Source organism: Cupressus sempervirens, chromosome 9, assembly GCF_028749045.1.
Source record: "Cupressus sempervirens isolate cs-2001-9-10 chromosome 9, ASM2874904v1, whole genome shotgun sequence".
NCBI lineage: Eukaryota > Viridiplantae > Streptophyta > Pinopsida > Cupressales > Cupressaceae > Cupressus > Cupressus sempervirens.
In genome coordinates, this window is record NC_143126.1 from 364,019,379 (window position 1) to 364,596,094 (window position 576,716).

The 576,716-nt window shown below is 34.8% G+C and overlaps 4 protein-coding genes and 1 long non-coding RNA gene across 9 annotated transcripts; 3 read left to right on the forward strand and 2 right to left on the reverse strand.

The window, feature by feature from the left end:
- Positions 1–195,641: 195,641 nt before the first annotated feature.
- Positions 195,642–462,656, forward strand: OWL1 (DNAJ heat shock N-terminal domain-containing protein). Of its 5 annotated transcripts, none has more exons than XR_016356106.1 (14): positions 195,642–195,847; positions 210,133–210,419; positions 235,210–235,407; positions 235,582–235,696; positions 243,990–244,076; positions 278,037–278,125; positions 320,808–320,892; positions 353,840–353,893; positions 406,307–406,387; positions 448,844–448,921; positions 449,387–449,632; positions 461,892–462,004; positions 462,134–462,186; positions 462,288–462,656. XR_016356106.1 is itself a non-coding variant. In XM_089800117.1 (14 exons), the coding sequence occupies exons 1-13, from the start codon at positions 195,677–195,679 to the stop codon at positions 462,170–462,172; spliced, it is 1,638 nt and encodes a 545-aa protein (XP_089656243.1). In that variant the 5' UTR covers positions 195,642–195,676; the 3' UTR covers positions 462,173–462,186; positions 462,288–462,656. The 5 variants fall into 5 exon arrangements, 4 of the variants coding, with proteins under 4 accessions (XP_089656243.1, XP_089656244.1, XP_089656242.1 ...); XM_089800117.1 differs by having other exon boundaries at positions 461,897–462,004; XM_089800118.1 differs by having other exon boundaries at positions 462,134–462,656.
- On the reverse strand, positions 261,643–262,525 carry LOC149538803 (uncharacterized). Its single transcript, XM_089800227.1, has 2 exons — positions 262,354–262,525; positions 261,643–262,247 (listed from the first exon to the last, which is right to left on the reverse strand). Exons 1-2 carry the CDS (start codon positions 262,523–262,525, stop codon positions 261,643–261,645), a joined length of 777 nt encoding a protein of 258 aa, XP_089656353.1.
- Positions 262,525–263,351, reverse strand: LOC149538804 (uncharacterized). Its single transcript, XM_089798944.1, has 2 exons — positions 262,998–263,351; positions 262,525–262,879 (listed from the first exon to the last, which is right to left on the reverse strand). Exons 1-2 carry the CDS (start codon positions 263,313–263,315, stop codon positions 262,607–262,609), a joined length of 591 nt encoding a protein of 196 aa, XP_089655070.1. The 5' UTR covers positions 263,316–263,351; the 3' UTR covers positions 262,525–262,606.
- On the forward strand, positions 345,098–346,022 carry LOC149538805 (uncharacterized). Its single transcript, XR_016356107.1, has 2 exons — positions 345,098–345,848; positions 345,994–346,022. It is a non-coding gene; the product is annotated as an uncharacterized LOC149538805 (long non-coding RNA).
- On the forward strand, positions 346,025–348,319 carry LOC149538806 (uncharacterized). Its single transcript, XM_089800120.1, has 5 exons — positions 346,025–346,230; positions 346,434–346,831; positions 346,929–347,152; positions 347,263–347,450; positions 347,546–348,319. Exons 2-4 carry the CDS (start codon positions 346,604–346,606, stop codon positions 347,348–347,350), a joined length of 540 nt encoding a protein of 179 aa, XP_089656246.1. The 5' UTR covers positions 346,025–346,230; positions 346,434–346,603; the 3' UTR covers positions 347,351–347,450; positions 347,546–348,319.
- Positions 462,657–576,716: the final 114,060 nt, after the last annotated feature.

Consider the following 576,716-nt stretch of genomic DNA (forward strand, 5'->3'; position numbering starts at 1 on the left):
GCCTTATGGTCCTCCATCTCCTACATTAACTCCTAGCTCATTCCCTAGCTCTCCTATAATACCTCAAGATCAACAAAGACACTCATCCTTGATGAATTTTCACCCATCTATACATCTAAACCAGTCATATCATCCTTATTCATCCACAAATCCCAAGTCCTTTGGAAGTGAGGATAAACATAAGAATCCATCGAATAAGAAAGATCACTATGTCCCATCTAATCGACATGTGAATGCTAAGAAGGAGAACGCACAAAAGAGACCACAAAGGTCCACTATTAAAAAAGCTAAATCAAAGAAAATATGGGTTCCTAAACCCATTATTGAAGAAATGTGTTTTGAAGTATCCAAAGGAAAATCTAAAGCTATATGGATTCCCAAGTCTCTTTTAAAAGACTTGAATATTGAAAATACTTCAAAGTTGACATTCAAGCTTCCAAAGGCTTCCATTCCATCTTCTTCCAAAAATCTTTCTAAAAATATTCCAAAGCCTTCCACTCCACTTTTTTCCAAATCTCTTCTACCACCTCATACATCTAAATCTCAAGCTATTTCATCCATGATTCCTCCATCATTCCAATACCCTTCAAGGTGTGTGTCAATGTTGATCTTGTCCAATATTTCAACTACCCTCATGAAATCCTCTAAAGCTTACACTTACTTTCTATACATGAACTCTTATCCTCAATATATTCTTCCTACTACCATTTCTCTTTCATCACCCTATCGACATATTTGAGCATACCTTTCTATGGTCTTGGCTTATCATGACTTATCTTTCCTATTGCAGCACTATCTACATTCAAAAATCTTGAGCTCTTTCTAAAAATTCAAAAAATTCAAAAATTAAAAATTAAAAAAAATGAAAATGTGCCTTGGTGAAAACTACTTCTTGTGGCACCTTGGTAGCAAAAGTAAAGAGAAATAAATTTATCCTACAGTGAAAACTACTTCTTGTGGCACCTTAGATAAGTACCATGATGAAAATCTGTCAAACAGGCATCATACATAATTCTTCCATCATCCATCTATCCACTCTTCTCTCTTTGATCTTGACAATGTTGAGCTATCTTTACATATTGGCTATCTTATCCACCATATTTTCTATTGTGCTCTCCCATTCACTCATAGCCTCTATCTTCAGCTTTATTCTTATTGCTCTATCCCATTGCTATACTATCTAGTTGACCCCTTGGTCTTGATCATAATAAATGAAACATGGTTCTCATAGGTCTCTTGACATGGCTACTCTTTTGGACTACACACTTCATGCTATCTTCCTCATTGGCTTCCACTGCTTATCCTACATGCTATCTTTCTCATTACTTCCATTTCTTATCCAAAATATGCTTCACATGACTATTTCACCTCTTTCCCTAGCTTGGGTACTCTTGAGGAGTCAGTCCTTGAGGATCACTTTCACTTGCTTCATACTCTTTTTTCATCCATCTTTGCTTATCCACTGGCTCGTTACTCCATCATATCCTATACCTTGCTAGACATTGGGAGAAAATGATATGATCTTGCTTGAGAACTAGTGATATCTAAAACCTTCTAAAAATCCTAAAAATTAGAAAATGTCTTGAAAAAAAGATCTTAGTGAAAACCTAGCAATAGGAACTTTGATGTATGACCAAAAAAATCAAAAATACAAAAATACAAAAAATTGAAAAAGTCCTAAAAAAATCCTGTCAAGTGGTGAAAACCTAGAAATAGGCACTACTTGAAACCATTGCAACTATGTCTATCAATCTCAATCACACACTTTGCTACACATTTCCTAGCTTGGAATTGTTTCTTGTCCTCATCTCGAGGGCATAACTACTTAGCCTTTTTGAGGTATTCTTGTGCATTTGGGTTTCTTTGACAACTCACAAAATAGTGTTTCTCAACACTTCCCCCACCTTGACATCAAGTGTTTCTCAACACTTTTCAGATAGTTTACCTATAGTCTTCGATATCACGATATTTCTCACTATTAGAATCAAGTCTTGAAGAAATGGCCAAGTGACTTACACATACGCACTTTAACACTTAAACAACTGAGCTATGCTAATCTTTATCTACTTTGTGTGTTATCTATGATGATTTCTTTACTATATGTTCCATCCCTAATAATCTTTCAAGGATGTCATTGACTAGAAGATTGGGGGCATGGGGCATGTTTTCTTGATTTCTACTTGTGGGTATACTTTTTTTGTCTATAGTGTTGTAAGCATTTATGCTTGACCTATTCAACATTTTGACTTACAAATGTATCATCCTTGACTATTTTGCAATATCGCACTTGAGGTTTATCCTGGCACTTATGACTTGATATAGGTGTAATCTTGCTAAATTAAACTTAGGGAATCTAATCGCGTAGTTATCTTGACTTGCATGTCTCTGATGCTTAGATTGGATTTCCACATACCTATCTGATATCGATCATATTCATATCCTCATAGCTATACTAGTGATGGTTGTATGATCTCATGATGTCCCTAATAAATGCTCAATGATGAAATTAAGAGTCTAAATGTTATGCGCTTCTTTTTTCTCTTTTTTAGACTGTAGAAATCTGTGCAACACGGCTGCCCTATAAACTGCAGTGCGCCTGGTAAACTTTTTAACGTGACCGGTAGCGCTGAAATGTTATGTGCTTCTTTCTGGTAAACCACTTTGCATATTAGCTTGCATTTTAGGTTCATTTTCTAGCTTAGTCTTGCATTCTTGCATATGGGGAGAGCTCTCTCTTCATCTTTTTGTGGACATATCGGCTAACTCCTTTCATATATTTCTTTATTTTCTTCTTGTTCATGTCTTTTCACCTTCTTAATCTTTCACTTCATCTCTTTTCTATCTTATCATCACATTATATAAACTTTTGACCTCTTAAATAATTTCAATGTCCTAGATTCATTTTCAGGATCAAAATCCAAATTCGATTTCATCTTGATGGTCAAAATTGTCTTTTAAAATTCTGCTTTCTTCTGAGTAGTTAGTTGACCTTTTGAGGTCTAATCTTTGAATCATCACTGGGGCATCTTCATTTCTTCATGTCTTCATCATTTCCATACTTCATATCTACTTCAATTCACTGTTTCATGTCTAAAATCACCTTTCTACTTGTTTCGACCTAATTTTTATGCTATATCCTTCAAGGTCAACTCTAGTCAAACTGGGGCATTTTATCAATTTTTTTTATAGTCATTCTTGGGTTCTAATCATCTATCTGTCATCTTGGACATTGCTATATTCTAATTTTCTCATGTCTAGCCAGTTTTTGCATTCCCTTACCTCATTTCAATTTCGATCCCGAGGGGGCAGAAATACTCTATCACTGATTGCTACAACTATCTATTTCTTAGGAGCATTTGTTTGATCTTCTCACTTGTTCTTGATCTATCTACTTTGCTAAGTGTTAGCATTCTTCTTGAATTCTGACATCATCTTTTCCTAGTGTTCAGTACTACCACTATCAGGTTGTACATTTAGGACTCGCTATCTTTTTCTACATTTTGTTCTTCAAAATCAGATATCTATATCTACCACTGACTACTTGGCTTCGATCTTCTTTGACATAATGTGTTCCCAGATCGATCACGCATTAGTCAAAGAAGGGCAAATGTAATCACCTAAAAATGGTCATCTAGACTAATAGCCCCTTTCTCAGCATTTTAGCTAATTTAATTTAATCACTTACCTAGGCCAAATTGCTAATAATCAATTTATTTGATTATAACCTATAGTTTGACTATGCTATCCTAATTTCATTATTTGATTAAAAGAACATGTCCCCTTTTAATTAAATAAAGCACCCCATTCTTCTAACCCACTTAAAGTGCACACATAAAGTCTTTTTTCTATTTTGCAATTAAAAGAAAAGGCTTTGTGACTTTTGTCTTATGTGACAAGTCAACTTATATTCTATTGGTTGACTTGTGTGTGCACATGGATCACTCCTCTTTTTGAATTAGACCATTGATCATCCACCATCTTCATCTTGATCTCTACCATTCATACAACTTTAAAAGGAAGAGAGCTTTCCCCCTCAATCCATCCTCATTTTGAATATTGTTATGCTGCAGGTTTTCTAACAGGTTTCTTTGAAGCTTTGTGGAGAACTTCTATTTCTTGTCTACATTCTCTCATACCATAGCATTTTAGCTTAGATTCATGTTGCATGTTAGTTTAGCTTCTATTTTGCAATAATCTATCTCACATAGCTTAATATTTGGATTGTAACACTCTCATACATGTTTTAGCATAGCTCCACTTTGCATCTCATTCTAGCTTAATTTTCATTTGCATTGCATCCTTGAGGAACTCCTTGAGACATTTGCATTCTTGCATCTTGTCTTTGAAACCTCCCATTGCATGGTTTACTAGGAAGAAGAGTATCTCTAAGGCTCATCTGAGAGCTTTCTTATTCTTGAAATATACTCTCTTGCACTCCATGGATAGCTATGAGTTGGAGGATGAGTTCTATGTAGTAGACATGGGATACTATGATGTAATCCTTAGCAGGACATGGATAGCCTCACTAGGTTAATTCACAGTCAACCTAGCAAAATTGGAGATGAGATTTTAGAATGAGGGTAGAACTATTGTACTTAGAGGACTTTCATATGGGAGTCACAGAGTAGTCTCCTTAAGGAGAATGTAGAGACTTTTTTGGGATAATGACATAGAATGGGCAGTAGAATGTTTCATTATGTCAGTTTTGTAGAAGCCATAAGTAAAGATTCATCCACTAGATATCTAGGAGACACTTGATAGGCATGCCAAAGTATTTGGTGATATTCCAGATGGGGTTCCTCCTGATAGGGGAATAGAGCATGTTATTAAGCTTGAGGAGGGAACCAAACTGATCATGATTACCCCTATCGTCATCCTAAGAAACACAAGGATGAGATATAGAAGGAAATTATGGAGCTATTAGAGATGGGGCATAGTAGGTCTAGAAAAAGCCCTTTTTCTTCAGTAGTAGTTCTAGTGAAGAAGGATAGGATGATGTGCATGTGCATTAGTTATAGGGAAATGAATGAGAAAACAATTTTAAAAAGCTATACCATTCCTAGGATTGATGAGTTGATTGATGAGTTGCATGGTGCATGCTTCTTCAGCAAAATTGATTTACAATCTGGATACCACTAGATTAGGATGAGAGTAGAGGACATCAAGAAGACAGCCTTCTGATGTTAGTATGGCCACTTCAAGTTTATGGTTATGCCATTTGGGCTAACCAATGCACCTGCCACATTTCAAATTTGTATGAACCAGTTGTTTAGGGGGCAATTAAGAAGATTCATCTTGATCTTCTTTGATGACATCTTGGTCTTCAGTAAGACCTAGGAGGAGCACTTGTAGCATTTGGAGAAGGTGTTATCTATTCTAGATAGAAATTCATTATGTGCCAAGGAATCAAAATGTGAATTTGACATAACCAAACTCCTTTACCTTGGGCATATTATTAGTGCCGATGGTGTTCGGATTGATCTTGAAAAAATTAGAGCTATTGTGGATTTCCTACTCCCACAAACTTTACATAGCTTAAGGGGTTCTTTGGTTTATATATTTTTTATAGGAGGTTCATTAGGGGATTCTTATAGATTGTCTCACCTTTGAAAAATCTCACCAAGAAAGGATCCTTCACATGGACAAAGGCAGCACAAAGATGTTTTGACCACTTATAATAGGTGATGTCATATTGTCTAGTTCTAGCTCTACCTGATTTCATGAAGCTATTTGAGCTTCAATGTGATGTTTAAAGACATGAGATAGGAGCAATATTGATATAAGAGAGACAACCCATTGCATTAAAGAGTAGGAAGCTCTGAGGAGTTGACAAGAGTTATTTTATCTATGATAGGGAAATGTTGGCCATAATGCATGCATTGGCCAAATTCTAATCATATTTGGTAGGTGGGAATTTTTTGATCAAAACTGATCATAATAGTATTGAATACTTCATGAGCCAGCATTATCTTAATGACCAGTAGTAGAAATAGGTTACCAAATTGCAAGCTTATGACTTTGATATAGAGTTTGTCAAAGGTAAGAAAAATGTGGTGGTTGATGCTTTATCTTGGAGACCTCACTTATGTACTCTAGCAAAGGTTTTAGGAGATTGAAAAGATCAAATTGAATTGCAGTATGGAGGAGATTATTAGGCTTTTGGGATAGTTGCAGGCACCATTTAGGATGATAGGTATGCAATGTTGGATGGGTTGATCAAATCTCAAGACAGGGTTTATGTGATCCTTACATTATAGTTTAGAGAAGAGATTCTAAGGGCATTTCATGATGCACCTACAATTGGGCATCCATGGGTCTTCAAGACTTATGGGCAAATCTGAGAGTGGTTCTCATGGAGAGGGCTCAAGGATGATGTTTAAAGGTATGTCAGGGAGAGTGTAGTTTTTCATTAGAATAAGGGAGAGAACATGTTTTCCACAAGTTTACTATAGCCATTTCCCATTCCAAAAATGAAATGGAAAAGTGTTTCTATGGACTTTATCACTAGTTTACCATGAGCATAGGGAAGAGATTATATTCATGTGGTGGTAGATAGATTGAAAAAAAATTCTCACTTATTTGATATTCCTTCTACTTATATAGCAGCTCGAGTGGTAGATTTATTCTTTAGAGAGATTTTTAGGTTACATGGGATACTGAGATTTATTCTTAGTGATAGGGATAGCAAGTTCATGAGTGCTTTTTTGTAGGAATTATTTAGGCTATATGGTATAGATCTTACACCTAGTATGAGTTACCACCCTTAGACAAATGGGTAAAAGGAGATAGTAAATAAATGGGTGGAAGGCTATTTGTGAAACTATGTGACTACATAGTAGAGAGCATGGATCAAGTGATTATACATGGGGGGGTATTGTTATAATACCACATATCACATGATCATTAGGATGACTCCATTTATGAAATTGTATGGGTATGAAGCACCCAATTTCATGGATTTAGTTTTGGGGAATAGTCGAGTGCCCAAAGCCAAAGACCTATTGTAGGATAGTCAAGATATCTTGAGAGTTCTCAAGGAGAACATACAATAGGTTCAAAATCTAGAAAATTTGTATGTTGATCAACATAGGGTAGAGCATAGTTCAGGAAGGGGATATGGTGTATCTCAAGCTATAGCCATATAGGTAGTCATCACTCAAGAAGAGAAGAGCGGAGAAGTTGAAGCCTAGATTTTATGGTCCCTACACAGTGATTCGCAGAGTGGGTGAAATTGCCTATGATCTTGAGCTTCTAGAGGGCATTCAAGTGCTTAATGTATTTCATGTGTTAAGGCTTAAGAAAGCTATTAGTCAGAGTGTAGTTCCTTCTATAGATTTACCCCCTTTGGATGAGGAGGGGAAGCTCATGTTAGTACATAAGGCTATTCTAGACACCTGTGTGTGTAGAAAATGCGGACACACTTATATAAACCATTATTCTTGAGAGAACCCATGGAAGAGTGAGTCTCAAGAGCTGGCTTATAGCTCTCTATCTATGATGTGGAAAGGCTATGAGATGGTGGCTCTAAAATGAACCAAACTATGCAACCCTTTCAAGGTGCACCATAGAACGAGAGATTCAAAAAGTAGAGGCAAGAGTGCCAATATCCAAGAATCTAGAACAAAATGCAATGCAAATACAAACTATTCTAAACGAAATACAAGCTAACAAAGAGAACTAAGCTAAAGCATAAATGAAATTAAGATAAAAATTATTCCATAATGTAAGTAGAATGAGAGCTAAACTAAAATGCAAAAATGCAAGAATGCTTCAAGTCTCCAAAATCACCAAGAAAACATGTAGCATAACAATAGCATGAGAGACTAAGATTATTTGAATGAGGAGAGAGCCCACCCTTTTAAAGAAAAAATAGACGGTAGAGATTAAGAGGCAAGATGAATGTAATCAAGGGTGGAGTTTGAAAGTGGGAGTGACCCATGTGCCCAAGCATCTCAACCAATCACAATTAATGGTTGACTTTTGAGAGGGTTTGAAATGTGTGGAGGAGAATTAAAGTTATTTTTAAAGTAGAAGATTCCTCTCACATAGAAAAATGTGCGTTCATGTGTAGACAAAAATACCTTTTCTTTTATTTCTAAAATAAATAATGCTTTATGTGTGCAACTTGGGATAAAAGATAAATGGGGAATTTTATTTAATTAAAAGGGGGACATATTATTTTAATTAAATATGAACTTAGGATAAAGTGGTCAAATTATAGAATAAAATAAAATAAATTGATTCTTGGAGATTTGATCAAGGATAAGCATTAGAAAAATTATGCAAAAATGCTAGAAAGAGGGCTCATAGTCTAGATGACCATTTTTGGGTGATTACATTTGCCCCTCTTTGACTAATGTGTGATCAATCTGGGAACACATTGTGTCAAAGAAAATATAAGCCAAGTAGACAAAAATAAATATAGATATCTGATTTCGAAGAACAAAATGCAAAAAGAGATAGCACATCTTGAATGCACAACCATATAGCGGTAGTACTGAACACTAGGATAGAGATGATATCAAAACTCAAGAAGAGTACTAACACTGAGCAAAGTAGATAGATCAAGAGAAAATAGATAATTGTAGAAGAAAGTAATTTGCAACAATGATAGAATATTCTTGCCCCCTCGGGATTGAAATCAAAATGAGATAGAGGAGATACAAAAATAAGTTAGATTTGATCAAATCAGAACAAAGAAAAGTTCATAATGATAGATAAGACATTAAGACCAAAGATTGACCACCAAGCAATGAAGATATGCCCCAATTTGACTAAGTTTGACCAAGAAAGATAAAACATAAGAATTAGGTCAAAGAAAGAAGAAAGATGAAATGAGATGAAATAGAAATGAAAGCAAAGAGTGGAAGAGAGTAGAAATGATGAAGAAATGATGATTTCCCCAACAAGATTTAAAGATTAAGCCTCAATAGGCAAGCCAACTACATAGAAGAAGGAAGAAATTTTGTCTAGCAAGACGAATTTGAATTTGGATTTCAATCCTTAAAATGGATCCTAGATGTCAGCATTAGAAACGATAGGTCAAAAGCATAGATGAGATGGAATGATAGAAAAGAAGTGAGAAATTGGAAAGAAGAGATAAGATAATATTGAGAATATGCAAGAGAAGGATGAACCTAGTTAGCTGACAAGTCCATGAAAGATAAAGAAGAGAGCTCTCTCAATATGCAACATGCAAAGCTAAGTTGGAATGAACCCTAGAATGTAAGCTAGTATGAAAAGATGCAATTACAAGGGTTACATAAGTAGGTCTTAGTTTTTATCATCGAGCCTTATTAGGGACATCTAAAGATCATACAATCATCACTAGTATAACTATGAGGATATGAATATGATCAATATCAGATAGGTATATGGAAATCAAATCTAAGCATCAAAGACATAGAAGTCAAGATGACTACGCAATTAGATTCCCTAAGTTTAGTATAGCAAGATTACAACTATATCAAGGCATAAGTGCCAAGATAACCCTCAAGTGCAGTCTTGTCAAAATAGTCAAGGATAAGATGTTGTAAGTCAAAGTGTTAAAGTAGGACAAGCATGAATGCTCAAAAATACCTTTAGACAGACAAAGTATACCCACAAGCATAAATCAAGAAAACATGTCCCATGCCCCAGTCTTCTAGTCAAAGACATCCTCAAAAGTCTATTAGGGAGGGAACATATAGCAAAGAAATTATCATAGATAGCACACAAAGTAGATAAAGATTAACATAGCTCAGTTGTTTAAGTGTTTAAGTGTGTGTGTGTAAGTCACTTGGCCATTTCTTCAAGACTTGATTCTAATAGTGAGAAATATTGTGACATCAGAGACTGTAGGTAAACTATCTAAGAAGTTTTGAGAAACACTTGATGTCATGTTGCGGGTAGTGTTGAAAACACTATTTTGTGAGTTTTCAAAGAAACCCTAATGCACAAGAAGCTAGGAAATGTGTAGCGAGATGGTTGATTGAGGCTAATAGACATAGGTGCAAGGGTTTCAAGCAGCGCCTGTTTCCAGATTTTCACCACTTGGTAGATTTTTTCTAGAATTTTTTTTTAAAAATTGTATTTTTGCATTTTTTGATTTTTTTGGTGATACATCAAAGTGCCCATTGCTAGGTTTCCACTAGGATGATCATTTTTTCAAGACATTTTCTAATTTTTTAGGATTTTTTCCAACATCATATTTGATTTTTTGATTTTTTTTTTTGGACTTTTAGAATGATTTAGAGATCACTAGTTCTCAAGCAAGATCACATAAAATGTCCCAATATCTAGCAAGGTATAGAATATGAAGGAGTAGGAAGCTGGTGGATAAGCAGAGATGGATAAGAAAGGAGTATGAAGCAAGTGAAAGTGATCCTCAAGGACACACTCCTCAAGAGTACCCAAGCTAGGGAAAGATAACCATATAAAGTAGGTTTTGGATAAGAAATGGAAGAAATGAGCAAGATAGCATGTAGTATAGTGATGAAGCCAACAAGTGAGATAGCATATGGCATAAGCAATGGAAGCTAATAAGCAAGATAGCATGGTGAATAAGCAATAGAAGCCAATATCACAAAAGCATATAGTCCAAAACAAGTAGACATGTCAAGAGGCCTAGGAGAACCATGTTTTTCTTTATTGTGATCAAGATGAAGGGGTCAACTAGATAGGATAGCGATGGGATAGAAAAATAAGAATAAATCTCAAGATGGAGGCTATGAATGAATGAGAAAGCACAATAGAGAATCTTGTGGATAAGATAGCCAATATACAAAGATAGCTCAACATTGTCAAGATCAAAGAAAGAAGAGGGGATAGATGGATGATGGAAGAATTACGCATGATGCATGTTTGCCAAGTTTTCATCATGGTACTTATCCAAGGTTCCACAAGAAGTAGTTTTCACCATAGGATAAATTTATTTCTCTTTAATTTTGCTACCAAGGTGCCACAAGATGTGGTTTTCACCAAGGCACATTTTCATTTTTTCTTTTTTTTCTTTTTTCCTTTTTGAATTTTTAGAAAGAGCTCAAGCTTTTTGAATGTAGATAGTGCTCCTATAGGAAAGATAATTCATGATAAGACAAGACCATAGAAAGGTATGCTCAAAGATGTTGATAGGGTGATGAAAGAGAAATGGTAGTAGGAATAATATATTGAGGATAAGAGTTCACATATAGAAAGTAAGTGTAAGCTTTAGAGGATTTCATGAGGGTAGCTAAAATATTGGACAAGATCAATGTTTACACACATCTTGAAGGGCATTGGAATGATGGAGGAATCATGGATGAAATAGCTTGAGGTTTAGATGCATGAGGTGGTAGAAGAGATTTGGAAAAAAGTGGAGTGGAAGGCTTTGGAATATTTTTAGAAAGATTTTTGGAAGAAGATGGAATGGAAACCTTTGGAAGCTTGAATGTCAACTTTGAAGGATTTTCAATATTCAAGTCCTTTAAAAGAGACTTGGAAATCCATATAGCTTTACATTTTCCTTTGGATACTTCAAAACATATTTCTTCAATAATGGGTTTAGGAACCCATATTTTCTTTGATTTATCTTTTTTAATAGTGGACCTTTGCGATCTCTTTTGTGCATTCTCCTTCTTAGCATTCACATGTCGATTAGATGGGACATGGTGACCTTTCTTTTTCAATGGATTCTTATGTTTATTCTCACTTCCAAAGGACTTGAGATTTGTGGATGAATAAGGATGATATGACTGGTTTAGATGTATAGATGCGTGAAATTTCATTAAGGATGAGTGTCTTTGTTGATCTTGAGGTATGATGGCAAAGCTAGGAGTGGAAAGTGTAGGAGATGAAGGAACATAAGGTCCCAATATAGATGGAAGGTTTGAAGGCTTTAGCTTTAATGGATGAGGACCAAGGATAGAATTAGGATATGCAAATGGATAGTGAAAAGGGATATTAACATCTTTAGAGTGAGCAACATGGTCAAAGCTATCAATAGACTCATGAGTAGCTTTGATAGGAACAGCACTTTTAATAGGATTAGTTGAAGCTTGAGCACAATTTTGAAGTGGATATGGAGAAGTAGAACATGAGGGGATGCTTTGATCTTGAAAAGTAGCTTTGAATAGCATAGGAAGAGAACTTTTCTCATAATTTTCAATAAGCTCAAGGGAGATAATGGAAGTGGTAGCTTCATCATACTTGGGGGATGGAAAAGACATAGGATATGGAGGGGAAAAATCTTGAAAGAGATGAAAGGGTACTTGATCTTGATCTTTCTTGACATAGTTTTTTTCCTTTTTGAGAGTTTTCATGACATGGAGCCACTTCCAAGGACAAGGGTTAATGAAGAGTGAATGAAGTAGTGCTTGGATCTTTAGGCTTAGTAGCATGGAAAAGGTTTGTAGCCAAGTGAAGGTTAGCTTGAGTTTATTTTAGAGGTAGCCCTTGAAGATAGGCATAGTGTACGTGAAAAGCATTAGGTTCTTTATTTGATAAAGGTATGTTGGAAAGCTTTGAAGTGTTAGGAGATGCATGAGTGTTGGAAGAAGTGGAGGTATCAAAGAAACTATCACTAGACATAGGTTCATTAATATGATCTTTCTCAAGAAAAGTATCCTCATCACATGAGTCATTAGAGGTATCAATAATTCCATTATCAATAAGATCTTGGATTTTATGTTTCAACTCAATGCAATGTGAAGTAATATGCTCATTATGTCAATGATAAGAACAATAGATATCCAAGAATGGGTTTCCATATGAGCTAGACTTAGGTAACGTGATGAGCTTGGTGCTAAGAAGTGTTTGCAAAGTGTCATCATAAGAATCTTCCAAGGGAGTAAAAGTTCTATCAAAATTATGTCTAGAGTCCTTTTTTTGTTTCTCAAGTGAATGGTATGCATCCATGTCTTCATCATTGTCTTGGTCAAAGATAGGTCCATCATGATATCTTGGAAAAGGCTCAAAGTAGGTATCACTTTCTTTCTCTCTAAGGAGGTCTTTAGATCTAGAAGATGAAGACATTTGATGTCTTGGAGTAGAATATGTAGACCTTGAAGAAGATGAACCATGTGTATGTAAAGGTCTTAAGGGAGAATTATTTAAGAATGAAATCTTCTCCTCTAACCTTTTCTCAATTTTAGACTTCATTTCTATCATGCACTTAGAGAAATGAAGGTAAGAAAGATCATTTGTCTCTTCTAGTTCTTTGTATTGTACATATAGATCTTGAAATTCTTTAGTGGCATGGAGGATATCATGATCATCTAGATTTGATTGAGGTTTGCTAGCACCAGGTTTGAATGCCATAGTGGTAGATAGATAATCAAGCATGAAGGAGACTAGAGGAAGCTAACAAGGTGACACAAGATATCTTGATGTCCAAACTAGAGAGGTAGATTATTCACTTACCAATATAGTAAAGATAGAGTAAAGTGACTTGTCAAAAGTGTCCAAGTTACTTATGACACTAGTGACTCAAGTCAAGAGCTAGGCAAGAAGCCAAATAGCCAAGTAGATAGAGCAAGTGGGCTAACAAGTGAACAACTTTCCCAACCCAAGAGTGTAGTCAAGAAATCAAGATAACCATTTTAGAAAAAGGATAACTAGCAAGAAGACATAGACCATGAAGACAAAAAGACCAAGAGCACTAAGACCAAAGAGCCACTTTAAGCATGTTTAAGCACTAGAGACATAACAAATCACAGCCACATGATGAAACCCCCTTTAGTAAGTAACACAAGAAAATGTTTGCACTTGACATTTTGACTTGGTTGACAAAGTTTGACAATAATTGATAGCATAGAAAATTTGATGTTCAAAAGCAATTTATTTCCAAGAAAGATAGTGACACATGGAGTAGTCTTCAAACAATCAAGCAAGAGACAAAGCAACCTTGCATGATACAAGCATATGTGAGGTCTTAAAAGAAAGCCCTAGAACTATCATCATGTGTATGTTTCAAAGATTTCCAAAGGTCTAGCACATTCGAGAACACATCAAACAATATCTACCTAAAAGTCACCGTTCATTACCCATGGCCCACACTTGATGCTCCTTTTTCTCACACCAAGTGGTTACCCACAAGAGATATTGGCTTTGTCATAGAAGTGCCATAAGCACAACTACAGGAACACATATGCTGAGTGTAAATCTTGGGGTGATCCAGGTAGTCCACTAGGATTAATCCTTGCACCAAGAAGTTGAGTGGAAAAATAGGGTAGCTACTAACCTGAGGTGTTTGGAAAGGGTTTCCATTCATAGCACTCCTCTTGCTCCTAATACAAGACACTTCATCTTGCGATGAGTAACCGGTTTCGTGACCACAAGAGTGCCTTAAGCATTCCTCCCTAGTGATCTCTTCATGGTCACAATCCCACAAGAAATAACACTAGGTAAGACAAGTGCTATGTCTACCAAGGTTTTGTGTCCTTGATAGCCTTGATATTATAGTGGGTTGGAATAGCTAGGTAATTTTCTTGTCCCCACTTGGGTCATTCCTCTCAGGTTGTTTGAGAGCATACCCTCTAAAGGATCCTAACTGCCAAAAAATAGATCCACTCTCAAGGGTCAAGATTTCGTATTCACCTCAAAGGTGAAGAGCACACTCTCCTACCTTGATTTCTTCCCCCAAACACACCAAGAAGATTTAATTATCCACTTGCTTTCAAAATCCAAAGGTGGGTTAAGATTTTTGATTCACCGCAAGGGTGAAGAGCATACTCTTCTATCACCAAGGGATTTCAATTACAAGTTTAATGTGCCTAAAAAAAAATTGAACAACTAGTAGATTCCACAAATGAAAAAAAAAACAAGAAATTTTTGGTTTTTATGCTTTGGGCAGCCCTGTAAACAATTGTTAGTAGCCCTTGTGCATTTGAAGCTTTGACATGCATTCTTTTTAGCAATGAAATGAGAAACTCCCTGCAAAAAAATCAAGGTTATGGCATAACAACCAAGTAAGACCTGCAACAAAAAGTGGTTAGTTTCCTCAAAAATCCAATTTATCTTCCAACCAAGTGCATGCAAAGAAAGTGCAAGTTAATCACAAATGTTCTCATTTTTACTCTTTGATTTTGACCTAGTCAACAAGATTGGACTTGTTTGCTATGATTTTGGATCAAAAAATAGAAATTAAAAGAATAAACCCCTACTAAAAACTAGAGAGCTTTCCAAAAATGCAAGAAATTCAAAAAAAAACTCTTCATTTGTGGCCTAGAGACCTATTTTTTCAAAGTAGACTAGATTTATCAAATCGAGTTTTTGCGCCCTAATATGACCTCTAAATTCAAACTAAAAAGAATAGACCCCATATATAATTTAAATATATTTTTGAAAATGTAATTTTTTCAAAAAAAGTCTTTGATTTGCGACCAAAAATGACTTTTTATGAAAAATAAAGAAAAAATTATAACTAACGCAAATAAAGTTAAAATGATCTAAAAATTGGATTGAGACATCTTGAACACATAGTCAACCTATAAAAATAATTTTAGAATTCAAATCCAAGTATTTTAGGAGATATGATCAAATCTTCAAAAACTTAGGATTTTGGCCTTCAAACCAATCTGCATATGTGTTAGCCTTAAAACCAAAATAAGAACCCTAAAAAACCACTTGATTAGATCCAATAAATTGCTGTAAAAATTCAAAACTGATAATGTAACCAAAATGCAAGCAAGAAAATAGAGCTAGAAACTTGTTCTAGCTCCACGGTGGGTGCTAAAAATGTGTGTAGAAAATGTGGACACTCTTCTATAAACCATTATTCTTGAGAGAACCCATGGAAGAGGGAGTCTCATGAGCTGGCTTATAGCTCTCTATCTATGACATGCAAATGCTATGAGATGGTGGCTCTCAAATTGATGCAGGAGCATCCTAATTTTCTTTATAATCATGCACATTAGTTCATTCTACCTAGTTCCAATTGGGCCGACTTTGCTCACATTTAATTTTGGTATAGTTAATTATATTTGATGAGGGCCAACTTGTGGTTTCTCTATGTTCTAGAATTATCTGTAAGCCATTTTGGAAAGTATAAGTAGGGTGTTTAGGTTTAGGGTTAGGGCAGATTTTTGGGGGAGAGTTCAAAAGAAAAAGAGATATGTGGATTTAAAAAGCTGATTTGGAGATCTGGAAGTTGTACATTTGTAATTGGTCGTAACCTAGAAGGCCTTACAGCTAGGCATGTATGCTGAATATTTGATGAATCAATAAATATATCCTTGTTCTCTCTTTCCTTGGCACTATTCCTCGTGTTTTCTTCCATTGTGTTAACTCTTGCAGGGTGTTTTGGATAGCTAGGTGTGCCTTTGGCCCTAGTTATTCATCTCTTGCCTACATCAGTTGGTATTAGAGCTTGAAGTTCATCCTTGTGAAGATTGGATTGTGTAGAACCCTGATTTGGATCTAGTTGTAGGGTGGCAGATTTGTGGATTTGACCTATAACTTGCAGAGGGTTACGATCTTGCAGGAACCTGATTTGTAAAGATGGTCCGTGGTAGAGAAAATAATGTTGATAGCGCTATATTGGATTAGTTAAGACAAATTGCAGCCAGATTAGATGCTGTGGAGATAGCCCAGAGGAGAGGAGCGCATCTTGAAGATGTAAGTGATGATGAAGCAGCAGCATTAAACCATAATCCAGAACCTGAAGAAGATTGAGATGAGGAAAGATTGTTGCAATTATTGTCTAGGGAAAATTCAAAGCCCACTGTAGAATTTGTTCCTTATGAGGGGAAATTGGATACAAATACTATGTTGGATTGGATCTTTGATATGGAGAAGCTCTTTGAGTATGAAAACACTCCTGATAATAGAAAGGTGAATATTGTAGTCACTAGGCTGAAGGTCATGCATCATTATGGTGGGAGCACTTGCAAACTGATAGACAAAGGAGAGGAAAGGAGAAGATAAAAAATTGGCCAAAGATGGTGAACAAGGTAAAGAACAAATTCCTCCCTGCTGATTACCAAGTTAGCTTATTGAGAAAGATGGAAAATTTGAAACAAAGGGACATGACTATGAAAGAATATACCAAGAAATTCTATAGATTGGACATTAGATCTGGACATGTGGATGATGATGTTGAGAAAATTGCAAGGTACATTAATAGATTGAGATCTAGAATTCAAGATGAGATAAGTTTTGTGAAGTTGGAAAGTGTGGAAGAAGCATACCAGTATGCCTTGAAGGCTAAGGAGATCTTGACAAAGAAGCATGAACAAAGACAAAGAAGTAGAGGTGGTAGATTCCAAAGAGGTAGAGGTAGATCTTATGGAGAAAGTAGTAGATCTAAAAATTCTATGCAAGATAAAGGAAAATCTGAATGGAAGAGTGATGATAAAGGCAAGACCGAATGGAAAGGTGGTAATTCTTACCAAGGAGGCACTAATTCTTATCGAGGAAGAGGTAATTCCTATTCTAGAAGTGGATTTCATGGTAATTTTTTTAGATGTGGCAAAGAAGGGCATAGATCTTTTGAATGTAGATCCTCTAAAAGTGGACAAAATAATAGAAATGTTGTGATTCAAGAAGACATTGAAAGTTCACCAAGTGGACCTGAGGTTGGAGAAAATATGATGGTGAGAAGAACCTTATGTAATAAAAGAAGTGATGAGGAACCTGTTTTAAGGAGAAGACTTTTCAAGACAAGATGTAAGATGGCTGGAAAATGCTGCAAAGTGATCATTGACAGTGGGAGTTCTACAAATCTAGCATCAAAAGAGCTAGTTACCAAGTTGTAGTTAGAGAGACTGAAGCATCCCAAACCTTATCATGTTTCATGGATCAAAGATGAGCATAAGATATTGGTAAGTGAGCAATGCCTTGTGAAATTTAAAATTGGAAATTATGTTGATGAAGTTTTGTGTGATATTATGCCCATGGATTGTTGTCATATTTTTTTGGGTAGACCTTGGCAATATGATAGACATGCTATACATGATGGAAGATTGAATTAATATACTCTTTGGGTGAATGGGAAGAAACAAACATTATTGCCTTTGATTGAAGTTCTAGATGAGGTTAATTGTACTACTATAAATATTTGTATGGTTAATGGGAAAAAATTTGAAAAGAAAGTGAAGAAGAATTAAGTTTGTTTTGCCATAATTTCAAGAAAACCAAGTTTTGTCAATGAAGACCAAGTGCAAGAGAATAATGCTAACCGAGTGACAGATGGTAGTATTGACCAAGTGCCAAAAGAAATTGCAGAATTGCTCAATGAATATAAAGACATTATTTATAATGATCTTCTTGATGGATTACCTCCAGTAAGAAGTATAAGTCATTGTATGGATTTGATTCCTGGAGCAAGTTTGCCAAACAAAGCACCATATAGATTGACACCTATAGAGAATGAAAAAATTAACAGACAAGTGCATGAGTTGGTGTAGAAAGGTTTGATCAAAGAAAGCTTGAGTCCATGTGATGTACCTATTGTATTAGCACCTAAAAAGAATGGAGAATAGAGAATGTGTAGTGATTCCAGAGTCATTAACAAGATAACAGTGAAATATAGGTTTCCTATGCCAAGGATGGATGACATAATGGATTGTTTAAGTGGAGCAAAGTATTTTACCAAGATTGATTTGAAGAGTGGTTATCATCAAATCAGAATCAAAGAAGGTGATGAATGGAAGACTACTTTCAAGACAAAAGATGGTTTGTATGAATGGTTGGTTATGCCTTTTGGTTTGACTAATGCACCTAGTACTTTCATGAGGTTAATGAATGAAGTTCTGAAAAGATTTTTGGGTAAGTTTGTGATTGCTTATTTGGATGATATTCTGATATTCAATAAGACTAAGGAAGAACATCTTGAGCATATTAGACAAGTATTGCAGAGATTGAAAGAGGAAAATTTGTTGATTAATCTAGAAAAGTGTTCTTTTATGCAAGATGAGATTGTGTATCTGGGATTTGTGATTTCAGCTGATGGCTTGAAGATGGATCCTAAGAAGGTTAAAGTGATTTTGGAATGGCCTACACCTGAAAATGTGAGTGAGGTAAGATCATTTCATGGTTTAGCTAGTTTTTATAGAAAGTTTATAAAGAATTTCATTGTTGTTTGCAATGCTATGACTGAGACAATGAGGGGAGATAAAAAGGAATTCAAGTGGACACATGGTGCTGATAAGAGTTTTGAGATTGTGAAACAAAAGGTTGCAGAATTATCGGTATTAGCTTTGCCTAATTTCAACAAAGTATTTCAAGTTGAATGTGATGCAAGTGGTAATGCAATAGGAACTGTATTAAGTCAAGAAGGTAAGTCTGTTGCTTTCTTTAGTGAAAAATTGAATGATGCTAGAAGTAAATATTCTATGTATGATCAAGATTTTTATGCTGTTGTTCAAGTATTGAAGAAGTGGAGACATTATTTGATGCCTAAGGAGTTTGTGTTGTATACTAATCATAAAGCTTTACAATACTTGGGAAGTCAACATAAATTGAATCAAAGACATATGAAGTGGGTTTTAATATTTATAGAGTTTTACATTTGTGATTAAGCATAAGAGTGGAGTTACTAAAAAAGTTGTTGATGCATTGAGTAGAAGATGTTCTTTGTTGATTGAAATGAAGGTTGAAGTTCTTGGTTTTGATGAGATGAAAGAGTTATACAATGTTGATCCTAATTTTTCTGAGGCATGGAGAGAGTGTAGAGCACCAAATTTGACAGATCACATAAGTAAGTATGATAAGTATTTAATTCAAGAAGGTATGTTGTTCAAAGGCATTCAGTTGTGTATTCCTAGAATTTCTACGAGGTTGAATCTAATTAAGGAAGACCATAGTGGTGGATTAGCTGGACATTTTGGAATTGATAAGACATTGGGTTTGCTGAAAGAAAAATATTATTGGCCACAAATGTATAAGGATGTTCAAAAATTTGTAAAGAGTTGTAGAGTTTGTCAAGTTGCAAAAGGAGTGAGTCAAAATACTGGTTTGTATACACCTATTACTATTCCTAAGAAACCTTGGACTGACATTAGTATGGATTTTGTTCTTGGATTGCCTAAGACAATGAAAGGGTATGATTCCATATTTGTGGTAGTGGATAGATTTTCTAAGATGGCTCATTTTATACCATGTAAGAAGACATCAGATCCTGAGCATGTTGCTAAACTTTTTTTTAAAGAGATTGTGAGATTGCATGGATTACCAAGAAGTATTATTTCTGACAGAGATAGTAAGTTTGTTGGATATTTTTGGAAGACTTTGTGGAAGAAGATGGGTACTGAGTTAAAATTTAGTTCTACATTCCATCCACAAATAGATGGATAGATAGAGGTTGTGAATAGAAGCTTGGGTAATTTGCTAAGATTTTTGGTTGGAAATAAGCCAAGTAATTGGGAGATGGTATTGGCACAAGTTGAATTTTTATATAACAATTCTGTAAATAGGAGTATACAGAAGACACCTTTTGAGATTGTTACTGGAATGCATCCTAGAGGCATATCAAATTTGAGAGATGTTCTTGGTGAAAAAAAGAGAAGCACTGCAGGAGAAGAATTTACTGATTTTATGGAGTCTTTGCATAAGGAAGTGAAGTTGAGATTGGAACAAAGTAATCAAAAGTATAAAGAGAATGCTGATCAGTCTAGAAGACACCATGATTTTCAGGTTGGTGATGAGGTGATGGTTCATCTGAAGAAAGGAAGATTCCCAGCTAGAACATATAGTAAACTAAAGATGAAGAAATCTGGACCTTGTAAGATCTTGAAGAAGTTTGATAGTGGTAATGCTTATGAAGTTGAGTTACCTAATGACATGGATATATCTCCTATATTCAATATTGCCGATTTGTATAAGTATCATGAGTCAGAGGATGAAATTGTTATACCTGATGATTATCCTAAGAAGCAAATCGAAGAGGTTGAATAGATATTGGATCAAAGAGTTGGTAAGAGCATAGGAGGAAAATATTACTATGAATATTTGGTGAAGTGAAAGAATAGACCAATTGAAGATGCTACATGGATTTCTCAGTCTGAGTTGGATTTAGCTCAGGGTATGACACTTGCATGATTCAAGAGAATCATTTGTTTTCCCAACCCTGGTTGTCTGATGCAGGAGCATCCTGTTCTTTGTAATCTTGCACATTAGTTCATTCTGCCTAGTTCCAATTGGGCCGACTTTGTTCACATTTAATTTTGGTATAGTTAATTATATTTAATGAGGGCTGACTTGTGGTTTCTCTATGTTCTAGAATTATCCGTAAGCCATTTTGGCAAGTATAAGTAGGGTGTTTAGTTTTAGGGTTAGAGTAGATTTTTGGGGGAGAGTTCAAAAGAAAAAGAGATATGTGGATTTAAAAAGCTAATTTGGAGATCTGAAAGTTGTACATTTGTAATTGGTCGTAACCCAGAAGGCCTTACAGCTAGGCATGTATGCTGAATATTTGATGAATCAATAAATATATCCTTGTTCTCTCTTTCCTTGGCACTATTCCTCATGTTTACTTCTGTTGTGTTAACTCTTGCAGGGTGGTTTGGATAGTTGGGTGTGCCTTTGGCCCTAGTTATTCATCTCTTGCCTGCATCACAAATGAACCAAACTATGCGACCCTTTCAAGGTGAGATTCAAAGAGTAGAGGCAAGACTGCCAATATCCAAGAATCTAGAATAAAATGTAATGCAAATGCAAACTATTCTAAATGAAATACAAGCTAACAAAGAGAACTAAGCTTAAGCATAAATGAAACTAAGATAAAATGTATTACATAATGTAAGTAGAATGAGAGCTAAGCTAAAATGCAAAAATGCGAGAATGCTTCAAGTCTCCAAAATCACCAAGAAAATCTATAGCATAACAATAGCATGAGAGACTAAGATTATTTGAATGAGGAGAGAGCCCACCCTTTTAAAGAAAAATGGATGGTAGAGATTAAGAGGCAAGATGAATGTAATCAAGGGTGGAGTTTGAAAGTGGGAGTGATCCATGTGCCCAAGCATCTCAACCAATCACAATTAATGGTTGACTTTTGAGAGGGTTTGAAATGTGTGGAGGAGAATTAAAGTTATTTTAAAAGTAGAAGATTCCTCTCACATAGAAAAATGTGCATTCATGTGTAGACAAAAATACCTTTTCTTTTATTTCTAAAATAAACAATGCTTTATGTGTGCAACTTGGGATAAAAGATGAATGGGGAATTTTATTTAATTAAAAGGGGGACATATTCTTTTAATTAAATATGAACTTAGGATAAAGTGGTCAAACTATAGGATAAAATCAAATAAATTGATTCTTGGAGATTTGATCAAGAATAAGCATTAGAAAAATTATGCAAAAATGCTAGAAAGGGGGCTCATAGTCTAGATGACCATTTTTGGGTGATTACAACCTGAGAGAGGAAACTCAGAACCAGGATAGTGAAGGAGTATTTGGTTAGATGGAAAGATTGATTGGAGGAGGATGCTACATGGGAGAGTAAGCAGGTTATTCAGTAGCTTGAACTGAGATTGCTTGAGGACAAGCAATTTTAGGGGGGCAAATTGTAATGTCCCCACTTTAGCAATCAACCAAGTGTATATTTTTTAGCCTAGTTCTACATGGTCCCAAGGGCTAATGAAGGATTTAAAGGGATCTTAGACTATTTTGGCCTAGTCATCTCTAGTTTGGGCCAAAATGGAGTTGATTTACTCAGTCTTAGGCATACTTACTATTTTTAGTAAGTGAACAAGACACAAGGGAGGCTAGCTTTTGTGATTGGATTTGATACTCCTCAGTGAGAGATTTCTAACAAGCCATCACTTGTGCTATTTAGAATCTGATAGATAATATATTTTTATGCCTAAAGTATTATTAAAGTAACATTTTATTTTGTTATAAAATATTAAAGTGTTACTTTAATATTAAATTTTATGGGAATGTGTGCAAATCAAAGGGGGTGCCTAAGGGAGACATAAGTGATTATTTTAATATGTTTTATATTTCAAATATTTTATCCCACATTGCTCATGTGAATTGAATCAACACTTGGAGAAAGAAAAAAAAGGAGTGTTAGTGGCTCCATTTGGCAGGTTGAATATGAGAAGAAAATTGATATGTGAGTTGCACATCTGTTCTTGGCATTAAAGGATGTCTATAATCTCTTGTGACATTCTAGATTTTATTCCCTTGATTTTTGGCATTTGGAATTCACTGTTATCATCTTCATCATCAGGCAGATTGGGCATGTTTCTAGCTACAGGTAGATTTGATGTTTTTCTCATATCTTCTTTACTCATCTGACACTTATGCTACTTTGAGGTAATGATTTTATGAAGATATTTGACTTTTTGGAAGAATAAATAATATAGGAAAAAATTTCACATGAGTACTATTCATGCAACACTATTCACATGACACTATTTATGCAATACTATTCATGTCACTATAGCAACGGGTTCAAATAACATTTGCTGGAGCATTATGTCAATAATAGTGAAGCAATTAGTGAGTTAATAATCTGCCATGTATTTGATTTTATTTAATTCTGAAAATGACATCTTATTAGTTGTAATACAATTTCCAATCTACATATTATTGTACTTTATTTTGTTCATATTGAGTGATTTTCAATTCCATGCAAGAAAACAATATAAATGTCTCATTTTTGAAGTCATAAGGAGTTAAATTAGTAAATGGAGGAATAAGGAGTTGGATGCAAACTATTTGAAAAAAATCCTATCAGTGGTTGTTTAGTTTTTGGGCATTTCTACGGTGTTTATTACAATAGGTGAAATTTCAATAAGGCTCTTCCTTTGCATTTCAATAGGATTTCATGTGATGCACTCATAGGGGGCTCCATTATATGTGATGTCATAATAGTTGGTAGAGTTAGGAGAAAAGATGCACTTTATTAATTTTCCTCCAAATAATGTATGGTTTGCATCCCCATGGTGCAAGTCCTCTTAGGCCCTTCTTGTTGTTTCATTATTCTATTGAGATCAACTCTTAAAGTCCTCTTGGGTACTTTGGAAGAGTCTTCTTTGCATTGATTGATGGAGGTTAATCATACAAGGGGTTGATATTAATGTTTTTGAAAGTGCTTTGGATAATTTCAATGGTTGATTCTTTGTGAGACCTTATGGGTGTTATCTTTGTGTTTAAAAGCTCCAAAGGTTGTTTCCCCTTGTCCAAGTATAAGTTAATCATGGGTTGCATGTTTTCAAATGTTGGATTGTCTTGATATTTAGACTTTGGTCCTTCCAAATTTGGATTAAATTTGACAATTTCTTGGGCTACCAAGAGTTTAAATTCTCTTGAAAAGTTGTATCCTTGCAAGACCTAGCAATTTCTTCATAAGTGATGCCATAATTAGTGTCAAAATCATCACATAGGTGTAAAGTACTTTGTTTCATGTTCAAAGGATTGAAGGTACTTGTACTAGGTTTATTGAATTCAAATGAGTGGGTTTCTTCATCCTCTAGTGTTCCAGGTACACTTCCACATCTGGGGGTATAGGTACAAATATGGGTTCAAAATTAGGGCTCTATTGAACCATTCTATGTGTAGGGGAAGTGTTTTGAGGGAACTTCATGGTAGATGTTATTGAGGTTTGGTTGTGTCATTTCTTGATGGTTAGGGTTTGGTGGATATATGTTTAATGGGCCCACGAGAAAAGGTTGTAAGGCTTCAGTTTGATCTGTGTCAAGTGTTTTTTGGGGTTTCTTAGTCTTCTTCTCCCTTGGATGAGCTTTAGGTTGTATTTTTACTTCAAAAAACAAGGGTTGATATAACTGTTCTAGTCTACAAACTACTTTTTTCCTTGTAAGTGTTGGCATGATATCAAAAGATGCAGATGCAATGGGAAAATGCCAAAATTGACTCTCTACCGGGAGTGTGCATCTAAACTACCAACTATGCTCTAATAGTACCAAATGTGCTCTTGGTGCACTTGGGGCCCATAAGGTATGCAGTTGGTAACCAAAAGGTATGTACTTGGTAAGAAAAGGTGTTTGGTTGACAAATATGCAAAGAATGGATGATCTAAGTGTTTTTAGGTGTTTTCTAAGGTTTATGGTTGCAATGCAAGGTGTGGAAATACAGTTTATAGTTTTGGAAGCTAAGATGAACTTCCTAATTACCAATAGTGCTCTAAAACTTCCAGCTTCACTCTGAAACTAGCAACTATGCACCTGAAGTGTGTAGTTGGTAACATAGGGGTGTAGTTGGTAAAATAGGCCAAAACTTGATAATTTGGAAGTGGGTATGCAAGATATGAATTTTTTGGTAATTTGAGGGGTTTTGGAGTGTTATGCAACCTAAATGAAAAATAACCTATAGTTATTATATGCAAGATGTAAATGACCTAAGGGAATGATGCATACACGCAAATGTGAATGACATTTTGGATTTTGACTAAGGGGTATGAGGATGATTGTAATGTATGCAAAATATAGATCAGGGTTGGACTTTGGACTTGGGAATGATGTTAAAGGTTGATCTATGCAATGTGGATAATGCAAAGGAAAGTATGTTAAGGTTAATAATGACGTTTATGATATGCAAGATAGGGATGTGGGATCAAGTAAAGTGTGGGTTTGACAAGTGATTTGGACAAATTGATTATTGGACAAGTTGATTGGATTTTGATATTAGAAGAAATGCTAGGGTTTTGGACTATGCAAGATGAAGTGATCATGCAACTTGGGTTAATCAAAATGACATTTAGGAAGGCTCAAGTTATGATAATTATATGACAAGGGTGTATTCAAGGTTTTGAACTTAGAATATATATTTGAAAAATATTAATCTAAGAGTTTAACCTTGTGAAGATGGACTATGGATCTTAACCAAAAAGAAACAAAAATCAATAAGATTAGGTTGATAAAAATGACAAGATCAAATTCATCCAGACATAGATTTTGAACCAAGAAAATGACAAAAATGATGAAAAAAATACTATGGTAAACATCCATTATCTATCAACATTAGGAGATACTCTAGGACTCATATTTGTTCTGATTTTTGACTAAGTCCAAAGGGGTTTTTGGGTTCAAAATGAGGTTTAGGGGGGATCAAAAATGAGGATTATGTTGATTGGATATGCAATACGCAAGGATCCTAGGATTAAAAATGACATTTGGGGTGAAAAATGATGTTCTGGGTTATGTTCAAAATGAGGGCCTATATAGGTTTTGGAGGCAGTTCTAGGGTCCCAAAATGTAGTCTGGAGGTCCAAAATGGTCATTCTAGTCACCAAGTGCACTATGACAACATGTAACGCCCCACTCAAGAACCCAAAATAAATAAACATAATATGTTACAAATTTTACTAAATAATTTTTTTTCTAAAGTTTATACAACATCAAAGTAATAATGTACAAACAATATACACAAAAACAACATTTACACATGCAATTACAATAATTATTCCATTCCTCCAGGGTTCCTTCATGTTGAGTCACGTTTAAGATTTTTTATTATTATTTTAAGCCTTAAGTATAATGTCCATTATCATAAAAAGATAACATATTAATCTCATAATAAAATGCATGAATACAACTGATACAATGAAATACATATAATGGATAGCATCCACTGCACATGTTGCAGGATATGCAAGAATAGATACAAGTATATCAAAATACAAGATATATGATAAAATATAAATACATCAACTTAAATGAAGTCTCCAAGATAGGGATAATAATTATAAAGGTATAGCTAGATCATTAACCTTCCAACATCTATAAATCTAAAGGGGGCCCAAATAGTAAGAAGTCACTACCTCTTGACCGTGTGGTTACCTAGTTAGGATTCCACTCCCACCATGCAGGAAGATAATGAATGATGGACATATGAAAAATCAAACCATAAAACATTCCTAGGCAAGGACTCCTAATAGCCAAATCTACCTCAAGGGTAACACAAACTGCTCAAGAAGAAAAGATAGCCAAAGTTAAAAAAACAATCATCCAATACCAACACCACATACCAAGTATATATTGAGTACCAAAATCATGAGATAAAGTCCAAAAAATATATCCACCTCAAGTCAAAAGACACATGTCAAAAAAAAATCACCATCAATGAAAGTAAATACCAATAATAAATACCTCCAACAATTAGTACAACACCAATAGTTGTACCACTAGAGAAAAATACAAAATCTATGAAGGAGACTTGGGCTACATGCTAGGGAGTGTCATAACATGGTCAACTACTTTAGTTATCCTAAACTAGCCTCTTAATAGACCCTAGACCCTCAAGCATTGAGTTACCCTAGACTGGTCACTCTGGATCTCAGACCCTTAACGTAACACATGCAGAACCAAAATACCCTCTCATGGAGATGAGGAAATTCAGTCATACCTCTCACTAGGTATCATCCCATTCACATCCTTAGTCTATACCAGTGCTCAAGGCATGGATGAGGCAAACATCTCTAACTTATCTTTTTATATGTGATGCCCAATTGTAGTTTTCTTTATATCATATATGTTGAACTCTTTTAAGCCTATTTCATACATGTGTTAGTTTTGGAGATATATGTTATGATGTTATCTCATTAATTGAAAATATCTTTTATGATTACATAATTGATTATATTTCACATTTTTTATAATGATTATGATTACTTATGTGTTAATATTGCTTTAATGATTCTTAGTAAATAAGATTTCTTTCATAATGATGTCAAATGATATGTCTTTAATGATTATTATTTTACATTCATAGTAATGCATTGTTATATCTGAGCATTTGATGAGTTGACTCGTGATTCATTATGGTACTTACCCCATACTTGTATATGTATGGTGTGTGTGTGTCTAATGTGGTTAAGAGAGGGAGTTGTAGTCACCTGCTAGTCAAGATCTACACGATGTACCACTCCCTGCCATTGCATGTCTAGTTTAGTTATATATATGCATATGTACATGCTTGTCTTTTATGCAGGTTGTAGGTACTAGGCATCGACTTCCCTGAATTGTCAGGATGAATGTGCCCTATCACAATAACTCAATGGTAAGAATGGCAAGATAATGATTAGGTCCAATCCCAACCATGGCCTAAACTCTTGTCCTCTAAGGAGGACTCGCATTTGACTCTCTACCACTTTTTAAACCTACGAGGTTATCTTTGTGTGTGTTGTTTGAGTTTGGGTTTTGAATAGTTTTGCTTATGTGGATTTGACTATGTTATTTATTTGGTAAAAGGTTTAACTGTGATATTTAGATCAATCACATAATATTAGAACTATTAAATATTATTTAAATTAAAAGAAGAATTATAATATCAAGATTTTTAATTAATTGGAAAATGAAATCAATTAAATATTTTCTTTTTTATTTATTTAAAAGACTTGATTTAGTAAGTCTAAATGTGAAAGTTGAAGAAAAAAGATAAATTAAAATATTAAAGACTAAATATTAATTTATCATGAATATTTAATCAATGATAATAAAATTAGAGTTGCACATAATCAGTGGACTTTAATTATTATTAATGATTAAATTAATTTAATTAATTTAATTACACATTAATTAATAAAATTAAATAAGGACTTTTCAGTGGGGAATAAGCTATTTAATTTAAAAGAAATGATATTTATTTATTTAATATTAAAAGAAAGGAAACAAAAAAGTAGAAATTATGTTTTTCATTTCTTAAGAAAAATTGAAGTGGTTTTATTTGTTTTTTTTTAAATATAAGAAAACAAAGAAAAACTATTATTTTATTTTAGTTAAGTAACCTTCTTTTGTAAATTTACTTGTTTTAGAAACTTTAGTTTTTTTAGTTTTTTTTTCTTTATTAAGAGGTCATTCTTATTATTTTGAGGGAGAACATTTTTGGAGAACAAACAGAGATTTTAGAAGAAAAGTTACAAGGTATCCATTCAGAATTTAAAGTAAAATATTTTTTTTAACGCTTGAGAGTAAAGTCTACAATTGGGTTTTCTTCTTCTTAACAAACGAACTTGGTGTTTGAAGGTAGGATTTTTAAAATCTCTTTACAATTTTTTTTAGAAAGATTGTCTTCTCTATTTTTTCCTTATTATGAATAAATTTTTTTGCAGTTACTTCTATGTCAGTTTAGGATTTGAAACATGTGATTTTGCTATAACTTTTATTCAGTGTATTTTATCAAAAATGTAAAGATACTTTTATACATTCATTTAGATTTTATTTAACATATATGAAAATAATATATGATTTTTTTGTAGAGACATGATCAAATATTGACTGTCATGCTAAAACTAGGCCTATTTGAGCTTGATTCTTCAACTAGAGACACACAAAAAATCACTTATAACTTTTGTAAAATATATAGTTATGAAAATATATTATTTTTTATTTTAAATAAGTCTATTATGAATATCTTTCTTGATTTTCATTAAGATCCAACTGTTCAAACAAAATCTATGCTCTTTCTTTTAAATTGGTAACCTTCAAATCTAAATAGTGTTGCTAGGAAGATTCATATTTTATACCATTCAAATAAACTTTTCTTTAGGACTGGTAATAATGAAAAATGTGTGAAATTAAATTATCTTTCCATAGATATAGGTTACAGATCTATATCATTCCATATGGGATTATAACATTTAAATTACCATCTGATTTACATAGAGAAAATGCATAAAAACTCAATGTTATGAACTTTGAAAATGTTTTATCTTTATTTTAAATATTATTGATTTAATATATAATAATTAATTCTAAATTTTTTATATAAGTAACATGCTAAATTTATCTACATTTTTATACTTTTATATCATCAAACAAAACTTCTAAAAATATAATCCAAATCACTCGATGGAACCTTGTATTATTCAATGTGTGTGTATTTGAGGTTTTGTGGTATTTGTTTTGTGATGGGCTTTAGAAATTTGAATGTGATGTTTTATTTTTTGATGGCTTGTATGTGAACTATTTAGCTGGCCAAACTAGGATTTGCATCAAAGGTGTCTTTTAAGATTTCTTTTATGATGGTTATTTGACTAGATCTATGTCCTGATGTACTTTATGATTTTAAATTGAGGCTTATGTTTATGAGATTCATTTTGTGAGCATATATGATGACTTGGGTTTTTAGAACTAACTTATTTTTGGGTTGCCTATTAAGGAGCCAAGCTTTATCATTATGGGTGTTGTGGTATGTGACACAACTATGGTTTATGTTCTTAGTAGAGGTTGTATAGATACGTGTCTTTGGGAGTGGCTTGCAGTAGGGGTCCATGACCCAAAGTGATCAATACCAAGGTAACCTATTGTAAGTTGTGTAATAAGTGATAACATAGTAATTAAAATATCTTTCCTAGCCCTTTCCTTAAGATACACTAAAAAGATAAGTTAGAGATGTTTTCCTCACACATGCGCTTGTATAGGCTAAGGATGGGAATAGGATGATATCTAGTGAGAGGTATTACTAGATTTCCTCATCTCCATGAGAGGGTATTATGGTTTTGCATGTGTTATGTTGAGGGTCTGGGGTCCAGAGTTACCAATCTAGGGCAACTCAATGCTTGAGGATTCGAGATCTATTGAGAGGCTAGTCTAGGGTAACTCAAGTAGTTGACCATGTGATGACACTCCTTAGTATGTAGCCTAAGTCTCCTCCATAGATTTTGTATTTTCCTCTAGTGGTGTAGTTATTGATTTTGTACTTATTATTGGAGGTATTTATTATTGGTGTTTACTTTCATTGATGGTGATTGTACGTGTGCCTTTTGACTTGAGGTGGATATCTTTTGTGCACTTTATCTCATGATTTTGGTACTTGATATATACTTGGTATATCTATGTTTACTTGGTATGTGGTGTTCATATTGGATGAGTATTTTTTCAACTTTGCTTTGTTAGGATTTAACCATGAACATAAATAACAATTACATGCAAATATAAACAATAACAGAAAATAATAGATCACATAGAAAAGAACACAAGACACCAAGATTTAATGTGGTTCACCCAATCCGTAGGCTACATCCACCAAATAGCAAGTCCAATATTATTACAATCTAGTGATTACAACCTGATTACAATTCATAATCCCTTATAGCTCAATATTGCTACAAGAACCAATTTTCAAATCACACCTTATGAGTCAATCCCTAACCTTAAGCCCTTTTATACAAGTATTTTTGCCACTTTACGGTTAAAATTAGTTACAAAATGTTGGCCATAAATTAGTGAATAAATAATATCCAATTGCTAAATATTACCCAAAGAATTTATGAAGTATGTATAGTACTTCCTTGATCAGTCACCACAAACTAACATGGTTATCTTTTATTCTTGAGTAGTTTGTGTTACCCTTCAGGTAGATTTGGCTATTACGGTTCCTTGCCTTAGATTATTTTATGGTTTAATTTTTTTTATGTGGATAATTCATTATCTTCCTGCATGATGGGAGTGGAAGCCTGACTTGGTAACCATGTGGATGGAAAATAGTGACTTCTTACCATTTGAGTCCCCCTCAGATTTAAAGATGTTGGAAGGTTGATGATCCAGTTGTACCCTTATAATTCTTATCCATTTCTTGGAGACTTCTATTAAGTTGATGTATTTATATGTTATCATGTCTCTTGTATTTTGATATACTTATATATATTCTTGCATACCTTGCAACATGTGTAGTGGATGCTATCCATTATATGTATTTCATTGTATCAGTTATATTCATGCATTTTCTTATGAGATTAATATGTTATATTTTTATAATAGTACGAATTGCACTTAAGGTGTAAAAAATTAATTAAAAAATATTAAATGTGACTCAACATGAAGGAACCCTAGAGGAATGAAATCTTTATTGTAATTACATGTGTAATTGTTGGGTTTGTGTATATTACTTCTGCATTTTTACTTTGATGTTTTATAAACTTTAGAAAAAAAAATTATTCAGTAAACTTTGTAACATATTAGGTTTATTTCTTTTGAGTTCCCGAGTGGGGCATTACATAGCACCAAGTGTGCTCTAATATACCATCTACACTTAGGGTGTAGTTTGGGCCAGTTTGAGCATAGTTGGTAGTTTCATAGCACAGTTGGGAGATTGGTTTGAAAGTTTGTTGATCCTAGACTAGGTGATTATCAGACTATTATATCAGAGAGATAATTAGTTGGAGATTATGTTATTATCATATTGGAGATGGAAAAGGAGGGTTATTACTTGAGAAATGAAGCCTAGGGTGTGAAAACTAGGGTTAGGATATGCAAAATGAAATTTAGGACATGATCAACCAGGGGGACTTATCCAGGCACTTGTTGGGACTCCTAAAGTCCCAAAATGATATCTAGAAGTCCAAACTGGGTATTTTGGCAACCAAATGTGCTCAAATAGAGCTAACTATTCTCATGGTGTAGTTGGGGCTAGTTAGAGTGTAGTTTCTAGTTTCATAGCGCAGTTGGTAAAGTGATCTGAAACTAGAGTGATTTTGGACTTGGTGGCTCCCAAACTATTGTTCCAAAAAGCTAGATGATAACAGATAGTGTTATGATTAGAATGAGGATGAAAAATGAAACTTAAGACATGAGGAATGATGGATTAACATGTGAAACATGAGATATAGGACATGCAAGAATGCAAGGTGGGAGATGCAAGATGAAGTTTTAGGGCTGAAATGTAAAGACTAGGAGATTCAAGATGAAGCCTAAGGGATACAATATGAAGGAAAAGGAATGCAATATGAGGACTAAATGATGAAAAATTAGGTCTATAGAATGCAAGTATGAGGCTCAAATAATGAGAAATGAAATGGTGTGTTATGAAAGGTTGAAACCTAAATCATGCCAAGGACTCCTAAGGTTACAAGTCTCCATGTTTTCAATGTCTCAAGTGTTTGACAAAATGGTTTGCAATGTTTTGACAATGTTCTAATGTTTTAACAAAGTTTAATATTATCCAAGGTTCAAGGTGTGTTTTGGTGTGATTTTGTAGATTTTTTATTATCTTGATTAATGTTATTAAAACACATAAGATACAATAAACAAGAATAGTTCTTGTTAAACTTAAAAGGCACATCACAACCTAGGCTTTAAGACTGTAACCATTGAATTCCCTCTTGAACAAAATTTCATCCATGCTTATCTCAATTGGACAACTTAGAATGTTGTCACCATAGGCTCCCCCTTGCATTGCACTCACCTCTTAGGGCTACCAAGATCTGCTTCCCAAGGGTCATCACTTCCCAAGGGACAATTGTCTCTACTAAGGATTGCAAGAATGTGTGATGTCTTCATGGACATGGTAAGTATTTTTACCACTAAGAAAAGGTACTTAGTTTAGGCACTTTGTTTGACAAGTGAATGATAAACTTTCACAAAAGATCTCCCAACCCCAAGAACCAGGGTTTGATGCACCACAAGGGTATTGGAGGAGAGCTATTACATAGCAATAATACTAACACAACATTAATTGTATCAATTTTGTTATAGCAGTTGGAGTTTTGATCTGGCTTTTGCTTATTTCAACTTTATGATTGACCCCTTGGACTCACCAAGTGGTGAATCTCGGTTCCAAGGCAAGCCTCTCTAAAGAAGTTGAACAGATTTCTCTTGCACCCAAAATCCATGAATGGTCAGATGAGAGGATACATCCATGCAACCTCTAGGGTTCTAAACAATGCATAAACACCAAATAGAAGAGAAATTTCATTTTAGAACACCAAAAAAAGTTTTATCTAATCTAAGAAAGCCACACACAAAGTTTGAATAAGCACATAGGTCTTTGTCAACATCCTCCAACAAAGAATCCATAGTTTTTAATAGATATGTCTTCTCCCAATGATTGTCACATGTTGCAAATAGATCATTAACAACACAAAAAAATCTATCTTGGGTCCTAGAATGAATTTAAAACCCTAGATATAGATTTTGATTGAAATGTGACCTTTCTATAAACCAACTATGCCCTGATAGTGTAGACTACACCTAGAAGGAAAAAAACACTTTGGAGGTCCCCAATTGCACTCAAATAGTGAAAATTATGCTCTTGGTGTAGCTAGGTCCAGTTAGAGTGTAGTTGGTAGTTTCATAGTGTAATTGGGAGACTAGGTGCAAATTGGGGGGAAATGAGATCAAAATAATACCCAAAACTTGAAAAACTAAAAGCTATCTAACCAAGTGTGCTAAGACAGTAAAGAGTGTACCCTTGGTGCACTTGGGGCCCAAAAGAGCATAGTTGGTTGTTTTGGAGCATATTTTTATGATAATGGAAATTTTACTTAAGGCTTAAAATTTTAATTATAAAAATCTTAAATGTGACTCAACATGAAGGAACCCTAGAGGAATGAAATCTTTATTATAAGTGCATGTGTAAATGTTGTGTTTGTTTATATTGCTTCTGCATTGTTACTTTGATGTTGTATAAACTTTAGAAAATAAATTGTTTAGTAAGCTTTGTAACATATTAGGTTTGTTTCTTTTGGGTTCCTAAATGAGGCATTACACAGCACCAAGTGTGCTCTAATAGTACCATCTACACTTAGGGTGCAGTATGGGCTAGTTTGAGCACTGTTGGTAGTTCCATAGCACAATTGAGAGACTAGGTTGAAAGTTTGTTGATCCTAGACTAGATGATTATCAAACTAGTATACTAGAGAGATAGCTAGTTAGGGATTATCTTATGATCATATTGGAGATATAGAAGGAGGGTTATGACTTGAGGAATGAAGCCTAAGGTTTGAAAACTAGAGTTAGGATATGCAAAATGAAATTTAGGACATGATCAACAAGGGGGACTTATCTAAGCACCTTTTGGCACTCCTACAGTCCCAAAATGATATCTAGAAGTCCAAACTAGGTATTCTAGCAACCAAGTGTTCTCAAATAGAGCCAACTATGCTCATGGTGTAGTTGGGGCCAATTAGAGCATAGTTGGTACTTTTAGAGTGCAGTTGGTAAAGTGATTTGAAACTAGAGTGATTTTGGACTTGGTGGCTTCCAAACTATTGTTCCAGAGAGCTAGATGATAAGGGACAGTGTTATGAATAGAATGAGGATGAAAAATTGAACTTAATACATTAGGAATGATGGATTAATATGTGAAACATGAGAGATAGGTAATGTAAGAATGCAATTTGGGAGACGCAAGATGAAGTTTTAGGGCTGAAATGTAAAGACTAGGAGATTCAAGATGAAGCCTAAGGGATGCAATATGAAGGATAAGGAATGCAATATGAGGACTAAATGATGAAAAATTATGCCTATAGAATGAAATTATGAGGCTTAGATAATAACAAATGAAATGGTTTGTTATGAAAGGATGAAACCTAAATCATGCCAAGGACTCCTAAGGTTACAAGTCTCCATGTTTTCAATGTCTCATGTGTTTGACTAAATGGTTTGCAATGTTTTGACTAAGTTTGATAGTATCAAAGGTTTGAGGTGTGTTTTGGTGTGAGTTTATAGATTTCTTATTATCTTGATTAATGTTATTCACACACATAAGACACAATAAACAAGAATAGTTGTTGTTAAACTTAAAAGACACATCACAACCAAGGCTTTAAGACTATAACCACTAAATTCCCATTTGAACCAAAGTCCATCCATGCTTATCTCAACTAGATAACTTATAATATTGTCACCATAGGCTCCCCCTTACATTCCACTCACTTATCAAGGCTACCAAGATCTACTTCCCAAGGATCATCACTTCCCAAGGGACTATTGTCTCTACTAAGGACTAGGAGAATGTGTGATGTCTTCACAGACATGGGTGACCCCCTGAGATAATGGATAGAAAGGATTTTGACCACTAAGACAAGGTACTTATTTTAGGCACTTCATTTGGGAAGTGAATGATAAACTTTTGCAGAAGGTCTCCCAGCCTCAAGAATTAGGGTTTGATGCACCACAAGAGTGTTAAAGGAGCGCTATCACATAGCAATACTACTAACACAACATTAATGATATTTATTTTGTTATAGCAATTATGGTGTTGACCTAGCTTTGGCTCTTTGTTGCTTCATGATCGACCCCTAGGACTCACCAAGTGGTGAGTCTTGGTTCCAAGGCAAGCCTCTCTAAATAAGTTACACAGATTTATCTTGCACTCAAGATCCATGAATGGCAAGGTGAGACGATACATACATGCAACCCCTATGGTTCTAAACAATACATAAACACCAAATAGAAGAGAAATTTAATTTTAGAGCACCAAACAAAATGTTATATAATCTAAGAAAGCACACACAAAGTTTGAACAAGCACATAGGTCCTAATGATTGTCACATGCTACAAATAGATCATCAATAACACAAAAACATCTACCTTGGGTCCTAGAATGAATTTAAAACCCTAGATATAGATTCTGATTAAAATGTGGCCTTTCTATAAACCACCTACACCCTAATAGTGTAGACTGCACCGTAGAAGGCCAAAAACACTCAGGAAATCCCCAATTTCACTCAAATAGTGAAAATTATGATCCTAGTGCAATTGGGGCTAGTTAGAGCATAGTTGATAGTTTCATAGTGCAATTGGGAGACTGGGTGCAAACTGGGGGGGAAATGAGATCAAAATAATACCTAGAAGTTGAAAAACTAAAAGCTATGTGACCTAGTGTGCTAAGACAATGCAGAGTGTGACCTTGGTGCACTTGGGGCCCAAAAGAGCATAGTTGGTTGTTTTGGAGTGTAACTAGTCAGGTATGAACAACATACATAGGTTATATTGACTCCTAGGCTGCTAAAACAACTTCCTAAAGGACCCAAGTGTGCCCTAACAAAGAAAAGTGCCCATCTAGGACAAAAATCCATAGAAATGCATAAATGAAAGAAAAACATGTTACTATTCCTCCTAATTATACTAGGTATGATAAGAAAGAGCAGACAAACATTGCACTCCTTTGAATGAGCCCCTTCCTTACACCTGCAAGCACAAAAAAAAAAAAAAAAAACCCAAGTTAGTAATCATGATCTTCAAGTCAGGTTCACAATTGTAGGACTAGAAAATGGATTAGAGCCTAGCATACTATGAGCAACCACAAAAACTCAATAAACATACACTAAGCCCTTCTAATCTACCATGAAAACTAATTGAATCATAAAGGAAATAAAACAACTCAAACTCCCTCTTCGATTGTAGCTCCCATGTCCTTTCTTCTCCATTTGATGTAGCTCCAATTGCCTCTAGTGCCTATATAATTGAAATCAAATGACTAAGCTATAATGATGCTATTAAGAGTACTATAAGTGTGGTTTGGGCATGATGTGAGAATAGAGAATCTAAGAGATTGAAAATGAGAGCAAGATGGCTCAATTTATAGTAAACATGCAAGAGGAGAGACATGAATGATAGGATAGACACTTTTCATTTAGAATGTGCAACTTGGAATGATATTCCTTAGAATATCTATGACAACCATGACACAATATGCCAAATGTAGGATTATATGATGCATGAAAGTCAACATGGCTAAAAGTGGAGGAGAATATATGACGTACATATGACACCTCAAAGCCGCTTGTAGGATTCTATGATGCATGAAAGTCAACATGGCTAAAAGTGGAGGAGAATCTATGACTTGCATGACACACCTCAAAGCCACTTGTAGCCAAGAATCTATAATGATGAAGGCTTATTGTAGACATGTGTAAGGAATAAAATATATCAAATATGACATATTTTAGCCAAGTGTAAGGATAATATCTATAACACGTCATGTCTATGTGTCAAGAATAGGTGGAATATTTGAATTAAAAATTCATATATCCACACAAATGGACATTATTAAAATGGAAATTAGAAGTGGAAAATAGGACTTAGGAAACTTGCGAGTTTCCATAGTTTGTGAAGATGAATCAATTAACTAATAAATATTAATTAATTAAGAACATTGGTTAGTAGGAAGAATAAGTAGTGATGTGGGATGAAAATGATCTAAATGACATAGTATTAGATTATGTGTTATTTAATCCTATAAGATAAACTAGTAAATGATTGGCCAATTTGATGAAATAAATGTGATAATATCCTTTGATGAAATGTGATGATTATCTAGATCGACTAGGATGATGACGGATAGATTGAAGCCATGATAAAATTGAATGACTAATTAGGATTGATAACATGCCAAGGAAAGATGACATGAATTAAGAACATGTGACATTTAATAGATGTTGTAAGTGTCATAGGATTGAAATTGATTGATAAGGTTGATCCTAATAACATCAATAGGCATTGTCAATGTTATTAAATTGACTGGATAGTGCCACGATATAACACTGAGGGACTCAAAAATGTCAAATATCAATTGATGAAAATGATAGATTTGACCTAGTATTGAGGGACATGGCAGTACTAAGGTCAAATTTATCAGGTCTGATAAGATTTAATAGGTTGACAATGCATTGAGGGACATGAAAATGCCTAGGGTTTGACAAATGATGATTTATTTGAGATATTTGACACATTTTGCATTGATTATGGCTGATTTGGGATGATTTTGGGTTGATTTGGGATGATTTTGGATTGATTTGGGATGAATCCAAGTTGATTTGGGATGATTCTGAGTTGATTGGGATGATTCTAGGTTGACAAGATGTGATTCTAATGATGTTGAAATGGTTTTGGGTTGAGTAGATGAGATTATGAAATGATCTACAATTGATGTGAAAGAGGATATGAATCATGAAGGACATTGTCAAAACATGCTTGAATGATAATCAAGTTTAGCCAAATGATTAGAATTAGTGAAATGAGAAATGGGATGAGTTAGTTTTGAAAATGTGATTAGATAGTAGATGCAAACCATTTTTGAGCATCTACACTTCTTAATGAATTTGCAACTTGATTAGTAAGTCCACTCTTATGCTTGATCACAAATGTGAAACTATACAAGTACTCAATGCATTTCATATGTCATTGATTCAATTTATGTTAACTTCCCAAGTACTATAAAGATTAATGATCAATAATTAACACAAACTCCATAGGAATCAAATAATGTCTCCCAATAGCATAAAATTCTTGATCATATATAGAATAGCTCCTTTTAGCATCATTCAACTTCTCACTAGAGAAAGCAATAGCTTTACCTTCTTGACTCAACACAACTCCTATTGCACTACCACTTGCATCACATTCAACTTGAAATACCTTATTGAAATCAGGCAAAGCCAATATAGGTAACTCAACAACCTTTTGTTTCAAAATCTAAAATCTCGTATTTTCCCCATGTGTCCACTTAAAATCCTTTTTATATCCTCTCATTATCCTAGTCATAGCATTAAAAAGAGAACTAAAATTATTTATAAACTTTGTGTAGAAGCTAGTCAAACCATGAAATGATCTTACCTCACCCACATTCTCAAGTGTAGGCCATTCCAAAATTTCTTTAACCTTCTTAGGATCCATTCTCAAACAATCAACTAAAATTACAAAATCCAAATACACAATCTCATCTTGCATAAAGGAACACTTTTTCAAATCAATCAGCAACTTCTCCTCTTTCAACCTCTGCAATACTTGTCTAACATGCTCAAGATGCTCTTCCTCAATCTTATTGAATATTAGAATATCATCCAAATATACAATTAAAAATTTATCCAAGAATATAACCAACCATTCATACAAACCATCTTTTGTCTTGAAAGTAGTCCTTTATTCATCAACTTCCCTAATTTTGATCTAATGATAACCACTCTTCAAATTAATATTGGTAAAATACTTTTCTCTACTCAAACAATCCATTATGTCATCCATCCTCGACATAGGAAACCTATATTTTACTGTGATCTTGTTAATATCTCTAAAATCAATACACATTCTCCACTCTCCATTCTTCTTAAGTGTTAATATGGTAGGCACAACGCACAAACTCAAACTTTCTTTGATCAAACCTTTCTACAACAACTCTTGTACTTGATTGTTAAGTTTTTCATTTTATATAGGTGTAAATCTATATGGTTCTTTATTCAAAAAACTAGTTCCATGAATCAGGTCCATACAATGACTTGTACTTCTTACTTGTGGTAAACCTTAACGTATATATCTTCAACAACAATCCCCTTGTACTTGTATATGTAGAATGTGGCCTCAAACTTCACACACACACACTTCAATGTAGTCATTACCTACAAATTCATCCTGGAATGAACATGGGATAGTTCATCCAAGAGTTCCAATAGTGTGACCCGTTGCCTTCTAGCTAGAAGGATTTTGCCTGTTTATGCTCTTAGAGTTGACATGTAGGCAACCAGACCATTCTAGAATGAAGGGTTTAAATGCAATTAAGTGTATATTGAATGCAATTATTCTATATGAGATATGAAATTATTCTAAGAAGATATAAAATAAACTAAGATTATATGTATGCGTATTAAAAACTATATGATATTAAAATCTAAGAAATGGAAAGCTTATGCCAATAATGAGTGAGTGAGTGCATGATTCAGCTGAGATTCGATACAAAATTAATTCAACCTCTATAATGAGGGATTGAGACCCCTTTAAATAGAATTCCTAGAATCCATCAATGGTTGAGATCAACTCAGATTGATGGTCAAGATTGAAGCCAAGATCTAGTCAAAGTAGAAGGTTCTCAATATAGATGCAGTTAACTTACTTAGATCTTGAGTACAAGAAACATTTAACTCAGATTCACTTTAGTGTGAGAGTGAGTGAATTAAATCACTTCTAATTCAAGAAGTAGTTAACTGGAAATTTCCATTTTGAACTGAGAAATATATTCAATTTAATAAAATGAGATATGACCTCATAAATGCCTTTTCTATTTAATTGAATAATTACATTCAATTAATTAAAATAATCATAGTTATTAAATTAAATATTCTTTAATTCCTTAGTACATTAGCCTTAGGAGATAATTTAATTTAATCAAAGTATAAATACTTTAAATCAAATTAAATCTTAATCAATAGGTTTAATGTGACTAATATGAGTCAATACTTTAGCAATTAAATTAAGGAGTATGATGAATGTAGATTTAGGGTTTTTTGCATTTGACAATTAAGTCAAGTAGCGAGTAGCAGAATAAGAATTGCCTAGTTACATAGGACTTAGGATTGATTGAAATAGACCAGAATTGGTGGTCATGGATATGAGCCAATTTTGGGGTATTACATTTTGCCCCTCTTTGAATGAATGTGCAAGCAACATGTTCAATTCAAAGAAAATCAAAAAGTGTGATGCACAGATCAGGAAATAAGATTGGTTCTGAAGTTGATGTCACGGAGACCAATTGATAATCTTTAAAGGACCCTCTCCAAAATGGAATTTAATCCTAAGGAAGCCAAGTAGAGCACCTAGATACCTAAATTGATGAGCATTTTAAAGGTTTTCTCCATAATGGAGCTTGACCTTTAAGGATCTAGATAGAACATCTAGATACCTAAAATTGATAGCTTCTAAAAGATTATCTCTAGAATGGAGCTTAACCTTTAAGGATCTAGATAGAACATCTAGATACCTAAAATTAATAGCATTTAAAAGATTATCTCTAGAATGGATCTTAACCTTTAAGGATCCAAATAGGACATCTACATACTTGAAATTGATAGCATTTAAAATATTATCTCCAGAATAGAGTTTAACCTTTAAGGATCCAAATAGAACATCTAGATACCTAAAATTGATAGCATTTAAAAGATTATCTCCAGAACAAAGCTTAACCTTTAAGGATCCAGATAGAACATCTAGATACCTAAAATTGATAGAAGATAACAAGATCAAATTATGAGTCATAGAATCATCCCTAGAATGAGGCTTGATCCTCAGGAGTCGAGGTTTAGATTGTCTCGATACTTGTCCATCAAATTCTTTATAAGATGTAATAGATGAAAAAATGATTCCAGAAAGAGGGGAACAAGATGCCCCTAGTGATGAGATGCCCCTAGTGATGAGGACATAAGATGGGAGAAAGATGCCCTGAGCAATAAAGATTCAAATTGATTTGAAATTTAGATTCAATGATGTAATCATCCTGCCCCCTCGAGAGTGAAATCGAAAGATGACACACCAAAAATATGATGTAAAGTTATATAAAGAGAGATAAAAAAGAACATGAAGAGTCAGTAGGATATAGAAGAAATTAGAATGATCAGAAGAAAATTTAGAGTCAATTTAGCATGATTTTGAGGTCTAGAAGACCAAGTTTGACCAATAGTTGACCAAAATTGAGCATAGTTTACTTGAGTTGACTTTTTTTGGATTTGAAATAAAATGTGAAGGAATATGAGGTGAAAATATTCCATGATTCACCAAGTATCAACAAAAATTTGGACTACACAAGCGTTCGATCACACCAGTCCCAAAATTTTAAAATGCATTTTTGAGCCACTTAAGTGTGTCATATTTCAAATTTGATCCCAAAAAATGGGTTCAGAGCAGCCAAAGTACCAAGAGGGTGATTAATCAATCATTTGTGTAGTCATGAAGAACATGATGCTTTGAACAATCCATTAACCCCTCATTATAGAAGATGAAAGTAGATTTGCAATTGAATCATATGCCAAACCAAGTAATGCAATCCTATCTGATATGCAACCCTAAACTAGATGCAACCGTAGGTTTGGTTACCAAGTCTCAACAATTTTCATCACTAAGCATGTAGCCAAAAACTGTAGATGTCATAAAATTCTCACTAACATTGCAATCGTGAGAATATGAATAGGACATCTATTCTAGTTTTGTCAGGATTAAATGTAAGCATTTGAGACACAAGAAGCCAGAATGACTAGAACATTTGTCCCTTTTAATGTAGCAAGTTGACATAAGCATCAAAACATAAATGTTAGGATGACTAGAATGTTGCTTGCATGGAAGTCACACCAAACACACAAGAGATCCATCCTATGCTAAGTAACCAGTGAATATTCTTTCTGCAATGACACTTATGTTCATAACCTAAGACAGAAGTGTGCTAGATATACTCGCAGTGACCCATACATTCACTTAGCAGGATGAGTATCAGTATTTATTGTAGCATGAAGAGTTCACTCCAACAAGCAAGGAGAAGAACCAATGTGATTGGTGTATCCATATAAAAGGAGTTGAGGTACACCCAACCATCCAATATGAGATGGAGGCTCTTATAGTGGACACTCCTTTTATATGAATGTTTCAAATTATTGGAACTAAACCACAAATAGAAAGCAAAGAAAAGATCATGCCCCTAGTCATTACTTCTCTAGTCAAAATGTCATCATTGAGTTTCTTGAGGAGACATGATGAAGCAAAAATGAAACAAACAAAGAAAATGCTCAGCATATCCAAACAAGTATGTCATTTTGATTTCAATGTTTATCATGGGATTGATGTCAAGTGTCAATATCCAAAACATGGATGAAAGAAATCTCTTCAATAGGGTGACAATAGTAGGTAGATGCAGTCAAAATGCCTGGTGACTGAGGTAAAAGAGGAATCTTCGTAATGAAGAACCTAAAGAGGACCGAGCAATAGTAGATAGACACAGGTAGAATGACTAGTGACTAACATAAGAGAAATCTTCCCTAAAGGAACTCAAAACATGACCCGAGCAACAGTAGTCAGATACAGCTGAAACAACTAGTGACTGTTGCAAAAGAGATTCTATGTAGAGAATCTTGACAAAAAGTGACACTAGTGACAGTAGGTAGACACAACTGAAACAACTGGGGACTGTCGTGCAAGAGATTCTATGAGGAGAATCTCAAAAAGAGAGCGACACTAGTGATAGTAGGCAGATGCATCCAGAATGACAAGTGACTATAGCAAAAGAGATTCTATGACATTGAAGGGAAATGCCCTCGAGTTGTGACAAGACTCAATCCATGGATACATGAGTGAAAAGCGGAAAAAGTGGGAAAAGAAACTATATAGGAAGCTAGAAGATGCATTGCAAGATGGAGCATTAGGAACAAGAGTCGCCTATTTACCAGGTTTTCACCTTCTTGGCAGAAATTTGTTTTTTGCCACCATGATGCTTGTTTCCAGGTTTTCACCAATGGCACTTTTCTTTTCAATTTTTTTTACATTTTTCTCTTTTTTTATTTTTTTTGTATTGTGGAATTTTTTAATTTTTTCGGTATGACCAAGGTGCCTATTGCTAGGTTTTCACCAAGATAATAGATTTTTTCAGGACTTTTTGCAATTTTTAGATTTTTTCAAGATATTTTCAATTGTTTTGAACTTTTTTTTTTAGAGATTACTAGCTCTCAAGAAGGATTACCTTGATTTTGCTCCAGTGTCTAGCAAGGTGTAGGACAAGATGTAGTAGCAAGCTGGTGGATAAGTGAAGATGAATAGGCAAGGAGTACGAAGTGGTGAATGTTACCCTCAAGGAATGTCTTCACAAGATTACCCAAGCTAGGGAAAAAGATAACAATATAAGCTCATGGTGTAATGAAGGGTGTCATGTAAGTAATCCAAGAAAATGACCATGTCAAGAGACTGTTAAGAACTGAGTTTATTTCTTTCTTTCATTGATCAAGACCAAAGGGTTAAGTGAATAGAATAGCAAAGTTTGTTATGGAGGTTATGAGCGAATGACTTTGGGAATGAGGACATCTAAAGGATAAGCAAGATCATGATAGGATGTCATGGATGGAAGAGTTATGAATGATGCCTATTTACCAGGTTTTCATCATGGTATTTATCCAAGGTGCCACAAGAAGAGGTTTTCACCATAGGATGGATTTATTTTTCTTTACTTTTTCTACCAAGGTGCTTGTTTCCAGGTTTACATCGAGGCATTTCTTTTTTCTTTTTTCTTTTTTTTTGGATTTTTCTAAAAGAGCTCAAGCTTTCTCAAGTTAGATAGCATGCCTATAAGAAAGATAAGTTATGATAAGCCAAGGCCATAGCAAGGTACACTCAAAGATGTTGATAAGGTAATGGAAGAGAGATAATAGAAAAGATATATGGAGGATAAGGTTTTAGGCTATGGATGAGATAAATGGGATGGAAGGATAAAAGGTGGTGTGGATAGGGTATTGAAAGGGATGCGCAAGGGGAGAAGAAAAAGTGGGCAAGATCAACATTGACACACACCTTGAAGGGTAGTGGAATGATGGATGAAATATGGATGAAATAGTATGAGGTTTAGATGTATGAGGTGGTGGAATGATTTTGGAGGAAGGTGGAGTATAAGGTTTTGAAACCTTTTTAGGAAGATGTTGGGAAGAAGATGGAGTGGAAGCCTTTGGAAGCTTGAATGTCAACTTTGATTTGTTTTCAATATTCAAGTCCTTCAAAAGAGACTTGGGAATCCATATAGCTTTTGATTTTTCATTAGATGCTTTGGAACACATTTCTTCAATAATAGATTTAAGAACCCATACTTTCTTTGGTTGAGCTCTTTGAATAGTGGACCTTTGCGGTCTCTTTTGCATATTTTCTATCTTGACATTCACATGTCAATTAGAGGAGACATAATGAACTTTTGAGGATGGATTCATCTACTTGTGTTTGAGTTGATCATCCAAATTGCTTCCAAAGGACTTGGGACTTGTGGATGGATGAGGCCAATATGACTAGTTTAGATGGAAAGGTGGATGTGAAGAGTTCAAGTATTTGTATCTTTTTTGATCTTACAGTAGGGTAGGAGGAATGTGTAATGAGCTAAGAGTGGAAGTAGGAGATAAAGGAACATAAGGTCCCAATATGGATGGAAGACTTGAAGGTTTTAGCTTAGATGGGTAGGGAACAAGGATAGATTTAGAAAATGTGAATGGACCTTGAGTATGGATATTAGCATCTTTAGAGTGAGCAATATGACCAAAGCCATCAATAGATTTATGAGTAACTATTATAGGAGCAATACCTTTGACAGGGGTATTTAGAGCCTAAGAATAGTTTTGAAGTGAATGTAGCGAGGTAGAACAAGAGGGTGGGGGAACACTTTTCTCTTCAAACATAGGAAAAGTATCCTTCTCTTGGTCTTTAATAATCTCCTTAAGGATGGTGGAAGGAATATCTTGATCTTGCTTAGTAGAGGTGTATGACATGGGAAATGGAGGACTATTTGGCTCTTGAGATGGAGGCATGAGATCTTGGAAGATTTGAAAAGGGATGAAGGAATTTTGGTCTTGATCAACACTTGTTTCTTCATCATTTAAGTAGTCCTCTTGACATGAAACCAATTCTAAGGATGAGGGAGTATCTAAATCTGTATTTGAATCTATTTCTAGAGTCTGCATAATAGGCTCTTGAAGTTCAGAAGGAAAATCACTTGTAGTGGACTTCATAGGCATAGCAAGGAATGAAGACATATGATCTGTGAAGGTAGTGAAAAGACTTGTAGTCCAATATCTATTGGCTTGAGTTTCTTTCAAAGGCAGTTCTTGAGGGTACACATAGTCAACAAGGGGAGTAGTGAATTCTTTGTTTGGTGAGTATGTGCTGGAAAGATTAGACACATTAGAAGGTGGATGTTGTATGTTGGAAGAGATAAGTGTAACATTTAAACCATTACTAGACTTGGTTTCATGATGTTGACCCTTCTTGAGAGTAGAATCTCTAGTAGATGAGAGCTTAGATTTTTGAACCATTATCAAAGAGATCTTGGATCTTGTTTTTCAGCTCCCTACAATGTGAAGTTTTATGTAAATTATATCTATGATAAGCACAATGGTTACTCATAAAGGAAACTCCTGCCAAAGTGACCTTAGGTAACATAATGAGTTTCTTTTGAAGAAGTTCTTCCAAAGTTGATTCATAAGATCTTCCCAAAGGGGTGAAATCACACTTTGTTTTAGGTTCCCAAGGTTTTTCTTCAAAGATATTTCTAGATTTCTTGGGTGTTTGTGAAGTGTTCTCAGATATCTTGGATTCAAGGTCACAAGAATTTTTCTTTTGGTTGTCATAGGAGGAAGGGAAATTTTCTCTCAAGGAGAATTTGTTTGATGATGTTTCATCTTCCTCCTTCAGTCATTGAATTTAAGCACTCATTGATTAGATTTGTTGCTACATGTTTTTAATAAGTAGCTTTTCTTCCTCACTAGGAATATTGGATTTAGCACATTTTTTGTTAGCCATTTTGATGTACTATGTTTCAAGTAGTGACAACCAAGTTTTAGAACATAAGTCAAGTTTCCACAGTCATAAACAATGACAAAAAGAAAAATCTTAGACAAGGACCACACTATAATGTAGTCTCAATAGGACAAGATAAGAGTGTTGTATACTAAGGCACAAATAGTCTGATTTGAAGACTAGAACAGCCAAAGATTATAACTATCATAATGTAGAGTATGACAAGAACTAAAGAACAAGAATCAAGGCAACTAAAATATGAGAGTAGTCAAAGTATGGGTCACAAATCTTTAGCTAAGAAAAATGCCACTATTTGGGACTATTTTTAGATAGAGAAGTAATAAACTGATGCAGGAAACAGACTCGGTATAGAGCACAGATAGCTCTAACAGACCAACTTGATAGTTTAGACTCAAGATTTTGTGCAAAGATCCTCTAAGAGGCACCTGAGAAAGTACATAAGGTCGTGCAAAGACTCAGGACAACATGAAAATTTTGCACGAGGATGTGCTCCAGGCCGCATGAAGAAGTGCAAGGTTTGACAAAAAAATAAGGACACTAAGGTGAGATATCGCATGGTCATGTGCAACCATTCACATGAGAAACTAGATAGAGTCACATGAAGAAGGGATAGGACAAAAGGATCTCATGCAAAGTCTTGGAAAATTGTGCACAAAATTCAAGACCAAACTGAAAATAGAGTTCAATTTCAAAGAGATTTTTGAAAAGTTCAAACTATTTTGGATAGATTTACTGGATAGATTGTTGGAAAAACAACAAGATTAATATTTTAAAGTTGTTGGATAGAATTTAGTTTCAACCAAGAAAAAGTTTTTTTGGAACAAGACACAGGAAGCAAACAGTAGTCGAATACAATCCAACTAAGAGAAAAGCAACTCAGAGGGACAGGGGAGTCTTCACTTTCAGTTTGTTTAAGTAGGTTTGGACATTTTTAGGACTTGATAAAAAGCACACTTTATCCCTAGAAATAGAAAATGGTAGAGAAGGCAAAACCTTTTTCCCACAACTTATGTGCATGCATGCACCTCACATAGTCGTGTCACCCCCTAGAGGGCACCCATAGTTTTGGTGTATTCAAAGGGCTCAATAACATATATGCTAAGTGAACACCCTTGTGGCAGGGGTCAAGTGAGTATACCACCTTCAAACACCCAGTAGCATGCCTATATTGAGTTCTACAGGAGAGATTCTTCCCCCTCCTTGCACAAAGATTATGCCTCCTTTCAGAGGTGAACTGAGTAGCTTCTAACTAAGAGGTTTTTAATTGGCTTCCATTCATATTAATTCTTGGTGGCTCTATGAGTGGAGTTGAGACTAGTAGCCCACACTAGCATCTAAGAGTGCACACACTTTCTTAGCAAGACTAGGGCTAGTGTTGTCCAATGCAAGAGATAGAGCTTCCCCTTGATAAGCGATATCAAGAATCAAGGGAAAGAAATTAATCCAGCTTTGGAGTCTTTCACTCTACAAAGCATCTTGATTATAGTGAGTTGGAATCTCTAGCGAAAGGAGTGTGCTCACTTGGGTCATTCCTGGAGGTTAGATCACTCTGGTAGGCCCTTTAATGGATTGACTTGGACTGGTGATTTGAACATAAGGGTCAAAGTTTCTAATTTCCCTCAAGGGGAAAGAGCATACTCCTCTACCTTACTTTCTCACCCAAACATGTAGAACACATTAATTATAGACTTAGCTTAATCAATCTAGACTCATCCTGCCTAAAGATTTTGATCCCCTTGAAAGGAAACCATCATCTCATCATAGAAAAGGATTAGCACTAGAGAACCACTAAGTTGCTTGCCTCCCTCAGAATGTTGTCTTTTAGAAGTGTCTAGGTTTCTAATTCACCCTTGGTCGTGACCTCCAAGTGGTGAAGAGCATAATCCTCTATTCTTTTGTCTTGCACCCTAAGAAGTTCACAACCCTAATTAGACTTTGTTTAGAAAGAAGGAAAGAAAACATATTGTTTAGTGGGTTTTAATGTTGTTTTTTGACAAACATATCTTTAACAATCATCTTGCAAACAAATAGTCAGTTCGTGTTTGGAGAGTTTATATAAGGAATCTTTGTCAAACGTCCTGCAAACAACTGTTAAGCTACAAAGAAAATTAGAAATTAGAAAACATTGTTAGTCAAATGAAAGCTTAACTATGGGAAAATAAAATTTAACTTTTTTTGTTCTTTTTTATACCCATAAAATAGCTTAGAAAATGTCAAAACCTATGAAAACAAGAAAAGTCAAAATTCATTTTATACTCTCTTTTTTTTTTTAAATTATTTTATCTGGAAAATTGGAAAACTGTATTTTGTATTGCTATTGTGAAATTCCACGCAAAATCATGTACAAACCCATGCAAAGAAATGGTGTGCACCGCACAAAATCATGCACAGACCCAGGTGAAGAAATGGTGTGTACCGTGCAAAATCATTCGTAGGTCCACGTGAAGTCTTTCACTGTCACGCATGAGAAAATGATGTGTCGTACAAGAATCTACATAATGGGGCACTTTTTCATTCAAGAAAGTGTAGAACAGTGTGCAAAACCCTCAAATCTTCACATGAAAATGAGATTTTCTGCACAAAAATTTGGAAGACTATACAGACAAGTATGAAAAAATGACGAAAATGTTAGAAAATAAAATAGATGAGGCCAAAAAAATTGTTTTTCTCAGCCCCACGATGGCCGCCAGAAATGTATATGTGGAATGTGGCCTTAGACTTCACACACACACTTCAACATAGTCATTACCTGAGGATTCATCCTAGAATGAACATGGGATAGTTCATCCAAGAGGTTCAAAAATGCAACCCATTGCCTTCTATCTAGAAGGATTTTGCCTATTTATGCTCTCAAAGTTGAGATGCAGGCAACCAGACCATTCTAGAATGAAGGGTTTAAATGTAATTAAGTTTAATATTGAATGAAATTATTCTATATGAGATATGAAATTGTTCTAAGAACATATAAAATAAACTAAGATTATATGTATGTATATTAAAAACTATATGATATTAAAATCTAAGAAATGGAAAGCTTATGCTAATAATGAGTGAGTGAGTGCATGATTCAGTAGAGATTGGATACAAATTTAATTCAACCTCTACGATGAGGGATTGAGACCCCTTTAAATATAATTCTTGGAATCCATCAATGGTTGAGATCAACTCAGATCGACGATTAGGATTGAAGCCAAGATCTAGTCAAAGTAGAAGGTTCTCAATCTAGATGTAGTTAACTAACTCAGATCCTGAGTGCAAGAAATAGTTAACTCATATTCACTTTAGTGTGAGAGTGAGTGAATTAAGTCACTTCTAATTCAAGAAGTAGTTAACTGGAAATTTCTATTTTGAACTGAGAAATAGAATTTGAGAAAGATATTCAATTTAATAAAATGAGATATGACCTCATAAATGCCTTTTCTATTTAATTGAATAATTACATTCAATTAATTAAAATAAGCATAGTTATTAAATTAAATATTCTTTAATTCCTTAGTACATTAGCCTTAGGAGATAATTTAATTTAATTAAAGTATAAATATTTTAAATTAAATTAAATCTTAATCAGTAGGTTTAATGTGACTAATATGAGTCAATACTTTAGGAATTAAATAGAGAGTATGATGAATGAAAATTTGGGATATTTTGCATTTGACAATTAAGTCAAGTGGTGAGTAGCAGAATAAGAATTGCCTAGTGACATAAGACTTAGGATTGATTGAAATAGACTAGAATTGGTGGTCATGAAAATGAGCCAATTTTGGGGTATTATAGTACTCATTTAGCAACCTTACAATTTCTTATGGCACTCAACATCTATTGTATTCTATTATTCAACCTTTATCTATTGTTTGGTCATTACCATACACTTTCGCTTGGCCATTATTATCACAACTTGATCCTCTTGGAATTATAGCAAAAGAAACTTGGTTTCTCCTCTCTTTCTCATTTTTTTTTCCATTAATATTAGTACAATTTTTTTCATCAGGAGCTTCAATTGAAGGAAACAATATTTTCTTTTCTTTTCTCACCCAAAGTGTATATTGATTTAGTCTACCATCATGGACAACATGTCTATCATAGTGGCAAGGTCTACCCAATACAATATGGCAACAATCCATAGGCATGATATCACATAGAAATTCATCAAAATAATTTACAATCTTGAGTTTCACAACACATTGCTCACTTACTAACAATTTATTCTTATCTTTGACCCATGAAATATGTTAAGGTTCAAGATGTTTTAACCTCTACAACTACAACTTTGTAACCAGCTCCTCTAATGTCAAATTAATTAAACCTAAACTATCAATAATCACTTCACTACATTTTCCTGTCATCTTACATCTGGTTTTGAAAAGACTTCTCCTCAAGATAGGTTCCTCATCAACTTTCCTATTACAAAAATTTCTCTTTACCATCAAATTTTCTCCTTTTGTCACAATGTTTTTATTACCTTGTTTATTTTTTGTAGAGTACTTACACTCAAAGGATCCATGCCCTTGTTTGCCATGTCTGAAACAATTACCATGAAAACCTCCCTAGAGTAATAATTATCTCTTCCTCAGTAAGAACTAGTACCTCCTTGGTAGGAACTACCACCTTTCGACTTGGTCTTTCTTTTATCATCACCTTTCCACTCAAAATTTTCTTTATCTTGTGCAAGATTGTTAGATCTACCACTTTCTACATAAGATCTACCTCTGTCTCTTTGAAATCTACCACCTCTACCTCTTTGTCTTTGTTCATGATTCTTTGTCAAGATCTCCTCAACTTTCATGGCATATTGATATGCTTCTTCCACACTTTCCAATTTCACAAAACTTATCTCATCTTGAATTTGATATCTCAATCTATTTAGGTATCTTGCAACTTTCTCAACCTCATCATCCACATGTCTAGATCTGATGTCCAATCTATAGAATTCCTCAATATACTCTTTCACAATAATGTCCTTTTATCTCACATTTTGCATCTTTCTCAACAAGCTAACTTGGTAATCAATATGAAGGAACTTTTTCTTCACTTTGTTCACCATTTTCAGCCAGGTCTTAATCTTCTCTTTTCCTCTTCTTTATCTATTAGTTTGTGAATTCTCCCACCATAGTGAGACATGGCCCTTCAACCTAATGACTATAGTTTTCACCTTCCTATTATTAGGAGCACATTCAAAATCAAAGAACTTCTCTATATTAGAGATCCAATCCAATATAACATTGGTGTCTAATTTTCCATCATAAGGAATAACGTCCACAATAGGCTTTGAATTATCCCTAAACAACACTCTCAACAATCTTTCCTCATCCTGATCTTCCTTAGGTTTTGGATTAGGGTTTGGTTTCATTGCTTCATCATCACTCACATCATCAAGATGTATTCCTCTCCTCTAGGCTATTTGTTGACATCTCTAACTTGAACCATCTTTACAAATAGGTTCCTACAAGATCATAACCCTCTGCAAGTTATAGGTTAAATCAATAGATATTCCACCCTACAACCAAATTCAACTTGGGGTTTTGCATGATCCAATATCCACAAGGATGAACCTTAGGCTTTGATACTACCTATCACAAGGATGGTTTGAAAATTTAGGGCTAGATGCACACCTAACTATCCAAACACCTTGTTGAGTAAATACAACAGAAGCCAAAAAAATAGAGAACAACACCAAGGAGAGAAAGAACAGTAAACACTTTATTGAATCATCAACTTATCAACATACATGCCCATTTTTAAGGCCTTCTATTTTATGGCCTAATACCAAATACAACTTAAAAAGCAATGATCTAGCTTCAAATTTTCTATTTTGGAAAATATGTTTTCAACTTGCTAAGTCCTCTTAACCTAAACCTAAACACCCTTATTATACTTACCAAAATGGCTTAAATAAGATTCTAGATCATTACATAATAGAAAGGTTGAACTTAAAATGGTCTACACATATCCCAAGATAAGGTCATAACATTAAATTCATAATCCAAATTAAATACATAATTCATCTCAAACTAAGAACCAATCATAGACAAACTCGGTCAAATAAGGAACCAAGCATTAGAAAATATCAGGTTCCCTTAGCACATGAAGGGACACTCAACCAACACTAGAAAACTTGGTAGCAACTAGATTTCAACAATAACTAGAACTCTATAGCAACTAGAACTATGCAATAACTGGCACTTGATAGTAACTGGAACATGGAAATAATTGGCACTCAGCAATAACTACCAAAATTTTAAAAAAATTAGCATGATTGCAAGGCAACTTAGGATGCTCCTATATCACCATAGATATGGACATTATATAGATAGAAAATGAAAATGTCAAATTTGATACCACAGGGGATCCTTTTAAGGAATATGAAGAATCTATTGACAATTTGGTAGGTTATACAAGCTCTGATGAAAAGGAAGTGGCATAAAAGAAAAAGAAAAAGGATGAAGAAGAAGAAAAGAAATAGGAAGAGGATAGAAGGAAGATAGAAGAAGGAAATAAATTGGAAGAACAAAAGGAGGAAGAGAGAAAGAAGAGAAAAGAGGAAGAATAAAAGAGAAAGAAGGATAATGAAGAAAAGAAAAAGAAAGAAGAAGAAGAAGAAAAAGCCAACAATCAAATAAAGGAAAGTGAACCTAGTTCTTCAAGGTCACCACTTGAATTTACATTGGAAACTTTTTTAGGAAATAATTTAGATGTTGATGATCAAGTTGGATTGATTTCATCTCTAGGAAAAATTATTGAGAAGAACAAGAGAGTAAATACTCTACAAAACTCTTTGATGGAAGTATTTGAGAAGTTACAAAGTATTGTATTAATTAAAATCAATGAGGTAGAATTGTAGAAAAAAGAAGTCGAGGTTATCAAGGACTTTGATATAGAGTTTACACAATTATCAAAAATAGCAACCACAAAGGCACACACTCTACATGATGGAAATATGTTTAGAAAAGTTTGTACAAACATCAAAGGAGGCCTGAAAAATCTTGATGAGAAAATTAAAGAATTGGGGAGATGTTTAGCAAAATGAAAATAAGTGTATGGTAAATAATCCCTATCACACATATTTATCAAGGATATCACAATAAAATGAATGTTAAATTGGAAGAGTTAAAGACTTGTGAATAAACTGCAAAATTCTATAGTGCAAATTATAAATTTGGAGAGTAGAATCAGAAAGACGTGTGATGAAATTGGAATTTTAGAGATAAAGAAGGAAATAATTTTCAAAATATATATTCACTATCAAGGGAGCACCTTAGTCTAAAAAATGATCTTATGCGGAGACAGTTGGATGCATGCCTATCAACCAAGGAATCTTATGAAAATTTTGCATGCACTAACTTTAAGGCAATAGAAATAGCATCATATGCACTATGTGCTTTACTTAGCATATCAAATGAAAGATAGTTGGGATGTGGAGTTTTCCATTTTTAAGACCAACTTTGTTGATTGAATCTCATAGATATCCAGTCAATAGTCATGAAGGTAAAATCATTGGTACAATTTTGGCTTGTATAAAGTTTTTGACACCACATATGTCATTGATGTCAAAGGGGGAGAGATATAAGGAAAATTGTAAGTAAATGTAAGTGGGAATACAATATGTAGAGAATGTGATATGTAAAGAATTGTATGTAAGGGGAGTAATATAGAGAAATTGTAAAAGAGTGAAAGATTATAATCAAAGGAAGAGTAATATTATAACTAGGAGATATAAGGAAAAAATGGTATAAGTAATGATGATCCACAAATTTTGTAATGACCATGTAACAGATGGTACAAGTTTTGAAGTTTTGGAATTTTAAGTTTTGCGACTTCGCTAGTTTTCTCATATGTTTCCATCAATGCCAAATGAGGATATTATTGGCAATTTTTCTAGGTTAGAAAGTATGATGTTATCATTTATGGAAACATATATTCAACATAAAGTGATCAAGATGTGAGGATGTAGTTCTAAATGTTAGACTTAAAAAATTGTCTAAGTATCACTCAATTTATCTAATAGTTGAGAGAGACATTTGATTGGCAAGCTTCACTGAGAAATGATCAGCATGTGCAAACTTAAGGATAGATAGAGTAGAGTTTATGGATCATGCATGTAAATGAGTGAGGTTGTACAGATAGTATGAAATAAGTTACATCAATTTTCCTAGTTGCAGTAATAAGCCAACTCAAACAAGATAAAGATAATAAATTGAGTATTTTGGGTCAAGAAATTGTTTTGTTTACCAAATGAATTAATTAAGTGGATATGACATCCAATATATTAACCCTAAGCGAGAAATTTATAACGTTATATTTTGGGACACATGTGAAAGAATAGAGATCAGTGACTTAAAGAATTATGGTATAAATGAAAAGATTTTGAATATGAAATTATGAATGTAAATATACTTGTAAGTGATAATTATGATATGTACATTAGTGTTTGAGATGCAAATTATGATATAAGATCATAGCAATATGATATATGATCAAGTTTTTTGAAGAGTAGAAAAGCCAAATAAGATATTGAAGATATCAATAGTAAGAGGTTTCGTATGTATCTCTTGTGTTGAAGATCGTTATTATATATTGCATGTTTAGGCAGTGGGCTCATCTTGCATACTTTTTGTAATTGTAATAACAACTCCTAACAAGGTTGAGGCTTCTAGCAAGGCCTAGTCCTTTAATAAGGATCAAGACACTATGCAGATGTAATAGACTCCTAACTAGGTCAATATCTTTCACAAGATACTTTTGATTAGTGGATCATTTGGCTACCATCCTTATCGGGGTTTTCTCTTGGCCACAGTTTCCCTAGTTAACAAAATATGGTTTTATAAATTGTATTACTTTATGATTGTGTTTACTATTTAGCATAATTAGTTTTCTTTCATATGCAAGTTATAAGTTTGTTAATGATATATATATTTGTGCAAAACTTTATGAAATACTAATTCACCCGCCCCCCCGCCCCCACCCCCAAGTATTTCCTATTTCTAACAATACACAACTCTGAAGACTATTTTTATTTCCTAAAGACTCGTATGCAAATAAGAACTAATGAGATGCTACAAGGAAGATAAATTCACTTATATCTCATGAGAAAAATAGATTCAACATATTAACAACAAAAAATAAGAAAGAATTTTTAAGCATAAGGAAAATAATATGGATAGATATAAATGTTAAGAATAGGTAAAAGATACAAAATTCCATTAATAGAAGGCAAAGGAGTTATAATTGTAGAGCATAAGGCTATTGCAAAAATACAACGAAGAAGAACCTGAAAATATGTACAAGATTTCCTTTTAAAGAGATCGACTTAACTCAGATTGCAGTAGTATAGTTCAAACTCCCACCAACTAGAGTTAAGATTACAGAGTGCAAATTAAGAATAAATAAATAATATGATTTTGTACAATAATCTACTCCTGAAGTGATAGAAAATGGGCCAATAAATGCTCCCCAATTCAACAAAATCATGCCCATACCCTTTGCAAGCAAAAAAAAAGGAAGGAAAAGCTTTTATGTCACGTGAAAAAGACCCAAAAAATAGTTCAGCAAGAAATATTTACCTCCTGGGTCTCATCATAGTCACCATATAAAATTAATGTAGGCATGGAAACACACAACATTTTTGGCATGTGCATCATTGTGCTAAAAATTACCACTCGTAATGTCGTGCAAGCACGAAACTACACTAGTGAAAAATTGTAGCATGAAATCTCTCTCTGCACAAAAGACTTGTGATGCCACAAAAAGCATGAAAACATCCTAGAGTGCAAGATCACACCAAGAAATCCCTCTCTTCAAACATACCTTGCCAAATTACATGAGCATGCAAACACACTACAATTTTGGCCTGTGAACATTGAATGACAAAAAGTGTCAAATGAGAAAAAAATCTTCCTACAACACCAAAACTCAGTTGATGTTATCTCCTATGACACACAAAAATACAAAAAAAATTTGACCTTGGCAACATCACACCAAAGAGTTCCTTCTCTTCAAATTATCTTGTAATCCTATGTGGGAACCAAAAATGCACTATATTTTTTACCTACGAATGTCAAATGAGAAAAAAGGAACTCATACAAAAAGAAAACTCAATCAACTGCCCAATAATGATCAATATTTTTGTGCACCTAAGAATGCCAAAAAAATGCAAATTTTCTTGGCCAAAAATGAATAGAACTTAGCCCATAAAGAATGTCTTTGATCAGTTGTTTGTGATGAGCTAAAGGGTGACAAAAAAAAGTCAACATTTCTAGCAAATCAAGGGAGATTCTTACCTACTAAGCATAAAATCAATAGCCTTAAAGTAGTCCATTAGGCATAGAATCATAAGCATCAAAACATGATGCACATCTCTTTCACAACAAAAACTAGCAACTTTGCAATTGGGAAAACATCAAAATATGTTATCTCCAAGAGAGAAATAATTTTTCTCATGCACTTATTGGAAATTTGGAAACATCTAATCTACTATCTATGAGAATTTATTAAAATGGAAATTAAACAAAGGCACTAATCATATTCTTACTAGTTTATTGTTTTTTTCATGCATGTAGGTAGTCAAAAGGATCAAAAAATATGACAAGCATACTATTGCATGGAATACCTTCTGAATGTTAAGAAAAATGAAGCTCTCTAGCACTAGGACATTATTTCTTTGAGCAAGACACACTTGATCCTTCTTGTAATACTCATTGGCATGCTTTAAAAAAGGAATGAGTGGGGGAAACTTGCAGATTTTTTGCAGAGCTAGATGCCTTATTGGACATCCTCTTGATAGATTTGGGTCTAAGAAATTAGCCTTGACCATTCTATTGTGTTGTGCGATGGTGGTATCCTGTTGCTTAAAAGTGGCTCCATCTTTTCTTTTGAAGATATACTCATGACCTTTTACTTATGTTTCTCAAGAACCGCCTTTATGGGAGCTACCAGTATGGTGTAAATCTCCACATGTTTCTACTAAAACTCATGATCATTTAATGAAGGACAAGATGGCTTAACCTCCATAGATAAGTAAAATGATTTCATCTCATCCCAAAAGTTCTTTTCTTCATCAAAATCTTTCATCTTTGCTATAGTAATATTATGCATAGGATGTGTATTAGTATATTCCTCCTCAAGGAAAAATCTATCATTGGGGTCCTCTTTATCATCCTCCATATCATGGATGATTATCTTATGCAATAATTGGTCTTCTTCTTTCTTCTCTTGTAGCAGAACCTCATTATCTTCTAAAGGCTCAATAGCCAATATTTGTTCCTCAAATGTAGGAATAACTTTTTTTATTTCTTCTTCCTCCATAATAGAGGGAATCTCTTCAAATAAGAGGATTGGATTCTCTTCCTTATGCTCAACCTCCACCTCTTTGTCCTCCTCAATAGGCTGCAACTTCTCCCATAGTAGTTGAAGCTTTGTCTCACTCTCCAAAAATGACATATTAAGACCATCAAGAGTCCATACAACTGATCCACCCTCAAAGAATGAAATGGTAATATGCATAGAAGGATGGTAGGGCTATTTCTTTTTCACATGGGGTGGAGAAGTTAGAACTATAGTCTCTTGTAACGGAGGGGACTTCATAAATCTTGGGATGACAAATTTTGAGGAAGGGGTTACCTCTTCTTTCTTGGTCTAAAAATTAGCTAACTTGAGCCACATTTCCTCGTCTTTTGTCATAGTAACTTGCCTTGAAAGGTTCTCCTCAAAATGTCTCTATTTCATCTCCCTCTCTTTCTCTTCTTGGAGATAGGCCAAGCATTCCATCTCTTGTTGTTGTCTGTCTAGTTCTTGTTGCCTCTCAATGTCATCAAGTTGCCTATCCAAGGTTGGCAACTACTCACTCTATTCTTAAAACCTTAAGTCCACCTTCTTACTTCATTCAATTAATTGTATTTGGAGGCCCTACAATTTCTTACCCATCTTATCCATCATAGCTTTTATGGTTTCAATGTTATCATTTGAAGGTGTTAGGTTTTTTGGAGCAGGTGTAGGAGTGTAATAATAATTTTGAGCAAATTGGCTATAACTAGCTTGAGGCTGAGATTGATGTCAATAATAAAAGGCATAAGAAATGTAAATCTCATGATATGGGGGGGAATAGTATTCATTTATATGAAATGGGTCCATGGTTAGAACTTCATAAAAGCTACAAATTCATTAAAAAATTTAGAAAACACAAAAGATCAACAATAATCTTCACATACCATCATTGTTTCTGCTTGACAATAGTAAATTTTCACTAGAGTCACCATGGTGTTTGACAAAATGCCTCTAAAGGCTAATGTCACTGAGAAAACACCCAAGTTCTTAATGAATAGAGATCAATTGGCTAACTAATGGACTTATGAAGCTAAATCTATGTCCCATTGGGCTTGTCAAAAACTATTAACACATAAATCTACACACTTTCTTGAAGCATGACCCTCAAGAAACCTTGTGTAACATGGAAACAACCTCCAAGTGTAGGACTTGTGCTTTGAGGTTGAATCTGCAAAGAAGGTCAACTTCCTTACAATCATGATGCACCACACTAACACTTTTGATGAAAGGGAGAAGGAGACGTTCAAATTAAAATGTTGAAAGCGAAAGGTGATGCACCAGATTGAAATTTGGTTACTAAATCTTCCTATGAATTAACTATACATCAATAAAACCCTCATAACATACATAACTCTTGACATTATTTTTATTTCCTAAAGACTCATATGTAGATCAAAACTAATGAGATGTTATAAGGAAGATGAATTCACTTATATAGCATTCATAAGAACAATGGATACAACATATTAACTGCTAAAAATAAGAAAGAAACATTTAGCATAAGGAAAATAATATGCATAGATACATAAAAACATATAGAATTCTATTAGTGGAATGAAAAAGGAATAGTTGCAGAGCATAAGGCTACTACAAAAGTACAATAGAAGAACCAAAAAATATGTACAAGACTACCTTTTAAAGAGATCAAGCATAACTCAAATTAGTGGTACAGTTCAAACTCCCACCAACTAGAGTTAAGATTACAGAGTGCAAATCAAGAAAAAATTAGAAAAAATCTAATCTTGTGTATACATTTGATAATGAAATTATAGGAAACAATTAGAAATGAAGGAATGTTGCAGAAGGAAAAAATAGCCCAAGTAAAATAAATCAAAAATAATTGGATTTCCATGTGTATCTGGTCTATGAAATGATGGAATTTAGGCCAATAAATACCCCTGGAGTCAAGAAAATTCATGTCTGTACCCTTTGAAAGTGGAAAAAAAGGGAAGGAAAAGCCTTTACATGGCATGAAAAATCCCCAAAAAATAGTTTAGAAATAAATATTTAGCTCTCTAGTTGCATCAAAGTCACCATAAAAATTAATGTAGGCAAAAAAAAAACACAACTTTTTTTTACCTTCACACCATCGCACTGAAATTTTCCTTCCTACACACAAACTTGTGATGTCACACAAGAACAAAACCATAGTGGTGTAAAATTGCAGCATGAAACCTTAATCTACACAAAAGACTTGTGATGTCATGAAAAGAATGAAAACATCATGCAGCACAAGATCACAACCTACACAAGATCATACCAAGAAAGCCCTCTCTTCAAACAGGCCTTGTGAAGTTACACGAGCAAAAAAAATAAACTACATTTTTGGCTTGCCAACATTGAATGAGAAAATGTTTTGAATGAAAAAAAATTCTCCCTAGGAGGCCTAAACTTATTCAATGATAGCTCCTATGACACATGAAAATGTACAACATTTTTTACATGCCCAACATCACTTTGTAAAGTCCCTTTTTCTTCAAATTATCCTGTGATCCTATGTGAGAACAAACATTGTATTTTTCACCTATGAATGTTGAATGAGAAAAAAAGGACTCATACAACAAGAAAAATCATTATGTCAATGCCTTCAATGCCCAAGAATGCACAAAAATTTTGTGCACCTAAGAATACTAAAACTACATAACTTTTCCTTGCTAAAAACAAGAAAAATTTAGACCATAAATAATGTCTCTGATCTATTTATGTGATGGGCTAAAAGGTGACAAAAAATGTCAAAAATAGCCATCATAGTTAAGAAAATAGATTCGAAGTGATTGGATGTAGGAATGGGAGGACCTAGGTGGTTAGATCCTTCCTTGATCTTTATGCCATGAAAATAAGACCTTTGAATAGGATCTATTAGGTCTTACCCCAATTCCACCTAGGATAAAGGAGGAGAAAGGGGAGAGAATGAAAATTAAGGATAAACTTGTATTGAATGGGTGCTAAACCATCATTAAATTAAATTGCTTCCAATTTAAGATGGTACATTTAGCCCCTAGTTTAGTGAAAGTATGGATCAACCCACGCTCTTAGTAAAGTAGAGAGAAGAGGAAGAGAAGAATCTAGTAAATCGCAATGAGGTAGAACATCACTTAGTCAAAGTAAATAAACCCCCAAGACCAAGGGTCCTAAATCCACATCCATGCAGTAGGGTGAAAATTCAAAGCAAAAATAAATTAAGGACAAAAACAAAACAAGGGGGTTAGTACTAAAACAAAACCAAATTAACTAGTGAAAGAGACCTAGACCAAAGAAATGTCTCAGTCACTAATATCATATTTGGAAAGCTATAGCAAGAGCATAAATGATGACATAATAAATGTAAGAGAAACATCATTAACAACATAGATTCAAGATCTATCTCTACTAGCATGAAAGAAAAAGAGAGAAATTAGAGAAAAGTGACTATCTTTCCTTGTAGAGTTCCCACCCTACAATGAATCACTGGAAGAGATGTTTATAACATATGGCATTGAATAGTCTAACAAGGTGGTAACCTACTAGTCAACCCACCCAAGTTCCACCCATAGATCAATGTCCTTGTATCGCCATGGCATGATCCTTTATAAATGTGTTATTAGTGTATTGTACTTGGCATGTTTCTCTTGAATGTTTTACCTACAAATTAGATTTAGCAGAGTTTGTCTTCACTACCCATATATAATATTTACAGTTACCCATGTATGTGACTTAGAAATCTTGTACATTTTACCCATATATGAGATTTAGCATATATCTAGATGTGTTATCCATAAAAGAGATTTATCATGTTTGTCTATGTTACTCATATATGAGTTTTAGCATATGTGCTTGTGTCAATAAAAATGAAATGAATTAACAATGCATAGATTTGAGAATAACTTAGAAAGCATGGCAAGCATCCAAGGCTAAATACTTTAAGCCATACTCAGAATCTATATTTCCTACCCATGATTATGAACATAAATTATGTATAAGGAGGGTGCATTTCTATATACTAGACATGAGAAAGAAGAGAAATAAGCTACCTACTTTACACAAAAAAGATATATCCTTAAATCAATAAGAAGACTATAATAATAGAGAAAAGCCTTAACTCTTACAATCTAAGAACATAGATGATCATGAAAAGGATACAACACTTATGAAAAGTGGATCCTCAAAAGGGTAAAACATTAATGACAAGACATTTTTCTAAGAGGAATGCTTGCTTAATATAACATCTCCAAAAAGAGGGGAAGAAGAACAAGAATGCACCTATTCAACTCCTTGTATAGAGGTGGAATATGAATTCTTGGATGAAGGATGACAAACTTTAACCCAAAAAAAGGAAAAGTGTATATAATGGAGATTTATTTTCTTGATAAAGAAGAGGTGATGATATAGGACATGCACCTCTTTAAAAAGAGAGAATCCATATTCAAGACACAATTCTTCATAAAGAAAGAATGTCACATGATAAACAAGTTTCACTTAAGCTCAAGGAAAGTAGATCCTTAGAGAAAGAGATAAATGATATAATAAGCTTCTTTCCCCTTAAGTATAAGACAAAAAAAGGAAATATATGGTGGACTATATAACAAAATCTTGAAACATAGAAGGATGAATCATAAGAAAGTACCAATAGCCATGCACAAAATGAAAACACCCCATATCCAACAAGAAGTATTATAGAATAATGCTATGCCATAGAGAAAATGAAAGCAAGAAACACCATAGGATAATTGATTCTAAAAAATATTAGATTCTAGAAAATATATCACATATGAAGTAAAATATAGATGATCGTTATATGAGAATTATTAAAATCCAAGGCATGAAAAGATATTTATCAAGCAAAAACACATGGTCATGCATGCAACAAAGAAATATAGATAAGAATGTTCAATAAAAAAATACAAGTCTATAGAGAAATAAAATATATATATATGAAAGGATACCACATTATTCCAATTTATTTATCACAAAAAATAAAAATTAAAGGGATAATGGATCTTAGAGAGAAGAGCGGAAAAAATCCAAAAGTCCTAAATGATAAATTCTTCATAATAAAGATACAAGCATAAGATTTCACTCAAGAGAAACATAATAGGCTAACAATGCCACAAAACTAGAAGAAACATAATATGGATGTAGATGTATCAAATAAGATGATCATAAAAAAGGTACCATTCATTATTGCAATTCATATGAAATATAATATAATCAAGGAGTGGATAAAGCATAGGAAAAGAAGAACTTTTAGTAAAGAGAATCAATCAATATGCATATGCTCAAAAAATAAAGGTGTTTTATTCACACAATCAAAAATGTATGATATTGGTGTGAGATGTAAATTTTCTAGTATTGAAGAGTTGAGAATGTACTTGTAGGGTCAGTTTGAGTAGGATCTTTAAGATTTAATGTTGGATAGGTGAAAAGTTTATAATTATTATCATGTTCAATAAGACCCAAATTGATTTGAGATGTTTTTGAAAATAATAATAAGAAGGAAAAAAGACATGGTCTACTATGTCTAAGGAACTCTTAGGAGAAGAACTAACAAAAATCATCAAGGTCTCATCTATAGAAGGAATATCAATAAAATGCATGTAAAGATTGTTGACATTCTAGTTAGTTTGTTATTAGCGACATACACTTATTCAAATTGTGAGTCCATACTAAGCATATTATATAGTTAATAGTGTTAACCAAGCATTTTAGTTTTTGTCAAGTCCTATAGTTGCTATTGAGTCCTACGGATAGATTTTAGTTCGAACTGAGTAGTTTCTACAGAGTTGAAGTTCAACAATGTAAACTGAGAATTTTAGTGTATGCCAAGTTTACCATTGTAAACTAAGTTGTGTAGTGTTTACTGAGTTTGCAGTTGATGTGATGTGAGTCTAGTATTGATCAAGCTACTCAATGTTAACTAAGAGACTCAATTTATACCAAGCTCGAGGTGATAGTGTTTATCAAGCTATGCAATGTTAACCAAGTGATTCAGTTTATATGTCGAGTTTCACAATATTCATCGAGTCAGCAGTACAGACCGAGTTCAAGACTACTTGGAAGTGATTAGTATGGACTAAGATTCTATGTCTACCGAGTGTATGATGATGTTGAGCATTGATAGTGGATTTTGAGTATCAAAACCTCACCGAGTCAGTCTTTAGAACCTGAGTTTCTACACTCTGGCCAACTTTGTAATATATATATTGTATTGTATCACATCAAAAGAATGAATTGAATCAAAAAGGGAAGTAATTTAATCATTATAAAAGAGAAAAAGAGTGAATTTTAAAGGCTACAACATTATAACGAGAAGCAAAGATTCATCTATCACAGCAAGGTGATTTGTACACTTAGAGTAATCTCACTCAACAAACCAAGTTGCAAATCAGAGATTAGGTTCATCCTAATAGGTGGATTAGTCAAATACTTTAACAAGGTAGACCTAAAAGTCTTATTTAAATCTCTTTACCAAGTGCATACTTTATTGTATGTTTGTAAATCTTTTCACAAAGTGGACCTAGTAGTCTTTATTGCTCCTAACAAGGCAGATCATCAGAAATGATCAATGTAAGCCTTAACAGGCCAACTTTATATTGCAGTACTAAAGCTTGTGGATATCATCCCCACCCTAGTTTCACTTTCTATTTGGAAGGTTTTTGGGTCACAAAATCTTGTATCAAAGTGTTTTGTATGCTTTCATGTTTTCTTAGTTTCTCATGCATGAAGTTAGATCAAAATTCATATAAAGAGTTAATTGCTAATTGGGATAAAAAATTTAGAAGTTATTGTTTCACCCCTCCCCTCTTAGTAACTTAGATTTTCATAATATTTCTAACAATTTGTATCAGAGAATTATGGTTCTTACTAAAAATATTAATAGCTTGACCAAAGATCAAAGGCAATGGAGGTATTCACACTTGACAAGGCTATTGACAATGAGAAGCTAGATTTGGAATTGGCCATTGGACAACTCAATAAAGAAAAAGAGCAACTCTCCCAATCCCTAAAAAGAAGAAAAGATCTTGCAATCTAAATGAATGATTCACTTTACATTGAAGAAAGAATTGAAGACATCATTCCAAGAAATTCAGATGAAGCTGATGAAGTAATCAAAGAACTACTAGAAAAGAATAATACTCTTCAAGAAGAAGTAAGAAAACTAAGAAGAGAGAAATAAATTTAGTTAGTAAGATTGTGTCAAGTCATGGAAGAGAAAAATAATATAAGAGAAGAAATAAAAGGAAAGAACAATGAAATTCAGCACCTATCCCTTCAACAAGCAGATTTCATTGATCAGCTCACCAATGCAAATGAAGAAATCATGAACCTAAGATCATAGAATGAAAGATTACATAATGATCTAAATATTGAAAGGAAAACCAATGAAAGAATGTTGAAATCCCAAGAAAACATGAACCATTTGAGTGAGCAAAGTCACTTCAGACAAAAAGGAAAAGTAGGAATTGGATATACAAAAGAAGGAGAATCATCCAAGCAAGGAGTTCAAAGGAACCAAAAGCCTACTTGAAATCACTATGGTAAGATAGGTCACACTTCAAAAAAAATTTGGAGCAATGGGAAAGCAAAATTCAATGGAAAATGCTACAATTGTAATCAACATTGTCATAGAGAAAATGAATGCAAAGAGAAACCAAGATTTGAAGGAAAATGTCACAAATGTAAGAAGCACGGGCACAAATCATCAAAATACAAAACCAATATATTGAATCTAGCTAAACAAATTGTGAAAGCTATATTTGGTTGGGACTATAACACCTGGTGTAGATACCATTACTGTGGAGAATTCAGACACATTGGTATGAATTGTGTAAAACATCACATGAGGAAAAGAGATACTACCAAAAGATGTTTCATCTATACAAAACTTGGTCACCTTGCCAAGAACTATATGAATACTAGAAGAATAGAAGATGAAAAGAAGGCAAAAGTTGACATCATCAGAAAAAAAAATGAGACAACAATGGGTTCCAAAGTCTATCAAGAATGCAAGACTGAGCAATGATGATCAAGTCACTCAAGAATTGGGTAACTCCACTATTTCCACTTGATTTCCTAGAGGAAAACTAGAACTAGGCTACCAAAGAAGATTTCTAAATAATTTCTAGTTGTTAGGACAAAAAATCCATGCCAGCATTCAAGATGTGAAAGGGATCACCAAGTAAAAGGTACCAGTTGCTACTGAGTTATCTTCCTTACCGAGTGAGGTCGAGTCACAGACTCTACTGAGCAAGGTTAGGACTAAATAAGTTTTATATGTGGTTACCTAATGATGAATTACTTTACCAAGTAATCAATGCAAGAAAAGTGGATGACAGTCTGTCAAATTCATCTAACTTTCATACCAGGAAATTATGGCAAAATTTGATAAAAGGAATGAAATCAAAGTCATTTTCACCATGAATTTTTGAGAGCAAATTATGCAGAGTGATCTTCAAGAGAATTCAAGTGATTTGAGTGAATTTTTTTCAAAATTTTTGAATTCTCTCAAACCCTACCAAGTGAAGATGGTAGCTACCAGCAGTAAGGTGAAGTGAGGGTTAGACATGTTAGTTCGTGGTATAGAATGGAAGGAACTAGATTTAGCCTAGACCTGAGTGAAGTGCAGTCGCAAATCCTCTCCAAAGTACTATTGATCAACAATATACATTCTCATTTTAAATGTGAGATTCAAGATATTAGCACCCTAGAAATGGATGAATATTTAAAAGAGTTATGTGTTGATGGCATTTTGAAACTTGAGCATCAACATCTCAAAGCTAAAGGTTTAACCCATATTCCTCACATGCCCCATGATTTCTAAGTCAAATGGATTAGGTATATTCTTAGTCATGTGCACAATGGATAGTTGTGGTTGAAGCAACCTATTTTTATTACAAAGAAGATGATTCATAGGATCACTAGTCTCCCTATGCTGGCTAAAGCTAAAATGATAAAACCCTAGGTTGGCTCAAACTAGAGAAGAAAACCCTAACTGAGTGGGATGGTAGGGGAATGAAAATTAGCAATGTCACTAACATGGAATTAAAGTTTGGCATTCATATCATTGCACACAAGATCTACAATTTGAGCAGATTAAATAGTGTGTCATGTGAAGCAGTTGACCTAGCATACAAAGTTGTCAAGAATAACCTTTCTCTTGACCTTGTCAAGCTACTATTGAATCAATTCAACAAGAACATGGAGAGAATTAGGACATCAAAAAATAATATATGTAAGTTTGGCTCTCTATTGACATGTTTATTCTTTTATGTTCAAAATTTCTTTCCATCAAAAGGTACTATCATGTAGAGGAAAGGTGTGCCAGTACTATATCAAATTAATGAATATATTGCTAAGGTGGGAGAAAATTACACCAGTATTATGGATAATTATTTTGATGCATTCAAGGAGAAAATTAATAATAGATATTGAATCCCCAAGAAACTAGTTGAAGATTATAAGAAAGATGTATGTTTTATGGTGGATAGTGATAAGGTATAGATTCAAGTAGTTAAGCCTAGAATTGCATGGGTGAAACCTCTAGGATATGAGGTAAACATTGGTGAAACAAAAGATATTATTGAGGCACTGATTAATGAACTAATTGACCCCAAGGCTGCATATTTTGGAACATGTGATGAGGCTAAGGTCCTGATAGAACTAGAGATCAAGCTCCCTGAGGTGGTTAGCAAAGGCAAGAAAAGGATTGCCAAGTTGAAAACAAGTTCTACTCTTTTGTTAACTGAGGGAAAAGGTGAAGATGAAGAAGAAGAGGATGAATAATCAGAGGAAGAGGATCAACTAAAGAAACATGGCAAGGTAATCATTACCAAGCCTACCAAGACATCCACTACAGTATTCACTAGGAGATCCTCTAGGAAGAAGATAGACAAAGAAGGGGGAGACAATTTTCAAGAGGTCTCCACCCACATTTGAAGAGAGGATGAAGGAATTGGAATCAAGTTCTAGGATAACAAATTTTAAAGCATTAAAATATGAGACCAGAATAGATGATGAGTAAAAGAAAATTGAACATATTCTGATATCTAAAATGGGTAAATGGAAATACTCTCCTAACCAGCTCACTCAAAAAATTCTAGATTTTTTAATGAATAAAATAAAGCCAAGATGGGAACATGCAATGCAAACTACAAAGGAAATTCATGAAAAAACCTTGACACAACTAATGCCAAATCTAACTAACAAGGAAATCAAGGAATCTTTAAAGAAAAATGAAGAAAAACTAACTTAAGATTCAATACTTGTGTAATTTTGTTGAAAGAAATAGAGCATGTTGTGAAGAATGTGATAAACACATGGAAAAATATCTATCTTCTTCACAAACCAAGTGATTTTTTGGTCAGCATAAGTAATAAAGATGATGATGATAATGATCAAGAAAAGGATGAAGAGAAAAATGATGAAAAAAGTAACACATTTTGATAATGAGGATAATGAAGAGGAACAAGAGCAAGAGGCTACCAAGGAAGGAACTCAAGATGTTGAGGAAACTAACCCAGTCAATATTGTTGCAGCAGTTATTGCCTCACTTCCTCACTCTCCAAGTAAAATAGTGACAACATCAAGCATTGAGACAACCTCAGTAGGATTGATTGTGTCTAGCAGTGCAACCACAAGCATCCAATCAATCTTTGCACTAGTTCAGCTCAACACATCATTGACTGAAGTATTAACTACTTCATCTACCAAGTTTTAGACTCTTCCCTCTTCAAAAATTTTGGATACATCAATTTTGGCTTTAACAGGTACTTCTACTAGTATTTCTACAATAAGTGCAATATCAATTTTTGTAGCAAGCCCCACTATTTCTACTATTGTTTCCATTCCAAGTACACAAGCAATAAGTGCAAGGAATGTTGAGACCAAGCCTCAACCAAGCAAAAAAATTTTGGGTAAAGGTAAAGAAAAGGAGGAGGATGTAGATCTTGATGAGAAAATTGTGATTCCTAATTGGGATATTTCAAAACTCAATCTTGATCAAATGTAGACCTTCAGAGAGTTACTTCAAAAGAAAGCCAAACAGCAGAGACTAAGAGAGGAAAAAGATAAAGAATTCAAAATCATTGAGGATGCCAAGATTATTTTGGCAGAGACTATAGGTATAGAGATTATTTTTTCTTAGCCAATTTTTAATCAATTGGTAGAAGCAATCCAAAAGTATAGTGAAGATCTAGATGGCCAAGACAAGTTATTACAAAAATTAGAGAAGAAGTTTGAGAATAAGGTCTTAGAATTTATTGCTCAAAAGATTTCCATTTACCAAGTAGAGCTATCTACTATTTTGGATTCTCTTGAAACTTTTTATACAAATATAACTTTACTTTTTGGTAAATTATGTGATATTCCAAGTTTTACAAAGGAAATAAAAGACAAATTTTCTAAGATTGATGAAGATCTTAAGGTGAGTGCTTAGCAATTACAGCTTGACCCGAGTTCAAGCTCTACCCATCTCAAAAGGATCAAATTTTTGATAGACATGCAGGCAGAATTGCTTAAACAAGAGGCCAGAATCAAATCTACTTTGGTAGATATTCAAAATATGATACTCCCTAACATGGATGCACTACAAAAGCATATTTCTTATTCAAAAACACCCATCCATGATAATAATTTCTCTATTGCAGACCACATGATTGAACTTTCAGTAGAAGTGTAGGTGACATTGCACACATACAGGGTCTTACAAGAGAACTGGGACAAGACTTTGGCAATCATACTAAAGGTACATTCATATTTCTTATCTCATTTTGGCATTACTATGTAAATACATATAGTATAAATCTTTGGCATTAATGTCAAAAAGGGGGAGAAGATATTGAAAAGATATAAGATGATATAAAGAGGAGAAAGATGTAAAAAGATAGGGAGAGAAAATTGTAAGAAAAGTGTGAAGAAATATATATTGTATATATAGTATACTATATATTGTCTTCGAAGGAAGCATTACCATGTACAGAAATGTATCCTTTACAAAAATAGTTTTGAAAAATCTCAAAAATAATATACTCTACCAAGTTGGAGATCTAAGGTGATGGATAATTTAGCTTTGACTGATAAGTGTTTTTGTCACTAATGCCAAAGGGGGATATTGTTGACATTCTAGTCATGTTTGTTACTAGTGACATACACTTATTTAGATTATGAGTCCATATTGAGCATATTTTATAGTTAACAATGTTAACCCAGCATTTTAGTTGCTACCAAGTCCTACAATTGGTACCAATTCCTATTGACAAATTTCAACTTGAACCGAGTAGTTTTTATACAGTTGAAGTTCAACAATGTAAACTAAGCATTTCAATGTATGCCAAGTTTACCAGTGTAAACTAAGTTGTACAGTGTTTACCAAGTTCACAGTTGATGTGATGCAAGTCTAGTTTTGACTGAGCTACTCAGTGTTAACCAAGAGACTCAGTTTATACCAAGCTTGAGTTGATAGTGTTTACCAAGCTATGTAGTGTTAACCAAGTGATTCAGTTTATATGTTGAGTTTCACAATATTTGTTGAGTCACCAGTGAAAACCAAGTTCAAGACTACTTGGAAGTGATTAGTCTGGATTGAGCTTCTATGTCTACTGAGTGCATGATGGTATCAAGCATTGACAGTGGATGTCGAGTATTAGAACCTCATTGAGCCAGTCTTCAAAGCCCAAGTTTCTACACTTTGTCCAACTTTGTAATATTTTGTGTAAATGTGTATTGGGGCTGACTTTGTAATTGTGTGATTGGATTGATATATATGTAATGTATTGTATAACATCAAAAGAATGAATGGAATAAAAAAGGGAAGTAAATTAATCATTATAAAAGAGTAGAAGAGCAAATTATAAAGGCTACAGTAGTATAAGGAGCAGCAAAGATTCATCTATCATAGCAAGGTGATTTGTACACTCAAAGGAATCTCATTTAGCAAACCAAGTTGCAGATCAGAGTTTAGCCACTATTTCATTCTAATAGGTGGATCAGTCAAATCCTTTAACAAGGTAGACCTAACAATCTTATGTAAATCTCTTTCTTGAGTACATACTTTATTGTATGTTTGTAAATCCTTTCACATGGTGGACCTAGCAGTCCTTATTGCTCCTAACAGGGTAGATCATCAGAAGTGATCAATGTAAGCCATAAAAGGCCAACTTTATATTGTAGTACTAAAGCTTGTGGGTATCATCCCCACCCCAGTTTTACTTTTTATTTGGAAGGTTCTAGGTCACCAAATCTTATGTCAAAGTGTTATGTATTCTTTCATGTTTTCTTAGTTTCTCATGCATGAAGTTAGATCAGAATTCATATAAATGGTTAATTGCTAATTGGGATAAAAGTTTTAGAAGTTACTAATTCACCCCTCCCCTCTTAGTAACTTAACTTGTCATAATATTTCCAACAAAGGTTTTATCATTAGGATTAATAATACTATCATTAAAGTGTGTAAAAATTTTCTCATGAGGGAGAGAGTAACCCATACCCTTATCTAAGGGTGCATCCCAAATAGTAATATCATCCAAAGAATAAAATAAACATGTAATAGAGGAGGGAGAATCATGACTCAAAGAAGTTTCATGAGGTAGAGAATAGTCAGTCTTCCTATCCAAGGGCTCATCACAAATAGTATCACTATCAAGGGTAGGAATTTCATGAATCACTAAAGGTTGATCAATGTCATATTTGAAAATGTTTCCCTTAGGAGAGGGATGAGATTCAATGAAAAGAAAAAACTAAGAGCTCATCATATGTATGAAACAGAATATCTTAAATATCATGAATAAAACTTAAAAACATAGATGATAACCCCATTGAAATGAAGTGCAATGACTATGAAAGAAACTAGATTTTTTTTTAATTTCAAAATGAAAATATATGAAATGCAATTGATATGAAATAATATAAATGCAAAAGGATATCTAAATACCACTAATGAAAATTGAATAAATACCAACAAATCTAACTTTAAAAATGAATAAATGAGGCAAATATAACACCACAAAAGAAAGAGTTGATGTAGTCATGTTCACCAAAATGCATAGGGGTAAAATGGAAGCAATCCACCATAACACATTTAAAAGGGTTAAAACCAAGATCCACCCCCTTAATTAGATTCTATTATCACAAAATCAAGTGTTAATTTATAACCTAAAGGAAAAGGATGAATTACTTGGATGTACTTCCCTATATCCTCCACCTTAAGGGAGTCCAAGCAAGTATATATACAATATAAAGATGAAATATGAAGATACGATAAGATGATAAAATGTACTAAAATGAAAAAGGGGAAAATGATATACCTTTCAAAATACAAACTTGTAAGCAAGCTCCAAAAATGTCAATTCTTGCACTCTAAGATGAAAAGTATGAGATCTAAAAAACCTAGAAATCATTTGGCAATCTAGTGAGGCTGAATTTCTCCTAATTAGGGGTGTATTTCATGTGAGTACTGAATTCCTCCTAAAGCAGGGTCTTAGTGTGCCCCTAATCAACTTTCTTTGACCCTAGTTCTAATATTATAGTTCTAAGAAATGATGAAAATGGTATCCAAATCTGCAACTAGTTCACCAATCCAAGATCCAAAAACTACAAAAAAAGGAGTTTTCTTTTTTTTTTGGTGGGGGGGAGGGAGGGGGGGGGAAGGGGGTGTTGTTAGCATGAATATTGATGATATTCCTATGGGGGAGTATGTTAGCATTTTTTGAGACATGATTTAGTTCTTATGTGTTGCATTCATGACAGTATTTGTCATTGATGTCAACATATACCTTATAGAGGAAGAATTGTTTAGCATATTCAGTGGTCAATGATATGTAAGGATGATATAGCTATGTGTGAAAAATTTATTTGAAGATATGTCAAAGTTATAGGATATTTTCTTAAAGTAGCTTTTCAATAGAGTTTTTGTAAATTAGGCACTACTAGATTAATTGTATCTTTTAGAAGATATGAAATCTATTTAAGAGGAATATTAGAGACATGTTAAAGATGTTATGGTTAAGATGGTGTAAACATATGTTCATTCTATGACATTTGGAAAAGACTATTCAGTGCATGATTCCTAGGAGGTCAACAAGTAATTAAAATATTTATGGGAAGTGTTAAATTGTAATGTAACATGTACTTATAATGTCTTATTGATGTCTTCTACCATTCATTGTAAATTTGGAAAGCCTCAAGGTCAGATCAATTAGTAATTAAGAATTGGTATAAAGGAATGATTATTTCCTTATGATAAATCATAATATGGGGTCATATGCATTGTAATGTTTGGTATGTGAACTTGAATGTGAATTTGTCTATGAGTAGAGTAGATATTGATGTTGAGGATGTACTATGAGCTTCAAAGGAATTTTATTTGAAAAGAAGTAGTTGTATAGTCAATTTAGAACTTGGGTAGAGTATCCAAAATATTGTTTGGTGAAGTAAGCCTAAGGTTATTTTAATAGTGAGTTTAGTTTTCCTCCTTTCAACTCCTAATGGGATTGACACAAATCCTAATAGGGTTAGAATCTTCAAACAAGGATTCAAAGTCTCCTAAGAGGAACTCTATTTACTATTTATATTTCATTGGCTACTAGCATAGTCTATCCTTTTACAAGGAAATTTTATATTTTACATCATCTTGTCAGCATCATTCTCATTAGGATTTTCCCTCTAATTAAGAGTTTCCCTAGTTAAAATATCTAGTGTTATTGTATATGGGTATTGATGTAGGAGCATCTTTGGTTTTCTCAATGACTACTTTGGATTTCATGCGAGCAGGCTCAATAGTTGCTTTGGAGGGTGCTTAGACTGGTACTCATTCAAAGGAGTGGGGCTTGATCGTTGAAGGGGCTCAGTTGCTGAAGAGCTTAGCATATATTGTTGCTTAGCACTCACTATTATACTTGATATGTTTTGGCTTATCAACATGTATTAGTTTCTTGGCATGTATCAGTTTCTTGGAAATTCTTGTGGGAGCTTGGTGATGCTTGGGAGTTTGCTAACACTTGATATTTTGTTGGTGCTAACTAGAGTTCTTGGTACATTTAATGCATATAGTGTGTGATGATGATGTGGATCAATCTTAGAGTTTTTGTGGACCTATTTGAGGTCTTGGTTATCTCTCCTATGTGTATTTAATCATGGTTGTAAACTTGGGATTTTTCCTAAGTATTTTTGTGTGGTTATCGTTTGTTAACTACGGGATTTAACATTTTGTATTTAATGTTTGTTGTGAGCTGACTTGTGGCTTAATACGCATTAAATGCAAGGGGTTTATTTAATTTTGTAATTACTAGGCTGACTTGTGGCTTATTTGGGCATAATTAAGGGGTCTTGTGGATTCTTTAGTCATTCATTCATTTAGTGGAGTGAGTCATAATGAGTGTGGGATCCAACTTGGAGAAGAGCATAGAAGATGGAGTAGCTATGTGAGTGAAGTTTTCCAAAGTGTGTGGATAGAGTGTCAAATGTGAGGCAGTTTACACTTGGATCTTAGATAAAGTTTGAGAAGAGCTAGTAGCTGGGGCTTGGAAAATAAGGAGATTTCTTGGTGGGCTTGTGAGCACAAGTTGAGATCTTCCTTGGAGGTTTCTGCTAGAGTGTGGATCTAGACTAGCTAATGTTTGGCTTGGATCTTGAGGGATCTTATAGAATTACTATTGTAATTGCTTATGTATTTGGTCGTAACCTTAAAGGCCTTATAGCCAAGCATGTTGGATGTAAATCTTATGATTATATTATGAGAATTGGCATTATTTTGGATCTAAATATATGTGTTATTATTTATTCTTTCATTGTGTGGTTATTTACTAGGGGCTAGGAAAACTCCTTTGGGGATTCTCCTACCTTGAACTACATCAAATGGTATCAAAGTGAAGGTTTTATCTGAGTGTGTACATAGAATGCTAAAGTTGAGGCAGTGTGTACCAAGACCTTGGGAGGATATGTAGATGGATATGCGGTTGTGAAGATGGAAGGTTGCTCTTGTTCAGGAAGATTGATTGGTTGGTGATTTGTTGCAAAGGATTTGCAAAGATCTTGGAAGATGGCTCTGAGAAGATTGGACCCTGGGATGATTTTGAATCTTTGTGATGTAGTAGAGAAGAGGTTTTCAAATACATCTACTTGATTGGAAGGTAGATTGATTGATCAAGTTAGGGAAGGCATGGTTGAGTTTTGTAGAAATTTATGGAGCTGGAGTCTACCAATTTAGAAGTCAGTTGTCTGGTTGGTTAAGAGACTTGTTTGAGAGAGGAGATGGCATGGCAGGGTTCAGGTGGAAGAGGCTAGTTTTGTTGATCAATTTTTGAAATCTGATATAGAACCTGTAGAGCACCTAGAGGTTGTTGCTGAGGATATTCCTAACCTTATTTATGTTGGGGTGGAGATTGGTCTTCATGATTAATTAGTTGGATCTGGCATGGATATTGTAGAACACTTGGTCATAGATGATCCAGTTGTTGTTGGTGGTAAGTTGTATGTTATAGAACATCTTGTTATGAGTAATGAGATTGTTGGTGTTGAGAGTTTTGCATATGTTCTTGAGGGGTTACATATTGCTACTGATGTGGAGTTTGTCATTGTTAGTGTGGATTCACTAGTTGTTGATGTGAATGAGGTTTTGCTTGTGAAGTATTATGGTCAATTTGTTCCTAGGAATGAGCATGCTAATTGGATGCTTGAGATTCTAGTGTTTGACATAATGATGCAAATTGGGGTGATGTGCATATTATTTTTCTTGTCCCTATTGGAGTAGAAGCCTTTGGTGAAAATGAATATGGTTGCTCTTTATTTGGGCATCAAAGTGTGGGACACTACTTTTCTATTTACCTAGGGAATCTGATGTAGGAGCATCTTGGGTTTTCTTGGTGGCTACATTAGATTTCATGGGAGGAGGCTCAGTAGTTGCTTTGGAGAGTTCTTGGATCAGTACTCAATTGAAGGAGTGGTGATTGGCCATTGATGGGGCTCAGTTAATGAAGAGCTTAGTAGATAGTATTGCCCATCACTAACTGTTGTGGTCACCATGTGTTGGTTGTTCGACATAAATTGTTTTCTCAACATGTATTGGTTGCTCAACAATGCTTGTGGGAGCTCAATGATGCTTGAGAGTTTGTTGAGACTTGACAATATGTTAGTGTCGACTAGATTTCCTGGTGCATTTAATGCAAGTAGCATGTGATCGTGATGTGGGTCAATCTAGGAGTTTGTGTGGATCTATTTGTGGTCTTACTTATCTCTCTTATGTGAATTTAATCATGGTAGTAAACTTGGGGCTTTTCTTAAGTGTTTTTGAGTGGTTATCACATGTTAAATATAGGATAATGCAAGGGTTAATGTTTTGTATTTAAAGTTTGTTGTGAGTTGTCTTGTGGCTTAAATATGCATTTGATGCAATGGGTTTATTTAATTTTGTAATTGCTAGGCTGACTTGTGGCTTAGTTGTGTATAAGTAAGGGGTCTTATGGAGTCTTTAGTCATTCATTCATTTAGTAGAGTGAGTTATAATGAGTGTGGGATCTAGCTTGGAGAAGAGAATGGAAGATGGAGTAACTAAGTGAGTGAAGTTTTCTAGAGTGTGTGGATAGAGCACCAAATATGAGGCAATTAACACTTGGATCTTGGATAAAGTTTGAGAAGAGCTAGTAGTTGCATCTTGGAAAATAAGGAGATTATTTGGTGGGCTTGTGAACACAAGTTGAGATCTTCCTTGGGAGTTTCTACTAGAGTCTGGATCTGGACTAGCTAGTGTTTGGGTTCGATGTTGAGGGATCTTGTAGAATTACTATTGTAATTTCTTATGTATTTGGTCGTAACCCAAAAGGCCTTATAGTTGGGCATGTTGGATGTAAAATCTTATGATTATATTATGAGATTGGATCTAAATATATGTGTTATTATTTATTCTTCCATTGTGTGGTTATTTTTTGGGGGCTAGTTTGGGGATTCTCCTTCCTTGCACAACATTAGATATCTTTCTATGATTTTTGCATCTAATGTTTACATGTTTTCAAAATTAAAAAAGTTATTGAGAATTGTATTAAATACATAACCTATTCACACCTCCCTTCTCAGCTAACTTGGTGGATTTTACTTTCTAATAATTGGTATCAGAGTATTAGGTCCTTGAAGGAAAATATTAATAGCTTAAGGATACCCATGGATTCTTATTTAAGGAAATAAATTCCAAAGTTTGATGGAATTAATTATGATAGCTAGAAGGAAAAGATGAAGACTCGCCTATTATTCACAAGTCTAGAATTTTGGTTAGTTACTTTTAAGGAGAAGGTTGTAGTAGAAGAAAACAAGATTGAATCCTATGAACAAGAAGAAAAATATCTATTCATGAAAAATACACTTGCTATAGAAGCATTTTTATCAGCCCTTCCTGAATCAACATTTGTAGAGGTAAAATATTTAAGACTTGTACATGAAATATGGATTTCTTTATAGAAGATATTTGAAGGTGGTGCACATGCTAAGAAGGTCAGATTGTAGAGTTGTATATGTATTTTTAAAGATGCTAAAATGTAGAAAGATGAATCTATTAGAAGATACTTTGGTAGAATATTGAAAGTTGTTGAATGAATTAGAAGTTGTTTTGGAAGTAAGATAGAAGATGAGAATGTATGGAAAATATTGAAGACCTTGACACATGCTTATAGGCAGAGAGAAAAGAGGATTGAGCTAGTTATTCCTTGTACACCTAATTTTATAAAAGAGACTCTTACTGGAATATTTTAGGCATCTAAATTGTAGATGAAATAGAATGATGAATTACCTAGAGTGGAAACTAATTTTAGTGAATAAAGAGACAAACCTAGATTGACAAGAAGGGTGAGTACAAGTGAAGATAATACTAGTAGTAATCAAGAATAAAAGGAAAAAGAAGATAAGAAGATAAATGAAGGACTTTCCTTACCTATGAAGAGAGAATCTAAAGGTAACAAAAAAAATATATTAGACATGTAAATAACTTGATCATTATTCTTCTAAATGTGTTGAGAGAGAAGAAGTTTAAGCCAAGAAATCCTTACAAGTCAAGAATGTCTAAGGATTGCTTCTTTGTTAAAGAGGATAATGAACTTGATTTTAGATGATAGTGATTATGAGGATTATTAGATGGTATTTATTTCTATTAAAGAAGAAAGTCTTGAAAAATCAAAAAAAAAGGAAGTAAAAGAAGAAAAGGCATTAGTATCATAGATTGAGAAGAAAAGTTCTGATCAGATTATAGATTAGTGGTTGTTCCCATCATATGACTTCAGATATGAAAAAAAAATTTGAATTCAATAATTATGATGGTGGAATAGTTAGGGTTGGAAATAAGGAAGCATGTCACATAAAATGAAAAGGACTATCACTCTTGATGGAAAGACTAACAATGAGGATTTTTACTTTGTGGATGGATTGAAACATAATATTTTGAGTGTTGGATAGCTTGTTGACAAGGGATATTAGTTTTAGTTTATATACAAGACTTGCACCATCAAGGATAAGAATGAAACTTTGATTGGTATTGGTACAAGAATGAGAGGTAATGTATTTCAGTTGAACCCTACTCAAATGACATGTTTGGTTGCTAAAGTGGATGATAGTTGGCTATGCATAAGAGACATTTTTTCATATGAACTTTGATAACATTGTGAAGGAAAATACTACATTTGTAGTTAAGATACTTTCCTAAGATTGTGAAACCTACTAACATGATATGCAAAGTGTTGGGACTCAAAATCATCTTCCTAATTTAAGTACCATTCCAATCTTTTGAGCCTTATGAGCACATTTTGATGCATGTGTACTCGGCTGTCCTTTTGAGGCCTAAGAGATATTTAATATTTATAACACTTTTCATTCAGCATATCCATGTGTTCCATAAAGATAAATTACCATTTTGAGTCATTATGTAAAGTTCCATTTTGAGCAATGTCCAAATCTGCATTTTTGTCAAAGTGTTAAACAGCGACAAGAGGCCTAGTTTTCATTTGAATATCTCGCACCCAGTAATGTTTCATGACTTGCCACTTTGGGAATGTTTAATGTGCATATCAAAGAACCTATATTTCATATTTCAAGTCATTTTTCCATGTTTTTATTGGGTTTTGAATCCCTCAAAGTTAGTTGTTTATTGTTGTCATGTTGATGTAAATTGTTCAAAATTATAGAAGGCTCTTTTTGACCTATTATAACTTTGACCTAGTTGACCAAAATGAGGTAGCTCCATTTTCATTAAATTATAGTGGTCAAAGACTTGTTATGTTTTAGTTGAGGTTATGATGAATCTATTTGATTAGTTTTTGAGCATGATTCCATATGCAATTTGTAAAGTTTCACTGGTGTCATAAAGTGTAGATTAATCGGTGCCCCTATTCGAGTTGTCATAACTTTGAATCTATGATAGATGAGATCAAATGGATTGCACTATTGCATTCCATTATGAAAATTCTCAAGTTTTCTAGTTTCCAAGTCTTCACAAATCTATCTACACACTTTCTCAAGTTCATTCTATTTGAGAAAATCACTTCCTACCAATGTTTCTAATTCTGTAAATCTACGTAGCTCACTTTGACCGCTCGCCAAATTTTCCCAATTATTTTTCATGAGCCCAAATCATAGATTTATATTCCCCTCATGATAGTGAAAAAATTCCTCAATTTTCATTTCCCCAAGTGTTAGTTTGACCTATTTTTGAAGCCAAAACCGAATGTGATTTGTGGTTTTTTGACATGTTTTCTTGTAGGCAATTCTAAGAAGGCAACTTTGGTGGTCAATATCTTTTGACCCTAAAGTCATCATGAGATGAGATATGATAGGGTAAGAGATTTTTGACTAGAGAGTTAGTTTGTCATAACCCAAGGTTTAGTCAAGATTTTTGGTCAATTTTTAAAGCTAGTCAAAGGACCCCTTGGCAGGAAAATCATAATTTGCAGATAAGTGGAAAAGTGAGTTTCATTTGACTTTCCAGTGATTGATTCTAATCTTAATCAGTATGATGGGTCTAGTGGATCAGTTTGAGAGGTCGAGTGTTTGAGTTCAAAAATTTTTTAGCTAGACCCACTTTGGGGCCTAACTAATTCTCTTCAGATTGATCGAACATCAAGAGTTGAAGATGTTTTTAAAAAGGGATTATGACACCTCTAATCATTTTTTATTTTTACACTAGGCACATGATTTGTGAAACCAAAAGAAATGTCTAGATTTTCACTAGCTTTAGAAATGATCAAAGTGGACTTTCTAATATTGATTAAGAAAGAATAAATGCAATTTCACAAATAGATGTGCAAGGCCATCCATGCAGATGGACATCAAAAGAGAAAATAATAAGAGTTCGAGAATCTCCATAAGTTTGGAATAGTATTTTCTTGAATAATTTAAGAGAGATGGATGGGTGGTTATTATGAGAGCTCTGCAATTATAGTAAGCATTATTACACCAACCTATTAAATAAACCATTTCACACCACCATCGTCTTAAGAAAATGTACATATTTTGAAAATGAGCATTTTCTAAAACTGAGTTTGTTTGAAATATATTTGCAATATATTGTCATGTGAACATATTTTTTCACCTTACCATAATGTCAACAATTTGACTGATGAGAGCAGAAAGGGTAATCACTTTCTTCATTCCCAATGTTCAGCTCAAATTGCATTATGTCTCTCTGAAATATGATGGCATCCACATGATGTAGAAGTGTTTTACCATCACAATGTAATTTGTGAAAGTTTGAATGGGAGAAGAATGAAGTACAACCTGTATAACATCATTTGTCAGGACAAAACACATGGATGCAAGAAGCCTTCAATGTGAAACCACTGGTTTGGAACACACTTTCACTACTATAAAGAAGATTGAAAAATGAGTTATGGATGTTGAGAGCTATCCATAAAAGATGAAGAAGATGTAGGTGCCTTATGAGGAAATGAATTGGATAAAGTTCTGAGACCACTATTTCAAAGCGGTCCAATGGTGATCTTTCAATTTTTTGTGACTAGTCACACATCAAGACCTCTAAGACTTGCATGTATTTGTGAAAAATGAGTAAGTAGATGTTGTTGCTTTCTAAAAGGCCCAAGAATCACATGGAGAGGTTTGAGGTAGATTAAGAAAGGAAGAATCCAAGTCTCAACTCTGTCTTAGTATGGAGAACTACCAACACATAGCAAGTTTTCATTTGAAGTGAAGGCACATGATAGAACATATAAAGGGGTAGGGTTCTAAGAATGCATGCCAATTTTAGTTAAAAGGTGAAGAGAAAACCACATACTTCAATTGCCATTGAACTTTTGGAAATGTGACGTGCTAAACAGGGCTCTCCTATCCCACACCTTCACCTGCAAATGGTGAAATATAATGCTAGAGACCACTTTTTGGAGTTACATTGCAAAGTATTTCTAGATTTTGTATTGTTGAATATGTCTATGGTAGGGGGGACATCCTTTTCCAAATGAAGATCAAGGCCAAATTTTGAAATAATACGCAGAGTGGTGTGTTTACCATTGCAAGTGCTCTTTTTCCCTACCATTAGTTTAAAGTTACTAATAACTCAGTTGGCATCTTGTATGTTTTAAAGCTCAGTAGGATATAAGGAAGGTGTGGATTTGGGAGAGCCATCAGGCACCAACCATAAGTTGAAGAAGCCATTTTTGAAGCTAGCAATGGCTATAGAAATCATATAGAGAGAAAGATCCTATTCATCACAAAAGGAGTTGGAAATGAACACCTTTGGAGAGGAGAACCCCGCATGAAATAGAAGAAAAGGTAAAAAATTATATCCCACATTGGCTATGAAATGGGAGTTTTAAAGGTGTAAATTCAAAGGTATAGTGTAGAGTCTAAAGAGACACAGCTTTTGTAAGATTAAGGCTTCATGTGTGGGGTCTGTGGGGTCTGTTGACTTGGCAACCATAACAAAATTTTGAACCATGTGCACAAATTTGATGATGAATAAACCTGTATGGACCAAATAGTAGGTGAAAAATGGTAGCCAAAAGGATGAGTTGAAGAATGATATATGGCAGAGGATTCCAAACTTGGCACCAAAATTGAAGTGCCAGCATGGCAAGGTAGGATAGGTTTTGCAAAGGTGCATTCCCACATGCAACATGGAAGTTGTTGACTATGAATGTAGGGAAGCACCTAGCTAACACATGGTAGTGGGCCCCAATCAGTGGTGACATAGTAGGAGAAGAAATTCAACCAATAATAAAGTGCCACATGGCAATGACATGGTGAGTGCTAGACAAAGGATGACATGGCAGTGACTAGGAGGTTGGAGAGCTAATGAAATATTGGCACATGGTAATTTTTTGAGGACCAATCAAAGGGTCCCATGTGGAGCCTCGGTAGCAAGTAATATGGCAGGCCTCGACTAATTGCATGTTGCCACATGGCAGAGGTGGTCAAACTTGAGTTGACCTGAAATACATAACTGGATGGAAAATCCTATTTTTTGGAAAATAATATTCTATTATGGTTTTCAATGTATAGATCTTTTAAATAAATTTGAATTATAATATATAGTTCAAACTTTTGAAATTTTTAAATACTCAAATTGAGATGTAGACTTTAAAACCAACCTAGGGGCATGATTTTCAAATGAAGATTATGGGCATCTCCAATGCACCAATATAGTACTATTATATATCTTCAGAATCAAGAGAGAATGAATTTTCCATTTTTGGAGTTTTTTTTTCATAGGAAGTCATCTATTCAAGTTATACAAGGTTTTGTCTCAAGTACTCAATTTTCAACCACATTTAGGTATTGAAGTTCAAATTTGATTTCTAGCAAAATGATGGATTGAATGTGTGCCAAAGATAGTAACAATGTAGTTAGGGGAAGTTTTTCTCACTTCCAAGTCATCTTGATGAAGGTATTATCAACATTTTAGATATTTTGGCAAAACAAGGGTTTTCATCATCTAGAAGAGATATTTCCAAGTTTTTTATAGACAATGATGAGAATCATATTAAATTTTGGTTGCAAAAAGATGAGAGATGCATTACAACAATAGGGAATGAAGATTCAAGTGGACACATATCACTTCTAGATCAAACCCAAGATTTCATTCCTTTCTTATATCTTTCTCTTTCTAATTCATTATAGAGGGTCAAATCTTGAGATTTTTCTCACTATTGTGAGACCAGGGTTCTAGTTCTAGAGAAAGTTTCTTATGGATATGATACCATTTCTCTTTAGTATTTCCCTTGTAATGAACAACAAGTAATAAGAATATAGATAGTTTTGATCTATTAGGAATTCTTATGTTTAAATTCTATGCATCTTATTGTATTTATTTCAAAAAAATGAATAAAAATGTAGCAACAAATCAATCTTCATTCTGATATCTTCTCTCCCATTCACGTTTTTTGTGATCTTTTCTATTTTGTAAACAAAGAGTATGAAACTTAGTTGTAACCTATTCTAGGTTGTATATGTTGATTCATTTTGTCTATAACTCAAGGATTCATGCAAGTGCTTGGTTTATTATCATACAATTGAAAATCATATGAAAGGATAGGTCAAGTATGAGATTCATAAAGATGTAGGTGTATGATTCACAAGGTGAATGGATAGATCAGGAAGTCCTAATGTATGAGATATGTCTATAACTTTTAGGGATGTGGGTTAGGGGTTTGTGGGATTTCCCAATAGATAAGGCACTGGTTAGCTACAAGATCAAAGTGTTATGTTTTTCATGTCTTGGTTTTGTTGAAATCAACATCATTAATCAAATATCTTTTCCCTTTCATGTTGAAGGAACTAAAACGTGTTGCCCTCACTTGGCTTATCAAGTTCTTAGGTCATATTATTATCTATTTCATGTCTGGGATCTTCGCATAAGTGTTAAAAGATTAAGGGTTTAATCTACTTCGTTAGGTTCAAGTGTGTGTTTTAGCACTAGTACTATATAAATGAATCTAAGGTCCACCCGCCTAGGTTTTGCAAAGCCTGAAGTAGAAGAAGGGTTTAGCCTTATAGTTGGCTCAATGTTTGAAAGGATACATTGTAGATGGAAAGTAGCTTCCCCTAGATGTATTATGTTCTCATCAAGGTAATTTGAAATAGTGACGTTTCAAACCACCAACACAAAGTATGTGTACTAGCAAAAATGAGAAAAGTTCATTTCCAACAAATATATTTACTACTTCAGCAAAGTTGGAGATTGTACATACAGATCTAAGTGGTCCTACAAGAACAATATCTTTTTATTATGCTTGTTATTAATTATTGCACTAGAATTATGTGGGTTGTATTTATTAGAGATAAATCAGAAAGTTTTGAGAAATTCAAGATATTTAAGAGTATAGTTGATAATAAATCTAGCTTGAAGATTAAATTCTTGAGATTAGATAGAGGTGGAGAATTTATTTCAAATGCATTTAACAACTTTTGTGAGGATAATGGCATAAAGAGATAGTTTTCAGCCCCTAGGACTTTGTAGGAGAATGGAATATCATAAAGAAAGAACATATCAATAACTAAAGTAGTTAGAGTAATGATTTTTTTGAACAATGTATTATATATCTTTTGGAGAGAAGCACTAAAAGTAACAATACATACTATGAACACAATGCAAATTAAACAAGGCACTAGTAAAACACCTTATGAACTTTGGTTTGGACATACACCTAATGTAAAATACTTTTGAATCTTTGGAATTAAATGCTAAATTAATATAGATGATGATATTGGAAAGTTTGATTCTAGAACTGATGAAGGGATGTTTCTTGGATATTCCTTGAAAAGAAAAAGTATATAGATGTTTTAATTAGAGATTAAAGACTATTTTTGAAAGTGATGATGTGAGATTTTTTGAAAAGTTTTGAATTCAAGAAAGCATATTTGATTATGATTCTGATTGAGAGACTAATCAGAGAACTAACAAGCAGAATGTTGAACAAGTATTATTTGATGAAACTGAGACTGATTCTAGTTAATCTTGAAAAGATGACTATTGGATAAAATCTATGAAAGAGGAATTAGACAAGAATTAAAAGAATAATATTTAGTAATTTATTCCTACACCTAAAGATAAGAATGTTATTGAAAGTAAATGGGTATTTGGAAACAAGATTAATAAACAAGGTGAAGTTGTGAGAAAAGAGTAAGATTGGTTTGTAAAGGATATTCACAGCAAGAGAGAATTTAATTTGAGGAAAATTTTGCACTTGTTTCTAGATTAGAGGTTGTGAGATTTTTTTAGCACATGTAGCTAACAAGAACTTTAAATTTTATCAAATGGATGTCAAATCAGCTCTTAAGGATGTTAATGTGAGAGTTGATAAAAATTTTAGAATACTTGATTATGATTGTAATGGAGGGACTAATCAGAGAACTAATAATGTTGAACAAGAATCATTTGAAGAAACTTAACTAATTTGGAGACCGGACTGCAAAGAAAAAATAAAGAGAAGAACCAAGATTAGAACCTAGAGCAGAAATAAGAATTGAACGAGTAACACCTAACAAAAATGTGGCAAAGAATCACCCTATTGAACAAATCAATAGAAGTGTGAACAAAGGAGTTATGACAATAAACAAGGTTAATGAATAATTATGTTTAATATATCAAGTTGAACCTAAGAAGTCTGATGAAATGTGAAAAGATGACTATTGGATAAAAGCTCTGAAAGAGGAATTAGAGAAGATTGAAAAGAATATAATTTAGGAATTGTTTCCTATACCTAAAGATAAGAATGTTATTGGCACAAGGAGGAGAATGAATATGTAGGACCAAGGGCACATCCAACTATCTAAATACCTTGATGAGTAAATACAATAGAAGCAAACACACAAAGAATAGCATCAAGGAGAGAGAGAGAGAGAGAGAGAGGGAGGGAGAGAGAGAGAGAGAGAGAGAGAGAGAGAGAGAGAGAGAGAGAGAGAGAGAGCACTTTTATTGATTTATCAAGTTTTCAGCATACATACCTAGTTGTAAGGCCTTCTATGTTACAGCCAGATAAAAATAAATAAAACTTCAAGATCTACAATATAGCTTTAAATTTGCAGCATCTTCTCTAAACTCTCTAAGTCCCTCTTCCTCCTAAGTTATGCCCTTAAACTAAACCAAGTACCTCTACTTATACTTTCCAAAATGGCTTACAAAAGATTCTAGAATATTACAAAAAGAAAGGTCAACCTCAAAATGGTCAACACTTATCCCTTGACAAGATCTTATCATTAAATTCATGATCCCAATTAAATACAAGAGTCGGCTCAAACAAAGAACGAACACATAGACAACTCGTTCAAAGAAGGACCCAAGAATTAACAAACAATAGGTTCACTTAGTGCATGAAGTAACACTTAGTTAACTCTGAACAACTTGGTTGACCTTAAAGGAACTCAGTCAACACTTACTAGATCAGTTAGCATTGAACCACTTGGTCAACATTGCACTCAAAAAAGACTCCAACTTAACAAGCTTAGAAAGAACTTGGTTAGGAAATTGCAACTTGACACACACATACAAACTTGATTAACACTAGAGACCTCATTCAACATAGCTAGAACTTAGTTAAACTACCAGAATGAACAGTAGTGCAGGATAGCAAGGAAACTTAGTAAGCTCATGCATCAGACAACCAGGGTTGAAAGAAATGATTCTCCTAAATCATGCAAGTATCAAAACTTGAGTTGAATCCAACTCTTATTGATAAATCCATGTAGCATCTTCAATTGGTCTATTCTTCCAATTCACCAAATAATCATAGTAATATTTTCCTCTTGTGCTCTTACCAACTCTCTAATCCAATACATGTTCAACCTCTTCAATCTAGTTCTTAGGGTAATCATCAATACAAAAAATTTATCATCTGACTAATGATACTTATACAAATTAGCAATATTGAATATAGGAGATATATCCATGTCATTAGGTAACTCAACTTCATAAGCATTTCCACTATCAAACTTCCTCATCTTCAACTTATTGTATGTTCCAATAAGAAATCTACCTTTCTTCAAATGGACCATCACCTCATCACCAACTTCAAAAATATGATGTCTTCTAGACTTATTAGCATTCTCCTTATACCTTTGATTACTTTGTTCCAACTTTAAATTCAATTCCTCATGCAAAGACTTCATAAAACTAACAAACTCTTCTCCATCAAAACTTTTTTTCTCTTCACCAATAACATCCCTCAAATCTAATATTCCTCTAGGTTGCATTCTAGTAACAATCTCAAAAGGTGTTTTCCCTATACTCCTTCCTATTCATAGAATTATTATATGCAAACTCAGCTTGTGCTAATACCAGCTCCCAATTACTTGGTTTGCCAACTAAGCATCTCAGCAAATTACCCAAGCTTCTATTCACAACCTTTGTCTGCCCATCTATCTGTGGATGGAATGTAGAACTAAATCTTAACTCAGTACCCATCTTCTTCCACAAAGTCCTCCAAAAATAACCAACAAACTTATGGTCTCTATCAAAAATAATAATTCTTGGCAATCCATTCAATCTACCAATCTCTTTGAAGAAAATCTCAGCAACATGCTCAGCATCTGATGTCTTCTTACATGGTATGAAATGAGCCACCTTAGATAATCTATCCACAACAACAAAATATGGAATCATACCCTTTTGTTGTCTTAGGTAATCCAAGAACAAAATCAATGTTGATGTCACTCCAAGGTTTCTCATGAATATAAATAGGTGTATACAATCCAATATTTTGACTTACTCCTTTTGCAACTTGAAAAATCCACAACTCACAAATTTTTGAACATTCTTATACATTTGTAGCTAATAATACTTATCCTTCAACAAACTCAATGTCTTATCAATTCCAAAATGTCCAGCCAATCCACCACAGTGCTTTTCCTTAATCAAATTAACTCTTATATCACTTCTTGGTATACACAACTAAATTCTTTTGAACAACATACCTTCTTGAATTAAATACTCATGTGACCTAATAGATCTAGTGCTCTACACTCTCTTCGTGCCTTAGAAAAATTAGGGTCAGTATCATACAACTCTTTCATTTCATCAAAACCAAGAACTTCAACATTCATCATGGTCAACAAAGAACATCTTATGCTCAATGCATCAAAAACTTGGTTACAAACTTGACTTTTATGCTTAATCACAAATGTGAAGCTCTATAAGTATTCAACCCACTTCATATGCCTCTGATTCAATTTATGTTGACTTCCCAAGTACTATAAATCTTTATGATTAGTATACAACATAAACTCTTTAGGAATCAAATAATGTCTCCACTTCTTCAAGGCTTGAACAATAGCATAAAACTCTTGATCATGCATAGAATAATTTCTTTTAGCATCATTCAACTTCTCACTAAAGAAAGTAGTGGGTTTACCTTCTTGACTCAACATAGCTCCTATTACACTACCACTGGTATCACATTCAACTTGAAATACTTTATTGAAATTAGGTAAAGCCAATACATGTAACGCAGCACCCTTTTGTTTCAAAGTCTCAAAACTCTTATTAGCTCCATGTGTCCTCTTTAAATCATTTTTATCTCCTCTCATTGTCTCAATCATAGCATTACAAATAAATCTAAAATTCTTTATAAACTTCCTATAAAAACTATCCAACCATGAAAGGATCTTACCTCACCCATATTCTTAGGTTTAGGCCATTCCAAAATTGATTTAACCTTCTCAAGATCCATTCTCAAACCATCAACTAAAATCAAAAATCTCAAATACACAATCTTGTCTTGGATAAAAGAATAATTTTTTTAAGTTAATCATCAACTTCTCTTCTTTCGATCTTTACAATACTTGTCTAACATGCTCAATATGTTCTCCCTTAGTTTTACTAAATATCAAAATATCATCCAAATAAATAATCACAAACTTACCCAAAAAACTTTTGAGAACTTCATTCATCAACCTCATGAAAGTACTAGATGCATTAGTCAAACCAAAAGGCATTACCAACCCTTCATAAAAACTATCTTTTGTCTCGAAAGAAGTCTTCCATTCATCACCTTCTCTAATTTTGATCTAATGATAGCCACTCTTCAAATCCATCTTGTTAAAATACTTTTCTTCACTCAAACAATCTATTATGTCATCCATCCTTGGAATAGGAAACCTATATTTCACTGTGATCTTGTTAATAGATCTGGATTCAATATACATTCTCCATTCTCCATTCTTCTTTGGTGCTAATACAGTAGGTATAGCAAATGGACTCAAACTTTCTCTAATCAAACCTTTCTACAACAACTCGTGTACTTGTTTGTTAAGTTTTTCATTCTCAGTAGGTGCCAATCTATATGGTGCTTTATTTGGAAAACTAGCTCTAGGAATTAGGTCCATACAATGACTTCTACTTCTTACTGGTGGTAAACCACTAGAGATATCCTCTAAAACAATACCTTTATACTTATTTAGTAAACTTGCAATTTCTATTGGCACTCGGTCAATTCTAATAGCTTCTATTGTCATGTGGCTACCACTATCTATCACTCAATTGCCACTATTGTTTGTTACTTAGTTACCACTTACCTCTATCACTCAGTTATTACTATATGTTACTCAGTCATCATTATTTTTTGTCACTCAGTTATGACAAGCATAACTTGGTCTCCTAGGAATTATGGAAAAATAGATTTGGTTCTTCTTTATTTCCTTTTCTAATTGCTTTCTAATAACTATGTAAGTTCTCATAGTGGTACAATTATGATGCAAGAGCATCTAGAGGTATAAGGGCAATCCTATGTCACCCAAAAAAATATACTTAGACTTAGTTTCTATTTCATGTGTTTTCATTTCTAGATACCCATTTGGCTCAAATAAAGGTTCCATTTCTCACAGTTTCACTATCAGTGTTCTAGGTTAGAGTATTTGAACACCTTGGGATACGTATAAATGCCAAAAAAATAGGAGTATGTAATTGTGCCATCATTTTGGTGAACTAGAAGGTATAAATTGGTCGAATAAATGTAATTGTAATTTAGATTATTCTAGAAAAAGAATCGGGTCAAAAGGCCCCACGGTTTGAAAGTTATCGCAATATTTCAATTTTCAGAGACCTCCTAAAAATGCTTCAAAGTTAGGTTAGGGGCATTAAATGACCTTTAATAGGGCCAAAAAAAATGGGGGATGAGCATAGTTGGTCCATAGGGCTATAAAGCACTTCGAGAGCTTTCTAAAAATGTAAACGGTTTGTCAATCGGAGCTACGGTTCAAAAGTTATGCCTTCCAAAAGTTTGGTTACCATTTATGGATTCTTCTAATTTTGTATGTGACTTATAGAACCTTCTATTTGGTCAGTGGATGCCAACTAGCACTTTCTAGAATGTATTCCTAATCCTTAACCCTCCAGGAACTATTTAAGAACATTTCTGGCATTGTAAAAGGTAGTTCAGAGTGGAGTTTGAGAGAAGGTACTGGGAGAAGAATTTATCTCCAAATTTATGCTATTGTAAGCCCATAGGGCATGTTTTGGAGTCTGTTTCTTTGCACTAAGTGTACTAGCATATTTTCATAGTTAATTAAATTTTCCCTTTCCTATTGTGTCCATTATGTGCTTGGGTTGTGTCCCCATCAAGTGGTATCAGAGCCAATTTTCCTAAGTGTGTAGACACAGCACCGACTGTGAGGCAATTTGCACTAGGACTGTGTGGTTGTGTGTTTGAATTAAGAAGATGCCTCCACAAATAGAGCATGGTGGAAGGGCCAGAGCTATTAATCCTAAGGAGATTAGAGCCCTCCAAAGGCAGGTTCAAGTGTTGCAGGAGGAGCTCCATAGAGGAACAAATGTTGTTGCAGGTGATGAAAGTGAGGATGAAAATGAAGAAGAAGAAATTAGACTAGAAGGGGAATTTGAAAAGGAAGTTTTGAATCAAGTAGAGGAAAGACTTTTTAGGGCCATTACTAAGTTTGGGAAAAGACCTACAATTGATGTGGGTGTATTTTCAAGAAATCTAAAACTAGATGAGTTGATCAACTAGATTAATGAACTGGAAGAATACTTTGAGTATGAGGATATCAAAGATCTAGATAGGGTTATGTTTGCAAAGGCCATGCCAAAATCTGGTGGCAAGAGGTTCAATTGGAAAGAAATAGAAGAGGAAAGGAGAAGATCACAAGGTGGGATCGCATGGTGGACAAACTAAAGAAGCAGTTCATTCTTATTGACTACGAGCTTGATTTGTTTAAGAAGATGCATGGGTTAAAACAAGCAGGAAAATTAGTCCAAGAATATACAAAGGATTTTTACCGACTTCTTATTAGAGTAGGACATGCAGAAGCAAATAAGGAGAAGCTTGCTTGTTATATCAGTGGGTTGCGACCTAGCATCCAAGAGGAATTAAGTCTGGTAAGAATGACCAATGTTGACGAGGCATACCAATTTTCCCTACGAGTTGAAGAGAAGCTAAATAAAAGGTTTGAAGGGAGACAAAGAGGGCATGGTCAAGGAGGAAGAGGTAGTGGTAGGTTATCTAGAGGCTGAAATGAAACCCAAAACAAAAATGAAGATGTGGGTACTAGCAGGAACCAGAGGAATGAGGGTTTCAACCACTCCTGTGATCAAGACTTTGGAAATTAGAGAGGAAGAGGAAGAGGACATGGAAAAGGAAGAGGAGGCTTCCATGGTACCTGTTTCCATTGCAATGAAGAAGGTCATCATGCCTTTGAATGCCCTCAATGACAAGGAAGGAAAGATAGGAGAGCTGAGGGTCAAGCTAGGGTTGCTCATGTGGATAGGATGCACAATCATCATATTCAGAGGATGCAGAAAGAGGAGAGACTTTGGTGAATGAAAGGGTCCTACTAAGTGGTGAGATTGAACCAGGACAAATGAGGAGTTTATTTCATACTAGGTGCAAGTGTGAGAATAAATGTTGTGATGTGAACATTGATGGTGGTAGCACTAATAACTTGGTATCAGAGGAGATGGTCTCTAAGTTGAAGCTCAAAAGGGAGAAACACCCCTAGCCCTATCAGATTTCTTGGGTGAAAGATGATCATAAGGTCATGGTAAGTGAACAATGTTTAGTGAAGTTCAAAATTGGGAGTTACCATGATGAAGTTCTCTGTGATGTTATTCCAATGGATGTTTTCCATCTATTGTTGGGTAGACCGTGGCAGTTTGATAGGCATGCAGTACATGATGGTCATGCAAACACATACTCTCTAACGAAGGATGGAGTTCGCCACAAACTGAAGCCCATGAAAAAGGAACACAAAAAGGTATGTAGCAGTACTAGGATTTGTCTTGTTGATGGAAGGAAGTTTTTAGATGGCATGAAACATCAGCATATGTGCTATGCTTTGATCCCTGAGAAAGATAAAGAAGGTAGTAGTGAAATATCACTTGAAGTTTCAGATTTACTAGGTGAGTTTAGAGATATCATCTCTGATAATGTTCTAGAAGGATTGCCACCAGTAAGGCAAATTAGTCATCAGATAGATTTAATTCCAGGAGCTAGTTTGCCTAACAAGGCTGCTCACAGGATGACAGGTTCAGGTATAAGGGTAATCCTGTGTCACCCAAAAAAATGTACTTAGACTTAGTTTTTGTTTCATGTGTTTTCATTTCTAGATACCCATTTGGGTCAAATAAAGGTTCCAACTCTCACAGTTCCACTATCAATGTTCTAGGTTAGAGTATTTGAACACCTTGGGATATGTGTAAATGTCAAAAAAATAGGAGTATGTAATTGAGCCATCATTTTCATGAACTAGAAAGTGTAAATTGGTCAAATGAATGTAATTGCAATTTAGAGCATTCCAAAAAAAGAATCAGGTCAAAAGGCCCCACGGTTTGAAAGTTATCGCAGTTTTTCAATTTTTGGAGACCTCCTAAGAATGCTTCAAAGTTACGTTAGAGGCATTAAATGACCTCAAATAGGGTCAAAAAATGGGGGATGATTGTAACTATCCATAGGGCTATAGAGCACTTTGAGAGCTTTCTAGAAATGTAAACGGTTCATCAATCGAAGCTACGGTTCAAAAGTTATGCCTTCTGCAAGTTCGATTACCATTTTTGGATTCTTCTAATTTTGTATGCAACTTCTAGAACCTTCTATTTGGTTGGTGGATGCCTACTAGTACTTTCTAGAATGTATTCCTAATCCTTAACCCTCTGGGGTCTATTTAAGAACATTTTTGGCATTGTAAAAGGCAGTTCGGAGTGGAGTTTGAGAGAGAAGGTACTGGGAGAAGAATTTATCTCCAAATTTATGCTATTGTAAGCCCATAGGGCATGTTTTGGAGTCTGTTTCTCTGCACTAAGTGTACTAGCATATTTTCACAGTTAATAAAATTTTTCCTTTCCTGTTGTGTCCATTGTGTGCTTGGGTTGTGTCCCCATCAAATTAACCTCATGTAGACTTTCAATCAAAGGAAACAATACTTGCTTTCTCCCATTCACCCAAAGAGTATATTGACTCAATCTTCCATCAAGCATGACATATCTATCTTATTTCTAGGTCCACCCAATAAAATATGACAACAATCCATAGGCATAATATGACATAGAACTTCATCAAAATGATGTCCAATCTTGAACTTCACAGTACATTTTTCACTTACCAATATCGTATGCTCATACTTGATCCATGAACCATGATAGGGTTTAGGATGCTTTGGCCTCTACAACTACAGCTTTGTAACTAGGTCTTCTGATGCCAAATTTTTTGAATTTCCACTATCAATGATCACCTTGCAACATTTTCTAGCCATCTTACATCTAGTCTTGAAAAGACTTCTCCTTAAAATATGTTCTTCATCAACTCCCTTATTACACAAATTTCTTCTCACCATCAAATTTTCTCCAACCTCAAGTCTACTTGGTGAACCCTTAATGTCTCCTTGAATCATAATATTTCTATTACCCTATTCATTCTCAAAGGATCCACACTCAAAGGGCCTATGCCTTTCTTTTCCACATCTAAAAAAATTACCACAAAAACCACCTCTAGAATAAGAATTACTTCTCCCATGGTAAGAACTAGTACCTCCTCAATAAGAATTATGACCTTTCCATTCAGTCTTGCCTTTATCATCAATTTTCCCTTATATTGCACAGAATCATCAGATCTACCACCTTCTTCATAAGATCTACCTCTGCCTCTCTAGAATCTACCACCTTTACCTCTTTTTCTTTATTCATGCTTCTTTGTCAAGATCTCCTCAGCTTTCAAAGCATATTGATATTCTTCTTCCAAACTTGCAAATTTTACAAAACTTATTTCATCTTAAATTCCAAATCTCAATCCATTTAGATAACTTGCAGCTTTCTCAACATCATCATCCACATGTCTAGATCTAATGTCCAATCTATAGAATTCCTCTGGTATACTCCTACACACTCATGTCCCTTTGTCTTAGATTTTATATCTTCCTCAATGAGTTAACTTGGTAATCAGTAGGAAGGAACTTCTTCTTTACCTTGTTCACCATTTTCAGCCAAGTCTTGATCTTCTACTTTCCTCTCGTTTGTCTATCAGTTTGTAAATGCTCCCACCATAGTGAGGCATGACCTTTCAACCTAGTGACTACAATTTTCACCTTCCTATTATCATGAGTATTTTTAAACTTAAAGAACTTCTCCATATCATATATCCAATCCAACATAGTATTGGTGTCCAATTTTTCATCATAAGGAACAACTTCTATTGTAGGCTTTGAATGTGCCTTAGACAATACTCTGAACAATCTTTCCTTATCTTGAATTTCTTCAAGTTCTAGATTAGGGTTTGGTATCATTTCTTCATCATCAAGATGTGCTTCTCTTCTCTAGGCTATCTCTACAACATTTAATCTAGTTGAAATTTGTCTCAATGTATCTAATATGGCATTGTCAACATTTCCTCTACCTTAAACCATCTTTATAATTGGATTCCTACAAGATCGTAACCTTCTGCAAGTTATAGTTCAAATCCTCAAATTTTCCACCTTACAACCAAATTCCCTTAGGGTTCTACATGACCATTATCCACAAGGATAAACCTCAAGCTTGGATACCACCTAGCACAAGGAGAAGAATGAACAGGTAGGGCCAATGGTACACCTAACTACCCAAACACCTTACTAAGTAAACACAATAGAAGAAACCACAAAGAAAACAACACCAAGGAGAGAGATAACAAGATTTTTTATTGATTCATCAATTTTTTAGCATACATGCCTAATTATAAGGCCTTTTCAGTTATGGCCAGTTACAAAAAAATACCACTTCAAGATCTACAATATAGCTTCAAATTTGCAACATCTACTTTGACCTCTCTAAGTCCCTCTTCCTCCTAAATTCTACCCCTACACTAAACCAAATAAATCTACTTATAGTTTCCAAAATGGCTTATAAAAGATTTTAAGAACATTACAAAAAGAAAGGTTGACCTCAAAATGATCAACACTTATCCCCAGACAAGATCCTATCATTGAATTCATGATCCAAATTAAATACAAGAGTTGGCTCAAACTAAGAACCAAAACATGGACAACTTGGTCAAAGAAATAACTAAGCATTAGAAAACAACAAGTTCACTTGACACATGAAGGAACACTCAGTAATCTCTAAAGAACTCTATAAACCCTAAAGAAACTCAGTCAACATTGATCATCTCGGTTAGTACTAAACCACTCGGTCAACATTGCACTTGAAAAGTATTGCAACTTAGAAAGCTTAGAAAGAACTTAGTCATAACTACAACTCAAAATGCACATACAAACTTGGTTAACACTAGACAACTTAGTCAACATAGGTAGAAGTTAGTTAAACTACTAGAATGAACAAAAGTGTAGGATAGCAAGGCAACCCAAGATTCTCCTGCATCAGTTATTGGAAGTAAATGGGTATTTAGAAACAAGATTAATGAACAAGTTGAAGTTGTGAAAAATAAAGTAAGACTCATTTGTAAAGGATATTCACATCAAGAGGCAAATGATTTTGAGGAAAATTTTGCACCTATTGCTAGATTTTGAGGTGGTGAGAATGTTTTTGGCATATGTAGCTAACAAGAACTTTAAAGTTTATCAAATGGATGTTAAATCAAATCTTCTAAATGGAGAACTTGAAGAGGATGTACACATTGAAAATCTAATGGTTCTCCATTGATAGGTGAAAAGGATATGGTTTGTATATTATAGAAGACACTATATCAATTAAAACAAGCACCTAGAGTCTAGTATGCAAGATTCAATAAACATTTGACAAATTTGGATTTTGTGAAAGGTAATACTAATAGTAATTTTTATTTGAGACAAAATGAAGATGGTTTTCTAATTGTTGTAGTATTTGTGGATGACATTATTTTTGGAGTTAATGATGAAGCTAACAAGATAATTTTAGTAGAGATGAAGAAAGAATTTTAGATGAACATGATTGGAGAGATGGAATACTTATTGGGATTGCAGATTGTTTAGAGTAAAGAAGTCATTATCATATCACAAGATAAGTATATTAGAGATTTGTTGAAAAGATTTGGATTAGAACATTGTAAATATGTTGGAAAACCTATGGTAACTGGATGTATGTTACCTAGAAAAGATGAATCTTCTACTATGGAACAAACAAAGTATAGATCTATGATTGATGGATTTCTATATTTGACACACACTAGACCTAGTATAGCTAATGTAGTTGGAAGTATGGAAATATTCAAAGTAGATCCTACAGAGACACACCTCATAGTAATAAAAAGAAATTTTAGATACTTATAAGGAACCCCTAATTATGGCTTATGGTATGATAGATAATATAATTTCACTTTATATGCATACACTGATGTTGATTGAGTAGGAAGTTTAGATGATAGAAAGAGCACTAGCGGTGGAGCATTCTTGTTGGGAGGAAGATTGGTTTCTTGGTTCAGAAAGAAACAAGATTGCATTTCACAAAGTATAGAAGAAGTAGAGTATGTAACAGTAGTGAATAATTTTAATCAGATTATTTGGATGAAATAGATGTTGAAGGATATTGAATTTGAATTTATTGAGCTTGTTATTATACATTGTGATAACACAAGTACAATAGTATGTCAAAAAATCTAGTTTTCCATTCAAAGAAAAAGAACATTTTAATTAAGTTTTGTTTTTTAAGAGAAAAGATAGTAGAGTAAGAGATCAAATTGGAATATGTTAGCATAATGGAGAAAATAGCTGATATATTTACAAAAATTTTGGCTAAGAATACATATGAGTATTTGAGAGGTATATTGATTGAGGTCATGCCCCAACCTACTTCAAGATAGTGATGCAAAGATTTCATCAGTCCATTATGGTTAGAGCATTATTCTTTTGTTTGAACTAGATGCTAAATGCTTCTCCTATGGTGGATTGTCCATGGTTGAGTTGATTTATTAAGGACTCTTCGTACTAACATTCAAATAGTATTTTTGGACACTTTATTGTGAGCTCTTACAAATTATTTTTTAAATGATTGAACTTAGAAGATTGACATAATAGTACCTTTGTCATTGATATCAATAGGGAGAGATTAGTACATGAATACATTATTCTTATACACTCTTGATGGGAAAGAAATAATATTCCTTGTGGGGGAGAATAATACATTGGTTACTATCTATGGAGGTGAGATGTAAGTAAGACAAATTTTGAAATATGTATTCTTTAAGACTGAGATGTATGTTTACATTCATGAGCAACATGAATGGGGGAGTAAAGGCAGGTGAGGAAGAAACATATTTGGTATTCATGGCACTTAGATGGTTTTCATCTATGTTACCATCAATTCCAAAGGGGGAGATTGTTATCATGTGTATTAATGGTATTCATGTAGGGGCGTATGCTAGCATTGTTGGAGACATGATTCAATACTTATGTGTTGCATTCATGACAATGTTTTTCATTGATGTCAACATATACTTTATCATGTGAAGATTGCCAAAGTTATAGAGGATCAATTATTTGGCATAGTTAATGGCCAACGGGTTAGGTTAGGCACAATTGGGAAAATACTCAATGATATGTGGGGATGCTACAGCTATGTGTGTAAAAATATATTTGAATATATGTCAAAGTTATGTGATGTTTTATATAGGTATCTTTTAGAAAGAGTTTCTAGAAAGAGGGTACTATAAATTGATTGTATCTTTTAGAAGAGAGGGAATATGGTTAAGAGATCTTAAAGTAAGATCAAAGACATGTTCAAGATGCTATGGTTATAATGACATAAATAGATGTTCATTTTGTGAGGTTTGGCAAAGATTGTTCAGCGTGTGATTCCTAGGAGACCGACTATTAATAAAATCTTTATGGGAAGTGTTAAATTGTAATTTAATGTGCAATTATAATATGTTATTGATGTCTTATATAACTCATTGTAAAGTGGGAGAGCCTCAAGGTTGACTCGATTAGTTATTAGGACTTGGTATAAAGGAAATATTATTTCCTTGTGGTAAATAATCACATGCAGTCATATGAGTTGTGTTGTTTGGTATGAAAACTTGAATGCAAATTTGGCTATGAGTAGAGAAAAGATAAATGTTGAGGATGTATTGTGAGCTTCAAAGGAACTATATTGGAAAAGAAGTTGATGTTTAGTCAGTTCAAAACTTGGATTGACTATCCTAAAGATTGTGATCCTAATTTGATCTACTAGAGGATTTTTAATGGTTCTCATATGCATGTATATTAGGTTTTGGGTAAAGAAACATATCAAATATATATTTGTGAGTAATAAGAATTTTTTTGGTGGGGATTCAAAGTTTTAGATTAAGGTAAAAATAAGTTTTGGAGGGACCCAAAACCCTTTACAAAAAATTGAAGATAAACGTTAAGCACCACCAAGTTTTACAAGGACCTGAAACCTAAAGTTTTAAACAAATAAACTAGGTTTTATAGGGACATGAAACCAAAAGTTTAAACCATAAAAAGAAACTAGGTTTTATAAGGACCTAGAACCTAGAGTTTTAAACAAGTTGGAAAACAAAAAGAAAAAATTAGCAAAACCACGCAGACTAGCAACCAACACACCAGCTCCACAACCAACACTTACAGCAACTCTTTGATGATATTTTCCACCTCTTTACCTAATTCTATAGTACTTTGGATAATGTTTTCCGAAGCTAAAATAGGAGCCTCAAGAGCCTCAATGGCCTTTTTCCTCATGCTATGTCTAGTTCTCTTACTAGGTCCACCTCGACTCCCCAACCCCACATTACTTGGAGACATTATCTCCTTGTTACTCTTCTTACCCAAATTGGTCATTGTGGCACATAGACTATAAGTGACCTATTCCATTCTTTGACCACTTTCCTTAATTAATAGAGCTCCTACTCATATTCCTTGAGCTTTTTGGGGATGTTACCAATTTGTATTTCCATCTAAGCTCTCATGGTGCATTCATAGTCTAGCTCTTTTTGCATAACCCCCATTTTCTTCTTGAGAACCATAATTTCATTGTAAAGCCAAGAATTGCCCTAAAGGGAAGCCTCCACTTTAAGCTTATTAGTGTAAAGAAAGGATAATTTAGCCTCATGAGAATCTTCCCTACCATCTAAAATAGCCCTAATCTTAGAATCATTGGTAGTAGTAGCAGTATTGATTTGGATATCAGTATTGATATCCTACTTCTCTGTCATCTCCTTTTTTTCCTCTTTACTTAGGCTGTTCTCCTTAGTAGCAAGGTTTTTATCCTCAATTTCCTCACCAATATCCTCCTCCATTTTCTTCTCACTAATATTCCTCTTTGAGCAGGAAGGGTGAGCACTATGTTTCTCTTCATCCTCCCTGAGGGCTTTTGACCCAACACTCGAATCAGTAATTCTATCCTTTCTACCCTCTACATTATCTTTACTAGTTGACACCCCTTTACTCCCAAAATATCCATCTAGATTGGAACTAAGTTCCCCTATTTCCATCTTATCATCATTGTTAGAATTATTAGATTCAATGATTTCTTCCACATGTTTCTTATTCCTCCCCATTTGAAAACCTTCTTGCTATCACTAGTACCCTCCTCACTTTTATCCTTAATTCTCTTAGAATGAGGATCATTACCAAACCCTTTCCTCTTTCTCCAAAACTAGAGAGGACTTAATGGCCTTTCTTTTATAGAAGTTTTCTATAAGTAACATTAAACCTTCATGAAGCACAGGATGGGAATCTTTCTTCCTATGAGCATAGAGGCTTTGAAGCAGAGAATACTTCAGATAAAATGGAAAGGAAATCCTATCTTTGGGCCTAAAATGATTTAGGTAAAAAAAAGTAAAATTTATGAACTCTCTTTGCCCTACCATCAAGAATAAAACACTTACGGATACATGATAGCACGTCCCTCCAAATGACCTTAATTTGTTTCAGGTCATAGAAGTCACCATTTTTCTCCAAATTTTTCTCTTTAGCTTTCATCTTCAGGAATTTCTTAAAAGCCACGTTTGAGATACTAGTCTCCTTACTAAATTGTATCCCTTCCACAGGAATCCCCGTATGCTTAGAGTCAAAGTTATTATGAGACATCCTACATATTCTCATGCGGAGGATAATGGACCTACCCACAATCTCTCTGAAACCCTTCATTCTTTTTTGTTTTGTACAACACTCACAATTACAATCTCAAACACTAGGATCAAGCCATAATATCCCTAGTCATAAAATCTCCAAATAACTTCTCCTTCCAACATATGATAATATTGATTGTATTGTCTTCCACATCTTATATCACATTGGTTGATTGCATATAATGCTTCTTTGCTTTGACACATGTTCTTCCTACTCCCTATGACAACCCTTTCATCTTATCCCCTTGACTCATACCTAATTGATAAAACTAATTGTATTAGCAATACCTTGAAAAATCCTTAATAATTCCATGAACATGGAAAATGACTATCAAACTCCATAGTTGGATTGATTGGTTCAAACTATTCAAAATTTAGTCCTTTTGGGACAGTATTTTGAAGTCATATTTTTTGAACCCTTAAACTTTAAAATAATTTATTTAGGGAAGAACAAAGTTTTTAGGTTACATAAAGACCTACCATCCCCCAAAATTATAATTTCATATCAGTTTTTATTCTTATCTAACTATTGTTTCAAACTATTAATTATGAAAACATTCATTGTCCTACTATGACAGCCAACCATATCCTATAAGATAGTCACTAAAAACACATAAGACCCTTGTTACATTTCCTCCAATGCACTTGGAACCCATTAATTCACATTTATATACATTTATAATCTATTACTTCCTTTACAAGCATTCCTAAGTTAAGATTTGCAATCTAAACCAAGGTATCTCTATCTAATGTGGGACAACATTTTAGACCTTCCCTTCATTAGAAAAATGTGCAATCAAATGCATGGATACCTACATTCATACTAAGATAAGACACATTTTATTTTCCACAATTAAACAGAATTTGGGGCTTATATCTATAAAAACAAGAAATATATTGCATTTACCAACTCTTGAGTTTTCCTAATGAGGTTTTTTATAACCCTTCACCAAAATTGGGATATCTTGATCACTTCATGGAATAGAGTGATTCAAAATCTAGATTAAAGTAGATTCACCCATAAATCAAATAAAATAGGTTTCAAAACTATGCACTAAGAATATAATACGAAATAATGTCTACAATCTGACTATTATGTAGAAAAATAACAAAAATAATTGTGCAAAAGCCACTTTTATTAATGCCCACTTTTTACAACCACCTATTCTACTCATTTTTTGTCATTACAAAAATTTATAGACCCTTCCATTCTAATTGAATTGAATGCAACCTTTGGAATTACCATCCCAACATCCATTTGATTGGTTAGTCCCTTAGACTTATTAAAAATCATGAATGCCAAGATCTTTATGACTGATTTGAATCTTAGGAACATACCCATCCCCTTGTTATATTGATATGGTATTTAAAGACCTTATAAAAGAAAAAAATTCTTTAAAAAATATTAATCTACTCTTGGGCCCTTGGCATGACCCGATAGGCTTGGTTTTCCCATCATGGCTATATTTGAAAATTCTAATTACAAATGAGTATACATGAAGTCATATGGCCTTGATAGCATCAATGATATTAAAAAAATGGTCATATTGACATTATGAACTTAATATTCTTATTTGATCCTTCTTTAGGACCTTATGGTGACCCATGTGTTCTAAGTGTTTTTGCACCTATATAATTGGATATGGATTTTCCCCATCATACTTGATTAAAATTAAAATTGATGTAGCTTCTAGAGATAATGTTGGAAATGTTGGCCTGTGAGATATCTGTAAGGATTATAGTGGTGAGATTAATTTTGAGGCAATAGCCTTAATATTGGTTCTAATTATTTTGTTAAATTTTTTGATTAAGTAAAATAGATTTTAATAGGTGCTTGAAACCCCACAATAAAAAAAATAAAACCGAATTAAAGTCTAGAGCATAAAGTAGAACAGTGAAAAACTACATGCCATAGAAGGCCTTGAGAACCAATCCTAAGAGAAAACAATGTCTAAAGGTGCAGAAAAGCCCAAAAAACCAAAAACCAGGAGATAAACAGAAAATCTAGGAGAACAAATTAGGGCACCATATCTTTGACCAACTTTGCAGCCTTGAGCTCCAACTTTTCCATGGTCTATGTTGCTTTAGTCATCAGCTGAATGTCATCTAGAGTGTCCTCCCTATCCCTCTTCCTCTTATTTGATCTCATTTTATTACTTGGGCTCTCATCTAGGGGGTTGACATCCTCTTTAGAAATCTTTTTTCCCTCATTGTCTATGTCATCTTTCCCACCTATGCTAACCTCCATCATAGCTTTCATTTGTTTGATATTATCATTTAAGCCTTTGATAATATTGAGGCTCTGGTAAGCAGATTTGTGGAGAGAGCTCTCCATCCTGTCCATTCTCTTATCCATCTCGGTAACCCTAGCTTCCCAAATGTTAATTCTATTGGATTTTTCATCTCCTTTCTTCATTTCTAGGCCCTTCAACTTTTTCTTTCTCTTATGTTTCATGGTAAATCCACTTGATTGAATAGAAGTTATCCTTCATACTATTACGGGCATCATGAAGGAGATTCATCCCCACCTCCTTGTAATTTTCATTGAGAACCACCATTTTTGGATCAATAAGTTCCTCCAAATGGATTCTATCATTATTTCCCTCTAAGACCTTGGGCTAGATAGTTTCTCTCATAATGCCCATTTTCACAGTCGAGTTTCAAAGTTCCTCCAGACCATTTTCCCACCCTTAGAGCTAAAAGATAAGGTTGTTTTATCCATGACATAATCCTCATTAATCTTCTCATGGGAATTGAGGGGGGTCACCTGACCCTTGCTAGAATCCTAATCAACTTCAATATCAATTCCCTTCTCCTCTTGGTTAGGCTTTCCACCTTCTAGTGAATTAGAACCCTGCTAGTTCCCTCCTCTTTCACATTAGTCTCCTCCTTTATGTCCATCCCCTCATACTCTTCATTGTAATCCTCAATAGAATTAACCTCAAACTTGATAATTTTACCTGTCGAGCCTTTCCCAACCTTTTTCTTCTTATTTTTTCCCAAATCCTTAATTATCTTGGCCACCTCCACTTCATCATCCAAATGAAGCCCAACACTATCCTCAGTATTAGATGGGAGATAGGAGATTTCTATATCATCTAAGGATTCCACTTTATGGGCAATAGATATGTCATGGATTTGAGCCTTAAAGTGCTCATAAATTAGTAACAATAGGTGCTCATGGAAAGTCGGGTTAGCATATTATTTCTTCTTATAACCCATGATATTCTTATTAATAGAGAAGAAGAGGTAGTAGGGGATGGAGATATTCTTTCCATACCTAAATTTGTTAAGCATGACAAAGTGGTGGGTACAAATTCTATCATACCTAGTATCTAGTGTAATGTAAGAGATAATCACCTTAAGAAAAAACTTCCAAATTTTTTAATTGAAATTGATTCATAGTACACTCCCATCTTCACCAAATCTTTCATCTCCTTGGCATCCATGGAAAATTATTTAACACCATTGAGGGAAACTTTCTTATCCCTAAAAAATATGATTCCCTCATAAGGGGATTCAGTGACATCCATAATAACACCTTCATTAACTCAAAAATCAATACTATCAATCTTAACTTTCTCATCTTTCCAAGATGTGACCATAAGTTCAATAACCTTAGGGTTCCAACCATGCAATTTCTTAATGAAATTCAAAATACCACCTTCCCTCAGCATCTCCCAAACCTTTGACCTCCTTTTCCATTTCATTGCTTCATCCTTTGGCTCTTTGTGATGCCTTTCACCCACCATATTGTTGCTAAGAGTAGAACAAATTCTCTGCAAACTCCAAGAGCAAAGAATAGATCTCTGATAAAACTCACCAAAACAAAGATTACCTTTTTTCTTGGGAATGCAATAGTAGTTAACATTACCAATCACCCATAAAGCATGCCAAAAACCCTCCCAATTAAGATTACTTGTGTCCAACCTATGCTTAGCTTTCAATAATATAAATGTGAACCTGACATCATTACCTTTCATAATTACTCTTAAAATTTTCCTCTCTTAGATTCTCTCAATCTCAATCGTGCTTTTAGCTACCACTAGAATCTCATCACCATTAATCCACCTGTATGACGTGTCCCTTTTAAATACCTCATTAACCATCCAGTTAGCAACCAATTTTCCTCTCTATATTCATGTGATGCGTAGACACTTTTAAAAGATAGTAGGATTTATTTCGTTTCTTCTACCAAAATCTTGATAGACCAAGATGGAGGATGATCACCTCTCAAGAATTTTATGATTTTATTTGAGTCCCCTTCAAGAAAAAGGCATTTAACACCAATATCTTTTTCCAGCTTAGTAGTTTGAAGGGTAGCACATGCCTCTGTGAAGTGATTAGTTTGGTGCACCAGAGGAAAGGTCACCATCGCTATGCCATAATTCTAGCAATTTTGAATCACCCACCACTACCTTCTTGTCTCATATCACCCTTTTTCTACCCCATAAAAATTAGCTTTGTGTTATCCCTTTGGGGTAAAATTTCATTAGTATTCATCTCTTCTTTAGTATGTGTCATTGTTGCTCCTTGTGGCTCTTGCAAATGGGTTAGATCCTTTGCAAAAAAGGTAGTTTTCTAAAAGGGCTTTAAGAATTTTACCTAACATAATCTTGGTAGGGATGCTAGCTTCCCTAAAAAATTTATGATTGCATTCTTTCCATATTCCCCAACCAAAGTGAGGCAAAGCCCATTTACTGATTGCTTAAAGACTAGAACCCTTCCAAGAATCATCCTATTACCTAAAGAATTTAGTAATTGAGGCAGGGGCACACCAATCTAAACCAAAAAATTGACTAAAAATTGACCATAACTCTCTCATGAAAGAGAAATGAATAAAAATTGATCCATAGTCTCAGCCTCATTTTTGCATAAAATGCATCTATTAGGAATGTAGAGACCCCTTTTGTTGAGATTATCAATAGTTAGCACCCTATTCTGGAGGAAAAGCCAAATCAAGATGTTGATTTTAGGAATAAGGCTAGGGTACCAAGCCTTCACCCATATAGGTTTGGAATTATGCTTCATCTAAGCTTGGTACCCTAATGCCACCGACTAAATGCTAGAAGAAGTGTTCTCCCACACTAACTGGTCATGATCATCATTCAAAAGCATAGAGTGAAGGATAGTCATCAAAGGTTTTAGATCCTCAGAGAATAAATAAAGGTCACTCCAATATTTTCCTAATCTATACCCACTAACTTTTCTACCAAACCTTTGTATACAAGTATTAGCACATCTATCAAAAGTAGGAAAATTAAGGAGAGGCCCCTGGATCAGCTAGTTGTCCTACCAGAAAACAATTTCTTTACCATTTCTTGCTCTCCATATCACCTTGCATTTGGCAACTTCTCTAGCTTTGAGCATGCCATTCCAAATGCTTGAGCCCTTGGAATTGGTGTCATCATTGAACAAGTGTCTTGTGGTAGGTCTCTGAAGGTATTTGTCTTCCATGATATCTCGTCAATCCTCCTTTCTTGAAAAGATTCTCTAAATCTATTTGGCTTGAAGAGCTTTATTGGAAGATCTTAGTTTTCTAACACCAAAACCCCCAAAGTATTTGGGGAGGCAGATATTGTCCCACGAAATTAGAGGAAATCTCTTGTGTTCCTCTATACTAGACCATAGAAAATTCCTTTGAATCTTCTCCATAATATCAACATATTTGTAGGGAATCCTAAATAGACTTAGTGCATAGGTAGGTAGATTCTAAAGGGTGGATTTGACCAGCTAAATTTTTCTAGCTCTTTTGAGGTTATACCCTTCTAGCCATCCAATTTCTTATTAAACCTATCAATAAGACTGGTCCAGAAAGAATGAGGAGATTTGAGGCCCAAAGGGAGACCCAAATAGATCAAGGGGAGGATACCTATGCCACAACATATAATATCAACTATCTTCCTCTATCTCACAGCTGGAGTATTCATGAAGAAGATGGATCTCTTATTCCAATTGATTAGCTACCCTAATCCACTGGTGTAAGAGCTCAAAATCTTTTTGACCACCTTGGCTTCTCCCCCCCATAATAATGCCATCCAAAAATTTATGGTGAGAGAATACTAGGGGACAAAAAGAAGGTCTAATACCTTTCAAATCCCTAGAAATATTGTTGCTAGAAAACAATGTTCCCAAACACTCAGCCAAAATGATGAAGAGAATGGGCGATAGGGGGTCACCTTGCCTTAACCCCCTTGAGGATTTAGAGAATGCAAAAGGAGAACCATCGATCAAAATAGCTAAAGAGGATGTAGAAATTAGTTGGTTGATAAGCTTACAAACCTTAGAATCAAACCCAAAGGCTCTAAGAGCCTTGAAGAGAAAAGATTAGTCCACCCAATCATAAGCCTTGGATAGGTCAAGCTTTAGTATAAAACCTTCTCTCTTGCCTTCTTCCAAAGAGTGGATGACTTCATGAATAGTCATAATAGAATACAAGATTTGTCTCCTTAGAATAAAACCAAACTATTAAGGAGCAATAATTAAAGGGGGGATCTTAATAATCCTATTAGCTGAGACTTTAGAGATGATCTGGTAGAAAGAGTTACAGAGGCTTATAAATCTGAAAACATCCATAGAATCTACCCCTAGAATTTTAGGGATAAGCACTAAAAAAGTAGCATTAATCTCCTTCAGCAGACTTTTAGCTCCAAAAAACTCTTGAACCAATTTGATAACATCTTGGTGGACCACTTTCCAAAACAATTGAAAGAAGAAAGCAGGAAACTCATCTGGGCCTAGAGACTTGTCTATAGGGAGGGAGAAAATAGCATGCTCAATTTCAAAAGGGGAAGGAATAGCCTCAATCATGGAGTTATGTTTTGGCTAAATAAAAGTAGGGATGTTAGAGATAATATCTTATTGATCACCATCCACTAGATTGAGGTCTCTAGTCAGAAGATTGGAGAAGAAAGAGATGGCCTCTATCACAATATCTTTTTCTTCCTCCAAAATAGCATCCCTCTTCTTGATTCTACTAATTATGCTATGTACTATGTGTTTCAAAGTAGAGATATGGAAGAATCTAGTGTTCTAGTCCCCCTCTTTTAACAAGATAGCTCTTGATCTCTGCCTCTAGTAAATCTCCTCTTGACCATTAATATTTTGAAGCCCAATAAGAATGATTTTTTTCTCCTCCAACATCTCCTTATTATATCCCTCCTTCTAAATGACACCTTGAATAATGTTGAGGTCCTCTAAGATCTTAGCTTTGGATTGGAAAATGTTACCAAAATCCAACTTATTCCACTTCTTGATAATGAGCTTGATATTTTTCAACTTCTTAGCCACCCTAAACATGGCAGTACCTTGTATGTGAATGTTCCACCACTCTAAGATATCAAGCAAGATATCTCAGTGGGAAGTCCACATTCTTTAAAATCTAAAGGGGAAGTTACATTTAATAGTAATGGGATCCAAAGTGAGAGAAATAGGAGAGTGATCTGAACTAGTCTAAGCCATTAAAGATAAATTGCAATAGTTGGAATTCATCCAATCTAAAGATATGAGGGCCCTATATAGTCGCACTTGGATGCAATCTCTTCCTATTCTTTCATTACACCAGGTGAAGAAACCTCCCTGAATATCAACATCTAGCAAAGCCAAATCATTGATGAAGTCTAAAAGGTCCTACCTAGTTTTAGATCTGGAGCCAAACCCCCCTATTTCTCATCATCCCTTAAGGGGGTATTAAAGTCCCCCATGATTATACAATTTCTCACATGGAATGGTTAAAATATTTATAATATTAACCTAATAGTTCCTCCTAACATTCTTAGAATTAGGAGCATAGACATTCAAAAGATACTAGTATTCATGATTTTTGATATATGAGAAGAATATTACCTTCACCATATAGGATTTGGGACTTGAAAATGTTAGAGCTGAATGTTAGAGCTGTATAGGGTAACCAAACCCCTAGAAGCCCCATCTAAATTTGTAGCAAACCTCTCCATACTACTACTAAAAGAGATTCTCTCCACACTCTCCTTTTTCATTTTTGTTTCTTGAATAAGCATAAAATCTAGTCTATGATCCCTAATCATATTTCTAAGTGTCACTTGTTTGTGGGCTCTATTTAACCCACAAACATTCTAAGAGGTAGGCCTCTTGGATGGTCTTTTGACTCCCAATCGCTAGATTCCTTCTAGTTTCCTCTTTCATGTTCTGGCAAAGATTGTTGCTTCTAAGTGTTTTAGATTTTGCTCCAACATCAGCTTTTTCTCTACTCCTAGTAGTAGTTGGGGAAACTAGAGAAGGGTCTCTACTCTTCTTTTTCTTTCTAACTTAGTCCATTCCCCTTGTCTCTTATCTACATAGCTTGCACAAAGATCCTTAATTATAGTTAATTGGCCTAGCACTGAGGCTCTAACCATTTCCAACACTCTTGAAACCTTCCTGGGAGAAGCTACCCCCAATCTGAGGATGATACTAGATTCCCTTGGAGAGGGACCACACTTTTGATCAGCTTCCTCACACCCTACAAGAGCTTAGGAGTCTGGGACTTGAGATAAATCTACTTCTGCTACATAATTAGTGCTTACAATCCCTAACTTCCTAGAAAAAGATCCCCCTTAAAATTTTCCTCCATGGAATTTTTAAATCAAAAGGATAGATAAATCCTCATAATCTCTCCTATGGGAAACATCCTTAGTTCTAGCCTCATTTGTAGCCTATCACTTAGCTACTAAAGGCTTAAGTGTATCAACTTCCACAATAAAGATTCCTTTGGAATCTTCCCCTTGAACTACAACAACAATCGAGGGTTGGGCTCCCCCCTTGTCCTCCTATTGTTTCCTAGGCCCTCCTTCTTGATTCAAAATTTCCTTCTATCTCCATACCCTCTCTCTCATTGGAGTTCTTAATTTTATCTTTAGAAATGCCCTTGGCCTTATTCTTAATATTCAACTATTTCTTGGCTTTTTCCTCCTAAAATATAGGGCATAACTTAGCCACATGGCCTGCTTTCTTATAATGGAAGCACACAAAAGGGATACTCTCAAAGTCCAATTTTTGAATGTGCAATCCTAGTTTTGAGTGAAGATACACAAGCTTCGACATGTCTCTTCCCTCACTAACCCCAACTCAAATCCTTACATCTGTTAACCAGCTTCTTGACACCATAATGGGGTCAATGGATAGAAGCTCCCCAAAAGATTTAGCTATGTTTTCAAAAAAATCCTAATACCAAAACTCCATTAGAAGTTTAGGAAGATGAAACCAAATAGGAGCTTGAACAAAGAAGGAATCATTAAGATCTAGCTTTGAGGTTCATTTCTGCAAAACAAGAGTGGATCGATTGAAGGACCAAGACCCTATGAAAAGGATCCTCATGAGATCTTTGAGGCAAGAGAACTCAAAGTATAGGAATCCCTTAGCCATAGCCACAATCTCAACATGACCTTTTAGGTCCCATTTATTTCTTGCATAGGCCCACACAATGTCTATATTCAGCCTTGGACCAATGAACGTCCCAACTAGAGAAGAGGCCATAGTAGCAATATTATGATCTACTAGCTCATCAAGAATCTATATAGCATATTTCCCCTTTTCTTTATCTAAGATATCCTTTATCTTCAGGAAGGAATACTTACCTATGGGTTTGATACCAAAAAGAGAAGACCATCAACTAGTCAAAGTTGCATTGAGGACTTTTCGAGTAGAGTGCGGGCCTCGCATAGTCTGACTAGATCTCAATGCATCCTTCCTTCACTCCTTCCTTGGTTCACATGGGCCCACATTCCTAGAGGCAATTTTATTCCCTTGGTTGTCCTACTCCTAGCAGGCCCGAAAACACTTATCTGCACCATCCTGGACTGAACTGCCTGTTGCAAAATTCAAATTTTTGATCTTGCCAATTCTTGCTCCCTCTTCATGCATCATTCCTTATGATTTTGTTAAAGTTATGACCACCTATTGAGTTCAATAAATTTTTAAACTTTTAGTTTTAAAGTAATCTTTGGATTGGATCTAATAATTTTGTTGAAGTCTTGATCTTTAATCAAATTATATTAGAATTCATGAAAAAGTGTTTAGTTCATATAATTATGAAATTTGACTACAAATATTGATTGATTACCTCAAAGGCAAGTGATTCCTCTTACTTTAAGTTGAATAAATGTAGGAAATATATTGATATCTTCATTTGTGTTGGTTAAACTAGGGGTGATTAGAAATTTCTTTTCTAGGATTAGAGAAAAAATTGTGAGTTATTATGAATGACACTTATTTTTAAGTTGGTTTGAGTGGACTCCTTAATTTGACTTGTGTATAGCTTATTCCTATCCTCCTATTGTTCTCTTACTATTAATACATTCACTTTTATTTGGTTTGAGTGATTTTCCTCTTAGACATGTTTTTAAGATAAAGGAAATCCTTTTATATTGGTCTATACTCAAAATCTATACAATCTTCACTAGAATAAGTACCATTGCCTCTCTAAAAGTTTGGAAGATTTTTTATTGCTTGTCTACTGTATGTCTAACTAAATTTTCATGAGTTTAAAGAATTGGTGGGTCATCAATCTTTTAAAAATTGGTGAACCTAATATATATTAATTTGTATTTTAATGTTGTAAACCTTGAGATTATTAATACTACTATATATTATATTTGATTTTAACAAAAAAAAATTAAATTGGATTGTTTTATTTTTTGAACTACTCAATCTAATACATAAAAAAATAAATCTCTATTGATTAAAAATTGATATTTAAATTGATGTTTAAACATTTCAAATTATACCTAGTCCCAACCAAAAAAAACTTGATCTCAACACCAATCTTTGAACATCAACAATGGTGATGTTGAGATATTATTCTAAGCCATTACAAATTATAATAGAAGTTTTAATTTAAGAAAACCTTACAAAAATCTCTCAAGGTCAATAAATATGAATTAGATTATCTTATAGTGTCAGAGTTAGTAGTGACCATTGATAGGTCAACATTGAGGCAAATAATTAAGAAATAATTAATACTATAAATGAGTTCTAGCTTGGTCTAATCATGTCAATCCAAGAGCATAAGCTTGTGAAAGGTGTCCGAGCAATATGCCATTGAGGGATGATAATTGTGAGATGAAGGCTTATGAATGCAACTACAACATGCAAAAGTGAATCTATGAAAAACTAAATAATTCCTGGTGATAGAAACCACATGAATAAAAACAACTTCAACAAAAACAATTTATGATGAAAATGGTTTCAACTCACAAAAAATCATCAAATAATTTATAATCTAATTCACATGAACTTAATTTTATTACACAATAAAATATGTATATAAACTAATGTAATATAATAAAATGTGTACCATAAATATGTACTCAAATGCATTCCATGCATAAATAAAACAAGATCACCAAGTAACTTTGATGTGGGCCCTTTCTCCTCAATCGTCTAGCAATGAAACAAAGCAAGAGTCTTAAACCTCTGTAATCATGCAAATATAAACTTCATATTTCAGAATGATATTGACCTTTGTACAATGTTTTACATTTTATAAAATTGTATAAGCTCTCCACACTATATCTCCTATTGCTTATGTATACACAACATTAATACTGGCATTTACATAACAAATTTGTAATAGAAATCTATGATTTGCAAAGAATAGGCAATATGTTCCAACAGAACACTATTTTCCTCATTCATAGTTGTTGATTCATGGTTTGAATTGGTTGATGCATAACAAAATCTGGTCTATGTGATACATCTCCAACAATAGAAAAATAGGCTAACATTGAGTCAAGTAAATAATAAATTCTCCTAACAAAAAATGAAAATCGAAGGTCTCTATGCAATTGGAAAATGTATCTTGCATGAATTTGTATTGTCCATAATAAAATATGATGAAGAGAAACGAACATGGATATAAAATATCTACAAAAAGAACCAAAGGAGGGTAACCAATAGTGTACAGTTAGCAACCATGCCATAATATTCATTTCCCAATGAAGAGATCTAGGTTGTGGTTATGCAATACATATCAAAAGGATAGATTAATGATGTCCATGTCAGCTTCTCCTCCATGGAGCACATAGGTACACTCCCAATTTGAAAGAATTCATGATACTAATTGAAGATTTGGTTTTCCAAATTGAATGAGAAGTTATGTTCCACATGTCAACATATTGTGATAATAAAGAATAGCAAAAAGAAACCAATAATGAATTTTCCATATTTTAATCCCAAAACAATATTAAATACTACTTATTTATATTAAATCATATGCAACGTAAAATAGTAAAATGGGATAAAATGAGATGGAAATGGAATAGGGAAGTAAGTATGAAACTATATGAAATAAATTAAATATGGCATACAATAGGTTGTAAATGGCTCTCATCAACCATTAGCTATGAGTTTTGAAATACTAAAAAATGAGACACATGGTATAAATAATATTTATAATAGTATCAAGTAACTAAAGAGTCAATCTAGAAATTTTAATGATTCTTATATATCGATACTTGACCATGCTACAAAATTAAATAGCCAACAAATTGATGAATTTCATATGTATCATAGGAATTTTATTCAAGGGGAACTACTAATTTGGGACTTGAGTAATATGGTTAATAATATAATATGTTCATCTTATACAAGGCAATAGACATAGTAAACTAATAAATTATTCATAAAAAAAGAGTATTTTAGAGCTTACCTATATAAGAGATATTTCAAAAGTTAAACAACTCATATTCAAGCACAATTATCAGTCTTCTACTTCTTCAGTATATTACAAAATGTAATCCCACAAGTTTTTTACCTCTGGATCCTTGTCCCAAAGTATTTCTCCCTTGTAACTAATAAAGGATGTCGAGCAAGAACCCTTCATTTTTTGAAGGATGAAACCCAAATCGAAGGCTAATTTACTAATGAAGGAACTAGAGCTCTAGTTGAGGTCACCTTATAAAGTTTTCTACTTTGAGATTGGAGTATAGAAATATTAACAATAATGAATTGGTATGAGGTATTTTTTAATAGCTTTGCATATTACCATGTGCATTTCTTGTAGATAATTTATTTTATCTTCCTAATTGCTTTCTCCCAAGAGCTTGGTCTTGAAGAGTTAGCCCTAGGTGAGGAATAGGATGCTTGAACAATGGGATTTGATTATAGATAAAGAAATGGGTATTCATGAGGATGCTCGACCATTAAAATATATATATATATATATATATATATATATTAATGAATAAAAAGTGACAAAGAGAAAGAAAGAAAGATAGTACCTTATAGAGAATTTTTGCAAGAGCTCCCTATTACTACACTAATTTTATTTGTTAAGCCACTAAAGAAAATATTATACTATGATATGTTCTTCACTCAGTAATATTATCCTCAAGTCATGGTATATAGAGTAGATCTAGTATAGAAAAGAGAGAATCTATCACATAAGATCTGGGGCAACAAAATTAAAGTCTTTGATTTCTCAAATCTTATGAAGTTTAATATGGCTAACTGCACTCTAAAGTTTCTATCATTTCAATATGAAAGATTAAATGAACCTTGAAAAAGGATTAAATATTTAAAAAGGTAAAACTAGAAATTCACATAATAACTATTTTTGTTGAATAATTTAACTATCTAACAGTCATCATATTCTCCCATAATGTTGCCAGATGTTCTACAATAAGGACTTGAAAACATATTTCCTACTTCAAGAAGAAACTTGATAAATAAATTGTCAATTTTTCTAATAGAAACCACTAATTAAAGAATAGAGATATCAAACTCACCATAACAACACCAATAATGCATCATCCACAAGGTAAAAAATATTTAGTATTGGTAATAGTATAAAAAGAAAGAAATCACTTTGGTTTAAGCACATTTGGCATCAATCTCGCTCATGTTAGTATGGTGTGATGGTTAAGTCATAGTGTTGTTGTTCATGGCATCAAGGTCAAGACCCATTGGGGTGTTATTGTTAATTAATTATATTGGGGATGAGGAACCTCAACAGTTCATATATCTAGGCCAAAAATGTCACCTTTATTTATTTATTTTAAACATTCAACATCAATATTTATTAATGATTTTTTTTTTTAATTATTAAATATTGATTAAGTAGCACCTCTTTATAAAATCCTTCCTCAAGCTACTCCAAATTTGAACCATGCGGCCCACTATCATACACAAAAGTCAAGTTACTAGAAGTTGTTGAAAGAGTTAACCTTTGTGAGAATGAACACCTACTAGCACTTGTGCAATAACTATTGCTATAGATGCATGAGTTGGGCCCTTAAAAATAGACATAAATATATGAATTAGCACAAATAATAGAGACAATGTGTATTTCCTTTTTTAAACTTACATTGTTGGTTAGCTTGTAAAAGTATATAACATAAAAAAATTATTATATTCAATAGAAGTAAAATAAAGTAACTCCTAAAAAAGGGAGATTCCTAAAGAATGGAAGAAGATAATCAACAAAGTTCTTTTTTTCTAGTTTCCTCTTTAAAACAATTTGAGTTATAATTAAGCCATCCCATAGTTAAAAAATTGTTCTTGCAGCAAAAATGGCTCTTTAAACTAATGCTTAAATAGAAAATTTGTCATACAAATAAATAACTTCCATTGTTCCGTACAAATTAAATCCTCATGTTTCACGACATTTCCTTTTGGAGAGGATATGAAAAGTAGCAAGGCAAAAAGAGAAATACAACTACTTAGTTGCCCATTTTGGTTAGGTCTTCAATTACATCAGTTTAATTAAAGATTAAGAAGGAGAAAATGGGGCTTAGATCCACAATATATTCATATCACTTATATCTTTCCCCTCAACATATCAACTCTATGTTGGCCCTCTTTTGAAGTTTTTTATTGCAAATGTTGATGTGCATCACCATTCAATACCAAATTTGACATCATTACAATCATGGACCCAACTACCCTCAACTAGTTGAGTGTGTACACTAGAAAGTGTGTCACACTCTAAACCCTTCTATCCAAACAATTTCATGAGTTTGGAATGCTTGGATGCCGGCTTAGAGCTCCCTATCCATGGACTACAAGAGAGTATATTTCAAGAATAAGAAGACTGTCAAATGAGCCTTAGAGATACTCTTTTTTCTAGTAAACCATGCAATGGGAGGTTCCAAAGACAAGATGCACGAATGCAAATGTTCCAAGGAGTTCCTCAAGAATGCAATGTAACTAAAGATTAAACTAGAATGAATATGAAAAGTGCAGCTATTCTAAGCTTGGATGAGAGTGTTACAATACCATTATTAAGCTATGTGAGATTAAGCTACATGTAAAAATGAAAACTAAGCTAAACTAGAATGCCATGGATGAGAGAATGTAGACAAGAAAGAGAAGTTCTCCATAAAGCTCCAAAGAAACCTGTTAGAAAACTTGCAACAGAACAACATTCAAATGAGGGTGGATTAAGGGGGAAATCTCTCTCCTTTTTAAAGATGTATGGATGGTAGAGATCAAGATGAAGATGGTGGATGATCAACGGTGGAATTCAAAAAGAGGAGTTATCCATGTGCACACACAAGTCAACCAATAGAATATAAGTTGACTTGTCATATAAGACAAAAAGTCACAAAGCCTTTTCATTTAATTGCAAAATAGAAAAAGGACTTTATGTGTGCACTTTAAGTGGGTTAGAAGAATGGGGTCTTTTATTTAATTAAAAGGGGACATGTTCTTTTAATCAAATAATGAACTTAGGATAGCATAGTCAAACTATAGGTTATAATCAAATAAATTGATTATTAGCAATTTGGTCTAGGTAAATGATTAAATTAATTTAGCCAAAATGTTGAAAAGGGGGCTAATAGTCTAGATGATCATTTTTAGGTGATTACATTTGCCCCTCTTTGACTAATGCGTGATCGATCTAGGAACACATTATGTCAAAAAAAATAGAAAGCCAAGTAGGCGGTGATAGATATAGATATCTGATTTCAAAGAATGAAATGCAGAAATAGATAGCAAGTCCTGAATGCACAGCCTGATAGTGGTAGTACTGAACACTAGGAAAAGATGATGTCAGAATTCAAGAAGAATGCTAACACTTTAGCAAAGTAGATAGATTGAGAACAAGTGATAAGGTCAAAAAATCCTCCTAAGAAATAGATAGCTCTAACAATCGGCAATAGAGTATTTCTGCCCCCTCGGGATCAAAATCGAAATGAGGTAAGAGGAAGCAAAAACTATCTAGACATGAGAAAATTGAGATATAGAAATGTCTAATATGACAGATAAATGATTAGAACCTAAGAATGACTATAAGAAACTGATAAAGTGCCCCAGTTTGACTAGAGTTTACCTTGAAGGATATAGCATAAAAATTAGGTCAAATCTAGTAGAAAGATGATTTAGACATGAAATAGTGAATTGAAGTAGATATGAAGTATGGAAATGATGAAGACATGAAGAAATGAAGATGCCCCAGTGATGATTCGAAGATTAGACCTCAAAAGGTCAGCTAACTGCTTAGAAGAAAGTAGAATTTTAAAAGACAATTTTGACCATCAAGATGAACTCAAATTTGGATTTCGATCCCGAAAATGAATCTAGGATGTTGAAATTATTTAAGAGGTCAAAACTTTATATAATGTGATGATAAGATAGAAAAGAGATGAAGTGAAAGATTAAGAAGGTAAAGGACATCAACAAGAAGAAAGTAAAGAAATATATGAAAGGAGTTAGCCGATATGTCTATGAAAAGATGAAGAGAGAGCTCTCCCCATATGCAAGAATGCAAGACTAAGCTAGAAAATGAACCTAAAATGCAAGCTAATATGCAAAGTGGTTTACCAACAAGAAGTGCATAACATTTAGACTCTTAATTTCATCACTAAGCATTTATTAGGGACATCATAAGATCATACAACCATCACTAGTATAACTATAAGGATATGAATATGATCGATATTAGATAGGTATGTGAAAATCCAATCTAAGCATCAGAGACATGTAATTCAAGATAACTACACGATTAGATTCCCTAAGTTTAATTTAGCAAGATTACACCTGTATCAAGGCATAAGTGCCAGGATAAACCCTGAGTGTGGTCTTGCAAAATAGTCAAGGATGGTACATTTGTAAGTCAACGTGTTGAATAGGACCAGCATAAATGCTTACAACACTATAGAAAAACAAAAGTATACCCACAAGCAGAAATCAAAAAAATATGTCCCATGCCCCCAGTCTTCTAGTCAATGACATCCTTGAAAGACTATTAGGGAGGGAACACATGGCAAAGAAATCATCATAGACAGCACACAAAGTAGATAAAGATCGGCATAGCTCAGTCGTTTAAGTGTTAAAGTGTGTGTGTGCAAGTCACTTGGCCATTTCTTCAAGACTTGATTCTGATAGTGAGAAATATCATGACATTGGAGACCATAGGTAAACTATCTAAAAAGTGTTGAAAAACACTTGATGTCAAGGTGGGGGAAGTGTTGAGAAACATTATTTTGTGAGTTGTCCAAGAAACCCTAAAGAACAAGAATACCTCAATAGGCTAAGCAGTTGTGCCCCCAAGACAAGGACAAGAAACAATTCCAAGCCAAGAAATGTGTAGCAAAATAAGTGATTGAGACTGATAGACAGAGGTGCAAGGGTCTCAAGTAGCACCTGTTTCCAGATTTTCACCACTTGACAAATTTTTTCAGGACTTTTTTCAATTTTTTGTAATTTTGTATTTTTAGAAAGAGCTCAAGCTTTGTCAATTTAGATAGTGCTCCTATAGGAAAGATAAGCCATGATAAGCCAAGACCATAGAAAGGTATGCTCAAAGATGTTGATAGGGTGATGAAATGGAGATGATAGTAGGAGTATATGAAGGATAAGGGTTCATGTCTTGAGAGAAATAAATAAGCATGGATAGCAAGTGTAAGTTTTAGAGGATTTCATGAGGGTAGCTGAAATATTGGACAAGATCAACATTGACACACACCTTGAAGGGTATTGGAACAATGGAGGAATCATGGATGAAATAGCTTGAGATTTAGATGTATGAGGTGGTAGAAGAGATTTGGAAAAAAATGGAGTGGAAGGCTTTGGAATATTTTTAGGAAGGTTTTTGGAAGAAGATGGAATGGAAGCCTTTGGAAGCTTGAATGTCAACTTTGAAGTATTTTCAATATTCAAGTCTTGTAAAAGAGACTTGGGAATCCATATAGCTTTAGATTTTCCTTTTGATACTTCAAAACACATTTCTTCAATAATGAGTTTAGGAACCCATATTTTATTTGATTTAGCTTTTTTAATAGTGGACCTTTGCAGTCTCTTTTGTGCATTCTCCTTCTTAGCATTCACATGTCGATTAGATGGGACATAGTGATCTTTCTTTTTCAATGGATTCTTATTTTTATTCTTACTTCCAAAGGACTTGGGATTTGTGGATGAATAAGGATGATATGACTGGTTTAGATGTATAGATGGGTGAAAAGTCATCAAGGATGAGTGTCTTTGTTGATCTTGAGGTATTATAGGAGAGCTAGGGAATGAGCTAGGAGTGAATGTAGGAGATGGAGGAACATAAGGCCCCAATATGGATGGAAGGTTTGATTGCTTTAGCTTAGATGGATAAAGACCAAGGATAGATTTAGAAGATGCAAAGGGATAGTGGGAAGGGATATCAACAGCTTTAGAATGAGCAACATAGTCAAAGCCATCAATAGACTCATAAGTACCTTTGATAGGAACAACATTTTTAATAGAAGCACTTGAAGCTTGAGCAAAATTTTGAAGTGGATATGGAGAAGTAGAACATGAGGGGATGCTTTGATCTTGACAAGTAGCTTTGGATAGCATATGAAGAGAACTTTTCTCATAATTTTCAGTAAGCTCAAGGGAGATAATGGAAGTGGTATCTTCATCATACTTAGGAGGTGGAAAAGACATAGGATATGGAGGAGTGACATTTTGAAGGAGATGAAAGAGTGCTTGATCTTGATCTTTATTAACATTTATAGCTTTTTTATTTTGAGAGCCCTCTTGACATGGAGCCACTTCTAAGGACAAGGGAGAATGAAGAGTGAATGGAGTAGTGTTTGGATTAGCCATAGTAGTGCATGAAGGTTGAGGATGTTTAGGATTAGTAGCATGGAAAAGGTTTGCAGCCAAGTCAAGGTTAGCTTGAGTTTCTTTTAGAGATAGCCCTTGAGGATACACATAGTCAATGTGGAAAGCATTAGGTTCTTTATTTGATGGAGGCATGTTGGAAATCTTTGAGGTGTTGGGAGATGCACAAGTGTTGGAAGAAGTGAAAGATGTAATGGAGCTGCTACTAGACATAGGTTCATTAATGTAATCTTGCTCAAGAAAAGTATCATCATTGCATGAATCATTAGAGGTATCAATAATTCCATTATCAATAAGATCTTGGATTTTATGTTTTAGCTCAATGCAATCTGAAGTACTATGCTAATTATGTTGATGATAAGCACAATAGATATCCAAGAATGGGTTTCCATATGAGCTAGACTTTGGTAACATGATGATCTTATTGCTAAGAAGTTTTTGCAAAGTATCATCATAAGAATCTTCCAAGGGAGCAAAATTTCTATTAGAAGTATGTCTAGGATCTTCTTGTTGTTTCTCAAGTGAATAGAATGCATTCATTTATTCATCATTATCTTGGTCAAAGATAGGTCCATCATGACATCTTGGAATAGGCTCAAAGTAGGTATCACTTTCTTTCTCTCTAAGGAGGTCTTTAGATCTAGAAGATGAAGACATTTGATGTCTTGGAGTAGAGCATGTAGACCTAGAAGAAGAGGATGACCTCAAAGAAGGCAACTCACATGCATGTAAAGACCTTAAGGAAGATTCATGTAATGATGCAATATTCTCCTCTAACCTTTTCTCAAGTTTAGACTTCATTTCTGCCATGTGCTTAAAGAGATGAAGGTAAGAAAGATCATTTGTCTCTTCTAGTTCTTTATATTGTGCATATAGATCTTGAAACTCTTTAGTGACATGGAGGATATCATGATCATCTAGATTTGGTTGAGGTTTGGTAGCACAAGCTTTGAATTGCATAGTGATGGATAGATAATCAAGCATGAAGGAGACTAGAGGAAGCTAATAAGGTGACACAAGATAACTTGATGTCCAAACTAGAGAGGTAGATTATTTACTTTCCAAGATAGTAGAGAGAGATGAAAGTGACTTGTCAAACAATATGTCCAAGAAACTTACGACATGAATGACTCAAGTCAATAGCTAGGCAAGATGCCCAAATAGCCAAATAGATAGAGCAAGCGGGGTGACAAGTGAACAACTTTCCCAACCCAAGAGTGTTGTCAAGAAATCAAGATAACCATTTTAGCAAAAAGATAAATAGCAAGCAAACATAGACCATGAAGATAGGAAGACCATGAGTACTAAGACCAAATAGTCACTTTAAGCATGTTCAATCACTAGAGACATATAAAAGAAAAGTCAAATGATGAGACTCCTCTTAGCAAGCAACACAAGAAAATGTTTGCATTTGATGTTTTGACTTGGTTGATAAAGTTTGACAATAGTTGATAGCATAGCAAGTTTGATGTTCAAAAATAATTTCTTTCCAAGCAAGATAGTGACACATGGAGTATTCTTCAAACAATCAAGCAAGGGACAAAGCAACCTTGCATGATACAAGCATATGTGAGGTCTTAAAAAAAAGTCATATAACTATCATCATGTGTATGTTCAAAATATTTTCACAGGTCTAGCACATTCAAGAACACGTCAAGCAATATCTACCTAGAAGTCATGGTTCATTACTCAACAACTTGGCCCACACTTGATGCTCCTTTGCCTCACACCAAGTGGTTGCCCACAAGAGATATTGGCTTTGTCATGGAAATGCCATAAGCATAACCAAGGGAACACATATGGTGAGTGTAAATCTTGGGGTGATCTGGGTAGTCCACTAGGATCAATCCTTGCACCAAGAAGTTGAGTGACTAAAAAAGGTAGTCACTAACTGAGGGTGTTTAGATAGGGCTTCCGTTCATAGTGTTCCTCTTGCTCCCAATTACGGGACACCTCACCTTGCAATGAATAACTGATCTCGCGACCACAAGAGTACCTCAAGCATTCTTGCCTAGTGATCTCCCTATGGTCAAAATCCCATAAGCGATCACACTAGCTGAAGACAATCACTATGTCTACCAAGGTTTTGTGTCCTTGATAGCCTTGAGTTTATAGTGGGTTGGAAGAGCAGGGTAATCTGCTTGTTCCCACTTGGGTTGTTCCTCTCAGGTTGTCCGAGAGCAGGCCCTCTAAAGGATTCTAACTACACAAAGAGTGGATCAACTTTTGAAAGTCAAGATTTTTGATTCACCACAAGGGTGAAGAGCATACTCTCCTATTCCAATCATTTTCTCCCAAACACGCCAGGAAGATTCAGTTACCTCTTACTCTTGAAACCAAATGGTAAGTCAAGATTTCTGATTCACCACAAGGGTGAAGAGCATACTCTCCTATCACCAAAAGATCCCAATTGTAAGTTTTAATGTGCCTAAAATAAAAAACTAGTATATGCCACACATGTAAAAGTAAAGAATAAGAAAAATTGGGTTTTTATGCATTGGGAAACCCTGCAAACAATCATTAGTAGCCCTTGTGCATTTGAAGCTTTGACATGCATTCTTTTTATGCAAAGTTTCAATTTTTTTTCACAAGGATGGCAACCTGCAATCACAACTTGTTATCACCACAAGTTAGTGTGAAATAACATAAAATACTATAATAAAAAGTGGTTAGTTGCCTCAAATATCCAAGTTATCTTCCAATCAAGTGTATGCAAAGAAAGTGCAAACTAATCACAAATGCTCTCATTTTTACTCTTTGTTTTTGACCTAGTCAACAAGATTAAACTTTTTTGCTATTATTTCGGATCCAAAAATAGAAATGAAAAGAAGAGACCCCTACTAAAAATTAGAGAGCTTTCCAAAAATGCAAAAAATTCAAAAAAATCTCTTCATTTGCACCCTAGAGACTGATTTTGTCAAAACAGGCCAGATTTATCAAATCGAGTTTTTGATCCTTAATACGACTTCAAAATTAAAAACACAAAGAAAGAACCCCCATTAGAATTGAAAACCCTTTCTGTAAATGTAAGGTTTTCTGAAAAATACACTGATTTGCGACCAAAAATGACTTTTTGTGAAAAAACAAAATATCATAACTTCTGCAAATCATGTCAAAATACTCTAAAAATTGAACTGAGACATTTTGGATACATACCCAACCTACAAAAAAAATTTCAGAATCAAAATCCAAGCGGTTTAAAAGATACGATCAAATCTTTAAACCTACTAGATTTTTGGCCTTCAAACCAATCTACATATGGGTTGGTCTTAAAACCAAAGTGATAATTTTACAAAAGCACTTGATTAGATCCAATATGTTGCTATAAAAAATCAAAGATAATAAATGAAAGCAAATGGAGCTAGAAACTTGATTCAAGCCCCACGGTGGGCGCCAAAAATGTACACTAGAAAGTGTGTCACACTCTAAACCCTTCTATCCAAACGATTCCATGAGTTTGGAATGCTTGGATGCCGGCTTAGAGCTCCCTATCCATGGAGTGCAAGAGAGTATATTTCAAGAATAAGAAGACTCTCAAATGAGCCTTAGAGATACTCTTTTTGCTAGTAAACCATGCAATGGGAGGTTCCAAAGACAAGATGCAAGAATGCAAATGTTCCAAGGAGTTCCTCAAGAATGCAATGCAACTAAAGATTAAACTAGAATGAATATGAAAAGTGTAGCTATTCTAAGCTTGGATGAGAGTGTTACAATACCATTATTAAGCTATGTGAGATTAAGCTACATGTAAAAATGAAAAATAAGCTAAGCTAGAATGCCATGGATGAGAGAATGTAGACAAGAAAGAGAAGTTCTCCATAAAGCTCCAAAGAAACCTGTTAGAAAACCTGCAGCATAACAACATTCAAATGATGGTGGATTGAGGGGGAAAGCTCTCTCCTTTTTAAAGATGTATGGATGGTAGAGATCAAGATTAATATGGTGGATGATCAATAGTGGAATTCAAAAAGAGGAGTGATCCATGTGCACACACAAGTCAACCAATAGAATATAAGTTGACTTGTCATATAAGACAAAAAGTCACAAAGCCTTTTCTTTTTAATTGCAAAATAGAAAAAGGACTTTATGTGTGCACTTTAAGTGGGTTAGAAGAATGGGGTCTTTTATTTAATTAAAATGGGACATGTTCTTTTAATCAAATAATGAACCTAGGATAGCATAGTCAAACTATAGGTTATAATCAAATAAATTGATTATTAGCAATTTGGTCTAGGTAAATGATTAAATTAATTTAGCCAAAATGTTAAAAAGGGGGCTAATAGTCTAGATGACCATTTTTAGGTGATTACAGAGTGTACTATGAATATTTTTCTAAATCATCATTTCACAAGCAATAAACAAGTAGCAATTATTGTAACCTTAAACATGAATTGATAGACAAGTAAATGATAAAAAATACATTAAAAGAAAAATCAACTTTATTTTACAAAAGTGCATTGAAATTTCTTCAAGAATACCACTTAATCAATAACCGAAGTGCTAACCCAAAAACAAGGTGCAAAAGGATCAATTCTCCAAAATTTGGCAAGTCTTTCCAATATTATTTTACAAAAGCCCATTGCCAATTCAAAATGATTACTAATCAAAACTAAGTTCTATTTATTGAACCAAAAAATATTTAAATAGATCAAATTTCCAATTTTTAGCAAGTCTTTACAATTATATTGTACAAAATCCCAATGCAAATTTATTAGAGTAAACTACTCAACCACATTCCATATTCTATTGAACCAAACTAGATTGAAATGGACTAAACATCCAATTTTTAAAAAGTCTTTCCATATCTATTTTAAAAGGCCAATTGCAAAGTCATTAGGGAATACCACTCAACCAAATTTCAAAACCTATTAAATCAAAAAAAATCAGAATGGATCGACTCTTGAGTTTTTAATGGACCTTTCCAAGTATGGCAAAATTTTATTTTCAGAAAGAATGTCCAATTTTGAGCATAAGAACTAGACATCTAACTAATCAATTAACATTAAACCTTTATTGGACCTTATTTGGAGTAGTTGAATCTATCAATAATATTTTACTAGTTTTAATTTTCCTTTCCAAGTTCTCGATATGTAGGTCTTTCTTATTCTAAACATGATCCAATTATTTCAACTATGTTCATGACCATATGATAGATTTTTTATGTGTGAATTTGGAACTATTTTGTTCAAAATTATACAAAAAAAAGTTTGATGTACTTTTGTGGAGGTTTTAGGAGGTTGCAATTCCATATCAACTCTTTTACTTATCATCCTTAGTAAACAAAAAAAAAATACAGCAGGCAAAACAACTACCGACAAGTTTCAATGTTGTGCTCTATAATTGCAAATCCTCAAAGAGTGTCATCTTGTTTGTCCATGACCTAGAAAATAAAATGCCTTTACCAATTTATACTATTTATTTTTCTTGTGAACTGAAATAGAGATATAAATTCCATCATTTGATGATATGAAGTATCCTGACAACTTCAAATGCCTGAACAAGCTCCATTGGTTAATTTTTCAAATTCCAATGTGACATCCCATTGATATATGATCATTGAAAAAGTTAAACAAAATCAAATCTATCTCATAATCATTATTATAATGAAGCATCGACATACAAAAGACTACCAATATATTACAAAGGTACTAAATTTCAAACTAATTAGGCACTTCAATGTTAAGTTTATTAAGACAGTGTTTTAATTGTGGAGACACAAGTTCAAATCCAAAATAGGAATATTTTAATGTGGAATATTACAACTTATAGTCTTCCATACTTGGCTTCTACTTTGGAGGTGAATTATAGTATGATTTTTAAAAAGAAACTTGTGTTAGTCTAAAGATGGTTGTATAAGCAGAATATTTGTAAATAGTCTGCAATATCTAAAAAATAAAAAATCGATCTATCTTAGAAAACAACCACAAATAATCATTATATCACTATAATAAACAACAAATAACTCCTTGGAAATAATCCAAAATGATCATGATGTGAAATAAAAAGATTTCTAATAACCCAAAAACCTAGATATATTAAGTTGCCTATACACATCAAAAGTAAATACAATCACACTGTTATGTTTGTTCGTGAAATATTATGAAAGATCCACATGATTATGTTAAAACTATTGTGAAACTCTTAGTTATAAAGTGAATAACAAGGGTTACTTAATATCATTTCTCTCAACCAATCGACAAAACTAGTTTTTGGTTCTTTCTAAAGAAGAAGATTCAATTATCTTTCTATTGCAGCAGGTTTGGTGTTGAATGGTTAAGTACTAGGAAACAAAAATGATGCCCTAGTAAGAAAAACTTTTGAAAGTTCCCTATTTTGATAGTATTTCATATTAGTTGATTAATTTAGTGATTGTTAGATGTTTCTAATGGTATGGTAATGGCAACTTAGGGTTAGGGAAACATAATGGCCCTTTTGAAACATGCGTTGAAAAATGGTTCAATAAGAATTGAAGTTTGATTGCATTCAATTTGTAGTTATAGTTAAATCTATCAATGGAATGACAATGCAGATAGTAAACATTATGAATTGTTCAACCCTTGACATGGGGTTTGTGGAATAGGTTATTTGGATCTTTACCACACAAATGAACTAAGAAAACAAGAAATTGGATGAAAAATATTTGTTCATTATATTTTGTGGAGAAGATTGTTGATTTTCCTAATAGGGTTGTCATAGTTAGGACATAAAGCTATTATCTATGGAATTAGTGCACAAATCTTGAGAATATGCAAGATTAATGTTAGCGAATTTCCACAATGGACTTGTCAAGAGATTTTTGTTTCTGGATTCGATTGTGTGTATATTTTTTACATAATGTTTTAGATCACACTCTGTGATCCATCATCAGGATGAGAGAATGCAAGAATAGCATAGTAAATATATAGACCAAGCCTCAAAGAAGAGGAATAAAAGAAAGAGGGAAAATAGGCACATAAATTGAAGGAAAAAATAGCACATAGGGAGATACACAAAAAATAAAATAAAAAATAAAGAAGATAGAAGAAAGTCAACCTTTTTACACGAAAAAATAAAAGAGCCCAAGTGAGAAAATATAACACTAAATAAAAATACTTCCTATAAGAAAATAAAATATATATACCTATTAAGTGGAAATAATATACAATTAAGACTAATGCATAAATATAGTCTATAGATAACTAATAAAATGACAAAAATATGAATAAACTATAAGAAAATATCTAACTAAAAAGCTATAGAAACAAGAATTAATTAATATTGAACCAACCAAACAAATAGGGGTGTGTGTGTGGTATATATATATATATATAACTAAAAAAAAATTAAAAGAAAATCTAGCAATAAGCCAAGGATACAAAGAATATACAAACCTATACTTGTATGTGTGTGTGTGTGTGTGTGTGTGTGTGTTTGTATATATATATATATATCAAACTACTAAAAATCTAAATTATAAGTTATAGGAGCAAAACCAATATATATAACAAACTACTAAAAATCTAAATTATAAGTTATAGAAGCAAAACCTATATATATATATATATATATATATATCCAAAGGAAAGAAATATAAATTAAAAAGAGGCTAAGAAAGAACAAGACTCCCAAATTAAAAAGATAAATAGAAATTCTAGAGAAACCAAATAAAAAGAAGAAAGAAAAAGAAATGACATGAAAATAGAGAAACCAAAAAAATACCAAAATCTATACACACACTAAAAGGAAGAAGAAATGCATTAAGATATATATATATATAAGTTATATAATGCATACAAGTGCACCTATGTATGTATGTATATATTAAGAGATTACTAGCAAAAACAAAACAGAAAAAAAAAAAAAAAAAAAAAAAAAGCTAGGGAGAATACAAAAGAAAGAAGTGGTGCAAGGCACCCCCTTCTTTTTAGTTTTTTGAGTTGTTAAGGGTTAGTTAAGAGGTTTTGTGTATTTAGTAAGTTCCAATGGTCCTTGAAATTCAACTAGTCCCAATATGTCTATAAAAGAGCCAAAATTGCTCATTAGGTCTTAGAGTTGTCAAAAATTGCTCAATAGGGCAAAAGTCACTAGGGATGGACAACTAAGGTATTTGGGTAACTAATAGGTCCTAGGGATCCTAACTAGGGTCCTAGAATAGTCCTAGATGGACCCATTTGATCAAAAGATTAAAGAGCAAAAATTGCTGAAAAGTTGCAAAGTTGCTCAAAAAGTTGCTTGAGCAACTTTTGCAATTTTCGCAAAAAGTTGCAAATGATAGTTTGGGAACTTGTAACCACCCATGCTCAGTTATTTGAGCATGGGAAGAATATTTTAGAAGGTTACAATGTTTCTAGTCAGATTACACATGTGTGAACCTATTGTACAGACAATATACTATGTTTTTAATTTTTTTGTTGAGTTTAATGCACTAGTATGGTTGTGTATGGATTAAGATAGATGATCTTACTTCTAGTTTTTGTATAGTATTGTTTCATCTTTATTTTTCATATACAAACTTAGTCTTTTATTGGTGACTGGTCTATGGTTTCCATTCATAGGGCTATTGTCACATTAATGGCTCTAACCTAATCATCCATAGTGGAAAATGTTTAAAACCTTGTGGGATGATAGGTTAGACTCTATAAATATGGTTTTTACTTTTCTTTTATTTTTTATGACTATTTTTCAAATTTATGAAGTGATGCCCTAGGTTGACTATTGGGAGTAGGTGAGCAAGGATATTGTGAAGATGTTGTTGCAAAGCACACCCATCATCAGACCAGGCCAATTGATTGGCATTTTTAGAAGCCCTAGCAAGTTACCTTGATAGAAAAAGTGGTTGGAAAGGTTTTTTTGGATTTTGAAAGGATCTAGAGGTCTTTTGGTGAAAAATGGTCTGGAGGCCTAAAAGATAGCCTAGAAACTAGGGCTCAAGGGTGAACGAGGTTGTGGGTGTTTTGAGGTTCTATAAATTTGGATTCTAGAAGTGCTAGGTGATAGATTTCAGAATCCTAAGATCTTTCATGGTGATATTTGGAATAATTTGAATAAATGGAATAAATAAGTATTTCTAGACCTAAAGCAAATAGGCATAATTAGCCCTATTTGAAGATAGTGAGTTTTAATGGTTGTTGATGTGACCAAATGTGCTAGGCTAGGTCAAGAAGGATATGAAGGGTATCTACAACTTTATTAGAAACCAAGGAAGTGAGAGATAAAGATCCTAAGCAAGGGTTAGGGTTTTGAAGGAAGGAAGGGCTAGTAGGACTAGTGCCTCAATAAGGGAGATTAAGTCTACACCAACCCAACTATATCTAGGAGGCAAGTTAGGGTAAGAGTCTTGGAGGCTAAGATTGGTGGAAAGATAAAGAAAATAGGATTCATTGGATGGTTCAAGGACTAGATCCTTAATTAGGAGTGGTTAAGTACTAGAGCCCTAGTCCCTCTACATCAAAGTGGTATCAGAGCCAACATTTAGATTGGTGTATGTAAAATGTGGAAGATAGCCGAGAGGTTGATAGTATGCCACCCAAAGCAATGAGCAAGGGTGTCATAGTGGATTTGGTCAAGGATCTATTGGCCAAGGCCAATCAAGCAGAGACAAATAGTAAAAATAAAATCATGGAATGAGGAGGTGAGAGTGAGGAAGAAGATGAAAAGTCTAACAGGGGAGACATCTAACAAGGGCAAGGATCTAGAGACGGAGAAGGAGAAAAAGGTGCTCTTGGATGCCTTTAAGTCTCTCAACAAAGACAGTATAGAGCATATTCTTTACTACAGTGGTAGCTTGAATGGAGAGGAAGTGTTGGATTAGATCGAGGCCATAGATAATCAATTTGATTACAAATAAGTGCAAGAGGAGAAGAGGGTTAGCTATGCCAAGGCTAGAATCAAGGAATCATCATAAGTTTGGTGGAATATGATGTAATATGATAGAGTAGTAGTAAGGAAGAAGAAGCTAGTGTCTTGGGATAGGATGAAGATTAGGTTGAGGGCACAATTTCTAACCGCTAACTATAAGATATAGATATATCAGAGGTTACAAAACCTAGGGTAAAGGGATCTCACAGTGAGTACCTACACTAAAGAGTTCAACAAACTAAGCCTAAGAGCTAGAAGACAAGAAGAGGAAGTGCAAAGAGTGCCAATGTACCTCAATGGGCTAAGATAAAGGATTCAAGATGAGATTAGCATGATGTCTCATAATAGTTTACATAAATTCTTTTAGCTAGCCTTAAGGCATAAGAGAAGTCTAGGAGAAGATAGTATTTACAACAAAGAGGCAAAGGTTATAGAGATTTCAAAGGTAGGGGAAACTTTGGCAAAGGACTAGGACCAAGTAGGCCTAAAGAGACTCAAACAAATGACACCAGTGGTGGCAATCAGAACAAGGGCACATTCTAGAGAGGGGGATATAGAGGAAGTGGACCACCTAGAGGTAGGTTCCAGTCCCAAGATAGAGACGATTCAATCTTCACTAGCAGGTGCTATAATTGCAATCAAGTAGGTCACACCATGGGTAGATGCCCTGAGAAGGGTTCTACCTCATCCATAGGGGAAAGGAGAACACAATTGGTACAAGACGATGACACCCAAAGTATCACATCACCTATTTCCAAATTAGGACTAGTATTGGATGGTGAGAGATTAATGTTGAGAAGGACTTTGTTGAAGGTCCCTAGTGTGGTAGAACCACCTTAAAGAGAGAACTTTTTTAAGACCACTTAGAGATCACATGAGAAGATCTGCAGAGTGATATTGGACTCTAGTTCCACTAAAAATATAGTATCAATAGAGATGGTAGATAAATTGAACCTCAAGAGGGTACCTCACACCACTCCCTATAGGGTGTCTTGGTTGAATAAGGGCCAAAAAATAGTGGTGGATGAACAAACATTTATGGAGTTTTAAATAGGATAAAATAAGGACAAGGTGTTATGTGACATAATTCCTATGGAATCTTGTCATCTCTTTTTAGGGAATCCATGGTAGTATGATGTGAAGGCTATACTTGATAGGGAGAAGAATAGCTATGTAATCACCAAGAAGGGAAAGAAGTTTTTAGATGGACCCTTTGACTGAACCTAAGGAAGAGAAACATGTGGGGAAAAGTGTAATTTTATTGAGAGAAAAGGAGTTCATAAGGGCTATGAAGAAGGAGAAAGGAGTTTTTTGTACAATAGTGGTGAGACCTAGGGAAGAAACTAAGGAGAAGGTCCATATACCTCAAGAAGTGTAGCTATTGTTGGAGAAGTACCATGAAATAGTAGATAATGGGCGACCTAGTGCATTACCACCTATGAGAGAGGCAATTCATCAAATAGACTTGATAGCAAGAGAAAATCTACCTAATAAGGCAACCTAAAGGATGACTCCAAGTCAGAATGTTGAAATTGCAAAACAAATACAAGATTTTTTAGAAAAAGGCCTTATAAGGAAGAGCTTAAGCCCTTGTGTTGTACCAATTATCCTTGCACCTAAGAAAGGTTGAAAATGGAGAATGTGTCCTAAATCTAGAGAAATCAACAAGATCACCATCAGGTATAGATTCCCTATGCCCTAGATTGACTTGCTAGATAATTTGGGAGGATCTTGCTACTTCTCTAAGGTGGATTTGAAATTAGGGTATAACCAACTTAGAGTTAGGTCTAGTGATGAATGGAAGATAGCCTTCAAGACAAATGAGGGTTGTATGATTGGCTAGTAATGCCCTTTGGCTTGACAAATGCCCCAAGTACCTTCATGAGGTTGATGAATGAGGTGCTAGCAAACTTCATATCTAATTTTTCCATTCTGTATTTGGATGAAATTTTAATTTTTAGCAGGTCTAAAGAGGAGAATATGAAGCACTTGGAGATGGTCTTGAGGAGGCTACATCAAGAGAAGGTGATGATTAATCAAGAAAAGTGTGAGTTTCTAAAAACTGAATTAGTATATCTTAGGTTTGTTGTTTCCAAAATGGATGTATTAAGATGGATCCTAACAAGGCCTAGTCTATATTGGACTAGCCAACACCTGAATGCATAGGAGATGTTCGGAGTTTTTGTGGGTTGGCATCCTACTATAAAAAATTTGTGAGAGGGTTCACCCATATATGTGCACCCATGCTTAACACTATCAAAGGAGGTATAAAATGTCAGTTCAAGTGGAGAGAGATAGCAGATAAGGGGTTTGAACTATTAAAAAAAGGGTTGCAACCTTACCTACCCTAAGGTTTTCAAACTTCAATTAGCTCTTTATTGTAGAGTGTAATGCCAGTAAACTAGCCATTGGGGCAGTGCTAAGTCAAGAAGGACACCATGTGGCATTCTTTTCTAAAAAGTTGAATGAGGCAAAACAAAGATACTCTACTTATGACCTTTAGTTATATGCAATGGTCCAAGCCATGAAAAAGTGGAGGCACTACCTCCTACCAAGGAAATTTGTAGTGTATACAGTCAATAATACCCTTAGCTTCTTGAATGGATAGGAGAAGTTAAATCAGAGACACCTCGAGTGGGTGGAATATTTGTAGGCATTTACCTTTGTGAAAAAGCACAAGAAAGGTGTGAGCAATAAAGTTGCAAATGCTCTCAGTAGGAGAGTACTAGCTATAGAGGAGATACAATTGTAGAGTGTGGGAATGGATGATCTAAGAGACTTCTATAAGGGGGATAAAGACTTCAAAGATGCCTATGAGGTATCTAAAAAATTCAATTAAGGTTTTAGAGTTGATTTCACTAATTACATATTGTAGGAAGGCTTCCTATTTAAAGGACAGTTATTGTGTATTCCCTAATGTTCCATGAGGGAGAATATAATCAAGGAAAAGCATCAAGACAGTTTAGGGGGGACATTTTGGGGCAAACAAGACACTTGAACAAGTCATTAGGTACTATCATTGGCCCAAGTTGTCGTTAGATGTAAGGAGGTTTGTGGAGCAATGCCAGGTTTGTCAAAGGGCCAAGGAACATAGTAGCAATGCAGGGTTATATCAACCCCTAACTATATCATAGAGGCCATGGGAGTGTTTGAGCCTAGAATTTGTTTTAGGACTCACTAAAACACCTAGAGAGCATGACAGTGTATTTTTTGTTGTGGATCATTTTAGCAAAATGGCACAATTCATCCCTTGCAAGAAAACAAATGATGCTTCACATATACTAGGCCTATTCTTTAGGGATATAGTGAGAATCCATGGGTTTCCACTCAACATAGTGAGTGATAGGGATAGTAAATTTGTAGGTCACTTTTAGAAGACCCTTTGGAAGATGCTAGGGACAAATTTGTCTTTTTCTTCAGCTTATCATCCTTAGTCTAATGGGAAAACTGAGGTAGTGAATAGGTCTTTGGGAAATCTATTAAGGTGTTTGACCAAGCAACTTGGTCAATCATGGGATCACATCACGGGTATGCATAATATTCCTATAATGACTCCATTAATAGGAGTATTATGAAGATCCCATTTGAAATAGCTTATGGGATTCACCCTAGAGGGATTTTGGAGTTGAGGGATCTCAGTCTACATGACAAGAGGAGTGCTCAAGGAGAGTCCTTTGTAGAGAAAATGAAAGAGCTTCAGGAATAGGTTAGAAGGACTTTGCAACACCAAGTGGAAAATTACAAGACTAGAGTAGACAAAAAAAAGAGGGATTTGTAGTTTAAGGTGGTAGATTTGGTACTTGCTTACCTTAGGAAGGAGAGATTACCCAAGGGGTAACCAACTAAACTATTGATGAAGAACATAGGACCTACGAAAATCTTACATAAGTTTGGGAACAATGCATATGAAGTGGAACTTCCTCCTGACTCAGGGATCTCACCCATTTTCAATCTATGTGATTTGTTTCCTTATAAAGGCACTCATACTAATACTAGTCAACACATCATTGCAAACTTGGAGGCAAATGATTGGGTTCAAGACTTTCCCACTCCCCAACCTTTGTAATTAGACAACATAGTGGACTCCAAGGTGATTAAGAAGACTAGGAAGAGAACCTACAAGACATATTTGGTGAAGTAGAGGGGAAAAATAGATGTTGAAGCCACTTGGATGACTGAGGTAGATATTCTGAAGCATGGGGTCACCATTAAAGACCTCCTAACTCAAGGGACTTGAGTTCATTGTTTGGTTTTTTGAGTTTTTAAGGGTTAGTTAAGATTTTATGTGTGTTTAATAAGTTCCAATGGTCCTTGGAATTCAACTAGTCCCAATATGTTTGTAAAAGAGCCAAAATTTCTCATTAGGTCCTAGAGTTGTCAAAAGTTGCTCAATAGGTCAAAATTTTCTAGGGATGGGAAACTAAGGTATTTGGGTTACTAATAGGTCCTAGGAATCCTAAATATGGTCCTATAGTAGTCCTAGATGGACTTATTTGATCAAAAGATGGAAAGAGCAAAAATTGCTCAAAAGTTGCAAAGTTGCTCAAAATGTTGCTTGAGCAACTTTTACATTTTTTGCAAAAGAGTTGCAAATAATAGTTTAGGAAGTTTTAACCACCCATTCTTGGGTATTTGAGCATGGGAAACATATTTTGGAAGGTTATAATGTTTCTAGTCAGATTACACATGTGTGAACCTGATGTACAAACAATTTACTATGTTTTTAATTATTTTTGTAGAGTTTAATGCCCTAGTATGGTTGGGTACGGATTGAGGAAAATGATTTGACTTCTAGTTTTTTTAGAGTAGTGTTTCATCTTTATTTTGCATATACAAACTTATTCTAAAGTTAGAAGGTAGGTGAGTTGTGGAAGTTTTATTAGTGATTGATCTGTGGTTTCCATTCATAGGGTTGTTGTCACATTAATGGCTCTAACCTGATTGTGCATAGTGGAAAATGTTTGAAACCTTGTAATATGATAGGATAGACTGTGTACATATGGTTTTTTCTTTCCTTTTCATTTTTAAATTGGTTTTCAAGTTATGAAGTGATGCCCTGGGCTGATTGTTGGGAGTAGGTAAACTAGGACAGTGTGAAGATGTTGTTGCAAAGCACACCCATTGTCAACCCAAGAAAATTTAATGGCATGTTTAGAATCCCTAGGAGGTTATCTTGATAGAAAAATTGGTTGGAAATATTTATTTGAAGTTTGAAAGGATCCAGAGGTCTTTTGGTGAAAACTGGTCTAGAGGCCTAAAAGATAGCCTAGAAACTAGGGCTCGAGGGTGAACAGGGTTGTGGATGTTTTGAGGTTCTATAAATTTGGATTGTAGAAGTGTTAAGTGATAGCTTTCAGAATCATAAGGTCTTTCATGGGTATATTTTGAATTTTTAAAGAAATTGAATAAAGCAATGTTACTAGACCTAAAGCAAATAGGCCTAATTAGCCCTCTTTGAAGATAGTGAGTTTTAATGATTATTGATGTGACTAGAGGTGTTAGGATAGGTCAAGAAGGATATGAAGGGTATCTAAAACTTTAGTAGAAACCAAGGAAATGAGAGAGAAAGATCTTATGAAAGGGTTAGGGTTCTAAAGGAAGGAAGGGCTAGTAGGACTAGTGCCTTAATAAGGGAGATTAAGTCTACACCAACCCAAGTATACCTAGGAGGCAATTTGGGCTAAGAGTCTTGGAGGCTAATATTGGTGGAAAGATCAAGAAAATAGGAGCCATTTGATGGTTCAAGGATTAGATCCTTAATTAGGAGTGGTTAAGTTTTAGAGTTGTAGTCCCTCTACATCAAGAAGCCAAAAAACAAAAGGGAACCAGAGATATGGAGCATGTCTGACTAGTCAGGGCTACAAAAGCAAAAGGAAAGACTAAGGGGAGGGGGGGAAGAAATAGACTCAATGATTATGTTGGTTATCAATATAAATTAAGATAGGTTGCCAAGATAGGCTAATGGACCACCCATCATCTCTATTGAGGTTGCTAGGATGGTAGTTGATTTTGATGGCCTCCTTGAGCTTCCTCTTGAAAAATTTATCCTCCTTAGCAAGTATTTGGGAACTCTCCAATCATATGTGATGTTTGGTGGAGGAGAAGTGCTCTGATAATGTGGATTTGTGCATTTAATCATGTTTAATGTTGGCACTATGGTCACGAAATCTAGTGGAAATGCACAACCAGTTTAACCTATTTAGGCAACACCACAAGAACACACAATCTTGTAGACTCTCTATTATAAAAGTGAATCTTTGGGGTCTTTAGTAAAGGTTCATGATTTCTTAATCTAGAAAGGGGTTTGAAAGTGATACGAAGGCCCTTTTTGGATAAGATTTTGACAACCTTTTGGGGGATGTCATCAACTAAAGGGAGGGTGATAGACAAGGGAGGAGGGATCCTAGAAGGGTTGGGGCTAGAATAAGAAAGGGGAACTTGACTAGGTTAAGTGCCTTGGAAATTTTCTTATGAGAGTGCCCATTTAACTTGAAGACTTGGTGAAGGTGGGTAAGCTCTTGGTTAATGTAGCTCTCATTACAAATTCATGGGCTCTAAGGGCAAGGGCCTTAAGGATGTCAACATTTTGGCTAGGGTGATGATGAGATAGTGAGTGGAGGTTAAGTCAGTGTGGGTGGCCTTATGATACACTTGACGACCAAGTGTTGGGGTAAGATGATATGATTATTCTAATGTTGAAATTAATGTTTTCCTGTAGAGTTATGATGATGAGATCCAAAAGTATGAAAGGTTACTAATGATGCTTTTAGGCCAACCTATGTTGAGATTTGATAGTTGGATGTAATTTATATTGCAAGTACATACCAAAAAAATCATATCTTATATCAAGAAAATGAATTGCAAGTATGTACCAAAATGCATCTCAAATTATATCAAGCTTAAGAATGAGTAGATCGATTTATGTCTTGGATTTGTTCAACTATTCCACAGAGATATATCATATGCCAGTATGGTATGGAAAATTATTCATGTGGATGGGACACACTTAATAAGCATGTTTGGTTATGATGACACCTTAAGGAGATATGGTTGGTTATAGGATTTCATATTAATAAAGGACCAATGATGAATATTTGATTGTTATAATGCCATCAAATGAAAATTTGAATAAATGGATGATTGGATCAGCACAATCCTTGATGTTGAATGGTTTTGGTAAGATGTTGTATATCGAAGAGACAATTTATGATGAATAAGCAATGATTCCTTTGCATCAAAAGTCCATTCCACTTATTTTGGAGGATGTTTATACCTTGCTTCAAAATTTCAATAGTACCTTAATGGAGAAATAATGTTGATGAAGGTTAAGGATTTTAACCCATTACTTCAAACTTATTTTTAATCTATCCTACAATTATAGTATGCAAGGAAGATGTAATTATATCTACACATAATCAAAGATGCATAGCAACAAGTGTACATTTTCTAGTGGTTATTGGAATATGAAAACAATAATAAATTTAATAAGAACAACAGAGGAGGTAGAAGTCAAATCAAATGTGGACTCAAAGACAATGAAAATACTACATGTTGGAAGAAAAGGCTAAGCATCACTATGATAAAAAATACAAAAGTACAAATGATAACAAACGAAAATACAAAGATGATAACAAATTAGTTATAATTAGAAGAATAACAAAATCATTGATGGATGATCAAACATGAGTGTTCTACGCCACAAATGAGATTGAATGGAAGAAACAATAGAGATGATTTAACTCTATGAGAAATATGCTTCAACTTTCTATACCCTTTTCTTTTTCCACCAATCCTTATCCTTCTCTCTCTTGTCACCCATCCTCGCATGAGAAAAAAAAATTATGTACAAAAACCCTTCTATCTTCCATATGCATAGGAAAGGAAAGAGATACCCAATGCTTAAAAATGCCCAAATTTTGTTATTTATTATCCTCTCCCTTATTAATTAATTAAATAGAATCATTATAATTTAACTTTTAATTAATTAATTTTTACATTTAATTAAGAGATAATTATAATAAATAGTTTATTTTTAGATGATGCATAAATGTTGACATGATACTTCTTTGTTTTAATTTTATTTTTTTATTTTATAAATATAATTAAATTAGTATTGGCCACAACTCAAGTTAATCAAGAGATAGCTATTCTAAGTCCAATTTTCTTTATAATGTACCTCATGTAGGACAAGTTTTCTAATTATTTAATCTCAAATTATGGTTCTTCTTTGTAACTTTATTTTACCATTTTGCAAAGGAGAGTTTTTAATATATCTTAGTAAGACTACAAATGTCATTCTAAATCAATGCCATGCACTTAAGAATGAGTCACTCTCATTGATTATTTGATCATTTGCAAGGTTATAAATAGGCATCTTAATTTAAATGTTTTGTATGGATCTAGACCAATCTCTTGTGTGTCTTATGCGTAAAGTGTATCTTAGTTATGCACATGTATGGCTCAATCTTTATTGCCTTCATTATCTTCCAACTCTAGATCAGATATTCATTACATAGTTAATGTTTCAGATTGAACTCTTTGACCCAATAGGTTGAAGTCACCAATTTATTATTTGAGCTCTCATCGTACCATTAATCTTAGAATCAACAATTTCTCTTTTTTGAACCTTTTTAGTTCTTTAGTGTTATCCTATTAGTGAAATGGAACTTGTAAGTATCTAAGTTTGTTATACTATGAAATGTTATCATAAAGGTGTACGTTTCTTGGATTCTCTATTTCTTCTTAGAATAATGTTAACCACAACTCCCATTGACAAGAAAAAGTTTCAACTACAACTTTAGGAGAAACCTCGAGGAAATGATAGGTTTAGATCTTATAGAGATGAATTTGGTTATGTTTTAGAGAATATATACAACAATATATACAACATTAAAATTTGTAATGAGCCTATTAGGTTGAGCATTTGCAATGAAAGTGTCCCCTTTGGTGCAAATTTGAGGTGTAAGGAATTCAATCGAGGCATGAGTTTTTTCCCACAAAAATCAAGTTGAAAGTTCCCTTACTGGTATTCTTCTATATTTTTCTACCTATTAAAAATGTATTAAACTATTTTGATCTATCTTGTAATGCCTCACTCAGGAACCCAAGAGAAATAAACATGATTCAATGTTTACTGAACTATTTAAAAAAAAAAAAATTAAACAACATCAAAGTAACAATGTGGAAGCAATATACATGTACACATCATTTACACAAATGCAATTATAATATAGATTTTATTCTTGAAGGGTTCTTTTGCATTGAGTTGTGTTTAAGAAGTTTATAATAATTAGTTTAAGTCTTTAGTACATGTTCATGAATCACAGGGAAATAGCATATACATTATCTTATAAGCAAATGCATAAGTACAACTAATAAAATGAAAATACATCCAATGAATAACATCCACTTGTATCTTTTTTGCTTAATTGTAAGGGGTTTTAGGTCCCCTCAAAACCTTTTTTTACCTTAATCTAAAACATCCACTGCACATGTCACAGAGTATGCGAGAATAGGTACAAGTACAACATAATACAAGATACATGATAACATACATACATCAACTGAATAGAAGTCTCTGAGATAAGAATAAGATTGATTATGGTATAACTGCATCCGTGAACATCCAACATCTATCAAACTAAAGGGGAACCAAATGGTAAGAAGTCACTATCTCCTGACCACATGGTCACCTAGTTAGGCTTCCACTCCTACCATGTAGGGAGATAATGTACAATCCATACTCAGATATCAAATCATAAAATCAATCCTAGGCAAGGAAAACTGATGACCGATTTTACCTCAAGGGTAACACAAATACTCAAGAAGGAAAAATAACCAAATTGAAAGGAAACTCATCACATACCAAGTCAACATCTAGGTACCAAATACCATAAAGAATCAAAACTAAGAGATACAATCATTGAAGGAATACTAAATTTTAGAAATATTGATTTGTCTTCTATTTAAGTCCAATATTAATATTTACTTTTTATTTAATTCATCATGCAACATGAGATAAAATTATAAATTGAATTGAATTATTTATAATTTCTCTCATAAAGTCAAATAGTTATTAACTAGTTGATTACAAAGTGACCATCATAACCTTTCTTAAAATATAATGTAATTACAATTATTTATTTATTGATTTCTCACTTGCATTAATAAATATAAAATCATTTATATGCAACTAAGAGTTTAATTGGGCTTAAGGAATCATTAATAGTAATGTCCACAATTCAAATAATTGACTAGTATTCATTTAATTTTTGAAATTAATAAATAATTCTTTTTTTCAAAAAAAAAAATTAAAATTATTTTTTTCTAATTTTCAAATTTAATAAATAATCTATTTTTTAATAATAAATTTAAAAATTGGATTTGTGGAATTAATAAATAATCATTAATTTTATAAAAAAATTAATAAATAATAAATCTAAAAATTATATTTTTTAAAAAGAATAGATGCAATTTTTTGTTTTCACATGGCTAAGATCTTCTTAAACATACAATCATAAAATTTTATTAATTTTCTATCTTGAATGCATTTGTTTTCCACAAAGATTTTCAACTAATAATTTTGTTTAAAACTGAGGCAAATATACATTTTGTTCAATGAATTTTTACAAGGGTTTTTGTTCAAGTTTCCAGATAACTTTCTTTCAAACCCTAGTTGATAATAATTGTTGTTCTCTAAAATTTAATGTTGAATTTTCTTTGGTTGCTCAAATCTGTATTTTCTAAATCAATTTTTAGAAGCATAATTCTATAGTTTACATTTGGATGCAGTTTCCAAACAACACATGAATTAATTCTATTTCTTAATTGAAAATCAGATTGTTTCTTCATATTCTATCCTATAAATTTCAACAAATAATTTGAGCAATATGATAAACATGAGGTAGAAAGGTCTTCAAAAATAATTTCAACAAATGAGTTCTCAAACCCACCTCAATCTGATAGCTGAAATTCTAGACAATCTAGTAAATACATGCAATCTTAATACCCTTAAGCTTTCAACAATTCTTTAAATTCCATTTCTAATTTGCTTTCCCAAAACTTGTACATAACTCTAAAATGACCAAAAAAACCTCTAATAAAGAGGCCTAACCAACTAGGGTTTTCTATTTTTTAATTTAATAAAAAGCCACTTACTTTTAATTAAGTATTAAATAACTTAATTTATTAAATATTTTCATGCACACTCAAAACCCCTTTAATTTTAAAATATTATTTTATTAATTAATATTTTCATGCATATTTAACTTACTTTCTACATTAAAATATTATTTTATTTTATTTCTCACTTTATTATTTAATGCATGCATGTTAAAAGTAATTATTTATTATTTTAATCAATAAAGATAATTAGAGGTCATTATTTAAATGCAACTCTAATTTTAATCAATATTAATTAAATAATTATACTAAAATAATATTTAATATTTAATATTTGAATTCTCTTGTTTTAATGTTCTAAATTAGAACTTTTAAATTAAGCATATATTCAAATAATTCTCAAGAATTAAAGATCATCTTTTTTAATATTTTCTTTTTTACTTAAAAGATAAATAATATTTAATAATTCAAATATTGATGATTAAATCAAAAAACATAAATAAGCATTCTACCTAGCAAATCAAAAAGTCAATCTACATTAAATGTATAAGGAAAATCAACCCAAGCAAAAATCAAACAACATATGCACATAAAAACCCATGGGTTTAAAAAGGGTAGACAATCAGATACGAGTCCTCCTTGTAGGACAAGTATTTAAGCTTTAGTTGGGATTGGACCTGAACATTATCTCCCCATTCTTACCATTGAGTTATTGCGATAAGGCATGCTCATCCTAGCAATTTAGGGAAGTTGATGCCTAGTACCTACAACCTGCATAAAAGATGAGTGCATGTACATGTGTGTACATATCTAAATTAAATAGGCAATATCAAGGAGAGGTACATCATGTAGATCCTAACTAGCAAGTGACTATGAATCCCTCCCTAACCACATTAGACACATTAGATAGAAATATAAAATAGACACACATACCATCCCATGCAAGTATGGGGTAAGTAACATAAATAAATCATGAATACAATTAACATCAGATTTCACTATAGAAAACCATCATCATGAAGATACAATAATCATCATTCAAAGACATATCAATGATATCATCAAGAAAATAATTACATTTGCTAAGAGTAATTTACAAAGGTTATCATAATCATCCAATAGACACATGAAAGTATCATCATTATAAGTAAGTAATCATTACTATTTGGTATGAACAATTACCCTATATATCAAAGTATCATGTTTTCAAATGTTAGTTAAGGGTTAGCATGTCCACATAAGAATCTAATAAAACTTTAACAATGAAGTATACAATGATAGTAAAGGAGGGGTATTACATATCTTTAATTCAAGGAAATTAAATAAATTTAAATCTTTATCTAAAATAGTAAATTTCAAGTATTTAAGATCATGATAAATATATTTTTTCACAATAAACTATCTTAAATTAGTCTTGTATAATAGTTCTTTGACTAGAGAAACACAAAGCTTTATCAACAAGAAGACTCTCTAATATTTTATAAGGCGGCATGATCGTTCTTTTTTTACTCTCAGTTTCAACAAATTGATCCACATATATTACAGATAAAAAAAAGAAATATGAAGAACTAATTCTCAATTTTTTTGTTTTTATTTTCTAATTCCTTTTTATTCTTATTATATATATATGGTGTTTATCAATATTTAATTTTAAAATCAGCTAGGATCCAGATTTTTGGCATGAGTCAGGTGTAGATGCATTTCTCATGCAATAATCATATTAGTGAACAAGCATTTATAGTGAAATGGTATTTGTAATTTATATATTAGTTTATGATTGTTTTATCAAATGTTATTATAAATGAGTAATAATATTTTATCCATTCTTTTTTTTTTTGGTGATTATTTGAATTTATTTTTTATTGACAAAAGGAAAATGTCCTATATATATATTATATTTCAAAAAGCTTTTACATTTGTTTTTTACCCCATTCAAAGTACATGGACTAGGAAGAAAATAATTGTGAAGAAAACGTTCTGTATTTCTTGAGACTAATGTCCTGTTGTAGAATGTACATATGCCCCTTTAATAAATGGGGTCTTTAGAAGGCATACATTCCTTTTACACAAATATTATTTATACATTTGAAAACCCCCTTAATTAGGGATTTGAAAAAATAAATATTCAAGCTTTGATAGCTTTGTTATGTTGTAGCCTTGATTCTAAAAACAAACATCTTCTTCAATTGCATGTTATTTTTCCTATTTGTTTTACTCCTCCTTGGCTCAGTAATAAGTTTACGGATACTTGTGCTTGTTAAGCCCCTGTCACTTCAAGCATAACTTTTAACTCAAGGTTAAATGTTAGTTTTCAAAATGATATAGAGATAAAATGTCTTTTGGAATATTGGAACTCATGACCATACGTTGCAAGATTTTTATATGATTAGCAATTCTTTTACTACTTTGAGTTAATGTTGGAATTAGTTCATAGTTTATTATAGTTTCTTATTATGAAACCAACATCTTATCTTCTCTTTAACTGATATTGAGATTGTAAAATCTCTTGGTTAAATAAAGGGTTGATATTGATATTGTTAGTTTAATTACTACTTTAATAAATAAAATGTTGGCTTAGTTTTTTCTATTATTTTGAGGTTTTTAAGTCTTATCTTACTACTTTTATCTTAGTGTGCTTTTAGCTTAATACCCTTATTTTACCAATTTCATGTTTTAATATAAGAGAAAATTTCTCAATCCTTTCTCCTTCATATCTAAAAGAGTGCCAATATAGATTATTATATGATCAAATGATGGCTATAGTGCTTTGTCCAAATTTATTAAATGAATATACCAATTCATAATTCACATCATCTTAAAAGTGTTATGAGTTATTTCATATCTTAAATTTGTGTTGTATTTGCAAACATGTTTGGTTTTATTGAATTATATTAATATTATTGCCTTATATAGATACCATGTTTCAACTTTTAATTAGAAACACATTTTCATAAGGTTTGTATTTGTTGCTAATACAATAATGTTATCTCTTAGTTTCTTATTATTGTTATTGTTAATACCTTCTTTGTTTGGTTTTGAATAGATAAGAATGAAACAACTTTATAATCTTGTCCCTATATACTCTATTTAAAATAAAAGAATGATTAATCTTATTTCTAAGTACTGCCAAGGCATATTAATCTCATAGTCCAAACTTGTGACCTAAGTCATTCCTATTAAGTCAAAATTGTTAATCAATTGAAAATTTATGTACTCAAAGAAGGATCCATCCTATTCGAACCTACCATTAGTTCACCATTATTAATTTAGTGAAAAATTCAATCTTAGGATAAATGAGATTGCCAGAAGACTACATGCAGATAACTTCAAGATTCAAATCCAAAATTAGTTTTTATTGATATATTACTTTACTAGTTTTCTTATATATACAAGATTCTTCGTTATTATATGACATATTGACATATTGATAATTTAATAGATAGGAGTTGCATACATAAAATTAATTTAAAAATTGGTAGATTGATTTACAGTTATAAGATAATTGAACTATACACAATTGTCAAAATTTGGATTCATTATATTATTGAGTTCATTTTGATTCCAGACTACAAACTTTAGAAGACAAAAGTTTAGATAGACTTTAAAGGGAAATGAAACCAAAAAATAGGAAACACAACATATCAAAACATTTGTATATCCAACAAATAAGGACCTAAGTATAAAAATATCTATAACGAACTCCTTGTCCAAGTCAGAATCCATTGGTAGGATTCCCACTCTGACTTATATCCTGGAACTTTTCCTTTTTTACTATGCAAAGATTTACGAAGGAAAGGCAAACATATTTTGACATTGTCCTTGTTTCTATTCCACATCTAGTGGTACTTCTATCTCAGACTCCCTAAAGAAAGTCTCAAGCCAATTGCTATGATATTCTTCTACCTCATGCCATTGCAACAAGAAATGGAGATGTCTTTCCATATGAGGCCAAGCTTTCTCAAATACATTGGTACCTTTGATGTATAAGATTGTCCTTTAAGGTACTATTGGATGCTTCAAACTCCCTATAGGCCATGTCATATAATCTTCCATAAGCAAGACTTCTAGGTGATTTTTAATACTATCCACTGCATTTTCCAAACTCTTTGTCCAAGTTTCCTTGTAGATTTATTTTTACATAAACTATATGGGTTTAAAGTTTACCCTAAGGGAACATGTTATGAAAGTGTCTATGAAATCACTATTGGTCCTCCAAGAAAAACTATAATCAAAGTGCTTCTCTCCTATGGCCTTCTTGACAACTAACCATGTAAAATCATCCATCATCTTTATAAACCAACTCCACCACTCTAGTTTCACTAGTCCAATGGTAGCCATGGTCCTCTCCTCCTGGGTATAGTATAAAGTGATCACAATTTCTATTTTTAACCTGATGAGTCTCTCTAAAGGAATTATCATAGTATAACCAGAAGGAAAAGGTGGAAGAATTGAGGAAGTTTTCCTTAATTAAAGGAGAAGGAAAGTTGGTAAAGCTTCCTAAGAGGATTGGGAGAGATCTAGAAGGTTCATCTTGAGGATCAATGAATAATAATGGGGAGCACCCAACTAGAAATAGGGAATGATGAGATGGACTAATCTTCCCAATAGAATAAGATACCATGACATCTAATGATTAAATCAAGTCGCTAATAAAGGAGGGATGAAGAGATTATGCATGATAATAAAATATAAAAAAGAGAAGAATGTGAGAAACCAAAGACTAAGGAAGACTCAAAACTAACAATGTTTGACTAAGAAGGAAAATAAGAAAGAAAAAAAGATAGTTAAGATGATATTAAAAATGAGAATAGGGGATAGGGCGGTAAAGAAAAGAGAAAAAAAGGAAAAAAAGAAAGCAAGAGAAACTAGAGAAAGAACTAAAAATAGAGGAGGGGCCTAAAAAGAAAAGACACAAAGTGATTTGATAATCATAGGAAAGAAAAAACTTAATCTAAGAAAAACTAAAGGGAAGGAGAAGGAAGGAAGAGATAACACCAAGGGGACTCAACAAAACAAATAAAAGCAACAAAAAACAATAGAGAACTAAGGGCGACCCTAGAGGAGAAAGATAATCAAAGAGGAACAAAAAATTAATAGACCCATTTAGAGGAAGAAAGAAGTAGAGAAATAATAGAGAAAAGAGAAAAGGGAAAATAAAGAAAATAACTAAGGACAAAGCCTAGAAGGGGAGAGGAAACATGAGAAAAAGTGACAAAAACAGACCAACATCTAAACTCATGAAAAAAAACTAGTGGGAGCTTTTAAGCATGCATAAGGAAAATTATAAAGGACCTATTATGTAATTATGGAATATTGATAGGTTTGTTTTATTTCCAAATTATCCTGCAAATACTCTTATGATTTATATGAACCTTATGAATAAATTACTTAGTATATTATTCTCGTAGATTAAAATTTGAATAGAATGTCTTCTCCATCAACACCTCTATTAGCAAGAGTGTCTTCTTCTCTATTTCCTTCTTACTATATATGCCTTGTGATGATCTCTTCAAATTTATCAACCATTATTAGTACATATTTAAGTTTAAAGTTTAAAATCTAGTTAGGAGTACTTATTTTTATTAATGTGTTTAAGATAATTTGTGAGTCACCTTTGATAACTAATTTCTTAATACATATCTCCTTGTTGAGATTTAATCCTTAAATCAATGCCTCTAGCTGCACTAAATTATTGGACAAAACCCTAAGGGACTTAGCACATTTTAGTAAACAAAAATCTACATTTGAGTGGATGATACAACCCAAATCAATTGGTCCTAGATTACATCTAGAAGCCCCATCAAAGTTCAACTTGGTCCATCCATTAGGAGGAGGTTCCCAATTACATTCAACTATGGTAGTTTTATTTGGTCTTAAGTAAATCATTGGAGGATTGATTAAGTTGAACCACTTATTTTGCATTTTTGTATCCCATTCTAAAGAAGACCCATCTTCCTTACTGGTGTTCCTAAGATTATTTTTGGTTACCTCTATGATGCATGCTTACAATTTATTTAAGAAAGTATTTAGCTCCATTTTTTATTAAAAAATATTCTTCTATTTCTCTCTTTCCATAACTCCCAAAGGAGTATAGATGGAGAGATTTTTCATAAGTTACTCTAAACCATCGAATTTCTATGTTTGGTCTAGCTTTTGAAATTATCTAAGAGAGTGTCGAGGAAGGCAATTTGCGAGTTTAGTTGATGGCATGGCCGATTCCAATATTTTCTAGCATAAGGACAAATGAACAATAAATGGTCTATCATTTTTGAGTTATTTTTTCATAATGGGCATCTTGATGGGCCCTCGAATCTCATCTTGGTAAGTCTATCTAGTGTGAGAAATATATTTTAGGTGCGTGCCCCAAGAAATATGCCTACCCTAGAAAGGCAAGTTGGGACCCAATGTAAATTGAGAGGAATGTCAATCTTTTCCAATTATTGGGAGTTAACGATCTTCACATATCCTATTTTTACTTTATAATTTCCATCCTTTGAAGCTCCCCATGTTAATTTTTCTTCCCTATCTTTGTGATTAACCTATATTTTGTTTTAAAAATGTTCAAAAATGTAATTCTCATGAGTTGACAATGGAGTGTTTTCCATTTTTTTCAGCCCCAAAATTGATTGTCATTAGTTTTAATTTTGTAGTCACTATCTCATTGTCCCTAAAGGGTATTGAGATTATTTTGATATTATCTGGGAGGTTTGATCTATCTAGTGATGGGTGCTCATCCCATAAGTCTTCCTAGAATAAAGTGTCATGACCTAGAACGATAGCCCGTGTAAGATTGTGCACTATTAGAGGGTAGCAACTCATCATGAAGTTCCATATTCTAGATCATTTAGGTGGGTTTTTAGTTTGAAACAAAGTTAAAGAATCGGCTATATTAATGTATTTGTGATATAAGATTTTTTCCCATTTACTATTGTGTTCTTTGTACATTCACTAGATTAGTTTGGCTCCTAACACCTCTATTTTTCTGATCTAGTTGTTTATCCCTAATCCTATGTATTCCTTAGGTCTGTTAAATTATCCCATTTGATTAAAGCTTGTTTCTTCTTTTCTTCAAAGCCTTTTCAAAATAAGTTTTTTATTTTTCTATCTAATTTCCTTTTGACTCCTTTGGGAAGTGGGAGATAGGATATATGGTAAGTCAAGATGACTGATAACATTACTTGATCATTGTTACCCAAAGTGCTTTTATTAACCATTTTCCTTTCCAACTTTCCATTTTTTCCTCTATTTTTTCTAATATCATGTTCCAATTTTTACCTTCTCTTGCTCCTTTATCTATATAGATGTTGATATATTTGCATGGGAAATTCCCTTTCCTATACTCCATTATATTGCAAATGTTTCTCTCTAATGAGGCATTGGTATTAATAAAAAGATTTCTGATTTATTTCCCTTTGGCCTAATTCCTCAATGTAAGTTTTTATAAGTTATTTTAAGTTGTAGACTTCTACCACTATACTCTCATATAGAAGAATGGTTTCATCTACAAGTTATCGATGAGTTACTCTAGGAACTTCCTCTATTAATTTAACATTGTTGATCCTTCATTTTGTTTGCTCCTTCCTAATGGCTCTACCATTATGATACAGAGGAAGGGTGATACTGGATCCCCTTATCTAATTCCTCTAGAAATATTGAAGAAACCTTTAGGAGTGCCATTAATTAAGAGGGATATTTTAGGTGTCAAGATGCAATTAAAGATTAAATCAATCAATCCATTGATGGGAGAATCCAAAGGCTTCCAGAGTTTTGCATAGAAATATCCAATCTACTTTATCACATGCTTTTTGAATATATAACTTCATTAACATACAATATTCCTTCTTACTCTATACCAATTGTATCAATTTCAACATGTTGATAATGCCATAAAAAATGATTTATTAAGAACAAATCCTATCCATTTTTTTGAGATGAGTTTAGGAAAAAAAAATTATTCAATTAGCTAAAGCTTTTGAGAGGATTTTATACATAGTGTTGCATAATGCGATAGGTCTGAAATCTCCTAGCTCTTTATGATTATCTTTCTTTGGTATTAGAGAGCTAAGAATGTATTATTAGTTTTTGTTATAAGTGATCTAGAATTTTTGGCAAACTCTCATATCTTGTCCTAGAATGTCCCAACAATTTCTTTTTTAAAGAAGGCTTGAAAGCCATCTCGACCTAGGGATTTGTCTAGCTTGATTTAAAACCATGCTTCTTCTATTTCTTCTAATGTGTATTTATTATTTAGATTTTTGTTTTCTTCTACTGTTATAACTTTGGGTAGAGAAATTAACATTTTTCTCTGGGTTGTTAGATTTGAGAATTCCTAATTATTCAAGATATCAGTATAGTATTTGACAAGAAAATTTGGCTATTTCATTTGGGTTTTTAGTTATATTCTCCCTTTTGTCCTTAATTTTTTCTATCCTATTTATATTATTTTTATGGAAGAATTTTGTGTTTCTATCTCCCTCTAACCAACATGTTTCCCTTAATAATGCAAGTCTTCTCAATAAATTGCAATTTATAACCCTTGTCCACCAACTATCCAACACTCAACAAGTTATGCTTCAATCCATCAACAAAATAAACATCATCAGTGTTAGTTTTACCATCAAGAGTAATGGATCCAATTCCTATTATATGGCAGGCTGCATTGTTATCAACTCTAACAATACCTCCATCATGATTCTTGAACTTCACAAACTTATTCATATCACCAGTTATGTGATGTGAAAAACCACTATCAATTATCTAATGATATTTCTTTTCCACTTGGGAAACTAGAGCTCTTTCTTCTCTAATTTGTTTATCAAGAACATCTTCCTTGATAGCCACAAATCCCAATTCATCATCACTTTCACTTTGACCTTTCTCATTAGATTCTTCATCCTCTTTTAGATACAAACAATATATATCTCTATCTCTTCTAGGCTTAAACTTTCCCTTATACTTTTTCTCTCTTTTAGGACATTTAGATGCATAATGACCAAATTCATCTCAAGTCATGTATTTAAAGATGTTCTTACCATCTATTTCTCTTCTCACAAGAAGAGCTATTCCTTCCTCAATCTTCTTGTGTTCATCAAATCTTCTACTACTAGTGAAATCTCCATGTGTGCTTGCACTCCTTGTTAGATTAGGTCGAATGTTCAGGGCACTAAAAGTTGTTTTCACTCTAGCTAGATCTCCAGACTATCTCAGATCTACTTCTATAGATTCCAATCTTCCAAGCAACATTTCCTTTGTGAAATCCTTAGTGCAGGGCATCACTAACTAAATCATCTAAGCTACTTGCTTGAATGGTGGAGTCAAACTTTTCAAGATCTTCCATATAACTTCATCTTCTTCCTTGGTTCCACCATGAGACTGAATTCCTACAAATTTTTTTGATATTTGGCCAATATAACTTCTTACATATTCATCTTCCATCATTTTAGCATCTTAAAATGCACATATCCAATTCTGTAATCTCATTCTCTTTGCATGTTTATCACCTTCAAAAGTAGATTCTAATGCTTTCCAAATTTCATAAGATGTTTCAAGTGACTTTAACTAACTATATTCATTTTCTGGAAGATTTGTTAATAGAGCTTCTCTTGCTCTCATGTTACACAAGAATAGATCTCTTTCATCTTCATTACATCCTTCTAGCTTTTCATCTTCATTGAGTATCTTTGTAATCTTTCTCAAGATCCAATATCCTAGAACCATGCACAATAGATGAGTCTTCATCTTCTCCTTCCAACTATCATAGTTGGTCCCATCAAATCTAGGACTATACTTTCTAAAAAGATTCATTATTGATCTCCCAAAGTTGTTAAGCTTATCCTTCAAGGATCTAATGCTCTAGTACTAATTGTTAGAATATATAGTCCACTAATATAATTGAGAGTGGGGGGAGTGAATCAGTTATCAAACTATTATCACAATTATCAACCTTAAACAAACTTAACCATGTGAGTAATATAATTTGAAACCACAACAAGATACTTATACATAATAACACTAGATATGTTAATTATGGAAACCCTTGGTTAGAGGGAAAACCTCGGTGGGGATTGTACCCACAAGATGATGTACTAATATAAATATTCCTTGTTAGAGGATGGACCCTATTAGGAGTCTATGAATACATTTAGTACATATGAGTCCCTGTTAGGAGACTTTGAATCCCTATTAGGAGTTGTGTCAACCCTATTAGGAGTTGTAGAAGATAGTTGCACCCACTACCCAAATAGTTTCAAGGGAAAGACCAATGAACTCACTATCTAAATGATCTATGTATTATTCCTTGCACAATAATAGGATTGTATTTTATTGTTTCTTCCTCTTTTTACGTCGTGTCAACTGAACTTTTACTCCTTCTGATCTTATAACTAAATCACAAATCTCACATCCAATAATCCCTTGAATTGCTTACATGCATTCAGTAAGCACTCTGCTCCTTTTCGCACTTCACACTTCTTGCAACAAATAAATACTCTTACAATCAAGGAAAATGTCTTTCCTTTATACCATATATTCATAATAATTCCTTGAGTTGGCCTTGAGGCTTTCTCAATTAATTATAATAAGATAATTAATTAATTACAATTATAATAGCACTATCGGCTTACAATATATACAAAAATTCACACATGTGATAGTAGGGCTTACACACTCACTGATGTCACCAACTAGACTGTCCTCTCTCACTGCTTGGTTGCACATCTTCTCATTGCATCTTAGATGTAAGATAGTGAACAAACATCAAAAATTGCTTTGCCAATATTTTATCTCTAAACTACTCTCTATAAATCAAGTACAACTTTCATATGTCTTTGACTTAGACTCTGCACACTCAACCACATCATTAGGACACAATTTAGAACATTTCCATGACTACACATCACTAGACAATCAAACCATTGTTTGTACCATTAAGATCTTTGTCTGCTACTCAACCATTCTTTACATAAACCATGTTATGTTTACATCAATGACAAACACAATCATAAATGCAACATGTCAATACTCTCCAATTCTTAGGATACTCCCCCAAAGTAGTATCACTAGAATTCATGCTAACAAGTAACACTTGCATGTTCAATGCTTGCACTGTGATCTTCTTTGTCTTTTTCCTTTGTTGATTGAGGGGGTACATTGGATGTGTCTTTTGGTTGTTCCCCTACAAGTGCTAGTTTTTCCTTCTCAATCTCATCTACTCTCACCAGCACAAGATTACTACATAATTTTGTTGTTGTGGTGGAGTTTGTCAAAAATTTCTTCAAGTCTTCTTCTATTAATGGATTGGTGTTTTGAGTTGAATTATCAAAAACATCTTTAATTTGTACTGAGTCCAACTAACTCACTTGGTCTACATGTGGGGGAGTGGCACTCGACATTTGTATAGCAGGTACATTCTGATTATTTTTCTTCTCATCATTATTTGTAGTCTCTTCTTCTAATGTCTCCTCAGTGCCTCCAACATCACCTTCCTTGATTGTTACCACTTTTGTAGTCTTTGCTAGCTCTTTTTCACTTTGCTTAGGGTTTTGCATTTCTGGTTCACATTTTTCTTTGATTGTTGGAGTGGATTATACATATAATGATCTCCAAATTGTTATTCTTTTATTAACCACATCCTCAATATTCTTATTTAGGATATGGAAAGCTCTATATTTGGGGGAAAGTTTAGACTTGTGCTTTTCCATAGCCTTAGCAATCTTCCTTTTGTCCAATTCTGGCATAACTTGGGCTAGAGTTGATTCCCTAATTTGTCTTACATTTTGCAAGTTGTATTGCATTTCTACTGAACTCAGTCATATAGACTCTTGGGTAGTGAGTGGGTAATTTCTAGAGGAATTGATTTGAATGTAGCCATCATGACATATATGGCTTCCTCAATAGTATTTTTTTCAACTTTCCCTAGCTTATTAAAATCAATGTGTAACCAGATAAATCTACATTTGATTTAACATTGTCGTACTAATTATCTATATCTGAGGATGGATTATGACTTACTACTTTAAATTGACTTAATTCATCTGACTTAACTAGTGTTTTACGTTTTCTCCTTAACCTCTTATAGGTCTGCTCTTTTGGCTAACTTTGTTCAACTGTGGCAATAGATCTTTCGCCCTTTGATTTTTTAGCTTCTTTCACTTGCTTGGTGGCTACCCTTATGTTAGACTTGGTAGCAGTATTGTTGGCTTCTGTTGTGAACTTTTCACAACCTTCTTTGGTTTCTTCACCTCTAATTCCTTTGTCTTCCTTTTCTTCTAAGCTGGTTTAGGTGCTTCCTCGGCTTCTTCTTCCTCGATACCTTCTATATTTTCTTCTTGATCTTCTCCTTGGGCTTGAGTGAGTGTCAATGGGGCCTAGAATATTTTGTTCTTTTCATCATCTTCATCTTCCTCTTCTTCTCCTCCTTCGTCAAATATCTCCTTTAGCTTCTTAAAAAGTTTATTATTTTTCCTTATCACAGAAGCTATTTTCAAGTCAATAGTTATCCTTGATTTGGCTTCCTCATAGTTTCCAAATGAGGTGACACTTTTATCAATGTCCTCTACCAGTAGTGTTGCATGATAGTTGTAGATGCTTCATCTACATTAATCTCATATGGCAAGGGCTTAAGCCATTTGAGCCTAGGAATAGTTTTTTGTACATATATATAATCTGCATCAACTAAGAAGCAAACATCATTGTAATGTTTCTCATTAGTGACACAAGAATCCTTAGGCTTTCCTTCATAGATTTCTTAAAATCCACAAAATAGCTAGTCATAATTGACTCAAAATTATCTCCAAGTTGTTCTATCAACTCTGTAATCCGAACTATAACTAACCTATTTGATTTTCAAACTACTTTTGCAAATGTAGGAAAAGTATTTTGTGTATAAAAGAATATGTAGACCAATAGAAAACCAAACTTGCAAGATGTACTCTCTTTTTTCCTTATGGCCTCCAAGTTTTTAGATAGTTGTTGAAGTTGAAACTTAGCAAGGTCATAGGTGTGATCTTTCTTCACTATCTTGTATCCCAAATCCATAGCCATATAGGATATATTGTTCAGTTTGCTAGATTGAAAGAATTTATGTGTAATCACTCTCACTAAAAAGGCAATTAGGGGATTTGAGATAGAATCTATAGACATCCCTCTCTTGTTCCATATTGCACTTGTATTTTTTTCAATATTTCCTTTGAATCACTACGCATGCTCTTAGGTCTATCTAGGGTAGGATACCATGTTACTTGGTTGATGATCCTTTTGGTGATCTTAATTGGTCCATTTTATAACCATATGAAGTCATCATGTATTCTATTGAGCACAATCTTTATCCATTTAGTCTTGAATATATCAAGGAAATCTATGGCATGGGTCAACCCTTTCTTTTCTACAATTTTGTTTCCTTCCCTCAAGACTCCATTCTCAAAAAGTTTGATGTACAAATCCCTTATCTCCAAGTCTCCTATACTTCCAACTTTACAAGTATAACCCTGACATCCTGAATCATGAGAACTTTTGGTGCTATCATGATAACACACCAAATGGGTCTCCTTTATATGCTATTTTAGCTATTGCTTAGAAAGGTGGTTGTCTCACATCATACTAATCAGTTGAACATTAAACACTTCCTTTACTTCCTTCTTAACATTCATAGAAGAGCTAATTACCATATTTTCTACTTAGGGTTTACAAAAATTCAAACAACGAAACTTGGCACTTGTAAAATACCTTTCAATCTGATAAATTTTATCGAGTTGCAGTTGAATTTGGTTCACAAATGCAAGAATCTCCTATTGTGATTTTCCTTTGTGTTCTTTGTGCTCTCTTCGATTGTTGGTAAATGCAAATTAGTCAAGAAATGACTATATAATCCTTGGAGTTCTGCAATAAATGCTTAATGCTTACATAGTTGTAAGCTTAACTACCATAGAGTTTCCAACTCACTTGGCTTACATATTATTTCTACTACACTTAGCTTATACAACAAGCTCATCCAATACTAACATAACTCCTTCACTCAACAATAATTGTGAAACTTTCCATGCTTGACAACAACATGAAAAACTAACAAAACTATAGATTTCTTCTAGGTTCTAACCAACATATTGCATATTGATTCATGCATATCTAATCTTTTCAAATATTAGTAACCCTATTTGAACTTGATGTGCTACAATATTCCTTCTTCTTCCATGTCTTGTTCATTTGCAATTTGACCTTCTCAACATTGACCTTTTCTTTGCCTTTATTATTTCCATTACTCAATGTTGGTGATCTAGTTGGATAGTTTCTACTGATATGACCAATCTTGAGACAATTAAAGCATGTAGTCTCACTCAACCATCTATTATAGTTGTCTCTAAAGTGTGTTATAATGCAATTCTTAGGAACATGTCCATATTCTTGATAATAGTGACAATTGCACATTGTATTATAATCCCAACTGTAGGATTTTCCATTTTTTGTACCTTTGTCTACTTGTTTGATGTCCACTTGGCATTAGATTTGCATTCTTATGCTTTATGTCCATGCTTTTGACAATTATAGAAATATCATTCAATTCTTTGAGTTCTCATGGTCTTGGTCTTGCATTCATGTGCGTGATGTCCTTACTTGTTGCACATATGATAGTAACCCTTCAATTTCTACTCAGGGTTTTGATTTGCATTGTTTCTCCTACAAACATTTGTTGTATGACCTAACTGTCCATAATTATGACAAGTGGGTTTGTTGTTCTTACCTTTGTTGTTTCTTTGTTCACCACTTTTAGATGAGTCTCCTTTCTTAGTACTGGTGTATCCCAATCCAATAGTATCATGGTTAGATCTTGGAGATCTCATCAGTTTCTCAAAGTATTTGATGGCTTCACTAGGTTTTTGAAACTTTCAACAAATTCCTTTTCTGCTCTCAGTTCATTTCTCATTTGTTCATTCTGAACTTCAGGGCTATGATCTTAATGTCCTCTCCATTCAATTCATGGTTTGCAATCATCAATTGATTCATTGTATCTAGTTACATGTTAGCAATCTTTTTCACATCTAATGTCTTCTCTTCCAGTCAGTTGGTCAGTGATCTTTTGTCATCTTCAATCATGACTTTGTCTTCCTCAACTTTCTTTTTCTACTCGATGACCTCACATAGCAATACTAATTGGACTTCTTGTTCTATCTTAAGATTTTTGACTTCTTCAATTAGGTCACCGTTCTTTTCCATCAGATCTATAATTGTTGCATCAAACTCGCTTAAGTTTCCATTCTCAAATAATTCAGTAGTGTCTTCTTCTTGGTAATGGCTGTCATTTTCCTCAATAGCTAATTCCTTTCTTCTCTTTGATGAATGATACAAATCATCTCTTGCTTTATTGAATTGGTGTAGAGAAAGTTGTACTTCAATCTTCTAGTTCCCAATAATTGTTCCCAACTTGTAGACTTCCATCTTCAAGATCTTTCCTCCAAAGCTATAAAGCTTTCCTTTCGAGAGAACAATGCTCTGATAAAAAATTTTGGAAATAAAAATGGGAAAGTAAAATTTGAGATTGGGGGGGTGTTGAATCAACACTTCAAAACTTTAACCATAAAACATTCACCACACATCCATCTCACAATTTAGCATGTAAACTAAAATAGATAACTACACATGTTCATCCATAGCACAAAAAAAATAACACATAACACAATAAATTTGTTACCCAGAAACCCTCCAATGAGAAGGTAAAACTGGGGTGGGGATGACACCTACAAATCTTCACTGCTATAGCTGTAAAGTGTAGCCAATTAAGGTTAAAATAAGTTTTAGCATAAATTATGATCTACCCTATGAGGGGTATGCCCTGTTAAAGGCTTAGAAAGACTATTAGGTGTCACCCTGTTAAAGGATTTCAACAACCTGCTAAAAGTGTGCCTTGTTAGAGGACTTAAACTTACAATAAAGCAAGCACTCAGTTAAGAGATTTACACAAGTCTATTAAGACTACTCTATTAGGAGATTTACATTATATCATCTGCTAACATGAATCAACACCATGATCCTTTGATTAGCACTCTGTTGCTAGATGTTAGATCTTCTCTTTTTTGATGTTTACTTGATCCTTCTGATTGGATATGTCTCCTATTTTATCTCTCTACTTTCCTCTATGCTCTCTAACTAATTTTGTAATTCATAACATTATCACAACCTCCACAGTCACCATGAATGCCTTCTCTACACTTAGGATTTGTCTCTCTTGCATCTCCTTCTCTTTCTTCATGCATAAAAACTATTTAGGGTTTGTCTTTTTAAGTAAACACAAGTGGACTAGGGTTATGTTAGAATCAATGGCTAAGGTAGATCCATATTGCCACTTAAAACATCCATTTTTAAAATTGGTTTCATGTCATAAATAGGGTTCCACAATATACATCCATCCTTATCTTCTAGAATCATAAAATAATCATTAGGTTGGCCCAAAAATGGTTTACAGAGAAGTTTGTGCCTTTACAGACAACTATGCCAAAAATTATTTACTCGGCACCTAAAGTCTCTAATGCTCAACATCCACTATATCTTCAATATTGTAACTCAACTTTTGAATGGCTCAACATCCACTGTTTACTCAACACCTAAATCACTCGACATGTATATACTTGCTCGGCACTTGAGTGACTCGACATTAACTAAGTATTGCTTGACATGAATTTTCTAACCATGTATGCTTGGCTTACTCTTTGCACTCAGCTTGCACTATAATTCTACTATAGCATGACTAAGTATTTTGTCACTACTTTGTCAAAACCAAAATGAGATCAATAAATAATAATTCATTTCTAATTTGTCTGCTATTACAATGTAGATAAGCCAATGAATTAAAAAGAGAGAGAATACTTACGTGGTCCTTGCAACCATAGTGTAGTCAATCCTCTAGGGTATTTTTTCTGGTTTTGGGGTATTCCATACAACAAACAATCCTAGGTTTTTGCATTAAAACCATCGATTCTCTGAGCTAAGATTTCTTATGATCAAAATAATCTCCTCCTTACTATTGGCTTCAGTTTGGAGGCCCTAATTTTCCTTTATTTTCAACTCTGCATTACATTTTGGATCTCTATGGCCCTATTTAAATCTTCTTTCTGGAAGATAACCTATTTTCTACTTAAAATATGAAGTCTCCAACTTCTTGGATCTCATGCCAAGTTGTGAACCATGGGATATTGTACTAGGTATTTTTTTATGCTCTAATTTGGTAAGAATGATATATTTTCCCTTTGACTTGGCTTTGATCCCTTTTCCTAAAAAAACTTGATTCTTGTTTTATTCCTAAAGGAATTAGGTTGACTTCAAAAAAGATACCTTTAACACCTTTAGCCAGGAATTAAATCCTACTCTGGACAAGGGTATTCTTCGTGATTTCTTATCCAAGTTTTTTAGAAGTTTCTTGTTACCCTTGTTCTATTTGCAGTTCCAACTTCTAAATCCATATTTTTGTTTTGATTGTGTGCCCTTCTTGATTCACTTTATGGCTTTGATCCATCCTTCACCCATTTGTGTGTTGTCTAATGCAGATTTGGTAGAATCTCACCATGGAGGGGGTTGTAGATTTCTTATCTCTTTTTTGAGAATTCTATTGTTGTTGCTTGGGTCTTGGAATATGATGCTCATGGATTCCTGAAAGAGCCTCAAACTTGTTTTGACATTGCAAAGTTGATGATCGGATTTGATGCCCTAAAGAGTCCTATATATTCCCATATTTGGTCTTAATGAAAAAAATTAATTGTTTTGTATTTTTTTTTATCACATTGTGGTTTGATTTTTTTTCTTTTCTCTTGTAGAGTAGGGAAAGTCACCATTTTTTGTATATTATATTTCCATTTGGGTGACTAATTATTTAGTCATTTATTTGGTAGTTTATTTAGTCACTTTTATTTGGTTGGTCTTGTGATTTTACTTGATGACTAAATAACTCACTTATTTAGTCACCTATAGTTGTAAGTTAGAAACAAATAGTAAAATATGATCAGTTTTAATCATGTAACTAAAACATTTAGTGGTGTGACAAAAAGTTTGAGTCATACAGTCACATGTTTGCAAAAATGTACTAGTGAAGCAAACAATCTCTACATACTTCTTAACTATAGATCTAGGAATTTTGTTTCTCTATTTCTTATTTTTTTGAAATCCCTTAATCAACCCAAATAATTCAGCTTTAGTATTTATTTTATATTGAACGTTATAATGTTTAATTATGAGGTCCATTGTGCTTCTATAATTTGTCCATGCATGTGGGTGCATATTTGGAAACTTATGTATAATATGAAAGAAAATATGCAATATATGTGATCCAAATCTGAATGGTTGGTGTTTATCATGTTTGATTTTCCTCAAGTTTTCAAACAATTTTTTTCTTATGATTTCACATAGTCAAAGAGCTCCCTTTTAATGACCATATTGTATGCAGTTTGAATTACCCTTGCTAAAAATGAATTAGGTCTAGTATTATAGTGCATATTATATCCAACTATCTTAATAATAATTCTTACATCAATTTGTCTAATGTTAGATAGGGTCATATCCCTCTTATCCCACTTTGTGTCACTATTCTTCTCAACTTCTTTCTTGACTAATTTTGTAGCTACTAGTATAGAACCAACATTGTCTAAACTAATCACTAGGTGAATGAGTTCTTTTGTAATCATGATTGGTTTGTCACCTAGCCAAGACATTTGATAATGAATTCTACTTAACACAATCCCAATCCATTCTCGCTCCTCAAATTTCTCATAGTGAACAAATTGTAGAATATTAAGGTCTTGTAGGTGTGCAAATTTAAGTTTTAATGTCTTGTCATCGTTGTATATCTTATCCAAATCAAACCTTTTATCGTCATTTCCAATTACCTCTAGCTTGTAATGGATATGATTCATAATGTCCTCTATGTGTAAGACACCTATTGGAGTTTGTAAAAATGCACTAGTGGGATCATCCTCCATTGATATATAAGGGTGTTTCTTAAACTGATACGTGGCCTATCCTTGACATTATATAACTGTGGTTTATCTACGACCTTCTAATCTGAGAAATAACTACAATTAAAAATTTGAAATTACTTTGCAATGGGTAAATACATTTTTACACTCATTATAGGGCATCAATTGAGAATTCTGCAAATGCTCTCCAAATCACCTTTCTATCACACTCCAAGCTCTCTACTATCATAATTTTCTCGAACGACAAAGAACAACTTTGTTTTTTCTCTTAAATTCTTGCAAAAACACTTTAGTAATAAATGTGTATCATGAAAGTACAAAATATTGATGAAACTCATTGAATAGTGCCAAAACTTTAAGCAAACATTGAATTCCTTGAATTGACATCTATGATATGAGATATAACATCTAGAATGTCTAAAATACTCTTACCTAACTTTACATACCTTTATTATTTGATTTTGGGGTCTAATAATTTATTGCTAAAGTGTTCCCCTTATGGCTATAATAACTATTTTGGCTGAAGTAGAAAGTTTAGTGCTAGGCACTACATCTATCTTGTTCTTTATGAAATGTTGTACCTTTTTCCTTCCATACCTTTGAGTTTGTAATACTTCTTTCTCTCACAAATGTCTTATCAATACTATCATACATTGTCTTGTTAGCATTCTCATTTCTTCTACCACCACAGTTGTTCCTTCTAACATTAATTGTTCTCATTGTGTTCACGAATCCATTAATCTATAAAATATAATTGTATGTCCCAAATCATTACAAATATGACATGTAATAATTGCATTTACATACCTTGGTCCAAACTAATTAAATTATAATATGCAATATCTAGTAATGTGGCCAAACTTGTTGCATTTGTAGCACATAACTCCATCCTTATTCTCAAAGGTCTTATTTCTATCATATTAGGTCTTTCATTTGTTCTCACATTAGATATTTGATTAGGCTTCTTGTAATCATGTGAAATGTGTCCATAAATAAAGCAATTGAAACACTATCCAAAAAAAGATTTAGTATCCATGTTATCTCTGCAATCTTTTTTCATGTGACCATAGTTGTTACATGCATAATATCTGCCTCTAAATAATTTCCTTTGATCTCTGATTTGTTCAATCTAATCTCTAGACTGGTTGATCTGATTTGTTGATTGATTATGTTCTTATTCATATTCATGCCTATTACCTCTAACTCATTAGAATATTCTCCTTCAATTTAGTCAATACCTATCATATCACCTTTCGATTTTTGTTCCATTGTCTTCTCATCAAGTTTATTTGTGTGTGAGTATAATTTTTCAAGATGTTGCTTAGTCTAAACAAGTCTCCTTTTACAATACTATTATATTTCTCAATTTTTGTGTACTTCAATTTTTTATCCTCAAGCTTAGATGTTACCTTAGTAAATTGTGACTTCAAATTTATTGTTGGAATACTTTAGAATAACTGAGAGGGGGGTGAATCAATTATCTAAGGTCCAAATGTACAGATAAAAATTTTCAATACTTAACACACTAATACATTTGGCATCGATTTGCGATGGCTAAGTGTCGTAATTACGACTACAATGTGTCGCCACTGCGACAGTAATAGACGTCATTATTTTTTAGTTGCAAATTACGACGTCTATCCTATGATGTCGCAATTATGATGCCTATCTGTCACTATGAGACCACTTTATTATGGCACGAATCCCATTGAAATGATTGCAGCATACGTCGCAATTGTGATGTTCACCACAAGCATTGCGATGGGGTCGCGACAGCATCTGGCGACGGGGTTGTTGTGGCAGGGGCCATCCCAATACTTTCCCTGGACATCACAATTGTGATGTCCACGAAAAATTGCAATGGGGTCATGTCGGCATCTAGCGACGGGGTCATTGTGGCGTCGCCATCGACGTTCGTCGCAATGCTTATGGTGGACGTCGCAATTGTGACGTCCACTGCAAGCATTGCGATGATGCCACTGTGGCGATGAAGCCAAGGGTCATCACAATGGTCGGGGATACATTGCAATTGCGATGTCCACGACAAGTAATTTACGACGGGGTTGCTATGGCAGCAACGCCAACTACCATCGCCACCACAGCAGCCCGCCACAAGCATTTATTTTGTTTGACAGACCCTTTCCACGGGATTGTTGTGGATACTTAGAAGTGACTAAACATGCAAAACTTTTGGCAGCTGGATACTCTTTTCTAGAAGGCATTTTTGCAGAGCGTTTCTACTTAAGAAAAATGTCAACCTTCTTAAGCTGTAACTTCATGCATTTCTTCCTTTCATTGGATCATTTCTTCCTCAAAATATGCATTGCTCTTAGAAGAAAATGCCCGCTGAAAGACAATGCTTGTAAAAATCGAGGACATGGAAGATGCTTCATAAGCTTCAATCTGTTTCTACTAATGAGCTAGTGGTTGTCCTCATGGTGTTTTTGGTACTTTTGGCTGGAAATACATTTAGTTTCTTCACTATATTTCTGCAACCTATGTGGATGCTCACATTGGCTTGGAAGAACATAGGGCTCATCCCCAACTGGCTCAAACGACCTTGTATTAACCATTGTAAATCCATTATCATGTCAATAATAGTTCTATCAAGATCATTTGGATTAAGTCATAGCCTATACCATTTGACAACAAAGAGTACTAATTTGAAGGAACTAAAGTCACACTCAAGTATATCATCCAAAATGCCATAGTATCAATTTTTAGACTCTCGAGGATGTAAGTCGTTTCTAGATGAAATATTAGTCACATGAAAGACTGCAGTTATTCCTGAATCACAAGTTTTCTTCATGTCATCCAACACTTTGACGCAAAATTTTTGACCATTACAGAACATAGACTTGTGGTGTTTAACCTGCAATAATATGTGAAACATGTCAAAATTATTGTATCATGAGTTGATAAACATACGAGTGATTAATAAATTTGTACGTACTTGAAAATCTCTTAAACCACATGCTAAATCTATTTCCCTTTGCATAACATTGGAATCTCCATTACGATGAGCTTCTTTAACCAATGAAGATACACCTTCCCATGTTAATGTCTGACTAGAATGTTGACATCATTCAATCCATACCGTCATCCAATCAAGATTGTTTGCAATATACAAATGTAGTGCATCCCACTCTCGAACACCTGTACAAAAAGAAAATAGACAACTTACAACTGATTTACTTTGAAGATTAAGAAATGATTTATTACAATAACATATTATAATTTATTACCTCTCACTTTCATTAATGTACCTTTCCCCATCAAGTACTCCCCTTCTAATTTTTTAAAAGGCTCGAGATCCCAAATGCGATCTACATGGATATTTGATGCAAACTTAGGAAGATATTCAGTAATGTACACCATAGTCTGGTATACCTTATATCCCTCTACCATAGGACCCTCAGGATGTGCTCTTTGTCGAACCAAAGCCTTCAAAGATTTCAAGTGCCTCTCAACCATCCACATTGACCTACTATGTACAAGTCCACACAACTCAATCTCCTCAACTAGGTGTATGAGGTAGTGTTCCTATGCATTGAAAAAAGTTGGAGGTAGACACTTTTGCATTTGACACAGTAAATGAGGAATTCTTCTCTTCCAATATTTTATATCTTCTTTATGGATTTCTTCAGATGACAACCACCTACATTAAGAGATTCAAGTCACAAAAAATATATAGATACGAGACTTTACAAAATAATATACAATAGATTACATAGCAAGAAAAAAAAATCATGAATATAATAAATATATACAACAAATTGAACAGATATTACTGCTTACCTCATGTATTTTTCAAGATCGTATATCACTTGTTTGATGTTATTGTTGAAGGGCTCTGGGAGAGATAGAGGAAGCACGTACTGCAGTAATTATAAACCAATCATTTCATTGTTTTCTAACATAACATAACAAACAGTACACGTAGTTTATGAATATATCGTAAATACAGAAGAACATAACTTACCTTGATGAAAGTATGCCAATCATGCATTTTGAGCCCTGGCCCAAATTCACTTTTTTTTCATATGAGATTGTTTATGTTCGCAACAAATCCTGTGGGAAATCGAATTTTTCATATGACTTCTTTTATGGCATCACTTTGCTGCTCCGTTAATAACCAAGGAAGGGCACTTATATTAATATGATCTCTGTTACTATTTGAGTGAATGAAATTCTTCAATGCATGATTGGATTCATGAATGTCATTACAAATTTTGACAATTTTTTCTTTGTCACGCCTTCCATCCAATATTTTCCACAATGTCTCTATTATATTCTTTCCAATATGCATACTATCAAACAAATGCACAATTTGTAAGTGCTCGTAGTAGGGCAACCTACTAAATTAACTGGGATAGCTTTTTAGTCCCTTTGGAAGGTTGTCAGTACTACCTTGACGACCTTCACAATCCTCAATTACACAATTAGTAAACAAAAATCACAATAGAAATATATAAATTACAAACATAAACCATTAGGTGGAACGACATTACCTCGACGATTAATTTTATCATATTCCAACTTCCATAGGTGAGGTGTCATTCTTCGTGGCTTTGATGTAGTCTCTTCTTTCCCATTTAAAAGATGTTTTTCCATACTTCAATACTTATGATTTCTGTGGAGGAAGTGTCTACACTCATCAAACACCTACTTTCCTAAACTTTTTGAATGACGAGATTTCATCTTTGGACTACAAACTAGACATGCAAATTTTCCCTTTGTTTGAAGATCTATAAGATAATGATATAATTGGATTATTAAATATGTTGATTTTTATAATAAGAATTATCGTGTGCAACTTGAATTCACTATAACATACCACAAAAAAGAGTTAGCCCTGGGGCATCATGTGTTGTCCATGCAAGTATTGCATGGAATTGAAATTGTCTTTGTCCTATTGGTCTAGACACGTCATACATAGTGACACCATTCCATAACTCCACCAACTCATCGATAAGAGGCTCAATATATACATTCATATCTTTAACTTGATATTTACCTACTTGAATGAATAGTAACATTACATAATTATTGTGACCGTTTTACTGCAAGATTTGTAAGTACATGTAAATTAATAACTATCAAATGATAAGATACCTGGAACAATCATTACCAACATAATGTGCTCCCTCTTTATTGACATCCATAGAGGAATATTATTGTTGATAACAAAAATAGGCCACACCGAGTAAATAGATCTCATCTCTCCAAATGGATTGACACCGTCCACTGCCAATGAAAGCCTGAGATTACGAGGTTCTTCTTTGAAGTGTTGCCACTTTTCCTCTATGTGCATAAATGTTGAACCATCTGCAGGGATTTGAATAATGTCATCTCAACTTCTATTGCATCCATGATAATCCATAAATTGAGCCAAGCTACTACACCTGAATAATTATCGCATCCATGGAATAATGGGGATGTAATGAAGAACCTTTTGAGGCACCTTTTTTGTTAGTCGATCTATTTGATATCTAGTCATATGACATACAGGGCATTGTGTTGCAAATTCATATTCTTTATAATATATAATATGATAATTGGGACAAGCATGTATTGCTTCATACTCCATTCCAATATCTTTCATAACAGTAGATAATTCTCAATATGAATGAGGTAGAATATTTGATGGTGGTAATAGAAACTCGCCTATCAATCTACAGCAAAAAATATAAGTTGTTAATATAAACAATATTAGTGGTACATTATTCACCCTTTGTTAACTATAAAGACATATATGACATACTTGACATACCTTAACACATGTGACATTGTTATGTTGGATAAACCATTCATAAACTTCAAGTTCAACAACAACAATACAGCAGAGAGAAGAGTTGTTTGGGAGTCTTTGTATAGGGGCTCGTATGCCTTCTCAAGTAGAGGTACATCGAGGCTATCATCATCATCATGATCAGATACGCTTGGACTAAATGTGTCATGGATCAATGTATTTATACCATCATCTTCAATTGTATTTTTTGGCACATGATTGTCATCTTCCATGGGATCATTATCTTCACCTTGGATATTTGCACCTCCATGTTCCTCCACTTTGAAAACCATATTCTTTGGATTGTTGTGGTTCATATCATGTACTTCCCTGGGGAGATCAACCTATATAAAATTGATTAACATAAATAAACCATGATCATCAACTAATCATCAAGTGATTTCATATGTATATAAATTGTTAAAATGATATAATGAACAACTTACCAGTGGATGATAGTCATGCCCCCCTTCAATGTGACCATTCTCCCTACAATGTCTCTTAACTATTCTGATTAGCAGTCTTCTACAGTTTAAGCCCTTACAAATTTTGCAAGGACAATAACATTTTCCATCACCTTTTATTTTCAAGTTAGACCACAATCTCTTGATTGTCTCCCTATTTTGTTCTTCACTTATATTATCTGACATGATCGTTCTTCGCAGGAAGCAAAAATCGGGCTATGAAAACTTCGGTCTACAATTTTCACAAACTAAGCAAAACTGTTGAAAGTACACAAATCTTCTTAGACCTAGCTAAATACTTTAATATTTTAAAAATACTTTCTTAATTGACTTTATTCCTAATACATTTAACCCAATCACCTTTTATAACATTCAGTCAATTGCTCTAGGCAAATTTGTGGATAAGATTATTTGTAAAACTTTGATCAACCGCCTGAAGGTCTTATTTCAAGAGACCTTACAAAATTAAGCCACTAAAAGCAATTTCAAAACATATAAGCTAAAAGTCTAGTTAAAATATAAATTAGAATAAAAAATATACAATTTTCATACCCGAACGCACGGCTATAACTCGTGCAACGGCCTTCTTGCTTAGCTATAGAAGCTCTCCAATAATCAAATTATACAAACTACAAGGCCTAATAGCAATTTCAAAACATATAAGCTACAAGTCTAGTTAAAATATACATTAGATTAGATTCAACAATAGCAAGCAATGTTATTCAGCATTAGATTCAACAAACCTTAGCAGTGTAAATAGCCATCTCCTCTAAATTGGACTCCAGACACGAGGGGGCATTCACATACTCTTCCCCTAAAGGTATCCTGAAGAACAAAAGCCACTATTCTTGAGTTTGTGAATTGCACCTTGAGATGAATGAAGCTTAAAAGGAATGAAAATTGTTTTCATACATTTAAATCAGGATGTAATATTTATTCATAAGTATATACCTTGCAAGCACTTAAAATTGTTATTATATGTGTTGCAGGAAAAGAAGAAGTTTCAAGATAAGTTTACATTGTTGTTATATGTGTTGCAAGAAAAGAAGAACTTTACATTGCTTTAACTTGCCATTGATGAGTATCATCTAAGACTTTTACCAAAAAAATTTGAGAAATTTTTATCAATTTTGCCTCCCCATAATTATACTCATTAAATAAAATAAACCACACAATTATCGTTTAGTACAGGAGAGTTATGTTCATATGTTAAGAGACAATTCATTTTCTGTTATGAAAATCTAGGGATGCCAAATGCTCTCAAATCTATTATATTCATGTAGTGCCTACCCCTAGTCTATATTTTTCTAGTCACATTTCTGCTATCATTGCCAAACTCTTTTAGGCCAAGTTTTATGTTTGATAATTAGTAGCATTATCTTGAGATTATTAGATATTGTTTTAGACTCAGTTGATAAATAATGAGATTACTTGGTACTCTATACTTCATGTGTGCATGATTATTATTACAATGCTATTAGATTATTGATGATGTTTAGTTAGATGGATTATCCTATGTCTTTTATAATGGATACTTACCCTATACTGCATGTGTATGGTGTGCGTGTTTATTTTCTTTATGTATGATGTTTATGATATGGTTAAGGAAGGGAGTCGTAGTCACCTGCTAGTCGAGATCTACATGATGCACCGCTTCCTGCCATTGCCTGTTTAGCTTAGTATATATTGTGTATGTACATGCGTGGATTTTATGCAGGTTGCAAGTACCGAGTATCGACTTCTCTAAATTGCCAGGATGAGCGTACCCTATCGCATTATCTCAATGGTAAGAGAGGGGAGATAAATTCTTAAGTCCAAATCCTAAACCTTTGAGCCATTCATCCTAATTGACAATTAGGACAAGTATCTGAGTCATGTACCTTTCGAATGCATCGGATGATGTTAATTCGTAATTTTAAACCTTTAGTTGAATTTTGTATGTGTTTAACTATGATGGGTTTTCGTATTTTTATTTTATGAGTTTTGGTGAATTTTCTGTTAATTAAGTCTAATTAAAAAGATTTAATTAATAATTTAATTTAATGGAAAATTATGTTATGTTAATATTTTATTTAATTAATTGAGAAATTAATTATATAAAAGAGTCATATAAAAGAATTAAATTTTAGAATAAATCTATAAGTTTAAATTTGAACATGATAATATTTAATTAATTTTATATATATATATATATATATATATATATATATATTTGGAGTGCATTTTTAAATAAATGCTAAATAATATTATTTTTTAAATTAATGGATAGTTATCAAAATTATTGTTCAAAAATAAATTTAGAAGTGGGAAAAGAAAATTAAATTATTAAAAGTTTTATGATTGCATAATACGTCCATGAGACTAAATTAAATAAATCAATTTAAAAGAGGTCATGTAAAGATTAAATAAATTAATTTAATGGATTATTGTATGTGCATGGAAAAGATAAAAGAAAGATAAATAAAAGTTAATAAAGAGTTAAAAAGGTGTGAGCAAAGAGTTCTCTGAGGTGAATGCATAATTAGTGCCCCGATTTTAGGGAGAGAACTCCTTTTTCACAAATTGGGGGTTTATTTTTGAGGGGCTAGGAATTTTGGAGGAGAAGAAGGAAAATTTCAGAGAAGGAGAAAGTTCTGAAAAGGGGAATTATTTTCTACAAATTTCTGGAGCGTAGCAAATTAGCATCAATTTCCAAGTAGACGCTTGTGAAGATTTGCATAATTTAAATACGTTCTTTTAATTCTTGTCTTCTTCGTGTTTGCTAAATGATTGTCTGGATAATTCTGGTAAAGAATATATATATATATATATATATATATATACATATATACATATATGTATATATATATATATATACATATATATATATATATATATATACATATATATATATATATGTATATATATATACATATATATATATATATATATATATATACATATATGTATATATATATATATATATATACATATATGTATATATGTATATATATATATATACATATATGTATATATGTATATATATATATATACATATATGTATATATGTATATATATATATATACATATATGTATATATGTATATATATATATATACATATATGTATATATATACATATATATATATATATATATATATATATATATACATATATATATATATATATATATATGTATATATATATATATATATATATATATATATATATATATATATATATATATATATCATGTTTGTGAATTCTGGATATTGGGAAATTATTCTGTACATGGAATGTTTTAATTGTTCAATATAATTTCCTCCCAATAGATTGTAAATTGTGAAAACTTATCAGAAAGGGTAGAAATCTTATTGGAAAATCTTCTTAAAAATATTGATAAGAAAATAAATGAATGGGTGCCTAGTATTTGTCTATCAGATTCAATTCTGAATTTTGGTAAATATAAATATATGCAATAAACATATATTCATTTAAAAATAATAATAAATTAATTTAATGAAAACCCAATTTCAATACTTTTGAAATTATTGAAAGTATGATTTTTGTTTTAATAAAAATATTGAAACATTTTTTGTTATGAAAAACGTTGTGATTCAAAATGGAGAAGTCTGTACTCTTTTTTTTTTTTTTTAAATTATAACATGGGGAGGAGCGGATTAAACCACCCCCCACCCGTCACGTCCTGCGTGACCTTGTGAACGGCAAGCGATTGTTGGCGCAATCGTACTTGTTGATGCAAGCCGACTGCGACAGCAGTCCCTACGTCGCAGAGGGTCGCAGGCTATAAATGATGGAGCCAAAATTGTTTTTTTTTTTAAAACGCGATTCACCTTCTTTTTTTTAATATAGTTTTTTGTTTAGTTTTGTAAAAAAAAAAAAAAATTGTTTATATATATATTTTATAATAGTTGTTTATATGTGTGTGTGTGTGTGTGCGTGTGTGTGTGTGTGTGTGTGTGTGTGTTAAATTAATAAATCATTTTGAGTTTTGTATGATAAAGGATTTTTAATATAGTTGTTATTTAATTTTAATTAATAAATACTATTTATTTAAAAATAATAATTATAATAAAATAATATTGATAAATAAACAATAGTAAATTTGAAAGCCATACAATAATATTTATTTTAGAAATTGATCATGGGGTAAATATTTGTTTATACTTAAGTTAATATTAGAATTTACTATAAGGAAAAACGATGAAAATATTCTATCACTTGTTAGTAAATTCAAAAATGAAAACTGAAACCCCACATTCAACTTAAAACTGAAAACATGTGCTTGTACCTTGTTTTTCTTATGTTATTTATGTTGGGTTTTTTTTTGGGTTGACTAGAGTGTTGACCAGTTATAGGACATCTACCAGAGGCTTGGGGGTTTTGTGAGTGTGGTATCATGTTGACTTGATCTTGATCATTATTGCTCAACCATGTATGTGATGGTATGTTTATGATGAGTATAATTGTTTTGTTGATTACTATGTTTTCAGTGTCTTTGTGAAACAGCGAAATGTATGCTATGAGATACCTAAATAAGCATTATGATTCGTTGATTAGTATTGTTGGATTATTTCTAGTTGCTTGTGGAGAACCAATGGACATTTTGATTTATCTTGTTGCTTTCCAGTTGCTAGTAGAGAACTGATGTGATTACTATGATTATCTTTATGATGCTTTCCAGTCACTTGTATAGGACTGAGGTGATTTTGCTATGATTATATGATTTTTAATTTCATGAGCTTACGATAGGTTATCTTTATGCAGTGTCGAGAAGTGGCTTGCAATGGGGGTCGGGGAGCCTAAGTGGTCCTGGGGGTAACCCATTGTAAGTTGTTTAATAAGTGATAACTTTACACTTAATACTAACTTAAATGAACCTAATAAGAGATAATTGTATGTTCTCACCCATGCCATGAGTGCTATTACAGACTAGGATGGGAGTAGAGAGAACACTTGGTTATGACCTTGCATTCTGTAGTATGCCTTGTTAGTGCGAGAGGATACTAGTGGCCGCAGAGATCATTAGGGACCCAAGAGTCCTAAGGGACTGCTCGGGTAACTCCGAATGTGATTTGTGTGATGACACTTTCTCACTTACATAGTAGATACCTACGTGTCTTTGTGGTGCCTCTGGGTTTAGATGTCAATCTATTTTAGGAACCTTTGAGTTAGCATACTTATAGGATTTCCTAGACTTAGAGAGTATTTATGTTATATGTTTTGTTATCCTATTTGGGACTTGAGACTATCTCCTCAGTGCGGTGGGAGTGGACCATTTAGGTTCCATGTGGTCGGGTGGTAGTGCTTTTACTCTTACCATTGAGATCCGTCCAAGACACCATGGTTGGAGTATCCTTGTTGGCATATACCTTCATTCTGTTCATGGATCATTATGTTAAATGGTTATATTATACGTTGGATGTTGTATCATTTTATGATGGATGTATATCTTTTGATGTATGGATGCATTATGTATGGAGGATGGTTTCATTTATTTTATTGCACATGTATCATGAATCTGAAGAGGATGATGTATATCTATCTTTACTTATGTATATTCTTTTAAGCCTTTCATACCCTGTGACTTGTACAGTGGATGAATGAGCATTCCAAATTAATTTTCCAAAAGGCATTCAAAACAAATGTAGATTAAATGGACATTGGACTTTTTATTATTATTTCATATGGATGTAGTAATTGATGGACTTAGTTTTAGATTAGAATTAAATGTGATTCAACGTCATGGGATCTTTAAGGAATGCAACTTGTTATGTATGTTATTGCTTTCGCTACTTTGTGTTTGATGTGTATGTTATACTTCTTTTAAAAATTAAAAAAAATGCTATTAGACTTAGTCAAACTTTAGGTTATTTCTTTTGGATCCCTTGGCGAGGCATTACAATTCACTTTTGTTCTAATTTTATTACAGTTAATTTCAATGTAAATTAAGGTTATGCTTTTTCTAAAGAATGATATTGAATGGTCTGTCATAGGTATGTGCTTCATCACTTGGTGAGATTTTTGCTAAGGCTCAATTCGATGAGAGAACCATGATTCTAGTGAAAAGAGACTTGAAATTTTTGAAACTCCCATGCAACAAGATATAACTGAAGAGGTTGAGATGCACTTGGTGGAAACACAGGAATCTCCAACCATAGTTCAATCATCAATTGAGATCTTGTCTCGGAGTGATGATATTGTAAAGCAGCAAGAAGAAGGGTTGCTTCTGCTTCTAAAGAACTCGAGTCTCAAGGGGTAGATTCTGGTGTTGATGTTCATAATGAAAAAAATGTGATAGATAACAGTGATATTCAATGGAACAGTGATATTCAATGTAACAATGATATCAACAGTGCTTTAAGATAGTACGCATCTCTTAGACAGTGAGATATCAATAAAAGACAGTGATGCTCAATAGATGTCACTGCTATGACAAGCAAGGTCTTTTATATTATAGAGATCTTGAAGATGATAAGAGCAGTTAGGAGTAGCATTATGAAGAGTCGTGAGAAAAGGAAATAAACTAAGAAATGAAGATAATATCAAGGGCACTGATGAAAAGATCGAAAGAATGTGATAGCTATTAGAGATGATACGAAGCAAATGAAATACATTTTTACACAAATGTTTCCAGTATAGGAGTTCTTATAACAGTTTTCCATTTTTATTAACTTTCATTATATAAATGAAGATCTATCTAGGCTGCATTGCTTGCAAAGCAAATCTTTATGATTTTGGTATATTTACTATTGGTAGTTGGGTAAGAATGGCACCTTACATCAAATGTAGGATGATTAGGTTGATCTAGACATCCATGGAAAATATTGTGACTCAGAGGGATTTTACATGAATATTAGGTCCTAAATGATATTTACCACTATAGAATTTTGAAAAAAAAAGTGATGGTCATGACAACTCAATCAAAAGGATGTTCAACAGAGCATAAGGTCTCGTGAATATTATAGCAATAAGAAAGAGATAATGGAAGGCACGTGTCTTAGAGACAAAGATACAAGTTTGTCTAAGAGCAAAGCATTACATAAAATAAGACAAGAACATTGTTGTTGAAAAGATAAATACTGAAATCTAAAAGGAAAGCCCAAAGAACGAGAATTCCAGTGCAAAATAGTGATCAACAAATTAAAGGACAACAGCAGTCAAGAATCATGCAATTAAGATAGTAAAAAGAAAATTAATGGACAAGAGCCAAGTCATTAAATGGTGCTCATTCAAAGACAAACACAAGTGCTGCAAAAGACTAAAAATGGTGAGAAGGAATTGTAGATATCTTGAGAAGAGATCAATTAGAAGTCATCAAAATCAGTCACTGTTATCTAGGAACAATGTTAAAGGACAGTGATAAAGAAATACGACATTAAAGGAAAGTGATGAAGAAATGTTGACACACTTTTATATGTATGTTCAGTGAGCACAGATCAAGAACAATAGTAAATGTTGAAAATAACAAAACAGATATGTCATCAAATGGAATCCATAACAGTGATGACGAGACAGTAAGATGGACTGTTATAGAAACTCAAAGATGATAGGACATGACAAGATGTACATTTACCATTTTCTAGAGGAGCATCATCATCAGACGTTACAGAAGAGCTATCAACAATGATAAGAGTATATTTAATGACATTAAAACAGCATGATCGTAATTAATTATAGTGAAGAAGAAGATCAAAACTATGATAAATATTAGAGAGCATGACTCATATGATGAGGGGTAGAAAGAGAGATAATTTCACCTTTTTGTTAAAGGTATTTAGAGTGTTTGCAAGGCGATTCACTATCCTTGGATACATTCACAGCTTTTATTTGAAGGATATTCACCATATAATGATCATCAATTTATTGTCTTGTCTAAGGGGTCCAAGCACTAATGTCAAAGACCATTTTCTGTTAATATGGTACAACACTTTTGGTGAAGATACAATATATGCAATTGTATGAAACAATGCTTTTGGTTACACAAAGTAGACCTAGAGAAGCAGTAAGAATATTATGATGGTCATCAGACAACAAAGAGCAGTGAGGTGGCCAAGGGTAGAAACAATGTGTGTGCCATATAAAAGCAGCAATAATATATGTATAAGAGAAAAAATAGTGATCAAACAATGTAAGGAAACAATGAGCAGATATGCATCCAAATAGCACTACTGCAATGAAAAAAATAGTGACATTAGAGAGAAAGATAGTGGTGAATATACATGCAAAACAGTGATTGATGTTATGAATAAATTATAAAAAATGAATGTGAATAACAGTGACATGGAAATAGTGAGTAAATAGGAATATCAATATCAGAGGATAGGAAGATTGGAAATAGTAGTTAGAGATTAGTAATACAACAAAATTGGGTACATTATCCAGTTTTTGAAGTTCTTCATTGGAGGGGTTTAGATAATTGGCCTATTAAGTTTTATGCTACTTGAGTTGTACTTCCTAAGAATCCTCCTTTTAAGTTCCAACCAATGTGGCTTCATTTCATGGCTTCGTGGTTCTGAGATGGAGGCCTGCCATATGAGCATATGATAGAAGTAAGAAATTACAATATGTTTAAATGGCATATCAAGAAATGGTCATGTGTTGGTAATATTTATGCTAGGAAGAGGTAGGCACAAGATCATGTGTTGTCACCTACAAAAATTCAAGATCTTGTCTTTTCATAGGATTTGAGTAGAGAGGAGTCTCAAGTTGTTTGAGAACTTAAGTAAGTAATGAGAACTATTTTTAGGAAGTAGAAGGTAAGGGTTGATTGGCTTTAGGAAGGAGATACAAATATATTCTTTTTCTATAATTATGTGCAAACTTATAGTTAAAATAGGATTTATATATCTACTTTGGTTAATTTAGATGGAATTTATCTAATCTTTTCATATGTTTTGTCTCGAAAAAATCTACGTGGTACTATTTAGAAGATTCATCACTACTAAGGATGAGGGGAATGCTGCAAAGATGGGTAAGGGCTCTTTATCAACTATTAGGCAGTCTTGCCAAAAGATCAAATTGCAATCCAAACTGACAATGTTCCTTAGGGCTAATAATGGCTCACGTATACAAATACAAGGACTCAACTTCATGAGGGTTCTACTATGGTTTCCAAGGTCCTCAAACACCTAACCCAGCCCAAAAAGTTCACTGACCAAGTTAATGGTAAACAAACAATCAAATGCCATTAGCAAGAATAAAGCTGAGTTCTACAACCTCTTGACCATTATTAGAGCATGTGGAATTAGAGTTGTAAGCCTATGAAATATTTGAAAGGTTTCTTTACTAGATGTGGAATGGGAGTTGCAAGCCTATGAAGTATTTGAAAGGTTTCTTCAGTAGATGTCATCTTGTGGGACACATGTTTGTATGAAGTATTTGAAAGGTTTCTTCACTATATGTCATCTTGTGGGACACAATTGTTTTATTCTCATAAACTTAATCTATGCTTGTGCCAAATGGGAATTTCTATGAGTGGATGTCCATTAAACCTCATGCCAAATTTAGAAGTTTATAAAGGTGACGAAGGAGCATAAGTGGTTCTTGGCAATCTTGAATCAACCAAAAACATTTGCTTTGAGTTTATTCCTTTTCATTCCAATTCTATGTTTCTTTCAACATTATTTTGAATTGGCTGGTTTTCTCATGTAGACCTTTTTGACATGTTCCTAGCACCGTGGTGTAGGAGGACCTAGGGTTTGGGCTAAAACCCCAAGATATTCTAGCTTGTAAATTATCCTAGTCTGGTCATTGATGAATAAAGACTCCAAGAGGGTCTAAGTGGTGTGTCAGGGTAGTTTGTGTGTCTTTGTGATCCTAGCCAGGTCATTGATGAATAAAGACTCCAAGAGGGTCTAAGTGGTGTGTTAGGGTAGTTTGTGTGTGTTTGGGAAAAAGTTGCCAATAGGTGACAAGAAATTGCCAAGTTTGGCAAAATGAGATCATGCCAAATGACCCTACAAAGTGTGTAATTGTTTTAAAATGATGGAGACATGGTTCATATAGCTGAGGAAGGCATTCTACATCGATTTGAGGTGATGGTAGGTCGATAGGAGTCAAGATGCTGAAAAGTTGTAAAGTTGTCATTTTAACTTCAACATTTGGGCAAGATTTTACAAAATCTCCAAAGGTGGTTATGGGTCAGTTCCAACAATTGGAACATGGCATATAGAGATATATAAGGTCATCCAAGGCCTAGTGTACGTGTTGGTTGAGGTTTTGCTCAAACCTTAATAGCAAGTAATAGCATTTACACTGCAATTTTGTCACAGTCTGGCTTGCAACTCGAGAAACTACCTTAATATGAATTGAAATTCACATTTTCTTATTATTCTTAGTTAGTTTGCTTTGATTCCTTGCTCTATGTGTTTTGGTAGATCTTTGTGAATAGTTTGGCACATTGTAATAAAATTCCAAACCCACTGGCTTGTTCACTGCCAGAACCAAGGTTTGTTGAATAAACATGCCATTTTCTTGAACTCCCACAGTGCTTCACAGCCTTTTGAGGGTATTCAATGTATAGTGTATTATATCTTTTTTGGGTTGAAAAAATGCAGTTTGCTATTTTTCATGTCTTTCCCTAGGTGGTCCATTATACCGTGGAGCATAGGTATATACCTGTATGTTCTGTAAGCCTGTATTGTTTGTGGCCAATTGTATTTGAATTCATGAATCTATGATATTGCTATTAGTGTTATAGCTTTAGTCAGATCAGTAATGGATTAATATAGAATTAATCTTGAATTCTATATGAACTATATTGCTTATTATTTGGAATGGATATGATTTTGTATATATATTTGTATATTTAATATATATGTGAAAATAATAAACATACATACATACATACATGCATATATATAAAGTTATAAACACAATTATAATTAATTTTCATTATGAATGATCACCATTTGTATGAATGGTCGTTACTAATAAAGTATGACTTTTAAGTGGCTGTCAGTATATATATTAGTATGAGGGCTAACTTAGAAAATATATATAATAGGCAGCAATAGAAATATAAGTATCAGCCTTCAAATTAATAATTTTTTATTATCAATTTATTCATATTATTATCATGGTATCAGAGTAACTTTCATTTCCTAGAGCTTCTCTCCAAAGTATACCAATTTTTGCCTTAAGTCTCTTCAAAATCCCCACTAAATTTGCTGAGGCTATTGATAAAATTCAAAGGGATTTTTTATGGACTGGTTTAGAGGAAAAAAAGAGAATACCTTTAATTGCCTAGGATCATGTTTGTAAACCGGTCAGGGAAGGTGGGTTGGGTATCCGAAAAATCAGAAGTATGAATCAAGCTCTTCTAGCTAAACAAGGATGGCGTGTGTTCCATGAAAAGAAAGAATGGAGTATCATTTGGAAACACAAGTACCTCCCTAATTCTGTTTCTCTTCTTGATTTCTTCTCCTCTGCTGATGTTATTCATCCCTCCTCAATTTGGGGAGCTGTGCAGGGTACTAAGAAAATGCTTGGAGAAGGGTGCTCGTGGAAAATTGGCAATGGGTCTAGGGTGAGTTTTTGGGAAGATGTCTAGCTTAAGGATCACCTCCTGATCGAAGATGTTCAAGATCTGAATCAAGTTGACTTATGCAAGCAGAGATATGGCACTCTTGTTAGTCATTATTGGCAGAATGATGCCTGGGTTAACTTGAAGGACATTGATCAAAGTTTCTATCACATCCAATTATCTCTCAATGTTGTCTCTCTTCACCCTTCTTTTGAGGATGAAATTATTTGGTATGCTGATCCTAGTGGGCAATACAAGGTTTCTTCTTTCTTTGCTTCTAAGGAGAAGGAAAATCATCCCTTGTGGTCTCAGGCTTGGATTAAGGGTCTCATTCCTAAAATTAATTTCTTCTTTTGGGTCTTGCTTCAAAATAAAATTCTAACCCTTGATAACTTGCAGAAAAGAGGTATAAATTTGGTGAATAGGTGTATTTTATGTAAGAATGGTTTTGAAGATAGAGACCACCTATTTCTGAACTGCTCTTATTCCCAGATGGTTTGGACTGAGATCCTAATGTATTGGAACTTGACTTGGGTTCATCATAACAATGTGGATTCTTCTTTTAAAAGTTGGAAATGCCCGTCTAAGAATTCTGATGTTCAATTTCTATGGAAAATTACTCTGCCTCATCTCTGTTGGGGTATTTGGAAACAAAGGAATAATAGAATTTTTAGAAACAGAGAGGTTCCTGGATGGGTGCTTGGTCAGAATATTATTAGAGCTTGTAAGGAGAATTTCAGATCTCTGAAAATATCTGATCAAACTTTTCCTATTGATAATCCTATGTTTCTTGGAAACCCTAAGACTCAAACTGATAACCCAAGATTGAATGTCACTTGGAGTTCCCCTCTGAATGGTTGGATTAAAGGAAACTTTGATGGTGCTACTAAGGGAAATCCAAGGAGTGCGGCTTGTGGAGGTGTGTTGAGAGATCATATGGGAATGGTTATAGATGCTATAGCTATCCCTATAGGTCAGACTAATAGTCACATTGCTGAAGCTACGACAACCCTTTATACTATGAAAATTGCAGTGGATTTGGGATGTCCAAAATTATGGTTGGAAGGTGACTCTTTAAATATTATTAATATCATTAATAATAAAAGTGTTATCTCATGGTTGATAGAGACCACTATCAAGGAGATTAAATACCTTATTCAAAAATTTGAAAAAGTTGTCATATCTCATACATTTCGAGAGGCCAACGGTGCTACTGATTGGGTTGCCAACTATGTTGTCCTAATGGGGCAAATGGTGAGGTGGACTGATGAATTAAATAATCAAGTTGATCTCAAAGCAATTATTCATTATGAAGCTATTCATGCGAAAGTGGGTAAGATTTGAAAAGATTGGAAAGTTAATGATTTCGTGGAGTGATCAAATTATTGACAGACTTTCATTCCCTATGAAGTACACTCAAATGAATGCAACGTGGTGTTCACACATTTCTCTGAACAAAGGTGTCTATTTTGGTGGGAAGAAAAATAGTTTTCTTTCTAACCCTCTCCTTCTATGCGTCTGGTTTTTTTGGTTTGAATGTGTTTACTGTTCTCTGCTGATGGGGGGCGAACCGCGCAAACAAGAACCAAAAAATTGTGAGGCATGGAAGGCTCGCAAGGATGTTTGGAAAATGTTGCAGAAAGGAAAAGTGACTTGTTACATGGAGCGACTCAATGGTTTTAAGCCACACATCACTACAGCTTTCTTTAAGAACTGGTCCAATGAAAAAGTCACTCTCCATGGTGTGACTGTGAAACTTATAGAGGAGTTTATTGCTGAGATCACAGGGCTTCCTACGGTGGGCATAAAATTCACTAAGCAAACTAGTATTTCAAATGCAGCCTACAAAAAGTTTTCAAAAATGGAAGAAGAGGAGAAGCTTCTGGAAAAGAATGGTGATTTCTTTGATGCGAACCAGATAAAGGAGATCTGGAGGGATGTTCTCTACTGCATCCGTGAGTATTTCATACTTGATGGAAGAAATAAAAGAGTTCATAAATGTCATTTTGTTTTTTTAAATCATTTCAGATATAAAGATAGAATATCTTTCCCCTTCTTTTTGTGGTTTTCTTTACTTAATAGTTTAGAAGCACATAAGAAAAAGGAATCCAGACCCATTCTTCACGAAGGTCTGATTCTTCTTATTGAGGGATATTGTAAAAATAAGCACATTGCCTCTACTCCCTCTAAGGACAAGAAGAAAGAGCCCATTAAGAGTAAGAAGGGTGACTCTGTTAAAGGTAAAGAAAATGCCCTGAATTTGAAACCCTCTGCCTCTCAAGTTCTTGAGGATGAGGAGTCTGAGACTGATAATTCAGAAAGCTATGAGAATTGGAAACCTGAGGATGAGGATGATACAGAAACTAGAGAGTTAAGTTCTAATTTGGACGGGTATCTGAAGACTGAAGATAATAATGAAAAAGGAAAAGAGGAAAACAATAGTGAAGGTAACTTTGAATAGAGTAAATCTAATAATGAGGGCAACCAGGTTATTTCTAGTGGGGGTAATAAAGTGGAAGATAACACTATTGGGAATCCTGTTGAGAAGAATAAGGAGGACCATACGGCTATTACTGCTTCTCCTGTTAAGGGGATAGAGGAAGAAGAAAGGAAGGACTCTGCTCATCCTGAGGACTATGCCGAGGGTCGAAAGGAGGATCAAACGGAAATGGAGGATATCAATGACAATGTCTGCTCCCCGCCTCACGAGACTGCTGAAGATGATTGTGACGCTATGCAGAGGGATACCATGCTTACCTTCCTACATTCTACTAAGGAGAAAGCCGACACTAGTCTCAAGGTTGATTCTTGGATATACAATGAAATAATGGGTTTGAAGAAAAAGGTGGAAATTCTGCAACATAACCTGGATACTATCAATGCTAAACTTAGTCATATGGAAGGACAGATGGGAGACATCCCTAACAAACTTAACAACTATGAGCAGAACCTCACAATGTTAATCAAGGAGAGTAGCACTAAGATGGAACAGGTCACCTCGAGTATTTGGGCAGCCATTGTTAGCCTGGGCAAAAGTGCGAATGAAGATATCAATTCGGCTAAGGGTCCGAGCAAAAGAACTAGGCAGAGCTCGAGGAAGAGTGCTATGAAAGCTGTTGCTACTAAGGATGCTATTTCCATTCAAGAGACTTTTGCTATTGGTAAGGAAGCAGCTAAATTGATCCTAGAGCTGCAATAGTGGCACTGGGGTGGGTTCTCTGGTTTGGTGCCTGTCTGGTATTGGTCGCTGGTTGGGGACTTTGGTCTTCGTTTCTGGTTTTTTATAGTTAAGACTGTTTGTGGTTCCAGGTCCCTGTAAAACCTGGGTTAGTTTGTTTTTGGACTTTTCTAGTGGTTTCAGGTCCCTGTAAAACTTGATTTTGATACTGTTATGCAGTTTGTTGCAGGTTTTTTCCTAGTTGGGCTATCTTGCTTTATCTTTATATATTTTTTTAAAGGGTTTCGGGGTCCCTTCAAAACCTGCTTTTACCGTAATCTAAAACTTTCATTTCCTGTGCCTTCTCTTTAGTGAAAGAACAATTTCTTCTGAATATTGCAATATTTCCTGTCACAAATTTGAACAAACCCACAATTGCATTGATTCGAGATTATTGCGAGTATTGGGTTATGAATCAGAAACAATCAATACATTGGTGGATATGAAATATAACCATTGCAGGAGTATCCTGAAAAGAAATATAGAGGGATCGACATGGATTGGAGTTCCTAAGGAACAAAATAGAACACATGAAAGGGTAAATAGAAAGGGACAATACCATCACACATTAAGGAGAATGAAGCACAAGATGGGAAGAAAACATTCTTATATACATGATTGAATTCTTTTTATAGCTAACATATAGAATGAATAGTTCGATTAACATAGGAAAACTTATGGGGAAAATAATAACAATATCTCAAACTAACATATAACTGATTAAAAAAAACTACAACCCTACATTCTTGTATGCATAACAATTAACATTAAAAAAAAATGGAGATATGTAAATACCAGACATTGGCAGTGAGACCCTTCTTCCTGCCAATCACCCTTCCTTCAACTAGCTGCTCTATACAATACAAAACCTAGGTTTTCCCTAGAATGTGGTTAATGTATGTCCGAGATTCTGGAGGAAGAAATGTATGTTGGTTTCATAGCTGGTACTAGAGGGTTTCGTAGCTGGTACTAGAGGGTATTGATCAAAATCCAAATTCTCAAAGCATTCGACCAATCCCTTTACCCATGCCTCAGTAGATAAGATCAACCATAATTACTCCACACCTAGCAGAACAGATTCAAAGTGCAATTGCCATAGCGTCTATCCACATCACCATTTTATCGAAGAATTATGCAAAATCAAGATGGTGCTTGTACGAGCTTTGCCTGATGTTGAAATCGAGAGCACCCATAATTCCAGTGTTCTACGATGTGAAGCCTTGTGACCTCCGATGGATGGACAAAAGAGGACCTTATGCCAAAGCTTTGACAATGCACCAGACAAAGGGGAGATATCACTCTGAAACCATTGAAAACTGGAAATTGGCTCTGCATTAACTTTCCTATCTCAGTGGCTTTGAGCTTGATGCCTGTAATGAGTAAGACGGAAAGGACCTTTACACTCTTCTTCACTATGGCCTTGATGAGGCTAAGATATGCGCGCGCTCCTCCACATTGGCTCTGCACCAAAGAAAGCGTGATGGGCAAAAATGTTTGAAATGACATATATTGTATGCCGCCGAACAAAACCCGAATTCCAAATTTTTTTTTTTTCAATTATACCTCAATGATGTTGCAATTGCGACACCTACATTTCTTGCTATCGCAATTGCGATGTCATCAGGCTATAATTGAAAAAAAAAAAAAAAAAAAAAAGCCAAATAAACATAACATTTGCCCACCGTCGCAAATTGACCCCTAATGTATTAGTGACAAATACATGTGCATGCATTGATCATCCAATATCTTAAACCATAGTATATTACTATCATAGGTCAAATGAACATTGCATAAATGTAAACATGAAATACCACAAAATCATTCACACAATTTCGCACAAAGATTTTACGTGGAAACCCAATTTTGGAAAAACCACCAGTAACATGCTACCAATTTTCACTCTTCTAAAGTAAGCTCTATGAGGAGCCAACCCCATTAAAGGTTACAATACACATTATTAAATGTGACCTTGATTAAAGGTTTTCAATCACCACGTTAGTAGTGAGCCTTGTTAGAGGAATTTAGAACATTCCATTAGAATGTCACCCTAGTAAAGGATGTACTCATGAATGTTAGGTCAACCTTAATCCAAAGGATTTATCCATACTGATATAATTGTTAGAAAGTAACAATAGGACTTGATCTGATAACAGAACAGTTCACTTGCAGATTACAGATCTCTTATTCAATCCTCCATTCTGCTTGGCATTCATTCTTCTTTGCCTCTAACATCTTTTTCACCCTTCAAGCCTTCACCTCCTTAAGCCTTCATGCTTAGTATGCTAAGTGCAGGTTCATTCCTTTAGCCACCAAATGAAACAACACCTCAAGACTCCTTGTCTCTCTTTGGTTCACACTACAAGACTTTGCTTCTAGCCTATTATCTCCTTGCATAGATAATTTAGATCTTTTGTTGCTTCACCACAATTGTCCATCTTAGGGTTAGGCTAGATTCATCGAAATCAACTTTGTTAGAGTAATAAAGCATTTTCTTATTTAATAAATCATATTTATTTAATTATTACAACACTTATTATCTCTAATTTACTTAAGGTAAACTTTAGGCATATAATAATATTAATTATTTTATTAATTATTATCATGACACCTAGGTTTGTTTTACCTGTCAGGGTTTTGATCTCCTTTTATAAGGTTTGGTTTCTTTGTAATTTATTCATTGACTTTTGGTAATAGCAATTTCTCTTTTTCCTCATCAAGAATGTTTCATCTATGGATCTAGGAATTTCAGCCCCCATAACTTTTTCTTCTCTCTTTTCTATGATAGGTGTTTTCATGTAGGTGATTTTTAGGAGTTGTGGTTTGATCTTTCATCAACTTCAACATGGTATTAGAGCTCCAGATCTTCACACCCCTATTCTATTTTTGAGAAGTTTGGCTTGGCTCTCATATCTACTTTTTTTCTTTCAAAGGGTTTCATTTTTCTGAGTTTTTTTGTATTGAATCTAGGGGGTCACCATTTTGTAGTGCACTCTAAGCCCAAGTAGACATCATTGTTGAACTCAGAGTGCCCAAAAACCCCTATTTTCATATAAATTTGTCCAATTTGGATGCAGTTGGATTTTGAGGCTTAAAAATATTGGTCCCAGATTGTAGATGTTTCTTGATGTAGTGATTTTCTAATTTTTTCCATGCAAATTGGGATTTTTTAGTGTGTAAATCAAAAAAAATTGACACACAAATCAAGATTTTTGGCACGTACACGAAAATTTTTGGTTCATAAATCAAGACATTTTTGCACAAAGCTTGCATGCTTCTCAAGGTGATTTTGGTGTTGTTGGGTATGCTTTTCTAGGCACTTTGGTATGGATCCCAAGGTAATAATGTTTTTTTTTGCCCTTCTAGTGTTTTTTTGACCTATGTGTGGTTTTCTGGTTGTAACTTGCTCATCTGGACTTCATTTTTTGCAAACAAGATATCATCGGAAAGCTAGTTTCCAACCCATCATGATGATGCAGTTTATTTGGTTTTTTTATGTTGTTTGGTTACCTATTTTGGTTGTCAAAGTTAGAAGTTCTATTTTTCACTCTAGGAGACATATCTTGAGACATTATATTTTCTAGATTCTGCTCCAAGAACATCCCATTCAATTTTTTATTTTTTACATTCTAGTGGATATCTTGGTTGTTTTAGGTCTAGAGACCGATTTTACTATTTCAAATGATTTTTCATGGGCTTTACTATCTCTTGTATCAACCTTATGTATATTTTGATCTTTGTTGACATTCTTTTATAGTATTTTGCAAACATACTGAGATAAAGTGTCACTCTATTGCATTTTGGGATATTGCACATCTTTGTGTTTTGTTATACTCACACTACATTATAAAGTGCCTTAGGCAGTTTCATGTTTGCCATATTCACCATCTTCCTTTGTCAAGTGAGTATTCCTTCCATGACATTAGCCTCATGATGTGTCCATGATACATGCCATTATAGGTGTTTGTACTCTTTTACACTCTTGATGTTCTCGATTGTTCTTTCTATAGGAGATATTGCATTCAATTTTAGTGTTCATGTCTTACTTCTTAGTATTATAGGGGGGTTATGTTGGTTCTATTGCTTTCTTGGTTCGATGGAGTGAGCTATGTATTCAGTATTTGATCCTATGTATTAGGCAATTACAATGGCTAGATACCTATGCATTTTAGTAAGATTGATCATTTACCATATAGACATTCTTTCATTCCTATTTTTGGAGGCTGTGAAGATACCTTTCATTTTTGATTGATCAACTCTTTAGACTTAGTCTTCTCTACCTGATCATATTCTATATAGTAGAGGTTCTTTAGATCAAAAATTTGGTAGTGTTTGCAACTTCATGCTTTAGTGGTGTTCTTCATGATCATCTTTTGTTCCTATCTTTTAGGAAATTCCCTAGTTTGGCGGCTTCTTCAGTCCTTCACTAGTTTTTTTTTAGCATTTTTTCCATCTCTTTTTGGAGTAGGTCTTTTCCCATGTGGTTTTCTCTATTTCTCCTCTTTATAGAGATTTGGTTGTGCTTGGGTACCTCATCACACCTTGTTGTCAGGGCCCAAATTTACTTTCAACAATAGTTTCTAGGTTTTTAGCTACTCCCTAAGTTTATCTTAAGGGGGGTGTTATTGTAATAAAGTATTTTCTTATTAATCAAATCATATTGATTTAATTATTAAGTCACTTATTATCTCTAGTTTATTTAAGCTAAACTTTATGCACATAATAATTAATTTTTTTAATTAATTATTATCATGCAACATAGGTTTTTTTTACCTATTAGGGTTTTGATCTCCTTTTATAAGGATTGATCTCTTTGTAATTTATTCACTCACTTTTGATAATATCAATTTCTCTTTTTTCTCATCAAGAATGCCTCATTTGTGGATCTGGGAATTTCATCCTCCATAGCTTTTTCTTCTCTCTTTCTATGATAGTTGTTTGCATGTAGGTGATTCTTGGGAGCTATGGGGTTGATCTTTCATCAACTTCAATAAATTTATTCAACTTAGATTCATCAAATCTTTGATCAAACTCATTTTATTAGCACTCGACAATAACATGTTGTTTGCTTGGCAATAACTGTCTTTTGATGCTCGGTTAACACTAGGTTGCTCGACATACATCAAGTCTTACTAGTGCTCAACACACATTAAACTTCCTTCACTCGACACCTACTATATTTATCTTTGCTTGTCACATACTGAATTTTCTCAATCGCATCTAACTTTTTGCTTGGCCTGCATTGACTTGCTTGGCTTCCACTTGTTTGCTTGGTCAGGCTTGATAGACACATTTCTTTGCTTAGTCTTCTTCTTGTCTTTGCTCAAGTATCCTTTTATTGTAGCCTTAAGTAGATAAATAATACACTATATCATCAAAGTCTTACATGGTCTTAGTGCTCCTTTTATACACCATAAACTCAACCTTTCTCTAGGTACTCTTGTTATCCTTTCTTTTCAAATCCTCTTCATCAATCAATCAAATAATAGAATTTAGACCAAATTAGCAATTGTCTCACTAGCAAGTAGTGGGTTTGACATCAATGACAAAATAATGATTGCTCCATTATAAATCATTTCTATACTTCAAAAATCTACTTCATTTCAACAATCTCACTCTTTGACATTGATGGCAAATCGATACCAACAACAATACCAAAAAAATCTTAATACCTTGTATTGAAATCTCTCCCTTTGTTAGTATCTATCCTTCTGTATAGGCTACAATCTCTCTTCTTCTTCAAATATTTAGTGTAACTCTTCCTCTTTCTCTTTCACATCTTTCTCCCTCTTTTCAATCTTTGTCTTTTCTAGTACTAACTCCCTCATACAAAACTCTCCCTCTTTGACAATAATGCCAAAGAATTGACATCTTTTCATGTAGATATTAGCAATTTAGGTTCTCCTTTTTTCACATTGCATGTGATTGTAAATCTTTTGTTTCAGCTCCTTCCTTACTTTAGGCAGTTCCTAAAGTAAGATCCATTACATCAAGTTGTAAAGTGTGCCAGTCAACTCGGTTGATTCAGGGCACTATTCTTGCTTCTTAAGTAGCTTTGGATAGGGGTATCACCCGTAGCTTACCTCTAAGATAATCATGTGCATCCTTAGGTAAAGCTTTTGTGAATATATCAACTATTTGTTCCTTTGTATTCACATATTCCATTCTCACTTCTTTGTCTTGAACCAATTCTCTCAAGTAATGGTACTTGATTGCAATGTGCTTTTTCTTTGTATGCATCACATGATTCATAGATATGTTTATAACACTTGTATTGTCATAGTAAATTACCACAGGTTCAATAATTTCTTCCTTCATTCATTTAAGTAACTATTTGATCCACACCACATTTGTACAATTTACTACAGCAGCCCCATATTTAGCTTTAGCAATAGATTGTGGAATACAATTCTATTTCTTGCTAGTCTAGGTAACCAGTCTTTTTCCTAGTAAAAATGCTCCACCACTTGTACATTTTTGTCATCAATGTTTCCAGTCCAATCACCATTTGTATAGGCTCTCAATTCAAACTTGTCATTCTTCTTTTAGTATAGACCATACCTATATATACCTTTCAAGTATCTCATAACCCTTTTAATAGTCATTAATTGATTCTCTAAGAGATTTGTAGAAAATCTTGCAAAAATCTCAACAACTAGTGCAATGCCAGGTCTTCTATGAACTGCATATTGCATTTTTCCAATTATAGACCTAAAAAATGTTTGATTTACCTCAATAGAATCATCAATTTTGGATAGTTTATGTCCCATCACCATGGGGGTACTAACTAGTCTTAAATCCTCCATACCAAAATTATTCAAGATTTCATTTACATACTTGGACTGAGTAATGTAAATACCATATTTTATCTAATAAACTTGTAATCCAACAAAAAAATTTATTTCTCCAAACATAAACATCTCAAATTCTTTCATCATTTCATTTGTAAATATCTTACACAATGCATTTTGTCCTCCAAATATGATATCATCAACAAATATTTTAGCTAGTAAAATTCCTTTACCGCCTTCTGTCTTCAAGTACAAATTGTTGTTGTCATCAGTCTTCTCAAAACCAATCTTCACAAGATAGTTGTGCAGTCTTTCATACCATGCTCTGGGAGCTTGCTTTAAACCATATAAAGCTTTGTGTAGTCTACACACCATGTTCTTATTATTGGAATCAACAAATACTTCATGTTGTTCAATGTAAATCTCCTCTTCCAATATACCATTCAAAAATGTTGACTTAACGTCCATTTGATAAAATTTGAATCCTTTATAAGAAGAATAAGCAAGCAAAGTTCTTACTCCTAATCTTCTAATTGGGGAAAATGTCTCTCCATAGTCAATTCCCTCTTCTTGTGTATAACCATTGCAAACTTACCTTGCCTTATTCATTGTTACTTCACTGTTCTCATCCAATTTGTTTATGTACACTCACTTGGTTCCTATAGCATTCTTGTCCTCTAGTCTTGGTAATAGTGTCCATGTTTTGTTCTTCTTAATCTGGTCAATTTCTTATTTCATGCTTGACTCCAATCTTCATTCTCTAATGCATCCTTCATTGATTTAGGTTCATGTATGCTTAACAAACATGTCTCATTCCTTAATATATTCCTTGTCATTGGTCCAACATCTTTCTCTCCAATGATTTGTTCTATAGGATGATGTCTTCTAACATATTTTGATAATCTTGGCTTTGTTCTTCTTTCAACAATAGGTCATTCATGAACTTCAATCTCAAGTTCATTATGTACTTCTTTGCCCGGTAACTCAATATTTCTTTCTTGTAAACTAATCTCGTCATCATAATGTACCTCAACTTTTGATTGTAATTTGGCTCCTAAATACAACTCGACATCCATTGTATGTGACTCGATAGTCACTGATTCTTGTTGATTAACAACTTTAATATCGTCAGTGTTAGCAAACATGCCTTCATAGTAGTACATAAAGGTTTTTTAATTCTAAGGTTCCTTCATTTGTTCATCTTCATGTATTTCTGTATATTCATCAAATTTTACATTTGCACTTTCCACAACTTTGTTAGTGTTAGTATTTAGACACTTATACGTTTTACTTCTTGTGGAATATACCTTCTTCACTTTTTGCATCAAGTTTACCATTTTGTTGTCCTTAAGAATGTAACACTTGCTTCCAAATACCTTAAAATATTTGATATTTGGTGAGTATCCATACCATAATTCACAAGGTGTGAAATTTGTACCTTTCTTGACTTGTACTCGGTTCAAGGTATATACATCTTTATTGATAGCTTCTCTCCAGTATTTTAAAGAAACATTCTTCTCCATCAACAATGTTCTGGCACAATCCATCATAGATATGTTCCTCCTTTCAGCTATCCCATTTTGTGGAGGGGTCCTAGGTGTAGAAGTTTGTCTTTTGATTCCTCTTTCATTGCAGAAGTTATTGAATTCATTTGATGTAAACTCTCCACCTCTATCAGACCTCAAACATTTCAAGCTTTTACTAGTTTCCTTTTCAACTTTTTCCAAATACCACTTAAACATTTGAAAAGCATCAGATTTTTCTCTCAAAGACATAATTGTCATCATTCTTGAGTAATCATCAATAAACAAAATAAAATACTTGTCACCTTTGTACATTTGCACATCAATTGGTCCAAATAGATTAGTATGAACTAATTCCAAAATTTCTTTTGAAGTACGAGTGTTACTCTTAAAACTAGACTTTGTCATCTTACCTAACTAATATTGTTTGCAAATCACATTATCGAGTTTCTTCAATTTTGGCAAACCACAACTCTTTTCATCTTACTAATACTAACCAAGTTGTCAAAATTTAAGTGACATAATATTTTGTGCCATAGCCATACATCATCAAATTGTACAACAAGACAAGTAGCTTTATTCATGTCAAGATAAAATGGATTACCTCTAGTTTGATCTCCACTTGTAATGAGTTCTCCATCAACATCATAGATCTTAGTCTTCTTGTTGTCAAATTCAACTTTGTATCCTAAACTATTCAACTGTGACACACTCAATAGATTATAGTTATGTTCTTCTATATAGTAAGCATTGTCACACATGATCTTATTTGTTAATCTTATTGATCCTTTATCTTTCACTAGATAGGGTGTATCATTATAGAATCTAACACTTAGTTCCATTATAATGCTCAAGGGTAATGAACTGACTTTTGTCACCAATCATGTGATGAGAACATCCACTATCAATGACCCATCTTTCACCTTTGGTTACATAAGATAATAATGCAGTTACCTCATCTTCATTTGAATCATCTTTCATAGCAACATACACAACTTCATCATCACGATCATATGATTTGTCATTAAATTCTTCTTCATCAATGTAACATGCTTTCTTTCCCTTGTCTTTATAGCCTTTGTTACTCTCATCTCTTCTACCTTTGAATTTTTTTTCATTTCTATTATTTTTCTTCTTAGGACACCTTATTGCAATATGACCAACTTCATTATAATTAAAACATAAGATGGGTAACTTACCTTTGTATTTTCTTTGCCTCTATGAAATGTCCTAGCCAACAGTGCTCCCAGTTCTTCTAGATTTTCATTTGTGTCATTGTCACTAGCAACATGCTTGACCTTTTTCTTTCCTTTAGGTTCTTTTAGTGTTAGCTTAGCTTTGAAAGTAGAATCAATATTCTCAAATTCTCCAATTTGAAAGTTCAAAAGTAGTGAGTCTACCAACTACTCCTTCAAGGGTTAGATCACTACCAGGAGTGCACCTCAGTTCTTGTATAGCAGAGACTGTAATATCATAGATATGCAATAGGGCTATTAACACTTTGTTGATTATAGTCTCATCTTCAATAATTCCATTTTATCTTCTGATTGCATTTACAACAATATCTTTGATTCTTGCACAATATTGGACTATAGTCTCACCTTCTTGCATTCTCATTTCATCAAAATTTCCTCTTAAACTTTTTGCTTTGGCTCTGAGCACATTGTCTCCTCCATATATCTTCTATAAGGCATCCCACATTCCTTTATAAGTGGTACATGTTTTGATGTCTTCAAACTCTGAATAGCTTAGGGTAGATGCAATCTCCAACATTGCTTGATTGTATTCTTTCTTCTATTTCAATTATTCGATGGTTGGGGCTCCAACTACTGCAACATATTCAGTGGTGATAGTTGCCTATGCATAATCTCCAAGTCCTCCTACATGCAACTTCATCAAACTTTTCCATGCAGGAAAGTTTTCCTTGTTCAACTTGGGCACCTCCTTTCTCTACATCTTGCTCTTTAGCTTCAAGTACCTTCAAATTGTTTCCTTCACAAGCACTGAATGCTCTGATACCAATTATTGGAATACTTTAGAATAATTGAGAGGGGGGTGAATCAGCTATCCAAGGTCCAAATGTATAGATAAAACTTTTCAGTACTTAACAAATACATGTGCATGCATTGATCATCTAATATCTCAAACCATAGTATATTACTGCCCTAGGTCAAATGAATTTTGCAAAAATGTAAACATGAAAAACCAAAAAATTATTCACACAGTTTGACACAAGGATTTTATGTGAAAACCCAATTTGGGAAAATCACTAGTAACATGCTACCAATTTTCACTCTTTTGAAGTGAGCTCTATGAGGAGCCAACCCTATTAAAGGTTACAATGCACATGACTATTAGGTCAACCTTAATTCAAAAGATTTATCTAGACTGATGCAATTGTTAAAAAGTAACACTAGGACTTGATCTAATAACACAAAAACTCACATGTAGATTACAAATCTCTTAGTCAGCCCTCCATTCTGCTTGGCATTCATTCCTATTCATCTCTGACAAATTGTTCACCCTTCAAGCCTTCAGCCCCTTAAGCCTTCATGCTTAGTATGCCAACTGCAAGTTCATTCCTTCGGCCACCAAATGAAACATCACCTCAAGACTCCTTGTCTCTCTCTAGTTCACACTATGACACTTTGCTTCTGGCTTGTTATCTCCTTATTTAGATAATTTAGTTCTTTTTTTGCTTCACCACAATCGTCCATCTTAGGGTTAGGCCAAATTCATCAAATCTACCCTCTTTTTAATTTTGTTCCCTTCTAGAAACTTCCCTTACAATCCTCTTCAAATTCATCTCAAAATGATTTGTCCTGAATTCTGTGCCACCAACTCATCATACTTATCTTCTACACACTTTACACAATTCAAGAAATCAATTTTGTCAGCTCAAATTTGTCAAATCTTTGATCAATCTCATTTTACTGGCACTCAGCAATAACATGTTGTTTACTTGGCAGTAACTGTCTTCTGATACTCGGTCAACACTAGGTTGCTTGACATACACTAAGTCTTACTGGTGCTTGGCACATATTAAACTTCCTTTGCTCGGGACCTACTAGATTTCTCTTTTCTTGACACATACTAAATTTGCTCGATCACAACTAACTTTCTACTCAGCTTACACTGACTTGCTCGACTTCCACTTGTTTTCTCGGTTAGGTTTGACAGACACATTTCTTTGCTTAGTCTTCTTCTTGTCTTTGCTCAAGTATCATTTCATTGTAGCCTTAAGTAGATAAATAATACTCTATATCATCAAAATCTTACTTGGTCTTAGTGCTCCTCTTATACACCATACAACTCAACCTTTCTCTAAGTACTCTTGTTATCCTTTCTTTTCAAATCCTCTTCATCAATCAATCAAATGATAACATTCAAACCAAATTAGCAATTGTCTCACCAAGAAGTGGAAGGTTTGACATTAGTGACAAAATAATGATTGTTCCATGATAGGTGATTTCTATACTTCAATAATCTACTTCATTTCAACATTTGTGACCTCAATTATTAGATTTACTTATGCTTTTTGCTCATCTAACATGATACTCATTTTTAGTGATGTGATCTCGAGTTAAAACTTTAGTATTTCACTCTCCTTCTTTAGCTTGACAACTAAATCTAAATCCATGACTTGATTTTTTAGCTCTTCCATCTTATATCTTAAAATTTCAATATGATATTTTAGTTTCTTGATGATGTCTTGTGCATCTTTAAGATTAACCTTCAATTTGTCCCTTTCATCATTAGGTTGATCCAATTCCTTAAGAGTTGCTTCATATTTTCTTTTTAGATCTACTAAATCCACATTGATCTCCCTCAAGTTGTTAGACTTCTTCTGAGTAATTGAGCTCTGATACTAATTATTAGATATAGGGAATACTGAGAGGGGGGTTGAATTAGTATTCCAACACTTTTACCTAATTATGAATTACAACAATAAACCATAAACATGGATAAATAACTAAACTAAATACCAATTATAAACATCGCACAAAGAAACTCTTAACACCATATTTTGTTAACTAGGGAAACCTTGGCCAAGGGAAAACTTGGTGGGGATGGTACCCACAAAATGATCCACTACTCAAGAATACTTTGTAAAAAGTTTTGACCCTATTAGGAGTCTATTACATACATATAGTGTATCTGTCCTTGTTACATGACTTGAACTTGTTAGAGGCCTCCAATGATCTTACAACTCTACAACACTATTCAACTATCAAAAGTAGTATAGAGAAAGTACCAAAAGTTGACTATACTGATATCTCAAGTATTTGATTAGTCCTTTCTTGTTCCTTGTATCATGTACACAGACCCATGCTCTTTTCTAACTATCAAAACAATCACATAACATCATAAACAAAGCTTGCACAACATAATCATAACACAAGATAATCATGTGTATCTTCATATATCAAAAAGTTCTTCCTTTATACCCTTTTCCTTAATTCTCTATCCAATCAACCTGAATAACCAAGTATCACATAGCCAAAACATGTTATCACAATTTTTTAAGTAAGTGTTGACATCTAGGATGTCATCCCTACAATCCCAAGTCCTTGAATTGACAAGTCAATTCAATGCCTTAGGAAAAAATATCTATTATATCCTATGTACTTTTCCTCTACGATAACAAACCACCTCCTGATTATTCAATCATAACTTATACCAAACATTATAGGAACATAAACGAACTAAAGTATATAATATATAATCCCAATTCTACCATAATCTAAAGTAATAGCCTTGTGTTTGATTCCACTAAAGCTCATTGATGAAAACTATTTGACCATTGATTATTATCCTCTCTTAGTTAATTTCTTTACTTTGACATATCAAAACTCTCTTTCTCTCTCTATTATGAGAAACCTTAACTATGTGTAGTGTTGCCACTAATGACAACATCCAATTACTTAGCCAACTTGCCAACAATATCTAAGAATTAAATGTAATTTTGATTAAAAAATAGAGGAATAAAACACATAGAAAATGGAAATAGGATGACACAAAGAATTTAACACATTTCACCCAATCTCGAGCTACATCCACCAAATAGAGAGTCCAATATTATTATCCAATAATTTGAATTGATTACAATCAATAATCCCTTGCAGCTCAATGATGTTAGAAAATACATCAAAATTCTCATATGAAAACCCTAACCCTAAGCCATTTTATCAAGACTTATGTCATTGACAAAAAAAGTCATGACATGTTAGTTAATAGAGCATTAACTTATGATGTCTTTGTAAAATAATAAAAAATGTTTGAGCTTTGCCCTAAAACCCTCATGGGGACATTGCCCCTCGACCCTGCCCAAAAAGAGGCACTGCCCCTTGACCTTATCTTGGGGGGCACTTCGCTTCTCCCAAACCCTTGTTGAATAATTTAGGGGAAAATATGCTAATAAATGTGGGAAAAAATAAGCTCTAAGTACTAGACTCCATATAAGAACAATCTCTCACTCGAAGATTGATCATAATCCATAACAACATTTGTTTCATACATAACAAAGATTGCCAAAGAAAAAAAAAAAAACAATTTATTTTGGACTACAACTTAGCCTACAATTACATCAAGGTTAGCTACATATGTATTTTTTTCCTTTTTTCTTTTGATGGGGGGTTTTATACAAATATAGTGATGTGCGACTACCCTATACGAGAGCACAAGCCATAAGTTGAACCTCTACAACTAAGTGTCGAGGATTGAGAGGTATCTATTATGCCAAGTTCACCCAGGCACAATCTTGGCCCCACCTCTTATGATGTCAGAGCTTCACACTTAGTGAAATTTGTTTCTATTGAGTTCACTAAGAACCATTCAACTTTATTAACAAACCAAACCAAAAGACTGTTAGTTACATAAATAATTTAAATATTAACTTATATTCAAAATTTATTAAGCAATATTAGATAGGAAAGATTAAAAATTCATTAAATCTAAATTATAAAGAGTTAATTCTTCACAATACAAAAATAATAAAATGTGCTATCCAATAGAACTTATTTGGTCTCATATTTTTTGGGAAAAAATGCTTCTACAAAACAAATAGAAAGTTGAATCCAACAATAATCTTCTATTCTTCCCTTTAAAACAATAAATATATTCTACTGTTAGTTACATAAATAATTTAAATATTAACTTATATTCAAAATTTATTAAGCAATATTAGATAGGAAAGATTAAAAATTCATTAAATCTAAATTATAAAGAGTTAATTCTTCACAATACAAAAATAATAAAATGTGCTATCCAATAGAACTTATTTGGTCTCATATTTTTTGGGAAAAAATGCTTCTACAAAACAAATAGAAAGTTGAATCCAACAATAATCTTCTATTCTTCCCTTTAAAACAATAAATATATTCTATCGATACAAAAATAATAAAATGTGCTATCCAATAGAACTTATTTGGTCTCATATTTTTTGGAAAAAAATGCTTCTACAAAACAAATAGAAAGTTGAATCCAACAATAATCTTCTATTTTTCCCTTTAAAACAATAAATATATTCTATCGATCCATTTTTTTCATTATTGCCACATTAGTTAGACCTCAACTTTCCCAATACAATTCAATTTTAACATTTTATAGGGTTCCTTAGCTTTTTAATTTTTAAAAGGGAGGAAAGGAAAACAATGAGAGAGTGTAGAGTCTACTGCAGGTGGGAGAACATTTTATTATATGTGAAAGGCGAGGTGTTTACGAGTTAGATTTCGGAGGAGGAGGCGGGGTGTGGGACAGAGATGAGCGACGGAGGGGTACACGGGAGAGAGAAGTTGGGCGAGGATGGAGTGCATGGGCGAGAGCTCTATGCTCGATTACACGTTTCTCCTGATGCTTCCGACGATGATATCAAGAAAGCATATCGAGTTTATGCTCAAGTTTATCATCCAGACAAATATCAATCTCACCAGGTTTACTATTTAATCTTATCACTCTTCTCAAACCTATATACAAGCATTTCAAACATATTTTGCGTAGATATATAATTCGAGCTGTTATTTAGAATGGTTTCAATTGTTTTCCATCTCTTTATATAGCAAGCAAGTAGTTTGGATTTGTCTATGTGATTTGTGACTTTTTGGTCTCGTTTCCGATATAGTTTGAGAGGTGAAGGAACTTGCTTGAATTCAGCTGCATTGCGCTCATTAATTTACTTTAACTATCGAACTTTTTTCCACTTTTTTGGTGTTTTATTTTGTTTTAGCATGCTCACATGGACTCTTAACCAATAAAAACTTTAACACAATGATATTGATATTTGCAGCAGATCACATGACAGTATCAACAACACTGGAAAACAATCGAGAGATTCAAGATACAAGTATAACACCATGACATAAATTTTTGAGTGTGAAAATCAAAAGCCACTATAAACAAGTTTTATACTAGTCCTCATTGGCAAAACTCATAGCATTAATACTCCTTACAAGTTTTTGGGGCTCCTACTCCAAGGAGCACCAACCCCTCACAAAAAGTGCAAAACAATATTAGTTCGGGGGATTACTCTGTTTCCATACAAGGCATCTGAAAGACTACCTTTCTTCAAATCATTCACAATCAAATTGTTTATAGAGAGCAGATCTCCATGCTGTAACTCTTCATACCAACAAACTTCCCTTCTAGAATACTTTTACCTTCACTGTTTTGTCATAAATCTCCTCTTCATAATCATCTCTGCAATCAACTCAAAATGTCAGAATTTTCCGTGCTTCGCTGCAACAAAAACATCACTCACAGTTATTATCAAATCCTCACTGTATTGATAAACATTATTTCATTTAAGATGATCAACGTTAGTTTTTATAACCAACTTCTGCATCTGTTATTGGAAATTATTCTGTTTCATTTCAAGAACATCATCTCACATATTCCTCTAATCATCTCGTATTTTCTCACATGCTTAACAATTTTGATTATTCAATTTTTTTTCCACATCAAAACAAAAATTGAAGAGAGCAGTGATCAAACTGTCGATGAAGAAGGTACTTAGCCATTAAACATTTTGAAACTGTCTCTTAAACGCACGTTGTAATATGATCTATGCAATCGACCTTAACAATAGTCTTCAATTGTAGTTTGATAACAAATGGTTGTCACTTGTTAAGACTTTAAACTCGTTCAACTGTTTCATCATACTCTTCTCATTTGTTGTTTTGTCACTAGTCTTTGTTCTCCCATCGCCCGAGCTACAGGAACAGAAATTTCACTACACATCATATATTATACTATATATCATAGTATAACAGCCATGAGATCATAGTAATGATCGAGACTATCAACACTGAAATGAAATGAATTTGCAGTGATAATAAACAACACAGTTATTGTTACTGTTTCTGTTATCATAATGACAGAATGCTGAAAGCTGTATTGTAGGCTCTCTGATACAACACCACAGCATACAAAGTACCTGAAAATCACTATCATTTTTAAGTCAACATACAATACTAACAAGTTTTTGGTTAACTTCTTCTGTGCTTGATAACATATGTATAACTTACATTATGAGACTTCTATTCATGCTGTCATAATTGATTAATGCAATCAGAATGAAATAGAACGAGTATCAACAACATCAACAACCAGCTCAGATTACTATATATTTGAACTTATCCTGTCACTTACAGACCTTGCATAGTTATTGACATTGATGACAAAATGCACCAAAGTCAACAAATATGACATCAACATTCCTTTGTATTGGTTGCATCCAGAGGCATCTGTATTGCTGTTGTTGATTACCAACAATTGCTTCAACCATATAATATCAGCTGGTGCCTTAGTCCTTCCTGTGCATACGGGATCTCAGAATCAATACACTGCTGGTGCTGCAAAGGCTTGACCAGAGATAGGAATATTTCAGTGGTATCAGAGCCTTGACCTTGCCAGTTTGCTAGGTTAAGGATTGATGAGTAGTATTGGATGATGAGAAATGCTCAAGCAGATCCCCATATTTTGGTGATATTGAAGGATTTAGCAAGAGGACTGCAGTAATTAGTTGAAAGATTAGATAGATTGGTAGACCCAAGGAAAGCAACAACATCAAATGCAAAATTTTGGGTGAGATATATTTTAGCTAAAAGGGACGCACATTCACATCAAGATACGCTATTCTCGACATACAAAAAGATATGCTATCCCAACACATTCACATCAAGATACCAAGAAATGAATGCATTTCATCAAATCAATTATTTATTTTGGAAAGACCATTGAACTCCATCAATACATAAAGAGTTTACCAATTTAACATACAATTAATTAGCAATAATAACTGCTGAACACATTCAAGACATATGACTAAATGTATTCTTCATTATCTCTGAAAACATATAAGTTGAAAAACACTTTTGTACATAGGATAAACCCAAAAGTCTGTCTGTAAATTTCTCCATAGTTTCCCCTTTGCAAAAAGTCTCACGCTCCCCCCAAATTTACATTGCAAAAGCCTTGTATTTGTAAACATCCCATAGAGTAACTACCAAAGTAACCACTCAGAATAACTACCTACATAACTACTTAGGATAACCACTTAGCATAACTACCAAAGTGATCACTTAAAATAGCTACCTATTTGAAGAAGAATTAGGAATTACTTAAATTTTACAGACATAAAGCCCAAAAGCTAACCACACTTTGGTTACAATAAGTGACTCATGGGACTGAATTGGTGTCACACAATATCATTAAAAAGGAAGATACTATTCCATTTTTCATTGTGATTTGTTTTTTTCGAAGAGGAAAAAATGATATTTAGAGAAAGACTTTATTACAATAATAGATAAGTCGTCTATTATTAGTTAATGGTTATCTATTGTAAATATCTAGTTAGCTTTTGTTTGTTTTCCTTTTTTGCTTTCTCTAGAATAGAATGTTTCTATACTTTATGATCGTTTCTAAAGGAAAGATCGTTTCATTCTTTTGTATAAATTGATCATCTGGTCTCTATTAATAACAAGCAAGTATTTACCAATTACTTCCGCAATATGGTATCAGAGCCAATACTTCAATTTTTATAGCAAAATTTAAATTTTCTTTTGAAATTTTTTATTCAAATTAAAAAATAAATTTATTTCTGAGATTTTTCACATAAACCCGGCTAAGGTTTCCCTTTATTTTATGTGAAGACTTTCATCTGTTCAAATCTTGGAGTTTATGCAATTTTTTCGACTAGGGTTTTGATTCAAAATCTAAAAATCATGAACTAGAAAATGCGACCATATTTGCTTGGCTTTCTCTCTGCAAATCGAGAAGAGAAATCGCGTATTTCCTTTTGCGTCTACTTGCATCTGCAAATTGCGACATTTCCATTTGTAAACTAGTGCAATTTTTGGTGGTTTGCCGTCTGCAAATTGCGCAATTTTTCGCTCAACTAGTGACTGCATCCTGTGCGATTTTCTCCAAATCGTGTTTGTAAGAAAAAGGCATGGTGAACTGGTGTTTATGTGTGCTGAACTTGGGCGTAGTTTTTTTGGTGATAGAAGGCAGCTCGTGACTCTACACTTCTCCCGATTTTTACTAGATAAACTCATGCCCTTCAAACAAACTTTGTCACCTTTCAAATTTGCCTATTTGTTGGTCGATTTCTGCAACGTTTTTTTTCAATTTTGCCATTATTTAGAGCTTGTTTTGCTGCCAGATAGGGTTTTTCCCAAAACCCTTATTTTTTGGCTTGAAATTTTTTTGATTACAGATTCTTGGTGGGTTCTTTGAGAGCTCAATTGGGTTGTCGTTCGTTTTTCTGGGTGCCTCGATTTTTATGTTCCGATTTTTGAGATTTTCGAGCCAGTGGATCTAAAAACCGACAGCATATTCCTTTTGGGTTTTTCAAGCTCTCTTTTGGGTCACTCTCCGATTTTTCTGAGTCTTCCATATTTTCGCCTCGAAGAACGTGCCTTCACAAATTTTCATTGAAAAACATGCCATGACATCTCTGAAAAACTATCTGCTTGAGCATAACTTCAAATTCAATGGTCAAAATTATGGCACCTGGAGGTAGTGGATCATCGCAATTTTTGCATATCGGAACACTGATCAACTTGTTTTGGGTGTTACAAAGCATCCAACCTCTCTGGGTCCTGATCAAGATACATGGGATCTGAATGATTGAGAGGTAGTGATGCTTCTCAAATCATTCCTGGTTGATGATCAGCTTTCTCGGATTCCATCCGGCAAGACAGTTGCCGAGATCCGGACACATCTCAAAGGTCTTCATGAGACTTCTAACAAAAGCAGAGCCTTCTTTCTGAAAAGCACTCTATTTTCTATTGTCATGGATGAGCGCACCTCGCTCCAGGCACACCTGAATCGAATTTAGGAAATTCGTGATTAGTTACTTGCCATCGGTCGCAAGATGGAGGAAGAGGATATTGTGGTTATCACTCTTCGGAGTTTACCAAAATCCTATGAGCATTTTATCAAGACTCTCAACATCACATCTTCTGGTGTTGATTTGAAATTCACCGATCTCTACACACTGCTGCTTCAGCAAGATTAGTGGAAACAACAGTTCGGTAGCCGCTTCAGTTCCACCTCCAAAGTGCAAGCCTTTGTTGCAAAATCCTTTCAGAAGGATAAAAGCAAGTTTTAGCAACCATCTCAGCAGAAGTCTTCTACTCCAGCATCAGATGGTTCTCGAAAGAAGGACATTCAATGCAACTACTGCAACAAGTTTGAACACATGAAGGTTGAATGTCGGAAACGCTTAGCTGCACAGTCTAAGCAATTAGGTTCGCAGCCCAAAGCGAACAGTGCATAGCACATTGAGTAGGTAGAATCTGCCTTTTACGCCTTCATGGCTAAAAGACCTGCACATCATGTGAAGTCGTTTGCCTGGTACATTGATTGAGGTACCTCTCGTCATTTCACTGATCGCAGACTTTGGTTTACTGACTACTAACCTTATTCAAATTCTGTTATTTTTGGTGGTGGAGAAGAGTACATGGTTGTCGGTAAAGGCAACATTCAGATTCAGTCTGTTGGGAGGAATCTCATATTCCTTGATGTGTATTATGTTCTAGGATGGAACTAAATCTATTCTCAGTCAATCAATTGCTGCGACATTCTCCACACTTGGCAGTCACCTTCAGTTCACATCAGTGCATCATCACTGATTGAGCGACAGTCTACTATTGCAGTGGGTCTTGAGGATCATGGTCTCTTCAGACTTACTGATTCTGGTGATTCTCAGGACTTAGCTATGGCTGCTTGGCGGTCTTTTGTTAGCACACTTTGGCATCACCGATATGGGCACTTAAATGTGGATTCTCTCATAGTTTGCTCGGGATGAGCTTGTTCTTGGATTGCCAGAGATTTAGACTCAATAGCTTGGAGTTTGTGATGCATGCCAGGCTGGGAAGCAACATCACACACCTTTTACCGGTGGCGACTCATGACAAGCTTCTCAGGTACTTCAGCTTGTACATGCCAATATTTGCAGCCCTATGGCCACTCCTATTCTTGGGTCCATGTATTTTTTGTTGTTTGTTGATGATTTCAATAGAAAAATGTTGGTGTATTTCCTTAAAAAGAAATCAGATGCATTTCCTGTATTTCAGAAGTTTAAACCTTTAGTTGAAAAAGAGTCTGGGAAATCTATTATTAGTCTTAGATCAGACAATGGGGGGTAATTTTGTTCTAATGTTTTCTCCAGCTTCTTGGATACACATGGCATCAAATGCTAGTTAACCACACCCCACACGCCACAATAGAACAGTGTAATTGAACGTCGGAACAGGACAATCACCGAGATGGCTTGATCCATGCTCGAACACAGACATGTTCCGAAGTAGTTTTGGGCAGAAGCAGTTAACACTGCAGTTTATCTGTTGAACCGATCACCCGTAGTGGTGTTCAAAGGTAGACTCCAGAAGAGGCCTGGTCAGATCGCAAGCCTCTTATCAGTCACTTGAAGGTTTTTGGCTCCCTTACTTTTGTTTCGATCCTTGATGCTTCACGCACCAAGTTGGATGCTAAGATTCAGAAACTCATGGTTGCTGGATATAGCAATCTTTACAAAGCTTACCACCTCATCGATGTTGAGACATCTTGTCTCATCTATAGTCGTGATGTAGTCTTTGATGAGTAGCGAGGACCTTTTATGCTTGTTTCTCCTATTCTTGATCTAGCAGACCAGCTTATGCAGCTCATGATTTGGGAGTTCGGCTTCCATTAGGTTCACCTGATGGGAGGGCTCCAATAGCTCTTGTAGCTCTAGTTATACTATTGATACCTGTACAGACACCTCCGGCTTCTCCTGTAGGATCACCTTGCTTTGTAGATGCTTTACCTGAGTTTGATCCAAATTCTTTTGATAAGGATCCTGCTGATCAAGCATCTCCTGGTACTAATGTTGGTCATTCTCCTATCCGGCCTAAGTTGTGGGCTAAGACACTTTCTGATCTTCGTGATGATGAGCTCATTAATGGGAGAACTGCTCAGAGAAAAAGCAAAATTATAGATACTGTTAACTTTGCTCTCATGGCCATCATCCACTGTGTGTTTGAACCTCAAACATATTCCGAGGCTAAAGGTATTCCAGAGTGGGAACAAGCCATGACATCTGAACACTAGAGTCTGTTGAAGAACAACACCTGGGTCCTTTCTGATCTTGTACAGGGAAGAAACCCATTGGCTACAAATGGGTCTGCAAAATCAAATACAAATCAGATGGTACTTTGGATAAGTACAAAGCTCGTTTAGTGGTGAAGGGCTTTTCTCAGCGTTAGAGCATTGATTATGAGGAGACCTAGACCTTTGCTCCTATTGCAAAGATGAGCACCATCAGATTAGTCCTAGCCATGGTAGCACAGTTTGGCTGGAAGGTCCATCAGATGGATGTCAAGAGTGCTTTCCTGAATGGTGATCTCCATGAAGAGGTTTACATGACGCAGCCTCTTGGTTTCAAGGTTATTGGTAAAGACCATCATATTCTCAGATTGGTAAAAGCCCTCTATGGCTTGAAGTAGGCCCCTCGGGCATGGTACATAAAAATTGATAAGTACCTTAGTGATCAAGGCTTCAAGAGGAGTTCTTCACACTCAAATCTGTACATCAAGGCTACTAACAGTAATATTATCCTTTTGGTTATTTGTGTGGATGATTTGATCATCACTAGCAGCTCGACATCTTTGATTCAGGGAATCAAACAGAATTTATGCCAGTCTTTTGATATGACTGACCTTGGGCTTATGCATTATTGCCTAGGTGTTGAAGTTTGGCAACAGTCTTCTGGTATATTCATCTCTCAGTCCAAATATGCTAAGGCCCTGTTAGACGAATTCCGTATGTAGGATTGCAAACTTGCATCTACACCTATGGAGAAAGGTCTCAAGTTATCCACAAAGTCTGATTCTCCTTTCGTTGATGATACTACATACAGGCAACTAGTGGGCAACCTGATCTATCTCTCTGCTAATAGGCCTGATATCAGTTTCGCTGTCAGCTATATTTCACGCTTTACGACAGCTCTTAAGGTTGATCATTGGATGGCAGCAAAGCGTGTGCTTTGTTATGTGAAGGGCACTTTAGATTATGGACTTCTGTACTCTCGAAGTTCTAATCCTAAACTCAGTGGGTTCATAGATTTAGATTGGGTAGGCTCTATTGATGATAAAAAGTCAACTTCTGGATATTTGTTCAGTTTGGGATCCGGTGCAGTCACATTGACCAGTAAGAAGCAATAGGTAGTTTCTCTCTCCTCTACAGAGGCCGAATAGAGAGAGACTGTTAAGGCAGGATGTGAAGCTGTTTGGCTTCATCGGATGTTTGGGGATATGCAAATGTCACCAACAGGACCAACTACTCTATTTGTTGATAACAAAAGTGTTATCAAGTTAGCACAAAATCCAGTCTTCCATGAATGAACGAACCATGTGGATGTTCACTGTCATTACATACAACAACTGGTTGAAGACGGGACTATAGATTTGCAGTATGTTCCTACAATAGATCAGAGTGCAAACATTCTCACCAAACCTCTTGGTCCTGATAAGTTTGTCAAATTTAGAGGATGTTTTAGATAGATTAACCATTAAGGTAGGGTATTACAATAATAGATAAGTTGTCTATTATTAGGTAATGGTTATCTATTGTAAATATCTAGTTAGCTTTAGTTTGGTTTTGTTTTTTGCTTTCTCTAGAATAGAATGTTTCTATTCTTTACGATCGTTTCCTAAGAAAACATCATTTCATTCTTTTGTATAAATTGACTGTTTGGTCTCTGTTAATAACAAGCAAATATTTACCAATTACTTCCGTAATAGACTCTTCATCTGCAAAGAAATATTTGCACAACTTATCTAGTTGATTTTAGATGAGGTCAAGGAAGACAGTCCTAGACTTTAGAAGGTCATAAGGTTGATGCAAGTGCTTAAAGATTTAGAGGTAGCTTTGGTACTTGAGGGAGAGTGCCAAGTTGTTTGAAGAGCATCAATAAGCTTGTGTAACAATTTGACTGCAAAAGCTCTCTGTTTGGCTAATAGAGTCAACTGTAATTTATTATGATAGTCAAAGCTGCGAGATTGCTGTCCTTGCTGAGAGGGAGTTTCAACATTCACTTATTCATATGAGTGCAATGCATTTTTCTTTGAAACAGAGAAATTTGAGGTGAAAGCAATGCATGTGAGAGAAGTTTGAGGTGCAAGCCATTGTTAATGCATTCTTCTTTGGGAGAGAAGTTTGAGGTGCAAGCCCTTGTTAATGCATTATTTTTTGCAAGAGAAGTTTGAGTTGCAAGCCCTTGTTAATGCATTCATCTTTGCAAGAGAAGTTTGAAATGCAAGCCTTGGTTAATGCATTCTTCTTTGTGAGAGAAGTTTGAGGTGAAAGCCCTTGATCCATCCTATGAGAGTAGCCATGGTGGATTTCACGTGAGAGATTTCACGACTTAGCTCTTGTGTTCTTTCACTCTTTAGGAGTAGCCATGACAAACGTGATGAGGGAAAAACTCAAGACAAATTGAACACAACAGGAAAGGAAACTTTTATTCTCTGAAATGAGAATCAATTACATGCATTGTAGCAAAAACAAACTCAACTACATGACCTATGGGCTTACAACATTATCAGATTCTGGAGAAAAACTCTTCTCATAGTACCTTCGCTCAAACTCCACCAAAACTACCTTTACATTGCAAGAATGAGTCTTTATTAACCTGTTTTAGGTTTAGGGTTAGGAATACATAATACATTGTGCCATTTGGCGGCCACTGACAAAACAAAAGGTTCTAGAAGTTATATTAGAAGTCGGTGCAAAATTAGAAGATTCTAGAAATGGTAGTCCAACTTTCGGGAGGCACAACTTTTGGTGAACTGTTTACTTTTTCGGAAAGCTCTCTGAGCACTCTATATGTCTACAGGTCGCTTTCGGCCGCCCCCATTTTCTAGGGCTGTACGAGGCCATTTAGTGCCTCAAACTGGGCTCCAAATTCTTAGGAGGTCTCCAGGTAACTTAAAATTGCAATATCTTTCAAACGGTAAAACCTTTTGGCCCCATTCTTTTTCTGGAGTGCTTAAAATCTCAATTACAACCTTCCCCCCAACTTACACCCTCTAACTCTTCATAAATTTGTTTCTATAACAAAAGAACCCATTTTCTGCATTTGTGTGTATTTCAAGGTGCACAAAAACACTAACCTAGAAACTAATAATGGAAATATGAGAGTTGGAATCTGTATTTGGCCCAAATGGGTATTCATAAATACAAACACATCAAACAAAAACTAACACTAAACACATTTTTGGGTGATACATGATTGCCCTTACACTATTGGATGCTCTTGCATCAGAACATCATGTTGACATGGCAATATCATGTGGAGAGAATCTGTGAAAAGATTTTGTTATTGAAACATTTTGAGTGCAACCTTTGGTGGATGTCATGTGAGAGACTCCATGACACGATATTTGCAAATGACTTCTACTTTGCTAAGAGGGACCATAAGTGTTTTATAGCTATAGGAGAAATCATTTCTAACTACAATGGACCTGTTGTCTTCATTGGCCTATTGTGGAACCTAGCTGACTCATCACTGCCGATGACTTAGTGATTTATCTCTTGGTCAGTATTTGTTTGACAGACTTTGCTGTAAAGGTGAATCGACTTCTTCTCCTCAATTGTCTCCGCCTAGACTAAATATGCAAGTATTATCAATCAATGTACTTGGATGGATTCATTAATCCGTGTGGATGTCATGGCTTTGTGATTGTGTGGCATTGTGACTGCATGGATGATTCATCACGTCTAGCATCCTAAACTAGCGTTGCTTCATTAAGTAACTTTGATTGCTTCCTGTATTCTTGGGAAAGGCTCATTCCAAAATTATTTGAGGTCAATTGAAGATATTATGTGATGAAAAACATGAGCTTGGATGTGGCATCGCTGGAGGATCCTAGTCATATTCTCGTTGTAACTGCCAACAGCATCTCTTCAACTTCTGGCTCTTCTAATTTACGGTGCCAAGTCATGTATGCAATAAATTATAAGAGATGTGTATATCATGGTTTTAATTATTCCTTCAGTGTGTTTTCCAGGCATAACTTCAGCAAAAGAAATGACATTGTTGCATTTCTGACTATTGGTATATTGTATATCAGCATTTTAAGCTCTGTATCAGTTCCCTTCTGCATGTATGATCTGCGTACAATCATCAGAGAGTTGTGTGTTTCATTCTTTTGTTTAGTATTTGTGAGATACTTGGAGAACTATATATTCTGTATTTGCATAGCAAGTAATTGAACTTCATTATATGCTGATTGATTGTCAAGTGTCAACATTCAGAAGCTTAAGATCTCTGTACTTGTTTCGACATACAATAAAGTATCCATCTTTTGTGGGGCTGGGTTTTTCACCCTCAAGGGGAGGGTTTTCCCAGACAAGTTTTGTGTCCTCTGTTCTTTTGTGTTTTGAGTTTCAGCATTTGGTTTATTTCTATTCTGGTTCTTAAAACGTAACATTCTCCAAGGTCTGTACAAAAAGGCTATGCAACGTTCAATTATCAAACATATCGAAGTTAGTTACAGCAACTAATTCTTAGATCTTATTCTTTGAACTGTTTTTTGAAAATTACTTATTGGTGTCTTTTATAAAATTACTGATTAAAATATTGCATCGGCCTTGTTGCAAACCAAGCCAACCTGCCGATCAACTTAACCTTATGTAAAATCCCAACCCTCGGAACTGTAGAAAATTCAAAACTCATCTAGTGACATTTTTACGAACAGTTTGTATGTAACTCCAAAGATAAAAGTTCTGATATCCCTGAGATACTCTAGCTGGGACTGTTATTAAACTGATGATATATTGATCAAAACAATTGATACACCAATGGTGCAAGATAATTATACCATTGGCACAATGCTATTTCATTGATATATGTTTATATTTCTAATACAAGAACTGGCAGATACAATTAATTGAAATGCGAGCTTAAATGAAATACTTCTTTGGCTACCACAAATTACAGTCCTAATATGCTGGAATGAAATACAATAGAGGGCACCTGGAATGATGTATACAGACCCGAAATGAGCTAGGACTGCAGTTTGAGACTGATCCTCATTACCTGTATTGACCCAGCCCTTCAATACCTCTTTAGACCAATGCTCTCTTGCACACTAACCCTGATACCTGCTTACCACAGTGGACGCTGTCTATGTGGAGGAATGAACTTACTTGACTGCTGGATGATGGACGTCTGCACCGTTGCCACAGTATAGCCTGATACAAACTTACAGATTCACACAAGCCTCTCTCCCTGTTGCGTTCAGCTCCTACTTGTCACATTGAACTTGCTACTGTCGCTTCAGCACTGTCAGTGAATGCTATGCAATGTATTACAGAACTGGTTTAATGCAGGGATCTCCAACTCCAACTCAGTTATGAGGGGACTGTCCACTCTACCGTCCAGCCTTTTCCCACTCTTACTTGAAGTTCCACTATTCTCCTCCTTGGCTGTGAGTAACTGCTCTTACTGGTGCCGTCCAAGCATGGACTGTCTGCTGAGGTGCTTTTATATAACCGACTCCCTTCTGCTATACTCATTCGTGAATCCCTGTTCCTATCGTGTTGATACCATACAAAGTGCCGATATTATCTGAGCCACTTAACACCTTTAGATGGGATTCCGCAAGGTGCTCTTGCTATTCCCTCAGCTATGGATTTTTACTGACTTCTATTTCTACCGTCCAAACACAAAATGCCAGTACTGACCTGTACGTACCATTTCCTTGAAATGACTTCAAACACCTATACTTTCTCTCATACTGCTGAACTTCCACTCCTTGTAAAACTTCAATGCATCAACTTGGAATCACAGTTTTGAAGTGCAAATGTGAGATACTAGGTTTGTGTCTAGTCTCACTGTTTTCCTTAAAGGGTTTTGTCCTTAGGAAACATCCAGTCACATTTAAGGAACTCTTAGGATTTTAGAAAAATAATATATATTCGTGGTGTCCATTCCAATGTAGCTCCACGCTTTTATAACCTCGATATGAGGGAAGACACAAACAACTAGGCAATGTGGGATTAAAAGCCAATTTTGTTTTTTAGTCACTTAACTTTATAACATTAAAATATTTAAATAAATCATTTAAGTCACTTGAACTTTAATATCTCTTGAAATACTTGTCTGATTGGCATGCCGTCTGAAATAGGAATCTCTCCTCATAATTCCCCATGTGACCAAATACACTTTCTAAAAATAGAAAAGGTCCATCTCTATTACCCCTAACTTACTATACATAGTAAGTATGGCAAGTGGAGTCCAAATGACATCGAATGAAGGCCATATCCATAAATCGCTGACAGTTGGAGATGATTCAATCTTCAAAAGACCCTCTAACCATCCTCATTAGCCTACGAGGGTCCAATATTAGGCCAACCCTGAAATACTGAGGCTGGCAACTAATGGGGACATTACACCTTACCAATATTCTTCCATCGTTGGCCTTTGTCAAGTTTTTATCAACCTCACACTTCCTCATCAGTCTTGTAAAATGCTTTGAAAACTAAGCTAAATGACCAATTATTTCTTCGTTGGTATTGAAAATCATATTCATAACTTCATGAGTCACTTAAAACACTTTTAGAAGACATTAAAATGGCCGATTCATCTTGTGTCACTATCTTGGATTTGGTTGGTAACTTACCCCACGGCTTTGAGAGTAGTCATTAGTAGAAAGCCAGTCACATGCAATGTCAAACTATGGTATCAGTTTCGAAGACTTTGATCTAACTTCATTAACCCTTTGAATTTTCCTGATAAATCTGCCATTGCAAAAAATGAAGATCCATGCACAAGATTTTCCCAACATAAGATCTTTCAATAAAATTTTGCTAGTATGACGAGGATGTCATCACAGGAGAACCCATTGATGGAACCTTCAATTTGATAGTTTTCATTATTCAATTCCTGAAAAAAAGGATATTCAATCAGATAAATGAATTGTGTTGAAAACTAGCCACATAATAAGTTCAATACAAAGTTCAAATTTTGGCTATTTAAAATTGAGGCTAACACATATATATCTAAATTACTAAAGTTACCAACGTAATATAACAATAAATAAACAAAAATATAAAAAGCTGAAGTTACGTACTATACTTTTAGATGTATAAACAATTGAATATAGATCTTGATAATCAATGCATCAGTATTTCATACTGTGCTCATATGCAAATTTCTATCTGTTTTTATACAATTCTGCATGTGATTCTACTGATCTCATTGTTATAAATCATGTCTATAAACATGTTGAAATATAGTAGCAGTGAAACCTATAGTACTTCTCAAGAAAGGAAAATCTCCTTTTATGAATTGTATTTGTTTGACAAAATAGTGTGCTCTATAAATCATACTTATGATATATCCATTTACGGGATATTAATAAATGCCATATCAAGCATAATTTATATTAGGGGACTTTGACAAATAGCCATATCTATGTCCATTAGCATAACAATATCCACATATTGGTCAATACAATTCTGTTTACAGGTTATGTCTCAACTTCAATGTCAAAGAACTTTACTTCCTCTTTTGAAACATTGTGTTCTCAACTTCTTATAATGTTTTTGCATTGATTTTTGAGGGAAGTGGATTGATTATTCATATTAGAAAAAACTGATCCGTGTATCTTTAACTTTATTAGTGCTTCATAATAGTCTAACTTTGTAACTGTTATTTTCATAATGCCAGATGCAAGATATTGCTACAGAGAACTTCCAAAGAATACGTGAAGCATATGAAATTTTGAGTGATGAGCGTAAGAGACAAATTTATGATATCTATGGTATGGAAGGCTTAGTGTCAGGGTTGGAACTGGGTCCAAAACTGAACACACCAGAAGAAATTAAGGCAGAGTTTGAGAGGATGAAGCAACGGCAGGAAGAAGAAAAGTTCGCAGCTCATGTACGACCATCTGGTTCTTGGCTTGCAACTTTATCTTTGCCACAGTTCCTGAAGGGTGGTGGCATTATGAAGGGGTAACAAAGGAGATTTTGTTTCTGCAAAATTTGTTTCATTGAAGCATATGCCTGCTGCCTTTTTTTGTATTTTTGATTGCTTCATTTATGCTCTTTGTTGTTGCATGTCAAGTTTATGATCACAAGGATTATATATTGCTTTTCATATGAATGATATCAAATTGATCAGGCAGGCTAGAATAAAATTGTAACCTTAATATTATGTAGATATCTCATTTTATTATGCTGCTTTGTTTTAGAAAATAATGAAAATTTAATATTTGTAAAAGTGAAATGTGTGTAACAATTTTGTTATTAGTATAAAAGGCAAGTGCTTTTATATCAGGCCAGGTAAAATTAGTCACATTGAGTAATTGCACAAATTCATTAAGTAAATTCCCAATTAAAATTTCAATTAAAAAATTGTAGTCAGTGAACAATTTGACACAGAATGTGGTGCAAACACAGGGCCAATGTGTATGGGTAAATAATTCTCCAGCAAATTGCAAGATAACTGGATTTTTGTTTAACTGGAATGTCTTATTTTGCTTTCTCTTCTTTAAATAGTTTCAATGCATTTTGAACCCAATTTTTAGCATTATTGTTAGTGGTTTGGTTTTAATAGAGAAATAATATATGGAGAAATATAACTTATAAATAGCATATGCATACTTCTTTCCTGTTTCCTTGACCCATATAACAACATCAAATGTTGTGGATATGCAGTTGTGCATAGTTGTAAATCTTGAACTCGGTAAAAACTCTGCTGGCCCAATTTTTTTTTAAAACTTAGAACTCGGCAAAAACTCGGAAATTTTATCGAACATTTGAAAATATATAGTTTCTTAGAATATTATAAAAGAACCGACATATACACCAATTTTGTAGAACATGTTAGTGAAACAGTAATCAATTTAGAACGAGGCCACACAATATTAAAAAGTAGATATTTTCTTCAATAAAACAGCCCATGGTTAATTATAATTTCTGAAGGCAACAGAATATTTTGTTTGCAAGTACTATTATCAATGATTTTGTATAATGCAAAAGCTGTATGTATTAAAAAATGTATTAAAAAACATTTAAATACAGTGCATTTTAGAAGACATGGTAGTTGAAACTTGAAAGTTTAATGTTCATGTTTAATGCGGCCATTGTTTATGCAGTGTGATCAAATTAGTGCCTTCCTATCACGCAGTTGTGACCTGCTGCTGCATCCAATATCACTTCAAAATAGTGCCTAATCGTGCAGCCATACCCATCTAAAATCACATATAAATGATTGCCCATCGAGTCTAATGGTTCTTAGAAAAATTGGGGTTTTTTATTTGGCAATTTATACTGTCAAATGTCCTCGTGCTCTACCACCCACATGAGAAAAAATCTTCAGTTTGTGATAAAAAATGCATCAAAACAATTTAATAATGTTTAGCTATCAAAATAAATCTTCTTTGTCTTTTACTACCAATTTTTGGCTATTTTAGAGTGATTTATTGTGGGCAATAGCTATCATTCAAACATTAATGTTTAGGCAGCGTCAGGAGCTATCATTCATTCCTGCCCTTCTGTTTGTAATTGCAGAACCATTTTGATGAACTGCTTCTCAACCCCATGTTATCTGAAATTGTTTTGCTGAACCATGCTTTCATAAATTGCCATGGCTGCAGAAGTTTTATTTAGGTTCTATCTTTTCTGTGACCGACACCAGCATTGGGTTTGTAATAGATTCGTTGAATTGGACATGTTTGTTTCTCTTGTATGCATGCTCAAAGAAGCATCCAGTGATGGCAGGGAGTGGCACCCAGCACATCCTTATTGAGGATATACATTTCTTTAGTATAATGTGACATTGGCATACCATCATACAAATCTCTTGGCACGTTAGGGCTGCTATCATCCCACCGTGGCCTTTGTGTGTATGTGTGTGGACCCTGACTGTCTCATCGCTGCCAGTACACATGCCTTCGTGTTCGTCTCATGGTCATCAGAATTAAGATGTTGAATATTTTGAATGGAATCTTCTATCTTTGATAATTGTTACCGCCCCCATGTAATGAGATTTTAAGAGCAAGCATCATCAGAGGTTTCTTTGGTATCCTATGCTAGCTGGAATCGCTCAAGTTGAATGGTCTTCATCTCTCGGGAGTTTATTATGCATCTTGTCAGTCTTACCCAAAACATCAATGGTATAGTGACCGCATGGTTACTCATGATGGCAAAATTTGAAACAGTGTTGTGTAATTGCTGTTGTCTCTATATTGTGTTGACTTCGGGTCTACCTTTGAAATAGACATTCGGCATTTGTTCTAGCGACGATGGTAGTCTTGCGTGATAATAAAAAAAAGCGTAAGTCTATGAGACAACATTGCCTCTGAAACTGCAATCACTGTTTTTTGCTACAGACATCTCTGTATCTGCTAATTGATGATTTTACTTTAGACATTCTGATAAATGATCAAGTGTATGATCATCTTGTGTAATTGTATTGTGATAGCCTTGGTTGATTGGCTCTCTGTGTGATCATTGTGTGATTTGTTTGTAGAACAGTTCATATTTTGTAAATGTCTGTCATGTGATAACAGCCTCGTGAAAAAGGTCAATCATCTGACTCAGCTTGGAAGCAGTGTATTGAATGTTTTGTTTGTTCAATAAAGGAACTACTTTGGTGTGGCCGGGATTTTCCTCTCAGGTTGGAGGGTTTTCTCATGATGAAGTTTCGTGTTGCTTTCACCTTGTGTGTGTTTTAGCTCCTGTACATTTGCATCTATGTAAATCTGGTTCTAAATTCAACATGGTATCAGAGCAGGTCGAGAGAAAAGATCCAGAATCAGATCATTCTAGCAGTGTTTTTCAGGCTCTTTATGTTTGTATTCCTTTTAGAGAGCAATTGCCGTATTCTTCTTCTTCTTCTGTGAGTGAAGAAAAAGACAAGGAGTTTGTTTTTAGGTATACTATTTGTTTTTTTGTAAGTGCTTGAAGATTTAGAGAGAGCTTGAGCAACAGATGGAGAGTGTCCTGTCCTTTGTAGAGGACTGCAAAAACTCCTTGTTTTGTCAAACATTTAACACTCAGCTATTCTTATTACGAGCTTAATGCATTTTCTCTTAAAGAGAGAAATTTGAGGTGAAACCTCTTGCAATGCATTTTCTCGTGAAGAGAGAAATTTGAGTTGAAACCTCTTGTAATGCATTTTCCTTTGAGACGGAGAAAGTTGAGGTGGAAGCCCTTGTAATGCTTCTTTCTCAGAGACAGAGGAATTTGAGGTGGAAGCCCTTGTAATGCATTTATCTTTGAGACAATTTTTTCTGAAGTGAAAGCCCTTGTTGTTCTTTCCACTCATGGGAGGAAGCATAGTGGATGTCATGTTGAGAGACTCCATGACAACATCATTTTGAGTGACTCTGTGATGAGAGCTTCTGTTCATTCCACTCATGGGATAGCGATAGTGGATGTCATTTTGAGAGACCCCATGACAACATTATGTTGAGTGACTCTGTGATGTGAACTTGTGTTTATTTCACATGTGGGAGTAGCCATTGTGAATGCCATGTTCAGTGAATCCATGATGCTATTACATTGAGAGAATTTGCAATAAAGTTTTGTTTTAACACATGGGTGTAGCCATTGTGTTTGTTGTGTTGAGAGACTCCATGACATGAGATTTTGTTAACGTTATCTCCTTTGCGAAGAGGGAATGCTAATTCTTTGGCCATGTGAGAAGCTATCATTCATACCTGCTCTATTGTTTGTAATTGTAGAACCATTTTGATGAACTGCTTCTCAATTCCGTGTTATCTGAAATTGTTATGCCGAACCATGCTTTCTTGATTTGATATGGCTGCAAAAGTTGTTATAGGTTTCCTATAATCTTAGTTATTGACACCACAAGTTTGTGAGAGATTCGTTGAATCAAAACATGTTTGTTTGTCTTGTATGCATGCTCAAAGAAGCATCCAACGATTCTAGGAAGTGGCACCCAACACATGTTGATTGAGGATATACATTTCTTCAGTGTAATGTAACATTGGCATACCATCGTACAAATCTCTACGAACACTATGGCTACTATTATCCCACTGTGTCCCTTGTGTGTAGAGCCTAGTCGTCTCATCGCTACTAGCACTTATGCCTTCATGTTTGTCTCGTAGTCATCAAAATCAAGACATTGGATGTTTTGAAGGTGATTTGGCTATCTTTCATAACCATTAATGTCCATGTAATGAAATTCGAAGAGCGAGCGTTGTGAGAGGTTTCTTTGGTATCTTGTGCTAGTTGGAATCGCTCAAGTTGAATGGTCTTCATCTTTCGGGATTTTATTATGCGTCTTGTTGGTCTTACCAAAGGCATCAACGATATATTGATTGCGTGGTTACTTAGGATGGCATAAATTCGAAACAGTGTTGGGTAATTGTCGTTGTCTCTTTATCATGTTGGCTTTTGTTCTACCTTTCAAATAGACATTTTTTATGTGTTCTAGTGATGATGGGAGTCTAGCATGATAATAAAAAAACGTTAGTCTATGAGACAATATCGCCTCTAGAACGACAATCACAGTTTTTTGTTACAAAGATCTTTGTATCTATAAATAGATGATTTGGCTTTAGACATTCTGATTAATGAATAAGTGTATGATTATCATGTATTAATTGTATTGTGATAGCCTTGGTTGATTGGCTCTACGATTCACATCTCTTTTTGTACGATCATTGTGTGATTTGTTTGTAGAGTAGTTCATATTTTGTAAATGTTTGTTATATGATAACAACGTTGCGAGAAAGGTCATCATCAGACTTAGCTTGGAAGTAGTGTATCAAATGTTTTGTTTATTAAATAAAGGAACTACTTTGGTGTGGTTGGGTTTTGTGCCTTATGTTTGAGGGTTTTCCTAGGATAAAATTTTGTGTTGCTTTCATCTTGTACATGTTTTTAGTTCCTATACATTTGCATCTCTTTCTTTTACTGCCATTTTAGAGTGATTTTTGGCAATTTACTGTGGACAATAGCAATGATTTTATCAATAAATTTGTCCCCGTGTTTAATTGCGAGTAACTCGGGGCCGTAACTAGCTAGCGAGTACGAGTTTTCCAAAAACTCTATGTTTTTTATTTTGATGGCATTACTTGGTTAAATTTCAAACACATTTCCTTAGTTAATAATAGTTAAATTCAAGTCTTTGAATAATGTATTTTAGATAAGATTAGTTGAAGACATATAATTCATATGTTCAAATTGGTTGGATGTTAGAAAATCTTTACATCTTCCTTTTTAACAAAACTCTATTATTGACTATGTTTCTAATTTTTGATAATTAATAAATCTTTTTGTTTTAACTTTAAACGACATCCTTTCTGTAGTTGGCAACTTTGAAGGAAAAATAATTTTACACCATTCCTCTTATTTGTCAAGTTTTGGAATATGTTATGATTGCCTTTCAGTCTCTGACTCTATCTTTTCTTTGATATAGTGCCAAGAATGTAGGGCGCTAATGAATTAATGAACGAGTATAGTTGAGTACATTGGAGAAGACAATAAATAAATTTGAAGACTTTTATCAGACTTTTTACGTGTTGATATTGCATATTCATTTGTTCAGTTTTGATACCTTCCCAAAAATCATGTTGGGCTCTTGTATGTTAATGATTGAGAACAATTAAGAAATTGGATAGGATATTGTAATATTCCCATTGTGTCAATGTCATGCCCCCATATTTATAAGATTTTACAATAAATAAATTAATAATAGAATAAATAATAATTAATAATAACAATAATAACAATATGATTTATTATTAATATAATAAGAAACTAATAACATATAATAAATATTGATCAATATAATCAGTATGATAATATTTAATGCTAATTATAAATAAGGATATGAAACAAGTATTTAATAAATAGTAATAATTAATAAATATACTTATAAACGTATTAGTGTAATATCATATTCATAAGATCATCTTAGAATATATTATATTAATATATATATTAATATGAAGATAGTTAAAAATGTGTTATTAAAGTAAATGAAACAAATAAACTAAATAAAATAAACTACATAAAATTATACTAAAAACCAAGCTAAAGCGACTCAATGATTAGTCGTGATCATTAACTATTACACAGACATATAAATGGCCACCGTGGATGTAGACGGGGGGCAAGTGGACACGGGAGGCAGAAAAGATAGAGAATCAGGAGAGGTGATTCAGCGAGAACGTAAGGGAAGAGAACAAGTAATCATGGGGGAAGTTTGGAATACAACAAGCATCGGAGTCGAGCATCAAACAGAGGAACTTGAAGTAGAGCACACCAAGCATTCACCATCGTAGAATACAACAGCCATTGCACCTAGGACAAGACCATCGTAGTCTTTGATAACATAGACGGGGACTTCATGGAGGAGACAAGGAGGGAGGAGTAGAGAAGGATCTGAGAGAAGAAAAAAATCTGATCAGGCACGAGAGCGTTCAATATGGACAGTCCAGAAGTGAAACGACAAGGAAGTATGTAGTTGATAGGGACTCCACCGAGCATAGATTGGTGACATTGAACATCCAACCCTTGGATCGTAGAGAGATCAGGGATGATTTAGTGGATATGTAAGAGAAGAGATCAAATAATCATGGAAAAAGGAAAGAATAAAACATTCAATATTTTATCACATTGGCCTTGCTAGGAAATTTCACATTCAGTATCAAGAAATCTATCATCACATTTAGATTTCATCCTTCAACCCTTGAGATTGTCGTTTGTTCTCGTTAATAGACATCGAACATCCAACTCTTGGATTGTAGAGAGATCAGGGATGATTCAGTGGATATGTAAGAGAAGAAATCAAATAATCACAGAAGAAGGAAAGAATAAAACATTCAATATTTTATCACATTGGCCTTGCTAGGAAATTTCACATTCAGTATCAGGAAATCTATCATCACATTCAGATTTCATCCTTGAACCCTTGAGATTGCAATAGACAATCAGGGAGAAATTATAAGTACATAGCTTGATTTAGATTCTAGTAGAATCGACATTATAGGAATATACATATATGAAGATATCAATTAGTAATGAGTGTTAAGGATACACTTTCACATGATCGAGGAAAGGACTTATTCCTATAGTTGGAGAAGAAGGAGATTACAACACTGGAAGCATAGTCCAGATTGATGAGAGAGACATTCTGCATAATATCTACCTCAAACTAATAGCAAATAGTAATACTAGTAAAAGAATAAAGAGACGATATATTGCTACCATATCAATAGTTAGGAGAAGAATTGTGGAAAGTGGAATCAACGAACCTTACTCCAAGGAAGGTTGGGAAAACTAGTAGTGGATTCACAATACAGATCATGCCTATACATTAACAGGAATAGTCAACACCATTGACTGAGTATTGAATGTAGCATCGCTTAGCTCTCCATACAATCAACCAACACTCACCAGCTGGCAAATATGTAACAAAAAGTTCACAAGGTTGACGTCCAACGTAGAAGACAATATCCTTTCCCAAACCCAAGATACTGATTCATCCAAGTTGGAGATTGCAACAATAAGTGATGACGGGCCCATACCAGGACTATCGAAACTAGGACCAAGACTACATAGAATGTGCTAAGGACAAGGAAAGCACCATTGGGATACAAAATAACTAATCTCAATATAAACATTCATAATCAGGAAAAAAACAAGAATCTTTGGAAGGTCTTAGTTATAATATCTCATAAGTGGAATAATTGGTCAAAACAAACTAAACCAAGGTTTCATAGCTCAAGAGATCTAGAAGATACTAGGGACATTACAGTCAACCAAGTATCACTTTTTTGTGTGAAGTCTCTAAGAGACTAAAATTGCAAAGGTGAGAGTAAAATGAAGGCAATTGTTGACCATATCAACAAATTTATAAATAAAGAATAAGGCAAATTGCTCTAATGATAAAGATCGACAAATAGACAAATCTGGATTATTGTTGAGAACATTAAGTATATCGAAGACATTATCTACCTTTAACTCTTTGTTCGATATCTACTAAGAAGCATGCTTGTTGAAAGGACTTCAGCATTGCTAAAGGATTGTCTAGATACATAGTAGGTAGATTGATTTAGTGGTTTGCAATTGTATTAAGAGGACTTTATAAATCATCTAGCAAACATGAAGGATAGAAAAGGTAACGACTCCACTATCCTAATCGACCACATTAGACTTGAGGAATTGTCAATGCATGGAGTGATTCAATAAGTTGCTACACCTCCAAAATATATTGATTATATACCCTTGGGAATGATCCTATATGAATCAGTGCACAATAATGTTGGGGCATAGGAAGATCAAAATTGCATGCAAGAGGGAAGACAACAGGCGAATGGAGGAAGGAATATTATGAGATAACAAGTGGTGGCAAACAATGATAGTAAGTCTGAGAGATGGTATTGAATCAACATGTTGATAAGGTACGATAATTAATAACGTCTATGGTAAGCATCAATCAGTAACATCAGTACGTGGGAGACTCCAAAGCCAAGAGTGCTTTCGATAGAGTCAATGTAAGACACCAAGCATTGTGTTTGATACATATACCAGTTTGATTGTGGTATATGCGATTACTGAGAACAATGACTACATATGGTGTCATGGGGAATAATTATTAATAGAATAATTGAGAATTGACCACTTTGAGATATTGACTAATTTTAATCATATCATAAGAGACATCAATAAGAATTAGCAAGTGACTATTCTAATTATCCAACAAATGATTAAATAGTCAATATTATGCTATGATTAAGTTATGAACATGCACATAAGCAACTATCGGTTATTACTTAATAAAAATCATTAGTAAGAATCAGTAGTCTTGAAGTTAACTTACCAATTATATATAAGATGGTATAATTAGTATTATGAATAACAACTAGAGTCTAATGCATAGTTTAAAGTATCATTATTGACAACTTATTGCTGAGGGCAAAAAAAATGATATCGACAAATATTGGAGATAAATCAGGAACTTCTTGGGAAAATATTGGGAACTTCAAAAATTGCTTAAATTTGATTGGAAATGCAATTTTGTTTTTGCAAAATTTAATAAGTAGATGCATCTAATGAGTTAGTAAATGAGTAAACAAACCAAACAAGCTGATTTGAGTAAATATAAATGCAAATAGGATACAAAATTGCATCCTCATATGGAATGTGATGGCTCGTAGCCATTGTTTGATAGTTTGAACTCTAAAGAAAACTAAAAATAGCAAATTGTCTTTGTAAAACCATAAGAAAATACAAGTGTCAAGTACAATATCAAAATAGGCTACATCTTCCTCCCCTCCCCAACAACTCTAGTAAAAACTATTGGAGTTGGAGGGAGCTTGGCCCTAGAAGTTTGCTATGACTGTGATTGAACCTCTATCCAGGCTGTAAATGGTGTTGATGCTAGCAATTTTGCCTCATCATTCGTAACCTCCTCACTCTTAGTTCCCTTATCTTCCTCATCAATGCCATCCAATCCCGTTGTGAATTCACCCTCCTTCATAGCCCGCCTCTCCAAATCATAGATGTCATCATCTGTGAATAATGGAGGCTGATCCCGTGATGTCCAAGTACAGTAGGGATCTATGTCATCCAAATCAAGTGATCAAGTGTTGTTAACTCTACCTTTCTTATGCACAACTTAAGGTTATAATGCACATAAACAAGGTCATTGAGGCATTTCTGTGCTAACTTGTTCCTCTTCTTCATGTGAATGGCCTCAAATAAGTTCTAATTACGCTCGCAATTGGATGAGTTACATGGCAGACATAAGGTGCAAAAGACAAGGATTTGCAGATTTGGAACATTTCCTCCCCAATTTTGCCACCAAGCATTTGCAAGATAAATATCAAAGAGTTAGAAAGCAAGGTGAAAACATATTTTAGTAACTTAGTTTTTATCTATTTATCATGCATGTGAAAGACACCCAAAATCCAAATATTGTACTTGGGGTTTGAGTGTTTCTTCCTCTTCTTGCCAAGTTTGAGGAGAATAGCTTTCCCATTGCATTTTAATACACTTTCATCTTGGCCACAATGAGGTCTCTCATCTCAACCTTAGGTATCATCCTCTGCATGCAATCAACGAAGCCCTCATAACCTCTTCATTGGGATCCCCATAGGATAGGGAGAAGTGAAAACAAGGTTTGAGGAAGTACCCTGCCGCGTGAATGGGTTGGTGGGGCTGATTGTTCCACCTCCTATCAATAATTTCCCATATGAGGTCAAATTTTATGGTGTCTTCCTCATAGGAAAATTTTTACAGCCTCTTTGGCCCTATCCATGGCCTCATAAAGATACCCATTGGGGTTTGATCCCCTCTACCAAGCAGAGAACTTTAATCAAGGGCTCCGTCACCTACAATTGATAAGTAGAAAAAATTTGTCATTAACTAGAGGCTAGAGTTACAAATTAATAATGAAAGACTTGATGGATTGTTGAATACAAAAAAAAAATTAAATATTTAACTTTTCAAGTTTCTAAGTCACTTCCACAATTTTTGTAGCACCATCAAAAAGTGGTTGTTAAAGATGATGTATGCAACACTTTGTCTATCAGGTTTCTTTGAATAGCTTGAGTCTAGCCGTGGTTGACTCCGAAACAATTGCTTCGAATAAGTCAAAGAGTTAATAACATTTTGCAATGTTAAGAAAATCGTTGCAAACCTTGTGAGAGTAGGGCTAACCAATTCCTTCCCATAAGTGTATTCTCTCATCAAGTGGAGAAACCAAGGGTGATTGTAGATATATCTTGTTACCTTTCTTGCATCTTTTACAATTGGTCTCACCCAATCCAATTTTCCCATGTCCTCCAAAAGAAGATCAAGGACATGCACTGCACAAGGTGACCAAAAATGTGTGCTATACTTATCTTGGAGGATCCTACCTGCTACTACATATGCCGTTGCACTGTTAGTTAGTATTTGCACCACATTTGCAATCCCCACCTCCATTGCAACTTCCTCTAACATTAGAGCCAAAGTTTCAATTGTCTTTACCTTGTTTGAGGCATCCAAGGATTTCAAAAAGACCACTTAATCCTTGCAAGAAATCAAAAAAATGATGATGGTACAATTTCTTCCATCCGTCCATCCATCTGAAAGTATAGTTCAGCCAAATTGTTTCCATTGTAACTTTTGGTCTTCTACCACATCTCCGGTCCTAGAAACAACATCTTTGAGCAACCTACAAACACACAAAATAAGATTAAGTATGCAATTTTGATTTAAAAAAACTTACATTAAACAAAAATAAGTAAATTGTAAAACTTTAAAACATTAAAAAATTAAAACAAGTGAACTAACCTCCCACTCAAGTTTGCAGGAGTAGGCCCCTTGTAGCCCTTTCTCGCCACAGTAATTCTTGTCACAAATTCAGCCAATAGGACTAGCTACAACATTGAACATGATGTTGTTAATAACTAAAAAATCAACGCATTGAACGTCAACTTGTCAATGCACATTGTTGTTCCACCTAGTACTCTCCAAAGACGACTGTGCTCTAGATGCGTTGCTATGCACCAAAAAGCTATCTATAGAAGAAGTGTGTGGCGGGGGTCTAATAGAACCAATGCAAGTGAAAGCCGAGGGGATGGTAGATTTGCGGATCCATGGGCCACGATGAGAACCCACTATGCCCTCAAGTGTTCTTCTTCATCAAGGTTGGTTGGGATACCTAGTCACAACCCACATTATTTCTTTATGAAATGATCATTGTTTTGGCCAAAGCTATATTCTAAACTAATGATGGTGATTGTAAAATAATAAATGATTCTTTAAAAGGAGATAATGTGACCTTGCAATTTAGAAATGGCTGCCCTCTTGGCCAATTTTGCCCTCTCCCTTTGCAACCTTTTCTCTTCTTGGGCTGCGAGCAAGGCCTTTATCTCTCTCTTTATTTCATTCGCAGTGAATTGACAAACCCTTGTGTTCCAAGGTGGTATTTCAAATCAGATATGCCTCCATTAATTACTGTTTCACATTTTGTGCATATCACAATATTATAGTTGGGTCCTTCAAAAGAATATGCCCATGCCTTGTCTCTAGCCCCTTTAGGACGCGTTTCTACATATCTAGATGGACATGCATCTACTAGGGCATTGACAGATCCTAAAAATGACCTAGTTTTAGAGCAGAATCAACCTACACACGTCACATACAAAATGAGGGCATAAATTTAGAAATTTAATTAAGAAATTTAGAAGCAAACTAAGTTTAAATCTTTAGATAAGTTTAAACATAGCTGAAAGTTAAAAGAGAAAACAAAAAAAGTGTTAGGTTATGAATTTTTTAAGAAAAATATGATTTTTTTTTTGAGAAAACTATGAAAACTTTGCTAAAAAAATGGTACTATATCTTATTCATTACCTTCTAAAAGGAGTTAGACTAGATTTTAAATGGCATGATAGAGTTAGTATAAACTTGAATGCATTTAACACAAGACAAAATGATTTTAAAACAAAAGAGAAAGAATTTTCAAAACTTGTGAATCCAAATTTGCTTGAAAAATCTCTTTGAATCTACTCCAAATCCACAACAAGTCAATCTAGAAGGCTGCAAATAATGACCTTTCTCCTCCCAAACTTTTCTAGGCTCGCCAAAATCACTTTGCCAAAGAAAGCAAACATGGCCTCTTGTTGGGCAATCTCAGTTATATCAGTTCGGTAGATTCCGCGAGAAATAATCTAGTTATCTCAAATATGTTTATCATTTCTCGGTGATATTTTGACGACTTCTCATTAGTAGCGAGGGATCCTAATGCCTATCTCTTTATCATTTGCCGGTGATGTTTATCATTTCTCTGCGATATAATTGGGTCATAGACTATTACGAAGTAATTGGTAAAATACTTGCTTGTTATTAATAGAGACCGAAAGGTCATTATATACAAAAGAATAAAACGATGTTTCCTTAGGTAACGATTGTAAAGAATAGAAACATTCTATTCTAACAAAGAAAGCTAAAAAAGTGAAAGCAAACTAAAGCTAACTAGATATTTGCAATAGATTACTATTAACTAATAATAGACGACTATCTATTATCGTAATACCCTCCCTTAATGGTTAATCTATCTAGAACACCAAGCTGTCTTTTGAATTTGACAAACTTATCAGGGCCAAAAGGCTTGGTGAGAATGTTTGCAGTCTGATCTGTGGTAGGAACACACTACAAATCTATAGCCTCGTCTTCAACCAGCTGTTGTATATAATGACAACGAACATCCACATACTTGGTTCATTCATGGAAGATTGGATTTCGTGCTAACTTGATAATGCCTTAGTTATCAACAAACAGAGTAATCGGTCCTATTGGTGACATTTGCATATCCCCAAGCATCCGACGAAGCCAAACAGCTTCACATCCTGCCTTAACAACCCCTTTGTATTCAGCCTTTGTAGAGGAGAGAGAATCTACCTGCTGCTTCTTACTGGTCCATGTGACTGCACCGGACCCCAAATTGAACACATATCCAGAAGTTGGCTTTTTATCATCAACAGAGCCTACCCAATCTGAATCCGTGAACCCACTGAGTGTAGGATTAGAACTTTGAGAGTACAAAAGTCCATAATCTGAAGTGCCCTTCACATAATGAAGCACATGCTTTGCTGCTATCCAATGATCAGCCTTAGGAGTGTCATAAAGCGTGAAATATAGCTGACTGCGAAGCTGATATTAGGCCTAGTAGTAGAGAGGTAGATGACGCTGCCTACTAGTTGCTTGTATGTAGTATCATCAACGAAAGGAGAATTAGACTTTGCGGATAACTTGAGACCTTTCTCAATAGGTGTAGATGTAGGATTGCAATCCTCCATACGGAATTTGTCTAATAGGCCCAAGGCATATTTGGACTGAGAGATGAATATACCAGAGGCCTATTGCCAAACTTCAACACCTGGGCAATAATGTATAAGCCCAAGGTCAGTCATATCAAAAGACTGGCATAAATTTTGTCTGATTCCTTGAATCAAAGATGCTAAGCTGCCAGTGATGATCAAATCATCCACATAAATAACCAGAAGGATGATGTCATTGTCAGTAGTCTTGATGTACAGATTTGAGTCTGAAGAACTCCTCTTGAAGCCTTGATCACTGAGGTACTTATCAATTTTTATGTACCATGCCCGAGGGCTTGCTTCAAGCCATAGAGGGCTTTTACCAATCTAAGAACCTGATTGTCTTTACCAACAACCTTGAAACCAGGAGGCTGCGCCATGTAGACCTCTTCATGGAGATCACCATTCAGGAAAGCACTCTTGACGTCCATCTGATGGACCTTCCAGCTGAACTGTGCTGCCATAGCTAGGACTAATCTGATGGTGCTCATCTTTGCAGTAGGAGCAAAGGTCTCCTCATAATTAATGCCCTAACATTGAGAAAAGCCCTTCGCCACTAAACGAGCTTTGTACTTATCCAAAGTACCATCTAATTATTATTTGATTTTATAAACCCATTTGCAGCCAATGGATTTCTTCCCCGGTGGAAGATTAGAAAGGACCCAAGTGTTGTTCTTCAGTAGGCTTTAGTGTTCAGATGTCATGGTCTGTTCCCACTCTAGAATTCCTTTAGCCTCAGAATATGTTTGAGGTTCAAACACATTGTAAATGTTGGCCATGAGAGCAAAGTTAACAGACTCTGTAGCTTTGCACTTTTTCCAAGTAGTTCTCCCATTACTGAGCTCATCATCACGAAGATCAACAAGTGTCTTAGCCCACCACTTAGGTTGGATAGGAGAATGACCAACATTAGTATCAGGAGATGCTTGATGATCAGGTTCCTCATCAGAAGAATCTGGATCAAACTCAGGTGAAGCATCTATAAAGCGAGGTGATCCTGCAGGAGAAGCTGGAGGTGTCTGTACAAGAATCACTGGTATAACTGGAGCTGCAGGAGCTACTAGAGCCCTCCCATCAGGTGGATCTAATGGAAGCCGAACTCCCAAATCATGAGCCTTCATAGGCTGGTCTGCTTGATCACGAACAAGAGAAGCAAGCATGAAAGGTCCTTGCTTCTCATCAAAGACTACATCAAGACTATAGATGAGATGAGACGTCTCAAAATCTATTAGGCAGTAGGCTTTGTGAAGACTAATGTATCCAACAAGCACGAGTTTCTGACTCTTGGCATCCAACTTAGTGCATGACGCATTAGGGATCCAAACAAAAGTAAGGGCGCTAAAAACCTTCAGGTGACTGATTTCGGGCTTGCAACCTGACTAGGCCTCTTCCGGAGTTTTACATTCATCGCCACTGTGGGTGATCGGTTCAACAGATAAATTGTAGTGTTAATTGCTTCTGCCTGCTCGAACTTCTTCGGAACATGTCTGTGTTCGAGCATTAATCGAGCCATCTTGGTGATTGTCCTGTTCCGACATTCAACTACACTGTTCTGTTGTGGCATGTGGGGTGTAGTTAATTGGCATTAAATGCCATGTCTATCCAAAAAGCTAGAGAAAACATTAGAACAAAATTCCACCCCCCCCCTTGTTTGATCTAAGAGTAATAATAGTTTTCCCAGACTCTTTTCAACTAAAGGTTTGAACTTCTGAAATACAGGAATTGCATCTAATTTCTTTTTAAGGAAATACACCCACATTTTTCTACTCAAATCATCAACAAACAACAGAAAATTCTTGGACCCAAGAACAGGAGGAGTGGCCATAGGGCTGCAAATATCGACATTAACAAGCTGAAGTACCTGAGAAGTGTGCCATGAATCACCATTAGTGAAAGGTGCGTGGTGTTGCTTCCCAGCCTGACATGCATCACTAATTCGAAGCTGTTGGGTTTGTATCTCTGGCAATCCAAAAACAAGCTCATCCTGAGCAAGTTGTGAGAGATAATGCACATTTAAGTGCCCATATCACTGATGCCAAAGTGTACTGACAGAAGACTGTCGAGCAGTCATAGCTAAGTCCTGAGAATCACCAGAATTAGTAAGTGTGAGAAGACTATGATTCTCAAGACCTACTGCAACAATAGACTTAGTCGCCCAATCAGTGATGGTGCTCTAATGTGAATTGAAGATAACATCCAAGTGTGGAGAATGTCGTAGTAACTGACTGACTGAGAGTAGATTTAGTTCCATCCCTGGAACGTAGTACACATCAAGGAATATGAGATTCCTCCCAACAGATTGACTCTGAATGTTGCCTTGGCCACCAAAAATAATAGAGTCTGAATAAGGCCGGTAGTTAGTAAACCAGTCTCTGCGGTGAGTGAAATGACGAGAGGCACCTAAATCAATATACTAGGCAGATGACTTGACATGATTTGCAGGCCTTTTAGCTATGAAGGCGTAAAAGGTAGATTCCGCCTGCTTAGTGTGCTCTGCACTATTCGCTTTGGGCTGCGAACCTAATTGCTTCTAAGTGTTTCCGACATTCAACCTTCATGTGTCCAAACTTGTGGCAGTAGTTGCATTGAATGTTCTTTCGAGAACTATCTGATGCTAGAGCAGAAGACTTTTGCTGAGATGGTTGTTGAAACTTACCTTTATCCTTCTGAAAGGATTTCGTAGCAAAGGCTTGCTCTGTGGAGGTGGAACTGGAGCTGCTACCGAACTGTTGTTTCCACTAATCTTGCTAAAGCAACAGGGTGCAGAGATCAGTGAACTTCAAATCAACACCAGAAGATGTGATGTTGAGAGTTTCATTAAAATGCTCATAGGACTTTGGTAAATGTCGAAGAGTGATAACCACAATATCCTCTTCCTCCATCTTACGACCGATGGCAAGTACTGATCACGAATTTCCTGAATCCGATTCAGGTGTGTCTGGAGCGAGGTGCACTCATCCATGACAATAGAAAATAGAGTGTTTTTACAAAGAAGGCTCTGCTTTTATCAGAAGTCTCATGAAGACCTTTGAGATGTGTCCAGATCTCGGCTGTTGTCTTGCTGGATGGAATCTGAGAAAGCTGATCATTAGCCACAGAAGAAGCATCACCGCCTCTCGATTATTCAAATCCCATGTATCTTGATCAGAATTAGGAGCAGTCAGACGTTTTGTAACACCTAGAACAAGTTGATCATTGTTCCGATATTAAAAGATTGTGATGATCCACTACTTCCAAGTGCCATAATTTCGACCATTGAATTTGGAGTTGTGCTTGAGCAGAATTTTTGTTAGAGATGCCATAGCACATTTTTCAGTGAAAAATTGTGATTATGAAGGCACATTCTTCAAGGCCAAAAAATGGAAGACCCAAAAAAATCAGAGTGACCTAGAAGAGAGCTCGAAAAACCCAAAAGGAATATGGTGTCGTTTTCTTGAAAATTGAGGCAAAAAAGTCGAGGCACCCATAAAAATCTGATGAAAACCCAATTGAGCTCTCAAAAAACCCACCAAGAATTTGAAATCAAAATATTTTTTCAAGATCAAAAATTAGGGTTTCGAAGAAAAAAGTAGGTGGCAGCCATGAAAAGCTTAGATTTGCAGAATAATGGTGTATTTGAGACAGAACTTGCTGATTTTTGTTTCAGGGTTTGACTAGAGGCTGAGACAAAACTGAAGAGGGCTGAAGACATGGAGATTTAACTCCACAAATAGTAGAAAATGCAGATCTAAGGTCGCAAAAGCCGTCTACACAAAAAATGCCTCAAAAAACAACCATTTTTGTTGGTAAAAGCCGTGGTTTTTTAATGCTAGCAGAGAAGAAATTGCCCTTTATTGACGTGTGTGGTTAATCACGATTTCACCATGCAATGTCCTCTTCAAATCGCGATTTTTTTTGATCCTCAAACCCTAGCTCGTGATTTCTAGACTTTGTTCTTAAAAAAAAAAACCTTAGCCAAAAATTAAACAGAATTATGAAGCAAGGTCTGTGAAGAAAAAAATATTTCGAAAATAATGATCTTTGAATTTCAATTAAGAAATTATTTTCGAAAAAATTTAACCATGCTTTGATACCATATTACGAAGTAATTGGTAAAATACTTGCTTGTTATCAATGAAGATCGAAAGGTCATTATATACAAAAGAATAAAACGATGTTTCCTTAGGAAACGATTGTAAAGAATAGAAACATTCTATTCTAACAGAGAAAGCTAAAAAAGTGAAAGGAAACTAAAGCTAACTAGATATTTAAAGTAGATTACCATTAACTAATAATAGACGACTATCTATTATCGTAACATAGTCAGTGTAGCATCCCGTCATATAACCGGTTTTAGAGAACAACTAGATAGTCTTGATCAAAATTCAAATGAAGAAGTCACTATCGAAGATAACTCCAAACACCTTGTGAAAGGAATTGGGACATGTACAATCCAATTAGAGTTCGAAGTTTCCCTACAACTAACTAGAGTACTATTTGTACCAAGAATCAAAAGAAATCTAGTGTCCATCTCAGCCCTCGAAGACAAAGGGTATCATATCACATTCTTAAATGTGGAAGTCCTTACATGGCATAAGAACTCTAACATCAAGTATGCATATACAATAGGGGTTCATGATGGATATTTGTATAAACCATGGTTTAAGAAAATGACAATATCTTGCCGAATCTGTGGTATTTTGCAAAATGCTAAGCCATCCGAGTATAACGGGAAAATTTTTGGCAAAATGCTAGGGCATCCGAGTATATCGAGCAAAAATTTGTTGCAAATACATTAGGAAAAGTCACCACGTGATTCAAGGAAATTTTTGCCAAAAAAACACATAAAAAAAATTGAAAAGTCATGGGAAAATGTGTTGACAAGTCGTCACACTTTTAGGTCACGAAAACACATTTTCTAGGCTCAACTTGCCTCATTTGTCTTCCACCTGTGTTCAGTTTGACTAGGTCAAGGTGATTGAGTTTCTCCCACCTTTTTCTCCTTTCTTTCACTTCTTTTGCCTATATAAGGAGTGCCCCCCTGATTGTAAAAAATGTTGTCCTATATTTTGTCACCACAAAATGTAGGTTGATAGTGTGAAACTTTTTCAACTTAGTTTTGCATTTCTCTAAGTTAGTTCATTATTCAGTTAGCTAACATTGATCAACCAATTGACTCCAATTGATATAATGAATCCTTTTATAGAAAGCTTTCGTCAAGTCTTTTTGGTTTTTTTGTTTGTTGAGCCTAAGCTTGATTTTGGATGCCTTCAATGTCCTTTTTCGCATTTTTGAGTATGTGTTTATTAGTTTTTAGTCTTTTAGTTCGCTCAAATCATTTCCTTTGGTTTTCCCTTTGATTTGGTCTACAATAGAGCTCAATTTGACTTGGCAATCAAAAGATGTGACCATTTTAGTGCTTAAAAGGTGGACTCTCCAGACGCAATTGTATAATTTAAAATATCATGTTATATTTTAATGTTGACATTCCCTTTTTGAAAAATATAACTTAATTTCACTTTATGTTATGTTTTAAAGTTACTTTATCACTTAAATTTATCAGTTAAGTGACTATAGTACACTTTATGTTATATTTTCATGTTGAATTGCTTTTTCAATTTTTCACTTAAGTGACTTTATTAACTATATAGTTTGATTTAATTTTTGAATTACTTTATGCTTTAATTTAAAACATCTAAGTAAATATTACTTTTAAAATGATATTTGCACATATTTACCAAACTATATAGTGTAAATATTATTTTTGACCCAATTAAGTGATATTTCCTCAAAAATCAATTAGACACGTGCTTAATTAATCACTTAAGTTGTGCATTACATATCTTTCAACCCAATTATGTATAAACATGCATTTGCACCTAGAGACCACATTTTGCACTAAAAAGACATTTTAGATGCTTTTAAAAATATGTAAAGGTCATCCTAGAATGAGTTTTGCATATTTTAAAATGTGTAATCACCCTCCAAGAGTGCATTTTGCACTCAAAGGCATATTATAACATGTTTTTAAAATATGCATAACTCACTCCTAGAATGCATTTTGCATCTTGAGGGCAAATGCATGTTTTAAAAAAATGTAATTGCACTCCTAGAGTGCGTTTTGTATAAAGAAGCCAATCAATGTTTTTTTAAAATGTGCAAGCTCACTCCTAGAGTGCATTTTGCATCTCCTTTCATGCATTGGCAAAGAGAACCCGAAATTGAAGATTCAAGGGCAAAAAACTTCATGTTTTCCCTCTCCAAGAGCATTTTTTTCATCAAAAAGGCTTAGATCTGCCCATGTATGACTTGGAAACTCCAAGATGAAGCTCTTTTTTGCATATTTATGTATTCCCATGCATTAGGCGTTGAAATCCATGCAAGAAACAATGCATTTTGCGATTTTTGGAGGGCATGTTTTTGTCAAAAATGCCCAGATTTCTTTCTTTTTAAACCACGAAATTCATCACAAGGGGGGCGTTTTAGAGTTTTAATGCATACACATGCATTTGGGGGTCATGATTTTGCATATCCAACACAAAAATGACCCAAATTTTTGCATTTTTTAGCCTCGTTTTGGTGAAAAACGCCCAGATTTGGGGCAATTTTGATCACATTTTGGCTCAAATAGAAGTTGTTTTAAGGTTTTGATCCATATATTTGCTATTAATGAACACATTTTTGCCTTTCAATAGCAAAAACGACTTGTTTGATGGCAGCAAGAGACCACATTTTTGATAAAAACGGCTTCAAACTTGGTATTTTTGCAAAAAAAAACGTCTTGTGTATTGAAGGAAAGAGACCGCATTTTTGGGGATTCTCATGCAAAACGTCCATTCATTGCACATTAATATCCATTACTTGCAAGTGAATGGGAAGTGGGATGGGGGTGATGGATGGGGTGCCAGTTCTAAATGAGTGGCCCTACCCCTACCCCCTACTATTGCCCCTTTTTCGATAATTGGCCTCTTTTTTAGATAATTGGCCCCTTTTTTAGATAATTGGAAGGGCCCACTATTTTGATAGGCCTTGATCCATACCCATAGTAGATCTAGCAGGAAGTCAAATAACTGTTTGAGAATTTGGATTTGGAGGAGAATTTGTCTTCAAACCTATTAATCCTCCACATTTGGCTCATTAATCTTCATGTAAGTGGACATTTTCAAACTGGCTTCTTAATCCATGCTTATCTTCCTATTTTCTGCATATTTTAGCTTGATGTTGCACACTTGTTCATAGATATGCCATGAAAAGTGCATTTTGCCTTTAAATATGATAAAAACACTCATTTTCACATATTTGGATTTTCCCTAAACTCCAAATTCGAATTTACACTTGAAAGCAATTTGCTTGTTGACATGTTTGAGTCTAAGACCAAAGGCATGTGTTTGTTTTGTGCTTGTTTGCTTGCTTTCTCATTTTTTTTCTTTTGGAAGATGTCGCAAGTTCTTTCCTAAAAACTTAAGTGCGTTTCACTTCACTCCACTTTTCACCTTTTCATGCAAATGTATCATTTCATTCCATGTCCATTATTACATGCCATAACACATGGCATCACACTCTCCATCCACATTTACATGTAAGCTCACTCTCCATCCGCATTTATATGTAATCTCATCCTTCATATGCGGTTACACGTAATCTCATTCTTCGAACATGATTACATCAAGTCCAGATTACATGTAAATCACTTTACATGTAATTGCATTGGAGAACCCGTTTTTGACTAAAGGTCACTCTTTAAAAGTCAAAAGTCATCATTTGCACATATTCCCATGTGCCTAACATTCATTCATCCCATGTGCCTAACATTCATTCATCGAAGCATGTACAAAAAAATCCATCATTGCTCGCATGCAATCCATTCTTCCAAGTCCAATTTTGGCCCTTTCCATCCAAATACATATGCTTTCCGGTTCATTTGCCAGCCATCATATGTGTTTCATAAGTATCTAATCCATACTTCAAACACCCATCCCTCATAGATTCGTCAGTGTAACTCAAATCCAAAGGTTTTCATGGATCTAATCTCATTGGAAGATGTTTTTGTCTTCATGTTGCGGCGCACTTTTCAAGAAATGTTAGAAACTTTTTCAAAGAACAGTGACATCCTATCAAGAAGACATGCTTTGATTCTCAAGAAGTAGTAATTCATTTGATCTTCATTTTCCTAGTGGCTGGCTTAGAACCCAAGTTTGTGTGAGAAAGCGCCAAGCACTTTGCTTCAAAAAAAAAAGGTTAAAGGTGCTAATGGAAAGTTGTTTCGAGTTTACATTTGGACACCATCGAGAAGGTTTTCAAGGTTTTAGAGACTCTAGTTTGTGCTGATCTACAAAGGAGAATTCACGACATCTCGAACGAGAAAAAGTTTGCTCACATCAAGCTTTCAAATGACAATGGGACACTCATCAAATAGATTCAAAGGCTATCAAAAGACACAACACCATGATTATCAAGGTGAACACAGTGGCACAAAATATAGGAACTCCCGATCTTGTGATCATCTGTGACATCATCGCAAAGTACAAGGCTCTTCAGAACAATACCTAGGATTGTTTCAATTCTTTTCCGTCTTCTTCCTTCTTTAGTTTTCATGTTTGTAAATTGGAGAGGATGTATTGCATGGAATTGTGTAATTACATGTAATTTGATTTACATGTCCTTATGACATGTAATCCAATAATTTCTCACCTAGTTTGACTAGGTCAAAGTTGTTTGAGTTGCTCCCACTTTTTCCTCCTTTTTCTCAACTCCTTTGCCTATATAAAGGAGTGCCCTCTCATTGTAAAAATCATCTTCTGTTATATGCAAGAAAGCTCTACCGAACTTGTGCAAGCATAACTTTGATTGTGTAGTACGAATTTGGGAGAAAAGTGAGTAAAAGAAGCAATTGGATTCAAAGCTTTGACTGTAATTTGTGTCTATTGTCTTTAATTCGTGTTATTATTGTGTTTTCAATAATAGAGCATAGTGAGTTAAGAAGCAATGAGAGATGAACCTTTGACTCAGAGCGATTGTGGTAATACATAGACTAGAAGCTTGTGTTACCATCTCAAAGTCACGAAAAATAGTTAGAATTCCCCTACTTTTGGAAGTCTTTGCGCCCCAATGGTAGAGGCTTTTCTTATAGAATAGATTAAAACAGGACCTAGAGCCAAACTAGTACGCTTTCAGCTAACCTTTGAGTTAGTGTTGGTTTATCGGTATCACTGTTTACAACTCTAGATATAAGTGGTGCAAGGTTTTATCTTGCCCATTACTCGCTCCGTGGGTAAGTAGATTCTTTTCTGAAAGCTAGGAGGAAAGAATATTGGTAATACCTTTTCAAATCTCTCAACTTCTTGTTTACCTTGAGTTGATCCAAGGAACGGTGAGAAGGGGCAGCCTTCTCTTCAAGGTAGGAGAGATTGTCTCACACACTGTGGTTGGGTATCCTATTTTTTGATTGGATTTTACTCAAAACTATCTGTTGCAAAATAACCACCAAACAAAATCATCTTTTATTGTATGTAAGAAAGCTTTGATAAAATTGCGCAAGCATAACTTTGATTGTGTGTTACTATTTTAAAGAAATGTGCATACAAAGAAACAATTGGAATTGAAGCTTTGATTGAGAGCAATTGTGATAGTACAAATTAGAAGCTTTGATTGTAACTTGTGTCTATTATCTTTGATTCATGTTGTTATTGTGTGTTTAATGATAGAGTATAGTGAGTTAAGAAGCAATCGGAGCTGAAGCTTTGACTAGGAGCGATTGTGGTGATTCATAGATTAGAAGCTTTGACTGTACCTTGTATTGCCGTCTCAATTCACAAAAAATAAATACAATTCCGTACTTTTGGAAGTCTTTGCACCCCAATGGTAGAGGTTATTCTTATAGAATAGATTAAAACATGACTTAGAGCCAAACCGGTATGCTTTCAATCAGCCATTGAGTTGGTGTTGGTTTATCAATATCACCATTTCCAGCTATTAGATAGAAGTGTAGTTTGAGATTTAATCTTGCTCATTAGTCGCTCCGTGGGTAAGTGGATTCTATCCTGAAAGATAAGAGGAAATAATATTGGTAACACTTTTTACAAAATCTCTCAACTTCTTGCTTACCTTGAGTTTATCCAAGGAACGGTGAGAAGGGGGAGCTTTCCCTTTAAGGTAGGAGAGACTTTGTGTCATACGTTGTGGCTGGTCTACTTATTTTCTGACTGAATTAGAACATGCTGTCGGTTGCAAAATATCCAGAATCGACATGTCCCTATGGGGCTTAAGCCACGTAGAGACATGTCCCTACATGGGACATGCTTCTCTACCATATATAATAATGAGATCACTGCAATTTGGGAAGTAGAATTATAACAGCAGGTCGATTACAGTTGCAGTGATCTTCCACATCAACTTACCTATTATGTTGAATACTATTACAACTGTAGAAATCCCTCTTACACTTGCAGATTATACTGAAAGTATTTTAAAGGAATACTTACAAGTTGGTAACCAAGATATACATACAAACCTGCAAGAAAGTTTCAGTAGATTTAATCAATAAAGAGATTCAACTTGGAGCGTATACAAAGGGAGAAATATGTAAAGAAAGGTATGAATTCTGATCCAATTTCCTTAATATTATGTTGCATCTTCTGAGAGCAGGCATTGTGTTCTTTTATGGAGATGACCTCTAGTCCTTTAAGTAAGAGGGGAAATCGTGCACTCTATAACCCTTGATGTTTATTTTTGTAACATAAGATTTGCCTTAGAAAGAAAAAATGAGATTTTCTTTAATAAGATCAATGCGTATCATTTGCATGAATGATTCGATACACTTCTCCTGTGAACAGTTTCTGTTGTTTATATATCAATTTTTTTAAGCAACTGGTTTGTAAAGCTGGTTTGTAAAGCAGTTATGATTTAAGGCTTCCAAAATATTTTAGTGTTGCTATTCTTCTAAATATTTTTAATGCATTTTCATGCTTTTGTAGGATGGTCATGTCCAGTGAAGTACAGTCTCATGTGTCGAGGAAAGATACTATTGTACTTGGTGGAAACATGGCAGTATCTGGTGACAGTGGAGGTGGAGCTGCCACAGCCATGTTTAGACACCAAATATCTTCAGCATCTTCTATGGAAGTTGTTGCTAGTGCAGGATTGCGCTCTCTTCTTGGTTTCAATACTTCTAGGCATGAGAATTATTTACAATAAATTTAATGTTCACATTGGTTTTTGGTGTTGTTAGTGTAAAATTCAATGCACAAACAGATGGCTTGTGTGGGAATAGGATAGCTCGATATATTATACATTTTTTTTATTGACATTTTAGTAGACAAGTATCTTACTGTGTTTTTTTTTTCCAGACATTTATCACTTCATTCGACAGGCACTATGGGTATATCAGTATCTTTCAAAGATGGTGCTGTCAATTTAGAAAATACATGGACACGACAACTATCAGAATCATCATCAGGAAATGTACTATCCGTTGAAACTTAATTTTTTTGTGAGGTGGATTTGATTATATACTTGATAGCATGGCAGTAGTTCTTGCTTCGATATTTATCTTGTGCAATTCTGAAGTCCTTGCATGCCATTCAACAATGTTTACATAAGAGCCTGAAAATCCTCAGGCAGTTAATATTAATTTAGAAATAACTTAATATTGCTCTTGTGCTTCACAAGCAGTAGGATAATTCAATTCAAAAGCATCAGTTGGTACCAGTAACATTTAGCTTATACATTACTACATTCCTCCTGTTCTTTTTGCATTGCTTTCTGGATTGTTGTTGGTCAAATTATGTTGAAGTTGAATTTCTACAGCGTTTCTTGTGAAAAAATAATTTTTGTTTCTACCCCTGTAAAAATTTATTGTTTCCAAAACCTTATTGTAAATATTTCAGTTGAGAATACATTTAGGCATTTGGAAGGGAATTTTAAATTTCAAAAAATCTTCGATGACTAGTCCATGTACCAACCCAAATATTATTCATGTATTTGGAAATTTTATGGGTTTGATTCTTGAAATTTGAATTATACAACAGAGATAACCTATAGGTTATTTTGTCATGAATATTCTCTTTACTTTTCAAATAAAACTCCAATCAAATAGACGGCACAATATGGTACTTGCTGTACCATTCCTTAAAATGGTTTTTATGCCCTTTGTGTTTTCAAAGTTTTTAAAACTTACCTGCCTCTATACCAGTACAGAGCATTGTATTCTTGTGTTTTTCAGGTTGCAAGCTATGTTAGTAATTTTATTGCAATATTCTTTAACTGTGTCTTTAACATATTTTAATTTTAAGTTTTTTTTTTGTGTTATATATTTGAAGCGTAAATTTTCTCTTTACAATTCTACAAGATGAACTTTAAATTGAATATGACCGAGGATGTGTTTCCAAGTCCCCTAGTATTGTAGCCATTTTTGGCGATGACTAGGGAATGGCAAATGGATGACTATATAGAAAAAAATGGAAAACATAAAATATAGAGAGAATTTTAAAATAGTCATAAGATAACATTTTTTTTATGGGTAATATGTTTTGATTTTATTAAAAAAGATCGGGATTAGACTTGGCCCAAACCAAGTATGGATGCATAGGAATCCATTTTCCTAATAACAAAGACACACTAAGATGGTCCATTGATAAACCAAAGACTAATTAATAATGCTTTCCTTCGTGCGAGAACAAACTGTCATATCAAAGGGTCCTGTTTTTGCTTCCTGTTCCTTTTTCTTTTAATAATGTGCCACCCCTTGTCCAATGCAACTGCTTCATTTTGCCAATTTGCAGAGCAAGCCAATGATTCTGGTGCCTGATCATCTATGCTTCCACCACTTGCTGGGACTAACCCCCTTCAACCAAATGAGCGTCCTCTAAATCTCGAATACTGGCTGGGTGTTTTTTTCTCCATTATTGCTAGAGTAGCAACCCTTGTACTTTGCATATCTGCCTCATCACAACCTGCAACAACCATACAATTATTACTAACCATGGGTACTCACCCAGTTTGAAAGGGGTCCCTTCACAATCCAAAGGTACACACCTAGTTGCCGTTTGACGTTTTAAAGCAATCTCAGTAGGAAGCCCTTTAGCAGTATCCATTTCCACCAAGATTCAAGCAAAGGTGGAATGGAGCAGATTTGAAAAACCCTCCACTTTTAACAGAAATTCCCCTAAAGCATCTCTTACAACTTCTAAGCAAGAATCAACCCAAAGATATAGAGGCAAACTAGGAGCTCTCATCCACAACAGAATTTTGTTAAAAATTTAATTAGTAAGGTTGAAATCTTGATGCCATGGCTTTAACACCAAGGCAAACTTGTTCTCCCAACACCATTGAAACTTACACAAGGTCCTATTCCATCTTGTACATTCTCGAAAACAACAATGAAGAAGCCCTAGGGTAAATTTGAATACAACCCTCAAGAGTTGGTTCCCAATGTTTTCAGATCCACTTGTGTAAATTAGTCAAACTAGGCCTTATCCCTCTGAAACAAGCAATCGGACCTAGTTCTGAGAAGACATCCAAATTATGTTTGACCTCTTCTAGTTTGACCTCCAAAACCACAAAACATGCATTTGTCATAGGTAAAATTGTAGTCTTCAACTACACATTGATAAGATAAGATAAAGATAAATTTATTAATGTCCAACAAGAGACCACAAGGGTCTAAGGGACTAAAAACGTACAAGGCAACAACCAACAATGGGAGCACCAAATGTTGTCTCGGAGAGGACGAGCAAAAAAGAAAAGTAAAACAAGAAAGAAAAAGACAAGAGACTAAATACACCCAATGTCGCAAGAAGTAGCCTAGCATTGAAGGATGCAGTCTAGGGTGAGGGTGCACGTTGGATTGCCTTAGTGAATCACTGGGGGTATGGTGATGTTGTTGAATAAGTCCTTTGCGAAGCTTCATAGACTTAGTGTGTCTTGAGGGGATGCTGAGCAACTACTTTGTCCCTTGGGTAGGAGATATAGGAGGGAAGAAGGAGGTGATGAGCTGGTCTGAAGTCTGTCTCAGCGGGAACAAAAGATGCAAAGTGCAATCATGAAACCGCATGGCCTCAATGAGATAAAGTGCAAGACAACGCTGATTAGTGTACTTGAAGAATGAGGAGATGAACCTGCACTATTTGAACTAGTAGAACCTCCCTTGAACTCATAGTAAGTAGGGGAACAAAAAACAAAATTGGTCTTGGTTTCCGCCTCGCCAAGCGGACAAAGTCGACAAATCTTGTCCTTAGTTTCAATCTTAGTTGATGGGAACCCACTCTAAAAGATCCTAAAAAGATGCGGAGGGAATGAGTCCAGCGACGAGTGTGGTACCAAGGGCGCACGATAATCCTGTCCTGGATATCTAGGTAGTGCTCAACATAGAAAGCTATCCTTGGATGGAGCCCCCTTAGAGGGTTACTCCATGTTGTGATAATATACTATCTGTAGATATCGAGCTTGACGTGCTCATCCAGTTCCTGATGAGGGGGAAGGAGGTGAGTTGGGGCATCTAGAGAGAATTGAAATAGGGGAGGTGATCCATAAACAAACCAAGAAGAGTAGAAGCGTAGCCAAATCAATAGTGGGCTCTGCCATGGGATCGAAGCCCACCATCACCTTGGAAGAGCAATAAGCTAGGTAAGAGTACTTGTAGTGACCCTTAGTAGAGTCTGCGAAGCTCCGACACTAGTGGAGGAACCAAACCAAATTGAAGATGGTCCTAAGTTTGGAAGGATGAGCCTCAAACTTGACCAAGATTATACTCTGAGGGGCAGACTGTCACATTTGGTAATGCATCAAAGGAGGTTCTAAACTCTCTCAATTGAAGCCTAGTCAGAATCCAGGAGAGAAGGCCCCCACACAATAGAGTTGTAGAGGATAGTTGGTCTGACCAAAGTGTCCAAGAGGGACATTTTGGTCATGATATCCTAGAAGTGATATTTGAAGCACTGTCTCTCAAGCATAGCTAGGAAGTTGAGTCCCTTATTAACCCATGGCTGCATGGTAGGTCTCAAATTGAAACAAGGTCCGAAGGATTTAACCCCCAAATAAGTGTTGGAGGATGTGATCTCAACCTCCATGCCCAAAAGGTGGAAACAAAGATGCAAGATCTTCAGGTAGCTGAAGAGTATCACTCGAGTCTTGCACAGGTTCTCAAAAATCTGTTGCCAATCACAAAAGGAGGCCATCCCATCACAAAGTCCTTGGAGCCCCTCTAGAGATGAAGCCAAAAGAATCACATCGTTAACAAACAATAGAATGGAGAAGCCAATAGTGGACAAGATATTGGGAACTTGTCCCTTTTGGTGATCTAATGGGGGGGATTCATATGGAGAAGCTCACCTCATCCCACCTTATGTTCGCTTCAACCCCACCCCCAAAAAAAACTTCTGAAAACTCTTCTTCTGTGTTTTGAGTTGATTCCATTGCCATTGTGTTCAATCTTCTCCAACACCGTGCGAGATGATCATCCCATCTCAAACCCACCAAAAACTGGCCTCTGTATCCTTCGTGTCAACTGCTCAGAGTTTCACAATCCACATTGGTTTTGCAGAGATTAACGCCATGATACACTTGACCAGGCCCCAATCTAGTGTCAAAGAGACAATTTGGCTTGTGAAACAAAACCTTGCTATCGTTGCAATCTTCAAGAACACCATGAGAGTGCAAATAACCCCTAGCATCGACGGGAAACTTGTAGCTTTTGAAATGCCATTTTCTACTTGCTTGGCACAATTTCCTATAAGATAACATTCATAAAGCATTCATATATTCAGTTAAGAGTCATAATATATAACATTTTGGTTAACTTGAGGGATCAAATTAGTGAAAGTCAAATAAAATACTAATTAGTAAACCAAAAGCCTCAATTTAATTTGTTTTTATTAGAATTCACTATCAATATCTTTGTGATATAAAAAATAGCATACAAGTTACAACAACTACCCAATGGCTACAAGGTTCACTATCATTTACGATATGCAAGTCCAAAAAAGAAAGTACATTGCTGCTCCTTATCTATATCTCTCAATGTTGCATCAAAGTTAGAATCCTTTGAGTCATTAACGCTCCAAGGGTTCGCCTCATAGAACTCCAACTAGTCCCTCTGGCACCTTATCAACTTGGGTGATGTCTTAAGGATCGATATCACACCGTAAAGTTAGAGTGTGCCAATTCTCTAGATTCTGACGATCTTGAATTCAAAGAGGACATTGCACAACCATTAGCTTCTATGCTTATTTAGAGATAAGCCTATTCATCTCGATGGAGGGGATAAAGCCCTTTATGGGCCAATTCCTCTCCGTAGAGATAAATTGGCAACTTGTGAAAGGAGGCAAATAGTAGAAATATTCAGCTGTGGTGCATCCTTCTCGTATGATGTCCACCATCTAATAGGGTCTTTTAAAGCTAATATAGCTTTATCCAAGCTCACCTTTGGTCTAGTGAATGTTGGACCATGAAGATTCGGGAAGACAACTCACTGTGTGTGAAGTATCAAAGACTCATCATTTGAATATATCTTTGAAGGGCCTTCTTGAGCCATTCATTCACCTTTTCATCATCACATGGAGGCAACCTTCCATCTCCCTTTGTGCATACTATTTAGGATTAAGAGAAAATGTTGTTATATGAAGCAAGAAGTTCATTGTGTTTCACCTTTGTGTCATAATTAATATGTTGCTCATAAATTTCCAAAGTAGGATCCTTAGCCAAAATTATTTTCTTTCATCTTTTGAAGAATGGTGTCAAATGTTTCATATATCTTTTGAAGACTAGGAGAGTTTGAATCAACATATCTAGTGACACCTAAAACAAGTGAGATGAAAGAGAAAACATATTCAAAGAATGCAAACAAAAAGTATAAAAGAATGAATGTATAAGTTAATTATCTCTTGACAAGAGATAGATTGTCTATCATTTGGATGTTAAAGGGCACATTAAGCGTTGGCTCTATACAAAGGGGTATTGAGCTAGGCCCTTCCTTGACATCACGAGGAAGGATCCTTGTATGACACGTTAGAAATTTCTAAATTTGAAATATTGGACAGTAAAGTTAAAATATTAAAATTAGAAAATTCAATATTTAACATTTAATACAATTAAGTATTTAATAATATAACCCTCAGTGTCTAGATTCTAACCTCATAGTGGATCACCAATTGTCATTATCTTTTGTCTGATGAAGTTTCCTTCAAATAGATGGACTTAGGCAATCTAGCCCACTTTGATTTCACCATTAGCAATCGTAGAGGCTCATGTACCTTAAGCATCCTCTTTAACAACATGAGTAAGAGGCATATCTTGTCTCAATAAGTTCGAGGAACTCCTTTGAAAATGCCCTAAAAAGAGCAAGCTGTTGCAAATGAACATCTGGATGTTTAGCTTTTTCCACCAATTGTTTCATCCTTTCTATTTTCCCTATGTCTTTCAAGGCATTGTTCAATGCTTGAACACATGGGGTCCAAAAGATGTTCTTGTAAGTGCCCTTGACCATCATACCAACCAATTTGCCCTCACATGTTGAATAAATGACCACTTGTACAACTTTTGAGGCCTTAACATCCTCTATGGAGTCTCACGAAATGCTATATGAAAGCCTACATCTGCACACTTTCCTGATCAATCCACTACTATAAGGAAATTAGAATCATTAGGCACTTGACTATGATATTGAAGAAAGAACTATCTTCAACAAGTGGAAAATCCAAGTCACGATTCAGCTTAACGTGGACAAAAACAGTGAGTGAGACCAATAATAATTAACTGTCCACCCACTTAAACTGTCTTAAGCTATGGTCAATCATCCCCAAACATCCTTACCCCAAAACTCTAGGGGCAATTTTTAAAGTCAAATCTAAACTTGTAAAAGATGAAAGGAAAAAGGCATTATAAAAGTGGAATTGAGGCTGCAATTCAATTCTAAATTCTTGAAACTCAATAGAAGGATCTTTCAACACTCTTAACACATTCCTCTATCAGGGAGAAGAATAGAACAAAGAAGTGTTTTTGGAGAAAGGACTTTGTTATGGGATTCAAAACCACTGGAATACAAGATTTCATATCTTACATTGGTAGTCAGTAATCATTGCAAGATTTATGATTGCTAAATCATAAAAGAAAGAGTCATTTGTTCCACCTCCAATTTTTCCAAGCCTATCTTTGAAGCCATATCCACCAAAACAAACCACAAAGAGATAGACAAAGTTGATTCTTCTCCAACTGCACAATTACCTCTTGATACAATGGTTGCTATCCAAATGGATCTAAACCTCTATTACATGGGGATGGAATCCTACCCGAACACATTTTGAAAAGAAGATATGAGTGCGTCTCCAAAGGTAATATTTGTCTGAACAATCATAGACACTTTGTCCACCTAGGATAGCCAATCTAGTTCTCCCTCTAATGGAAAAACCTCCTTACACTTCCTGCAATTCCTTTTTTAAAACCATAGATTTTGTTGAACCTGACTACCATCTTGTGCACTGTTTTTTTTGCCATACCCCTTGTGGTTATATCACGATTTGATTATTCATTTCTATGTAAATACATAATTTATTATCTGTTTGTAACCTTAGTTTCTTTGCTTCGCCCCTAGGCCCTACCCGACCAGCTTGGGTATGACCTAGAACCTGGCAATGGTGCAGTTTGCCTGCTTGTCCAGGCTGGGTTCGAATTCTAGGGCCCCTTGGTTGAACTGGCAGGCTGGAAAATGGAACCTGGGCAACCAGGCTTAAACAGATTGTACCCAGGCAAATTTTGTTTGAAGTTCGATGAACTAGGCCCTACAAACATCAATAAAGTGATGTTTTCCGCCAAATTTAATAAAGTTTTGATATCCTTAACCGTAAAAGGTGGAATGAAATGCTTATGTTGGATTCTAATTCTCATTTGTGGTGTGCATGTAGGTAACTTTGTCTTGACAAAAAGAAAATGGGTTATGATTTAATTTTAATGTTTTGAATCTTTGATAGTGAACTTGAAATACACGATAATATGATTACAATTCATGATGCTGTGATTACAATTACTAAAGTTTATGGTGTTTTTGTTGTTTAAATCATATTTTTGTACGAACAAACCCAAACGAACCCAAACCCCTTTACAGAATTTTGCCGTACCAGAAAACCGGTTCTTTGAACCTGAACTCGAACCAGTAACTTAGTTTATAAGTTTATAATTTCTACAATCTCATTTGATCCTATGTATTGTCTTTGAGATATGTATACCATAAAGTCTTGTGAATCTTAGATATTAACAGATGTATGGGCTTTAACATCTAGTAGTTTGCATGTGTTCAACTTATATGGCAAAAATAGATTGGTTTGAAATGTTATCATAAAATTGTTTTCCAGTAGCCTTACCTTGGAGAAATTTAAAACAGAGATGAGAAATGTTTGGAATCTCCTGTTCATGTCAAACTATAAGGTCTTAGAAACTCTAGTTGGAGGTTCTACATAAAAATGAAATACCAGAAAGCATAGCATGTAAGTTGAAGATATTTGAGTTAAAGATACATAACTTTTATATTTATGCGCTCCACTGTGAGTTATTGGAGATGATATTGAGAGCTTAACCTTAGTCAGTGTTATATCGAATTCAATAGGAGTTAGAAAATTTTATTATCTTTGCAATCATTTTTTTGATTAGTTCTTTCCTATCGTATTTGTCCATACACAAAAGATTGCTTTTCTTGTATCCGTTTTCTTAGGATTGCAATGATGCCATGGAACCTATCATATATAGTCACAATTCCTTTTGGTTACAGATACATCTTATATTAGGAGCAGATCCAAATATAGCTGTTGGATGGCAAAGAAAAGAAGAAAGGAACTCAGCCACAGGCGAACTGAAGGTTTGAGTGTTCTACTGTATACACTACACCAGGGATTTAGTTTTTATATGATATTTGCTGCTAACTGAGTTTTTATTTTCATGCTCTAACTGTTTATAAATGTATGGATTTTGAAGGTTGCGTAGATTTTATTAACAGATATGCTTAGTAAATAACTTAAGTTTTCTGTCATATTTTAAATAAATCCTGTGAGGGGCATATAGACTGCAATTTTGAGACACATTTTTGGCATACTAGTTGCATAGGAGCAGTAATATTCATTACATTTCCTGCTTTTTATTTCTTATCATTTATTTTTTCCTGCTTTTTTTTTCTGTCATTCTTTTTTTAAGAACTGTAAGAATCAGCTGTACATCTTTAATTTCTTTCTGGGTACTAGGCTGTAAATGTATTTCATTGAAATGTCATTTCTAACCTGATGGAACAAAGATCATATTTTAAATTTCTTAGAATAAAAGAGCTGCTAGACTTGTTCAAATAATTGTTGTTTTGAGATGCCAAATTATTTATGGACTCCCAATACACAATCTTTCTTTCAAGTATTCTAGTAGGCTTTTATTTCTCCCCTCACTAAACTATCCAAAAAGAATTTGGCTAGCTGCACCCCCTTGAAATTGAAAGATTGCAAAAAATCATACAATTGTATTGGATGCGGTTTCTTTGACACCTTCTCAAACAATATCATAGAGACATCAAGGGTGATCCCCATACACTGCATACAAGAAAGCCGTAGCTATCAAGTTAGACATATAAACTATATCAGTGCCATAACACCATAGGAAAGATGCTGAGGTTATCCCATTGCAGACATTGTTGTCATCAACATTATTCATGGGTTATAGAAAGCCAAAGATTTTCTAGAAGTATTCCAACACAATCAGTATTTAACCAATGTCGATTACAACAGTCAGTGACCACAGTATTGCAGCTATATTGCAATGGTTCTTAGTGGCATTATCTTTCTTCAACAATCTGCAATGCTCTAGAGAATATGCCATAACTACCTTTAAGGATGTTTCCCTTGTGATTGGACTCCCATGTCAGGAAAACAATGGCTTTTTTAATTAACTTAATGAGCTTTATGATTGATGGCAATGGCCTTAATGAAGGTTGTCAAAACTATTGTTATTTCTCTGAATGTCCACTTTTCTTTCCAGGTTCTCATATTTTAAGGTATATATCCATATGATAAAGAGTTCAGCATAATAGTAAGCACTCATCAAATTGAAGATAAGAAACTCCCACAGCTCGCCAACAATAATTTAGAAAATTAAAAAAATGACCTCTACATCCTACCAATGACCATTTCACTACAAGATTATATAGAAGGCTGGGCATCCTTGTTATCAAAGAAATTTTCTCTTTTCTTATATATTATCTCCTCTATAATTAACCACAGAAAACAAGTACCATCTCTTAACTAATGGAGATGCGAAGGATACAAAGGAACTTGAAGATAGTTCCTACTGTAAAAATTGGATGAGCATTAAATTTGCATCTATTAGTCCAACACAAAATGGAACAATATGTAAATATAAATTAATAGGGAAAACTCAATTTTATTAAAATAGAGTAAATGCCTTAGACCCCCCTAGCCTTTTATAATAAATTCAACTCTTGGAGTTTTGAACATACCTTATGAAAAAAAGAAAAAGAAAATATTGATGTTGACATTGACCAAAATAGATCAGTGGAACTCGATAGTACACCAATTTATGATGAAAGTTCTAAGAGTAGGAGCACAAAGGTGAAGTACCAAAATCAAAATACAAAAGAAGAATGGACCACCAATATAGATGGTTAAGAAACCAACAAAAATAAGCAAGTAGGGGAATAAGAACCCCAAGGAGTATAAGATGAGGAGTACTAGAGAGATAAGTTCTCATTGAGTATCACAGTTTTGGCTAGAAATGGAGAAATCATTGATGTTATTGTTGAACATCTTGAAGGCGCCAATATAATATTTTATAGTGCTCACTAAGTAGTGCTTAAGTTACAAAGGGTCAAATTGGGGCAACGTACTCCTAGAATCACACCTAAAATCAAGGCCTGAAGTAACTCCATATTCACGAAAAATCTCATAACACGTGCCTTTCCCTATGGTTTGGAGGGTGGGCAATGATGAGCAGACCTACAACGTCGAGTTGAAGAATACTTTTGGAAAGAAGTGGAACCATGGTGATGAGGATGAATAAGGCGGTAGAAGCATTGTGTCACAAATCTACTCATGTCATGTGTAAAGTAATGGTATCGAAAGGCCATTTATAGTTGGTGATTTCTTAGATGTTTAAAAGAAACATGTGATTGACCTTTAGGCTTTAGGATCGCTAAAGTCTTCCTACAAGAATTTGTATTGAATGGTGATAACCTCTTGTAGATAAAGGGATAGGCACTGTTTGTCTGGGTCTCTGAAGAAAATAGAGTGTTTGTTGCATTAGTTCCTATGGATGCAATAATATTTCTACTGATTCTGATAGTAAATGGGGCATTGGAAGCTGATGCTCCTTAGTCTCCACCTTTGAGGGGGAGTAACGATGATATTTCGTTTTGGGAAAGAATGTGATTTTCCATCTCAACTCATTGCTTGCAGAAGACAACCTTTGTTGGCCACCAAGGGAAAACCTCAAGCCATGTTATAATCGCACTAGAGCAGTTGTTTATGACATAGGGTAACATCTTCTACCTTTAAGAAATGTTTTTGCATTAAAAGCATGTTTAAGGTTGAGTTGCATAGTTGGGAAGGTCTAGGTTGCCTAGATGTATTATTTGTAGATGTCATAGAATGATACTGTCATTGCCGGATTGTCCAATTAAGGATTGTCCAATCATGTAGTGCCCATAGTATAATCTCTTAAGAGTTTGCCTTAATTTGAGATATTTACTCTCTCTTTCAACTAGAAACAATTCTAATTTATAGAGAATCCCTTACCTCAAATAATTTTTTTTATACATAATGATACAATCATATATATATATATAATGTCCCCTTTTTATGTTTGTTGGACATTATGTGAACTGATGCAATATTATGGCTAAATCTATTGATTTAATGAATGTAGAACAATGAGAGTATATATGACTGGTAATTCCAAATGCTTGTTGTCCTGCAAGTAACAACACGAAACTTTTTGAAGCTAGTTTTGCATTTCTCCAAGCTTGAATTTGATATTCAATTGCTTAATGTTGATCGATTGATCCATTTCAATTTGAATATCAAAGTGTTTTACTGAAAGCCTTCATCAAGTCATTTTTGTTTTGCTTTCTGTCGAGCCTTTGCTTGATTTTTGAAGCTTTCACAATCCGTTCTTTGCTTTTGAGTTTTCGTTTGCTTGTTTTTGGTCCTCTGGATTTGCTCATGTCATGCCTTTCATTTTCCCCTTCGATTCAGTCTAACCTAGGGGTTGATCGGAGTTGTCAGTCAAGAGATATGGTCATTTTAGTGCCTCAAAAGTGGACATTTTAGGTGCAACAGCACGAATTAAAAAAACAATGTTATATTTTCATTTTGACATTCACCTTTTCAAAAATATAACATTTACTCACTTTTTGTTATGTTTTGAAGTTATTTTTCATTTAAATTTATAACTTAAAGTGACTATAGTGCACTTTATGTTATTTTTTAAAGTTGAGTTACTTTTTAATTTTTCACTTAAAGTGACTATAGAACTATATAGTTACTTTTTAAATTTTTTATTTTTAAATCAAATACTTATATAAATGTCACTTTAACTTAATGTTTATGAATTATATTGATTAATATGATGCATAAATGTTTATTTTGACCCAAATTGTTGACATTTTTATAAAAATAAGTGAAATACATAACAAAATAGCCTTGAAGTGGACTTTTTATGTGCATATGCATGTAAAAAACTATAAAAAGTGGAAACTTTTCATGTTATTGCACATAAAAACTCACTTTGAGGACTTTTTCATGCCATTACATCAAAAGCTTGTAAAAGTGGACCTTACCTTTTTGATGCAATGACATGAAAAGTTGAGTTTTTATGCTTGTGCATCAAAAAGGTGAGAGATGTTTATAAAATATGTAAGTGACTCCAAAATGTCTGATTTTTGGAGTCTTACATATTTTAAAATATGCAATGAGCTTCAAAAAGTGAGATTATGTCTAAAGACATTTTAAAACATGCAATTGACTCTAAAAGGTCCGATTTTGCCTTCCAACATGTTTTAAAATATGTAATGAACATACAAATGTCCTATTGTGTGAAGAAAACATGTTTTTGCTCCAAAAGCTCTGATTTTGATCATAACTCTTGATTTTCTCCATGGATTTGGATGAAATCACTTGCATTCAAAATGTTTTGGAGTGGTGATCATTTTGCCCTCATCAAAAATCAGTTTATTGTACCCAAAAATGTGTTTAAAACTTCCAACCTAGGGCACGAGTTTGCATAAAAATCCATAAATCTTCCAAGTTTGATCACGTTTTTGTATGGAATCAAATTTTTTTGGCCCTATTTGCTGATTACATTGCTTGAAGATCATCATTCTGGTGTTAAAACATCAAATTGTTTTACTTGGAAGATCACGTTTTTTGCTTGTTTTTGAAAAAATGTCTCAAGGCATGAAATCTTCAAAACGTTGGAAAAAAGAGATAATCTAGGGCACGTTTTGGCATCTTGCACAATAATCTCCTTGTTTGCTGCCCTTCATCATTTGAATCTTGAAGATTTGAAAAGTTCTCACCATTTTTTAAGAAGATTTTAAACAAAGAGCATATTTTCCTTCATTTTTGGCACATATTTTTCATGTAAGTGGACCTCTTCTTTTTTGCATTTTAATTCATGCTTATCCTTGCTGATTTTATGCATGAAATCGTCGAATGTATGCCATTTGTAAAAATCTTTGCCTTAGAATGTGTATTTTTCCTTTAAATATGAATTTCTCCTTCATTTTGATGTTTTTGGTCCTTCACCAAGTTCCAAATTCGAATTTCATCTTTGGAGTGCATTGCATCTTGGCATGTTTTGAGTTGTTTTCAAAGGTATGTTTTTTCTTTTGTTTTGGTTTTGTGTGCTTGTTTGTCGGTTTTTCTCCATTTGGAGAAGTTGCAAGTTTTTTCCCAAAAACTTGTTTTTCCTTCATTACATGTGAAAGCATTATCATTTTTCACATTCCGTTTCCATGTCATTATATCTCACATTCCATCTGAGAAATGCGATTACATGTTTTTCACTTCATTCGCCATCCACACACATGTAATCCCATTTTTCGTTTCCATTTTCATCCATTTCATTTTTCACTTCCATTCGCACAACACACTTACACGAAATGCCTTACGTGTAATTGCATCCAAAAGGTCCGATTTTGATCAAAAGTCATATTTTGAAAAGACAAAAGGATGTCATTTTTGCTTTCCGTGTACTTTGACTTCTTTCTTCCTCCAAAAGTGACTATATAATTCATTATCTCACCTCCATTGTTTCATTTCCATCTTCATATACGCATTCGCATTTACATGAATAAGTACATGTTTCCATACATGTTTCCACCTCATAACATATTTTACATGTTACCCTTCATTCACATTCGCATCTACACGTAAAGTGTACCTTTCATTCACACTTAAATCTTATTTCACTTTCCACTTTCCGTTACTTATTGCATTTACATATACGCATGTTTCATTCAATAAAGCCTTGAAAACTTTAAGTCACTTTTGAAATCAGCAACTTTCACTTTGCACGCATTCCCATGCATTTCACCTTCACACATTTTCACTCCATTCCATTTTATTTCATTTTTCATATTCACATTTTTATATCATTTCATTCCACATTCCATTCATTCCATTTCACTTTTCATTCCATTGCATATGCATATACTTTCTCTTCAAAAGTCACTCCTTTTCGAATCTTCACTGCTGCTCTGGAATTTACTAGCATGGAGATTCCTTTTGATGATGTATTTGCATTTTGGGATTTTTGTGTTGCAGTACGAGCACAAGAAATGTCCTCGTCTTCCAAATCCAAGGGCAAGATGAAATATCAATATGACAAAGAATTGGCACATGCAGTTCCTTCTTCAGTTACGTCTATTTTTGATAACGTGCTAGACACCAAGATTGGTCACATAGATGTAACTGATTTTCTACAAAGGATTGAAGGTCCAGCTACACATGAGATGAAACATATTAAAAGAAGCAACATCCATTTGGTTTCTATATTTCCCATGGCGGCCATAGAACTTGATTTTGTCTACGGATGTGCTCGGTGCTTCACTCCAAAGATAAGGAATATTAAAGACGCTAACGGCAAGGTTATCATTAGCCTTGATCCTGAAGTGATTGAACAAATCTTCAAAGTTCCTCAAAAATCAGAATGTGCTGATTTGACCAAAGAATCGTCATTAGCTTGCTGGAATGAACAAAAAAGCAACTATCAGAAGTATGTCAACCTTTACTGGTTAGACAACAAAAGAAGCAATTTTTCCAGGTGGCCAAAGACTCTTCATCGGTCAAATTTTAAACAAGAATACAAGGATTTCATCATCCTTCTTAGCAAAATTTGTGGTCTTAAGGATTCTTCCGATTTTGAGCCATGGATGTACAAATTTATGTTTCAAATTATAGAGAACAAAGAACACATCTTTTGGGGAGAGCTTATCAGTACCGCGATCTGTCAATAGATATGCAATGTAGGAACATCAGTACCTTTTTACATGAATTCATATCTAGTTTGCATTGCTGCTGCTATGGGATCTTTTTCGGGTCTTTCCACCAAAGGTGATCGTCTTCAAGTACCTGTTTGGGAATATTATGACCAAATCACTTTGGCTAACAGTAAATACCATTACAGAAGAGTCCAAGATGCCTTCTTTGGACATTACAGGTGTCTGTTCGACAAACACTTGTGTATCAAAAGAGTATTTGATGCAGCATGGGAAAAGGTAAACCAGTACGGCTGCATTTTTTTCAATTTCCCACTTTCACATACTTGAGAGTTGGGTATTTCAAAGGAGAGCCGTATACCTTACCTAGGTATGCTATAGATCGAATCATTCTAATGGAGTTAGCCAGACAACTCATGGACGTGCAGAGTGATCAGCATGCGTCACATAGGCCCGGATTTGGCATCACCTCAGCTAGGCCTTTATCTATTGGCAATTATTCAATTGTTTCTGTGCCTAAAGCGAAGAATATGGAAGCAGAGTAGCAATTGATTACATTGAAGAAATTCAAGGCTAGATTTGATTTTGATTATCAAGAGATGAACTCTCAGATAAAGAGGGCCTATACTCATGTTCATCACATTGAAGATATTTGGATTGACATGAGAACAGAGCTTGATATTATGAAGATGGATTATTGTAGGTTAACCTTGCAACAAATAATCGATCTTAATATGTTGAAAATTCCTCCAGATTTCCAAGTTAAAGATGATGGCGACATCCTTGATCCAGAATTCCATCAAGCCGGTTTTGATAAAATGTGCCTTTTTCCTATTCAATGGCAACAAAAAGAAGGTACTTCTATTATGGATAGGTTTCAATCCATCTTAGTAAACACTAACAAGTGGTTGAAAAGTAAAGGCCTAAAAAGAGTAAATCCTAAAATGGGTCTAGATTGTGGAAGCTTTGGTCCTCCTAGCAGGAAGTCGCAATTGGAAATTATAGAGAAAGATGGTGCTTCATCTTCAAATGTCAAGAATACTCTCAAATTCAAATTAAAGGGTGGAAAATGAACTAAATCATCTGAAGTTCCTGAACCAATTCAAGAATTAGTCACAGAATCAGAAGAAGAATTGGAAACAAAATCCGAGAGAGAAGATTCAGATGAAGAAGGAGAAATTAGGATCACATCTCCTCCAAAGCCTGCATGAGCATGCACGTCTTCTCCACATGAAGAGCCCTTTTTGCATAAGGTTGATGATGATGTAGATTCATTCTCTACTATTTTCACTCACTCCATTCTAGTCTTGGAAGTTAACACCATGGCTCTTCCGATTTCATCTGCTGCTCCTCGTGTTCCTGCACATCATCAATATGAACACTTAGCAAATGTGTTTGAAGATTTTCCAACTCTTACCAGTGGTCAAGTTTCCCAACTTGATACATCTTTGATAGGATTTGAACTTTTCATGACAGAATCTTCACAACATATTCCTATGCCTATACCAGTACAAACTTAATCCTGTTCAGTCACTATAGATATACAATCTGGATCAATACCAATGGTCTCCACTGTGCTTGCTTCTACAGATGAAAGTTTCAGCCTACCTACATGGTTGAGTAGAATAACAACAAAGAGAAGGAAGGTGGTTGTTCCTCTTGACAATCTTCTTGTGAAGAAGACTAAATCGAAATCTTTGAAAGATAAGATTGTTTCCAAAATTTTGGTTGATTCTGACAGAACCAAATATGTTGAAGTTGCCGAGCCCTTAGTAGATAAACCTTTTGAAGGGCTTACTCATTCTGACTACAAGTTTACTAAGGTTGAAGTTGGAAAGCAATCTCGTTTGAGTTGTTTACAAGATGCTCAAGATGCATTGACAAATGTATCAAAAAGCAATCATGAGCTTTGGAGAAAGAAGAATCAGTTGAAACAGGAAATAGCTCGTTTAAATGAGGTCATCCAAAAGAAATCTTCTCAAAATGTTATTGTTACATCACAAACATCTAAAGAGAGAAGGTTGATTGAAGCTACTAAGTCTTGGATACAGGAAATCATTGTTGAAGGAGTTCGAGCTATCACAGAAACACTTGCAGTTCTAAAACGTGTCAAAGAGATGAACAAAATGGAAGTAAGCTTAATTTCTTCTTTGACTCAAGAAGCAGATAACCTCAAGGAAATCCTTGAGGATTGGGATGAAATGATAAAATTTGATCTAAATGCTATGGTCTCATGTGACGTTCTTCCGTCATGTGAAATGTTCTTCAGATTTCAAGGACTCATTGGTTACAAGGAGGAGACTTTAAGAAAGTTGATCACAAAATTGCAAGTGGTTCTTGAAGATTGTCAAACAGTTGAAACAAGCCTTATTTGTGATTTGGAGCAATTGGGATGCCGTGTTACTGATAATCTTGGTAATCTTTTGGCAACAGAGAGAGTGAATTCAGAATATACAATCAGGATCAATGCTGATGTAGATTCTGAAGATTTTTGTTCACACACAATGAACAAGTTTGTTTTGTACAAATCCTTGACAAAACACTTGTTAGATAATACAACAACAAATTCCAAAGTTGTGCAATCAGCATATGAAAATGCAGTGAGAATTGAAGCCATATCAAAGACTATGGAGATTGCTGATCTTCCCATAGTGCGTGACGTCATTGTGAAATTCAAGGCATTAAGAAGCAATCTTTAAGATTGTTGTATAGTTTCTATTTTATAGTTGTTTAGAATGCATTACATAAAAAAGTGTAATTGCATGTAATGCGAATTGCATGTATGCAAAAGATGTAATGCGACTTTTTAGTTTCTGTAGTTAGACTTGGTCAAAGTTGGTTGAGTTGCTCCCACTTTTTCCTCCCCCTTTTTTTCAACTTCTTTGCCTATATAAAGGAGTGCCCCCCTCATTGTAAAATCATCATTATCTTTATGCAAGAGAGCTCTGGAGAAATTGTGCCACAGAACTTTGTTTGTGTGAGCATTATTTTGAGAGAAAGTGAATACAGAGGAGCATTTGAGACTTAACTTCGATTAAGTGAAATTGTCACTTGTATGAATTGTAAGCTTTGTTTATAATTCATTCAAGTTATCTTTGATTCATACTATTTTTTGTTATTGATATTGTATCTTGTGAATTGATAGAAAAGAGTTAAGAAACAATTGAAGCCCGAGCTTTGACCAGGAACAATTGTGAAAATCAATAGCTATAAGCTTTGTTTGTAGCTTGTATATTAATCTTAATTCGCAAAATAGTTAGATTGTTCTTACTTTTAGGAGTCTTTGTGCCCTAATTGTAAAGATTTTACCATATAAAAGTACAACAGGACTTAGAGCCAAACTGGTACATTTTGGCTAGCCTTTGAGTTAAAATTTATTGGTATCACTGTTTCCAGCTCGTGATAGAAGTATAATTAGAGATTCACCTTGCCCATTATTCGCCTGACGAATAAGTGGATCCTTTCTTGAAAGTTAAGAAGAAAGGATAATAGTAACGCCCTATTTATAAATCTCTCAATTTCTTGCTTACCTTGAGTTGATCCAAGGAACGGTGAGAAAGGGGAGCCTTCCCTTTGAGGTAGGAGAGACTCTGTCTCACACGCTGTGGCTGGTCATCTTATTTTGCGACTGAATTTTTACCCAAAACTGTCGGTTGCAAAATATCCACCCAACAATGCTAAGATGGATAAAATGAACTAATGAATTATTATGCAACTGCGGGTGTTATATGCAGTCAATGTATTACATTGCAACAAGTATGTAATGAGCAATGCAATGACAATGAATTATGTAATGGAGATGGGAATAATACACACACACATAGAACTGTAATTCCAATGCCACAATGGAATAAAATGAATCTGACAAGGCCATGACTGCAATAGATACTAACCAGTTTGAATTTCATTATAATTGTATATGGCTGTCATAATTGAATATGCACATGCCCTGCTAGCTGCCCATGATATTTGATGTGATGTGTGCTGCAATTACAAGATGAATATTCAGATAGAAAATGCCATCTCTGATGTTCTATTGTAGGTTATGCAATCTTCTCTTCTTGAGCCATACTTGATATTGAAGTGATATATTTCTGGATTTGATTGTGTTAAGATTTTTACCATCAACATTTCGAATCACACTACATGATCCATCATCAAGATGAAGAGCAAGAGATGCAAAACAAAGTGATTGTCAAATATATTATATATTTGGTGATTGTGCCATCTTTGATCTGCGATAATCATGCTTGCGCTTTATATGAAGGGTGTGATAGCAACCTAAATGCTTAGTGAGTGGAATCCACAAGGGAGTCTATTTTATTAAATCAATTCTCTATTATGCTTTGAAGTGAGTTCGAGCTCCCCATTTATATTAGAATTGAATAGAGTGCACCTCTTATTGGAAATACACATCTTCTCATTTTGTTTGATGTGCCTTATCGATGATGATAAGTTAACATCTTAGTCATTTGTTGAACGTAACCTCCGATACTGATACTTGCTGGTTTGGCCTAGAATCGGAAGTGGATGCAGATGGAGGCGCTAGTATGAATGGAAGCTGGGTGGGTGCCGCCTGGATGCCACCCCTAGGCATCCGGATGTGGATAGAAGCCTAAAAAAGGCTTCTAGACGCATCCGACATCTAGGGGCTTCTAGTTGCCTCCATGTGCTGACGCCCAAAAAAAACAAAAACGAAACATCATTTTACTTGAAAGAACTTTAAAACATGTGCATTTTTGCACTTTTTAAAAAATTCCAAACCCTAAAACAGCCCTAATAGAGGCTTTTCAAACATTCAATCATCATTTTGTTTGCAACTGGGTTTTCTCTTCTCATTTGGCTTCCATTTTGGCATTTTGAAGACAACTTGATTATTTTCCAAGAGGATCGATCGTAGGGTGAGAGTTGGCTTCCACAAAGGAGTTATAACCTTAGAGGTAAGCATTTGATTGCATTCTTGAGTGTTTTAATGAATTTTTTTTAGAGATTCGGATCAATTTTTCAAGTTTGTGAAGAAATTTTTCAAGTTTTTTTCATTTTTCATTTTCTTTTGAAAGAAATAAAGAAACAAGTTTTAAGTATCTATTTGAATGGTTTTTTACTTGTATGCTTGATATTTGTAGTTTTTATATTGATTTAAATTTATTTAGTTTCAAGTTTTTAAAATTTTATTCTTGAAATAACTAAATAAAGAAATAAGTTTAGCAATCTATCTAAGTAGTTTTCTATCATTTATTTGCACTTATATGCTTGATGTTGATAATTTTCTTAAATTTAAATTTATTTAATTTCTTATAGATGGTCACTACCAGTAGTCAAAGTTTAGTGGGCCAATCAGCTGAAAAAAGTTGTTGTGTTAAGAGAGGCAAGAGAGCTTTCTAATAAAGCCATTGCACAATGTCTCTATGCCAACGGTCTTCCTTTCAATTTGGTGAGATCACCATATTGGAAGGAAATGGGTTCACATCCCACAATCACAGATAATGATACTGATAACATCTTGACACATGGGGTATCTACTTCAAGTGGAACTGTTTTAGGTTCAAATGATCTTGAACTTGCAGCAGTTGGAGAAGATGGAACCAGGAAATGATGATGAGTTTAGAAAGAATCCATATGATACGGATTCAGAATGACACACATTGAATGATGAACTATATTTTGATTTTGTAGTTGTTATGATTCGATAAAATCATGAACATAGATGCATATGATATTCATATCATTAAACCAGTTTATATTTTATAATCTTATTGAGTATTTTTATATGTATTGGTGAAGTTACAAGCTATCAAATGTTTTAATTTTGTATATTTCTGTCATTTATTTTCATACATAAATACATACACACACACACACACATACATGTATATATATATATATATATCACACAATCTGCATCCTCCCCCAAAAAAAATCCCGCACCATACATCCGCTTCCAAATCGGCAACTTAGATCGTAACAAATGATAATTATTGGCTCAATTGAATATATGCATGCCATACCTGCGTGCCTCCCTATATGGATGTCAAAGCCATCTTTAGAATGTATATGTTTTGTGATATGAATGCCTAAGTCTATCGTCTTACAATATCTATCGTTTGGGATCTACAATGTTGACATGACAACTAGCGGCTTGCAATCACAACTATTGTTAGTGGAAATGTGGACTAATACTTAATTAGTTGATGCTCTTGAAACTCCTATAACCATGTAGCTATCTCATCATATGACGTGGATTAGAATCTTTTGACCATCGATGATTACCTCAATCCTCAAATTGCTATTCTTGTATTGTTAATACCTTCATGGCTTCAATATCTGTGAATCACATTTGTCATGGTCTTTATACAATAGTTTTCGTAGTGATGTTCTTCAAATGCCTATAGTCACAATTCTTTAAATGTATGTAGAAGAAATCATACGTATCTTAAATTGATTCCATTTACACACTTGTGCTTTGGTCATTTGACTCCCTTAACAACAACATGGATGTCGTCTTTACACAAGGCTTTCAGATTTGGACCATCTTGCTGTTTTTCATTTTGGTAACATTATTGAATTGCCATCAATATATTTTTGTGAAAGGCAATGTATTTGGTTTAGAAACAAATTTCAATCGTTGATTAATTTGTTATTAAATCATATATCTTCTCAAGTTTTCCATTCGGGGACATTACAATCTCCACCTCTTGGAAAATGCTTGCCCAAAAGCATTCTTATAGTATCATGATGATTCCTAGATCCCATACTTGGAAGTGTTCAAAACTCATGGTTTCAATTTTGATTGGTAGAGAGGGAACCTTGTAATCTTTATATCTTTCCTCAAGATGTGACAAGAAGAATTGCAATTCTGAATTGTAGTCTCCTTAAGATTGATGGATGAATTTTGAGGACTGGCATGGTTAGCTCTTCTCATATTTTTCCAATTGGTTCTTATTGCTTCCTTGACTAAAGATTCACTGGGATCCCATAATTTGTTTTCATCTTTGCCTTTGTGTGATTTTAGAGTAGCTTCTTCATTTATTTCTAAAAGTGGGTTGGCATAGGGTTTATTCTCTTTAATATGAAGAATAATGCCTTCATCTATAAATTAAAACTCATCATCTTCTAACCTCAATTCATTTGATTTCTACGGTTAATCTTTCAAGTTATTATCGCCTTTTCATTTCCTTGATGTCAATTTCCCATGTGTATCAACCTCAAGAAGATGAAGTGGAAAACATTAAATATAAACATTAAATACTCACTCATTAATTTATGCTAATGTTGTAAATAAAATCATACATTGAATTACTAAAATGCAAAATGTAATTTCAAAACATAGACTACTTCATCAGATTGATAGATAATAAATTACGACTTAATAAAGTTTGAAATTGTGAAACATAGTGATAAATCATAATTGACTCAATGAGTCAATGACAAATGTTTAAACATAGTTTATCAAAGATGCAAATGCCCTTCAAGGGTCAAATGGGTCATCAAAATATGAGGGATCAATGGCTTCATCCTCATCTATATCATTGACATTTTCCACATCATTGGAACCCAAACCGGTTCCACTAGCCCTAGATGCAGCCACATCCTCCTCCTCGTCCTCCTCAACATCTAGCAAGGCAATTCTAGATATATCTTGGACAGTCATATCCAAGTTAGAAGTCTCAGGTAGTACATCCCACAACTTCTCTGGTCCCTTCTTATATCCTAGATTCTTGCATGATAAGAGGCGCTAGTTGTTGTGAATAAATACCAAGTCCTCTGCTTTCTTCGAACCCAACCGGTTACGCTTCACTGAGTGGATAAAGGAGTATGTACTCCAATTCCGCTCAGCAGCAGAAGAGCTTGCAACCTAGAGAGACAACCAACAAATTTTAAAAAATTAGTTAAGTAATTTTAGAATACAATAGGAATTTAAGAGTGCTAATTCGACAAGCTAAGTGGCCATAAGAAAAGGAAAAAAAACTTAAATACATACTTGTGACAAGATCTTAATGGCAAGAGGTTGGAGGTACATGTAACTTTCCCCATGTAAGTACCACCATCCAATGGCATCCAATCTACTTTGGTCATTGATTGCATCAGGCTCTGCATTTTTGCTTGAGACAAAATAACCAAACTCTCTCCTAACATTTGATGCCACATCAGGATCACTAAAGAGCTTGTTAAGTGCTCTCTTATACCCAGCAGCAACTTCAGGATCTCTATATGGTGCATTCTACTAGGAATAGCAAGTATCTCACTGCTATAATATCTAGGAGAAAGTGCATATGCCAAGAGGTGTAAAGGTGTAGTCATCTTGTTCCAACGATGTAGAACAATTTTCTCCACCTAGTGTACAAGGTATCAGGATCTTGCTCTCTCCTCTGAATGACCTGGGATGTCAAATGATGTACATGTAAGTTATCTTGATGTAGTGTTAATAACTTAATTAAAATCAAAAATCAATATCTCTCAATAAACAAGGATAAAGTATTGTATAAAAATTTAAACTTACTGATTTTAATCTTTCTAGCATAGAGTCCATGGCATCATATATGTTCCCCAAACAAGGCTCATCCGTGTTGGCATACCGAAGCATAGACATGATGGGCTCGGTGAGTTCTAATGCATATTCCACCCTATTCCAAAAATTATCACTCAAGATCAAATCCTTTACAGTTTTGGCCTTTTCTGTATCAGCTTGCTTCCATCCACCCCATTTGTTGCTAATAACCATTTGACCCAATGCCTCTTTCACCCTCATAAGTCGTCTAAGGACGATTGTGTGTGAAGCAAACCTTGTTTCAGCAACCTATTACCATGTTAATTCAAATTGTAAGTTAATATGATAAGTTGATAACACAAAAATTTAAGAATATGTATTAAATTTTATGAAGTATGACACAAAAATTAATATGATAAATGAAGCTAAATAAAGTTTAAAATTTACCTTCAATAATTCCAAGCGGGAGAAAGTTCTGAAAATTGCTTGTGACATATGGTGGTTTGTCACAAACATTTGGATCTGCTCACCCTCCTCATACACATTTTTCATCCATTCAATTTGGCTGCCCATTGTTTTCATCACCAAGTTCAAGGTGTGGATAGTGCATGGTGTCCAAAAGATATGCTCATATTGTGCTTCTACCAAAGCACCTGCAGCCTTACAAACTTTAGCATTGTCCATTATTACTTGGACAACATTGTCAACTCCCACGAACTCTATGGATTCAATGAAAAGTTGGGCAATAAAATTTGCATCCTTTACTTGCCCTTCACAAGCAACCGCCTTCAAAAACATTGCCCCCTTGGGGCAAACAACAATCACATTTATTAATGGATGGTTTTTGCAATCTTTTCATCCATCAGAGACAATGCTCACCCCCGTTTGGATCCGAGAATCTCTTATTGGTTTGAGGAGGTTTTCTACATTCTTTCTCTCCTTATGCAATATGGTGGTTCTCAACTTTTCATATCTAGGGGATTGGTAACCATGAGGTGCATCATTTATTGCTTTCACCATCTCTCTCCAATAAGGGGATCTCACTAGATTGAATGAAACACCATTTGTAATGAGGCAACACCCAACCTTTATGTAAGAAATTTCTCTCTTGTCATTTTCAAATGCCGTATCTAATGGGCCTCTCTTGCAGGATGCGGGTGTTTCTATTTCATCTTCATTCATAGATGGGGTAGGTAGGAAGGGATGTGGTTTACTAATTGTTTGAGAGGGTGGTGTTGGTGGTATTTGCTTTGACTTATCTTTTTTTGCCGTTGACACTAACCTATCAGCCTCTTCTTGTTCTTTTAACATGCCTGCTATTTGAGGAGCCGGCAACCCTTTTTTACCTCCCTCTGGGGGCCCCTCACACATGGAAATCCCTTGACCTGGTGGACCTATCAAATGATGTTTAACCCGGAAATAGGAGCTTCTATATTGGTTTTGGCAAAAATTGCATTTCCATATATACCCTCCCCCACCAGCACATTGCTCAATTCTTGTTGTATACTTCCACAAAGGAGAGCCTTTATCAATTTTAAATCTTTGGGATCCCACCCCACCCACTGAACCCTAACTACTCATTCTTAGATTCTTGCAATCTATAAAAACAAATTAAAAAAAATATTTCAAAACTTATATAAAACTTGATAAAAATTTAGAACAATAAATATAAAAAATTTAAAAAACTAAAAACAAACTATGAAAGAAGCAAAAGGAAGAATCAAATGCATACCTGGAACACTCCACTGATTATTTGAAGGATTTGAGACTCCACAAACAATCTCTACAACCTTCTCTTCAAACTTGCAAAATGGCCACACCAAAATGAGAGAGCAAATGACAAAGCAAATGAGAGATTAGATGAATGAAATGCATCTAATAGGCCTTACTTTAGGGTTTGGCAAAAAAAATAATGAAAAAAACATAATTTTAATGCTTTTTTGGGCCACTTTTTGGCCCCACCTATTGCGGGTCCGCCCGGATTCACTCGGGTCCGCGACGGGTCCGGGCAGGGTCTGCATTTTGGCCTGCGGGTCCTCCCGGGTCCGTGCTTGGGAGCATTGATGTAAAAATCGCCTGAGGAGATTAATCGCCTAGGCTTGAAAAAGTTTAATCGGGAAAAATCGGGAAAAAATCGGGAACTAAAAACCCACTAAATTTTAATAAAAAAATGCGATTTTTTTACAGAATTCAATGTTTTTTTGCATCTAATGACTTAATTACTAACAATACATAAGAAACAATCATGTTTAGATATATATCAATGCAAAAAGAGTTATTAATCGGTAAATTACTAACAAGTAAGTAGTGATAAGTTGTAAATTACTAACAACTAACAAGTTCACAACACATGAGAAGTATTCTCATAAATAAAGTGTCAAATGTAAAGAGTTCAAATAAGCACATCAGCATGACTACAAATAAGTACAAATGTCAAATACAGGACTACATCTTCCTCTTCCCAGTCACTTTACTAGCGAGTGCGGGAGAGGGTAAAGCTCTAGAACTAGAACCCCACAGGGTTTGTGCCCGTGTTTGTGTCTGTGCCAATGTAGGAGATGGTGTAGCTATAGAACTAGATGTCGGTAGCTCCACATTCGCTGCGCGCAAGATGTCAAGGTCCTCTGCAATAAGCTCAATGTCATCATCCTCATCATCGCCCTCCTCGATGTCATCCAAATCGATGTCATATCCAGTTCCACCCCCTTCCTCCTCCGCAGCCTCCCTCTCCAAATTGGAGATGACCTCCTGTGTAAATAAGGGAGCTTGCTCTTGTGCCGTCCAATCATAATAAGGATCTATCTCATCCAAATCGATTGGCCCAGGAGGATCTTGTTGCGCCTTTTTCATGCGCAATTTAAGATTATATTGCACATAGACCATGTCATTCATCCTCTTTTGGGACAACCTGTTTCTCTTTTTTGTGTGGATGGCCTCAAACAAACTCCAGTTGCGCTCACAATGTGATGCACTACAAGGCTGTGATAGGATTCTGAGAGCAAATTTTGCAAGATTTGGAGTGCTTGCACCCCAAGTGGTCCACCAAGCCACTGCATCACAAAAATTGTACAAGTTAGAAAATACTAATAGACAACAAAAAGTGTAACATAAATATTAATTTAGCATTTGAGATTCAGAAGTTTGCAAATGTATTACCTGGGGTTTGTGTAAGCCTTGCTCTCTTGCAGAGAGAAGTGGAGAACACCTTGCCCCCTGCTGAAGTGAAGATCTCTTGATCAGCGATGATTTTATCTCTTGTTTCCTCGCTGGTTACCATCTTTTCGACGCACTCACTTAGGCCTCTGATGACCTCTCCATCAGGTACCATCAGCCCTAAAACCAAAAACCAAAAACAAATAAGTCTTGCAATTTTAGTACACACCCAACACCCTACGAAAGCAAAATGAACTCAAGTCTTCGTTAACTTAAATTTGAGTAAGAATGAGCTTACGGTATACCTAAAACGTGGGTTGAGGAAATATCCTGCTGCATGAATGGGTTGGTGGAGCTGATTATTACACCTTCTATCAATGATCTGCCAAATGGGTTCATATTTGATGCTTTCCCCCTTGTAGTAATTTTTGACAGATTCTTTGGCCTTGTCCATGGCCTCATATAGTTCACCCATTGGCGTTTGGTCTCCATCAACCAAACGCAGAACTCTGACTAAAGGCTCAGACACCTGCAATATAAATTTGAAATTAGTTGACAAGTTACAAAATTATTATTTACTTGAGTTACAAACTTAGTATGTTATAAAGTTGTAAAGTGTAAACTAAAACTTAAAGTTTTGTAGTTACCTTTACTATTTCATCAGCCTTATCTTCAAAATATTTATCAAACACAATCCGCACAACATTCTCTCCTTCACTCTTCTTTGAAAATGTGGAAGCAAGCCATTTTTTGGAAACAAACATTTGCTTCAAAGAAGCCAAATTATCGAGAATGCTTTGCAATGTCAAAAAAATCGTTGCAAACCTTGTGACAGCAGGCCTGACAATTTCTTTGCCATCAGTGTGCTCTCTCATCAGGCTAAGGACCCATGGGTGATTGTATATGTATTTTGTCACCCGCCTTGCATCCTCCACAATTGGAGTGACCCACTCAAGTTTGCCCATGTCCTCCAAAAGAAGGTCAAGGACATGTGCTGCACACGGGGTCTAAGAGAGAGTGGGGTGCCTCTGCTGTAGGAGTTTTTTTGCCAATTGTAAAAGCAAATACTAATTAGTTTCCAACTTTTCAAATATATCAATAATCAAACTATTAAAAATTCTTGTTGTGAAATTCACAATGCACATGCAACATAAAATTACGGTTTACCTGCTGATACATATGTAGCAGCATTGTCTGTGATGATTTGCACCACATTTTCAATGCCAATCTCTAAGACCATGTTCTCCAACATCAATGCCAATGTCTGAGCATTTTTTACCTTGTTGGAGGCATCGATTGATTTCAAGAACACCACATTATCATTACAGTAGGCCAAAAAATTAATTATAGTCCTGCGCTTCCCATCCGTCCACCCGTCAGAAAGAATGGTGCAACCAAATTTTGTCCATTCTTGTTTCTGTTCCTCAACAAATGCTTTGGCCCTCTCAACAGCATTTCCAATAAGCCTACAAAAACAAAATTTAGTTATGTCTTAGATTCTTAGTAATTTAAAATTGATTTAGACTTTAGTAATCAACATTCTAATTTCTAGATAAATTAATTAAAATTTAGAACTAAGTAAAAAGTTAAAAATTAAAAAGAAATCGAGTGTAATAAAATTATTCGCTTACTTGCCACCCAACACAAAACAAGAAGGGGACTTGTACCCCTTTCCTGCAACTGTCAACCCTGTGGCCAAAGCCTCCCAATAGGGACTGTCAACAACATTAATAGGAAGGTTGTTGAAAACCCAGAAATTTGCTAGTGCATTGTCCAACTGGTCATGGACCTCCTTATTCCATCTAGTGGCCTCTAATGAAGGTTGTGCACCAGGTGTGTGCCTCGGCACAAAATAGCTCGCTATCCCAGAAGCACCTATTGACCCTGATGGTGCGGAAGTGCTAGGAGGTGTAGGAGTGGGAGTGGGAGTGGAACTCGTGAAAGAAAAACCACCCTATTTGCGGACATGCGGCCCACGATAAGAGCCAACCATGCTCTCAATGGCTGCCTCCTCCTCTTGAACATCAACGAAACTGCCATGGGTCTCTACTATGGCTGCCCTGACATGCAATTTATTTCGCTCTCTTTGCAATTTTTTTTGCTCTCCAGCTGCGAGCAAGGCATTTGCAAACCTTTTTATTTCTTTTGTTGTACTCTCACAAGGATTCGTATCATGTTTTGAGATCCCTGCGATGTGATATTTGAACCGGTAAATGCCCCCGGATATTACTTTTTCACATCGAATGCAAATCACTTTGGTTGGTTCATCAGGTGCTTCATAGGCATATTTCCATGCTTGATCTCTCGCATTCTTTGGCCTGGTGCCAATGTAGCCTGAGGGGCATGGAGTCAATGGCCATTTGTCTGCCATTTAAAATTGCTGCGGGCTGCCTACACATACAAATTTAAAAAAAAAACTATAAATAAATTATAACAAGATCAAAGTTAACAGTTAAACAAAGAATTCAAGCAACATTCCAATAACAGCACCAATAAATTGAAATCCAAATAACATTCAAACAAACTAGCTGCTAGGGTTTCAAATTTTTTTAAAAAGGGCAAATTTTTAGCATAAATTCGATCTAGAATGGAAAAAAATGCAAATGAATGCATTTAGTCTTGCTTACATTCATCAAATGCATTCCTAACTAATTAGGAATGTATTTTTATCCATTTACATGCAAGAAAAAAAAATACAATCTCTTGCAAAAACAAAAAACAAAGATTCAAATCACTTACCTAGTAACGAAGAAATCGAATCAAAAGGCCTCCAAATGCACTTGATTCCGCCTGTTTCTTGCCAAGAACTCCTTCTCTATCCTCTCTCCAAAACGCCCTAAGCAATGTAAAAACATAATGAAAAAAATGTGTTTTTTTGTCACTTTATGTGACTGCCGGGCGCGGGCGATTTTTTTGCAACAAATCGCAAATTTTAGGCGATTACTCTGCGATTTTTTGGAAAAAATCTGCAAAAAAAAATCGCGATTTTTGGGGCGACTAAATCACTGGCCCCAAAAAATCGCGATTTTATCTTGTATCGCCGATTAATCGGCGATACTCACATCTATGCTTGGGAGGACCCGTAGGCCAAAATGCGGACCCTGATCGGACCCGTCGCGGACCTAGGCTCGAATCCGGACTCGAATGAATCCGGACCCGGACCCGAGCTCCAGGGTGCGAATCCGGTAACATAGCTTTTTTGTCCTTTAGTCACTTAAATGAACACAATACTTTTTAAATAAAGTGACAAGTTAAATGAACTTTTAAAGTCACTTAGCCAGTAAACCATATAATTGTTAGGCATTAAAATAACTGACCAAACGAACATAAATAAGCACGTGCAATAGCTTGTTGGAAAGCTCTCGGTGAGACGCTTCCAACCCAACACCGAGGTACCGAAAATACTGAGCTTTGATTACTTACTAAAATAGTAAGCATCTGGACAACATCCCAAAATTGCTCTGATGGGTCTGGAACTGGAAATGTCTAGGCCAAATTTCGAACTGAACCTCATAAAGAACCTTTTCGCCCTTGAAAACTAGGCAAAGTGAGCTGGTCACACAGAATTATAACGTCCCAGAAAAAGGGGACATTATAAAGCCTCCCCTCTCAAAGATTGCTTGCCCTCAAGCAATCCGCTCAAACCTGTAGAAACCAAATGTCGGGATCCCATACTCGCCTCGAGAATGCGGTTTTACTCCTCAGCCGATGTACCCCAGCATGCATCTTCCCAAACTCAGAATGGTGAAATAGTACAATAGGAATCAATGTGCCAAATAATTGAATGCCAGGATTCCAAGTCTCACCATAAATGGACACCAACTGCCATGTGCTATTGCCCTCAGTCAGGATGAAAGCTTTTCTCCATGAGTGACCTTGTGAATCTCTACTGTCAAGTGAAGATGGGAGCATCAACAATATACCAATATCCACCCCAAGATGATAGCAACCCAACTCTCCAACAAGATCCCTGATCAACCAATACATCGTGTCAAACCTATCGCCACCTGGATCCCAAAACAATCGAACCCCACATCCATTCGCCATATTGAGGTAAAAATAACTGGTAGCGTCTATAACACAACATCTCTTTGCAGCTCCCGCTAAACTCCCATGGATGTGATAACTAACCAAACCATCATGCCAACTGACACCATAGTCGTCTTGTAATCATGTAGCCATAAGAGAACTTTGTGACATAGAAGTAGCAAATCATGTTGGATACATGTCAACATGATGTATAACCGACAACTTTCCCTGCAAGTAATCCCCCACAAACAGTTGAGTTGGATGCTTGCATCCGCTAATCCCACCTTCCGACGATGGTGAATACCCATCCCACAAAGGATGATATAATTTTGGAACCAACCCACACCGATGCATTATTAAGTCGTCTGTGCCTGGGGCAAAAGAAAAATGATGAGCACTCCTCACTGTGTATTCGCGGTAAAAGGCTCCAACCTCTGTCAATGGCTCATCACTAAAAACACTTGAATCAAATAGCTGATCCCTCTGACTCTGAAAATCAACAAGTCGGCATCCAAAATCAGCTACATGGAATGAAGTGACAGATTTGCTTCTAGGAGATGGAAACAAATCAACATGAGAGCTATACTCCCAACCGGATGACACTCTGGGAATGCGCTGTGTGGATGACGGAGTAGTGTCGTGTACTACCACACAACTCTTAGGAGAATCCACCATTGTGACATAAGAGCCACCAGTAAATTGTCCTGTATCAACTGTCACAACACTAACCCTAGGAGAACTTGATACAACTAGTGGTTCTCTACTGTTCTCCACCAAGGTTCTCGTCTGAGCTGAAATATCTGTGATAGATGTAACCACATCCCTACTACAACCCATGGATATAAAATTCTTATCAACTGCCTCTGTATGTAATTGTACTATATCTGCAGTTGGTGGAGACTGTGCCAAACTCAACTCCTTTGTAAGCTTCTCAATCTGTAATTGTGACTCTTGAAGGGCTAACTGGGCACTCTGCAAAGAGTCCGTAGTCACCTCAAGCTCATGAGTGAGCTTATCAACCTTCTCGTTTCCCTGCAATGCAACATAACAAATGCGATCCCACTCAAGAAGAAAATTGACTTCACAACTTCAATGATAATTTTGTTTCATCATTCCAATTGCTTCTCAGAGTGCATATATCTCTGCAAGGGAAAAAACACTATCACCATGCTCATTTGTCAAAGGAGTACTCCAACCATAGGTGGCCAACATTTGACGAGCAACATCAAAATGCTTAATAGTTGTGGCAACTATCTTGTCATCAACCCTCAATTGACTTGCTAAATGATGATCCCCTTGTGACGAAACCTTCCCACACAAATCTTCCGATTTGTCATCCGCACTGTGATATGAGGCTGAATCAATGTCACTCACCATATGATAAGTGGCATCGTGTATGCTATCATCTAGGCACACCCCAATATCTAGGGTCTTGTTGTTATGCGCCTCATAGGATGGTTCAACTGGCGAGGTAGAAGCTGCTGATATAACAGTATCTTCACGCACTTCCACTTCCAAGGTGACTGCGTATCCATCTACAACATGATATTGGGATTCATTGTCATCAAATGAATTTTTTGATTTGTTCTCTAAGGTCTGATTTTTGCTCTCCATAAGGTATGATGGTCACTAATTGCTGGGAATTCATTATAGATGCTTCTAGATACTATAGAGGCCGCTTGTTCCTCTTTCTCTTCGTTTTGTGATGTAGTCCTCTTAATCATGGAAACATCGTGCCACTTTGTCTAGTTTTGCAGGGTCTGAAATCAAATCATTCACCCTTTTCTGACTTTCATCCAATCTTTTCAAACTTTGTTTAAGCTTCTCCATATTCTTGTCCCATTGTTTCTGGGTACTTGAAGTAGACATGATTAACTAACTGAGTCAGTGTCCAGTTCATTGAAATAAACTGAGCTTAAATTCTGTAATCAGAATGCTGAATGTAAAGTATGAGAGGAATTTTGTCAAATAATCCACAAACAACCTGGATATGATCTGATGTCACTGCTAATAAATTTATTAAACTGGACCAGGATTCAATTTTGAAACTAGAGCATTTTAGGAAACACTTTCCGGACAATCTCAAGTCTCTGCAACAAATCAGTGTTCTGAAAACAACTTGTGTCACTGTTTCTTCCCAACAAAATATGAATCAATACCACTGTTAATAATCTTCGCTGATTTAATCATTAATATTTCAAAATCCATCAAAAGAATTCAAGCTGAGTTCTTCAACCAATTTTCAGAATGGAATTCGATACAATGATATTGCAATAAGGATGATGGATATGCTAATTCAACCATTTGTATTCCAAAGTTCTGAGAACAATATTTTATGAACATTCAATGTTTGAAGAGTGAATAAGGATGTAATATTACAGTCATAATGTTGGAGTGCATCTTAATGGTAGAACTAGTTCACTTATAAATTACTCCCAGTGCACTCATCCTGGTTCCAAAGTCGCCTGCAACTTAACACCTGCTGAACCTGACTGTTCATGCTCATTCTGAACTTAATTTCTCTCTGAATTGCTGAAGGTATTAATTCAAAACGTTGTTAAACATCCTGTAAATAATGTGTTATAACCCTACTGAATTTCTTAATGCAAACTACTGATTTAGGAGTGAAGTAATTTAGTCAAATAGTTCACTGCAGGATTAAATGATATTACAAGGGTATCCTTGTGATGAGTTCCAGAATTTAACCAAATGGAAGAATGCCGGAATTTCGTCAAACAACTCATGAACAATCTGAACATATCACTATTTTCAGCATTAAGGAGATTACACCAGCCCAATCTATAGATTTAGAATATATATTTGTCAACTGTTATCAAAGAACCTCGAATACCATATATTACTATCAATGAATGCCAGTTCAAACTACAATACTATTGCCCAAAGTTTCCTCAGAATCGAAGACAGTACCCAGAAACAGTTTAAGAAGTTTAAACACAAGTTAACAAACTGAGATCTTGTAATGCCAAGTTCATTTCTTCACATAGGTAACTACAGTCAGGCTTGTGTTATTGGTATATAATGAAAGCATGTAAGCTTTAAATCAACACAATAAGAAGTTAATAAATCTTTGACCCGTGTTGATGTTGCCCAGAACTGGTGAAGTCGGCCAACACTAAAAACGCCCAACACAATCTCTGCTATAGCTATTCACTTAGCAACCCGCATTGTATAACCCTGTCCCGTGCTCACCCAGACTTGCCTTTGCATTGTCCAAACGTGTCTTCTGTTCAACCCGCAGCACCAGAAAGGATTTTTACCACTCACGACCTTCCACTGACGTGTGTTGCTGTTTACCCTAGCAATCCAACTGGAAAAACGTTAACCCTGCATGGAAAAGATTACTGTCCACTGTCAACACACCTGCTATATGCCGGACGTCGTCTTGCTCCCCGAGCCCTTTGTTGATGCCATATGGGATATGTAGTTCGAGTCGCAATGCATAAACTGGCACCCGCAGCATTTTAACACCATGAAACTCCCGCACCTGGTATTGTTTGTAAGGACACCTGTAGCTTGCATTAGGCAATAAACCTCAGTGTGGATGGTTACAATCTCTCATCCCTGCAAATCCGACCACGTTTTCAGCTAATGCCTGCTAGGTCATGGCGAGAGATGTTATGCACTCAACCCACAGTTCCTTGTACTAACGTGCACCCTGTCATGCGAAGTATTCAAATGGCTGAGCCTTTCTTCATACAGAATGCTAACACCCTGACTGGTAGCAGTATATATGCCATCCACAAGATATTGGATGCACTCGCATTTTTACAATCACACACGTGATTTCAAATAACAGTTCCCAACCTCAGCGTAGGCCTGGATAGTATTAATAATTGGTCCGACTAGGGCACAGAAAAAAAACCAAACGTTACCCTGTTTCCAGTCTCTCTAATGCGACTATAATGAAAATCGTGACAGTACCCCCACTAATGCCAAGAAAGGCAAATGCTACTGAAACTTACTCCAATGCATTAACTTTGTCAATGTTAAACCACAGAGATTCGACTCAATGCATTCAGAGATAAAAAGAAAACCAACCAGCTCAAAATTCTGTATCACAGATTTTTGGAAATAAAAAACTAACTCAGATCTTCATTACCTTCATAAACTGTCCATTGTAATCTTTCTGTCTTGCTGATTTCTTGCCCAACCTGTAAATGCTTGCTAGGAAAGAAGATTAGGGTGACGTCCAACCTTCTTTGAAAATCTCAGACTTGAGGGTTTTTGTCCCCAAGGCTCAACCAGTCACATTTAAGCAACCAGAACTCAGAGTATGTGTTTTCATAAATTTCTCTTGTATATTTTTCCACAGGATGGCAAGGTTCTTGGCTTTGATACCACTGTAATATCCCTTTCCGGATATTTTCCCAAAAACCCATGATAAAAAGTGCAGAATTAAATCTGAACAAAAAACCAATATTCACTATAAAGTCCAAAACTTTAATCGATTTATAACCCGCACATTTGCATACAAGAAATTCAAAAAAGATTAATTTATTTCTCCAATATTCAAAAGTTTATACATAACCAGCAGATTACTACAAATAACTGTCCAGTAACGTTACTGTATTATACAACAGCAATACAATAACATGCTACAATCCCAATAATCCAATCTTATAAACAGAAAAGACAGTCAGATTGGGAATATAAATTGAACCTGTAAGAAGGCTAAGTTTATGTCCAACCTCCAAAAGCTTCTTCAAGGGTTTGCATCCTAGAAGAAATAACCAGCAACTGTTTCCAGTTCCCAGATTAATATTTGCTTTGAATATTATAATCTTTATATATCCTCCCATGTAGAGTCTATTGTACCTTTATCACTTTTCCCAAAGTGATGCGCGCATCTTTAAGCAATGTGGGATAAAGCAACTTTTTTGTCCTTTAGTCACTTAAATGAACATAGTACTTTTAAAATAAAGTGACAAGTTAAATGAACTTTTAAAGTCACTTAGCCAATAAACCATATAATCATTAGGCATTAAAATAACTGACCAAACGAACTCAAATAAGCATGTGCAATAGCTCGTGGAAAGCTCTCGGCGAGACGCTTCCAACCCAACATTGAGGTACTGAAAATACTGAACTCTGATTACTTACTAAAAATAGTAATTGCTCCGATGGGTCTGGAACTGGAAATGTCTAGGCCAAATCTCGAACTGAACCTCGTAAAGAACCTTTTCACCCCTGAAAAGTAGGCGAAGTGAGCTGGTCACACAGAATTATAATGTCCCAGAAAAAGGGGACATTACAAAGGGGCTTATTCTTTCCTCTAAAGATGATATTATTTGATTTTAGGATCTAATCCAAAGAGAGATTGGATTTTCTTTGTTCAAAATTCATGAAATTTAGATTAAAACCAGCTCTAATTAGTAATAATGACATGTTACCAATTTTTTCAGCATGGCTTGAATCCATTTTTTTAGTAACTTATTTGCTAACCCCTATAGTATAATTATCACACAAGCAATCCCCCTACCTTATTACCCTTGATTCTTGATCAACCAATCAGCCGTGTCTTGTCTAAAGTCGTACTTTCACGTCAAGTTAGTAACAAGGGCCCATTCTCAAGTGTGTTTCGGAATGGACCTGTGATTGCCTTTATAAAGGTATTGGATGAAAGGGCACATCCATTTGAGAGAGGTCGACATCCTCTTATGGCTAATAAATTTCAAAATATTTGAAATCATTTAACTCCACCTCTTGGCCGGCGTCATTTATTGATCTTGCTTGTTTGATATCCTCATTTATCTTTGGCAAGTCATAATGAAGGCAGAAAGGAAATTTTTTCCCCAATCAGCTGAGGTGATTAATGTGGAGGAAGAATCAATTGCTACAGGTGAGGAGTACTTAAAACTATTTGTTGGTGACTTGCACAAATTTGTTGAGAAATCCATGCATGAAGATTGCAAATCACCAACTATAGAAGCATGCAAGGGTGACAGTAATGTTATTGGTTATGAAAGAGAAGCTTCTACAAGTGTTAACAAGGGCAGATGATTCTTGCAAATTCATTGAAGACCTTATGTGGAAGGCCAAAATGGATGAGATGTAAACATGAATTGCATGTGTTGTTACTAGTTCTCAATTGCACACCATCAATGAAGCATTCAAAAGAATGAAATCAGACTACTTGTAGCTATTATAGGGATCTTGCCATCAAATTTGGTGAAGACAAGGAAAATGAGGTTGATGATCATTGTTACCAGCTTATCATGGCTTATTTCTCTCTATAGCAATCAGAAAATCAGCTTGTGTCATCTACAAACAAAGGTATACAAGTCTACACAAGGGAGATGGAGATCAAACAAAAATGGTAGAGGGTGTTGATGCAGTCTTGAAGGAAGAAATGGCAGACAATATTATTAACAAACTACATACTAGAGACATCCAAAATGTTGATGAATGGATTAAAAATTTCAACAAAGAAACATGTTGCAGCCTCGTGACATCTTATGAAGGAGATTTAAGTGATGCATCGCTACCTTTGAACATTTGGAAAGACATGTGGCAAGCCAAGATATGGTGATTTGTGATGAGTCCAAAGAAAGTTTACAAGAGGACTTCTGATTTGGGACAGCAAAGGTTTATCTTCACACTCACATGAAATTATAGTTTTAATACATGGAAACAAATATGATTAGGGGTCAAGTGTTGATAACCTTAGTAGAAGTAGCAGCCATTTAATTTTCAGTGAAAAGGTGTTTGAAATGAGTGAAGATATGGCAAGAGGAAACCACAAGAGTTCTAATTTTTACAACAACAGTTATATGCCTTCACAATATCATGAGGTAACAATCTTTCCACATGAGGATGAGGACAAATTAAGTGGTACTAGCTCGGAAATCTCATGTGATGATGATCGTTTCCATGGTGAAGAGGTTGGTTCGATTGACTCTTGTAGTGAATCTTAAAAGTCTAGAGTTGTCTCTGATACATAATGAAGGCAACTACAACACCTGTTCAGATTTTTCATCGAGTTCTTATGATATGGCAGCTATTTATTTATTAATTGGTGAATTTATCTTCATCCATGCTACAGTTATTAGTGGCTGCCCAGCTTGGTCTACCATTGCATTTTCAGATTTGGCCTGGCCTATAGGAGTTATTGAGCTGCATGAGCATTTGTGGAGACTTGATTATGTGTTAGATATTGCGCACGAGATAGATTTCTTCCCTATACATGGGAATAGTTACACCTTCAACATCATTCTTAATGCTCGCATATCTTATAGCAGTGATACTTGGTGGCTTAATGGGTTGATTTTCATGCACATTGGAGGTGTTTTTGGCATCTGTTGGGTGGATTGCTTATTCAGATGGCTATTATAGGAAGATGGTAGAATGATAAACACCTATTCTATTCCTAGGATTGGATGGACCAATTGATTTGGGATCCAGGTGTTGATAGGATGAGTGCTTTGCTTCTTGTGGATTATGAGGATTTGTTTCTCTGCTCGAGGCTTAGCGCTGTTATTTTAAGAGTGACACAACAGATAGTTGAAGTAGTATTTCTCACGTTGACTGAGGATTCAGGGATGTATTGATGGATGGGTTGCATCCTAACATTTGGCTTCATAGGTTGGCATGTCTTGATTTCAGAGATTCTAGAATGAGTTATAGAGCAACTTGCAGATTGATATCAGATCTTGATATTGGGCCACAAATTCACGATTGCTTGAGGACAAGCAATCTCAAGGAGGGAGGACTGTAATGCCCCCCTTCAGGGACATTAGAAAACTTAAAAGTCAGCTTTATAAAATGTTAAATGTCATTTTTAATATATAAAAGGGGATTAAAAGGTGGCAAGAGAGGAAGAAGATGAAAGACAGGAAGAGGAATGTGAAGATTCACCAGGTTGTGCTTCAAAGAAGAGGAGTGTACTCATTTGGGTGATGCTTGGTTTATAATTTGATTTCTGATTTCTCTTGGAGAAATTTATTAAGCTTCTAGCTTTGTTTTTTTGAAACTTGAGGACAGAAACGTCTAGGCTTCTTAGTGGATTGGATAAAGACTAGTTCATCTTTAGTGGTGGATTAGTGACGGAGTTTACATTTGTGTTTCAGGTTCATTTCTAGTTATCTAATCTGGCTGTCACTTTTGTATTTAAGGTTGGATTATTATTGTATTGCTGAATACTAAAAATGCAATAACATTTCTGAGAATATTTCATTTGGGAATTCTCTGGTGCTTGCCAATTTATCTGAAATCTTTTGCATGAGATGTTTTGTTGATATTTCTAAAATATATTTGGTGAAAACATCTGGTTGGGGACGTTACAGTGAATTCCTAGGGCTTGGCATGCCCCTAGGTGTACCTATACTTGTACAAGGTGTAGAGCTGATTCTGGGCATATGCAGTAATATAGTTCTTAAATTCTATCAAACTGTGCTGATGTAAACACACACTTGGTGACCTCATTGAATGTCATTTGAGGTCCAAAAACTAAGTTTGTTGATTGCTGGAAAGGCTGGACAGTAAGCATGGCTTGTATTTGCATCTACCTATTTGTTGGGGTTTTGAATTATTTAACAACATTAAATTACCTTCAATAGAGTTTAACAAAATTTTAATATGAAGCACTAGGGAGTTAAAATGTCACTCTCTTGGTATAGTAAGGCCTCCTAAAAAAGACACAACCTTCTCAAAATTGTAATAAACTCCCTCAAACAAACATTCAAAATTTGCTAAACTCTCTCAAACAAAGATTCAAAATTTGCATTGTCAAATAACTCATATTTTACTATTAAATACATTCAACTAGCAAAGATTTACGACCATCTTAAAGTAATTCTATGAAAGAAAAAAAAAACAAAACCTTTAAGTCGCTTGAAACAAATAACATCACGAGTTCAACCATCTAAAGTTCTAAACTCATCATAATCTTTAGATTCTATGTGTAAAATTGGAACATTACCAAGGCAACTTAGGGAAGTTTTGTCCTCAAAACTAGTTACTCCAAGAGAGTCTTCATTCTTGAGAAGACTTGGAAAGACTCAGCTTTATTGTAGCAACATACAATGTCATCCTCCAAGCTATCTCGAAAATGAGCTTGTACAGCTCCTAATATAGCAAGAATATATAATTCATATGCCAAGGTTCTCTTATCTAGGCATTCAAAATTATAAAGTTCAATCAACTTCCAATGAGCTATTACAATGAGTTTTCCGCTTGTGCTATTATTTCTTAATATTAGATTAGTGAGATATTAACTAACATCTCAATAGCTTACCCAGGTTTTGGAAAGCACAAAAGTGGCACTGGAACCAAAGTATGATCACGCCAATGTGATTCTAAGGATTTGGAATGATGATCAGAGTCAATTAGATACCTTACTAAAAATAGAATGTTCCTTCAAGAAGCATCACCTAGATCCAATGAGTGCTAAGTGTTCCATTTATTCTCATGAGAGATGGATTCATGTTGAATCACTACTCATGAAACATGGGTCGATGAGTTTGACTCAAAAATCACACACTTAAATCCTGGTAGCAATATCACAATTTGACTTGTTGTGGAAATTATCTCCTACTTATCAATTGATGAGCTTAAGGGGCTTTCTAATGAATGGTTCATAAGGCACAACACTTGGTGAAGGTTTTGCAAATGGGGTTGCAAGCTTTGGGTTTAAGCATGGAGGAAATTCCGTAGTTAAGGAGGAAATTCCATAGTTAAGCATGCTTAGGTGGAGTAGTACTGGGATGGGTGACCTCCCGAGAAGTCCCGGTGCTTCACCCCTATGAGCATCACCTAGATCCAATAAGTGCTAAGTGTTCCATTTATTCTCATGAGAGATGGATTCATGTTGAATCACTACTCATGAAACATGGGTCAATGAGGTGACTCAAAAATCACACACTTAAATCCTGATAGCAATATCACAATTTGACTTGTTGTGGAAATTATCTCCTACTTATCAATTGATGAGCTTAAGGGTCTTTCTAATGAATGGTTCATAAGGCACAACACTTGGTGAAGGTTTTGGAAATGGGGTTGCAAGCTTTGGGTTTAACCATGGAGGAAACTCCGTAGTTAAGCGTGCTCAAGCTGGAGTAGCACTGGAATGGGTGGTCTCCCGGGAAGTCCCGGTGCTTCACCCTTGTGAGCATCACCTAGATCCAATGAGTGCTAAGTGTTCCATTTATTCTCATGAGAGATGGATTCATATTGAATCACTACTCATGAAACATGGGTCAATGAATTTGACTCAAAAATCACACAGTTAAATCCTGATAGCAATATCACAATTTGACTTGCTGTGGAAATTATCTCGTACTTATCAGTAGACAAAATGTCAGAATTTGATTCTACATGCATCTAGAATCATCAAGGTCTATTGAGTTCATTGCTATCACCCAAAGCCACTGATGACCAGCCATGAGCACAAGTTTGGAGTTCTTCCACAAACACACTAAGAAGCCTTTGAAAGAGCTTGGAAACAAGCTAAAAGTTCAGAATTCAATATTGCAAAAAAAGGGGACATTCCAGCACTTTGGGACGTGTGACAATAGAGGGCATTCTCACGAGCTGTTAAGACATTTTGACCAAGCATTGCAATGCAAATGTTATGAGTGTTCAATAACAAGATGCAACAAGGCGCAATAGCATAGGCATTTTAAATTAATGGGACACAAATTAAATCACAAAGCACAAGACTTTTGATGTGCAAATATTGATAACCAGAACAAAGGGGCTGCCGACACGACAACAGTTTAGGAGGATCAGATTGTATGGTGAATAATCTACACACTTAAGTGATCAATTGGAATTAACCAGTCAATACAGCACTGCAGTCTAAATGGACACTGCACCTTAAGGATAAGAGTTTTAGTAAATAAACATAAGGGATAAAAACCTAGGGGACTATGACAACTAAAATTGTGAGGATGAACCGTACCAAAAATCAGAACATTTGAACAGAGAGAACATAACATAACTTCTGGATAAGTGTATTAAAATGCAACTCTGGAAAAATCTTAAAATGCAACTCTTAAACTGCAGTTTCGAGTTTGTAAAAGGGAGCTGAAGAATGCCTGTCCTTTTACCAAATATTTTCTGGTCTTCTTGTGATTATCTGCCTCATTTAGACTAACATTTTAACTTTTAAGAGAAAACATGCATAAATTCTTAGTATTCTGCACATGCATGAGTTAGTTATGCAGTGTGCTAATGTTGGTCTTTTCAATATTGACTTGTAATCTTTTCATTCTGTAACTTATTGTGTCTGATATTATTTCAAGTGTTTTAATTTTATTTTGTCTATCATCAATTTGTAAGATAATAGTCATGGTTTACAGCTAGATGAACAGTGTTGTAGGGAAGCATTTGCACCTTTTTTGGAAAATCATGCGTCTTATATTTTTTTTACAAATCAAGATGAATATCTCGTGGAAAGAATTTTGATAAAGTTGAATGGCATGATCCTCCTCCAAACATAGGCCACAAGTGTCAACATGCAGCCTTGGTATCCAAATGAAGAGAATCAATGTCTTGCTTGAGAATGTGTATATATGGCTTTTTAAAGTGTTCTTGCTATTATTCGTCATCTTCTCTTAAATTTCTACAACACAACTAAAAAATTGAGTTTTCCTTTGAATACTGAACTAATTATTACTGATACTCCTTTTTCCTTTCAGTTTGGTCCAACAGCATTTGGGGCTACAGGGCATTATACTCATCATTTTTCATCGAAATCTCATGGTCGAATTGGGGGCAGGATTGGAAGGTTTGTGACATAAGTAATTTATTTCTCTCAGCTATACTACAGAAAGCTATTATAGGATTACTAACTTTTTAAGATTTTGTAGTTAAATGTTAAGTTTGGTCCAACAAAATTTGGGGCTACAGGGCATTATCCTCATCCTTTTTTCATGAAGATATCTTGACCAAATTGGAGACAGGATTGGAAAGTTTGTAACATGTAAAATATTTATTGTTCTAAGTTATACTGCAGCAAGCCATTATAGGATATTTGACTTCAGTATTCTTTGTTCTTAAATGTTAAGTTTTATGATGGCTAAGTTAAAGAATGTCAAATATTCTGCCATAAACATGAGGAAGACACATTTTCTATTGAGCTGTTAAAATCACAGAAGTCAAAAGTGAAAAATTTGAGTTAACATTTAGAAAAATGGTTTGGAGTAGCAGTGTCAAATTTCTCCTAAGTTGGTGGTGCGGGTATGGGCATGGATACGGGAACATTGGTACGATACGCTGGTACGATAATTTTTTGGGGGAAGATTGGGTATGTTTGGATACGTTAATAAAGAAAAACATTAAAAATTATAACTATATAAATACTTGCAGGCTTGAAAGTAAAAACAAGATTAAAATTTAGAATACCACAGATCATACATGCTAAACAAACTCAGAACTACCATTAATAAATCCAAAATACAATAATGCTAGTTTGCTACCGATTTGTCAAAACTTGAGTTTATGATAGCTTATTTAATTTGTTCATTGGTTCAACATTAAAATAATACACTTACTAATTGCTAATTATGCATCAATGATCTAGGCATCATATAAGATCATCAACATCAACATCATCAGTGACATTAGATGATGTAAGGAGATTAGAATCACATGCAATCCCACTGGTACTTGCATTAGGAGGACGGAGGCTACCCGATTGCGCATCCAATAAAGATTGTGTGGTAGCTGAAAAATCCAAATCAGTTCACTCTGGATCTACATCCCAAAACTTTATGCCCCCTTCGTTGTACTCATTCTAACTATGATTAGGAAGGCACAAGTTGGAATGCACATAAAGAAGTTCTTTTGCCTTGCGTTTCACTGAGTGAATAAAGAAGCATGTACTCCAATATTGCTCAGTTGAGGAGGAACTAGCAACCTGTTGAAACAAAGTCAGGGGCATATAAATGTCATTCAAATTTTAAAGTAAATATTTTTTTTGTTATTTATGCAAATATTAAACAATATAAATTTAGAGAGTGCAATAATAATGGTAAAACTTGTGATAAAAGTTTGATTGCAAGAGTTTGGAGTTGTGGTAAAATATGACCATTAAGGTAACTGCCAAGCATGAGCATCCTTCATATACTTGTCACGGAGAGCAGAAGCACTTTGACCATTGGAAGCTACAAAATCAGCAAACTCACTTGTAACTATATTCTCCATTTCACAAGGAAGACTTTTATAAGTGCTTTCTTGCACCCTTCATTATCTTACTGCATCTCTGTATGGTGGTACCTTTGATGGCATAGCAAGAATTCATCATTATTATATCTGGGAGTCAATGCAAATGCAAGAAGATGATGTGGGGTGGTCATTTTATTCCACCGCTCAACACAAATTGTCTACACCTCTTTGAAGAAAGTTTCTTCAGGATCTTGCTCCTTTTCATTGATGACATGTTTCATTTTTTCAAGCATTGAATCAATTCCATTGTATACCTCTCCCAAACACGGATGATCCATGTTGGTATAATGGATCATACTCATAATGGGCTCAGTGAAACTAATAATATATTCCACTCATTCCCACCAAGTGTCATCTAAGATCATTCGTCTTGCATTTGTAGCTCTGTCAATACTAGATTGCCTCCTTACTGACCAGCTTTGACTAATAGCCATACTAGCAAGTGACTCTCGCACCATCAGAAGTCTCCTCAACACAATTGTGTTGGATGCAAATCGAGTCTCAACAATCTATTAATAGAAATAAAGTAAAATTTGAAATACAAAGATGTGCTCCAGTTTAAAAACTAAATTCATAATTATTAAAGTGAAATACAAAATCCAAAAGTTAAGAACTAAAGTATTTCAATTACTATCAGCAACTCCAACTACGAAAATGATCTGTAAATGGCTTGTGACATGTGATGAGCATTTGGATCTCTTCACCTTATACATATATTTCTTTGATCCAATTCATTTTCCTACCTAGCTTTTGCAGCATAAGATTGAAGGAGTGCACTGCACAAGGTGTCCAAAATATGTGTTCAAACCGTGTCTCAATCAATATGCCTGCAACTTTACAGTTCTTTGCTTTGTCCGTTATTACTTGGACAACATTTTGAGGGCCCACATCCTGAATGCATTGTATAAGGATGTTAGCAATAAATTGTGCATCCTTCACTTGCCCTTCACAATCCACAGCTTTAAGAAACATTGCCCCTTTAGGGCACACTGCAATCACATTCATTAATGGATGATTTTTGGCATCCTTCCTCCAATCATAAATAATTGACAGTTCTATTTGTTTCCATGAATTCCTAATAGGAGCCAATACAATGTCTATGCTTTTTACCTCCTTTGCTAGTAAGGTGGTACACACCTTCTCATATCCTAGCCCCATGTACTCTTTAGGAGTCTCACTTACTTTTCTCAACATATCTTGTTTGATTTGCAATCTCCTTAGCATTAGTCTTAAATGCACTCTCTAATGGCCCCTTGCTTCTCTTCACATTAATAGGTTCTTCAGTTCTACCCAAAAATGGGTGACTCTCTACTACACCATCAGGAAAGTCACTATGAGATGGAGGAGGCGTACTTGATCTCTTCCCTTTCTTTAAAGGATGCTTTGTGCCACGAGAAGCTCTCGCATATGCTTCCTCTTGCTCTCTAATATAGCCTACTATTATTGAGGTGGTAATCCATTACCATCCTCTCTTGGACATGCTTTGATATCATGTTGGGGAATCATTTGGACTATTTCCATAAAGGTGAATTTGGATTGATTTTGAAGGTGGGAGAGCTAACATTAGTTGTCATTGTCCTATTAACAACAAATTCAAAAGTTAAATTATTAAATTGTAAAGGTCAAGTATATTTATTTTTGATAGGTAATTGGTCGAAGCCTAGATTATTTATTATTCATTTATTATTACTGTTAAGATTAATTATTATTATATGTTAATTTCGAGTATATTTGAACCCAAGACCTCTCCGATGAGAGGTTCACAATTTATCGATGCATTGTAGGCTCTTGCCTAGTAAAGGTCAAATATTTGATCAACTATAAAAAAATATTTAAAAAATTTTAAATATAAATTTATAAGTTATATTTTATAACAAATTTATATGATCATTTATTTAATACTTCTATTGTTGATTATTTAATATTATTATAATTTAATTAATACATTTATATACAATATGCTAATTTAATTTATATATTTTAAACTAAATATTATAATTAATTTATATGTCTATATTATAAATTTAACATTGTTAAATTCTAATATATGAATATAAATTAATCTCAAAATATTTTTAGTAATTTAATAATATGAATATTTTTAACTTAATTTTTCTAGTATGAAATCATAGAATTTTAGAATACATTAATATTAAGTCTAACCATAAAACTATTAAATATACAATTTTTTTTTGTACACTTCCAAATAGAAATAATAAAAATAATATTAATCAATGTTTATATTTCATTTGGTAAAAAAATATCAAATATATAGAAGTAATATTTAATAAACATATTAATAAATAAATTATCTGAAATTTTCAAATTAATAAATATATTAATAAATAAATTATTTGAAATTTTCAAATTAATAAATATATTAATAATAAAAAATGGATGACATTGGAAACTATAGTCTAATCTCATATTTGAAGAAATATTTAGGGAACGAAAACGCAAACACAAATTTGGAAAATTTCCATGCATCATCGACCGTCTACAAAAATCTGCAGAAATAGGGTCGTTTGTTCTCTAGCCTGTGCCAGTTGTTCTTCCTCCTCCTTGCAATGTTTGTCGCCGCCCATCCTTTGTAGAAGCATTTGCAAATGTTGCTGCTACTTATTCGTCCTGTGCAAAAACAAAAACGTCTACAAATGCTTGAAGAGCTGTGCCGAACAAGAAGAATTTCCCCCTTTTTATTCTTGCAAATTGTGCATATGAAATAGAACGTTTCCTGTCAGAATGAACATCTATGTGGTAATAAAATTTGCAAAAAAATATATGCGAAAAATGGCTTTGCTCCAATCTGCGAATGTCTTTGCAAACTGTAATGACACTCATTTCGCAAAACCCAAATACGTAGTTAATTTGTCCGTTCCAACAGCAAATAGGTTCAAAGTTTTGCTGCATTCTTCAATGATTAAGCCTCCACGCAAGGAGTGTGTCCTCACAAAACCTAACTACAGAGAAGACCATAGAGAGGAGCTCCCGTAGAATGAACTCAGCGAGATCCAACAATGGTTGTATGCAAGAACAAAATATTCCTTGTTCGCACAGAATGAATTGGTCAAGCCAAAACTCCTACAACATCCCAAGCAGACAAATGATAGAGGTAAACTCAGAATCTCACACTATAGGAAAAAGGATAGCCTGCAATCTCTAAACCCAAAGTCCGCTCATCCTATAGAGAAGAATAAAAAGGAGGAATGGATCTTGGTAACTAATAGAAAGCATCCAACAAATTAAACCTTTCCAAACCCCAGCATACCGGTCATCCCCTTCTTGAAACCAAAACAAATCTCTGTAGCAAAAAGGATCATGCCTGGTTCTAGCCCTAATTACATCTCCTCTACTACAAAGGCAGATCCCTCCCCCTATTGAAACTTAGAGGGTAAACGCTTCTTATCTTCCAACAACCCGCATAGTAGACTTTACATTTTGCCTCACAGATTTGCAAACGGGACCTATGAAATAGCGATGGACAAAGCTCCTATCCCCAAGCAAGCATTCAGATCTAGACCCATGTCCTTGAAAGCAAATCCGAACATTCAAGATCAAAAAGTGTCCAAAAGGGACAATGAAAACAAAAGCAAGATTTTAGATTATAAGCTAGATATAAGGGCAATGAGTAAACCCAAAGACAAAGGAGTCGTCAGCCCTGAAAACAGAGTAGAGTCAAATTCTCCCAATTCTCAAGATCAACATTAGTTCAACCATGGGAATGCCATCATTATAAGCAATGAAATTAGTGAAGATGATGGCATGAATGTCAAGCCTATGGCATCTATGCTTACTGGAATGAGCCCAAGTCCAGAAATCCCAAACTAGGGGAATAGCTTGAATCATTCAATATGGAATAGGTAAGTATCCTCTCACTTTCTAATTGCTTAGTTTATTTACAAGGCAAAAGTAAAATAGGTAGAAATGAAATTTTATCAGCTCTATTATGCTTTTATAAACTATATTGCCAATTTTTTCCAATGGATCCCAAATATAGATGAGCAAGCAACTAGTCTACTTAGATACCGTACTTGGAGAGTAATCAAACCCATACCTATAGAAATACTTCATTCCCACATTTTGGATAGGATAGGACCATCATTAGGTGAATTCTTAGAAGTGGACATAGAACACAAAGATGAAAAAGAAATTTAATTATTAATGTAAATGAAACGAGGAATCATGACTGAGAATAAAATCAAAGTCATAACTAACAAATCATATTATGAATTACAATATGCAAAATTTGACAAACATCTTAAGAACATTTCTATTATAGATAAGGAAAAGAGTAAGGGGTCTAATAATCCAAGCTTTAAAGCAGCACATAGATATTCAAATCTAAACAAAATTCTTGCCAATATGATTAAGAGAGGCATAGAGAAGCAAATAGAGTCAAAATAAGACAATTCAGTCTTAATAGAAACTCAAAATTACTTTCAACACAAGAGAATTAGTGAAGGAAATAATGGATAGGAAGGAGAGATAGAAGAAGAGGAGGAAAGTTTACAACCATAAAGTAACAACAACATTGCAGAACCAATATTCAAAAACAATGGAAAAGAAGATAATAGGGAGCAAACACAGATTAGAGTATGGCACAAAATATTGAAGGAGGTATCGTGCAAATCAGAAACAAATATGAGGAAGAAACTAGAAATTTGTGGCAATGTGTTGTCCTACATTTTCTCACCCACAAAATGTAGGTAACAGTACAAAACTTTTTCAAATTAGTTTCGCATTTCTCTAAGTCTAGTTCATTATTTAAAAGGTTATTATTGATCAACCAATCAGTACCAATTGATATAATGAATTCTTTTACTGAAGGCTTTCATCAAGTCTTTTTTGTTTTTCTGTTTGTCGAGCCTATGCTTGACTTTTGAGGCCTTTATCGTCCTTTGTCATTTTTGAGTGCATGTTTGTTAGTTTTTTGTCCTTTGGTTTTGCTCAAGTCATCGCTTTTGGTTTTCCTTTTGATTCGATATATCTTAGGACTTAATTAAAGTTGACAATCAAAAGATATGACCATTTTAGTGCCGAAAAAGTGGACCATTTCGATGCAACTGCACAAATTAAAAATATCATGTTATTTTTTAAAGTTGACATTCACTTTTTGAAAAATATAACATAAATTCACTTTATGTTACGTTTTTAAGTTACTTTATCTTTTTAATTTTTCACTTAAAAGTAAGTATAGTGCACTTTATGTTATATTTCTGAGTTACTTTTTGATTTTTCACTTAAGTGACTATATTAACCATAGAGTTCAATTTAATTTTTGATTTTTAAATCAAATGCTCTAGTAAATATTACTTTTAAAATGATAGTTGCAGATTATATTTTAATTATGATAGTGTAAATATTATTTATGACCCATTTGAGTAATATTTTGTCAAAATTTAAATTTGACATTGCTTATTTCATTATTTAAGTTGTGCAAACATGTCTACAAGCACATTTTCATCAAAAATACATAATTGCACCTGAAAGGTGTGATTTTAATGAAAATGCACGTAAATGCATAAAAAACATGCAAATGCACATTGTAAAAACATGCAATCAAACCAAAAAGATGAGACATGCATATTGCAAAAATATGCAGTGACATCAAAAAGGTGCGTTTTGCCTTGGGGGTCAATTTCAAAACATGTCATTGCACCAAAAAGGTGCGTTTACCTTGCATGCATATTTAAAAAACATGTCATGACACCAAGAAGGTGCGTTTTTCCGTATGGAGGTCATTTTTGAAAATTTAAAAATGTGTCATGGCACTAGAAAGGTGTGTTTTGCTTATGAGACATGCATATACATCCCAAAAACCCATTTTTTGACCAAGATGCATATTTTTAAAACATGTACATTGTATATGCACCTCTAAATTTTGTTTTGCTTATAAAATATGTGATTGCATCCCAAAAACCCTTTTTTTGAAGATTCAAGCACATAAAACTTGATGTTTTCCTCATCCAAGAACACATTTTTCATAAAAAATGCTTAGATCTTCCCATATAATTGTTTGAAATTCATCACAAGAGGGGCATTTTTGAGTTTTAATGCATATGTATGCATTTGGGGGTCATGATTTTGCATATTCAAGACAAAAATGACTCAAACACATGCATTTTTGAGCCACGTTTTTGCTAAAAATGCCCAGATTTGGGGCCGTTTTGAGCACTTTTTGGCTCAAATATAAGTCGTTTTGAGGGTTTAATCCATATATATACTATTGAAGAATATGTTTTTGCCTTTAGATGTCAAAAGAAACTTCATTTCATGCATTTTATGAATCATGTTTTTGCTAAAAACATCCAGAAAATTGGGGCTTTTATTCAATTCTTTGCATTTTGAAGCCACATTTTTGCATTTGAATTCATGTATTAGCATTTGGGGAAGTCATATTTGCATTCACAAGTCAAAAACCATTAATTTACATGCATTTTTTGGCCATGTTTTTGCAGAAACAGCCCAGATTTTTGCATGAAAAAGCTACGTTTTCATTAAAAAAACTCAAATTTCAGCCAATATATTTGGATCAAGAGGGGTCGTTTTTGAGTTTTAATGCATGCTATTGCCTTTGGAGACTACATTTTGGCATTCTCATGTCAAATTCAACCATTGAATGTCCATTACATGCAAGTATGGAATAAGTCAAATTATTGTTTGAGGATCCAGATTTGGATGAGAATTGGTCTTCAAAGTTTATAATTCTTGCTATTTTGGCTCTTTGATCTCAAGTAAGTTGACATTTTCAAACATACTCATCAATCCATGCTTATCTTGCTAGTACCATGCATATTTTAGCTTGAAGTTGCACACTTGTCCATATATATACCCTTAAAAGTGCATTTTTCCTTTAAATATGATGAAAATTCGAATTTGCACTTGAAAGCAACTTGCTTGTTTTCATGTTTAAGACTAAAATCAAAGGCACATGTTTCTTTTGTGCTTGTTTTCATTGTTTGCTTGCTTTTTGGTTTTTTCTTCATTGGAAAGAAATTGCAAGTTCTTTCCGAAGAACTTGAGCATGTTTTACTTCACTCCACCTTCCACCTCTTCGTGCAAGTGCATTATTTCATTCCATATTCACAACTACATGCCAAGGAACATTGCATCCATTCCCTTCATATGCAATTACACTTCAAGAGCAATTACATGTAATTCCACTTTCCATATCATCACACACTGCATCTCATTCTCCACATGCGATTACATGTAATGTCACCCTCCATCCGCATTTACATGCGATCTCATCCGTCGTTTCCATTTACACGCATTTCCATCTTTCGAACCTAAATGCATGTTTGTTTTACATCTAATCCACTTTACATGTATTGACATCCAAAGAACCCGTTTTTGACTAAAGGTTACACTTTTAAAGTCAAAAGTTATCCTTTGCACGCATTCATATGCATCCCAACTTGCATTCTTGGTCATATCCACAAAAGCCCATTATTGCCCACATGCAATCCATCTTTCTAAGTCTGACTTTGGCCCTTTCCATCTAAATACATATGCTTTCCAGTTCATTTCTAGCTATCATATGTGTTCCATAAGTGTCTAATCCATACTTTTAATACCCACCCCTCATGAATTCGTCATTGTAACTCAAATCCCAAAGTTCTAAAGGATTCAATCTCATTGGAAGATGTTCTCATCTTTATGTTGCAGCAAGTCAAGATATGCTAGAATTTCTATAACGAATGAAGACATCTAGTAAAGAAGGCGTACTTCAAATCAAAGAAGCGGTAACTCAGTCTCCATTTCCCCTATGGTTGTCTAAGAACTTGAGTTCGTGATGGAATGCGCCAAGCACTTTGCTTCAAAAAAAAGAATAAGTTAAAGGTGTTGGTGGAAAGTTGTTCTAATTTTACATCCAGACACCATCGAGAAGGTTTTCAAAGTGTCAAAGACTCAAGAATGTGCCAATCTACAAAGGAGAATTTACAACAACTTGAACGAGAAAAAGCTTGATCCCATCAAGTTTTCAAATGACTACGGACAATTCATCAAGGAGAATTAGAGGATCAAAAGACGTAATTCCATGATTGTCAAGGTGAATGCAGTGGTAGAAATTACTTGAACTCCCAATCCTGTGAGCATCCGAGATAGTATTGCCAAGTACAAGGCCCTTTAGAAGAATCCCTAGGATTGTTTCATTTCTCTTCTGTCTTTCTTCTTCTTATTACATGTTTGTAATTGAAGAGGATGTATTACATGAAAATGTGTAATTACATGTAATATGATGTACATGTGTAATGACATGTAACCTAATAATTTCTCTTGTTAGTTAGATCGGGTCAAAGTTGATTGAGTTGCTCCCACTTTTTCCTCCATCTTTTTCTCAACTTTGTTAACTATATAAAGGAATGCTCTCTCATTGTAAAAATCATCTTTTATTGTGTGCAAGAGAGCTCTAGAGAAATTGTTCAATCATAACTTTGACTGTGTAGTGCCATTTTGAAGGAAAAGTGAATACTAAGAATCAATTGAGATTTAACTTTGATTGAGTGAGATTGTTATTGGTGCAAGTTAGAAGCATTAAGTGTGATTTGCATTTGTTGTCTTTGATTCACATGTTGTTTTGCATTCTTGATAATTGAGTATAACAAGAATTAGGAAGCAATTAGAGCCAAAGCTTTGATTAGGAGCGACTATAGAGATATATAAACTAGGAGCTTTGTCTATAACTTATATCTCTTTCTTGATTCACAAAATAATTAGGATATCTTTACTTTTGGAAGTCTTTGTGCCTCAATAGTAAAGTTTAATCATATAGAGTTATGACCAGAATTAGAGCCCAATCAATACACTTTCAACTAGCCTTTGAGTTGATAGTAGTTTATCAGTATCACCATTTTCAGCTATTAGATAGAAGTGTAGTTAGAGATTTCACCTTGCCCATTACTCGCTCCACGAGTAAGTGGATTCTTTCCTGAAAGTTAAGGAGGAAAGAATATTGCTTCTTAGAATATATAGTCCATTGATATAACCGAGAGGGGGTGGGGGGGGTGGATCAGTTATCAAACTATAATCACAATAATTAACCTTAAACAAACTTAACCATATGAGTATTATAAACTAAAACCACAACAAGATACTCATACACAATAACACCAGATATGTTAACTAGGGAAATCCTTGATTAGAGGGAATGCCCTGGTGGGGATGGTACCCACAAGATTATGTATTAATATAAATATTCCTTGGTAGGAGTCTTTGAATACATTCAGTACATATGAGTTCCTATTAGGAGACTTTAAATCCTTTGTTAGGAGATTCCAACCTTGTTAGGAGTTGTGGAAGACAGTTGGACCCACTGCCCAAACAACTTCAAGGGCAAGACCAATCAACCCACTGTCCAAACGATCTCTGTATTATTCCTTTTAGAATAATAGTATGGTATTGTACATTTCTTTCCTCTTTCTCTGTCCTATCAACCAAACCTTTGCTTCTAATCTTGTAACTAGATCACAAATCTCACATCTAATAATCCCCTGGACTACTTACATGCATTCAGTAAGCATTCTGCTCCTTTTTGCACTTCGCACTATATACAATGATCACAATGCTTGAACACACATTACAATAAAGGAAAACATCTTTCTTTTATACCATATCTTCATAATAATTCTTTGATTCGGCCTTGAGGCTTTCTCAATTAATTATAATAAGATAATTAATTAATTACAATTACAATAGCACTGTCAGCTTACAGTCTTATACAAAGCTTCACATGTGCGATACTAGGGCTTGCGTACTCGCTGGCATCACCTGTTGATTGTCCTTTGTCACTGCCTAACTGCGCATCTCTTCAGTACATCTCAAATGTAAGATAGCCAACAAACATTAGGAACTGCTTTCCCAATACTTTGTCTCTGAACTTCTCTCTATAAATCAAGTACAACTTCTATACTTCTTTGACTCAGACTCTATGCACTTGACCACATCATCAGGACACTATGCCAAACATGTCCATAACTGCCCATCACTAGACAATCAACCCATTGTTCGTACCATCAAGATCTCTATATGCTACTCAACTTGTCTTTACCAAAATCATGCTATGTTGACATCAATGACAACCACAGTCATGAATGCAACATGTCAATAGTCTCCAATGCTTAGAATACCCCCCCAGAGTAGTATTATCAACATTCATGCTAACATTGGTAACACCCCTTTACAAAATCTCTCAACTTCTTACTTACCTTGAGCTGATCCAAGGAACGATGAGAAGGGGGAGCCTTCCCTTTAAGGTAGGAGAGACTTTTTCTCACACGTGACTAGTCATCCTTTTTTGTGACTGGATTCTACCCAAAATTGCCGGTTGCAAAATATCCACCCAACACAATGTATGAAGAATAACCTTTTCATAGAAGATATTAGAGAAAATCTACAGAAATACTATCAGCTTATCAATGAATTAGTATTGATTCAAAATGATATATGGGATCGACTCATCCTTTGGGAGGAAGCTCATAAAGAACTCCTGGACATTATACTAGGTAAATGAATGACAAAAGATAATATGTGCACACTTGAGAAGCCTTTACACATGCAGTAGGAAAATTTGGGAAAGGATGAGGGTATCAATATTATTACTGAAAGGAACTCCGTAGAAGCAGCCATAGAATATAATAAAGAGTTAGAAACACATCAGACTCCAAAAGAACAAATCAAGAACAATAAAGCGGGAATAGAAATTGAAGACCATTTAAGTCTATTACAATGCACTTTAGATAAAGACAAATTGACAACCAATTTGGGAAGAGAAGATCTTTTACCTAAGAGCAAGGCGGCTCAAGTGCAAGAAGGCAACAATAATCTAAAAAGAAAATATCAAGGAAACACTGCCTCCTATTTACTAGAATACCAACAGCAGCAACAAGGAAGAAAGCATACCAAAAATGAAGCAGTAAGCCAAAACCCCAACTAAAGTAACACACAGACAATTAGTAGAAACATCAATGGAAACAACCAAGCAATTAGGGAGGAAGAAAAAAATCTCAATAAATTCTGGCAAACCCCATTAGGTCAGAAAAACCCTTTTGAGGAAGACACTACAACACAAGATATTCGAGAAACATTTAGAAAAGAAAGCCCTACTTGTAGTCAAATAACTTTGTAAGTAGAAACTATTATTATGAAACAATGATAAATGGAAAGGACAATTCAATTATGAATGCAAAGTTAGGAAAGATAAAAGGAAATGATGAAGCCATTCAATGATTTTGGGAGTAATTTGGAGTACAAGAAGACACAAAGAATGACCAGAGATATCTTAAAGAATCTGAAGCACATACAAGACAACAAGAATTGGAAGAGGAGATTGAAAACATAGATGATGAACTAAGTGATAGAATTATGCAAGAACTAATAGCAAAGGTCGAGAGGGTAAATGAAACTATCATAGAGAGTACTCAAAATTACAAGAAAGGTAAAAGGTATAAAGCATCCCAGATGTGGCAAAATATAAGAGACATGGAAGAAAATCCTTAATTGAACTTAGAACCAAAATGGGTGAGGTAGGAAATAAAAAAAAATTAGTGATTTATTTAATGTAGGCAAGGGGAAGTTCCTTCCCACGGAGCCATGAAGCTTACTATATGGAATGTTAGGGGCTTAAATACCCCTAACAAGAAACACTTGCTAAAACGTAACCTTAAAGATTTTGAATCAAAAATAATATTAATAGAAGAAATGAAATTAAATAATGGAGAGAAATTTAGAAGCGCAGTAGGATTATGGAAATTTGTATTGTGCGAGTCAGATGGAGCTTTGGGAAGCCTAGGAATTCTATGGGATCCTAGAAAAGTCTACTTTGAATTACAAGACTCTCATAATAATTGGATGGGAGGAAAAGTGAGCAACTTCAAAAGCGAACTAAGTTTTAGTCTAATTAATATTTATGGGCCTATAATAAATTCAGAAAAGAAAACAGTCTAGTAGGAGATCAATATCTTTATGGAAGCAAATCCGAACCAGAATTTCTTTCTAGGAGGAGATTTCAATGCCTTAATAAATCTTTAGGAAAAAGCAATAGTGGCAACAATAATCTCACTAGAAATGATAGCTTTCAACAATCAGTTTGGAGAAAACAGCCTAATTGATATTCCCACTAGTAATGGGATATATGCTTGGAACAACAGGAGAAAAAGTTTTTGCAATATAGAGGAAAGATTGGATAGATTTATATACAAAGGAGACCTTACTACCTTTAACTTCTCCTTTAACACCTCTATTTTACCCATAGTTACGGGACTTTGTGAGTTCGAGCCAAAGTCCACATTTTCGAGGCAATTGGCCTGTGGACTCGGACTCGGCATGCTGCAGTGGCAGAGAAGAGAAACACTATAGGAGGCAACATTGTTGAAAATGTAATAGGAAATTTAATGTTATGTTTTAAATGCTTTTAGTTTTTTAAGTTTGTAATAACGTCCTACATGTGGTGGCATACCTAGAGTAGCAGTTCGATAAGCTCTCCAGATATAGCCACCTAGGACCAGGTGTGTGGATCTTAAATTAGAATAGTTTTTTTTTAGTTCGTAGGTGGAGTGTTTAATGATTTTTAGAATCCAATAATAGGTAGTAGGCAGTTTTTGGAATATTCCTGACTTAGAAGACGACTGTCTAATATTGGTAGAAAAAAAGTTTCGGATTCTTATCCTTTTCTTGGATAGAAGACGAAAAAAACATTTCTCATCCTTTTATTAGAAAAGGAGAGTCAGTTTTAAATAAGCCGGTTGGCTATGTAAGAGAGGCATTCGAATTTGGGTAATAGAGAAAGTTTCAGTTTTTGCCTTAGAAAGGATATAGATAATCGACTATGGAGTTTGGCAGCAATTCGATCTTGGTCTCTCTTGTCAAAGTGCAAATATATTTTCTTTGAGGACATTCCGGGTTAAAGATCTTGGTGTGCATGGCATTCTGTTAAGAACCATTTTCCCATTTGTATGATTCAGTTGCACCCGATTTTTTTTTAAGACAGGAATACGAAAGGTGGTTGAGGACGAGCCGTATGTGAGGGCAGATTGTGCTGGGTCCTTGCGGAAGCCGAAAGGGTTGATCTTCTGCACTTTCTTTTTCATATGGGCCTTTGCCGAGTCTGATCAGACCAAAGGGTTGGCATTTACGAGAAGAGGCTGTCGGAGGGCGTTCTTTTCTGTGCATTATCCTTTGTCTTAAAAAAAAAAATAAAATAAAAAAAAATCGATGTTCTGGAAATGTTTAAGAGGTTAGGCCAGCAGTATATTGGAAGAAAGTTTCTTGTTTCATTTTCTCTCTATGATTTGGAAGCCGATACGATTGGAATGTTTTAAATCTTACAAAGGTGAGAGATTCCGGGAGACAGTCGACTTGATATTTAGGTTTGATCTCGTAACAGTTTTCATTCATGCAATCAAATGATTAGAAAGGATATAGATAATCGACTATTGAGTTTGGTTCGAGTTCTATCCTGGCTGATTGATGTACGTGCCCCTTGAAGTAACTCAGTTGAGTGAGTATTCCTCCTGAGCTTTCCAAGGTGTGGCTCTGCATCACGACAGAGTCTTGGCAAAGTCCACGTGGATTCGCTGAGTCCAGAGACTTGCCAGACTCCTCGAGTCCCAAGCTTAGGATCTCGCCGGCGGCTGGAGCAAAAGGTAGAAAAAATAAATTAAAATAAAAGGTCAAGTATTTTTGTTTTGTTTTGTATAACATCCATTTGACCTAAAAAGGTCATTCCACCTTTTGGTAATGCTTGTGATAGAGAGGAAAGAGTTAGAGAAGAGTATTGGGGTTTTGAGAGAGAAATTAGCAGACCAGTTGGCTCTCCCATATCGATTGTTGATGGTTTGTGCAACTTTGTAGCTTGGACTTCAATATTGAGAGGAGCTTAAGGAAGCATTCAGAGGAGGCTTTTTCAAACTTGCATTTCCATTGTTTGTGCAAATTTGAAGAGGTAAGTACCACGTTTGATTTCTTTGTGTTGTTTTATAAATTGTGTTACATTCATATTTTTTACTTTCCATTTTGTTTACATTTGTTTTAGTCTCTAGCATACCAATTCAACCCACATTTCAAGGTTGATGATGAGGTGTGGAATGGCTTCTATGATGTTGTAAAGAAAATATCACTTGATTCAAGAGTGGGAACAATTGTAGTCCGTGAGATTGAGTTGCTTAAGAAATTTCAAGGGGACTTATTTGTACAGGAGTTGTGCAAGAAAAATAGGACAGAATTGATGCCTAGAAAAAATCTATGATTCTACATCCTAATTTCTAACTCTATTACCATTTTAATTTGATAAAGTCAAAGTTATTGAATTGATTAAAATTTTTTTTGTTTCAGATGCATGGTGGGAGATGTTTGGCACTAAGGTGCCAAATTTTATAGAGGATTGCAATTCGCATCTTGAGCTAGCCATCTAGTGCATTAGGATCTGAATGTAATTGGAGTCTATTTGAGCATATATACTATGTTTATTACTTTATATTGTGTTATTAAGTTTTTTCCCTTCGAAAATCCGCTTTTATACTTTATGCGATCTATGCAAAATTGTGTGTGTATTAAGTAGCTTCTATTTATCTCAATTATTGTGTATTTGAAGTTAATTGACTAAAAGATGCATGAAAAAATCTTAAAATCCTTAAAAATCTTTCAATTTCATGGGTTTTCAAATTTTCAAGTCCTTGTTGAGTCCGGTCGCCGAGTTCGAGTCCGAGCCCAATTTTGAATTTCCGAGTCAAAGGCAAGTTCGAGTCTCGTAACACTGATTTTACCTCTTTTAGGACTAGACAACTTTCTAGTAAGATTAAATTAGAAGTAGATAAACCATTTAGAAATCCATTCAAATGTGAAAAGATGTGGTTTTTACATGAAGAATTCCTAAGAAAAATAGAGATATGGTGGCAGGAAGAAGAGTTTAAAGGCTCAAAAATGTTTTGCTTTATGTCAAAACTTAAGCCATTAAACAATAAGATTTTGAAATGGAACAAATAACACTTCAATAATATATTTAATGATAAAATAGAAAATGAACTAGAATTTAATACTCTTAAGGAGGAAGTGATTCGAGAAGGCATGGACAATGCCAAATTCCAGAAAGAAAAAGAATTGTTAGCAATTGAAGAAGACATACTCGCTAAAGAAGTGTTCTGGAGACATAAATCTCGGGAAACTTGGTTAATGGAAGGTGATAGGAATACAATATTCTTTCACCACAACATGCTCAACAATAGAAACATCAATAGAATAACAAAAATCAAGGACAACAATGGGAACTTAGTAGAAGAACCTAATAAAATAGCAGAGGTATTGGTGAACTATTATAATGAAATTTATAATAATAATGAATCTTCAAATTTTAATAGCTCAAAATAATATGCTAGGTAATATTCCAAAAATAATAACAAAAGATAATGAATTTTTTTTTGTTTTTTTGGAGAGATTAAAAAGGCGCTCTTTCAATTAAACCTATTCAACTCGCTAGGACCTGACGGTTTCCAAGCCTTATTCTTCCAAAAATGTTGGGACATATTAGCATAGGAATCTTGGGAAGCAATCGAGGCTACCAAAAACTTTGGGTCATTATTGGCCGAAATCAATAACATATACTTGGCACTTAATCCAAAGAAAACCAACCATGAGGAGCCACGAGACTTCAGACCAATAGTGCTTTGCAACACTATATATAAGATCCTATCAAAGGCTTTAGCCAATAGACTCAAGAAGCTATTACCCAAGCTCATTAGATCCATTCTAGATGGCATAATCATTATCAAGAAGTTATTCACTCGACAGAAATTAACAAAGACCTTTGTGTGATAATGGAGTTAAACATTTAAAACGCATATGACAAAGTCGATTGGCGATTTTTATGTAAATCACTTAAATCATTTGGCTTCTCCCATCAATGGACAAACCTAATATTTAATTGTATGTCCTCACCCAAAATATCTCTACTAGTTAACGGCAAGCCAAAAGACTTCTTTGGAATATCCAGAGACATCAGACAAGAGGATCCTATTTTGCCAATTTTTTTATTATTATGGCTGAAGCCTTTAGTAGAGCAATTCAAGGGGCACAAAGGGACGGAAGAATCAAAGGGATGCAAGTAGCTGAAGACATTCCCAAAGTAACCTATGAACAATTTGCGTACAGTACAATACTCCCTAGAGAAAGTAAAATAGAGGAAGCACGCCAATTTAATCAAATCATAAGAACATATATGAATGCATCAGGACAAAAAGTCAATGCAAACAAATCAGAAATCTTCTTGTCAAACACAAATGCAAACATAAAAAACAACATATGTAATTTAATGGGCTATAAGAAGGGATCTTTCCCTTGTAAGTATTTCGGAACTAGAAAAGCAAGTTGAGCAAACCAATAACTGAGAAGATAGATAGAAAAATGGAAAGTTGGAAGGTCAAGTGGCTTAACCAGGCATGTAGAACCATAATGATTTAAATCTGTGCTATCATCAATACCTACATACCAAATGTCATGTCTACCCCTTCCAACATGTACCAAAAAAGTATTAGATAGTAAATTAAAGAATTTTTTTTGGCAAGGGACGACAAAGAAAAAGAAACAAGCATTAACAAAATGAGAAAATATATTCAAACCTAAGGAATATGGAGGTCTTGGAATAAAAAATCAATCTAAATTGGCAAAATGAAGCACTAGAAGCAAAGCTGGTTTGGAGAGTGTATCAAGAATGAGAAAGCAATGGGCCAAAATCTTATACTCAAAATATTTAAACATTGATGATCCCTTATCTATTTTCAGAACTACAAATCCGCCAAAAGGATCAAGAGTATGGAACTTCATAATGAAATGTTGACCCTTAATATCAAACAACCTAACCTGAGATATAGGAATAGGAGAGGACACTATATTTTGGGAAGAGTCGTGGGATGGACTTTCTTCCTTGGACTCATCGAACCTACCCAACAATATCAAAACAACACTAATTAACCTATGGGGAACAAGAGTAAGCAATTACAAAATCAAAGTAAATAATCACACATATAAGGGCTAGCAATGGAAATCCCTAGAGGATACTCAACATCCAATCAAGAAAAATTATTAAATTATGTTCCCCCAAGTTTCCAGTATGGGGATGGTGGGGGATGGCGGGATAGGTTTCTAGGACAGAAATTTTTATTGGCGATTTGGGGGGGGGGGGGGGACAGCAAACGGGGACCACTATATATATATGTAGGGGGAAATTTTAAAATATACATTGAAATTTGCAAATATACATGTCATTCACATGAAACTAAGTAGAAAGCATGTCATTTAAACATTATAGAACCATAATATACAACAATTGAATGCCATCTAGGGAATAATATCCGATTTTAGTACTCAATTGTCAAAATGCGTATAAATATCAGTGAACAATATCATAATGATAAACATGATAAATCTGAAAATTTAATTCTAAATATGCCTAAAGCTATACGTCCAAAGGCTAAAGGGCTGCCATAAAGTAATAATTATCAATGTATCATAATCATGTTCACGTTCAAAATAAAAAAACATAACATAGAAGAATGACGCAGACTGCTGCTCCTATTCTACCTCTACCGCATTTGTAGGGGTGGGGCCCACCTCAAGAACCTAGTAAGGAGCCTTAAAATAATTTTTAATATTCACATTTTTAATTTTTGCATAGACTTTTTTTAAAAGAAAATAAAAATAATTTAAAAAAAAAAAAGGAAAGCATTTGGGGACGGCTGGCCATACTCAGTATGGTTGGGGGACGTCTAGGCGTCCCCTATAGACGTCCCCTGCCTTTTTTTGGGGATGGTTGGGGGACGTCCCATACCCGTCCCCCTGTCCTTGGGACATCCCCATTTTCGAAACTCTTGGTTTTAGGCCAAGTACACGTCCCCTGGGAACATAGTTATTAAACAAAGACATACCAATCATAAAGCAAGGAAAAATAGATTAATATGGGGGACATCAAAAGATGAAAAATACAACATTTAAAAAGGATACGGAAGGAATATCAACTCCCATAATGGCAAAATATCGATATACCACTGAATTTATGTTGGGACACGACATGTCTCCCTAAAGATGTCATATTTCTATGGGCAGCTCTTCAGAAAAGAATATTAACTACGGATCAATTCACAAAGATGGGCTTTGAGAGACCGACTAGATGCCCTCTATGCGAACACGCATCTGAATCGACAAAACATTTATTATTTAATTGCCCCTACACGAGAATGTTGGTCTTGGATATGTCAAAAACTGAAATGGAAATCAACACTTCCAAATACACTAATATATTTAAAGGAATTCTTACAAAGAAGAAGGAACATTCAAAGAATGGGATGCAGAGATGCGTAATAATTGGTCTAACCTTATAAACCCACTATTATTATATTCTAAAGCAAAAAAATTGGCAAGAGCAGAATGTAAATAGACCCCCCTACCCCCTAGATGGGTGAAACTGAATTTTGATTAGGCCTCAAGAGGTAACCTAGGCAAAGTAGGATTAGGATGCACCATATACTCGAATAAAGGTTCATGCCCCACAACACGAACACAACCTTTGGGGGACATATCAAATAACCTTGCAGAAATGGAAGCCCTAATAGGGCTAAACATATGTAAGGAGTTGAGGATAACTAAACTAATTATAGAGGGAGATCTGCAAATAATCCTAAATGATATAAGAAAGGAAAACACACCTAGTTGCTAATTTTAATCTAAGTTAGAATACACACTAACGATACTAAAGGCATTTGAAGAAATCATGATAAAACACTTTTTTCAAGAAGGCAACAAAGAGGCTGATAAATTAGCCAATTTAGGAGCGGATGGGGAGGATAAATTGACGATAAATTAATTAGCCTTAAAAAAGACTACTTGTACAACTCTAAAAGGATATTCATATACCCATAAATTACCTTCATTATATATCCCAAACTCTAGCATAAAAATGTAATCTTTAGATCGCTCATCTATACAGATATTAGAAATAAGTATTAGAATTTTATAAAAATTCCATTAAAACTACTCTACCAAAATCCCATTATTATAAATTCTGTTATAATCCTATTAATAAAGAAGACATGAAATATTAGATCCTTCTAAATATGTATATAACCTATTGAGATATTACAATTTTGTATGGTAATTATTCAATCCTAGAACTCCATCTAATAATGAACATCTTTTGGGTCTTTGTCCTTGCATTTTTTATACGGTCAATTTAAACCTAAAACGTTGGATTAGTTTGATCGACTCAGAGAATTTTATTAGTCAAATAGTTGGTCGACCGTCAGCTATGAGGAATCTTTTATACTTTAGTTGATAAAGATTGGATCTTATGTCGGTTCTTAAAGTGAGATTACTAACTAGTTGTTATTTTCTTTTTTAGCTCCTATCCCCGGTTTTTAGCTTTAGACATTCTTATCTTCGCAATTTCTAGGTTTACCCTTGAGCAAGGCACCCTTAAAAGAGTGAAGTTCTGAGAATAATCATCAAACAACAAGGCTCGAACTTAGCTCTATGTCTTTTGATGACCTTTTGTCTGCATTTTGATTTCTTTTCATCCTCCCTCTTTGATGGCTTGCTTATCATTCCTTATGACTCGCCTTCAACTTCTAATTATTCTGACTTGCCAGCTAGGAAGCCTTTCAAGGTTCTCTATTAAATCATTAGGTGTTATTCTCAAACTTTTAGGAGTAATCCTTTATCTATTTGCTGGTATGGGACTTCTTCCTTCTACTAAGTAGTCTTGCCTAATAGACTTTGATTAGAACACCAAACGTAATGGAGACAACAATTTCTTTATACCACAATCCGGAAGACATAACTATTACCTTCATAGGTCAGATTAAACTAGAGAGATTGGGGAGACTGTTTAGAAAGATTGATGAATTCTCCCTATTGGCAACCAAAAAGGCAATAGGGGAAAAATGTTTCAATTACAGTTTTACATGGAGGACCAATTGTGATGTCATCAACATCTTCATAAGGTGCGCCTTTAAAGAAAAACTCAAACTCTAGGAAATTAAGAGATTATGTGAGGCCATATTTGATAGGATATGGATGAAAGGACTAGATTACGTCATTGAGAGCATAACAATCGCCTTCAAATTCCTCTCCCTACGATGTACATGAATTGACCAATTCGAAGTCTGAAGCATATGAATATATCAGAACAACAAAGTTTGAACATCAAAGATGCAGAGAAATTTGAAATAGTTTAACCAGAAATGGAAATTTACATACATGTTTTGGCTCGTTGGCAAGAAGCAGTTGACGATTCGAGCAATTGGCTCGAGATATCCTTCAAGGACACTGGAATTGAAATAAAACTGGAGGTAACCAGTTTCAAGAAGGAAAACATTGACAATCGTCTTCCATACCTACGGAAAGTGACCCTTAAAACGAAATGGACCACAAAGACGATAAGAGTAGCAGCCAATGATTCAAGCAGGGACTCGGGCAAGGAGATTATGGTGGTTGAACTGAAAGCGGGGCGAGTCAAGAAAACTTAATTGAGTAACAATGCCCTAATTTTTGGGCTTATGCAAATATTTAGTTTATGTCTTCATTCTCTTATAGCAATTTAGGCGTCTAGATTCTTAGTTGTAGTCCATCTTCACTGTAATTGTATATATGTCTCCTCTAGGCATGTACATAATTATCTACTTCCTTGTGCCGTATAATGTACATTTTGAATTTTTAGGGTTTTTGTCACTAATTCCCGGGTAAGATCTTTAGTATGAATTAGTGTTAAGAGCCTCTCTGCTCTTAACAAATTAGTACATATGTATAACCAATATGATATTAATGAAAATATAGTTTATAGTATTATCTTTCTGTGAGGCCCAAATATTTCAATCTGATGGGTTTGATAGCTTTTGGTATAATAACAAGATTTTAGTAATGATACTTAGTTTTTGGATTAGATTGTGTAGAGATTTTTGCCATCAATGTTTCGAATCACACTACGTGATTAATCATCAGGATGAGAGAGCAAGAGCTGTAAAATAATGTGTAGATTTTGTGAATATTGATAGAACAAATTCAAATTTGTAAGTTTCAATATGAAAAAGGCAATAGATTGTTAACCGAAAGTGTTAATCTAGTATTAGTATTACATATAATCATGGCTCTTCTAATAATCTTCTCGGCTGTTTCAGATGAAGACTTTATCATGGTTAAATTTTGATTTGATGACTCCGTATTCTTGGAAGGCTTCTCCTTTGGGTTAGCACTCTAGGTCCCTCTTTTGTTTTCTTAGAAGTATGCTGTTGGCTAGATATATATCTTAGGCTTTACATTGTGTAGTAATGGTCTTTGGTCTAGCCTTTACTTTTCGTTGCTTCTAAAGCTCACTCTAGTTATTATGTCATCCTTCCCTCTTATTGTCAGGTTGATGTAAACACCACTTCTGTAAAGTACATTCTTCCAATGTTTTTGGTAATTTGGATGCCCTGTTTTGGTTTTTGTTCGTAACATAGGTTCAGGATCTCTGTATAGTCTCTAGATGCAACATATAAGGAATAGTGTAAAACTCTGATATAGATAAAGGATTTCAAATAATCCCCGATTCGATTCATGTTTGTATTCATGCTCCGTTTTTCTTGCCATGTAATGGTTGTTATGGGATGAATATTCAAGGACTATCAGTTAATAAGCATTTGGTCCCCAAGTACACATACTTTAGTTAATAATTTACAATGAACCAAAACAAGATGTTTATGTTAGAATCTGAAATGATTAATAACCCAGAAAACTAGTGCAAAGAATATATATTTAAACTATGAATGCAAATGATACAAAATCAAAATAGCAACATAGAGTTAGTCTCCAAGAGAGTAATGCAAATGCTAGAAGCAAAATAGCATTAAGAGGATGCAAAAACAAGAGCTACAAATACAAGCCAGGTAGCATGCTTATATAGGCTAGGAAGAGGGAGGAGGTGCCAACACTGACCAATCAGGAGCAACCACCTAGCGGACTAAAGATAGCAAAGTATCTTACCAAGATAGCTAATGGATGCTCACATGTAGGAAGGTGACACCTTGCAACCATTCACCTAATAAGACATGCTTTATTAACCTAAGCGAAATTAATAAAAGTGTAGGATAAACCTAGTAATATAGGGAAAAATAAATTAAAAACTACACTAACACTCTTACATAAGCGAAGCTTAGGTGGATGTAAAAATGGGTCCCGACAAGTCAAGCCTGATGAGGTACCCATGTACATAAAATTCCCCAAAAGATAGAGAAAAGAGACCCCCCAAAAAAAATCAAAGACTCCGAGTGAGAGGAAGAGGCCCCCCCAAAAGATGAAGCATCCCGCACCCCCAACAAAGCTCGCAAATGAAGGAACTTGCTCTCAGTGAAGGGTTTGGTGAAGATATTAGCAACTTGCTCGGAAGTCGAACAATAGTGAAGGTTGATGACGTGACCATGGATGAGCTCTCGGATGTAGTGCATGTGGATCTCTATGTGTTTGGTCTGCAGATGATGGACCGGATTCCGTGAGATCTGAATGGTACTTTGGTTGTCACAAAATATGACTGGTGGCCATCTAATCTGGATACCAAACTCAGTGAGAAGATGTTGAAGCCAAATAGCCTTAGTGGCGGCATTTACAGCCCCCCGATACTCAGCCTCAGTAGAAGATAGAGCAATAGCAGATTTGCTCGACCAACAAACACGACTTGGACCAAGTGAGAAGTTGTAACTTGAAGAAGACTTGCAATCCTGAGAATCACCCGCCCAATCTGAATTTGTGTAGCCCATCAAATCAAGCTCAATACTTGCTGCATAGTGAATCCCATAACTGTGAGAACCTTGAATGTAGTGAAGGATTTGCTTGGTTGCTTTCCAGTGCAGCTCATGAGGCTTCTGCATGAATCGAGAGACCATGCCTACAACATATGAGATGTCGGGTCTCGTATGAGTCAAATAAATGAGACTCCCAACAAGTTGTTGGTACAAAGTGCCATCAACAAGTGGACAAGAACACTGCGCCTCAAGTTTGACTACAAAAAGGAAGGGAGTCGGAGCAGGCTTACAGTTAGCCATATGAAACCTTGAGAGTAAATCTAAAGCATACTTGGATTGTGTGATGGTGATTCTGAAAGGAGACTGAAAGATCTCAATCTCGAGAAAGTAATGCAACAAGCCCAAGTCAGTCATTAAAAAATTGTCCTGAAGGGAAACTTTGACGGCCTTAATGGTGGGTGAAGAACTTCCTACGATCAGCAAGTCATCAACATACAAAACAAAAAATAGAAGTGAATCACCCTGTTGTAGAATGTAGACATTAGGATCAAAATGGCACCGAGTGAACCGAACTGATAGAAGGAAGGAGTCCATCTTGGCATACCAGGTCCGAGGAGCCTGTTTGAGGCCATAGAGAGACTTTCGAAGACGACACACAAGTGAAGAATCTTGAAGGAAGCTCTGTGGCTGCTCCATGTAGATCTCCTCATGAAGGTCACTGTGAAGAAAAGCACTCTTCCCATCCATCTGATGTACTTCCTAACGATTAGCTACGACAATGGCAAGAACAAGTCGAATAGAATTCATTTGGGCAACTAGCACAAAAATCTCAGAGTAGTCAATCCCAGGAACCTGGGAGAATCCTTTGGCAAACAAGTGAGCCTTATGCTTGTCCATTGACTCATCTGCTGCAAATATTGTCCGATAGCGCTACTTACATTGAACAAGTTTTCTTCCCTTAGGAAGAGGAACAAGATCCCAAGTGTGGTTCCTCATCAAGGAACTATACTCTTCCTGCACAACTGTATCCCACTCAGGAATACGTAAAGCCTCATGAAAGCACTATGGATCTAAGGTAGTAGCAATGAAGACATGAGGAGTATCCTGGAACTGTGAACAAGTCCGCCTAATGTCGGATTGATCCCCAACCCAATCACTTCTAGACTGCAAGGTCTCTCTAGCCCAAAGTGCACCGAAAGATGGAGAATCTGGAGGGGAATCATCAACCTTTGAATGATGACTAGGAGAGGAAGGAGGTGAGTCCTTTGAATCACTCTACATCGGAAGTGGAGGTAGAAGACTGCTAAGGTTAATCTGACTCATCAGAAGATCTGTCATGTATTCCAAGTGACTCCAATGTCAAAGTAGAAGGAGTTGGACAAGTGATAGAAAGTGAGCTCGAAGATCCCTCCTCAAACTGAACTCTCCTCTCAATGAACAACTCGTGTAGTAGGGTGGAGCAACTGATAACCCTTCACACCATCAGGATAGCCTACAAATATGCAAGGTCTGCTCTGCAGATCCAAGGCCTTGCATTTCTCTGTAAGAATGTGGGCCCATGCAGGAGAGCCAAAAACTCGAAAGTGCTTAACCTATGATTTCTAACTGCTCCAAGCTTCAAAAGAAGTAACTCCCTTTAAGGCTCAATGAGGAACACGGTTTTGGATATAACAAGCACATGTAATGGCCTCTACTCGATACTGTGGTGCAAGAGATCTAGAGTGAATCATATAGTTTGCCATTTCCTTCAAGGATCTATTGTTCTGTTTTGCAACACCATTCTGTTGAGGATTTGTAATGTCCCCTTTTTCTGGGACACTATAATTCTGTGTTTTGGTCTCACTTCGCTTAGGTTTCGGGGGCGAAAAGGTTCTTTACGGGGTTCAATTCAAGGTTTGACCTAGACATTTCCAGTTTCAGACCCATTAGAGTAGTTTTGGCAAGTTATCCGAATGCTTACTATTTTTAGTAAGTAAACAGAGCATAGTATTTCAGTACCTTAGTGTTGGGTTGGAAGCGTCTCGCCGAGCTATTGCACATGCTTATCTGAGTTCATTTGGTTAGCTCTTTTAATGTTTGATGATTCTATGGTTTACTGACTAAGTGACTATTATAAAGTTCATTTAGGTTGTCACTTTATTTAAAAGGGTACTATGTTCACTTAAGTGACTAAAGGACAAAAAAGATGCTTTATCCCATATTGCTTAAAAGAGTGTGCATCACATTGAGAAAAGTGATAAAAGTACAACAGGCTCCAGATGAGAAGTTATGAAGATTATAGTATTTAAACATAATCTGGGAGTTGGAAACAGTTACTGATTATCTCTTCGAAGATGCAAACCCTTGAAGAAGCTTTTGGAGGTTGGATGCAAACCTAGCCTTCTTACAGGTTTTATTTATATTTTCAATTTGACTATTATTTCTGTTTATAAGATTGGATTTTCTGGATTGTTGCCTATTATTGTATTCCTATTGTATAATACAATAACGTTATTTGGCAACTATTTGTGTTAACTCCTGGTTTATATATGTACTTCTGAATATTGGAGGAATAAAACAAACTTTTTTGAGTTTTCTTGTATGCAAATCTGCGGGTTACAAATTGATTAAAGTTTTGGAATTTATGTCAAATATTGGTCTTCTATTCTGTCTTGAATCTGCACGTTTATATCAAAGGTTTTTTTAGTAAAATATCTGGAGAGGGATATTACAGTGGTATCAGAGCTTGTGTATCTTGTCAGCCTGCAGGGTTTACATTTGACCACTCATGAGAAGTTGAATATCAGCTCTGAGAGTATTGAAGTTTGATCTAATATAGAGAATCAGTAAGCATTTTACACGCAAGAATTTATAAACTCAAATATTCTGAAATTCTGTTTGCTTAGATGTGACTAGTAAACTCTGTGGATGAAATCCCTCGAGTTTAGATTCCAAAGAAGTTGGACGTCACCCCAACCTCTTATTTTGGGCTCAGCTGTACGGTTCAGGTGAATTTGTTGTTTGAGGACAGGAACTCGTTGAGGCCTTGGCTCTCATAGTAATTACAGTATGACTTCCACGCATTGAAGAACTGGGCGTATGTCAGTAGGTTGTTTGAGAGAGCAACACCAAATCTTCCTGCGCCGTGTAGTCCTTGTTCTACCTATAGTAGAGTTCATGAGAGTCAAGGAAGGAAAGTGTTGTAGTTACAGAGTTCACGAGTTTTGGAGGTTTAGTTGAGGACGTTTTATGCAGTAGAGTGGAGATTGATTAAAGTGAATGTCGGTGGATACAACAGTAGTTCCCTTCATAGCTCATATAGTAGTTGTGTTCAAAGGATAACTTCTCCTTGCATGGGTTTTGGAAGTGTCACTGCCAATAGCATAGCACGTGATGTCTGTATGGACTACGACTTGTAACCACAGGTTGGAAATATATGCCAGTCATGGGCTCTTAGCCGTCTATCCATGATACGGCTTATGCAACATCTGCATCTGGAGAATATTCGGTCATTATGCGGGTTGGAAGAGACCACTGTCAACGGCAAAGCACATAATATTTAGGGGGAACACGATCTGTAGCTACGTGTTGGAAACACATTCCAGTCGCGGGCTCTCCTCAGTCCAAACACACGGGTCCTTTAATAAGACCTTTCTCTCACGCAAACCACCGTCAGTAGTTGTAGGTTGGGAGTAGTTTAGAGGCGCCAAACATCAACATGGGTTGTGAGGTTGAGGATGTTGTGAGTGTATGCAGGAAGGTAGGCGTATTCTCGGCATTCAGAGCAGTGCCTCCACTCTATTGGTCACGTTTTAAACTCACGGGTTCAACCTCCAGCAGTGACAGGCGTCCGAATACACCTAGCAAAGGGGTTACGACAGGATTGGTCTCTTTTCAATCGCCCCAACATTTGAAGGATGCAACATTGAATCAAGATGTTGCTGCTTCTCGTAGTTATCAAAATTTATCAAATGTGAAGCTAGAAACTTCCTTACCAAAAAGTAGAATAATGTATATAGACTATTGGAGGTGATTGCGTATAGTATATTTTGGTGAAGTCTGTCAGACAGAGTTCAATATTTTGGTTTGCATCATGGTACACTGAATCATATCATCCCGTGGTTGGAGTACGATGCTGGTAGATTCAAAAGGATGTCAAATCTCAAGTTTCATGTTCCTATTCTGTTTGCAGCTAATAGCTTGTAGAGTTGAAGGCAATGGAATGTGTAGAGGTGTAAATTCCTACTGAAGTGAGATTAATACAGGTATCTCAGGACTGAGTAATTTGGCAGATACATGAAAAGGTGTTGCCTGGTAACAGTCACCATATTGGGTCTATCTAGTGGGCAAGGTGAAGGTTCTTCCTGGCTTTGGATCTCAACATAGTGTAGGTGTGCAATCTGTTACAATGTGGCTTGTTCCAAGATTAATAGTTAAAAGGATCTTTACCTATTTGTCGAGGCTGCAAATTCTGTAACAAGCCAAGAAGTTCCAGATAGACCTGGTTGTGAAAGGATGATTTAGGTTGAGTGAGGGGATGATGGTGGGTTCTCGGAATATCATTGGTTAATCTTATCAACTCACATCATATGAGTCGATAAAGTAGTGGTTTAATTTTTCTAGACTGTATATGTCTACTGAAGGGATTGAGATTGCATGATAACTATTTGATTAAACACCTTAATTCCAGATCATAACTTAGGGGTTAGAATTAGCAAGATTATTGCAGTGGCTGGAAGACTGAAGTTGTTGAAGCCACAAAACATGGCTACAACAGACTTTCAAAAAAATAAAAATTCAAGGTACACTTGTGATGGGCAAGTCAAAGATCCTTATGAATGTAAAACTGAAGTAAGAAGACTGTACGATGAGTATAAAAAATTTCTGTTAAAGCTTCAGAAAGAACTTCTTTTCATTGATTATGTGGACTTTTAGCTAGAGTGACAAAACAAGATGGATATGATAAGAAACAAATATTATGATTTGGCTCAAGATCTCCTTGCAGAGGACAACTACAAAAAATTTGGATAGGGAAGAGCAACCTTCGGATGATAATATGCAAAATACTAATAATGGCACAAGTATACTAATAGGTAATTGGGCGACAAAAGTATCTTATGGAGCTATTTACACTAGTCCTTCTGATGAGCAGGTTGATGGCCCATGTAGAAGAGTTGACCAAACTGCCAACATTGGCAACTCCCCGTCTTATTTAGACATGGAAAACACTAGCATCTTATTTGGTGACATGGAAATTAACTTGGATGAATTTTATGGTGATACTAGGCTGGAAATTATGTTAAATATTGGGGAGAATCAAATGGACCGCAATGTTGGCAGAATAGATGATCTAGCACACGTTGAGTTAGAGGATATATTTGAAAATGTTGTTTCCCTAGGTGATGAAAAATTAGAAAATTCTATGGAGAATAGGCCACTTGTGTTTAAAGGAGATGATAAAAAACCATTATCATTCCTTGAGTTATTGGATATGCTTTTGGTCAAAGAGGACAAGGCTGTCCAAGTGTTGACAAGGATGGATGATTCTTCCAATTTGATTGAGGATCTCATGTGGAAGTTTGTGATAGAAGAGAAGCATGGGAATGCATGTGGTGTCACAAGTCCTCTTTTACATACTATTTTTGAAACTTCGGAAATGATAAAATATGAGTACTTGCAACTATTAATGGATAGAGACCTAGCAATAAAATTTGCAAGGGACAAGGAGAGTGAGGTAGATGAGCTATGCCTTCAATTGAGCTTAACGCATTACTCCATCCACAAAGCTGAAAATCAAACAAGTGGGGCAACCATTTATGAAGAAGGTAACCGTGGTTCAAGAGCACAAGAAATCATGCAAATCATTGAAGAAATTCATAAAGCGAGTAAATGTGAAGGAAAACAATGAAATCAATCACGTGTTCCCTGTTTGAGACTTTGAGAAAAATTCTAGGGATCAACAAGTTGATGAGTCTGAAAATTCTGATTTTTATGACAGCAGCTGTACATCTTCACGTGAGCACATGGTTACTGATACAACAAGTGAGGATTATTCAAAGATTTCAATTAATGCTAAACCATCCTTTTATGAAGACTTTGACATAAGCGAGGGTACTTATGGTGGAGTAGGAAGTTCAAATTTACCCTTAGCATGCTCTGAGGGATTTTTTAGCTTACCCAGAGTTTTATCACCCAGCTCTTATGAGATGGCCACGGCCTACTTGTTGATTGGTGACTTTACTTGTTGGTATATTTCAGCTATCAGTGATTTACTTGTGTATGTTAGTAGTATTTTCGCTGATTATATTTGGCCTTCAAGGGTCAGTGAGTTATTTGTAGATGAGTGGGGAGAACACACATTATCCTACGTCCCACATGAGGATCATGTTGATTGGGTGATCGAGGATCCATGTGTTAATAGTATCTTACATCTGGTGGATTATATTGTGTTGTTACATAGTCACAGGATTATGATCTGGGTGTTTTAGCCTTCTGACACATCAGAGTTCCAGAGATTAGGATTACTCCATTTCCACTAGGGTGATATAGTGGTGGAGTCAGATTGGTCGGATCTGTCATTGTCATTGGTACAGATATTGTAGGAGTGGTATAGTGGTACAGTGGTGTAGATATTACAGGAGCTGGTCAGTGGTATCTCAGACAGCACATGAGTTCTCACTTGGGATCCAGTGGGAGCATCCCTATGTATTGCCTTTTATCGGAAAGCTAAGAGGAGAGTTTGGTTGTTATCATCTTGTGGTGGATATTGGTATATTGCCGAGCTCCCATCTTCACTCGACAATAGAGACTCATAGGGTCACTCATGGAGTGAGACATTCATTCTGACTTAGGGTATTAGTACATAGGGCAGCAGCTTATGGCAGTTGGTGTCCCTTAATGGTGAGCCTTGGGATCCTGGCATTTAGTTATTTGGCACATCGATTCCTATTGTACTGTTTCACCATTCCGAGTTAGAGAAGATGCATGCCGGGGTACGTTGGTTGAGGTGTAGAATCTCATTCTCAAGGCGAGTATGGGATCTTGGCATTTGATTTCTGCAGGTATGAGTGGATTGCTTGAGGGCAAGCAATCTTTGAGAAGGGAGGCTTTGTAATGTCCCCTTTTTCTGGGACATTATAATTCTATGTTGTCGGCTCACTTCGCTTAGGTTTCGAGGGCGAAAAGGTTCTTTACAGGGTTCATTTCAAGGTTTGGCCTAGAATTTCCAAATTTAGACCCATCAGAGTAGTTTTGGCAGGTTATCCCAATGTTTACTATTTTTAGTAAGTAAACAGAGCACAGTATTTTCGGTACCTCAATGTTGGGTTGGAAGCGTCTTGTCGAGAGCTTTCCAACAAGCTATTGCATGTGCTTATTTGAGTTCATTTGGTTAGCTATTTTAATGCTTGATGATTATATGGTTTATTGACTAAGTGACTATTAAAGTTCATTTAACTTGTCACTTTATTTAAAAGGGTACTATGTTCACTTAAGTGACTAAAGGATAAAAAATGTGCTTTATCCCACATTGCTTAAAAGAGTGTGCATCACATTGGAAAAAGTGATAAAGGTACAACAGGCTCCACATGGAAAGTTATGAAGATTATAATATTTAAACAAATATTAATCTAGGAGCTAGAAACAGTTACTGGTTATCTCTTCGAGGACGCACCTTTGAAGAAGCTTTTGGAGGTTGGATGCAAACATAGCCTTCTTATAGGTTTTATTTATATTTCCAATCTGACTATTATTTTTGTTTATAAGATTGGATTTTCTGGATTGTTGCATGTTATTGTATTGCTGTTGTATAATACAGTAACGTTATTTGGCAACTATTTATGTTAACTCCTGGTTTATATATGTACTATTGAATATTTGAGGAATAAATCAAACTTTTTTGAGTTTTCTTGTATGCAAATTTACGAGTTACAAATTGATTAAAGTTTTGGAATTTATGTCAAATATTGGTTTGCTGTTCTGTTTTGAATCTGCACGTTTATATCAAGGGTTTTTTTAGTAAAATATTTGGAGAGGGATATTACAAGATTGTATGGAATTGAATGCTGCAAATCAATCCCCTCTGAAGTGCAAAATCTCTCAAACCAATGGTTGACATACTCACCACCATTCTTTGTGCGCAAAACTTTGATGGCTTTTTCGAATTGCTTCTCTACAAAAGTTTTAAAGTCTTGAAAATGATCAAATACCTTTGACTTCTGTTTGAGAAAGTAAACCCAAGCATATCGAGAAAAGTCATCAATGAATGTGAGGACATATCGAGCCCTACTGAAAGAAGGATGCTGAAATGGACCAGCCAAATCACTGTGAACTAACTCTAGGATTTGTGAAGCTCTCCATGCCTTACTTTTGTCAAGCTTTTCCTTAGGATGCTTACCAAGAATGCAACCTTGGCAAACACCGCTTGAGAACTGAACCAAAGGCAACCATATGATCATGCTTTGCTGGTTGAGCTAATGCAAATAGCGGAAGTTAAGATGGCCAAAGCGCTCATGCCGTAATTTAGTCACATCATTAGAGTGTGTGAGCAAAATAGTCGAAGGAGGATCAAGAACAAAGTGAGAAAATAGATAGTCATGACTGATGATCTGCTCTCCCAACTGCAACTATAGAATCATTGTGTAACTCACGTATCTCCACTGAATCAGGAGTGAACTCAACCCACTTGCATGAACTTGTGTGAGTGATCTGGTATACTGATAGGAGATTAGTTGATAATGAGGGTACACAACGAACATCATGGAATGTGCCATCCCCCACATCAACAGACCCTCTCCCACACACTTAAATAGGAGTGTCATCACCCATCAAAATAGAAGGCATGGTACACAGCTCCAAGGATGCAAGTTCTTCCTTAGTTGAAGCCATGTGGTGCAAAGCACCCGAATCAAGAACCCAACTGGATGGTGAAGAAGCAATTGCAACAAGGGCCTTGCTCTTTCCTTTCCCCTTGTTTTCATTTACCTTTTTAGACCCTTCATTAGAACTTTGTTTGATAGACTCAGGAACACTGATATTATTCTTCTCAAGAATGTGTGTCAAGTGATCAATTTGTTTCTTCAAACATTTATGTTCATCATGACCGGGTCTTTTACAATAGGCACATTGGACTTTTTCTTTCTTAGGCTTGTCGACCTTGGAAGATGGGGTAACAATAGTTGCTTTTGATATTTGATCCTTCTTCTCCTTGCTATTATTTTGTTTCTCATCCTTACTATTGTTGTTACTACTTTGTCCTTTTTGTTCTTTTGTACCTTGCTTGGCAGCCAAGGCATGTGACTTAGAGTACTTAAGAGTGCTCATCTGGATTAGCTTGTCCTGTTCTCAAGTGAGATTGACAGCAAAATCATCTAAAAATGGCGTGGTGAATTGAGTACCAAGTGCACCCTTAGTAGCATAGAAGGCAGAGACAAACACAGAATATTCTGAACTTAGCTTAGAGAGAATACTAAGAATCAGTTGTTCATCTTTCTTTTCAATTCCACATTGTTTTAACTGCAACCTTAGTAATTTCAATTTAGTGAAGAAATCCTAGATTGTGTTGAAATCCTCATCACATTTGTTAAACCACGTAGGTTTATCTTCATCTTTATCAGGTTCAGTTTCAAGTCTCATAGTTATCCTATTTAATATAACTTTCCTTAGGTGAATTGTCATGCGTGGTTTCCACTCAAAGTAATTGTATGGAGTTAGAATGAGCATTTTTCTTTGATCCATAATGAAGAAATGCAGAGAAGAAATGCTAAAAAGAAGAGAACCTAGCGAAGACAATGCACCCCCTTTTTACTCAATCAAAGAACCACCCCCCAAGAAATATGATTTGACACTTTATATTAGTGCGTTTACAACTACCACTAGCAAGAAATACCAAGTGGTCTTGATTTCAATGCACTACAAAACCCTCACGAAGAGCATATGCTGAAAGTGAAACTTGGGCACAATACTCAAGGAAACAAATAGCACCACTACGATCTACTCAAAAAAAAATCATGCACTTTCAAAAAAAGAATCGCCTCGATACAAGGTCATGAGAAAGTTATGATCCTTTGAAGTTTCCAAAATGAGAACTGTGCAAAGTCACGGCTAAGAATTTGCAATTTTTGAAAAATTTATGCATGAAAATTAAAAAAAGACTGCATTAGTGGATAGAGCACAAAAAAAAGCCAAGATCATAACAAGAATCATCGAAATCGGAGTTTGTATGAGCAAGAACGAAGCATTTGAGAACTGCGTTCAAATTTGCGACTGCCAATGGAGAGGGGTACGGCTGTAGTTTTCTGTGCTCGATTCTACAAAATATACAGATTGCATGCAAAAACTAAAAGATACCCAGATGGTTTTTCGATGCTCCGAAAAAAACCCAAAAAGCATTTTTCTTGTTGATGTACAGAAGATGTAGCTGTAGTGTAAATTAGATGCCTTTAACAACAAAAAGCAGCCCCAACAACCAAGAAACGACCCCATCAACCAAAAGATGACATGCAAAGGTTGAATCAACTACTTAAGTTAATCAGGCATGTTGGAATTTGCAATATTGATTGAAAACATCAAATATGCAAGTTGGTTGTCAGATTTGAGATTGAAACTCCAGTTTCACAACTTGTATGACGATCTTCGATCTCGGTGAAATGAAAGCCAAAATTTGACTTTGTCAAGCCTCCTGGATGAGTTGGAACAACCAAAAATGTTGTCAGTATAACTAGAAATGTTGCAATCACAGATTTCGTAAAACACGTGTAAACCCTAGAGATCAAAATTGTTTTTGTCAAACTTTTCTAATTCTCAAGATCATTCGAAAATGCAAGAGAAGAGCATATTGAGTTTTTCAAAAACCTACAATATGATTTATTAGCCCCCCCTAAATCTCTCAAATAAAGAAACTAAAATCTATTCTTGCACATAGAATGGCTCTGATACCATGTTAGAATCTAAAAAGATTAATAACCTATAAAACTAGTGCAAATAATAGATATTTAAACTATGAATGCAAATGATACAAAATCAAAATAGACAGCTAGTCTCCAAGAGAGTAATGTAAATGCTAGAAGCAAAATAACATTAAGAGGATGCAAAAACAAGAGATACAAATACAAGCCAGGTAGCTTGCTTATATAGGCTGGGAAGAGGGAGGAGGTGGCAACACCGACCGATGAGGAGCAACCATCTATTGGACTAAAGATAGCCAAGTATCTTCCCAAGATAGCTAATGGATGCTCACATGTAGGAAGGTGACACCTCGCAAACATTCACCTAAAAGGACATCCTTTATTAACTTAAGGGAGATTAATAAAAGTGTAGGAAAAATCTAGTAATATAGGGAAAAATAAATAACCTACTAGGAAATGAAAAACTACACTAACAGTTTAAAAGTAGAACAATTATGGTTATGTGCTGGATCATATTAACGATGCTAAATGACAAAACTTATAGTCTATTAAATAGGAAAAACCATTAATTATATAGAAGCACAAATTGACCATGACTGGAATAACTTAATTTTGACAGCCCATACTTGCATTGATTTGCAAATCACTAAGGAAATGTAAACTCCAAATTCTTTGAAAAACTAGAAAGTGTTAAGATATAAACCAATTGAAATGAAATTACATATGCTTTTAGGCAAACATAAAACAACAATATTAAGCAAAAATAACTCAGCAGAGGTATTGGTGATTTTGCAAAAGAGTATGATTTTAAAATAAGAAATAGCTCAAAACATCACTGGTGTTAAGGAAAGTAAATGCTGAAATACCTTTAAAAGTTTAAGGATTAATCATTAGTCTAAATTAGAATCTTAAAGCAATATCAACCATTAGAGCAGGTGAAAAATACTTATTACCCTTAACACATATTAATCACATAAATATTAAAAGCTCACCCAAGAAACTAATAAGCATAAAACTTGACAATATAAATCTTAACTACCAATGATAATAATAATTATGTTATAAATAACACTAATTTATCTAATTTTCATTATTAATTTGGCTAATAAGTTAGGTTTTCCTTTTATATATTTGATATGGATTACATCTAATAATGATCTTGGTCAATATGAGTCTTGTTTTGCAGGGGAAGGATACCTACCGAAGCAGAACATCTCTGACACACAAATAATCTGTATGCAAACAAGTTTTAACATTACTAAGTGACTTTGCAAAATTTTCAAAAGTAGGGATTCAGATAAGGAAAAGGAAGACATAATTTAAACGCTAAGAAGTCAAATTGATAAAATAAAGAATTGGTTCAGGGAGTAGCCTTGATATAATGCCAATGTATGAAAGAAATTGTATATTCTTTTAATGTATAAATTTACACTCTGTAAAGGAAGGCATGCTTTCCTAAACATTCCCAACAATGCAAGGAAAGAAACAATGTAAGGGAGGGTTTGCCCTCTCAAAGACCTTTGACTAGCAGCAAAGACGAATGCATCAACACAGATACAAGGTATTAAACGTCCTTGGCAATACTAGGGTTTTCTTCCTCGTTCTTTTCCCTTGAGTGCCTGCACTTTGAACGGGGTAAAAGTGTTTGTAAATAATTTTATTATATTTATATATAGGGCATTATGCCTTTTACCGATAAAAAAAAAGAAATAGAAGGTTTCCTGTTTTCACGGCAAACAAAATGGGAAAAACATTCCTCAAATCTCACAATTCACAAAACGTAAAAATCATTCCTAAAAATGTGAAAAATCTCTCAGATTCGTTTTAGGAATTTCCGATAGAAGCTGGATTCAACCAGATATGATGGCAAATTAATAAAAACGTTTCAGAGGAGACAAAAATGAATCATTTGCGAATCAGAAGGGTATTTTCATTGTATCCGAATCCAGTACATTTCGTTCCTGGAAACGATGGGGTATAGGCACCAAATCTGCAACATATTATTTCTCAAAAAATGGGAATGATAAAGGTCACGATTCTCGATATGATAAAATTGGGGTAAATGATAAGAGAGCTCAAATGTTTAATAACTAAATTTCAGTTTGGTCTATGCTGGGGGCATAAACTTATGAAAGGTGTAGTGGCTATGTGTACAAATGCTATAGGCAGTGAAGTGAGTGCAGATGAAACACAACTAGAAAGTTAAAAAAACCCATTTAGAACCACTACAGGAATCGTTTAAATACTGCTAAAATTTACTACAGTAATTATGCAGCTTGCTAAATTGTACAGGCTGCTACAGATATAGTGCAGATTTGTTAAACTTTATTTAAAGGAAAACAGTGTTATCCCAAAATGATCTAAATTGATTTAGCATATCTTTAATACGCTCCACTAACGTTTTTATTAGGCATAACAGAAGCGTGCAATTTATAATCTAATTGCACAGTACTAATAATGAAAGGATAACAAGAAATATTCAAAAATAAAAATAAAAATAAAAATTTATATCACCATCATTTCGTGGGAGTGAGCCCTCCTCTTTGTCCATGAGGCCACTTTAAAACTACCAAATTCATATTAAATCATGATCTGTATTATTTTAATCTGTTCAAAAAAATATTTCATCACTTCTGTTATTTCTGCATTATTTTCTGTTGCTGTTGCATTGCCGATGTAATATTTCTAGTACTCTCTCCTATTCTCTTGCCTGGTTTCCATGCTATTCTCTATCCTCAATCCTTATTTTACATGTATTTTGTGTTGGAATAGAACTAGCTGCAAATGTAGGATTTTTTGCCACAAAGAAAACTATTTCTTTTGGACAATGACCATTGGTTGCAATAGGGAGCAATACATATTATCTCATGCTATATGAGTATTAAAATAAATCACCAGCTGTTATAGCATAGTAATGAATATTCAATGCAAGATACAGTTACTTAAAAATAGATTAATAATTGAAATTATTTGGTGGCAAGTGTATTCATGGGCCAAAAGAATCTGTTCACTGCTCTTCCAATAGCATGTTGCTAGATTTATTTTCCAAGGCTAAAATGAAAACAAATATTAGCAAATACAATCCATTATATATAATCTTATTTTATCTCAAGACAATATTAAAATATCTCATATATATTTAACCTAAGTTACCCTGGTTTGCCCATAAACCCTATCAGACCAGCTTGGGTACGAACTGATCCCTGGTCCTCGTCCAGTTTGCCTGATGGTCCGAGCAGGGTTCAAATTCCAGGGCCCCAGTTCGAACTGGAAGGCTGGAAAATGGAACCTGGGCGAACCAGGCTTAAATTGATTGAACCCGGACAAATTTTGTTCGAACCTCAGGGAAATGCACCCTGCAGACATCAATAAAGTGACTTCTTTTTGTCAAATTTAATGAAGTTTTGACATTGTTAACCCTAAAAGGTGGAAATGAAATGCTTATGTTGGCTTCTAATTCTCATTTGTGGTGTGCATGAATGTTACTTTGTCTTGGGCAAGAGCAAATAAGTTATGATTTAATTTTAATGTTTTGAATATTTGATGTTGAACTTGAAATATATGATGGTATGATCATGATTCAAGATGCCATGATTACAAGTTTTAAAGCTTATGGCTTTTTTGTTTCAAATGATTAAATTATACTGCATAACATTCTACTTTTAACTCATGCTTCTAGGCTTCTTTTATATATATAAGTTTTACATGTTTTTGTATGAACAAATCCAAATGAACCCAAACCCCTTTTCAAAATTTTTCCGTACCGGTGAATTGGCTCTTTGAACCGAACTTAGAACCAAACTTGAACTGTTAATTTAGTATATAACCATATGCAACATAATGGTGGTAGAAATACATGATATGGTACTAAAATAGAATATGAATATGGGTACTCAGGCATTTGAATAAAGGCTAAAACATGAAATAAAATGGGATGCAAATGGTTGTCATCAATATTAAGAGTAAATACTAGGGTGCTCGGTCAGGTCCACATATAATGCATTTAAGGTCTGCTTTGGTGTTTGATTTTGGTTTGTATTATTATATATTTCAGATTTTATGTTCTAGGCCAGAAATAGATATGTGCATCAGTGATATATCTATAGCTTGATGCATTGCACAGTCATTTGTGTTACATAGATAGAAGAATATCTGTGACATATTTTTTTTCCTTAATTTTTTCATAGATCTCTCTTATTTGGAAATATCCACCAATTTCATCCCCTCTCCTGTCTCCCTGCCTTCTGTTTTCTTCCTTTCTCTCTGTTTCCCTTCAAGTCCTCATTTGATAAAGTCTCACTGGTCTAGACAAATCTTATACTTCCACTTGTGGTGTTTGTCTCAGATTGGTCATTACTATGTTATACTCATAGGGTCATGTGTAATGTATTTGGTTTTTCCTCCTTGTAGATCAGATCAATTACCTAAATGCACTAATTTGCAGTAGAGCTATACATGACTTATTTTTCATTTTTATTTTCAGACGAGTTCTTATACACGTGTTCCCTATGCGAGTCTCACCATTGTATTTTCTTTAAAATAATTTGTATTTACCAAAGAGCACTTTCACAGTTTGAATCCAATACTATTGCTTTCTCACATTTTGTAATATCCTGTCTGTAGTAATTATTTAATAATTAAATTAATAGGTACTTAATTAAAAGAATATATTAATTGTATATATGGATCAAATGTCAATTTTATTATATAATTAATCAAATGTAGCAATCATATGTATATTGATCATTAAATAAACAATTGTAAATAAATATTAATTTAATAAATATAAGTAAATCAATACATAAATAATTATTAACTAAATTAAATATCAACTAATAAATACATAATTATAAATTAATAGATAAATAAGTAAATTAATATATAAATCATTGGCAACCAACAAGTGATTTAATCATTGTGTCACATAGTAACCGTGGACATGAATTAATACAGAGAAGATGATAAACATCAGCCCAATCAGTGAACGAGTCAGGTGGTATTAAGGAAACATTGGCTTCATTGAACATGACCAATTTATGATTAGTCGAGCATCTACATAAGTTGTTTTGAACATTCACCTAGGCAGCCAGGCCATGAGATGTGTCTCAGGAATCACAACCCCTCGTCTACATCACCCAATATATATGACAGTTGGACCATTGAACTTAGGGGATCATCGGAAAGAATAAAAAGGACAGTATAATTCAGGTCTGAGACCATAATCTTGTTATTGATACTCATCCAAAGGGATTGATACAATTCATTTTAATTGGCAGCAACCATTCAGATTATGAGACAGAGCATAAGGACTCATATATATATATATATATATATATATATATATATATATATATATATATATATATATATATATATATATATATATATATATATATATATATATCTGGTACGTGCAACATTATTTATTCACTGGTTATGTTTATTAATAACTTTGATAAAGTGAAAGATCCCTGATGGATCTCTGCTGCAAATCTGCTGTAGATTTATTTTATTTTTTTGTTTTTTCCTGTTTATTAATGTTTTCTTATAGAACTAGACGGAAATGCAGAAGAGTTTGTTTGTTTTTGTGTTTTTGATGATTATTCCACATAGAAATGAGAAGTAGCAAATGGCAAGAAAAGAGTCTGAAAATAAATAACAATATGCCGTAAAGTCAGAGTTGATACAAAACGTACCAGGCAGATCTCTGAATTATAGAGCCAAATAAAAGATCCAGTACATTTCCTCTAACAATGATGCCACAACTGGCTGATGAAGACGGGCTGGTAAGATGCAAGAATCTACTGCTGAGTAACTGATTATTCTATGTATCCAAGTGCTGCAAATGACAGAGTACGGCTGCAAGAAATGGCAGTGTACGGCTGCTAGAATTCACCTCCCATACGCCAAAGAACATGCCCAACAAAACAAACTGTAGGCCCAAGCTGAAGTGGCGTCTACCTTCCTCCTGAATACTGTTGAAACTACTGACAAACCAATACCCAATGCTGCTGAAGGTTACATCCCAGCCAGCAATTACCCTGGGGTTTGCGTCCCAGAATGCAAATCGCTCAAGCAGAGCAAATCTGAAAAGAAGTGTTTGAAAAATATGCATAATCATGAGAAATGGTGCCCATCTCCTTATAACCCCTTGCAAAGCAATTCGAACCCTAAAGTGACCCCCAATTGGCGTTGGCTATAAAAATGAATTAAATCTTATTTTAAAGTGACCATGTCACTAGAAAATGACCTTTTCCACCATAGTAATAAATCTGCTCATCGAATTTCCCTGAGACCAAAGAGGAAGATTTAGAGAATTTCAAGACCTTTCCAACGAGCTATCATAACATGGGATACGCATCCAGATGAGGCCAAAATTCCCTTATTACTCCAAAATGGCTATTAACTTAGCCTTATTTAAATATTAAACGCTAACTTAGGAAATATTGAAAATATAACCCAAATAGCCACAAACTGTCCAACTGACATCACAAACCATAAAATCATCCTGTCACCTGTCTATGACTGAAGTCGGAAATCAAGGATCCACTGGCAGTCTCATCCCTAAAATCTAGGGATGCTCCAAAAATTTAGGAAACAAGCTCTATCCCTCTGAAACTGAACCCAAAGGGTCATCTCATGGAAACCCAGCCTTGGGCATGATCATACCTCCTAAAAAGTAGGAATGAACCCCATAAATGTAGGAACTGCCTCCTAAAAACAAGGAACGTCACCCAACTGATCAATACCCACCAGAAAACCAAGTCCCCAACACTGAATAACCATACTGGGTCTCTATCCAACCCTGTCAGCCTACAAGACCCCATAATAAGCTGACTCACATGTCTCTGTTAGACTGAGCTAGAGTGGGGACATGACATAAAGAAGTAATATCAGAGTTTTTACACTGAGGGAAAAATACAAATAGTTATATATACTTATTATTATTTTTAGTATCTAAGAAGGGAGGACAGAATGTATCCAGGGAGAGGCTTGTCTAAATCCAGCTAATTGGTTGATTCCCAAGATAGGGTAGGGATCAGTGGCCCTAAGTGCCTTGTAGGCATAGTCTTGACTCCCAAGATAGGATAAGGGCTTGGATTTGTCAACATTGAGGGAAACCCATTGTGATTGGTAAACAAGCAACCTGGTTACATTCCAAAACTCCTCAAACTGTAATAAATAATAAGGATAGCATGAAAATCAAGGATCATAAACAGTAAGGTTTCTAATATATTGATAAATTTATAGTTTTCCTTACTTGAATAGCAATAATTTAATCAATATGTCTTGATCGATTCTGTTTAAGTATACTAAATATAGAATAATTATGGTCAAACAGGCATAGACTTAACAGGGGACATTACACATTTGCACTGAGTGAGGGCACATTCCTTGCTCTTTCACAGTTTAACATATCCAAGTTTCTCTCCTATTAACTTTCAGTGATTTCTTTAACTATAGAAACAACTGCAAATTTTGATATGATCATGTCATTCCTGTATCTACAAAATTATGGTTTTGAGGATTTGTTGTTTTCTCATACTCTATAATTGAAGAGTATTTGATAGCTATAACTGAGATAGGTTACTGGTAATTGCAGCAATGCTCTGGAGTTTGAGATTGGAGGTGGCCGGCGAATATCAGACTATAGTACCATACGAATGCTCTGTTCCCTAGGGTTTGAGGTGCATACCAAGTTCTTTCACAATTGAAATTCTCAAATATGCTTTCCTTGCTATGTGAGGTCAAATATGCTTTCCTTGCAATGTGAGATCAATTTTGAACATTTTTGAATGATGTGTTGTGTATTCCTGTCAAATGCTTTTTGCTAGAGCTTGTATGTAAACTGCTTGTGAATAAAGTATAAATTGCTTAAATGAAAGAATCTATGGTAACTAAATTTAACAGTGAAAGAGTTTCATTCCATACCAAATGTTGTAATAAACTATAACACAGCTTGAGTTTACTGTTGGTCAAGTGAATTTTTTTTACGGTTTGTTAATTATTATCATCTTCCACTTTTTTTAACCTTACAAGTTAAAAGATGATATCACAATCTGTTCTGTTCAGCTTCTTTTCCTCAACTATCCAGATTATTTTGACTTGTTTCTGTAATGTATGCAAAAGAAATGAAAGTATAATCAATCTTATGGCATGAGCAGCCATTGAACTTTAGCCATCATTCTAGGACCCCAATTTTATCTGTAAATTCCTGTATACTGTTTAATTGTGATTGCATCTGTTTGTCAAGTGCACCTGATTCCTTTCTTATGGTCTAAAAAACAAAGTTTGTGCTACAACTTATATTCATTGTAAAATTCTTAATTGTCGTTTCCTCTTGTAATGTGCATAAGGGACTTCGTTGACTTATGTAACATTCATATGAATCTTCTAACTTATCGGCATTGCTAGTTTTGAATGCATTCAACATTGAGAGGTGTAAATGTTGTATTTGCAGTTAGGATCATGGTGGAAGATGGCTCTAGCTTTTGTGGATTACTCTTTTCAATTTTTGTATCTTATACTCCCATTTTTGATATCATTATTATTTCCTATTTCATGTAACAAAGGTAAGAAATAGGTTGCTCAATGTATCCATGTAGCGAGTGGAGTAATTTGGCTGAAGGATGTGTCAGAATGCAACTTTAACAGATTTCCGGCCTAAAATTACCAGAATGTGATATATACCTAGAGTCTTCATATCAAATGTATGAATTTCATGCATGCAACAGAACAAGAAATGCATTTCCCATGGCATTATGGTCTCCATGTGGTCAAACAAGAGTAAAAGTTGTCTCCAGTGATCTGCAGTGTAATGGATTACTCTAAGTGAAGCTAACTTATGTTACAAGCAACCTGTCTCATCTAATTGCATACTGGCTTTATCAGACAAGGGAACTAGATGAGCATGTTTGAGCAATTGTCGCTTTGGTTTTTTGGACTAACACATATTAGTCTCATCTTGCATGTAGCCTTGTGATTACTAAACTCTAGCATCTGAGGGTCATTTAAATATTTTAGTTACTATCCCTCATTAAAAAGATCAAGTACCAGAGTATAATAATCCCATTTTCACAGTTCTCTGGCAGTGTGTTTGGTGTTGGCTTTTGAGGGTTTTCTGATGCACAAGTTCGTTCAGATGGATTAATGGAGATGAATGAAACCTTCTGGAGTAATATCAGACAATTTGTCTGAGACTTTCTATTTCTAGCAATGGCCATTTTTAGCGCTTCCTATTTATATCAAGATTCAGTGCATCCCAGATTGGGCCAGTTTGGTATTTGAACACACTCACTATTTTCATTAGTGGTCTGCCTCTATTTCTCCAGCAGTGAAAGATGTCTTTCTTGGACATTGGGTGAAGTTTAATTGTCTTAAGAGAAATATATTTTAGTTTTTAGTTACTAAGTTTATTATATTGTTACTTTATGACTTAAGTCAATATTAGCCTTTCGCCTACTTGCGCTTGTTTTAAAAGGGGACCCTTTTTATGTCTTTTTGTGAGGCTTATTTATGAAGAAATGTTTTATCGCACATGGCTTGGTGAAGAAGGTCGAACCTCTTGGGAAAACTATAAAAGATGAGTTGCAAAGCTCATTGGATATGTTGAGTTTATTCATTTTATTAATTATAACTCTGTGGGTACTGGGATTGGGATTTGGTCCATCTCAGTCTTCCAATGAAATCCCTCTTGAAGAAGACTAGCTACTTTGGTCAGTGTTTTATGAAGTTGCCGAACATATCTGGTGACTGTATTTTCAATCCTTTTGTGCATCATCTGTTTGTGATGGGGAAGTTCTCTGTGCATCCAATCTTTTTGTAAGTTTTGTGGCCACGATTGGGAAGATAACTCTTTTGTAATTTTGCTGGTGGTTGGAATGGTTTATCTATTTTGATAACAATATTCTTATGTAGTTTCAGATCACTATTTTATCTGCTTATTATATGAAACATTGTAATCTGTTGCAAAGATATTGGATGAATGGAAATTAGTTTTCATGCAAACTGCTTGTTTAAATTCCAATGGAACTTTTGGTTAAATCTGTAGCAAATATTCATAGGGGATATTACACATAGTTTACTACGTTTTCTCATCTTATGGGTCTCTTAAGGGAAGTATCTGAACTATATAACATGTACAAGGAAGAACAACTAGTTTGATATGGACAAGGTATTCCTTTGATTAAATTCATAATTTGTGTATTAATAACGAGTGCAAAGAAATCCATACCAAACTTGTAAAATGCTCTATTTTCTTAATGATAGATATTTTTTAGCATTTGTGAGGTGAATTACATTTCTTTGCATAGGAGAGTTGACCATCAAGATAGGGTTTGGACCAAGAGTCTTAGGAAAAATGTTCCTAGTTTGTCCACCAGATTTTACTTGTGCATAATTGGGATAAGTACTTCTTTGATTGATCAGCAATTGACTTACTCCAATCATTGCATTAAAATTCATTGTTACACCGATGCGGGCGTACGGGGGGATGTCGGGACAAGTTTGGGGTGCGGGAAAAAAAAGAGCCTCAATTTGGAGACAGCAGGGGTGCAAAGGGGGAGGTTGCATAGAATACATATATGACTGAAATTGCTAATTAAGAAATGATACTTTAATATAACATACCAAATATAGTTGAATATAGAAAATTGAAATGCGATTCACGAACCATAAGTTCAAACTTGAAACTTGAAACTTCATAACCATGACCAATGACCATTGAACTTAGTAAACTTATAAATACTAAAACTTTTAAACATAATAATGATAATGATCAATAAAAAATATAAACCATACATAGTACGGCGTACCATGTAAGTCAACCATTGACTATCAATTTATCAAATGACAAAGATCAAAGATTCAAAATTCGTTGTTCAAATATGAATCAAAAAAGTTCCCATGCTTAGAAAAACAATAAAAAACAAAAGCAAAAAAGTTTTTTCCTTTTTGACTTTTCATGCAACACACAGTTCGCACCCCACACACACCTTGGACACACCGCGCGCACACTCTTCCACCCCCGCATCCCAGATACACCTGCGTCCCCGCGTGCCACCCAGGTGTGCCAACTAGTGTGGCTATAGTACGACTGTGTTTCGACGGCGGCGGGGGTACTCGAGTGTCCAACATACCCACACGAGGGACATACGCACACCTAGTGCATGGGGTTTTTGACTCAGGTGCACACACTCGGGTAACACTATTAAAATTAGACCTACCTTGAGCAAAATCCATTGTTGAAGCTACAAATATTGCTATACTTGTGGACAGATCACTCGACATGCCAACAAAGAACACGCTACTATTATTGCTAATTGTTGAAACATAACTAGACATTATTGATCTAAATGGAATTATCTTTTTGTAGAGATAATTATTGTTTCTATACACACTTTGAAAACAACTTGAAGAGCTTCAATATTTACTTAAGTAATGTCTTTTTCTGAAATTTGTACACAAATGTTTGCTTCAGTCACTTGGAGTGGTAATTTGCATTTCCTCCTAATATTGTTTGCTTCTCGATCCAATAATCCTTCTTTAGGGATGCCATTCATTGAGTCAATTATGAACATAGTTTCCTTTTCCAAATCTTCTTCAAGTCCTAGATGCATGTCCTTCATACCAACACTTGTTACAAGTCCTTTTCCTCCTATGCCTACCTTCGCAACTCTTGGTTCAACACCTATAGCAACCCACCCCTATTTAGCAAACTAGTTTTTCCCAGGCCAAGTTTTTCTTTTTTACAACTAATTTCTTATTAACTGGTAAAAAGATCACATGATAGTGCAGATTCAAGATACTAATATACTAAGTTTGGATTCTTCACAAAATCTCAAGATGCATGAAAAACAAATTTCCAATAAAAAGTACATATAGTTTATTCTTGCCTTCCAAAATGTAGGAACACTTGGTGGGATTTGTTGATTGAGATAACAACCCATTCAATAATCGACCCTTTTCTAAGTTGCTTAGTTCGAACCCAGTTCTAGTGACCCTTATCTATTATGCAGTGACGCCTGAATGTTGTTATGCCTTGTTTCCTAGTATCGTCACTCTTGTACTTTCTATAGAAATTAACTCTTGCTTCTTGGTGACTTAGAATATGCAAGAATCCTCCCTAATCCATGCTACTGTTCGCAGTGGAACTGAGGGGATTGACCATGACTTTCTCCTGCAATTATTAAATTCTTTTCACTGTTACTGGAAAAAAGTCACTACATGTGATCCCTTTGTGATGTGTGGATGCTATTTCCCTATGAGTCATTCGCTAAGGGGCCATGCTTCTGCAACGTGCTTAGTGTATGAAGTTTCCCTTGTTCCTCATGGTAATATTAGTGCTTTCAAACAACTCTATTGTCATTAGCCATCCAATTTACTCGCGTCCTGATTGCAGATGAAACTTATACGAAGTTGCAATATGCTGATTTCTATACCATTGTGTGCTTGCTGAACTTGTTGTGGGGGGGGGGGACCCAGTTTTTATGAGAATAGGCTACTTGCTCATCATTCACACCCTTCTATCAAATTTCTCGAAAATACTATCGTGTGCGGCAATGCTATTTGAAGATAGTGCAAATGCCATTAGTGAGACCTTGCACACATAGTAGCCCGACCAATAAATTGCCTGTTACTACTTGGATCATTCCGAGAGCATCTCTCAGCGCTGACAATCTTCCAATCTTCCAAAAAAATCCCTTCTTTATTGAACGTTGCCATCCCAATTAACGCTTCTGCCTAAGAAACGCTTAGTTACTATCTTGGCTCACCAGAGCCACATTGCTAGAACAAGAAACAGTTCCTCTTATTCTTGTCTCTTTGCTAATTGTTCCCTTTGTCTCACTATCGGGTATAGTATCGAAACCCTATGTATGCTCCAACATAACTATGTATGCCAGTGAACAATGTTTTGTTGTTTCTCTTTTGATTTTCTAAAATATATTCTTTTTTTTTTGAATATTTTCAGAGTATATAATAAATACAAAGGAAGGCACTATAACTATGCAATAATTCCATAATGGCTTTGAGTGTTATTAATAATGGAGAGACGAGAGTTTTTTAACAAATATCATAATCAAAATGTCCAACATTTTAATTAATAAAACCTGATTTGCTGCATCATAACCGTAGGACCTATCAGAGGGAAGTGACGTTAAGTATGCAGCTTCTACATACAAGAGTTTATCATTATCCAACTTCCATGCATCACCTCAACTCAACGTCTAATGCTGTATTCACTGATTTCGACCCCAACTGTTAATGACAAGCAGAAAGACTAATGTCTAATGAATAGTCTGGAGTCGTGGGTTGCACACGTGACCACAAAATGGAGTATTAATGCTCTGCTAGCCGCCACCAATGCCCATCCCAATTTGCCAAAGTTATGCGGTTCCCAGCTGAACTCAAAGCCACATGCGTATCCAAAGTCACAAACGTAGCCAACAATATTCACAAACAGTCTCCCTTCAAACAACTATCTCCTTAACCACAATAATCACAATAGGAGATTTTGATAGATGTTTACCTCAACACAAATGTCAATAAAAACTCAGAAATTCTTCAAACCCTAGCCAGATGATATGAGAAAGAAAATATATAATTCAAGATGATCTCCCATTCTCCAAAAAGCCATGTTTATAATACAAATATGAGCCACTTAGCTTCACGCTCACACCTTTCACTTAAAAAAAACTTTTATAATATAAGTTCATAACATTTTATATTATAAAACACAATGATAATAAAGTTTATCATAAATAACCATTAAACCACAATCCTCCAAATAAATGACTTCAATAATATTTCACCGAGAGATTAAATAACAAAACCAAACAATAACCTTGCCTGAATTGCACACCCAAAATAGTAACCGTTTGAGACTGACTTACTAAAAATAGTAAGTCCAAAAATAGCAATATCTTGAAAAAGACCCCCACATCCAAACGTCAAGTCATGAGGGTCGCAATGATGAGTTGACAAAACCATACTTTAGAAACCTGTTAAATCGAGGACATTATATATATATATATATGTTTTGTGACTTTGGCATTTACTTTGAGTAAAATCACAAATATATATATGTGTATGTGTGTGTGTTTGTGTGTTTGCATGTGTGTTTATTTCTAATTTATTAAATGCAAGAAAAAAGGACTAAAATAGCATTTAATAAATTCTTCCTGATTTACTCAAACTAGAGGGGGACAATACAATCCTCCCTCACCAAGAATTGTTTGTCCTCAAGCAATTTCAAGGTTGGGTGAGACCAAATCTATTCATTTCCCAATTTGCGTCTTCCACCGGCAAGTCTTTCAATTTTACTAAGTATTCCTTAATCATTCGCTTCCAAAGGTTTCTATCCGTTGTCTCAATGATCATTGCAGGAAGTAACACCAACCTTCCTTCTTCCTCCAATGGTGGCAAAACTGCTGAAGGAACCACCTTATGTCCCAAAGCTCTTTTGAGCCTGAACACATGAAAGACATTGTGCACCTTTTTGTTTGTAGGTTATTCTTGCTCCTACGCTACTTCTTTGATCTGCCGGAGCAATCTGTATGGTCCATAAAATCTTGGTTACAATTTTCAGCTCCACTTTTCTTGAGAGAGGATTGTTGGTGAGGCCGTAGCCTCAGATACACTAAGTCCTCAACTTTGAAATGCCTCTCAATCATGTGCTGGTCTGCATATTGTCTCTGTTGATTTTGAGCTTGTTGGATTTTCCTCCTATGCTTTCACACTGTCCTTGCTCTGCTGTAATAAATTTGAAGCTTTGGGTACTTTTCTATCCGTCAAAACTAGATCCAAAACATTGGGTGGTTCATAACCATAAAGTGCCATGTAAGGTGACATCTAGATGGACATGTGATAGGTTGAGTTATAGGAATACTCTCTCATGTGCAACCACTTAATCCATGCCTTTTGATGTCCTGAAACAAAGTTTCTTAAGTACCCTTCCAACCACTTGTTAACAATTTCAGTTTGATCATCTATTTGTAGATGATAACTAGTGCTGGGAGTGAGTTTGGTTCCACATAACCTGAATAATTCTTGCCAAAACAAACTCATGAATTTGCTATCCCTATCACTTACTCTGCTCTTGGGCAGCCCATGAAGTTGGAAAATTTCTTTGAAGAAAAGATCTGTTACTTGTACTGCCGAAAAGGTGGCTGATATAGCAAGAAAATGTGCAAATTTAGTCAATATATCAACTACAACATAGATGCAATTTTTACCTTGAACATCTGGTAAGCCAGTTATAAAATCCATTGAAATACTTACCCACTTTTGGTTTGGAATGAGCAAGGGCTATAATAGACCAGCTGGGTAAGTATTTTCATGTTTGTTTTGTTGGCATGATGGGCACTCTTGCACAAACCTCTGAATTTCAATTTTAATCCTTTCCAGCTTAATCTTTCTCTAATTTGTTTGTACATTTTAAAGAAACCCGTATGACCAGCCATAGGTGCATTATGAAAAGACTTCAATACCTCCAATTTGAACTTGGAGTTTGGCAATAAGAAAATCCTATCCTTATGGAGTATCAACTCATTTTGCACCTTATACCTCTCATCATGAATTTTGCCTTAAAGTAAATTTGAGGTCCAATCATCTTTAACATATTCAGCTGTAATATTCTTCTTCCAGTCCACTGTTATCTCTACTATGGAGCATCAATGTGGTCTTGATAAGGCATCAACCACTATGTTTCTTCTTCCCTTCACATAGACAATGTCAAAGTCATAGGCTTGTAATTTACTCACCCATTTTTGTTGTCTTTCACTTAAGTGCTGCGTGTTTAGGAAGCAATTTTTATTATTGTGATATGTTTTGATAGTGAATTTACGCCCCACTATATATTGTCTGAACTTGGCAAGAGCGTTCACTATCACCAACATCTCTTTGTCATGAATTGAATAGCTCTTTTCAGCACCTATCAACTTTCTACTTTCAAAGGCAATGGGGTGTTTATTTTGTGTTAGAACAACACCTATCCATTCACCTGATGCATCACATTCCAACTCAAAAGGCCTAGTAAAATCAAGTTTTGCTAACACCGGGCATGAACTCACAAGTTCCTTAAACTGCTCAAAACATTTTTGTGCTTCATTTGACCATGGCAATGCTACCTTTTTGTTAAATCTACCAATGGAGCAGCCACGTGGGAAAAATCTTTAACAAATCTCCTGTAAAATCCATACAACCCAAAAAAACCTTTTAGTTGTGACAAATTCATAGGAGGGGGCCAATTCGTGATTGCCTTGATTTTTTTCCAGGTCAACACTAACTCCTTTAGAGCTGATAATTTGACCAAGGTACAACAATTGCGATAAACCAAATTCACATATAGACTCCTTAGCAAACAAAGATTCCTTCTCTGAAATACTAAGCACCTCCTCTAAATGTTTCAAGTGCTCATCCCATGTCTTGGTATATATTACAATGTCATAAAAAAAAGATCAAAACAAACTTACAGAGCTGCTTGATAAAAATCTGGTTCATACAAGATTGGAAGATGGCTGGTGCATTAGTTAGCCCAAAAGGCATGACTAGAAACTCGTAGTACCCATAATGACACCTAAATGCTGTCTTCTCCACGTCCTCTTCCCTTACCCTGATTTGGTGGTACCCGGTGCTAGAACTCTAAATTTTGGCATAGTTTAGAGTTCCAAATATTATGCTAAAGGGAGAACATTTAGTTCTTACCCACTACTTATATTTAAGCAATATGCTTTAAAGCATTAAAGTTCATGAGTAGGGTAGTTGTAGGTGGTTCACAAAGAATTAAAGAACTAATGAATATGTAATCTCCCCGTTATAAAATAAATAATGATTTAATCTTTGTAATGGGCCGATTGATTTATTTTATCTTGGACCCATTTTTATTATGTTTTTGTAGTTTGTGTTGACGTCGGCTAACTTTGTACACCCTTGGAAAGCTTTTTCCGACGGGTATTTAAGCACGGCTCGTAGGTAGTTTGTAGGCATGCTTTGGATTAGATTTTCTCTATATGTGAATTCCTATTGGGGATTCTCTATTCGCCATTTCGGAAGTGAAAGATCTTCCCTATTTGGCTCATGCGGTTTCAGTGAGATTCAATCCTCACCCTATTCTGTCAGTGTTCAACTCGGTTGTTATCTAGCAAAATGAAGTGCCCTCATTATTTGCAAATACTTATCAATCTGGTGAATGTTCGTCCATACTTGTTCGGGTATTATTTGGTGTCCCAAATCTACAGTGTTTGCCATTGATTTAATTAAATTCTGTATTCGAGCAACTTTGTGTTCCAACTGTGTGATTTTGCGTTGCACCCATCCCTCCCTTCGTGTTTCCATCCATCCGTATGGTCTTGCACTTTCATGTACGGCTTTGAATTCTCCATTTATCTCCCCGTACGATCGTCATATCTCCAGTACAACCTGCCCAAGTAATCGTACAGCCATCCTCCTGACACTCTGTACGGTATTCTAACCTTCCCGTACATTATCCATATTCCGTACGGCCTTAATAACCGTACAACCTTCTGTATATTCCGTACGGCTTCTTAGTCCATCGTACGACATCTTCAAACACCCGTACGGTTAGCCTTCCACCCATACGGTGTTCCTGTTCAGTTCATAGGCCATTCGAATTGAAGTATGGATTGCATCTGGTCTCGACATAGCGTATGGACTCCAAATCCATAACATTCATCGCAGTAAGTCGTCCTCCTAGGATCAATATTTTTGTACGGCCATTTGTAGGGTGTGAATTGGGGACATTATAGTGGTATCAGAGCTCTTCGATCTTGCCAGCGTGTGGACAGTGAATGAGAGTTTATAGCCGGAAGAGAAGGACACATTCCGTTGATCAAATGCCTCACAAACGGGAACCGACCAGCGCCGAACTTGTGGCACTTCTGAGGGAACTTGCGCAAAATCAGGCACAGATCACGGATACACGACTCATGGAGAAAACCCTCAAGAAGTTGGCGGAGAACAAAATATCTGGAGAACAAAATTGACACAGTGTGGACTCAGTATCGGGTAAACTGCACCCTCAACCAGCATGTTGTCGACCTTCCATGCTAACCTGCCCACCACGGACGGAAGCACATCACGGAGAGAGACTACCAACTTTCAAAGAGATAAAAGTGGACTGGAGAAATGCAAACCTTGAAGAAGACATTTCCTACAAAGATTATGCAGATTTGAGAATGAGATACTTGGGAGGCAGAAATAGAGGAGGATACTTTAACGATGATCTCAGGAGAAAATTGAGTAAGGTGAATCTGTCTCCATTTGACGGATTGGGTTCCATTTCAGCACAAGCGTGGGAAATGAAAGCCGATACATACTTCCAGCGGAATCCTATGCCAAAAGAAGAAGCAATCAAATTTGCCACATTGCATTTGGAGGGAGTTGCGCACGAATGGTGGCACCACGACACCATCATATTAGGGCATGATCAAATAAAGACCTATGCAGAATTTATGGAGAGATTAATAGAACGATTTGATGGGAAAGACCCTAAGCTCAATTTCGAAGAGCTGGTGCAACTATGGCAAACTGGATCAGTAGATCAGTTCATTGCGAAATTCCAAAGACTTTTTGTGTTGGTCACGGACATCTCCGAAAGAAGGCGGGTCGTGCTCTTTATGGACGGACTGGCAGAACCGCTGAAGGGATTCAATCCGTCTACCCTATCAGAAGCAATCAGTAAGGCACGAAGTATGGCATCGTCGTCGGCATCAACCTCATCCTCTCGAAGTCACTCACATTCGAAACCGCCGATGTTTCTGAAGGACAAACCTTCGCCCTAGAGGCCGTTATTGGATGAAGCTACCCGACAGGAACTTTGAAGGAAGAAATTGTGTTTCAATTGCTAGGGCCCTTGGGAGCCTGGCCACTGATGCCTCGGGAAGGGAAAGATCCATTACATCAAGTTGGTGTCTGATGATGAGGACGAACACGAACAAGAAGAAATGCCGGTTGAAGATGACCAACCTAACACTGACACCAACATGGCCAGTTTAAACCATACGGAGAGAATTGCGGCCTTGGTATAGCGCGGATGATCCATTGCATTGGCTGGCAGTCTGAGGTGCACAGTTTTCTGTGTGCAGGGTACCCTTCAAGGACAAAAGGTTATGGTGATGTTGGATAGCGGAGCTACTTTGAATTTTATAAACTCATCCTTGGTAAAGAGAAGAAGTCTCCCTACAGAAGCACACGTAGGCTTTTAGGTCAAGGTTGTCGGAGGGACTTTCCTGCCCTGCACGCACCTTGTTTCTTAGCTAAGCATCACAATGGTGAATCACATGGTGATGGAGGACATTTTCATAGTGGATCTCGCTGACATGGAATTCATTCTTGGCATACAGTGGATGGAGACTCTTGATGAATACATTCAGAGTTTCAAACGGATGGACTTCACTTTTGTTGTTGATGGAAAGAAGGTTGTGCTTTGAGGGATGGAAAATGAAGGGCCGAAGGAAGTTTCTGTGCATCGGATGGAGGCAATCTTGTGACATGATGACGTTGTGTGGGCTGCGCATTGTTTTATCTCAGCGAAACCTATTAAGGGGCACCGAACACCTGCATAGGATGATGAGCTACACAATATTTTGAATAGGCATGAAATTTTTTTCATGGATATTCCTCCTGGCACACCACCTCATCGGGGGTTTGAACACATGATCGAGTTGGAATCAGGGGTGAAACTAGTCATAACCACACCATACCACCATCCCAAGAAATTCAAGGATGAGATCGAATGAACAATTCAGGAATTGCTTGAGAAAGGATGGATCCGTTCCAGTTCTAGCCCGTTCGTGTCATCCGTGGTGCTGGTTGAAAAGAAGGACGAAACGATGCACATGTGTGTGGACTATCGCGCACTGAACAAAAGAACAATAAAGAACAGGTATCTCACCCCACAGATAGATGAGCTGTTGGATGAACTACATGGTGCAGTCTATTTTTCAAAAATAGATCTCCATTTCGGATACCATCAGATCCGAATGAGGGAAGATGTGGAGAAAACGGCTTTTCACTGCCACTACAGACACTATGAGTTCTTGGTCATGCCGTTCGGATTGACCAATGCACCCGCTACATTTCAATCATGCATGAACTGCATCTTCAACAAACAGTTGTGTAAGTATCTATTGGTATTCTTTGATGATCTTATTTATAGCAGGACATGGGAGGAGCACCTAAAGCATCTGAATGAAGTTTTGAGTATCATGGAGGAACAGTCCTTGTTCGCTAAGCAGTCCAAATGTGAGTTTGGTATGACAGAGATGTACTTGGGGCACGTTGTTAGTAAATACGAGGTTCAAGTGCATCAGGAGAAGATTCAGGCTATCCTCGATTGGCCTCCCCCAAAATCACTCACAGATTTGCGAGGGTTCTTCGGATTGTGCAGTTACTACAGGAGATTTGTCAAAGGATTTTCTCAGCTCAGCGCACCTTTAACAGATCTGATGAAGAAATGGGCTTTCTAGTGGAACGAAGAAGCACAACTCACCTTTGATAAGCTAAAAGAGCCCATGAGCACTTGCCTGGTTCTTGCACTGCCTGACTTCACCCGACCGTTCATTTTGGAATGCGACGTGTCTGGGGAAGGCATTGGAGCAGTTCTGATGCAGGATAGACACCCCATCGCCTATGAGAATAGGAAGCTCACACCAGCAAAACGCCTGTATTCCATTTACGACAAAGAAATGTTGGCCATTGTACATGCACTAATTAAGTTCTGATAATATCTGGTAGGTGCCAAATTTGTCATTCATATGGATTACAATAGTCTGAGATATTTCTTGGAGCCACGGGACTTGAACGAATGGCAACAAAAATGGGTGAGCAAAGTTCAGTCTTTTGATTTCGACATTGAATATGTAAAAGGGAAAAACAATGTTCTTGTAGGTGCCTTGTCCAGAAAACCCACCCTTTGCTCGCTAGACCAGATCTTAGCTAACTAGAAGGCACAACTGTTGGTAGAATATTCCAAGAATACATTTTTCTGTGAGATAATGGATGGTCACAGCCACGATGATCGGTACAGGGTAGTGGATGATATCATCTATTATAACGATTGGATATACCTAGTGCCAGAATCTAAATTGAAGTCGAAGATCCTAAAGGAAGTGCACAACTCCCCTCTGGTTGGACTCCCGACTTTCTTAAAACTTATAGAAGTATTCGGGAGAGATTTTCATGGAAGGGACTGAAAGGGGACGTGTTGCAGCATGTGAGAGAATGTACGGTTTGCCAATAGAACAAGTCCGAACACTCTCTTCCTGCTGGACTGTTACAGCCTTTGCCAATCTGCGAACATAAGTGGGAATGTATATCAATGGACTTTATAACAGGCCTTCCCAAGGTGCATGGAAAGGACTGTATTTATGTGGTGGTTGACAGATTGACAAAGTATACACACTTCTTTGCCATCCCCTCAAATCTTCAGGCTGCACAAGTCGCCGATTTGTTTTTCACAGAAGTCTTTCACTTGCACGGGTTACCCCGAAACATTGTCAGTGATTGGGATGGACGATTCGTTAGTATTTTCTAGACAGAATTGTTTCGGATGGCAGGGACAGAGTTATCATCGAGCATGAATTACCACCTGCAGACAGATTACCAAATTGAGATTGTGAACAAATGACTCGAAGGCTACCTTCGGACCTATGTCTCGGCACAACAATGTGCGTGGGTCAAATGGATCCATCTCGGGGAGTATTGCTACAATACGACATATCACATGTCTATTGAGATGGCACCATTCAAAGCTCTGTACAGGCACGAACCCCTCTCCTTCATCGACACAGTTCTGGGTGATAGTCGTGCTCCAAGGGTGAAGGATTGGCTTTGGGAGGGGAATGACATACTAAGGGGCTTGAAAGAGAACCTGCAGCAGGCACAAAATCAACAGAAGGTGTACGCCAACAGACATCGGATAGAGAGGAGTTTTGAAGTAGGGGATCTGGTTTATCTCCAGCTTCAGCCATACTGATAGTCTTCATTAAAAGGAGTAGGTAAGGAGAAATCGAAGCCACGCTTTTATGGTCCCTATTGTGTAATCCGCCACATCGGTGAGGTAGTGTATGAACTGGAACTTCCGGAGGGTAGCTGCATTCACAATGTCTTCCATGTTTCCTGTTTGAAGAAGGCTATAGGGCAAAACGTCACTGTCATTACCGACCTTCTGCTACTCAACGAGGAAGGGAAGCTTATTCTGGAACTTGCTGAGATTCTCAAAGTGTGTGAAAAGGTCCTACAGAACCGCACTGTGAAGGAATACTTGGTATGCTGGTGACACCTACCATTGGATGACGCAATGTGAGAAGGCGAGCACATCCACTAGCACCTGACATTGCACTTGCTTGAGGACAAGCAAATTTTGGGACGGGAGGACTGTAATGTCCCCATTATAAAATAAATAATGATTTAATCTTTGTAATGGGCCGATTGATTTATTTTATCTCGGACCCATTTTTATTATGTTTTCGTAGTTTGTGTCACCGTCGGCTAACTTTGTACACCCTTGGAAAGCTTTTCCCAACAGGTATTTAAGCACGGCTCATAGGTAGTTTGTAGGTATGCTTTGGATTATATTTTCTCTGTATGCGAATTCGTGTTGGGGATTCTCTGTTCGCCATTTCGAAAGTGAAAGATCTTCCCTATTTGGCTTGTGCGGTTTCGGTGAGATTCAACCCTCACCCTATTCCGTTGGTGTTCAACTTGGTTGTTATCTGGCAAATTGAAGTGCCCTCATTATTTGCAAATACTTATCAATTTGGTGAATGTTCTTCCATACTTGTTTGGGTATTATTTGGTGTCCCAAATCTATAGTGTTTGCCATTGATTTAATAAAATTCTATATTCGAGCAACTTTGTGTTCCAACTGTGTGATTTCGCACCGCACCCATCCCTCTCTCTGTGTTTCCATCCATCCGTACGGTCTTGCACTTTCATGTATGGCTCTGAATTCTCCATTTATCTCCTTGTACGGTCTTCATATCTCTCGTACACAGCCTGTCCAAGTAGTTGTATGGCCATTCTCTTGACATTCCGTACGGTATTCTAACCTTCCCATACGTTATCCATATTCCGTACGACCTTCAATTACCGTACAACTTTCTGTATATTTCGTATGGCTTCTTAGTCCACCGTACAGCATCTTCAAACACCTGTACGGTTAGCCTTCCACCTGTACGGTGTTCCTGTTCAGTTCGTAGGCCATTCAAACTGAAGTACGAATTGCATCTGGTCTCGACATAGTGTACGGCCTCCAAATCCACAACATTCATCGTTGTAAGTCGTCCTCCTAGGATCAATATTTCCGTACGGCCATTTGCAAGGCATGGACTGGGGACATTACAGAATAGACAAACAACAACAATCCATTAATGACAAGAAGGACAATACAATGGTTTGAGAGCTGGTGAAGGAACTATACCCTCTAGAAGTTGATCTTCTTAGGAGAATGATGATACCCAACAAGTTTGCATGCTCAAATTTTGGTGGGTCAAATCATGTTGGTAGAAAACTACATATTTGAAATGGATATCCAAGTGCTCATACAACTGATAAAGTAAACACAAAAAATAGAACTGTTGTCATTTACTTCTTTATGGAAATAAACTACAGAAGTACAAAGATGAAGAATTTTGTGACTTTTAAGTATGTGTTATGCAAAATTGTTCTAACAGCAGTATAGAAATTGGGAGTAGAATTTTTTATATGCCAACATGAAGAAAAACTAATATCACTAACTAGAGCTCCCAACCTTCCATACACTTGATTGAAGCAAGTACAATGCTATATTAAATAGTGAAGATCTCTATATGATTATGATGCACAATCCTCCACTACTTAATCTGTCAAAGAAGGAATCTGAGGTTAAAATAACATGAAGTGGACGCACAACTTGTTCCAAGCTTTTATGACAGGATGAATTTGTATTTTGTTTCAAATGAATGCTTATATAGAAACGCAAACCATGTCTGGTATTTGTGGCGTAAGGAGACTTTAGTGCCTGTTGTTATATGAATTTGGAGATTAAGAAGGGCTTCCATGTTCTACAACATGTCTCTACAAACCCCTCAATCAACAATATGCAGTCATCTAATGATGATATCAAAGAAGAAGATAGAGTTGAATATTTTGACAATGTGTTATGAAAGGCCTTCACTTCATCAAAGATAATGAGGTGGTCAAACTAAGATACTTTAGCATAGGAAATGCCAAATCCATGAAGATAAATGATGTGTATTATATCCTCGTTGCAGAACAGCACAATACCTTGGTGGATGTTATTGGCAATCCAAATTTTCTAATCAAACAATAGAAAAGAACCTATTTTTTTGATGGCTTTGACGTCTAGTTCGAAGTTTCTCTTTTCATATTGCCAAAGATTTTCTTACAATGGAGACAAGCTAGAAGCAGTGAACGACACCTTGGGGCAACAATGATTCAATTCCATTCAAAGGAGTAGTCAGGAAGGCCATAAAATTTTTCCACATTTGACATATGTCATCTGCAATTAAAGGCTCAAGCCATCAGAAGTTCAACCATAGTAGAAAAGGTAAGAGTAGCGATAATCCCTATCTCGTTGAAATGAAGAAAGGTGTTTATTTCTAGTAGCAAAAGGCCAAGTTCGAATATCTGTTCTGTTCATAATGAATTGCGTTCAACAAATGTTTTTCCCAAAATCACTATGGTTTAGAGATATGAAGTGTCTCAGCTTCAAAAGCAACCATTGGATTTAGGTAACCAATTCAAATAGTGATGCAGTAAAAAATATACTTGAATTTACATGAATAAAGGTACCTAGGCAATTCGAAATGTTATAACCTACAATTGTTTTGTGATTAAAGGGAGTGCAAGTATTAAGGGAATAATTTAAAATAAATTATATGATAATTATTGTTGGTGGTAATGTAATTTATTTATGAAAAGTCATGACTTAACTTGAAAAGTCACATCTTGAAAACAATAAGATATAAGTAGTGAAAGATTATTGTACAAAAAAAAAAGAAAAACAACAAGATACACATCTGAAGATAAGAAAAAGTATTTTACATGTATTTGTATAGAGGGATAAGGAGGGCTTTGTAATATGAATTTAAATATTTTATTTTAATAATAAAATAAAAGATCCTTCGTATATTTTTATTAAAGGCATGGAGATCTAAACTGTTGTAGATTCGTCCTTTACAATCATCTTTTATTTCTGTAAACAATTTATGTTAGATAAGTGGACAAGGTCATCTATGGCATTTTAAACTTGATTATTGTAGATATTGTGAAATATTCAATTGTTTTTGAATCCGTTTCCAATTTGTCTCCCTATATCAGGAGTTAAAGTACAGTCTGGACTAGTTTAAAATTGGGTATATATATATTTGATTCGTTGGGTCTTGACTATTAAACTGTTTATAGTTTATGTGCATAGAATATTATAAAGTCGTACATTATAATCTTCATTGTAGTTGACTCTGTTGCCCAAATAAGCTAAAGCAGTGGTCCTTTTTATTATTGAAGTCAGAAAATCTTAATCTTCCTTCTTACAAGCATCAAATCCATTATTGATAAATATTTCACAAAATATTCATTTAGTTCAAACATTCAACATTCAACTTCATTTTGATCGAGTCCAAGGACTTTGCCAACCGAGGAACTCGCCAAAGCTTAAATTCACTATAGAAAAGTCTTGAACTAGGCAGTCAACATTGTAGGTGAAGGTCTACCCATCTGGGTGTAGCGGAGCCTAAAGTGACAAGCTCTTGGATTTCCAATCTATGGTTTTGGGAACCAACACTTAGATCTCTAATCTATCTTGGAAAAGAAACAAGCTCCATGCAACTCATCAATCAACTCCTCAATGCGTGGAATGGGGTAACGATTCTTGATTGTTCTTTTATTTAAGGCTCTGTAATCAATACACATGCGTATAGTTCCATCTTTCTTTTTTACTAAGACTATGGATGAAGCAAAGGGAGTTTTACTGTGCTTAATATGACCGATTTCCAACAGCTCTTTCATTGCCTTCTCTATCTCATCTTTATGTCTTTTTGAGTGCCTATAAGGTGTGGTTATGACTGGTTTGGCACCTTCCTCTAACTCTATTATAAGTTCAATGCCTTTATCCAGTAAGATACCATGTGGGATGTCACTAAAAACCTTGCTGTACTTATCCAATAGCACCTTAATCTCAGGCTGAAAACTCATCCTACTGTCCTAATTCGTTTGGTGAAAAAACATACTCTGCTGCCCACTCCACTTGATCATGTCTCATTAAACTTTCCATTCTTTTAAAGGACACAATCTTAGGACTACTGCTTGTCATACCCCTAAGAAGAAGCTTCTTCCCTTCAACTTCAAATTTCATTTCCATGGTTTGCAAGTTCATTCTAAATTCACCAAGTGATCAAACCATGGGATGCCAAGCACCACATCCATGTCTCCAATGCTAACCACGTAGAAGTATCCTTCAATTCATTCTCTCCCGGCTGAATGCATAAGTTTGATAGCTTATGGAATCTTCTTCACCAAAGCTTGATTCAGACTGCTGTTCTGAATTTTTTGAACTTGATTTAGGGGCTGTAAAATACTCTAGTTGTTTCACCTTTGCCTTCAATTGACACTTATGAGTTGGGCCCCAAGGTTTCCAACATTGGGAACATAATTTTTCTTTTTTAGCTCATTTAATTGTTCATCATCCAATCTGATTTGTGTTTTCTTGGACTGATCAACATCCTTGTGTGAGTGTTTTTTGTATTTTTCCCTCTTGTGATGGAGATTCCTTGGGAAATACTTGCTCCTTGAAGTATACGTTTCTATTTCCCTTGCCTTTTTAATGACATCTTCCAAATTAGTTGGTTTTAAAGCCTTAATCCGACCCCTTAATGGCTCCATTAATCCCTATATGCAAAGAACTACCCTCCTCTCTTAAATATCAATCACTGAAACGGAAATCTTTTAGAAATCTGAAATGTAATTCTCCACGGTTCTCCATTGTTTTAGTTCTGCCAACTTTTTGAAGTCCAGCTCATGATCTTTCTTATCAAAACGATCAATCATCCTCTTAGTAAACTCAGCATAGGTTACAATTTGATCATGGCCCAAGGTAATCAAACCATGATACCACTAATCGTGAGCACTCCCCTCCAAATTGCAAGGTAGCATATTTGATTGCTTCATCTTTAGCTATAGATTTAAGCTCAAAAAAGGTATATAAGTTCTAAACCCATGATCTCATTGTCATTTTTCCTAACCCATCAAAGTATGGTATGGACACTTTACCCACTCCTCACTGCAAATCTTGATTTTGGTACCTACCACCTTTACCCCTTCATGGCCTGTTCCTCTCTCTGAAGGCAATGTAATCTGGAAATGACATTTCATCCTGAAAATCAGCTTCCAATGCCTGCCAATCAGCCCATACTTGCCTATGGAATTCTTGGTCTGTTGGTTCATTCGTTGCTGGTGTGTTGTTAACTTGTTTGAAGGTTGGTATTAGTGGCCGGGAATGAATTGTTGTGCCATTATTCCGTTGCACGTTTGAAGTAGAACATTGTCCCCCATTTCCATTATTTTTGGGTTTGTGGTGTTGTCGTGGTTAACATCATCTGCACATTGTTGTACTAGCTGTGTGAGCATTTGAGTCATTTGTTGTTGTGATTGAATCATCAGATTCATCATATCTCACTGGGGTTGGCTAATTCACCCAAAGTATTCTTAATCCCTCCCGCATTTGCGTCTCTATCCATTATTTTTATCTGACAGGTCAATTGCCAAACCTCAGGCTGCTGGTCCAAATCCCTGTTTGACTTATTCTTGCGAATGTAGTGTTGTAGTGGATGCATAATCAATGGATTTCCCAAGAGCTTATCAAAGCTTTGATACCACTATAGAAACCACCCTTATTTAGGAAATGTGTTTTTCCCAGGCGATTTTTTTCTCTTTTACAACTAGCTTCTTATTAATCGGTAAAAAGATCACATGACAGTGTAGATTCAAGATACTTAGAACAATAAGATACTAAGTTTGGATTCTTCACACAATCTGAAGATGCATGAAACACAAATCTCCAATAACAAGTACAACAGTTTATTCTTGCCTCCCAAAACACATGAACGCTTGGTGGGATTTGTTGACTTAGATAACCATGCGTCCAATAGTCGACCGCTTTCTAGGTTGCTCAGTTCGAACCTAGTTTGGGTGACCCATCCCTGCTATGCCTTGGTTTCCTAGTATCATCACTCTTGTATTTGCTATAGCTATTAACTCCCGCTTCTTGGTGACTTAGAATATTCAGGAATCCTCTGTGGTGCACGCTACTGTTCACAACTGGACTGAGGGGATTGACCACTATTTTCTCCTACAATTATTAAATTCTTTTCACTTTTATTGGACATAACCACTACATGCCTCTATGATGTGCGGATGCTATTTCCTTTATGAGTCATTTTGTAAGGGGCCATGCTCTTGCAATGTGCTTAGTGTATTCCGTTTCCCTTGTTCCTCATGGTTATATTAGTGCTTTCAAACAGCTTTGTTGTCGTTCACCATCCAATTTACTTACCTTCTTATTTTAGATGAAACTTATGTTGATGTATAGCATTAGTAGAAGTAATGATAAAACTATGTTATGTGAATTCTGTTCATTAGACGTATGCTTATAGATATATATATGTATATGTATGTTTGTATAATTGTCATTACATATGCTTGGATGATTATCATTACCAACAGACATTGTAATATGAATATCATCGGCAGACATTGAAATGTCTATGTTATTGATAGACATAATAAAGTCTATTATCGGGGGTCTTGTGTTTATCACCGGTCACATAATTCTTTGTATTGCTATTTTTGTCTTAACTAAACTATTGGTTAGTTATGCCTCCGTAGAGGCATGACCCTACATGGCCAAAGGCCACATAGAGTCATGACTCTACGGGAGGCATGACCTTTCACACTTACAAATATAAGTGCAGATTGATGGGAAAGATAATCTAGTACTGTATAAGAACTTGGATCTACTTTCTAAAACAAAAAGAATCAGCTGAAGTATTATCAAAATTCAAAGAATTCAAAGCCCTAGTTGAAAACCAGTCAGGACAGAAAATAAAAATACTAAGGTTAGACAATGGAGGTGAATATATCTCCGAGATTTTTAAAAACTTTTGCATTGCTGTTGGGATTAAGAGGCAGTTTTCTATACCATATAATCCTCAATAGAATGGAGTTGCAAAATATAAAAATAGATCAATTGTTGAATCAGCTAAAGCAATTATGCACAATCAAAATCTTCATACTTCCTTTTGGGCTGAAGCATTTAACACTGCAGTCTACATTCAAAACAAATGTCCACACTTAGTATTAGAGAACACCACTCCTAAAGAAGTATTTACAGGTCTTAAACCAGATCTATGCCACCTAAGAATATTTGGATGTCCTATTTATATTCACATTCTTAAAGAGAAAAGAACAAAACGAGAACCATTCAGAAAGAAGGGGATACTCATTGGATATAGTGATACTACCAAAGGCTACAGGGTTTTTATTCAAGGTCTAAGAACAATTGAGATTAGTAGAGATGTGAAAGTTGAAGAAGATATCGCCTTTAATATTTCTAGTAATAGTGATGAATCTATTACTAAATCTATTCTTGAAGTAGATAAAAATCACCAAGCAGAAATTGAGAGGGAGAATGATATTGAACCATCCTCTACCACTACATTTAATCATGAAGATTATGAAAATGTCAACAATAAAAAGAGGCCACTTTGAGCTAGGAAAATGATAGAAGAAAATTAGGTTGAACCTAATGAAGTGATTTGAGAAAGTAAAAGAATGAGAAATCAGTCATGTTATGTTGCATTATTAACCGAACTTATAAAAATAGAACTTTCAAATGTTAAAGAAACACTGTTAAGTCAATTTTGGAAAGAAGCAATGATTGAAGAATATAATTCCATACTAAAAAATGATGTATGGGATGTTGTATTGAGGCCTAAAAACAAATCTATTGTTTCTTCTAAATGGTTGTTTAAAATTAAGCATGCATCTAATGGTAGCATTGAAAAGTACAAAGCTAGATTTGTATCATGGGGTTTCTCACAGAAAGAAGACATCGATTATGAAGAAACTTTTGCACCAGTTGCTAGATATACTTCTATTAGAACCATCTTGGCTATCGCAGCATCCAAAGGATGGAAGGTTCATCAAATGGATGTCAAAACAACATTCCTAAATGACAAAATTAAAGAAATTTATATCGAACAACCAGAAGGATTCAATACTCATGACAACAAAACTCATGTTTGTAAATTAAAGAAAGCACTATATGATGTCGAGCAAGCTCCTAGAGCGTGGTATGAAATGATAGACAACTATCTAATGAAGTTAGGATATTCAAAAAACAAAGCTGATCCTAACTTATACTTCAAAATAGATGGTGATGATATGGTTATTCTTGTATTATATGTTGATGATTTGTTAATAACAGGTGAAGAACATCTCATAAAGAAATGCAAACAAGAACTCACAGCAGATTTTGAAATAAAAGATTTAGGTCTTCTACACTACTTTGTTGGATTGGAAGTCTGGCAAAAGGGTAACTACATTTTTTTGAATCAAGGAAAATATATAGTCGATATTCTAACAAAATTTGGAATGATGGAATGTAAACCAACTTTTACTCCTATGGAAGTCAATCTACACAAGTTGAAGGATGATATGATCAAATCAGAACCTACAGATTCTACTTACTACAGGTAGATCATTGGATCTTTAATGTATTTGATGAATACTTGTCCTGACATATGTTATGCAACCAACACCTTGAGTTAGTTCATGTGTGCATCAAAGAAGATACATCTACATGCAGCTAAATATATTTTGAGATACCTAAAAGGTACTATTGGCATGGGAATCAAATATAATCAAGTCAACATCAACCTTCATGGATATTCTGATTCCGATTGGGCAGGCAGTCCTATTGAATGTAAGAGTACTTCTGGATGTTGCTTCAATTTAGGATCTGGAATGGTTTCTTGGTTCAGCAAAAAATAGTCTTCAGTTGCCTTAAGTTCTACGAAAGCAGAATACATTGCCTCTTCCTTGGGTGCTAGAGAAGTGGTATGGCTACAGAAGTTGTTAGCAGATTTGTTTAAAAGACCTTTAAAGCCCACTGTGATTCATTGTGATAACCAAAGTTGCATCAAGCTTTCAGCTAACTTAGTTTTCCACAATCGTTACAAGCATAGATGGAAAACTCGCCGAGTACTTGGTGAGTTTTAAAAACTTGCCGAGTTTCCTAGCTCGGCAAGTTTTTCACCAATTAACTCGCTGATTTAAAAACTTGGCAGTCTGGTAAAAACATGATCGGCAAAAACTCAGCGAGTTTTTATGAAAAACTCGCGATTTACTGGTGAATGCGGCCTGTGACGGATTAAAGCGGCAGTGAGTGTGTTTTTTCTCATTCTTTGTTGTATTTGCATTGTTTAGAGCCTTGAGGAGTGAAGAGAAGAAGGTTTGGAGGCATTCTTGGCTGATTGCAAGTGATTCAAGGCGGATTTGAGTGGATTGTAGAGGATTCTAACTGATTTTAGAAGACAAATTTCTTTCCAGGTATGTTCATCTTATCATAGTTTGAAAACTTTTTATAGTTTTATAACAAATGTTATTTTGTTTTTGTTGTTGTTTGTGAATGTTTTCAAATCATTTAAAATCATTTTGAATCATTTTAAACCCTAGCTTCTAAGGATATGGTTGAAGTTTGTTGTTTGCTAAGGATATGGTTGAAGTTTGAAGTTTGAATCATTTGAAACCCTAGCTTCTAAGTTCTAACTTTGTTTATTCATTTTTCTATATATTTGTGTGTAGGGCAGCGGTCAACCATTAAAAAAATGACAAACCCGCAAGAAGAGTGGCCACAAACACCATGCCCATCTGGATATATAGGCACTCGGCCTAAAAATGCAAGAGATAAAGCATGACGGTATGCCTATGAAGCTCCAAGTCCAAATGATATTGGGAAGGTGATATGCATTCCCTGTGAGAGAATTATTTCTGGAGGCATAAACCGCCTCAATTATCACCTTGCAGGCATAAAGAAACATGACTCAAATCCTTGTCTCAAGGTAATTGATGAAGAAAAAAGATTCATCAATGCCCTACTTGCAACTGCTGAAGAGAAAAAATTGAATAGGGAGAGGGCAAAATTAACTATGAGGACAGCCATAGCTGAATCTGAAGGAGCTCCTTTTGATATGCATGAGGAAGAAGAAGCACTTGAGAACATACCAGGATCTCTTCGTGGCCCACAGATCCGCAAACAAAATTTCTCTTTTACCGGTTCCACTTCTTCTACATCTCCTACTTCTTCATCATCACCATCCGGATCCCCATCAGGGATAGGTGGTTATTTTGTGCCCAAGAACACACTTGGAGCACAGCCATCATTAGAGGGCACTGCATGGTTTAAGGAGGTGCATGAGCAAATTGATATTGCAGCAGCTGATTTTTGATTTTTCAACAATATCTCAATGAATGTTGCTGATAGTCTCTATTGGGTCAATATGGTGGATGCAATGACAATATTAGGCAAAGGGTACAAGCCGCTTAATCGCAAGGATATGAGTGGAAGGTTAGTATTTTACTATTTAGTAGTTGTAAATAATTGTGATTCACTTTAATTCATTGTTATATTTTACATCTTAATTGTTATAACTTATTTCCTAATTTTTTACTAACACTTACACTTTATTTAATATTACACCTAAATTTTGTAGGTTGCTTGACAAAGCGGTTGGTAGGGCAACATTGTTGATAGAAGACCAAAAGAAAGAGTGTAAGAAGTATGGCTGCACCATTTTACTGATGGGTGGACAAATGGAAGAAGTAGAACTATTATTAACTTCTTGATTGCTTGCAAAGATGATGTGGTGTTTTGGAAATCTGTCGATGCCTCCAACAAAGTGAAAAATGTAGCCACATTGGCTTTAATGTTGGAGAATGTTGTCATGGAGGTGGGAATAGAGAATGTGGTGCAAATAATCACAGATAATGCAACAGCATATGTGGCAGCAAGTAGATTTAATTTTTTATATTTGAATTAATATGAATCATGAATGTAATGCTATGGTATTATTCAATTTAGATTTGATGTAATTTGTAAATACTAAATATGGAAAGTTTGTTACTGATTATTGATTTTTTGCTAATCTTTTAGGTAGAATCCTTCAAGAGAGGCATCCCACACTTTTTTGGTCACCTTGTGCAGCACATGTCCTTGACATTCTTTTGGAGGACATAGGAAAACTTGATTGGGTGAGTCCAGTTGTGGAAGATGCTAGGCGAGTCACAAAATATATCTATAATCACCCATGGGTTCTCAGTTTGATGAGAAAAGCCACTAAAGGCAAAGATTTGATGAGACCTGCTATGACAAGGTTTGCAACGGTCTTCTTGATGTTGCAAAGTATTCTTGACCACATATTGGCTTTGAAGCAAATGTTTGTGTGTGCTGATTGGGTTGCTTCATCTTACTCAAAGAAGCCCGAAGGAGAGGCTGTGGCACGAATAATCTTTGATGATAGCTTTTTTGCAAAGGCTAAGGAGATTGTGGAGGTAACTTCATTATATTTTTAGTTTATTCAAGTTTCATTATCAATTCATAACTTACTATGTTATTAACTAATTTGTATTTTTCAAATTTCAAATGTAGATGTCTTTGCCCTTGGTTCTAGTCTTGCGCACATGTGATGGGCAACAATCCCCAATGGGAGGTCTTTATGAGGCCATGGATAGGGTGAAAGAGGCTGTTAGAAGTTACTATCACGGGGACAATTTCAGATTTGACCGCATTTGGGAAATAATTGATAGGAGGTGGAACAATATGCTCCACCAACCTATTCATGCAGCAGGCTACTTCCTCAATCCCAAATTCAGGTACTATGATAATTGATTGTCCTTGAAGTTGGGATTTTAATAAGTTTTTATTTTACTTTACCTTTTAACGTTGTGTAGTAAGACTTGATATCATTTTCTATTTGTTTTAGGGCTGATGATTCCTACTCAGATCCTAATGGAGAGGTCATGGAAAGTCTCTCTAAATGCATTGAGAGAATGATATCAAGTGAAGAGTAGAGAGACCTTATTGTGACCGAACAACAAATCTATGTGGAATCAAGGGGTCCTTTGTTCTCTTCTATGCTAGCAAAGAGAGCAAGATCTACTCAAGCACCAGGTAAAGCGTCAAACTTTAAAACTTTTGCTAATTGATAAGTTGTGCTTCTGATTTTTTTTTAATTGCTTTATAACTTTTTTAATTTTGTTTTGCAGATGCTTGGTGGGCAAGTTGGGGTGGCAATACCCCCAATTTAAGGAAATTTGCTCTCAGAGTTCTATCCCAACCTTGTAGCTCATCCCATTGTGAGCACAATTGGAGCTTATTTGAGTCCATCCATACAAAGAAAAGAAACAGAATGACTCAAAAACGGCTTAATGACCTTGTTTATGTGCACTATAATCTTAAGTTGCGCATAAAAAAGGCACAGCTCTTAGAACTACCTGGTCCACTTGATCTAGATGAGATAGATCCTTATTTTGATTGGACAGCACAGGAGCCAAGTCTATTGTTTACACCAGATGAGATCGCTGATTTGGAGAGGCAGGCCATGGAGGGGGAGGCTAACACTGATTTTTAGTTCACTATGGTTGACATTGAGGATGAGGACGAGGATGATGATGATTCAGGCGAGGATCAGGCATTACCATTAGGAGGAGATGCATCCTCTTCTAGGACGCCGAGCTAGTCAGTAGGGACGTCGAGCGAGGGGGCACAGCCACAAAGTTCACAGTCACGCAGCTTACGCCCTATCCCAGTGCGGAGCACTTCTTCTAGGACTAGACCCCCTCACTTTCTTGCTAGTGCAAGTGGAAAGAGGAAGATGTGATTGACATTGTATTGATGTATTTAGACTTTTAGTATTTACTTCTAGTTTGACAGATTGAAACTATTTAGTAATTTACTATTTTGCTTCCTACCATGAGCATTCTGCATCAGAATGCAATTTTGTACGCATTATGCATTTATATATATCTAAACTTTCTTTCTTTCTTTTGTATTGTCTTTAATTAACTTATTAGATGCATCTTCTCATTAAATTTTGCAAAATAAATGTATTTTTAATTAAATTTCAACGGTTTTTTAGGTTCCTGAGTTTTTCCCGAGTTTTTTTTTTAAAATCGCCGAGTTTTTCCCGATTAAACTTTTGGGGGGCTTGGCGAGTTTTCCAACTATGGTTACAAGTATATTGAAATTCCTTGCCACTACATTAGAGATATGGTGGATCGAGCAGTCATTCAACTGGAGTACATCAATACTAATGAGCAAACAACAGATATCTTTACTAAGCCTCTTGCTAAAGTAAAGTTGGATTACTTCAGAAGAAAACTTGGTATGATTAAATTGTATTGAATATTTAATTTAAGTTTTCAATTCATGTGAGTTTATGCTTCTGTTATTGGTTAGTTGCATCAGATATGTAATGAAAGGTGACGATCTTTCATGGACATATATATTTAGAAGGTAATCGTTTGTAAGGTGATGATCTTGGAAATGATAGGCCTGTGGACATCTCTAGATATTGTTTCAGACAATTAGAGATCACTGATAATGAATCCATTATGATTACTCTAGATATTGTTTCAGACAATTCGAGATCATAATATATGTTATGATAGTGTTCATAGCATGGTGATTTTAATTATTTGACTAGTCACTATTTTAGAGTGTTAAAATTAGATATTGTATTTAGATATTCTATTCTAAATGTGTATTACTTCTCCCTTGCTAAGAGGGAGTGTTGATGTATAGCATCAATACAAGTAATGATAAAACTATGTTATGTGAATTGTGTTCATTAGATGTATATATATATATATATATATATATAGTATGTATATATGTTTGTATAATTGTCATAACATATGTTTGGATGATTATCATTATCGGCAGACATTGTAATATGAATATCATCAGCAGACATTGAAATGTCTATGTTATCGACAAACATAATAACGTGTATTATTGGGGGTCTTGTGTTTACCGCCAATCACATAATTCCTTGTATTGCTATGTTTGTCTTAACTAAACTGTTGGTTAGTCATGCCTCTTCAGAGGCATGTCATGACTCTACGAGGGGCATGACCTTTCACACTTATAAATATAAGTGCAGATCGATGGGAAAGATAATCAATACAAGGCATTACAGTCCTAGCGATCTGCAGATTAATTTTGTAGGATAAATTCTCAGCATTCTCCTCTTTTATCTTCATTGAAAGACAATCAGCATATTCCTTCTACAGTACGTGTTATCAGCAATATTCATTGGAAGATATTCTGCATCTTAGCAAGTCAAGAACATTCACCATTTGAAGAACAATTCTGATCTGCATTTATTCAAGTAAGAATATCTATTATTATTCTTATCTACTGTAATAGTTTTGTCTATCGAAGATCACTAAAAACTAACAAATTATACGTAGTTGCAGTACGCTAATTTCAATATCAGGTGAGCGATCAATATCAACCTCAAACAACGGATTGTCATAAGATAGTGTTGCATCCATGTCAAAAATAGGATTGTCCACGAATTGAACCTCAAGGCTGTGTTGGTCGGTAGCATAAAATAAGTCTGTCTCTACATCACTCACCTCATCATCAATAACATGTGTACTGTCATTAGAACACACCTCAATAACCGCATGCATATCACTAAACTCCTCAATGGATGGCTCAACATGTGCAGAAGTTGCTGCTGATATGACAGTATCCTCGCATGCTTCTTCCTCTACTATCACTGCATTGCCATCAAAGACACAATCTTGGGGGCTCATGTCAACAACTATATCATTTGATTTAACCTAACATGAATTCTCATCACAATCCTCCTGTGATGTCCCATGAGAAATGTCCCGCGCATCTGTAGTTGCAACTGTTCGAAAAAGTGATATTATGCTCTGCTCAAATCTCGGATTCAAAATCAGTGAGGTCATCTGTTTGTGATTTTGATTCAACTCAGTTACTAGCACATCCAGCTGTTTCACAATACCTTGATTCTCCATACCTAGGCGGAGAAGTACGCCCTCTGCGGGTATAAATTATAATGAATACCAAACCTCCTGTCACCATCCATAATGCTGAAATTTGAATCACAAGATCAGTCTAACAATCTTCGAAGTAAGCGCTGATCAAAATAACAACTGAGCCCAATTCCTGTAGGCAGGCAGGAAACCACTTTGATACCATTGTAATAACCCCAACTAGCTATAACTCTAGGACACCAAATTCTATGCAAAGTAATTGTTTGACATTGTCAAACACTTGGACAGCAATGCTATCACCACTGAATATGTCCCCAAATGTTGTCAATATTGCAAATTTCCTTTAACTTCAGATTACCAAACTCAAAATAGTTTAAATAGAAAGTATTTTTATTGGATAACTATGGCCAAATGAATAAATTCAGTGTTTATATAATTGTGGAAACTATGGCAATGTATTTTTTGCTAGCCATTTTACTTGCTTACAATTATTATTAATACTGAAAATTAATATTGATGGTTTCAGGTAAAGGATGACATTTTACTGTCCCAGCTACAATTGTAATAAATAAATCATAACAATGAAGGTAGAACATGATTGGCTTTTTTGTTATGAAATTCCGAAAGAACCAACTGCATGGCACCGGTCCAGTATTAATTGTGCAAGCTGTAGACTCCACTAACATGGAAGTCAGGTTGCACAAAGTTTCTTATTGTTGTGCAAGAAGTTTTCACTTTTTCTGCAATAGATCATATTTTCCGTGGAAGACATTGTTGTTCAATTCTAAATCGCTGCATCATAGGATTTTTCAGGTGATTCTGGGTACGAAAGATCCTCGAATTGGATTATCAAATGAATCTCTTGTGGGTGCAGTTTGTGTTTTTAGATATTGAAATGTTTAGTTATTCTAGTTTGATCATTTTTCGTTTTCATAAGATTAACATTGTTGATTAGTGAATTCTGAACTCGTCAATTATGAGATTCTAGTTTGATCTTTTTGATATTGAAATCTGAATTTTGATTACAAAGTTATGTTTAAAAATTTGAAATTTGTAATGTTTTTGTTTATCATATGTATATACTTAATTGTTTTATTTAGCTTCATTTGTGTGCATGCATGCTCATACGCATGCAGACCCCCGCCCTCCCCTACACAAAAAAATAAAATAAAAAATAAAAAATTATGCCTTTGGGCCATTTGATACCCATGTACTCATTACCAATTTTGTACCCAATTCAGCAACTTTAGGTTCTACGCAAGTGATTTTTTTGCTGTATTTTTCTTGTCATAAAGAGGCTCAGACATAATCTAGGATTGTTACATGCCTGTTTAGTATAGGTTTGGAAAAAGATGCTTATTGTTACATCAAAAGGATTTTGTATACTGAACTGAATGTAAAATATTTTTTTTAAAGTGTTTTCCATACAAAGTAAGAGGGATCCACTTCCTTCATTCTTGAATGAAATCAAATTGTTCCTCTCATTTCCATTTAATTGTCTGTGTTCTATTTCTATTTACATATTAAGTACCCTAAAGCCCTTATTTGTTTTTTATGCTTGGATGAAAGTTTCAATCATGAAACTTCTTAGTTATGTATATAAGGTTGTTCTCCATATACACATAAAGTTGTGCTGACACTAAAACTATGATAGGGGAAATACATCTGTCAATAATGTGATAGAATGTCAGGATTAGTGTTTTTCTTTTGATATGCTTATACTACAAAACTACAGCATTCCCTGAGGGATGTAGAAGGGAGGGAAACTCTTTTCTGCAGTATCAAATTATAAAAACGTTATGGAGATGCTGCTGTGATCTTCCACCAATGTACAGAACGTTTTCAGCATGTCACATATTATGTTTTCATTTCAGGGCTGAACTTCTGTACCGAAGGTTTCTCGGCTATCTGGGGATCATAAGGATACTATGCTGACAATTATTTTTAGAAACATGATAGTTGCAATAAGTGCAATATGCAATCTTTCATAAACTGATGTCCCTTCTTAGAAATTTTAGGAAATATGCTATTTTCTTTTTTGTATTTCACGATTATAAGAAACTAAAATAAATGGTAGACTATAAAATGAAATCCTATTTGTAATGATCAGCAATAACTAATTTTACAAGCATACATCTATCAAAATGACACTAAAATTCCTCCAGAATATTTCTACAATTTTTATTTATGTCTGTGATTTTACATTATGGTAATGACTGGAAAAAATTGGTGAACCTAAGTGCAATCAAACTGTAGTTATCTATAACGTCAAAGGAGCTAAAATTGCAAGCTAGCAATATGTAATTTGTGCTTTTATTTGATCTATCAATAACTGACATTAATATTAAAAGTCTAAAAGTTTTAGCTAAAGCTGATTGGAAGAATGGAATTGCAGAAATAATTATTAACCCTTTATACTCCAGATGTGGTAATTAATGATAACATTTAACTGTAGGGATTCGACAATAATTGATGAGAATATTGTAATAGGATATAATAGCAGTAGCAGACTGATTAACGACTAAGCAACAGATAATAATTTAGAAATTAAGTGCTGAACAACAATATTTAATATGACAGAAAAATCATAATTTTAAGTATTACCAGCGATGTTAGAAGACCCCAAAATCACACAAACGTACTCAATATTATGATTATGCAAAGCCAATTAGAAAAATGATGACTTGTAAGGTGGTCACTGCAAACAAACTCTCCCAAAATATATTAATTATGCTGCAGTTACTTCCTAAAAAATGCTGCACTCCAAAAACCTGCTGTTTATGGCAGCACTAAGGTCATGATGCTGATTCATAAGGAAGCAATAAAAAACTTTTGCAGGTTATGGCAGGCATGAAAGTTAGTTTGGGAGGTTTGCGGACAAGAATTAAAAATATTAGCTAGGATAGGATTATCTAAGTCCATTTTCATCAATTTTCACTGTTCTGTATGGTGAATTTTTTTTCGTAGGGGTTCTAAACTTGAATTTGTATGTTAGAACTGTCAATAGTGCATCCTTTGATATTCATATCTGCTAATAATGCTTTTATACTAGCGTGGCATACAAAAAAATGAACAAAGGGGCAGGATCCTTAAGTGTTTGGCAATTTAGAAAAGGAGCAAGGGAAATACAAATATTTGACAAAGAACACAAGTCCTGGATTTTAAAGATAGTTGCTTCAAATATATACTCCTCATTGTTACTGTCTATTGGGGTTAATATATATATATATATGGTTGGCTACAATAATTCAAGATTAGTTTTCTTTCTGGCCACAAACATTTGGTGTTCTTCATTTGTTTTTCACCAGGGCTTTGAAATTCTTTTTAGTACTATGCTTTGCAGTTTTGATTTCAATTGCACGAAGCATGGAATAATCTGTTGCCATCTAGCAGATATTATTGTCATATGGTAATTGGATAATCTGATTATTTTAGGCCACTAGTGATTCTCTAGACATAGAAAAGATTTGCTCATTGCTTGTGCTATGTATACTAATGTGTTATCAAACTAAATATTCAATTTCGCAGGGAATCTTTTGGAAGTTTGAGCTTCACCGTGGTAGTCAAAAGCTAATTGTTCCAGTAAGTCTTTCTTTAATGTTATTTACCATTAGCATTTCTTTCCTATCATCTCGAGCATTGCCTTTACAGTTGTATCATTTTTGAATTCTCTTCTAGTTCAACAGTTGCTCTATAAATCTGCTGGCTGGAGCCTTATACATGTTTTGATAACTTTTTCCTTGTAAATTAGTAAGAAAGTGTACACACTATATTTTATATGCCTGTATGGACAGTCCCCTTGTCAACGGTAATGGATACATTCTATGCAATCTTGAGACATAGAAGGTAGTTTATAGTTGGAATCGTTTCTTATAGAGATGTCAGAGCTGCTCCTATTGAGAAATGTCTTGAAGAAGTAAAAGTCAGAATGTCAACATTAGAGAGTTTGGGACTTCTATTTTTGAGCAATGTAGAGAATTGAAAGAGAAGGTGCAAAATAGTGCCAGAGATCAAGAAGACCGCACCAAAGGCTGAACTAGAGCTTGGGAGGTAGCTAGATGGGACAAATGTAGATGAAAGTTCAAAATAAGAATAATCTCATACGACACTAGACAAACATTCCACTTAGCAATGTAGAGAGCACTTGGAAGGTGTAACCAATCACATTTCATTGTATTCTTGCTTTGTCTACTATTGTTGATGACCCTAGAATCATAGATGGAAGAGTTGCTTAAAACTCGACTAGTTTTAAAAACTCGCCGAGTTTTTCTGCCTGATGAGTAATTCCGAGAAAAACTTGCAATCAACGCCTGCCGATTTCCCCAAAATTTGTCAGGTAGGGGCTGCAAGTTATGGGTAATTCTGAATAGTATATTTTCTAAGAGTTATTTTTTTTATTTCATTGCTATTGTATTATTATCTCTGCAATATTGATTTGCATTGGTTTCAATTGAACCATCTTCAAGAAGACAAAAATTGAAACTCTTGTTTATGGGTATTTCTGAATAGTATTTTCTAGGAGTTATTTTTGTTATTTCATTGCTATTGTATTATTATGTTTGCAATATCTATTTGCATTGGTTTCAATTGAACTATCTTCAAGAAGACAAAAAACAAAAAGGCAAGGTTGTATAGACCTCAATATTGTTGTTAATGTAAAGCATTCAAAGTGTATGACATATTCCTAGTAACCTTCCATTTGCTCTATACATTGAATGAGGGATCAAAAATATAAATTTTACTCCATACCTAGGGGTAGAAGTGGCCAGAACTAGTTTGCACCAATAGATGCTTTTTTGTGCTCACCAATTTCATTGATGAAAACACAACATTCATTGAAATGTCCACCTACTCAACCAAAACCCTCTTATCCTCCACCATGTCTCAAACTACATTAATGTATTTTGTCCATCCATGTAATGTAGGGTTCTTGGCCAAACGAACTGAATTCTGATTCTCGTTCTTTATCATCACTACATTATATATTAGGCTAGCATCTAATCACAATCCCACATGGCTTCTTCACAATCATCTGAAGTTATCATGCACTCATCTTCAGTAGTTGATATGGCTGACAATCTTGCTTGTTGAGACACTGCACAAGAGCTATAATATCTTTACTAACTGAACTGACATGTGTTGTTAATGTTTTATTTCCTAATCAGCATAACCAATATAAACTTAGCAGCCCCAAGATCCATTTTCTTCAAAGTCAAATGAAAGCTAAGATTTACTCACCGTCAGAATTTCGTTATAATTATTGGTTAACATGTCATCACGTGTCAATAATAGGAAAGCAAATATTATAAGCTTGCTTAGATAAAACACAATAATCAAACTTTTTTCTGGGAAACCATAACTTCATTGCAAATGTTAAGAAATTTCTAATAAGAAATTCTAGGAAACTTCTTTAATTCATCGATAGAATTTTCTTATACTAAAAGCTAAGCTTTGCTTTCCTTTCATAGCACTTCGCTCACACTGTATCATGCACTTTTCTTTCTTCAGTTCCCCATGCAAAAAGGTTCTCTTAGAATTCAGACAACAGCAACAAATAAGAATTTTGTTAAAGGAAGTTAACTTTGCATCTAAAGAGAACATCTCACTAAAACTTATTCCTCGAATTTGTTAATAACTCTCTATCATTAATCGCACCTTCTATAGTCCAATTTTACCATCAAAATCAATATTTATCTTGAAGATTAATTACCTTGGTTTCTTTACTTGAAGAAATGGAACCAACTCCCAAGCCCTTGTCTTCTACAAGGATACCATCTTCTTGTCCATGTCTCACTTTTAGGACTCACACTCCTATATCTTAACTACTTCCATAGTTCTAGGCATAGATGGAATAATCTCACTCGTTTCTTTACTTGAAGAAATGGAACCAACTCCCAAGCCCTCTTCTTCTACAAGGATACCATCTTCTTGTCCATGTCTCACTTTTAGGACTCACACTCCTATATCTTAACTACTTCCATAGTTCTAGGCATAGATGGAATAATCTCACTCGGCAAAGCCTCACCAAGCCCAAAAGAAATAATTCAATGAAAATTCAGCCAGTTTTCAAAAACATCTCAGGGAAAAACTCAAGAACCTAAAAAACAGCTTAAATGTAATTAAAAATATATTTTCTTTACAAAATTTGGTGAGAATATGCATCCAATGGGTTAATTAAAGAGATTACAAAAAAACCAAGCAAACTTTAAATCTATGCAAGGGGAGTACAAAATCACATTCTCATGCAGAATGCTGATTGCAAATAGTAAATAGTTTTTGTCAAACTAGAAATAAATACTGTCATAACCCCATAATCACATAAATCTTATAAAAATATATGTTTTTGATTCATTCTTAATAAGCCATTGTACCTCATTAATCATTTTAATGTTGACCATTTACATTGACCAATAAGTATCCATAAAATTAGTCAATTTATCATATTGATTTATCATCAATACTTAATAATAGAAACATACTAATAATAGTTGAATTTATTATAATAGAAAAAATTAATCATATATAATAATATAAAAGTCAACCTATTCAGTAATAAATGATAATAGTTATGGGTCAAAGGATCACGGCCTCCCCTTGACCACCAATGAAACATAAATCAAACAAAGGTCATTGGGGAAGAAAAATGGGAGACGAGGACCAAGTTTATTAAAAGCACCACAGGTATAAATAAAGGAAGGAAAAACATATCTTAGCAGGCACCATTTGATAGTACCAGATACAAAGGACACATAGAGACTTGATAGGAAATCAAGACACCATTTGAAGAGGTCGACACATAAGTCGAGAACCTAAGGGAAGGACATTCAAAAATAGAAGCAAATACATTATCACTTAAATCCAATATATCAGGTTACGTGGAAGAAGGTGTGGTTAACATCACCGATGATTCACTTAGTGTGATCCCATATCATATAGTAAGAGGAGCTATGCCGACAGTTGGTAAGCGGATAAGAAGGGTCCCGTAATGCAAGCATATAACAAGGTTGTGGGGTCAGTATAAAGAATCGTTTGACTCATAAAAAGGTATGTTCATTGCTTACATCATTTAATAGATAATTATCTATTTATAAGATGCAAATGCTAAAGTAATAAATAGTCATTTTAATGAGCATATATATATATATATATATATATATATGTCTATATATGATGAAATCAATAATTAAAGTAATAAAAGATTGGATGAATATAATATCTACAATCCATGCTATGTTTGGTGGGGGACATTCGCTATGAATGCCATAATATGATCCAAGATCTTCTTGGTGGAGGACATTCGTTTTGAATGTCATAATATGATCCAAGATCTTCTTGGTGGAGGGCATTTGTTTCAAATGTCATAATATGATCCAAGATCTTCTTGGTGGAGGACGCTCATTTCGAATGTCATAATATGATCCAAGATCTTCTTGGTGGGGGGCATTCATTCTGAATTTCATAATATGATCCTATCATCCAAGTTATGCTTGGTGGAGAACTTTCATTATGAATGTTATATTAAATGATATATGTATGCATGCAAACAAAGCTTGAAATATTTAGTTAGATATATTATGATCTTACAATTATTACTACCACTGTCAAATCTTAATGATGGGGACATTACAAATACATCATTACAATTACATCTTCCTCTTCCCAACTATACTAGCATAAAAGGGAGAGGGTCTAGTCCTAGAAGAGGAACCTTGCACAAGGCGTGACTGTTAAGTCTAATGTGAATGTGACTGTTAAGAGGAACCTTGCACAAGGCGTGATTGTTATGGCTGTGCCTCCTCACTTGGTGTCCCTGTTGACTCGCTCTCTATCTTGGATGTATCTCCTCCTGCCTTTCTAGTAATGACTCCACATCTAACTCCTCATCGTTCTCCTCAATGTTATCCGGTGTGAAATTCAATCCAGCCCCCTCCTCCATTGCCTGCCTCTCCAAATCAGCAATGCCAACCTTTGAAAACAAATGGACCCAAATCTTGTGTTGATTAATCAAAATAAGGATCTATATTGTCCAAATCAAGTAAACCATGTACTATATGTTGTGCCTTTTTTATGCACAACTTAAGATTATATTGCATAAAAAAGGCACAACATACAATACGTACCATAGATTACAATCTCTCTGAGAAGTGGTAGATATCTCTACTTCTCACGAGAACTTTTGTAAACCGAGAAAACTTAAGGTTTTCTAGCGAGAAATTCAACTTGAGAAGACCTTAAATTCTTGTTGATAAGCTGGCCACTTCTCTGTGATAAATCACAAGTCTCGCGATAATTTAACTACTCTCGGGTGGCACCAGTAAAATAGGGGCCCCCAACGATTTGCCCATTTATTGTTTATTTTGCAATTTTGAGGAGAGGAGAAGGATTTTGGCAGAGAGAAATAGTTTTGGGCAGACTCGTAGATCGATCACAAGCAGATTTGAAGTGAATTTGAAGAGATTTTGGAAGCAAATCCGGATTCACAAGTAAGTTTTCCAAATTCCTTTTCTTTTTAGTAGGATGGGGAAGGGGAAGAGAAAGATGTAGATTAGTTTCGTATTTTACTTGATATTTGTATTTGATTATCTTTTTACAAAGACAATTTTCTATTTCTAGTTTGCTTGAGAGTTAAGAGTCTTTGAATATGGCTGCCAACCATCGACATTCCACACGAGGATGCAATTTTGTTACATATTGCATTTATATATATCTAGAGCTGCTTGTTTGGTTTGTTTACTCATTTACTAACTCATTGGATGCATATTCTTATTGAATTAAATGTATTTCTAATTAAATTTTAAGTCATTTTAAAAATTCCCAATATTTCCTGAGAAGCTGCTGATTTATCTTTGATATTTGCTGAGAACTTCATTTTTTGCCTTGCCGATAAGTGGTAGAGAATGAGATTTTGAACTATGGCACTTACAATGTGATGAGCTACATGGCAACAAGATTTTGAGAGCAAATTGCTTTAGATTGGGGGTATTGCCACCCCAACTTTGATGCTTAGCGCCAACAAAATAAAGTATTAATAAGTTATAAAGCAATGAAAAAAGAGAAAACATAACTTATCAAATGGAAAAATTGCAAGTGTTTTAAACTTTTACGATCTACCTGTGGATTGAGGGCCTCTTGTTCTCTTTGCTAGCTCAGAAGAGAACAAATTACCCATTGATTCCACAAAGATTTGTTGTTCGGTCACAACAAGGTCTCTTACACAACATCATATATCATCCTCTCAATGCATACAGAGAGGAGCTCTCCATGACCTCTCCATTAGGATCTGAAAAGGAATCATCATGTGTAAAACAAATAGAAAGTGAAATCAACTCTTAGTACACAACCTAAAAAAACAAAGTAAAATGAAGTCTTAGTAAAATTTGAAGAAGAATCATTGTACTTGAAATAAGGGTTAAGGAAGTAGCTTGCTGCATGAATAAGTTAGTGGAGCATATTGTTCCACTTTCGATCAATTATTTCCCAAATGGGAATAAATTCGAGTCTGTCCACCTTGTAGTAATTTCTAAGAGGCTCTTTGGCTCTATCTATGGCCTCATAAAGACATCACATTGGGGTTTGTTCCACATAAATTGTGTAAAGCTTTAACCAGGGGCTCATACATCTACAATTGAAATTTGAAAAATACAAATTAGTTTACAAAAAAAATTAATTAAGAAAGTTACTAACATAGTAAGTTACAAAATAATAATGAGAATTTAGTCAAGAATAATAGAAAAATTAATGTTTTGTAGTTACCTTCACAATCTCAGTAACCTTATCCAAATTTTTTTTGTCTACAACTATGCATGCCACAACCTCTCCTTCAGACTTCTTTGAGTTAGGCGACTCAAGCTATTTTGGACTCTCAAACATTTGTTTCAAAGGCAATGTTGTTTTGATAATACTTTGCAACATCAAGAAAACCATTACAAGCCTTGTGACAACGAGTCTCGTCAAATCTTCCTCTTTAGTTAAGAATCTCATCAAATTAAGAACCCAAGGGTGATTATAGAATATACTTCGTGATTCGTTTTGCATCTTCCACAACTAGAGTCACCAAATCAAGTTTTCCTATGTCCTCCAAAAGAAGGCCAAGGACATTTGCTACACAAAGAGACCAAAAATGAGTGGGGTTCCTCTCTTGGAGGATTTTACCAGGCATATTAGTAAAAATTCAATAATTAGTTTACAACTTTCCATCTCACATCAATGCTAAATTAAATAAATACCATATAATTAGTTTCATTATTCATATGCAATAGAAAAAATCAAAATTACCTGCTACTGCATATGCTGCCTCACTATATGTGATAATTTGTACCCCATTCGCTACTCCCATCTCCATGACAACATTCTCCAACATTAATGCCAATGTCTATGCATTTTTTACCTTATTGGAGGCATGAATAGATTTCCAGAATAATATATCATCTTTGCAAGAAACCAAAAACTTAATAATGGTTCTATTCTTCCCATTTGTCTACCCATCAAATAGAATGGTGTAGCCATATTTCTTCCACTTTTTTTTGTTCTTCCACCACTGCTCTTTCCCTATTAACAACAATAGCAAGCAACCTACAAAATCAAATCTTAGTATACAATTTTGATTGAACAAATAGGAAATAAAAATTGAAATGTAAAAATGAACTCAAGTGGATTTCAATTATTTACTAACCTTCTACTCAAATCCTTGTGAGAAGAGGTGTTGTACCCTTTTGCCAAAACTGTCATTGCAAACACCAAATTAAGCCAACAAGGACTCTCAACCACACTCACTGGGATATTGTTGAAAAAAATATAAATCTATGCATGCAATAACAGTTTTCTCATGCATGTCCTTGTTCCATTTAGTAGCCTCTAATGATAGTTCTGCTCCAGCTATGTTCTTGGGCTCAAAATAACTGCCTATCCTTGATGTTGATGGTGGTGAAGAACTAGGGACTCTAACAGAGGGAGAGAAAGTGGAAGTGGTAAGGAGGTAGTCTGTTTGCGGATCCTGGGGCCACCAAGAGAGCCTACTATGTTCTCAAGTGATGCTTCTTCTTCAACAGGAACAAGAGCAACTTTAGTTTCAGCTATGGCTGCCTTCATAGATAATCTTCCCCTCTTGCTACTCAATGTTTTCTCTTCACCAGCTCCAAGTAGGGCATTAATTTTTTTCCTCTAATTTCTTCAGTTTCTTTGTCATGAGGATTTGAATCATGTTTCCTTAATCTTGCAAGGTGGTATTTGAGGCGTTTTATGCCTCCAAAAATCACTTTTTTCACATTTAACGCATGTCACCTTACTAGGCTCATTTGGAGCTTCATAGGCATACCCATAGTTTAAAAACACTGTGGATTTTTGAAAATATTGCGATATATCATGAAACACTTTGAACCACAGTTTTATCGCTGCAAATATCAGCAATGAGATTTTTCAAAAAAGTGCAGTGTGATTTTCCGAAAATAATGCAAGTTCTCGCGATTTTTTGTGGCAAAAAAAAAGTTGACTAGTCAACATAAAAAAGGTTGAAAAATCAATAAAGTTTAGGTATCCGTATCGTTTTCTAATGCATTTAGATGACGTATTGTTTTCTAATTCATTCTCCAAAAATGTTCGGAGAATAGTGACAACTCATTGTATCATTTCTATTGCTTTTTGCACGTTGTCACAAGGCCAGCTATGGAAAGGGCAGACGCTTGCATTTTCTTTGCAACGACATAGTCTTCAGTTTGACAGAATTGTGAGCTTCGGTTTTCCTAAGGAACGATCAAGAAAAGGTATTTGTTGTCTCTAGAGCTGGGTTGAAGAGGTATTTGTTGACTGAGCAATGTCAAGTCATGTACTTGACCGAGTTGAAGGAGTTGTTTTCACATCTCTTTAAGTTGAATTTGATATTCAATTGTTTAATGTTGATCGATCAATCGACTTCAATTCGTATATCAAATCGTTTTATTGAAGACTTTCATTAAATCCTTTTCATTTTTCTTTTTGTTGAGCCTATGCTTGATTTTTGAGACCTTCATCGTGCTTTTCTTTTCTTTTGAGTTTGTGTTTGTTGGTTTTTAGTGCTTTGATCTTGCTCACGTCATGGATTTTGTTTTCCCCTTTGATATGATCTAAGCTAGAGCGTAATCGAAGTTGTCAGTCAAGAGATATGATCGTTTTAGTGCTCAAATTTCAAAAAGTGGACCTTTTTGATGCAACACCACGAATAAAAAATATCATGTTATATTTTTAATTTGACATTCACTTTTTGAAAAATATAATTTGAATTCACTTTATGTTATGTTTTTAAGTTACTTTATCATTTAATATTCACTTAAAGTAACTATAGTGCACTTTATGTTATAATTTTAAGTTGAGTTACTTTTTGATTTCATTTAAAGTGACTATATTAATTATATAGTTCTGTTTAATTTTTGACATTTAAATCAAATACTCATTTAAATGTTACTTTTTGAATGATATTTATATGGCATATTTTTAATATGATATGTAAATATGGTTTATGTCTCATTTAAGTAACATTTTAATGAAATTAAATTGACATATGCTTATTTAATCACTTTAAGTTGTCAAAAGTGAAAATTTTATATGCCATTACATGTAAAATCCATCAAAAGTGGACATGTTACATGTCATTGCATATAAAGTTCAACTTAGAAACATGAGGTCATCAAAAGTGGACCTTTTTGGTGCCACTGCATCTAAAGGTGAGATTTATGACTTAAATGTGCTATTGTATCCAAAACATGAGCTTTTACTCAAAAAATGCAGTCCATTCTAAAAGGTGTGATTTTCATCAAATGCATATTTTAAAACATGCCATGCCTCCCAAAAGGTGCGCTTTGCATTATGGGGAGTTTTTAAAACATGCAATCAATCCCAAAAGGTGTGATTTGTATCTTATGCATATTTTAAAACATGCATTGCCTCCTAAAAGGTTTGATTTGCACTAAAGTTCATGTATTTGCTCTCAAGTAACCCGTTTTTGGAAGAACACATGCAAAGAGCCTCCATGAACCCGATTTTGAAGATTTTGGGAGATTTATTTCATGGTTTTTCATGAAATCTTCTCTATTAGGGTCGTTTTTGCTTAGCCATGGGTTTCCAAACTCTCTCAAAGGGCATGTTTTTGGAATTTTTTTCTAAATGCATCATCTATAGATCACGTTTTTGCTCCAAGAGGAATCATTTTAGTCTTTTTTGGTGTTTGCATTGCATATTGGTAAACGTTTTGGCTTTTGGAAGTCAAAACGTTTTGATCTCACATCTTGAGAAAAATGTTTCTGCCAAAAAATGTCCCATAGCATGTGCATATCAAAAACGTTGGGTTTTTGAGCAAGAATAGGGCACATTTTGGCATCTTCCCTCTAAAATGCCTGATTTGCTGCCTTCTCCCATTTGAATTTGCAAAGTTTGAAAGATTCAAAGTGTTTATTGAAGAAATTTTCAACATTGGAGCATTTCCCTCCACCATTTTTGGCACTTAATCTTCACGTAAGTGGACAATTTCTTTCTTGCTGTTTAATTTGTGCTTATCTTGCTGATTTTATGCACATTATTGCTTGATGATTGCCACTTGTTGAAATTGATACCATGGAAAGTGCATTTTTCCTTTAAAAATGAAGAAATTGTTCATTTTCATGTTTTTGGTTTTTCCCCAAACTCTAAATTCGAAATTGTGTGTTGAAGTGCTTTTCAAATTGACATGTTTGAGCCATTTTTCAAAGGTACATCTTTCTTTTGAGTTTTTATGTTTTGTGTGTTTGCTTTCCAGTTTTCTCCACTTTGGAGAATTTACAAGTTCTTTCCCAAGAACTTGTTCTTGTTTCACTTCATGTGAAAACATCATCACATTTCACTTCCATCTTCCATGTCACAACACTTCGCATCTCATCTGATAAATGTGATCATACATTTCCCATCCCATTCACCATCTGCACATGCGTGTAATCTCATTTTTCGCTTCCGTTTTCAGTCATCTCACTTTCTGTATCCACTTGCACAACACAATTACACGAAAAGCCTTATGTGTAATTGCATCTCAAAACCCTATTTTTGACATAGTCACTTTTTGAAAAGTCAAAAAGATGTCATTTTCATCTTCTGTGTACTTTGACTTCACCTTTTCACCAAAGATGACTATAAAGTTCATTATCCCTCTTCCATTTTCCATATCCAACTCTCCATATGCACTCATGCCTTCATGAGAAAATACATGTTTTTTGATTTTCTGCATCTTTCCATGCTTTGTATCTCATCCGTTATCCGCACTTGCATGTAAAAGTTCATCCTTCATCCGCTTTCGCATCACATCTCATCGTTCATCCCTTATTACATGTTACACTTACATGTACTCATTTTTCATACAATAATGTCTTAAAAACCTTAGTTATGTTTGAAAATCAGCAATCTTCATTTGCATGCATTCCCATGCGTTCCACATTCACACATTTTAATTTCATTTCATTTCATTCCATCTTCCATTTTCCACCTTCATAACACTTCATTCCACATTTCATTTCCATTCACATTTCATCTTCATTCATTGCATACGCATATGACTTCTTTTTGAGATCATTTCATTAGATCTACAAAGTCTCCAATTTGTTTCTGAATCTTTGTTGCTGATCGAGAATCAACTTGTATGGCGATTCCTTTTGATGATGTGTTTATGTTTTGAGATATTTGTGTTGCAGCGCAAGCGCAAGAGATGCCCTTACCATCAAAATCAAAATCCAAAGGCAAGATGAAATATTAATTCAATAAAGAGTTGGCTCATGCAACTCTATCATCAATTGCATCTGTTCTTGATAACATGATGGACACAAAGATGGCTGATTTTCTACAGAGTAGAGACTCTTGTTAGCCACGAGATGAAGCGCATCAAAAGAAGTCACATTCACTTGGTGTTTGCATTTCCTATGGCTGCCAGGGAACCTGGTTTGATTCAGTCAAAAAAACAAAATCAAGGACGCTGATGGCAAGGTTGTCATTAGTCTTGATCCAGAGATCATTGAGCAGATCTTGAAGGTACCACATAATGCAGAGTGTGTAGATCTAACCAAAGAATCTTCTTTGGCAAGTTGGAATGAGAAGAAAGGTGATTATCAGAAATATGTTAACCAATACTGGTTAGACAATAAATGGAATAACTTCTCAAGATGGCCAAAGATGGTTGATCGGTCTAATTTCAAACAAGAATACAAAGATCTCATCATTTTACTCAACAGAGTTTGCAGTCTCAAATATTCTACTGATTTTGAGCCATAGATGTACAAGTTTATCTTCCAAATCATGGAAAACAGAGAACTTCAACATGTTTTTACATGAACTCCTACCATGTCTACATTGCTGCTGCTATGGGATCTTTCCCTGGTCTCTCAACCAAAGGAAATCGTCTTCAGATTCCAGTTTGGGATTACTATGACCAGATCACTCTGACTAATAATAAATTCCATTATAGAAGAGTCCAAGATGCTTTCTTTGGGCATTTCTGATGCTTATTCAATAAACAGTTATCCATCAAGAGGGTATTTGATGCAACATGGGAAAAGGTGAATCAATACGGTTGTAGTTTCATTCAGTTTCCAACATTTACATACTCGAGAGTTGGGTATTTTAAGAGAGAACCATATACCTTACCTAGGTATGCTATAGATCAAATCATTTTGATGAAGCTAGCCAAATAGCTCATGGAAGTGTAGAGTGATCAACATATTATGTATAGGCTTGGTTTCGGCAATACTTCAGCCAAATTCTTAGTAATTGACAACTACTCAATCAATTCTGTGCACAAAGTGAAGAATATGAAAGCAGAGTTATAGTTGATTACTTTGAAGAAGTTCAAAGCCCAATTTGATTCAATTATCGAGAAATGAATTCTCAAATGAAAAGGGCATTCACACATGTTCATGACATTGAGGATGTCTAGATTGATATAAGAATGGAGTTAGATGTAATGAAGATGGACTATGGTAGATTAACCTTGTAGCAGATAATTGATTTTAACATGCTAGAGATTCCTTCAAATTTCCATGTTGAAGATGACGACAACATTCTTGATCCAGAACTTCATCAAGCCTGCTTTGATAAGAGGTGCCCTTTTCTTATTCAGTGGCAACAAAAAGAAGGTACATCTATCTTGGATAGATTTCAATCCATGTTGGTAAACACCAACAAGTGGCTTAAAATTAAAGGCCTTAAAAGAGTAAATCCTAAGTTGGGTTTGGATTGTGGAACCTTTGGAACTCCTGGAAGGAAGTCACAACTGGAAATTACAGGGAAAGATGGTGCTTCTTCTTCTGATGCTAAGAATTCTTTCAAATTCAAATTAAAGGGTGGAAAAGGATCTTAAGTCATCTCAGATTCCAGAATCAGATGAAGAAAAGTTAGAAGAATCAGAGGAGGAATTGGAGATAGAATTAGATGAAGAGGATGAGGACGAAGAAGGGGAAGTCATGATCATATCTCCCCCAAGGCCTGCACAAACTCATGCACCATCCATGCATGAAGAACCTTTTGTGGATGAAGTAGATGATGATTTGGATTCATTCTCCATTGTTTTCACTCCTATTCCAGTCTCAGAAGTCAATACAATGACTCTTCCTATTTCTTCTATTGCTCCTCTCATCTTGGCAAAAAAAGAATATGAGCATTTGGGAAATGTTTTTGACGATTTTCCAACTCTTATAAGTGGTCCGGTTTCCCGAGTTGATACATCTTTGATGGGTTTTGAGCTTTTAATGATGGAGTCTTCTCATCATGCTCTATGCCTTTAGCTGTGCACATTGAATCTTGTTCAGTCACGATGGAGATACAATTTGGATCAATGCCGATGGTCTCTACTGTACTTGCTTCTGTGGATGAAAGTTTCAACTTACCTGCATGGTTGAGAAAAATAACAACAAAGAGAAGAAAAATGGTTGTACCTCTGGATAATCTCCCTATCAAGAAGACCAAATCCAAATCTTTGAAAGATAAGATTGTTTTGAGGATTTTGGTTGATTCAGATAAAACTGAATTTGTAGAAGTTGTTGGGCCCTTGATGGACAAATTTGTTGAAGAACTTACTTGTTCTGATTACAAGTTTACTAAGATTGAAATTGGGAAACAATCACGTCTGAGTTGTTTACAAGATGCTCAAGATGCATTAGCTAATGTATCAAAAACCAATCATGAGCTATGAGAGAAGAAAAATCAACTCAATAGGAGGTTTCTTACCTAAACAAGGTCATCCGGCAACAATCTTCTTAGAGTGCAGTTGTTATGTCTTAGACATCCAAGGTGAGAAAGCTGATTAAAGCCAATAAGTCTTGGATAGGAGAAATCATCCCTGAAGGAGTTCAAGCTCACATAGACATTTGTTGTTCTTAGGCATGTCAAAGAGATGAGTGAAATGGAGCAAAACTTGATCTCTTCTTTGACTTGGGAAGCAAATGATTTGAAGGAAATCCTCAATGATTGGGATGATGTTGCAAAATTTGATCTAGATGCCTTGATTTCATGTGACATTTTTCCATCATGTGAAATGGTTTTTAGATTTCAAGGACTTATTGGCTATAAAGAGGAAACATTGAGGAAGCTGATTACAAAGTTGTAGAGAGCCCTTGGAGATTGTCCAACAGTTGAAACAGGTGTCACTTGTGACTTGAAAGAAATGGGATGCTAGGTTCTTGATGAATCTAGTAATCTCATTGTAGTTGAAAGGGTAAGCTCAGAATATACAATAAGGATCAATGCTGATGTGGATTCTGAAGACTTTGGTTCACACACAATGAACAAGTTTGTCTTGTATAAATCCTTGACAAAACACTTGTTAGATTCTCTGGCAAGAAATTCCAAGGTTGTACAATCACCATATGTAGATGTAGTGAGGATTGAAGCCATACCAAAAACAATGGAAATTGCTGATCTTCCTATAGTGTGTGATGTCATCGTCAAGTTCAAGGCACTAAGAAACAATCTTTAAGATTGTTGTTTTTGTTTTTATTTCTGTTTATAGGTCTAAGAGGACGCATTACATGAAAAGATCTAATTACATGTAATGCAAGTTACATGTGCATGCAAAGATGTAATGCGAGTTTCATGTAATGCTATAATTTCTCTTCTAGTTATACTAGCTCAAAGTTGGTTGAGTTGCTCCCATTTTTTCCTCCATCTTTTTCTCAACTCCTATGCCTATATAAAGGAGCGCCCCTCATTGTAAAAATCATCTTTTATTTTGTATGCAAGAGAGCTCTGGTGAAATTGTGCCAGTAGAACTTTGTTTGCGTAGCAATATTTTAAGAGAAAAGTGAATACAAAGGAGCATTTGAGACTTAACTTTGATTAAGTGAGATTGTTACTTGTGTGAATTATAAGCTTTGTCTATAATTTTTTTATCTTTGATTAATGTTATCTTGTGTTCTTGGTAATTGAATATAAAGGAGTTAAGAAGCAATTGGAGCCGGAGCTTTGACTAGGAGCAATTGTGTAAATATATAGCTAGATGCTTTGTCTGTAGCTTATGTTAATTCCATAACTTCAAAATCATGCTGATCTGATGGTATAGATTGTAGAGATCTGATTATGAATTCAATGCCCTACTAAGATAGGCTATATAAATATTTGTCTTGTCTTAGTTCAAATCAGCATCTCCCTTGGATAATTTTGATAAGTGTAAACTTAGTCAAATTAGTTAGGTTAAACACTAACTAAAGGTCTTCTCCTTTGGACATCGATTTCAAGGAAACTATTTAGGGCCGAGCTAGATAGGGACATGTCTCTTCTAGGGACATGCCTTTTGGTCGCATATTTATATAGGGTGTGGTTGTAGATAAAGGATACACAAGATAACATAGACTGCTCCTTTAACAATACTTCCCTAGACAAATACTTGTAGATATAAAACAATTCTAGAATAATATTTATATTATTGGTATCACTTCATTCAAGTCTGTTTATAGAATCTCATGAACAACAAGCATTAAGTTATTATACAAATCTAATTCCTAGTAGAATTTGAAGAAAATTTACATGGTATCAGAGCTCTAGTAGTCAAACCTAGGCTCTACAAATTGACAATCAGACTTTCATATCTAGCAACACCCTTCTATGTTCAATAACAAGCACAATCAGACCCGCAGACAGGTTTGAAGGGAAAGAACACTTCATTACTTGGAAATTTAGAATTATGATGATTCTTGAAGACAATGATGTGAAATAGTTTGTTGATACAACATCTAAGCAACTTGTTGTTGAACCTAATAAAACTATTTGGAGTAAAGGAAACATGAAAGCGATGTAGATCATATTAGATGGAGTAAAAAATGAAATAGTACCTATGCTAATGAAACATCAAACAAAATTTCATATGATGGATGCATTATTAAATGCATATGAGGTTAATAATGCAACTAGAACCCTACACTAAAAGGGTAACTAAATCATATACAGATAAAGAATAGAGAATCTATGAACTCTTACTTTCTAAAGGTGGCTAGTCTAAGAGATGATCTTGCAAGTATAGGAACCATAATTGAAGACAAGGAACTAACACTTATGACTATAGATGGGTTACTTGATTCATGGGAAACTTTCTCACAAGGAGTAAGTACTAGAGACAATCTTCCAGACTTGATGCAGGAGCATCCAGAGGTATAAGGGCAATCTTGTGTCACCCAAAAAATGTACTTAGACTTAGTTTCTGTTTCATGTGTTTTCATTTTTGGACACCCATTTGGGTCAAATAAAGGTTCCAACTCTCACAGTTCCACTATCAGTGTGCTAGAAAATCTCGAAAAAATAGGAGCATGTAATTGGGCCATCATTTTGGTAAACTAGAAGGTGTAAATTGGCCAGAAGAATGTAATTGTGTTTTAGAGCATTCCAGAAAAAGAATCAGGTCAAAAGGCCCCACGGTTTTGAAAGTTATTGCAGTTTTTCGGGTTTTGGAGACCTCCTAAGAATGCTTCAAAGTCAGGTTAGGGGCATTAAATGACCTCGAAAAGAGCCAAAAAAATGGGGGACGAGCGAAGCTAGTCCATAGGGCTATAGAGCGCTTCGAGAGCTTTCCAAAAATGTAAACGGTTCGTCAATCGGAGCTACAGTTCAAAAGTTATGCCTCCCGGAAGTTCGGTTACTGTTTCTGGATTCTTCTAGATTTGCGTCGACTTCTAACGCAGCTTCTGGAACCTTCTATTTGGTCGGTGGATGCCTACTAGCACTTTCTAGAATGTACTCCTAGTCCTTAACCCTCCGAGGTCTATTTAAGGAGATTTCTGGCATTGTAAAGGCAGTTCGGAGTGGAGTTTGAGAGGAGGTACTGAAAGGAGAAATTATCTCCACATTTATGCTATTGTAAGCCCTTAGGGCATGTTTTGAAGTTTATTTTCTCTGTACTGAATGTACTAGCTTATTTCTCAGTTAATATAATTTCCCCTTTTTTGTTGTGTCCATTCTTTTCTTGGGTTGTGTCCCCATCAAGACTTTAGTAAACTTAAATGAGATTGCCTGCAAGAAGAATCTAGGAAACTTAAGAAAGGAGGAAGATTGAAAATTAAAGATGAAGAACTTCATGTTCTCAATACAAATTCCTATAAAGGTAAGAAGAAACACTTCAAGAAGAAAAAGGGTAATCAAAGAAATGACAAACTGAAGAAAGATCTATCCAAAATAAAATTCTTCAAATGCAAAAAGTTTGGATACTATAGATCTAATTGCCCTGAGAATACAAGGCAACAAGTAAACTACACAAACATTACTAGGAAAGAAGATAACTATGATCTTGAGAATCATCTATTGTATTTTGCGCTATCAAATGAAGTATTAAGCAAAGAATGGGTAATTGATAGTGGATCATCTCAACACATTATAGGATACAAAGAAGCACTGAACTCTATATCTGAAGAAGTTGATGACGAAGTTACCATCGTTGATAATTCCACTCATTTAGTGAAAGGAATTGGGAATTGCACTTTGAAACTGAAGTTGAGTAGTTCTCTACATCTCCAAGGAGTACTCTATGTACTAGAAATAAAAACGAATCTAATCTTGGTTATAGAATTTGAAAATGATGGACATAATGTTGCATTCATGGACAGTAAAGTAATGACCTAGCCTAAAAACTCTTCATTTCAAAAATCTAAGTTGATTGGCCAAAGAAAGGGATACTTATATGAATTAAATACAAAACCTTGTTAACCTATTCAATCCTTAATTCATGAAACTGCTAATATAAATGAAATATGGCACAAAAGGTTAGGACATCTAAATTTCAAAACCTTATCAATTATGGAAAAGACGGTAACTGGTTTACCTAAGTTGAACAAAGATCACTCGAGCATATGCAAAGGATGCACTCTGGGTGAATACCAAAAGTCCATTTCATGATAGTACTAGAAAAACTAACAATAATTTGAAATTAATCCACTTAGATTTATGTGGACCTATGTCTGTTCCTTCTCTTGGAGGATTTTGGTACTATATACTTTTTATAGATGACTTTTCTAGGAAAACTTGGATTTATTTCTTAAAGTGTAAAGAATTAGAAGAAATCCTTAAGAGATTTAAAGAATTCAAAACCTTAACTAAAAACTTATTAGGATACAAAATTAAAACTCTTAGAACTGATAATGGAGAGGAATATACTTCAGATTTGTTTAAAGAGTTTCGTAAAGAAGTAGGAATTAAGAGGGAATATACTATTCCTTATAACCCGCAACAAAACGGGGTAGCAGAAAGGAAGAATAGAACAATTATAGAAGCAACAAGAGCTATGATATTTGATCAAAATTTAGAGTATTATCTTTGGGTAGTAGCCTCTTGTATTGCTGTATATATTCAATACAGAAGTCATCACTCCTACCTTAGAGATAAAACTCCTAAAGAAGTCTTTACTAAGGTTAAACCTAATATAAGCCATCTTAGGATATTTGGGTGCCCAGCATATATATACATGTTCCAAAAGAAAAGAGAACTAAGTTAGAACCCTTCAGGAGGAAAGGTATTTTTGTCGGGTATAGTGAAACATCTAAAGCATATAGGATTTTCATACTTGGTCAAGAAAACATTGAACTTAGTAGGGATGTAATATTTGAAGAAGATTTAGCATTCAAAAGAGCCCTAAGTTCTGGAGAACCCTCTCCCTTGCATAGTTCTAGCTTCTAAAGAAAATACTGAATACGATTTTTAGAGGGAAAACATTGAAAAAATTGAAGATGAAGTTCAAAATCTTAATCTTGAGGAAACTCAAAATCCAAAGAAAAGACCACTTTGGTTTATTAAGACAATAGAGCAAGCACAAGACTTCACTGCACCATCTGGAATCTTCAGAGAAAGCAAAAGACCCAAAAGATTTGCTAGTTATGCAACAAACATGAGTGATTTATCTAAATCAAAACCAACCAATGTTTCAGATGCTATCAAACATACAACTTGGAAGGATGCTATGATGGAAGAATACCAATCCATTATTAAAAATGATGTTTGGGATATTGTTCCAAGACCTGAAGGAAAATCTGTTGTTTCTTCTAAGTGAATATTTAAAATCAAGCATGCTACTGACGGTAACATTGAAAAATACAAAACCTGATTTGTAGTTTGGGGATTCTCTTAGAAAGAGAGAATTGATTATGAAGAAACCTTTTCTCCTGTTACCAGAGAAACCTTTGTAAGAGTAGTTCTAGCTATTGCAGCATCAAAGGGATGGAAAGTACATCAGATGGATGTAAAAGCAACATTTCTGAATGGAAAGATTATTGAAGAGGTGTATTTGGAGCAACCTGAAGGATTTAAAACTCATAACCCTAAAGTTTTTGTTCGAAGGCTCAAGAAAGCTCTTTATGGGCTTAAACAGGCTCCAAGGGCATGGTATGAAAGAATTGATAAGTATCTTTCTAGCTTAGGATTCTCCAAGAGTGAAGTTGATCCAAATCTATATTATAAAAGGGATAAAGATAATATGGTAATTTTGGTACTGTATGTTGATGATTTACTAATAACAGGTGATGATCATCTTATAGATCAATCCAAGAAAGATCTAATTAGAGAATTTGAGATGAAAGATTTAGTACTCTATTACTTCCTAGGATTGGAAGTATGGTATAATTCTGACAGCATCATACTTAATCTAGGAAATTATACATTAGCCATCCTGAAGAGATTTGGAGTATGGAACTGCAGGTCTATGTCTTCTCGAATGGAGACTAATCTACATAAACTTAAGGAAGCAACAACAGAATCACCTTCCATGGATTCTACTCTTTATTGACAGATGATTGGGTCTCTTATGTACTTGGTAAATACAAGACCTGATATTTGCTATGTTGTTAATGCCTTAAGTCAGTTTATGTGTGAGCCAAAAGAGATTCACCTAGTTGCAGTCAAACACATCTTGAGATACTTACAAAGCACTCTTAATCTTGGGCTCAATTATGAGAAAGTTGACTTGGATTTACATGGGTACACAGACTCAGATTGGGCTGGAAGTGTTACTGATAGGAAAAACACTTCAGGATGTTGTTTCAGTTTAGGATCAACAATGATATCATGGATATGTAAAAAACAATCATTAGTAATACAGAATTCCATAGAAGCTGAATACGTTACAGTAGCAATGGCCTTTCAAGAAATAGTCTTGCTTAGAGAGTTACTTGTGGGATTATTCGGTCAACCCATGAATCCTATTATTATCCATTGTGATAATCAAACTTCCATCAAGCTTTCTGTGAATCCAATTTTCCATGACAGGTCAAAGCATATTGGAATTCCTTACCATTATGTAAGAGATATGTAGACATGAACACTATAAAATTAGAGTACATTTGCACTGTAGATCACACAACAAATATTCTTACCAAATTTCTTTTTCGAGTGAAGATAGATCACTTCAGTAAAAGACTTGGTATGGTTGAATTATAAAACATTTGTATTCTTAATATTATTAATAAAATAATTTTTTATTGTCAGGCTATCGACTAATATGGGCTTCACCATTTGTATTCATTATTTAAGAGGTGACGATTTTTGAGGTAATGAACACTTGTATAAAAGACATTATGAGAGATGAATCTCTTAGATAATGTACTGAATAGTAGAGAACTACTGTCAGATCTAGATGAGTTCAAGATCACATTGTGATATAGACATTTCTATGCCTATAAGTCACAACTTGGATAAAGGAAGAATTTAATCATTCTCTAGATTTTATCCTGTGAACTGATAGATCTTAACTCAGGATCATATTGTGATATAGGCCTGCCAGTACCTATGAGTCACAACTTGGATAAAGGAAGAATTTTCCATATTTTATCCTGTATATTGCATTCCAAGCAATATCATTATCACTAGTATAAGTCATATCACAGGTATAGCAATATGACATAGTATCATGTGTTCATGACACCACACGCTTAAAAGATTCAAATAGATATAGAGTATCAATCTATGCTTATTCATCTTAATTGATGATGCTATGCAATGTCCCTATTTTAAAGATGGAATTAATAATAAGTTATAATATAAAGATTAAATAATTAAAAAGAATATAATTATAAATTATAATTATATAATCAAATAACAGAAATATATATAATTATGATTATGGCAATAAAACTAAATGATATATAGTCATATATATCATATTGAGAATTTGACTAATAATTAAAATAAAATCAATAAGATAAATAATTAAATTGTTTTATCAAATAATTAATATAAGTGAATACTGAAAGCTTTATTGAAAATAATATAAAAATAATAATAAAAATAATGACACCTCTTCATGGAAACAGTGTATGTGAGGAGTCATGATCCATTGTATATAGGAAATAAGGAGAATGAATCGCATGGGGGATGGGAAAAAAAGGGAAGTTAGCTTGTTGTCTACCAGGGGAGTGATCTACATCAACATTGGTTAGCAAATATAGTGCGTGAGTCACCCAACACAGGGCATAATATTCTAGATAGAGTGGGTGATAGGAAATTGAAAGATAAGCATTGCATAGTCTTGATGGTAGTAGAAGATCAATATAATAGAACCCTCAAGAATGGTATAGAGGAAGCCATTAGATCACATGGAAGAACGTGGATATGTACAAACTGGATTATTTTTCAGACCCAGTCAACTTCTCATATATGGCAGAAACAGTGGCCTCCATCGATAGGGAAGATTAAGAGTCCTCATTTACAGGTTGTAGAAAAGATTATTACCATACAGGGAGTATAGATTAGACACATCCACTCAATCGATATCCTTGATGAAAGGAAATAATTGAAATGGCCAGCATACTAAAGGCAACTATCATTACTAAAATGGAAGTGGGAATTGATAAAAACACCAAGAAGAATAAGAATGCAGTAGTTATTGTCCCAACGAAGAAGACCTGCTAGCAATCAAATAGAGGGGCAACAAAAGAGAAAGGGAAAGCATGTCAGAAGCATAAGATACCCGCACACATACTCCAACGTGGAGTGATCATCAAACCACCATCAAGAGGTCAAGATAAACAGTGACAAGTTATAAGTATTGCCATCCACCAAGGCACGAAGAATGATTGAAATAAGCCAACATACAGACTCCAACATCAGAGGTAGAAAGACATTCATTAGTGGGGGAAGTTAAGAGAGAGCTCAATTCAATGCATTTCTAATCTGGCAATTGCATTACAGTCATGGTAACACATAAATAAGGAAGACATTACGTCAATACATGGGGAATAAAGATTGTTTGATACTCTATTAACTTAGAAGCACAGTTCATTTTATTCATATTCATATCCAATGACAAGTACATAAGGGAGTCGATACAAATAATCTATTACAGAATAAATTATCCATAATAACTATTCTCAAACAAAGATTAAGTTTCCTGAAATAACTTCAGAGAAAATATTAAAGGACCCTCGAATTCCTGTCAAAGATAAAGGTAGGGGTATAAGGATATTTGAAAGGGCTTCAGTACCGACATTACTGAACAACAAAGCAAAGAAGTAACCAAGTAATTCGATCAATTAAGATGCCAATTGATAAGTACACTCGTAAGGGATACTATGGATCAGTTTTAAGGGCTGCAGAGTTGAGTTAGCAGACCACTCTTATTACAGACTTACACATTTAATAAAGGAAAGAACACTACATACAATTCTAAACGAGATAGCAAGTTGATCTGTAAAAGTGAAGGATAATTCCAAAGTTACCATTGCATAATTTTTCACTGGCAACAATATAATTTGGACAACCGATATTATATATTCCGTCTTACATGATTGATATTATTGATTAAAGATATCTCCATGTCATTTGATATTAAAGGAATTTAACCAAAATTTTGAGAGATTGCAAAAACAGGGGTCATTACATGCTAGATATGTTATCTCTCAGTATGATTATCAAGTTAAGAGGGAGTGTTAATTTTAACTTCAAAATCATGCTGGTCTGATGGTACAGATCTGATTATGAATTCAATGCCCTATTAAGATAGGCTATATAAATATTTGTCTTGTCTTAGTTGAAGTTGGTGTCTCCCTTGGATAATTTTGATAAGTCTAAACTTAGTCAAATTAGTTAGTTAAACACTAACTAAAGGTCTTCTCCTTTGGACACTGATTTGAAGGAAACTATTTAGGGCCAACCTAGACAGGGACATCTCTCTTCTAGGGACATGCCTTTGGTTGCATATTTATATAGGGTGTGGTTGTAGATAAAGGACACACAAGATAACATAGACTGCTCCTTTAACAATACTGCCTTAGACGAATACTTGTAGATGTAAAACAATTCCAGAACAATATTTATATTATTGGTATCACTTCATTCAAGTCTGTTTATAGAATATCATGAACAACAGGCATTGAAGAAGGTGTTATACAAATCTGATTCCTAGTTTGCAGAAAATTTACAGCTTATACTTCTTTCCTAATTTACAAAATACTTAAGTTTTTGGAAGTCTTTGTGCCCCATTTGTAAAGCTTTTTGCATATAGAAGTATGACCGGATTTAGAGCCAAACTGGTACACTTTCAGCTAGCCTTTGAGTTAGTGTTAGTTTATTGGTATCACCATTTCCAGCTTTAGATAGAAGTGTAGTTAGAGATTCTCTCTACCTTTTACTCGCTTCACAAGTATGTGAATTCTTTCTTGAAAGATAAGAAGAAAGAATATTGGTAACACCTATTTTACAAAATCTCTTGACTTCTTTCTTACATTGAGTTGATCCAAGGAACATTGAGAAGGGGGAGCCTTCCCTATAAGGTAGGAGAGAGATTGTCTTACACACTGTGGCTGGTCATCCTATTTTGCGACTTGATTTTTACCTAAAACTATTGGTTGCAAAATATCCACCCAACAGGAGTTAATTTTTCAAGCTTGCACTAACCTACCTTGAGCAAAATTTATCTTGACTTCCAAATTTGTTTGTAGTATTCCAGGATCCACAAAGTTGACTTTGTAGCCGCAAATGCCATGTATTTTTGCATATTTTAATATGATATTTTTTTATTTTGTCAAATGTTGATAGTTGTCTACAGTCTAAGCCTATATAGATATAATTTATAAATTTGTTTTTGTTAAAAATAATTATTATATTTTCATTATTAATAATTATAATACTAAATATTAAAAACTGTTAATTACTAAAATTTAAATAAATGTGAAGGAGCTAATCTTTCATGCTTGCACTAACCTACCTTGAACAAATTTCATCTTGACTTCCAAATTTGTTTGTAGTATTCCAGGATCCACAAAATCGACTTTGTAGCCACAAGTGCCAAGTATTTTTGTATATTTTAATATGAATTATTTTTATTTTGTCAAATGTTGATTGTCGTCTACAGTCAGCCTATATTATAAATTTATTTTTGTTAAAAATAATTATTATATTTTCATTATTAATAATTATAATAGTAAATATTAAAAACTGTAAATTACTAAAATTTAAACAGATGTAACATGAAATGTAAAATCTAAATTAGTGAAAAAACAATCGAATTATTAATACTGTTATTATTTAGAATTGATATATAATTATTAAATTATTAATAATTTAATATTGTTATATATTATTATTGATTTTGAAGAACTATAAATATTAAATATAATATATGTTATATATAACAACATTTGCCATTTTATGGTGTTTTAATTTTTTAAGTTTTTATAAGATTTATAAAACATTAAAATTAAATATATTCACGATTAATATATTTTAATAGATTTATTAGTTGTCACTATTAAATAGACATTCCAATCATTATTTTTTTTATAAACTCATTCTAGTTTATTTTGTCTAGACTCATTCCAATTTATTTTAAACCCGAACATTTGGATAGCAGTCTTCACCCTCCTTTTGATAATAGTTGGATTATAAATCATTAAATTTTATATTTTCGTACTGTTTTAAAATTGTTGCAAATTATTTATGATATCAAACTTATTTAATATTTGATTATTCATTCATATACTTGCAGAGTGTAGACTTCGATTGTCAGTGACATACCTATAGAAATAGGACGACTGGTGGTGGTTGAGGTAAGGACCTTGTATGGAAACATGGGATCCCAGGAGTAATCAATGGACATGTCGAATGTATCCATTGCCATAAGCATATGACTTTAGGTATAAGTCGATTGAAATACCATCTTGCGAAGATTCCATGCAATGATATTACAACATGTGAAGAATGTTTCAAAGAGGTTACAAGAGAGGCTTTGACAAGCCTACAAAATTATGCACAAAGTAAGGCAGCAAAAATGAGGACATTCGAGGCCATGACAACCCCAATGGGGACTTTTAGTTCTATAGGATCACAAACATGTGGAGCGGGTTCTTCTATTAGGCCTCGGATATGAGGACCGGGAAGTACAAGTGGGTCTCTAGCAAAATTTTGGGTTCCACATAACACTCTTGGTGCTCAACCCAACTTGCTAGGCATTGGATGGAACAAATAGATGCATGAGAAGAAAAAGGTGGCAATTACAAGATTTTGGATCAGCAATGATATTCGCTTCAATGTTTTATGTGGTCTATTTTGGGATCAAGTGGTAACTTCAATTTCTTTGTTTGGTAAGGGGTTCAAGCTCCCAATTCCTTATGCGGTGAGTGGGCCATTTATTTCGCTCGTGAAGTTTATTGGAAGTTTTACCACATAATAAATGGTTTTTTCAATCATTGTAGATCTGTGGTGGGAAGATTATGGTGCCACAATGCCTAATCTTCAACATCTTGCGATTTGAATTTTATTGCAGCCTTCTAGTGCTTTTGGCTGTGAGAGAAATTGGGGTACTTGTTGAAATATACAAACGAAGAAACGTAATAGGTTGACTCAAAAGTGCTTGCAGGGCTTGGTTTATGTGAAGTACAACCTTCTCTTGCACAAGAAGAAGGCGAAAGAGCGAGCTTCATATGAAGCACTAGACTTGGATGACATTGATCTATATTCAACTGATTGGATTGTTCCTCCTGATGGTGAGGATGTAGATGCGGATGTGGGCAAACCTTTATTGATAGATGGGCAGCTAACTGAGTTTGAGAGAGAAGCAAATGTTTGGGATGCAGATGTGGCAGCACGTGAGGAGGAACATGAGGTTGGTCATCCATCAGAGGCTTCTGTCTAGCGTGAGGCACCTATTAGGGCACTTGTTGAGGATGTTGCCACAACAATTACTTCAACACCACCCACCCATCAGCAATGATCTCTTTTGAGTTTTACTCATAGATTCAATTTATGATTGCTACTTTTAGTTTTCATTGATACTGAAACTTGAACTTAATATGTATTTAGAAGTAGTAGTTTCATGAAGTTTGACTTCTATATGTATTGAAGTTATTAATATTCCAATGTTGTACTTGTTTTTTGGTATTTGATTCTAGCACTATGTTAATCTACTAAGTTCTACTTGCTGTGAATTTCTGTTTAACTAAAAACTTTGATTGATATATGGTGGATATCTCAAATTATTATATATTCTACAAATTTGGTGTATATGTATGTGTTTTTAAGAATATTTTAAGAAATTGTATATTTTCAAAAGTTCGATAAAAGTGGTGATTTATTGCCGAATTTTTTGCTGGGTTTTTGCCAATTCCAAGTTTTCCAAGAAATTTCGGCTAGCCAAGATATTGCCAATATCAAATTTTTAAACTATGGGCATATCTCCATGCCTTATATCTTGCATTTTTAAGCCGGTTGTCTATATATCCAGATGGGCATGGTGTTAGTGGCCACACTTGCTCTATACTTGTCATGCTTATTTAATGCTTAACTGCTGCCCTACACAGAAATTTAAAACACAAATTAATTTTTCTAGAAAAAGAATTAAACAAAGTTAGAAATAGAAACTATGTAAATTAGTTTGATTATTTTTAGACATCATTCAATGTTAACAAATAACTAGTAACTACACAAACTGCCAGGGTTCGTTTTTCGAAAAAAAATAACATTTTCTTCAAAAAAACAGCAATAGATTAATTTTTTTGTCAAAAAAGTGTTGAAATGTCTTTAAATGATTCAAAATCATTTCTACCTACTTAGGAATGAATTTGAATTCATTTGCATGCAACAAGAAATTAATAGAATACTTTTTTAAAACAAAAAAAAAACTCAGCAAATCTACCTGGGAATGATATTTTTCTTCCAAAACCGGTTGAAATCTGCTTGAAATTCACTAAAATCTGCCTTCAATAGCTTGCAATCAGCTAACAAGAGCTTGAAAGCCCTTTTTTCTCTTCTACTCATACCTCAAACCTCTGCATAGATGTTCAAAATACATTATAAAAACATTTCTACCATACCTATATATTTTTGAGTAATATAATCTGACTTTTGCTCTTACAAACAGCAATGGGAAACCCCTATCTTATGGAGACAACAAACCCACATGTCCTCTTAGCGAGTACAACCAACATTTGGAAGTGGTACGACCAGAAAATGGAGTGCAAAATATGCATTCTGCTCCTAAAATCTGCACTCTCAAAGCTCTCTATTAGCTAATTATAATTGCCACCCAACTCTAGACTAGCAAATTAAAGAAATCAACACAAATGAAGTGCAAATGTGATCTTTGAATGAAATCATGTTCAATCACTTATGTTAAATCTTTCTATTATGAAAGTAATTGATAAAATGTTGAATGAATTAAAAGAAAGAACATACATTCATTTATAGATTACAGAGAGACAATACTTCTATTATGAAACAATTGTAGAATTAGAAACTTTCTGATGTTTACAAAATCTACAATATTGACCATTAAATAAGGAATATTAAAGATTTCACAAAGATAGTTACTGTAACACCCTCTCTAAATGGTCAATTAATCAACTACACCAAGTTGCCTCTTGAATTTTATAATCTTGTCCAGGTTTAGAGACTTGGTGAGAATAACTTTTGTCTAGTCTTCTATCACAACTCACAACCAAACTGATTTGTCTTCAACCAGCTGTCAGATCAAATGATGCAAAAGGTCAACATGCTTGGTTCTCTCGTGGAAGACCTGATTCTTGGTCAGTTTGAGCACACCTTGATTGTCATAGTAAAGGGGAATATGACTTGTTCAAAGAAAAACCACCTCACAAGCTGCCATAACTGTTTCTTGATACTTGGCTTTTTTTGAGTAATGAGCCACAACTTGCTGCTTATTCCTAGTCCATGTGATTGCAGCGGATTCCAAAATAGAAAACACACCTAGATGTTGATTTTATGTCATCAATGAAACCTCCCCAATTTGAGTTTGTAAAAACAATAAGTTTAGTATGATGATTTTTGTTGCAAAAAAGACCAAAATCAAGAGTGCCCTTCACATAACATAGCACATGCTTCATCACTACCTAGTATTTAGCCTTGGAGGCTATCATGATGTGTGAAATGTAGCTCATTGCAAAACTAAAATTAGTTTTGGTAGCAGCAAGGTAGACGAGGTTGGTGTAAATGTCCCCCTTCTAGCCCATTAATGCATGATGTGTTAGCCCATTTTTCCTTGGTCTTGTGGGGTAACTGAGATTTTCCAAGAATCAGAGAGATATGGTCAAAGCAATCTCAGTTTTAGGCCAATCAAAGTTTATTTAGTAGGGTTTCTAGATACTTTCTATTTTTAGTAAGTCAAGTGTGGGCTCAATGATGTTAGTATCAATAATATAATTCCTGAATATTTTATAATTTATCTTTAAAGTGACTACTAAATTAAAGTACATAGTATTGTTGGCATAACTGATTAGTGATGATGGTTGGTAAGATTAATGAGGATAATGTTGAGGAAAATTTCTGAAGACTAGAACATGATTTGATGATAGGACAATAAATTATATTGCTGTCATTGATGTCAAGCTATTTGACTAAGTGTTTTGACATGTTACCACACATTCATTGGAGCAAAAGAGTAAGTTCATAATGAATTAAGTGTTGCGATCGTACAGGAAGGTTATGTGATGTGTCATGAAGTTAAATTTATGATAACAACCATTTATTTGAAGAATTGAGTAATGTGTGCTGGAGTCAAATCGGGTAACTGTTGAAACAATCAATGATGAACAATTGAATGTTTTTTCATCATTGGATATGATAGAGGATGATGTAAGATGATATGGTTAAGATGTCACCATATAAGGTTTACCGGTAAAGGTGATTAGCCAAGTTGAAAATAATCTTGGTAGGAAAAGGGAAACAAGTGAACCAAACAGTTCAACAGGTAAGCAACTTCTCGGTAAATTGGAAGCGAATAGGTTAACTAAATGAACAAATACAAAGGAATAAATCGGTACGAAGGAGTGAACATGTAAACAAAGAAGGCTTATCAATAAACAAGGAACAATTAGTAAAGATTCAAGGCGCGATCATAAGATTTGAATTGTTGTTGGGATTGATGATTAGGATTGGACAACTAGAAGGTTGATGTATGGTTTCTGGAAGGAATTGACAACATAGAGAGCGAGGTAAAACACTTGAGGAAGATTCTTCAAGAAGTAATCTTTGACACTTTAAAAAACTTCTCGATGGTGTCCGGATGTAAATTCAGATCAACATTCCATCAACACCTTTAACCTTTTTTTTTTGAAGCAGAGTGCTTGGCGCATTTCACACGAACTTAGGTTCCAAAGCCGCCATTGGGAAAATTGAGACGAAATGAATATCCATGTCTTTGATTCAAAGCACATCTTCTTTATTGGATGTCTTCATTCTTTATAGAAATTTTGGCATATCTTGACTTGCTACAACATGAAAGTTTCAATGGTATTGAATCCATCATTGGAATATATGGGTTCTGGCTACATGAGAATATTGGCAAAATGGATCTTTGAGGAATAGTATATTCGGGGTATTAATTAGATACTCATGGAACATATGTAATGAATTGGATGTGATATGGAAAGTACATGTAGAGGGCTAAAATGGGACTTAAGAAGAGGGATGACATGTAAATGCGTATGGGAAAAGGATGAGTTCTTATAATGATGCCTTGAGGAATGAAGGCTAGGCGGATGGGAATGCATGCAAATGATAACTTTTGATTTTAAAAGTGTGACCTTTAGTCAAAAATGGGTTCTCTGGATGTCATTACGTATAAAGTAAATTGCATGTAAAATGGACATGCATTAGGTTTGGAAGATGGAAATCGTGTAAATGGGAACGAAGGATGAGAATGCATGTAATCGCATGTGGAGAATGAGATGCAATGTGCTATGGGATGTAATGATGGATGTGGAATGTAATGATGCACTTGCATGAAATGGTGGAAGGTGGAGTGAAGTGAAACGTGCTCAAGTTCTTAGGAAAGTACTTCAACATCTTCGAAAAGAAGAAAAATGAGAAAAGAAAGCAAACAAACAACGAAAACAAGCACAAAAGAAATGCATACCTTTGGTCTTAGACTCAAACATGCCAAGAGGCAAGTTACTTTAAAGAGCAAATTCAAATTTGAAATTTGGGAAAAACCCAAAAGTATGGAAAAAAAAATTTCATCATATTTAAAGGAAAAATTCACTATTCATGGCATCTCTATAGAGAAATGTTGAACATCAAGCTAAAACATTCAATAGAATAGCAAGATAAGCACAAATTAAAGAAAAAGATATCCACTTGAGATTAATTAGCCAAAAATGGAGAAACAAGCTCCAACTTTGAAATATTCTCAAAACAAACTTTGACTTCTTCAATCTTGCGATGATGAATTCTAAATGAGCAATTAAGAATATGGATACCAAAAACATACTAAAAAACCATCAAAAAACAAATCGTTTTTGTTGCAAAACATGTTCTTGGACATTTTTTAGAAAAAATGTGTTCTTGGAATAGATGGAGATTTGTCGTTTTTGTCTTTTGAAGTAAAAAACGTGATCTTAACATGCAACAACATGGATCTAAAGGCCCAAACAAGTCTTCTTGGGTCCAAAACGTGATAAAAAATTACCTCAAATGGATGTTTAAAGTTAAAAACATGGCTTCAAATCTTCATAAACTGCAGCGATTTCTTCATGGATTTCGATTCCAAATGCATGGGAATGCATTCAAATGCAAAAACGACCCTAGGTAGAAGATTTGCTTGATTTTGAATGGATGGATTTGGAGATTTCAACCAAAAATGTGTCCTTGAGGAGCAAATGCATGAAGTTTTCCCTTCAATCTTCAAAATCGGGTTCTATGAGAGCATATGTATGTATTAAAGATGAATCACACTGTTGAGTAGGCATTGCATGTTTTAAAAACATGTAATGGAGTCTTCTCATGCAAATCACACTCTAGAGAGTGCAATACACATTTTAAAAACGTGTTATTGGAGTCCATGTGCAAATCGCACTCTAGGGAGTGTCTTACACATTTTAAAAATATGTTGTAAAATGACATTTAGTGCAAAATCACACTCTCTAGGGGCAATTGCATATTTTAAAACACTTTGAATATGCAAATCTCACTCTTGGGGAGTCTTTGCACATTTTAAAATACATGTAATGATATGTTTTGTGTTTAAAAATGCCTTTTAGCTCAAAATCATGGTCTTTAGAGGCAATTGCACATTTTTAAGTAAATGGGTTTGTAGACATGCTATGCGCAACTTAACTGATGAATTAAACACATGTTAATTTAATTTTTGAAGAAATATTACCTAAAGGAGATAAGTGGAGAAGGAATGGAAACAAAATCGAATAGCGATTTAGAAGGTGATGAGAATTTTGTGAAGAAGAAAAATAAGAAAAATAAGAAGGAAGGTAGAGTTCAGATAAGCAAGATGGATGTCAGACTTGAAGAAGCCTCGGAGGATGACAAATGTACTTCAGAGAAGGAGAAGGACAATGAAGAGGAGATTGAGACAGAGAGTAGGGATTATAGTTCAAACAAGGAAGGGTATTTTGGTAATCAAGGTGATTGCTCGGTTAAATCTGGTGGTACGAGAAGTAATGCGGGTTCTTTGATTTCGGGGACAAAGGAACAGACCGTGTCTTTGAACCCCTCTATGGACAAAGACAAGACTGTAAATGAGAACTTGCTGATCCCTGAAGTTGGACATGAGAAGGGGCTTCCCGTGGTCACCATATTTGACAAAAAAGACATGAAAACTTCTCCTATTACTCTTGAGACAAAATTTGATGATGCAGATCATAAGGTTGAAGATGAGAAAGAGGCCTCGGCTAGGGAGAGAAAGTTAGTGCCTAAAGATGCCCAAGAGGAGATTAACTATCCCAAGGACAACACTGCTGATGGGGATAATGGGGAGGTGAAGACCAGTGGGAGAATTTTGTTCCTCCACAAAACCAAACTGAAGGCAGATGCCTCTCTTTAGGTTTTGATTCTTGGCTTTACAATGAGATCATTTTCCTAAAGAAAAATGTAAGGGATTTATAGGATACCTTGGAAAATGAGAAAACCAAAAGAATTGAGCTAGAAAGTGAAGTTGGGAACATCCCAAAGAAGCTCTGTAATGATCTGGTCTTAATATGATCAAAAGAATTAAATCCTGACTTGAGGTATTTTGCCAAACAGTTCACATGTATCCTGGAGCTTTAAGTTTTGTTATAGCTGAAAGAAATCTGACTCTAGGAAGTACAACAATATGACCAAAGGCTTTGCAAAACAATATGAAATGTTAGGAAATAGCAGTACTGGATTATACTAATCTCCACTATAGTAGATCTTACATAATAATATAGCTATCCTGAACCATAGCGAAATAAAGACTGGATGTATTACAATGTGCTACTTATGTTTACAGTTTACACCACTAACACAAGCTTTAAATGCAATGGAATGAATGAATAAATCTGGTCTTAAAACGTATAGAGCTGGAAGTTTGCACTATTGCTCATGACATACCTCTAATGATCTCAGCTCTAGAACTGCCAAGTCTCGATCATTTCTGCGTCCATCCTGTTCACTAGATTCCGTCTTAGCATCATATCTTTGGCCCACGACCTCTTAGTAAGTGAAGATGCCTTTACCGTGACCGGTCTACTGATGGCTCACTCTACCGTCTTTAATACTCCTTGTGGAATGTGGTGTATGATCACTAACTATAAGTACCCTACTATAGTGGATTTGACTTTCTAGTAAGTTTGGTATGAAAGTTTCTCTACCCACGTGAACTCTCTCACTTCAGCTATGAGATGTTCACTCCCCTTGCCTGTCGTCAAACACTAAACTGTGCCACACATACACTATTGAATTCAGATACCCCAAACTTCTTGTTGTCGTCTATTGACATTCTATATTTCTGATTACCATAACCGATTACCATCTACTATGCTTCTTTCTACTATTAAATCTTCAACCATATTATAAACCTGGAAATAGCAATTCGAGTTTAGTTCAGAAAATGCAAAGTGAGATACTAGGTTTTCGTCTAGCCTCTCTCATTTTCTTTAGGGGTTTCGTCCTTAGGAAATATCCAATCACATTTAAGGCAACTCTTAGGATTTGAGAAAATAACATATATTCATCAAGTCAATCCCAATGTAGCTCCACTCTTTTATAGCCTTGATATGAGGGAAGACACAAACAACTAGGCAATGTGGGATTAAAAGCCAATTTCATCTTTTAGTCACTTATGTTACCTTATAAATTTATAATAACATTAAAAGATTTAAATAAATCACTTAAGTCACTAGAACTTTAATATCTCTTGAAATACTTGACTGATTGCCCTGTTGTCTGAAATAGGAATCTCTCCTCATAATTTCCTATGGGACCAAATACATTTTTGAAAAATAGAAAGGGTCCATCTCTGTTACTCTTGACTTACTATACATAGTAAGTATGGCAAATGGAGTCCAAATGATATCGAATGAAGGCCAAATCCATAAATCGTTGAATGTTGGAGATGAATTAGTCCTCAAAAGACCCTCTAACCATCCTCATTATCCTATGAGGATCCAATATTAGGCTAATCCATGAAATTTTGATGCTGGCACAAATGGGGACATTACAAACTCATGGCTTATGAAGTAGGGTTGAGGCAACTTGTTAAGGACAACAGACAACAAACGGACATGGTTACCTCTAGTCTGTACACTATGACGGTGAGTATTAGAAGGAGAAGCAATGAGGATATTGTTTCCCCTATGGCTACCCAGCTAATTGGTGGCCCAAGAAAGAGGACAAGGTAGAGCACATAAAGGGCTATTGAAGTTGCTCTTGGTTCGATTGTCGAAGACCTTTTGGAGGTTGTTAATACTGGTAAAGAATTGGCTAAGGCAACAAAGGAACTGGTGTAAGTTTGCTCTGTTTTTTGTAGGTTCTGGTTGTTGGTCTTGGCTCTTACTGTTGGATGTTTAGTAGTTTTTATTTTCCAGCTGTCATTCTGTATATTTGACTATTTAGGTTTCTGGTCCTTGTAAAACCTGCTTTTTTGGCTTGATGTCATACTTGTAGGTTCCATGTCCTTGTAAAACCATGTGGGACTTTTATCTCGATATTCTTGTTTTTTGGTTTTTGTATGGGGTTTTAGGTCCCCTTAAAACTTGTTTTTTCTGTAATCCGATTTTTTTTACTCTACATGCATAAATACATAATGTGCAAATATCATTCAAAAAGTAATGTTTACTAAGATGTTTTGAATTAAAACACAAAAATTAAATCAAACTATATAGTTAGTATAGTCACTTAAGTGAAAAATTAAAAAGCAACTCAACTTAAAAATATAACATAAATTGCACTATAATCACTTAAGTGATAAGTTTAAGTGACAAAGTAACTTAAAAACATAACATAAAGTGAATTTATGTCATCTTTTACAAAAAGTGAATGCCAACTTTAAAATATAATATGATATTTTAAATAGTGTAGTTGCACCTGAAGGGTCCACCTTTTTGGCACTAATATGATCACATCTTTTGGTTGCCAACTCCAATTAAGCCCTAAGATAGATTGAATTGAATGGAAAACTGAAAACAATGATTTGAGCAAAGCGGAAAGACCAAAAGCGAACAAACACACTAAAAAACGAAGAAAAGGAGAATGAAGGCTTGAAAAATCAAGCATAGGCTCAACAAACGGAAAAACTAAATAGACTTGACGAAAACCTTCAATAAAAGAGTTCTTTACACAAATTGGACTTGATTGCATGATCAATTTTATCTAATTAAATAATGAACTAACTCAAAGAAATGCACAACTAAGTTGAAAAAGTTTCGTACTATTACCCACACTTTGTGGTGACAAAATGCAGGACAATAGTTTGTGGGCCGAAGAGAGAGTTAGAAGAACTTGAAGCTTTAATAACTAAGAGGTTTCCTAAAGATAAAAGGAAGATATACAAAGGAAAGAGTCCTATTTCCTGTTGGACATGTAGACAAATTGGTCACTTTGCTCACAAATGACATAGCAAAGACAAGAAGAATAATGAGAATGAGAAGAAAGATTCAAGAACTACAAGGATAAGAGAAAAGGCATGCTACATAGCTAAAGATGATGGGAGCGATGACAATGATTCTGGTGGAAATAATGATGATGAAGAGATAGAGTTTGTTGTAGCTAAAGATTTCGCTACTAGTGATGCTAAGAACACTAAAGAGAAATTATAAATTTTAAAGCATGAAAAATAATGATGATTGTATCATTGACAGTGGATGCAAACACCATGTGACAAGAGACAAGAACAAGTTCATTACAATAGAAGAATGTGATGGAGGCACAGGGAGATTTGGAAATGGTTCTCCTTGTGTTATCTGAGGCAAAGATTTTGTTGTTTTGAATGATAGTATTACGTGTGATGAGGTTTATTAGGCAGATGATTTGTATTATAATCTGTTGAGTGTATCTTAGTTGAATAATAGAGGATTTAGACTTGAGTTTAGTAATGGAAAGTGTAAGATATCGGGAAAGTTTGGTGAATTGATTTTAATTCATGAACAAACAAGAGGTAATGTTTTCAAATTGAATACTTCTTTTGGACATTGTTTAATTGCAAAAGTAGAAGAGTGTTGGTTATGCCACAAGAAATTTTTTCATGTGAATTTTGACAATTTGGTTAAAGTTAGTAAGAAGAAATGTGTGAGTATCCCTACTTTGGTTAAACCGGAGGATGCAATGTGCAAGGAATGTTAGTAAGGAAAGATGATTGGTTCAAGCTTTACCAGTAAAGTCTATTCTTAAAAGAATATTCTAGATTTGGTACATATTGATTGTGGGGTCCAATTGAGCTTGAGAGTTATCATGGTGATAAGTATTTCATATTATATAACAATGACTATTCAAGGATGATATGCGTGATGTTCCTGAAAGTTACATTTGATGCATTTCTTATGTTTAAGATGTATAAGGCACGAGTGGAAAAACAAATAGGTAAGATTTCCAAATCTCTTAGATCTAATCATAGTAACATAGAGGCGCATCTCCCCACCCCCTCCCCCCTTTTTATCCCACATCTATGAGACAAGGACGCATCGGGGACTTGGGAACTCTGTCCCCCCATCTCAGCAATGCCACCAATTTCTGCCACCTCTGCCGAGGGTGCAAGGATGTCTTGGGTTGACTATATGATAAGTTGACTACTTAATTACAGTGGTCGATGTTCCAATTCAATTCAATGTTCAAGTATTTACTCTTTTACATCTTTATATCTTATACTGCAATACATCTTTTAATAACTAGTATTTTAAGTGCCATATGTATAGTATATACAACCCCCCTATCCTCTTCTGTCGTTCCCTCACCGTCCCCTTGCTGTCCCCAAACTAAGGCCCCTTTGTCTCCTTGTCTTGAAAACTTGTCCCTCCATTCCGTCATCCCCCTGTCCCGTAGGGTGGTGTAACTATGGATCTGGTAGAGGAGGTGAATTTACTTCACATGAGTTCAATGCATACTATGATGAATATGTAATTAAGAGACAATTGACAACACCTAGAGGACCACAACAAAATGGAATTGCAAAAAGAAAGAATAGATCCATTGTGGCATGTGCAAGAACATTGTTGAAACAAAAAGTAGTGGAACAACAATTCTGGAGAGAGGCAGTAAGTACTACAGTTTACACATTGAAGAAGGTACAAGTCAAGAAAGGTACAAACAAGACACTCTATAAACTTTGGTTTGGTCATACACCTAATGTTAGTTATTTGAAGATCTTTGGAAGTGTTAAATCAAGAAAGCTGAAATGAATGGAAAATTTGATGCTAAAGGAGATGAAGGCATATATCTTGGTTACACTTCAAAAGGTAAATCGTACAAATGGTTTAATAAAAGGACTAACAAGATAGTTGAAAGTGCAAATGTGAAAGTTGATGAATATTTAGAAAAGAATGAAGCAGCCAAAAAGAAGAAACTTGAAGGTTAAAATGAGCTCATTTTATATGAACCGAACTTGAAATCGCACAACAGTTGAATGCAGGAGCAAGCAATACTCAACTGATAAACAACAATCAAGTTAGAGCTGGTGATGAAAATTAAGAAATCAGAATGCAGATCCAGTAACCCTAAGGTATGTGAGAATCAATCATAGCTTATCAGAATCATTGATGATAGGATTGATGGAGTCTTGACTAGAAGTCAAATAAAAGAAGAATACAACTTGTTTGTTATCGAAGATTGAACCTAAGATAGTTAGAGATGCATTAAATGATGATGATTGGATGAAAGCAATAAAGGAAGAGATTGATTAGACTGAGAAGAACAAAACATGGTGACTGGTACCTAGACCTAGTGACAAAAATGTGATAGGTAATAAGTTGATTTTTAGAAACAAGCTAAATGAGAAAGGAGAGGTAATAAGTAACAATGCAAGATTACTCTGCAAAGGATTCGCTCAAGAGGAAGGCTTTGATTATGGTGAGACTTCCACACCTGGTGCAAGATTGGAAGGAGTTAGAATACTACTGGCATAAGCAACATACAAAGGATTCAAACTTCAAAGTCTATCAAATGGATGTGAATTCTACTTTTCTTAATGCAATTCTTGAAGAAGAGGTATACATAGAACAACATGAAGGATTTGTTGAAGAGAAAGGAAAGAAATTGGTTTCAAATTACGTAAGCCATTAAATGGATTGAAGAGAGCATCAAGAGAATGCTATGAAAGACTTCATGCCTATTTGATTCAAATAGGATTTAAGAACAAGAGATAATAGTAATGTTCATCTCAAAGCTGAAAATGACTATAGGATACTAATTGCTGAAATCTTTGTTGATGATATACAATTTGGCGGAAATAGTAATACGTAGATCATTTGCCGATGAAATGAGAAAATAACTTGAGATGTTTATGATAGGTTTCTTTATTGGACTTCAAGTATGACATAAAAGAAAGTTTTTTGCATAACACGCTTCAAGTTTTTTGTGGAACTCATAGTTGCCCTATTCTTAATTGCCAAATACTGATCACCCTGCGAGCATGCTCTAGCTACTTGTCCTAAAACATGAGGTGATCATCAGAGATTGTCATCATGGAATTTGCCTGAGCTATGATGATAAAATTTGTGACAGAGACCTCTTTGACTTCTTTCATGGCCTTCAATTTATCTTGGCAGGCAACACCTATATCATTTTAAATCTTTATTTGGGTGATCCTTATTCCTCATGATCTCAACATCGATAAATTTGATGTTATCTAGAATTTGTTTTAGACACTCCAGTTCTTTAACTAGCTCTGAACACTCATCCAAGCATTGTTCAATTGCCATATTCCTCCACTCTAGATTAGTCCTAGACATGTACAAGAAATCAATGTCAACACTGATCCCAACTTCACCATGCTAGAACCAGCGAAACCAACTAACCGAACCAACCCATACTGCGACGATAACATTGTAGCATCTTGGATTGAAATGCAATTGAGACTCACATCCATCCATATTGTGGGGATAAGAACATCCATAGGTGTCTATAACTCAATCACTACCTCCATCATTTGCTAACCTACCATTGATGTGCTGAATCTTGATGAAGTCCACCACCAACTTGCAGCTGCTTTTTTGATCTATTGAAGATGGTGAATAGCCATACCATAGAGGATGGTATAATCCATAAGCCAATCCACATCGACACATCATCAAGTCCACATGTGGATCAAAACCAAAATGATGAGTCTACTTAGTATGTAGTTACGATAAAAAGATCCAACCTCTGTCAATGGCTGATTACTGACAACTCTAGAATCAAGAGATGGCTCCAAATGCTGACCCAAATGACTGATTGGGTAGAGGTTCTAGTAACCCTCTTTGCAAACCCAATGACAAACTCTTTAGGAGGAAGTATTATAGTGAGAGTATCTACACTTTCTCTCACAAAACATTGAATGTTGCACGGATTTCAAGCAAGCTGCGAGAGTATCTGTGGTGGCTCGATATGGATCCTCATGAAACTCTAGACTATCAAGAAAGTATTCAATAAATGAATCCATGCAATAAAAACAATATGAGATAGAATCAACCTTTTCTTTTGTGACCCTGAGTTGATCACTTTGACTCACTGACACAAGAAGTTGCCATCCAAAATCAGCTGCATGGGATGAAGTAACAGATTTTCTTTCAATAGAGAGAAACAAATTTACATGAGAACCACAGCCCCAACTAGATGATACTTTGCGAGTCCCCTATGGAGATGGATTTATATCACAAATTAACACAACTCGTTGTAGACTCCACTACTGTCACACAAAAGCTTTTTTTTTTTTGACTAGCATCATTGATCATAATACTACCATCAAGAGAACTTGATGCAACAAGTGTTTCTTTGCTACTTTTAACCAAAATACTCATCCTACTTCAGACCACCTATATGTGTGATGTATATAGCCACATCTTCAACCTGCTCACAACTACAACCAATGGATATAAGATCATCACCAATTGCCACGTTAGAAGATTGTACTATATTTGTAACTAGTGAAGACTATGCCAAACACAACTCCACAGTAAGCTCCTACAATTCTAAGTGCGACTCCTTAACGGTCAATTGGGCACTCTTTAATAAATCAGAGTCACCTTGAGCTCATGGGTGAGCTCTTCTCCAATCTTATTCTTTTCTAGTTCTACAATCTCCATTTTTTCTTCTTCCTCTAGTCAGCCAGACAATAACCTCCGCCGCGATAATGAACTCCACCACAATATTGTTCTCTACCACGACCTCGACACTGTCCGTGACCTTTCCCATGGTCGTTCATGGCTCGCGTTGAAGTTGATTCCACGGACTTTTGGTGTGGGAGTGTTGTTCTATTAGCTTTCTTCTGTTTGCCTGGAGTGTTATCGCAGGTTTCATTGTTGGAGTTTTACGAAGTGTGTCTACGACCTGGCTTTTTTGTGTTATGGGGTGTGTTCGCTGCTTGGTCTTCATCCACAATGTGAGGGTGCTCTGCTTGGTTTTCGTTTGCGACGTGAGGGTGCTTGTCATGTTTGCCTTTTCTCCTGTGTATGCCATTCTTGCCATGTATGCCTTTTCTCCTGGCGTTCATTCTCCTCTTCTGTTTCGTTTTCAGGTCTCTTCACAGGGGGTTTACAGTGTGTTTGGAGTGCTTCTACTGGGTTTGGGTGAGTGTTGGTTTCGGTGTTCCTTTCTGCATATTTTCACGTATTGGGCTGCGGTTTTTTGCTCTTTTTTGATATGGAAGACAGTGGTGATTCATGTTCAACCCATGGCCAACAACTCCTCACTTATCAGAGGTTATGTGACAGGATTTCCAAGTTGGAAATAGACAATTTGCAGCTGAGACAGCATGTTACCTCCCTAACGGATACAATCTCTGAACTTAAGAGTACCACAACCTCCAATTCGGCTTGGTTCCAATGTTTCTCAGATACTTTCTCCACTAAGACAACAAGCCTGCAAACTAGTAGTTGTTCCGTTATTGCACAGTTGGAGGGACTTGATGCCATCAAAGAACAAAAATCCGTTATAGCAGCTAAGTCCTCTCTTGTATCTGAAACAGAACTAAAAGTCAAGTCATGGGCCTCTCTTTGTAGTAGCATAAATTCTACACCTCTGGCTAGTATTGACAAAATGGTACAAGGTAGGATTTAGGATGAGAGGGTGAGATGAGTTCGTGAGCTCAACCTGTGGGTTCGTGGACTCCCCTCTACTCATCATCCTCTCGCAGCTATACGCTCTTTCCTCTGTGATCAACTTGGTCTTACGAACATCACGTTGGATTGGACATGGTAACGTCCTATTTATCAAATTTTTCTCACTTTCAAATAGACTTCGGGCCTCTGTGCTAAGAAGAAGCTATTTTCTCTCCCTTCCAAGATTTTCTTAGATGAAGATCTCATGTAGGCGCAGGTTGTAGAGCTGAAACATGCTCGCGGTATTGTTGCAAAGGCAAGGTGGGCTAGTGAATGGGCAGTTATCAGGAATCTGAAAGCAATTATTAGAGATTCCCCCCCCTAGTGATTGGGAAGAGAGGCAGGCCCCCAAGGCCAAATGATAGTCCCACCAGTAGTCGGACAAGAGGGAGACCCCCACTTGCTTCCTTCTTTTTAACTGTTGGAACAATAATGGATCTTTATGGTCATTACTTGGTCTTTTATGTGATGCTATGGGATCCATAGATATTCTTGTCATTACTAAGACTCATGAGAGTCTTGTGTGTCCTCTTTTGGGTGTTATCAGTTTTTAGTGGTTATGTATTTGTACAGAGGAGGTTCATGCTTCTGGTGGGGTATGGGGCTCAGGTGGTGTAGCTTCTTTGATTAAGGAGGATATTTTTAGCAGCACTTCTATTGTACACTCAAATACATTTGCCAAATTTATGTGGGTCTGCATTGACCATAAGTGTCACCGTTAGAGAGATCTTTATTTGGCTGCTTGCTACTTTCCACCGGCTTCCTCTCACTATGCTATTCATGGGACCATGATCGAGACCCTTTTGTTGACCCTTGCGAGACTATTTCTGAATTTGTTGCTCTAGGGGACATTATTATTCTCAAGGATTTCTATGCGAGAACCAGAGTACTCTAGACTCCACTTTATGATCATAGTTCGGATTCCATATGCTCCATTGAGATTGATCCAACTTCTTTAGGGCTTCAGCAATATTCTAAGGATGCGCTTGGGCCGTTATCTATGTATGGTATACATTTGCTGCGACTTTGTGAGTCTTCTGGCTTTGTGATCTTGAACGATCTTTCCTGCTTCCCTAGATCTAAGTTCTTCACTTGTTGGCCTCATTGTGGTGATGCTAGTGTTGTTTATGTTCTTGCTTGTCCCTCTTTGATCTCTGGCATTTGCAGTTTCACCATCTTGCGCCTTCCTTTGGTAGACCATGCTTTCCTCAATATTCATTTTCGCCTCTCCCCTCTTCTTTCGCCCCCTCTCACGTCGCCTCATTTTCATCTGTCACTGCTCGCTCGCCCACTTGCTTTCGTTTTCTCGATGGTGATTGTGAGCTCTTTTTCGCTCATCTTTCAAGACTCCTTAACCCTTCGTGCTTCTCGGACTCGTGCGAGGCCCCATCCATGTTTGACTTGCTTAAGTTGGCTATCCTTAAGTCTACCACCCTTTCCATTCCTCATCGTCCTCCTTTGCCCCTTTGCAATAAACATCGTAAGACCTGCCCTATGAACTAGTGGTTCAATTCGAACTGCAAATCTTTCCATCCTTTTATGTGTTTTGCTTTTGAGGCTCGCTCCACTAACTTTGCCTGCATTCGCTCATCTTATCTCCGCTTTCTTTGGAGTAAGAAGCGTACCTTTGCCACTTTTAAGTGCAAATCCCTTTGCTCCATGCTGATCTGCAATCCTCAACTCTTTTGGCACACTCTTTTCCCCCATAGTTCTCGTCCACTCTCCACTCTTGACTTTCGCTCTCTTACCTTGCACACCATGGCTCTTTATGACATTCTTGGGCAGCCTTCCATCCACCCCTCTTCGACTCCTTTCGCCGACCTTTTCACCCCTCCCCACATTTATGAGGCCATCAAATCCATGAAGTGTAGTAGAGCTATTGATGAGGAGAGTTTCCAGGCTGAGCTTTTCAAGTTTGGTGCCTCGGTTCTAGGCCCCTATCTCTCTATTCTTTTCAATAGAGTGATTCACATTGGGTTTCCGACCTCCTGGTCCAGGCATCTAATTTATCCTATTCATAAGACCGGTCCTATCTCTGATCCGAGGAACTACAAAACCATCATGATTGGGTACACTATTGCCAAACTATATGCAACAACCCTTAATGCTATGCTATCTCTGGAGCTAGATAGGAAAGGTTGTAGGGCTAGAGGGCAAGCTAGTTTTCGGATAGATTATTAGACTATGGATCACATCTTTACCCTACGAGCTATTATTGAGGAGTCCAAACATAGATCGGAAAAGGTCTACTGTTTCTTTGTTCATTTTCGCAAAGCTTTTGATTCTGTTCCTAGGGTGGCTCTGTTTGAGAGACTGAGGGAGGTTGATATTTTTGAGATGTTGCATACGACTATTATGAGACTATGGTTGGCAGATTCAGGACTCCTAAGGGCTTCTCGGATCCGATCCATAGCACCATTGGGGTTAAGCAAGGATCTCCTCTCTCCCCTACTTTGTTCGGGTTATATATTGATGACCTTGAGGACTTCCTCCTAAAGTCTTCACTCCCTAGGGACGGATGTTATCTTCATTAGGTTCTGATCTCCATCCTTTTTGTGGATGATGCAGTTTTCCTTGCTTCCTCTCCAGACAGGTTATAGAGACTTCTTGATGGCCTTGCTTCCTATTGTGATCAGAGACAGCTTGTGGTTGACTTGGGTAAGACTCGGGTCATGGTCTTTAATTTTTTAAAGACTTCTCATCTTCACTTCATTTTTCAGGGTCAGGAGATTGAGATCACTTCATCCTACACATATCTGGGGGTTATGTTTTCTAGTCTACATTTCAATATGAGACCAACTATTTAGCCCAGAGTTAAGAAGGGTATGGGTTCTCTTGCTTTGCTTGAGAAATAGTTTTTCAGACATCACTTCTTGGATACCTCGTCGAAGTTATCTCTCTTGGACTCTCTTGTGCAGCTGATTGTTCTTTATGGGTCTGTGGTTTGGGGCCCTTCTCTTCTTAGCTTTGATTGGGCCTAGATAGAGTGGGTTTAGACTTTTTTCTTAAGGCGCATCATCAAATGTCATAGGTTCACTCCTCATAGTGTCATTTTCGCCGAGTTTGGTGCTCATCCTTTCAGTCTCACGGCCATTTTTGATTTGTTTTGGTTCCTCCATCGCCTTCATGGTTTTGTGGATAATATTGGTGACCGTGATCGATACTCCTATTTAGCTTATTGTTTGTCTATTTCTACTGCGAGTGCTAAGTCCGGTTCTCACATGCGTTGTGGGCATGCACAGGCCTCTTCTTTGCTGGGTTTGATTAAGATTGACATTGATCATCTCCCCCCCTTTTTAGTTCTCATTGGATGCCCCTGCTCATCTTCTCCTCTCTCGGCAGGAGTTGAATGAGCATGTTCGACTTGACATCTATAGATGTTTCATTGCCACTACTTGGGTTAACCCTTCTGGCGGGTTACGCCCGCGGATGTCCTTTTACGTGGAACACTTTTTGGAGATTTCTGATGGGATTATTGTCCATCCTAGCTACCTTTCTCGACAGTGGTCTTACACCTTGCGCATCTCCTTAGGTTCTTTTAGAGTTGGTTCTCACAATCTTCGGGCTCAAACTGATCATCATATTGATAGTGGGGAGCGGATCTATATGCTCTGTACTTTAGGGGAGGTGGAGATTGAAACTCACTTCCTTTTTCGATGCCCTATATATTACGAGATCAGAGGGATATTTTTCTGTCTGTTCCAAGAGTGCTTCTCTTTCTATGACTTTTTCAGCTACTATGATCAGCGATGTCTTGCACTTTATTTTCGTGAGGCCACTATGCTCCGTGATAGCACGATCCAGTCACTGCTTCCACATGTGTCAGATCTCGTTCCGGTTATTTGCACCAGCGACACTCCTCTATGAGTGGCCAGAGACAGTACAATGCCTCTACACATTGTCATGCGTATCATTCAGTGATTGATTTCTTTTCACCTAAGAAAGACTCCTAGTCTCTCTTGGCATTCTCTCTGTCTCTTTATTTGTTGTTGTTGTTTAGGTTTTGTCATTTATTTTCGGACACCTTTGTGTGTTCCTGCTGATGTCAGCCTCACTATTGTAATCTTACAATCCCATAGACCTCTTTTTGGTCTTTTGTTGGACATTAATATCATTATCTTATCTTATCTACCTCCTTTTCCTTAGGACATCATAGCAAATGCAATCCCACTTGAGAAGATTTACTCTGTCAGTCAATAATTGTAAATAGTTTCATTTCATTATTCCAATGGCTTCTCGAAGTGCATGGAACTTTGCCGAGGAAAAGCTATTGTCAATACTCTCATTTGTCATAGGAATACTCTAACCAAAGGTAGACAACATCTGACAAGAAAAATAAAAATTCTTTATGGCTTTGGCAATTGTCCTACCATTGATCTGATGTTGCCAAATCAATTGATGAGAACTCTGAAACTTATCTCCCATGCAAGTGTTCTGACCCAAAATTTGAACTGCAAATGAGGTTATATCCACACCACCCACCTCATGATAAGCAATATTGTGTGTGCAATCATCAGTGCACACATCAACAACTGACTGCTACTATGTATCCCAAAGGATGGCTCAACTGGCTAGGACCTGCTGATATAATGGTATCTTCTCACAGCTTGACTTCCAATATAAGTGCATGTCTATCCAAGTCATGATCCTGGAATTCAATGCCACTAAATGAACTTTCTAACTTTTTTCCTAAGGTCTGATTAGTGAAATCAGACTCATCATGACATGATTCCTCAACATACAATGCAAAGTAATACCCGATTGGTGGGTACCTTAATGTGACAACTCACTGGTAGCATTCTGTCTCTGTATAGTCACTGTTGTCTCATGCTTATGTAAGGTATCATTACTGCTGCCATGAAAATCAGAACTGTTCCGGGTTAACTTTTCCATGCAATCTTCATTCTTGGCCCTAGTATCATGAGTGCCAATGCCCAAGCTCACCCCCATAACAGCTTCTGAACTTGCGATAACATTCAATTCTTCTTCAGGCTCAACTGGGCAACTGCTGTCATAAATATCAGGCTTACTATCATGACTGATAACAACCTCATGAGCACTAATAATGCCCACTTCCTCCTCAAATTTCACATATTTGTCACTGGATACAATTTGCTTGTCATTACGTGAACCATCTCTTAGTGCAAAATAGATCTCGAGGTATCTTATGATAGTGTTTCTTTACCAAATCAGTCTTATAGCATAGCTTTGGATGAAAGTCCATGAAAGCTTGAAAGTAAAATATTTCTTAACATATTAAGGAAGAGTATCATATTCCCTAAACTTGCTAAGCACTTCACCGTTTTAATTTTCCATGCTTTAACAAGTGCAAGAGTGCTTATCACTTAAATGTCATCTCTATGATCAATATACATTTTATTTTCAAACCCAACAGGGTGGCAAGAGTCTGTTCTGATACCATTGTAAGAACCCCTATTGGTTCTAACTCTCTCCACTCCACTATGATGTAAATTTTTGGTTTTGTTTTGCAAATATATGAAAATTCAATACTTTCCAATAAGAGGAATAAAAATGCAATAGCATTAAGGAAATGGTGGAAGTAGACCACTGATTTCTCTACAAACCTAATTATGCAAGCAATCCAGGAATCTATTATCAGCAGCAAGGTAATGACTTTTATTTATGCTTTTCAAAAGTTGAAAAGATTACAAGGCATTACATGTGAATTCTGGAAGTAACCAACAATAATTTGAAAGATGGTAATGGATGTCGCTGCTTCAGAAATGAAGACTTCACCTTGAATACAATGTCAAGGACCCCAATAAAGTTGGCTATGCAAGAAGCAAACCTAACTTAATTAAATTTTGGAAAATGTGGCAGCAACGAGGAACTCTTAACACTAGATGCCCAGTGCTGTTATTGATGAATTTGACCTCAAAGAGTGTGCCAATCTCTTCTATGGTACATGATGCCCAAAATGGGACAACTTTAGTGACAAAACTCAAGGCATTTGCACCTTGGGAGCTCATGCCAATGCAAAGGAGTCACACTGTGAAGCTGGAGGAGTAAAAACTACTAGATGTATGGATTTTTGTTCATTAATGGCTGCAACAATGAGCTGCAGGACTGCAATGAACATTTTCTGCCTTATCCCTTTGAATATGCTCATCAAACCCTTGAGCTTTCACGAATTTTTCACAATGAAGACCTCTATATGAAGCCTTTCTAAATGCTACCTCCAATGATTGCTACAAGAAGAAGAAGCTGCAAACCCTTGTTCCCACGAACAAATCCCACGCCACCAAAGAAAAGTCAGGTGATCTTCAACAATGGGGTTGATTTGCTTTTTGATGTTCTTTTAAACCTCAGTTTCTTTAATAGCATTTAAATCCACTATCAAATCTACTTCTGGGTTTTAATAATAATTGCATATTAGCTCCAAGTTTTTTAATCACTTTTATGCAAATATTAAATGTAGTTTATGTTACAAAATTCAAGAAGAGTTGGCAGATTAACGGATTTCCGGATGATTGATTAATTAACAGAGGAACAAATGTGTTCCTTATAAAGAATTACAAGGACGTTGTTTCTAAAAGAAACAACGTAGACTGAAGACGAAATTAGAAACAAAACTAGAGACAGGATAGGAAACAATCCTATCTGGACTGAAGACAAAAGAGACAGGATAGGAAACATTCCTATCTAGACTGAAAGACGGACTATAGACAAGTAGTTGACTATTATAGAAAGTATAAGATATTATCTTAATACGCTCCCTTAATGGTCAACGTATGAATGTTGGAACATTCTGTCATAACTGAGACCCTCCTTGGATCTACAGAATGCTGAAACCAAGAAGCTTTGCTAGAAGAGTGCTATGACTCAAAATAAGTTGCATTTACAAAACTTCATTTTTGTGGAAAAAACGGTAAAACTCAGAATCTCACGCAACCTTGTGTATTACAGACAACTTGAAATGATTTTTGAGGAGAAAATCAACAAACCCAGAAAAACAGAAACAAATTCAGAAGGCGAAAAATGCAGCTTCGCCATGATCAGGACCCAGAGAAGTCGGAGGCTGCGTACACCCAGAACAAGTTGATCGGTGTTTCGATATTCGAAGATTGCGATGATGCGCTGCTTCTAGGTTCCCTAATTGCGACCATTGAATTTGGAATTATGCTCGAGCAAAATATTTGTCAGAGATGCCATGGCACGTTTTTCAATGAAAAATTGTGAAAATCTGTGAAGGCACGTTCTTCGAGGCAAAAATACAAAAGACCCAGAAGAATCAGAGAATGACCCAGAAGAGAGCTCGAAAAACCCAAAAGTAATTTGCTGTCGTTTTTTGGATCTGCTAGCTCGAAAATCGAGGCACCAAAAAAAAAGGACGACAACCCCGTTGAGTTCTCGAAAAACCCACCAAGAATCTGCAAACAAAATATTTTTTCGACCCCAAAAATTAGGGTTTCGAAAAAAATGGCCCTAGCTGAAAAAAGCTTGAAAAAACTTCAGATTTCTTGATAAAAAAATGGCAGATTTTTCTTCAAGGATCGATGTGCATGGACGAATGGGGCTAGAGTGTGCTGAACAAACACAGGCAGACTCGAGTTCGGGAATTTCTCTAGGCCGAAAACCCTAAGCGGGTTTTAGAGAAATTCAACAGAAATAATTTTGAAAAAATGTAAACAAATAATTTCACAAAGAAATTATAAATTATTTCAAAAAAATTTAAGTAATAGCTCTAATACCATATTACAAGATTCAAGAAGAGTTGGCAGATTAACGGATTTCCGGATGATTGATTAATTAACAGAGGAACAAATGTGTTCCTTATAAAGAATTACAAGGACGTTGTTTCTAAAAAAAACAACGTATACTGAAGACGAAATTAGAAACAAAACTAGAGACAGGATAGGAAACATTCCTATCTAGACTGAAGACAAAAGAGACAGGATAGGAAACATTCCTATCTAGACTGAAAGACGGACTATAGACAAATAGTTGACTAGTATAGAAAGTATAAGATATTATCTTAATAGTTTAAGTGACATTTTATTGAGGGTTATGACACCTTTGATTATTGAGTTCACTTTTTGACTTCATAATTGGACTTTTATGTATAATTATGATTAAAGTAATCATTTTATTAACAATTAAAGTAATCACTTTATTAATAATTAAATTAAGATAACTATAAAATATTGATTATTTCTCAATTCCATCTGATCTTGGGAGCTAACCATTGTTTTCATTGTGCACCCAACTACCTTACTAAAAAATAGTAGGGGTTCCTATATATCAACCACCGACTTATTATGAATAGTAAATCCCTTATTATCTGATCAAGCCAACTGTGCATTGCAATTAAAGAAAATGCAAATGATCATCAATAATGAGGCTCATTTTCTTTTTGATGCGCTCTTATAACTCCAATTTCCTTAATAGCATTTAAATCCACTTTCAAATGCACTCTCGGTTATGGTAAAACATGTAATTAGCTTCATCTACCAAGAGAGAATTTGGGTTTCCATCCAAATCTCTATGCTTTGAGGGTTTTTGTTCTCAGAAGATTCACTCCTTGAAGGAAATTGTAATAATCCCTGCTGGTCATCAACTAACAAATACCAAATTTCCTTAACAATTCAGTGTTTGGCATTTCGTCAAATGCTTAACAGGCTCCACAGATATCACTAAATATATGATTTTTAAAATTTTCAAAATCAAACTAGCGAATGCAACTAGTGCTTACAATATATAGATCAATTTGGTCATAAGAATTTCACATAGATGAATGCCAATTTTTGATATACAATTCTGCCCTATGCAAATAAATAATCTTTTTGGAATGACAAGGGTTCCACATTTAACTTCAGAATTCTATGAATTTTATGGGCCAACGAAAAATAACTAAGTTTGACAATGTTTGCATAAACTATTTTTAATTTTCAACAATAGTGGAACCTGAATATTAATCGCATGAGATAGCCTGACGACTCCGAATGGACTTTCAACCACACTGGCCTGGAAAATGATGAAATCAGCACAATACCAAATTGCAGGGCCTCCAAAATGTCACAGCCGCTTACCAAACTGTTAGCCATCCACTCCAAACTGTATACACAGGGTCTGTGATAAATCACAGGGCACATATGTGAAATTGCAGACCATAAATTCTAAAACAGAGGCCTTCTATGGAAGATCGCAGGTCCAATATAACTACACGGAAGCCCTCGAAATGTCTTTTCAAACTCAAACACTGGTCATCAATCATCAGGATATAAATTGGAGGTTCAGTTAATGATACCGCCCAGCCACTTGGTGTAAATTGGATCGATTTACAACCAATGGTCGTATAAATGCATAAATTGCTGATCTCCAGAAATGAATCGGTCTCCAATTGTGTTTCAACACAACCAATGTAGTACCACAGAAAATCGATTTGAATACCACTATGTGATCTTCTATAGATTAAACAATGTCCACCATTCCAATCTCCAAGGCACAGTAGAAACAGTAGGAGAATTTGCAATTGCTTTACCCCAGCAGCTTAGAATAATTCTCAGAAAACTTCACAGAAGCCCTTAGTGAGATAATTCATGAGAAAATATATTATTCAAAAGTTTTGTCTTGAGCCACAGAAAATACAATAGGAGATGTTGGCCAATTGTATACTTCAGCACAATTGCCAAGAACTTTTCAGTATCTCAGACTTAACCCTTATACTTCAGCAAGGACCAGAAAATATTAGAACTCAGAAAAAGCCACAAAGGCAACAAAAGCAAATAAGTTATCCACATGTGCCTTTCCCAATGAAATGAGCTCATATTTATAATGCCTTGTTGACAAAAGTTTCCAAAATAACTCATCTATAGAACTGAGAAAGTTTCTCAAAAGAATTCAGCACTTGAAAATTTCCAACTCAACTCTTTTAGCAATATCTCTAAATATCATTCTAATAAAATATTATTATAATAATGCAACTTTAATAATAAATCAATAAATATGAGCTCATGCAATTAATTACTATATCCACAGCAAGTGACGACCAACTGCTAGAGCCACCCACAACACTGCCAAAAATGGACTTTACTAAAAATAGTAAGTCCACAAGTGAGACCCCCAAATCACCTTGTCGGCTCACGAGGGTCGCTATAATGAGCTAACTCCATCAAGGTACAGACTCGCCAAAATGGGGACATTATAGAAATGAACTCCACATCGAATTAAAGAAAAACCTCAACATATGAAATCCATTGCGAACCCTCATCTTATACAAGTGACGAGTCTTCCAAATACTTATAAATTGTATACACTTGATGTATCTTCTGCAACAAGTTGTTGCAATATCACTCATTATTAAATAAAGTGACTTTTAACAACGTTCTATTTTTTTCTTAATTCATTAATTAAATTACTTAAAACTAAGTCATCCGTTTTAATATTTAATTTATTTGGATAACATAAAAATAATTTATTTAATTAATTATTCCACCAAAATTGGAGAGATTACATGCTCATAGAGGTTGATGATTTAACATGATTATGCATCGTCTATATCTTGTTCGTCAAGTTAGTGGCCTATAACCTTTAATTCATGAGAGGGTTATTACTATCTCCCCTCATTGAAATTACTTGCTCACAAGCAATCTTGAACCATCATTACTTGGATCCCAATTAAACTCGTACAGTGCTTGAGCACATCATCCTTGCTTCATGCAACTTCCAATTAACTCATCAGAATTGTCTCATTTTATCATTGTATGAATTAATTCATGTTATTTACTCATTATGTAAACTCCTTGTGGCCACGGGTATTAATATCATATGATCATTCTATAACTCGATTGAATGCTCGTAATAGTAAGCCCCATGTCTATCAATAAGATGTGTAACCCAATGTTGTATGAAAGATGGTCCTTTGAAAAGATCAGACCCTAATATGAGAAGATTAGATCTTTTGAAAATCATCATAATTCAATTCATTTGTAATAGTTGTTTAATTCCAATTGATACCAAGCTTCCAAGTTTCTCAATATATTGCAACCATCATGGTGTTATAGGATGTTTTGTATAGGAATATCCTAAAAGTTTGGTAAGATTTTCTGTTACAAAGATGGAGTGAAAATCTGAATGGTACTTGTAGGACTTCTTACAATTAGCATATGGTTAGCAATGGTAATTATATAATAAGATTTATAACCTCTTGGTTAAAAGTGAGGATAGTCAATGAGCATTGGAGAAGTGGCATAAAATGCACGTCCACCAAAGATGTATTCTTTAGCTGGTTACTCGCTAGGACACAAAATAATTATTTCGAATTCATTTTTCTCCTTAAGGCTATTAATCTAAGGGCCTTTGCATATTCTAAGAGTCCAAGCATTTATGAATATGTATTTCAGTCCTTGGCATTAATAAAAATGTTGTTCCAGAGATTCTTAATTAATTGACTTATCATATTTTATTGCATTAATGTTATGGAATGTTATATTTGATGATTAATATACCTCATCTAAGATGGTTATTTTGAAAATTTTGAGAAAATAAGTGCATTATAAGATTTTATGATAAAATGACTTTAAAAAATTGCAATATGCAGGTCTTGCTGACAAGAGCATTGAGTCCTTTAGTTGCTACTGCCGCATTGGTTCTTCCTTCTTCGCTATATGCTTTTCTAAAGGTTATTTAATTATCTTGCATAATTGGCTTTTGTTTGGTTGCTTTTTTGCTTTTATGAAATGAAAAGGTTCAACATTATGATTCTATTGTCTATAATGATGAGAAACAATTTTTTTCAGTGTAACATGCAATAAAAAGGATTTATAAACATCTTGAAATGCTTAATTAGGATGGATTAAACAGGATAAGAACTTGGTTTAGAGACCACCACATTAGTTAATTCTTCCTTCACTGTATATTTTTTTGTTTATTCTTCCTTTTATGAATTCAAAAGGTGAGATTATGCTCCCATTGTTCATAACAAGAAGGAAGGAAAACAATTTGGGTGGAAGATGTAAATAGAAGATTAGACATGATATGAAGTTGGATAGTGGACGCTTACATAGATAACTCTAGCTAGGTACAATGTGATATCCCATTATTTTGATCAATATACAAACTTGTAAGCAAGGGCAAGGAAAATAAGCATACCTTGTCTTGTATACATTTTTGCATTTCGCTTAGTAGTTAGTCATCATCATTATGTAAGCACTCCACTCATATTTTAATAAATGCATTCATACATGATGTGCCATCACATACCTATACATACATGCATACATACACATACATCTCAGAACATTCTATCACATATGGATATGGATCCATGCAATATTATGTTCACATATATCTCTGTATCATAAGATTGGTGAGAATGACAATGAGACCAGTATTATCCATGATTGGGTGTCACTGCCAATCCATGGACTTTATTGCAATAATTATTTACGATTACTATGAACAATCCAATTGATTACTCCTAATAGTCATAAATGATTAGTATGATCATAAATGATCATTATAAGTAAAGTAATCCTCAACAAATGGTTATATACCATCCATACTTGGCTGGTATTTATTGCATGTTTGATAATGAAGTTTGGTCTCTTTTCATCATGCCTCTTTGACAAACACACCCACAAAAATGGTTATATACCATTCATACTTGGCTGGTATTTTTTGCATGTTTGATAATGAAGTTTGGTCTCTTTTCATCATGCCTCTTTGACATACACACACGCACATACGCACGCATGCACATGCGCACACACACGCCCACGCGCACACACACATGCACGCACACACGAAAATGGTTATATACCATTCATACTTAGCTGGTATTTTTTGCATGTTTGATAATGAGGTTTGGTCTCTTTTCATCATGCCCCTTTCATACACACACACACATGTACACGCACACACAGAACTGATTTTATAAACATAACTTTGTGGATTGTGCTTGAGCAAGGGCATAGATGGTTGCTAGTGCAACATATATCAAGTGCAAATATTATATTTGCATATCAGAGGTGACACTAAGTGAAGAGCTTATATCAAATTTTAGATATATCAAAGATGGCTCACACATAGAATATGATGAAGGCCACTCCTCTTACAATCACAAACACACACAATAGGATAGAGAAATAACAATAATTAGCAAGTGCAAGAAACTTTGTTTCGAGTACAGTATTGAGGAATATGACATGCAAAACCATACAAGCATTTTCTTTACAATATTCTGTAAACCAAAACCACCATATATATCCCTAGAATTGTTGTAGACAACCCTACGGGCCTTCTTTATATGAGCAATTTTTCTAACTACTCAAGAAGGTTATAGAAATTTTAATGCTTAACTTTGGGGCTGACCATCCCTAAAATATTATTAGTTATTTTATATTAGATTAGAGTAGGCCCCAACAACTTTCGGAACTCAAAAGAAATTTTGAAGGAATTTCATTTTTTTTGACTTTAGGTAGTACAACTTTTGGAGACCATAACTCATTGCCAATTGACCCACAAAAGGCTATTATAAGCCCGTTTCGAAAATAGCATGAATTGTTCTATATTGTTTGATTTGCGCACACTCGTGTAAGATGAGGTTTGACTCATCCTTCAAAACTAAGTTCAATTTTTTTGTACCCTATTGCCAATATCAAAATGTTTCAATATTTTCAAAACTAGGCTTGATCTTGCAATGAAACTTTACTCGTAGACTGATATATCCAAAGTGAACGTCCAGGGAAGAAATTAGAACATTATGAGTTCCAATGATCAACTTACTAAAAATAGTAAGCCTCTAGGAATAACAACTTTGCAACAAGATAGCTCTTATTGACAAGATAAACTAGGTAATGTTTTTGAGTGATGCGAGATTGCCCTTACACCTAGGATGCTCATACATCATACATTGGAGATAATTTGAGAAGTGACCTTGTCACATCTCAGGTGTTCAAAGGAAAACCAAGATGGTTAACTTCCTCTGTTGACAACCATGATGAATCTTCAATAGGTCTACCTTTTTGTATATACTTCATATACCTGTTTCTTGTGCTCCTACCAACACAACTATCCAATGTCTTCAATATCCTTTTTGTAGTTGAAGTAGGTGCTGGAATATTCGACTATGCTTTTGTGATCTCATCTTGAACACCTTATACATGATACTCTGTTAGATTTGGATTGTTAAATACTAGTGAAGTATCAAGTGTTTTGTAAAGTGTTCAACTTCGGCACTACTTGTCTCCCCTTTGCCCAACTTCCTTAATTCAGAAGCATTTCTCGAACTACTTGCATATGCTACCTGGAATGGTGATTGACCAATGCTCCTATTGACATAATTATTGTATGCAAATTCCTCTTGTGATAAAATCAAATCCCATCCCTTTGGTTTATCTCCAGCCTAGCATTGCAACAGATTCCCAAAACTCTTATTCATTGCTTCTATCTGTTTATCAGTTTCTTGATGATGTGCTAAGATGAATGTCAATTTTTCTTTAATTTCTTCCACAATTTTAAAATAAAACTACCTAACAAACTTAATTTTTGGATCTGAAACTATGTTCTTTGGTAGACCATGTAGTCTCACCACTTCTCTGAAAAGCAATTGCGCTATATGAACATCATTAGTCTTCTTGCAAGGAATGAGATGTGCCATCTTGGAAAACTTGTCTACCACCACAAAAGTTGAATCATGCCCTCTCTGAGTCCTTGACAAGCCAAGAACAAAGTCCATGCTAATATCCTGCCATGGTTTCTTTGGTGTAGGTAGTGGCTGATATGAGCCTGTATTCTACTCGGTTCCTTTTGCGATCTGACATATTTTACAATTTTGTACAAATTTCTGAACATCTTGCTGTAGCTGTGGCCAATAATAATCCTCACTAACTAGAGCAATGGTTTTATTTCAACTAAAATGTTCAACCAACGCTCCACTATGCTTCTCTTTGATGAGATTCCCCCTCATAGAACTCCTGGGAATGCACAACTGACTAACTTTGAATTATATACCATTCTGAATTATGAAGTCCAACTATCTGGTTTTGTCTAGAGTAACAGGTTTTGAACAAGCTTTCTAAGCTTTACTAAAATCAGGATCCTCTTGATACAAACTCTCCAGTTCTTTTTCCAACAAGCTCAGTTTGCATCTCTACCTATGAACTTTGTCTCGTACAAAGGGCATCTGCAACCCTATTAGACTTTTCATTCCTGTGTTTCAATTTGTTTTTCTAACTTTGGGAAAACAACCCATTTCAAATTCTTTTAATTCAACTTTCCTTGATTATTCAAATATTGCAAAGCTTGACGATCAATAAATAAAACAAGCTCTTTAGGTAAAACGTAATGTCTCCATTTCTTAATGCTTGAACTATAGCATAGAATACCTAATCATAAACAATATATTTTCTTTTGGCATCATTAAACTTCTTATTGAAGTAAGCAATGAGTTTACCATCCCGACTCAAAACACAAAATGTCATCCAAATAAGCAATGACAGATTCACCTAAAAACTCCTTCAATAACTCATTTGTGAGCCGCATGAATGTTCTCGAGGCATTTGTTAGCCCAAAATGCATGACTAACCACTCATACAAGTCCTTCTTTATCTTGAAGGTCGTTTTCCATTCATCTCCTTCTCTGAATTGGATTTGGTGATATGCACTCTTCAAATCTATCTTTGTGGAATACACAGATCCACTCAAGCAATCCATGATATTGTCTATCCTTGTCAAGGAAAATCCGTACTTGACAATAATCTTATTGATAGATGAAGAATCTGTATACATCATGTATTCTCTTTTTTTCGTTTGGTACTAATGCTACTAGTAAAACATGGACTCAAACTCTCTTAAACCAACCCCTTCTGCAACAACTCCTGTACAACTTTTCACTTTTTGCTAGAGCTATTTTGAGCTTCCTTATTTGTTAAACTGTCTGTTGGAATAAAGTCCATATGATGACTGATCTTTCTCACTAGTGGCAATCCATCAGGTGAATTATCAGATACAATATCCTAAAACTCATCCAATAAATTTGCAACTTTTGTAGGTACATTTTCTACTTCCTCTTTAGCAGCTTTTGGAGTTAAAGAAAACACATATGCTCATGTCACCTACCTTCTAGAAATTTCCTTTCATCAACTATGCATATTCTGTCATTACTACATACCTTTTCTTCTTCTTCTTCCTTCAATGGCTTCAACATGTGTCAAACTCCATCCTTTGTCAAAGAATAGGTATTTGCGTATCCATCATTTACTACACGATGATCAAAGTGCCAAGGTCTCCATAATAACAAGTCAAACATCTATAGGCATAATACCACATAACACCTCATCATGATAGTTCATAATGTTGAAGTTTACCCGACATTTTTCATTGACCAAAGCCTTTTGATCCTTTTGCAACTAAACAATTTTGTAGGAATTTAAAAGTTTCATTCTTTCTAGCTGACTTATCAATCATTTCCTTTGAAACAAGATTTGTTCTACCACTATGAACAATGACATTGCATACCTTACCGTTACAGTTACACCTTGTGTGCAATAAATTCTTCCTTTGCTTAGGTTTACTCTCATCACTCAACAAGGCTCTTTGGGTAACTACGACTTCTTTTTCAACATCTTCAAATGTGATGATTTGACATCATCTACATGCACCACTTGTGCATTGCCCTTAGGTCTTCTTTTGGTTCTCCTACGATGTTTAGGAGACTCATAAGCTCTATGTCCTTTGCAATGAAACATGTTCCATGGAAACTACCTCTTCGTAGTCCTTTCCCTCTTTTTCTTTTTCTGTAATCCCTATTATATTGATCACAGGAATGATTGAAATATTTTTCACCTCCGATTTTGATTGTTACTGGATACTCAATTTTGACTGCTACTCGACTCATCATTCTTCAATTGATTTTCATTTTGGTCTCCATAAAACTGTATGCTAGATCTTCTACCACGACCTCTTCCACCTTGCTTGCTTTCAAACTTCTTGTTCAATTTCTCTTCCACCCTTAAAGAAAACTAGTATGCCTCTTCTATACTGGTCATTTTAAGACTCCCTCTTGAATATTTGGCCTTAACCCATTAAGGTAATATACAACTTTCTCCTTCTCAACTTCTGCATGGCTTGTTCTAATGAGGAATCAATGTGACACTTTTGTTTACTCCTAAACAAATCTTTCCGCTTGCTGACAACCTTGCATTTTCTTCAGTAGATCAAGTTCATAATCAACATGTATGAATTGTCACTTCAATTTCTTCACCATCCAATCCCATCTTGTGCTTTTCTGCTTTCCACTTCTATATCTCTCCAATTAAATCTCTCCTAAACAAATCTTTCCACTTGCTGACAACCTTGCATTTTCTTCAGTAGATCAAGTTCATAATCAACATGTATGAATTGTCACTTCAATATCTTCACCATCCGATCCCATCTTGTGCTTTTCTGCTTTCCACTTCTATATCTCTCCAATTAAATCTCTTGCCACCAAATTATTTTATGATCCTTTAGTTTGGCCTTCACAAATTCGACATTCATAATCTTTGATCTCATCATACTCAAAATATTCTTCCAAATCATTGATTGTGTTGATCAATTTCTCTAGTAAAAGATTTCCTGAAAACAATCTTAGGTCTCCGTCCAATCCTTGAAATAACCCTTATAGTGTCTAATTCCCCTATGTTCCCTCCACGCAAGGATTTGATCAATTCGCAATTTAGATTTCAGATCGAGGGAAACAAAATTGAAGTGGCTATACAATGCAGGAAGGTCCTTACATGTGCCACACCAAGTTGGGAGGGAAGAGGTAGAGGTCGTACAGTGTATGGGAAGTCTGCACGTTGAGCTCGAGATGCAGTACGAAATGTAATTTGGTAATGGTCGTACAGTGAGTGCCAAGGGAGTGTGAGTCGTACGATAGAGGGGATGTGGGGATAGACGTATGGTACGAGGCTTTGCGGTAGGAAGGAGTGGGCCGTATGGTGGCTAGAGAGGGTCGTACGGTAGCTAGAGAGGGCCATATAGTTATTAGGGGTGAGCAGGATGATTGTCGTATGGTGAAGACAAGGAGATGGCCATATAGAATGGTGAATGGGCCGATATATGATGCTTTGTGCTAAGCCACGGTGATGGATGGTGTGCAGATTGGAGGAAAAGAACTAAGTCCTGTAACCAAAACTTATAGATCTGAATTTATGAAATTAATCCAAACAATAATGGAGATTTGAACACAAACAACCTTCAATTAATATATGTTGAAAGATGATGCTCCGATTTGCAAAATTCGAGCGAAGTATTACATGCAACAAAATAGGATGAGGGTTGAATCCCACCGAAATTGGAAATAGCCAAATAGGGAATATCTTTCACTTCCAAAATGGCGAACAATAGAGAATCCCAACGGGAATTTGCTATACAAAATAAATAATCAGAATGCATCCCTAAAGACTACCTACAAGTTGTGCTTAAATACCCATCGGGGAAAACTTTTCGAGGGTGTACAAAGATAGCCGACAGCGACACAAACTACGAAAACAAAGCAAAAATGGGTTCGAGATATATTAAATCAATCAACCCATTAACAATAGTTTGATTAATGATTTATTTTATAACGGGAATATTACAGTCCTCCCGTCCCAAATTTTGCTTGTCCTCAAGCAAATGCAATGCCAGGTGCTGAAGAATGTGCTCACCCTCCCACGTCACATCGTCCAACAAGTGTTTCCAATGCACCAAATATTCCTTCATTGTGTGGTTTTGTAGGGTCTTCTCACGTACTTCGACGATCTCAGCTGGTTCCAATATGAGCTTTCCTTTTTCATTGAGCGGCGAAAAATCTGTGGCTACAACATTCTGCCCCATGGCCTTCTTCAGACATGAAACATGAAAGACGTTATGAATACAACTCCCCTCCAAAAGTTCCAGCTCATAGGTGACTTCACCAATGCGACGAACTACACGATAGGGGCCATAAAATCATGGCTTCAATTTTTCTTTCCCCTTTTCCTTCAATGAGGATTGTCGATATGGCTAGAGCTTGAGATAAACCAAGTCCCCTGCTTTGAAACTCCTCTCTAGACGTACATCTGCTGTTGATTTTGTACTCGTAAATTTTCCTTTAGGCATCTGAGGAAGCCCTGTCCCTCCTGAAGCCAATCCCTTGCTCTCAGTGCGTGAGTGTCACCTAGAACTGTGTCAGTGAAGGAAAGTGGTTCATACCCATATAGAGCTTTGAATGGTGCCATTCCAATGGACATGTGGTACATGGTATTGTAACAATATTCCCCTAGGTGTATCTATTTGACCCATGCCCATTGTTGTGTCAAAATGTAGTTCTGAAGGTAACCTTCTAGCCACTTGTTAACAATCTCCATTTGTTCATCTGTCTGAGGGTGGTAATAGGTACTTGGTGACAATTTTGTCCTTGCCAACTGAAATAGTTCTGTCCAATAGATACTGATGATTCACCCATCCCGATCACTGACAATGTTTCAGGATAACCAGTGCAGACGAAAGACTTCTCTAAAAATTAGATTGACAACTTGTGTAGCTTGAAAATTTGCAGGAGTGGAAAAGAAATGTGCGTACTTTGTCAATCTGTCAACCACCACGAAGATACAATCTTTTTCGTTCACCTTGGGAAGTCCAATTATGAAATTCATTGAGATATTTTCCCACTTATGTTCTGGAATTGACAGAGGTTGTAGTAATCTGGTAGGTAGAATATGTTTGGATTTGTTCTGCTGGCAAATCGCACACTCTCTTACATATTGCAATACATCTCCTTTAAGTCCTTTCCACAAGAACCTCTCCCTGAGATGTCTGTATGTTTTGAGGAAGCCCATGTGTCCTACCAAGGATGAGTCGTGTACCTCCTCCAAGATATTCCGCTTCAATTTGGATTTTGACACTAAAAACAACTGATTCTTATAGTAAATGATTTCATCCACAACTTTGTACCAATCATCATGGGTGTCCATTAGCTCACAGACGAAGGTGTTTTTGGAACATTCTACCAACAAATGTGCTTTCTAGTTGGCTGAAATCTGGGTTGACAAGGCATCTGCAACCAAATTGTTCTTTCCTTTCACATATTCAATGTCAATCAAAAGCCTAGACCTTTCTTACCCATTTTTGTTGCCTCGTTCAAATCCCGTTGCTCCAGAAAATATCTCAAACTATTGTGATCCTTACGAACGACTAACTTGGCAACTACTAGATACTGTCGGAACTTGGTTTGTCTATGTACAATGGCTAGCATTTCTTTGTTGTAGATGGAATACAAGCTTTCTGTCTGCATAAACTTCTTGCTCTCATAGGCTATGGGGTGTGTATCTTACATCAGTACTGCGCCAATGCCTTTTCTAGATGCGTCACACTCCATAATGAGTGAAATTAGTTAAAGCTAGCATGGGAAATGCTCATTGCTTCTTTCAGCTTATCAAAGGTGAGTTGTGCCTTTTCATTCCACTGGAAGGACCCCTTTCTTGTTAGATTTGTTATTGGTGCGCTGAGCTAAGAGAACCCTTTTACAAACCTTCGATTTTAACTATACAGTCCAAAAAATCCTCACAACTCCGTGAGTGATTTTGGGGGAGGCCAATCAAGGATACCCTGAATCTTCTCTTGATGAACTTGAATGCCATATTTACTGACAACGTGTCCTAGGTACAATATTTCTGCCATACCGAATTCACACTTGGATTGCTTGGCAAACAAAGACTGATCCTTCATGATCATTAGGACTTCATCCAGATGTTTCAGGTGCTCTTCCCATGTCCTGCTAGTAATAAGAATGTCATGAAAAAATACTAGTAAGTACTTACACAATTATTTGTTGAAGATGCAATTCATGCATGATTGGAATGTAGCAAGTGCATTCATTAATCCAAATGACATGACTAGGAACTCATAATGCCCATAGTGACAACGAAAGGCCGTCTTTTCCATGTCTTCCTCCCTCATGTGGATTTGATGATATCTAGAACGAAGATTTATTTTCGAGAAATAGATTGTGCCATGCAATTCATCCAGCATCTCATCTATCCTTGGAATGGGATATCTATTCTTTATTGTTTTTTTGTTCAACGCACGGTAGTCCGCACACATGTGCACCATCCCGTCCTTATTTTTTACCAATACTTTACTGACGACGCGAAAAGGCTAGAACTGGGAGGGATCCATGCTTTGTCTAGCAGTTCTTGAATTGTCTTTTCGATCTCATCTTTGAATTTCTTGGGATGGCAGTATGGTGTGGTTATGACTGGCTTGGCTCCTACTTCCAACTCGATAGCATGTTCAAACCCTCGATGAGGTGGTATGCCGAGAGGAATGTCTATAAAAACTTTATCATGGTCGCTCAAAATCTTCTAGAGATCATCATCCTGGAGAGGTGTCTGTTGCCTTTTTATAGGTTCTGCTGAAACAAAATGATGTGCAGCCCAAGCAACGTCATCACGTCGAAAAATTGCCTCCATCCAATGTGTAGAAACTTCTTTTGAACCCTCATTTTCCATTCCGCGGAGAACACCTTCTCTCCATCGGCAACAGAAGTGAAATCCATCCATTTGAAACTCTAAGTGTATTCATCAAGTGTCTCTATCCATTGTATGTCCAAAATAACCTCCATGTCATGAAGGTCCACTATGAAGAAATCCTCGATCATCGTGTGATTTGCCATTGTGATACTTAGCTGAGGAACAAGGTATGTGCAGGGCAGAAGAGTCCCTCTAGCAGGCTTGACTTGAAATCTTGCGTGTGTCTCTGTAGGTATAGCTCTTCCCTTCACTAGAGATAAGTTTATGAAGTTTAGAGTGGCTCCGCTATTGAGCATCACCATAACCCTTTGTCCTTGAAGGGTTCCCCATACACGGAAAACTATGCATCTCAGGCTACCGACTAGGGCGATAGTTCCTCCGCTTTGTACCAATGCTGCAATCCTTTCTGTACACTTCAAACTAACCATGTTGGTGTCGTCGTGATGCTAGTTGTCTTCGGCAGGTATTTCTTCCTATTCGTCCTCATCATCAAACACGACCTCAATATAATGGATCTTTCCTTTTTTGAGGCATTTGTTGCCAGGTTCCCAAGGTCCCTTGCAATTGAAACATAGTTTCTTCCTTCGGAGCTCCTGTCTAGTGGCTTCATCCAACGACAACTTCTTGGGCGAAGGCTTATTATCTTTGTCCCTCAGAAACATCGACAGTTTAGATGATGCCATACTTCGTGCCTTTGTAATGGCCTCCGACAGGGTAGCAGGATTGAACCCAATTACCCAACCTTTCAGTGGTTCTGTTAGTCCCTCCATGAAGAGCACCATCCGTCTTCTTTCAGAAATGTCTGTGACCAAAACAAAGAGTTTCTGAAATTCCGCAATGTACTGGTCGACCGATCCAGTTTGTCTCAGCTATGCCAAATCTTTGAAATTGAGTTCCAGATCTGTACCATCAAATCGATCTATCAATCTCTTAGTGAATTCTACATAAGTAATTATTTGATCATGCCCCAGCGTGAAGGTGTCATGATGCCAACATTCATGCACTTCTCTCTCCAAGTGCAATGCCGCAAATTTAATTGCTTCTTCTTTTGGCATGGGATTAAGCTGGAAGTAAGTATTGACTTTCATTACCCATGCTTGCGTAGATATGGATCTGAATCCATGAAATGGAGACAAATTTACTTTACTCAACTTCCTCTTGAGATCATCATTAAAATATCCTTTGTTTCTGCCAAGATATATCTTCCTCAAAATTCACATTCTTCTAGTCTTCTCTCAGTTGTTCTTGCATTTCTTCAAAGGTCGGCTACTTCCCTCCAGGTGGTGTCTCATCCATGGGGGAAAAGACAACATGGAAGGTTGAGAGCGTGCTAGATGAGGGTTTGTTCTACCCGACATCGAGTCTGCATTGTGACCATTTTGTTCTTTGGATATTTTATTGTCTGCCATCTTCTTAAGAGTTTTTTCCATGAGTCGTTGAGTATCATTGATCTGTGCTTGATTCTTTGCAAGTTCTCTTAGTAGTGCCACGAGTTTGGCAGTTGTGGGTTCTAGTTCGGTGGCCATTATATCAACAGAATGGGTTTTTCTTCTCTTCCGACAATAAATTCTCATTCATTGTCCACAGGCTAGTAGGATCAAAGCTTTGATACCACTGTAGTGTCTCGTTCCCCTATGTTCCCTCCACATGAGGATTTGATCAATTCACAATTCAGATTTCAGATCGAGGTAACAAAATTGAAGTGGCCGTACAATGCAGGAAGGTCTATACATGTGCCACACCAAGTTGGGAGGGAGGAGATAGAGGCCATACGGTGTATGGGAAGTCCATACGCTAAGCTCCAAATGCTGTACGTAATGTAGTTGGGGGATGGTCATACGGTGAGTGCCAAGGGACTATGGGGCGTACGATAGAGGGGGTGTGGGGCTAGACGTACGGTACAGGGCCGAATGGTAGGAAGGAGTGGGCCATATGGTGGCTAGAGAGGGTTGTATGGTTGCTAGAGAGGGTCGTACAGTGGCTAGAGAGGGCCATACAATTGCTAGAGAGGGTTGTATAGTTACTAGTGTTGAGCAAAATGACTATCGTACGGTGAAGACAAGGAAACGACCATACAGAATGGTGAATGGGTTAATGCACGATGATTTGTGCTAAGCCATGGTGATAGATGGTGTGTGGATTGGAGGAAAAGAACTAAGTCTTGTAACCAAAACTTATAGATCCGAATTTATGAAATAAATCCAAACAATAATGGAGAGTTGAACACAAACAACCTTCAATTAATATATGCCGAAAGATGATGCTCCAATTTGCTAGATTCAAGCGAAGTATTACATGCAACGGAATAGGGTGAGGGTTGAATCCCATCAAAACCGGAAATAGCCAAATAGGGAAGATCTTTCACTTCCGAAATGGCGAACAACAGCGAATCCCGACGGGAATTTGCAGTATAAAATAAATAATCAGAATGCTTCCCTAAAGACTACCTACAAGTTGTGCTTAAATACCCATTGGGGAAAACTTTCCAAGGGTGTAGAAAGATAGCCAACAGCGACACAAACTACGGAAACAAAACAAAATTGGGTTTGAGATATATTAAATCAATCGACTGATTACTAATAGTTTGATTAATGATTTATTTTATAATAGGAATATAACAACCCTTAAAAACCTCTTCTCCTTAGGATTTGCTTCTAATGCTTCTTGTCAAACTTGCCCTTCTTCAAATTCTTCATCAATTTGATCTCTTACCACAATATTCATTACTTTACACAACTCCTCTTGCAATGCTTGTACTTGTCTCTAGAGGGCATTAAACCTCTTTCATGTTAGACCTCATGCTCTTCTGCTTCGATTCCTTCATAGTAGCATTTTCGACACTTATCACTCAAACCCACAACCACTGTCCTGGTGCAAACTGTTCCACATTCGATAACGCTTCTAAACACTAAAAAATGTTTTCTTCGATAGGACTCGATGAAGTGTACTTCCCTTACTAAAACAATCACGAATGACTGAATAGAGAAATAACGACAAATTGCAAGAATATGAAACTTGGTTTCTATTAGCTTCGATGAAATGGAATTACAATATTTAGAAATATGACATGCAAAGCCACATGGGCATTTTTCTTTCAATTTTCTGCAAGCCAGGGCCACCATATACATCCCGAGAACTGTCTTAGACAACTCTACAAGTCGTTTTTATATAGAAGACTTTTTAAAAAGAAGGTTCTAGACATTTTAACCCTAAACTTTGTGGCTGACTACCCCTAAAATATAATTATTCATATTTTATTAAATTAGAGTAGCCCCCAGCAACTTTTAGAACTTGAATTTCTTTTTGTAGGACTTTAACATTTTTATATTTTAGGTAGTGTAACTTCTGGAGACCATAACTCATTTCTAGTTTACCTGATAGGCTACCATATTGGAAGTGATGCAAATTACTCTACAATGCTTGCCTTGTGCAAACTCTTGTTAGTTGAGGTTTGACCCCCTTTCAGAGCCTCTAAGGCCTTCAAAATGAAGTTCAAAGTTTTTTGTACCCAACTGCCAATATTGAAAATTTCCAATATCTTTAAAACTAGACTTGATTTTGCAATGAAACTTTACTGACATGTTGATATGTCTAAACTAAACCTACATGGAAGAAATTAGAATATTCTGAGCTCCATCAATTAACTTACTAAAAATAGTAAACTTTTAGAAATAGCAACTCTGCACTGAGATAGCCCTTTATTGACAAGACAAACCTGATAATATTTTTGGGTGATGCAAGATTGCCTTTACACCCTAGATGCTCCTACATCAGAATATTGCATTATTTATAATAGAATATCAGATGCGACATTCTTCTGCCAAGTGATCATCCTGTAACTTGGAGCACACAAAAAATTATATATTAGAGATGGCTCACAGGGTAACGTGTATATATTATATTGCTAAATCAAAGACAGCTAATACTCATATATATTGAAATCTATATTGCTTTTGAACTGCTAGTTGATTCTTCATTTGACAGGGTTTACACTGACAAATTAGCTACCAATATTCTCCATACAATGTATACAAATTGTGTAATCAAATGAGACAACCTCAACTTTTGTTCTTAATGTGGACTTTTAGTCATTTTTATGATGTGATATGTTGGTTATCACAAAGGGACATTTGTTATTCATTCAATGGATGTCAACTATATGCTGTTATGATTAGCAAATAGCAAAAGGCATGGACACTCTTTACACCATTAATCACCATTCAACAATATCGTCTGCTCATCTACTTCTACTTCTAGTTAGCATGAAATAAAACCCTAATTGAGGAAATGTAGAAACCATGCCATGCTCCAAATCAACACAAGTGATCTACCATGAAGACCAACAATGAATCAACATTTACTTTGATAGCATTATGACAACAATTTCAACAAGTCTCCTTCTATTCTACCCCTAATCTTTTATCTAATGAGTTACAAATGAGAAGGTCTTTGCCTTTTATAGTTACTCAATTACAATGAAAGGCCAAGATTGATTCAAGATGAAGGGCCAAGATTAATCCATTATGAACCCTAATTAGGTTTGCCACACTATCATCCATAAAGGCACCACCTTGTGGGCCAATAAGAAAATTAAAATGGTTTCAAAAGCCAATGAGAAAATAGATAAGGAAGAGGCACTAAATGCCTTCCACATTTGCTTTTGGCATTGATCAAATGTGCTTGAACACGTGTATCTGGAGCCATGTGATTGGTCAAAGAGGAGTGGGTGCTAAAGGAATAGGATCAGATTTAATACCTTTTTAAAAAAAATTGTATCTCTTGGTGTGACATATGCATTTTAACTTGAATCTCTTTGTTGATGTGATTAATCAAATTCTCCTTGCAGGTTTGTACATATTATTTGTCTATCAACCTACAAGTATATTTTTATAACTTCTTACCATATGCAATGCAAATGTAATGGTTAGAGATCACTGCAACTGTAATAGCATTGTTATAATTATTTTGTATTCCAATTTGCAGTAATTTGATCATATATCTATATAATTGGTATGGAGACAGGTACCATGTAGGGACATGTCTTTACGTGGCCCAAGCCATGTAGGGACACGTCGCTACATGGAGCATGCCCGATGATTCATTGTTACCAATTCATGACAATAAACTAAAGTGCTGTTTTGTTATATGGTAACAGTGGTTGTCAAGAATATGATGTGCTCATATAATTATGACAGTCGCTATTTGCAATGACCGATTCGTGTCATAGTTGTTCCAAATAGATTTTGTGATTATCGATCCAATCAGATTTGTAATATTGATCAATAACTAAATTACTGATTAATAATCATTAGATGATGTTAACATAATGCAAATGTATTATATTTATGTGTATGTGTGTGTGTGTGTGTGTGAATTATCTAATGATTATTAATCAAAGATAATAATGTTTAACTAATAAACATAATAACTGATTAATACAGTTTATCTCTTTGATCAAACCTATTTGACCGAATCTACAACTTTAACACTCCCTCTTATCTAGGGAGGATGGCTTGTAAAATCAACACCCTATGCTCTCAAGCAATGGTAGAGAAATATCATCTCAATATGATATTCTAGAGAATGGTGTGACTAATAACAACATAGATCCATCATTTAGATGTTACTTATGGTATCGTCATATGGTATATTCATGAATATCAACCATAAGATATTCACCTTACATGTATTTTCTTTGGTATGTGCATTGTCATCAAATCTCATGATGCCTACTAAAGAAAATATCTGCTCATGGTGTCTCCAATGACACTATGTCTCATAGTATCCACCATGCCATATCTCAGTAATGTAACTTAGATAAGTACATAAGAGATATGTACTATCAGATGATATCCATCATGATAGAAGATTAAACTATTGTTAAAATTGTCACCTTACAATAGTAACCACAATCAAACATCAATGAAAGATCACTACCTTTCATGATTTTTCTGCATAATCATGTAACTCACATGACAAAAAAGTAAACATACAAATATTTTTTAACATCAAATACTTAAACTGTGATTCAACCTCAGAAAGTATAATTACCTTATTATCATATCAAGTTTACCTTTGACGTGTTTCACTTTTAATTTTGAGAGGGGCTTGGTTAGAATGTCAGCAGTTTGCTCATCCGTGCTAATTAATATATCTTAGTTGTATGACATTTCTATCCACCATGCCCTTGCTATAATGGTAGGGGATCTCAATATGTGTTGATCTGTTATGAAATACTAGATTCATTGAGATTTTTATACAAATTTGAATATCACAGTGTATGATAGTGGGGTCCAAGGATTGTTCAAACAACCCTATTAGAAGTTTTCTCAACCATATTGCTTCTCAAGCGCCGACGGATGCTTCAATGTACTCGGCTTTCATAGAAGTTTGAGCAACTAAAGATTGCTTTCTACTGAACCGGGCTATCATGGCAGATCCAAACAACACCTTGAGGTACTTTTTTGGTCAACAACATTGTCAACTTAATTTGAATTGGAATAACCACGTAGACATATATCAACATTTTCACTTTTTAATCCCAATCCAATAGTTCTAGGTAGATACCTCATGTTATGTTTTTCTGTTAAAAGATGTGTTTTTTTTGGGTTCACACATGAACTAACTGAAAGCGTTTGTAGCATAATAGATGTCTGGCATAGTTTTCACGAAATACATGAAGGATTCAATTATCTGTCGATGGAGAGTAGGATCAGCTAATTCTGTCTCAAAGGTTGCACCTTTTAGTTTATGTAGATTTGTTTCCATGGGTGTAGACATAGGCCTCTTGTCCATCATTCCAAATCTGTTTAGAGTATCAATAGTGTATTTACCTTAGTTTAGAGTGATACAATTTCCTTCTTGCTAGACTTCCTAGTCCTAGTTTGTAATGCACAAAATCTAGGTCCCTCATATCAAATTTAGAAGCAAGATCTTGTTTGCATTTCATGATGAGATGATCTTCACGTGTGATTAACAACATAGAGAACTAGGACTGACATATCACTATTGCAAAGGATTAAGATGTCTCTATTTGTTACTTTGAAGTAGAGGTCAGGATTTGCTTCAATTTTGGAGAATACCAAGTTGGTGAGGTAACTGTCTATCCCTATATACCAAGCTCAAATAGAGAGCCTTCTTCAATCTGCAAACATGAAAAGTACTATCATCATTAATAAACCCTTCAAGTTGCTCTAGGTATACTTCCCCTTCAATGATGCAATTAAGAGATGTAGTCTTTATATCCATCCGGTGTATTTTCCATCCCTTTGAGGTGGCTATAGAAATTATGGTCCTTATTGAAGTGTATCGAACAACTGGGGCAAATATTTCTTTGTAATAAATTCCTACCTTTTGGGAGAAACCGTTGGTAACAAATCTAACTTTTTGTTTTTCAATACTTCCATTTGTTGTATGTTTGATATTAAATAACCATCTAGATGAGACAACTGATTTTTCGTTTAGGCCTAGGCACAATGTCCCAAACGTCATTCTTCAAGATGGATTAATACTCTTCGATCATAGCATCCTTCCAAACTTGATGTTTTAGTACTTCCTCATTATTTGGAGGCTCAAACTTAATTAATTCACTTATAAGAGAAACATAATATGAGTAACTTCTTAGTTTCCTGCTTTCTCTAAATGTGCCCTTAGGTGCAACATAGTTTTCTACTTCTTCAATTATTTTCGTTGCCCAAAGTGCTCCTTATCTATTATTATCAAATTCAAGAGGTTCAGTTGTAGAATTCACATGTTCATTATTTTCTACAAGTATCTCCCTTTGAAGTTCAATCCAGGATCCTCGTCTATGTCTTAAGGAGACTCATCATCTATCTTAATAATGTATTTAGATGTTTTCAATGTGATGTCTTCTTCAAAAGTTACGTTTTTGCTAAGTTCAATTATTTTGTGATCCGAAAGATATACCGTGTAGGCTTTGGATTATTTACTTTATCCAACTAATATCCCTTTCTTTCCTGATGGCTCATGTTTGGATCTTTTCTCCTCAGGGATGTGAATATAAACTGGCACCCAAATATTCTCAAGTGACTTAAGTCAGGCTAAAGGCTTCTTCAAGAGTTATATTGTGAAGAGTAGAGTGTGGACGTCTGTTTTGTATCTAAATTGCAGTATTAGAGACTTCAACTCAAAATGGGGTATGAAAGTTTTGATCATACATCATAGCTTTAACAGGTTCTACTATGGTCCCGGTCTTCCTTTTTTGCTACCCGTTCTTGTTAAGGTTTATATGGAACACTGTACTCCCTCTTAATCCCAGTAGTATTACAAAATTCTTTAATGTTTTTAGAGATATACTCTTCGCCATTGTTTGACTTTAGAGTCTTGGTTCTTGTCCCAGACATGTTTTCAACTAAGGCTTTAAATTCTTTGAATTTAGCTAGTACTTCATTTGGTTCTTTAAGTTTTAGAAAATAGAACCAGTTTTTTGTGGATCAGTCATCAACAAAAAATGCATAGGACAAAAATCTTTCTAAAGTGGGTTTTGTAATAAGTACACATAAATCACTTTAAATAAGTTCAATTGCATTTTTGGATTTGTGGTCACAATAATGAGAATCCCTTTGGAGATATTATCTAAGGCACAACGTTTACATATTCCATCATGTTCTAGGTTTAATTTGGGTAATCGTATAACAAGTTTCTCTATGGAAGGTAGGACATGAAATTGAAAATGTCCTAGCCATCTGTGCCGTATTTCATTTGCAGTGGAAACATCATGGGTTAAGGCTTGAGTTTGAACATTACAATGTTTGTACAAACATCAATCTCGAACTCCTATTGTATATGCATTCTTCTCATTGGAGTTCTTAGGTCAAGTAAGAATTTTCCAATCCAAGAAGGTGGTTTGATACCCTTTTTCTTTTAGGGCTGAGATGGATGCTAGATTTCTTTTGATTTGTGGTCCAATAACATTCCAGTTAGTTGTGTTAAGTTTGTAGTTGCAGTCAAATTGATTTGATCATGAGATACATTGTTGATGGTAAATGATCTTTAAATAAATATTCTTTTACATATATATATGATTATTTATATAATTTATTTATTAACTAATGATGATTAACTATAGATACATGTCTGCTCTCATATTTACAAGTCTTGAAATCTGCCTTTGGAAATCATCAATTACATTGGCAATGTTAGTACATTTGCAGAAAAAATGATCCATGTTACTCAACATGGTATCAGAGCCAAATGCAAACGTATCAAAGAAAAGGTTGAAAATAAAAATCATCAATCGGTCTTTTTCAACTATTTCACTCCAGTGATGGTAAAGGGACAAGAGATCCTGTAAAGAATAGAATGGAGAGTTACAATTGCCATCTTAGACAAAATTGCAAATCATGGAGTCAATATGCATAGGTGTTTGATGAAATGTTTATGAAGTACATAGTCTCATGAATAGAAATCACTAAGAGTTGTGTTTATTGAATGAACTCAAAAGAAAATGATTGTAGGACATGTTTGTAGAAAAGCACATGCATATCGCAGCTCAATCCATAGTGTCTACAATAACCTCTTACTGGCACCACGATAGAGCATCATATTAAGATGCATTCAAAACATAACCAAGATGAATCACTGTGAAAACGTTTCTTATAGACATACTGAGTTACAAGGCACATGACAAAGTTTGATAGAATGCCTCAAAGTAATTCACACAAAGAGTACAAACAACGCTCATGTCTTGTTTTCTACCATAGCTATAGGCTGTAAAATGGAGAACGAACATCCATCAAAGCATAATGATGAAATTTTATTGCCAAATATATAGAGCCATTGTGGAAAGATGTGCAGGAATTACAAAGTGAAAGTAAGAAGAGGGGGAAGGAGTCCTACGACAGTTTTTGTGAGCTTGTTCTAATGCCCTTACCTTTTGACTTCCTTTGCTACACAAGCCAAAGTAGTTCACACAGTATATGGAATTCTACACTCAACAACTCGACCTGAAGTCTAGATTTAACGAGTGTGTCTTGTCGGTTGCATTTGACAAGAAATGTGAATTGTGGAAAGTGCAGATTGGGCACTTTGAGTACGTCAACTGCTGATTGGTGACGGCCATTGGTGAGAACACATACATCTTTCGGACATGAACGATCATATATGTTTGATACAGTGGATTTAACCGCTGAAGGAACAATAAAGGTAACATGTATCAATTTACACCTTGAAGGATATGATAGAAAGATATATATGCTACAAATCACGTGAAGGTAAAACATATCTAAATATGCTTATCTCATAATACAAAAGTAAGAAGATATACAAAAATAAAAGTGCAGAAGTCCTTCAACCCACCGATACGTGGAAATGAAAGGCCAAACCATTAATTATAGTGAGACCACTTTACAATGTGTTTGGATGATATCTGATAAGAAAGAGTACAAAAAGAAAGGCTACAATATTGGTGATTCGACCCACTATCATGTGGTTAGATAAGGTTCACTTGTTGATAAGTGAAAAATAAACATAAGAAAAATAGAATTTAAAATATGCATGGGAAGTAGGGAGGCGTAATAAATGGTAGGACATCGGGCACCTTAACCCTATATCCCATTTGATTGACTTAAGAGGAGGAACATTCATTATTAGTCGATTCATATGACACCAAATTCATTTTTGTCATATAAGGTGGAGAGTAATGGATCTAGTATAAAGAAGACATGAGAATTTTAATTGCTTAGGTTGTTTTACCTATGCATATAATATGATTTTATATAGAAAGAAGTAGGAGAATAGATAGAATCTTAAGGATCAATCAACTAGTACTGTTATGGTATGCTGTGAGATCGAATCAAAAATACCAAGCAAAAGTAAGGTAAGGACTTGGATACCGACCTTGTAAGGTAAGATATGATTTGAATAACAACGTGGCAAGATGACACAAATTAGAAAACCACATCATTAGGACTTGTTTATGCTTATTGATATATTGAAGAGTACACGAAAAGAATTGCAAGTTAAACAGGTAGGTGAAGAGTACGTGGAAGTTTACATCTTTTCCTTGCAAGCTATCTTAGAGGTCACATCGCTTGGTGGGCCCAAAGGGAGAATAAACCATAATTCTTATGGGCTAAGGTAAGTATACCAATGTTCTCATTATTTCATTTGATCTCATTTCTATACGTTAAATATGAAATATTTTGAGTGATGTAGAACAAGATGAATATATATTAAAGTTTCTTCTATATTAGTTAATCATTGAATGTGTGTGTGTGTGTGTGTGTGTGTGTGTAATATTAACTTTATGATGATTATATGTGAAGTCAAATATAGTTAAATAATTTGTAAAGGATATATGTGAAATTGGTCAGTATAGATTAATATATGTGGCATTAATAAGAAAACAATATGTTGAAAATATAGATATAAGGTAGATCTATATTGTATTGAAATGATCTTATTTGCAGAATTATTATCCTTGAGTATTTTAGTAGTCTCTCTCTTATTTATATTTCTATACAAGAACTATGTGCCTTGATCTTTTCTAAGAATGTTCTTGCAAGAAAAAGAGGGAGATTGAGATTCAGAGAGAGACTGCCATTTCATTAGAGGCAACTGTTGCTCATGAGAACTAAGTATCACTAACAATGTTGACGGAATAAGAAAGAATTTTACATTGTTGGGGGAATAATAACCAATGTTTCATTCACATTGGTTGACAAATGTTTATACAGAGACATCATCTTATTTGATATATATGGACCTTCATTGGAGCAACTTGTATCAAGAACATTAATGTGCAGATAAGTATTTATTATTCTTGAGTATTATATTTGTTTATTGTAGTCTCTCTGTTATTTGTAATTCTACACATATTATAAGATTTATTTGTCTTAATCTTTTCCTTTGTATTTGAAGTTGATCTTGTAGGAAAAGAAGAATGACACATTAAGCAAATATCTTTGATGATTTAGATTATGAGTATCCTTCTACATTAAGAGGAAGTGTGACATTTTGTCGAAGGCAATGCAAGAGCTTAGAATATTAATACTCAAAGGGAGTCTAGAAATACATGTGTGTGACTGCATGATTTTGATGGGCCTATTCTTGAGTGCATCATGAGGAAGTATTGACTTATCACTTGAAAATGAAAGATTGATATCAGATTTAGAGTGAGTCTAACAAAAATCCTTGGGGGTAGAGAACCTCTAAGGGAGTAACTACTTGACCTGACTTACCAAGATCATTGTTCAGAGGGTGAATTTTGAGGTGCAATCCTTTGTGAATGATATCTTCTCTATGGGAAGAAGTTCTAAGTGAAATTTCTTGTAATGGATTCTTCTCCATGATAGAGAATTGAGGTGAAAGCCTTTGTACCAGTCTCTGACTTGGTTCATGGTGGTTACTATTTTGCAAATTATATGTGATGAAAGGTGACGATCTTTCATTGGCATATATAAACAAAGGTAACCATTGTAAGGTGATGATCTTATAAATTGTAGACCTGTTATCATGACAAACTTCATTAAGCTGTTGTCCCATAGTGTTGGAAGTCATGATAACAATCGTATCATGATCAAATAGAAGGTAACCATTGTAAGGTGATGATCTTATAAATGGTAGACTTGTTATCATAACAAACTTCATTGAGTTGTTGCCCCAGAGTGCTAGAAGTCATGATAATGAACGTATCATGATCAGACTTCATTAAGTTGTTGTCCTAGAGTGTCAAAGATCATGATATTTGTCATGATAGAGACCATGACATTGTGATTTCTTATTATTTGATAGACTATATTAAATTGTTGTCCACTAGTGCCCGAAATCAGATAACTCATATCCTTCTAGGATATAACATATTCTTTTGGTGGGCATCAAGGATTTGATGCTAGTGCACATATGAAAAGAATATACGTATGATGAATATCACATGATAGATATTTCTTCTTGAATCATACTTCATATAATATTAAAAGATGACATCTAAGTTGATGGATTTATGTTGATATCCTTAAAATACCATACCAGGAATATCATACCGAGATGATATATCTTCATATACTCAAGAGCACAATGTGTTATCTATCAATCCTCCCTAACTAAGAGGGAGTGTTAAGTTTGTAGTTGTAGTTAGATTGATTCGATCATGAGATACATTGTTGATGGTAAATCATCATTAGATAAATATTCTTATATATATAATATATATAAATTACATATATTATATTATATATAATAATATTTATATATATTATACATATGATTATTTTTTTAATTAATATATTAAGTCCAAGGGGTTTAGCTTAGTTGATTGAAGTAATGAGTTATCATTGTGGAGACCCTGCTTCAAATCCCAATAGGGACATCTTTGTGGAATTCTAAGTTGTAACTCTTGGTCTTCAATTAGTTGTATTTGCCTCATTGTAAAAAGGCAGATTCTAAGTTGTGACTCTTGGCCTTCCAATTCTTGTTTCTAGTGTGGTTGCTTGTATGGAGCTTGAATAAGCTTGTAAGTCTCATGTTGTTGCTCAGATGAGCACAAGATTTGTGAACATTTTCAATATATAATTAATATATTAACTAATGATGATTAACTATAGAGACATGTCTCTTCATGAGACATGTCTCCTCATATTTATGAGTCTTCAAATCTACATTTGGAAATCATCAATTATATTGGCAATGTTAGGACATTTGCAGAGAAAAACAATCCATGTTACTCAACAAGTTGTAGCAAGACTTTGGATATTAATTGAATTGTGCAGGTCCCAATACCTTTCACAAGATAGGTGGATTCATTTACAATGGCGACTTCTTCATTTGAATTCTCATCAAAACTATCTAGTTCTATGAATCTGGTTGTACGACAAGATGCTCCATTGTCAATGAAAAGTATTTCTACTGGTTATTAATTCACTTGATAATGTTGAAAAGAATACGATTCTCTCTATATCCTTGACTTCATGTTGTGAGGCTTGATTCTCGAGTCTTGACAAGCACTTTATGGTGAGATGTCCATACTTCTAACATCTATAGCATTGTACTTAGACTTGTCCTCCATTTTGAATGAGTGTTTATTGTTTGTAATGTCGCCTTTTTGGGACATTAACAATTTTGATGCTAAATTCATATAATATTAAATTTAGCTTATGAGAGTTTAAAGAAATTTATAAAATGGGTGAATTTAATATTATAAAGGGGGTTATAACGTAACAAAAGAAGAGGACGAAAGAAAGAGAAGTTGAAAACAATGAGTAACAACTTGATGCATTAAAAGAAGGAAGGGATACTCATTTGGGATATGCTTGGATTTGAGATCGATTTTCTGGTTTTTCTTTGAAGAACTTTGAGAAGCTACTAGCTTTCTCTTGTTGAAGCTTGATGATGGAAACCTTCAGGATTTTCTAGGTAGATTCGATGTAGCCCCAATTCATCATCTATGGTCGATTGACATCAAAATTCACATCTGAGACTAGATGTGCATTTTATTGTTCTTTCCAATCTGACTATGTAACTTTGTTTAAGATTGGATATTAATATCTGGTTATTGTATTGCCGATGTATAATGCAATAACATATTTTGAGGTCTTTTAATGAGCATTTACTGATCCATTGTTTGTTTTGCTGGGTTTATTTGCAAAATATATGTTTTGTTATCCTAAAATTTATTTGAAAGTAAATTTGGAGAAAATATCCACATGGAATATTTCAGTGGTATCAAAGCGATGAGTTTGCTACCCAGTGGGAACCTATACATTATAAAGGTTTTATAAAAAGGTGTCATGTTTCAGAGAGAAATTTTGAAAAAATAAATATTTTGGGTTCAAAGATGGTGAATATCAAATGCTTTATACAACCCTAGAGTAATGAACAATAACATGATTAAAATTCCAAATCAATACAAAAATACTTCTAGTTCATGGTATTTTATATGCCTTTGCCTATTTACCATTCGTGAATTTTGTGGAGCAGTGATATTGAACTAAGAGTTTATATTTTAACGAGCGGACCATATTTTAGGCACAACACTGTAAACCAGCATATGGTATTGCATCAACATGAAGGATGGGAATTTATATTCTAAAGTTTTAAAGTTTCACAAACTATTACATAATTAATGGGGAAACTAAAAGACTATCACATGAAACATATTATAAGGGCAAGATATGTTATAGTGGTGGAGTAGTGGGGCATTTTAAAACGTAATTGTTGTGTTTCTCATAGTCCATGGGCGAACTTGAAGCTTATAAAGTATTGGAGTTTTCTTTTTGGGAGAGCACAGTGATTAAATAAATTCTTCTTTTCACCATAGCAAGAACAACAAATGAGTAACAACATAGATTGTAGGGATATTTGTGTTTAGTGGAGCTTATTTTAAGATTTCCTCATGCAAAATATTTGTCATCGACTATTTTGGCCCCAAGAAATTTAATAAGCCATCACTCCATCTCAAATTTGATGGTATTGGAATTACAAATATATTTGGCATGACTTCTTTCAAACATTTTTGGTATCGTAAATGTTTGCAACTTCCTGGTACGATTGCATGGGAACATGGAATGGTATTATAGTTCGTTTGGAAAGCCATCCAAGCCTACTTCATATTTCGAGCATCCACATTGGTATCGTCGAGTTTTTTCTAACTGAATCTTTAGCCAAGAGATTGTAACGGTATTAAGAAAAGCAGTGTCTTTTCGTCCATGTTGGACTGTTATCTAAGTGCATGATTCTTTTAAGTTTGGAAACAAATGCCTTTATACAGCTTGCAGTTTCATTGTTGCATTGAGTTTGGACATAGTTAAGCAAGGAAGGGGATACTGTAAATGCAGTAATTACATAAGCTAGTTTGTTGAGGGTGGAGTGACACTTCACATTACAAGGCTCGGGAGCTCACTCTGAGAAATGTAACGTCAAAAGAAAATATATTTGGCAAACATATTTTAAGGGACTTAATCATTGTAGAAATCATCTATGCAGTCTAGAAAATGTCAGGGGTGATTATTGTGATTGAGATTGCTGGTACCAAAGTCATTTCATCTAAAGGAAATATGTTATGAATATATTGATTGCTATTGCGAAGGTGGGGGTACCTGGTTTATTTCGAGGTGTCGTGCAATTGAATCCTTCCCAAGTGGAGTTATTTTGGAAGTCAGATAAATGTCTTGGAACCGTTCCACATGTGTTTTAATCTCGCAGGATTCCTTGGGTGTCAATACTATCATTTATATGTAGTAGACATTTCATTTCCCTTTCAATAGTAGATGTTTGTTGATTAGTCCAATGATGTTTTGAAAGGAGTCGACACATTGGTCATGCTATGAGAGATTTAAGTGTCAGAGTTACCAAGAGTAATGCCAGGAAACATTAGTCCTCAGTGTAAGGCTCAATGACAATTTCATCTTGCATTCTGAGGAGTAATAAGCAGTGTTGGCACCACAATACACACATTCCATCTATGTGAATATTAGTCCTCAGTGTAAGGCTCAATGACAATTTCAGCTTGCATGTTGAGGAGTAATAAGCAGTGCTGGCACCACAATACACACATTCCATCTATGTGAACAGCATCAACGGGACCTATAAACTGAGTAAGAATTTGCCTTGGGGCAAAATTCACCCAAGATCAAGGAACTCAAACACAAACACAACAGTAGACCAGAACGAGTATGATCAGAATAACAATATGTATTTGATTCAATGTCAAAGTACACTAGGAGTGCCTATATATAAAGGCCTCTGGAATGCTTTTAGAATGCATAGGAATTAGCAACATGATAAGTCATACAACCAAGCACATGTCCACCAGGTGTGGGTTGTCCTCCATTAAGTACAGGAGTAAGTGCGATGATAAGAAGATAAGCCTACAAAGGTGTAGCACACAAAATAATGTTGTAGACACCATGTGCTAAAATAGGAGTGCAAATAACTGTGTTGTCTACATGACAACTCAGTTAATTATGCAAACTCCAGTATTGTAGACACCATGTGCTGAATTAGAGTTGCGTACTTCTGTATTGTCAACATGACAACTCATAAAAGTACGCAAACTCCTAAGTGTCTCACATAAGAAATAATAAAATAATGCATTAACCTAAGTAAACTTAAGTAAAGTGTAATAAGTAAATAATTATTTAGACCAACACTGAGGAAGAAATAAAACTTCACTTTCATAGACTCAACAGGATACAAAATTCTAGAAGCACGAGTGGTTGTGAGGTAGCGTCAACTCATCTTGGAAATCAATAGGCTACTTGTATCAAAGAGGGAGTTGTTATTGCACAACATTGAGTAGCCTCTTCAAGAGGTCAAACCATTTCAGTTAGTGGACCTTAACATTGGTGGAGCTTTCTGTATATGCAGCTGAATATCTATTCTTCGTCTGGGCATAGCTATAGGGGGGCCTAATTACATAACACTTGGCTGCTGGCTCCAACATATTCTGTAAACCTTTAGTATCAATCAAATGTTGCAATAATCAGAAATACCTTTCAGTGTTGGATTTTGCAAAAGAAATAACTATGTGTACATACCATGTGGCATGATGGAGTTGTTGCAATCGGTTAAGAGACTTAATGACAGTTTGAATATTCAGTAGAAAATGAATGATAAAGAAATTGGGAATCAGTCTGCAAATAGTCTAACAATATCTATAAATAATTGCAAGATAGAAATTTGATGCACCAGGACTACACAAATTGTTTGTTAAAATTCTTCGACATTGGGAGACTGTTGAAGACTAAAAGTTAGTGCAAAAATAAGTAATATGATGATGACCAATGAGCCCCTATGTGATAAACCACGACACGGTAATATCTAGTGTGGCACCCAAATTTTGAGAAAGAATTCCGAGAGGTATTGTAAGCATCGTCTGCTGCAAATTTTAGGACATCAGTCATATCTTGTGTTGATTTTTTTTTCTTTCCAAAAAGGTTATCTCAAGTCTAAATTTTGAGGTCTTTATTTTACACACACTACTAATATTTGATTCAATTTATTATCTGTGGGCGGGATCCATTGTGATGTTTTTATTCCAGGATATGGTATTGACTGGTGCATAGATACTTCCTTGTTGTATGTAGGGTTATCTATAACTGCATCAAAGTTGAATTGGCCCAACCAAAACTCAAAAAACTCTTAGGCAGAAATAACATAGTGTATAAAGGAAATTTGTATATTCAAGCTTGTATGCAAGTTGATACAAGCCCAATTTACAAATACAATTATCATTCGGAAATAAAGTAGCCTAGACATGGCCTCAAAGAGATTTGTAGAGAACATAAAGACAATTTACTTCTTTTCAAAATCAATAAAGAATACAAGTTAGACCTTAAATAGGAAATCAAGTATTTTAAGGCCTTATAGCATTACAAATATTCAGAGAGATCAGATTTCCGCAATCCATTAAAATTGTTTGTAATTGCTTCTGGATTAGATTGTGTTGAAATTTTTACCATCAACATTTCAAATCACACTGTGATTCATCATCAGGATGAGAGAGCAAGAGCTGCAAAAAACACAGTGAGTTGCAGATTGGGACCGACTCCATAGATATAAGGGACTACATTGAGAGAGCACACAAACCAAGGGAGGAAACCCTAAAGAACGTTAAAAAATGAAAGTAAATAAATAAAAAGACAAAATGAAAAAACAATAAGAAAATTATAAAAATAAAAGAAAAAGTAAAATAATAAATAAAGACAAAAGAAGACCATGGAGAAGACCATGCAAACCACACAAACACAAAGTCCAAGACGCAATATGTATGTATGTATGTATATGTGTGTGTGTGTGGGTACACACATAGGTATATATCTATCTAAATATATACATGTACCTATGTATATGTATATAGATAGATAGATAGATATATATGCGTATACATAAATACCTAACTATATATAAATGTATAAGAACCTATATATATATATATATATATATATATATATATATATATATATGCATTTAAAAAACCCAACAAAACTTAAGAAAAAATAAATAAATGAATAAATTACCAAATTAAAAATATTAAAATTAAAATTTAAAGTTAAAAAATTAATAATAATAGAAAAATAAATAATAAATAAATAAATGAATAATGAAAAATAAAATTTATTTATTTATTTTATTATTTATTATTTATTTATTTATTTTTAATTCTTTTTATTATTATTATTTATTTTATTTTTTATTTTTTTAAATATATATATATATATATATATATATATATATATTTATATTTTTCATATACATATATACATATACTACATATATATAGATATATATTTTATTCATTATTTTTTTTTGTTATTATTTATTTCACTATTATTATTAATTTTTTAACTTTTAAATTTTGATTGTTTTAATTTTTAATTTTCAATTTTATTTTTTCTTAGGTTTTGTTGGGTTTTTTAAATATATATATATATATATATATATATATATATATATATATATATATATATATATATATATATATATATATATATATATATATATAATTTGTTATATTTATATTTACATATTATATGTGTATGTATAATTGTTTATATATATATATATATATAGGTGTTTATACATTTATATATAGTTAGGTATTTATGTATACGCATCTATATATATACATACATAGGTACATGTGTATATATAGATAGATATATACCTATGTATATATATGTATAGATATACACATGTATATACATAGTTATATATATATATATATCCATATTGCGTCTTGGGCTCCGTGTTTGTGTGGTTTGCATGGTCTTCTCCATGGTCTTCTTTTGTCTTTATTTATTATTTTACTTTTGCTTTAATTTTTAGAATTTTCTTATTGTTTTTGTATTTTGTCCTTTTATTTATTTACTTTCATTTTTTAAAGTTCTTTAGGGTTTCCTCCCTTGGTTTGTGTGCTTTCTCTCTCCATGTAGTCCCTTATATCTTTGGAGTTAGTCCCAATCTACAACTCAGTGTGTTCTTTGCAGCTCTTGCTCTCTCATCCTGATGATGAATCACGTAGTGTGATTCGAAACGTTGATGGTAAAAAATTAAACATAATCTAATCCATATGCAATTACGAACAATTACAAATATTAGCAACTACAATAATACCACTATTGGAGACATCGTGGTAATGCTTCACAAAAAGAAAAGGTTGGCGAGAATGATAAAGCAATAACAGTAATGGTCAAATAACTATTATGCAATCACCATTTGTTTGTTAGCAATAAATAAAGGTTGCAAATAACTAATATTATGGAATTAAATAAGCTACAACGATTAAAGAGGTTTGACTAACCAATTAGTAGATACGACTGACGAAGAGATGCAATTGACAAAATAAGTGTTAAGAAATGCATGAGACATATCTGCTGGTCAAGTGATTTACCGCTTCAATCTGTAGATATAAAAGACCTTTCTCGTAATCAAGGGAGGCAATAAAAAGAGTCTCTCTCCCAATTCCAAGATAAACAGACTAATATATCAATAAGCAATTACGTACTCTTGCAAGATTAGAAAATGTTAGTGATCAATTTTTGATTCATACCATCTATATTACTCAATTAGAGCCATAACTTCCACTTCTATATAATACTTGTATCAAGCATTTCCAACCATGATAATATTTGGATTATGCTAGTAAGCCGTTGATATTGAATGTGGGTTTTTGTCATCATCTTAAATTGCATAAATCTCTCTCTCTCTCTCTCTCTCTCTCTCTCTCTCTATATATATATATATATATATATATATATATATATATGTATATATATATTGGTATTTATACTATCCTATATAGTCAATATTGCTCTATACAATATTCTAGTAGCAATCGACATTCATTCAAGCATAGCAGTAGGATAAGCTCTCTCCTTGCACTGAAACATCATTCTTGGCAAAATATCTGTGGAAGTCTAAAGAATTGAGTATTAGCAATAGATAAAATGAGTCTCTTTTAATTGAATTGACATAATTCAATCCCAAACCATATAGGACTAGATTGGGGAAAATGATACTATTATGAACGACATTGTCCCATAATTATAAAGAGATGCAATCTTTACAAGTTGGACTATAAGATCATTGATCCCTTACAAGTGTCATCAAGAAATAGAAAGAAAAGAAGATATAAAATAGATTACTTTTCAATTCCTTGTGTGGAAATAAGGCAAAGATCACACCTCTGAAGGTCTGCGAGGGTTAAAGTCTCTCCCAAGGATTGTAAGGATGGATATGTCTTAAGTAGGTATCTATAAGGCTTGGGAAGAGATAAAGTCTCTTCTAACAATTATAAGGATGGATATGCCTTGATTGGGTATCCATAATGCATGAGAAGAGATAAAGTCTCTCCTAAGATGGATACGCCTTGAGTGAGTATCCATAAGGCCTTGGAAGAGACAAAATCTCTCCCAAGGATTAAAAGGATGGATACACTAAAGTATAAGGGTATCCATAGGGTCTAGGAAGAGATAAAGTCTTTCCCAAGGATTATAGGGATGGATACACCAAAGTATTACGGTTTTCAAATTTGATAAGTTTATATTTGCAAATATATTGGAGCTCTAACCTCAAGGGAAATTACCATTTGAGGGTCATTGGATTGGATATCAAAGATACCACTCATAACAAAAGGTTTGCATTGCTTGAGGACAAACAAAGTTTGGGAAGGTGAAATATCTCCAATAGATATTTACCCGTTTTCTTCCTCAAAATAATATGCAGAACTTAAACATACGAGGTTGCATTATAAGCCAATGATATAAAACCGGTAGATTCTCATAAAATATCTTAAAACATGTTATTGCATTATATAACAGCAATACAATGACTATTATTCAAAGTCCAATTTTAAACACAATTTTACAGTCGGATTGGAATATTAAGAAAAGAACCTATAAGCACATGCGAAACACTTGAAGTGGCATCTCCACAGACAAAGGTTTTACGTCCACTGTCTCCCGACACAAAGGTTTTCGTCCTCCTGCTGGATGAAAGCTAAAGCTTTCCGAATAATCCTTGCAAGAGAGAAACTGTAATCTGAATCACAAACCAAGCAGGCCGAATGAATGAGTCTATCTCCTTTTTAATCACCAAAGTTGTGACTCTTCGACGCCCTTCTTGTCTTTTTGTCTTATCTCTCCTTGTCACTTTTAGCCCACATTATAATACTAAATTGACCTTTTATAATTTTAATCCATGCTTCCATAGTCACTTTTAATATTATACGACTATGTCTTTAAATTTTCTAATGCCCCATAAGGCTTGGGAAGAGATAAAGTCTCTTCTAACGATTATAAGGATGGATATGCCTTGATTGGGTATCCATATCGCCTTAGAAGAGATAAAGTCTCTCTTAAGATGCATATGCCTTGAGTGGGTATCTGTAAGGCCTTGGAAGAGACAAAATCTCTCCCAAGGATTAAAAGGATAGATACACAAAAGTATAAGTGTATCCATAAGGTCTAGGAAGAGATAAAGTCTTTCCCAAGGATTATAGGGATGGATACACCGAAGTATTGTGATCTTCAAATTTGATAAGTTTATATTTGCAAATATATTGGAGTTCTAAGCTTAAGGGAAATGACCATTTGAGGGTCGTTGGATTGGATATCAGAGACACCACTCATAACAAAAGGTTTGCATTGCTTGAGGACAAACAAATTTTCAGAAGGGCAGACTATGATGCCCCGTTTGAAATAAGGTTTAATAATAAATAATAATAAAATAGTTAAATTCAGGCAAGAGCCTACAACGCATCGGTAAATTGCAAACCTCTCATTGAAGAAGTCTTGAGTTCAAATCTACTCGAAATTAACACACAACAATAATTAATCTTAACAATAATAATAAATAATCTAGGCTTCAATCAATTACCTATAAAAAATAAAATAAAATAGTTAAATTCAATTAGATAACTAATAATTTTCAAATTTAAAACAAATAATAAAATTAATTAAATAAATAATAATATAATAATAAAACGCACATTATTATAACTATAAATAAGTTGATAAGTTTTAATAATATATAATACTTAAATAGTTAAATTCAATTAAATAACTAATAACTTTCAAATATAAAACAAATAATTAAAATTAAATAATAGAATTAATTAAATAAATAAAGAATAATATAATAATATGGCACACATCATTATAACTATAATTAAGTTGATAAAATAAAATTAATTATATACATAGTAACACTAATATTAAATTATAATGAAGATTGAAATATAAGGATGCATATGCCAAATTATAAGGTACCCATAAGGCCTTAGGATGAGAAAGACATAATGAGATGGTGACATAGCTTGAGGATCGTTCTAGAGTAGTCATAAGGTAACTAGAGCCGTAGGAGATCCTTTCCAAAGAGCTTAGAACCTGATTATCATCATGGAACAAGAAAAACACTTGCAAGAGACAGAGGAAAATCATACAATATATTAAGATAAGTTCCATCTTAGTATTTCAAACTAAGTATTATGATCTTCAAATTTTATAAGTTTATATTTGTAAATATATTGCAATTCTATCTTCAAGTTGAAATTACCATTTCAAGGTCATTGGATTGGATATAGGAGACACCATTCACACTAAAAGGTTTGCATTGCTTGAGCACAAACAATTTTGGGGAAGGGCGGACAATGATGTCTTCATCTGTAATAGGCTTTAATAATAAATAATAATTAAATAGTTAAGGTCAATTAGATAAATAATAACATTCAAATTTTAAAGAAATAAAAAAACTAAATAAATAAATAATAATATAATGATTTTAATTTATAATAAATCACACATTATCATAAGTATAATTATGTTGACAAAATTAAATATTATATATATAGTAATTCTAATATTAAATTATAATGGAGACAAATAAAAAACAAAGCAATAAATAATAATAATAAATATATATTAGCTTTTTCCATAGATATATCCAATATACTTTTGTCTCTTTGATACTTCACTGGAATTTAATAGTCATTGACGGAATCAGTTGATACAAGCCTAGTGTACAAATACAATTATCATTTGGAAATAGAGTACCCTAGGTATAGCCGCAAAGACATCTACAAAGAACATAAATACAATTTACTTCCTATCGAAATAAAAAACAATAGAAGTTCAACCATAATCAGAAAATTGACTATTTTAAGGCCTGATAGCATTACATATATTGGTAACTACAATAATACCAAAAGTGGAGACATTGTGGTAATGCTCCACGAAAAACAAAGGTCGGCGAGATTGATAAAATAATAACAATAATGGTCGAATGACTATTAGGTGATCACGATTTGTTAGTCAGCAATAAATAAACAATGTTGCAAATAATCAATATTATGAAAATAAATAAGCTACAACAGTTAAAGAGGTCTGACTAATCAATTAACAGATAGGACTACTGAAGAGATACAATTTACAAAATAAATGATAAGAATGGCATGGAACATATTTGTTTGTCAAGTGGCTTATCTCTTCAGATTATAGATATAAAAGACGTTTCCAATGATTAAGGGAGGCAATACAAAGAAGACTATCTCTCCCTATTCCAGGATAAACTAGTATATCACTGTGCAATCAGGTAATCTTTCAAGACTACCACATGTTAATGATCAATATTTAACATTCATACCTTGTACATTGCTCAATTAGAGCCATGCCTTCAACTTCTATATGCAACCCTTGTATTAAGCATTTCCTGTCGATGATAATAATTGGGTTATGCCACTAAGCCATTGATATTGAAAGTGGGTTTTGGTCATCATTTTAAAATGCATAAGTCTCCCTCACTATATATATATATATATATATATATATATATAAAATGTTGCTATTTATACTATTTTGTATAATTGATATTGCTCTATCAAATATCCTAATAGTAATCAAGAATCATTCTTACATAGCAGCAAGATAAGTTCTCTTTGCATTGAAACATCATTATTGCAGAATATTGTTACTTCAAATTTGTGGCAAACTAAAGAATTGAGTATAAGTAATAGATAAAAATAAGTCACTTGTAATAAAATTTCAAGAAAATCAGTACCAAACCTTATACGAATGGTCTGGGGACATTACAATTACATGTTAAACAATAGTGAGGATATATTTTAACTGTCATCAGTAACATATATACTTTCTCATGTATGATTATGTGGATATATATTTTTCCAATTTTGTCTCTGTAGAGACCTACTTACCAAAGTTGTGCTATTGGATTGACATAACTTGAGAAAGATGGGGACATCATAATTAGGGTTGAGGGACATGACAATGGTTCAAGGTAAAGAATTGGATCAATACATTAAACATATGCATGCATCAATAAGGTAAACTGACCTTGATGCTGCTGTTGGCTTAAATTTCATTTCTTGAGAATTTAAATATTTAACTATTGAATTTGTTTTCCCTTTTAAATATGTAAACTCTATCTTTTTAAAAAACTTTTCCAGCAACTTAAACTAATTATTTAATTAATTTCTATAATTTTGAGAAGTACAATGTCTTTGCTATGTTGCGACATCCAAATGTTGGTTGGTGATATTTTTGCACCATCATTGAAGACCACGATAACGTGTGGCGGGTTTTATATGTTTTCAAAAGTAAACTTGTTTTAGAAAGTAGCACTATCAATTAATGCCTAATAAGTGGGAACACAACTTTTTCACAACCCATTTGTATATTTGCCTCTTTTCAGAGGAAATTTTGGATTTGTAGGAGATAATAATGGCACAAACCTTCAAATATTCCACTGTGGTGTGTATCAAGCTAATATAAATGTTAATTGTTGTAACTCGAGCAAGTTCATGTTCAAACCTTCTTGTTTTTTACTAGGTTCTAATTGCACTTCTACAAAATGATTATGGAAGAACGCATAGAATCTAGGAATGTGAATTTAGTACCAGATCACTATTTGCTAAAATGCATTGAAAGTACATATGGGTCAAGGGTCTTAGTTTTCTCTAGTGTGAAGTTGTATTAGTTTGTAGTAGTACTTTGTTGCAATCAAGATAAGATAAATTTATTAATGTCCAATGAAAGACCACAAAGGGTCAAAGTGACTGCCAAGTACACAAGGAGCTAACCCATAGTTGGGATGCCAAATGGTGTTTAAGGAAGAAAACAACAACAAAAACAAAAGAAGTGTGAAAACCCCGGAGGAAAAAGAGAACCCTCCCAAACACATGCCATGAAGAACTTTTGAACATAAGGATATTTTGTCATGCATTTTGTCACCACAAAATGCAAGTAATAGTATGAAACTTTTACAACTTAGTTTCGCATTTCTTTGAATTAGTTCATTATTAAATTGGTCAATATTGATCAACCAATCAATTCCAATTGATATAATGAATCTTTTTACTGAAGGCTTTTGTCAAGTCTTTCTAGTTTTTCCATTTGTTGAATCCTATGCTTGATTTTGGAAGCCTTCAACGTCCTTTTGTTCTTTTTTGAGTGTGTTTGTTGGCTTTTGGTCCTTTGGTTTTGCTCAAGTCTGGTTTTGGTTTCCTTTCATTTCGCTCTATCTTAGGGCTTAATCGAAGTTGGCAATCAAAAGATATTACTATTTTAGTGCTCAAAAAGTGGACTTTCCAAGTGCAACTACACAAATTAAAATATCATGTTATATTTTGAAGTTGACATCCACTTTTCGAAAAATATTATGTTATGTTTTTAAGTTACTTTATCAGTTTAATTTTTCACTTAAAGTAACTAAGGAACACTTTATGTTATATTTTTAAGTTGAGTTGCTTTTAAATTTTTTCACCTAAGTGACTATATTAACTATATAGTTTGATTTATTTTTGAATTTTAATTTAAACATCTTTTATGTATATAGTGTAAATATTATTTATGACCCATTTAAGTAATATTTCATCAAAAATTAAATTGACATGTGCTTAATTCATTACTTAAGTTGTGAATAACATGTCTACAAGCACATTTACATGAAAATATGTGTTTGCCTCTAGAAACCACGATTTTGAACAAAAAGGCAATTTGAAAACACATAAAACATGTACATACATGTGTTTTAAAATATGCAATTACTCTCCAAGAGTGAGTCATGCATATTTAAGTGTTTTCCAAAAATATACTTTTCATGAGTAAACCATATTTAAGGTCATTTTAGAACATATTATTAAATATGTAATGCACCTCAAAAAGTGTGATTTTGTACTTGGTCTTCTATTTCATGTGTTTTGAAATATGTAATGCACCCTAAAAGGTGTGATTTTGCACTTGGACTCTATGACATGTTTTTAAAACATGCACACGTACTCAAAAAGTGCAATTTGAATAAGGAGACTCTATTACATGTTTTTAAAACATGCAATCTCTTCCCAAAGGTGCGATTTGTCTTTGATAAATGTAATGCCCCCATAGAACCCGAAATTGAAGATTCAAGGGCAGAAAACTTGATGTTCTCCTCCTCCAAGAACACGTTTTTTATCAAAAATTCTTAGATCTGCCCATATAATGGCTTGAAATCCATCACCGGGGGGGGGGGAGGGCGGGTTGTCTTTGACTTCTAATGCATATATATGCATTTGGGGGTCACGATTTTTCATAGCCAAGACAAAAATGACTCAGATTTTTGCATTTTTCAGCCACATTCCAGTGAAAAACGCCCAGATTTGGGGCAATTTTGATCATGTTTTGGCTCAAATAGAAGTTGTTTTGAGGTTTTGATCGATATATTTGCTATTAAAGAACATGTTTTCATATCTAGATGTCAACAATGCTTCATTTCATGCCTTCTATGAATCACGTTTTTGCTAAAAACCCCCAGAAAATTGGGTTTTTAATCCACTTTTATGAATTTTAGAGCCACGTTTTTGCATTTGGGGAAGTGGTTTTTTCATTAACAAGTCAAAAACGACTGATATATATGCAGTTGTGAGCAACATTTTTGAAAAAATGACCCAGATTTTTGCATGAAAAGGACACAGTTTTGTTAAAAACACCAAAAAAATGGCATTTTCAGCCCATACGTTTGGACCATTTGGGGTCGTTTTGAGTTTTAATGTGCATTGTTGCCTTTGGAGACCACGTTTTTGGCATTCTCATGTTGAATTTGACCCTTCATTACTCATTAATATTTGTTGAATGCAAGTATTGAAGAAGTCAGATTATTGTTTGAGAATCCAGATTTGGAGGAGAATTGATCTTCAAAGTTTATGGTTCTTGCTATTTTGGCTCTTTGATCTCCAAGTAAGTGGACATTTTCAAACTTTCTCACCAATATATGCTTATCTTGCAAATTCCATGCATATTTTAGCTTGACGTTGAACACTTGTCCATATAGATGTCATGAAAAGTGCATTTTTTGTTTAAAAATGATGAAAATACTCATTTTTATACTTTTGGTTTTTTCCCAAAATCTAAGTTCGAATTTGTATTTGATAGCAATTTTCTTGTTTACATTTTTGAGTCTAAGACAAAAGGTATGTGTTTGTTTTGTGCTTGTTTTCATTGTTTGTTTGCTTGCTTTCTTGTTTTTCTTCTTTTGGAAGAAGTTGCAAGTTGTTTCCCAAGTACTTGAGCATGTTTCACTTCACTCCATTCCATGTCCATCATTACATACCATAGCACATTGCATCTCATTCTCCACATGCGATTAGATGTAATCTCACCCTCCATCCACATTTACATGCAATCTCATCCTTTGTTCCCATTTACAGGCATTTTCATTTTACGAACGTTCATTTTACGTGTAACGACATCCAAAGAACCTATTTTTGACTAAAGGTCACACTTTTAAACTCAAAAGTTATCATTTGCATGCATTCCCATGCGCCTAGCCTTCATTCCTCAAGGCATCTTTATAAGGACTCATTCTTTTCACATACGCATTTACATGCCATCCATCTGCCTAAGTTCCATTTTAGCCCTTTGCATGTAATTTCCATATCACGCTCAATTCGTTGCATATGTTCTATGAGTATCTAATCAATACTCCGCATATACTGCTCCTTAGAGATTCATGGTGCCAATATTCTCGTGGAGTCACAATCCATATCTTCCAATGATTGATTGAATCCCATTGAAACTTTCATGTTGCAGCAAGTCAAGATATGCCAAAATTTCTATAAAGAATGAAGACATCGAGTAAAGAAGGCATGCTTCGAATCAAACAAGCGTTAATTCATTCAGTCTTCATTTTCCCAATAGTTGTCCACGAACCTGAGTACGTGTGGTAATGTGACATGCACTTTGCTTCAAAAAAAAGAAAAAAGTTAAGGGTGTTGGTGGAAAGTTGTTCCAAGTTTACATCCAGACACTGTGGAGAAGGTCTTCAAAGTGTTAGAGAGTCCAGTTTGTGCTGATCTACAAAGGAGAATTCATGACAACTCGAATGAGAAAAAGCTTGATCACATCAAGTTTTCAAATGGCAACGAACAATTCATCTAAAAGAGTCACAGGCAGTCAAAAGACACAACACCATGATTATCAAGGTGAATGCAGTGGCATGAAATACGAGAACTCCCGATCCTATGATCATCTGGGATAGCATTGCCAAGTACAAGACCCTTCATAACAATTCCTAGGATTGTTTCAGTTCTCTTCCATCTTCTTGCTTCTTTAGTTTTAATGTTTGTAGATTGGAGAGGATGTATTGCATGAAATTGTGTAGTTACATGTAATACGATTTACATGTGTAATGACATGTAATCCAAAAATTTCTCTTGTTAGTTAGACCGAGTCAAAGTTGGTTGAGTTGCTCCCACTTTTTCCACTTTTTTCTCAACTCCTTTGACTATATAAAGGAGTGTCCTCTCATTGTAAAAGTCATCTTTTGCTGTATGCAAGAAAGCTCTACCACACTTGTGTAAGCATAACTTTGATCGTGCAGTATGAATCTAGGACAAAAGTGAATAAAAGAAGCAATCGGAGCTAAGGCTTTGACTGAAAGCAATTGTGATAGAGCAAATTAGAAGCTTTGACTGTAATTTATGCATATTGTCTTTGATTCATGTTTTTATTATGTGTTCAATAATAAGAGCATAGTGAGTTAAGAAGCAATCGGAGTTGAAGCTTTGACTGGGAGCAGTTGTGGTAATATATAGACTAGGAGCTTTGACTGTAGCTTTTGTTACCATCTCAAATTCACAAAAAATAGTTAAAATTTCCCTACTTCTAGAAGTCTTTGTGCCATCATAGTAATGATTTTTCTTATAAATTAGATTAAAAGAGGACCTAGAGCCAAACTGGTACGCTTTCAGCTAGCGTTTGAGTTAGTGTTAGTTTATAGGTATCACCATTTCCGGCTACTAGATAGAAGTGTAGTTAGAGATTTTATCTTGCTCGTTAATTGCTCTGTGGATAAGTGGTTTCTTTCTTGAAAGTTAAGAGGAAAGAATATCGGTAACACCCCTCACAAATCTCTCAACTTCTTGCTTACCTTAAGTTGATCCAAGGAACGGTGAGATGGGGGAGCCTTCCCTTAATGTAGGAGAGACTTTGTCTCACACGTTGTGGCTGGTCTACCTATTTTTTGACTAGGTTTTCACAAAACTATTAGTTGCAAAATATCCACCCAATAGGATAATCAACAGGACCAATAAGAGGCCTGGGCTGCCTCAGAGTGATACTGGGAGAAGAAGGCTACTACAGATAGGACCTCACACATCTAGAAAAAGGAGTGGTACCAAATGTCCACTTCGTACTGCACACTAAATGAAGCCCTATGAAGAAGGAAGTAATAAACTGATGTAATGAGCCCTGCTAGCTCCCTCAGGGAATGTGCTAAAGAATTTTGTTCTGCCTTTTCATTTTGGAAGTTTTTGCAATATTTTTTGGGATTTTAACTGTATATGCTTTTTGTAATTTTCAGAATATCTATAAATTCTTGAGAAACAAATACAATTAGTGCAGGCAATTATTGAAAGCTACTATAGCTTGCCAGCACAATGTTCAATTACAAATTTTGACGAATGCAATTAATACAGTCATAAACTTTAAAATGTAGCAATTAACTAAAGAATCTGAAATGTTTTTGGCGTTAGATAAGTTGCAGCAGAAATAGAAGAATTCCCGCATCACATATAAGGATTTCAGACCTATACTCCAAACACTGCTATGGGAGATGACGCCAAGCAAGAGTGGCCTGTCTGTAGCAAATACTGTTTCCCAAGAAATGTTTAGTGCAGGTACAAACAAACCCACACCAATGTATGTATTCAATCGCTGCTTCAACCAGTAGATCGCAGCTTGTTTAGGTGTCTCTCAGTGACTCCCTTCAGCCCAAAATTTACAGATAATTATCCTTAGAAGAACCCATCCTGATCAATTCTCAATTGCAGCAACTTAAATGAAGAGACTCATACAATACCTTCAAATTCAGATTGATAATAAGCAGACCAGAATTAGAAGTTTGGTATACCTCAGCACCAATCAATCTCATACACCTTCACCAGTAAACATAATTCACTGGATCAATTACCAACTCAAAGTGCAAAGGAGGAACTCAGATTTCCTCAAACCCCATGTCCAACGGACCAAACCATTAGAGAGAAACTCTAAAAAAGTAAAAAGCAATCAAAGAATGAATTGCTTTCTCAGAAAGCATTGCTTTTATAACATTTCAATCTAAAAAATTTCTCCTTCACACCTTTCATTTGAAAGGCTTCATGCTGACACTTCTCATTTAAAAGGCTTAATGCTCACACTTTTCACTTTTTATGATTTTTGCATTTGGAAGCATATTCAATGTTTGAATATAATAACTCCTTTATAATTCAATGGCTAGAGGCTTCTTGTGCACAGTTTTCACTAAAGAGGCTTCTTCAACACAATATCAAATTAGAACATGAAGCTTATAAAGTCATTTATTAAGTCAGACTTAATAAATAACTTTCAATATGCAATTCGTTATTAAAGCCCAATAAAATATTGACGGAGTCTGGACTGAGGGTGTCACAATTGCACTGCCAAAAATGGAAACCTTGCTCACCCAACTTACTATAAATAGAAATTCACACAAACTGAGACACTCAAATCTGCATGTCAGATCATGAGGGTCGCAATGATGAACTGACATGCCCATGCTTCTAGCCCCTGCTGACAAGGCGGAGGCATTGTGGGACACTGGTGCTAGATTAGATTTTTATACAATAGGCTCAAGTTCAATTAAATTTTTAATTTCAAACATGGCATAATTGTCTTTCAAATGAGTATTTGAAACCAGTACTAGGTCTTGATAAGATCCATTAATATCATTCTATGTTTTGGTCACAAGTTGTTTATCCAATGAAGTGGTAAGAAGAGAACATTTTGTTGGATTTGGTCTGCACTTTTGAGCATAGAGCCATGTTCTTGATGATCTAAAACCCTGGTATAATTTTAAGTAAAACAAATAGTCCCTCCATGCAGTTTATTGTACCATTCAGTTATGTATAAAATTTGAGAAGGCAACAATATGGGCATTCAATAGACTAATTTGCCAGGTGAAAAACAGATGACAAAAAATGTGAATTTTAATAATTATTTCAGATCTCTGTCATTATTAAGTATTTATTAAAATATTGTTTGCTTTTGGGAAAGTAAGATAGTTTTCTTAAAATTTGGTAAAAAATTGTTTGCTTTCTGTTAAATATAATGTCTTCCACTGAAAACTTTTATTTAATCCAGGTTTGTGTCATCAAACCTTACTATCGCAAAAGGGAAAACCAAAAGATTCTAGACAAGCGACAGAAGACTTTGTCTCAGGTTTGTAAATATACTATCCATATCTTTATTCAGTGGATTTTATGCAATTTGTTGATATTTGTATGCTAAATGCTTCAAATTTGCTCTTTTGATGTGTAATTTTTAGTTGAAACAATTTGAAAAGTTTCTTTTTCTTATAAATGTGCCACTCAGCATTAGAAACAGTAAGGATTTTGTTTGATTGATTGTTTTAAACTTTAATGTCATTATATACAAGCCAAAGGAAAATAACTCATTCTACATTTTCTTGATGCATGCCACCATAAGAATCCTTATGGTGCTATTGCGAACAAAGTCATATTTGGCTTGAAAGAAGTAATTGATGTCTGCACTAATTATTTTTCTCAAATTATAATTGGGTTGTGAAAAAAGATTCTTAATTTAAATGAGTGATGTTTTATGTAGCCAATTGTTTTATGTAGACTCGTTGATTTTCAGTACACCTAATTAAGTTTTAGATTGTAGGTACTTGAGGCAAGAGCAGCAGCAAGCAATGCCCAGACACTTCTCCAGAATGTTGCTAATAGAAAACAAAAGAAGCAGGCTGAGAGAGGAGGATTAGTAATTACAAAAGCTGTGTATGGGAATCTCAAAGGACATAGTGAAAAGGAAGAGGAAACAACACTGGGCATTGATGATGAACTACCATTGCCAATACTAGATGTTACAATACCATTGAACTTTTTGGTGGATGATTCGGGCCAGCTTAAGGTACATCTGCTTTGTTTGCCCTATCTTAGGTAGTTTCCTGCCCATTTGCTTAAGCATTCTTGTTGTGTCGTATTGTGTGAGTTTTGGTGTTTTGAGTATTTTGGTTTGTTGTCTATTGGTGCATCCTAATGTATCTTTGCTGAGCGCAAGTTCTTTCGTGCTGAAATTTTATTGTTGATCCTTTATGTAACTTGTTTTCTGCAAGCATACTTTGCAGTACCCAAGCAAAGTTAGATGTTAGGTAGTTGGTCATTTCACTAAAATGCTTAGTTATAACAGTTGAAGAAGTATATATAACATCTCGGTTTCAACTGATGCTTCACCTTCCTCCTACATATATTAATGTACATAACCAAACTTTATTGGCTAGACAGGAGTAAGCAGGCATAGCTAGCGTACATTTCTTCTTAGAGATAATATATAGAACTAGAAAAATGAACTTTGTTGTTATAACTCTGTATGTTGTTAATGCCTTGTCTACTTTTCTTTTTCAATTGCACTCTATATGTTTCTAACCACAATTATTAATTGAACTGTTTCTGCATAGAACCTTATCGAATCCATCTTTTTGGGTTGCTCATTGCATTATATCTTGGAGCCTAAATTAGGTATATGAGCATAATTCACTTCATATCATTTCTGAGTTACGTTGTAGTGATAAATATATTAGGGTTTGTCACTCACGAGTCCATGACGCTGTCATACTTTCCTAATGTCCTCAGATGGCAGACAAATTTTTAGTGATGCCAACCCCAAAGGTGTTCCGAAACATGACAAAAGATGATGGGTTGCAAAGACGATAGAAAGAATTGGAGGAATGCCATGCACATAATGCTGTGAAAAATACAAAAGAGAATGATTAGCAAGATGTTCTTCCTTGTTAAAGAGTTACAAAGGCTTTATCCATGAAGGATAAGAGTGACAACTATTAAAGAAGAGGAGAAAATCTTAACTAAAAGAATAAAAGAAAATTCCTAAAGCATGCCCTAAAGACTTAATTTACTATTATAAAAGAAATGTTAAAATACTACTTTAAACTATAATGTCCCCAATTTAGCAGTTAAAGAGTTACAAAGGCTTTATCCATGAAGGATAAGAGTGACAACTATTAAAGAAGAGGAGAAAATCTTAACTAAAAGAATAAAAGAAAATTCCTAAAGCATGCCCTAAAGACTTAATTTACTATTATAAAGGAAATGTTAAAATACTACTTTAAACTATAATGTCCCCAATTTAGCAAATTCCAATAGCTTGTCGATGTCAATTCATCATCGCGACCCTTGTGAGATGACAAGGTGTTTTGAGGGTCTCAATTGAAAGACTTGCTATTTATAGGAAATCAGTTCAGGCACAGTTTCAATTTTTAGCAGTGTAGTTGAGGTACTTGATGACTTGGCTTTCTCGGTGGTTGATTAAGCTTCATTTAATTAAGTAATATTTAATGAATAACTTAGCTGACTTTATTATAATTCAATGGTGTGTTGAAGACTTGTTAGTGAAAACTGTGAAGGTAGAGTTCCATTTTGTGTAATAAAAATGACTTCGTGAGTAAAATCGATCCATCTCTTGATTTATCCTTTCATGAATTTTGTGAGTTTCTTGAAGGGGTTTGAGAGGACTGATTCCTCCATTTTGCTTGGCATTTTGAGCTGGTAAAAGAACCAGTGAATTGTGTTTAAATTCTGATTCTAATTAATCACCAAATTGATGCTGTTGTATATCAATTTGGAATTCACATGATCTGAAATTGGCATCCAAGGGAAGAGGGTTATATTTGCTGCTGAAGCTGAGGATTGTTGGAGATATTTGCTATATTGCTGGGTGTTCAACAATACTGATTTATAGTTGTTTTTCATAGCTGCCGAGAGACAGATTTGAGTCTGCAATCATCTCTGTTGGGCAGCGTTTATGCTCATGACTGGAGCAATCTGATTTGGAGTGGTCCTCGATTGCTTATACTTGGATCATTAACACCACAAAGGGGCATTTACGAGACCTGCATTTGGTGTTCAACAATACTGATTTATAGATTTTTTTCATAGCTGCTGCAATCATCTCTGTTGGGCAGCGTTTATGCTCGCAGCTGGAGAGCTATCTATATTTGGAGTGGTCCTCGATTGCTTATACTTGGATCATTAATGCCACAGAAGGACGTGTATGAGACCTGCGTTTGGTGATTCGAAGGAAGCATACACTCTATTACTGGATGTGGTCTATATACAGACTGAAATCTATTATCTTTGGCATGGAAATTCTTTCTATTCTGCTGAAACGAGATACAACATTCATAGGTTCTTTTTTCTGGTTGTTCATCCTTAAGTTATTGTTTGCAAGAATTGCAAATACTATAATTGCAATTCATAGATTTTGAGCTGGCAATATTAGTAATTTGATTTTCAATTTATTCGTATGTGCATTTTTTCTATATTCTGAAAAACACCAAAAAAAAAATTAAAAAAAAAAAAAAAAAAACATATATCCAAAAAATAAGATAAAAATTACAAACTTTCAAAACTCTTCAGCATAATTCTACAGTGATCCAGCAGGGCTCTTACATAAACACATCAAGAGTACATATTGTTGACCGATTCTTGGTACTCTTGAGGTAGGTCTTGATACTTTCCAACTCATAGCACTGTTTGGAGGTCACACCATCATACAAAGTACAAGTCAATCTAGATATCTCCATGTTTTAAGGTAAGCTAGATATGAATGTTTTAGATAACTAGCTTAACTTGATCTTTTCATGCTATGCAATTAAGAATTTCTCTAACAAATAAAATATTATGTTTTCTCTTCTGAAAGATTTTTTCAATGAAAAAATGGTGGAGAAAGTACTACACAAAACATGAGGATAACCTGGACATGCTTGTAAATATGTAGAATAGTTTCATAGTCAGCGGTTCTTGAAGTTACTTTTTATTTAATTGTAAACTATGATGACTAGTAAACCAAGTTCTCTTAGCTACATTAGGCTTGAGATCAATTGGAGTACGAATACATCAATGTTTTTCATACTTAGGTGTCAAAATTGGGTATTAAAATATTCAAATAAAAACCCTGTTTTGAATTATAGGTTAGGCTTGATACCACTGTTAGTAAATTTTTACTCGTTCAAATTTTGTCCTAATGAATCACAAAGGTTTTCACAATTGCATGAGCATTTTACATTATTATTCAGTTCATGCATATGGAGATCATGTTCATTATGTGCCAAAAGAATAGACAATATCCTTGTTTTATTCATCATAACAATACAATTGATATTTACAATCATTGAACAATGAAATGATTTAAAAGCTGAAAGTAAAATGTCTCTCACACAATTGACTGTGAGAGTAGCCCCTAAACTATTGCTACATGTTCCTACTCTTTAAAAATGAATAACATGATAGAATTAAAAGAGTAAGGAAAGGGTCATGGGCACTAGTCATTGCCTGTAATGACTGGTCGAGTTGTGCCTTCTTGTTCGCACTTGATTGTTGTTCTGCATCACATTCCCTCCAAGCCTCCAAATCCTACATGACAAGAGGAAAAATGTTAGATCCAATGGATTTAAGCAATGCTAGTATCTCACCTCTCCATCACTTTCATGTTCCTAAGATGCTATGCATTTTCAAAAAATAGGAACGCATACCAATAGTAAAAGAGGCAAGCAATCATACCAAAACTTTTTATTATTAATACTGTGCAAAATCCTATATCTAATAAGTACATAGATATAACCGTAGGCTCCCACAAGGGTTATTGAGCCTGACGTACTTATTAGAGTTAGTATTGTAGAATCTGATTGGAAGGAAGCAATAGCAATGATGAAATGTTAGTATGCAAAGCATAAACATTATGAATAGAAACAAGTGCAGCAACATTCAAAAGCTTCAAGATGAAAGTATGAAAATTGTCAACACACGGCTACAGCATAAATGGGAAGATGTATAATCAATGATATGAAGAAAGGACAAGTATCAAGCTACAGGTCAAACAATATGCTACATAAAGGATGTTGCAAGCTACAGGTCAAATATTGTATTATGTCGTTGAAACATGAATTGAACACTATTTTCAGCTTGTACATACAAGATGGACAGATTAGTGCAAAGCTATAAACAAAGATGGCCAATCAATTCTATAGAAAGAAATACAAATACCTATAACAATGTAATGTCCCCATTTTTGGCCAGTATCAAAGTTTGAGAGTTTAGCCTATTATTGTGATCCTTGTAGGCTAATTATTGTGTATAGAGGGTCTTCTAACACAATGGCTTGGCTTGGAAGTTTCTTATCTTCTCTACAATTCAGTAAGCTACCAATTAGTCTTCGTTTGGCTCAGATTGGACTTCGTTTAGGCTTAGTTTGGTGTACTTACTATTTGTGGTAAGTCAGGTGTTGATTGAGATGGACCCTTTCTATTTTTGGAAAGTGCATTTGGTCACATGGAGAAATAATAGGTATGACTCCTATTTCAAATGGCATATTTAAATGATGAGTATTTTGGGAGTTATTATATTTTTAGTGGCCAAATTATTATTAATTATTAAATGTCTTATTATAAAGTTATAATTTAACTTTATAATTTCTTTTAAGTTGAAAGTTAAGTTATCATTGGTAAGTGTCATTTATTAATTGGTTAAGCCAAGTCGATTGAGAGAATCTAGAGAAAGCTTCTAATTAATGTTGTGTGCTGAAGCTTCTTGAGTGAAGTTACATTTTGGCAACAAAAGGGAATTTGAAGGATATAAATACAAGCCCATTTCATTGGGAATGACATGCTTGAATATTTATTTTCTTTTATTGCCTTTGTGGCTTTTTAGAGTTCTAATCTTCTATATCCTTGCTGATTTATAAGGGTCTGAATTCTAAGATGTTTCATTGGATCTACAGCTGAAGTATTGTAGATTCAAATCTGAGAATTATTCTAACTGAATTATCTTCTATGTCTGTACTTTCTGTTGCTTTGTAAGAAGACTTTGGAGTTTATATTAGTAGTTGTGGTATAACCGATTGAAGGAATTTTCCCTACTATTTTCACTGTGCCTGGGAAGTCAATCAATTGCTGGAGTTTAATTACATTATTACCTGCACATTGGAGGGTTTGATCTGCATATGTGGGAAATTGCAGTGGGTGTTTTCCTTACTGTGATGACTGGTTTTGGTGGATGCTTTAGAGCTGGGAATTAGTGAATTTATTTTTCTTCATCAAATACAACTGGTCTGCAATTTGGTTTTATCTCTGCCCTTCAAATTCTGGAAATGCTGCCACATTTCCTGCCCTGGACATGGTTGCTGTTGTGCGCATTGGGGGTTTAATTTCCCTACCCAGCTGGCTGCTTATATGCCTAACTTGGGCATCTTTAGTATGCATTCGAGTGCCTGTATTGGTGGCTAAGATTCATGTTGTTGATTGGGACGCAACAGCCTGTTATTGGTGTCCAACATCCATGTGCATTCCTGAGCAGAGCAGCTATCACTGGACTTTCAGTCTGCCGAAGGAAGAATTAAGTGCTTGCAAAATTCTGCCACAGGCTGAAATGAGAGATTATTACCAGGTTTTAATGAATGTTGTAATTCTCTGATTTGTTTAAGTCTCAGTAGCAAAAGGATTCTGAATTTAGTATCTCGTATTATTGATTTCAATTGCAAGAAGAATATTGAATTTGACATTAAGTATTATTGGTGAAGGAATACTCATGTCTTTGCTTCTAAAATACTTGCAAGAAAAGTCTTGGAGACTTATGGGTAGTGGTAATTATTGCAATAGATTTCAGTCTTTGTTCATGGTTGTACATGCCTTATGAGGAAATCATAAACTAAAACACAACCAAATCCAAGTGTCATCACATTCAACAACATACTCGAAGGGTATAGCAGAGCTTGCTTTCAAAGTGTCTGACAAAATGCCAAATTTCTGATTAGTGAAGGAAATAAATGTTATTTAAGCTATAACCAATTGGGGGTTATAACAAACAATGTAATGTAATCTTGAAGCAAAGGGAAATAAATTACTGAAGAAATGAATGCTACAGTTACAGATACTTAATAAAACATTGTTTTAATGCAATTCAAGATTCATTTCAACTCTACAAGAAATGATAAGCTTCATGAATGACAGACAAATAGTAGATTTTGTTATGGAAGCTGCTGTAGTAGCATTACAACCAATAAGATTATATGCTGAATGGGTTTACTCAAGGTCATTTTTACTATCAGTGCCAAACAGTGGAATGTTTGAATGCAAACTCAACAAAATCATATTGCAGTAAGGAGGAAGAAGCTTCCAATTAAGATCTGCAACAAGAGAAGGTCCAGAAAATAATGAAACTCTTGCTTTCATTCAGATAAAATACTGTGGATAACAATTCATAAATCTACAAGAAAGATTCATTGACAGCAAGAGAAAAATCTCCAGATTTGTTGTTTATAATATTAGTGATCCAAAATCAATGTGCCAGGACAATTTGTATTAACAAAAGTAATGAAAATGAGCAGCCGAGAAATACAACCGAGTATCTTAAGAGAAAACCTCCTGAGGCAGAATCTGATGCATTACATGATAAATACCAATGATGTCTTGGGGCTCTTGAACTGAAGGTTTATGCTCTTACAAAGGAGAGAGATATACTTTGGTGAGAACAAAGCAGGAAAACTGATGCAGCTGTTCTTCAAGAGAGAAAGATGAAGTTATCAAGCAAGTTATGGTCAAAGGTGAAGGGTTTTCAAGTTACAGATGAATACGAAGCTCAGATGAGAAAATTTAGAGCTCACAGCCAGAAAAGAGATCTCAGGATAAGGCAAAACCCCAGTCACAGCATGCATCAGCCTAAAAAGACCAGTATGGTAACAACAAAGAGGATAGAAAATCCCATTAAAGCAGCTGCAGCCAAAATGGTGACCAAATAAAAGAGTTAGAACAACAACAAATAGCATAATGAACATTGTCAAATGGCGGCCAAATAGAAAACCTGAATTTCGACAAATGAAGGAATCTGGAATGGTATCAAACAAGTCATCAAACAACATCAAACAAATGTGCACACGTTTCATCAATGCCAACAGGAACATGAATGAACTTATAAAATTATAGTCGCAGCATCAAAGAAATGGGGACCAAAATAACAGAAAAGAGCACCTGCAAAAGGAATGAAGCCACGATATCAAACGTGTCCAGGCAGCAGTTCAAGATATTAGATGTTGTCCAGTTAACTGTGAGTCAACAATGAACTCGATATTCGGCCAGGGAAGAATCACAAAGAACTCATTTCACGCTGTGAATGTGAGCAAAAGAACGTGCGGAATAAGAAAACTAGCTCTCCTAAAGGTTGAAATGAGAAACAACTTCTGTAAAACCTATAACTCTACCCACTGCAGTTTGCTATCTAACACAAGCTTGAATTCAGAGCATCTATTCCATATTGTGTCTAACTTCCTCAGTCTCAGCCTGTAAACTTCCAGTTCCTGAATATCCAAATCCACTTATGGGAACACACATATATTTTGAGTCTGGCTAGGCAAGAGGTCATGAGCTAGGAGGTTATTCGAAAACTTTTTGCAAGTCTTCCACTCTCAAATTTTACATTAGAAGATTTGGGCTCCATAATAATCGATTTGTGTTACTTAGCTTACGGTGATGCCTGTGATTTTTGCTCTCCCTCAGTTCACAGAATTAAGAATGGTTTGAATTATCATTGCAATGAAGTACACCTCAACACAGCCGAGATCATGACTCTGTAGATTTGCTAATCCTTGTCTACAACAACGCCAAGAATATATTGAAAGAACTTTACACTATCGTATGCTAAAGTTTTTCACACCTAGTGAAGACAAAAGGAATAGTCTGCCTTCTTTGGTCACAGACCGCACTCAAACTGTTTGCAGAGGAATGCAAACCTGATTTTATTGACCTGTGGGTGGGTTGTATTCCCCACAAGACATTCTCTATGTCACCTCCCATGTCTTCCGACCTGTTCCAAACAACAAATGCAAATGTTCCACCAATAAGTGTGTTTGATGTCTAATATTTTAGCTCGGCACTATAGTTATTTGAAATATCAAATGATATAATATTTCCTTTCGAGCATTATGCATTTTTAATATCTGACGGCAACATTAGAGTGACCAAAGATTAGTATGGCCCAAAATATACCATGATAACTATAGAGAACAAATTTATTCAAACTACCCTTTCGATTAATAGTTTGAAGCCCAATCGGCTTAATATCCCCTTATATTATATATTGAATTTTCACCTTTACACATGGAAATGGTCCCGCAACCTTTGATAATTTGCCCGGCTCCTTAATCTTCAACTGCTCTCATGACACTTTTATAGAGAAATATACAGCTTAGTGCTAAAAACATACATGATACACAATTCCTAGTGTTATAACATGAATTAATATTAACTTCATAAAAAATCAAGATTAAAATTCATGGATATAAAAAACTTATCTCCTGATTGTCTAATCTTCCTCACAATTCACCAATTGTTCTTTTGCCATCATAAAATTATATTGCAATTAGAGAATGCAAATTTGAACACCAACACAACTGCTATCCCCGTAGCCATGAATGTCAAACATATAAGCATTGACGGGCATGATCGCATCCTCCCTGTTGATGAAAAATGGAAGCTATGGACAAGGTTGCGTGAGAAGCCTTGATAGCTGAGATTGTAACATCTGCAACAAACATCGAACAACATATTTGACACCCATTAGTCATCACAATTTTTTCAGAATCCAATTGCCCTAGCCTAATTCAGTATCTTTACTTAAACCTAGCTCTGACACCATGTTAATGCTTTGAACTATAATAGCAAAACCTGGGAGCAGATACTTTATACACAGTGCTTGAACAAATAGACACATAGATTTATCCTTGGAAAACCCTCGTACTTTAGGGAAAACCCCAACCACACCTAGAAAAGATCCTTTATTAAAAACTCAAAATTCTGTACAAAGTTCTCAAGCTTGAACAGATGATTAAACCAAATCAGAGATTACTAACTCCTGATTATCAACCAGAAGAAACCTGATGAGGGTTCAAGCATGGCTTGCTTAAATCCTACAATACGAACAATACACATGTATCTCATAGATACTAAATGAGAATATAGACATGATAAAATTGTCAAAGCACTCATCATACAGACGGTGTCTAAACATATACATTAAATGCTGAAGCAAATATACAATGATCTGTTTCAGATACAATAATCACAGATGCTGTAAAGTCACATCCAGTTCCGCTTCAAAAAATCGCCACACTAAATATCTGAAAATAAACTAGCTGCCATAACAAATGTCTAAGTCATGGTAATTCAAAAGTACTTACGAAGCCAAGATGATTCAAGTCCTCGAGGAATCCAAACCCACGTGGATAGAAACACCATATGTGATCATGCCACTCCTGTTTTGTGGAAGTAACAAATGATAACAAAAATTTCTGATCAGAATTGAAGGCTCATGACAATTGCGAATGGTAATCTCAACAGCTTTATGCCCAATGACACTTGAATTATATCCTCATTAAATCTGGGCACTTATAGTAGCAACAGAGAGATGAAGCATCTTCAAAATAATTGGTACAACACACATAGCAACCACCATAGCAAAAGGAAGAACATGAAGATGAGGAGCTTTGATGATGATGACAAGAGCAAACTTCTTAAAGAAATGATATGGAAGAGAAGTAATGAGATTACCAACATGAACAGATAATAATATCACTGGAAGGCAGAACCGAACTGATAAGCTTGAGAAAAGGTTAATATCAAGAAGGAAAACAAGCCCATCACAGGTATAAAAATGTCTCCTGCGGCTACAAATATTAACAAAAGCAACTGTGAAAATGACCAAAGAGGGAAACTGGTTAGGTAATCTACTTTGTTCACATCATGAAGCTTCAACAAGATTGCTGGACAGTTTGGGATTGAAAAATACTCTTGCAATGTTGGAGAAAAATCGGTTGAGATGTTGCCAAATACATTAGTTCTTGTACTGCATATGCAATGTCCAAACTCATAAAAAAGAAGCAGGGTTTGTAAATACCTTTATTAATTCTTAAAAGACCACAGCATTCTGTTTCCATGGGCTTAGTCTTTGGCTACTGTACTGCCAAGCATTGTAATGATTGTGTTTTTGTAGTTTGATATTCTCAAAGATATTGGTTGAAGTAACATTGAAACTTCTCGGTTCCAACAAGCATATCTTCCTCCCTATTTGTAAATTAACATGCATAAGCATTCTTTCTAGGTTAGAGAGGACTGAGTAGCTGCCAAGCATAGCCATCATGCATTTGTTCTCAACATAACGTACAAAACTAGCATAAACTTTGGTGTTACAGTTCAGCATATTGACTAGATTTCGTCTTCTCTATTTTTTATAACCTACTTGAATTTGTTTGATTGGGCTGTCCACCAAGCTCTACCCTAGGCTCTGAATCACCGAACTGAAAAAATAATCTATAATTCTTAAGGCTTTGAACTATGAAACATTTGGAAAAAATTGAAAATAATGTAACAGACTTACTTCAATGCTACTGCTGTTCTCTTCTCTTCTTCTTCTAAGTTACTGATTTGGATGCGGATTCCAAAGCGCATGCGGGATTTCTTTTAATTGTGGTGGGGGTTGGGGGGGGGGGGGGATGCGGATGCACACGCACACGTGTGTGTATATGCAAAGAAATGAGATAAGTATTTCAGTCTTGTATTTTACCTTCAAGATCAAAAGATGATCTACATTGTTTCTTTCAAGTATTTTGTTTAGATGCAAAACCCCTAGATAGTTATTTGTACAAGGTACATAATCTACAATCTGTTTACTTGTTTCAGATTTTAGGTAGAGATTAATTAAAAATAAAATCCTGTCCTACAATTTGAAGAGAGAATTTCCTCTCACTATTTGTCACAAAAATGGCAACTTAAAATGCTCTCAAACTTGAAAAGGTTTGCAAAATGCATTTCCATATAAGCTCAACTAGACAGCAGCCCAAAAGAAACCCTTGTAAAGAAACCTATTGCAATTCAAAAGGAGCTGTGGAATCAGTTTTGTAAGACATTTATAAGCACTCAGCATATTGTATTATTTGGTTGAAGTTTTCACCCACAAAGAATTTTTCTAAGGCATCAATGTCTCATTGTTGTTCAAATCTATCGTATCATTCTTATCTTTTATTACATTTGTTTAATTATTTCACTCATTTTACTCATGATTTAAGCCTAATAAAACCATGCCACATGTTAAAAAAATGTTTGTCTTTCTTTTCTGGATGAGGAAGCCTGTGGATGCTCCCGGGTGCCCTGTGAGTGCCATCCGGATGCCACTCACACACACCTGGATGCCTGAAAGAGGCATCTGTCTGCATCCGGGTACCTGTAAGTGGCATCCAGGTCGCACCCACAGCGCACCCATCTGCCTCCAGCACCCATCCATATCTGCTTTTGCATCCAACCTCCAGGAGGCCGAATCGGTAACTTAGATATTTAGTGTTTTGAAATGGTTATTGGGGCCTTGTGGACCCATCACTTTTAAAGTTCTTTAAAAAAAACTCCAAGTTTGTCCTTCAGGGATGGTCAAGGGATGTCTGTGATGACTGAGTGTTGATTCAAAGACATTTTTGGGCATGCAATTGGCATTGGGACTGCCTGAGGATGTTTTTGATCTGTCCTCACATTCTAAAAATGTTTGTTCAGGGAATATTAGAAAACCCCCAGAGATGCTATCGCACATGCATGTGTATTTGTTTGCATATATCTATATCTACACACACACACACACAGAGGCCATGCAACATAATTGATTTTTGTTTGGTGAGAGCAAAATCAGTATTTTGTATGCATGATTTTGTGGAATGCTCTTCTCCACATATTGCATACAAATTTTTATGTATCATTTCATTGGTTTCTTCAAGTAATTTTATTATCGGTTATATATAACAACTTTTTGTTCAAATACACAGAAAACAGCATGTATAAGAACATAAAAAGGGACTAATCTGTGCACAATTATATACAAAATGTACCATTGTCAATGATAGCTTTTATATTGTGGATTGAAAACAAATGTTCAAATGATTAAAGGAAATTTATGCCTTAGTTTTTCTTGAAAGACATTTCACTTCATCATTTCTATTGTTGTTTATTCCACGAGTACTTGAGTGGTCATCGAGCACATTTACAGCTTTCCAAATGCCTATTCTTCTTTAATTCTCCTCTCTAAATCTCTTTGCTGATTTTGTTATTAACTTTTGATCTAAATTCAAGTGCAGCTGCATGAAGGGATTAAGAAATCAGGCATCATGGGATTTTGTGATCCATGTCCTGGAGAACCTAAACAGTTAGAAGTATCATACACCTTCCGAGATCATCCATATAAAGTATGATTCTTCTCTTTCTTAATTTGTCTGTGCAATGTGATCTGTTTTGCAGCTATCTGTGATGTGTAAAATGTGGGATTAATTTACAACTTAGTCTGTAATATGACAATCTCCTCCTTTTTTGTGCAGGTAGTGGTTGATGATTATGGTGGACTTCAACTCCCGTGAGAGGATATGAGAATGTTGACATCTCAACCTTAATCTGCATATTTTGAAAGAAAATCATTCTTTTAATGTTATGAGAATTCCACAATCCATGCTAATATCATTTAATTGCTTCTAGATTTGATTCTTATCAGATCTCTACCTCACAAATCAATTTTTACCTGGGAACGAGTATTCAAGTGCATGTTGCTTTTGTTATCAGAAATCATCCATGCAACAAAAGATATTTAATATCCAAATAATTGTATGGAGAGAACCCTCTCTCTAGCTACTTGATCCTGGATTAAGATGGATGTGATGAAATTTCAATTTTGAGTTCACTTTTTCCTGAGTTAGGTATCTCTTAGTGTTCCATAATATATGGAACAGTAATTTTTTTATCAAATCCCTTCTAAGGAATATTTGACTTTCAAATATGATACTCAAAGTTTGTAAATGATACATTAAAAGAGTTAAAATTGTTTTTATGCATAAATGCCATTCAATAGCATGGAGTCTCTGAGAAGTTACTGATTCAAAATATACCAAAAAAAACTTAAAACAATGTCTTTATAAAAAAAACCGGCCATCTATTTTGTGCAGAATAAGCGTTTATAAAATATGTAATCTCCATTTTTCTATCCCATTAATTTGTGGTGTGGTTAGCCCATTTTACCTTTGTCTCATGGGCTAACTAGGACTTAGAGGGACTAAAGAGAGATTCGGCCTAGGCAATTTCAATTTTTGGCCTATCCAAGTTGATTCAATAGGGATTCCAAGCATCTACTATTTATAGCAAGTTAGCAAGGTTCAATATTTTTGGCATTTTAGTATTGGATTTGGAGCATCTCACTAAAACCTTTTCAACAAGCTATTGCACATGGATTTCTGAGTCTCATTAATTATTTATTGTAATGGCTGAAGATCAAATAATTTATTAATAAAGTAACTATTAAATAAAGTACAGTCTTTGTTGATCAAACAAATGGCTCCCACTCGTTTTCCTGCTTCTTTGGCCCCCACTGGATCTCCAAGTTCAAATTCTGATGTTCCTGCTCATTCTTTGCAGGCTATTGGCAATAGGAATAAGTAACCTGCAACTGCTTTGTCCATTTCGCATGCTCTTTCAGATGAGCTGCCATTGTGTTCAAGCAATGGGAGGCCTATCATTCCTTCCTGTGGGGTTGTTGATGCTAGTGCTCCTTCTCATGCTGGTGGGTCTTCTGTTGATGAAGGCGCTTTTCTGTCAGGCAGTGGGCATGGCATTTCTCAGGTTGCCGCCCTTGGTTTGACCGGTGCCTCTCTGACATGGGCTGCTCTGTCAGAGTCTTCTTCGGCTCCTCTCTTTGCTTCAACAGAGTCTCTTGGGGCTTGCCCTCCTTCGATGCCTGTTGGTGGTAGGGGTCAAGGTTTGGTATCGAAGAAGTCTTTGGCACTTGACCTTTTTCCCATCCACAATCATTGGATTTGGATAAGGAAACGTTAGCCAAAATTGAGGGTGGTGCCTCTCTTTTTTCCTCCGTTGGGGTTTAGGCCTAGCTTACGGAGCTTCAGTCTTGAATATCCTAGCATTGGGAGTCCATCACTGGTACAGTCCATATTGTTCCTGTGGCTAAGGGATTCTTTGTAGCTAAATTTGAAAATTCTGCAGATAGAAATACGATTTTGTGTGACTATTTTTTTAGTTGGGATGATATCTCATGGTAATGACAAAACCATGGCATCCCGATTTTTCCCCTTCCAAATCTTTCAGTAAGATACCCATTTGGGTCAAGCTCCCTAATCTCCTCCTTCATCTTTGGGTTGAGTCTCTTCTGGAGATTGTAGATAATGCTATTGGGGACATGGTGATGGTGGATAAAGGCTCTTCTGATATGTTTCCCTCCACATTTGCTCATGTATTGGTGGAAGCAGATGTTTCAAAGGGGGTCCCTATAGAGATTAAACTTTCTTCTTCAAGGGTACTTGAATCCAACAGTTGGATTATGAAGGGGCTCCTTTCAAATGTAGGATGCTTCAAGACTGGTCATGTGGCAGAGCAATGGGAGCTTCAAAAAATTAAGAGGTCTGCCTTGTGGTGGAATGGTGCTTCTTTGCAGCATTACACAGTAGAGAAGTCCTCTGCCTGGTGGAGCTTCTCTTAGGTGATTGCACAAGACTACCCTATGTCTCTTCCTTTAGCTATATCTAATGGTGTCTCTGTTGAAGCCAGTGCCCAGCTGGTGACAGCTCCTACAGTGGGTGTTGTCAACAGTAAATAGTGTATCAGGATGTATTCCGTTAGTGTATCAGGATGTATCTCGTTACTGTATCAAGATGTATCCCGTTAGTGTATTAGGATACATTCCGTTTGTATCAGGATGCACTCCGTCTGTATCGGGATGTATGCCGTCAGGCCGACAGGGTGTGTATGTGTATCGGGCATGTTTTGTCAGTATCGAGAAGGTTCTACTATTGTAGCCGACATGTTGTATGTGGTCGACGGATAGCTTCGGGAAGGTTCCTTAGTATTTATATCCCCCTTCGGAATCGTTGTAATCATCATAGCATCAGAAGCATAATGTAATATCTTGGCGTATGCGAATATAGTTCTGCTATTCTGTTCCATTGTCTGTATGTATTATTTTTCTTTACCCAGTATGGTAAACATTTGGCGCCGTTGCCCAATGGACTTGGAAAGGTAGGCGAATGAAGAGTAATGTTGAATCAGCTGAACAAGAATAAGAACAAGCTAAAGGAAAAGAATGAAATACACATAGCACAAGGAAATCTAATTTTGGCACAACAAACTGAACGCAGAAGGAGGTTCCAGAAGATTGCCGACGGACACAGAAGTGCGGAGGAATTGTTGGAAGAAACTTGATAGCGGGTGGAGTTGGTGGAAGAAGCAAGGGAGGAGTTTTTGAATTTGTATTCGCTGAGGGAAGAGAATCTCGACGGAAGAGAATCAACTTGCACGGCTTCAAGTGCCGAGGGGGCAAGAGCATGGAGTGAACTCTTCGTGCGTAATACACTTCCAGAAGGGACAAATTCGCTAAATGGAGACCTTTCTTCACCAAACAGCACAACTGGCAAGATACCAAGCGTTAGTGTCGGGATACCAAGCGTTAGTGTCGGGATACCAAGCGTCAGTGTCGAGATACCAAGCGTTAGTGTCGAGATACCAAGCGTCGATATTAGGATGGCAGGACCAAAGGAGAAGTTGCCCAAATTTGATGGTAATGAAGCAACTGATCCCATCCAACATTGTGAAACCTGTGAAATGATTTGGAGGGCCAATGGCATAACGATTACAAACAAATGGATGAGGCAATTTCTGGCAACCCTACGGGGGGTGGCAATTGATTGGTTTACTGATACCAATCCACAAAAGTTAAACAGTTGGGATCACATTAAAAAGGAGTTTATCACAGAATTTCAACTTTTGTGAGATGATAATGAAATTGTAGCAAAGATGTTCAATACTAAGTAGGGGAAGAATGAAACAGTCCGAGTCTTCGCAAGGAAGTTGAAGGACTTGATCAATAAGATGGAGAATAAGCCGGCTGATGGGTTACAGAAAAGATGGTCAATTGAAGGCCTTCACCCAAAGTTGCGAAAGAAGATGAAGATCGTGCCAGCATCGTCATACATTGAAGCGTACAACCGGGCAATGAACCTAGAAAGTGAGCAGAAGACCAAGAAGAAGAAGAAGAATAGTTCATTCGATTCAGATGACGATGCGTCTTCAGGAGAAGATAGCAGCAATGATGAAGGCAGCAACAAGAAGGTTCGCGCCCTCAAAAAGGACATGATTCAGATGATGGAGTTCAAGAACATGAACAAGGAAACTAAGGGCAATGAGCTAAGGTGCACGGAGTGCAAGAAAAAGGCCATACGAAAGGATCCTGCCCAAAAGATCAATTTTGTGAAATTTGCCAGATTATGGGACATTCGATAAAGGAATGCCCTTTCAACTTGAAAACAAGAACACCGCAGCAAGTGTTCCTGACACAGGAAGCATCCGCGTCTAGAGGGAGAGGAAACAATAGTGTGGAGGGTGCCACGTCGGGAGGATACAAAAATAATCGGTGCGGTCAAAACAACAGCAGCAGCGGCAACAACAATAATGGCGGGAGGAGTCGAATCCAGTATGATGTGAATGGCTGTCTAATAGTTCAATGCCGCGCATGCAACCTGTGGGGTCACTTCGCATGAGAGTGCACAACGGCGAACACACCGAAGTTATACCAATGGTGTGGACCGGGCGATCATGACGATGCTAAGTGCCCAAAGTCTGGAGTAAACTTGATTACTGTTGGGACGGACAAGGAAGAGGTTCTGGCAATCACTCGAAAGCAAGCAAAAGTGTATCTCAACCCAATGGAGGAAAAGAAGAGACTAGAGGAAGCACGGGCAGAAGCAACGCAGGCAAAAATGACACAGCTGAAGGACACACCTGGTACCTCCACACGGAACTGCGCAGAACAGAACATCGTACAACAAATATTGCAAACCAAGATACTCGTCAGTATAAATGATTTATTACTCACTGTGCCTCAACTCCATACAACACTCACGAATATAGTTCCAATTGCTAAGCAACCAACAAAGCAAGGAAAGGAGAAAGAAGCGCAAGTGCGGAAGACCCGATGCTATTAGGGCCCGTTTGGTAGGTGGAATTAGAACGGAATTGGCATTCAGAATTCTAAAAAAATTCTAATCCATTGTTTGGGTTTGCACAATCGGAATTGGAATTGGAAAAAAGTGGAATCTGGTATCCCCATTTGACCCCCAAAACAAGGATTCCAAATTCCTTCAAACACTTGTTATTTGGAATTCCCGCTTTAATTCCCATTTTAAATCCCATTTTTTGAAAATGAGGATTTCAACTGAAGTAAAATTTGATTGGGTTTGACTTCCAGATGCCCATTTGGGGGCACTTTTTTTGCACTAATTTTTTTAAATGGGGGGAAAATTTTCCGCTATTACTTGCTTGTATATTTGCCACTGTTGAGTAATTTATCAAGCTTTTTCCGCCTGATCCGCCTTAGTAGTTATTGCAAAAAAGTTTGGTGAAATAACTTTTTCACATACATTGTTTCTCGATTAAATGAATTGTATGCAAGACAAAAACAATCTACTCTATTGATTTTTTTTCTAGCATAAAAGTGTTTCCAAGTAAGATTTCGTAAAAATTTAATATAAAAATTTAGACTTCGCACCTGCGAGTTTGAATGTTGTGATGATCAAATTTTTTGTTGGATCTCTACAAATATATATATTTTTAATGGGATGTTTCTGACTCTTATTTCATCAATTCTTGTGATTCGGATTCATTCAACGAGACTTGAACAATATACATATTTCATATCAGTAATTATGTGAATTATAATCAATGGTTTTTTTTTTATAGAGCAAGAGCCATAAAAGTTTTAGTATCCATTAGTACAATCTCGTCCTCATCCGTTATGATAATGTTTACTTTCAACATGACTTTATCTTTTTATACTTGTTAAAAATGTTTGGACTTCAACAAACCAAATAAGTATTGAATTTTTTTGCATGATGATAATGCTACAGCTGGATGATAATATTTTGCATGTTATTTTGACTAGTATTCCAATTCCACAATGTGCAACCAAACAGAGGAAATTTGTATTCTCACAATGAATTCTTGGTCAACCAAATAGTCCCAAATTGGATTCCCTAATCATAATCTGGATTCCAAGTTCCAAAATCCCAAAGCCAGCATTCAGAATGCCAATGCTTAATTTATATTCCAGCAACCAAACAGGCCCTTAGCTCTTTCATCCGAATGCTATCTGGTGGTGGTTGAAACGGGAATTCTTGGGACTGTGCTAACAGACACGATCATGGACGGAGGGTCCAGTGTCAATGTGCTACTAGAGGATACCTGGAAAAAGTTGGGACAACTAACATTGTGGCCACCTACATTCCAGCTGCTAACGGCTGATCAACATGGAATCAAACCATTGGGAGTCCTAACGACACTACCAGTCACGATTGCTATGTTCCTATTGGATTTCATTGTGATCCCACTGAAGCAAAAAGGATACAATGCCATTCTGGGCCAGGGGTGGCTGATACAAGCCAAGGCGAAACACGATTGGAAGAAAAATACTTTATCACTTGAAAGAAAAGGGCAAAAATACGTCATTGATCTACACACAAATGGTAGGTGAGCAGGCGAGAGGAAGAAGAGAATGGAACCTGATGAAGAGGGAGTATTGAGACTGGAAGGAGGGTCGAGTGAGGACGATCTAGACTCTTTGAATGGCCTTTTTCACTGGCAGATGGAGGATTACGAGCTCTTTTCGAGCTATAATATGTTAAGGGTCGACGAAGATAAGAAAGAAGAAGGAAATGAATGTCCAAAGGAATATAGAGAAGCGAAAGAAGGAAAGGCGGTTATGGCTAAAGCTGAAGGGAAGAACATACAGTATGAGCCCAAAAGAAGGAAAGATTTCAACGTACGACTGCGCAAAAAGAACGTGTTACATCAAACTACAGATATAGCAGAAAGGTGCCGGCAGCAAGGAAGACATATCATTCGATTTGCACAGGAAACAAAGAGGAAGGTTTTAATAAAAGTTGCAACAATACAGAGTGGAGGTGTTATTGACGGTAAGAAGGGGCAGCTGACAGAGTCCATGGTACCGAGCTTCGACAACAAACTGGGCGATATGGAAAACCGGATGGAGAGATCGTGTACCTTAAATAAACTTGATGAGCGACGATTGTAGGCACAAGGGGCCACGGAGGTGACACAGAATAGGCGCAAAGCATGGCATGATAGACACCTGAAATTAAACAAGTTCCAACCAGGACAGTTGGTGTTGAAGCATGACGGACAGAATGAGATCAAACCAGGCAAGTATCAAGTGAAATGGGTTGGGCCGCACGAGATTCAGGAAGTGGGTGATAATGGAGCAATGAAATTATGGATGCTAGACGGAGAGGAAGTGGTCAACATAGTGCATAGATCGAAGATGAATGTTTACCATGAAAGAAATAACACACCTCTGTGGATGAACAACTAAGAAAAGAATGACTGTAAGTACTGTATATATGTAAATATTGTACAAAGTTATTCAAAAAAAAGGAAAGGAAAAGAGCAACAAACACCGTACGATGGAAAGGTTGCATCACCATACGGTAGCATACTTATACCATCGTACGGCTTGGAATTGGAAAATAAATCCCGTACAGCTTCCATTCTATCAAATGAGTCATTGGTTCCTGAAGCATTGAAGGCATTTGTCACCGTACGAACATAGTTGGAGTACAAATTGACACTGTACAGTGTTTCCAGTCAGTCACCATATTGCTCCAAGTTGTAAAACTGTACAGTCCTAGTATATCACCGTACAACATGGTGTTTGCATAGTATTCCAAGTTATGCTACCATACGGCATGAAGGTGTTACTGTAAGGCAAGCATGTACCGTATGGCATTCCAAGATAATTAGCATTCACTATACGACATGATCCCTTCACATTTCGAGCAAGATATAAGGCATATCGTCGTATGGTCTTCCACAAGGTATAATGTCATACGACCTCGACTGTAGGTGCCATAGTGTGCATTGCCAGCGGTGTACGGTGTTAGAAGTTAAAATGCAGGACTAAGTGTACGATGGTCATGGGTTTCAAAGGTTGAAGTATGATGTTTACTAAGGAAGAAATGAAGAGGAAGTGAAGCATACGGCATTACAGAGTCCTCCAGGAAGACGATACAACCATGGCAGAAGCAATCCATTGCGTAGTTGTACATTGGCAGCGAGGTTGTAAGACCACCTTACGGATCAGGAAGGGTGATAGGAGGGTTTCTATAAAAATAAAATAAAAAACGACGACAAATCATGAATGTCTAGAATGAGCATCAGATGATACCAAAGGGAAGGGGAAGCATCAGTGGTTGCCAGAAAGAGTGTGGGATCAGAAGAAATTGCAAAAATAGTGTGTTCCATGCATTTTTGTGTGGGTTCCCTCGAGGGCGCCACCCCTCGACCCCACTAGGGGCGTTGCCCCCTAGACCCCCAGTCATTGCAAATATCAGTCGTGGGAAGTATGACTAGTGGATGGGACCTGGAGCTGCTGCAGGCATGGAGTGTCTATCTACCAGTGGTGGAGAGAACAACAAAGCAAGCCTTTCGAGAAGGTTGATACGCTTTGCGGTGCTTGGAGTAGGTGTTGGCCGTGAAGCTTTCTTGGTGGATGCATGGAGAGCTCGGGAGGAGTTGATCATCTAGTTGAAGGCAGTAAAGCGACACCTGGCTTAGTGGACCCAGAGTTGGAAGTAGAGAAAGCGGCACAGGTGGCTATCAAGGTTAGTTTGACTAAGGAGACAATGGCTACAAATGCAATGTGGGTTGGAGACCAGTTTGGTTCAAGCACAGAACGAATGTGAAAGTGATGTGACAAAAGCAGATCCATCTTGTTGTAGTTGTTGAGTTTTGTTGTGTGGTCATTGAGAGATGACTTTTTTTTTGGTGGGGGATGATGTCGATAGTAAATAGTGTATCAAGATGTATTATGTTAGTGTATCAGGATGTATCTTATTAGTGTATTAGGATGTATCCCATTAGTGTATTAGGATGCATTTTGTCTGTATCAGGATGAACTCCATCTGTATTGGGATGTATGTTGTCAGGCCGACAGGGTGTGTATGTGTATCAGGAATGTTTAGTCAGTATCGAGAAGGTTCTACTGTTGTAGCCGACATGTTGTATGTGGCCGACGGATACCTTCGGGAAGGTTCCTCGGATAGTATTTATATCCCCCTTCGGGATCGTTGTAATCATCATACATCAGAAGCATAATGTAATATCTTGGCGTATGTGAATATAGTTCTGTTATTCTGTTCCATTGTCTGTATGCATTATTTTCTTTACCCAGTACAGTAAATAGGTGTTCCTGAGGGCGGGGCGGGGGGATTGATGTTGTCTCTTTGGTTGCTACTAGTCCTGTCTCCTTGACAATTGTTGGCCCTTTTTCTGGTCTCTCAGGTTGTTATTTGCCCTAGTCTCTCTTAGGTTGCCACTAGTGGTGTTGGTTCCCTTTTGCTGGTTTCTATGATTGAGCTAGATGTTGCTGCTTTGGTTGTTCCTGTGTTGAGATTTCACGTCGTGTTGGTTCCCTTTTGTTGGTTTTTTTGGATTAGCAGGCTGTTGTTGCTAAGTTGAAAGTAGGCTGGATTGCAGTGAAAGGGAAAAAATCAAAATCTTCTTCTCACTCTTTTAAAATGACCCTTCATTCCCACAAGAACCAAACTAAAGAGAAATCTTAATTCTTTGTTGACCTTTGGCTTTTGGCTGCATGTGAATTTCTCGGCACATTTTTTTTTTAGGTTGAAGAAGCTTGTTGGTAAAACCCTTGTTTTGGTTGTGTCTCATTTCTTGTAGCAAGCTTCAATGGATTATCTTTCTTTTTTTTGTACTGGACTTTAGGGTTCCATCAAATCCTATTTTTGCTTTAATAAAAAACTATTAAATAAAGCACACATTAATATAAGTCACTTAATTATTAAAAGAACCTTTTATTCACTTAATTGGGAATTGATATTTTAAAAGAAAAGGTACGTATCCCACATTGATGGGTTGATTGACAAACTAAGAAGTTAAAAAAATAAAGTGAAGAGCTCATGCTTCAACATGCTTGGCTATTGCTGAAATTGGCAAACTGGTAGATATTTCTCTTGGGCATAGAGGATGCAAACCATCTTTGCTATCAATCTTGACACCATTGTAGTCGTGAGATTCATTTTGGAGCTTAAGATAAAATCTAGAGATTTTGTAGAGTTTAATTTCTATGGTCTAGGGTTCTGTTACCTAGTTATCAAAATGTCTCAATTTTGGTCTTGTTTAATCATTTGGTTTTTTTTTTTTTTTTGAAAATTGCCTCTTTTAAAGCTTTTGATTGGAACTTTTCATCTATGAGTTTTTGAAAGATCGTTTCCTTTAATATCTCTAGCTCATTTTTATCTCCACTCAACAATTCAAATTTTTGAAAATGGAGTTCTGAGTCAAGAGTTGCCGCAGATTAATGGAGAGACCCGGAATAATATTTTCAATACAATTTCAACCATTAACCTTCCAAAAAGAAGTTAATATAAGCTTCTAAAGTTAACCTTTTAAAAGAGGTTAATATAAGCCTCTAAAATTAACCTCTAAAAAGAGGTTAAGATGAGCTTACCATCTTAACCATAAACCTGCCCAAAAAAAAAAAATGGTTAAGACAGGTTCAAAAAATTAACCTTTTAGAAGGTTAAAGATTAAGCTTATTTAAATGCAAGCCATTGTTATACTCAGCATCACGGAAGGAGGATTACATCTTTTCAGTCAAGCATTCTGGGTTTAGAGTTTTTGCATTGTAGGCACCCAAATGAACATGTTTAATCTTATTTGATAACCATTGGCTCCACTAATGGAAGGGTAGACATAGAACGTGTGGATTGTGGCAACCATAGACATGGCCCATTCTTTCGATATTATGATTCATAAACATAGAACAGGCAACATCAACACCTGCACCCTGAGTTTGAACGGACGGGAGAAGTGAAGGAATAAATGTTTTGGATAATGCCTTTGCTTTCAACCTGCGGTCTTCCTTATTTTCTAGCTCCATTGCTCAGTAAGTGGGAAATAGTTCAAATGCATCATTCCTATGAAATATGAGGCTGCCAATCATAAGCTTGCCAGTCATAAGAAATATTATGGGGCTATGACATACGTGAATGCTGTGATAATTATGTCTTAACTGGAGACGGTTATGACAGTTCAAAGTTTCAAACTGTGGTATTTGTTTATAAATATTTAATTGTATCTGATGATAGGCAGTGATTTGGTGATGTGACATGGTCGTTCAAAGTGCAGACATAGTTGAATAGATGCATTTGGGAAGTACTGTGAGATGAAAGGAGAAGCATACTTCAATACATAGACATCATTCAGATAATCATGGTAAAAAATTTTGATGCAGGGAAATGACTACTTTTGCAATAAAAAGGTTAGATATCTTCATAAAATTATATTCATTTTTGGTACTAAGGTTATAGTTTATTCTATCAGTGATATATAGTGACTAATGATTTGAAGATTGTCTATAACTACACCATTATCTTCCAGTTATTCTGTTTACAATTTTGATGTTGTTGCAATTAAATGATAAACTATAAAGGTTTCATATTTAATATCATAAATCATTTTATGTAATGCCTCAATGGAAAGGTGTAGGGCATAGACAAAGCATGTAAACTGTTTGACGAAATGATTGGCAAGCTTATGGTCACTATAAAGAAGTCATATGATGTACATAATGACTTGGTGAGAATTTTTGATAGAATGGCCGGTTTATCACTTTGAAACTGAAAATAAAGAGGCAACATGGTGCTGAAGACATTTGGCATAATTGAGAAGAAGATTAATAATCAAACCATGAAGTATAAATATCAAAAGCTAGATTACGCTCCCATTTTAAAAAGTACACTTCCAGACATTGGTGATACCATTTTAGTAAGTGTTTGCCTTCAAGATTTTTGGTCATCCCTTAAGAGCAAGGACAGGACCCCATTAGTCGGAAAGATTTTGGAAAGTGGTTTGGCTCGAGCAGGAGGGCATCCAATTCCAGTTCAGTGTCCTGATCTAGTATTGGAATGTATGAAAACCTACCATCTGAATACCAGGGAAGTCATTTCATCAAACAATAAAGTAATTGTCCATCTAGATCCTGTCTCTATTGCTATCGCTTTTCGATTGCCTACCAGGATGCAATATGCCAACATCAATCTAAGAACTGCCAAGGAGTATTTTATCGCAAATCAAACTCAATGTTTAGATATTGTTGCCAGGTCATGGTTCTTGAAACCAAGAAAAGGGAAATCTTAATTGGCCAAATCCATCCACTAAATCATTGTTAAAGGAAGATGTGGCAAATATGGTTACTCTATTAAGCAGGATAGTCGGTCTTCAGGATTCACATGAGATCGAGGGTTGGATGTTCCTTTTCATTAACTTGGTCCGCGAAGGTAAGCAACATATTGATTGGGCTGAAATTATCAATGACTCACTGCATAGACAACTCATGGGACTTCAAGAAAATGACTACTTCTACATGATTTCATACCTTTTATACGCTATTGCAAGTACCAATAGTTGGCCAGGACTTAACTGGCAGGGTATTTATGATGATACGACTATCATTTACAATCATCTTCCTCAGATTCAATATGACAATAGCCAGCACCATTTTAGGAGAGTGAATGATGCGTTCACAATGTTGACTGTAAGAGAAATTCAAGGGAATATTGGACTCAAAATTTCACCAAAAGTAGCAATGAAAGTATAAAAATATGGAAGCATTTTCATACAATTCCCAAAGTTCACTTATATCAAGTTAGCTACCTATGATGGGTGTCCACTAATGCTGCCTAGATTTGTTGATGATAAATTGGTCTTGATTGAAATGTGCAAGCAGATTAGTCAAATCAATAAACTTTGTAAGAACAAGAGGATAGATGAAATACCTTTTCCTATCGGCATTGGATATTATAGTTGTGATACTGCATCAGATGCCAGGAATATAGAAAGATCTATTGCCACAATAAATTTGCATCCTTATACTATGTGTTTCCCTTATGATAGTAAGGGCTATGCAATTAATGAGTTAAAGTTAAACCCCAGTTTTGTTCACTTTCCCACTCTAGAAGACTTTTGGGAGGATTGTGAAAATGATTTTGAAGTCAGGAAGAGAGATTGGATGCGACTTACAGTGAGGCAGGTAATAGACTTCAAGCTAGATATTGATATGACAGGTGTAGGTGATGATGAGGTTTCCTTGATTGATCCTTTCTACTATGAGAAAATTGAATTGCTAGATCTCCCTCCTATTGATTGGTCGTTTTTGAAGTTAAAAAGCTTAAAAGAAAGGATTGCCTTTGTTCTTAAAAGGACAAGAGACTAGGTCAGTAAAGTCAGAGCAGAAAAAGTAACTGGTGAATTTCAAGGTAAAGGGAGGATAGATAACAAAGGGGAATCATCTCAAATGGCACTAGAAGCAACTTCTAGTGAGAAAATACAACAAATGGATATAGGTGCTCTAGATCGAGATGAAGATCTAAATCAGCCGGATAAGTTTACAGTCAAAAGAAGGACGAAAATGAAAGGCAGAATGAATCAGGAAAGAAATGAATCCAATGAAAAGGATCAAAGAACTCCTCAAAATGTTGAACCACATATCCTTGTTACATCCCCTTATGATGTAGTAATTCCTCATTCGAGTCTCTTTCCTTGTGAGATGCCATTAATAGACATCACGCAGCTGGATAATCAATTATCTAATTCAGAAGATTTAATGATGATTGCTGAAAATATAATAGGTGATGTGCAAGTTTCAAATACTATGCATTCATGGCTCCAGAACAGTCTTCAAAAGAAGAAGAAAGTTGTTCAAATGATCCCGCCTCCATTTGATGTGATCTCTAGTTTCCTTCAGAAGCCTCCTAAGGTGAAAAAGACCAAAGTGATGTCCAGGTTAGCCATTGATAAAACTTTAGGCAACCTATGCATAGAAATAGCCAAGCCCATAATTGAAAAGAGTGTTGATGAAGCATCTGAATCAGACTTCATTCTAGATAAGGTTGATCTTGGTCCATCTACTACAGAAAGAGATTTTCAAAATTTTGAAGTAATTGCTGCCCAGATGTTACAAAGGGCGAAGAAAGAGAAAAGAACCAAGGAGCAACTCAAGGAACAAGTTCAGATGCTGGTATCTTATGTCAATTCAATCAACGATTCCTCTAATGCCAAGGCGGTGGTTACTTCACCAGTTTTAGTAGGCCCTGATGGTATTTTAGATCATACTATGGTTGAGAGAGTAAACAAACACAAGTCACATAGTATGATGATCAAAGCTTGGATAAACAAGATGATAGAAGATGCTTTAAAACTCATAACTGGAGTGAAGGAAATATATGGAAAAGCCATTGAACAAATACAAGAAATTTCTAAAGAGCTAGAAAATAGCAAGGAACAAAAATTCACCTCGCAAAAAGTAGTTGATGAATTAAAAGAAATGGCCAAGTTAGATACAAGCATCCTACTTCTTGAGAAGATTATCGCTGATCCAAGTGAGAACCAAACACGTATCTGGAGTAAAAGTGTTGGTTGGAAAATGATAAATATCAGCAAAGGGATCACTGAGTTTGAAAAGCTAATAGCTTCTTGGGAGCAGCTAAAAACAAAAGTTACAAATGAATTAGTCTCTACTATCACAAGTGGGGCGGCAATAAGTGATCTTTAGCATATTGATTGCCAGTTTCTTCTTGATTCTTTCAATATCCAGATTCATTCAAAAGTAGAGAATCGTGTATCAGATGTTGAAACTATGATGAAGCTCAACCTGGTTGTAGTCACTCTGGGAGATTGTAACATTTTAGCGTATCGACGAGAGTCAGAAGAGATTCAAGAAAGATACTTCACAACCAAACTCAGGATGGAGAATGTGTTCATCTCGAATTATGAATAAATGATGATCATCCTTGATGCTTATAGGGCTTCCCGGGATAGGTCAATTATGTCCAAATAGATAGAGTTCATAGCTAGAAAATCAATAATTAGATATGTATACATCCTTAGGAATTCTAGCTAAAAATTTTTTTTTGAAAGTTTTCCTTGTATAGGTTAATTTTATTGAGGTTAATTAACCTCCCCAAAATCACATATTTTGGAGGTGGTTATTAACCACGAAGAGGTAGTTATTAACCTCTATGTCTATATAAGGACTCCTTTTGGCTTTGTAAAGGGACTTTCTGGTTTTAGAATAAGGGAACACTATGCTGAAATTTTGATCAAGAGATAAATTTTGGAAAGTATGTACAGTTTTTATCTCTGAAATCGAAAGTCTCTATTATGTTCTTGGTGCAAGGAAATGAAATGAGATGTACTTTTGATTTCTTGTTCTAAAATCAAAATTGTTACAGTTGTAGTAAGCATTCTCACAGTATTGTGTGAGTGTTTATGAATCATGAATTTGTATGGTAATACTGGTTATTTTCAAGCGCAGTTCTTGATCACCTTTGTTATCATTCTTGTTTACCCAAGAAAGTTGTGAGGTTGTGTAGTGCATTCGTCCTGAACGACTTTCTCTCAATCTTTGAAGTTTTAGATTATTTATTCAAAAAATCCTTTAAAAATCATATCATATTTATTCTAAATGCAAAGGAAGGCCGCATACCAAGGGCCTATCCAACTATTGTGAACAGTTTGCCACACACTCCGTTGGGCAAATTATACAGTGACAAATCTGTTTACTAACAAGTTCAAATTAGAAGATTGGAGCTGAGTGAATGCCAAACCATTAGCACTTGAGACTATTGCATTTGAAGACCAAAAATTGCTCTGGAGTGTCTAGGACAAGATGAAGGGGCCACACAAATTTATAGAAGACTGAATAACACTTAAAAGTTAGACAACTATACAAGTCTAGAGTTCTACTACATAAAACTGATTGGAGCCAGAAAAGCTTCTGGCAAGGAGACATCTTAGTCTAGAGACCATTATAGAGCACTGTATTTGGTTTTAACAATTTCTTGGGACATAACCGTATCATCATAAGAGCAATCTGTAGGTGCCATACAAGTCGGTAACACTTAGGGTTTGGCCGCACAACTATAGCCTATAGTCTCCAACTGTTGTTGTTTCTTCTAGCAAATCTGGTATGCAATTTCATATTGTATTGTTGTTGATAATCCAGAAAATGTTGTTGCTGTCATCGGAATTGGGGTATAAAAAATGATATGATTGAATTAATATTGTTGAGTAAGCAGATGCAAGTTGGATTTCGGTCTTATTTTATGGTTGTTATTTCATTTCCTAAATCTCTTCATGCAACAAACGCAACAATTCATCTGTGAAACAAACAAACCATCAGCATATTGTTTCAAAGTTAGAGCTCTTAGCATCTGGGTTGCAAGCAAACTGTTTGACAAAATACTAGTAAGCTGGAGGGGAAGAAAATTTCCATAACAGAGCTATTCATACAAATTATGAGGTGATCATTTTCCTTGCGTATGTACCAGATAACTTAAAATGAGGTAACTATTGAAAAGTTGTCTGGCAACTTAAATTTAAATTTATATTGGTAAGTAATCAAGTTTCAAAACAATGTTTGTCAAAATTTAATTTTAAAATTTAAAATGTGTGATTTGTAAGCATAATAAGCTTTTATAAATTTCTTCAAAATTAATCTGAAAATAGTTTCAGCAATTTTATATTAGAATTCTATACTATTAATTTTGTTTTCATTATTAAAATTTTCTGACTTGTGTTGTGGTAATAATAATAGGGCTCTTCCATGTAAAGTCAAAGTTGACATGTCTTTTTTTCAATTTTTAATTACTTATGGGCAAGGTTTAAACTTTGATAATTTAACAAATGATTAAAGGAAATTATGCTATAGTTTTTCATGAAAGCTGCTATATAAGAGATATGGGCAAAGTTTTGAGAGTGAGTTACACAAATATTGAAAGGTCTATGGGAGAGCCCAAGAAGGCAAAGGGAATGTCCAAAAAATGAAAGATTTCATCATGCCTAGTCCACTTTCACCCATACTACTCATATTGGAGAATCCAAGACAAGGCTAGAACAAGAGATGATTAGTAATATTGAGTTTTATGCCATTCGATGACAACACTAGAAGCAAAATAAAAGGTTATCAAGATAGTGAAGGGCTTCCTTTTTTCTTTCCTTCAATCAAGTTGAGAAAGAGTCATCCACAAAATGACCACTAATCGGTTGAAAAGATGACTTGGGTGGTGAAGTGTTAAGAACTTGCGTTGTGGAAATATTCACCAATAAATACCTGAAGCCTCCAACAACAAAAACATAGGAGCCAAATGATGTCCTTGACAAATAGATTTGAAAATTCCAAACTCTAAAGGTTGGTGGTTGTTGACGGTGACACACATCAAGGTATCTCCACATAGTTTTAGAGGCTAGATAAAACAAGGGCCAAATCCAAGGGCACCTATGCCAAGTTAATGAGCCATTCAATGTGGTCGAAGGCCTTGGGATAATCAATTTTGAGTAAGATCACAAATTGTTGAGAAGGATGGGCCTACTTTATTCCTTCCTAAGCATCACTAATGTTATCTAGAATGAACTTTAGATTTTATGAAATTAGTCTAATTAGGTCATACAATTTGTGAAAGCAAATGATGATTCTTTAATACCAAGGCCTTAGTAATGTTCGTGTAAGAGAGATTGAGAAAACTGATTTGCTGCCAATTGCAAATATCTTTAAAGTCTCTTGCTTTGGTGTGAACTTGATATTTTTTTCTTAATTAATTAGCCCAAAATTTGGTTAGGAAAAACCTCAATTTAGACCTTCTATAAATTGGGTTTGTAAGGTCACCTCGTGAAGCCAATATAGCATGGGGATTGTTAGCCTATCCATGTAATTCTCATAGTCTAATATGTGGGTCTTGTGAATCTTGGAGGTGTTGACAAAAGTAGTTTCTTGTTCACATGGGTATAAAAACCATATTGCCTTTTTCTCAAGCCTTTTTGGACTCTTTCTCATATTCTCAATAATTATAGTAATTTGGCAAGAACCTTGATGATGCCAATTGTTGTATTGGCGTAAATGACAGTTAATGTTTATCATGAGATTGATAATCCAGAGGCATAATGGTAAGTTATTAATCTATAAATTTAAACAAGTATTAAACTTTTTTTATTTTTTTATTTTTATTTTTAATGAAGGGTCGATATAGGCTAAATATTAAATCAAAGGTGAATTATTTAAATGAATGAGCCTTTTATTATTTGATGCTACATGGGGAGATTGAAAAGGGAAGTGATTTTTATTCAATAAAAGCAAAAAAAAAGTTCTTGAAAATATAGCAAAAATAACTCTTAAAATAATAGAAAAAAAAGTTCTCAGAAAAGTTTTGGTTCATCAATTGTTCCCACACTTAAAAAATTTTCAATTTGTCAGTTAATACTTAATAGTCCCCAACCACCTTTTAAGATCTATCAATTAAGGCATTGTAAACCACCATAGTAAAGATAAGCATGAAAACAAAAAAATGCACACAATAAACATCAAGATTTATGTGGAAAACCTAGAATGGTAAAAATTGTGGAGAAGTTCATTCTCATGAAATGAGAAAACACCCGCTAGGGTAACTAACTAAAATACTCACTGCAATAAGAAGGGGGAATTGTCGATAGGCTTCAATTCCAGAGTGGCTACACCCCCAAAATACAATAAGGCTCACTATTGATATGAAAAGGGTCATTTGCAATAGGCTTATAGCCATTATCTCATAGATAAAGTACAAACTACCATAAAATGTAGTTGTCAAGCATCTATAATTATAGTCCACTACTATTTGCGCCTGCTTGAATTGGTTGAATGAGTTCAACTTGCATCATATATAACTTGCATATAAGAAACAAGATCACATGAATTGTATACATGATCTTGAATTATTAGACTAGTATGCATCCCACTTAAAATGATATTTTATTTAAACTAGATGCACGTCGCAAATCTATTTGCGAAAACATATTTGAGATAGGTCACACTACCTCGAGCAATATGACAATCCTCAAGCACTTGAGCATTGTATCTTCAATGGTAACAGTTGTAATGGACATGTTAGGAAAAAGTACTTGGGATCGAAATAAAAAGTGGCATGCATCACAAAGGACCAACACAAAACATAATCCACCAAAATGATGCATACCATCATTGAGTCACAAAATGGTAAAATAATTATTGCTCAATGAATGGTGAAGCACAACACCCAATCCATAGGCTGTAGGTGAAACATAATGAATATGTAAGCAATTGATACACCAAGTTGTCAGTCTACATCCATTGACACAGTAGAGGTTGAGAGAAAGATGCTGACATCAATGACAACTACTAACCTCACATTCTAAGAAGCTCCTTGTTTGTCATTGATGACAACATCTATCAATAATAAAGCATAGAACGATCACCAAAATTAACACCAAAAACTCTCCCCATTTCACAATGACAAAGAGCCAAAACAAAAAAATTAATGTTGCTCTTTACTAACACATTATGTACCCCTTGAGAAGAATCACACCATAACTAATCTAGAAATATGTAGATGAGAAAAACCCCTAGACTATAGTGCACACATCGATGCACTCTAGTGAGCACCAAGAATGAGCAGAATGTCCAACTTCCCTTTGAGATACTCAAAAGTGTCTTTAGACAAAGTTTTTGTGAAAATATTTGTGACCTGCTCATTTGTGGTTAAATACTCCAGTTTAACTTTTCCAACCTCAACCTTCTCTTTAATAAACTGATATAGAAATGTTTTGTTTTGCAATACTTTACTTTCCTTTACATACATACCACACTAGTATTATCACTTACTATAGAAACTAGTTTAGGAAAAAGATTCCTATGTTCTTCAAAAAAATTGTTATCGATAATACCTATGAACATAAGGATTGTGCAATATATATTGATTCAGTAGTTGAAAGAATACAAAATCCCACTTCTTGCTCAACCATGAAACTAACTGAGAGCCAAGAAAGAGGGCTCTCCCACTAGTACTTCTCTAGTCATCCAAAGATCCTACCAAATCAACATTTGTGTATGTTGTCAATATGAAATATGAGCCTTTTGGATACCATAACCGATAATCATTAGTCCCTTTCAAATATCCGAGATCCTCTTCACAACCATAACATGAGATTCTTGCCAAACATACTATATACATGATATCTAGTCTAGACATAGTCATGTACAAAAAAACCTCCAATCATTGATCTATATTTGTTTGCATATGTTTTTGGTGAGTTGTAATCCTTAGTCAACTTGTATTTGGTAACAATAGTACTTCTTGGCTTTGAGTTTTTTAAGCTAAACATTTTCAACAATTCCTTCAATGCTTGGATTAAGGCATAAAAATACCTTTGCTGTTCTAAGTCAATTGCAATCCAAAAAAGACATTATATTAACCTTCAACAAAGTTCTTGTAAAGATCAATGCTATTATTCATAAACCATAAAAGAATAATTATGTCAGTATCTACTTTAAGATACACATTATTGTTTGTCCAACCTTTTCAAAATCCCTTCAATCTGCAAACTACATATGGGTATGCTTTTGATCTTAATCCTTTTGGTTACACAATGTAAACTTCTTCATTTAGTTCACCATTAAGAAATGATAACATGATGTCCATTTGCTAAACCTTGAATTTTCTGAAAGTTGCAAATGCCAAGAATGTAATGTGTCACCTAGAAATCCTTGGAAACACAAATAGAACATACACTAAAATTATTATTTTTTGTTAAATAAAGCGTATAAACATGCATATATCTTACACAATGATCATAAGCAAAGGACTTAACCGACCAATATTCCCCAAGTCAACCACTACTCTCAAACGTATCATTTTCCCATCTAGCTGATTAACCATTCAGGGTTCATTCCATTAACCATTATTGTATTTTATATGATGTTCATTTTAATATCCAAGTACAATTTCCTTGATGATTAGTCATACAAGTTCATTTTCATCATAAAACGTAAAGATAATGAGACAACATTTCTAACTATCCTAAAAGTGGTCACTAATCAAATTATTCCCTATTGGGAAGATGTAACTCCTAGATGGGTATCTAGAAAACGAAATCATAAACTTCAAAAAAGTCCAAAAGTTCTAACTGCCTAAGTACGATGAAATGCAATTAATATCATACAATAAAACTCTTTATGAGTATGATGGAATGCATTATTGTATGATGTAATGCATATAATTAATTGGTGAGATAAATTGTCACTAAAGTATTATTGTGTTCTCACAACCCATGCACCATTTTGAGTCACAAAATGGGGACCCCCTAAATTCAAAATCCTCTACGAAGCACCTAGTCAGGTGCCTCAGTCATCTAGGACCCTTCTCTATGTCTCAATCAAACCCCAGTCTCCAATTGGGTGGTGTCAAGTATGGAAAGGGGAGGAAACTTAAGCTTTAAGACTTCAAAGTGCATAAAGCAAGCATATGTGCACATCCGCATGTGTGCTAAGTGCACAGATGTGCACTTCACCTCTCTCTGAGGATGTGCACATGTGCACTTGCATATATGCACACCAAGGCAACACTTAGGGCCTATATAACACCCCACCTCTCTTTCTCCTCACTTGCTCTCTGATCTTCTATTTCATCACACCCTCACACCACTGTGAGTTGCGCTAGTCTACTACTCTCTGCACTTTGTTTCTAAGGTAAAGGCATTCTTTTGACACTAGTATAATTGGTCCCAATTTTTGACAAAAACTGGTCGAATGTTCTACCTAGATTGGTCGAACTTTCAACCAATGGTCTTGTCACTATTTTGCTCGTCAAAATTTTGACACATCCTTGTGGAGGTCAAAATTTCTACACCAATCTTGGTTGAAATTGACATCTTCTTTTGGCCATTGCATCCATCAAGAATCCAACCAATGTTGGTTGAAATCTTTGGCCCATCTGACCAGGATGCCAAACCCACGACCCCAACTATGTTGATACAAATTTCAAAATGTCAACAAAGAATGGTCAAAAGTTCGACAGGTCTTGGTGAGGTTTTGACCAAGCTGCATTGGAAGTTCGACCAATATGGAATTTTCAAAAAAATAACACCTAAAGATAAATATCTAGAGTAATCATCAATGACATCCTGGTCGGTGATTAGTCTAGATATTTATCTTCAAGTGTTACTTTGCATTAATATATATGGCTTTGTATTTTGTTACTACATATATTTGATGAGCTTAGATTGTTGCAAATATGGTATTACATGAGGTATTGATGCCTGTAGTACATTAAGTGTCAGCATCACATTCAAAAGTATTTTGTGATTTTAATGACTAGAAAAAGGTGATAGATGCCTTGTATAGTTCATTCTTAAAATTGTTCAAGCTATGCAACATAATTCTACCTCTATCACTTTTCGCATTATATTAAAGAATGTGCGAGTGAAGTGTCATATAGAGTTTGGTCCCACCTAAGGTCTTGTAAACATCCAAATGTAGTTTCTAGCATATCTAGACCTACCTCATTTGCAAATGTGAATTCTGATAATGACTGCAAGAAAAATTAAAACCAGTTTCATTGATAAGACTTCCTTCAAAACAAACTGCAACTATGTATTATAATGTTCCACATTATAACTAAAATTATCATAAGAACTATGAATAGGATACCAAACATTTGCATGATTTTTCTTATAAAAAAGCAACTTGATTTTTCATGTGCTATAATAGTAAGCAATGCCTCATAATATTTATACCCACCATATATTGCCTAATGGAGAGGTAGATCTTGAAGATATATCTAATACAATGAATCTTCATTTTGTGTAGAACTTTTAAGTGAGCAATCAAAGCACAACCACACAAGACACTAGAACCTTTGCACACACAAAATCTTCTACACTCATCTTTTCAACATTTGCAACCGATAACTTTCATTGTCATCAGATACCACCACACACAAGACAATGTTATCAAGTGAGAAATGCAAAATGATCATCTGACATTCTCATGCATAAGAAAACATTACCTCGCGCATGACACCTGGAGAATTCAACAGTGTTATATATGGACACATTTTGGTTGCATAATAGAATGTGAATTGTCAGGAAGTGCAACTAACAAGGTTGCAGAATTTGGACAGTTCACAAATGGATCATTACAATTTGTCTTTCTTGTTTTATAACCAATTTTTATTCTATTTACATCCATGTATCTATCACATTAAGAAAGTTGTTAGTGGATGTTGTAGAGACATAAACAACATAATTAGATGTGTTTCCATCTTCTAGTTCACGGGAATTTTCATTCTTAGCTTCCAAACTCTATGAAAGGACTGTACCATATTCATTTGATGGTGAAAATGTTTACAACATATTTTCTAATATTAGTTGCTTCAATTCTGTGAATGGTTTACTGTTCTTGTTTTCTTTTAGCATAATATATAAAACCCATCCTTCATAAGTGTGGTTTGTCCTCCATGCATCTCCTAGGCTCAACAAGAATCCTTGATATGAAAGTAATGTTTTCGCATGCTAGTACAAACACATACAATAGAAGAGGTAAGGTTGTTTTCTTGCTTCATCTTCAAGTAACTATATGCATAATGTAGTAGTTGTAATATGGAAAATGCAAAGAACTTGTCAAAAATGGCTTCCAACATTCAATGCATGATCAATGAAGCTTTGGAAGCATAGTGCTACAAATTCTAGAATTTCATGACTCAACTTAGCTTGGCACTATAATGCACTAAATAGCTTGTGATCACACAAGAAAAAAATCCTTTCAAGGTAGATGTCAATTTGGATATTTTGATTTTCAAGGTAAAATTGAAAATATTGGATATTGGGGCACAATGATTAGAAGCATTTCTTTGTAAATCACTTCACATATACAAAGAAAATTTATTTTGCACCATCAAAAAAATCTATATCAATGTCCCATCGATGACATAGCTTAGTGTGCAACACATGAGAGATCATGATATGATTTGGACATTGTCCATGCCAAGCAAGAATGAGGGCAAGAAGATGTGCAATGATGAATGATTCCATCATTAATGCACAATTTCATAGCAATATTCAATGTCACAACAACAACCTCTTCAGATGCAAGTCACGTCAAATCTCTGCCAACCCAAATCTACTAATTAGTAGATTCAGTGTATCAACACAAGTGTCATAATTTCTAAGATAGTTTTTGGAATTTCCTACTTCAGTAATACAATTACAATGTGCAGCATCCTATGGTTTTCACAGAGTAAATGTCTTTTTTTATTTTGAGTTGATAAGGCTCATAAATCAAGCACTAATCCATGTTTATGCGGATAATAGAGGACATGTTGCTAGAGGAAAAATACTTCTAATATCACAAAGAGAAAACTCTCCTTCGTCAAAAACCATTGGTTTGACTCCAAATGCCAACCACTTTCCCACTAACATTTATTATATTTGAAACTTGAAAGTAAGCTCTAGTACTAAACGAAAGGAAATCAAGCTTGCAAAAGGCACACTAAGCACTTTTTACATTAATCCCAGGAGAGAAGCAATGCAAAAAATTTATGGATCTGAACTTAAACAACCTAAAAACACATCATAAGATATATTTTGGGAAGCCTTTTTGGGGGGAAATCAATCTCCAAAGGACACAATAATATAATATATCATTCAAAAAAGTAGTTCCAATATATTTAGAGTATTAGTGCTCTATCAAGAGTACAAGGAGATCTTGAACAATTGGCTTCATGGAGTTGATCCACCTCTAACCCATGCCTTACACATAGGTTGTCCACCTAGATACAATTTGAACAAATTAGCAAGAGCTTAGTCATACATCCATGACCCTACTACAATTTCACAACCACGAGCAACACAAGATCATTACATTGGAAATCCAGGAGCATGACTCTGCATTACATACATCCAAGGCCATACTACAATGCCACAATCAAGAGCAACGAGGTCAATATGTTGGAAATTCAACATTATAACCCCACATTACATGTAAGCCTCATGCTTTCTACCATCAATGCATAGATCTAAACTATAGACAAGTTCAAAATTGGAAACCAATGATAGTTTAAATTACCATGAGTGAAAACCATAGGAAGATACTTTATCCAAATCAAACATAAATCTTGAACATATCCACTTTCTTAACACAATAAACTCATGTGTTAGCCAAAGAACTTTGTTGATTTTCTTGTCCACATCGAACATTCTCTTTTTTTATTTTCTTTTGCCAAAGTAACATTTTCATACTTTATAATTGTCAAAGTTGCATTTATGACTTCAATGACACTAAATACTACTTGCATCTTGCAAAATACAAATTAGAATTTTCATGACAGATAATTTTTGAGATTTGATTGTGTTTAAAATTTTAACATCAATTTTTCGAATCATACTTCATGATCCATCATCAAGATGAGAAAAGTTGAAAGAAAAATCCAAAGGGTGGATCAAAGAGTGTGATTCGAAACATTTATGTTAAAGATTCACGCACAATCAAATCCCAAAAATTATTTGCCATTATTTATGGTTTGTGGAAATATACTTGTAGAATTTTCATATTTTTACATGTGGAAAACCTTTGCATATCAGTTGGGATTATGGATTCCCATTAATATGTGTGTGCATAAATAAAATAAATTACAATAAATATGAATACTATTAAAGCGAGGTGGATGACACCTAACCTCAACATAATGAATATGTGAGCAATGCTTAACTATTTCAAAATTTGTCATTGTGAGACTATTAGTACATTGTATTATTGTGGCAAGAAATCCCAAGGCACATCCAAAAAAAATCAAGTTTCCTAGTAACTGAACACCATATCACTTTTATTTTATGTGCAAGGCACCTAGAATCATATGATAAAATCTCACAGATAGAGATGGCTGAAAAGTTCAAAACAACATAACATGATTTATTATTGTAAGCCCCCTTTGACTTACGCATCTAGAAAATGAAACTGCAACCTATTGGGATTGAGACAAACCTTATAAAACAATAGAAGCTAAGAAGGATCGCTTGCTAACAACTTGTGAATATAAGGTCCTCCAACCACTGCCATCATGATAATATTCGACCTAAACTCACAAAAACTAAAAGTTAGGAAAATCTATTTCTCTAAAGAATTTATCTATTGTATTCCATATATTTAAACATAGACATGATGACATGCAGAATTGTGATATCCTCCCTATGCAATGTCCCCAATTACATAGATAGAATCTTTAAGAACTAGTGTAGCCCCATATCCCCAAGGTGAGGAAATTGAATCAATCTATTTAAATAAATCATTTTAATAAAATTTAGAACTCAAAATTTGTAAGTCATTACCATGATTCATTTTTTGTTCATGATTAAGAGTTAAAACATGACAAAAGGATTCCCTCAGATATATTTCATAAAACTCTATTACCTAGATGCATGCTAAGATTGAAAAGTTATGAAAGACATGTGGTTTGATCATGACAAGTTATTTTACCATGACCCAGGAACTTGTGTGAGGATCAAACATCTCCACCCTAGATAAAAGTGTTGAGCCATCATAACCACCTATAGCATAACTACATCAGTCACACATTAGTATCAACATGTTTGCAAGGACAACATTTAGTACAAAATACACAGTTTGTGATATAAAGTTAATTTACCCAATGAACTTTAAACTATTTATTCTAAAGACATACAATTCTTCATTTAATATAGTTACAGACAAGCTTCCTCACTTCTTATTCATTTCTTCAAGTTGGACCCACTAATCCTCATGGGGATCAAATATTTCAACGGACTTGAAGGAAATGAGATAAATCATATTTAAATAATAAACAAGTGTTCCTTCCAATATTTCCTATCATCTTTAACATAAAAAATTATGTACTTAAGAGGTTTTCAATGTTTCCTATGTCCTTATTGATTTAAGGATCTAACTGTGTTGATTTGGTATCCTTGGTGGTTAAAAGAAATTGTTAACATATATTACCACTTTGTGTGAGGAAATGGGAGTCCAAAGGAACTTATTTAACACTTCACCTACTCAAAAATAAAAACCAATGAAATAATCCACATTAGGCCAAGAGAAGTTGACTCATTCAAGAAGAGAATATTTACACAAAATGAAGCCGAATCATGCCAAAAAAATTGAGTATGGGCCCTTCTAATTTTTTATTTGATAGTTTCTTGACAATGACACATTCAAAATGCACTTATGAGAAAAGACCTAGAATGAATGAAATTGATTAAATAATGAAGGTAAGTTAGTTTGAGGCTCACTTGGTTTCGAGAATACTTTAATATTCTCTACTTAACAAGGCCAACCACGTGAAGGTGGAAGCTCATCTGGCCTCAACCCCCTCCCCCTAACATCAATTTAAATTCCCCATTAACATCTAATTACACACTTCATTCATTCATTTATCCATTTATGAACTATAACATTCAATCAATGCAATCACATAACATTCATTAATATGATATAACATTTATTAATACGCAACACTGATCAAGAATTCATTAACACATAACAATATTCATTAACATGACATAAAATTCAATATTAATACACAACATTCATAGATAATTACTTAAAACAAATTTCTTTCATTATCCAACAAAGTTAATCAAACAAGTTTTCTCAAAGAGCATCAATATCTTTTCTTTTTTGGGTTTTTCTTAGATTTCTTAAGGAAAAGGCTGAGAGGGGCATCAATATCTTCCTCATTCTCCTCCTCTTGTGGTTTTGATCTTAAAATTATGATGCTTCCTCATGTTTTGAGGAGTACAAGGTTGCTGCACTAAAAGGGATCTGCTACAATAACAAGTACATGGGTTAAATTCACATACATTTTTTTACTGTTACAAGTATTTCATTAACCAGTAGAATATAACATTCATATTTTTTTACCTAACAATGCCACATCATGTATAATAAAATTTTGATCTACTACTATCTCAAAATGTTGAACACTTTGAACATGTTCCACTCATTCACCATGATGTTTACCATGCTCTAACATATTCAAAAAAATGTTACACAACCAATTGCAATTAAAGATGTTGAATTTAATTAATAATTACGTAATTTTTTTCCAATAAAAAATTAATACCTCCACCACTATGATACACAACATTGCCTTATTCGCACCCAGGTTATGTGATAGGATTTGAAGGCTACAGTGAAATGTCATGCACATTGTTACCATTGTTTAATATATAAAACAAAAATAGTCAATTTATGTTGTAAATTAACACCAAACATGAAATTTCTCAACTATTCAAGTTGATTTACTTTTCATTTGACCAATTTACTTGTGTCTCATCTAGTGCACCAAATTCTTCGATATGGCTTTCAGATTCTTGGCATAGGCATGTAGCCATGACTTTACAGCCTTCCTTCAACGCAATTTTTTTTGTTTTCATCTGTGGGCTCTACATTGAATTTTGTGCCCTATATTTTTTTCTTAATATCGTAAGTCTTGCATGTATGATTTGATTAGACAAAATTCTTTGCAACCTTATATAAAAACAAATTGATATGAAATTTCATTGCTTCTACTTACAAGTCGAGAGTGAAGTTTCATATAGCCACCAGAGCCAAGTTTGTGTTGGCCAACCTTTCTTACTCTCACTTCTATTGCTTTTGATGTGTCTTACAGTCTATGAAAAGTTTGAAACATGTTAGATTATATATTTACAAAGATCACTAATTAGTGCATGATTACATTCTAAGTAATACTTGTACACTCGAAAGTGTCCCACTCTAAACCCTTCTATCCAAACGATTCCATGAGTTTGGAATGCTTGGATGTCGGCTTAGAGCTCCCTATCCATGGAGTGCAAGAGAGTATATTTCAAGAATAAAAAAAGCTCTCAGATGAGCCTTAGAGATACTCTTCTTGCTAGTAAACCATGCAATGGGAGGTTCCAAAGACAAGATGCAAGAATGCAAATGTCCCAAGGAGTTCCTCAAGGATGCAATGCAAATGAAGATTAAGCTAGAATGAGATGCAAAGTATAGCTATGCTAAAATATGTATGAGAGTGTTACAATACCATTATTAAGCTATGTGAGATTAAGCTACATGTAAAAATGAAAGCTAAGCTAAGATGCTATGGTATGAGAGAATGTAGACAAGAAATAGAAGTTCTCCACAAAGCTCCAAAGAAACCTGTTAGAAAACCTGCAGCATAACAATATTCAAAATATGGATTGGATTGAGGGGGAAAGCTCTCTCCCTTTTAAAGATGTATGGATGATGGAGATCAAGATGAAGATGGTGGATGATCAACGGTGGAATTCGAAAATAGGAGTGATCCATGTGCACACACAAATCAACCAATAGAATATAAGTTGACTTGTCATATAAGACAAAAGTCACAAAGCCTTTTCTTTTAATTGCAAAATAGAAAAAGGACTTTATGTGTGCACTTTAAGTGGGTTAGAAGAATGGGGTATTTTATTTAATTAAAAGGGGACATGTTCTTTTAATCAAATAATGAACTTAGGATAGCATAGTCAAACTATAGGTTATAATCAAATAAATTGATTATTAGCAATTTGGTCTAGATAAATGATTAAATTAATTTAGCCAAAATGTTGAGAAGGGGGCTAATAGTCTAGATGACCATTTTTAGGTGATTACATTTGCCCCTCTTTGACTAATGTGTGATCGATCTGGGAACACATTATGTCAAAGAAAATAGAAAGCCAAGTAGGCAGTGATAGATATAGATATCTGATTTCAAAGAATGAAATGCAGAAATAGATGGCAAGTCCTAAATGCACAGCCTAATAGCAGTAATACTGAACATTAGGAAGATGATGTTAAGATCCAAAAATAATTTTAACACCTAGAAAAGCAGATAGAGTGAGAGCAAGTGAGAAGATCAAACAAATGCTCCTAAGCAGTGATAGAGTATTTCTGCCCCCTCGGGATCGAAATTGAAATGAGGTAAGGGGATGCAAAAACTGGCTAGAAATGAGAAAATTAGAATATAGCAATGTCCAAGATGACAGATAGATGATTAGAACCCAAGAATGACTATATAAAAAAAATTGATAAAATGCCCCAGTTTGACTAGAGTTGACCTTGAAGTATATAGCATAAGAATAAGGTCGAAATGAGTAGAAAGGTGATTTTAGACATGAAATAGTGAATTTAAGTAGATATGAAGTATGGAAATGATGAAGACATGAAGAAATGAAGATGCCCCAGTGATGATTCAGAGATTAGACCTCAAAAGGTCAGCTAACTGCTCAGAAGAAAGTAAAATTTTAAAAGACAATTTTGACCATCAAGATGAACTCGAATTTGGATTTCGATCCCGAAAATGAATCTAGGACGGTTAAATTATTTAAGATGTCAAAACTTTATATAATGTGATGATAAGATAGAAATGAGATGAAGTGAAAGATTACGAAGGTGAAAAGACATGAACAAGAAGAAAGTAAAGAAATATATGAAAGGAGTTAGCCGATATGTCCACAAAAAGATGAAGAGAGAGCTCTCCCCATATGCAAGAATGCAAGACTAAGCTAGAAAATGAACCTAAAATGCAAGCTAATATGCAAAGTGGTTTACCAGCAAGAAGCGCATAACATTTAGACTCTTAATTTCATCATTGAGCATTTATTAGGGACATCATGAGATCATACAACCATCACTAGTATAACTATGAGGATATGAATATGATCGATATCAGATAGGTATGTGGAAATCCAATCTAAGCATCAGAGACATGTAAGTCAAGATAACTACGCGATTAGATTCCCTAAGTTTAATTTAGCAAGATTACACCTGTATCAAGGCATAAGCGCCAGGATAAACCCTGAGTGCGGTCTTGCAAAACAGTCAAGGATGATACATTTGTAAGTCAACGTGTTGAATAGGACCAGCATAAATGCTTACAACACTATAGACAAACAAAAGTATACCCACAAGCAGAAATCAAGAAAACATGCCCCATGCCCCCAGTCTTCTAGTCAATGACATCCTCGAAAGACTATTAGGGAGGGAACACATGGCAAAGAAATCATCATAGACAACACACAAAGTAGATAAATATTAGCATAACTTAGTCGTTTAAATGTTAAAGTGTGTATGTGTAAGTCACTTGGCCATTTCTTCCAGACTTGATTCTGATAGTGAGATATCGCGACATCGGAGACTGTAGGTAAACTATCTGTAAAGTGTTAAAAAAACACTTGATGTCAAGGTGGGGGAAGTGTTGAGAAACACTATTTTGTGAGTTGTCAAAGAAACCCAAATGCACAAGAATACCTCAATAGGCTAAGCAGTTGTGCCCCCAAGATGAGGACAAGAAACAATTCCAAGCTAGGAAATGTGTAGCAAAGTGGATGATTGAGATTGATAGACATAGGTGCAAGGGTTTCAAGTAGCACCTGTTTCCAGGTTTTCACCACTTTGACAGATTTTTTTAGGACTTTTTTCAATTTTTTTGTATTTTTGTATTTTTGATTTTTTTTGGTGATACATCAAAGTGCCTATTGCTAGGTTTTCACTAAGATGATCATTTTTTCAGGACATTTTCTGATTTTTAGGATTTTTTTCAGCATTGTATATGATTTTTTGGATTTTTTAGAAGGTTTTAGAGATCACTAGTTCTCAAGAAAGATCACATCATTTTCTCCTAATGTCTAGCAAGGTATAGGACATGATGTAGAAACAAGCCAGTGGATAAGCAAAGATGGATGAAAAAAGAGTATGAAGCAAGTGAAAGTGATCCTCAAGGACTGACTCCTCAAGAGTACCCAAGCTAGGGAAAGAGGTGAAATAGTCATATGAAGCATGTTTTGGATAAGCAATGGAAGTAATGAGAAAGATAGCATGTAGAATAAGTAGTGAAGCCAACAAGTGAGATAGTATGAAGTGTATAGTCCAAAAGAGTAACCATGTCAAGAGACCTATGAGAACCATGTTTCATTTATTATGATCAAGACCAAGGGGTCAACTAGATAGGATAGTGATGGGATAGAGCAATAAAAATAAAGCTCAAGATGGAGTCTATGAGGGAATGGGAGAGCACAATAGAAAATCTCATGGATAAGATAGCCAATATGCAAAGATAGCTCAACATTGTCAAGATCAAAGAGAGAAGAGGGGATAGATGGATGATGGAAGAATTACGCATGATGCCTGTTTGCCAGGTTTTCATCATGGTACTTATCCAAGGTGCCACAAGAAGTAGTTTTCACCATAGGATGGATTTATTTCTCTTTACTTTTGCTACCAAGGTGCCACAAGAAGTGGTTTTCACCAAGGCACATTTTCAATTTTTTTTCATTTTTTTTTTTTGAATTTTTAGAAAGAGCTCAAGCTTTTTGAATTTAGATAGTGCTCCTATAGGAAAGATAAGCCATGATAAGCCAAGACCATAGAAAGGTATGCTCAAAGATGTTGATAGGGTGATGAAAGGGAAATGGTAGTAGGAAGAATATATGGAGGATAAGAGTTCATGTATAGAAAGGAGGTGTAAGCTTTAGAGGATTTCATGAGGGTAGTTGAAATATTGGACAAGATCAACATTGACACACACCTTGAAGGGTATTGGAACAATGGAGGAATCATGGATGAAATAGCTTGAGATTTAGATGTATGAGGTGGTAGAAAAGATTTGGAAAAAAGTGGAGTGGAAGGCTTTGGAATATTTTTAGGAAGATTTTTGGAAGAAGATGGAATAGAAGCCTTTGGAAGCTTGAATGTCAACTTTGAAGTATTCTCAATATTCAAGTCTTTTAAAATAGACTTGGGAATCCATATAGCTTTAGATTTTGCTTTGGATACTTCAAAACACATTTCTTCAATAATGGGTTTAGGAACCCATATTTTCTTTGATTTAGCTTTTTTAATAGTGCACCTTTGCAGTCTCTTTTGTGCTTTCTCCTTCTTAGCATTCACATGTCGATTAGATGGGACATAGTGATCTTCATTTTTCAATGGATTCTTATGTTTATTCTCACTTCCAAAGGACTTGGGATTTGTGGATGAATAAGGATGATATGACTGGTTTAGATGTATAGATGGGTGAAAATTCATCAAGGATGAGTGTCTTTGTTGATCTTGAGGTATGATGGGAGAGCTAGGGAATGAGCTAGGAGTGAATGTAGGAGATGGAGGAACATAAGGCCCCAAAATGGATGGAAGGTTTGAATGCTTTAGCTTAGATGGATAAGGACCAAGGATAGATTTAGAAGATGCAAAGGGATAGTGGGAAGGGATATCAACATCTTTAGAATGAGCAACATGGACAAAGCCATCAATAGACTCATGAGTAGCTTTGACAGAAGCAACATTTTTAATAGGAGCACTTGAAGCTTGAGCACAATTTTGAAGTGGATGTGGAGAAGTAGAACATGAGGGGACACTTTGATCTTGACAAGTAGCTTTGGATAGCATAGGAAGAGAACTTTTCTCATAATTTTCAGTAAGCTCAAGGGAGATAGTGGAAGTGATATCTTCATCATACTTAGGAGGTGGACAAGATATAAGATATGAAGGGGAAAAATCTTGAAAGAGATGAAAGGGTGCTTGATCTTGATCTTTCTTGACATTTATAGCTTTTTCTTTTTGAGAGTCCTCTTGACATGGAGCCACTTCTAAGGACAAGGGAGAATGAAGAGTGAATGGAGCAGTGCTTAGATTAGGAAGTATAGTGCATGAAGGTTGAGGATGTTTAGGATTAGTAGCATGGAAAAGGTTTGCAGCCAAGTGAAGGTTATCTTGAGTTTCTTTTAGAGGTAGCCCTTGAGGATATGTGTAGTCAATGTGGAAAGCATTAGGTTCTTTATTTGATGGAGGCATGTTGGAAAGCTTTGAGGTGTTGGGAGATGCATGAGTGTTGGAAGAAGTGGAAGATGTAATGGAGCCACTACTAGACATAGGTTCATCAATGTAATCTTGCTCAAGAGAAGTATCCTCAACACATGAGTCACTAGAGGTTCCAAGATCAACAATCTCATCATCAATGAGATCTTGGATTTTATGTTTCAGCTCTATACAATCAGAAGTAGCATGGTCATTAGATTGATGATAGGCACAATAGGTATTCAAGAATGGATTTCCATAGGTGCTAGACTTAGGCAACATGATGAGCTTGGTTCCAAGAAGTGTTCTCAAAATGTCATCATAAGAATTCCCCAAGGGAGTAAAATTTCTCTCAAAAGTATGTCTAGAGTCCTTTTGTTGTTTCTCAAGTGAATGGTATGCATCCATATCTTCATCATTAGCTTGGTCAAAGATAGGTCCATCATGAAATTTTAGCGTAGGCTCAAAGGAGGTATCACTTTTTTTCTCTCTAAGGAGGTCTTTAGATCTAGAAGATGAAGACATTTGATGTCTTGAAGTAGAGCATGTAGACCTTGAAGAAGAGGATGACCTCAAAGAAGGTGACTCACATGCATGTAAAGACCTTAAGGAAGATTCATGTAATGATGCAATCTTCTTCTCCAACCTTTTCTCAAGTTTAGACTTCATTTCCATCATGCGCTTAGAGAGATGAAGGTAAGAAAGATCATTTGTTGCTTCTAGTTCTTTGTATTGCACATATAGATCTTGAAACTCTTTAGTGACATGGAGGATATCATGATCATCTAGATTCGGTTGAGGTTTGGTAGCACAAGCTTTGAATTCCATAGTGGTAGATAGATAATCAAGCATGAAGGAGACTAGAGGAAGCTAATAGGGTGACACAAGATAACTTGATGTCCAAACTAGAGAGGTAGAGTGTTCACTTGCCAAGATAGTAGAGAGAGATTAAAGCGACTTGTCAAACAATATGTCCAAGAAACTTACGACATGAATGACTCAAGTCAATAGCTAGGCAAGATGCCCAAATAGCCAAATAAATAGAGCAAGTAGGGTGACAAGTGAACAACTTTCCCAACCCAAGAGTGTAGTCAAGAAATCAAGGTAACCATTTTAGCAAAAGGATAACTAGCAAGCATGCATAAACCATGAAGATAGAAAGACCAAGAGAACCAAGACCAAAGAGTCACTTTAAGCATGTTCAAGAACTAGAGACATAGCAAATCAAAGTCAAATGATGAGACTCCCCTTAGCAAGCAACACAAGAAAAATATTAAGACTTGATGCTTTGACTTGGTTGACAAAGTTTGACAATAGTTAATAGCATAGCAAGTTTGATGTTCAAAAGCAATTTCTTTCCAAGCAAGATAGTGACACATGGAGTAGTCTTCAAACAATCAAGCAAGGGACAAAGCAACCTTGCATGATACAAGCATATGTGACGTCTCAAAATTTTTTTCTAGAATTATCGTCATGTGTATGTTCAAAAAATTTTCATAGGTCTAGCACATTCGAGAACATATCAAGCAATATCTACCTAGAAGTCATGGTTCATTACTCAACAACTTGGCCCACGCTTGATGCTCCTTTGCCTCACACCAAGTGGTTTCCCACAAGAGATATTGGCTTTGTCATGGAAATGCCATAAGCATAACCAAGGGAACACATATGGTGAGTGTAAATCTTGGGGTGATCCGGGTAGTCCACTAGGATCAATCCTTGCACCAAGAAGTTGAGCGGCTAAAAAGGGTAGTTACTAACTTAGGGTGTTTAGATAGGGCTTCCGTTCATAGTGTTCCTCTTGCTCCCAATTACGGGACACCTCACCTTGCGATGAGTAACCGATCTCGCGATCACAAGAGTACCTTAAGCATTCTTGCCTAGTGATCTCCTTATGGTTGAAATCCCATAAGCGATCACACTAGGTGAAGATAAACACTATGTCTACCAAGGTTTTGTGTCCTTGATAGCCTTGAGTTTATAGTGGGTTGGAAGAGCCAGGTAATCGGCTTGTCCCCACTTGGGTCGTTCCTCTCAGGTTGTCTGAGAGCAGGCCCTCTAAAGGATTCTAACTACACAAAGTGGATCAAATTTTGGAAGTCAAGATTTTTGGTTCACCACAAGGGTGAAGAGCATACTCTCCTATTCCAATCATTTTCTCCCAAACACGCCAAGAAGATTCAGTTACCCCTTGCTTTTGAAACCAAATGGCAAGTCAAGATTTCTGATTCACCACAAGGGTGAAGAGCATACTCTCCTATTACCAAAAGACTCCAATCACAAGTTTTATGTGCCTATGAAAAATGAACAATTATTCAATGTCACACATGAAAACAAAAAAGCAAGAAATTTGGGTTTTTATGCTTTGGGCAGCCCTGCAAACAATCGTTAGTAGCCCTTGTGCATTTGAAGCTTTGACATGCGTTCTTTTTATGCAATGTTTCAATTTTTTTCACAAGGATGGCAACCTGAAATCACAACTTGTTAGAAAAAAAAGTTAGTGTGAAATAACATAAAAATCTGCAATAAAAAGTGGTGAGTTGCTTCAAAAATCTAATTTATCTTCCAACCAAGAACATGCAAAGAAAGTGCAAGTTAATCACAAATGCTTTCATTTTTACTCTTTGGTTTTGACCTAGTCAACAATATTGGACTTGTTTGCTATGATTTCGTATCTAAAAATGAAAATGAAAAGAAGAGACCCTTATCAAAAATCAGAGAGCTTTCCAAAAATGCAAGAAATTTTAAAAAATCTCTTCATTTGCTCCCTAGAGATTGATTTTGTCAAAACAGGTCAAATTTATCAAATCGAGTTTTTGATCCTTAATACGATCTCAAAATTCAAAACACAAAGAAAGAACCCCCATTAGAATTGAAAAACCTTTCTGAAAATGTAAGTTTTTTAAAAAAAATCGCTGATTTGCGATCAGAAACGACTTTTTATGAAAAACAAAGAAAAACTCATAACTCTCGAAAATCACGTCGAAATGCCCTGCAAATCGGACTAAGACATTTTGAGCATATATCCAACCTGCAAAAAAAATTTCAAAACCAAACTCCAAGCGGTTTAAAAGATATGATCAAATCTTTAAACCAACTAAGTTTTTGGCCTTCAAACCAATTTACTTATGGCTTGGCCTTAAAACCAAAGTGATAATTCTACAAAAGCATTTGATTAGACCCAATATGCTGCTGTAAAAAAACCAGAGATAAGAAATGAAAGCAAATGGAGCTAAAAATTTGATTCAAGCCCCACGGTGGGCGCCAAAAATGTACACTCGAAAGTGTCCCACTCTAAACCCTTCTATCCAAACGATTCCATGAGTTTGGAATGCTTGGATGTCGGCTTAGAGCTCCCTATCCATGGAGTGCAAGAGAGTATATTTCAAGAATAAAAAAAGCTCTCAGATGAGCCTTAGAGATACTCTTCTTGCTAGTAAACCATGCAATGGGAGGTTCCAAAGACAAGATGCAAGAATGCAAATGTCCCAAGGAGTTCCTCAAGGATGCAATGCAAATGAAGATTAAGCTAGAATGAGATGCAAAGTATAGCTATGCTAAAATATGTATGAGAGTGTTACAATACCATTATTAAGCTATGTGAGATTAAGCTACATGTAAAAATGAAAGCTAAGCTAAGATGCTATGGTATGAGAGAATGTAGACAAGAAATAGAAGTTCTCCACAAAGCTCCAAAGAAACCTGTTAGAAAACCTGCAGCATAACAATATTCAAAATATGGATTGGATTGAGGGGGAAAGCTCTCTCCCTTTTAAAGATGTATGGATGATGGAGATCAAGATGAAGATGGTGGATGATCAACGGTGGAATTCGAAAATAGGAGTGATCCATGTGCACACACAAATCAACCAATAGAATATAAGTTGACTTGTCATATAAGACAAAAGTCACAAAGCCTTTTCTTTTAATTGCAAAATAGAAAAAGGACTTTATGTGTGCACTTTAAGTGGGTTAGAAGAATGGGGTATTTTATTTAATTAAAAGGGGACATGTTCTTTTAATCAAATAATGAACTTAGGATAGCATAGTCAAACTATAGGTTATAATCAAATAAATTGATTATTAGCAATTTGGTCTAGATAAATGATTAAATTAATTTAGCCAAAATGTTGAGAAGGGGGCTAATAGTCTAGATGACCATTTTTAGGTGATTACAATACTATCATGGCATACCTTCTTTTGTCCTCTTCTAGTTCAATTCCTTTATCATGTAGCCTATTATCTTTTGCATCTTCTATTATTTTGTTCAACTCCATCAATGGAATCATAGGAGGATGCTCATACTTTGGGTTATCCTTTAGACCCCTTCTATATTGGTCCCTCATAGTCTTTATATGTTCGGATGCTCTTTTAAGAAGTAGGGTGTTGTAAAAATGTTTTTCTCCAAAGAGGTCCTCTAAAGATGTAATGAGCTGATTTTTAAATTTAGGACCCTGTTCATTCCATCTTTTTTGAAAAAACAAAATTGTTAGATACATAACTTTAATATAGTACAATAAATGGAAGAAAAGAAAAATATTGTACCAATGATATGAAGCTATGTACCTTTTATGTATGGTGGGCTCAAATAGATTCAATGTCATTTCAAAAAGAGTCATAAAAAAAATCATTTCCTAGAAAACATCATGGGATTATTAGTTCAAAACAAGTTATGTATAAGTAAACTACATTACAATGTAAAAAATTACAATTTTAAAGAAGTTGGAAGCTTTGGTACTTTTAACGAAAACATAGTTTTCTTGTTCAACAACAAGGACCCCACAAACGAACCAGTACTAGTAGCACAAGTTGATCCAGTAAATCATTTAGCTTCAATAGCAGTGGTCTTTGTTCTTGTATTAGTTGTAGCTTTATATATTAGTGCACTAAATAATTCCATGAGTATATAATGCACCCAAAAAAAATATCAATGCCATTAACACATTAAAAATATAGAAAAACAAGGTTTTACCAATTTTATTTGGTGCAGATGAAGATGTCTACAAGCTCCTTGTTGTTGACATTGCAGTTTGTAGTATCTAAGTAGTGATTAAAGGAGGCGGCTGCACTTTATCATGAGATGAAGAATACATTGTTAGCAAAGACATTTGCAATGGGTAAAGATCAAATGGGGTATTAGAAGCATCCCAAACATAAGTTGAGTCAATAATGCATGCAAAGGTTAAATGAATGGTTAAAGGTTTAAGGATTATTTACATGAAGGTTGTGCACTACAACCCTCACCATGTTAACCACATCTCACGTAGGTCAAAAATTCCTATAAGAAGAAAACATCGTATTTTAGATCATGATCCATAAGATAGTACAAATTATAAACATCTATTAAACTTTTAGTATTGCTTAAGAATAATTATTGCTTACCTTCATATAATTGACTCTACATATCAATTCATCTTTGAGTGCCTATGTCTTCTCAATTTAGTTTTGTTCCATGACAAGGGTAAGAATTTTTTTTCTATATTTATTTATAATCTCACTAGCCATGAATTCAGGGTTAGTGCTACATGCGACATCATTTGAACATGTTGCCTTAATTTTAGATCAATTTGATTTGTTGTCATTTTTTGCTTTTCCCTATCAATAAGTATCAAGTTGTGAATCAATATTAGTAAAATTCTACTGAAATAACTCCAAATCCATAAAGAAAAGAACATAAATAATATGACATTTTTTTCTATATAATTTGTACAATTACACTAATTAGGGTTTACCTTTGTTGAAGGTGTGTGAGGTACATCTCCATCTATGCTTTGTGGTGGATCCATGTCACCTTGGGAGAAATATTAGTAATTCTTAGCAATCAACAGTGAAATGAAAGTAGTAGACTTACCAAAAAAATATATTAATAAAACAATAGATTGTATATTGGAGTCAATATTAATTGGAGACAATTGGTTTAAAATATGTTATACTTACCAATCCTATGATAGAGAATATTTTTGTATCTACACAATTCAAATTGTAATCTATCATAAGCTCTTCCCCTGCACTTATTGATTTTATCACACATACAAATTATGATTTCCCTCGTGTGCCTTAAATATACAATTTAGTCATTTATTAGTTCACATAGGTCAAGAACTATTTATAAAAGACTGCAATATTCCCTAATTCTTTTGGCCTTCCATCAATATACATGCAAAGCCTTTTACTTTGATCATTTTCTTTGCATTGTGTATAATTTGGTGACAATGCATCAAATGAGAGACATAGCATGATCTATATATTTTTCCAACTAAAGAGAAGGAAACCAAATAATAAATTTGATGTCTAACTAAAGTTGATGTGATCGGTAAAGAGAAACACAAATAATAAATGATATCTATAGGGTCTGTTGAACTATACATGTTGATCCATGTCAGTGTACATGATCCTAGTCAAAGGCATTAAAGTTCCTACATATATTATTGGATACAATCATTCAATTTTATGTTGTCTCTAATGTTACACAAATGTCAAGTATATACTGACCAATCAATGTATGTCAAGTTCACTCGAGAGTCAAAGGAAGTTCCAATGTATGGAAAGCATTTCAATGTTAACCAAGTTTAGAATCAATGTCTACTGAGCTCACTCTGTCACTTGAGAAAAGTCTACATGGAACCAATGTTAACCAAGTTCACTCGGTTACCAAAGAAAAGTTGGCATAGAATGAGTGTTAACTAAATGCACTGGGTTACCAAAGGAAGTTTGAAGGAAAGTCATTTATGAGTTCATTTTGATCGAGTTGGGTCAGCTAACAAAGGATTTTCCTATATCAGTATATTTGATCTAACAGGTTTTTTGGTTAGTTCTAACCGACTCATGGGATGAATTTTATTTGTTTGAAGTTGTATTCAATCCAACTTGATAAGGTATAACATATAAGTATAAGGTCAAGTTGAGGATTGAATGAGGAGAAGAAGCATGGGATTGAAAATATAAATCATGGAAGCAAATTAGAAGGATAGTAGAGTATCTGAGTTGACCAAGCTACAAAGAACATTATGATCAAGGAGGATCAAGTATTCAAGCCAGAATAGAGATCTAAAATCAGCTAATATAGTTGCATCAACAATCAAGTCATATCAGTGTTACTATCTAAAAGTTGTAGTAGTGAATCAAATCTCCTAATAGAGTTAGCTTAAAAGTTATTTGCCAAATCCTCTAACAAGGTGGTATTTCTAGATTGAAGTGTCTAAAGACCTCTAACAAGGCCATTCTTAAAAGGGTGAACTAAACCCTTTAATAGGGTCACAACTAATGGTGTGTTTTGTAACCTTTACCAGGGTTGGCTCCTATCAGGGCTCACTTCATAAGAGTGAAAAACAATTTCTAGTTGCAATTAGTGGTTTTTCCCAAATTGGGTTTCCATGTTAAATTTTGGTGTCTCTTGTTTTCATGTTATTAGCTTTATAATTTTGCAACTAAGTTAATTAAGATTGATCACACTAAACATATTAAGAAGAAATTATTTCAGCACTTGTCGAGTGACAATAATTCTTAGTGTTAACTAAGCATTTATGTGTTAACTGAGTTACAACAGCATTTTGGTTTCAGTAGAGTTTGGTTTTGAATTGTATTGACATCTTAAGTGATCTTGGATTTATTTTTGTGGTTACTGATTTAGCCCTCCCCTCTCATTTACTCCTCTTTTATTTCTAAAATTTGATATCCAAGCATTTGGTGCTTGTAGAGAAGGTTTCAAGGACCAAAGCTAAAGATCAAGATGTCTTAGAGAAGAGAGATTCCTAAGCTAAACAGAGATAACTTCCAAACATGGCAAGAACTTATGAAGCTCCATTTAGAAACCATTGGTGACACATGCTTGAAATATTTGGAGAAATAATATGTGACACCAATTGGAAAAGAAGAACCATTATATAATGATAATTGACATTGCTTCCACTCTCAATTATGTTGAATTTGATGAAGTCAAAGACTATGGTTCTACTCATGAAATGTGGATCAAATTGAAGGATATATATGGAGGTGATGATAATGTTAGGAGAGCTAATGCATAAAGTCTCAGAGGTCAATTTGATCAAATGAAGATGAAAGAAGATGAGAACATTGCACATTACAGTGAAAGACTCAAATCTAGTGTGAGTGAAATTAAAGCCTCAGATGGGAAAATTGATGATGTAATAGTGGTAATCAAGGTAGTTAGAACACTTCTTCATGTTTATGCAATTAGAATCTGGTAGTGAAGGTGAAGATGGTTTTGATGATGATCTTGAAGTCATTGAAGCATTGCTTGCAAGAAGATTTCCCAAAGGAAAAGGAAAGTACAAAGGCAAGATTCCTTTGATATTCTTTTCTTGTGAAGAAGTTTGTCACATTGTTGAAAAGTGTCCAAACAGAGAAGGCAACGAAGTTGCAAAGTGTTTGATATTTGATGAGTGACATTAATTCTTAGTGTGAATTGAGTGTTCTTGTGTTAACCAAGTTACAACAGCAAGTTAGTTTCAACAAAGTTTGTTTTGAGTTGTACTGACATCTTAAGGGATCTTATATTTTTTTTGTGGTAACTGATTCACTCTTCCTCTCTTAGTTACTCCTCTTCTATTTCCAACAATGTAAATCATTTATCTTAAGTTAGCGAAGAATTACATGATATGTTATAAGCTAGGAATTATGTAGAAGATAAAATTTACATGATATAAAATTATGTGTACATACTCCATGACATTAGATTTCAACACATAATAACTTAATTATAAAAACATACAAGTCAAAAAAAATCTATGAATAAATCATTACCTCATACACAAAATTGATCATACCTTGATGTATATTTCATTGATCATGTTATTGATCACCCTCTTCATCCATATCATCATCATGACCATCATCATTATCATCATCATCACCATTTTCATGACCATCATCACCTTGATCAACACCACCTTCATCACCATGATCATGATTGTCATCATCATCACCATCATCATTAGCATCACTAGAATCATCATCATTTTCTTCTTCTTCTACATCTTGTAATAGTCATTCATGATCATCATTTACTCTATCTTCTTTTTCTTTAGTATCTTCTTCTTCCATCACATTATACTTTATCAACCTTCCTCTTGGATCATGTCTAACAACAAATGACCAACTTGGTTTATGTGGAATGCCATAGTAAAATGTTCATATTGGCTTGGAAGAACATAGGGATCATCTCCAACTGGCTGAAATGACCTTGTATTAAAATTATTTAAAGTCCATATAATGTTCAATAATGGTCTTATCATGATCATTTTGATTTAGTTGTAGCATGTACCATTTGACAACAAATAGAACTAATTTGAATGAATTAAAGTCACACTCAAGTAATATTATCCAAAATTTCATAGTATCAATTTTTTTATTGTTTATGATGTATGTCATTTCTAGATGAAATATTAGTAACCTCGAAGACTACACTTATCCCAGAATCAAAAGTTTTCTTTGTGTTGTTTAGCTTTTTATGCAAGATTTATAGCAATGGTAGTACAGATATTTGTGGCGTTTGATTTACAATTATTCAAATATGTCAAGATTATTTTCATCAATTTATAATTTGATATTAAACTTATGGGTCATGGTTAGTAAACTTATACATATTTTTCTACCTCTTAAACCATATGCTAGATCAAGTACTATTGGTGTAACATTGAGATCTCCACTATGATGAGCTTCTTTGACCAATTATGTGACACCATCCCATGTTAATGAGTGACCATTTTTTTGAGATTGTTGAATCCATACCATTATTCAATCAAGATTGCTTGCAATATACAAATGTAGTGTATCCCACTCACGACCAACTATAAAGAAAACAAATAGACCAATTAGAAACAACTTATATTGAAGATTTATAAGAATTAATAAACTACATTAATATCATATAATTACCTCTCACTTTCCTCGATCTACCTTTCCCAAACAAGTACTCTCTTTCAAATTTAGCCATAGAGTGGTTGAGATAATGGGTGTTGCACACATTGCATAATATTGTTATTTTATTATTTTATTTTTTATTATGTAATGTTGTACCTAGATGGACGTGCAATATATAAAGATTCCCATGAAATATTCTTAATAAGTTGTATTGTAACATTGTGATAATATTTGATGTAATTATTTAATATTGGAGAAAAGAATTAAATTCCCAATATTAAATGTGGGGTTAGTGGGTTAGGTAGCACATGGTTTTAGCACATGGTTTATGTAATACCACTTGGTGGTTTTGTGGGACTTGCTACTATATAAGCAGCCACAAGGGTAGTTGTTGTAGAGAGTGACAAGGAGAAGACAAAAGGCAAGAGTCGAGCCGGACAAGGCTTGACAGGTTAGCCAAGGGAGCATTTGTGAAGGTTAGAAGCATGGCATGGGATGTGTGGATTCATGCTTGTTCACATAGTTTGCTCGGTTGTGGCTATGGCCATGAAGGCTTCCATGGTTGTATGACAATGGTATTTTTTGCTGAATAATACATGATGATGGATGCTTTTGGAGGCTGGGTTTTTCCCTCAATGAGGGTTTTCCAGGGTATATCTTGTGTCACAATTTTGTGGGTATGTTGTCTATTCTCTTGCATGTGAATTTTAATTCCGTGTTTATTTCAGATCTATTATGGGTTATGTAGAAACGGTTATATTCTTTGTTGCCAAGTTTCCTTACAAGTGGTATCAGAGCTATGATTTTATTATTGTAACCCTAGATTGAATCCATGGGAATGCATGAGAGGATAAAAAAATAAAAAAAAATAAAAAGGCAAGATATATGAATGATTTATTGCAGATCTGAGGGTTTTGGATTTGCTGTTATGATGGGATGTTAAAAAATTTGGGCATGTGAAATTGTTGGAGAAAAAGATTTTTTCGGGTGTTTCATTTAAATGAGGGTTTTGGGAGGTAGCTTGCAAAAATGACCTCCTGGGTAAAAACAGACCTCACCATTGGATCCGGATCAACATTTTCATAAATTTTGATATATAATATGCCCTAGTTTGGTCATGTTCAGAGAAAATGAAAGAGTTTTTTGGTTTCAGCCTATGATGGCTGTCAAATTTAATCCCGTCGAAATTTTCGTCACTGAAAAAAATAAAAAATGAAAAATCGTACTGAAAATGGTAAAAATATTGTCTTAGTAAAACGACCATAACTTTCTCTCGGAATATCAAATTTCAGAGTTCTTATAGGTGTTGGAAAGCTAATTCAGAGCACTAAAAGTTGGCATAGGTTTGGTTCTATAATTTTGAGACTTTTTCAAGTTTTAAGAGCCCTAAAGTCAGAAGTTATTTATTTTGAGCACGGATTAGGGCATAACTTGGGCATACGGAGTCGGATTTTGGACTTCAAGTAGTCAACGGAAAGCTCTTAAAGAGTTCTACACATTGGTTTAGATTTGGTATAGGTTTGACATGATTTATTTGGTGATATATTGATCTGAACAATTTATAGATATATTTTGACTATGGTAACATTGTGAGTTTATGACATTGGAGATTTAAGATTTGATGTCATTGTATAGTCAGTTCATATTTCAGATTGGTCTCATGATGATATGGTTATCAGTTTTTGGTTTGGATATGCATGATGACTTGTTGGGTCTACAAGTTGTGCAGTGTTGTAAGTAGTCTATACTTATAGGTTGCATTTATAGCTTGGTTATGAGTTGTCTTTGCCCATTGATCTTCATTATTGATGCATATTCAGATTGGTGGCTTGGATTTGGGTTGTCTATGCCCTAAGTCACATGATCTACTATTTTCTTCATGTAGAAGGGATGAGATGTTGTTACCAAGTATAGTCATGGTGGAGGATTGTGGTTGACTATTTTATGCTGACAGGTTGGACACTTTGAGAGCCAGATGCTCAGTTCATGGATGTGATCATGGTGCCATGGATTTTGGCATGACATAATTGGATATATAGGTACATCTTTGATGTTCATTAGCTTGGATTTCTGATATAGTTATGGTGGTATATCTTCTTGGTTGAAGATCATGGTTATTTGGTTTCTTTTGAGGAGCTCATGATGTGCACTTTGAGTTCTTTGATGGTTTGATGTCTTGGTTGATTTTCATGGTTAGAGGATGGTTTTTTCATCATGATGTCATGGATAGCTTGGATACATGGTTTAGTGGGAGCTTGTGACAGTGATGGGGTGACAGTGTAGGATTAGTTCCTGGTTTGGTTTGGATCTTCATATAGAGGATGGATTTTATGATGCCATAGGTGACTTGGTACCACGGTTGAGTGGGAGTTGTTGGCATTGATATATTTATTGAGTGTTTGCAGATGTTGGAGGTTTGTCTTAGATCCTGTTGCTGCAGAAGCGTCTTTGACATTTGCATGGTGCACTTGGTTATCTTCATGGTGTGTGAAGATGGATAGATCTTGAGGACTCATGGAGTTCTTGGTTATCCTCATGGTATGTGGAGATGGTTCTTCATGGTATGTGGAGATGGTTGCATCTTGAGCACTCACAAGGTTCTTGGCAAAGGTGTGGTTTATACTTTTATTTGGTATGTTATCCTTGGTATGAGGATGGTTTCATTATTATGTCATGGCATACTCTTGATACGCATTTAGAGTTGTGACATGTTATGGTGTGTTCATATGGAGCATGTTATCTCTTTAGTTAAGATGGTAAGATCATGTTGTCATGTTTATGTTCCTGAGGCCATGGTTGGAACTTTGACATTGATCTTGGTTTAGTTTCTTGGTATTGAATACACTGATCATAAGCTGGATACTTCATGATATTGCTATGTTGCATTTGGAGTTGGCATGGATTTATTGGTTACAAGTGCTCATGGATACTTAGAGATGGTGGTGACGCTGATTTCTCTTGGATTAGAGAAGTATTTGTTGGGACGGTTGATGGTTTCAGCAAGAAGTCCAAGGGGCAGTCACCTGATATGGACTTGAGAGGAGATTGTTCTTATATGAATCTTGGTTGGAGACTTGGGTATCTTGATGAGCATTCTCATTCCCCACTCTTGGTCTACTCGGCGGTTTGCTACTTGAGAGGTATAGCCCATTATTTTCTCTTAGTTGCATTATATTTATGCTTGTCTTTCATGGATATGAATCTTGAGCTATGGTACATGAGTTAGTTCTTGAAGGTTCATTTGAGAGATGGTTTAGCATTGGTTATCTCCATGTGCATATGTTGTTATGCTTGTTGAGTTTGGAAGATGGTTTTATATTGGACATTTTCCTTGGATTAGGAATGGTTATTCCTTGGTTTAGGAATGGTTTATTGAGTTTGATCTTCTTGTGAGAGGCTTACATCCATGATGAGTTATATGGTATGGTTTGGGTGTTGTTGAGGCTTCTTGTTGGGGTTTTATGGAGGAGATCATACTTGCACAGTTTACATCTAGAGGAGTGCGTAGAAGGACATGATACAGGTTATGATTTGCATGGTTTCTCTTAGTCTTGGTTATCTTCTTGGATGTTCAGTTTTCCCTACATTGGATTTGAGATTGGTTAGAGATTGTGATCACTAGTTTGTGCTCATGCATGTCATCTGAGAGATGACATGGTTATTCCTTTATCTCTTTCCTCTGTTGGTTGTGGAGAATTTGGGAGACTATTAGAGACTTGTTATGAGAGTTTTTTCTTGTAGGATATCAGTTTATGTATTATGGATGTCCTTGATACTACATGGATTCACTTCTTTGAGATGTTGTGAGTGGATTGGTTATAGATTTGAAATTATCTTTTGTAGTGGGAGCTTCTTGGTATATATGTGGCAGGTATTGCTCTTGAGGCTTGTGATTGCAAGTTATAGATTGGATATGTCAGTGATATGAGATTCACTTGTTATACCTTTGGAGGTATGGATAGTTGGATGGGTTTGGCACTTGTTGTGGCTGCTATTTCAGCTATGGATATTTTGACAACTACAGATACATGTGATTACCTTTGAATTAGGTTTTTGTGCTTGAAATTTCAGTTGGTATAGGATTTTATGATCTTCTAATGCAATAGGTTGAGTGGCTTTCTCTTTGGATGGCTTCTATGTATGTCCAGTGGTAGTGGCATAATAGGAGGTGAGATCATTCATGTTTGAGATGCTGGATACTTTGATTTTGTTGCAGGTACCAGGATGGAGCACTTGGCGTATTTTGATACATGATGGTGGATGTGTTGGGAGGGATTGTTCCCTTGTTCATTTATGTGGCTCTGGATTGACCCTATGCAATGTATACAACAAGTGGGAGATTGTTGAGATAATGGGTGTTGCACACATTGCATAATATTATTATTTTATTATTTTATTTTTTATTATGTAATGTTGTACCTAGATGGATGTGCAACATGTAAAGATTCCCATGAAATATTCTTAATAAGTTGTATTGTAACATTGTGATAATATTTGATGTAATTATTTAATATTGGAGAAAAGAATTAAATTTCCAATATTAAATGTGGGGTTAGTGGGTTAGGTAGCACATGGTTTTAGCACATGGTTTATGTAATACCACTTGGTGGTTTTGTGGGACTTGCTACTATATAAGCAGCCACAAGGGTAGTTGTTGTAGAGAGTGACAAGGAGAAGACAAAAGGCAAGAGTCGAGTGGGACAAGGCTTGACAGGTTAGCCAAGGGAGCATTTGTGAAGGTTAGAAGCATGGCATAGGATGTGTGGATTCATGCTTGTTCACATAGTTTGCTCGATTGTGGCTATGGTCATGAAGGCTTCTATGGTTGTATGACAATGGTATTTTTTGCTGAATAATACATGATGATGGATGCTTTTGGAGGCTGAGTTTTTTCCTCAATGAAGGTTTTCCAGGGTATATCTTGTGTCATAATTTTGTGGGTATGTTGTCTATTCTCTTGCATGTGAATTTTAATTCTGTGTTTATTTCAGATCTATTATGGGTTACGTGGAAACAGTTATATTCTTTGTTGCCAAGTTTCCTTACAGGGATCCCAAATGTGATCTACATAGATATTTGCTGCAAACTTGGGAAGATATTCACTAATGTACACCATGATCTGGTATACCATTTATCCCTCCACTATAGCTCAAGACATGCTCTTTGTCAAGCCAAGCCCTTCATAAATTTCAAGTGTCTCTCAACCATCCACATGGACCTAGTTTGTATAGGTCCACACAATTCAATCTCCTCAACTTGATGTATGAGGTAGTGTTCTTAAGCATTGAAAAAAGTTGGAGGTAGACACTTTTGCATTTCACACATTAGCTGAAAATTTTTTCTCTTCCAATATTTTATATCTTTCTTATCAATTTCTTTAGATGACAACCACCTAAAAGAGATTCAACTTACAATAACATATAAACAAGACTTTAGAAAAAGTATACAATAAATTACATAAAAAGTAAAATAAGTCATGAATATAATATCTATACAAAAGAATAAGAAATAACATTGGTAACCTCATATATTTTCCAAGATCATAGATAACTTGTCTAACACTGTTGTCAAACTAGTGTAGGAGGGATAGAGGTAGGACGTAATGCAATAATTAAAAATGATCTTTTCAATATATTATATATTACAAATATATTCTAAATAAAAAACATGACTTACCTTGACAAAGGTATTCCAATCATATGTTTTCAACCCTAGCCCAAAATCACATTTCTTTGATACAAGACTGCTTATATTTGTAGCAAATTCAGTGAGAATTCTTTTTGATGACTTCTTTTGATGCGTCGCTTTGATGCTCCATTGTTAACCAAGGAAGGGAACTCATATTTATGTGGTCTCTATTGCTACTTGATTCAATAAAAAAATTTAGTGCATGATTGGATTCATGAATGTCATTACAAATTTTGACAATTTTTTTGTCATGCCTTCCATCCAATATTTTTCATATTGTCTCTGTTATATTATTTCCAATATGCATAGCATCAAACAAATGCACAATTGGGAGATCCTTGTAGTATTAAATTGAGTAGGATAACATTTAATTCCTCTAAGAAGTTGGTCATTGATTCTTTGAAGACCTTCACAAGCATCAATTACATCATTTGAAAATAAAATATAATATTAAATTTAAATTTCAAATAAAAATCATTAGATAAATATTACCTCAGTGATTTAGTCGATTGTGTTCCAACTTTCATAGATGAGGTGTCATTCTTCATGACCTTGATGTTGTATCTTATTTCTCATTAAAAATATATTTTTAGTAATTTGATACTTATGATTATTGTAGAGAAAGTTTCTAAATTCATCTAACACCTACTTTCCTAAACTTCTTGAATGATGAGATTTCATCTTCAGACCATAAACTAGATATGCAAACTTTTCCTTTGTTTGAAGACCTAAAAGATCATGTATAATATCATGCACAACTTAAATATACAACAATAATGTGTAAGCACTATAACATACCAAAAATATGTGACTTTAATAATATAATATACTGCAAAAATGAGTTAGCTCAAGGGCATCATGTATTGTCCATACAAGAATTACATGGAATTGAAATTGTCTTATCATATTAGTCTAGAGATGTCATACATAGTGACCCAATTCTATAACTTCAACAACTCTTCAATAGGGGGCTCGATATATACGTTCATATCTTTAACTTGGTACTTATGTGGTAATTGAATGAACATAAACATTACATAATTATTATGATCATTTTGATGCAGTGTTTATAAATTAATTTAGATAACTATTAAATAAAAAAATACTTGGTACAATCATTGACAACATTATGTACTCCCTATTTATGGAGATCCAAGGAGGAATGCTATTTTTAATAACAAAAATAGGCTACACTAAGTAAATAGATCTCATATCTCCAAATGGATTGACATCATCTACTTGAGATTACAAAGTTCTTCTTTAAAGTGTGGCCATATTTTTTTATATCTTTAAATGCAGAACCATCCGTAGGCATTGACATAATGTCATCTTGACTTCTATTATGTGCGTGGTAATCCATAAATTGTGCTAATCTAGTACACCTAAATAATCATTTAAGACATGGAATAATGAGAATGTACCAAAGAACCTTATGAGACACCATTTTTGTTATTTGATCTAACTAATATCTACTAATATGACAACTAGAGAATTCTATTGCAAATTCATATTTTTTTATGATATAAAATTTGATCATTGGAACATGTATATATTGTCTGATATGTCATTCCAACTTGATTCATAGTGGTAGATAGTTCTCAATATGAATTAGGCAGAATGTTTGATGGTGATAACAAAAACTCACCTATCAACTTACAATAACAAATATGAATTGTTAATATAATGAATAGTAATGGTATGCTAACATTGAAGATGACAAAAATGACATACCTTATCATATGTGACATTGTTACATTGGATAAACCATTCATAACATTCAAGTTCACCAACAACACTATAATAGAGAGAAGATTTGTTTGGGAGCCTTGGTATAGGGATTGTATGTCTTCTCAAGTATAGGTATATCAAGACCATCATCATCATCATCATTATTAGATGTGCTAGTACCATCATTATGAACATCTTGATCAGTTGCACCAATACCATCATCTTTAGTTGTGTTCTCTATCACAAGATCATCTTCTTCCATGGGAGCATTATCCTCAACTTGGATATTCATACCTCCATGTTCCTCCAGTTAGAAATCCACATTCACCAATTGACGAAAATTGTGCCCCACTTCAACATGACCGTTTTGCTACAATGACTCTAGGCTATTGTGATTAGAATTCTTTAATTTTTTAAGCCCTTATAATTTTTGCAATGACAACTATATTTATCAACTTTTCTTCAAAACTAAGACCATAATCTAGCAATTATCTTGTTATTTTATTTTGGGTTCATATTGCTAGGTGTGGTCTTTCTTCACAGAAAAATATTTAGGCTATAAACATACAAACATTAGTATTATCTTGTATATAATTGGAATTAATAAAATATTACAACATTATACATGATTTACAAATACACACACAAATCATGCTCACAAGATTAGGCCAACCAATTTGCACATTCCTTCCCAAATCATCTTTCCTAATATCTTTCCTCCACCATAATTTGGACTTAGTATTTTCATGTGATTAAGGATTTTGTCATTCTATAATACCAGACACACACATGCACAATCATACACACACAGACACTCACATGATCACACACACATGCTCACACAATCATAGACACACATTAAAGTACAATCATGTGAAAATTAATGGAACCAAATGTGATGGAACTCAGATTAAATGGTATATGAACGGTTGTTTTCTTCCTAAACAGGTTTTGAAACATATGATGAGGTGGAATATGACAATTTTATATTGGAATTTTCAATGTCAGTGGTTGGTGGTAAAAAGTGTTAATTGTTAACATCCTTGGCATTTTCATTTCATAGTTCATAATTATGTAATGAAAAACTTCTATTCAATAGTTAATGGTTCATTTATCAATAGTTCATAGTTCATGAAAAAATTCTTTCATTGTAATTGTTCACTTTGTAGGGTCATTTGTTTATTTCATTTTTCATAATACTTTTAAGTTGCTCTAAAATAAAATTGTCCCCAAGCTCCTATTCACTTTCTAAGGACTATTGTGGACTAATGCCTAGATATACATTTGATATATAAATATAATCAAGACCAATTTTTTTTATTGAAATTAGGTACTCTATAGTTCTTGATATAAATTGAAGAAGAAAATTTGAAAGTAGTTTAGAGGTTACTTTGAGAATTTTCTCAATCAATTCCTCAGTTTGATGTTCCAACTCCACAACAACTAGATAAATAGATAACCAATGATATATAAACAAAGTAATAGAGTATGACAAGAATGATATGATATGGTTTTAAAAATTACTGAATGAGATGTGGTGAGAGAATCTCCTGCAAAGCACAAAGATAAGGCTCAGTGAAATGAAGACAAGGTAATGGTTGTATATGGAGGACAATATTGGTACAAAAGAACCTAGGCTAACTCTTTTGTTAATCATTAATCATTAAGGATTTTTCCATTTCATTAATAATTTCAATGTATTTGATCCATTTCTTTAATTCATATGCACCATGTCACCGTATTTTATGGTATTGAGTCATGACTTTCAAGTATCATTTTCTTATTTATGATACTTATCAGTTGTAACCATTCAAGTTATTACTCTTCACCATTTAAAGTAGCATGGTTGATGTTGAATTATCATTGCCATTGGTTGATTTTGTTACTACATGGTTTACGGAGTAGAACAATTAGAAGTAAAGACTTATAGTATGGTGATAACTCGATTCCTTCCATAAAGGAAAAAATGAAAAATAGCTTTTACAGTTCAAATTGATTTTTTTCATTTTTTTTGGTTTTTTTGAGTTTTTAAAGCTTTTTAGCTCTCTATGATTGGCCAATTTTTTTATTTGGATTTTCAATGTAACTTTGGCTTGTGGGTCTATAATCTAGGTTTTCGCTGTCATTCTTGGCAATTTCCTCTATGTTTTGTATTTTCCTTTTTTGTTTTTGGGTGATTTTGATGATTGATTTTTGTGGATTTGCCTAATCATGTCCATTCTTTGGTGTTTGTAGAGGTTTTCATGGTCGTTCTTTGCCTTTTTGTTTTGTTTTATTGTGGCATTTTTTTTGCGAAAGCATCAAAGGGAAACTGCCCACTTTATTATGAGCCTTGACTTGGTTAAATAGACATCAACTATTTAAAGACCTTATTTAGGCAGGCAAGTGAGACGTGTATGTACAAGAAGACAAGACTATTTTTTATCATTTTATTTCCTACAAACTTAGTGTAACTATAGCAAAGGGTTCTTCCAATCAAACAAGGAATAGGAAGGTGTGGGCAATTTCCTGCATTCTTTGAATTGATATGGTTATTATTCAATTGGCATGGTGCAAACAAGGATACCTTTTGAAGCTTTAAAGTTTTTTAGTGCTTTAGATATATTTTTTGCCATTTTTTATTGCTTCAATGAGAAGATGTACTATATCTACAAGTCTTCTAGCTGAGTCAACCTAAGATGATTGCTATGCTAACTATAGTGTAGAGGACAGTGCTTTACTATAGCAACCAACTAAATGGATTCTCATTTCTAGACCAAGAAAAATGTTTCCACTAGTTGAAAGCAACATTCACCAAAATATGACAAGTTACATAACACATGCTAATATTGTAAAAAAAAAATACAACACACAAATACTTGATTCTATAAATCAAAAAAGATGTACAACCTTAATATTTAGCTTTCAAATGACAAATTGCATAAGATGCAACTCTGTACTAATAGGGAGAGGATATAGAAGCACGAGGTCTAATACATTAGATGTTAGTTGGCTTGTTAGGGGCCCACACTTAGCTACATCATCCCTAGTATGTCTTAGGGGCCCACAAATAAAACAAATATAATCTAGATTTAGAACTATATAAGGCCAAAAAATCAATAACTTTGCATAAGTATTAGTTGTTAACACATGCATACAATCAACCTATCTATTGGAATTCTTTAGAAGAGCTGAAAGGTGGGGTGAATCAATTATCCAAGGTCCAAATGTGCAAATAAAACTTTTCACATCTTAGTGAACCCATGTCCATAAAATATTTTCATCAAGCATGCATTCATTAGATTATACAATCACTTAAACTTGTAGGTTATTATCAAATCAACTTTGTATAAATGTAAGAATGAAACATAATAGATTCAATAACACATTTGACACAATGATTTAATGTGGAAACCCAATTTGAGAAAAATCACCAGTAATGTGCTACTCATTCTTACTCTTATGACGTGATGCCCTGTGAAAGGCCAACCCTATTAAAGGTTACAATGCACATTATTAAATGTGACCTAGTTAAAGGATTTCAATCACGCTGTTAGGAGTGAGACTTGTTAGAGGACATTAGGTCATCCATTTGGAATATCACTCAGTTAAATTATTTACAAATGATTTTTAGGTCAACCATAATCGAAAGGATTTACCCTAGACTGGTACAATGATTAGAAAGTAATAGTAAGGCTTCATCTACTAACAACTTACAACACACTTGTCGATTACAAATCTTTGTTTTAGTCCTCTATTTTTCTTAGCTTTCACACACTTTAGTTTTGATAATTTGTTCACCCTTTAAGCATCCATACCCTTAAAATCCTTCTTATTTTACGTGCCAATGTAAACTCTTCTCTTAGGTCATTGAATGAAGCAATACCCTAGACTCCTTGTCTTCCTTAGGTTTTCATACATGACAACCTTTTCTTCTAACCAGCCATCTCTATAAATAGAAAATTAAGATCCCTTTTTTTTCATCCTTCTTCATCCATTTTAGGGTTTGGTTGGATTAAGTAAGATTCAATAAATATGCCCATCATTTTATTTTATTCCCTTCTAGAAACTTCTCCTTCAATCCTCTTTGAATTCACCTCAAAATGGTTCATCTTGAATTCTATGCCACTAGCTCATTAAGCTTATCTTCCACATAGTTCACACAATCTAAGAAATCAAACTTGTTGGCTTAGATTGATCAAATTCTTGATCTTTTTCATAATGCTAACACTCAACATTAACTTGCTTCTATTGCTTGGCACATACTGTGTTTCTTGACATCCACTATCAAAATACTCGGCATGAGCTAAAGTTTACTGGTGCTCAACATCAACTAAAATTTACTTGGCTTATACTGAATTGACCTTTCTGGGCTCACTTTTCTACTTGGCTTACACTAACTTTGCTTGACACCTACTGTGCAGATTGTTAATCTTGGCAGGCATACTTTGTTCAACTTGTTCTTTTGAACTTAATCAGTGTATCTGTAATCACCTAAAAATGGTCATCTAGACTATTAGCCCCCTTCTCAGCATTTTGGCTAAGTTAATTTAATCATTTACCTATATCAAATTGTTAATAATCAATTTATTTGATTATAACCTATAGTTTGACTATGCTATCCTAAGTTCATTATTTGATTAAAAGAACATGTCCCCTTTTAATTAAATAAAAGACCCCATTCTTCTAACCCACTTAAAGTGCACACATTAAGTCCTTTTTATATTTTGCAATTAAAAGAAAAGGTTTTGTGACTTTTGTCTTATATGACAAGTCAACTTATATTCTATTGGTTGACTTGTGTGTGCACATGGATCACTCCTCTTTTTGAATTCCACCGTTGATCATCCACCATCTTCATCTTGATCTCTACCGTCCATACATCTTTAAAAGGGAGAGAGCTTTCCCCTTTGATCCATCCTCACTTTGAATATTGTTATGCTATAGGTTTTCTAACAGGTTTCTTTGGAGCTTTGTGGAGAACTTCTATTTCTTGTCTACATTCTCTCATACCATGACATTTTAGCTTAGATTCATGTTGCATGTTAGTTTAGCTACTATTTTGCAATAATCTATCTCACATAGCTTAATATTTGGATAGTAACACTCTCATCCATGCTTAGAATAGCTGCACTTTTCATATTCATTCTAGTTTAATCTTTAGTTGCATTGCATTCTTGAGGAACTCCTTGGGACATTTGCATTCTTGCATCTTGTCTTTAGAACCTCCCATTGCATGGTTTAATAGTAAGAAGAGTATCTCTAAGGGTCATCTGAGAGCCTTCTTATTCTTGAAATATACTCTCTTGCATTCTTTGGATAGGGAGCTCTAAGCCAACATCCAAGCATTCTAAACTCATGGAATCGTTTGGATAGAAGGGTTTAGAGTGAGACACTTTCAAGTGTACATTTTTGGGGCCCACCGTGGGGCTTGAATCAAGTTTCTAGCTCCATTTGCTTTTATTTTTCATCTTTATTTTTTTACAGTAGCATATTCAATCTAATTAAGTGCTTTTGTAAGAATATCACTTTGATTTTAAGGCCAACCCATAAGTAGATTGGTTTGAAGGCCAAAAATTTAGTTGGTTTAAAGATTTGATGATATCTTTTAAAATACTTAAAGTTTGGTTTTGAAATTATGTTTAAAATTTTTTGATGTGTTGAAAATGTCTCAGTCCAATTTTCAAAGCATTTTGACATGATTTGCAAGAGTTATGATTTTTTCTTTATTTTTCATAAAAAGTCATTTCTGATCGTAAATCAGAACATTTTTTTGCAAAACTTACATTTTTAGAAATATTTTTGAATTCTAAGAGGGGTATTATCTTTGTGTTTTTACTTTTGAGGTCATATTAGAGATCAAAAACCCGATTTGATAAATCTGGCCTATTTTGACAAAATTGGTCTCTAGGGCGCAAATGAAGAGATTTTTTTGAATTTCTTGCATTTTTGAAAAGCTCTCTAATTTTTAGTAGGGATCTCTTCTTTTAATTTCTATTTTTGGATCCGAAATTATAGCAAACAAGTCCAATCTTGTTGACTAGGTCAAAATCAAAGAGTAAAAATGAGAGCATTTGTGATTAACTTGCACTTTCTTTGCATGCACTTGGTTGGAAGATAAATTGAATTTTTGAGTCAACTAACCACTTTTTATTGAATTATTTTATGTTATTTTATACTAACTTGTGGTGCTAACAAGTTGTGATTGCAGGTTGCCATCCTTATGAAAAAAATTGAAACATTGCATAAAAAGAATGCATGTCAAAGCTTCAAATGCACAAGGGCTTCTAACGATTGTTTGCAGGGCTGCCCAATGCATAAAAATACAATTTTTTTTGTTCTTTATTTTTACATGTGTGGTATATACTAGTTGTTTATTTTTAGGCACATTAAAACTTGCAATTGGGATCTTTTGGTGATAGGAGAGTATGCTCTTCACCCTTGTGGTGAATAAGAAATCTTGACTTACCATTTGGTTTCAAGAGTAAGAGGCAACTGAATCTTCTTAGAGTGTTTGGGAGAAAATGATTGGAATAGGAGAGTATGTTTTTCACCCTTGTGGTGAATCAAAAATCTTGACTTCCAAAAGTTGATCCACTCTTTGTGTAGTTTAGAATCCTTTAGAGGGCCTGCTCTCGGACAACCTGAGAGGAACGACCCAAGTGGGGACAAGCAAATTACCCAGCTCTTTCAACCCACTATAAACTCAAGGCTATCAAAGACACAAAACTTTGGTAGATGTAGTGTTTTTCTTTGCCTAGTGTGATTGCTTATGGGATTTTGACCATAGGGAGATCACTAGGCAAGAATGCTTAAGGCACTCTTGTGGTCGCGAGATCGGTTACTCATCGCAAGGTGAGGTGTCCCATAATTGGGAGCAAGAGGAAAACTATGAACGGAAGCCCTATCTAAACACCCTAAGTTAGTAACTATCTTTTTTAGCCGCTCAACTTCTTGGTGCAAGGATCGATCCTAGTGGACTACCCGGATCACCCCAAGATTTTACACTCACCATCTATGTTCCCTTAGTTATGCTTATGGCATTTCCATGACAAAGCCAATATCTCTTGTGGAAAACCACTTGGTGTGAGGCAAAGGAGCATCAAGCGTGGGCCAAGTTGTTAAGTAATGAACCATGTCCTTTAGGTAGATATTGCTTGATATGTTCTCGAATGTGGTATACCTGTGGAAATCTTTGGAACATACACATGATGATAGTTATAGGGATTTCTTTTAAGACCTCACATATGCTTGTATCATGCAAGGTTTCTTTGTCCCTTGCTTGATTTTTTGAAGACTACTCCATGTGTCACTATCTTGCTTAGAAAGAAATTGCTTTTGAACATCAAACTTGTTGTGCTATCAACTATTGTCAAACTTTGTCAACCAAGTCAAAACATCAAATGCAAACATTTTCTTGTGTTGCTTGCTAAGGAGAGTCTCATCATTTGAATTTTATTTTTTATGTCTCTAGTTCTTGAACATGCTTAAAGTAACTCTTTGGTCTTGATACTCTTGGTCTTTCTATCTTCATGGTCTATGTCCACTTGCTAGTTATATTTTTGCTGAAATGGTTACCTTGATTTCTCGACTACACTCTTGGGTTGGAGAGTTGTTCACTTGTCACCTTGCTTGCTCTATCTATTTGGCTATTTGGGCATCTTTCCTAGCTATTGACTTGAGTCATTCATGTTGTAAGTTTCTTGGACATATTGTTTGACAAGTCGCTTTAATCTCTCTCTAATATCTTGGCAAGTGAACACTCTACTCCTATAGTTTCAACATCAAGTTATCTTCTAGGCTCTTTTATGCTTGGCTTTGCATCTAAAACTATGGGATCTAAACCTTGTGCTACCAAACTTCAACTGAATCTAGATGATCATGATATCCTCCATGTCACTAAAGAGTTTCAAGATCTATATGCAGAATATAAAGAACTAGAAGAGACAAATGATCTTTCTTACCTTCATCTCTCTAAGCGCATGACAAAATGAAGTCTAAACTTGAGAAAAGGTTAGAGGAGAAGATTGCATCATTACATGAATCTTCCTTAAGGTCTTTACATACATGTGAGTCACCTTCTTTGAGGTCATCCTCTTCTTCTAGGTCTGCATGCTCTACTTCAAGACATCAAATATCTTCATCTTCTAGATCTAAAGACCTCTTTAGAGAACAAGCAAGTGATACCTCCTTTGAGCCTATGCTAAAATTTCATGATGGACCTATCTTTGACCAAGATAATGATGAAGACATGGATGCATACCATTCACATGAGAAACAACAAAAGGACTCTAGACATAATTTTGATAGAACTTTTGCTCCTTTGGAAGATTCTTATGATGGCACTTTGCAAAAACTTCTTGGCAATAAGATCATCATGTTACCTAAGTCTAGCTCATATGGAAACCCATTATTGGATATCTATTGTGCTTATCATCAACATAATGAGCATAGTACTTCTAATTGTATAGAGCTGAAACATAAAATCCAAGATCTCATTGATGATGAGATTGTTGATCTTGGAAGCTCTAGTTACTCATCTGCTGAGGATACTTCTCTTGAGCAAGATTATAGTGATGAAACTATGTCTAGTAGTGGCTCCATTACATCTTCCACTTCTTCCAACACTCATGCATCTCCCAACACTTCAAATCTTTCCAGCATGCCTCCATCAAATAAAGAACCTAATGCTTTCCACATAGACTACGTGTATCCTCAAGGGTTACCTCTAAAAGAAACTCTAGCTAACCTTAACTTGGCTGCAAACCTTTTCCATGCTACTAATCCTAAACATCCTCAACCTTCATGCACTACTATACCTAATCCAAGCACTACTCCATTCACTCTTCATTCTCCCTTGTCCTTAGAAGTGGCTCCATGTCAAGAGGACTCTCAAAAAGAAAAAGCTATAAATGTTAAGAAAGATCAAGATCAAGCACCCTTTCATCTCCTTCAAAATGTCACTCCTCCATATCCTATGTCTTATCCACCTCCTAAGTATGATGAAGATACCACTTCCATTATCTCCCTTGAGCTTACTGAAAATTATGAAAAAAGTTCTCTTCATATGCTATCCAAAGCTACTTGTCAAGATCAAAGCATCCCCTCATGTTCTACTTCTCCACATCCACTTCAAAATTGTGCTCAAGCTTCAAGTGCTTCTATTAAAAATGTTGTTCCTATCAAAGGTACTTATGATTCTATTGATGGCTTTGACCATGTTGCTCATTCTAAAGATGTTGATATCCCTTCCCACTATCCCTTTGCATCTTCTAAATCAATCCTTGGTCCTTATCCATCTAAGCTAAAGCATTCAAACCTTCCATCCATATTGGGGCCTTATGTTCCTCCATCTACTACATTCACTCATAGCTCATTCCCTAGCTCTCCTATATTACCTCAAGATCAACAAAGACACTCATCCTTGATGAATTTTCACCCATCTATACATCTAAACCAGTCATATCATCCTTATTCATCCATAAATCCCAAGTCTTTTGGAAGTGAGAATAAACATAAGAATCCATTGAAAAAGAAAGATCACTATGTCCCATCTAATCAACATGTGAATGCTAAGAAGGAGAATGCACAAAAAAGACCACAAAGGTCCACTACTCAAAGAGCTAAACCAAAGAAGATATGGGTTCCTAAATCCATCATTATACAAATGCACTCTCAAGCACCCAAAGAACTAGGAAAATCTAAAGCTATGTGGATTCCCAAGTCTCTTTTAAAAGACTTGAACATTGAAAATATTTCAAAGTTGACATTCAAGCTTCCAAAGGCTTCCATTCCATCTTCTTCCAAAAATATTCCTAAAATTATTCCAAAGCCTTCTACTCCACTTTTTTCCAAATCTCTTCTACCACCTCATACATCTAAACCTCAAGCTACTTAATCCATGATTCTTCCATCATTCCAATACCCTTCAAGGTGTGTGTCAATGTTGAAACCACATCTTGTGGCACCTTGGTAGCAAAAGTAAAGAGAAATAAATTTATCCTATGGTGAAAACTTCTTCTTGTGACACCTTAGATAAGTACCATGATGAAAACCTGGCAAACATGCATCATGCATAATTCTTCCATCATTCATCTATCCCTTCTTCTCTCTTTGATCTTGACAATGTTGAGCTATCTTTGCATATTGGCTATCTTATCCACCAGATTTTCTATTGTGCTCTCCCATTCACTCATAGCCTCTATCTTGAGCTTTATTCTTATTGCTCTATCCCATTGCTATACTATCTAGTTGACCCCTTGGTCTTGATCATAATAGATGAAAAATGGTTCTTAGGTCTCTTGACATGTCTACTCTTTTGGACTACATGCTTCATGCTATCTCACTTGTTGGCTTCATTGCTTATCCTACATGCTATCTTGCTCATTACTTCCATTTCTTATCCAAAACATGCTTCATATGACTATTTCACCTCTTTCCCTAGCTTGGGTACTCTTGAGGAATCAATCCTTAAGGATCACTTTTACTTGCTTCATACTCCTTTCTTATCCATCTCTTCTTATCCACTAGCTTGTTTCTCCATCGTGTCCTATACCTTGCTAGACATTGGGAGAAAATGATGTGATCTTGCTTGAGAACTAGTGATCTCTAAAATTATTCTAAAAATTTCAAAAAATCATATATGATGCTGAAAAAATCTTAAAAATCAGAAAATGTCCTGAAAAAATGATCATCTTAGTGAAAACCTAGCAATAGGTGCTTTGATGTGTCACCAAAAAAATAAAAACTTTAAAAATACAAAAAAATTGAAAAAAGTCCTGAAAAAAATTTGTCAAGTGGTGAAAACCTGGAAACAGGCGCTGCTTGAAACCCTTGCACCTATGTCTATCAATCTCAATCATCCACTTCGCTACACATTTCCTAGCTTGGAATTGTTTCTTGTCCTCATCTTGGGGGCATAGCTACTTAGCCTATTGAGGTATTCTTATGCATTAGGGTTCCTTTGACAACTCACAAAATAGTGTTTCTCAACACTACCCCCACCCACTTTGACATCAAGTGTTTTTCAACATTTTATAGATAGTTTACCTATGGTCTTCGATGTTTCGATATTTCTCACTATCAGAATCAAGTCTGGAAGAAATGGCCAAGTGACTTACACACATGCACTTTAACACTTAAACGAATCAGCTATGCTGATCTTTATCTACTTTGTGTGTTTTCTATGATGATTTCTTTGCCATGTGTTCCCTCCCTAATAGTCTTTCGAGGATGTCATTGACTAGAAGATTGGGGGCATGGGGCATGTCTTCTTGATTTCTACTTGTGGGTATAATTTGTTTGTCTATAGTGTTGTAAGCATTCGTGCTTGTCCTATTCAACACTTTGACTTATAAATGTATCATCCTTGACTATTTTGCAAGACCACACTCAGGGTTTATCCTGGAATTTATGCCTTGATACAGGTGTAATCTTGCTAAATTAAACTTAGGGAATCTAATCGTGTAGTTATCTTGACTTACATGTCTCTGATGCTTAGATTGGATTTCCACATACCTATCTAATATCGATCATATTCATATCCTCATAGTTATACTAGTGATGGTTGTATGATCTCATGATGTCCTTAATAAATGCTCAATGATGAAATTAAGAGTCTAAATGCTATACACTTCTTTTTCGTAAACCACTTTTCATATTACCTTGTATTTTAGGTTCATTTTCTAGCTCAGTCTTGCATTCTTGCATATGGGGAGAGCTCTCTCTTCATCTTTTTGTGGACATATCAGCTAACTCCTTTCATATATTTCTTTACTTTCTTCTTGTTCATGTCTTTTCACCGTCTTAATCTTTCACTTCATCTCTTTTCTATCTTATCATCACATTATATAAAGTTTTGACCTCTTAAATAATTTCAACATCTTAGATTCATTTTCGGGATCGAAATCAAAATTCGAGTTCATCTTGATGGTCAAAATTGTCTTTTAAAATTATACTTTCTTCTAAGTAGTTAGCTGACCCTTTGAGGTCTAATCTCTAAATTATAACTGGGGCATCTTCATTTCTTCATGTCTTCATCATTTCTATGCTTTATATCTACTTCTATTCACCTTTTCACATCTAAATCCTCTTTCTACTCGATTGACCTAATTTTTATGATTTATCTTTCGTGGTCAACTTTGGTCAAACTAGGGCATTTTATCTCTCATAGTCATTATTGGGTTCTAATCATTTATCTATCATATTGGACATTGCTATATCTCTATTTTCTCATGTCTAGCTAAGTTTTCTGCTTCCTCTTACCTCATTTCGATTTCGATCTCGAGGGGGCAGAAATACTAGAACAGCTACCTATTTCTTAGGAGCATTTGTTTGACCTTATCACTTACTCTTGATCTATTCACTTTGCTAGGTGTTAGAATTCTTTTTGGATCCTAACATCATCTTCCTAGTGTTCAGTACTATTGCTATCAGGCTGTGCATTCAGGACTTGCTATCTATTTCTGCATTTCATTCTTCGAAATCAGACATCTATTTCTATTGCTACATACTTGGCTTTTGTTCTTTGACATAATGTGTTCCCAGATCGATCATGCATTAGTTAAAGAGGGGCAAATGTAATCACCTAAAAATGGTCATCTAGACTATTAGCCCCCTTCTCAGCATTTTGGCTAAGTTAATTTAATCATTTACCTAGACCAAATTGCTAATAATCAATTTATTTGATTATAACTTATAGTTTGACTATGCTATCCTAAGTTCATTATTTGATTAAAAGAACATGTCCCCTTTTAATTAAATAAAAGACCCCATTCTTCTAACCCACTTAAAGTGCACACATAAAGTCCTTTTTCTATTTTGCAATTAAAAGAAAAGGCTTTGTGACTTTTGTCTTATATGACAAGTCAACTTATATTCTATTGGTTGACTTGTGTGTGCACATGGATCACTCCTCTTTTTGAATTCCACCATTGATCATCCACCATCTTCATCTTGATCTCTACCATCCATACATCTTTAAAAAGGAGAGAGCTTTCCCCCTCGATCCATCCTCATTTTGAATATTGTTATGCTGCAGGTTTTCTAACAGGTTTCTTTGGAGCTTTGTGGACAACTTCTATTTCTTGTCTACATTCTCTCATACCATGTCATTTTAGCTTAGATTCATGTTGCATGTTAGTTTAGCTTCTATTTTGCAATAATCTATCTCACATAGCTTAATAATTGGATAGTAACACTCTCATCCATGCTTAGAATAGTTGCACTTTTCATATTCATTCTAGTTTAATCTTTAGTTAAATTGCATTCTTGAGGAACTCCTTGGGACATTTGAATTCTTGCATCTTGTCTTTGGAACCTCCCATTGCATGGTTTACTAGGAAGAAGAGTATCTCTAAGGCTCATCTGAGAGCCTTCTTATTCTTGAAATATACTCTCTTGCATTCTGTGGATAGGGAGCTCTAAGCCAACACCCAAGCATTCCAAACTCATGGAATTGTTTGGATAGAAGGGTTTAGAGTGGGACACTTTTGAGTGTACAGTATCCATCCTTAGTAACCTTAAGTAGATTATTAATGCACTATAATATCATTTTCTTAATTGATCCTTGTACTCCTTTTTCATATAATAACTCAACCTTTCCTCTAGGTGCTATTGTTACCTCATTTGATCAAATCTTCTTCATCAATCAAACAAATTATAGTATTCAAATCATCTAACCAATTATCTTACCAGTAAGTAGCAGTTCTGACATCAGTGATAAAACAATGATTGAAACACATATTCATACTTGTATCAATCTATTTTCAAAAATCTCCCTTTTTGGAATTGATGGAAAACCAAACTGATGAAACTTAATCATTATAACTAACAAAATACTAAAAAGAAAATAATTCTTTGTATTGAAATCTCTCCCCCTATTAGTAACTTTTCATCTTCTGAATAGGTTACAAAATTCTATTCTAATTAACAGACAATCAATCAACTCATCCTTATGAATCCCTCTAGATCACTTCTTATACCTCATTTGACATTAACTCCCTCTTACTAGGTATTCATGTTTCTTCTGTGTTTACTTTTATCTTCATCTTAGACAACAATATCTCATATCTCCCTCAGTAGGATCAGGAGGATAAGGATTTCACCCTCTTTATTTCTCCATTTCTTTGTCTTTCTCCCTCTTTGACAACAATGCCAAAGAATTTCCATATTAATATTCATATACAAACATTTTTTTTTTCCCTCAGTTACCTAGCTTGTGATTTATTTGTAACTCTAGTTCTATGATTACTTTAGGCAATTCCTAAAGTAGGATCCACTACATCAATGTGTAACATATGTCAATCAACTTGTTTGATGTAGGGCACTTGTCATGCTTCTTATATAGCTTTTGATAGGGGTATCAACCCTAGTTCACCTCTTAGATACTCATGAGTATCCTTACCTAATGCTTTTGTGAAGATATCAACTATTTGCTCTTTTGTGTTAACATATTCCATCTTCACCTCTTTATCTTGAACTAACACTCTCAAGTAATGATACTTGATTGCAATGTGCTTGGTCTTTGTATGCATCACATTATTCTTCGATATGTTTATAGAACTTGTATTATCACAATAAAGTATCATAGGTTCAATGATTTCTTCCTTCATACCTTTGAGTAGTTGTTTGATCCATACAATGTTTGTACAATTTACTGCAACAACAACATATTCAATGTCAAAAGTAGATTGAAAGATGCAGTTTTGCTTCTTGCTGGTCTATGTAACTAGCCTTTCACCTAAGAAAAATGCTCCTCCACCGATGCTTAATCAGCATCAGTGTAGGCTCTCAATTCAAATTTCTCATTTTTCTTGTAGTATAGACCATAGTCTTTTATTCCTTTCAGATATCTCAGTATTCTCTTAAGAACCATCAAATGATTCTCCCTAGGATTAGTAGAGAATCTTGCTACTATCCCAACAAATAATGTAATATTAGGTCTATTGTGTATTGCATATTATAATTTTTCCATCATAGACCTATAAAACATTTGATTCACCTCAATTGAATCATGATTCTTTGGCAATTTATGGCTTGTCACCATAGGTGTGTTTATTAGTTTGGAATCTTCCAATCCAAAAGTTTTCAGTATATCCTTTACTTATTTCAACTGATTGATGTATATACCATATTTTATTTGATGTACTTGCAAACCTACAGAAAACTTGATCTCTGCAAACATAGGCATCTGAAATTCTTTCTTCATTTCATTTGTAAAATATTTACATAAAGTATCTTGACCTCCAAATATGATATCATCGACAAAAATTTTAGCTATTAAAATACCTTTTCCTTTCTTTTTCTTCAAGTATAGATTGTTTTTATCATCAATCCTCTCAAATCCAATCTTCATAAGATAATTATGAAACCTTTCATAGCATGCTCTTGGTGCTTGCTTCAAACCATATAAAGCTTTGTGTAGTATACATACCATGTTTTTGTTGTTATCATCAAAAAATCCTTCTGGCTATCCTATATAAACCTCTTCCTCCAATATATCATTCAGAAATGCATACTTAACATCCATTTGATAATTTTTGAAACCTTTGTATGCGAAGTAAGAAAGCAGAATTCTTACTCCTTCCAATCTTGCAACAAGAGCAAAAGTTTCTCCATAATCTATCCTTTCTTCTTGTACATATCCTTTACAATTAATCTTTCCTTGTTCCTTGTGACTTCACCATTTTTATCTTTTTTTTTTTTTTTCTGTATACCCACTTGGTGCCAATTACTTTTTTATCTTCTAGTCTAGGGACTAGATTCTATGTCTTATTTTTTTAAATTTGTTCAATCTCTTCTTTCATGGCTTTACTCTAGTCCACATCTTCTAAGGAATGTTTCACTATTTTAGGTTCATGCATGCTAAGAAAACATGTATCATTTCTCAATTTGTTCTTTTTCATTGGTCTAGCATCTTTATCTCTAATGATTTGTGTAGTAGGGTGATGTCTCTTGACATACTTCGACAATCTTGTTCTACTCTATTTTCCTCATTTGGTTTATCAACATTTGAATCACTATCTACATCTCTATCAAGTTTTTCAACACGTCTTTCATGTACACAAATCTTAGAATTAGAATGTGCCTCAACTTCATTTTGTAAGTTGGCACTTGAATGCACCTCAGTTCCTAAATACAACTTGACATTCATAATATGTGACTTAGTAGTCACTAAAACTTGTTGTTGATTTGGAACTTGGTTTACAACATCTTCATTTGTAGGCATACCTTCATAAAAGTATATAGATGATTTGTATTCTTCTAGTTACTTCATAGGTTCAACCTCATGTACTTTTGTATATTCATCAAATTTCACATTTTCACTTTCCAAAGCTTTGTTAGTGTTAGTATTTAAACATTTATAAGCTTTACTTCTTGTGGAATAGCCAAAGAATATACCTCCTTTACTTTTTGCATATAATTTACCATTTTTGAAATCTTTGAGAATATAAAACTTGCTTCCAAATACCTTAAAATATTTTACATTGGGTGAGTATCCATACCATAGTTCAAAAGGTGTTGAATGAGTACCTTTCTTGACTTGCATATAGTTCAAGGTATAGAAAATTGTACTTACAGCTTCTCTTTAGTATTTCAAAGCAACATTTTTCTCCATCATGAGTGCCCTAGCATAGTCCATTACAGATATGTTCCTTCTTTCAGCAATTCCATTTTGTGGAGGGGTCCTAAGAGTAGATTTCTATCTTTTGATTCCTCTGTCATTACAAAACATCTCAAACTCATTTGATGTAAATTCTCCTCCTCTATCAGATCTCAAACATTTTAGACTTTTACCCATTTCTTTATCAACTCTTGCTAAGTACCACTTAAACATTTGGAAAGCATCTGAGTTCTATTTCAAAAACATAACTATCACCATTCTAAAATAATCATCAACAAATAGCATAATGTACTTATCTCCTTTATATCTTTGCACTTAAATTGGTTCACACAAGTTAGTACAAACAATCTCTAATATTCCTAATTAACATTGTTTGCAAATTATATTGTTAGGTTTCTTCAACTTAGGCAAACCTATGACTCTTCTCATGTTACTGATACTAACCAAGTTATCAAAATTAACATGATATAACCTCTTGTACCATAGCCACACATCATCAAATTATACAACTAAAAAATTAGCATCCTTTATATCAAGGTAGAACAGATTACCTCTAGTTTGATCACATTTTCCAATTAGTTTTCCATCAATATCATATATCTTAGCAATCTTGTTCTCAAACTCAACCTTACAACCTGAATTATTCAGTTGTGACACACTCAAAAAATTATAGTTAAGTCCAACATAATAAGCATTGCCAAATAAAATTTTTTTGTGAGTTGGATAGAACCTTCTCCTTTTATCAGATAGGGTGCATCATTACCATACCTTATAATATTTCTATCATAATAATTCAAGGTAATGAACTTACTTTTATCTCTAGTCATGTGATATGAACACCCACTGTCAATGATCCCTCTGTCATTCTTGTTGACACAAGACACTAGTGTAGATGCCTCATCTTCATTAGATTCATCTTTTATTGTAACATACACCACTTCATCATCATGATCATCAGATTCATATTTTGTTTCCTCTTCAGCAATATAGCAAGACTTCTTTTCTTTTTCTTTGTAATCTTTATTGTCTTCAACTCTTCTACTTTTGTACTTGTCTCTACCTTTGTAATTCTTCTTCTCTAGACATCTAGCAGTAATATGACCAACCTCATTGCAATTGAAACATATGATAGGTAATTTTCATTTGAACTTGCCTTTACCTCTATGAAATCTCCTTGCTAGTAGTGCTTCAAGATGTTCTACATCCTTCTCATCTATTTCACTATTACTGAAAACATTTTTTACCTTTTTCTTCTTCTTTTTCTCATTAGGTTCCTTCAATGAAAACTTAGTTTTGAAAGCAGATTCAACATTTTCAAGTTTGAAATTATCAAAATTAGATATCTCAAAAGCAATGAGCCTACCTACTAGACCTTCAAGAGTTAGATTAGAACCTTGTAAACATCTTAGTTCTTGTATTGAAGAAACTCTAATAGTGTAAATGGGTAGTAGTGTTCTCAAAATTTTTCTTAGTACAATCTCATCATCTATATTACCATTAGCTCCTCTTATTGCATTAACAACATCTTTTATCCTAGAGAAATATTGAGCAATATTCTTGTCTTCTTGCAGTCTCATAATATGGAACTTACTTCTAAGACTTTTAGATTTTGATCTTAGAATATTTGTGTCTCCTCCATAGATAGTGTGAAGAGCATCCAATATTTTATTTTCACTATCATAACCCTTGATATCATCAAACTTAGCATAACTTAGGGTAGAGGCAATCTCCAAAATTGTTGGGTTGTGTTCTTTCTTCTTTTTTAGATCTTTAGTAGTTAGGGCTCTAGCAAGATCAGCATACTCTGTGGTGATGGTAGATTGTGCATGATCTCTAAGGTCTCCTACTTGCAGCTTCATCAAACTTTTTCATGTAGGAAATTCATCTCTATTAAGCTTGGTTGCCTCTCTTTTTGACATCTTGATCTTTTTGCTTCTAGTACCTTCAAACCAATCCTCTTAAGCAGATGGCTCTGATAGTGATTGTTGGAATTCTTTAGAATAACTAAGAGGGGGTTGAATCAATTATCCAAGGTCTAGATGTACAAATAAAACTTTTCACAACTTAGTGAACCCATATCCATAAAACATTTTCATCATGCATGCATCCATTAGGTTATAGAATCACTTAAACTTGTAAGTTACTATCAAATCAACTTTGTAAAAATGTAAGCATGAAACATAATAGATTCAATAACACATTTGACACAATGATTTAACATGGAAACCCAATTTGGAAAAAACCACTAGTAACATGCTACTCATTCTCACTCTTCCAAAGTGATTCCTTGTGAAAGGCCAACCCTATTAAAGGTTACAATGCACACTATTAAATGTGACCTACTTAAAGGATCTTAATCACCTTGTTAGGAGTGAGCCTTGTTAGAGGACTTTAGATCATTCACTTGGAATCTCACTTAGTTAGAGGATTTACAAATGACTATTAGTTCAACCTTAATCCAAAGTATTTACCCTAGATTGGTAAAAATGATTAGAAAGTAACAGTAATAATTGATTTTATAACAACTTATAACACACTTGTAGATTACAGATCTCTATTTCAATCCTCCATTCTTCTTTTCTCTCACAAACTTTAGCTCTAGCAGCTTGTTCACCCTTCAAGCATCCATACCCTTAAGCCTTCTTTCTTTGCTTTCAAATACAAACTCTTCTTTTAGGTTAGTGAATGAAGAAATACTCTACACTCCTTGTCTTCCTTATGTTCTCACACATGACAACCTTTGCTTTTGACTAGTGATCTCTATAAATAGAAAATTAAGATTTTTCTCTGTTCATCCTCCTTTGTCTATTTTAGGGTTAGGTTGAATTAGGTAGGATTCAATGAATCTAGCCATGATTTCATTTTATTCCCTTCTAGAAACTTCTTCTTCAATCCTCTTTAAATTCACCTCAAAATGGTTCATCTTGAATTCTACGCCACCAACTCATCAAGATTTTCTTCCACATGGTTCACACAATCCAAGAAATCAAACTTGTCAGCTCAAATTGATCAAATTCTTGATCTTTTTCATAATGTTGACACTAGGCATTAACTTTCTTCTAATGCTTGACACATACTGCATTGCTCAACATCCACTATCAAAACACTTGGCAGAAACTAAAGTTTATTGGTGCTTGATATCAACTAAACTTTACTCGGCTTACACATTATCACTTGTCTTACACTGAAATTAATTTTTCTCAGCTTACACTAACTTTTCTTGGCACCTACTATGTAGATTTTTAAACTTGGTAGACATACTTCATTTAACTTGTTCTTCTAAACTTAATTAGTGTATCCATCCTTTGCAACCTTAAGTAGATTATTAGTGCATTATAATATCACTGTCTTAACTTATCCTTGTACTCCTTTTCAATATCATAACTCAACCTTTCCTCTAGGTGCTACTATTACCTCATTTGATCAAATCCTATTCATCAATCAAAAAATGATAGTACTTAAATCATCTAAGCAATTTTCTTACTAGCAAGACAGGTTTGACATCAGTGACAAAGCAATGATTAAAACACATATTCATACTTGTATCAATCTGTTTTCAACACTACCCACATCACTGACATGTTCTAAAGTGCCCTTTATTAGGTCATTCAATACAAAACACAAAACATGTCAAATCAAACTATAAACATATCCAATCCAATACAACAATCCATTTACATACAAATGAGGCTCATTACCTCATCTATAAGTAAGGCATTGTCACTTAGAAGCTCATTAACCCAAAATAAGTTGACAATTGGTGATTTTTTTCAAGTAATAAGACCATTAGTGCCTACTAAGACATAACCAACCTAAAATTTTTGGAATGACCCTATCTCATCATTCTAACCATACTATTTCTTCATTTTATCTCAAGTTCACATCTTGTGGTCACTTCAATATTAAACCACATGCATTAACAAATAAAATTGGATAAGGTCGGTAATGAACATGAAAAGGGCATTTGCATATGAAATTGAAGCAATAATTAATGAATTCTTACAAGTAAAGCTAGAAATGGGAAATTAAAATTGATAAGAGTACCAAAATTAAAGATGTAACAACAAGTTTCAAATGTACAATTAGACTTCAAAAAATGCATTCATCCAATTCATGCCATTCAACACCCATTGAAGGTAGATTAGCCCTCAAAAAAGAATATTCTTATCTATTGAGCTAGTTAAAACTTTAGTGACAATTTTAAATGATGATAAATTATGTAGCAAATAAAACTAAATTAGTTATTAAAAATTTAAATAACCTTAAGGGTAGGTTTCAAGAAATAAATAACAACACAAGAAACAATAAAAAATATTGACCACATGTGACATTGAGATCAAAGAACATGCAGTGTATTTTTGACACCTTCAAATCATGTTGAAAAAATTGATTGAACCTCATAACTCCACGTAAAAGTAGAGGCAAGGAGTGATCCATTGATTCAAGTTCTCAAATGAATGTTCTCTTAGCCCTACACAAGACAAATATACTAAAAATATATTGGAAGCTTTCAAACTAGTACAACCCATAAATGTATATGATGCCCAATTCCTCAACCTTTTTTAGCCTAGTCCTTTTTGGTGAATGGAAACCACTTACTAGAGTTTGGATGTTTAGTAAAATTCATGGAATAATCTCCTATGTACAGATTTAATAGTTCTTGTTAGCATTTTCCTTGCACATGCAAACAATGGTGGAGGGATTTGGAATGAGATTTGAGCATTTTCCAAAGCACAAATAAGGGCATGAGAATTGTTTTGATTAATTTATTTAAATAAATATGGTTTTTTGTACTATCATAGCCACAGACATTTGCAAAAAATAGGTCAACATGAGGCATGTGGACAATGGAGAAAGCAGTGATTGATCAAATGAACAATTCGCAATGCCCTAATCAATCTTTGCAAATGTATTTTCATGATCTAGTGGAAAAAACCTTATACAAAATATATTAATGGTTACTTTTGTAGTTGGGTGTGTTAGAGTGCTTTTAGTTCCCCTATATTTTTCAAAATTCTAGGATTAGGGTTGATTCAATGTGATGTCATGTCTATGTCTAGATTTCCCTTAAGAAACTTATCTTCTCATCTATCTCTTTGTGTACACCTAGTTGGGAATCTAAAAGAAATCTAATGCATTCATTCATACTAGGTGATTAGGAAAGGGAGGTTAAGTCTATGAATTTCCTAAATGAGAGGCAAGTTGTTCTGAAACCCTAATTTTTTGATCAAATATTCATGGTTAAGACAAGATGCATTCAAAAGAAGATCACACTTACATCCAGAGAAAAAGGTAGTAGAGAACATCAAGATCATGGCCATAGGATATGATACAAATCATGGTAATAGTTTAGAGGAAGAGCATTCAAATCCAATGTAGAGGAAGCAACAAAAGCCTTCAAGAATTCTTGCTTTGTTACACAATGGCGAACACCCTGGACAAAGGTGGCAAGAAAGAAGATGGAAATCAAATCAATGACATAGAATGCATCAGAATCTCCATGTCATAGGTTGAAAGGTTAATTTCCCTTGGAGACATATTTCTAACTATTAGATGAGTATCAGATCAAAGGTTTTTGCAATGTCACAGCTTGTATTCCAGATGATGAAAGATAAGTCATGAAGCTGCAAAAAGTGACCTAGGCAGTTAAGTCTACAGCCATCACAACACCACATAGTTAAAAGGGGAGTTAAAATATTTAGTTAAAAAGTTGCACACAAGGTGATAGTTAAACTTGAAATGGTTACCACAATAGCATAGATGGAAAAAAAGTTAAGACATTCCAAGTTGCAATGGTGTGCAGTTCCAACCACAACAGTTATGATCTAAGGCTATCACATCTTCACAAGGAGTTAAGAGTAACTTGAGGTTAAGGCTATGAAGGACCCAAAGCATGTATTCATGGTGTTACAGAGTTAAAATATGAGTTAAGGTTCCAATTTGTGAGGTTTTGATGAATGGTAGTAGTCAATTTTACATGGTTATCACATTTTAGCATGGTTTCAGTGGCAATTAAATTCTTTGGTCGCGAAGCCGCAAAACAAGATAGTAGTTTTCTATATCATCATTGTAGCGTCACAAGGTGTTAATGTTAAATATCAAAGAAGGTTGCAAGGGTGTGAAAAGGTTGCTACGTGTTGAGAATGCATAAGTGGACCCAGAAGAATCGATATGAAGGATAAATCTTTTCCACTGATCAAGCAAAAGATCAACAACACTTTTTCATTTTGGGAAGTTTTCCTACGAGTACAAACTCATTTCATAAAATCTCCCTAAAAGGCACCACATATTGCTGCATGTTAGGAATGAAGGAGGGCCCTTCTATAGTTTCCAAGCAATGTCAAATAATGCATCTTCCCAGTCGTCAAATCTTAAAAGATCAACATCTATAGCTTTCTCTCTTTATAAAGTTTCATAAAAAAATATCCAAAGCAAGAAAGCAAGCATTGGACATGTGTACATAGATGGACCCATGAAGGAATTCATAAAGGAAAAAATAAGGAGGATTTGTAGGTTTTAATTGTGATCATTGATTAAAGATTGATAGCCATAATTTAAACTTACTATGACTGTAAGGATATGAAATACAAGTTTTTCTGCCATAGGGGTTTTTTTGCAAAATCATAGAGGAATATGAACCATTTTGAGGGTTTCTAACAATTTCTATTTCATTTCTCTAATGTATTGAATTAGAACCAATGATTGTTGGATTTTTGAGTGATTCAAGTGCTCTATTAATGAACTAATGAATTTTTAATTAGCCAAGAACCCTAAGAGGGGGCCTATATATGTAATTTTCTAAGTTAATAGAATGGATTTAAAAAAATTGCAACTTCTCTTCCTATATTTCTAGATACTGAGTGAGATAAGAGGTTGTATGAAATGGAGGATTTGATTGATATCTATAAATAGGTCTTGTGTGGTCTTAATTCCATCTAAGATCAACATATCTAATGTTATGTTTATGCTGGGCTAACCATGCATACTAAAGTAGTCTCTATGGGATTGTGGGGTAGATGTATTTGAAGCTGGTGATATCTTACTAGATTCCATTTTAGTGGAGGGTTATCAATCAAGGTGGTTTCCATTTCATCTTTAATTTACATCTTTTCTCTTTCCCTAGATTGTGTTTCATTAAGTTCGATCTACATTTAGAAGTAGCAATAGATGTTAGAGTGCTTCAAGGTGATTTGTGATAGCTATTCTACTGGCTATCATAGGTTACCCAAATCTTATCCTTCCTAGGTTGTTTGTGTTTGAAAACAATCTAGTTTATCCTCTTCTACTCTTAGGTTAAGAGCATACCCCCATCCAAATGATCTATTATAGACACAATTCATTGCATATCTTGCATATAAGGGAGTTGTACCTTATAATTTAGAGGGTAGTGATATAACACATACACTGACCATTTTTTGGTGACATCCTTTTGTTTCCTCACATTTTGGGCATCTAGAGTCAAGGTAAAGCCAAGTTAACAAGAGGAAAAAATTGATAACCAAAAATTTTTGGTGACTACTGGGGATTGGAATCAAATACTAGTCCTTGGTTTCTCATCCTCAGAAATCCAAAGGTGTATTCCCTAGGATGAAAACTAGCGTCTTTATATGAAGGACCTATTTGCTTTGGTCTAAGAAGGTCTAGTGTAACTCAATAGCCATGCTAATTTCAAAGACCAAGAGAAGGCCAAGGCCTAAACCCATTCTCCAAGAACTCAATGAGACTACTGACAAGCTACTACAAGAGATTGTACTTTTATATAAAGCTAGCATCTCCCATGTTGTCCAGGAAAATATCAACATTGAAGAGGATCATATTTTTGCATCTCTATGGGAATGTGTGTGTGCCAGATTCTACAAGCTGAAAGACATGCAAAGAAAGGAGTTGAGTTGGAAGCAAGAATAGTTGAATCTCATTCCTACTCTTGAAGAACTCCACACCATAGATGACAAGGTGCTTTGTGATCTTTTTGACTAGTATAGAGAGAGCATCTCCTATGCAACCCAAGAAAACAACAGCATTGAAGATGATCATATGTCAAAGATGTTTTGGAACCACATCTATGCATGTTTTTGAAGACTCAATGACCTTCAAGAAAGTGAAAGAAGGAAGATTAAACAAGTAAAAATAGTTGAACATGAAAAGCCCTTGGTAAGGTTAGCTAACTCTATTCCTTATGATTTTTAGATGTTTAAAGGGCAAGTGAACATTCCTAATGTGAACACCAAGGAGAGGCCAAGGTCTAAGTCTACTCTTGAAGAAATCCATACAACTAAGGACAAGGTCTTTCAAAAGATCTTATTGAACCTTACAAAGTGTCTCAATAGAGGAGATGACCCCAAAGAAAGGAAGATACGGGGCCACCTCTGTAACCAATTCTACAAGTTGAAGGGTCATCAAAAGGACAAGAGAAAGGAGCTAAAGTTGAAGATAGTATCTACACCTGATAATGAATCCTCCATGGTAATGCCACCTAATTTTAGTTCTCATATTATTGTAGTCTTTGGTATACAAGAGGCTATTCTTGGTGCTATAGATCAAGGTGACAATAATCCATTAGAGACCTCTAAAGAAGAATCTTCCAATGGTCATCTACCTACACTAGAGAATTCCATTTGTGATATGCCAATTGATACAAATATGACTCCAGTTGAAGAAATAAGAAATGAAGTTCATCCCAAAGAATAGTTGTATCAGCATGAGGGATTTCATGAACCCACTAGTAAGACTTTTATCCTTGATAAAGATGTGATTGAAGAAAAAAGTCTTGAGATCAATTGTAAGTCTGGAGAAGAACCAATTCCTTTGGTAGATGCAAATTTTTCTTATAGTGAAGAAGAGGAGATTTTTTGTGGGTTCCTTTCACCCATCCAAATGGATGAACCCTCTCAAAATGACTCCGCTATGGAACTAAAACTTGAGGAAAGGTCATTGGCTTGTGAGTCTCCTTCTATGCATTCAAATTGTGTAAGTAGTAATGATACACTAAAAGATGGAAGGGATGAAACTAATATGATATATGAGGATTATTTGGTTCATCAAAGTAATAAAGTGACATCTTCCTATTCTCATGATCATGATGAAATTACATACCACTCCAAAAATGAGCTCACTTTCTTTAAAAAAGTGTATGTCTTCCCCCCCTCCTTGGCACAATAGAAGACCATCAGAAGAATAACATGAAAGGTGCAAATGAAGGTACTAAAGTATATGATCAAGTATGGTTATTTGGACATGAATGGATATACAACTAGCAAGTACATATAATCAAAGAATCATGTGGTGATGCCATGTTGTTGTTGCTGCTACAAGTAGGAATCTTGCTTAGAGAAAAAAATCAATTATGGAGGAAGGGATCCCACTTCATTCAATAAGTATATTCACTTGAGTATTTTATTTTTTTGTTGTTTACATAAGGTGAGATTCATCTCACCTTTGTAAATAGGTTAGGTTAGGTGTGTGTTAAGTTTAGTTGTTCTTATTTCCTCACGTTCCTTCTTTCTATGTGTTTCCTTTCCCTTTGTGTTGGCTACCCTACTTCCCCACCAATCAAATGCATAGCATCTTCTTGTGCTACTTTAGACTTTGCAACCCAATGGACTAGGGTAGTAATATTTGCTATTTGGTATTTTTTTTAATAAAGGAAGCAGGTAGTCTATTGTTGCGTGTATATTTTTGTTGAGTTCTTTGCAAAACCATGAGATATCCAGGTCCTTTCTTAGGCACTCACATGCCTAACTCCCCAAGTCAAAGCCATCTATTAGAGCACTTTCAGTTCCCCTATATTTTCAAACTTCTAGCTTTAGGGTTGAGTCAATGTGATTTCGTGTCTATGTTTAGATTGTCCTTAAGTAACTCATCTTCTCATCTATCCCTTTGTGTATACCTAGGTGAGAATTTGAAATAAATCTAATGCATTCATTCATAATAGGTGATTAGGAAATGGAGGGTAAGTCTATGCATTTCCTAGATGAGAGGGAAGTTGTTCTAAAACCTTAATTCTTTGATCAAGTATTCATGGTGAAGACAAGATGCATTCAAAAAGAAGATCACACTTACATCCAAAGCAAGAGGTGGTAGAGAACATCAAGATCAAGGCCAAAGGATATGATATAGATCATGGAAATAGGTTAGAAGGAAAAGAATTTGAATCCAATGCAAAGGAAGTAGCAAAAACCTTCAAGAATGCTTGATTTGTTACACAATAGCGAACACCCTAATCAAAGATGGCAAGAATGAAGATGCATTGGAATCTCCATGTCATAGGTTGAAAGGTGAATTTCCCTTGGAGATTGATTCCTAAATTTTATATGAGTATCAAATCAAAGGTTTTCACAACTTCACAACTTATATTCCATATGATGAAAGACAAGTCGCAAAGATGCAAAAAGCAACCTAGGTGGTTCAGTGTGCAGTCATTGCAACATCACTTAGTTAAAAGGAGAGTTAAAATATTAAGTTGTGAAGTTACACACAAGGTGAAAATTAAACTTGAAATGGTTACTACAATATCACATATGGAAAAAAAATTAAGATATTCTGAGTTGCAATGGTGCAAAGAGCCAACCACAACGGTTAAGATCTAAGACTATCACATCTTCACAATAAGTAAAGAGTAACTTGAGGTTAAGGTTGTGAAGGAGTGAAAGCATGTATTCATGGTAGTGCAAGGCTAAAAGATGAGTTAAGGATCCAAGTTATGAGGTTTTCATAAATGGTAGTGGTTAATTTCACATGGTTATCACATCATCAGACAGTTCCAATGGCAATTGAATTATTTGGTTGCAAAGTTGCAAAACAAGATAGCAATCTTCTATGTAGTCATCATAGCATCACAAGGTGTTAATGTTAACTCTAAAAGAAGGTTGTGAGGGTGTGAAAAGGGTGTTCCATGTCAATAAAGCATAAGGTTGACCCACAAGCATTGATATGAAGGATAAACCTCAACCATTGATCAAGCACAAGATCAACAATGTTTTTTCATTTTGAGAAGTTTTCCTACAAGTACAAACTCATTTTAGAAAATATTGCTAAAAGGTTCCATATTTTGTCACATGTCAGGAATGAAGGTGGGCCCTTCTATTATTTCCAAGCAATGTTAAATGATGCATCTTCCCAACTGTCAGATCTTAAAAGATCAACACTTGTTGCTTTCTCTCTTTATATAGTTGTACAAAAAGTTACCAAAGTGGGAATGTGAGCATTGGATATGTGTACATAGATGGACCCACAAAGGAAGTCATAAAGGAAAAAATAAGGAGGATTGCTATATTTTAATCATGATCATTGATTTAAGACCGACGATCAGAATTCAACCTTGCTATAACTATTAGGATATGAAATACAAGTTTTAGCACCATAGGGTTTTTTTTGCAAAATCAAAGAGGAATATGAACCATTTTGAGGGTTTCTAACCATTTCTATTTCCTTTCTCTAGTGTATTAAATTGGAACTAAAGACTATTATATTTTTGAGTGATTCAAGTGCTCTATTAATGTAACTAATGAATCTATAACTAACCAAGAACCCTAAGAGGGGGCCTATATATGTAATACTCCAAGTTAATAGAAAGTATCAAAAATTTCATGCAACTTATCCCCTTTTATTTCTAGATGTTGAGTGAGAATTGACAAGTTGTATAAAATGGAGGATTTGATTGATATCTACAACTAGGTTTTGTGTGGTTTTAATTCCATTTAAGATCAACATTTCTAATGTTTTGTTTATTGTCTCCTCCAACTGAGCTAACCATGCATAGTAAAGTAGTCTCTTTCGGATTGTAGGAAAGATGTATTTGAAGCTGGTGATATCTTACTAGATTCCATTTTAGTGGAGGGTTATTAGTCAAGGTGGATTCCATTTCATATTTAATGTTCATCTCTGCTCTTTCCCTAGATTGCATTTCGTCAAGTTCAATCTGCATTTAGAAGTAGGAGTAGATGTTAGAGAGATTTAAGGTAATTTGTGATAGCTATGTGACTAGTTGTCATAGGTTACCAAAATCTTATCCTATCTAGGTTGTTTTTGTTTGAAAATAATCTAGTTTATCCTCTTTTTCTCTTAGGTTGAGAGCATACTCCCATCCTAATGATATATTAAAGACACAATTTATTGCATATCTTTCATATAAGAGAGTTGTACCTTATAATTTAGAGGGCAGTGGTATAACACATACACTCACCCATTTATTGGTGGCATCCTTTTATTTCCTCATATTCTGGGTGTCTAGAGTCAAGGTAAAGCCAAGTTAACAAGAGGGAGAACTATTAACCAATAGGGATAAAAGAAAAATTGTGATAGTTGAACAAATACCCTAACTTAAAATAGCTCCTATGCATGTAGACCACATCCAAACAACCTCCAGTGAAATAAGAAAGTGATGGTGCCTTTTTTCTTTTTTTTGTTTATGAATCCAATTCGGTCATAATTTTGACCAAATTGGGAAAACAATATTTGGTCCAAAATTTGACCAACTAGGGCATAAAAACAAAAAAATGTAATCAATAAGCCAATTAAAGGCTTGGTATAAATAAAAGGTCAAAAATTGACCTATAAATGTACTAGCGTGAGGTGTGCACATGCACATGTGTGCACCACAAAGAGATGTGCATGTCCACACCAAAATTTGACCAAGACTCCTTTACCCATAGAAATGTCGCATGTGCATAGTTGCACAAATACACATGAGCAGGTGCACAATGTGCACATATGCACACATTGAGTTGTATAAGAAATCTTGATGCACATTTGTGCACTTGTGTAGGTGCACTAGTATGCACTTTAGGATTATTAGAAGCATTTTTTCTTTTTCTACTATTTTGCTCATTTTTGTATCAGTTTGGGCCATGGTTGAGTGTCATTATGGTCTTCTGACATAAAAATACTAATGTTTCTCCATTTTTATACAAATACAATGACATCATCATCATCTTTTATCTCACCAAATCTAGTAGTGTTCAAATACCGAGAGATCCTGAATAGAAACAATGATGGTAGGAGGAAAAAGGGGAAGACTAAAGAAGAGGAGCACTCCCTCTCTATAGGTTCTAGAAACTATCCCAAAAGTGGAGGACAAGGAAGAAGGGGAAAAAATGAGTTTTCCCTTTGAATAAAAGAACTCTCTTAGCTACTATAGCCAAAGAAGAGAGAAGGAGAAGCTCTACTCAAACAACTTAACCTTTACCTAGGGAGCCTATCCAAGTTGAAACCTCAGAAGATGAACATCATAAATGGATATTGAAAATGGAAGGTGAGAGAGAGAATATTTTTGATCCCTTTGATTTTTATTTTATGTCCATAGGCACCAAGATGTAGGAGACAAAATAATTAACACTCCTAGGAATGAGCCATTAGGAGAGGATTGGAATCAATTACCTCCTCTACCTTAAGGAACTCTCAATATTCCTGCTCCACCACCATAGGATACAACATTGATAGTAGATAAAGGATTAGTGGCTCTAGCTCCTCTAACAATTGAATCATATTCAAAGAGTCAAAATATAGAGGAAGGGGAATATGTATAGTTGCATGTCGATGAAGTATCTAAAGGACTGTTAGCAGGAGAAATGAAACAAGTTTTGTCAGATCCAAAGGCTAGGACCTTAGCCCAACATAAAATAGAAACTCTCTCAAAAGAACTCCCTCAAAAATGATAAGGGAAAGGAGCCTATTTCAAAACCAACTTCTTCAGCACAATATATGTCACCAATAGATACAACACCATCATGGCTGAAGTAGGAGGTCATGTTTAGGAAAGAGAGGTAGATATAATTGATTGAAGAGGAGGGAATGAAAGATTTGATAAAAGTGATAAAAAAGGCTAAGCCACCTAAGGGTGATGCTAGAACACTTGTCTTCATAATGAAGAATCAAGATCAGGACCTTCTAGCACACATCACCATTCCAACTCCGCATGCCAACACTAAAGAATTAACTCCAAAATACTATCAGATGAAGGGGGTTATATTAGCAACACTCAAGATAGTGTTTAAACACATGGACACAAATGAGTTAGAGCTAATAATGTTGTGGAAGTAGAATGAGATATTTAGAGGATACCTAAATGAAGTGGTAGGACTGATAGACTTGAATAATCTTGAGATTGCTCTTGGAGCAGCACTAGAAATGAAGCATGCAGGACCACAAATGGATTAATTTTTCATATGCTTGTCAGCAATGGCATAAAAAAATTTAGGAAAGGGGGTGAAAACAATACAAGGCAAATTGAACCTGATGCACAACATCTAGACTAACGCTGACAAATTGCTTTCCATTATAAACCAAGATTTTGGGCTAAAGCATGAAGTGTGCACTTGCGCCATTGATTTGCAAACACTAATATCTATAAAAGGATAAAGCAACTATATGATAATGGAGATATACTCAGTAGGAGAGTTGGATAAATTAGATGATTGGATAAAAAATACATCTTTTGGGAATAAAGTTATGGAGGGGTTACATGATGATATTCAACAGATTAAGAATAAGGCTCAAGAGCAATTTTTGGAAATGAATAAGTACTACAACATTGCTATCCTAGAGATTTTTGAAGATGAGTAAAAAACCAAGGTTTAATTGGTACAAAGTGTAGTTCAACAATTTAGAGATACATTTGAAAATACTTTGTCAGAATATGATGTAAGACAAGCATTTAAAAATGAAGAAGCATTATTGCAACTAGTATCAAGCTTGAGAATTTTGTGGATATAAGAATAGAAGTGAGCAACTACTGACAAGTAGTTAGAAATGAATATGATTCATTTGATTTAAAAGAGGTTTAAAAAGTAGCAAAAGCAATAGAGAAGCTCAAAAGAAAATATACAGACATCATTTTGGTATGAAGGGGAAGAAAACCTAGATGTTGGAATTTCAAATTTGACACTTAGAAGATTTTTTTGGATTTTTGGGTCCTATCACCAAGGTGCACTTTTTGAAGGTGTGCTTTTCTAAGAGGTGTGCTGACAGTTTTGAAGAAGTGATGTGTCAATAGTTAACTTCTAGTTGCTATTTTAGAGCATTCTATGCATCAAAAACACATTTTGATGGTATTTTAACTCCAAGAGACACCTAGAGAAGGTTGAGCTTCCATTTTTAGAGCTCTTAGTGACTCCTAGATCATCTCATGGCTTCTATCTTCTTATCTCCTTTTTATTTTTCCTTTTAAAGTCATTTAAAGACTCATGTACCCATTAATGGATATAAACAAGGGTGGAGACTTACTTAACACCATTTAGACACTCTGTTTGTATGTAAATAGCTTTATTTTATTATTATTTTAGCATGAGTTTGCATTAGAAGAGCTCTCACTACTAAAAAAAAGTGAGGAGAGGATTTTTTTTAAATACATGGATGTAATATGTACTCCAAGACATGATTTTGATGCAATAATATATGCTATTGGTGCTCTCATTCTAAGTGTAGTTCTTTTTGTGAATGTATGTTCATGAATAATAATGGAGCCAATGATTTTATTGCATTGTTATGATTGTGTGTTCTTTTAGTTCTAATGTTTTCCTTGTGTTAACAAATTTTGTTGCTGTGACGAATTAAAGAAAGAACCACTATTGTTATTGCATAGCATTTTGTCTTGTCTGTGCGCACTTTCCATGGCCTCACGATTTGATGAAAATGAGAAACATCTTTTGGTTATTATTGAAGTTCCCATCAATGATTGCATTAGTAGAGTTGAGGAAGCACTGATCTTAATTTCATTGGTTTCCTACTAGACACTTCTAATCATTTAATTTGCAGACATGTTGTTACTCTGGCATATGTCTATTAGGATTTTCCCTATCAGTAATTTTCTTAAAATCTCTTGTCATTCTATCTTTTTTATTTTCTTTTCAAAAACTTGATTAAAATAGGAATTCATATAGTTGCATTTATAAAATCTCATTCATCATAGAATATGAAATAAAAAATATATCTCTTTTGTGGTTATATTTTAGCAATAGGTGTGTAGATTGGCAAGTATCAACAAAGGCCTCCTTGTGAACATACAAATTTATCTTCAATTGAGTTACCCAAAAAGTTGAAAAATAGCCATCTAGGACCTTGGAATTGGTCATTGATCAACTTTTCAAAAGAGATATCTTAAAGGATTTCTGTCATTAAACATTATGAAAAACCACGTCTCAATAGAAGTGGTGCTAGAAGGAGGGTCAAAACCATTTTTACCAAAAACTCAAGTTGTTTGAAAATTATGTAGTTTTTAGAAGTTCATAAATTTTTTGAGTCTGTCACTATTAGGAGGTGCGCAAGTGCACTTTTCCAAAATAAACACAAATTAAAAGATCATGATCCACCATCCCTATTTTGGCGAGCTTTAAGGTCTTCACCCAATTGACATGAGTTTCTAGAACTCAGTCACTTTCATTAGCCTCACAGTGATAAAGGGATACCAAGAATTCTACCACTCCCATTTCAAATTTCATCATCTTCCTTAGCTCCACCTTTAAACTTACCTCTATCTTTCGTTCCACCTAATCCTCCATCAATGACCTTCTTTGAAAATTTAGTAGATTCACCAATAAATTTGCAAGTTCACTAAATGACCTTCCCATGAATCCTAAGAAATTCTTCCCAAGGTTCATCTATAGGGAAACATGGATAGTTGAGGATCACATCAAGGTTTTCAAAGAAATATCTAATAGAAAATAGATTGAACAAGAGAATGCGGCCCTTCATTTTTTCCCATATACATTGGGAGAATTTGCATTTAACTAGTATGTGAATATGTCATGGGGACCTATCCAAAACTCGGAAGCTTTTGAAAATTTATTCTTAAGTTAATTCAAAATATTTATTAATCTAGCTATAATACACCACCAGTTCATATCTATCTAGAGGGATTCAATAGAGACCATTTTACATTTCAATCATCACTTTAACATGGCATACCACAAGTTGGAAACACCCTACACTATACTAGTTAGGGCTGCAATTCAAATTTATTAAAACACTATGGACAACCTCACTGCTATCTTCCTAAGGAGATCACCTACTACAAATATATGATACATTAGATAAGGTCTTCGAAGAAGCTGTCGCCTTTAATAAGTAGGCTAACCCAAATGGAGGAGGGATGATGGTTCCAACTCATGTTAATACAAAAGTACCAACATATCCTACTAGAGCACAAGTATTCATAGTCAATTTATTCCATTAACTCCAATCCTACTACAACAAACATTGAATGTACAAGCTCCATCTATAACCTACCCAGGTTACAAACCTACAAAGGTTGCTTTCTTTGAGCAAAAGGTAGCACCATCTACTAAGGCAAAGAATAATGTCACAATTGAGTTATATCAAATAAAGAAGACCATGTCTTAGATAACCAATGAGCTAACCCATCTGAGGTTGTCACAAGGGAAGAATAACAACTTCCAAAGAATGAATGCAACCCCATACAACAATAACTAAGGTCAAAATGACAACAAATTTTTTGGCAGAAATAACAATATAGGGAATAATTTCAACCCTCTGGATCATAACCATGGTTTCCAAAGATAGAATTGACAATGGAATACTCATCCAAATAATTGAAGTATCTCCATAGATAACAATAACAATGCCCAATTTGTAGGCATCGATCAACTTGATAATAGTCAAAACATACCCAATTATGGTGGCTCATATTTTAATGGAAATCAAGATGTGAGCCAAAATTCACAATGCACTAATAATGAGCCCCCTATTCATTTCAATGCAATGTTGTTAGAATTGTATGATTCTCCACAAAATACTTAAATGGGGGAGCAAGTCAATGAAGAAATTTCCTTTCCATTTAATCAAGAATTAAACCCTAAAGCAATGGAAATGTTCTCTTTTTGAAATGACAACCAAAATACTTACAACTTACAAAATTAAAGGGAACCCATGACTGATGGAATTCCTCTAGGATTGCAGGCAATGCCTCCAGATCCAAGAGTGAATAATAATATGGTACCTGCAAGAGCATCCTCCTATGTTGGACAAAAAATTTAGAACCAAGGAAATATACCTACAATACTGAAGAATCATGCTTGGTCAACTAATAAGTATGGTGTAGTTGAAGAGTTAAAAATGAAAAAGGCTAATATATCCATGTTTGATATGGTACAAAGTTACCATAGTCAAAGACAAGTACTATTGAAAACTCTTGATCATACAAAAGAAATGTCTGGCACAAGCCTTTAGAAGATAATATTGCAATAGGTCAATGAAGTGCCCCCATTCTTGCTCAATCTAAGAATTTTTTGAAGGAACCTTCATAATTGTGCCATAGATTCAAGAGCTTCTTGCAATGTCATGCCACTTTTGATAGCTCAAAAGTTGGGAGTCACCCCACAACTGACAACTCGAATAGTGATTCAACTTGACAAACTAGAAGTGAAGGCTATTGGGCTATTTAAAGACATTTGCATATAGCTAATTGTAGACCCCCAGATTTAAGATATAATTGACATACATGTGGTGGATATTTTGTGAACATACGACATATTACTAAGCAGAGAATGGACCCAACGCTTAATAGGATTGTTCTCAATTGAGATCACTTAGTTATGGCTATCTTGGAAGGGATTAAATAACCTAATAAAGATAGATACCAAGCCAAAATTAAAGATGATGATAATAGAGTACAATGCTCTGAATGAAGTAGCATTTCTTCAATTAGACCTAGGATCTTATAGGGTAATGGCTCTTGATATAACTTCAACTGAGAAATTAGACAATCAAGATTAAGAATCACTAAACCCTACTTTAAGGGAGGAGATCATGACTCAATTCATAGATAGCATGGTTGAAAATTTGTAGTATTTAGAAGAAGAATTAGACCTAAACATCTTTCTCCTTCCAATTTTTTTTAGGTTGCATAGAGTGGGTCATTTAGAATTTTAATAGTTACATTGTCAAGAAGTGATTGCTCAGGTGCTAACTCAAATCACACACTCAAAAAATGGTCAAGCCACAAGTGAAATATCAAAAGGAAATTCAAGTCCTATGTTCATATCTAAAGTCATGAATAATGAAGGAAAGGAAAAGAATATCTAAACATGTTATATAGTGACACCTCTTTAGATGGTGGAGTTCTTTCTTCCCCTCCACTAGGGATGATTAAAGTTATAAGAAGAAGATGCTTTTTGAAAGTTCAAGGTTAGACCTCTGTGGTCAATCAATTGAAACCACAAATTGATAAAATCATAGACTTAATTGGGGAATTTGAAGATGAACAAAAGAAATAGAAAATCCCTATATCAAAGGTAAACAATAGTAACTTATCAATCCCTACATGTGAGAGAATAAAATCAGTCCTGAAGAAACTATATTTCAAAGTCCAAGTGAAAGAAAATCTTCAAACAAAAAAATACAAGCCAAGGAAGTTGAAAGAACAACCAATATGGACACCCAGGTTTGATGGCTCTAAATGCCTCTTTAGGAGCTAGAGTAGATATTGAACTAATTAATACCAATGTTAGGTATTTTCCTATTGCATATTGTTTACAATTTAGCTGTACTAACAATGTTGTAGAATATGAATCCTTGATCCATGAACTTCTCTTCGCATTAGAGAAAGATGTCAAATCTTTCATAGTTGAAGGAGACTCTTAGTTGGTGATTAGACAAGTTAAATAGATTTATCCTTGCAATGATAGAAGACTACTTTCTTACCAAAAAAGAGTTTGGGACTTGATGGAATATTTGTAATCCCTAAACATAAGGTCTACTCGAACAAGAAGAAATATGGTAGTTGATGCCATTGCAATCTTAGCTAGTGCATTCCAACCTGTTGAAAGAATGAAACTCAAAAGGTTTTTAGTTTAACTTGTGGCTACCCTGTCTATTTTGAATAACATTACTAACTTCCAGATCTTCCAAGATGATCAACATATCTTGAGTTAATTATGTGCAATGGTTTGTTCAAAGGACAATATATTGATGATATGCCCAATGGAAAACCCAAAGAAGATGAACTAGAAGATGAATATGGGACAATTAATTTAAAAATTAATACTATTCCTAAGGGGATGGTAGGATTGGAGTGTATCTTTGACCAAGATGAGTCAACATGCAACAAGAGGACCATTGAAAAAAGGGTATCAAAGAGTGTGACTCTTATAATCTAGGCACAGAAGATGACCCTAAGTTGGTGAGAATTGGGAAGACATGTAATCCCCAAGAAAGAGAAAGTATTCTCTAGTTACTCATAAAATAAAAAGATGTCATTGTGTGAAGTTATGAAGAACTTAAGACATATGATCCTAACATCATCACTCATGATATTTCATTGAAGCTTGATGCTAAGCCTTTTCATCAAAGAAAGAGGTTGGAAAACTCCATTATTGAACAATTGATAATAAAAGAGGTCTATAAGTTTCTTGATGCCAAGATTATCTTTCCAATCTGATATTCTACATGGGTTACTAATTTGGTACTAGTAAGGAAAAATACTGAAGAAATTTTCCTTTGCATAAACTTTCACAGTTTGAACCAAGTATCCCAAAAAGATAATTACCCTTTGCCTTCACTTGATGAATTATTACAAATTTTAAATGGGCCTAAGATGATGTCTTTTCTACATGGATATTCGGGATATAACCAAGTAATGGTAGATGAGGAATACATATTAAGACTACATTCACAACAAAATGGGGAATATTTGCATACAAAAGGATGTTCTTTGGATTAATCAATGTAGGAGCCACTTTTAAAAGAGTAATGGATGAGGCATTTAAGGGGCTGATAAATAAATGTATATTTGTCTATATGGATGAGCTAATTGCCTTTTTAAATGACCAGAGTACTCATATTGCTGATCTGAAACAATATTTCAACCAATATAAAAAATATGGTATATCTCTTAGAGGATAGAAGTGGCTCTAAAGTTGTCACCTCCCCATAGTCACAAAGAGCTTAAATATTCCTTTGGAAAGATCAATTTTGTACACAAGTTCATTAATGGGTTTGTCGAGATATTTCACCCTCTCAATGACTTATTAAAAAAGGGAGTGAAAATAGACTAGGTTCTTGAAGTCAAGAAATACTTCAAAGATATCAAAGTGGTTATTTCCACCACCCTAGTACTTGTAAGTCTTGATTATGAGTTACCTTTCAAAATATATTATGTTTCTTTAGAACACTCATGTTTAGGAATTATCACACAAAATAAAGATAAAGAAGATGAGAAACCCATCACATTCATGAGTTATCCACTAAAGAATGCCAAATTGAACTATTGCAATCTCGACAAATAATCATTCACCTTGATAAAGGCAGTCAAGAAATTTCACCATTACATACTCATGAGTAAGATATGTGTTATTGTGCGAGACCTTACAGTCAAATCATTATTGATGCTGAATGAGTTGGGTGAAAGAAGAAGAAAATAGATGGCTATACTACAAGAGTTTGATTTATAAATTCAACCAATGAAGCTAGTGAGAGGACAAGGGCTAACAATGAGATGACAATAGACAATGAACAAAAAATCATAGTGTCTCAAATAGAAACTAATGAAGAAATAATTGCAAATGTTTGGTACCAAGATATCGTGTATTACCTCTTGCAAAATCAATACCCTCAATGGATAAATAGTTCCCAACACAGAGGAATCAAGATGAAATGTGAACCCTAAATGCTTCAAGATAGGAAATTTTACAAGAAGAACTATGAGGGGATATATTTGAAATGTTTAGGATGCAAAGAAGCAAGATAAGTACAAGAACAATATCATGAGAAGTATGACACTGGACATGGATCAGCAGAGGCTACAACCCATCAGATTTTGAGATCAAGTTACTTTTGGCTTACCATTTTCAAAGACACGTATGAATATGGGTGCTCCTACCACACCTATCAAACAAGTGCCAATATAAAAAGAAACCCAATTGTGCCATTGCAACCAATATTTGAGGTACATGCCTTTGCCAATTAAGGATTGGACTTTATTGGACATGTAAACCCACCATCATCAACAAGAAATATGTTTTTCCTATAGATATAGATTATTACACACAGTGGGCTAAAGTTGAAACTTTTTAAAATTATACAAAAAAAGTGGTTACTTACATTTTGACCACATTTGGAATGCCATTCTTCCTAGTGTGTGATAACAGGTCATATTTTACATCAATTTTTTTTTAACTCAATGGGCATTGGAAAATCAAGTTATAATCAAGTTCTCATATAATTACTATCCCCAAGAGAATGGAGTGGTTGAGTCCACTAACAAGAATTTGATTGCAGTGATAAAACACTTTCTCACAAAGAACCCAAAAGATTAGCATACCCAATTAAAATACGCAGAATGGACAGACATGGTTAGGATAAATAATTCTTTGGAACATCCATGTATCTACTAGTTTATGGACAAGAACCAATATTCCCACTCAATCTCAAGATTCCAATGTTGAAATTTATGAGAGGGTATGTTGAAGATGCTAACAAATTCTAAATTAGATTGATGAATCTCTTGGAATTGGATGAGAAGAGGATGACAACTTTAGAACACATGTCAAAACATTAGTTTTTCATAAAATTTTGGTTTGACAAGCGAGACATGATCAACTTTCAAAATTTCAGACCTTGTTCTTCTATGGGACAAGGAAAAAGAAAAGCCAGGTATTCATACCAAATTTCAATGCTTGTGAATTGGTCCTTATCAGATTGTAGAGATTTTGGGAGAAAGTACTTTTGGGCTAAGTTCTTTACAAGTGGAGTTGGTCCCATTACCAGTTAATGGCCAGTTTTTGAAGCATTATTTCAAATCCTAACATGGAAAAAATTTCAAAAATTAAAATAAATAGATAAACAAAAATTAATAAATATATTTACAAAAAAAAATTACTTCTGCATGAGTGTTTACTTTATTCATGTGTGTTTACTTTCAATGTATGTGTTTACTTTTAGTTGTGTGTTTTCTTTTAATTTGTGTCTTTATTTCCCTATTAGTTCAGGGTTTAGGTGTAATCAAGATTTCTTCTTGGTGCATAACCAAGACCACTCTATTTGGTTTTAATTTTTGGGAAGAGGTATTTCTTTGTCAAAGCATTCAAATAATTGTGTTTCTTGTAACAACTGAAAAAATAGGTGTTACTTGTAATTGTAGAGGATTTCTTTCCTTCAAGTCAGAATCTAATTGATCACTCTCAACACTTTGCAAATTTAAAGAATTGATTATCTAGGTTGTTTTTAAATATAAGTTGGTATTAAAGGATATTTCAAAACTTACCAGTTTAGATAAAGGGTCTCTTCAAAGACATACTAAGATCATTGTTTGGTGTGAGAGTTTCCAAAAAGTTCATTAAAAGAGGAACGCAAGAGTTATCAAACTAAGTATTGATCTAAAAAAGAACACCAATGCCTTGGCCACACAATATAAATGTGGTTAGGGTTGAAAAGAAAGAAATATATAATCAAAATGGTGTTACAAAAATTGAAAAAGGTAATCAAATATATGGATATGCACTCCTAAATGACTATCCTATTTTGTACAATAAACAAAAAGACTTCAAGAAAGAATTAAGTGAAAACACAAGAGCTCCACAAATCAAGTCAAATAAGGTTACCAAAGACTCAAAGAAAAGGAATTGACAACTCATCAAGATCCCATAGAATAGATTCCCTCATATAGTTAGATAGTGATGCATAAACAATTTTATGAGGATTTCCAATGTCTATGTTAGTGGAGCAAATGATTTTTTCCAAGTTTCTAGATACTTATGATTGATGACACCTTGAGACATCAAAGGGAATTGACACATTAAGACATATTGAGCCTGAGTATTTGAGATTTTGAAGTTTTGGCTTCCAAAGGACTTGAAAGATGCTTGTATAATTTGGAATCTAGTTTTCATTTGACACATGTTAGAAGAATGCTTGTTGATGAAGAAATACCATAGTCATTTCTTCCCTTTTGTTGGAGATATTTGTTGTGGTCTCACAATGCACACCTCATTTTGAGTCACAAAATGGGGACTCCCTAGTTTCAAAATCCTCTACAAGGCACTCAATCAGGCACCTCAATTTTCTAGGACCCCCTCTATGTCTAAGCCAAACCTCGGTCTTTGATTGGGTGGTGTTGAGTATAGAGAGGGGCTAAAAATCAAGTTTTAAGACTTCAAAGTGCTTAAATTGTGCATCTGCACACTTGGGCAAATGCACATGTGCACTTAGTGCGCAGATGCACACTTCACCTCTCTCTTAGAGGTGAGCACTAAGGCAACACTTGGGCCCTATTTAACACCCCCACCTCTCTCTCCCCACTTACTCTCCAATCTTCTATTTCATCACACGCTCACACCCCTATCAGTTACAATAGTCCACTACTCTCTACTCTCCCTTTCTAAGACAAAGACACACTTTTGAGGTGCACACATGTGCACCACCAAGAGATGTGTGTGTCTACACAAAAATTTGACCAAGACTCCTTTACACATAGCAATGTTGCATGTGTGCAATGTGTGCATCTATGCACATTGAGTTGTATATGTAATCTTGATGTGCACTTATGCACCATGTGCACCTGCACAAGTGTGCTAGTGAGCATAGGCTCATTAGGAGCAATTTCATTCCTTTTCTACTATTTTTCTCATTTTTTTGTTAGTTCAGGTCCCAGATGAGTGTCAATATGGTCTTCTGACATCATAATACTAATGTTTCTCCTATTTTCTATAGATACAATGACATCATCATCATCTTCCTTGGTAGCAAAGATGACACTAGAACCAATGGCATTCAAATACCAAGAGAACTTGAACAGAAATGACAGTGGTAGGAGTAACAAGGAGAAGACTAAAGAAGAGGAGCACTCCCTCTCCAAAGGTGCCAAAAAATACCCTAAAAGTGGAAGATGAGGAAGAAGGGGAACAAATTGAGTTTTTTTCTTTAACTAAAATAACACAATTGGCTATTGTGGTCGAAGAAGAGAGAAGGAGAAGCTCTACTCAAACACCTCCATATTTCCCTAGGGAGCCTAGCTAGGTTGAAACCTCAGAAGATGAATATTAGAAATGGATAGTGGAAATGGAAGGTAAGAGAGTGGATATTTTTTACCTCTCAAATTTTTATTTTATGTTTTTAGGCATCGAGATTATAGGAGAGAAAATAATTGACACTCCAAGGAATGAGCCATTAGGAGAGGATTGGAATCAGTTACCTCCTCTACCTCAAGGGCCTCTTGACATTCATACTCCACCACCATAGGACACAATAGTGATAATAGATAAAGGATTAGTGGCTCCACCTCCTTCAACAATTGAAAAATAATTAGAGAATCAACATATAGAGGAAGGGGAATATGTATAGTTGCATGGTGATGAAGTATCTAAAGAAAGACAAATAGTAGAAGAAAGGCAACATGTTCCTTTGGATACAAATCTTATCTCCTTAGCCCAACATAACATAGAAATTCTCTCAGAAGATTTTCGTCGACAAGAGAAGACTCTGGAGAGGAGTGATAAGGGAAAGGGGCCTATTTCAAAACCAACTTCTTCAACACAATATATGTCACCAATGGGGAAAACACCATCATGGATGAAGAAGGAGGTCATGTTTAGGAAAAAGCCACCAATGAAACTGACTAAAGAGGAGGGAATGAAAAAATTGATAAAAGCAATAAAGAAGCTTGAGCCACCTAAGGGTGATGCTAGAACACTTGCCTTCATAATGAAGAATCAATTTCAAGACCTTCTAACACACATTGTTATTCCACCTCCTCATGCTGACACCAAAGAATTGACTCCAAAAGATTATCATATGAAGGAGGTTATTTTGGGAAAGCCCATGGTAGATACAAAAAGGTCTTGATTATCATAGGCCTCAAGCAAGTGTTTAAACACATGGATAGAGTCGAGTCAGAACTAATAATATTATGGATGTAAAATGAGCTATAAGAGAGAGTCAAGAAAGTCTATTTTCTTTAATGCATCCACTAATGGTGGTGGTGGTGGATGTGTGACTGGTGTTGAAACCACTTCTATCTCTCTTTGTGGGCTCAAATGGAAAGGACGATATAGGCTTATATGCTTCCACTGAATAATCTAGAAGGGGGCAATTCTATCAGGCCTTTGCATTCTAGGTGGTTAGTTATCTATATGAATGGTGACAAAGGGTGATGTCCTTGTGAGTCATGGAAAAAAAGTGCATTGGCAAACCTATTCAATTCATTAATAAATATTCATTGCTATGATTCACTCTACTACGATAGGCTTGGGGTCCCAGGACCATCATCAATAGAAGTAGCATTCAAGTAGGAGGTAGAGCCTATTGAGAGGATACCTGAATGAAGTGGTGGGATTGGTAGACATGAATAAGCTAGAGATTACTTTTGGAGCCGCACTAGAAAGGAAGCATGCAGAACCACAAATCGATTCATTTTTGGATGCTTGTTAGCAATGGCATCACAATTTTGAGGAAAGGGGAATGAAAATAATACAAAGAAATTTGAAGATGTTGCACAACATATAGATTAATTCTGAAAAATTGGTTTCTAGTATAAACCAAGATTTTGGGCTAATGGATGAAGTGTGTAACTTGGCCATTGATTCTCAAGCACTAGGATCTATAAAAGGGCAAAGCTACCAAATGCTTATGGAGATATACTCAGCAGAAGAGTTGGATAAATTAGATGATTGGATAGAAAATATATCTTTGGGGAATAAAGTTATGGAGGGGTTACATAATAATATTTGATAGATTAAGAATAAGGCTTAAGAGCAATTTTTGGAAGTGGGTAAGTACTACAATGTCACTAGCCTTGAGATTTTTGAATATGAGTCAAAAACCAATCTTTCCTTAGTACATACTGTAGTTCAACAATTCAGAGATACATTTGAAAAAAATTCATTAGAAGATGATGTAAGAAAAGAATTTTAAACTAAAGAAGCATTGTTGTAACTAGATACCAAGCTTGAGGATTTTTCTGATACAAGAATAGAAGTGAGAAACTACTGGCAAGTAAGAAATAAATATGATTCATTGGATTTAGTGGAAGCTAACGAAGTAGCGAAAGTAATAGAGAAGTTGAAAAGAAAACATCCATACAACATTTTGGTATGAAGGGGAAGAAAAAATCGATGTTGAAATTTTTGTTTTGACACTTAGAAGAATTTTTGGATTTTTGGGTCTTGTCACCAAGGTGCGAATGTGTGCTTTTTGAAGGTGCACCTCTCCAAGGTGTACATTTCCTAGAGATGCACAAATAGTTTTGAAGAAGTAGTAGCATGCTGACAATTAATTGATAGTTGCTATTTAAGAGCATTTCATGCATCAAAAATAAATTTTGATGATACTTCATCTCCCAGTGTCACCTAGAGAAGGATGAGCTTCCATTTTTAAAGCTCTTAGTGACTCTCGAATCATCTCATCACTTGTATCTTCTTATCTTCTTTTTATTTTATTTTTTTAATTCATGTAAAGGCTTATGCACCCATTAATGGATATAAATAAGGGTGATGACCTACTTAGCACCATTTAGAGAGTCAATTTGTATGCAAATAGCTTTGTTTTATTAGTCTTTTAGTAGGAGTTTATAGTAGAAGAGCTCTCACTCCTAATGCAAAGGGAGGAGAGGATTTTTTTTGAATAAATGGATGTTTTATGTACTCATACCATTATTTTGATGGAATAATATTATTTTTTGGTGCTCTCATTTTGATTAGTGAGTTATTTTTGCTGGAGTCTGTTATTTTTGTGAATGTGTATTCATGCGTAATAATGGAGCCAATGGTTTTATTATGTTGTTATGATTATTTGATGTTTTAGTTTTTCTATTTGGCTTGTGTTAATGAATTCCACTATTGTGATGAATTGGAGAAAGGTTCACTATTGTTCTTGCATAACGTTTTGTCTCATTCAAGCGCACTTTTTGTAGCCTCACAATTTGATGAAAATGTGAAACATATTTAAATTTTTATTAAAGTTTGAATCAAGGATTGCATTAGTGGAGTTGAGGAAGCATTGCTCCAAATTTCATTGGTTTACTACTAGATCCTTTTGATGATTTAATTTAGAGATGTGTTGTTATTTTGGCTTTTGTCCATTAGGATTTTTCCTTTTAGTAATTTTCTTAAAATCTCTTGTTACTCTGTTGTTTCTATTTTCTTTTCAAGCACTTGGTTAAAATAGGAATTCATATAGTTGCATTGATAAAATTGCATTCATCATAAAATAGAAAATACAAAATATATCTCTTTTGTGGTTACATTTCAAAAACAAGTGTGCAGATTGGGAGGTACCAAAAAAGACCTTGTGAATATACATATTTATATTCAATTGAGTAACCCAATAGGTCGAAGAACAACCATCCACAACCTTGGAGTTGGTCATTGATCATCTTTTCAAGATAGAGATCTAAAAGGATTTCTACCATTAAGCATCGTGCAAAACAACTCCTCGACAAGTAATACTACTAGGCTTGATAAAATGCTTTTAACACTTTGTCATATGATGAAATACTTCATTGTATTATACAAGAACCTTTCAGCTATGGAAAAAGGTACAAACACAATGTGGAAAGAAAACTCCATACTAGGGAGTATCAGGTATGTATGAATTCAGAAGAGCACTCAATTATACCTCAAATTGAAATAAGAAAATTAATCAAAAAAATCATCAAATAGTAAGATACATGAATTTTTTTTTATAAAAATAATTTGTACCAAGAGTTCAAGTAGAAAAATAAGTCAAGATGATAAGAGGAGGGATAAGTTGGCAAGATCCTACAATTGGAAGATAGTCATCCATGTTCTCCAATCTCCATCAGTGACATATGTAGCAATGCCTCCCAATCACATGGAACCCATAGTCCCACCATGTTGTACTCATGGAGATAATGACCTAACCATATTCACAAAATACAAAGGCATCCAAGGCTTACACTAAATAATGCATGACACAATTACATAATGATCATAAATATAATGCAAACATTAGGGCACCAATTAGAACACACTATATGATAACTATGTAGGGACTCTAGTAGAGTGTCATTACTTGTCTCATAATATCCCAAGTAGCATCAAGTTTCCAATCGAACTTCTTAAAGGGGCTAGGCTCAAAATGTATCTCTGATTCAAATCTCTTCGAAGGCCAAATATCATGTCTTCATTCTAACTCTCCTGGGAGACCAAATTCTACACATTTTCTCCAAATCCTTTGGAGGTCCAATTATTGAATAGAATCTTATATTTTCATTAAGTTTTATTATGCATGTGTTTATTTGGTTATCACTTATTAAACCCCTTATGTTACCTTGTCAACCACTTCCAAGTTAGGGTAATTGTGAGAAGCCATTCTACACATCTATGCTATGTACCCTTCTCATCATACAAGTTTCATAAGAATATCAAATTCTCAGCCCAACCACCAAACAAACAATCATTCTATCGGCCTAAATCCAAGAGTTCAAGTCTCAAAAGATCCCTCCATATGCATGCACACATGCTCATCAATATACATAAAAAACTCCTTGTAAAACCATAACTAACTCAATGCAATAGTTGGATTTGAGAAATAAAAGAAAAAAAATCAATTATGAAAAATCACTCAACTAGACATATTTTTAGAAGTGTGGATTTTCTTATGAATCTAAAGACACAAAGTAAAACCATAAGATGAGTGGAAACATGGAGAACAATCCATTTTTCACTATCCATAGATATGCCACGAAATTCCAACTAAAATCTAGGCGACATGCAAATGAGGCATACCAAAAATGCCCAACCAATTGACATCTCAGAAGTTGATGAAATGGAAAAATCACTTCACAAATACATTCAAATGCCCAAAAATCCAATAACAATATCATTTTCAGAATACACACAAAATTTGATAGCATAACATTATCAAAAATTTTAATTTAAAATTCAAAAACATATAAACACTCACACCCAACGAACTAGAATATGCAAGTGCATAAAAATGAAGGGGAACACTAGTTCTCAACCCCCAATTATTTAGTGACAAATGAGACATGAAGGAATGAAGTATATTAAAATAAATGTGAGAGCCCTACCTCTAGCCAAATGCTGAAAACCATGAAATACAACAATAAAATAACAAGGACTCCAAATAAGATGGAAACCTTGGCAAAAAAGGAGAATCCTACTATGAATTAAATGAGCCTATCCATGTAATGATCTAACAAGTCAATCTCCCACAAAAAACAAAACAATAATTTCTCTCAAAGGGTTTTGGAGGACATTTTTCAATTCTTTATATCACAAAGTGAGAAGTGATCATTCAAACTCACTTTTTCCTAATATAAGCACTTTTTAAATTTAAGTAACCTATAACTAAGACTATTAAATTACTTAATCATCTAATTGGCCCCTTTCCCAAAATAAATTAGACAATTTAAGGTATTTGGAATTAAACTATGAAAAATTAGTTGGTAATTATAATAAATTAAATCAAATCATAAAAATCCTACAAATCAATCAAATCAACATTAAAATTAATATTTTTCACAGCATATATAGAACCCTAAATGCACAAACATGCTCATAAGTCTAATTACATAATGCATTGGGAATTCAAATTTACCAATTATTGAAGGTTTTATAATAACAATAATATAGATATGTCATCCATACAAGGATGACATTGGTACAAAATGAACGATCAAGGTCACTAGCTTCAATAAATAGAAAATATCAAGTGTGGATGCTCAATATATAAATAGCTAAAGCACATAGAGACAAATAGTCATGAAAAGGAGAATGAGACACCATGTATATCTCACAAGAGACTACAACTCCATTCCCACTTTGTGCTAGCACCAATGAATGATAATGCAGAACAATGGTATAGTAAAACATAACATATAATCATAAGATAAATTATTTAAATAATCATTCTTAATCATTTGAGCATATATCTACTAAAGGTAAAAGACACATCCACAACATAAAAATACACTAGAAATGAATCCAATAGTATCCATCTAGTAACATATATGTCAGAATTCAACTTCAAATACAAAATAAACTAGATATCATCATAGATAACAATGTCACATCACTAACATTATCATGCAGATACGATCAAATTGAATAACAACATCATCCAACAACTATGATACTATTAATCAAAATATTTTAGTCATCAAAGCATCTCTATATGTTAATAAATATGTAACAACAATCTAAGTATCTTTGAGGTCAAAATAACCATAGAAGACAATGCAAACATGAGAGACACTACATCCTCCCCCACTAGGTATAGACTTACTCCTAGAAGTCTGCAAAAAGATAATGGTACAAATCTCAAGCAACCATGTGGAATCCTCTCATGTGGTTAAAGTCTCATCATTTAGGCCCCATTGGACCCTAATTTTCTCTATATCTTAGCCCCTAAGGGTCAACCTCAAATGCTAAAGAATGTAGATGGGATCCAAATAAATTTTCCCATCCTCTATCTATAAAGCACCCCAATCAAGTAGGGTCGCATCAAGCATATACCATCTCGAAATAGAAAAATGGGAAACATCATGGATGCATGATAAGCTAGGTGGAAGCACCAAGTGATAAGTAACAAGACCAATCCTCTCTAAGATTTCAAAAGATCCAACAAGATGTAGTGCTAATTTAGAGCCTTTCCATAATGGATGGAGCTCTTCCATGGTCAAAATCTCAAAACACTCGATCACCAACATAAAAATGACAATCTAGCTTGTAACATCTACTACTTTATTTGTTGATACTAGGTAGTAACCAAATTCTCTCTAATATGAATAAGCTGTTATTCCATATCTTGAATCATCTTAGGATCCAAGACTACTTGGTCCTCCAATCAATCCCAAATCAAAGGAGTACACTAAGGTATACCTTACAATGTCTAAAAAGGTGACATGGAAAGATAATTATTGTACCCATTAGTATAGGAAAACTTAACCAAGTATAATAGTCCTCCCACTTTGCCTATTGGTCCATCATATACATGTGAAGAATATTTTTTACAACCTCATTCACCTACTTAGTCTATCAATCTATCTTTGGGTGATAAGAACTAAAATTGAGTTGGGTGCCCAAATCATGCTGAAAAGATGTCCATTATGCCCAAGTGAACATTTAATTTCTTTTCAAAATGATCCTACAAGGAATCCCATGAAAGAAAATAATATCCTCCAAGAACACATGAGCTACCCAAGAAACAATACACAATAATCTCATGAGTGAAAATTCACCTATCTTGGATAACATATTCATTTTTACCATAATAGCATCATGATGGCACGATGACATAAGAAACTTATGAAAAATCAATAGATATAGTGTCCCACTTCCACTTAGGAATAGAATTGGGCTACAAAAGACCCATAAGATGCTGATGTCCTACCTTCGCTATCCATCACTCAAGGTGTCAACCAAAAAAATCAACATCACACCTCATCCATGAAAAAAAGTAGAACTATCTAAGGTTATCATGCATGTTCTTGATGCTAGGATGTGCGGAATGTGATGCACAAAGTATCTCTAAGAAAACCAAAGAATGAAGATCAATTAACACTAGCACATAAATGTGCTCCAAGTGTTGCAATAGTCCACCAAACTCCAAAGAATAACCTAAGAACTACCCCTCAAGGGTACATCAAAACTCAATTTCTGCTCTAACCTCTCGATACCAAGTGTTCCTAGGCACAACCTCTAAGATATGATTATTTTTGTTTTAAAACATTACAATTCAAATTATCCCGATAAGAACATAATACATTTAAGGGAACCTACTTCCCATCTACAACATATCTTTTCAAACACCAGGCCAACTATAAGGCTAGACCTTTCTTCTACTTCAAGCTCTATAAAACCTAGGTGGGTGTACCTCAAATTCATTCATATGGTACTAGTTGTTTAAAAGCATACATTGAATCTAAAAAAAGTAGATAAAATGCTTATTTCTCCTATACTCATGCAATGACAAAGATGTGCAGTAGAAAACTACAAAATCTATGAAATCGACATGCTAAGTGAGGGTATCCTTCTAGCACTCAAATAAAAAGGGAAATGGATGATTATAAATTTGATATCAACAAATCTCCAAATATGCAATAGTAAGAACAAATTGATCCTATAGTTTACCAATGCCTTATCTATTGGGCAGTTCCATAAATCACACACATAAATCTATGATACCAATGACATATTCCACACATCAAGATATCAGATCTATTTTATCACTTTGTGAATAAGACATAGGTGTTCATAAAGACCTCATACTCATGAAATATCATTCTCAAATGACTAGAAACCCAATCGATTATATCAAGCATTTACTTGGCTCTTTGTTCCAACAAAAAAACATACAAGACATAAAACCTGAAGGGGATACAAAAGGGTCTAAGTTCTTTGTCACTAAACCACAAAACATTACAAATTACAGAGATAGGAAATGAGAATCAGAATGAAACTAAGAAGTTTACTGTTCATTATATTCATTTCTTTGAAACTATACATTCAAGAATCAAGATGCATACGAATAACTCCTAAAACCACTAAATAGATCAAAACTATGTATATTAGCTTTATTTACTGTTGTTTCTACATGAGAAAAAGTTGAAGAAATAGTGGAAATAGAGCTTTGGATTCAACCTTGTAGCATCACATACTAACTACAACCAACATAGTATCATGACAATGAAAAAATAAAAAACTAGAACCCTTACAATGAAAGAGAAAGAGAAAGATATAGGAAAGGAAGAACAAGCTAGATTTGATCTAGAAGTGACATGTGTCCACTTGAATCTTCATTCCCTATTGTTGCAAAATATCTCTCCTCTATACAATTGAAAAGAGAAAGGAATCTCATCGTTGTATCTCAAAATATCTCCTCTAAGTAATGATAAACCCTATCTTGATAAAACCATTAGGAATGCATCTAAAATACTGATAAATCATTCATTAAACTAATTAGGTGGTGAGAAAATCCATTCTTAACTGCATTCTTACTACCTCTTGCATTCACCCAGTTCACCATATTGCTAAAAATTAGGTCTAAACTACACTAACTGAATGAGGTTGAAAAATAGGCACCTGGCATAAAATCCTAAATAACTCAAACAAATAGCTTCCTATGCAAAACAAAACCTCAAATATGGAAAATTAACTTTCTCTTGGTTCTGATGGTATATGATAGTGCTATGTCAACATATCAAAGATGCCCAAAATGTCTAGTTGAAGTTCAAGTTCTTGGCATGGCTCTGAGGTCTACATTTGTTTGCAAATATTTGATTTTTTCTAAAATTTAAACTATATAATAAAAACCCTTTTGATTTAAATGACCTTCAATGTTCATAACCAAAAGAATAATAATTAAAAATTTCCTCCATTTATGCATTTTTGGTCAAATTGGTTTGACTTTCTTGTGACACTTGTCAGCATGCCATTCATTAGTTTTGCATCATCATCCACCACTTAGGTTGCATGTGATACCCTCAGATTGGATCCTTAGAATTTTGCGTATCACTTGACACATTTCCATGTGTCACCATTTCACTGACTTATCTATGCTCAGTCACTGTGCCATGTCATCATCTATTGAGTACCCTACCATGTCGCACCATTTGATTGGTTGGATTTGTCATAGCTTTGAGGTGGGCCTGCCACCATGTATCAGCATGTCACTATGTCACCATGCTTATCTTCCTTGCAACTTTCTTTGGTGACCCAGCAACAACCATTGATTATGCACCACATGGTGAAATCCTATGCATTCATCTACTACTGCCACCTCACTACCCTTGCCATGTGGTGGATTGTCACTATTTCACTATGCTCACCACATCACTAGTGACATAGTGATATTGCACCATGTGTTTTGCTTACAACATCATCACCTTGAAATTTGCACCAAGCTAGAGGATCCTTTCCATGTGTCACTATCAGATTCATCATCAAGCTGCCACTTGTCAACCTCAAGTTTGTTAGATGGATCCAATTATATGGCCACATCATCTGTGATGATCATCTGTCAGATTCATCATCAAGATGCCACTTGTCAACCTTTGGTTCATCAGGTGGGTCCAATTATATGACCACATCATTTGTGATGATCACTATCAGATTCATCATCAAGTTGCCACTTGTCAACCTCTAGTTCATTGGGTGGTCCAATTATATGGCCACATCATCACATTCATTTAAAATTATGCTAAGTCTCCAGACAGCTAGGGTCCACCACACAAGCTTGCTCCCTTTTCATTAAGCATGAACTAATTAAGACATTTCCAAGTTGTGTGTTTGGGGTTTTAAATATTAAAAATGTTTATCCCCCAAACAATGTGGCATATTTGATTTCAATAGCCTTTTATCTTATAGACTATATGCTTTTGTTCATGATTATTTTAGAGGATGAAACATTTTCAAACAAGGTGAGAGGGAGACATCATTTGGAGCTTCTACATTTCCAATCACTTGAAATAGGATATAGAAATATGTTTCTTCAAGGAGATCACGAGATGAATGTGGATCCTTCATGCAAACAAAGGCCTTCACCAATCAACTTATGAAGAATGACACCAAGTACCACATTTTGCAAAATTATTGAACAAGTAAGGTAGAAACTAGTCATCCATGCCCTACCAGATGAGCATTGGTCCAAAAATCCCTCCCACTCAAAGACATTCAGACAGGTAAAGAAACCATTCGACACTCTAGCTAAATGGAGACACGCTATCCTCAGCACTTGTTACTGGCCCTTTACAAAAATGTAGACAATGGTTCACTTATGAATTGTTGAGGATCAGGCATGAGCGATGAATAGATTGGAAAAATAATCCAAATGGAGACTCTATGCCCTATAATTTTCAATCAGTCGGTTCACCCAGGACTAGTTTAGTCTGAAATTTTATCTTACTATTTGAACAAAATTGCACTTGGTTGGGAGAAGAGGCCAGGTCATCAGATCAGCTTGATTTTTTCCAGTTTACAATGACCACTACAAAATGGGAAAATACTCTTTGTGCACATAAGCATTATTTAGATCACAAACAAAAGCATTAGAGGCTATGTAGGCAAAAATGATAGACGGCTCAACCAACATTTGTTAGAGTAATTATTTGTTTGCACTTAATAATTAAATCACTTTGATTTAATTAAATAAGTTTCCTATTACTCTAGTTTTCTTAAGCTATCTTGTAGGTTCATATAATTAATATTTTATTAATTATATTGTGCAACCTAGCTTTTTTAGGCTTTTAGGTTACCCTTTTCAGGTTTCGATCTCCTTTATAAGGATTGATCTCTTTGTAAATTATAGAATCCATTAACTAATATTTTTCTTCTTCATTTGAGTTTTTCAAATCAAACCCTTGCCTCTTCTTATATTTTTCTTCTCCACAACAAGTTTTTTGCATGCAAGTTTTCTTGGGCTTCGTGGATTTGTTATGTGCTTTTGCTCAAATCCTACATGATATCAAAGCAATGTTGTCCAAATCGAACAAATTTTATATGGAAATGGGGGTTTTGACGCCTTCTGAATCCATCCATGATGTCCGTTTGGCCTCAAATAGCTTTGAAAATTGTTGACCTTCATGTTTTCTTAGAAAAATCTCAAAAAAATACTAGATCTGATTCCCCAAACCCTTGTTCTCCTTTTTAAAAAAAATTAAAAAATCATGCATATCAGGGCCCTGTTGGTTTTTTCTCTCTAACTTGAGCATACGAATGTATTTTTTTTATCCAAAAAATGTGCCAAAAAGATGGTTCTAAGATGGAGATATTTGTGTAGGTGTTTTTGGGTTTCAATGCAGTTTGGTTTCCTGTTTGGCAGTCAAAGTTAGATGTTCTATTTTGCACTCTGGGAGGTGTATCTTGAGCATTTGATCTCTAATTTTGGACTTCTTTATATTGTTGGAAAGCTATTTCTAGACTCTTTTCAATGATGTTGGTTGTTGTTCTAGATTCTACTCTAGGAACATTTTATTCAACCTTCTACATTTTTGCATGCTAGTGGATATCTTGGCTGTTTCAGGTCTGAGGATCAATTTTGTTGCTTTAGATGCTTTTTTTTGGCTTATACTTTCTATTGTATCAGCCTTATGCTTTTTATAATCATTTTTTATATTCATTGTAAGCATCTTTATGCAAACACACTAAGATAAAGTGTCACTCTTGCATTTTGGGATCCTTTTCATCATTGTGATTTGTTGTACTTGCATTATTTTATAAAGTTCCACAAAAGGAATAGTTGATTTCCATTTAGGACCTCTTCCTTTGTCTAGTGAGTGTCCCTTCCACAACATTAGCCCCATGATGTGTCAATGACATGTGCCTTTATAGGTGTCTATACCTCACTCTCGATGTGTTTGGTTCTTATGTTGTAGGAGATTTTTGGTCCACTTTTTCAATTGCCTATCACCTCACCCTGTCTACATTAAGGGGGGGTTATATTTTTGGTTCTATGCTTCCTTGGTTTGATGGTTCATTAGTGTGAGCTATGTATTTAGTACCTGATCCTACATACTAGGTGATTGTAGTGGCTGGCTACCTATGCATTTTCGGTGAGATGGATCATTTGCCAAAGAGACATGCTTGGTTCATGCCTTCTATTTCCATGGAGGTTCTATAGATGAGCTCCTTTCGATAGATTTTTGCAGCTTTTCATGCTTCAATGGTTCTCTTCATGATCTCTCTTTATTCCTATCTTTTGGAACATTCTTTGCTATCTCTTTTGGAGTAGGGTTTTTCCCATGTGGTTTTCTCTATTTCTCCAATTTACAGAGATTTTGTTGTATTGGGTACCTGATCAGGCCTTGTTGTCGAGACCCATCTCTTTGCTTTCATAGCTGTGCTAGGTTAGCTTACCTCCTGAGCTTCGCTTAATGGGAGGTGTTAGAGTAATTATTTGTTTGCACTTATTTATTAAATCACTTTGATTTAATTAAATAAGTTTCCTATTAAATAAATCACTTTGATTTATTAAATAAGCTATCTTGTAGATGCATATAATTAATATTTTATTAATTATATTGTGCAACCTAGCTTTTTTATGCTTTTAGGTTACCCCTTTCGGGTTTTGATCTCCTTTATAAGGATTGATCTGTTTGTAAATTACAGAATCTATTGAATAATATTTTTCTTCTTCATCTAAGTTTTTCAGATCAAACCCTTACCTCTTCTTGTCTTTTTGTTCTCCATGACAGGTTTTCTACATGCAAGTTTTCTTGGGCTTTGTGGATTTGTAGTTATATCTCTTCTCTTTTGACTTCCACGCATTTTTCCCCCAATGTTGTTTCTCTTCTTACTTGTGGGTCCCTAAATCTCCTAAACACCATAAATTTGTCTTGCCACAGAGCTTCTCCTCCTCTTGTAAACTGCCAAGGATCCCCCTTTTTTGAAAATTATATCTACTTTGTGCACATTGACCATAGCTTGATTGCAAGGGATCTTTTATTGCATAATCTTACATCGGGTAGAGTGGGGTGTGCTAATGGGCTAAATGTAAGGAATGACTGGAAATAAAAAGGAGTAGGCATGTGCATTTGGAACAATAACATCTCCAAAAATGGGAGAGAAACTCAAATTAATAAGCATCAATCTTCAACAATTTTCTCCAATGCATTCGATTACCCATCACCATGATGTCTTCTTGATTAATGGAAACAAATTATGGACTCGAAAAATAGTCCATCCATGTTCATATTCAATGCTTGATCTTTTCGCTAAAATGTGGCACTTGATGGGTATAAAAATTGGTCCTTCCTTGGTCTTTTCAAATCCCTCTAGTACTGATTTTTTGTATAATCCCACATATTTGTTTTCAAAATAAAAGTTGGTGTGCATTTTGAAACAAATATCTTCATTACTTGGTCAAAAAAAGTATATTTTCATGCCCCAATCACACCACCATCACCTATATCACCTTTGTATTATGATATCTTAATAAATCAAATTCGTTCTAATCCCTTTTAATTATCTTGAAAATTCCATGATACCTTATCAATCTGTTGAACTCAGTTGAGCCCCAAAGTGGGTCTGACTATAAAAAATTGATCTAAAACACCTGAACTATTAGATTAAATTATTAAGCTTTTCATATTGACTGGATTTCAAATCAATCAATGCTTTACCATTCAAAAACTCATTTTAACACCTCATGCAAAAATGTAAATTTCATGCCAAGAGGTCCTCTGACTGACTTTAAAAATTGACAAAATACCTAACTGAGCCCTAAGAGCTGACATATTGGTTCTTTGTTCCATGCTCTCTTACCCTGTCAAATCTCATCTCATAATGACTTTGGGGTCAAAAGATATTGATCGTCAAAGTTGCCTTCTCAGAACTGTCTACAAGCAAACATGTCAGAAAACCATAAAATGTATTCAGTTTCGACTTTGACAACAGGTCAAACTGACAATTAAGGGCATGAAAATTGGGGCATTAGTTCACTATCACAAGGAGAATATAAATTTATGATTAGGACTCATGATGAATAACTGGGCACATTTGGTAAGCAATCAAAGTGGGCTACTTAAATTTGTAGAACTGGTAATGTAGGTAGAAAAACAATTTTTACAAATGGAATGGACTTGGGAAAGTGTGCAGACAGATTCATCAAGACTTACAAACTGGCACACTTAAAGTATTTTTAGAGTAGAAAATAAAGGTGCAATCCACTTGGTTTAGGAAATCATGGATTCAGAGCTTTAACATCTCAAATAGGGGTACTGATCAATCTACATTTTATGACACTAGTAAAACTTGAAAAATTGCATTTGGAATCGCATTCAAAAACTGGTCAAACAGATTTGTCATAAGCTCAAATCTGAAACATAATAAGTGTCTAACCTCTAGAATTGCATGTAAAAGTATATTTTTCATTTTGGTCAATTGGGTCAAAGTTATAATTGGTCAAACAGGGCCTCCCAAAATTTTGAACAATTAGCATCAACATGACAATACTAAAAAACTAAATTTGGGGAATTCAAAACCTAGTCAAAACATATCAAAACAACTTGAAATCTAAAACATCGGTTCTCTAATATACATACTAAACACTCCCATGTAGTAAGTCATGAAACATTATTGGGTGTGAGATATTCAAATGCAAACTAGGCTACCTGTCATTGTTTGTCACTAGACAAAAATGCAGATTTGAACATTGCTCAAAATGAAACTTTACAAAATGACTCTGAATGACAATTTATCTTCATGGGATGTATGGATATATTGAATGCAAGGTGTTAGAAACATTAAACACCTCTTAAGGCTCAAATGAACAACCAGGTAATCATGCATTAAAATGCACTCATAGGGCTTAATTTTTAGAATGGTACTCAAAATCAAGGCTTCAATTTTGAGTCCCAATAATGATTATGCAAATCCACTCCCAATGAAAAAAATAATAGTTCATGCCTCCTACTCAATGAATCCATGATAAAATTCTCTTTTCCCTTAATACATTGAACATCAAAATCATAATCACACAAGAACTCCATCCAACACCACATTCATGTATTAAAGTTTGGCTAAGAAAAAATATACTAGAAGATATAATTACCATTGCGGGACTAAAACCTATGGCCTATAAGAAAATGTCTCCAATGCACCAATAGATACACAATTTTTGATATCTCCAAATCATGAGTGTGGTAATTCAAGTCATGGCACTTGATATTTTAGGACTCATATACTATACACTCACAAGGTGTCACACTCTAAACCCTTCTATCCAAGTGATTCTGTGAGATTGGAATGCTTGGATGTCAAATTAAAGCTCCCTATCCATGAAGTGCAAGAAAGTATGTTTTAAGTATATGAGGACTCTCAATTGAGCCTTAGAGGTACTTTTTTCCTAGCAAACCATGCAATGGTGGTTTCTTTGAGACAAGATGCAAGAGTGTAAGTGTCTGCAAAGAGATTACTCAAATATGCAATGCAAGCATGAATCTACACTAGAATGAAATGAACAAATGCAGTTAGATTAAGAAAATGAGATGTGTTACAAAATCAACCTAGTTATGTTATGTGAGCTAGATTATAGAAAAAAGAAACTAAGTTATCATGCCATATAATTCTAAGATAAAAATGCTATGGATTCTAGAAAGTAGACAAGAAATTGAAGTTCTCCACAAATATTCTTCAAAGATTCAAATGGGAAACCTACAACATAACAACACTCAAGAGTTTGGATCCTTTGACAAGGGAGAGCTCTTTCTTTTAAAAATGTATAGATGGTGGGGATCAAGATCAAATGATGGATGATCAAGGGGGGAGTTTGAAAATGAGATTAATCCATGTGCACACACAAGTCAACCAATAAACAAAGAGTTGACTTTGCATGTGAGACAAAAAGAGCCTTTTCCTTTAATTTAAAAAATAGAAGTAATGCTCTATCTCTTTATGTATGTACATTGAGTGGGTTAGAAGAATGAGGTATTTTGTTTAATTAAAAGGGGAGATGTTATTTTAATCAAATAATGAACTTAAGATAGTATAGTCAAACTATAGGTCAAATTACTTGATTTTTTGGCAATTTGTCCTAGGTAAATGATTAATTAATTTAGCCAAAATGTTGAGAAGGGGGATAATAGTCTAGATGACCATTTTTAGGTGATTAAATTTTCCCCTCTTTTACTAATGTATGATCAATCTAGGAACACACTACATCAAGGAAAATGAAAGCCAAGTAGGCATCAATAGATAGAGATATCTGATTATGAAGAACAAAATGTAGAAAGAGATAGCAAATCTTGAATGTACAACATGATAGTGGTAGTACTAAGAATTAGCAAAAAGATAATTTAAGGATTCAAGAAGGATTCTAACACCAAGAAAAGAAGATAGATTGAGAGCAAATGAAAAGATAAAACATATGCTCCTAAGAAATAGATAGCTATAGCAAGCAATGATAGATTACTTCTATCCCCTCAGAATCAAAATCAAAATGAGGTAAAGGGAATGTAGAAATAAGGTAGATATGAGAAAATTGAGATATAGCAATGTCCAAGATGATAGATAAATGATTAGAACTAAAGAGTGACCATAAGGAAATGATAAAAATCCTCAGTTCAACTGAAGTTGACCATGAAGGATAAAGTATGAAAATTAGGTCAAATCAACTAGAAAGATGATTTAGACATGAAAATAAGAAGCAAAGTAGATATGAATTATAGAAATGGTGAAGAGATGAAGAAATGAAGATGCTCCAACAAAGATTCGAAGATTAGACCTCAAAAGGTTAGCTAATTGAAAAGAACATAGAATTTTGAAATATGATTTTGACTATCAAGATGAACATAGATTTTGATTTTGATCCCAAAAATGGATCCAAGCTGTCAAAATTAGCTAGAGGTGCAATTTTCACAAAATTTTGAAGAGTTTGAAAAATGAGTCAAAATGAGGTCGGAAGGTTATATAAGGGGTCCAAGTGTCATTTTCAATTCATTTTTCTTTTCTAAATTTGTGAACTTTTAAGAGCTCTAGAGAGAAAAACATGGCATTAGTGAACATTCTAACTCATTGAAACTATTTTGAATGTAGCCAATTACACAACCAACCACTTGGCTAGGAGGCGTCAGTAAGTCATCGACTTTTTTCCATTTTGGTGCATTCATGAGCTTTTTTTGCACGTTTTAAGGGTTTAAACATGGAATATCATGTGATATATTTAAAAAGTATCATATGGGTACTTTAAGAAATATTACATGATATTTTGCATAACAAAATCTATTGCACCCTTTGAAAAACTATGTTGTATTAGTCATACCCAAATCTCACACGAGCCTATGTGAAATATTGCCTAGGAGAAAAGTATCACCTTGGTATATTGAAAAGTATCACACAACATTAAATCAATAAAAATTATCACACATGTTTAGTAAAAAGTGTCACAGTCTATTTTTTGAGTTTTTTGAGTTGTATTTTGCGTATTTGATCATTTTTTCAATGTTACTAATGTTTTCTTGACCTTGTTCTGCAGAGGATGTTTTCATCACTTCACATCAACACCCCCAAAGTGGTAGGGTTGTGTTTTATGTGATACCTTACTAATGATGAGACAACTACCATAGAGAGTATGAGGCTGAAGTGGGCCATGCGCCATGGGTTGTAAAGTATGCTAGTCGAGCAATGGCATAACAAGTACAACAACTTTCATCTACCTACTAGAGAGGTGACTATCACCTTGGAGGATGTATATCAAACCCTTCAAGTACCATGTTATGGTGATCTAGTGAGTTCTATGTTCAAGTTCTCTTTTTCATTTTTTAGTTTTTTGATATCCATGTGACACGTATTGATGTGAGGTTTTGTTATATGTTACATGTTTATTATGATTAGACTCTGATAGAGGGAAGAGCAATGATGTAGGAGATGTTCCATGATGTCACCATCTTATACCATCATTTGAGTTCGGAGTGGCTTATAGATGAATGCAATGAGTAGTACCAATTATAGTGCGTATTATGTTCATTGGTTTCCTAGGCTATGGTTACTGATAAGAGCTAGAAGGGCTTCCCTCTAGGATGGGGTAGGTTGGTAGCTGATCTGATTGGGTAGCCCTAGAGGATGGCACGGGGACTGACAATCCTCATAGATATGTATCATGAGCTCCATGAGGTGATATATTATGAGGGGTATTCTTGGGCATGCAAGGAAGTGCTAGCATGGATATGGGCATGGGAGCACATAGTCGTCATCTAGCCATAGGTTCAACCGTGAGAGTGCAACCAACCCTATATTTTCAAATATATAGGTTTTGTACCATAGACTCATAGTGGAGATGTCACCTATCATCAATGCATTTTGGATGTGCTTACATATTTTGTGTAGTGGTCATACCAATAGTGCCACAAATGGCTTGACTCTTGGGAGTTAGAATATATGTGTTATAGTTGACCACTAGTTGGGAGGCATGCAGACATAGTAGAGTGGTTGGTGGTTAGCTGGGTATAATGCTAGTTTTCCAAGTGACACATGGTCTTATTAGAGATAACTACCTATGCACAATACCATGGGGAGGAGGCATAGGGTTGGCTTCTTATGTTGGATTATCAAACAACCCTCCATGATACAACCTTAGTGCATGTACCTTAGAATTATAAGTAAGATGTAGCAGATGCAAGGGTAGGCCCAACATATTTATATTAGGGGAAGAGAGATCCATTCCCTAGATTTACATGGTCATATGCCCACTCACAATAGTAGGATAGGGGGTAGATGGAGGAGATGGCGATGGAGGTAGAGGCAAAGGCAAACAGATGGAGGTTGGGAGTACATGAGGAGGAAAATGCAAGACTAGGCCATGAGGGAGACACAAAAGGAGGAGGAGGAGGAGCATCCATTGAGATGCAAGAGAGCTGAGTGAGTGGAGGTACAAGTAGAATAGCTAGCTAGTGGAGATGATGAGAAAGATGGTTGCGGGCCATGGAGGCAGAGATGCAAGCAGCCCGAGTGACTATCATTGTGAAAGACTAGTAGCTCATAGATGAGATGGCATGATAAGAGGAGCTCCATAGGGAGTGAGATGCTGCTAGGTGAGAGCCATCACATCATGGGGCCTGAATGGTTAATTACTATGTAGCATAGAGGGGTGTGGTGCCACCAAGATAGGGAATTCCTAACTATTCAAAGTAGGCCAACATATCAAAGGGTGTGTTATAACCATCGAATAGGAGATAGGCTCCACCACCAAGGTCACCACCAACTGTAGAGGGTAGGATTCATTCTTAAGTCTAGGCTTTATGTTTCATGACATGTACCTCATATATTTTGAGACAGATATCCAAATTTTGGATCTCACATTGTATATGTATTAGAACACATTTATAAATATATGACATACTAGGTTTGATTGATAGCTTTGTGTACTTGTCTCAATTTGATGGATGTTTCAAGACTTTAAGTTTACATGTGATGTTTTAGTTTCTTGCTCATGTTGATATGCTCATGGATCTCTTTCATTTATGATGTTTAGCTCTCATATGTACGATGTAGACTTATGCTTTGAAAAAAGTAACACTTGGATAGATCATATGTGAATTTTTAGATTAATCCCTTGTGATGATAGGATAGGAAAGAGGTGAAGTGAAAGATCAAGAAGATGAAAATAAATGATCAAGAAAGAAAAGAAGGTATGAAATTAGTTAGCTAACATGTCTAAAAAATATGAAGAGAGAGCTCTCCCCATATGCATGAATGCAAGACTAAGCTAGAAAATGAACCTATAATGCAAACTAATATGCAAAGTGGTTCACCAGTAAGGAACACATAAAATTTAGACTCTAATTTCATCATTGAGCATTTATTAGGGACATCATAAGATCATACAACCATCATTAGAGTAACTATGAGGATATGAATATGATCAATATCAAATAGGAATGTGGAAATCCAATCTAAGCATCAAAGACATGTAAGTCAAGATGGCTATGTGATTAGATTCCCTAAGTTTAATATAGAAATATTACACTTGTATCAAGGCATAAATGTTAGGAAACCCCCAAGTGCAGTCTTACAAAAAAATAGTCAAGGATGATACATTATGAGTCAAAGTGCCAAGTAGGACAAGCATGAATTCTCTAAACACGTTAGACTAAAAAAGTATACCCACAAGAAAAAAGCAAGTAAACATGCCCCATGCCCCCAATCTTCTAGTCTATGACATCCTTGAAAGACTATTAGGGAAGGAACACATAACAAAGAAATCATCATAGACAACACACAAAGTAGATAAAGTTCATCATAGCTCAGTCATTTAAATATTTAAGTGAGTGTGTGTAAGTCACTTGGCCATTTCTTCAAGACTTGATTCTAATAGTGAGAAATATTGTAGCATCCTAGACTATAGGTAGACTATCTAAAAAGTGTTGAGAAACACTTGATTTCAGAGGGGGTAGTGTTGAGAAACACTATTTTGTGAGTTTCCAAAGAAACCCTAAAGTACAAAGAGACCTCAATAGGCTAAGTAGTTGTGCCCTCAAGATGAGGACAAGAAACAATTCCAAGCTAGGAAATGTGGTGTAGAATGAATTATTGATACTGATAGACATAGGTGCAAGGATCTCAAGTAGCACCTATTTCTAGGTTTTTACCACTTGAAAATTTTTTTCAAGACTTTTTTCAAATTTTAAGAATTTTTCTAGGATCAATAGATATATACAAAATAGCTGAGCTACAAGCCTCAAGCATAAAACTTCTTCAAATATAAGACATTGATAAGCTCTACCAAATGTTCCCCTTCTAGAGTAGAAAGCTGACACTAGTAAATTTTGACCCATTTATTGACAAAATTTGGTCAAAATTTTGACCCATGTTGGTTAAATTTGTGACCAAGCAATGCATCACAATTTTTGTTGTCAAAATTTTGATGAACCCTCCAATTGGTTAGAATTTTGACCAAATACTTGGTTGAAATAGGCTACCTTTGGTATGAACATTATTGGTGGCCATTGGTTCAAATTTTGACCAAACTTCATTGAAATGGCCATTGGTCAAAAGTTTGACCAATTATGGTCTATCAATGACTAGGAAGTCACACTCACGACTAAAGAATTGGTTGATATTTTGACCAATATTTTAACCAATAATAGTTGAAATAGACACCAAATTGTTGTCAAAGACCAATTCTAGTCTATCAATGACTAGGATGCCATACTCACAACCAAAGAATTGGTTGAAATTTTGACAAATACTTGGTGGAAATGTCAACCAAGATTGGTCAAAATTTTGATCAATCTAATTTGTTTTAAAAAAAAATAGCAGAGGAGAAATTCAAGCTGGTGGAGTAAAATACAACCCAAGATGAACATAGAATTAGGGATGGAAGAATAAAATTCCTATTTGATGCTAAATTCACATGAGCATCTACCATCTTAAACATGTAAAATTTTTTTATTAAGACAACTACTAAGCCGAATAGAGAAAAGAACATCCATTATGAGCTTGCTAAAAGTAACAAATCATATTACACAGTTCATTTTCAAACAAGAAAGAATTTTCATTGCATTGATAACATGATAGATGTTGATGTAGATCTAGCATTAGGAAAGGCATGAGCTTAAGGTATGCAATATTTTGTGGAAGCTTGGTTTTGGTGGAGTAGTAGAAAAGCAATTATCAATAGTGAGACTACTACAAAGCATGCTTCTCATAATATGGGGTAGCTACTATAGAGAAAGATAGAGTTTTTTTAATGGAGAGGTACAACACATTTCATAATTCATACATATAGGGTCCATTCATAGCATGGGAGCTTAGTATCAGGAAAATTTTGTCTAACTTGACATGATAGCAAGAGAGAAAACAAGTTGTACTTTTGAAAAGAGATGACTGAATAATGTAGCAGTCAAGTA

Excerpts from the sequence above, each read along its gene's own strand:
- LOC149538806 (XM_089800120.1), top strand. The coding sequence starts at position 346,604 with ATGAGAAAAGCCACTAAAGGCAAAGATTTGATGAGACCTGCTATGACA. Across the intron at positions 346,832-346,928 it reads AGGCTAAGGAGATTGTGGAG|ATGTCTTTGCCCTTGGTTCT; the intron begins GTAACTTCATTA and ends TTTCAAATGTAG. Across the intron at positions 347,153-347,262 it reads TTCCTCAATCCCAAATTCAG|GGCTGATGATTCCTACTCAG; the intron begins GTACTATGATAA and ends TATTTGTTTTAG.
- LOC149538804 (XM_089798944.1), bottom strand. The coding sequence starts at position 263,315 with ATGGGCAAACTTGAGTGGGTCACTCCAATTGTGGAGGATGCAAGGCGG. Across the intron at positions 262,880-262,997 it reads AGGCTGATGAAATAGTAAAG|GTGTCTGAGCCTTTAGTCAG; the intron begins GTAACTACAAAA and ends TTTATATTGCAG.
- OWL1 (XM_089800116.1), top strand. The coding sequence starts at position 195,677 with ATGAGCGACGGAGGGGTACACGGGAGAGAGAAGTTGGGCGAGGATGGA. Across the intron at positions 195,848-210,132 it reads ACAAATATCAATCTCACCAG|ATGCAAGATATTGCTACAGA; the intron begins GTTTACTATTTA and ends TCATAATGCCAG. Across the intron at positions 278,126-320,807 it reads ATTGGGGGCAGGATTGGAAG|CAATGCTCTGGAGTTTGAGA; the intron begins GTTTGTGACATA and ends TGGTAATTGCAG.
- LOC149538803 (XM_089800227.1), bottom strand. The coding sequence starts at position 262,525 with ATGGTACCTGATGGAGAGGTCATCAGAGGCCTAAGTGAGTGCGTCGAA. Across the intron at positions 262,248-262,353 it reads AAGGCTTACACAAACCCCAG|TGGCTTGGTGGACCACTTGG; the intron begins GTAATACATTTG and ends TTTGTGATGCAG.